At 42.7% G+C, this 495,346-nt stretch overlaps 8 protein-coding genes across 15 annotated transcripts; 4 read left to right on the plus strand and 4 right to left on the minus strand.

Moving 5' to 3' along the window:
• Positions 1-13,674: 13,674 nt before the first annotated feature.
• On the plus strand, positions 13,675-24,817 carry LOC115192785 (scavenger receptor class A member 3). Its single transcript, XM_029751644.1, has 8 exons — positions 13,675-13,953; positions 14,077-14,178; positions 18,841-18,876; positions 19,157-19,201; positions 19,747-19,866; positions 21,493-21,573; positions 22,014-23,057; positions 23,256-24,817. The coding sequence occupies exons 2-8, from the start codon at positions 14,172-14,174 to the stop codon at positions 23,690-23,692; spliced, it is 1,770 nt and encodes a 589-aa protein (XP_029607504.1). The 5' UTR covers positions 13,675-13,953; positions 14,077-14,171; the 3' UTR covers positions 23,693-24,817.
• Positions 24,818-53,601: 28,784 nt separating this feature from the next.
• Positions 53,602-58,680, minus strand: ccdc25 (coiled-coil domain containing 25). The gene is made up of 8 exons (XM_029751688.1): positions 58,492-58,680; positions 58,056-58,103; positions 57,906-57,945; positions 56,109-56,236; positions 55,888-55,991; positions 54,556-54,758; positions 54,392-54,437; positions 53,602-54,252 (listed from the first exon to the last, which is right to left on the minus strand). Exons 1-8 carry the CDS (start codon positions 58,514-58,516, stop codon positions 54,223-54,225), a joined length of 624 nt encoding a protein of 207 aa, XP_029607548.1. The 5' UTR covers positions 58,517-58,680; the 3' UTR covers positions 53,602-54,222.
• Positions 58,681-58,719: 39 nt separating this feature from the next.
• On the plus strand, positions 58,720-63,213 carry LOC115192795 (N-acetyltransferase ESCO2). Its single transcript, XM_029751657.1, has 11 exons — positions 58,720-58,846; positions 59,399-59,464; positions 59,582-60,473; positions 60,576-60,663; positions 60,758-60,797; positions 60,959-61,094; positions 61,207-61,338; positions 61,543-61,632; positions 61,776-61,919; positions 62,361-62,545; positions 62,692-63,213. The coding sequence occupies exons 2-11, from the start codon at positions 59,412-59,414 to the stop codon at positions 62,822-62,824; spliced, it is 1,893 nt and encodes a 630-aa protein (XP_029607517.1). The 5' UTR covers positions 58,720-58,846; positions 59,399-59,411; the 3' UTR covers positions 62,825-63,213.
• On the minus strand, positions 63,214-72,673 carry pbk (PDZ binding kinase). Of its 2 annotated transcripts, XM_029751675.1 has the most exons (7): positions 72,276-72,673; positions 71,775-71,875; positions 71,376-71,566; positions 70,876-71,185; positions 70,113-70,242; positions 63,946-64,119; positions 63,214-63,814 (listed from the first exon to the last, which is right to left on the minus strand). In XM_029751675.1, exons 3-7 carry the CDS (start codon positions 71,552-71,554, stop codon positions 63,582-63,584), a joined length of 1,026 nt encoding a protein of 341 aa, XP_029607535.1. In that variant the 5' UTR covers positions 71,555-71,566; positions 71,775-71,875; positions 72,276-72,673; the 3' UTR covers positions 63,214-63,581. The 2 variants fall into 2 exon arrangements, with proteins under 2 accessions (XP_029607535.1, XP_029607526.1); XM_029751666.1 differs by lacking the exon at positions 72,276-72,673 and having other exon boundaries at positions 71,775-72,049.
• Positions 72,674-75,882: 3,209 nt separating this feature from the next.
• On the minus strand, positions 75,883-124,911 carry LOC115192821 (scavenger receptor class A member 5). The gene is made up of 9 exons (XM_029751700.1): positions 124,607-124,911; positions 121,950-122,068; positions 117,958-118,089; positions 101,523-102,197; positions 98,939-99,019; positions 98,184-98,291; positions 93,969-94,034; positions 83,681-83,869; positions 75,883-77,796 (listed from the first exon to the last, which is right to left on the minus strand). Exons 2-9 carry the CDS (start codon positions 122,059-122,061, stop codon positions 77,663-77,665), a joined length of 1,497 nt encoding a protein of 498 aa, XP_029607560.1. The 5' UTR covers positions 122,062-122,068; positions 124,607-124,911; the 3' UTR covers positions 75,883-77,662.
• Positions 124,912-125,366: 455 nt separating this feature from the next.
• On the plus strand, positions 125,367-409,056 carry LOC115192831 (exostosin-1). Of its 6 annotated transcripts, XM_029751720.1 has the most exons (15): positions 125,367-125,478; positions 126,603-126,632; positions 129,282-129,420; positions 146,524-146,643; positions 159,951-161,044; positions 371,648-371,741; positions 374,173-374,280; positions 380,933-381,052; positions 383,999-384,131; positions 387,440-387,558; positions 387,909-388,004; positions 396,582-396,671; positions 400,815-400,975; positions 405,860-406,031; positions 408,363-409,056. In XM_029751720.1, exons 5-15 carry the CDS (start codon positions 160,077-160,079, stop codon positions 408,546-408,548), a joined length of 2,247 nt encoding a protein of 748 aa, XP_029607580.1. In that variant the 5' UTR covers positions 125,367-125,478; positions 126,603-126,632; positions 129,282-129,420; positions 146,524-146,643; positions 159,951-160,076; the 3' UTR covers positions 408,549-409,056. The 6 variants fall into 6 exon arrangements, with proteins under 6 accessions (XP_029607580.1, XP_029607588.1, XP_029607570.1 ...); XM_029751728.1 differs by lacking the exon at positions 146,524-146,643; XM_029751710.1 differs by lacking the exons at positions 125,367-125,478; positions 126,603-126,632; positions 129,282-129,420; positions 146,524-146,643 and adding exons at positions 157,196-158,412; positions 158,706-158,922.
• Positions 409,057-436,675: 27,619 nt separating this feature from the next.
• LOC115192857 (40S ribosomal protein S17) lies at positions 436,676-437,171 on the plus strand. Its single transcript, XM_029751766.1, has one exon. The coding sequence runs from the start codon at positions 436,718-436,720 to the stop codon at positions 437,120-437,122; it is 405 nt and encodes a 134-aa protein (XP_029607626.1). The 5' UTR covers positions 436,676-436,717; the 3' UTR covers positions 437,123-437,171.
• A 37,338-nt stretch (positions 437,172-474,509) lies between these two features.
• LOC115192865 (E3 ubiquitin-protein ligase TRIM9-like) lies at positions 474,510-494,063 on the minus strand. Of its 2 annotated transcripts, XM_029751778.1 has the most exons (11): positions 493,236-494,063; positions 487,432-487,527; positions 486,566-486,688; positions 484,009-484,119; positions 482,633-482,786; positions 481,832-481,900; positions 481,433-481,593; positions 480,920-481,058; positions 479,430-479,733; positions 477,686-477,848; positions 474,510-477,401 (listed from the first exon to the last, which is right to left on the minus strand). In XM_029751778.1, exons 1-11 carry the CDS (start codon positions 493,992-493,994, stop codon positions 477,351-477,353), a joined length of 2,130 nt encoding a protein of 709 aa, XP_029607638.1. In that variant the 5' UTR covers positions 493,995-494,063; the 3' UTR covers positions 474,510-477,350. The 2 variants fall into 2 exon arrangements, with proteins under 2 accessions (XP_029607638.1, XP_029607647.1); XM_029751787.1 differs by lacking the exon at positions 481,832-481,900.
• Between the last annotated feature and the right edge of the window lie 1,283 nt (positions 494,064-495,346).

Below are 495,346 nucleotides of genomic sequence, written 5' to 3' on the forward strand. Positions count from 1 at the left end.
GATGTAGTCTACAATACTTCTGCATAACATTACATAACTGGAAGTCAATGTCCTATTTACATAGTTTATATGACAACTTCAGTAATTGCTCTTGAACCTCAGGGGTGATTGCATTTTGACCTTTAGACACATCATTAAAAGATCTCTCTACAAACAGCTGAATTACAGCTGCTATTAGAAACATGCAGGCATCAACATCTGTATGGATATAAACACTGAAAGTGTTAAAAATAGTGGCCTCTAAACTAGAGCCAAGATGGCATCTCTCTGCATCACTGAAAAACCAAAGCAGTCATGAACTTCCCATTAATCAGTGGCCGGGTTATTTATTTGATAACAAATTATATCAACATAAAACTGCTATGGATTGAAAAAAAATGGCCCCTGTTTATAAAGTCATGAAACTGGATTGGAATTTAGGTTATTACAAGATGGCCGCCAGTAACATTGTTGTAAAGCTCAATCAAAGATTGTATAGTATGGCTTAAACAATATGTGATGACATGTCTGAACACAATCCAATGAGGTGCAAAAGTTAATGTGATGTATCAATCACAGAGCGACATGACCGCATGGTGTGAGCAAAGGGTAAGATAAATTTGATTGTTTTGCATGTTTAAATAAAGAACGTGACAATAAAAACATGTGCACTTGTGTAGGAACATCTTAAGAAGCATATTTGATAGGTTATGAACATATTTTTCTTTTAGATATATTCAAAAAATGTAGTTCTCTTTTTATTGCCTCAGGGCAATGATGTGCAGTTAGGTTACTTTTCAGGCCAATATGAAAGACATATAATGAAAGACATATAATTTGATGTAAAATGATAGTCTTGGTCAATGTTTTTCCAACATATCCACTGACATTCACAGGGAATGGACACAGAGACATTCTATGGGCGAAAGGAGCCTAATTGGTTAGAGCGTTGGACTAGTAACCGAAAGGTTGAAAAATCGAATCCCTGAGCTGACAAGGTTAAAATCTGTCGTTCTTCCCCTGAACAAGGCAGTTAACCCACTGTTCCTTGGCCGTCATTGAAAATAAGAATTTGTTCTTAAGTTCTTAACTGACTTGCCTAGATAAATAAAGGTTACATTTTTTTTGGAGCAGTTAGGATCATACCCTCTGATAGTGAGGAAAGTGAGCTTGATGACAGTCACAGCGAGGAAAAATGGACCCTAGAATCAGGTTTGAGAGGCAGTGAAATACTAGTTTATGCCCAATTTGTAATTTCTTATAAAAAAATCGTGCTTGTTTCTACTATGTTTCACTTAATAAATGTTCTGAAAATATCACATTTTCCTTGGTGTTTTATTACCCTTATGGCGCAGCATTGCCCTGAGGCAACAAGAACAATTCTGGGTGTGTGGGGTAAAGTAAATGTTTTTGTTATTGCTAAATTATCAGAAAGCCTAAATCTTCCCCAAAAATAGAATGGAATATTGAAAACAAATGAAAAACCAAAATGTGTGCAGTAGAGGCTCACATTACAACTAACAGACGCTGTCTCCATAGGAGCTGACATCATTTTTTATTTATTTTTATTTTACCTTTGTTTAACCAGGTAGGCAAGTTGAGAACAAGTTCTCATTTACAACTGCGACCTGGCCAAGATAAAGCAAAGCAGTTCGACACATACAACAACACAGAGTTACACATGGAGTAAAGAAAACATACAGTCAATAATACAGTACAAAAACAAGTCTATATACAATGTGAGCAAATGAGGTGAGATAAGGGAGGTAAAGGCAATAAAAAGGCCACGGTAAATACAATATAGCAATTAAAAACACTGGAATTGTAGATTTGCAGTAGGTGAATGTGCAAAGTAGAAAGTAGAAATACTGGTGTGCAAGAGAGCAAAATAAATAAATAAATACAGTAGGGGATGAGGTAATTGTTTGGGCTAGTTATAGATGGGCTATGTACAGGTGCAGTGATCTGTGAGCTGCTCTGATAGCTGGTGCTTAAAGCTGGTGAGGGAGATAAGTGTTTCCAGTTTCAGAGATTTTTGTAGTTCGTTCCAGTCATTGACAGCAGAGAACTGGACGGAGAGGCGGCCAAAGGAGGAATTGGCTTTAGGGGTGACCAGTGAGATACACCTGCTGGAGCACATGCTACGGGTGGGTGCTGCTATGGTGACCAGCGAGCTGAGATGAGGCGGGACTTTACCTAGAAGGGTCTTGTAGATGACCTGGAACCAGTGGGTTTGGCGACGAGTATGAAGCGAGGGCCAGCCAACGAGAGCGTACAGGTCACAGGGGTGGTAGTATATGGGGCTTTGGTGACAAAACGGATGGCACTCTGATAGACTGCATCCAATTTGTTGAGTAGAGTGTTGGAGGCTATTTTGTAAATGACATCACCGAAGTCGAGGATCGGTAGGATGGTCAGTTTTACAAGGGTATGTTTGGCAGCATGAGTGAAGGATGCTTGTTGCGAAATAGGAAGCCAATTCTAGATTTAACTTTGGATTGGAGATGTTTGATGTGAGTCTGGAAGGAGAGTTTACAGTCTAACCAGACACCAAGGTATTTGTAGTTGTCCACGTATTGTAATATTCTAATCATATGGTTAGATCAATAATATTATGTCCACTCTCCAAGACAAAAGGCCATTTCACAGCGGGTAGAGACAACTTCTTACCTTGTGATTATGGATTGAATCAAAAACAGATGTTTGTCTCTGTCGCTCTCACACGCTCTCTCTTTCTGAGATCTTTTTCAACTACATTTTCTAAAGATGGAGCTTTATGAAGTCAAGCTGGAAGTGGAACCCATTTCTTAAGTAACAAACTGCTGTCAGAACCTTTTCCAAACAAAGGATTGTAGTTTATCCATCCATTGATTTACTGGCTATTAGGATCCCATCCAAGATCACAACATTTTGTGCATTCGCTGCATATTACAAAACATCAGTGGAGCAGAATAAGACTCAGACAATCACTAAGATAGGATGATAATAGACCAAAGTGGACCGAAGCAATTAAGAGGTTTCTGTTGGAACCATAGAGCAGCTGGATCATTTACTCTGTATGGGCTTTGAGGTACAAGGAGAGAAGGAGCCAGGCAAAAGTTTCACTCAGAAGTCAAAGAAAATCAAATCAAATCTAATCCAATTTTATTTGTCACATGCGCCGAATACAACAGGTGCGGACCTTACAGTGAAATGGTTATTTACAAGCCCTTAACCACAATGTAGTTTTAAGAAGAATAAGTGTTAAGAAAGTATTTACTAAAATAAACTGAAGTAAAAAATAAAATGGAAAAAAATGGAAAAAATAAAATAGAAGAAAAACAAATAATTGAAGAGCAACAATAAAATAACAGTAGCAAGGCTATATATAGGGGGTACCGGTATGGAGTGAATCAAATCAAAGTTTATTTGTCACGTGCGCCGAATACAACAGTTGTAGACCTTACAGTGAAATGCTTACTTACAGGCTCTAACCAATAGTGCGAAAAAAAGGTGTGTGTGTGTGTGTGTGTGTGTGTGTGTGTGTGTGTGTGTGTGTGTGTGTGTGTGTGTGTGTGTGTGTGTGTGTGTGTAAGTAAAGAAATAAAACAACAGCAAAAAGACATTTGAAAATAACAGTAGCAAGGCTATATACAGACATGGGTTAGTCAGGCTTATTGAGGCAGTATGTACATGTAGGTATGGTTAAAGTGACTATGCATATATGATGAACAGAGAGTAGCAGTAGCGTAAAAAGAGGGGTTGGCGGGTGGTGGGACACAATGCAGATAGCCTGGTTAGCCAATGTGCGGGAGCACTGGTTGGTTGGGCCAATTGAGGTAGTATGCACATGAATGTATAGTTAAAGTGACTATGCCTATATGATAAACAGAGAGTAGCAGCAGCGTAAAAGAGGGGTTGTGGGGGGGGGGGCACACAATGCAAATAGTCCGGGTAACCATTTGGTTACCTGTTCAGAAGTCTTATGGCTTGGGGGTAAAAACTGTTGAGAAGCCTTTTTGTCCTAGACTTGGCACTCCGGTACCGCTTGCCATGCGGTAGTAGACAGAACAGTCTATGACTGGGGTGGCTGGGGTCTTTGACAATTTTTAGGGCCTTCCTCTGACACCGCCTGTAGAGGTCCTAGATGGCAGGCAGCTTTGCCCCAGTGATGTACTGGGCCGTACGCACTACCCTCTGAAGTACCTTGCGGTCAGAGGCCGAGCTATTGCCGTACCAGGCAGTGATGCAACCGGTCAGGATGCTCTCGATGTTGCAGCTGTAGAACCTTTTCAGGATCTCAGGACCCATGCCAAATCTTTTTAGTTTCCTGAGGGGGAATAGGCTTTGTCGTGCCCTCTTCACGACTGTCTTGGTGTGTTTGGACCATTCTAGTTTGTTGTTGATGTGGACACCAAGGAACTTCAAGCTCTCAACCTGCTCCACTACAGCCCCGTCGATGTGAATGAGGGCGTGCTCGATGCTCCTTTACCTGTAGTCCACAATCATTTCCTTAGTCTTGGTTACGTTGGGGGAGAGGTTGTTATCCTGGCACCACACTGCCAGGTCTCTGACCTCCTCCCTATAGACTGTCTCATCATTGTCGGTGATCAGGCCTACCACTGTTTTGTCGTCGGAAAACTTAATGATCCTGTTGGAGTCGTGCTTGGCCATGCAGTCATGGGTGAACAGGGAGTACAGGAGGGGACTGAGCACGCACACCTGGGGGGCCCCTGTGTTGAGGATCAGCGTGGCAGATGTGTTGTTACCTACCATTAACACCTGGGGGTGGCCTGTCAGGAAGTCCAGGATCCAGCTGCCCTGTCTGTCACACCAGCCTTCGCCTTCGCTCCGCCTCCTGTCCAGCTCAGGCATTCGGCGTCGCCGGCATTCTAGCTGCTGCCGAACCTACTGCTGGCAAACACCCTTCACTCATCAAGTCTCGTCATCATTACACACACCTGGTTCCAATCCCCACTCTATCACTGTATATATACTCCCTCTGCCATTTGTCTTTGTTGGTCATTGCAAATGTTACTTGTTTTCCTGAGAGGAATCTCTCCTACTATTTCCTGAGTACCTTATATTTTGCACTTTGGGTTTGCCCTGTGCCTTTTTGTTCATGAAGATATTTTTTGAGCACAACAGCGTTTGGGTTTCGTTCCAATTTTGATCTATGATGCTTTAATAAACTCAGTAGTTCTAAACCTGCGACTGCCTCCTGCCTACTCCTCTCTTCACCAGTGACCCTGTCCGGATCCTCCATGTACTTCCTCAGTCATCCATATCTTGGTGACTGTTGATGTGACTAGTGCCCATATAGTTCACAGAGAAGCATCTGCCCTTTCTTCAGTGTGCTAACGTCATAGCATCTTGATATTATTGTTGGGAGCAATTGATATCATAGTTGGCATTGCATGATCAACACAGCCATATGGAAGATAATTAGACAGCCTGGTCTCAGAGCAAACACATTATATTTGACAAGAATCGCACCAACATAAATTCTCGCAATAATTCTCCTCTGTTCTTATAGCACAACAAGAAACCTGGTCTCAGAAAGATATGTATATTACTATACTTCCTCCAAGACGGGGCATAGTTAGCTAATTAGCTAAAATGCAACTTTAGCATAAATTAGCAACTACTTACTACTTTGCAACTACTTAGCATGTTAGCTAACCCTTCCCTATCTGTGTTCGACCACTGTAGTATTTTATCTAATTAGCAACCCTAACTCTTAACCCTAACGTAGCATATCATACTAAAGCACATCATTTGCAGGTAGATTGTAGCTTCCACCACTGTAATTGTCTGCATCAATTCCAATCCCCATATATTTTTTGGTAAAGATATATATATATATATATATATATATATATATATATATATATATATATATTTATTTTTATTTTTTATTTTTTTTGACTGGTACTGTAAATATATTTTTATATATATACAGTACCAGTCAACATTTTTGACAAACCTACTCATTCAAGTGTGTTTCTTTATTTTCACTATTTTCCACATTGTAGAATAATAGTGAAAACATCAAAACTATGAAATAACACATGGAATCATGTAGTAACCAAAAAAAATGTTAAACAAATCAAAATATATTTTAGATTTTAGATTCTTCAAAGTAGCCACCCATTGCCTCAATGACAGCTTTGCACATTCTTGGCATCCTTTTTATTTATTTATTTATTTATTTTACCGTTATTTAACCAGGTAAGTTGACTGAGAACACATTCTCATTTACAGCAACAACCTGGGGAATAGTTTCAGGGGAGAGGAGGGGGATGAATGAGCCGATTGTAAGCTGGGGATGATTAGACAGCCGTGATGGTATGAATGCCAGATTGGGAATTTAGCCAGGACACCGGGGTTAACACCCCTACTCTTACGATAAGTGCGATGGGATCTTTTAATGACCTCAGAGAGTCAGGACACCCGTTTAACGTCCCATCCGAAAGACGGCACCCTACACAGAGCAGTGTCCCCAATTACTGCCCTGGGGCATTGGGATATTTTTTAGACCAGAGGAAAGAGTGCCTCCTACTGGCCCTCCAATACCACTTCCAGCAGCATCTGGTCTCCCATCCAGGGACTGACCAGGACCAACCCTGCTTAGCATCAGAAGCAAGCCAGCAGTTGGATGCAGGGTGGTATGCTGCTGGCGATATTGGTATTTCAACCAGCTTCACTTGGAATGTTTTTCCAACAGTCTTGAAGGAGTTTCCACAAATGCTGAGCACTTGTTGGTTGCTTTTCCTTCACTCTGCGGTCCAACTCATTCCAAACCATCTCAAATGGGTTGAGGTCAGGTGATTGTGGAGGCCAGGTCATCTGATGCAGCACTCCATCACTCTCCTTCTTGGTCAAATAGCCCTTACACAGCCTGGAGGTGTGTTGGGTCATTGTCCTGTTGAAAAACAAATGATAGTCCCAATAAGCACAAACCAGATGGGATGGCGTATCACTGCAGAATGCTGTGGTAGCCATGCTGGTTAAGTGTGACTTCATTTCTAAATAAATAACTGACACGTGTCAGCAGGAAAACACCCCCACACCATCACGCCACCTCCTCCATGCTTCACGGTGGGAACCACAAATGCGGAGATTATCCGTTCACCTACTCTGCGTCTCACAAAGACACGGCGGCTGGAACCAAAAATCTTAAATTTGGACTGATCAGACCAAAGGACAGATTTCCACCGGTCTAATGTCCATTGCTTGTGTTTTTTGGCCCAAACAAGTCTCTTCTTCTTATTGGTGTCGTTTAGTAGTGGTTTCTTTGCAGCAATTCGACCATGAAGGCCTGATTCACGCAGTCTCCTCAGAAAAGTTGATGTTGAGATGTGCTGTTACTTGAACTCTATGAAGCATTAATTTGAGCTGCAATTTCTGAGGCTGGTAACTCTAATGAACTTATCCTCTGCCCAGAGGTAACTCTGGGTCTTCCTTTCCTGTGGCGGTCCTCATGACAGCAAGTTTCATCATCATTGAGGGTTTTTGAAACTGCAGATGAAGAAACTTTAAACGTTTTTGAAATGTTCCGTAATGACTGACCTTCATGTCTTAAAGTAATGATGGACTGTCATTTCTCTTTGCTTAGTTGAGCTGTTCTTGCCATAGTATGGACTTAGTCTTTTACCAAGTAGTGCTCTCTTCTGTATACCACCCCATACCTTGTCAAAACACAACTGATTGGCTCAAAAGGATTAAGAAGGAAAGAAATTCCACAAATTAACTTTTAACAAGGCGCACCTGTTAATTGAAATGCATTCCAGGTAACTACCTTATGAAGCTGGTTGAGATAATGCCAAGAGTGTGCAAAGCTGTCATCAAGGCAAAGGGTGCACATTTTTTTATTTTGATTAGTTTACACTTTTTGGGTTACTAAATAATTCCATATGTGTTTTTTTTTGTTGATTTGATGTATTCACTACTATTATATCATACAGAAAATAGTAAAAATGAAGAAAAACCCATGAATGAGTGGGTGTGTCCAAACCTTTGACGGTACTGTGCATACAGACATACATACATATACATAAAATACATATACAGTCTATTCGGAAAGTATTCAGAACCCTTTACTTTCTCCACATTTTGTTACTTTACAGCCTTATTCTACTTCTTCGGGATCAGTGTCCCTTCCACGGGACGGTTGAGCTAATGTAGGCTAAAACGATTAGCATGAGGTTGTAAATAACAGGAAACGATTTCCCAGGACCTAGACATATCTGATATTGGCAGAAAGCTTAAATTCTTGTTAATCTAACTGCATGTCCAATTTACAGTAGCTATTACAGTGAAAGAATACCATGCTATTGTTTGAGGAGAGTGCACAATTTTGAACATGAAAAGTTATTAATAAACAAATTAGGCACATTTGGGCAGTCTTGACACAATTTTTTAACAGAAATACAATGGTTCATTGCATCAGTCTAAAACTTTGCACATACACTTCTGCCATCTAATTGCCAACATCTAAATTGCAGCTGGGCTGGAATAATACATTATGGCTTTTCTCTTGCATTTCAAAGATGATGGTACAAAAAAAATACAAAAGAACTGTTGGTTTTTTCTTTGTAATATCTTTTACCAGATCTATTGTGTTATATTCTCCTACCCTTCGTTTCACGTTTCCATAAACTTCAAAGTGTTTCCTTTCAAATGATGCCAAGAATATGCATATCCTTGCTTCACAGCCTGAACTATAGGCAGTTAGATTTGGGTATGTCATTTTAGGCGAAAATTGAAGAAAAGGCGGATCGTTAAGAGTTAAATTGTTATTTTTCCTCATCAATCTACACACAATACCCCATAATGACTAAGCAAAAACAGGTTTTAGACATTTTTGCAGCTGTATTAAAAGTAAAAAACAGAAATACCTTATTTACATAAGTGTTCAGACCCTTTGCGATGAGACTCAATATTGAGCTCAGGTGCATCCTGTTTCGATTGATCATCCTTGAGATGTTTCTACAACTTGATTGGGCATGATTTGGAAAGGCACACACCTGTCCCACAGCTGACAGTCCATATCAGAGCAAAAACCAAGCCATGAGGTTAAAGGAATTGTCCGTAGAGCTCCGAGACAGGATTGTGTCGAGGCACAGATCTGGGGAAGGGTACAAAAAATGTCTGCAGCATTGAGGGTCCCCAAGAACACAGTGGTCTCCATCATTCTTAAATGGAAGAAGTTTGGAACCACTATAACTTTTCCTAGAGCTGGCCACCCAGCCAAACTGAGCAATCAGGGGAGAAGAGTCTTGGTCAGGGAGTTGACCAAGAACCCGATGGTCACTCTGACAGAGTTCCTCTATGGAGATGAGAGTACCTTCCAGAAGGACAACCATCTATGCAGCACTCCACCAATCAGGCCTTTATGGTAAGCTAAAGGACTCACAGACCATGAGAAACAAGATTCTCTGGTCTGAATAAACCAAGAGTTATGCCAAGAGTCACGTCTGGAAGAAACCTTGCACCACCCCTGCGGTGAATCATGGTGGTGGCAGCATCATGCTGTGGGGACGTTTTTAAGCGGCAGGAACTTGAAGACTAGTCAGAAACGAGGCAAAGATAAACAGAGCAAAGTACAGAGATATCCTTAAAGAAATCTTGCTCCAGAGTGCTGAGGACCTCAGAATGGGTCGAAGGTTAACTTCCAACAGGACAACAACCCTAAACACACAGCCAAGACAATGCAGGAGTGACTTCGGGACATGTCTCTGAATGTCCTTGAGTGGCCTGCCAGAACCCGGACTTGAACCCGAACAAACATCTCCGGAGAGACCTGAAAATACCTGTGGAACGATCCTCCCCATCCAACCTGACAGAGCATGAGAGGATATGCAGAGAAGAATGGGATAAACTCCACTAATACAGGTTTGCCAAGCTTGTAGCATCATACCCAAGAAGACTCTAGGCTGTAATTGCTGCCAAAGGTTCTTCAACAAAGTACTGAGTAAAGGGTCTGAATACTTATGTAAATGTCAAAATTATTTAAAAAATCTGTTTTTGCTTTGTCATTATGGGGTAATGTGTGAAGATCGATGAGGAAAATGTAATACATTTTAGAATAAGGCTATAACATAACACAATGTGGAAAAAGTAAAGGGGTCTGAATACTTTCAGTATGCACTGTACATGTGTGTATATATATATATATATATATATATATATATACTCATCTTTAATTTGTTTTTACTCCTATCCTTCCGCTACCCTCAACCCCTCCCATCTATCTCTTATTTAACACCATCCATATTTGCCATTCTATTTGCCATATATTTTTCAACTGTGCTGTCATATTTCACAAACATTCTGAACCTTTCTATTCTCATAGTTTCTACAGATTAGGAATTAAAGAGAAACATTTTTGCTAAAAGTGTTATTATATTATTGATTGATTGTCTATGACTTTTCAAATCACCCAGTAGTGCTATATGCAGAGTTAGCTCCAGGTAAACGTTGCAATTCTTCTGCCATTCCTGGACCTCCGACCAAAAACAAGCTACATATGAACAGTACCAAAACAAATGATCTAATGATTCTGTCTCTTCGCAGCAAAATCTGCAGAGCTGGGATGGTTGTATCCCCATATATATAGTAGAAGAGGTAAGTGGAAGGGGGAAAAAGTAAGGCACTTGTCTGTCAGCCCTGCATTAAAGACCAAAATTGGTAAAAGAAAATTCTGATAAATAAAAAAGTGTACCAGTTTAATTGAAGGACCAAAAAAATGGCAGCTGTGCCATATAGATTGCAAAATAGTTGGGAAGAGATTTTCGATGTACCAACTCCATGACACATGGTTTATGAACTGTTATGCAAAATGATGCCGGATTCAAAACTTTGAATTTTTCAATTTAAATGATTATACAAAATTCTTGCATAACAGTTCATAAACCATGTGCCATGGAGTTGGTACATCGAAAATATCTTCCCAACTATTTTGCAATCTATATGGCACAGCTGCCATTTTTTTGGTCCTTCAATTAAACTGGTCCACTTTTTTAGTTATCACAATTTTCTTTTACCAATTTTGGTCTTTAATGCAGGGCTGACAGACAAGTTCCTTACTTTTTCCCCCTTCCACTTAACTCTTCTATTTTTGCGGTAATGCTGCAATTAGTTGGTTGTCATTTTGGGTAGAGCACATGCTTTTGTTAGCTGCATGTGTGACATAATTCCCCCAGTCCTATTTATGATATCATTTACAAACATACTGTTTTACATTTTTGTTGTTGTAAAATAACCGTTTTTTATCAATTAGTGTAATTGAGTTTAACCGCAATATTTGTTGTATTATTTGTTCTGTCTTTTCTGGTGGATTAAACTGAAATTGCAACCAACTTTTTATGGCTTTATAAAAAAATAGCGATATTTTGGAGATGATTTCATCATAAAATAACCGCTAGTGAGAGGTTGTAATCTGAATAAAGTGGAAAAGGCCATTCTTAAACATGGGGGGAGACATTACTAATCTGCCAGAGAACCAGATTGGATTTAAGAATAATTTTTGTATGACTGACTTTTTTAGTGAGAGGTCTAATTCTTTAATATTTAATCATTTCTGCCCTTCTAATTCATATTCGTTATATAAATAGGCCCGTAAAATGTTGTCTCGCTTCCAAATAAAACGGAATAATTTTTGCTCATATAATTTAAAAAACAGGTCGCTAAGTGTAGGCAAGACCATAAGCAAATAGGTAAACTGGGATATGACTAAATAGTTAAACAGGGTATTTTTCCACAAGTAGACAGGTATTTTCCTTTCCATGGTATCAAGATCTTATCTATTTTTGCTTTCCAGACTATTAAAATGTATTGCAGAGAGTTCATTTCTTTCTTTTGGGATATGTATACCAAGTATGTCCACATCACCGTCAGACCATTTTATTGGTAAACTACACGGTAATGTAAAAGTTGTATTTTTAGTGATCCAACATGTAATATAGTACACTTAATTGGTTGTAATCCAGAGAGGTTAGACAACGTATCTAGATTCTCTATAAGGCTGTGGCGGGATCCCAATTGTGGATTTAAATGAAAACATGAATCATCAACATACAATGACACCTTTGTTTTTATGCCCTGGATTTCTAACCCCTTGATAATACTGTTGGATTTGATTTTAATAGCTAACATTTTGATGGCCATAATAAATAGAAATGCCGATAGTGGACAACCTTGTTTTACTCCTCTTGACAGTTTAATACTTTCTGAGAAGTAGCCATTATTTACTATTTTACGCCTAGGGTTACTATACATAACTTTAAACTATTTTATAAGAGATTCTCCAAAAGTGAAATATTCCAGGCATTTATATATAAATTCCAGTCGTACCTTATCAAAAGTATTTTCAAAGTCAGCTATGAATACCAGGCCTGGTGTCCCAAATTGTTGATAGTGTCTTATTGTTTCCAGTACTTATATTATCTCCAATGTATCATCCATGTAAAAAACCATGCATTTTGCTAGAATATTTGTATCACAACTCTAAAGTAGAAGGGGCCTCCAATTATTTTAAATGGACTGGATCTTTACATTTTCCACTTGGATCCTGTTTCAATAATAATGAAATCAGACCTTCTTGTTGAGTATCTGATAATCTACCATTTTCATAGGAGTGGTTAAAACATGCTAATAACTGTCCTCTGAGTATATCAATAAAGGTTTGGTATACCTCCACTGGTATGTCATTCAGCCCTTTTAGGTTAAAAGGCTTTAATTGCATCAATAAGTTCCTCCTCTGTAATTTGGCCTTCACATGAGTCTTTCTGTACAACTGTTAATTTTTCTTATATATTAGGAAACTACATGTGGGCATAATCCGCAACACTCTAGCAATCCAAAGGTTGCGTGTTCAAGTCACGTTGGGGACAACTATAGCATTTTAGCTAACCCTTCCCCTAACCCATATTCTACACATAACTCAATTCACCTATCCTGCTATGTAAATTCACCTAACCTTTGTCATTTTAGTTCTCCTAACCTTTTACTTAAATTATCCTAACCTTTTTTGTTAGTTCCCCTAAGCGCCAACATAAATTCTCCTCGTAATTCTCCTTTGTTATTATGGTGCAACAAGCAACCTGGTCTCAGAGAAAGATGTATAATACCATACGTCCTCCAAGATGTATGATAAGTGATGTTCATAGGCTATTGTATGACCGGGTAAGACATATGATACTATGCGTCCTATAATTCACATGATATTGTAGGACCGATATTCCATTCATAATGTAACCTAACATAACGTAGTATATCATACTAAAATTGTCACAGATTTACGAACAGAATAATCCAAATTGCCCTGAGACCGCGTTGCAAATTGATTGTGATGAATTGTGTTATAAGTTAATTAAGCTGATGTTTGTCTTTTAAAGTGGTCTATAACCATCTAACTACAAGTTTTCTGAAATGACTTTAGGTATGCCTATTGAATTTGCCCTGATATACATGGAGGAAAGTATTTCCTTTTGAAAAGTGGAGGAAGTCCATAGATAGTAAAGGTGCCCATTTGATCCATTTTCAAACATTTGTTAGTAATTAGCCCGAGCCGCAGACCGGACATTCTACAACATATGCACCCTCCGTCCCTCCCTCTTCTTTCCATCTCTTAGTCCCCCTCCCATCTCTCTCTCTCTCTCTCTCTCTCTCTCTCTCGCTCTCTCTCTCTCTCCCTCTCTCCCGCTCGCCCAGTCATGTTTCCCCAAGCTGCACATGGTTACTGTCCAAGGTATAAGTTTCCTCTGGCTCTGAGGGAGAGGAGCAGCAGCCTTTCGCAGACTAACTGTAGCATGTAGCCAGGAATTTGTTCTTCACACACTAAGAGACCTAGACTGTTTTATGTATGTGAGCTGCAGTTCAAGTGAGAAGTTGCTGGTGAGCGAGAGAGAGCCCATGGACTGCCTGAAGAATTCCTACTGTAGTTGTTTGGAGAAAAGTCTGGCTGGATATACAGCAGTCGTAAATTAACAAGTAAGTCCTGTCTCCTGCTCAGTGCTCTGGACACCCTGAACCATTTACAAGAGGGACCTGTTGCCTATGGATGAGTGTATACATTGTAAATTAGACACTGTTTTTCTGTCACTTCTGCTGTAGGAGACTGTACTGCAGAGAAGAGGACTGGGACAGTCAGAGGCTTTTGTCCAGACAAGTTCTTCACATCGTCACCAGAGCTGCCTTGAAGAATCACCATGAAAGGTTAGACGACTGTTGATGACTCTCTGTTGATGCTGTATTCAAATTCTACTGCTTACTGTGCAGGAATATAATATATTATGTAGGAGGCGTGAAAGTGCACCGGTGGCACACAAATGTGCAGACAGCTCACTTTTAAGACCAGTACCTCACAGCGTCCAGAGAAAACGTTGGTTTGTTGATCTTGGATGTGGGACATCCACCCCTTTTGCTTTGAAAGATCCGTATTTCAAAAGCATGCTGTTTTCAGAAGCCACACATTTGCTTTTTGGCTTACTTTAAGGATCTTATATGAGCCCTATTGAAAGGATAACATTTAAAGACTAACTTTTGTCAACGTTGCATGATGTAAAAGTCTTCAGAGACTCTGAAGAGGCTTTCGAAATCTGAGGAGTCCTCTTGGAGGAGGAATTGAGTAGCGACATCTGGCTTTAGCTTTGGAAGGTGTTATAAAGTGTTGTGGTATTTAGAGGGGAACACACAGGCAGGAGGTCTCCTCATCTCTTGTTTGGAGCGTGCTCCATTGAAGCCGGGCTACTAAACATGTAGACTAACACATTCCTAATGTGAAACAGGAAAGAGGCACCTCAGTAGGGGAAGCAGCAGGTGTGTGATTGGCACATACAGTACAGTAGAGAGAACTCTGACTGGAGACACAGACTGGCTTACAAGAACTTGAATAACTGTTCAGCACAGCTCTCTTTGGAAAGACAAATGCATTCCTTCGACAGGCATTCAATCATAAATCTTTGGCACGTGACAATTATCAGATGAAATTGAAAGGTTCTAATTATACAAAACTACTAGGATTGCAAGAGAGAAGTTTGTGAGATTACAGAACAAGACCCTTGCTAGTATTGCCAGACATGCCAGGCTATTTCTATCACGAGATGTGCAAAGCGTTTTCCTGGAGAAAACGAGGGCATGTTTAGGGTAACATTTGATTTCAAGTCTAGACTCTCTCACTCCACCAAGAAGGGCTGCTTGAGATCCTTTGGAGCAAGACCATTTGGATCAACACATTCCAGGCATTTCACTGCTTTGAAAGCAACTACACATTCCCTTTTAAGTGCATCTAAAACAGTTGGTTGTCAACAGGGGCTTGGGGAGACACTAGTCTTTATCAGTTGCAGTTGGGGCCCTTTGGTGTTAGAGAAATCTTGTGTCTCTGTTTTCAAATTGGAGATTCAGGTATCCATGTTAAAAGCTTTAAGTCAACACCAATCAGGTGGACATTTCAAACAGTACAGTATAGTTGGTTGTCAGTCTTGGTATTTGTTTGTTTGGAGAATGGATTGCCAGTTGCTTCTGTTATAAGACAAGAAAACATAACCTCTTGACCCAAAGCTTATACTATAGTTCAATAGTCAAACATAACTGGATATTCCCTGCTCCACATTTGAATGTGTGTGAAATCCAAACAGTGGTTTACATATTCTTCAGCTTTTCTAGGTTGATAGAGAGAGATTAAGTTTAACATTTGAAAATCCTCTGCCAAGTGTAAATCAAAAAGGAACACAATAAGGTAACCACAAGCATTGACAAATCATGAGGTTTGTGGACGTGAAGGGAGTTTACTGGTGTCATGTTCTTGCTCAGTGTGGCCCAAAGTTCACAATAACAATGAGGGTGGGAGGACTTAGACTTCATGTTGCCAATGAGAGACCACTAACATTCTCTTTGTTCACTGTGTGTTGTACATGCATGTGTGATACTTGAAACAAATGCAATGTGAATAGAAACACTGGGTTGTTGATGTAGGTGTTAGGTGAGAGTAGTCTCCCAGTGTAGTCTCCTAGAGTAGTCTCCTAGAGTTGTCTCCTAGATTAGTCTCCTAAGGGAAGGCTTCATGCCCAGGGCATTACATAGCAATGCCATCATTAGAAATGGGTCCGCTTACTAGGTGGCTGTCCTTTTGTGGAAACAGAAAGGAACCTTTTTTACTGACTACAGTTTCTCTCCCTAGGGTGTCGTCATTTGGCCACTATTGGCAGTCAACATTGTCCTTGCCCTATCAGCAGTTCTGTATGGACCTTTCTTCCAGCCCAATGATGGCCCTTTCTTATGTAATAGGTTACAGAATTAAATAATTATTCTATTTAGCCTAATGTGCGATAGCTAGATTATTAGCCAACTTGTCAAACTTACCCTCATACCTACGTAGGTATTCATATGGATGTGGTTACAAATAATCAACTATGTTTAGAGTAGCACCAAAGAGTACTATGTAACGCAATTGCTACCTCTAATGTTCTTGCTGAGATGTTTTAACAGAGCTCAAGGTGTGTTTTCATATGTGGCTGCGTACTGTAAGACATCTGGCCAAGAGACAAATGAACTGTATTGCTTCGGAGAGTCAAAGCTCTTCTTTCATGCCCTAGAACTGAAACATTGTCAATGTTTTTCATCTTGAATCCTCTCCATACAGTACCATCACTGTATCAATCTTTTCTCACCACGTACATGTTTGTCAACTGTTGAAATGCAATCATCTCCATAGCTTTAGCTGAGTCATGACAGAAGTATTTGGATGAACAACAAAGTTCAAAAAAGTTTTAACACATTATGACAGTACCTGAGAGGGTTTTTTGGCAAGTTCTATAGTGGACAGAGGTCTACATGGTTGCTGCCTTATACACTGTTAAAATAGAAAACATATAATCAAATTCACATTCCAAATAATCTATTATAAAAACTAATGATAGGTAGGGGTTATTCTGTTTTCAGTGCAATAACATTTATGTTTTTACCAGGCACATTAGACTCTTTAGCAATGCAAGAATGACACACCCTCTAATCAAGGAAATCTGCTGGACATACAGTACCTGCTGGATATACGATATAGACATTTCACTCCCCTGCTTGCATATACGTTATTGGATTACAAAGTTATCTAAATATTTAAAGATTTTTGGAGTGGACACTCCATTCATGAAGTGTTTGATGAAATATAAATGTTAGTTTTATCCATTAGAATTTGCAGAAGTTTTTTTCTTCTGTTTCCTCCAAATGCACCTGGAACACTGGTTCTACTTCAAACACCCACCACATTTAAATATCTTACATTCTAAAGACCACTGACCAATAGAGGCCTCACCTGAGTGCCTGATTCTATCTTAAAAACATGTCTAGTGATTATGCTGGTGAAGTGCCCCTGATTGATGTGAGGTGCTGATGAAGTTCCTGGTTGACGTAAGAGGCATGTTTTATACAGGGAAGGCAGGGCAGACCACTTCTTTCCTCCGTTGGCAGAGCCGGGAGAGCAGTGGAGGGCAGGCCCGGGTTTAGCTTACAGCCACCGGTATGGCTGACTGGATAATGTAAAGTCTAAGATCTGCAGCAGGCAGCTGGGCCCATTCCAGACCCCTTCCCTCTCTCTCTCTCTTCCACTGGTCCGCACATCTCAGCATTTCAGTCAGAGCCTTGGCCTTCAACAGTCTGACTTCAGCTGCTCCAACAGGCTGACTTCACATAAACACCCTCACCTCAGAGTTCTTCTCCCCGTGCACAAAAAGCACAGCACAGCCCAGCAGAGGTGAAAACACCAGGGCTGCCAGAATGTAATATAAAGGGGAAAAGACGGTGAAGGAAAAAACTCAACAGAGACTGTTCTTTACTTTTGTGGATGTTGTACCTTAGTAAGAGAGTTGTTGACATAACTCAGATGAGATTCTGAAGGATTACCTCACAAGAAATACTGAGGTTTGTAGCCTAAAATTGCATATGCCATTAATCAGTTGAAAGGCCTGTGTACATCTCTATTGCATCACAATGGTACAGTAAAGTAAGCTTTTCACGGTAATGTCTACACCTGTTGTATTCGGCATATTCGGAAAAATATAGTTGATTTGGTTTGATTAAATCACATAGATTTTAAGTTATAGCTCTATTAGGTAAGCATTGCTAGTTCATTTAGTGGTTCGAGCGTTGGGCCAGTAAACAAAAGGTTGCTGGATCGAATCCCCAAGCTGACAAGGTAAAAATCTGTCATTCTGCCCCTGAGCAAGGCAGTTAACCCACTGTTCCCCGGGCGCCGAAGACGTGGATGTCGATTTAAGGCAGTCCACGTACCTCTCTGTTTCAGAGGGGTTGGTTTAAATGCAGAAGACACATTTCAGTTGAATGCATTCAGTTGTACAACTGACTAGGTATCCCCCTTTCCCTTTCATTTGTGCCCAGCAATAAGCCATTTAAACCCAAGTTGAATCCAAATTCAGGTCTTGGCTTGAAGCTGCTTCTCTTTAGCATCAGTGTACCATGTCCCCCTGGCCCCTCGACCGCATTGAGCTGGAACCAGGGGGCTGACACCACAGCCAGCCCAGCTAGCATCACACACAATCAGCCTTACTATAGTGTTTCATATTAGGCTGCAATGGGGCCCTTTATCTGACAGCACATACATTTTCATTCCAGCCCACCATACTTAGAGAAGTGAATGATATATTGGTCAGAGACACAGATTAAACACTAGGAAAACAATCCCGTTTCCAATTTGCGTAATTGTGTTTCTGTGGCTGAAGGCGGCTGAAGGGCCTTATTGCATTTCACCTAGTACTTTGTGATTTATGACCACTTTAATAAAATGTGTGAGTTGTTCCTTCAAGTTTAATACTATTGACCTTCATCTGTGAACACGCGTTTCAAGTCTCCCCATCTGTTTTTCAGAAATCTATTGCGGATACGAGAACCAGCTCTTTAAAGGTGAGGACAAACAAGCGTGTTGGTTTTCTAAATTATCCTCTGGTTCTTGGACAGAATGGTGTGACAAATCTGTTTGTTGCCTGTCCTGGCTTTGTCAAATCTAGTAGGCCTACTATTGCACGCTTGCATGGTGGGAGTAGTCAGATTAAGGACAGGGTTAAGGTGCCTAATGGGAAGCTGAGTTTAAGTAAAAAGTCAATGAATGCTGGCATGAGCTGAACTTCTGTGTGCTATCAGATGTTTCCATAACAGTGACACATTTTTCTTTGCCGCCTTTCAGAGGAGGATCTTAGTGGGGAGGAGGAAGAGATGACTTCCTTTAGAGGTGAGAAACATGGTTCCAAATCTACAACCCACAGGCTTTCTTTCTTGCTGTCCACTTTTGTTCATTTTGCTTGTTATGTGAATAGACAAGCAGGTTCTATGAAGTGTCCTTCGTTTTGATATTGTTTTGATATGTCGGTCATGAATCTCTCAGACGAAGAACCCAACAATACAATAACCCTTTGAAAAATAGCCTCAGAATATCCATCAAGGGCGTATTGTGTACACATTTGGGCTACGTGTGTACAGTGTTTGTGTGTGTGAGGGCCTGCGTGTGTCTGCATACATCTGCCATCATTGTTTTGTTTGTGTGCGTGCATTGTACATCTGTTTCAGATATCCCTCCTTAATCCTTCTCTTTCCCCCGTCTGACCACCATGCTCACTCCACACAGCCTCTGCTGACCAAAACCAGCCACTAGTCTGGTAGTTAGTCATGCACAGTCCACACAGTGTCAGGGTTAAGACAGTTATTTCCCCTCCTATCTGTTCTCTAACCACCTGATGTTATGGTAAAGCGACTAAAGCCCCATGCTTCTGATTGCAGGGAGAACCAGAGGTGGCTGTGTGAAATGCCAGCAGACACGTTCTCTGCAGCTGGCCGTTAAAGTGCTGTACAGTTTCTTTGCCTTCCTCATCATAGCAGTGGCAGTGCTGGCATCACTTGGTGAGTAACAATGATATTATACCAAATCTGGCGGCAGGCAGCAGGTAGCCTAGCGGTTAGAGTGTTGAGCCAGTAACTGAAAAGTCACTAGTTTGAATCCCCGAGCCGACGAGGTGTAAAAACTTTCAATGTGCTCTTGAGCAAAGGCACTTAATCATAATTTCTCCAGCGTTGCTGTTGATAATGGCTGACCCTGGCTGTGACCCCACTCTCTGTTGGTGTCTCAGGGGATTTTGAGCTGTTAGGCCCACTTTTACACCACCACTTTGGTTGGGTTTGATGATATATAATAACTAAACTCATAAAGCCTAATTAAATCCAGATTATTGTATGAGTAGATTAAAGTCTGGGACTTGGTGTTTCTGCAGGTATCGTGTGTGCACAGACCTCAAGCTTCACATCAGCAGGCATTCTTCCCCAATCAGGACCTCCTCTCTTCTGTCATGCTTGACTTAACAATGTGCTCCACACTGTACAATAACAGATGAGAGGGAGATCTGGTTCAAGCCTACAGGGTTTCTGTTGTAAAAAATAAGGGCCCTTTAATTTCCGACAAGGATCGATTGAACATACGACTTCAAACCGATTTGCCAGGTCTTACCTGACTGACAACTTTTTCAGTGCTTACAGATGTTACTTGCATTTAGGCAAAAATATTATTGCGATTCAAAAAGATAAATCTCATTTTCACAGCAGCTCAGAGCTCCCGGAGGGCCATTGTGTAATTCCAAGAGCGCTGATACAGAGGGTTGGGATTCCAACACTGCAGTGGCACTGCATTTCATTGGCGGGGTCTGCTTGAGTTTATGTCAACGCAGAGCACAGCAATAATGAGGCGAAACAAGAGCAAAGCACTGTAAACCTTATATCGTGAAATGTCTGAAATGTTGTTTGGCTAAAACTCCCCAAACATCGAGCGAGAACTAAAACATGAAGTCATAAATATAGAAATGTCCATATCATGCAGCACACCTGTTTTACATTGTTCAGAGTCCCCAATAATTAGTGTTATAATAACAGGCATTCTGGTGGGGGAAAAACATCACATTAGAACCTAACCAACCTCTGTGTAGCTAGCTGACATGATTAGAACAATATCAGAAGTTAATGTCCACCAGTACACCATGATAATGTAAATGAATGTTGAGAGGCTATGTAGAATCAACATCCCTGAGACCCAATGCAGCATAACTGGTGGTATGTAAATGACATCGTTAGCGAGTGCAAACATACTATGGTGAGCCAGTTATTAATCCGCAGAATCAACGATTAGGAAATGATATGCAAGTATAAGTCCTTAAAAGTGTGCTTTAAGCACTGTTGTTCTTCTACTGGGGAACATAATCAACTGGGAAGTAACCAGCTGTACAAACCAATAGCATTATTTGTGCAGTACTTTGTAATAGAAAGAAACTGTCTTGTTTTTATCGTACAAGAAGATTCAAGGCGGCATCTTAATTCTGTTCACTGGTGTGTATTGTCAAAGAACTGTTGTTGTTACTCTATAACTTCATTTGCGTCCTAGTTTCTCAACACATGCATCATGTCTGTTTCAATGTCTATAGACGAACCTCCATTCCCGTTATTCTGAAAGTCTAATTTACATAATTATCTTTGTCTCATCAGTATTTAGGAAGGTCGACAACTTATCAGAAAAGGAATCCTTTTATCATAAGAAGATTACCAAGGTCCAGGAAAGTATACAAGGTGAGAGAGTATGATTAATCACGTGACAAAATGTGCTATGCAAGCAGAGCCTCCCAATGTGGTTGCTGACAGAGAAGTCAAGAAGTAAACAATGACTAGTAGAGCATACTGGACATTTCTGCAGATTTCCAAAATGTATTTTGTCGAAAGAGGACCCCTCTGTTTAAAATAGGTCACCCATTGAGTGTAACTGCATGGGTGACTGAGTATGAAGTCTGGGCCAGTGAGGATCCACTCTTCAAGCTTCATGGCATGCCTCTTCTGGGGTGTCAACTCCCTGAAGAGACATAATTTGCAGAGTCTACGACAACTGCCTCCATTGGCCCATTTATGAAAGCACTGCATCCGTCAGTCGACTAGAATTTACAAATGGGAACTCTGATCATGATTAAATGATACATAAACAGATCACCATAATATTGTGGTCTATTCTTTCACAGATCTTAGCACTGTCAGCAACTGCTCGGACTGCTTCAATGTGGCCCACTTCAGCGAGGAGATCAGTAGGCTGAAGGGGGAGTTTGAGGACCTCCAGAAGATGATCCTGGGTCAGGAGCAGGTCCTGGACCAGGCCTCCCAGACCCAGCAGACCCTGAAGTCAGCCAGCAGCAGGATGACCCGAGACATGCAGAACTACTCCCTGTCCATCAGGCTCATCAACCAGTCCCTGGAGCGTTACGTACACCAGGTTGACGGATGGAAGGTGGTCATCACCGAGACGGACGAGAGCATGAAGACTCTGTCTCAGGATCAGTATGACCTCAAGGCCACGGTGAATCAGGTCAACACCTCGGTGGCCCTCAGCTCCTTGTGGATGGACACCCTGCAGAGGAAGACCGACGAGGAGACGCTGGTCCTGCAGAAGATGACCGCTGACTGGCAGAACTACAGCCGGGTGTTGAGCGGTCTGAAGTCTAACTCCAGCACCACCACTCAGATGGTGAGGAGCATCCAGAGCAGCATCTCGGCCACGCACCAGAGGATCAGCATGAGCTCGGAGATAGTGCACGACCTTACCCTGCAGGTGATGAACCTGCAGATGCAGCTAGACAACGTCACCTCCTTCATGGACGAGCATGAGGAGAACATGCACGACCTCCACTACCACTCCAAGTACTACGAGAACCGGACGGGCGAGAGGTTCATCACCATGGACGCCCGCATGAACTCCATCGAGATGGAGATCGACACCATCTCGTCCAGCATCAATGCCACAGTGAGCCACGTGCAGAGCATGTACAAGTACATCAACATCGAGAGCACTTCGTGCCAGACGCGGCTTGGTGGCCACACGGAGGACCTGCACAACCTGAACACAACGGTGCTACTGCTGATGCACCTGGCTGACACTCTGAGGCAGCAGTACATGCTGCTGAGCGTCCGTCTAGACGTGGACGTCAGGAATCTGTTCATGGTCATGGAGGAGATGAAGCTAGTAGACACTCACCACACCCATGTCATCCAGAACTTCACCATTCTGAAAGGTACAGCAGAGATGTTCTTGATGTTTTCGCCAAAGGCACTTTTGTTTACGAGATCTGCATTTAGCGATGTTGCTGTTGGCTGGTTTCATTAGTGCTCACTTGACTCTTCTCTTCCCCAAATGCACTTCTATTACTGTTTATACTTGCTAATATTGCTGCTATCACCTGTACTCACTCACACTACTCTTCTCCTCACAGGTGCACCTGGCCCACCAGGTCCGAAGGGCAACAGAGGGGAAGGAGGGGCCAAAGGTCCAGTTGGCCTGACAGGAAACAAAGGAGACAAAGGCCCAGCAGGGAACCGTGGCCCTCTGGGAGAGAAGGGCTTCATCGGGCCAGAGGGAGCTCAGGGGGAGCCAGGACCAATAGGAGCCAGAGGCGGAGTGGGGATCAAAGGGGCGAATGGTTCTGTGGGCCAGCCTGGCCCCCGTGGAGAAAGAGGAGAGAAGGGAGATATAGGTACTGTTGGTAAGGATGGACTGCCAGGCCCCAAAGGGCCAATGGGAATACAGGGCCAAGCAGGGCTCCCAGGGGTGCATGGGCTACCCGGTCCAAGAGGAAAGCCTGGGCCTGTTGGTCCACACGGAGCCCCTGGCCCACCAGGCCTACCAGCTTACCCAGCCACAGTGTCTTGAGGGGCCAATAAGGTCTGATCACTACAAGGGCAGGATTAGATGTACTGTAGTGATGTACTGGCAGCCTGACAAAGGGGTGGAGTGTAATTGAAGAGGATGGAATGGATGGATGGAGCATGGGAAAGCTCATTCTCAAACTTTCCGCTTCATGTTAGTCCATTGTTTTCATTGGACACTCAATGGACAACCCATGCTCTTGAGCATATACTGTACAGTACACATAGCCCTAAATGCATGTTCAGGTATGAAGGGGTGAAGAGGAGACTGCAAAATTGAAGATAACATAAAGACTGCAAAAGTATGAGTTAAAAAAATGCATTGTAAGTTTTAATGTATGCTTGAAGGAACCACAAAACCCTCTTGGGGGCTTCATAAAGGGTTTACATAGCCATGCAGTTTCATGAGGGTACACTTAAATAATGATTATTTTGTACACACATTTGTGAAACATTGACACGTGAAGTTCTGTTTGATGGCACTTTACTGGTTTTATAAAGTATAGAAACTACAGTCTGTTTTCATGTGTTTGCTTTTGCATCTTTTATGTTTCGGAGCAGGTTCTCTGAATACTGACTGAAGCTGAGATGATTAAACAGGTCATAGTCATAATGGTAAGGGATGAATGAAATTGCTGAATAACCAAAGGAATCTGCTTGGGTAGCGCAACTCTGGATGTATTGTGTTTTAGTCAGCAATTGAACATTTCCTGAAATACTTAAAATGTATGGTTTTTGAATAAATATCTTTTTACAAGACATATTTGGGGTTTTATGCCAATATTTTGCTATGTTACTTTCAGAGTGTTTTCAGATTTTAAAGTGTATATAATATACATCATGTTTGTTGTGTGTTCTTGTTTACATTGCGACTATTCATATGAATCTCTGCACATAATCAGAGTTGTGTGATGATATGTGTATTTTAACAGTAAATAGAACATGTTAAAAAAAAGGTGTAATGATAAGAGACAGACGCTACGTACTGGGCACACACTAGTTGAATCAACGTTGTATAGACGTTGAATTGACGTCTGTGCCCAGTGGGTATTTTTGTAAACCTGTGTCATTCTTATAAACATTTGACTGGCTTGAATAGATGTTCAATAAATGCTACCATTCTACTTCACCAAAGTGTATCGACATCACATATTCACAAGTTCTGCTATTCTTCACATATTTGAACCTATTTTGAACTCCCGTTTGTGTCTGGTAGAATGCTCGGATGTAGCTGCCGGGAGAGTCAATCAGAGTTCTACTCAGTCCAAAACCCTGAACGGAAAAAGGAGTGGTTTTGCTGATTAATTAAGAACATGCAGTTTTCTCCCTCCAATAAAGTATCTTAGGATTTAGTGACTCAAACAGTCTTTAATTTCCTGTGTTACTCAATTGTTTTTTAATACAACTCATGCCTTAGATGTTTCAGCTATATTCCACATAGAATATTAGCTGTGGATATTATGGCTTCAAATTACGTGCTGATATCATGCAGTCTCGTGAGATCTGAGGGACACGAACTGTAACAAAAACCTCCCCTAAAATCCACTCAAATCCCATAGTTTTTTGGTCATATGGATTTGCAATGTGTGGAGGGATTCGACCACTTTATATTTTCACCTAAGCAATATTACAGAGGAAAACAGATTGTAAAATTAAATGGCTTTCAGGCTGAAGATACACTATCAAATTATTCTTCAAAAGAAGGAAAAGACAGCAGTGTTTAAATTTGAGAAGGTGTGTCTGATTTCAGGGGCTGGCTGTGTAAAGATACTCTGTTAAAATGGCCTGAGCTTTTCCTTCACATGTGGTGTGCAAGCCGCCGCAAGATATCTGACCTCCAGCAGCTTTTCAAAAAACCATTACCACATGTGCAACCATAAATCACTCACAGCTCGTGTGTAGGGAGATATTTTGGCTTGATGCATCATTACAAATGGCACATTTAGGCAGAAACAGTGTTATTGACAGTCAATGTGGAGCCAGCATTATCGTTGTAGTTTTACAATAGCAAAAAATGACGTTTTCCATTGTTATTGCTGCAATAACTAACTGCTACTGTAAATTAAACACATTGCGCGTTGAGCAAACATACACTCGAACATGTAATGACACTTGTTTATTAGATGGTTACACTGAGTGTACTGTATACTCCAATGACATATACTGTAGATCCATTTTAATGTGAAGCACAGTAAATGATGAAGTCTGCGGAGAATACCTGCTCCATATCATATCTATTGTATTGGTGCCATGCATATTGTTGGGGTCACAGATGCTGTCTGTTGCTGACGCACACATATTTCATAGCAAAGACACATCTATACCACTGAACACCAGATGTACTCTGTTCTTCAAGAATATACCCCAAAATATATGAGGGAAGATTATTGGCCGGAGGTCAACATGTCTTTTGAGCCCAATATCCCTGGTTTCAGTTTCCCTTGTACTGTAAGAGTTGCACAAAACTGCTATTTTGCTCCATTGAATGTACATAACTCTAAACCCGCAGATTCAAATGATGGAGAAAAAAAGAGATCCTACACCTTTGTACTCAAGCCACCTCAATTACCATCATCTATTGCCTTATTTTTCACCAAAATACACGACTGCATTCACTAATGAGTAATGACTGAATGAAACTTGTGTTTGGTTGTCTGGGTGTCGTTATGTGGCCGCTGTTGGCTGGGAAAACAGGCGTGGGGATTGTTTGGCCTCTTTATGAGTTCATGGCTGTTGCCCTCCTTCACCTTCAGTGTGTGCTAACTGCATGGTGAAAAAAAGGCCCCTAGTCTGGGTGTCTACAGCTGGCAGACAGGCCTGTAGCCTGCAGCAGGTCCATGCCACCACCGCCATCACCACCAACACACCATGTCACGCTGCTGGCCTGGCTGACAACTGGACCGGACTCCCCCTCCAAACCCAGACATACAGACACATGACGCTCCATGGATACGATCACCAGCCATGCAAAACACTCTGAGCCCACATGGAGGCAAAAGTAAAAGTCCACTATGAAAAGTTAGTGAGAGAAAGGACTAGTACGAGTGATGGAAGATTAGATAATGTGTACGTCTATAAATGTAAACATGGAGCTCATGTGATGCACCACAGCCATGTGTTGGTCTGAGCTGGATTTTAACCCTCATACTACCAACATATTTTACATACATGGATTGATTACCAACTAGGGTAATTTTGACCCCAAGAATAAACTATTGGAAAGAGCAACAATCATAGCAAAATACCAACTTAATTCTTGACAAAACATGCTTAGACATGTAAATAATGTTATCAGATTATTATTATTATTTTTACCAGAACACTTATTTTAGCTACAAAAATGTTCCCTTAAATAACATGCAGCTTTTTTCCAAAGTACAATCCACATTAGTACAAAAAATCTTATTTATTTGTGTGTCGGGGGGCTAGGGTCAGTCTGTTACATCTGGAGTATTCTCTTGTCTTATCCGGTGTCCTGTGTGAATGTAAATATGCTCTCTCTAATTCTCTCTTTCTCTCTTTCTTTCTTTCTCTCGGAGGACCTGAGCCCTAGGACCATGCCTCAGGACTACCTGGCATGATGACTCCTTGCTGTCCCCAGTCCACCTGGCCATGCTGCTGCTCCAGTTTCAACTGTTCTGCCTGCGGCTACGGAACCCTGACCTGTTCACCGGACGTGCTTGTTGCACCCTCGACAATTACTATGATTATTATTATTTGACCATGCTGGTCATTTACGAACATTTTAACATCTTGACCATGTTCTGTTATAATATCCACCCGGCACAGCCAGAAGAGGACTGGCCACCCCTCATAGCCTGGTTCCTCTCTAGGTTTCTTCCTAGGTTTTTGGCCTTTCTCAGGAGTTTTTCCTAGGGAGTTTTTCCCAGCCACCGTGCTTCTTTCACATGCATTGCTTGCTGTTTGGGGCTGGGTTTTAGGCTGGGTTTCTGTACAGCACTTTGAGATTTCAGCTGATGTACGAAGGGCTATATAAATAAATTTGATTTGATTTGATTTGATTTGATTTACCATAATTTGATTGTAGTATGATTGTTTTTTTTTAAATTTTGAAGTAAATATGAATTTTGTCATATTTATGTGGAAATAACGACTGCCGTTTAAAGGGGCGGTACACCAACATTTGAAATATACTTAATTTTATTGGCAAAAAGTGATTCATCCATTGATGCTGAGAGACAATAGCTAGGTTTCCATCCAATTGGCAGCAGATTTTCATGTGAATATTCTAAAATCAGCATACAAACAATATGCGCCTTTTCTCACCAGTGATGTGTTTTCATCAAAATGACCTATTGCGGATAAAAGGCTGTGCCTGATGAAGTAGTGCATATAAAAAAAGCTTTTGTGGTAAATTCCCATGTACCGAATAAAGAATACAAGTTAAATGGGTTTCCATCGCATTTTCAACTCTAATGATGGTTTTGTAAAACAATGTATTGCGTTGTATTGCAAATGTGCCCACTCTGGTTTTGGCATGTGCGCTCTAGCCAACAGCTTGCAGATACAGTGTGGGTAGGATATCCTACATAATGAGATTATTATGGACAAAAGAGTGAGATTATTTTTATTTGTCAAAAGGAAGCCAAGCATCGATCATCATGTCTTAAGAATAAGACCCTCGATAATTGGATGAAATTGGATGTAGTCTATCACAGTGCCATCCGTTTTGTCACCAAAGCCCCATATACTACCCATCACTGCAACCTGTACGCTCTCGTTGGCTGGCCCTCGCTTCATACTCGTCGCCAAACCCACTGGCTCCAGGGCATCTACAAGACCCTGGTAGGTAAAGTCCCCCCTTATCTCAGCTCGCTGGTCACCATAGCAGCACCAACCCGTAGCACGCGCTCCAGGACGTATATCTCACTGGTCACCCCCAAAGCCAATTCCTCCTTTGGCTGCCTCTCCTTCAAGTTCTTTGCTGCCAATGACTGGAACGAACTACAAAAATCTCTGAAACTGAAAACACTTATCTCCCTTTCTAACTTTAAGCACCATCTGTCAGAGCAGCTCACAGATTACTGCACCTGTACATAGCCCATCTATAACTAGCCCAAACAACTACCTCTTCCCCTACTGTATTTATTTATTTTGTTCCTTTGCACCCCAGTATTTCTACTTTGCACATTCATTCACTGCAAATCTACCATTCCAGTGTTTTATTTGCTATATTGTATTTACTTCGCCACCATGGCCTATTTATTGCCTTTACCTCCCTTATCTCACCTCATTTGCTCACATTGTATATAGACTTATTTTTCTACTGTATTATTGATTATGTTTGTTTTACAACAACACAGAGTTACACATGGAGTATGTGTCGAACTGCTTTGCTTTATCTTGGCCAGGTCGTATTTGTAAATGAGAACTTGTTCTCAACTTGCCTACCTGGTTAAATAAAGGTGAAATAAAAATAAAATAAAATAAATAAAAATGTATTGAAAAGGACCATCAATCACTACTTGCACTTTCACCACCCAGTGAAGTTCATCATAACTTAATTCATCTGTAGCCTAATAAACTGCATTCCTTCCCAAGTCGTACGGGAGGACCATACAATATATAGTATCATTTGGAAAGTTTACAGACAAATGTGCTGTTTCCATCAGGCCTGGCATGACATTTCTTATCTGACAGGTACTTTACTCACATAAAAAGGTTGGATGGAATCCTGGTTAGTGACCATTTCTAATGCAATGTTTCACAGCATATCAAAGTTTCCCTTCTCACACTACAGTACATGGGGGATGAGAGATTGGAAAACATTGCCATGACGGGGGGAATAATTAGACAGATAAATATAGATTATATTTACATTAGTGTTTCTAACCCACTGGTTAACCTTTTCTTGCAGAAGCAGGTCATACATTTTTGCTGCTGGGATTGCACACTGCAGTATTTTGCCTAACAGATACGGAAGTTTGTCAAAATTTGATAGGTGTTCGAATTCTTTGTGGGTTTGTGTTATTTGAGGGAAATATATCTCTTATGTGGTCATACGTTTGGTAGGAGGTTAGAACGTGCATCTCTGTTTTCACCAGTGGAGGCTCCTCAGAGGAGGAAGGGGAGGACCATTCACAGTGAATTGCAAAAACATAAAAATTGTAAAACATTGAAAAGTTATCCTTTTTAGATAAAACTATACTAAATAGATTCAGGTTACCAAATAATTGATTAAAACACACTGTTTTGAAATAAAGGTCTACAGTAGCCTCAACAGCATTCTGTAGGGTAGCACTATGGTGTAGCCGGAGGACAGCAAGCTTCCGTCCTCCTCTTTGTACATTGACTTCAATACAAAACCTAGGAGGCTCTTGGTTTTTACCCCCTTCCATAGACTTGGATAGTAATTATGACAAATTCCGGAGGACGTCCTCCAACCTATCAGAGCTCTTGCAGCATGAACTGACATGTTGTCCCCTCAATCAAAGGATCAGAGAATTAATCTAGTCCTGGAAGCTTAAGCTACACCTAGCTAGCACTGCAGTGCATAACATGTGGTGAGTAGTTGACTCAAATAGAGAGAAAGACAATACTTTAACAGTTTTGAACAAATTAATTTCTTCAAAAATGAAGGATAAGCAAGAGAGAGAGAGAGATTTTGTCATTATCTTTGTTACTTTCAGTTTCACTTACTTAGCTAGCAAATGCAGCTGGCTAGTTTAGTTACTCAAACACCTGGCTCAAATAAAGGGATGCTATGTTAGCTAGCTGTCTATGACTATCAAACACAATACTGGAGCTCTTCCAAATCAAGGTAAGCTTTTGGTTTTACTAATTTATTGCCACCGGGGCCCATAACTGCTAACTGATTATACACTGTAACATTACTGCATGATTGTAGCAGGTTTACTAACGCATTAGTTCTATTAGCTATGTTGACTATGAAGTTACTTTAGATAATATGGGGACCATGATGTGGGCTGTGTTCCGGTTATGACATGGTTTGGCTTGGAAAAGTTTTTTGGCTTGGTCACACACACGTGTTGTGCATTGAAGTCCACAAGTGAAGGGAAGAGAACAAAGTTGTTGTTATGAGATTGAACGCGTGACCAGCGGTGTATTCATTGCCGCCGATTCTGTTGAAAAACATTTCTTAAACGGAAGCAAATGGAACAAAACGGTCAATAAACATACCTGAATTTGTCCAATAGAAACTCTCGTTTGCAACTGTCAGCTAGATGCAGGCAAGAGTATGCAAGGCAGTATTGAATGTCATTGTCTGTCCATGTGTCACTGTCTGTCACCTCAAATTTGTCTCTCGACCTGTGTGCACCTATGTTGTAAACTTTCATTCATAGGCTAGGTTGTAGCAACCTCATGATGGGTATAGGGAAAATTTGAGGATCATGTAGTAGCCTAAACCTATCGCTGTTACGTTGAACTTGGTGAATGGAATATGAATGAGAGTCATCCAATATGCTGTAATAGAAATAAGGCCATGCTCACGAAAATTAATTGTACTCCCTCATCTTAAACGGCACTGACCGCCACTGGTTTCCACCTCATTAATGAAAGTAGCGTCGGAGGGGATGGCTACTGTTTTACAGGCTCCTAACCAACTGTGCTATTTTGTTAATTTTTTCACATTACTTGTAACTTATTTTGTACATAATGTTGCTGCTACCGTCTCTTATGACCGAAAAGAGCTTCTGGATATCAGAACAGCGACTATTCACCTCGAATTGGACAAATATTTTTTCTTTAATGAGTCCAACGCAAAGGATATACTGCTCCTCCGAGACCAGGCCCAAATCCCCATCATTCGCGTGAAGAAAAGATGGAAATACAAGGGGCGGAGATCGGGGTGCCTTGTGAGAATTTGTCAGCGAGTGGGTAACCTGCCTCTACCATCCGTTCTCTTGGCCAACGTGCAATCACTGGAAAATAAACTGGATGATCTCAGTTCGAGACTATCCTACCAACGGGACATTAAAAACTGTAATATCTTATGTTTCACCAAGTCATGGCTGAACGACAAAACGGATAATATAGAGCTGGCTGGGTTTTCCGTGCATCGGCAGGACAGAACAGCTTTGTCTGCTAAGACGAGGGGTGGTGGTGTGTGTCTATTTGTCAATAACAGCTGGTGCGCGATCTCTAATTTTACAGAAATCTCGAGGTAGTACTCGCCTGAGGTAGAGTACCTCATGATAAGCTGTAGACCACACTATCTACCAAGATAGTTTTCATCTATAGTATTCGAAGCCGTCTATTTACCACCACAAATCAATGCTGGCACTAAAACGGCACTCAACGAGCTGTATAAGGCCATGTTCTTTCTAATTTTCTCTCTCTTCTTTCTTTCTTTCTTTCTTTCTTTCTCTCGGAGGACCTGAGCCCTAGGACCATGCCTCAGGACTACCTGGCCTGATGACTCCTTGCTGTCCCCAGTCCACCTGGTCGTGCTGCTGCTCCAGTTTCAACTGTTCTGCCTGCGGCTATGGAACCCTGACCTGTTCACCGGACGTGCTACCTGTCCCAGACCTGCTGTTTTCAACTCTCGAGAGAAAGCAGGAGCGGTAGAGATACTGTGAATGATCAGCTATGAAAAGCCAACTGACATTTACTCCTGAGGTGCTGACCTGTTGCACCCTTGCCAACCACTGTGATTATTATTATTTGACCCTGCTGGTCATCTATGAACATTTGAACATCTTGGCCATGTTCTGTTATAATCTCCACCCGGCACAGCCAAAAGAGGACTGGTCACCCATCATAGCCTGGTTCCTCTCTAGGTTTCTTCCTAGGTTCTGGCCTTTCCAGGGAGGTTTTCCTAGCCACCGTGCTTCTACACCTGCATTGCTTGCTGTTTGGGGTTTTAGGCTGGGTTTCTGTACAGCACTTTGAGACATCAGCTGATGTAAGAAGGGCTTTATAAATACATTTAATTTGATTTGATGATAAGCAAACAAGAAAATGCTCATCCAGAAGCAGCCTCCTCGTGGCCGGAGACTTTAACGCAGGCAAACTTAAATCCGTTTTACCTCATTTCTACCAGCATGTCACATGTGCAACCACAGGGGGAAAAAACTCTTACTCCACACACAGAGACGCATACAAAGCTCTCCCTCACCCTCCATTTGGCAAATCTGACCATCATTCTATCCTCCTGATTCCTGCTTACATGCAAAAACTCAAGCAGGAAGTACCAGTGACTCGCTCAATACGGAAGTGGTCAGATGACGCAGATGCTACGCTACAGGACTCTTTTGCTAGCACAGATTGGAATATGTTCCCGGGATTCATCCAATGGCATTGAGGAGTAGACCACCTCAGTCACCGGCTTCATCAATAAGTACATTGACGACGTCGTCCTTAGAGTGTCCGTGCGTACATATCCCAACCAGAAGCCATGGATGACAGGCAACAACCGCAGGGAGCTAATGGCTAGAGCTGCCGCTTTCAAGGAGCGGGACACTAATCCAGACACTTATAAGAAATCCTGCTATGCCCTTAGACGAACCATCAAACATGCAAAGCTGTCACGTCCTGACCATAGAGAGCTTGTATTTTTCTATGGTAGAGTAGGTCAGGCCGTGACTGGGGGTTTTGTCTAGTTTATTTATTTCTATGTTTGGTTCTAGATTCTTTTTTCCTATGTTGGGGTTTTTGTCTAGTTTAAATTTTCTATGTTGTGTTCTAGGTTATTTTTTGTAATTGGGGATCATATTTAAGTTGTTGTTTTTCCCACTAGTGTTTGTGGGAGATTATTATGAGTTAGTGCATGTAGCACCTCTTCGTCACGGTTTGTTGTTTTGTTTATGGTTTATTGTATGTCTTGCATAGTTTCACATTATAATAAAATATGTGGAAGGATATTCACGCTGCGCCTTGGTCCGTTCCTACACACAATCGTGACAAAAGCGTCAATACAGGACTAAGATTGAATCCTACTAAACCAGTTCTGACGCTCATCGGATGTGGCAGGGCTTGCAAACTATTACGGACTACAAAGGAAAACCCAGCCGCGAGCTGCCCAGTAACACAAGCCAACCAGATGAACTAAATGCCATTCATGCTCGCTTTGAGGCAAGCAACACTGAAGCATGCATGAGCGCACCAGCTCTTCCGGACAACGGTGTAATCATGCTGTCTGTAGCCGATGTGAGTAAGCCCTTTCAACAGGTCAACATTCACAAGGCCGCGGAGCCAGACTGATTACCAGGACATGTACTCAGAGCATGCGCGGACCAACTGGCAAGTGTCTTCACTGATATTTTCAACCGCTCCTTGCCGGGTCTGTAATACCTACATGTTTCAAGCAGACCACCATAGTCCCTGTGCCCAAGAAAGTGAAGGTAACCTGCCTAAATGACTACCGCCCCAGCACTCTCGTCGGTAGCCATGAAGTGCTTTGAAAGGCTCATGTCTCACATCAACAGCATCCCGGAAACCCGAGACCCACTCCAATTCACATACCTCCCCAACAGATCCACAGATGACGCAATCTCAATCGCACCCCACACTGCCCTTTCCCACCTGGACAAAAGGAACACCTATGTGAGAATGCTGTTCATTGACTTCAACTACATAGTGCCCACAAAGTTCATCACTAAGCTAAGGACCCTGGGATGAAACACGTCCCTATGCAACTGGATCCTGGACTTCCTGACGGGCCTCCCCCAGGTGGTAAGGGTAGCAACAACACATCTGCAATGCTGATCCTCAACACAGGGGCCCCTCAGACTCCAACACCATCATTAAGTTTGCTGACGACACAACAGTGATAAGCCTGATCACCGACAATGATGAGACAGCCTATAGGGAGGAGGTGAGAGACCTGGCAGTGTGGTGCCAGGCCAACAACCTCTCCCTAAACATGAGCAAGACAAAGGAGCTGATCGTGGACTACAGAAAAAGGAGGGCCAAACATGCCCCAATTAACATTGACGGGGCTGTAGTGGAGCGGGTCGAGAGTTTCAAGTTCCTTGGTGTCCACATCACCAACAAACGATCATGGTCCAAAAACACCAAGACGGTCATGAAGAGGGCATGACAACACCTTTTCCCCCCCAGGAGACTGAAAAGATTTGGCATGGGTCCTCAGATCCTTAAAAAGTTCTACAGCTGCACCATCGAGAGCATCCTGACCGGTTTCATCACCGCCTGGTATGGCATCTGCCCAGTACATCACTGGGGTCAAGCTTCCTGCCATCCAGGACCTATATACTAGGCGTGTCAGAGGTTTTGTGTTGTACTCTGAGGATATTTTTGCAGAATTCTGCATGCAGTATCAATTGGGTGTTTGCTCCTTTTTCTGAATTCTTGGTTGGTGAGTGGACTCCAGACCTCACAATCTGATTGGAGTATTTTTAGCCAGATCCTAATTGGGATGTGAAATTGTATGTTCTTTTGATGGCGTAGAAGGCTCTCAGATCGTTCACAGCCTTATGGAAGTTACCTGTGGTGCTGATGATTATGCCGAAGTATGTGTAATTCTTTGTGTGTTCTAGGGCAAGGGTGTCAAGATAGAATGAATGTTCATGGTCCTGTGTGCAGGGTGTATATGTGGTCTGTCATACTGTATTTTGGTAAGAAGCCAATTTGACATTTGGTCAGGACATTGTTTTCACTGAGGAAATGTTGGAGTCTGCTGTTTATGACACTGCAGAGGATTTTCCAGAGGTAACTGTTAACACAGATTCCGCAGTAATTATTGGGGTCAAATTTATCTCCACTTTTGTGGATTGGGGTGATTAGACCTTAGTTCCAAACATTAGGGAAGATGCCAGAGCTGAAGATAATATTGAACATTTTGAGTGTAGCCAACTTGAATTTGTGGTCTGTATATATTATAATTTCATTTAGGATACCATCAACACCTCAGGCCTTTTTGGGTTGGAAGGGTTTATTTTGTCTTGCATTTCATTCATTGTAATTGGAGAATCCGAAATTGTCATGTACTGTATATGTTTTTGCTGTTGGTGCTTTGTTTTATTGCCAAAAAGGTTGGAGAAGTGGTTTATCCATACATCTCCATTTTGGATAGCTAGCTCTTCGTACTGTTGTTTGTTCAGTGTTTTCCAATTTTCCCAGAAGTGACTTGATTCTATGGATTCTTCAGTAACATTGAGCTGTTTTCTGACGGGTTGTTGCTTCTTTTTTCTGAGTGTATTTCTGTACTGTTTTAGTGTTTTCCCGTAGTGAAAGCATATGTTCTGGTTTTCTGGGTTTTGGTTGGACACGTTTCTCAATTTCTTTCTTAGGTTTTTGCACTCTTCATCAAACCATTTTTCATTGCAGTTCATTTTCTTAGGTCTTTTGCCTGAATGTTTTTAATTTCATATGTTAGCTGATATGTCAAATATACTGTTCAGGCTTTCTACTGCTAAGTTTACACTTTCACTATTGCAGGGAACCATTTTGTCCAGGAAGTTGTCGAGGAGGGATTGGATTTGTATTTGGCCAATTGTTCTTTGGTAGGTTTTTACACTATCTTCCTTCCATCTATAGTATATCCTAATAGCATGCAGTTTTTTGGGCTTTGATGCCTCATGGTTGAGCATTGCTCTGTTCAAGTAGGCTGTGATTTTTCTGTGATCTGATAGGGGTGTCAGTGGACTGACTGTGAATGCTCTGAAAGACTCTAGGTTGAGGTCTGTGATAAATTAGTCAACATTACTGCTGCCAAGGGATGAGCTGTAGGATTACCTACCTTAGGAGTCCCCTCAAAGCTTACCATTGACTATGTACAGACCCAGCATGCAACAGAGCTGCAGCAGTTGTGACCCGTTTTTGTTGGTTATGTTGTCATAGTTGTTTCTAGGGGGTATATGGGGGAGGGAATGCTGTCACATCCAGGTAGGTGTTTGCCCCCCTGTGTGCTGAAAGTGTCAGGTTCTTGTCTAGTTCTGACATTTAGGTCACCACAGCTTAGTACATGTCCCTGGGCCTGGAAATGGTTAAACTCCCCCTCTAGGATGGAGAAACTGTGTTCATTCAAGTATGGGGATATTATAGGTGGGTTATACAGTGCCTTCAGAAAATATTCACACCAATTGACTTTTTTCACATTTTGTTGTGTTACAAAGTGGAATTAAAACTAATGTAATTGTCGTTTTTGTACTGAAGATCTACACAGAATACTCTATAATGTCAAGGTGGAAGAAAAATGTGAACATTTGTAAATACAAAAAATGAAAAATAAAACACTAATATATCTTGCTTAGATATAGAATCCCCTTACCCAGAAAGGTTGGTATTCAACCAACCTTTCTGGGTAAGTCTCCAAGAGTTTTCCATACCTGGATTGTGCAACATTTGCCAATTATTATTTGTTTAATTCATCAAGCTCTGTCAAATTGGTTGTTGATCATTGCTGGACAACCATTTTCAGGTTTTGCGTGAACTATTATGTGTGACCCTATAGGGTCCTCAGACAGCAGATCTAAGACGCGCTGGGTGTTGGGACACCAGAGTTTAGCCACTGTGTGTTTGGGGAAAAGTAAATCTTCTTGTATGTATTTCCCGTATGAGTCCATATGGAGTACAATCTGTGGTCTAACTCGCTTATGGGGGGTGGAGGGGGGGGGGGGGGGCGGGGTAGTAGTGTGTTAATACAGCACTGCGCCCTGCCAGGGGATGGTCTGTGTGGAAGATGAAGTTGCTTACGTTCCCATTTTTGTAGCAGTCAGCAAAAGGTGTCTCTGGATTGTCCATGGGGAGCTTATTTTTGTACTCTGTCCATGCCTTCTCATCTCTCTCTCTGTTTCTCTCTCTCTCTCTCTATGTATTTTTCTCTCCTTTCTCTCTCTTACAGTACATAAAATTCACACCTGATGCTATTATTGTTTTCACAGGTCTTTTGTCATAGAGACTCCAGGGATTGACTCCCTCCATAATGTCATATCCAGTCTGACCATTGAGGTAGGTGACAGAGACATCAGGAGACATTACCTAACTTGGAATCTGTCCACACCAATGGAAACCCATTACAGTTGCAGCTGTATAAATAGACTGTTCTGAGACCTGCATTAAAGGTGACCAAATTATTATTATTGTATATTCAGCTATGTAAACAGTGGGTGCACTTGCACCTGCCTTTCTATGTAGAGTATAGTGAGTCAACACTTTTAGAAAGTCTGTACATTGTGGTAAAATTACAGTATGGTAAAGACATTATAGAGGTTGAGAACATAATTCTACTGTATGGTGAGTTTTTGTAAGTGCAATGGGACCACTATTGTAGTCTATAATATATGGTTTAGATGTTCTTATTGGAAGTAACTTCAAGGGGGAGGGAAACAATCCCTCAAGAATTTTCACGAGGGTCGACTCTGATTGCAGTGTCCAATACTATTTCTCCAAGCTGTAGAAAAAGCTACGGCCGCAGAATGTCCACAGAGATTCTAATGTGCTCTTACAGTCTTGTTTTTTCAATCTGTAATGATATATATAAATGGAGAACTAAATTCAAGTATTATCTATTTATTTGCTTTCCATGACAGAGAGAACAATATAGGTCCCTAGTTATTAAAGCAATATGTTTGGAGAGAGGTCTATAGGCCAAATAAGGCTGATCCATTTTGTCTTTGGCAGTGCTATACTGTACGTATGCTGACAATTCTTTTTCTCCCTGTGTATTTTTGGGACATTTTTTCAATATTCCAATTTGGCACCAGGGATTTATATAGAGTGTTTCAATTTCAATGCTTATTTTAATGAAGTAAACTCTAATAAGCAATGTGTCAAACATTATTAATTAGGATGTAATGGAGATTATTGCTCTGCAAAATAAATGTTGGAAAACTTTTGCAGTTATGTTAGATTTGTTTCTGGCCATTTTGAGCCTGTAATCGAACCCACAAATACTAATGATCCAAATACTCAACTAGTCTAAAGAAGGCCAGTTTTATTGTTTTCTTTAATCAGAACAGCAGTTTTCAGCTGTGCTAACATAATTGCAAAAGGGTTTTCTAATGATCAATTAGCCTTTTAAAATGATAAACTTGGATTAGCTAACACAACGTGCCATCGGAACACAGGAGGGATGGTTGCTGATAATGGGCCTCTGTACACCTATGTAGATATTCCATAAAAAATCTGCCGTTTCCAGCTACAATAGTCGTTTACAACATTAACAATGTCTACACTGTATTTCTGATAAATTTGATTGTATTTTAATTAACAAAAAAAAAATGTTCTTTCAAAAACAAGGACATTTCTAAGTGACCCCAAACTCTTGAACGGTAGTGTACGTTGTTATGATCTGTGTACTAAGGCACCCAGTCATCCTCAACAAGAAATTCTGAATTAACCTATTTTCATTGTAATTTTGCAGTAACATGTTTTCAGCTAAACTGGTGGTCCTAAGGAGCTCTAGTTATCCGCTTTGATCTGGATCCACATGGCTAACAGGTGCTCTGCAATCTGGGAGACATCTTGGAAGTGTCTTCCCTTGGTCAGGTCATATTGATGACCATACTCCACAATTCAGCTACAAAACATTGACTTTGAACCATTCTAACCTTACCCATTCTTAAACGCTATAGTTTCCAAGTTCCCTTCCTTTCAATAACAAATGTATTCACAGAGGATGCACAGAATTCCACAATAGAAGGGGGGCAAATGAGAGTGAGACGTGGAACTATAATATGCATTACTGTCCAACAATGTGGTATATTGCGAAACAATATCAAAGTATCATGTGAGGACAGTAAAAGTTAAACAAAGAATGATTCACATTTTCCCCCAGCTCTCAAAATGGTTCTGAATCCACCAAAACCAACCAGAGTTCATGGGAGGAGTACTGTAAATTGCTTTTTCATTTCCTTGTCTTAAGAATAACAATGTCTTTCCAGCAAACCTTACAAAGTCCAGCTCAGCTTCTTAGACAGACAACTCCCTGTTTTACAGTGAAGCAGTGGCACCTTGATTCAATATGGCAACTCAATCAAAGGGGGATGTTAGCAATTATATAAACAACCCCTGCAGGTTACGTAACAAGAATCAGACAATTAGATGAACATAACACCACCACCACAGAGGAAGTGGTAATCTGATGTTAACTAGCAGTTAGTGCTTTGTGATATCTGCTTGTCTTTGTGCCATTCCTGATCCTAGAGATTTGGTTGGTAGATTTTCAATACTGTACACACTACAACTATAGGAACCCTAAGTCCTCCTCACAGCAATTTAGGAAGATTGGAAGTGTGGGATGGAGCATTGGGGTATGGGCCTCTCCCCCCTCCTCCCAGGCATTTTCTGCTAAATTCATCATCTGTGGTTGCCTGTTTAGAGCCTTCGGGGAGGGCCAGGACATGACTGGCAAGGCAGGCTAACGCCATCCAGATGGAGCCACAGCAGCGGGAAGGGGGTCAGGAGTTGTTAAGACAGCTGCCTGTTTCTCTGGACTATTATGGATGGTGGAAACACCATATTATCATAGGAGCCAGTCAGCAGAGACAAAGGGGAATGACTGGGCCAGAGGAGGCTGGTGGGAGGAGTTATAGGAGGACGGGCTCATTGTAATGGCTGGGATGGAATCAATGGAACAGAGTGAAACATTTTGTTTCCATGTGTTTGATGTGTTCGGTACCATTCCATTGATTCCAATCCAGCCTTTACAATGAGCCCGTCCTCCTATTGCTCCTCTCACCAGCCTGCTCTAGACTAAGCACTTAGGATTCCATTTGTAAAGTTGTTGCAAAACATTTTAACCTCTACGGAATCCGTGTCCCAATACCCGGACGGTTGAGCTAACGTGCGCTAATGTGATTAGCATGACAGTTGTTAGTAACAGCAAACTTTCCAGGACATAGACATGTCTTATATGGGCAGAAAGCTTCAATTCTTGTTAATCTAACGGCACTGTCCAATTTACAGTAGCTATTACAGAGGAAAAAATACCATGCTATTGTTTGAGGAGAGTGAATAACAACACCAAAAAAGTATCACAGCAACTGGTTTGATACATTCACCTCTGAAGGTAAATCATGTACTTACATTCAGTAATCTTGCTGATTTGTCATCCTGAGGGTCCCAGAGATAAAATGTAGCATAGTTTTGTTTGATAAGATACACATATTGCAATACTGGACAATATTTTGTATCAAGTCTGCCCTAATGTACCGAATTGATACAAAATATTGTCCAGTATTGCAGTGCTTCACTAGATCAAGTTGAAACTTTACACACTAAATTGCACCTAAACTGCAATATTATATTTTGGCCATTCTCTTGCATTTCCAAAAAAATGAAAACGCATGTTTTTTGGTTTGTATTATCTTTTACCAGATCTAATGTGTTAAATTCTCCTACATTAAAAAAATAATAAATACATCATCAACAAGAAGATGAATAAATATTTTGTTATTCAACAAACACAACACAGAGATAGAACTACAGTATATACTGTACCTTGCGCAGCATTTTTAACACCGTAATAGTGAGGGAATAGGGGGAGGATCAAGAGTGAAAACCATGACATTAACCTGAGAATGATGCCAGAACACAAATCCCTAGACAATTTAGTGTAAAAGTATTTCAACTTCAGGCCACCAAGAAAAGTTATGACATGACACAAATGATAATAGTTACAAATAAATAAGCTCTCTTCCACAAAGATAATTGTTTCCAGGGAGAAACGATTATAACGAAGCGCCTCTAAATATGACAGACAGTTTCACCACAATGATAGCTGCGCAGCTGTGACTTTCTTGGAGTCTAGGGTCCCCAGGCATTTCACTTAATTGTGATTTATTTATAATGTCATTGGGTAAAACATGCAAACACAGCCAGTTTAGAGTTTGCTTTCCTTTGGCATGTAGATGATCTTTAGTATGCAGTATGTGGGTCCCAACTCATTAACTTAAAGGCCCAATGCAGGCATTTTTATCTTAATGTCAAATCCTTTCTGGGTAAAGTACCTTACTGTGATTGTTTTCAATCAAAATGGCCTAAAATAAAGAAAAATGTGCTTCTTCCAAGAGCAATTTCTCAAGCAACAATTTTGCTAGGAATGTCTGGGAGTGGTCTGAGTGGGGAGGGGAAAACCGAAAAATATCCGCTATTGGCAGAGAGATTTGGAATTCACTTTCTTATTGGTCTATTAACTAATTTACCGGAGGCCAAAACTCCATCCCACCAAAACAGGCTGAAAATGTATGTGGTCTTTTTAAACAGCTCTTACACTACAAGGGCATTATCCTCATTTTCACAATTTCATATGCTCCATGTGGTAAATTAGCATTCAGTTGTGCAAAAAAAAGTGTTTTAGAACTTGTAAAACAGTCCGGTTGTTTCCAACTAGTCCCTCTGGCTCCACACCAATCCACAGATGCAGAGCAGCCCTGCCAAAAGGATGTCAGGGTGAAAGGCAGGAGATTGTGGATGAGCCAAGTGATCTTGGACAGAAGAAGGGCATCACATGGCTGGAATCTATTGTGGATTCCTGTGGCCGGGACTCACTCCTAACCCAGATGAGCACCCGCGCCATCCAAACTAAACAGTCATTATTCCAATATGCACTCATGCATAATCGGACAGGATCCTGGGGGTTGAGCATCAGATCTCATTATGCTGGCCCGGTGGGAGAGCGATTACTATTGTCCCAAAATGTGCAAATGTGTGAATGAATGCATCCACTTACGAACCATGCGCTGACGTGAGTTTATGAGCTCATTTGATCCAGAAAGACAATGTTCCAGACAAAGTCTGAGAGATGACACTAACAGAGTGTCTCATAAAAAGCCAGGCAGATCCAAGTATTTATTGAAGGAGGATGGAAAACATGAATGCCTTTGTCTCCAGTGCCATAATTGTGTTTTACTGAGGATAATTTCACTCTTGGCTCAGAAAAGCCAATTGGATGGGTCAGAGGAGCTGGAGGAATCCTTGTTTTTGTCCTGTGAGTGGAGCAGGTTGGGCAGAGGCCCGTCCTGCTGGTGCACAGATTAGGGACGTCTGTGTTCTCCTGCTGGGTCTGGGTGACTCAGCGGGGTGAAATATGCTGAAGGTAAATCCACAGGGAACTCTGGGCCCTTTCAGGGATGACTAATGTTATGAAACCTGATGCCTAGATACAGTACAATGAGATGTAACCCTTTGAGAGAATCATGGGTGTTCAATTGTGAAGTGGGTTCTGTTTGATAGCAGCTGTGCAGGCAAACTATTTTGCAATGTATGGATAACAAGTCAAACACAATATCATGTAGGAACTATCTTTATGTGCAGTAAGTGAAAGCATTACCATGTTTATCTGTCAATACCACAAGGATGACGCAAGTGAAGTTTAGTTTAGTGCTGTAGGTTGGTTATCTTTGAATGCAGGTAATCATTCTCAATTAATTAGAGGCTAATTCGTTGAGTCTACATACCAAATCTGGAGTCAATCTGACTTATAGTTCATGAGAAGAAGATATTAAGTATTTTTAGCATTAGCATATGTGCTAACAGCCATATTTGAATGCGGCCTTTTTTTATATCTCAAAACCATTAAAAACTGATGTAATAAGTCTAAATACAAAATCTGGATATGATGTATGGTTCATTAGAAGATGATTTTGAGCATTAGCGTTACATATTTAATAGTTTCCTTTTTTTACTCAGCCCTTAGCTTTTCTCAAATTAAGTAAAAACAGGCTCCATGGGCCTACATTCCAAATGTGGTGTCATTTGGTCATATGGTTCATGAGAATATTTTGGAAGTACTTTTAGCATATTAACGTAAGTGCTAATGCATCAATGTTATTTTCTCAAACTCTTTAGGGACTATTGTGATGAGTCCAAAGACCACATTTGGAGGGAATCTGACATTTAGTGCATGAGAAGAAGATTTTTTTATGATTATTTTCAGGATTAGCATTAAATAGTCAAAAATTATTTGTTAATAGTTTATTTCTTAAGATATCAATGTCAAACTTAACATGGTTCATCATGGTAAGGTCTTTGATGACCCTAACAAGATTCAAATTGACAGGGCATTGTGGAATGGATTTACAAAGGACACATAAAATCTGATTTCCTGATTTATCAATAACCGATTGATCACCAATCCCTTAGCTTAGAAAGTTTCAAGTTTCTAGGTCAAATGGGGCAGATTTAAGGGGTTTAAGTGAAACTGCTTATAACAGCGCCAGCTATAGGCCAATCGGCTCAATTTTTCAACCAAGTTACTCATGGCCTCGAGTTTCTGTGTGCCAAATTAGAAAAAAGTTACCGATCTATGCTTCAGTTATTTGACGAGGTTAAGAGGGAAAACAATTGAAGAAACAGGTTTCACAGCTTTGCTGTGAACCCTTAATTAAGATTTTAAAAAGTCCTATCATATCTAAAGTCCTATAAGGCAGATAAACCAAAAAGAATCATGGGTTGGTAAAATATACTCAAGCGCTGGCACATCTAAGAGCAGAGGTTTAGTGATCCTGGTCAATAAATATCCTAACTTCACTGACACAAAAGTTATATGTGACCCAGGGAGCAGATTCATTGTAGTGAGGGGAAAGTTGATAGGTGTCCCAGTTCAGTGGCGATATTAGCATGTAAATCTTTGTGGGCACTGTTTGTCACCGTTATAGTGCTTCAAAGCTTCATGATGACAGTGGCAATTTTACCATGTAAATCTTGGTGGGGCAAACCATTTTTTTGATGCATGCCAGCAAAGCCACAAACACAACACAACACTAAACAATACATTCATTGCACTATAACGGTGACAAACGGTGCCCACAAACTGTTAGGGCCTACATAAAGCTGTCCCAACAGCAGAGCTTTCTTTTCAGCACCATGGAGTGAATTCTTACCACCGCTACAACTGGCTATCAGCGGAGCCTCATCTGGCAGCGAAACAGTTCATTTTGATGTCTTCACTATTATTCTACAATGTAGAAAATAGAAAAATAAAGAAAACCCTTGATTGAGTAGGTGTCCAAACTTTTGACTTGTACTATATATATTTTTTTTTGTTTTCGTTGCATGTTATTTTGTCATTAATACGTGTCACATATCTGTTTTCAAGCAATGTAAAAAAATATATATATATATATAATCTTTTAGTTAATAAAGCCGAGTAAGTCTAGTGTAGTAAGCTGTTAGTAGCCCATGTGTTTCACCCTAATAATTTGGTCCCTTTCCATCTCAGAACTTAGCCGACTTGGTGGTGCACATGTAGCCTGTAGCCTGTTTTAGAGAAATGTAATCATTGAATATTGTAAGAGCTTTCATTGTCTGCTTATATGCCCCCTTTATTTATCCTGCAGTTCTGACTTGGTGTACAGGGAGAATACTGTATGAACGGCCCATGTTCTGAGTTCTGTCGCTGTACATTTCAAAAGTGCTGAACAAATAATTATATTGACTATATCTAACCTAGCTCGCTCATTAATGGCTTAATCGAACTTACGGATTGCCTCTTATCTGCTCGCTGTTCCCTTATTGTCACGTTCTGACCCTAGTAATATGTCATTTTCTATAGTAGAGTAGGTCAGGGCGTGTGACAGGGGGTGTTTTGGGTTGTTCTATGTTTTCTATTTCTATGTTTAAGTTCTAGTTTTTCTATTTCTATGTTGGGGTTGTTTGGGTTGATCTCCAATTGGAGGCAGCTGATCCTCGTTGCCTCAGATTGGAGATCATATTTAAGTAGGGGTTTTTCTTCCTGAGTTTTGTGGGTAGTTGTTTTCTGTTTAGTGTATGTCACCTGACGGAACTGTTGTCGGTCGTTTTGTCATTTTGTCGTTTTGTTGTTTTGTTTAAGATTATTCATTAAAGTAAATATGAGCACTCTACACGCTGCGCCTTGTTCCCCTTTATACGACCCATGTTACACTTATGCCATAGTTTGTACATCTCAATTGTCAGTAGAAACCACATTTGTATAAGAAAGTAGCCATATCAGCTATGTTTTTAAAAAAGGCAGTAAATGGGGCTAAATTAACTGTTTCGCTGCCAGACAAGGCTCCGCTGACAGCCAGGTGTAGAGGTGGTAAGAATTCACTCCATGGTGCTGAAAAGAAAGCTCTGCTGTTGGGACAGCTTTATGTATGCACTAACAGTTTGTGGGCATCATTTGTCACCGTTATAGTGCAAAGAATGTATTGTTTAGTGTTGTGTTGTGTAGTGGCTTTGCTGGCATGCATCAAAAAAATGGTTTGCCCCACCAAGATTTACATGCTACATTTTTATTTTTATTTGGATTTCATGTAATGGACATACACAAAATAGTCCAAATTGGTGAAGTGAAATTTAAAAAACAGTTGTTTCAAAAAATTCTAAAAAAATAAAATAAAACAGAAAAGTGGTGTGTGCATATGCATTCACCCCCTCTACTATGAAGCCTCTAAATAAGATCTGGTGCAACCAATTACCTTCAGAAGTCACATAATTAGTTAAATAAAGTCCACCTGTGTGCAATCTAAGTGTCACATGATCTGTCACATGATCTCAGTATATATATACCTGTTCTGAAAGGCCCCAGAGTCTGCAACACCACTAAGCAAGGGGCACCACCAAGCATGCGGCACCATGAAGACCAAGGAGCTCTCCAAACAGGTCAGGGACAAATATGTCCAGAAAAAAACCCACCATCCCCACAGTGAAGCATGGTGGTGGCAGCATCATACTGTGGGGATGTTTTTCGTCGGCAGGGACTAGGAAACTAGTCAGAATTGAAGGAATGATGGATGGCGCTAAATACAGGGAAATTCTTGAGGGAAACCTGTTTCAGTCTTCCAGAGATTTGAGACTGGGACGGAGGTGCACCTTCCAGCAGGACAATGACCCTAAGCATACTGCTAAAGCAACACTCAAGTGATTTAAGGAGAAACATTTAAATGTCTAGGAAGGGCCTAGTCAAAGCCCAGACCTCAATCCAGTTCAGAATCTGTGGTATAACTTAAAGATTGCTGTACACCAGCGGAACCCATCCAACTTGAAGGAGCTGGAGCAGTTTTGCCTTGAAGAATGGGCAAAAATCCCAGTGACTAGATGTGCCAAGTGTATAGAGACATACCCCAAGAGACTTGCAGCTGTAATTGCTGCAAAAGGTGGCTCTACAAAGTATTGACTTTGGGGGGTGAATAGTTATGCATGCTCAAGTTTTCAGTTTTTTGTCTTATTTCTTGTTTGTTTCACAAGAAAAAATGTTTTGCATCTTCAAAGTGGTAAGCATGTTGTGCAAATCAAATGATACAAACCCCCCAAAAATCTATTTTAATTCCAGGTTGTAAGGCAACAAAATAAGAAAAATGCCAAGGGGGGTGAATACTTTCGCAAGCAACTGTATATTTAGACCTGTTGTGACATATATTGCATTATTTTATGGCTGATTAAGACACCTACATAAGAGTGTCAAAACCCACAAAACCTACCACACAAGGCAAAAGATTCAATTAAATTATCATTTTAATTGCGCACAAATTGATGTCAGGCATGCACATACCCCAATTCTCTGTTGCTGATGACTGGAATGAATGCAGGAGCAGATTTCAGGAGCAGGACAAGACACCCTCTTTTTGACTGATTACTGACATAAGGGCATGTACGTGATAGGCTTATCTGGCTTATATGATTATGATGGTCATAATGCTTCTTGACAGTGTCATAAAATTCATTTTCTTAGTCCAAGTAAAGTGACACAGGATAGTCATAATGCTTCATGATCAGCATTTGTGGGTTCCATTACAGGCTCAAAATGGCCAGAAACGAAGGACTTCTGAAACTCATCAGTCAGCATCCCGGAGTCACCTCTTCACTGTTGACGTTGAGACTGGTGTTTTGCGGGTACTATTTAATGAAGCTGCCAGTTGAGGACTTGTGAGGCATCTGTTTCTAAAACTAAACACTATAATGTACTTGCCCTCTTGCTCAGTTGTGCACCAGGGCCTCCCACTCCTCTTTCTATTTTGGTTAGAGCCAGTTTGCGCTGTTCTGTGAAGGGAGTAGTACACAGAGTTGTACAAGATCTTCAGTTTTTTGGCAATTTCTCACATGGAATAGTCTTCATTTCTCAGAACAAGAATAGACTGATGAGTTTCAGAAGAAAGTTCATTGTTTCTGGACATTTTGAGCCTGTAATCAAACCCACAAATGCTGATGTTCCAGACACTCAACTAGTCTAAAGAAGGCCAGTTTTATTGCTTCTTTAATCAGAACACAAGTTGTCAGCTGTGCTAACATAATTGCAAAAGTTTTCTAATGATCAATTAGCCTTTTAAAATGATAAACTTGGATTAGCTAACACAACGTGCCATTGGAACACAGGAGTGATGGTTGCTGATAAAGGGCCTCTGTACACCTATGTAGATATTCCATATAAAATAAGTTTTTTCCAGCTACAATAGTAATTTACAACATTAGCAATTTACAACATTAACATTAACATTACAACATTAGCAATTTACAACATTAGCACTCTATTTCTGATCAATTTTATGTTATTTTAATGGACAAAAAATTAGCTTTTCTTTCAAAAACAAGGACATTTCTAAGTGACCCCAAACTTTTGAACGGTAGTGTGTATTGTCCAATGTATAATAATGAATATGTGATTATTATTTATTTATTTACTTGGGGCAGAGGATGATGGTCCATATGTATCTGATGACCATCTTAACATTTATTTTGAAAGAATGACCTGTAAAAATTCTAGGCGCATCTCCCATGCACAGTTTTTTTTCTATAGTTTTTTTCCCCGTTGTGTTGCTGATGTATGCACCTTTATCATTCAGTAGACCTATTGGCAGTTTCATAAAATACTTTAGACCAGATTATGAACTGACGATTAATGAAATTGTCTCCCTTAATTGTAGGCCTGCCTACCTCTGGAGGGGATGGGGTGGGTGGGAATGTAAATAGTCTTGTTGATGTTAGGCTGCATATGTCTGTGTGTGTATCTTGTTTGTTTCTTTTTATCTCGTCTGAATAAAGAAAGAAACGATATATAAAAAAAGAGAAGCACAGTCCATTTTGTTGTGGGGGGTGCTCTCTATCACCCCCATGTGCAAGCCATATTTCCTTACATCAGAAGGAGGCCTTTCCAAGGACAGCACCCTGACTCTGCATTTTACGACCTTGTTTGCTTTTGTTGGAGGCTTCAGCTGGTCAGGCTGGACACGGGGACCACAGCAGAGCAGGTGGGTCTGTTGGTCGGTGGGTCGGCAGTACTGCTCAGTCTGCCCTCCAGAGCCAGACCCTCCCTACGTGGCGGTGTGTGGTCCTCCTGCCTATGTCAGCCACAGGCAGATGTTATTATAACCAGCACAGGGGTAAAGCATAGCTGAAAGAAGCCACAGTTAGGGAAACTTTCCTCCTCTCTCTCTAAACAGGAAATTACAGGACTGCCTAGCTATAGATGACAATACATCCATATAGCAGAAATGTTTAGGGTACAATGGGCCACAAGTTGGGGGCACCATCGTTAGACTAGGTGGTACCCCACTGTCGTAAAGCAGTATCTGATACATGTTGTACTGCAGGGAAAGGGGGATACCTAGTCGTAACTGCCTTGCTCAAGGGCAGAACGGCAGATTTTTCCCACCTAGCCGTCTCTGGGATTCCAACCATCTTTTGGTTACTGGCCCAAGGCTCTTAACCACTAAGCTACCTGCCACCCTGAATGGGCTGGTTTCCTGGACCCAGAATAAGAGAATCCCCATTGAAAATGTTATTTCTGTCCATGATCAGGGTTAATCTGGGTCCGGGAAACCACCAGCCCTAAATCTCAGCCATAAAGCACGTAAGCATCTGGCTCAATAGTGTACTGCACCGAAGCAAATTAACAACAATTTGCTCCCACGCTCTCTCTAGTCATTTCCACTCTCCACCCCACTGCTGCACTGTGCTTGGGTTCTGTGAGAATTGGGCTGGGATGAAGCTGAAGCTCTGGCAGGGTCATGGGCTCCTGGAGGAGATGACTGCATATTTCCAATAAACACATAAACCTGCCTTCTCCACATGGAGAGAAGAGGACCATCAGAGGTGGCAGCATTAAGAGGTCATTCTTTCCACAGGACCTTACGTCCTGCCAGCATGGCTGACGCCCTCCTCTGCAGAATAACTCCTTTCTCAGGCTTCCATTACTGTGTGTGCCATCTCTATGTTGTGTAGACCAGCTCTTCTGAAATGTACCCTCTTTAATGTACTGTGGGAGAAACAGTCAATTCAGAGCTGTAAAAGCTTTGTAAGGGATTAAACGGGGCTACCTTCAGGTCTCTGAAGCAAAAGTTCTGAGCACTGAGTTCAAAGTTATGGGAAACATAGGGCTTTTTGGCAGGATATTCGCTCGTAAATATGAAATTAAACTATTGTGACAGAGTTGGAAATGATCCCTAGTAGAGGCCTGTCCGTATTTGTCCTGGTTTAGTGCTTTACTTTTGGAATGTCACTGCCAAACTATTATTTTGTGTGATTTGGGTAGCCGTTGCCTCCCGCTGCAAATTACATATGGCCCACCAATTTTTTTATTCTTCCACAAAATACAGGCTCCTGACACCAAATTCCAGGTTTTGTCAGTCCCCCCCCCCAAAAAAAACATTTTTAAGTTAAAAATATATATTTTTAAAAATGGCACCAATTTGCTTTCATCTTCCTGTCCCAATTAACACAACATATTAATTTATGACAAAACAAGACAAAGGTGTAAAAATAGAGACGCTGACTTGCAGTATATGAGGAAAACATAGGCCTATAGCTTTGTCTCTGTGAGATCATATTGAAGAGACACTTCGAAAGAAACAAATCTGTAGTCGACATCAAGTTTGATTATTGATCAAATCAATCAATGAATGACAAATTGCACCATTTACCATGTCAGTGACCAACTCTGGCGTGATATTAAATGTGCACCTCAGGAAATAAAGCAATAACCTGCCATCTAGTGGTCCTAAAGAAAATGGATTCTCAAAATGTGAAATAAAGCAACAGTAAATATTTTTCAGACTTAGTACAAAGTACATGTTGTTACAATGGGTGTAGCATAAGTTCTTGACTCTGCACTCATAGCTGTAAATCTATGTAGATCTCATTATAAAAAGAACTGGGACGTCTTCTCAGTTCTGGAACTGACTCATACAACAGGACTAATAAAACGAGACAAGGATTACAAATTCTGGCTGAACTCTTAATGACTCCCTTGCAAAGGAATAACTGAACTGCCACAATACTATAGAGTGGTACCACTCAAGAAGTACATCTCTTTAGAACAATACAATGCAGGCTACTTCTAGTCAGCACTGAAACATGACAGATTCAAAGGAAATCTCTAGCCACCTTAATAATTGGATGTAATAAATTGATCACTAGCCACTTTAAACAATGCCACTTTACATAATGTTTACATACCCTACATTACTCATCTCATATGTATATACTGTACTCTATACCATCTACTGCATCTTGCCTATGCAGTCCGGCCATTGCTCATCCATATATTTTTATGTGAAATTGTTAGATTACTTGTTAGATATTGCTGCATGGTCGGAACTAGAAGCACAAGCATTTCGCTACACTCGCATTAACATCTGCTAACTATGTGTATGTGACAAATAAAATTTGATTTGATTCCCATGTAGGCCTGTTGTGATAAGAGCAATTTAAACACACAACCAAGGTCAGGTCAGCTATAACTTCAATATCAGGCCTTTGTCCAACAGTTCATGTCTTGAAAATGTTTTAAATAAAGGCCTCAACCATGAAACAACTTTCATAAAAACAATTATTGAAGGTGTACGCAATATTCCAGTCAGCTTGAAATCATACTTGCATGTGACAAATACGCATATTCACAGTTAGTTGTTGAAGTCAGAAGTTTATACACCTTAGCCAAATACATTTAAAGTCAGTTTTTCACAATTCCTGACATTTAATCAGAGTAAAAAGTCCCTGTCTTAGGTCAGTTAGGATCACCACTTTATTTTAAGAATGTGAAATGTCAGAATAATATTAGAGAGAATGATTTATTTCAGCTCTTATTTCTTTCATCACATTCCCAGTAGGTCAGAAGTTTACATACACTCAATTAGTATTTGGTAGCATTGCCTTTAAATTGTTTAACTTGGGTAAAACCTTTCAGGTAGTCTTCCACAAGCTTCCCACAATAAGTTGGGTGAATTTTGGCCCCTTCCTCCTGACAGAGCTGGTGTAACTGAGTCAGGTTTGTAGGCCTCCTTACTAGCACACACTTTTTCAGTTCTGCCCACATATTTTCTATAGGATTGAGGTCAGGGCTTTGTGATGGCCACTCCAATACTTTGACTTTGTTGTCCTTAAGCCATTTTGCCACAACTTTGGAAGTATGCTTAGGGTCATTGTCCATTTGGACGACCCATTTGCGACCAAGCTTTAACTTCCTGACTGATGTCTTGAGATGTTGCTTCAATATATCCACATAATTGTCCTTCTCATGATGCCATCTATTCTGTGATGTGCACCAGTCCCTCCTGCAGCAAAGCACCCAAACAATATGATGCTGTCACCCCTGTCCTTCACGGTTGGGATGGTATTCTTCGGCTTGCAAGCCTCCCCCTTTTTCCTCCAAACATAACGATGATCATTATGGCCAAACAGTTCTATTTTTGTTTCATCAGACCAGAGGGCATTTCTCCAAAAAGTACGATCTTCGTCCCCATGTGCAGTTGCAAACCGTAGTCTGGCTCTTTTATGGCGGTTTTGGAGCAGTGGCTTCTTCATTGCTGAGCGGCCTTTCAGGTTATGTCGATATAGGACTCGTTTTACTGCGGATATAGATACTTTTGTACCCGTTTCCTCCAGCATCTTCACAAGGACCTTTGCTGTTGTTCTGGGATTGATTTGCACTTTTCGCACCAAAGTATGTTCATCTCTAGGAGACAGCACGCATCTTGTTCCTGAGCGGTATGATGGCTGCGTGGTCCCATGGTGTTTATACTTGCGTTCTATTGTTTGTACAGATGAACGTGGTACCTTCAGGCATTCGGAAATTGCTCCCATGGATGAACCAGACTTGTGGTCTACAATTATTAGGTCGGCTGATTTCTTTTGATTTTCCCATGATGTCAAGCAAAGAGGCACGGAGTTTGAAGGTAGGCCTTGAAATACATGCACAGATACCTCCAATTGACTCAAATGTCAATTAGCCTATCAGAAGCTTCTAAAGCCATGACATTTTCTGGAATTTTCCAAGCTGTTTAAAGGCAGTCAACTTAGTGTATGTAAACTTCTGACCCACTGGAATTGTGATACAGTGAATTATAAGTGAAATAATCTGTCTGTAGACAATTGTTGGAAAAATTGTCATGCACAAAGTAGATCTCCTAACCGACTTGCCAAAACTATAGTTTGTTAACAAGAAATTTGTGGAGTGGTCGAAAAACAAGTTTTAATGACTCCAACCTAAGTGTATGTAAAGTTCCCACTTCAACTGTATGCCATCCTGTCAATGAGAATAACCCACTTTTATTAATGTAGTGTGGAGCAAATCACATGCAGAGTGAAACAAAGGCCTTTTCTTCTGCTTTTCACAGTTGTTTGGAGTGATATTGTTTATGCAGATGTGAAATGAAATGCAAGTCTTCTTGGAGAAGAATTAATTTGGACGCGCTCCTCATACCTTAACCTGCTCTACACGTTTCAGTCTGTGTGATGTGGACCAGAGGTCAGCCACAGCTGCTTTCCATTCATACATACACAGCATTGAGAAATGAAGAGATGTCACGCTTTGTACTGAAAATCCAGCATGTTAAATCCTAGCTCTGATCATGACCCAGGAAAGAGAAACCTGATCCGTTACCCTGACAAAAAGCACTTGGAATAGGTAGGGGAGAGAATGGTACCCATATGACTAATAAAGGACCAAGTAACTCAAACCATTCAAATGTCTCACTCTTCATTAGCAAAGCTATGTCAACATGTTTTCTAAATAATGACCTGGGCAACTACTCTACCTTCTGGGCAGTTCAATTTAAAACAAAATGGAACTTTGCTTGGATAAACAAGGGGAATTTTTATTAATAACGTCAGCTCTCTTTCGGCTATTACAAAGAAACATTCAAGATAAAACTTATTTTGCATGGCCTCATGGGGACACAATTACTAGGCTCCAGTCTCTGGACAGGACAAAGTCTGCACCATCGGCCAGGTAAATTATAATAGATGTAAAGTACATATTCATTTCACCCATAGCTAGACATACTGGTCAGGAGATCATATATTCATTCATATCATTAGGTCAACATGCACCAATACTGAATTAGATCATAGAGCGTGTAAGGAATAGCAGTCCCAAGACTAAATCCTTGACAGCACTTGTCTGAGGAATCTGGAATTGCCGTTACCCTCATCAGTCAAGCAGAGGATGTAAAGTACAAGATACCAATGATGTTTGAATTTTTCCTTTGAAATTCAAGAAGCGTAGGGAAAACAAGCAGTTCACTATGGTCCTGAAATTGTGCATAATTGGCACGAGTACTGTTCCAAAAATACAGTAGCAAGTTTATCGATCTATACACACAATGTCAAAGCACTGTCCGGTATAACAGTGCAATCCAACAATGTTACATTTCAGGGGATGGTGTCTCTCCGATGTCCCATATTCTCCTTTTACATGAAGTCATCCGAATCATTTCCGTCCTGAAAAAGACTCCATTATCCATTTCTGACATAATGAATGGTCGTATTGCAACAACAAGTCATATAACCAATTAACAGGCCAGTCTATTTCTGAAAGAAACAGATTATAACTCTGTTCGGATTTTGTTAATCAACTCACCTCATTTGTTGTCATATTGTCACTCGTCATCAGCGAAGAATAACTTCTGTTTAGGAACAATTACTGTGTAAGTTCATATCATTCACATAAGTCAAAACATGGTGTTTTGGGATGCCAGTCGAACATAGATGAACATAGATGATGTAGCTAGGGAGATAACTTACTTGAGCTCCTCCAGCTCTCTTTTCTTTTTTATGTCATCTTTCTCTTTCTTTTTCAGATCTTGTATCTGGGCCTTCTTCTCGTTTCTCTCCTCCCTGTCTCTCGACTCTTTCTCTGCTGCTAGATCAGGGTATCGCTCGTCCTTTGTTTTCTCCACCCTGTTCACTATCTCATTGACCTTTTTCTCTACTGCCACAACCTTCACCTACAAAACAGTTGACAAAACAGGTCTAAATTATCGTTTCATAGAAATGACCAAAACGTCACAATACGGTGCAGTGTTGGATTTGGCTGCTGGGGGGCAAGGAGACCCCCAGCTCCGCTAAAACCATTGACAACTACGTGCCGTTTTCAAAGGATTGTTAAATAAATGTTATAAACATTTGGTTTTAATGTCATCACCTCTTGAAGAGCATAGTCAGAACTACACATGTCCAATTATTCCACATTTAGATCTATAATTAGACTTATACAGCATGTAACTGCATGCCTTTCATGATCAGTAAACATCAATTGACAATATATTTTCAGATATTTGAGGGTAGTCTATCCATTTGGCATGTAGCTAGCTACAACATGTGTCATTTAGCTTGCTTCATCAGAGATTAGGCTTTTGGAAAGAGCTCGACATCGGCAAATCCTCGTCCTGGTAAAGTTCTCAGTCGGACTACTGTCATCACCACTGAAAGTTAGCTCGTTAACTAGCCATATTGACGTGATCTGTTATTAGCTAGCTAGCCAATTTGACATGGTCCATCAATCAATGTAGCCTATCATGTCTGTCATGATAGGCTATAATAGGCTAAACACCCTTAAAAACAATGTTGAAGAGAATAATTTGTAGGTGTCCTGCTGCTTGACAGGCAGAGCACACAAATTAACCTAAACCACACATACTTGTCTTTAATCCAATTAATGGAGGACAATATTGAGAGATATCGTGAGTCTACCCTCAGGTATCTGAAATTACATGATCAATTGATGTTTACTGATCATGAAATCATGCAGTTACTTGCTGTATAACTCTGATGACAGAGCTAAATGTGGAATAATTGGACATTTGTAGTCCTCTTCAAGAGGTGATGATATTATAACCAAATAGTTCACATTTATTTAACAATCCCTTGAAAACGACACGCAGTTAATGGTTTAAGCAGAGCTGGGGGTCCCCTTGCAACCCAGCAGGCAAATCGAACGCTCTGCACCTTATTGTGACATTTTATTGATAACAACCTATAGAAACAAAGAACATATGAACAATAAAAGATGAGACATGTATAAAAGTGACAAATCTGAAAGTAACACAGATTCATTATGCCAGAGAGATCACTGACCTCCTTGTGTCGATGGAAACCTATTTGGCCTACATCCATGTCTCCTGTTTTCTTTAGGTTAGCCCATGGTGTGTAGACAACATTGATGTTGTTCATTTTACAACCTGTTAAGAGTAATTAAGAGTTAAAAGGCTATCACCAAGTTTCCTGGAAATGCTTGAGATATTGTATTAACTACTCTATTATTTGTATCAAACTCACCAGGAAACTCAATGTATTACCTTGGATGCTGTTGTTTTTCACAAGCTGTGCACAGTCAATCAAGACTTCCTTGGGAATATCCTCTATTGTCAGTCCCTTAGGCATTCGCAGGTACACATGGGCAGAAGAGAGTTTATCCACATGAAACCTGTGGACACAATTATGATATAATTATTATAACAGCCTTAAGGCACACATACTAATATAATCAATGCCATACAGTACCCATCAAAAGTTTGGACACACCTACTCATTCAAGAGTTTCTTTATTTTTACTATTTTCTACATTGTAGAATAATAGGTGAAGACATCAAAACTATGAAATAACACATATGGAATCATGTAGTAACCAAAAAAAGTGTGAAACAAATAAAAAAAATCTTATATTTGAAATTCTTCAAAGTAGCCACCCTTTGCCTTGATGACAGCTTTGCACACTCTTGGCATTCTCTCAACCAGCTTCATGAGGTAGTCATCTGGAATGCATTTCAATTAACAAGTGTGCCTTGTTAAAAGTACATTTGTGGAATTTCTTTCCTTCTTAATGCATCTGAGCCAATCAGTTGTGTTGTGACAAGGTAAGGGTGGAATACAGAAGATAGCCCTATTTGGTAAAATACCAAGTTCATATCATGACAAGAACTGCTCAAATAAGCAAAGAGAAATGACAGTCCATCATTACTTTAAGACATGAAGGTCAGTCAATAAGGAACATTTCAAGAACTTTGAAAGTTTCTTCAAGTGCAGTCGCAAAAACCATCAATTGCTATGATGAAACTGGCTCTCATGAGGACCGCCACAGGACAGGAAGACCCAAAGTTACCTCTGCTGCAGAGGATAAGTTCATTCGAGTTACCAGCCTCAGTAATTGCAACCCAAACAAATGCTTCACAGAGTTCAAGTAACAGCACATCTCAACATCAACTGTTCAGAGGAGACTGTGTGAATCAGGCCTTCATGGTCAAATTGCTGCAAAGAAACCACTACTAAAGGACACAAATAATAAGAGACTTGCTTGAGGCAAGAAACACAAGCAATGGACATTAGACCTGTGGAAATTTGTATTTTGGTCTGATGAGTCCAAATTTGAGATTTTTGGTTCCAACCGCCGTGTCTTTGTGAGACGCAGATTAGGTGAACGGATGATCGCCACGTGTGGTTCCCACCGTGAAGCATGGAGGAGGAGGTGTGATGGTGCTTTGCTGGTGACACTGTTAGTGATTTATTTAGAATTCAAGGCACACTTAACCAGCATGGCTACCACAGCATTCTGGAGCAGAATGGACAATAACCCAACACAATCCCCCGACCTCAACCTAATTGAGATGGTTTGGGATGAGTTGGAGCGTAGCGTGAAGGAAAAGCAGCCAACAAGTGCTCAGCATGTGGGAACTCCTTCAAGACTGTTGGATGGAAAAGCATTCCAGGTGAAGCTGGTTGAGAGAATGCCAAAAGTGTGCAAAGCGGTCATCAAGGAAAAGGGTGGCTACTTTTTTGGTTACTACATGATTCCATGTGTGTTATTTCATAGTTTGTCTTCACTATTATTCTACAATGTAGAAAATAGTAAAAAATAAATAAAAACCCTAGAATGAGTAGATGGGTCCAAACGTTTCACTGGTACTGTACATACTACCACAGCCCTATTAGCTGATATAGGAATACTGTACCTTAGCTTAGCTCTGGGTGCCACCATGTGGATATTTTTCAGTACCGCATAGAGTAATGTATCAGACAAATGTTCAGACTCAATGGTCAAATCCCAATAAGAGGCTCATGGTTTCAGTTATAAGCAGAGAGAGATATGAGTTTCTCACCAAATGTCTTCAGGCCATCCATATTTGATGAGATCTTCATCTAATTGTGAGAAAGAAGCAAACAGTTAGCTGGGTAGGCATCTTTAATGCCGCTAACAACATGAATCATGGTTTGTTAGAAAACAACACTTTAAATGACCAGCTACCTACTTTCATATTTGTCTTTCCCCATGTAGATAGTGTAGGGAGGTGTAACAACTGTACAATAAAAAAACAAAGCAAAGGTTAATAGTTTTAGTTAGCTATATCAACAAGGCTTTGGGGCTAATTAAACACGAATAATATGATAATTTGCCTAGCTACACATAACTCCATTCTCAGAACAGGACAATAACTCTGCCATCATCCACTCCACATGATAATTATTCCTAATTAAATGCCTAGCTTCATCTGCTGACCTGAATATGTCAACAAACATCCATGACGAATGACAACTCATGATTATATTTGTCAAGAAAACCTTCTAGCTAGAAATCAAACGTAGCTATCTAACAAAATGATTCAAGAAGATTCTCTAGGCTAGCTAGTTTAGCTGCTAACTAAGTATGGGCGGGATAGCAAGCTAAAGAAAAGCTCACTTACTCACCGGCACTCGTGAAGTAAAACACCATCTTGCATAAATCGAAGAAACTGTTTTAAACGTTAGAAACAAAATATGAATGGAGTACTTTACACACTTGCCAAATAACTACATTTGCCTCATAACGAGATGATAACTGTGCTGACAGTCAATTTCGCATGGAACGTTAACCCGGAAGTTGGCGGCGGTCACAAACCAACTGTTTCCGCTTAGGTCATGCTGCGCGCGTCCCACTTTTTTCAAAGTGGGACGCGCTCATATAGTCATTGGGCGCGCTGTTCAAAAACAGTCTGCACAGGAACCGCGGGGAAAACAAGACACATTCCAGAACTTTGCTACATATTGGATCACTTCGGGTTTGGTATGCATTTGTGAAGAACAATTTATTTCAACAAAGTTAGCTAACTGTTTAGATGGCATTTTACATTTTGTTTTTCCTGTCAGTTTGTTTGCACCAAAACGTTGCAAGCTAAAATAGTTAGCTAGCTAACAAGCCAATAATCATTTCAACCACAATAATAACAACTTAGCTAAAGTTAGTTTTTATATTAGTAACTTTTTTTAGTGAAAAGTTGCCGGCAAGTTTTCATACAAAGGACATTCCCACAAACGTTTCGTTAACTTTGTATGCCACACAGTGTATTTGTGTCAGATCCATCCCGCCAATAATTATTCACTCAGACACTCAACTAACGTTAGCGCAGTCTTTGCCAGCTGGCTGTCTACATAATACATTTATTTTCAAGATCTTAACCTTTTCATGTTGCAATGTTACCATTACGTTTGCATTGCAAGTATCTATTATTATAGCTAGATATGCTAGCTAGCTGATTATGCGTGGTTAATATAACTATCGATTATCCAATGTGGGGCCTAGCTAGTTAACATTTAATACTTCTATTTATTCTTCCAGTGAAGTTACAAACATGATGCCCAATACTACAAGGAAGAGGAAGCACTCTTCAGTTGATTCTGACAGGTGAGTGAAAAGATGTGTATTAGTAAGTCATGTGTTTTAAATCAGTTACTAATCAATCATTCATGCATATAACATTGAGTAGGGCTTAACATCCTTATAATTCTCCAACATTTTTAGTAACTCAACCAAAAGGCCTGTTACAGATGGAGGATCTCCCCTAAAAAGGAAGTCATCTCGGTTGCCCCAGTCTCCACTAAAGATGTCAGTCAAACACCAGGAGAAGGAGAACTGCCCATCTCCCCAGAGATCCCCAGCTCCATCTCCCCTAAAGATTGCTCTGAAGAGAGGCTCTCCGTTCAAGGCTGCTGTGGTAACAGGGTCCTTCTATGGTAAACGCAAACCGTTGTACCTGACACCCCTGGAGAGGAAGATGCTGAATGAGACCAAATCCCCCCCAAGGCTGACCAGTGTGGATCCTTATGGAATGCCGACCGCTGCTGAGAAGAAGAGGATGAAGATTAAAAGTACCAAGGCCAAAAAGGTGGCCACTGTACACGGAATGAAGACTGGCGTAACAGGAAACGCCAACTCCAAGTCAAGCCTGATCAATTCCTCAAAGCCTAAAGCACCCACCAGCACAGAGCAAGTGGAGCTGAAAAAAGGCATCACCTTGACCTTTGGCGGTTTAAAGCCTAAGCCTAAAATCTTCATTGGGGCTGCCTTTTTCAGCACAGGGAAAAAACCTGCCTCCATGTACAAAAGGTCTGCCCCAAAATCTACCAAGCCAGCTTTGAGATTTGTGAAAACAAAGGCAATGGTTCCTGCCTCAGAGGGAAAGCGAGAAAAAGTACAACAAACCCCCTTTCTACAGCGATGTGCTGTTGTAGTGAAGACACTGCAGGAAGAGCCAGAGTCAATGCCCAGTGTGCAGGATGTACCAAAGAGTCCAGAGTCACTCGAGGCCCTGTCACCCAGCGCTATAGCAGAGAAATACGGCATGACCAAGGAAGTCAGGATTGTGTTAAGCCGATCTCCCACATGTCCAGCATCCCCAGAAATAATCACTCAGGTGAGCTTGTGTGTCACTGGAATAGCGTTTAGCGTAGGTCTCACTGTCTGTAAGCATAGTGTATCTGTACTACATTTAGGATATTGTTCTTTCTGTTTGTAGGGGGACTTTATCACAGATACAGGTTCTGATGCCGTGTTTGATATCAGTGATATTAGCCCATTAAACAGCATCACCAGTCCAGTCAAAGGTTGGTTGTTTATTGTTGGTCAATTAGCATAAATGTTTTTACTTAGTCTTAATTTTCATTCATGGTTTCTCTCTCCCCTTTATGGAATCCTCAGCCGATGCTGTGTATCCCATCTTTGGATCTGGATCAAAGAGGTAGGCAATAACACTTCCGTTTAATATTTTTTAGCTATAATGTGTTACTGCCCTCCTGGGATGGTATTATTTTCGGTCTTGCACATGGACAATAGTAGTAACTCCACACACTGTCAACAGATGTGTATATGCATTTATCACTGTCTCTTTTCTGCCTTTAGGCCCCAGAGGAAGGCGGCTCTGGACTCTCCAGTGAACTGCAGCACCCCCTCGGCCCTTAGTCACCCCCTTCCCTCTGCTGCCAGGAAGAAGAGGGAGACTAACAAACAGGCTGAGGCTGATGATCAACTCATCATCGTAAGTAAATCCTCTGGAAGATGATGGATGGAAACACTGATGACCGTTGACTGCCTCTCACTGTCATCTGTGAGCTTTGCTAATGCTCTTTGTTCTGTTCTGTTTACCTCAGGATGCTGGCCAGAAGCAGTTTGGTGCCACCGTGTGTGGGTCCTGTGGCATGATCTACAGTGCAGACAGCCTGGAAGACAACTTCCAGCACACACAGTTCCACCAGAGTTTTCTGGACGGAATTAAGTTTGTGGTACGTATGCCTAGGCATTTCCTCCCTCTCACCGATGCGTACAAGTTGCCCTAAGCATGTTGCTTTTAGAGTGGCTCCTTATTTTTTTTCCCCCCACAAAAGCTTAGCCTAAACCGTTGACGTGGTTTAGCAAAAAAAGTGAAACTGACCACTCACTCCTGATTTCTGACGGTTGCTTAATCAGTGTTTCCTTCTCGTCCCCAGGGCTGGAAGAAAGAGCGGGTGGTAGCAGAGTTCTGGGATGGAAAAATCATTCTGGTTCTACCTGATGATCCAAAATACGCTGTCAAAAAGGTTTATCAATCATATCAGTGCCTGGGTCTGAAATAGCACCCTATTCCTTTCATAGTGCACTACTTTTGGCCCATACGGTGTGTTTATGCATTTTGTGTGAATGGAATCGTGAACGCACTTGCTCAATGATTTTTTTTTATCAGGCAGAAGATGTGAGGCGACTTGCTGACAACGAGTTGGGCTTCCAACAAGTGTCCCTCCGCTGCCCCAGCCAGGTTAAAACCTACCTGTATGTGAACAGTGACAGGATGGTGGTCGGCTGCCTCATTGCCGAGCACATACGACAGGTAACTTCTCTCTCCTCCTGTGCTGCTAAACTTTTGCACTCTGCTCTGATGTGTAACGCGCCAAACAAATGGTGGGTTTTTCAGGAAGGGATCAGGAGTCTTTTACCACAATATGCTGATGTAAAGGCCTGTGATAATGGCCTCTTTTTTTTGGTGGTGGTGCACGTGAAAGATTGTCTGCTTGATCAAGAAATTAACAAATATGATTAATCGGACGTTAGCTTTTGCGGCCAGTGACGGGCTGGTCATCACCTGGCTCATTGTAGAGCGTGTACAACATGTAACTACCAAGGGTCTCCTTCAGAGGTAGAAAGGTAGCCCACTGGAGGTGACTGTCAGATCTTTGTTAACACTGGGTGTAGTTAGCGAGTGAATTGCTATCTTACAGGGGTATTTAGCGGAGTGACTGAGTGATTAGTCTATCTTGCCCTTTGTTTCCAGGGCTTCAGAGTGCTGGAGCAGCCAGAGCAGACCAAGGACATGACCAGGGAGGACTTCATGGAGCACCACAGAGCCTGGTGCTGCTCTACCACGCCAGAAAAGGCCATCTGTGGGGTCAGCCGCATCTGGGTGTTCAGCCTGGCCCGGAGGAAGGGCATTGCCACACGCATGCTCGACACAGTCAGGTTAGGAAATTATTACAGGTTAGGTAGTGCAAACTTACTTTTGATTTGTTAAACCGAGAAGTGAGGAGCGTATAGCTAAATGGAAGATGTCATGTATGGCCTTTTTTTTTTTTTTTTTTTTAATCGAATGTATTTGTCATTTTCAGAAACTCCTTCATGTATGGGGGCCACCTGACCAAGGAGGAAATAGCCTTCTCTGACCCCACCCCAGATGGCAAACTGTTTGCCACAAAGTACTGTGAGAAGCCTGCATTTATGGTCTACAATTTCATTGGTTAATTTAAAGCACAAGTTCAGATTATTTTAATTTTTTTATGCTTTGAGTTTGATCAATGCTTTCCCCTTTGAGAAGTTTAATTTAAATCAGAAAGTTGAAGGTTTTTGAACATGCAAGTTATGGCTGTTGCAGTCAAGTTCCGTTAGTGTTGAACTCAAGTATATTCTCTTCTACAGCTTGTATAGTTTAAATAAAATTTTACTCACACTTCAAAGCCCAACTTCTTGACAAAATACATCATGCTCCATCAACACTAAATGTATTTTTTTCTCCCCAAAATACACCCATTTCACTAGTAGTTTGTCTGTAATGACAGTTGTGCCACTGCTTTTCACAGAAATGCAGTGGGAGCTAAATATAAACAGTTAAAATAAAGATGAGTATGGCAGAGTATCTGAGCAATTTGTTTAATCACATGATTGGCATTCATGACACTTTACAGCCTTAATGTTCCAGCATAGAATGAATCTACACTACACATTCCATTTCAGATTATGCAGCACAAACCATGTATGCCCACGGGACACTACTAAAATGCTCAAGTATCAGTCAACTAGTTTAAATAACCGGAAGAGAACCTGCTTCTTTGAATTCCTTCTGTTTTCATAGCAGTATACTGAAATACAAATAATTTTATTTACAAGTTTCACCTGACAAAGGAGTACAGGCCTAGAGAAGAGTACAGGACAGAATAATACAACAAAAGTCAAGGTTTCTGGACACCGGTCTAGTCATTACAGTATGGCTTGACGAGACTGGTCAGTCTATGACAATTACCTCGCTATTTTTGTTGTCCGTCTGCATGTTGGACTCCAGAACCTGAACTATTTGGGTAGCTGAGGGGCGTTTCTGTGGATTCTCCTCTGTGCAGAGCCAGAAGAGCTCCACCATTCTCTGGTAGGCTCCCCCAAGACTGTTAGAGTCCAGCACTGGCCGGGTGCCCAACTTCTCATAGTAGGCATCCTCATCAAAGTCATCCTCCATTGAATCATCTGAGAATATGTTTACACAATTATTTAAAACCATTATTGAGCAAATTCTTGTATGGGACAAGTCTTACATAAATCCAAAACAAGTGAAATTGCCTTTCAAATGAGCTCTAGACATATAGAACTCTCCTTACCCCCCTCCTCCTCACTGTCCAAAATCTCCAGGTGAGGCATGGCCAGAGTCATCATCTCCCACAGGGTCAGTCCGTAGGCAAAGATGTCTGCCTTGTCTGTGATCACTCCTCCCTCCAGAGCTTCCTTGGGCATCCACGGCTCAGTGCCAACATACTCTGCTTTGGGGTTACTCACTGAGAGAGGAGCAGAAACAGGAAGGGATTTAAACATGTCATACAGTGATTAAAGCATTGGTATATTTGACCAACAGTTTATTTGAGTATTGGTGGTTCTCAGAAAATCCAAAAGTAGAATTTAAAGATCTGAAAGTTGGGAACATATGTAAGAAACACTAAGAATAAAGATTTTTTTAAATGTATTATTTATTTCACCTTTATTTAACCAGGTAGGCAAGTTGAACAAGTTCTCATTTACAACTGCGACCTGGCCAAGATAAAGCAAAGCAGTTCGACACATACAACACAGTTACACATGGAATAGACAAACACAGTAGAAAAAGTCTATACAGTGTCTGCAAATGAGGTAGGATAAGGGAGGTAAGGCAAATAGGCCATGGTGGTGAAGTAATTACAATATAGCAATTAAAACGCTGGAATGGTAGATGTGCAGAAGATGAATGTGCAAGTAGAGATACTGAGGTGCAAAGGAGAAAGAAAAATAAATACAGTATGGGGATGAGGTAGTTAGATGGGCTATGTACAGGTGCAGTGATCTGACAGCTGGTGCTAAAAGCTAGTGAGGGAGATATGAGTCTCCAGCTTCAGTGATTTTTGCAGTTCGTTCCAGTCATTGGCAGCAGAGAACTAGAAGGAAAGGCGGCCAAAGAAGAATTGGCTTTGGGGGTGACCAGTGAGATATACCTGCTGGAGCGCGTGCTACGGGTGGGTGCTGCTATGGTGACCAGTGAGCTGAGATAAGACGGGGCTTTACCTAGCAAAGACTTGTAGATGACATGGAGCCAGTGGGTTTGGCGACGAGTATGAAGCGAGGGCCAGCCAACGAGAGCGTACAGGTCGCAGTGGTGGGTAGTTTATGGGGCTTTGGTGACAAAACGGATGGCACTGTGATAGACTGCATCCAATTTGTTGAGTAGAGTGTTGGAGGCTATTTTGTAAATGACATCGCCGAAGTCGAGGATCGGTAGGATGGTCAGTTTTACGAGGTTACGTTTGGCAGCATGAGTGAAGGATGCTTTGTTGTGAAATAGGAAGCCGATTCTAGATTTAATTTTGGATTGGAGATGCTTAATGTGAGTCTGGAAGGAGAGTTTACAGTCTAACCAGACACCAAGGTATTTGTAGTTATCCACATATTCTAAGTCAGAACCGTCCAGCGTAGTGATGCTGGACGTGCGGGCAGCGATCGGTTGAAGAGCATGCATTTAGTTTTACTTGCATTTAAGAGCAGTTGGAGGCCATGGAAGGAGAGTTGTAATGGCATTGAAGCTCGTCTGGAGGTTAGTTAACACAGTGTCCAAAGAAGGGCCAGAGGTATACAGAATGGTGTCGTCTGCGTAGAGGTAGATCAGAGAATCACCAGCAGCAAGAGCGACATCATTGATGTATACAGAGAAGAGTCGGCCCGAGAATTGAACCCTGTGGCACCCCCATAGAGACTGCCAGAGGTCCGGACAACAGGCCCTCCGATTTGACACACTAAACTCTATCAGAGAAGTAGTTGGTGAACCAGGCGAGGCAATCATTTGAGAAACCAAGGCTGTTGAGTCTGCCGATAAGAATGTAGTGATTGACAGAGTCAAAAGCCTTGGCCAGGTCGATGAATACGGCTGCACAGTAATGTCTCTTATCGATGGCAGTTATGATATCGTTTAGGACCTTGAGCGTGGCTGAGGTGCACCCATGACCAGCTCTGAAACCAGACTGCATAGCGGAGAAGGTACGGTGGGATTCGAAATGGTCGGTAATCTGTTTGTTAACTTGGCTTTCGAAGACCTTAGAAAGGATAGATATAGGTCTGTAGCAGTTTGGGTCTAGAGTGTCTCCCCCTTTGAAGAGGGGGATGACCGCGGCAGCTTTCCAATCGTGGGAATCTCAGACGATACGAAAGAGAGGTTGAACAGGCTAGTAATAGGGGTTGCAACAATTTCAGCAGATCATTTTAGAAAGAGAGGGTCCAGATTGTCTTGCCTAGCTGATTTGTAGGGGTCCAGATTTTGCCGCTCTTTCAAAACATCAGCTATCTGGATTTGGGTGAAGGAGAAATGGGGGAGGCTTGGGCGAGTTGCTGTGGGGGGTGCATGGCTGTTGATCGGGGTAGGGGTAGCCAGGTGGAAAGCATGGCCAGCCGTAGAAAAAATGCTTATTGAAATTCTCAATTATAGTGGATTTATCGTGGACAGTGTTTCCTAGCCTCAATGCAGTGGGCAGCTGGGAGGAGGTGCTCTCCAGATGAGGAATTGATGTGCTTAAAAGCCCAATTATATAATACATTGAGGTTTTGTAAACTTTTTTTAAAACCCTTTTTGTTCCTGCCCATGTTAATGTTTATAACTATAATTAATCACACATACATTGCTCAAAATATTTACAAAAAAAAAAGCATTAAAGTTACCATGATAGGATCGAAACTATTAGCAATTTTACTCTAAATACAAGTGTCAATATGCAAACAAAGCTTTTCTGCATTTGGTTTGAGGCTAACAAAACTCTTATTGCATTTCACTTGACAGTTCAAATGATTCACTATTGTGTCTTGACATATGTATAGGCCTACAGCCTATTTCTGAAATACAAGAATATATAGACTTGTATTGTCCTGCCTTTTTCTTTGAGAGGTTCAACAACCTCATGGACAAGAGGAACACTTACGTGAGAATGCTGTTCATGGACTACAGCTCAGTGTTCAACACCATGGTGCCCACAAAGCTCATCACTAAGCTAAGGACCCTGGGACTAAACACCTCCCTCTGCAACTGGATCTTGGACTTCCTGACGGGCCGCCCCCAGATGGTAAGGGTAGGCAACAACACATCTGCTACGCTGATCCTCAACATGGGGGCCCCTCAGGGGTGCGTGCTTAGTCCTCTCCTGTACTCCCTGTTCACCCACGACTGTGTGGCCAAGCACGACTCCAACACCATCATTAATTTTGCTGAAGACAATGGTAGTAGGCCTGATCACAGACAAATATGAGACTGCCTATAGGGAGGAGGTCAGAGACCTGGCATTGTGGTGCCAGGACAACAACCTCTCCCACAACGTGAGCAAGACAAAGGAGCTGATTGTGGATTACAGGAAAATGCGGGCCGAACACGCCCCCATTCCTTGGTGTCCACATCACCAACAAACGAACACACCAAGACAGTCGTGAAGAGAGCATGACAACACCTTTTCCCCCACAGGAGACTGAAAAGATTTGGCATGGGTCCCCAGATTCTCAAAAAGTTCTACATCTGCACCATCGAGAGCATCCTGACCTGTTCCATCACCGCCTATTACGGCAACTGTTTGGCATCCAACTAAGGCACTACAGAGGGTAGTGTGTACGACCCAGTACATCACTGGGGCCAAGCTTCCTGCCATCCAGAACCTACAGCGGATTCGGAAAGTATTCAGAACTCTTGACTTTTTCCACATTTTGTTACATTATAGCCTCTGATTCAGAGCGGTTTGGTTAAATGCAGAAGACATTTCAGTTGAAGGCATTCAGTTGTACAACTGACTAGGTATCCCCCTTTCCTTATTATAAAATAGATTACATGGTTTTTTCCCCCCTCATCAATCTACACACAATACCCCATAATGACAAAGCAAAAACAGGATTTTAGAAATCTTTGCAAATGTATAAAAAAATATATATTACATTTACATAAGTATTCAGACCCTTTACTCATTACTTTGTTGAAGCACCTTTGGCAGTGATTATAGCCTTGAGTCTTCTTGGGTATAATGCTACAAGCTTGGCACACCAGTATTTGTGGAGTTTCTCCCATTCTTCTCCGCAGATCCTCTCAAGCTCTGCCAGGTTGGATGGGGAGCATCGTTGCACAGCTATTTTCAGGTCTGTCCAGAGATGTTTGATCGGGTTCAAGTCCGGGCCCTGGCTGAGCAACTCAAGGACATTCAGAGACTTGTCCCGAAGCCACTCCGGCGTTGTCTTTGCTGTGTGCTTAGGATCGTTGTCCTGTTGGAAGGTGAACCTGAGCGCTCTGGAGCAGGTTTCATCAAGGATCTCTCTGTACTTTGCTCCTTTCATATTTCCCTTGATCCTGCAGCTGAAAAACATCCCCACAGCATGCTGCCACCACCACCATGCTTCAAAGTAGGGATGTTGCCAGGTTTCCTCCAGACGTGAGACTTGGTATTCAGGCCAGAGTTCAATTGTGGTTTCATCAGACCAGAGAATCTTGTTTCTCATGGTGAGAGTCTTTAGGTGCCTTTTGGCAAACTCTAAGTGGGCTGTCATGTGCCTTTTACTGAGGAGTAGTTTCCATCTGGCCACTCTACCATAAAGGCCTGATTGGTGGAGTGCTGCAGAGATGGTTGTCCTTCTGGGAGGTTCTCCCATCTCCACCGAGGAATTCTGGAGCTCTGTCAGAGTGACCATCGGGTTCTCTGTCACCTCCCTGACCAAGGCCCTTCTCCCCTGATTGCTCAGTTTGGCTGAGCGGCCAGCTCTAGGAAGAGTCTTGGTGGTTCCAAACTTCTTCCATTTAAGAATGATGAGGCCACTGTGTTCCTGGGGACCTTCAATGCTGCAGAAACGTTTTGGTACTCTTCCCCAGATGTGTGCCTCGACACAATCCTGTCTCGGAGCTCTACAGACAATTCCTTCGACCTCATGACTTGGATTTTGCTCTGACATGCACTGTCAACTGTGGGACCTTATATAGACAGGTGTGTGCCTTTCCAAATTATGTCCAATCATTTGAATTTACCCAAGGTAGACTCCAATCAAGTTGTAGAAAGATCTCAAGGATGATCAATGGAAACAGGATGCACCTGAGCTCAATTTCGAGTCTCATAGCAAAGGGTCTGACTACTTATGTAAATAAGGCATTTCAGTTTTTTATGTTTAATACATTTGCAAACATTTCTAAAAAAAACTTTTCTGGTTGTCATTATGGGGTATTGTATGTCGATTGATGAGGAAGAAAAGTTAAGTAATCAATTTTAGAATAAGGCTGTAACGTAACAAAATGTGGAAAAAGTCAAGGAGTCTGAATACTCTCCGAATGCACTGTATATACCAGGCGGTGTCAGAGGAAGGCCCAAAAAATGTTCAGACTCCAGTCACCCAATTCAGACTGTTCTCTCTGCTACCGCACGGCAAGCAGTACCGGAGCGCCAAGTCTAGGTCCAAAAGGCTCCTTAACAGCTTCTACCCCCAAGCCATAAGACTGCTGAACAATTAATAAAATGGCCACCCGGACTATTTACATTGACACCCCCTCCCCTTTCTTTTAACACTGCTGCTACTCGCTGTTTATTATCTATGCATAGTCACTTTACCCCTACCTACTGCACATGTACTAATGACCTCGACTAACCGGTACCCCTGCACATTGACTCTGTACAGGTACCCCCTGTATATAGTCTCGTTATTGTTATTTTATTGTTTTACTTTTTATTGAATTTTTTTAAACTTTAGTTTATTTAGTAAATCTTTTCTTAACTATTTCTTGAACTGCATTGTTGGTTAAGGGCTTGTAAGTAAACATTTCACGGTAAGGTCTACACCTGTTGTATTCGGTGCATGTGACAAATACAATTTGATGAATAAAATAGATTGTTTACATAGCAAACCACCTGCACATTGTTTGTTACTCTATACCCTTCCCTACAGCATCCCTACTATGAATTGAAACGCTGTGTTTCCGAGAAAGCATGAGCATGCTGTAACCACTGGACATGTGTTCCATTAGGCTCATGGCATGAGTGCGCGCAACACTGTGAAAATCATCAACAGCTATGTCGCAAGAACAACAGATGTTTGGCATTACACCCCAAGACCTAAACTAAAGAGGGCTAGGAATGCATTTTGTTCAGGTCCTAATCAGTGTTTATATCCAGCTAATTTCTCAGGTTCACACTTTCTAAACAGAGACAAAGACAGGTTGTCTAACAGCAGCAACAGATGGCGAAAAGAGACCAAAATACCAAGTTCTGCCTATTTTATTGTATTGAGCTCAGATGGTGATATCTACCTTTCATATTCTCATCCAACTGCAAGGAGACTCCCACATCACAGATTTTGACAGTCTCAAAGTTTCCCTTGATGACAACATTGCAAGACTTCATGTCGCCATGTAGTAGCTTCTTCGCGTTGTGAAGGTACTGAAGGTGAAACAAATATACATTTCAAGCGTTTCCTTAATATATTTTCTATACCAATTGTACGCAGTCATATGCGTTTGATTCACATTAAAATATGGAATAACATGAAGCATCTGGTAACTGACAGTGAAAGAGAAAACAGGAAAATCATTTCCATTCAAGAGGGGCGTTCCATGGTGTTTTTTCAGTTTATTTGGTCATAGCTAGGCCATGAATCAAATATTCCTACACTCAGCAATGATGCTGTTTAAAAACGGCTGCATAAAGCAACACCCCCTCAGGGGATTACAGAACATTTGAAATCCTAAACCTGAAATGGTTGATGTGATGACACTAATGGAGGAGAAACTCAAATACCCTTCATCACCACATATTATTCACATCAGATGATTGAGTAGGGGAAATGTATAACTGCAATCTTGAATTACATTTGCTTACATGACCTCTCTGCCCCAAAGCATGAGAATAGAGCCAATCCATATCGATGAGCTGGATGATCACATCCAGTCTACACTACAGTACTCCTGGTATTACAGCTTTATGTTACAAGCAATATCTCCATTCCTCCCCCTGTAACCCAATCCAGATCAATACCAGGTGAAAACTGGATTCAAAAGATGAGTGGCATGTTACCTGTAGGCCACGCGCCACATGTAAGGCCACTTTGTCAATGGTGGCGGCTGGAAAAGCCTTCAGGCCCTCCTCTCTCCTCCTCTCGATCAGATCGTTCAGGGACTGCTCCCCACCATACTCCATGGCCAGGCACTTGGAGCCATCCTTGGCAGTGGTGAAGGCACGGAATCCAACAATGTTTGGGTGGTGCAGGTCTTTCAGGATCTTTGCCTCGTCACTGAGTCTTCTCTGGTATACACCCACCTGTTTTAAGGCACATTTGCTGTTGATCTTTTTGACAGCCCATGGAGACTGGTTAAATGTACCAAGTCTGCAAAAGAGCACATAGGAACATGACATACCAACACCATAGGTAATATTGAGAAGCTAAATGACAGAATATACTGTAAAGAGATGTATAGGAAAGATATACCAATGATGTGTATTTAACATATGGAAATATGTCTATAGTTGGCTGGGATTAAGGATGAATTACATAAAGGTTATCCCACAAAACAAACCTGTTCATGAGATAAACATTCACCCCAGTTCCACATCCCAGTTTCTTCATGAAAGGGGAGGCAGGGATGGTTATGGGGGTTCTAGGACTGGGTTCCCCATCAGAGAGCGGGCTTTTAATCTTGTCTGGTTTGCAGGGCGTCTTAAATGCATTCACATCACTGGCAATAGAAGAGTCCATTCTTTAATCGATCTGTGAACACATAAGACAGAGTCAAAGTACCTCAATGCTAGCAAAGCTGGCTAGCTAACTTCAATAACAGTCAGTAATCTATCGCAAGGACCCAAAGTTAGCGATCAACGACCTAATTTATTCAAGTGCGATTATTATACTTTCACGTAACTAACGTTACAGCATAATGTGATAAAGGTTTATGAACAAATCCAGTGATTATTCTTACCAATATTTATGTCTTGTATGTCTTGATCACAAAAGAAGCAGTAGAAAAGGCGCCCAACTTTTAAAAATCCAAAATGTTTTCGTACGTCAAATACAGGCGCCCTAGAAGGACAAACTGCAATCTGTCAAAATTACTGAAAAAAAGCGTTTCTAAAATATGCAGCCTCCAAACTATCTGAAATACAGGTCAGGGGCATAAACACATTGTTTTGTGTATAATATTAAGTATTGATGTAGCTAATGGTGTTTCTGGATTGATTAAAACTCTGTTTATGCTTGTAGAAAATATTTGTAAAGTAAAATACATTGATTACACCACCAGAGAGCAGACTTAGGCGCTAAATAGAGAGGAAAGCTGTGTGTGGACTGTGGACACATCTATACTGAGTGTACAAAACATTAAGAACATCTTCACTACGGAACATTTCAAGAACTTTGAAAGTTTCTTCAAGTGCAGTCACAAAAACCATCAAGCGGTACAATGAAACGTCCTTTTTCTTACATTTTTATCTTTGGGGCTGAATCCTGGATTCCAGTAGTTTACAGATATCCATAATTTCAGATATTCTGCAGATCCAGGAACAAATTCCATGTTTCATTTGTTATTTATCCAGCCACATTTGAGCAGATGTCTGCTGCAGCCTGCATGTGTGTCTAAAATCATCCCATGTGTGTCTAAAATCAGTTGGGGCCCATTGATTGTGTCTCGCCACATTTCTCCACATAGCGATGGGCAGACCATGCCCAAGCCATATTGCACTTCCAGGTGGTACCGCATGATGTTTAATCCTTGGTAAAAACAGATTTCAATAGAGACATACCTAATAAATTGTACAACTGAATGCATTTAACTGCAATGTCTTCTACATTTCACTTCTACAAGACACTTCTAAATGTCTTCTACATTTCAGAGTGGTGCCTTAATCAACATCTACGTCATCAGCATCCAGGGAACAGTGGGTTCACTGCCTTGCTCAGAGCAACAGATGTTTACCTTGTCAGCTCAGGGATTCGATCCAGCAACCTTTCTGTTACTGGCACAACTCTCCTACCCGCCAGGCTACATGTAGTTTCCTCTCTTTCCTTCAACCTGATATAGCAGAAACATAGTGTAAAATGAAGAACACAGTACCTTGGTTAGAAAACAAATGTTCAAATAAACCTCAGAGGGAAATTAGCAAATTTTTCTGTGCTTGCTACATGTTGTGGTTGGTTTTATAGAAAAGTAGAGTGTGTTCCTTGGTCAAACCTCAGCATAGGCTCTGGTTGGGGAGAAGGAGCTGTCCCCGGCTCTGCTCAAATTGGGTAGATTTGTGGAAATCCACAATTTAATAATTTTATGCATGTTTTCAATGTCAAACATTGTTCTGTAGACATGGTTTATTTGTCCATTGTTTTACTTGAATAATCAACTGCATTTTGACCATGTATGGCTTATTGTTTAGCTTTACAGTATTTTGGATCATATCCAGTGTACATACAGTACCAGTCAAAGGTTTGGACACACCTACTCATTCAAGGGTTTTTAATTATTTGTACTATTTTCTACATTGTAGAATAATAGTGAAGACATCAAAACTATGAAATAACACATGGAATCATGTAGTAACCAAAAAAATGTTAAACAAATTCAAATATATTTGAGATTCTTCAAAATAGCCACCCTTTGCCTTGATGACAGCTTGCGCATTCTTGGCATTCTCTCAACCAGCTTCATGAGGTAGTCACCTGGAATGCATTTCAATTAACAGGTGTGCCTTGTCAAAAGTACATTTGTGGAATTTCTTTCCTTCTTAATGCGTTTGAGCCAATCAGTTGTGTTGTGACAAGGTAGGGGTGGTATACAGAAGATAGCCCTTTATGGTAAAAGACCAAGTCCATATTATGGCACGAACTGCTCAAATAAGCAAAGAGAAACAACAGTCCATCGTTACTTTAAGACATGAAGGTCAGTCACTACGGAACATTTCAAGAACTTTGAAAGATTCTTCAAGTGCAGTCGCAAAAACCATCAGGCGCTATAATGAAACTGGCTCTTATGAGGACCGCCACAGGAAAGGCAGACCCAGAGTTACCTCTGCTGCAGAGGATAAGTTCATTAGAGTTACCAGCCTCAGAAATTGCAGTTCAAGTAACAGACACATCTCAACATCAACTGTTCAGAGGAGACTGCGTGAATCAGGCCTTCATGGTCGGATTGCTGCAAAGAAACCACTACTAAAGGACACCAATAAGAAGAAGAGACTTGCTTTGACCAAGAAACACGAGCAATGGACATTAGACTGGTGGAAATCTGTCCTTTGGTCTGATGAGTCCAAATTTGAGATTTTTGGTTCCAACCGCTGTGTCTTTGTGAGACACAGAGTAGGTGAATGGATCATCTCTGCATGTGTGATTCCCACCGTGAAGCATGGAGGAGGAGGTGTGGTGGTGGTTTGCTGGTGACACTGTTAGTGATTTATTTAGATTTCAAGGCACACTTAACCAGCATGGCTACAACGGCATTCTGCAGTGATACGCCATCTATCTGGTTTGCGCTTAGTGGGAATATCATTTGTTTTTCAACAGGACAATGACCCAACACACCTCCAGGCTGTGTAAGGTCTATTTGACCAAGAAGGAGTGCTGCATCAGATGACCTGAACCTCCAAAACACCCGACCTCAACCCAATTGAGATTGTTTGGGATGAGTTGGACCGCAGAGTGAAGGAAAAGCAGCAAACAAGTGCTCAACATATGTGGGAACTCCTTCAAGACTTGGAAAAGCATTCCTCATGAAGCTGGTTGAGAGAATGCCAAGAGTGTGCAAAGCTGTCATCAAGGCAAAGGGTGGCTACTTTGAAGAATCTAAAATATTTTTGGCTTACCACATGATTCCATATGTGTTATTTCATAGTTTGATGTCTTCACTATCGTTCTACAATGTAGAAAATAGTAAAAATAAAGTAAAACCCTTGAATGAGTAGGTGTGTCCAAACTTTTGACTGGTGCTGTATATTAATCAATTCTGTAGCTATATGGACATGTTGACAGAATGTGTGTTCCAACACAGCTCTCAGCAGCATCTTCATCTGAACATTCAATCATTCATCCTCCCAGACACAGGAGACGGAAGATTGTTCAGGAAATCCAGGCCAACAGCCACCGATAACTCTCTCTAGTTTACAATAGCAAACAGCCTTTGTCAAATCTCAAGGGAGGACTCTTTCTTATAGAACTTATCCTGTCCAAAATACACATGGGCACATGGGGGAGTTCAGGAGGGCTCTGGGGTAGCTTACACTTCTAGCAGTGCTGATTACTGGAACTGCTCTTCCTCCCGCTGGGTTCTGTGACGTGCTCGTGCTAAACTGCTCTGAACAATGTAGTTTCTTTCTATAAATGGACTGAAGAGGTATAGTTATTGAGCCCACTACCCCTTGCACAAAATCTCTATACATGGTTGCACTGTTATTTCAAACCCCTCTTACAGAGCTGACTCAATGTGACAGTCATGGATGTTAATGCCAGAGAGAGAGGTCCTCTGGGAACTATAGAGGATAATGGAGTCCAACGTTTCCTGTGTCCATCTGTGACTTCCCCTGAATTATCACTTCAGAAAAATTGTCCTCAAATAAAATACTTGTTGTTTGTCTGCGTTTGACATAAAACTGAGGGTAGAAAATAATTTGACACCGTTCCAGATGCTAAGGACTTTTCACAATGGGAGTGTATGAAACAGATTAACCCAAACATTTCACAAAGCAAACTGAAATATGTTCTATTACCTTCCAAAGAAATGTTTCCTCCAATAAAAGTTCAAACATTGATTAGAAGCATCTTTCCCTCAGCCGTAATTCAGGGTCTTTGTTCTCCCTGGGCTCACCATATGCTGAGGTGATCAGGTGATTCTCCAGCAATCATTTCTATTTTCGTCCTTCATGTGGAACCACTTTTAAGGTAATTGCTTCTCATTTGTCAAAGCAGAGATGACATACCCAACTTCCTCTATCTCTCCTCACATGTTCTCTTGATGTACTGTATCTAGGGTATGGGCTAGGATTACTTAGCTTTCTACTGAACTGTCTCAACCATTTTCATCTTCATCAGAAAATAATCGAGTCCACATGTATAAACAAATGTATATTTTATTATTTCCATGGTACATGAACAATTTAAAAATCTGAAAAATCTAGTAAAAAGTATTGTCGAATGGACATTTGAAATATTCTTGTCACATATTCACTGTATTTCTTTATCTATTTCATACTACTTCAGGTATTGTTGTCTGGGTGTTATGACCAGAACAATCGATAAGCAGACATTTACATTCCTCAGCAGTCCCTTTGTCCAATAAAAGTGGTGATTAGGGCCACAGTACAACCAAGTATAACCATAGTATAACAAATCAACCAATCTCGACTTCACATACCAATCATACTATCCTGGCATTTGATAGTATGTTCCTAAAGTGGGAACCTGGGTTTGTGGTCCCTATTATACAAAGCAAATGTGTGCAGTCTGCTCCCTTAAATGTATGCGAAAAAGCATTGCATGACAGTGATTCATTTCCAGCACAGTTGAAGATCCATGCAAGAATAACCTCTGCTATGTTCACAGACTAACTGCACCCTGGTTGAATATTTGAGACAGGATTATAATAGAGATGATCACGTACTGTAGGAATATATATTTCTACAAAACCAGAATAAATGTTTTGTATGAAAATATTTTAGGTAGAAAACATTTTTTCTCCTTTCTTTTCTGTTGAAGGACCTTTCCCAAGAGGGAAGCATGATCAGTCTGAGTGAAAATATATAGAGATTGTAAGGTAGTCTCCTTGGCTGTTGGCTTAGAAAGTGAGTGCATTGCAACACCTCTATAGCACTTGTCTGCGCGTGAACCTAAGTTGATAAAAGTGAGGATCATTTCTGAGGGGAGCTGTTCCACTGCTCCAGATGAAATACTGAGGTAGTCCAGATTCTGAGAGTCTGAGAGTGGATCAAACCTAGTCCTCAGGACCTCAGCACATTTCATTGTTTATCCCAAATCAATATTTGGCAAGGGATCATCTACAGAAATATTTTTCTTACAGCCATCATATCATGTCAACACGTGATTTACATGTGAAAGTATCTTACATCAGGGCTTGGTTTTGTTTATTTCACACAATAATACATATTTCCCTGTTTCATTTCCTGTGAGAAATCTCAATTCATTGTGCATGTTTTACCATTTCACTTTATTTTCCCCAAACTGTAACTTGCCCTCTTAGGCTGTAATTTGTCTTACTTATCGTTAGAGTCATGGTTTCCATACATAAACCAAGCGTCAATCTTCAAACCGCCCATGCAATTATCGATGAAGAGGGTGACATTTTTGGCTGCGCTCTAACAATAAAAAAACTGTTGGAGGGAGAAGCAAAAACGAGAGAGAGAGAGAGAGACTCTCATTCATGATGATAAAAACAATGCTTGGCTCTACAGGCAGAAATAGTAAAATTGTCAGACACAAACCAATAAATCATACTAGGGCCAAGTCATACATCCATTTAAAATGGCATCTCTTCCTCTTTCTTTTCTTTGTAATCGCTTTATCTATCAAAAATTTGACAAACATTTGTGACTGACCATTTTTTAAGTTGGTCCATTTTTGGCACTGAATCTAGTTCAGCTAAGAAGTATCTGCTATTGATAAACCTACTTTACATGAACAATAGCCATCCAAGAGGCCCTAAGGGGTCTGAAATCAAAGCATGTTTGCACATAACTGTCAAATCAGTTGCCCACAGCGGTGGGTGGGTGTAGGACAGCAGGATACAGCTCCTCTGCTCTACCTCACGCTGCCTGTCAACTGCAACTAATCTCAGCAGTTTGTAACTGAACTCGGTGGGGGTTCAAGTGGTGGGTGTTAGGTGTTGCATGTCACCCCCGCATCCTCCACGTGCCCACAGTTTGTCTTACCCCAGCCTGAGAACTTGCACTGGTGAATGGTGTCCTCGTTCCCAACGCAGGCCACATCATCCATCCAGATGAGCCCAGTACCTGTAGAGATAGAGAGAGAGAGAGAGAGAGAGAGAGAGAGAGAGAGAGAGAGAGACAGAGAAAGAGAGACAGAGAAAGAGAGACAGAGAAAGAGAGACAGAGAAAGAAAGAAAGAAAGAAAGAAAGAAAGTGAGAGAGAGAAAATGAGAGAGAGAAAGAAAGAAAGAAAGTGAGAGAGAGAGAGAGAGCGAGAGAAATGGAGAGGGCAGAAATTCTTTAGTCAAGATTAACCTAGCAGTGCACATTTGTCCTCTCAGCCTCCCACTGTTATTAATAAAAAAACATCCAGATCGACTCCAGTATTCAGGACTTACAGAAAAGTATGGTTTACAGCTAAGATGATAAAGGAGGGATATACAGGGAGGGAATATACGGGCGGCCAAGTATCAGGCTCTGCTATTCTATTGTTTTTCTTCTTAAATCACAGCCTTTATCTGAATGAAAGAGAGTGTGATAGCAGAGTCTGGTCTGGTCATACTCAGGATCCTCTTATTCATCACACCACTCTCCTCTGAGAGCCCTTGGAAGCGTTAATGTGAGGCAGATATCTGGCAGAGGGATGAGAGCATGTCATGGCTCCACAAACACAGAGGCTCTGGAGACTGGCGCAAGCCTCTCCTCTCTCCTCTCCCCTGTCCACAAGCACCAGGCAGGGTAGCCAAGAGCCACCAGAGGGGACCACTGGCATGGAATCTCTGTCTGAAATTGGGTTTATTGTGGTATCAATTACATTGAAGACAGAACTGAGAGGCCGACAAACATACGAGACAGCCCCCTCCAGTGCCTGTTTCTCGGTCCAAATTAAAATAATTTCAAGACCCAGTCTAAATCTCTCGATGGCATAAATAATAATTGCTGTCTGAAGAATGATGTGCAAAATGAATGTCCAACGTATGAACACAAACTTAGGAACTCCATTGTTCATGATAATGAGTTGTGAGTTACAATGGTAGACGTGGGACACTGAATTCATCATTGGGTTTGAGAAAAAAATTAACTTTCAATCGTTATGTATAGGTTCAGAACATTTGTGAAACAGCACAGTTAAAAATATACGGCAAATAGAAAACAAAACTGCATGGTCTTCAGAGATAGATGGGAGGGGTTGAGGGTAATTGAAGGATTGGATTCAAAACAAACAAAAGATAACTAACGTAAAATACACTGTGTCCAATGTAATTTACCTACTTGCCAAATAAGCAGGTTTGAGAAAGACATAGGACCTTAAATATACAGTGCATTCGGAAAGTATTCAGACCCCTTGACTTTTTCCACATTTTGCTACGTTACAGCCTTATTCTAAAATGTATTAAATAGTGTTTTTCCTTATCAATCTGCACACAATAGCCCATAATGACAAAGCAGAAACAGATTTTGGAAACATTTTGCTAATGTATAAATATAAAAAAACTGAAATATCACATTTACATAAGTATTCAAACCCTTTACTCAGTACTTTGTTGAAGCACCTTTGGCAGCGATTACAGCAACGAGTCTTCTTGGGTATGATGATACAAGCTTGACACACCTGTATTTGGGGAGTTTCTCCCATTCTTCTCTGCAGATCTTCTCAAACTCTGTCAGGTTGGATGGGGAGCATCGCTTCACAGCTATTTTCAGGTCTCTCCAGAGATGTTCGATCAGGTTCAAGTCCGGGCGCTGGCTGGGCCACTCAAGGACATTCAGAGACTTGTCCCAAAGCCACTCCTGCCTTGTGTTGGCTGTATGCTTAGGGTCAATGTCCTGTTGGAAGGTGAACCTTCACCCCAGTCTGAGGTCCTGAGCCCTCTGGAGCAGTTTTTCATCAAGGATCTCTCTGTCCTTTGCTCCGTTCATCTGTCCCTCAATCCTGACTAGTCTCCCAGTTCCTTCCGCTGAAAAACATCACCACAGCATGATGCTGCCACCACAATGCTTCACCGTAGGGATGTTGCCAGGTTTCCTCCAGACGTGAGACTTGGCATTCAGGCCAAAGAGTTCAATCTTGGTTTCATCAGACCAGAGAATCTTGTTTCTCATGGTCTGATAGTCCTTTAGGTGCCTTTTGGCAAACTCCAAGTGGGCTGTCATGTGCATTTACTGAGGAGTGGCGTCCGTCTGGCCACCCTACCATGATTGGTGGAGTGCTGCAGAGATGGCAGTCATTCTGGAAGGTTCTCCCATCTCCACAGAGGAACTCTGGAGTTCTGTCAGAATGACCATTGGGTTCTTGGTCACCTCCCTGACCAAGGCCCTTCTCCCCTGATTGCTCAGTTTGGCCGGCGGCCATCTCTAGGAAGAGTCTTGGTGGTTCCAAACTTCTTCAATTTAAGAATGATGGAGGCCACTGTGTTCTTGGGGACCTTCAATGCTGCAGACATTTTTTGGTACCCTTCCCCAGATGTGTGCCTTGACACAATCCTGTCTCTGAGCTCTACGGACAATTCCGTTGACCTCATGGCTTGGCTTTTGCTCTGACATGTACTGTTAACTGTGGGACCATACATAGACAGGTGTGTGCCTTTCCAAATCATGTCCAATCAATTGAATTTATCCCAGGTGGACTCCAATCAATTTGTAGAAACATCTGTGGTGGCTAATTTCTGCATTACCAAATGAGGAGAGTTACAAACTTCACACACCAGTCAGAGTTATACTTAAACTACATCTTTAATAATAAGAGCTTTCCAAATCACTTTGACTTTCAATGATGAGCTATCTCTAATGAACCATTGAAAAGTGTCAACACAAAAGTACAAAGATCTTTTATAGCCAAGATACACCCCTCTCAACCTTCATGACGAACCACAGATCTTAGAAACAGTTCACAAAGGGACTTTATAATTGAGAAAGGAGTATCCCTTAGCCAGATAGCATTCACTATAAATTATCGTTCAGTTTGGTCCCTATGACGAGGTTCTAATCCTGTTCCTGGTACGGTATAGCACAAAAACACCATCTCATCCAATGGCATAAATCAATTTACAACTCTAGATACTCCCATCTCAAGTAAACCCCCTCTTGACTCCACTCCTGGACATGCTCACTGAGGGGAGTGAGCCTCTAGGTCATACACTATCCCAAGATAAGTGAAACATCAGAGGGGACATACAATGGTTCCAGACACTGCCATACACCTTCCCCCAATGCCACAGGAGGGTGTGACTTGCGCACAGACATTGTGGAGACAAGTAATTGGTTCCCCATTAATCACGCCATCCCTTCACATGGTTTAAGAATAGGTAAAGACACATTCACATATGAAGACAATGTTCCATTCTGTCCTCTTCCCTTTCTGATATTCTGCATTGCACCAGGGACATGTAAAAGACAAGCCTGACCTCTCCCCTCTCTGGGCCCCAAGTGACTGAGCCCTAGCTAAGGGAAGAAGTGCAACTGCCAACACCATAGTCCAAAGTGATACATTCTAATGACAAGTATCTCACATACGCATATTATGCAAATAAAACATCTTAATTATCTATGTTACCCAACTAATTCTGATTCATCCGCCACACATCTCAAGAATGATCAATGCAAACAGGATGCACCTGAGCTCAATTTCGAGGCTCATAGCAAAGGGTCTGAATACTTATGTAAATAAGGTATTTCTGTTTTTTTTATTTTAATACATTTTCAAAAATGTCTAAAAAACACGTTTTCGCTTTGTCATTATAGGGTAATGTCTGTAGATTGATTTTAAAAAATGTATAAATTTTAGAGTAAGGCTGTAACGTAACAAAATGTGGAAAAAGTCAAGGGGTCTGAATACTTTCCGAATGCACTGTATGCCTAACATAACTACAACTTTGTTTGATTTATAACAACAAGGGATAATATACATGCAGGAAAACCACAGTGAATCCAGGTGAAAGCTATGATCCTTTATTGATGTCACTTGTTAAATCCACTTCAATCAGTGTAGATGAAGGGGAGGAAACAGGTTAAAGAATGATTTTTAAGCCTTGAGACATGGATTGGGTATGTGTGCCATTGAGTGGGTGATTAGGCAAGACAAAAAATGTAAGTTCCTTTGAACGGGCTTTGGTAGTGGGTGCCAGGCACATTGGTTTGTGTCAACAACTGCAACGCTGATGGGTTTTTCTCGCTCAACAGTTTCCCGTGTGAATCAAGAACGGTCCACCATCCAAAGGACATCCAGCCAACATGGGCCAGCAACCCTGACACCTTGTAGAGTCCATGCCCAGACGAATTGAGGCTGTTCTGAGGGCAAAAGGGGGTGCAACTCAATATTAGGAAGGTGTTCTTAATGTTTTTTATGCTCACTGTATACTGTTTATCAAACCAATCCAGAATAATATATGTTTTAAATGCAATATGTCATAACGATATCACTCTCCCCACAAAAGGTTCCCACAAAGTTAACATTAGCATAAGCATGTCTGTCTTATCCCACATTTGAATCAGATTTCACGTTATAATTCCTGGTCTTCGTTTGCTTCAAGGTTATATTCGAGTGCTGGCAACATAACGAGCACAAAAAGTACAATATGCTTTTTATATCCTGAATCAGACATTCATTTCTTTCACTCTAAGATGACAGTTTACAGATGTGCATGTGGGCCTCATTCCCATAGGCCTATCAGGGGCTGTGTACTGGTGAGGGGATTCATAGACGGACTTGATGAAAGATAAGAGGCCTAATATATTCTACACTGGCTGGAGGCCGCAGACTAGACCATCAACCGTTTTAATGCCAGGGCTTGTCTGATATATCGTATAAATATACGTCTAGAGTGAGAACTATGTGTGTAGTTAGGAACTAATGTCTCCATTTCAGCTATTTTATTTGATGTATTTGTGTGTCTTCCCTCAAATGTAGTAGTATCACTAATGCTCAAAGGAGGCCCTATGTGTCTATGGAAATATCGTTCCATATTGTTTTCCATATACTTTATGAACAGCAGTAATGTTGAGAAGGGACCAGGACCTAGTAGGCCTACCGTCTATCTACTCTATCCGTTTGTTCACAGAAACATTTTGAACTTTGAGTGTGAGCAATATTTTCCCTCAGAATGTTGGCAAACACACTCTGTATGATCAGAGTTTCTGCTTTAAGGTCATTCTACCACATTTAGCAACGATGAGAGAAGACTCCAAGTTTGAGCACCACCAACTACATAACATTGAATAACTGAAACATCTTGAGTGCAGCATGAACTTGAAAAGGAAACTTGGCCAGGACCAGTATAGTATAGTATACATTCACCACAGATGTTTGGACTGGGCCTAATATATCACTGTTGGGTTTATTTTAACTAGACATGCCTCCTAAACTGGTTTACCCAGCATCTCAACACTTATTTTGAGAATAATTTATTGTATTGACCATGTACAATGTCATCTCTAACATAATTATAGATACAAATATGGGTCAGGATGAGGTCAAGAATAAAGGAACAACATTTTGCTTCGCAAATGGGGTCTATGAAAGACATATTTACAACTGTTTAATTAATCCTCAAAAGTAAATGTAAATTATTGTTAATTTTAAAGAATGGTTCTTGGAATGAGATTTTTTTATTTTTTTCAGATTAATTTGAACTAGATCATATTAATACACCATAATATTTTGATTGGACCAAACATAGATGTGTGTGTATGCATGATGTAATGATAGTTGTGGAAAATAGGTCATAAGAGAGGAAACAGATGGATATTACCACTGGCACATTTTTGATGGCATCTGGCTCCTATGATGTTCCCTATAAATGTATATGAATCTCAGTAGTTTTCAAATGCTTTGTGTACTAATACCCACCGTAAAAAAGTACAATTACAAAAACAAATGGTACAAATCCTAATCCGCCTCCACAAGTTTATCACAGTCTGCACTGTAGTTAGTTCAAATCTCGATAGAGATGAAAACAGCCAAAAGGCTTACCTTGTCCAAACCGGCCTGTTTTATGGATCTCGAAGGCTCCTTTGTAGCCAAGCATCCTGCAGACCACGTCGCCGTCCTTCTTGTCCCAGACGTCATCACACACCGTTCCCCAGCGTCTCTCGTGGAACACCTCCACTCTCCCCTCGTGAGGGCCTGATCCATTCACCAGCCTCACCAGTGTCTCATCCACTGAATTGCACGCACGCACGCGCACACACACACACACACACACAAACACACACACACACACACACACACACACACACACACACACACACACACACACACACACACACACACACACACACACACACACACACACACACACACACACACACACACACACACACACACACATACACACACACAGCAGGGGAGAGAGACATGGATGGTGGTTCGAAAGGGGAAGCTGGTCATGGGCCAAACAAAACCCCTAGCCACAGACCACTGATCAGGTTGAGGTGGCTGGACTCAGTGTATTAACCTCAAAGATGGATCATAGAGTGCATTTCTGTAAAGTCATCTAAATTACAGCAATATTCAGAGGACACTGGCAAGTTGATTTGCTGTTGATTTCCCAACCAGCTTGGTTTACCAGCATGTCTTGGGTTAGTGAAGTCATACTTTTTGGATTAGTTTGTTAGTTTGTACATGAATCTGGAGGACAGACTCAAGAAGAGCACTGGAACAAGATCAGGAATTAGGTCAGAGAATGTTGTCACAAGAAATAGAGATGCAGGGACAGGATATTAGCCATATCATCAAGTGAAATTATTACAGTTTGTCAAAATAAACTTTAATTTATCTTTTTGGTTAGGCATACGCAATCAGTGTTCTACCCTGGACTGTATGTGCCCCTGTTTCATATGCAAGACCTCACCTCCCAGAGATGGCCATCACAGGGACCAGTCTTTATGCTATCGTATCTGTGCTGAGACCATCTTCTCGATCTCAGGTCACCTCCGCTGTGTGTGTTGATGCTAGACTGCCTTGTTTAAAGAGGGTTCTGGGTGGGTATTGTCGTTATCCTTGTGTGTGTGTGTGTGTGTGTGTGTGTGTGTGTGTGTGTGTGTGTGTGTGTGTGTGTGTGTGTGTGTGTGTGTCTCTGTGTGTGTGCGCCCCACAAGACAGCAGGCGTCTCTTTCCCCCAGCACACACCGTGGGAGGCTGATCCGAGGGACATCCCATCCACCATCATGTTTGGGAAGATTTAGTAAGAATAGGAAGGAGAGAAAATAGCCAGGATGTCATATTACAGCTCCCCTGCACATGAAGCCTAGTCCTGTAACGAAGCCTAGTCCTGTAATCCTGCAACAAAATACCTAATGAAAAACATGTTGCAGCCAGGTATGGACCTACCTTCAGGCCAGCATGAGGCTTGGTTTGTTCAAATCATTTTAGAAGTTCAGACAGAAACTTAAGTTAAGTTAATCACACATCCAACAGAAAACCTCTTAGCAGACTTCTCCTGAGAGAGACTCATGCACAGTAATAATACAGGGCCTATTAAAGTCCAGCTAATTGATAAGATGAAAACCAGTACTTCCCATTTCTACCACCACACTCATGACATCTCTCTGTAGTTTCACAACTGAAGTATTTGTTCTAGAAAAAGAGTTGTTTAGTCTTATGGGAGAAAACACTAAAAACAGTGCTGTCAATACCTTATAAAAATAGGCACGTTTCCAAATGTGCCTTTGACGATTGGAGCACTGGCCCACTTTGCTAGAATTTACATAATCAAAACTACAATTTGAACTAGGTCTTTTCATTATTAAAATACACTGGGGGAAAAATGATATCTGACTTGAATTTAGTATGTACTGTATGAGCAACATAATAAGGACAAAAACAATAACCGATTAAAGAACAAAAATGGCTACACTGACCTATGAAACTGTCAGTCAACCAAACTTTATACCTTCCTCTCTACTCTTAGGGGAAAGTAAGAGAGTGAATCTGAATCTTAGTGCAACAGCTTACAACATCTGGACCCTTTGCAACAACATTTCTGGACTAATGGACTAAGACAATGCTGTGCATTTTGGGGCGTGTGTGTGTGTGCAGGTCTAAGTGCACGTGTGAGTGTGCATATGTTCACAACTTCAGGTTGTTCATGTGTAAATGCACCTCCCATTGGAAGATTAACTCTGACTCAACTAGCCTTTATTGACCTTTTTAGGAGATGAATAGCCTGGGGCTCCAATGGCTGAACATGAATCTGGAGGATAGACTCGAGAAGAGCACAGGAACATCTTGTTAATGTGTTGCAGATTCTGCAGCCTGAGCTCCGCTCTACTCTTAGCCTGAGACATGCAGCCAATCTGGCAGACTGAAACCATGTGTCTGCTGCAGATATGTAGGCATAACTTTACTCTGGTAATGGCTCAGGAAACTTCAATCTGTCCAGTGAGACGCAGACCCAGGCTATCTCTGATAGGGGTGTGATGGGGCTAGGCCAGAGCCATGGTGGTATTAACAGGGTAAATAACATGGCACAGTGGATGAGGATCTGTGTGCAGTAGGTAGAAGAACCGACATGGAGAAGCCCACGCTCTTATAAACGCCTAATTCAGCACAATGATGCATAGGTCTACTTGACTGGCACTATGTGATTGATTTAGCCTACAGAGCCAAATTAGAGATACACATACTTACTGTAGTATCACTAAAACTTAACAGTCGTACAGCTGTAAGTGAATCATGAAATACTTCCTTTGGGGAAATGGGAAATGAGAAATAGAATTGAGTGCACTTTCGAGGGCCATGTTACACTGTTACAGAGAGACATTTATGACTATGTGCTGCAGTAGAAGGAAAGCCTTCCCTATCCGTTAGTGGAATTAGGTCCGAGAATGCTGTCACAAGAAATAGAGATGCAGAGACAGGATATTAGCCATATCATCAAGTGAAATGATTATCGCTTGTCAAGATAAACTGTCTAGCTGTAGCCTACTGCAGAACAAGGACAATATAACAAACAATCTCCCATGTTGAGTTTGTCTACTTGTACAGGCATTTACTCTATAATGTATCTCTGCTTGATATCTGTACGTCTGAATACAAACACCACTACATTTCTCTGGCTCTCATTGACAAAATGTGTTTGTTAGTACTTTGGTTAGGCAAACACAATCTGTGTTCTACCCTGGACTGTAGGTGCCCCTGCTCACGGTCCCTAAGGGAGTTTCATATGCAAGACCTCCTCTCCCAGAGATGGCCATCACAGGGACCAGTCTATGTGATATCGTAACTGTGCTGAGGCCATCTCCTCAATCTCAGGTCACCTCTGCTGTATGTGTTGATGCCAGACTGTGTTCTGCCTTGTTTAAAGAGGGTTCTGGGTGGGTATTGTCGTTATCCTCGTGTGTGTGTGTGTGTGTGTGTGTGTGTGTGTGTGTGTGTGTGTGTGTGTGTGTGTGTGTGTGTGTGTGTGTGTGTGTGTGTGTGTGTGTGTGTGTGTGTGTGTGTGTGTGTGTGTGTGTGTGTGTGTGTGTGTGTGTGTGTGTGTGCAGGCGTCTCTTTCCCCCAGCATACACAGTGGGAGGCTGATCCGGCGGCCTCCTGTCCACCACACTCAAAAAATGTGGGGTTCAACAAGGGTTCTATGAACCTTAGGGTTCCTGGCACTGAAAATGCCCCCCAAAAGGTTCTTCCAAGAAGCTCATATGAGGTGGGGTTCATCGAGGAACCTCCTTAGTTGGTGGGGGTTCTTGCAGGAACCTAACTGCTCAACTGAAACATTTGGATTTGAATTTGAAAGGACAGCAGGTGCAGACACTTAACTGAAAAATATAAAGATCTCCTCAATTTAAGAAGGTTTGTTTCTTGTATGATCTAAATTGATATTGTTTTATGATGATACCATCTATCTTTTCATATTGTGCAAATCTTTCTTAAACAGAAAAAGGACACAATTCAATGGATATCAATCAACAGAGAGGTAATAATATGTAGGCCATAAGAATATGTTGAAGGCTAGCTGTTTTGGGTGAAGATGATTGAACTGCTCACTTTTGTGTCTTTGTCTGCAGGTATACAGACAAGGAGGCACACAAAGGTACAGTACCAGTCAAAAGTTTGGACACACGTACTGATTCAAGGGGTTTTTCTTTATTTTGACTATTTTCTAGAATAATAGTGAAGACATCAAACTATGAAATAACACATATGGAATCATGTAGTAACCAAAAAAGTGTTAAACAAATCAAAATATATTTTAGATTTTAGATTCTTCAAAGTAGCCACCCTTTGCCTTGATGACAGCTCTGCACACTCTTGGTATTCTCTCAACCAGCTTCACCTGGAATGCTTTTCCAACAGTCTTGAAGGAGTTCCCACATATGCTGAGCACTTGTTGGCTGCTTTTCCTTCACTCTGCGGTCCAACTCATCCCAAACCATCTCAATTGGGTTGAGGTTAGGTGATTGTGGAGGCCAGATCATCTCATGCAGCACTCCATCACTCCCCTTCTTGGTCAAATAGCCCTTACACAGCCTAGAGGTGTGTTGGGTCATTGTCCTGTTGAAAAACAAACTATAGTCCCACTAAGCTCAAACCAGATGGGATGGCGTATTGCTGCAGAATGCTGTGGTTGCCATGCTGGTTAACTTGTTATGGATAGGGGGCAGTATTTTCACGGCCGGATAAAAAACGTACCCGATTTAATCTGGTTATTACTCCTGCCCAGAAACTAGAATATGCATATAATTAGTAGCTTTGGATAGAAAACACTCCAAAGTTTCTAAAACTGCTTGAATGGTGTCTGTGAGTATAACAGAACTCAAATGGCAGGCCAAAACCTGAGAAGATTCTGTACAGGAAGTACCCTGTCTGACCATTTCTTGGCCTTCTTTGTCATCTCTATCCAAAACAAAGGATCTCTGCTGTAACGTGACACTTTCTAAGGCTCCCATAGGCTCCCAGAAGGCGCCAGAACGTTGAATGATGACTCTGCTGTCCATGGCTGAAAAACAGTAGCGCATTTGGTAAGTGGTCGATCTGAGAACAATGAGACGGGTGTGCGCGCATGCACGTGAAGAGTCCATTTTAGATTTTGAGTCTTTGAACGGAAAGGACGTCTCCCGGTCGGAATATTATCGCTTTTTTACGAGAAAAATCGCATAAAAATTGATTTTAAACAGCGTTTGACATGCTTTGAAGTACGGTAATGGAATATTTAGATTTTTTTTGTCACGACACGCGTCCGCGCGTCACCCTTCGTCACCCTTCGGATAGTGTCTTGAAGGCATGAACAAAACGCCGCTATTTGGATATAACTATGGATTATTTGGAACCAAACCAACATTTGTTGTTGAAGTAGAAGTCCTGGGAGTGCATTCTGACGAAGAACAGCAAAGGTAATCCAATTTTTCTTATCGTAAATCTGAGTTTGGTGAGTACCAAACTTGGTGGGTGTCAAATTAGCTAGCCCGTGATGGCGAGCTATCTACTCAGAATATTGCAAAATGTGCTTTCACCGAAAAGCTATTTTAAAATCGGACACCGCGATTGCATAAAGGAGTTCTGTATCTATAATTCTTAAAATAATTGTTATGTTTTTTGTGAACGTTTATCGTGAGTAATTTAGTAAATTCACCGGAAGTGTTCGGTGGGAATGCTAGTTCTGAACGTCACATGCTAATGTAAAAAGCTGGTTTTTGATATAAATATGAACTTAATTGAACAAAACATGCATGTATTGTATAACATAATGTCCTAGGAGTGTCATCTGATGAAGATCATCAAAGGTTAGTGCTGCATTTAGCTGTGGTTTTGGTTTTTGTGACATTATATGCTAGCTTGAAAAATGGGTGTCTGATTATTTGTGGCTGGGTACTCTGCTGACATAATGTAATGTTTTGCTTTCGTTGTAAAGCCTTTTTGAAATCGGACAGTGTGGTTAGATAAAGGAGAGTCTTGTCTTTAAAATGGTGTAAAATAGTCATATGTTTGAAAAATAGAAGTTTTGGGATTTTTGAGGAGTTTGTATTTCGCGCCACGCCTTATCATTGGATATTGGAGTGGTGTTCCGCTAGCGGAACATCTAGATGTATTAAGTGTGCCTTGAGTTCTAAATAAATCATACAGTGTCACCAGCAAAGCAACTCCACACCATCACACCTCCTCCTCCATGCGTCACGGTGGGAATCACACATACGGAGCTCATCCATTCACCTACTCCGCGTCTCACAAAGACACAGTGGTTGGAAACCAAAAATCGCAAATTTGGACTCATCAGACCAAAGGACAGATTTCCACCGGTCTAATGTCCATTGCTCGTATTTCTTGGCCCAAACAAGTCTCTTCTAACTCTGGCTCTTCCTTTCCTGTGGCGGTCCTCATGAGAGCCAGTTTCATTATAGCGCCTGATGGTTTTTGCGACTGCACTTGAAGAAACTTCTTGAAATGTTCCGGATTGACTGACCTTCATGTCTTAAAGTAATGATGGACTATTGTTTCTCTTTGCTTATTTGAGCAGTTCTTGCCATGATATGGACTTGGTCTTTTACCAAAAAGAGCTATCTTCTGTATACCTCCCCTACCTTGTCACAACACAACTGATTGGCTCAAACGCATTAAGAAGGAAAGAAATTCCACAAATGAACTTTTAACAAGGCACACCTGTCAATTGAAATGCATTCCAGGTGACTAGCTCATGAAGCTGGTTGAGAGAATGCCAAGAGTGTGCAAAGCTATCACGTTTCAGGAGAAGAACCAGATGCAGACAGTGTCAAAGTAACAAAAGTTTATTACTAGAACAGGGGTCAGGAAAAACGACATGTCAAGGGCAGGCAGAGGTCAGTAATCCAGATCAGAGTCCATAAGGTACAGTTCGGCAGGCAGGCTCAGGGTCAGGGCAGTCAGAGGTCAATAATCCAGGGTGGTGTGACAAGGTACAGAACGGCAGACAGCCTCAGGGCAGGCAGAATGGTCAAAACCGGGAAAACAAGAAAAAGACAGGAGAAAGGGGAAAACCGCTGATAGGCTTGACAAACAAAACTAACTGGCAACAGACAAACAGAGAACCCAGGTACAAATACACTGGGGATAATGGGGAAGATGGGCGACACTTGGAGGGGGGTGGAGACAAGCACAAAGACAGGTGAAACAGATCAGGGTGTGACAAATGCAAAGGGTAGCTACTTTGAAGAATGTTAAATATAAAATATTTTGATTTGTTTAACACTTTTTTGGTTACTACATGATTCCATTTGTGTAATTTCATAGTTTTGTAAAGTAAAACCCTTGAATGAGTAGGTGTGTCCAAACTTTTGACTGGTACTGTATGTCCGTTAGTATTGGTATGTTATGCAGATCACATGTACCATCCTCTTCCCTTACCTCTTCAATGAAAATCACATAGGCCTCTACATTATGGACAAGGTATGTGTATGAAAACCACAATCAAAAGTTTTTTCAATCACATTTACCATAAAAACCAAAGTATGAATACTGTTGTGTTCGTGTTTTGTTAATCATCTGTATAATTACTATTTTTTGGATTAGACATCACCCTCCCTTCTGCTTTTCCACAAAAATCATAATAAACACTGCCAACTAGAATACATTCATGACATCTCTCTGTAGTTTCACAACAGAAGTATTTGTTCTAGAAAAAGAGCTGTTTAGTCTTATGGGAGAAAACACTAAAAACAGTGCTCTCAATACCTTATAAAAGCAGGCACGTTTCCAACTGTGCATTTGGCGATTGGAGCACTAGCCCACTTTGCTATACTTACATAATTGAAAATACAATTTTAACTAGGTCTTTTCATTATTAATATATTGTAACGTCTGCTTCCAACTCACACTCTCAAACACATAGATCCCCTGAACACAGCTCACTCTCCAGCTCACACTCTCAAACACAAAGATCCCCTGAACGCAGCTCACTGTCCAGATCCCAATCACCGGAATTCTGATCACCTGTTCACACACCTGTATGTCATTTACACACACTATTTAGTTCAGTTCATTGCATCCCATCATTGTGAAGTATTGTTTGTTTTTGTCCACGGTCTAGTTGGAGAGCTGTTTAGTTCCATATTAGTCCTCCTGTGTATCATAGTTCTTGGCCAGCCTCACTAACAATTTTTTTTCCCCTCTTTCCTGCCTGTACTTTTGCCTATCAGATTTCCTGTCATCAACCTCTTTCCTGATCTTCCAGACTACATTCTTAGCCTTTATCCCTGCCTGTACTGTTACCTTTTTGGAGTCCCTGTGTATGACCTTCTGCCTGTCCCTGCCCCTGGACCCAGCTACCTGCCTCCTCCTGTGGTCCTTTACAATAAACACCTGCTGTGCCCTGCGCTTGTAACAAGCACTCTGTCTCCCATCATACTCATTACAAATACACTGGGGAAAATGATATCTGACTTGATTTTGGCATGTATGAGCAACATAATAAGGTCATAAACAATAACCGATTAAAGAACAAAAATGGCTACACTGACTTATGAAACTGTCAGTCAACCAAACTTTATACCTTCCTCTCTACTCTTAGGGAAGAGGAAGGGAGTGAATCTGAATCTTAGCGTAGCAGCTTACAACATCTGGCAGGGAACCGATGTTCGGCCCTTTGCAACAACATTTCTGGACTAATGGACTAAGACAATGTTGTACATTTTGGGGCGTGTGTGTGTGCAGTTCTGAGTGCACGCGTGAGTGTGTGTTATGTTGACAACTTCAGGTTGTTCATGTGTAAATGTGACCACTCATGCATGTGTATATGAGTAAAGTCTCAGTCAGTAACTCAGCACCAGGTTGACACTTCAAATGTGGAGAATGGAGCTTGTGCCTGTCCTGTAAAAATAATCTTTCCAATCCAAGCTTACTTCAGTTTCTGTTGGACTCTTGGGATATCGTATCAAAGTTCGGTACCCCCACCCTGAGAGGGATGTAGATGTTAGGGTGAAAGGCAACGCTATGGCAACAATTACCAAGTAAGCTTTAAAGCACCTGACATTTTACAGCTTGTCACACTAGTTACGGTATATGGGGCTTTAGGTTCAACTGCACCCCCAACTCTCAGCCCCAGCTCTCAGCCCTAACCCTCAGCCTGAGGTAAGCCCCAGCTCTCAGCCTTCTAGGAGAAGCATGGTTGTCAGTTGTGACATTCCAAAAGTAAAGCGAGGTAAAGAAGATAAATGAACAAGGGGACTGGGGGAGAGCCCCACGGTGTCTGAGCTGTGACAGACCTTCCTCTCACTACGAGGACCTATACTTTGTGTGACACCACTGCTTTCCATCAACCACAAGCATGAGCGCTTGACAATTATGGAAACAAATCCAGACCAAGTAGCAGAAGAAAACCTCTTAAATCACATGGCTTCGAATGTGGAGTTCTGATCTTTTCCTGGTTGTAGCTAATGAAGATAAATGTATTTCAGATGTTTGTAGCTGTCACTTTAAGAAGAACACCGTTCCAGCTCTCATCACACCAAAATGGGTTTAATGATGTCATAGAGAAAGAATAATATTTCCTGTGTGGGGGAAGAAATTGAGGTTTGCGGGTTTGTTTTCTTTCCCTGCTTGAAAACACATTGTGGTTTTATTGAAATTACCTGTCAGTGGGGGTGTGCGGGCATATACCGTACAACGATACGACAGGCCCACTCAGTACGACCAGGCCTACTAACCAGTTTGCCCATGCTTCAAACACTGTGAATAAATGTTTTGATACTTATTATTTGGTGAGGTAAGCCATATTGAGTGGTTTGGATACAGGAAGAAACCTGTAAAACGTCACACTAATAACTGCTTCAACATATGAGGTGACCTTTCCATGTACAAGTAGAGCAGAGATTTATGCCTGTTGTGGCTCGGTCCATAAAAATAGTTTATTTTTCTGTTTGATCCACTGGCATCCCTGTTTACAAGTGGGGTCTGCCAGGTGAGAGCCTCCAGCTACTGTTGTAAATGAGTAATGAACTCACTAAACTGAGACAAGCATGTGACTTCAGCTCTGGTGCTGAGTTTTGGAATGTGTTGTGATGGAGTAAACAGCATTCCAAAGCAAAACAGAGAGGGAAAAGGCCTCAAAAGACCCTCTGCACTCCTTCACCCCCTGAAGGAGTGCAGAGGTAGTGAAAGTTGATTGGGAGGTCAGTTAGGGTTAAATTCTATAGCCTACCTGGGTTTTATAACAACCTATTCCAATAACTCATTTTACGATGCAGCAGTGTTAGCGATATGTATGCCGATAACAATGGACAACATCATCGACCAAGATCATTTGGAGGAGGAATCAGCAATCCCATAACTCTTCACTGCTCACTGGTCTCACCTGTTTTTTCGCCACGGTCACCTCGGTCTCCCTTCTCGCCCTTCAGTCCTCTGTCTCCTTTGTCACCTTGGAAACGAAAGACAGACAACAAAATATTGTGTTACGCTCAGTGGCAGAAATAAGAAGTAACACAGATTAATAAATAACATCATGTAAGTACAAAATGAAACACAAGTGATCCACTTGAAGAAGAACAGTATTACGTGTTTGTCCCTAGAGAACCTTCTAGCATGCTACTTCTCCTCTGAGCGGTGCCCTCTCCGTCTGTCATGGTTGACTCTGTCATTGTTGACTTTATGTGGGTGGGCAGAGATTAGGCCTAAAGATAGGCTATGGTTTGAGGTTTCCAAATTGCCTTACTGGAATACTTGGGAGACATGAGAGGGTCTTTTTGCACTTGGTTGGGGGAACATAAAGTAGCTCTAAAATAGCCCCGCTCACCCTGAGAAGAACGCCAGATATACCAACCTCAGGTCTGATATTAAACATTATCCCTCAGCTCAATTTCCCTTTGGATACCTTATTATCTTGTTAACCTGAATTGAAGCAGCACAAACTAAATGTAATCACCTTGTTATTAGACATACAAATTATAGGACAACCCCCTTGTGGACTACAGTCTCTTCGGCTTTTGGTTTTCCTAGCCAATGCAGCGGACTAGAAACAGTACAAATAGCAAATATGTTCAGGGTGTATGTTTCCCCAAAAATCAACATGAACCCATATGTCCTTGATTCTCTGTGATCTGACGTCCATTGTTGTGGGCCATTGTTTTGTTTGTTGCTTCGCTCTCAACATCTGAGGCAACTCAGCTGTCTGTGTATTGTATGCCAAATCTTGAAAGACAAAAAGGGGTCAGGGCAAAAGACAACATCAATTTAACGATTAAAGGATATAATTAACAAAATGACTGGGATTGAGAGGCTGAAAGCACAGTTGTCCTGCATCTCCTCTTTCAGAGTGAGCGGAGAGAATCGTTATGGCATCTTTCTGGCTTGTCCGATGACGTCATATGCTTTACAGACATAGAAAAGCCTCACTACTTGAGGCCAGTTAACAGTCGTATAAATGCGATTGAAAGTAGATCCTCCTTGAAGACATTTGTGTCCTGAATGAGGGCATCTGATGTTGATCTGATGAGGATCGGAGTGTGGACGCAGGGACATTCTGGAGCCTTGCAATTTCAACTGAAATTCTTGATTTCAGATGCCAGTACCATACATGCAATTTACTGTCTGGACTTGAGAGAGGCTGTAGAAAATGAAGTAATCATTCCATTTCAATCTTTAATTCCACTCAATAAAATCTTCAGATTTGTTGTATTTTAATGTGTAATACCAGAAGTATGTCCATGATAATAGAGGACACCATGCAATAAGGCAAAAAGGAACATTATTGTACTATTTAGTAGAATATTCATAAAAATAACAAACTAAAGATATGCCTTTGATTGAGTCCTACCGCTCAGTTCTGTGGGAACATTTCTCTGTAATTACAAGTCTAAAACCCCAAGGCGTGGTTATGAGCTGTTACTGTAATAAAGTAACATTACACAATGATTATAAAGTGACCATTATCCCACGTTTACTTCCTGAATTATCATATTTAAAATCACAAGAAAGGGACCAATTGCAGTGGCGCCCAAACCGAACCACCAAGTGTCGGGTAGTGCTCTGTGCTGACCACATCCTCATCGTAGGTTGAGAAATTTTAGACACTCACTCTGGTTCAAACACCTACTGCAAACACCACTCTACCTCACAGAAAAACAGACATAATGAAACTGCCTGGCTATTCATAGGCCTGCTTTAACAAGCCCCAAAACACCTCTGCCTTTTCCACAAGGATCCTTTTGCAAGCATCACTGATATTTATCTAACCCTGTTAATTGCGTGTTGACGTCTCAGTGAGTCAGTCTAATAGAGCTGGGCCTGGGAGGCCAGGGCAGATAGACAGCACAGGGCATCCACATCCGATCTTAATGTTGTTGGCTCACAGAGGTTTGAGCCTCCAGCACCGGACAGTTCAGCCAGACTAAACTGATCCAGAACAGCTGTTTGGTTAGCATGGAGAAATAGAATAGGCCCATTGTGGAGAGTCAAATCTATGACCAATACGATAAGGTGCTGTGTCTCGAATCATGTGTGTGAGAGGAGTATCTCTCACACATATCTTTCAAAACAAGTGCTGCTTTCCAACACACAAGGTGACAAAAGAGGATACGGCTTTCTAGAAGGCTTTGAGACATGGCTATAGACTCCTATGGTGTCGAGGCACCATAGGAGTCTACAGCCAGTTCTCAGGGCTAAGGTTGGACCAATTAAAGCCCGGACATGGCTTTCCTCTATTAGTATGGTAAGAGCAAGACGTACACTATATACACTACCGTTTAAAAAGTTTGGGGTCACTTAGAAATGTCCTTGTTTTTGAAAGAAAAGCTAATTTTTTGTCCTTTAAAATAACATAAAATTGATCAGAAATACAGTGTAGACATTGTTAATGTTGTAAATGACTATTGTAGCTGGAAACAGCAGATTTTTTATGGAATATCTACGTAGTCGTAAAGAGGCCCAATATCAGCAAACATCACCCCTGTGTTCCAATGGCACGTTGTGTTAGCTAATCCAAGTTTATCATTTTAAAAGACTAATTGAGCATTTGAGAAGTTTGAGAAACAGGCAGCGTCATTAAATAGTACCCGCAAAACACCAGTCTCAATGTCAACAGTGAAGAGGCGACTCCGGGATGCTGGCCTTCTAGGCAGAGTTGCAAAGAAAAAGCCATATCTCAGACTGGCCAATAAAAAGAAAAGATTAAGATGGGCAAAAGAACACAGACACTGGACAGAGGAACTCTGCCTAGAAAGCCAGCATCCCGGAGTCGTCTCTACACTGTTGACGTTGAGACTGGTGTTTTGAGGGTACTATTTAATGAAGCTGCCAGTTGAGGACTTGTAATCCGTCTGTTTCTCAAACTAGACAATCTAATGTACTTGTCCTCTTGCTCAGTTGTGCACCGGGGCCTCCCACTCCTCTTTATATTCTGGTTAGAGCCAGTTTGCTCTGTTCTGTGAAGAGAGTAGTACACAGCGTTGTACAAGATCTTCAGTTTCTTGGCAATTTCTCACATGAAATTGCCTTCATATCTCAGAACAAGAATAGACTGACAAGTTTCAGAAGAAAGATCTTTGTTTCTGGTCATTTTGAGCCTGTAATCGAACCCACAAATGCTGATGCTCCAGATTTAAACAGTATAACAGTTTTCAGCTGTGCTAACATAATTGCAAAATGGTTTTCTAATGATCAATTTGCCTTTTAAAATGATAATCTTGGATTAGCTAACACAACGTGCCATTGGAACACAGGAGCGATGGTTGCAGATAATAGGCCTCTGTACGCCTATGTAGATATTCCATAAAAAATCAGCCGTTTCCAGCTACAATAGTCATTTACAACATTTACCATGCCTACACTGTATTTCTGATAATTTTTTTAATTTAATGGACAAAAATGTGCTTTTCTTTCAATAACAAGGACATTTCTAAGTGACCCCTGAAGAGCTCAGTGACTTTCAACGTGGCACCGTCATAAGATGCCACCTTTCATACAAGTCAGTTCGTAAAATTTCTGCCTTGCTAGAGCTGCCACGGTCAACTGTAAGTGCTGTTATTGTGAAGTGGAAATGTCTAGGAGCAACAACGGCTCAGCCGCGAAGTGATAGGCCACGCAAGCTCACAGAATGGGACCGCCGAGTGCTGAAGTGCGTAGCGCGGAAAATTCAAACTGACTTGGCTGAATGGAAGCAAGTCCCCCTAGCAATGTTCCAGCAAAGGTGTAGGCAACTCCATATTAATGACCAAGATTTTGAAATTATACATGTGTCCACATACTTTTGGTCATGAAGTGCATTTCTATCTTCAAGGTTTTAGGTTGGCTCAGCACATCAGCTGATAAGGTAGGTCTGCTATGGGTTAGGATGGAAAGGCAGAGGGCCTGCAGATATAGTTGTCAATGAGACACAACAAATCAGACGGAATTGACCCTGATCCTCCATCCATCTGCCTTGGATTACCTTTTCTAGAGCCTGAGCCGAAGAGAGAGCACTGTGGCACAATCGGTGAGAGCACCCCTTTAAGGTTCAAAGAGACAGGTAGGTACAGATGATAGTTTAACTAATGATTCTACAGCTGTCAGACAGGAAAAATATCAGACATACCTTTGGGCCCTTCGGGTCCCATATCCCCTTTCTCTCCCTGTAGGCCGTCGGGGCCGCTCGGGCCTTTTAGTCCCCTTGGACCCTGGATGCCTTTTTCTCCTGTAAAACCTGCCGGGAAGGCATTTTCCCAAGACTTTTCAAACAGGATATCTGGCATGCATTTCGAAGAATGAAAACAACCTATCTTATCGGGATATTTGAGTACAATGGGCCCATTGCATGCCATAATAACATTTTCCAATGTTCTCTTTCTTTATTCATCATTTCATTATGTCATGAAAGACTATCAAAGGGAATGCCCTAACTCCCTTTCCCAGGATGCTTTGTGCCCAGTTTGAGGGGCTGTTATTACGTTGTTAGCAAATAGAGTGGATTTATGGGTTTGGAACCACCAGTAGTCCTGTTCACTAGGTATTGAAGATATTGTCACTGCATTACTCACAAGGTAATGTACTGGAGTACCCAACTCTTCAATGAGTAGGAAAGTGGAACAACTGAGGTTTTGAATGCGGTAGGAGGAGGGTTTTGGGTGGCTATAACAAATGTCCCATGTTCCTAAAGGGAGGCTTGCTTTCAGCATTCTTCTTGGAAATAAGTCTTTGAGGGTCTATGAGGGTTTACATAATTCACAATTGTGACCCGGGCCAATTACAGTAAGATAAGTTTAGAAAAATTGGTTTAAAAAATGGTTGAAGAAAGTATTGTATGTTGAAAGCTAGAATAGGACAAATGATAGTACTGTACAGTGTACGAACCTCTCATCCCTGTGAGGCCTGCCATACCAGGGGACCCAAGTGGCCCAATATCGCCCATCTCACCCTTTGGTCCTGGAGGCCCTGTTGAAAACAACGTAATTAAAGCATTAAGTTGATCACAAGATAATATAAACGGATTAATATACTGTAATATGAAAACAATATGATTATTGAAGTTGTGTAATCCCATAAATCACTGGTTTCCTTTTGGTATGTCATTCTTGTTTCACCACACCCTCTGACTAAAGCAGAGGAGCTTAAGGCAAAATCTGAGTCTCAAACATGGTTAAGGGACATCGTTCAATGGTTTGTTGTACTTGGAACCAGTTGACTGACTTCAGACTTGTTTGTAGAATTAGCTTGGCCTTGATGGAAAGCACATGTTACACAAGGTACACCACAATGGAACCACAATGGAATAGTTAGACATTTGTCTCGTTTGTCCAACTGACATGTTCCAAAGTAGCCTTTCACATAATGGTGTGATCTGATCCTCACAGATGTAGGATCTTAATTTGAGACAGTTTGCTACAGCAGGAAGATAATGTGAATTATTATGTGGATTATAATGAATTGACATTTTTGTAGGGGTTGACATATTTTCCATAAGGGAAAATCAAGTCTGACGTTTTAAAGTGGAAATTAAAAAACGTCAGAAGACTTTTTAAACCTCAAATACACTACAAGTTCTACATTTCCTGTATTGCAGAATATTTCTCCTGCAACAGGGTGATCAAACTAAGATCCTACATCTGTCTATCCGAAGATAATGTCCTGGCCATGCTTTGAGCGCCTCCCACATCCCCTGGCCTGGCCTGAAACTTTACTGGGAAAATCTTAATCTATCGGAGTGAAATAGTAACTAGTGAGAAGTCAGGTTGACTTGGAAGTCATATCACCCTGGGGGGGCCTGAAGGAGAAAACACTGAATTGAATTGAGTGGTGACTGGTTTGTTTTAGTGGGATCAACGGTATCACTCATCACTTCTTATTTAGAGTCTTCTATTAATTAAATTGAGAATGTTTAACATATAATGGATCAGCAAATCTGATTTGGCTGAGCAGAATCCATATGTTAGTAATGGGCTAATTGCATGTCAAGGGAAAATGGCTGCAATGCAATCAGTTTTGACACGTTTAATATCAAGCTGATAGATTGATTATTTAAAAACATTAGACTGCTTTAAAAAAAAAGTTTAGGCTATTTTAGGTGACTGATATTGTTTTACACCAGGATGTCCATTTATCAAATTATCTAAAAGAAAATGTTCCTTATTTTGTTTCACCATTTGTGAATAATGAAAACAGCGCTAGATCAATGTTATATAATGAAAATTACATTTCCATGAGAATTAAGTCAATAGACACACTGCTCCTCCCAGCCTGAAGACACTTCACTAAAACAGCAAACAGGTCACTCCTGAGGCCATTACTGTTAATCAAGTGGCTGTGTGATGATTATAAATGTTTCCATGCTAACGCTCTCCTCAGACCAACACATCACATTTTCTTAATCCACCTCTCAACTTTGCAAAAATGTGTGTTTTTGCAATATGTTTTTTTCCCTTCTCATTTGTCCACCGCTGCCAAATTGGAAGGTAGGCATGAAACATAAGCAAAAGGCATTGGGATGGAGGGAGGGAGAGGAGGCATCAGGCCAGAAACACCAAGTACCATGGCGAGGTGCAGCTTTCCTGGCTAAACCCACACTTAATGACAAACAAATGTGATGTGAGGGGGAACTAATGACAGGGCTGAGTTCCTTGGTTTTGGAGGCTTCTAAATGTAACCCACAATTGTTTCCAGCCTAGATAAACCACTGTCCCACCTACAAACAGTATACATCAGATACTGGTTTAAAGTCTTATTATGCAAAGATTAACATCACTCAACTCCTATCAACATGGAGGTGGACGTGCTAAGATGACATAAGGAAATGTTTAAAAATGGTCATACTATGGATAATTTAGCGATTTGATTCTGAATTTTAGGATGCCTTTAGGTATACATTTTAAATTTTTTATGTTTTCTTTTGATAAAATATTGAATTTGGCCATTGAATAGCAAATTCATAAAGGGCAAAAAGGACAGTCAAAAAATGTATCATAAAAACAAGATTTGGAAGTGTCTGTCCTAAATCTAGGAGATACAGATTTAACCCCTTTTTGGGGGTAGGTACAAAACTACCATCATACTTTCGTTCGTTTTTTAAAAACTGGTACTGTGGGGGTCGTAGAGCAAGACGGAGAACACCATCAGGTTTTTGACATCTTCCCCTTTCCATAGAGTGGCCATAATAGTTTGTAGGTCAAATCGTTCGGATGCTACAGACGTTTATGTGAGAAGACTGATTTTCGGGATGTGTCATGGTCTGAGAAACACTGCTCTAGCTCTGCCACCCTTTCACTGTGGAAGCGCTAGATATACAGTAACTCATACTGTATCTCTAGCTTAAACTCACAGATTCTGCTGGGGATTTTTGTGTTATGTAACTTAGATTGATGCACCGGTGTGCCAATCGACTCTAGGGGGATAATCATGACATGAACTTCTAGCCAGTGATTAGTGTTGGGGCCGTTATTACCTTCTAGGAAGGTGATGTTCTTGAGGATATTGGAGTGCTCCCAGTCCTTGAGCCTCAGGTCCTCTGTGATGGTGCTGAGGATCTCCACCTCGTTCTTCAGTGTCTCTTCCATTTGCACCTGTGTCTCCCTCATGTACCGTGTGTCCTGGCTCACGTTGCTGATCTGCACCTGCAGGTCCTGGATCTTCAGGTGATGGATGCTGATGTCACTCGTGAATGTGTGGTTGACCGCGTCCACCATCCAGCCCACCTCCTCAAGCCTCTCCTTGAGCTGGTCCACCTGATCCGCTGCGCTCTTCAGCAGTAGGTCGTGGTCGCGCAGCGAGACAGCGGCCTGGGCCAGCTGGTTGCTCAGCCCACTCACGTTCCTCTGGGACGATTGGTTCAGGGTAGAGACACGGTCCCCCAGCTGCTCCACTGCACTGTCTGTCGACTGGGACTGGCCCTGCAGATTCCTGATGTCCCTCTCCAGGCCGTGAAATGCCCGGCCCAGCTGCTGTAAGGACTCGCTGTGGTTCTGGAACAGGTTCTCCAGCTTCCAGATTTTCTCCAGAAGGTTTGCCTGAGAGGAGATGTCGCCCAGGGACTGCTGGAGCTCCCGGGAGCGGTCCCCCATACGGGTCATGTTCTCCATCAGTGCCTCCTGCTTCTCTGAGGACATCTGAGACCTGGACACTGAGGAGGACACATGGAGAGAGGAGAGAGAGGGGATTTTACGCTTACATAGAAAACGCTAAAGATGAACAATGCTTACTACAGTAAAAGTGTGAAAAAATTGGATCAATGTTATTTCCTGACATTTGCTGGTTGAAAATACAATCTACATGATCTTCTAATCAGCAGGGTTTGAATGGGTGGAGTTTCGGCTTGCCTAAATAAGTTAATAGACCAATAACAAAGAGAGTTCCAAACCTATCTGCCAATTACAGCTAGTTTTCAGTTTTCAGGTGCCCTCCCCTTCCCATAAAAGCCATTGTGTTTCTTATTTTTTACCATTTTAATGGAAAACTATTACAGTAAGGATCTTAATTGTTACACAGAAATGATTTGACATTGATATAAAAACAGCTGCATTGGGCCTTTAAAGTTTAGGTTCTGTTGGAGGGAAGTTTCTTGGTAACAGTGCAATCAGCCAGATAGATACAGTATGTTGAAACCAAATCCTCTCAGCTCTGCAATGACAACATCCTCTCTTATACTTTCAATGTAATGTAATGTTGCTCAATGAGAGAAAAAGAGAATGTTGGAAAAATGGATGGAAATGGCTAATTCCCAGCACAGATGCTCAGAACACCTCTCATCCCTGTCCACAGCTATTATAACATTGTTGCCTATGTGTGTGTTGTGGGCCAGAACTAAATGAATTATTTCAATACGAGGGACATGTTGCCTACATGGCTGCACAAAAGGGACTTTATATTCCTTCTCATTTTATGTTGAGCACATTTCCAAAATGATAGTCTATCGTACAGTACGTTATTTCCACTCGAAGATAAGCCTAATTGTTATTCATCAGGAATGCACTGACTTCGGTTATAAAGTGGCAAAAACCACAAAACCAAAACAGATGGATTTGTTTCCCAGCAGGATAAATTAAGAGGAGAAAGATGTGGGTTCCTTAACTAGACTCAGATGAATATAGAGTAGGTGAAGGTCTGCACTCATTTAGCATTCAATCACTCATCCTTGGTGACACCGAAGTCTCTGGTAACACATTGAGGCTCTTGGCGTGACCTGCTCTACCGAAGGCCAGTTGCAAGAACTCACACAAGAAAACAGACATTCCTTGAAATGCTCCAAAATGCACAAAGACTCCTATTTTTCTATTGCTCCTATTCATGTATTTCAGTTCCAAGAATCTGGGAGCCCAATTAAGTTTCAAGCAATGCTCTGGAGGAGATCTAATGTATACATTTCAACATCGGAAACAGCCAGCAGGTGAGGTCAACAACCCCAATCCTCCACTAGACTACCTACCATGAGGACTGCGGAATCTGTAAAAGATATGGAGAGTCAATGTGTAAAACATCCTCTGTGAGAGTGTGGTGGCCGACCTGTTATTCCCAGAGTCCTCACTGTTCTGGTGCATCATGGAGTTTTACAGGATCTTACCGTGCAACACCATCTCTAGGACCAGGTGCTAGTCAGCTGTTTACTCTCAAACTAGTTAAAAAAAAACAGGAGTCTGAAACATACAGGCCACGCTGCTCTCCTTTTCCTGTTTTTGGATTTCACATCCCCACGCCCATGTTCCTGATTATCCACTGTTGCCTCTTAACAAGCCTCTTCAAAAAAATAGTAGCCTCATACATGTTCTGTGTCTGTCCCATGAGTTCAGTATGCAGGGGACTTTTGACCTCGTGGAAGTGTGTTATTGTCAGTAAGAACTGACATCCTCTTGTAAAATAATAACAGTAATACCTCAATAAACAACCATGTGTTTTTTTCAGCTACACACCTCCTCTACCAGTGGATGTACTGTAAATATAAAACCAAAACATACCCACCATAGCTCATTATGGGTTCTATAACCAAATGACCTGGAACTAACAATAACATAACCACTATGATTGGACCGATAAAGTTGACTGGTCCCTGGAGGACCATGAGTCTGGGCGACTAGGGCTTCAACTCCTGAGGAGGGTTAGTAGAGGGGGAAGGGGGTACTTGCATTGCTAACTATCCATGGACAACCTGCTTTAAGCATGGTCCTCATTCCTGTCTCTGAGAAAAGTCCAAACAATATACAGGTTTTCGAAAAGGAGTAGTGGCAGTTTGCCAGGCTCATAGCGCCTGTGTGGTCTCAGAGGCTCAAATGACCAAAGGGGGCTGAGGTTGGGGCCGATGAGGTTTGGGGCCCCACACCCAGAGCTGGTCTGGAACCGGCCTAATGGACTACACATACCAACTGTGAGGAAGGCGATCGCCACACCCCGCTGTGACTCATTTGTCCTTGAACAGAGCGAATGCAGCCTCAAACTGAGCGGCTTGGCCGACTAGTCTCTCCATCTAGCTCTCAGAGGATCACTGAATCTCTCCCTGAATGGGCCTTAGTTGAAGGGATAGATTACAACAGTGCCTAAAACTCTAAATATGTTATGTCACAATATTCTAACAGTACTGTCTGATGTGGCTCATGTCTCTCTTTTTGGCCTTGGGTGTTCTGGTGAAAATCAAAAGTTAAACAAAACGTGTCACTGATATTCGGTATTTTAAGAGTTAAAATATGTCAAACATCCAATTTAGAGAGTGTGCCAGTTAATGTTAGACCGCACTCTATCAACAATACATCAAGATCATAACACACTTACCTAAAGTTCAAGTCAGACGTTCAAGTTAGACAAGTTAAGCTATATCCTACAAAATCTTGTTCACAAGGACGAGTGATACATTGCTTCATTGTGTTATCAAATCAAATCCCATTTTATTTGTCGTGTACACATATTTAGCAGATGTTATTGCGGGTGTAGAGAAATGCTTATGTTCCTAGCTCCAACAGTGCGGTAATACCTAACAATACACTCAAATCCTCAAAAATGTTTAGAAAATAAGAAATATAGAAATATTAGAATGAGCAATGTCAAAGTCCAGAATATAAATATATATATACAGTATATGATGTCGTGTATAGACATTATGGACAGTATATGAATAGAAAAGGTGTGTTCAGCAGTAGTTATATAGGATGAGCCTTGACTAGAAAACAGTATATACATATGAAGTGGGTAAACAGTATGCAAACATTATTATAGTGACCAGTGTTCAATGACTATGTGCATACTGTTGGGCAGCAGTGTCTAAGGTGCAGGGTTGAGTACCGACTGGTAGTGTGATGTTGAGTTCTGTGTCACTGGACAACTGCTTACATTCCTGCTGCTGGAATCTTCTCATGGATTAAGTAAATCTCATTGAACCATTAAACTGCCAATATTCTAATTTGCAATGCATTCCTCTACTGTCTCTGTCAATCAGTCTTTTATAAGAAATACCCTGAGGACATGTGATATTCATTCATAGTGGGATCATTCTCAGTGGGTACCACATACAGACATGCATGACAACCATTACAAAATACACTGAGTATACAAAACATTAACAACACCTGCTCTTTCCATGACATAGACTGATCAGGTGAATCCAGATAAAAGCTATGATCCCTTATTGATGTGACTTGTTAAATCTACTTCAATCGATTTAGATGAATGGGTGGAGACGATTGAGACATGGATTGTGTGTGTGTGTGCCGTCAGAGGGTGAATGGGCAAGACAAAGGATTTAAGTGCCTTTGAATGGGGTATGGTAGTAGGTGCACTGGTTTGTGCCAAGAACTGCAACATTGCTGGGTTTTTCACGCTCAACAGTTTCCCGTGTGTATCAAGAATTGGCCACCACCCAAGGACATCCAGCCAACTTGACACAACTGTGGGAAGCATTGGAGTCAACATGGGCCAGCATCCCTGTGGAACGCTTTCGACACCTTGTAGAGTCCATTCCCTGACGAACTGAAGCTGTGTTCCTAATGTTTGGTATACTCAGTGTACAAGTAGTAATGCAGTCAAGGAGCTTTTTTCTCATCTCTATCTGAACGTGCCTAGAGGAAGGACGCAAATATATGAAGGTATCCATCACAGAATATATAATTGAATAAGTTAAAGGGAACCTTAACCTATGACCAGGTCAAATATCTCCATCATATTACAGCATGAATCTAACACTTCAAAATATACAGCCTACAGTTCAATGTGAATATAAGGTAAACACATGGATTCTACAAGTTTGAAACGTTCCACAGCAATGTTGGTCCATGCAGACGAGATGGCATCAGCCTGTACCGTTGACACCAGGAAGGATGGGTCAATGGACTCATGCTGCTTACACCAAAACCTGACACAACAGGAACTGGGATTTGTCGGACCAGGCAATGTTTTTCCACTCATTCCACACCAGTGTTGGTGATCACGTGCCCACTGTGCCCACTGGAGCGGCTCCTTCTTGTTTTTAGCTGATAGAAGTGGAACCCAATAGCCCAACCGTGACAAGGATCAACGAGGTGTGCGTTTCGAGATGTCGTTCTGCACACCACAGTTGTACTGCGTCATTGTTTGTCTGTTTGTGGCCCGCTTGTTAGCTTGCACGATTCTTGCCCTTCTCCTTCGACCTCTCTCATCAACAAGCTGTTTTCGCCCACAGGACTGCCGCTGACTGGATTTTTTTGGTTTGTTGCCCCATTCTCGATAAACCCTAGACACTGTCATGCGTGAAAAGCCCAGGAGGGCAGGTGTTTCTGAGTGCCTGGATCCGGCGTGCCTGGCACCACGATCATACCACACTCAAAGTTGCAACTGAACAGTCACTCGTTTTGCCCAGTCTAACGTTCAATTGAACAGTAACTGAATGCCTTGATGCCTCTCTGCCTGCTTTATATAGCAAGCCATGGCCACGTGACTCAATGTCTGTAGGAGTTAACCATTTTCATAAACGGACGGTGTACCTAATAAGCTGGCCGGTGAGTCTATGTTCCACTGTACATCCATATGTAGAGTCTTTATCAATAAACATTCAATTACCCACATCAAAGCAACCCCAACAGCTGTTTCTCGGTCTTATCTGTTACCATTCTCCTCCTCTGACCCAAGGTCAAGGGCCCTTCAGAAGAAGGGTTAGGGCTTAGAGGCATGCATTTAAGTGAATCACCCTGATAGAGAAAGACACTGTGCAGGGCAGGGCAGGTGCTGACAGTGTTCATGCTCCAGACAGACAGACAAACAGTGCATCTGGACAGAGCAGGTTAACCTGAATCTAGGGAAGTTTAAAGGCCCATCTATCAGCCCTGACAGTTATGGCTCCCTGTCCTCACATTTATCTGTTATGTCTCTGACTGGTTCTGGGTTCTGCATAGGCTCTGTCATTAACAAAACAAATTATATATCACATTCAGATAGATTCAACATAATTTATCCTATATGAGTCATTTACTGAAAGAACTGGAATATGAGTATACTTCTGACAGTGTCTAGCTACCAATAAGCTGATTTACAGATGATCTTGCACCTGATTAAATCATTACAAATTCTTTCTCCATCATCGCTCATTGCATATGAGAAAGTATTCTCTCCCAGTGACAGACAACGATGGAGATTAGTTACAATCTCATGCACAGGTCTGGGTGTTTTAGACATCACTAAAGGGCTCTCTGGGGAGAATCAACAACCTCGTCCACCCAGCAAGGTCTGGAGCTCTGGTCTGGCCATGTCTTGGCAGGGACACAATAGGCCTACAACAGCGCTCTTGTTTTCTGAGGAGGACACAGTGTCACAGAATGTTTGAGTAGACACCAGGCCAGAGCCCAGTAGAATCCTGTACCACTACGTTAGCACCCAGGCCTGCACTCCCATGCTGGATCCATGGTGGCACACCCAGCCCTTGGGCTCAGCCAGCACCCACCCCATAATAGGACCATTGTCTCTGGGAGAGGAGGCCAGAGAGACGTCCATCCTAGATCCTGCTCAGACCAGCTCGGCTCTTTCATCCACAGTGTCACAGACTGGCCAAGAAGCAGCCCACTCTCAAATCAAAGGGATCTCAGATTGTTAAAGGGCTTTGAGAGAAAACATACTGATACAACCAGGCTCTTACAGTTGAACAACTTAATGTGAGCCATGGGACGCACAAACTGACATGACATTTACAGGGTGGCTCGCTGGGCTGGCTCCATCTGCGTCCACTTCACAGTGCCACTGTCAAGAAGATGCACGGAGAGGACTATTAGAGCCGCATTCCTCCGAGAGCCAATTTTGAAAGCAGTGAGTCAGTGGCGTCATTTCGTTCTGGGAATGCGTGTCAGGGCCTCGTCAGTGTTGCTGAGTGCTCCTCTCGGCGCTGAGACAAGAGAGCAGCACTGAGCGCTGTCACAGGGTGCCAAGTCACTCTCTTTTTTAGCACATCAGAGTGTGTAGGCTGTGACATGACTGTCATCTGGAACATATTTCAGTTTGTGTTCTGCTCTCGGAGTCACGCGCACATTAAACAGGGCATTAACTTGTACTCAGGCTGCAGTAAAAGTGGTGGGGAGGTCAGGAAAAAGAGTCTCATCGGATTTACTCTGTATACTGCACAGTGCATGTACGGACCTGACCCTGTAGCCATAGATGCTAAGCTGGCTGTCTAGGCCTCTCAGGGTTTTCAATAAGGTTATTAAAAGGGCCTGCTGAATTTGCTGAGGTGGCCATGGAAATGTATACAAGCGTAATTTATTTTGGACTGTCTTGCCCCAACAAACAACGATATTGGACGCCTGAGTCAAGAATAATATCCCACTGGTGTCACATCTTCTCCTGCTCCTCCCCTCCGGCGTACAACGTTGCCAGAATACTAACCACCCGTCCTGGGATTCATCATTACGCACACCTGGCACTCATCATTACGCGCACCTGTTAATCATTATGATTCACACCTGGACTTCATTACTGTCACGTCCTGACCAGTAAAGAGGTTATTTTGTTATTATAGTATGGTCAGGGCGTGGCAGGGGGGGTGTTTGTTTTGGGTGTTTGGGGATTTTGGGTTTGATCTATGTTATCGATTTCTATGTTTTCCTTTCTAGTTCTTCTATTTCTATGTTGTGTATGTTTGGGTTGATCTCTAATTGGAGGCAGCTGATCCTCGTTGCCTCTGATTAGAGATCATATTTAAGTATGGGTTTTTCTTCATGGGTTTTGTGGGTAGTTGATTCCTGTTTAGACTATGCACCTTACGGGACTGTTTCATCGTTTGTTTTGTGTAAGTGTTTTGGTTTCCTTCAATAAAAGAAGATGTTCACTATACCCGCTACAGTTTGGTCCACTACCTATAATGATGCATGTGACAATTACCTTCATCATTACCTCCCCTTTATGTCACTCCCTTAAGTTTTCTCACCAGTTGGTATTGTTCTTGTGTACCGACGTGTAGCCTTATGTAATTTGCTCGTTACTGGTTTTGTTTTATTAAATGTTTCACCTGCACTTGCTTCCCAACTCTCAGTTCCGTTATTACAACTGGAGAGATCCTTTTTGGGTCAACCGTTATCATATTGACCTTTGACTAAGCGTTCCTGTTGAAATTAGCAACCTCTCCCAGGACAAAAATCCTTCGTCCAACTTTAATATCTAACAATAAACCTTCTCTAATCGCAGTGTTCGATGCCATTAAACCCTTCCCCACCCTGGAGCTTTAATTAATGATAAAAGTTCCTCTGTGTGCCCAAGTGCTCTTCAGAGTCTAAAAACATGGCCCATGCTTGGTTTACATTGGCCTTCACCAACTATGCTAAAAGCCAGTGTGTCACTTGAATGTTGACTCTGATACTGTCTACTAGCTATTTGTTATATCCACCAGCCAAATTGATGTGCATTTGAGCTGTTTGTGGGGGAGGATGAGTGAGCAGATCAAAAACAGCTGCCTGTGCTTCCAGTATGCCATCTATCCCCACGGTGTGAGTTCTGTTTGTGGTGGATACACATCAAGTAGTTCCATGTTGTGATGGCAACCTCCGAATGTAATACCCCAAACAGAGAGTCAGGTACTCCAGTGGACGTCTGCTACAAAGGGAGAAATCTCATCTGTGCACACTACTGAACTGTCCGAGCAACTAGAGCCGTTTGAGAACTATAGAGAGACCTTGACATTTTCCAGGTGGAATAATACAATTATGGGAGGTTAAATCTGTTTTGTTTCACATCGGTGAAAGCCATTATTCATACTGTCTGGACAAGACAAAGGCTCGACTTAGTCCTGTTCGTGGAACAACCTTTCTTACCCGTAAGCCTATGGGATTGAATGCGTAATTGAGGAGTGTAGGTTCGTTTGGACGGTATGTGCGCTAAACTGCTGTGGATTACATAGATCAGTCAGTGTCCCAGACAGGGAGTTACCAACTCTATCTGGACAATGTGATCCAGGAGTGGCTATGAAGGGACTGTCTGCTGGACAATGAGAAGGTCATACCTGACCAGCAGGCTGTAGCTAGCTCGGGATGTGTGGAATGGAATTTCAACCGGCTATCTGAAACCTAGCTGCTGGAATATAGAACCCAGGCTTTTGTTTGATTCTGCATCACTTTCTCTGGTTGTGAGAGGGATCAAAGCCAAGTCCTGCTGAAAGGGGGGTTGGCTGGTTGAAGAAATGCATTCTGGGACCACAGGGGGAGCTTTTCCCTGAAGCCCCTGAGGTAGAAAGCACCTGTTCTCGCTCTCTACCGAGGGCTTTCACTATGGAAATTGAAAATGTCTTGTGCCTCAGGAAACTTAAATTAGAGTATTCTCTCTCAATTCATCTGAGCTTATCTCTGCATCTATTCATTACTACTTCTGACATTCAGGGAGGGAGGGCATTATCTACATCATTGCCTGTAGGTTTGTCAACACTACAGTTTTATGAGATACTGTACCTTGAAGAAGCATTGAGGCAAACAACTTTGAACCACTAGTAAACCAAGTAATGAGGCAGATGAAATTTCCCTCTTCGAACTATTGTTTCCCTAGACTAAACACTATTTTTATAAGAATGCCACAAAACAACTTTTACAGCCACAATAGAAGGTAATGATGTTGATCTCAGAGGTTTACTGTAGAGTCAACACAAACAGATATCAAGTTCATGTAACTACTATTTATAACCTAGGGCTTGGACATGAGACAAACAATCCCTTCGGTTTTTGCTCTCCAATCGTTTGTTTAATTTGTCTTTGCCATCTAATCAACTCCCCATACACTGTTTGAAAGTAACAACTATGCAAACCCCTGATGGCAGCCATCATGCATTGTGTGTTTTCCCAGCAGTATAATCACTGAGGCTGGAAACCCTATGGCGGCCAAGACACAAACACAGCCCAGCATGAGGCCTCGGAATCTCTTGTGCTTAATTACCTCTTTGTAAAACAGAGAAACATTTAGAGGTTTAATTTTGTACCCTGCTGCGACCTTTGAGTGTGAAATACATTTATAGTCCTCTCCTGCAGACTTCTAGAATCACTGTAGTCATTTGTGAAAAGTTGTATCAATGACACTGCTGGTTTATTGGACGGGCAGAGCTTTGGTTTTCCGATGTTATTTTTCTAAAACTTGTCTGTTGTGAACTACTTGAGGTCCTTGAAAGTGGAATAGTTTATATCCTATTAACCTCTTGACATGAAGGGGATTTGTCCCGGTCGGTTAGGAGGGACCACCGACAGCCAACGAAAAACTAAGATTCAAATCAACAATTCCCAACATAACTTTTTAATGAAAATATATTATTAACATCCAGTCCAGATATGGTGTCAGAGCTAATCAGCCCTTTCGTCACTAACCCCTGACTATTTTTAATAGAACAGCTGACAAAGCTCTCTGCGTGGAATGAACTCAGCACATGGGGACAACTCATTATAACAGTGAGGAAATGCAAAGTGCACAGTCCCGCAACGGGCCAGACCAATTATGGCTACAATGTTAATTGACACGCTGTTTAGCTCTCTGTCTGAATGGGCATGTTTTTAGCATTCATGACTTCCTAGTAAGCCTATAGGGAGCAGGACTTATCCAACGGGAACCCAAGGGTTCATCCTTGTCTGTAATGAGTTTGGTACAAAGGAGCCTGAACGTCAGCTCAGAAGTTCATTAGAGGGGCTTTTCCAAAGAAGAATGGACGGAAACTGGGGCAAAAAGGGGCAGTTGGAAACTAGAGAGGGTTCCAGCCAGGGCTTTAACTCTGTTGCCAAGCTACATGTGTTTGCGGAAAATCTTTGTCTTCTTCAGAATGCTTATGAAGCCCATATAAAAGTTAACTTCTCACTAATATCAAGCGTAAACACATAAAAATAAGAAATAACTTGCAAATGTGCATGGAAACCCAATAGTTTCTCAGAGTTGGGAGTGGCAGTTCTATTGATGTTCTCTTTCAGCTATGAGGAGAAAGTTATTCTATGGATGAACTGGGCATGACATGTGTTATAGATTCATGCTTTTTATCTTGTATCATGTTATATGAAATATGTAAATATGGTCATAAATAACTTCAGACATCGGAAAAAACTTGTCTGTGGTTATGCTAAGCTCAACTTCTCATTATTTTCCCAAAAACTCCGACTGGATTTGAATGTCTCCTGCCTCACCCAAGTCCTATACTTCTAATAATTTGGCTGAGTAGTGCCTTTCTAGTTGGTCACAGATAATGAAAACGCCACAAGGTTGGCATCAGACCACAGACCTTCCTTTAATCTGTCAGTTTGTGGTTATGTTGGCCAGCAGTGTGGTTGAGAGCAAGCAGAGAGGTTTGGGACTAAGCTTTACTGCTTTACACAAACTGGGCCAAGAAAGCCCCAGCGCCAAGTCCAGATCATATCCTACAAACATCATACCGAAGACAAGGAAGATGGTTTCATTGGTCCAAATTGACTTCGGCAAGGCAGGAGAAGTTCAATAGCGGACGGGTCTTTACAATCATATGACTTCACAATCACATATAAAACGAATGAAAAATTAAACCCTAGAAAGATTTTGCACCATAGAGTTGGGTGTGGTAGTGCTATTGATGTTCTCTTTGAGCTATGAGGAGCGGCTCAATTGACCATCCATGCAGAGTCGAGGTCCACCCCAAAAGGAAAACATCTAAGGAATGGCATGTCAGAAAAAAACAAGTTAATTGGAAAACAAAATCAGAGGTCTGATTTTTCATAGCAGAAACCTAGAGTGTTATGGTCATTTATGCTAACCAGCAACTTGTCAGGAAAACCAGCAGCCCTCAACTTTTCCAACGATCCACTTCGGGAAAAAGCCATAAGTAAAAATGTGCACAAATTTGACTGGTTACATACAGTACATTCAAATGGAAAACATTACTCAAATGTATAGGGTAAACTGAGGCATACAGGAAATGGTTCCTGTGGTAGAGAATCATGCCACATAACATTTATTAATACACAGGGGTTGGAGGGCATTTCTGAACATTGTTTGTGGACGCCAACGATTAGCAATAGCCTAAGTCTACAGTATGTCTACAGTAAAAGACTGTAGATGCCTGTATCTATAAAAGATCATTTCATCTCAACAGAAGGATGTAAGTCTCCATCCAGACAGCTTAGCGGAGAGGAGGTCCAAGAATAGGGATCCCTAAATATAGCAAAACTCTGATTCAGAAAAGCAAATAACTAAACACTGGTATTAGTGAACAGACCAATATGTTTTTTACCAAGACAATAAAAACATGGACAGTGAGTGGTGCCTTGATCTTGATCTCTCGAAACTGCTTAGACATAAAAACCAATATCATCTCAGGTCTGACTGCATTCCTTATAAAGTAGCCTCTGAGCATGTTAACCTGGTGCTGAGCCTGTAGAACTAAATCAAGTCACCATCGTTCCAACTAATAACCATCTGGGGAGAAGTGACGGTGAGGCCGTCATGACTCATGACAGAGCAGAAAGGTTTTCCTGTTGAATGTTCTCTCTCAGCAGTGCTTTTCTGTTGAACTATTTACACAGATGGATGAGGTTTAGTTCATGGAACTGGGCTTGCACAAAATTGAAACACGCCCAACAACGCTCTTTTAAATCTCTTATATTTCAAATGTATGCCAGACAGGCCTATGGAAAATGTTGTCCTACAGCTTCAAAAAAATCTGTTGCTCTCAAACCAGGGATTTGCTGGCTAAATGAGGTAAGTAAAAAAAGTCCTTATTTAATTGAATTAAGCGTGTAAGAAATACGGGAGGTAAAATACCGACGTAGTTTGGCCAAATTCGAGAACATAACATATGTCATGTCAGAAAGAAACGAGGTAAACAAAACATAAAGAGGACTTTAACCACTTCAATCAATGTGATGACATTGAATCAATGTGGAAAACTGCTTGGATTTGCAAAAAGTCATCAAATTAAGTGCATTTCGTCTTTTAACCAAAATCTAATAACATGGTGACATTTTTTATTGATTTCACGTTGAATTCACACTAGTTGAAAACTCAACCAAATGTAAATCAAAAGTACACATTGAACTGACGCCTGTGCGCAGTGGGTTATGAGCGTATCAAGGAATAGGCAACTAGTCGGCCTTCAAAACAATAGATGATCTGAACAGGTCGATCTGGTTTATTTCATATGTAGAGAGACTGTCCAGATGACCTGTAGGCATTTGGAACAGGACTATGCAGGAAAAGGTTTGGGGAGCGGTTATTACCAGCAAATCCTGGTGTTTTCACGCTTTGAAACATGAACCCACTGTAAGGGGGTAATGGCTCCCAATGCCTGAAGCTTAACTAGGCACTTGATTATGATTCATAGGGGCCATTTATACAGACTAATGTAGCCAAGTTAAAAACATTTTTTAAAGCAGCTGCAATTTGTTTAGCTATTGAAATAGGACAACTCTAACATGACACATTAGTTATGTACCTGGAATAGGAAGCTGCCTCTCTTCACGCTCACTTGTTGACAGTAGAAAAGCATGAACTCTCTGTGACATCCTCCTTCAAATTTATCCTACATACAGTTTTTGGGTTGACATTTCATTTATTTTTTTTAAGCCTTTTTCCTCTTGACTGCACTGGTTCCTTCCCATCTAAAAACACTGGTCAAACAAGTCCATTACTTTCACTCATAAACGTGATCAAAACTATGAGAGACAGTAAGGATCCTAAAGGTTGTTAACTCACTGGAACACTTTCAGGCAGCTGAGAGAGCCAGACTTAATCAGGGAGGTCCCCACTGGAACCTAAATACTAGCTGGGTCACTCACTTCTCATATACTCTCAACATCATGTGCTAAGGTCAAGTAGCCATAGAACATGGAGTGCTTCAGTTTTACTTCACTGCTCTGCTAAGCTGAACTCTGAGATTTTAGACTGTTATACAGTATCCCAATTCTCTATTCTCTCCATATGTCCCTCCTTACTGTCCTTCGCACTTCCATTAAATCTCAATTCCTGAGGAGAAGGGTGATAGTTACTGTGATTGTCAGAGTAATGTGTAGTTATACTAATCCTACTAAGTAGCAGATTTCTTGATTGTACTGTATGTAAGCTGTTCAACTGTTTAACAGCTGCAACAGTCATTCTGAGCCAGTGTGCAGTGGCCAGAGGTATAGCAACAGAGGTTGTTTATGGAAAGTGTGTGAGCATCCTCTGATACAGTCCACAGGGTTCAGTTCTGTATTCACGCCGTGCCTTCTCCGACCTTACAGAGATGTAATCTCTCAGCATGGGTCAACGAGTACATCTGAAATATGGAGTGATATGACCCCTCTCTCTTACAGTATCTATCTAAAAGCATAGATTAAAGGTTCAGATGTCAGGTCTGCATATTTGTGCTGGCTAGGAGATTGAAGCCCAGGTCATATAGGGAGACCTCATAAATATTCACATATGAACGCAAAGTATATATATGAATGAAAGCAAATGTGTATTAAAAAGTGGACTGGGTGTTGGTTCGTGTTCACACTGGAAACTTGGCAGGGTCCCTATGTAATTTCCCCCTCCACAGCGGTCCTCATATTATGTTAATCTCATTCAGCCTCTAATGATCCACATGTAATTTTATAGGGACTATCTGAAAGCTCTGTTTGATTACTTTTTAAATTAGCTTAAATCTAAACCACAAATTACTAAATACCTCCATGACAGTGTTTTTCTCATACAATTTTCAGGCTCCTTTTCAAATGATGTCACTGGTATTGCATGTCGGTCCCAATAATGCCTTTGCCTGTATCAACCTATAGAACTGCAGTTATTATGGTCCTGATGAAAGGAGTTGGAAAGGCCTGCATCAAATTACATAGAGATTACACAGAGTTTATCCATCCAGATTCCCGCTGTTCACCAACCCAAACGCTTAAGTCTGTGTCCGGGAACTTTCCCCCTTTACTAATAATGCAGAGGTGTGATTTACAGGGAAACACTGCAGGGTTTCACTGGGCTACAGACCTAGTATCGACCAGTGAAACATTATTCATTTGTCAGCCGTGGCTACCAAGAGCCTCATTCTTTACAGATGCTTTGGATTTTTCCAAATCAATCAAAAAAGCTAAAACAAAAATGGTGCTTATGTTTGTCCTATTTCACACATGTACAAGCGTGTAATTCATTCGCATGTTGGAATTGGAAATGTGTTTTTTGCAGATCCCACTCTTCCTGAGACACCCTCGGAGAGTGGGTTCACAGCTAGTGTTAATCAATCTAGGCAACAACGGTATAATTCAAAATCGGTGTAAACGACAACAAAACACATTCACATAAATCCAACTTCAAACTTTCCACAGTTTTGCATTCATCCCACCAGAGTGGTCATTAGTTTTGAAAGACCTGTCAAAACAATGACTTCACATCACTCCCTTGTTCAAGCCCCTTTCTGTTAGTCCTGCTGCTCTTGTCTAAATAAAGCACCAAGGTGTTGCCCACGTCCGGTATATCAGCATTACAGGTCACCAGGGTATTGGTTCTAACCCTGACAAGTCACGTTATAGACATCCTTCCACAGACACACGCAGACTCAGGCCTGGAGGAGGGGAGAGGCTCTGGGCGAGGCTTGTCAGGAGAGTCGTTCCATATCATTTCATCAAGCCATGACACCCACCATCTCAGATTGTTCTGAAATTGTTTCCGTTGTTCGAAAAAGATAAGATTAGCATTCCTGCAACATCATTTTGTTGAAATTTAATTTGATCTGACAAATTAAGCTAATTGATTGCACCAAAATTGGCCCTTTTAATTTATAGGATTTGCATAATCAATATATATATACACCCAGTGGCCAGTTTATTAGGTACATCTAGTACTGGGACAGACCCCCCTTTGCCTCCAAAACAGCCTGAATTATTCATGGCACAGAAACGTTGCCTGTTTCAACCTAAAGAACTTCAGTTATTATGGTCCTGATGGAAGGAGTTGGAAAGGCCTGTGTCAAATTACATTATTCCATATACTGAATGAGACAGTTACTTAAATTTAAAGTGGGGTACAATTGCAAAGCACAATCCTTATGTATTACCTAAGACAGACTAACTGTTTTAATGTCGCAGTACCCATACATTTACCAATTCATTCTTAATCTTGTGGGATCACTGATGTCATTGGTTGCAAAAGGCTGAAGACCAGAGTTCTCAAGTGAAGTCAGATGGACTAACAATTTGGAATTTCACTTGAAGAACTTGAGAACTGTACACATCTGAACACAAGTCAACCAGAATACCCGCTTCAGACAGTGTACATCATTGATTTCAATCACATTTGATCTCACAAGGAAAAATGTCAAGGATATTATTGTAACATCCACCATTCACCTCTTGGGAACTAGAATAACATCGACAGTGTCCAATATAGTGTTTTATCTTATTTTAACTACCCAGATAGGGTCGATGTGGTTGTTTATTTAAACTCACAAAGAGCCAGTTTAGCAACAACATGCTTTGTAACTCAAGTGATGGACTTACCTGCTAAACAGAGGCCAAGGATACAGAGGAGTACCAGGATGTATAGAGACACGATAGCATACTTGATGGCAGACAGGGAGTTCAGGTGGCTGCAGCAATTGTCTGACTTTCTTCTCCTCTTGGCAGAGCCAGCTGAAAAAGGAAACATCTCTTTAGAAATGGACTACAAAGATGGATATAAAGGCTCTTAGGTGAGGTCTGAAGTGAGCGGTAGAGGATAAAAGACGTTGGATGAAATTAGGATAACATGTCATGAGGTAATAAAAATGTCCTACATGAAAATGCGTGCCTGACCCTAGACTGAATTACTTATTGCATTGCTGCTGTCAGATACAATATGAGCTTCTCTCATACCATAGGACAACTTTATGAGTGCAAAAAAATCCCCCCAAATGATTGTGTTATTGCTCTATTAGTACTGACGTAGCAAGTTGGAGGCCTTGATTCTCCACTGGGCTGATATTGTAGTGAGCATGAGAGTCAAAACAAAGTCTGCAAGTCTGGCATTTGGCCTATTGGCCCCTGTTGCACCACCATACATCACAGTGCTGCCACACAGATACAGAGCAATATATACATTCATGAAACACTTATTGCACTGTCCAGGTCAAACGGATTCAGTGGAATTCATTTAGATAAAACTGTCATTGTGACATTCCAGTTGGAAGTGTGTGTGTCATGTGTGTGAGCAAGCAAGGATTACTGAGAAGCCAAGACTCGACAGCCTTGGTTTCTCAAATGATTGCCTCGCCTGGTTTACCAACTACTTCTCTGATAGAGTTCAGTGTGTCAAATCGGAGGGTGTGCTGTCCGGACCTCTGGCAGTCTCTATGGGTGTGCCACAGGGTTCAATTCTCGGGCCGACTCTCTTCTCTGTATACGTCAATGATGTTGGTCTTGCTGCTGGTGATTCTCTGATCCACCTCTACGCAGACGACACCATTCTGTATACCTCTGGCCCTTCTTTGGACACTGTGTTAACTAACCTCCAGACGAGCTTCAATGCCATACAACTCTCCTTCCATGGCCTCCAACTGCTCTTAAACGCAAGTAAAACTAAATGCATTCTATTCAATCGATCACTGCCCACACCTGCTCACCCGTCCAGCATCACTACTCTGGACGGCTCTGACTTAGAATACGTGAACAACTACAAATAACTGGGTGTCTGGTTAGACTGTAAACTCTCCTTCCAGACTCACATTAAGCATCTCCAATCCAAAATTAAATCTAGAATTGGCTTCCTATATCACAACAAAGCATCCTTCACTCATGCTTCCAAACATACCCTCGTAAAACTGACCATCCTACCGATCCTCGACTTCGGTGATGTCATCTATAAAATAGCCTCCAACACTCTACTCAACAAACTGGATGCAGTCTATCACAGTGCCATCCGTTTTGTCACCAAAGCCCCATACACTACCCACCATTGCGACCTGTATGCTCTCGTTGTTTGGCCCTCGCTTCATACTCGTCGCCAAACCCACTGGCTACAGGTTATCTACAAGTCTCTGCTAGGTAAAGCCCCGCCTTATCTCAGCTCACTGGTCACCATAGCAGCACCCACCTGTAGCACGCGCTCCAGCAGGTATATCTCACTGGTCACCCCCAAAGCCAATTCCTCCTTTGGTCGTCTTTCCTTCCAGTTCTCTGCTGCCAATGACTGGAACGAACTGCAAACATCTCTGAAGCTGGAGACTCATATCTCCCTCAATAGCTTTAAGCACCAGCTGTCAGAGCAGCTCACAGATCACTGCACCTGTACATAGCCCATCTGTAAACAGCCCATCTATCTACCTACCTCATCCCCATACTGTATTTATTAATTTATCTTGCTCCTTTGCACCCCAGTATCCCTACTTGCACATTCATCTTCTGCACATCTACCATTCCAGTGTTTAATTGCTATATTGTAATTACTTCACCACCATGGCCTATTTATTGCCTTAACTTACCTCATTTGCACTCACTGTATATAGACCTTTTGTTTTCTTTTGTTCTACTGTATTATTGACTGTATGTTTTATTTATTCCATGTGTAACTCTGTGTTGTATGTGTCGAATTGCTATGCTTTATCTTGGCCAGGTCGCAGTTGCAAATGAGAACTTGTTTTCAACTAGCCTACCTGGTTAAATAAAGGTGAAATAAATGAAATAAAAATAAATAAATAAAAAAGGGAACATTCAGTGCTGGTCAAATAGGCCCAAAAAATGGTGACAGAAGACATCATTAGTCATGCTAAGAATATTTCAGTCTAATAGGAATTTGGTATCAATTCCAGAGTGTATTATGCTATTAGGCCATGAAGCACATTGTCTTATTTCAAGGCGACATAAGCCCTGAGAGAGAGACCAAGGGGAAAGTATTACACACTTTGATTTTATGTTCTCCTGGCAACTCATTCCAACCACAAGACAAAAAATGACTTGTTTTTAGAAACAGGCTGAAACATGGTTCTTCTATGTGCCTTTGGTCTTTCTCTTCCTCTCTGTGGAACATATAGCTCTGAAGTCACAGAGGAGCCTGCTTTAGAAGACAAGGCCCTCAGCCTATTTTCCATAAACAGTCTTGTGCCTGCTCTGCAGCCCGGTTTCAATTGTACTAAGACTGGTGATGTCATGTCAGTGGAGACAGGCAGTGGGTCTGTGCTGCACACATGCTGTGGCTGCTGGGATTCTGTGTGAACAATAACCTTGCAGAAGAGCCACTTCACATCACATCCCACTAGGCTGAGCTCCATGATAAAGTGCCTTTTCTTAAGGCGAAATAAAAAACACAGCTGTTTAAGCGAGTCAAATATATGGAATGTTTAGAAATTTAGAGGCCTTTGCATATTTGAGCTGTGCAAACGTGGACCTCAATGATACAAATACTAAGCATTTGCTTGTTGAAATGTGCCTTTTTGAATGTTAGTGTGAAAACATAAAAGTGCAAGACTTAAAATACATTTCCATTTTGGAAGGTATGTATGCTGATCATGTAAAGGGTGACTCGTTTTACATTTTTCAGTAAAATTTGCCTGCTAACTAAATCACACTAGTTTTTCTGTGGAGGAGAAACACGTAAATAAAAATATTCCACAGAAAAACACTGGTGCTTTAAAGTGTTTACTTCATGGCATCATGTGTATCATATATCCTACCATACACCCCGAGTATTTACCACATATACTGTACATTACAATATTTACTTATCTTAGACATTCATAGGGGTCAATAAGGTCTAAACACAAGCTGACATCAAGCAGCGAGACTGAATATTTATAGAGGAAGTGGAGCAGAACAGCTTCGACTTTCAAAAAATCCCTGCAAAATTAAGACAGAAATTGTAATACGTTTCGACACAACACCAAAGACCACAAGTTAAAACGGCAGTATGTGGCTGCATGTACAGCCTAACTTTTTTAAAAGGGGGTGTGATGGCAACAATATCCTTCAGTGTTTACAGTGAGTATGCTTGGCAAGTTTAGGGACAAACTAGTTGACTTGGGCAAGAAGAGGCCAACAGAATTTTAACCATTTCACTGGTAACGCTCGTTAAGCCTTTCCCACCAGAGTGGAATGCCGGAGGTCATAACTTGAGAACACTAAAGTAGATTTTCTCCGCTACAACTGTCCATGCCCGAAACCCTCACACATTAACACACACAACATACTATCAGCACTTAGTGTTTTTTCACCGCTCGCTGGGTGAGAGAACTCTTCGGTCCCCAGGAGGGCTGGGGGACAGGAGTCAGATTTCTCATATTTATCTTTGCAGTTACAAGCATATCCTCTAAAAAGGTAATGACTAAGTCGGGTCAAAGCAACTCTGCATGCATCCCTTCATGAGCTGAAATATGAGCACATCACATATGGAGGCACTAAATTAATTCTTACCTCAATGGCAGAATTCAAAGAGGATTCTAATATGCTGTGATTATAGGCCCATGTGTGAAAGGTCAAGGGGCAAGGATTTATACGGGACATAAGGGAAACTGCTTCTTTACCGTTTTCACACAGGTTCAGCTTTGATAGGTTCCTGCCATCGTAGCCCTCCTCATAGAAGGATCCGTTCTCCCTCTCTTCGTATGTACTCAGGTACATGGCCTTATTCTCCATTCAGGAACTGTAGGGTGGACAAAACAGATGATTTCCATGCAATCAAAGCAATATGCAAGAGAACAATAAAAAGCTCTCTGAAATGCATGTACTTTCATAGTTATTCATGGAACAGACAATTACAGCCGAAATGTAATGTAAAGCACGTGAGCTTCATCATTTTGACATGCTGATTCTAACCCCCCTGGACAAGATGATGTATCTCCTTCAGAAATGCTTGTCTTTGGCATACAATAGCAGACACCAAACTAACCACACCACCTTCCAGTGTAATAACAGCTATTACAATCAGGCTGTAATGGGCTGGCAGTCCATAGCAGCTCAGGAGCACTAAAGAGACCAGACCACCGCTCTATTCTACTGGCCTATTTTAGATTTAGTGTGCCACTGCCATGCCCCTCCCCCCCTTTGCCTGTTGTTCTGATTATGAACTACTTGGATGAAGTCACTGTCTTTGCTTTAGGGGAGAGAAAAAAGACTTGCAATGAATGCACTCCAGATTGCATGAATAGATGAAATGTTCCAGTAAAACTTTTGGCAGGACAAAGCTGACTTATTACATTCTATCAGGCTCTATTTCTCCCCACTCTTGTTTCTAACATTGATCTGAGTGATCTGTCTCTTATACGCCATGGCTGAGTGTCAATTAAAAATCTCAAGTTTTAAATCATCACCAGACCACTAATGTGGCTGGCTGTCAGTGTCAAAGCGTTCGTTATTAAGTTGAAGTTGAAGTGTGGATGTAGGGCCGTCGGTCGAGCACTGTACCTCTGTCCTCAGACTGCTACATATTATTACAAGTATCCTTACCAATCTATTACCTTATCTTTTTAGCATGGAATACAAAACCAAGGTCATAACTTTTGTCTCTAAAGCAAACAGCAGAGAATCTAAAACATAAAGCTAGTGGCATGGGTTGAATTATAATAATCAATGACAAGAATGTAGAGGGTTCAAAGCCTCCTGTGCTGCCATCTAGTGCCATAAATCAGACTGTAGTCAGAGAGAGAGAGAGAGAGAGGGAGAGAGAGAGAGATAGAGAGAGAGGGAGAGAGAGAGAGATAGAGAGAGAGAGAGAGAGAGAGAGAGAGAGCGAGCGAGAGCAAACATTCCCATATGAACAGCTGTGAGAGAGAGAAGCTCCCCCACATTCCTGGGCCACAGCAGAGGCCGACCTATGGACTCCTCCCCCTATGAACAAGTAGCAGCAGGAAATAAACCAGAACCTCATAAAATATTATAATAATCCACTAGATTTAGGAGAAAGGTGCATGTACATATACAGTATGCTATGGCTGAGAAAACAGTGCCGTTTGGACTTTAGTGGGTGGGGAGTAGATCATTAATAACGCCGTAGTAGAGAATAGATAGTGAATACAGAGACGGATGTGGGACTGTTGAACAAAGCCATTAAAAAGAGTTCAATCTGGCCTTTTTCATTACTCAGAGGGAGTGTCAGTTGTCAGTTGCCATTACCGAACCAGGCTGCTAGGAAACCTGTACAGTATGCTAACACCATCACTGATCATGGTCACCCCATGCAGGACTATGAGAATGTACATCCCTTCCATCCTGCCTTCATTCACATCTCTGTGTGTTTTTCCCCAGGGGCAGGGCACTGATATAGGTTACCACCATGGTATATTTCCTTTGCGATCGGAAGCTACAGTACAACTCCTCCATGGTATTGCTCTACCTGGCAATGAGTGAGCCTTGTGACGTCTCCTCAAATACAGAAACAAACCCTTGAGCATGCCCAATCTCCATGAGGTCATTATGTATCATGAAAAAGAAAGTCCCTATAAGCAAAGGGAGAAGACAGAGCTCTCCATCCATCATTGTGACAAAAAAGCCACACTGTGGGCTTTATATTTGCCTTCTCTCTGCCAGCCAGGTAGGTCTGAATAGACTAGACGCACTGAAAACCAGCATACATGGATAGTGATGGAATCTAAAGGAGAGAAAACAATTAAAATGTCCAATGTCCCCGGGTGCCCTTCACAGCTGAGTGGCGTCTCTCTGCAGAGTGCACAGGGTCAGCAGTACGTGTGGTCTCAGAGGTCTCACATCAGCGGAAACTTTTATAGAGACATGTCCATCCGTCCGTGGGGAATTAACCCATTTCCCAGTTAATTAAACGCGCGGACACTTCACCCATGAGTGGAGAAATATAAAACAAAAAAACGTTCAATGGTTTTGGATGTGCATTTTCTTGGCAGGAAGTCAACGAGGAACACAGACCCATTATTTTTGGGATACCAGAGCACAGGTGTAAAATAACCTGGCCATGCAATCATTTCATTCAGATGTCCTTATGAAGAGGCTACAGGTGAATTGTCTCGTTTTTCTTTTTTGCCATTTCAAAGTCATGATGCAAAGAATACTGAAAATAATGTATCTGTGGACATACATGAACGTAAGAAGGTCTGCAGGGTTAAAAGGCATTTCAGTTCCACTCTGTTGATGGTTTCAAATAACACACAGAACAGGTGTCACAATTACACTACAGACATTGATGCAACATTGTGAAAAGTTTGTCACTCACCTTGTCAATGTTCTGACTAAAAAGTATTACAGACGCAAATCTCAAAATGTTATCTAAAAAGGGTGCATGTTTTGCCAATGAACTGACATCTCAATAAATGTTTCCTCTCAACATAAGACAATTCACTGAAGTCTCTCAGCAGATAAACGCAGGGTGGAGATCCGTGCAACAAGCCAGTCTGTGATGCTTGGGTGAATTAATCCCTGTTTAAAAATTGTAGTGGAGGCATGGAGACTACGATGTGACGAATACCGCTTCCTGGACAACTCTGATTAGATGTGTTCGTATCTCATTCTATATAGTATCTAGTTTCTCAATTCATGCGCCCGGGGCAGGGTCCAGTATAAATTATGTACTGCGGTAAAACTTTTTTACACATTTCTGAACAAATGCGCCCTCCTCTGGGCATTTAAGCATGGCACGTCAGGCCTACAGAGAAGGCGCACTGTATCTCTACAGATCCTATACAAAGACTACCATCCTAATTCCTCATAAGATGCATACATTATAGATAGTTCAATATCGTCAGAGGAAAATAAACTATTCTTAATCGAAAGTAATTCGTCTGCAAAAATATTAGAATAGACTAATGTTAATTTCTATCTTTAGGCTTATTTTGTAAACATGACTCTGTAGGCCCAGTATATAAATAGCCCATATTAAAGCATGTCCGTTATAAAATAGTCTTTATTGCCTCTCCAAATAAAGGCTTTTATTTGGATGAATATGGCTGTGGTCCAAGATCACGTTTTAGTTCGAGTTCCTTCCACAAGAGGCCGCCCTCGAGTATCGGTTCTTCCTCCAACCAGGTGTGCACGGACCTGCACAAGCACCCACTGCAGGACACGGGCGTGACAGGAAGGGTTGGGCAGGTAAGATCTGACTGCCGATAAAACGATGAACTGTACTTGATTAAACTCTACAACAACTTTTACTTTAACTGTTATGAATTTCTAGCCTAGTAGATAGTGAATAGTGATAGTGAAAGCAGGACATCGACAAGGACTAGTCTACTCAAGTCTGCCTTACCAGACCCAGGTTAACTTTACAAATACGACGTGGTAGGATTTACAGTAGATTGTATACTAGTGGCACTAGTAAACAAAGACTACCGATTTGGTTTCACCCTTTTTAGACCTTTGTCGGTCTTTAGTGCAGTTCAGTACATTACTGTGAATAGCATACTGTAGGCTACCATTACTGTAGAGGGAGTGGGGTAACGTTGAGTTGTGGCCTTTTTTGTTCAGCGTCACTCCATCAAGGGAAATATAGTATTCTTCCAAACAATGATGTCTCCATATATTTCAGGGTGTTGTGTATCCCTGAAAATATTCAGAATTCATATAAACATTACAGTTTTGACCACAAAGTTTGCCTGTATTGAATGAAATATTACCACTAAGGTTACCTTTTTAAAACCATGTTTACACCGAGCTCCAAAAGTATTGGGACAGTGACATTTTTTGTTGTTGTTTTGGCACTGTACTCCAGCACTTTTTTGAAATGATACAATGACTACGAGGTTAAAGTGCAGATTTAATTTGAGGGTATTTTCATCCATATCGGGTGAACCGTTTAGAAATGACAGCACTTTTTGTACATAGTCCCCCCCATTTTATGGGAATACATTTCAACTCTATATCTGACATGGTACAGGTGTCTTCTTTTAAACCCATAACCATGTGTGTGAGGTGTATACTTTTGTTACAAAGTAGATTTGTTTAAGACTACCAATAATCACTCTGTGCGACCCTGATTTAGCCCACTGCAATAAAAGCTTAATTCCATGTACACCTGTGTAGCGCTTGAACGTACAATATAACGTTAATGAATGACTGTCAGTAGTAGAATTTGGGAGGTGAATGTTCTGTGATACTGCATATCACCACTAGGTGGTGTATTTCTCACATTGGGCCCAATGTTGTTCAGTAAAAACCCACTGGGAGTTCTGTTGGCAAAAGACTGTCCGTAATATATATACTTCTTGTATACCCAGGTCCTTCAAAACATTAAACAGCTGTTTAAGGTATGTTCAATTACTTGGCAAGTTTGATTAATTAGCTGAGCAAGGTGAACCTACTGTATGCACTTCCTCACATAGAAACGTACTGTATCATCTCCCGCTCTCATTTTCCCTCCTTCTCCTCTTACGGTCTCTCTGTGTCTTTATTCCACCAACCCATATAATGTTTATTGAACCTTTTTCCTATAACATTCCAGGCCCGCAGAGCTTTACTCTAAAATTGATATATAGTATTTGATTAGGTCAGTCTTAAGCGAAATTGACTCCAAACCTTGCCTCATACTCCGTCTGGTCCGTGGTCTACTCTCCAAGAGTTTGTGAAAACAAACAGAAGGGAACTGCCCAAGGGGAGATTTGGGGTTGGGAGTAATGGTCAATATGCACAGGATGTCTTTTTCACTACTTAGATCCTATCTCTCCAGTATCATGTGATTAACCCGGGTGTATTGTAAGAAATGAAATACTGTAGACTTTGAATCACACAAAACAATGAATTACACACCAGTCAGAAATGCACTGGGTCAGATTATGTGGTTGAATTCCGGTCAGATCAGGAAGATGGTGATGTAATCCTTCTGGAAAGCAGCAAGACCGATAAAGAAAGGTGCTTCTCTGCTCAGATTGTTTCATACAGGTTGTCGTGAGGTTTGTGGACAGATGTCAAAGTCTCATCCCACTGCCCCTAGCTCCGGAGAGAAGAACTTACTGCAACATTGAACAGTGTTTAGAGCTTTCTTTATGTGGGCAGGAAAAACTCCTGCCGATACATACTATACAGATGTGGATCTTAATTTGAGCCAGTTTGCTACAGCAGGAAAATAATCCTGCAGTAACAGGAAATATTAATTATGTGGATTATAATTAATGGACACTTTTGTAGGGGTTGATACATTTTTCGTAAGGGAAAATCGAGTGTGAAATGGAAATTACAAACTTCAGAAGCCTTTTTAAACCTTCAATACACTACACGTTTTACACCCTGCAACAGGGCGATCAAATTACATCTGTACAAGGAGAGAGGTTCTCACTGTCTGGTCTGGCCGTCCAGTAATTACTCATATGGGAGCTCATTCCATCATAGATCAGTCTCTTTGTTAAATCAGAAAATTACATTCCTATATATCCAACATCACAAAAACAATACTATGCCCCACAGAATGTAAAGGCCAAATAAACATTGATGTAGTTTTAGCTCTATAAAAATGACTGGTTGAACCCTAGGTGATATGGCTGAGGAAATAGTGCTATAATGAAGTTGATTTACGAAAGCAACAATCTCACTGTCATAACATTTGTGAATGCAGTATTCATTTATTTTCTTACCTTTGTTTTAGCAGGGAGTCCCATTGAGACCAAGGTCTCTTTTACAAGGGAGCCCTGCATATACACAGTTCACTAGTCCAACATAATACAAATATACACCATTTCAAAACACACTCAAGAGAAACAATCGCATTCCTCAGCAAAGATGTCCCCAATCAACATTTTGAGCTGCCTGAGAGGCACCAGTACATCGAGTTGTAGGGAACTCTGTAGATTGTTTGCGCCCCATGTATGGAACAAACTAAAAGCAGATTTACCTAACTCTGTGGAGACCAAAGGAATCTCCAGAGTTAGCCATCCCTAACACCGGGTATGGTAATTTGTACATCTAAAGACGGAAGTTTTTGTAAGAGAGCTTTATACATAAAAAGACCACAATGAATCGACCTACTGTACATGACTTCAAAGAGGACCAGCCTACTTTCTGGTATAGAATGCAGTGATCTACTGAAAGTGGGTTGCCACTTTTTGAGGAATGTATCCAAGGATCCATTGTGTGATGCTAATCTCAGATTTATACTAGTTTCTTATGCTGTTTATTCCTCACATGGCATATACAGTGCAGCCCATGCTAGAAATCCACAATGAGCCTCCCTAAAAGGGTTTCCCTCTGGACCATGGTGGATGTGTTTGACTGGGTCAAGGAGAAGCACCCCTACCAAAAGAGTGTCCTCCAACTGGCCATTGTGAAGCATGACATATCCGATAGCTATCTTCAGTAGCTTCTCTACTTACCAAATCTTGTCTTAGAACAAAACAACCTATGGTCATGTTTAACAGTCATAATTAATACACTGCTTTGATCTTACAAAAATGGTGAATATATGTGATATTTTATCCCTGGCCTACTCCAGCCCTGTACTGTATGCATCGGATGCCCTGCAGACAGTTCACCACAAAATGACATGGAACATTAACTGCCTCCAATGATTTCCCCAATTACTGTTAATCATACCGAAGACAGAGCTCATTCACAGTGTCAATACTGTTTTAATGTTTCATCAGCAAATCCTTCAGAGGTGCTGACCAAAAACATGCAGTAAAAACAACTGTTGCATGACAAATAAAACCTTGTGTCCTAAGGCTTGGGTCTGGGACTGTGGTTTGTCCACCGTGGTTTCCTGAGTTGGGGTCAAATGCATTTGAATTGAAGTCAATTTAGGAATTGAATTTGACATGTTTGACACCAATAAAGTATATCATGCAATTCAGCCAATGTTAAATTTAAAATCCATGCACCCAGCCTGAATTGACAGGCATAATTTTGCCCCCAACTCTAGTAGCCTCCCCTCACCACCTCTCTTGCCTCCTTGCTCTGCCCCTCCCCAGGCCGAGCTCTGCTGATGATGGGTGAGCACCAGTTGGAGAGGATGGGGGGTGAAGGGGGAGCATCTTCAGGACATCCTACTGGACCATCTTTGCCTCAGGGTCCAGGAGGAACTGGAGAACCTCAACAACATCTTCTCTGGTGAGTCTCCTCTTAAAGAGATAGTTAGACATGTAGGCAGTTAAGCCATTTTGTAATCTTACCCAGAGTCAAATGAACTCATGGATAAGGGAGAGTGGGGTAAGTTGAGTCAAAAGGGGTAAGTTGAGCCATCTTTGATTCTAGGAAAGCATACACAAAAGTAATAATTTGACCAAAATGTAGGAAGAGGTCATCATTTCATTGGAGTCTGAAGGAAGAAATCACATGGAAAAATTGGTAAGCAAGTTAGGTCCAAAAAACTGATTTTCAACAAGTCAAATTAATTTATTGTGTTAGATGTTTCATGATGCTTTTTTATCTAAACCAAAGTAGATAATTTTAAGATCTTCTATGCATCAGTTGGGGTCTCTATAAGCTTCAATATGAGGTCCTAAACCTAGCATGAAAGTGCATCCTTGTAGCTGTGTGGGATTATAGTCAAAATGTTTTCCTTGGGGTAAGTTGAGCCAATGGTTGTGCCAATGGCAAGTTTAGAAAATGGAAGTGTTTTCTTCCCAGGCATAATACAAGGCATTATCGCTGGGATATGAGGTACCAACAGGGCCTAGCCTATATTACATATATTTTTTTTTTTAAGTAGAAAGGGTTTGGTAGTTGTTAAGCCTGTGTTAAAAGATGCTTAAAATAATTAAAAGACAAAAAAAGCGATTGTGATTGTGTTAAATTGTGTTTGGGGAAGTAATGATAGACATGGTTTTAAAAAGGTAGTGGTAACATTTCATTCAGTACAGAAGTTTGTAGGTGGCTTAACTTAACCTATCCCGTGGCTCAACTTAACCCATAACGGGTAAGTTGTGCCAAGAGACCACTTTTTTTGGACAAGCTATGTTTTCAAAACTGTAATGTTTAAATGAATTCTGATTATTTCCAGGGATACACCACAACCTGAAATATATATAGATACAGTGCCTTTGTTAGAAAGAATACTATATTTCTGTTGATGGAGTGATGCTGAATGTAAAAAATGTCACTACTTACTCCACTCTACCATTTTTATGTCTGAGTGCAGTTTGAAGGAAGTTGAAGGTCGTTTCTGGATACATTGCTAACTAGCGTTAGCGCAATGACTGGTCCTCTACTGGAGCAGCTAGCATGATTTCATCTGACTCTGAGTAAGTCGAAAAAAGGGTTTGATTGCCAGAATGACGAACTATCCCTTTAAACTGTATCAGGAATTCAGTTGTAGCCTATATCAACGACGTCTTCTTTGATGAAGAAGTAACTACTGTATGTCTAAAACTGTATCATGAAGGGACAGACATCTACTGTGTCCTCTTAGATGGCATAAAAAAATTCATTTGTAGCCTATATCAGTTGGCTCATATAAACTCACAGTGCAAATACTGTGAGAGAGTCATACAAGGTTCCTTCATCAGCCAACATGATTGACAGACATGTATTTCATCAAGAGGGTTAGCTTAGAGATACATATCTCCTGCCAAGAATAGATTGACATCGAAAGAGAAGAGAAAGCCTCTGATGGATTATTCAACAGAACTGAAAAGAAAAGACAGAACAAGTTACGTTATTTGGCGTGGATACATAAAACAAGTTCAAGTTCAATACTATAGATAAAATACGTTCCCCAGGGTTTTTGTTCACAGTGGGGTATGCTTGCATTTAAAATGTTTTTTAACCAAAGGTTTCTTTATCGCTTTCTCTTTTGAGTGTTTCTCTTCATGACTAGGAGAAGATGTCTCTGATATTCTTATGTTCCCCATCTACTATGTGGAGGTCTAGAGAAGACAAAAGCATTTGCTTTAAGGAATCATTGACCTGAAGAAAAAAGGCCAGATTGGTTTTGGCACAGTGTTATTTTCACGGACACTTCTGTGAATCAAGTCCTTGCCTCTCGCTCTGTGCTGCTCTTGCAATCTTATTTTTCACAATACTCAATACACTATGTGGCAGTTATTACAGAGGGAGAATATAATTCCTCATTGAACAGGGGATACAGTGCATCCCTCATCTGGACTAAATGTTGCCTTCCCTTACTCAGCGCTGATTTGGCTATCTAATGGCCTGTTATATTACTCCCAGGAGACCCAGTGTGAATTAGAAGGGAGAGTAAGTAAATTAGTCTTGAGTTAAATGTAGGGACACATGGCCATAATTTAAATAACATCCCAAATGCTGCTCCAAGCTATTAGGTCTTTCACAGGGAAGGTAATGGGGGATCATTTAATGGGAGGTTTCCGGCAGAGACAAAATGTCTAATGTATTTGCTTATAAGTTCGATGTTGGAGCAAAGATGTTGTGTCTTCTGACTGAAATTGGTGTCGTCATCTTTATTTGTCTTTTGTTGCTCCGAACCTCATGCTTGCTTGTAAGATGTCGGCTGTGCTTTTCTGTCGATCACATACAATGCAATCACTGACACATCTTGGAATGGAACACAACTATATATAGAAACCGTCCAGACAGAGATGTACGTATAGGCAGAGATTTCTTCTTTTTATTTGGTGCCGAATCATATTCATATTACTGTAACAGTCCGTTGTGTTATCATGTGTGTATTACATGTGCTAGTTTAAAGTGCATAGAGATACTGGTTTGGCACATTAAGGATGTTTTCAAGTTGAGCAAATAAAAGTGCTACGTTTGCAAATACTAAGTCTGTTTCTTTCAAATCCTTCTTGCTCAGAGCAATCCCTCCCCAGACTTAAATTTTCTGCCCATAGTATAATGATAACATTTGTTTGCTCCAGCTTGAAGTATTTTGGTGTATCCCTAAGGTTCTCCACATTTCACTAGACTATATGCACATGAAAAACTGCAGGACTGTCAAATCTGAAGCTCATACCTTAGTGTATTTTACAATGCAATCCAACTCTAAACCACTATACCTGTATTATAGTGTAGTATTTTCAAAAACAGGAAGACATCCATTTGCTATATCCAGCCTTGAACTCAGGAAAGAAACAAGGTATGGCATTTGTGAGCTCAATTTAGTGGAGGAATCTGACTTAACACCTTATTATCTAATGAAGACCAAGTCTGATCCTTGACTGTTTGAAATAATTGTCTCCTCTGATAATTATCTAAAAATCAATATGTAGAATCAGCCAGTGGCCTAAATCTTGAGAGAGATACTGTTGCCCTAGACACACTGTCCATTTGTCTTTATTACATGACTCACAATACATCTTTCCACTTCCCCACAAACTTGTCAGACAACCCAAACTTGCAATCTCCTCGTTATTCTGAAGGGCAGACCAAAAAAATTGAGGACAGCCGAATGTAAGCAACAACATGTTGTTCAGTGAAAGTAACACCTCTACGGGAATTTCAGATTTGTTTTTCTTTGTTCAGTAATCCAGCCCCTGAAAAGTTTAGCCCAGCCCTGACGTGCTGAATCTGATGTGCCCCATAAAAGGAGTGTTTACATTTCCTCACCTTCCATGGACATTAGCAAGTGCTGAGCCTGTGGCTCTAGGGTCCCAGCGGGGGGTACACCAAATTAGATGGGCTGATTAATATCCCTCAGAGATGCATGGCATTTGATTTCTTCCATTCAGGGCAGTGGTGCATCAGGAAAGCGCTGACTCACATTAAATGTAAATATACCTCGGGGAGAGATACTAAATCATAGCTGACAGAAGGAGGGCTGGCCGAATATTCCAAAGGTTAGCAAATCGTGACGTCGACCCAAAGAGATTAAACAAAAAATATGAAACTGGGCTGTGTATTGTTTGGCATGCAACAAACGAGGGGTTGAAAAACAAAATGTTGTGTTGTTTTGGGTCCGTACTCCAGCACTTTGGATTTGAAATGATACAATGAGGTTAAAGAGCAGACCTTAATTTGAGGGTATTTTCATCCATATCGGATTAACCGTTTAGAAATTACAGCACTTTTTGTACGTAGTCCACTCATTTTAGGGGACCTAAAGTATTGGGACACATTCACTTACAGTACCAGTCAAAAGTTTGGACACACTTACTCATTCCAGGGTTTTTCTTTATTTTTTGTATTTTCTACATTGTAGAATAATAGTGAAGACATTACAACTATGAAATAACACATATGGAATCATGTACAGTCGTGGCCAAAAGTTTTGAGAATGACACAAATATTAATTTTCACAAAGTATGCTGCTTCAGTGTCTTTAGATATTTTTGTCAGATGTTACTATTGAACACTGAAGTATAATTACAAGCATTTCATTTATTGACAATTACATGAAGTTGATGCAAAGAGTCAATATTTGCAGGGTTGACCCTTCATTTTTCAAGACCTCTGCGATCCGCCCTGGAATGCTGTCAATTAACTTCTGGGCCACATCCTGACTGATGGCAGCCCATTCTTGCATAATCAATGCTTGGAGTTTGTCAGAATTTGTGGGTTTTTGTTTGTTCACCTGCCTCTTGAGGATTGACTACAAGTTCTCAATGGGATTAAGGTCTGGGGAGTTTCCTGGCCATGGACCCAAAGTATCGATCTTTTGTTCCCCAAGCCACTTAGTTATCCCTTTTGCCTTATGGCAAGGTGCTCCATCATGCTGGAAAAGGCATTGTTAGTCACCAAACTGTTCCTGGATGGTTGGGAGAAGTTGCTCTCGGAGGATGTGTTGGTACCATTCTTTATTCATGGCTGTGTTCTTAGGCAAAATTGCGAGTGAGCCCACTCCCTTGGCTGAGAAGCAACCCTACACATGAATGGTCTCAGGATGCTTTACTGTTGGCATGACACAGGACTGATGGTAGCGCTCACCTTGTCTTCTCCAGACAAGCTTTTTTCCGGATGCTCCAAACAATCGGAAAGGGGATTCATCAGAGAAAATGACTTTACCCCAGTCCTCAGCAGTCCAATCCCTGTACCTTTTGCAGAATATCAGTCTGTCCCTGATGTTTTTCCTGGAGAGAAGTGGCTTCTTTGCTGCCCTTCTTTACACCAGGCCATCCTCCAAAAGTCTTCGCCTCACAGTGCGTGCAGATGCACTCACACCTGCATGCTGCGATTCCTGAGCAAGCTCTGTACTGGTGGTGCCCCGATCCCGCAGCTGAATCAACTTTAGGAGACGGTCCTGGCGCTTGCTGGACTTTCTTGGGTGCCCTGAAGCCTTCTTCACAACAATTGAACCGCTCTCCTTGAAGTTCTTGATGATACGATAAATGGTTGATTTAGATGCAATCTTACTGGCAGCAATATCCTTGCCTGTGAAGCCCTTTTTGTGCAAAGCAATGATGACTGCAGGTAACCATGATTGACAGAGGAAGAACAATGAGTCCAAGCACCACCCTCCTTTTGAAGCTTCCAGTCTGTTATTCAAACTCAATCAGCATGACAGAGTGATCTCCAGCCTTGTCCTCGTCAACACTCACAGCTGTCTTAACGAGAGAATCACTGACATGATGTCAGCTGGTCCTTTTGTGGCAGGGCTGAAATGCAGTGGAAATGTTTTTGGGGGATTCAGTTCATTTGCATGGCAAAGAGGGACTTTGCAATTCATCTGATCACTCTTCAGAACAATCTGGAGTATATACAAATTGAAAAAAAAAGTATGAAAAAAAACTACCTAAAACCTCCCCCCATATCTAGGTCTGTTGTCACTAAGACCACCAGACCATCTCCCTGACTCATGACGCACTTTTGCGTCCTAAAGCAACCCCTTGGCCGCCAAATGGCGTTGGCCAGAGGGAAATATGGGCAGTCCCATGATAACATAATTATCTATGAGGGTGCTTATGAGAACTAACCAAATAACATGGAAAACAGTCAGGAAAAAAATAAATAGTAACAATAATATATCATATTAATATAAATAATAACAGCACAATCTTAAACATGCATGCTCATATTTAGAAAGTCCTAGCAAGGCTATAAGCATGTCAGCCCAGCCTGCTCACTTCATTGGATTCAATTGTTTGTAAATGTAAAAAAAAAAAGAGAAAACAACATAAATATATTGCAAGACCAGTCCCCCTTTTTTTTAGGTCCATTACATGCAAGACATATTTCATGTAGTACTCATTATATCCTGTTGTATTCCGACCAAAAAAGGAAGAAGGTGAAAGGACCATAGATTCTAACGGCCGCAAGTAAAAAATTTGTCTTAGGCATCACATTATATCATTGTCCTGTGGTATCGTGCCATGGCTGTGCCAGAGCCGACCGCAAGCCAACCCCGGGCACTCCCTTATGGGAAGGCATACTCAAGTTCAACTCACAATCGATTCCGACACAGCCATGGCACGACAGCCAAGAACACATGTAGTACTGACAACCCAGAGCAAGTAAACCTGTAAAACCAACCCTCTCTCCACCCTACACATCGTTTTTTATTCCAGGGTCGTTGCTCTATCACCTCAGCTGTTTTACACCTGGGCCGATATCATTAGGATCAGGAATATAACAGGTAGCATAAATAGCTTATATAGAAATATATACTATACCTTTCTCTCGCTTAGAGAAGTGCTTCCATAAGCCAATTATTGTATTAGTTCTACCTTTAACTTTAATCAGTTTATCCCAGTGTTAACCAGCCCACACACACTAGAGACAACAACCCTGTTGACAATACCTAATCAATTTGCCGGTGTGTATTGGAAGACTAATCATCCTTTACATATTTTATATTGAGATGTATTTTTTAAATGTAAAAGTGTAATAACACCAATTATTTTAGGATCATATAAGCCTATTCCAATAGAGAACCTAGGCAGGTTTTAAATTATATAATCATTTATCCTAGCCCTATAATACATCTATTCATATTTATTAGGTTTTATCTTAAAAGCTAATCATTCCGATTCACATCGGCGAACAAGGGCCGCATTATATAACATCTTTTAAGTCATAATATACCCGACCTCTTCAATTAGGACATATTATATTAAACAAAAAACAGTACCTTGGTATTTCTGATGTACAATCTTCAAATTAAATACATAAAAAATCATGAAGAAAAAAAAGGTCAGCCTTACCCATCATCACCTTCCCCTAAATCAAAACCTGATATTACATCCATAAAGTCCAAAGTTCTAAATTGCCTAAATAGAAAAAGTTCATCATACCCATTCTGCATTACCACAAATCCAACCTTATTTTAAGTCCACATAGTCCACGGTTCCATAATGCATAAATTTAAAACAAAACAAAAACTACTTCATGCAAAAAAAGAGTTTTTGTAAAAAAAACTATGAATCCATATTTGTACTGTGTAATGCGGTACAAATATGTATCGGGGACTACTTCAACAGGAGGTAGCGATCACTCACAGCCACGTTGTAATCTTTGAGTCCTTGAACATTTGATTATTTACATATAATTTATCAACCACGAGACAAACATTCTGCTTCTCGGCTCGGAGCCTTTTGAAAGTGGGGTACAGGGCACGTCGCCTCTCCACTATTTCATGAGGAAATTGTTCATTAACAGAGAATAAATAGAGAATGGGGTGTTCTTCAATTCCCTACCCTGTTGTAACAAGGCAATTTTCATTTTGTAGTGGGTTAGCATAGCTACGATCGGACGGGGCCTTCTCTCTGCTCTGCCACCAAAACGGTGAGCTCTTTGAAAATCAATTGTTTCCACCTGTTTGTCCGTCATCTTGAGATTACATTTCATGAACACCTTGACTTTTTCCTCCGTTGACTGATAGTTTTCATCCTCCTTTATTCCCATTATTTATTCCCATATTATTTCTCATACTTCTGCACTTTAGATCAAGTAATTGGGCTTTCATTGTTTTATTGTCATACCGTAGCCTCTCTGTAGTGTCTTTTGGGGAGTCCACGGTAGTTTTCAATATCTTATTTTACGCTCGTATTATTTCCATCATTTATTACTGTAATCCATTCCTGTTTTTAAGGCCTCAACCTCCCCCAGTAGCCCAGGCAACAGCTCCAGTTTTTTTGAACTGCTTGCTCATGCTTGTAAGCAATGCTCCATCTTCTGGAGAGATAGTTATAAAAACGCTCCCCTCCAATGTTAAGTTTAGAATTTTAGACTGCGGCTTTCCTCCCGTTTCGCTCACAGAACTCGAGGAAAGATCCTCTCGTTCGCTTCGATGTATCCGTTTCTTTTTCGAGCATATCAAAATGCTGATCAATAAATACTTCCAGAATCTCTATACTATCCAGAATGTTTGTTTCGTAGTTATCAGCTAATCCTCTATTTTTGTGATTAATTCATGGAACAAGGTGTGCCTACCACGATGCCACCTGCCACGCCATCCACCCTGTGCTGAAATGTCTGTGCCTTGAGCCTTCTTGGATGGGCACTTCTAATGTAACTCTATGGCAGCACTTGCTTTGGCCAAGAAACACAAGCAATGGACATTAGACCGGTGGAAACCTGTCCTTTGGTCTAGAGTCCAAATTTGAGATTTTTGGTTCCAACCAGCGTGTCTTTGTGAGACGCAGGGTAGGTCAACAGATGATCTCCGCATGTGTGGTCCCACCGTGAAGCATGGAGGAGTAGGTGTGATGGGGTGGGGGTGCTTTGCTGGTGTCAGGGATTTATTTACAATTAAAGGCACACTTAACCAGCATGGCTACAACAGCATTCTGCAGTGATACGCCATCCCATCTGGTTTGTGCTTAGTGGGTCTATCATTTGTTTTTCAACAGGACAATGACCCAAAACACACCTCCAGGCTGTGTAAGGGCTATTTGACCAAGGAGAGTGATGGAGTGCTGCATCAGATGACCTGGCCTCCAAAATCACCTAACCTTAACCCAATTGAGATGTTTTGGGATGAGTTGGACCACAGAGTGAAGGAAAAGCAGCCAACAAGTGCTCAGCATATGTGGGAACTCCTTCAAGACTGTTGGAAAAGCATTCCAGGTGAAGCTGGTTGAGAGAATGCCAAGAGTGTGCAAAGCTGTCATTTTGATTTGTTTAACCTCTTACATCTAGATGTTCTGCTAGCGGAACACCGCTCCAATATCCAATGATAGGGCGTGGCGCGAATGACACATTCCTCGAATTACAAACTTCAATTTTTCAAACATATGACTATTTTACACCATTTTAAAGACAAGACTCTCCTTTATCTAACCACATTGTCCGATTTCAAAAAGGCTTTACAACGAAAGCAAAACATTAGATTATGTCAGGAGTGTACCCAGCCAGAAATAATCACACACCCATTTTTCAAGCTAGCATATAATGTCACAAAAACCAAAACCACAGCTAAATGCAGCACTAACCTTTGATGATCTTCATCAGATAACACTCCTAGGACATTATGTTATAGAATACATGCATGTTTTGTTCAATCAAGTTCATATTTATATAAAAAAACATCTTTTTACATTAGCATGTGACGTTCAGAACTAGCATACCCACCGAACACTTCCGGTGAATTTTCTAAATTACTCACGATAAACGTTCACAAAAAACATAACAATTATTTTAAGAATTATAGATACAGAACTCCTTTATGCAATCGCGGTGTCCGATTTTAAAATAGCTTTTCGGTGAAAGCAGATTTTGCAATATTCTGAGTAGATAGCCCAGCCATCACAGGCTAGCTATTTTGACACCCACCAAGTTTGGCACTCACCAAACTCAGATTTACTATAAGAAAAATTGGATTACCTTTGCTGTTCTTCGTCAGAATGCACTCCCAGGACTTCTACTTCCACACCAATGTTGTTTTTGTTCCAAATAATCCATAGTTATATCCAAATAGCTGCGTTTGTTCTTACGTTCAAGACACTATCCGAAGGGTGACGCGCCAGCGCGTATCGTGACAAATAAATTCAAAATATTCCATTACCGTACTTCGAAGCATGTCAAACGCTGTTTAAAATAAATTTTTATGCGATTTTTCTCGTAAAATAGCGATAATATTCTGACCGGGATACGTCGTTTTTGTTCAAAGACTGAAAATGTAAAATGGACTCTTCACGTGCACGCATGTGCCCGTTTCATTGTTCTCAGATCGACCACTATCCAAATGCGCTACTGTTTTTCAGCCAGGGACTGCAGAGTCATCATTCCTCGTTCTGGCGCCTTCTGAGGGCCTATGGGAGCCTTAGAAAATGTCACGTTACAGCAGAGATCCTCTATTTTCCATAAAGAGGCTATAGAAGGCCAAGAAATGGTCAGAGAGGGCACTTCCTGTATGCAATCTTCTCAGGTTTTGGCCTGCCAAATGAGTTCTGTTATACTCACAGACACCATTGAAACAGTTTTAGAAACTTTAGGGTGTTTTCTATCCAAATCAAACAATTATATGCATATTCTAGTTTCTGGGCAGGAGTAATAACCAGATTAAATCGGGTACGTGTTTTATCCGGCAGTGAAAATACTGCCCCCTATCCTAAACAGATTAACACTTTTTTGGTTACTACATGATTCCATATGTTATTTCATAGTTTTGATGTCTTCACTATTATTCTAGAATGTAGAAAATAGTAAAATAAACCCTGGAATGAGTAGGTGTGTCCAACCTTTTGACTGGTACTGTATATGAGCTACCATGATTACAGATAAATGCTAACCTCCCCTGTTATTGTAATGGTTAGGGATGTCTTGGGATGATGTTTGTGCGTCTAACTTTCTCACGCATTATTATTCACGGTTCATTCAGGATTATCCGTAATCATGGTAGCATCCACATTAATGTAGAAGTGTTTAGAAACATATTATATTATTATTTACAATAAAAGTGACTCCAAAATTATACAATACATTATTTACCATTCATTTATATTGGCTACAAAATAATCTGAAACACAACCAAAACAAACTGCAAATGCATCCAACAAGTTTGTAGAGTCACAAGCTTGATGCAATTATTGTGTGCTAGGAATATGGGACTAAATACAAAACCAAAGTGCTCGAGTACAGAGCCAAAACAACAACAAAATTGTCATTATCCCAATACTGTTGGAGCTCAGTGTACAGACTCGGTAGTAACAGTCTTATTGTAGTTAGACTGAAGTTTCCTGACCAACATAATGTTCCAATCATTTAGGGGGGGGGGGGGGGGGGGGATTTTTGTAACCTACAGTACTGGTTTTGTTTATTTTGGACTCAAATTTCAGTTCAAGAATGCCATCAGGGCTTTGTTGATGTGGAGTCTCTGGTCTGTCTTATATTCCATATCTAATTGACAACCTGTTGCCATAAAGAGAGTACACCATTCAAAGGCCTGACTAAAACCTATACTTCCCTCTACTAAGAGATAATGCATAAACAGTTCATTGTCTGCACCACTGGATCAATATTTAATGCAGGCAGCAAATAAAACGGGAAGCTTTGTAGCATCTACTTAATTATTAAGGGTTTGTTGAACTTTTAACATGACCTTCAGATTCTCATTTTAGTTGAACATTAACAAGATGTTTACAAAATTACTTGAACCAGGAGTCAATTAAAGGTTATACGTTACTCATTCTTCATTATGCAGCTACAAAGATATTTATTTCCTGTCTCAACTTCATGCCATGATCTTATTGCTCAGGTTACAATCTTAATTCAGGCGATGTAGCAGGGCTGCACGGCAGAGCAGACGACTCACAGATTATCCTCAGCCACACTGAGACAGACAGAACATCAGAGGAATGCCATTACAGATCTTTGTGCATGTTGATCATGACTGCATTGGGTCAGCACATCGCCATAGAGATGTGTTTCTAATGGGATACCTGGGGAGGTTCAGAGGAGATGGGCCTTAAATCTCAGCCTGACAGACATTGCTTTTACTCTAATGACACTACTGATGCCTATCGGTCACACAGACAGGCAGCCAGGGGTTGGGGAGACTTTAGATTGGGAAAAGGATGACAGGGCTCTTTTCAGAATAATGAACCAATTAGTCCCCTTGTCTTTGAAAGTGGGAGGAAAAAACACTGTTGCCGGACAAAGTAGTGACATTTCCCTCAGCAATTAAATAATTTGCTGCCAGTAAGGGGCTGAATGTCGTTGTTTTTCATCATAACCCTGTATTTTTCCCTCCGCTCCCTGTTTGCTGTGTTCGCATTGTAGAAATGGCAGTGCATCCCATCCCTATCACCCCCAAGTCAGCCAGCCAGCAGTACATCCATCTGATGCTACTGCAGACTGTTTGTCACTGTCTTGTAATTTATTCATAGCTGCAACTGCAAGAAAAAGGATCAATACATTCTGACAGAGAAATGAGTTAGTGGCAGGGCATGAGATGCATCCATCTTTGGATTAGAGAGAATAAACAGTTGAAGTGATATTGAGGTTGAAGAGGCCATGCCAGGAAGCTGCTTTATTTTGGCCCCCTAAAGTGGAGTGAGCAGATTTAACCTGTTCCCTGCTGATGTGTTTTATGCCAAAGAGATAACTCTGACGTTGGTGACCAATGTGTTAGTCACTCCATACACCCACAAGGCAAACCATAGAACCCAAGTGAAATTATTTTCAAATGTTCCATGGAGGAAAGGTATGTGTGCATGCCCTAGTGTGTGTGTGTGTGTGTTAACATACAGAGAGAGAAGCTACATTAACATGTAGGTTTAGAGTGCAGGCAGACAGTGACATTACAACAGAATGAACCACCATAACACGTTGTACTGCACCCAAACTGTCACTCTGAAGCAACAAGATAGGAAATCATATTTATTTGATTTTCTCTGAGTGTACCTGCTTATGAAATCAAGCTGTGTTCACTGAGGCCTGGGGGCTGGTAAACTGTAGAATTAGACTGTAAATTAATTTATTTGTGAAAAGTAACAAATATCCTCTCATATCCCCTACATGCTTCTATACGTTTGCTGTCCTCCACATGAGAGACGCATATGAAAGTATATGTATGTATGATCTACTGCATAGGAAAAATAAAGCATGGAGGTCGGTGCATCCGTATGCCTACAGACAATTTACATCTTGCAGTTTATTCATTTGGCCCTAAATATCCTATAAAAAGGAAAGCTATGGAAATGACCTCCCTTGCTATTGCTAACGTGACAAATAGTTTGAAAATATCTGAATTGGAACATAAATGATGTATGGCGTCTGTATGACATCCTTTCTGGGTTTCATCACATTGATTGTTAGATTTAAGCTAGGTTGAGATGAAGCTTGAAGAATGGAAATCTTGAATCCTTAGTTCTTAAATCCATTTTTGTTACATCCGTTAATTATATACTGTATACCCATTGATTCTTGAAGAATATAAAATGCCTCAAGAGCTTAGTTCAACTGTCATACCCCATCAGAACCCCCAAAATAAGCTGGTTTTACTTCAATGTTTGTACGCAACCCAAGTCATTTCAACAATAACTAAAAAAGTGATGATGTTGAATCAACGTGGAAAACTGATTGGATTTGCAAAAAGTCATCAACATAAGGGAATTTCTTTTTTTCCACTCAACATCTAACCTAAATCCAATGGCAGGGTGACATTTTTGGTTGATTTCACGTTAGTTCACAACTCAACCAAATGTAAATCAAAACTAGACATTGAAATTACGTCTGTGCCCAGTGGGAATGTAAATGTAAACAAACACTGTATAGTCTCAAAATATGGTTAAAACTACAATTTTGATATCATGAATGGTCAGTCCTTGCATTCATAGCTTTTTCTGTGAATTTGAGTGCTTACATTTCTCTAGGCCCATTCCTCAGCTTTTTAACAAAACTGGGGGCTCACCGCTTTGCTATTGTTTCAATTAAGGACTCTAGCTTTAAGGTGGCATACTTAATTTTGACTGACATTAATGGTTATTAAACCGTTTTTAAAGTAAAAAGCATAAAATCTTTGGAAAGTATTTGGCAGTAGGGCAGAAAAAGCTACATTAACTTGTTCCTTGTTCTGATGTTTATTAGGATTCTTGAAATTCTTATTGGATTCCTGCTGCAAGGCTGCTTGGCGATTGAATTTCTGTGGGGAGCAAATCAAGTTACTCCAGCAGACATTCGGAATGGCCTCCATATCCTCATAAGACATTGGTTCGATGGGTTCTCTGTGATTAATGTGGCGTAATTTGCAAGTCATCCATGCATTCAGTCAAACCTTCACTCCAGGTGAGAGGAAAGGAGAGGGGGAAAGAATTTATGATTGAAGGAAGCAATCAAACAAGACATTGGTACTTTTATTAGCATAGAGTACACCTAGAAGCAGTCTGCACACTAACTCCAGGTTAAAGAGCACAGCCTGTTATTGAATATGTCCATTTGTCAAGACAAATGAGGTACACAGCTCTGGGTCTGATGGGCAGGCTTCTAGCAAGGCCAAACTACCATGTAGTTTATTATCGGGGTGAGGAAAACTAGTTCTCTCAAAACACAGACAAGGGCAATTTATTTGCCTAACATCAATGGACCTTTGGCAGATAATTTATCTTTGGTGTATTCAAACTGATTGTGCGAGAGCATCTACAGGTGGCTTGTTGGAGAAAGGGTTTCAGGGCAGAACTGCCTTGGCTCATTTGGTTGTTGTAATTTATAGTTGCAAAGCCTTGCAAAAGTTCTGATAGAGAAATCTTCCCTTTTCATTGGCTTGGCATGTCCTGTCTATATAAAGAAGAAAGGAATGCCTCTGGTAAAGATGCTGTATATATTTGGCAAAATCTTATAAAAGTCTATCTAATAAAATAATGGCTATACAACATGTTACAAAGCTGAGCAACATGGACATAGTTTTTTGGGGGGGCTTATTTTTAAAGGATGTATAGATATTCCGCTATCAAGTGTTATCATCGATCTTTCCCATCATACGCATGTTTGGCTATAATATTTTCGGCAACTTGAATGCCTAATATGAATGAATGCCTAATATGGATATCTCCTCAATTATTCTTGTTTCCAAACTAATTTCAAATGTATGAATATGCCATTCATATGGCATTGCATAAACATTTTACAGCGGTTGGTCAGTGAAGCACATCATATGCAATACATTTTGCACATGAAGCTCAAGGGGGAAAGGAGGGTTTGAAAAATTTATGGTGGCAGGGAGACACGTTGTAAAGTGTTGGAGGTAATTGGTGCTCTGATATGGGTGCTTCATTTTCTAATTATTTTACAGTTAGTATATCAGGTCTGGTCCTTAGTGGCAAATATCTTTATGGAGATGTTTAGAAAATGTTGAATGATGATACAAAAATAGTCTGAATAGTCATAGTTCTCAAATTATATGTTTGCATCCAGTTTCTGTTTTGAGTTTTTGAGTGTTCTTGTGTTTGGGAGAATTAAAATTTCATTCCCATCAGCTTCTTGACAGCATTGACAGATTCTGTCAGTCTGAGACATGATCTTCTCCCAGTACCTCTTGTTATTGAAAATTAAACTTTAGAATCATCTCTTGTCTGATGTGAAAGAGATACTGCCTTCACAGGGCATACAAATCAAGCTTCAAGACCTGTCATACATGGGATATAGCACTTAATGTCCCTGTCAAAAGTGGGCATGCTAATGAGAATGGGTGAGTTTAATTCAAGCTGAGCTGTCAGAATGAAGATAAATATTCACGACTGGTGAAGAGGGATTGCACACTAGAGAAAGAGAGAGAGAGAGAGAGAGAGAGAGCGAATGAATGAGTGAGTGAGTGAGTGAGTGAGTGAGAGAGAGAGAGTTGTACTTTATTGAATACAAAACATGGATTAAATTCTCCTGCTCACATCACCCTAGTGAACGGACTGTAATAATACCAGTATAATCTTACATATCCTGTTGGAAATTCCTGTGATCATCCCACTGGAGCTCTGAGGGGATATGTGAGATCAGGATCTCTCATTTCTGTTAATTACGTAATCCCTTTGACCGAGTGTCTGGTTAAAATGAAATTACGAAAACACAAGATGTGGTGGTCATCTGTTTTAGGTCAAGTGTCCAAATGTTTTACTTGGATTCATGCTGTGAATAAAACCAATTGAAGTCTGAATTCTTAAGTCTTTATTTTCATGGCTTTTCATGAGTAAAACTGAATCGTTACGCTGCTCTATGTTCGCTACATACGTCAGTCTGAGACTACCATCGTTGAAGTCGTTTGGGGATGTCAAAACAAGGGCTGTTGTACAAAACAAAGTTGTACCAATAAGAGTATCTAAGCCAGTGACACGTTTTCAAAACGCCGCATTACCCACGTGTTCTGGCCCTGGCCCTACCCATCAGTTTCTGGGAGTAATCAAAACTGTTAGAATGTGTTTGCGTTCTACAAATCATTAGGGAGTAATTCAGATCCAGACTCATTGCGGAGAAGAAACTAGCGTCCGTGGGCATGGTGTAGAGTTAGGCCGGAGCAAGGAGTCTGGCTAGCCAGGCAAGAGTATGAGAGCATTTCCACTGATAAGTGTCCATATCAAGCAGTGACCACACACAGAGAAGTAATACATTGTAAGGCATTTGAAACTGGGTTTCAACCAACATTTACTATAGTGCAGCACATTCAAGTCAGGATTCAATTGTAAGAAGACATCTCCACAGGTAAAAACAGCCTGACTCTAACTACCTTGTTGATGTCCCGTCAGTCCTCTGCAAAAATATAAAGTGTCACAGCACCAAACATTGGGAGTCCACCCCAACACAAAGCACTTTCTATCCTCCAGTTATGATCTGAGGGGCTATGCTAGCATCCGCAGCTCTCACTGTAAAACAAAATTCCTTTGTTATGAAAAATATTATCCATTCTCGGAATGTAAGACTTTCCCTGGCTTTTAAAACATGAAGAATGAATAGTTAGCTCTATCTTTGGTTCACTGCCTCACCCTTATTTTCCTCTCAAAATGTCTTCATTCAATAGCATCCAGATGGCAATGTTTGGTATATGCAGCCACTATTAGCCTCATAGAGTAAATATAACAATTATATATATGTTAAGTTCACGTTTGTCCTGACCTGAGTATGTAGTCCCTTCCACTATTTTGTCAGAGCGCTGTCAGATGTTTGCAGGGGAGAAATGGCTATTGGTTCATCCGTAATAAATACAGTCCTACAATATGTATGTATGTTTTTCCCAGTGGTTACAAGCCTCCATTGTGATTATTTTGTGTGATACACAGTGTACAAGTAGCCCATGAGCAAAGACATTAATTTGGCTCCCCACTTCTAAGCAATGACAACACTGAAGCACAGATCATCAGCACAGGCCTGTACTCAATCCTGTGAAACATTTCAAGACAATCTTTTTCTAACACAGAATAAATATCTACATTTCAGGAAATCCTGTCTGAGGCTCCCTGCTGAGAGTACATGCAGTTTGACCAGGTGTTTGTAGCTGTTCTGGTGCTGGTCTGGGAGTGGACCCCACAGAGCTGTGGTCATGTACAGGCTCTCCCAGTGAGTGTGAGAGAGGGGTGTCTAGATCACGGGTGTTGGCCAGGGGTACCGCTGGCGTCTTTGCTGGCCCCGGTGCTTTTTACTGGGAAGGAGAGAGACGCGTGCTGTGGCCTTGTCTGGAGGGGCCAGATGGTCTGGCTTCAGATTTCATCTTCCTATGCTCCTGGGCAACCATACATACTTGTAGTGTGCAAAGAGCTGCATGGTAGGCTGCATGGTTTTCATAATTCAAATTGACATCCAGCATTGAAACTAAATATCTACAGTATATCTTCATTCCACATATGGATTTTTTATTTTTTTTTGCATTTTGTGTAACTTATTTTTTAACTTATTGTGTACGTAATGTTGCTGCTACCGTCTCTTATGGCCGAAAATAACTTCTGGACATCAGAAAAGTGATTACTCACCACGGACCGGAAGAAACTTTAACGAGTCCGACGAGAAGGATATCCTGCTTTCACTGGAACATGCCCAGATCCATGCCTTTTGCGTGAAGAAAATACGCTGGAAAAGGGGACGCAGATCGGGGATACTTCTGAGAAGCCAGAGGCGAGCGAGTAAACTCCCAATGCCTTCCATTCTCCTTGCTAACGTTCAATTGTTAGAAAATAAAACTGATGACCTACTATTAAGATTATCCTACCAACGGGACATTAAAAACTGTAACATTTTATGTTTCACCGAGACGTGGCTGAACGAAGAAACTGACAATATAGAGCTGCCGGGATTTTCCTTGTACCGGCAGAACAGAGACGTTACCTCTGGTCAGACGAGGGGTGGGGGTGTGAGTCTTTTTGTCAATAACAGCTGGTGCACGATGTCTAATATTAAAGTCTTGAGGTATTGCTCGCCTGAGGTAGATTACATTATGATAAGATGTCGACCACAATATCTACCAAGAGAGTTCTCATCTGTATTATTCGTAGCCATCTATTTACCACCACAAAGCGAAGCTGGCACTAAGACCGCTCTCAACCAACTCTATAAGGCCATAAGCAAAGAAGAAAATGCTCACCCAGAAGCGGCGCTCCTAGTGGCCGGAGACTTTAATGCAGGCAAACTTAAATCAGTTTTACCAAATTTTTACCAGCATGTCACATGTGCAAACAGGAAGGAAAGAAATCCTAGACCACCTTTACTCCACACACAGAGATGCATACAAAGCTCTCCCCCGCCCTCCATTTGGCAAATCTGACCACATTTCTATCCTCCTGATTCCTGCTTACAAGCAAAAACTAAAGCAGGAAGTACCAGTGACTCGCTCAATATGGAAGTGGTCAGATGACGCAGATGCTATGCTACAGGACTCTTTTGCTAGCACAGATTGGAATATGTTCCGGGATTCATCCAATGGCATTGAGGAATAACCTACCTCAGTCATCGACTTCATCAATAAGTGCATCGATGACGTCGTCCCCACAGTGGCTGTATGTACATATCCCAACCAGAAGCCATGGAGTACAGGCAACATCTGCATCGAGCTAAAGGCTAGAGCTGCCGCTTTCAAGGAGCGGGAGACAAATCCGGACACTTATAAGAAATCCCGCTATGCCCTCAGACGAACCATGAAACAAGCAAAGCGTCAATACAGGATTAAGATTGAATCCTACTACACCGGCTCTGACGCTCGTCAGATGTGGCAGGGCTTGAAAACTATTACGGACTACAAAGGGAAACCCAGACGCGAGCTGCCCAGTGACGCGAGCCTACCAGACGAGCTAACTGCCTTTTATGCTTGCTTTGAGGCAAGCAACACTGAAGCATGCACGAGAGCACCAGCTGTTCTGGATGACTGTGTGATAATGCTCTCGGTAGCCGATGTGAACAAAACCTTTAAACAGGTCAACATTCACAAAGCCGCTGGGCCAGATGGATTACCAGGACGTGTACTCAAAGCATGCGCGGACCAACTGTCAAGTGTCTTGACATTTTCAACCTCTCCCTGACCAAGTCTGTAATACCTACATGTTTCAAGCACACCACCATAGTCCCTGTGCCCAAGGAAGCGAAGGTAACCTGCCTAAATGATTACCGCCCCGTGGCACTCACATCAGTAGCCATGAAGTGCTTTGAAAGGCTGGCCATGGCTCACATCAACAGCATCCTCCCGGACACCCTAGACCCACTCCAATTCGCATAAAGCCCCAACAGATCCACAGATGACGCAATTTCAAAGCTCATCAAAGCTCATCACTAAGCTAAGGACTCTGGGATGGGCCGTCCCCAGGTGGTAAGAGAAGGCAACAACACGTCTGCGACACTGATCCTTAACACTGGGGCCCCTCAGGGGTGTGTACATAGTCCCCTCCTGTATTCCCTGTTCACCCACGACTGCGTGGCCAAACACGACTCCAACACCATCATTAAGTTTGCTGACGACACAACAGTGGTAGGCCTGATCACCGACAACAATAAGACGGCCTATAGGGAGGGGTCAGAGAACTGGCAGTGTGGTGCCAGGACAATAACCTCTCCCTCAATGTGATCAAGACAAAGGAGCTGATCGTGGACTACAGGAAAAGGCGGGCCGAACAGGCCCCCATTAACATCGACGGGGTTGTAGTGGGCGGGTCGAGAGTTTCAAGTTCCTTGGTGTCCACATCACCAACGAACTATCATGGTCCAAACATACCAAGACAGTTGTGAAGAGGGCACGACAAAAACCTTTTCCCCCTCAGGAGACTGAAAAGATTTGGCATGGGTCCGCAGATCCTCAAAAGGTTCTACAGCTGCACCATCGAGAGTATCCTGACCGGTTGCATCATCGCCTGGTATGAAACTGCTTGGCATCTGACCGTAAGGCGCTACAGAGGGTAGTGCGAACGGCCCAGTACATCACTGGGGCCAAGCTTCCTGCCATCCAAGACCTATATAATAGGTGGTGTCAGAGGAAAGCCCATAAAATTGTCAGAAACTCCAGTCACCCAAGAAATAGACTGTTTTCTCTGCTACTGCACGGCAAGCGGTACCGGAGCGCCAAGTCTAGGACCAAAAGGCTCCTCAACAGCTTCTACCCCCAAGCCATTAGACTGCTGAACAATTCATAAAAATTGCCACCGGACAATTTACATTGACACCTCCCTCTCTTATACACTGCTGCTACTCGATGTTTGTTACCTATGCATAGTCACTTCGCCCCCACCTACATGTACAGATTACCTCAACTAGCCTGTACCCCTGCATACTGACTCGGTACCGGTGCCCCCTGTATATAGCCTCGTTATTGTTATTCTTATTGTGTTACTTTTTATTATTACTTTTTATTTTAGCCTACTTGGTAAATATTTTCTTCTTCTTGAACTGCACTGTTGGTTAAGGGCTTGTAAGTAAGCATTTCAAGGTAAAGTCTACACTTGTTGTATTTGGCACGTGGAAAATAAAGTTTGATTTGATTTGGAAAATGTCTCCTTGAGATGACATTTGTATTCACATACAGAATATGTTCTAACATGGTAGTTCCCTAAAGATTATCAAACATACAGTAGCATCTTCATCTGAACAACCAGGATGACCAGACCAGCTCTTTTATAACCCAGATCTGCACCGATCATATCATATGAATTGTTTTTTTAAATTTAGAATGACTCTTTAGACTGGCCTATGTCTCTATATTATATTGGGGAGATTACTACAACTATAATTGCCTATTACTTTTTACATCATTATCAGAGGGACCGCAGATGATTTACTCTCCAAATCAACGGTAAAAGATAATCATGCTAGGGTAGTTAGTAGAAATAACTAAGGTTCTGTTATCCGAACACCTGCAGCGTATAATTTATCTGCACCACATAAAACAAAAGAAATTAGTGACAATTAAATGTGTCTGAAGGCGCTTTGTTTTTCCAGAGCCACTTTTTCATTTTGACAGAATGCGTGTCTGTGCAAAGATGAACTCAATGACACACCACACTGGTTTTAAAAAGTAAGATAACATCTTCAGTAGGCGTTCAGAACAATTACTGAAGTGCTGCCACTACTCAGAATAAATTCATAGACTTATGAAAAGTGCAAGAGCATTTGTGACATTTACACTCACTATATACTTTATACAGACATTGTTATTGATTGATTTGGTGGTTGTCCATTTCATATTGATTAAAATCACATCCATTTTCAAATCTTAGGTTATTGCCAAAATCATGTCTAGTTTAAATGTAGCTGGACCTTGAATAATAATAATTTACTGGGTGCTTATGTCATATTTGTACAAGTGTGTATTATATGCATGTGTTTTTTGCATTTCCCAAATCCCCCTGAGACACCCTCGGAGAGTGGGGTTACGGCCAGGGTCAGCCATTACAACAGCGACCCTGGAGCAATCAGGGATTCTTCACCTTGTCGGCTCTGGGATTCAAACTAGCGACCTTTCGGAGTCATCAGGCATTGAAATGTCTTGATGGTTGATATTTCACCTCACCAGCTGAGACTTCCTCGACCGAGGAACGCGCCCTGGTGTACTCTGACATTTTCTTGGGAGAGCTAAAGGACACCACTCGAGGGACAGTATTCAGAGCTGGTTCTGCTCTTTTTATTGATTGACCCAAATATGTTGTGAGTTCCTCGACATGGCGCTTCTTCTCCCCCAATGGCACCAGCGGTGGCAACACGAGAAATCAATTTACACCATGGCTGAAATGCAGCAGGCCCCTTTGCGCAACAGAGGCGAGAAGTACCCTGATCCTCCATGTAATGCAGTAACCTCACAGCTTCAGTGCATCCATACACTCTCCAAGTCCTCATAATGCAGTAAAGCTACCCTGAGAAGAGGTATGCATTTTTAGCTCCAGAATAGTTTATCATTGGAAAATAATAGAGGATGTATTGTTTATGCTTGTGGTGGTTTTATTCAGTGTAAATAATATAAATCAGTTATATAACCCAACTCCCTCGAATCCAATTTTGCAAGGTTTTCAGTGACAAATGCAACACATCACATTTTCTGTCACTTTTACCTTACTTTCAGCATAATATAGTTTACTTGCTTTGCTTGTTCTTCCATTTCTGATGGCATCCAAGTGGTTACGACAAAGATGTGTTGTTTTTAGTGCTATCAAACATCAGTCTTTAAAGTGCTAAATTAGCCGGCAGGGTGTACTAATGCATTCCATCTTTTAGAGTACATTCTGGGGTTTGAACTATGAAGGTCAATTAAAGTAGAGCACTAGAGAAATGACAGTGTGGCATTACAACCAGCTTGTCAATTCTGCATGTACTGTATGTCTTCAAACCACTCTGTTCATGTAATCTGCACTCGAGCCACAGATCGGACAGACTATCGCTGTGTGTGTCCTCACTTCAGCAAGCGGTATGTCTGAGTATGAATTCATCCTTTGCCTGATAGGATGTTCTGCTACCTGTTCCACCCTACTGTTTGTTGGAAGACTCTCTGGATCAAGTGGGTTTAGCCTAGATGTTGTTGAGCTTAATTATGGGGAATATCACAACTTTGAGTACAAGCAGATGGCCGTCAAACAAGACAGCACATTATTTCACTGATGTTTACGCTCAAAAACCATTAATCAAGTATCCAAACAAAAGAAACTACGGAAGTGGCCACAGATGGCTGTTGGATATTTTCTCATTTTATGATGTGTGGCTGACTGGCTGGATGTGTCATTGAAACAAATAAACATAACTGAGAAAATGTTCTACCTAAATTCAACAGGTTGGAACATCTGATAGACATATGTGCTACATTATTCGATTTTTGATTCAGTTAACGTCTTTGGATTTTACATCACTATTTCAAATAGAATTCTTGCAAGTCAAATCCTTTTCTGAGAGTGAAAACTATTCCTATCAGTATATCAAGAATCCCAAAACTATGTGGATCTTTTTTACAATTCACCAAATAACAAGACAGGTGTATGAGTTGATCCCTTTCAGAGGACAATATCACACCTCTTAATGCAGAGGAAAATAGGGGCAGTAGCAATACTACTTTTGACCAGTCAGATACTTGTCACAGTCAGTGTAAATGACATGCCAGATACATTTAAAATGGGATACCTTACATCCTAAGGCACCATTATCAAATGAAAAAGTCCAATCATGTTGGTGTCATGAACTCATCTGGTCGAATGTGATTTTTAACAAAAAGTAGTGTTACGCGGAGTGGAACAAGGAAACCCAAGAGCAGACTCAGACAAGGAGACTGGGATGAAGTAACCGAGGTGTTTATTGAAACACGGGGGAGATGGAGTGCAGGCCAGGGGAAGCAAGGGGCGGGTTGCAGGAAACCAGGTGCGGAGGCTGAGGCTGGAGCGAGAGGGGTTGGGACAGGGTAAGCAGGTCTGGAGGGGAATCCAAGGGAGCAGTAGAGTGGGGAATCCAAGGCAGAGTAGCAGGATGAGGAAATGTGGGACTGGAGACAGGGACCAGAGTCAGAGCGAGCAGAACTGTAGCAGAGAGGAAAACTGTGTCAGGCAAGGAAAACAGGCACAACAGGATCTAGATAGTAACAAACAGCTAGAAACGTGGACTGACTGAGCAGAGATTACGATCTGGCAGTGTGGAAGTGGCAAGACTGAGTATTTGTAGAGGTCTTGATTATGGACCAGGTTGCAGCTGGTGGGGATCTGCTCTGACTCCAGCACACCTGTCTCCGCCCACACAAATCACACACACACAGAGAGGGAGAGGAAGAGAGCACTGGGGGAGTGACGGCAGGTCAAGGAGACACAGGATGAGCAGTAGAGGGCGTGGCAGGAGCAGATGTAACAAATAGCCGGCAAGAGATGAAATGAACATAGTGCATTAGTGAGTCAACCAGTGTTGTTTTGATGAATTCAATCTTTGTATGGAGTTTGAAGTGGTTCATCCTCACCTGACTCCAGGAGGCCTTGATGAATCAAAGACATGTTTTCTTGGAACATCTCATCAACATTCTGTCTGCTCTCTCTCAAATCGTATGTGTACTCTGATAACTTTGTGTTTCAGAAATTATTTATACAGCTAATGGGAAAGGAGTTGGGAAGGTGGATCAATATTTCATGAGGGATATTTATTTTGTCAAGACTGAGGCAGACACACAGGACCCAAATCGCTACTTTGTTTTTAATAATCTGTTAACCCAGGAGACTGCCAGAGGAATCTCAACAGAACAACCGCATTGATAAAAGGCCACTCAATCCATATGTAATTCAGTTTAAAACATCAGTACTTTGTCTTGCTTTACAGTTTCCAAAACAGTCCAGTCTTTTGCCCCTCCATTAAATATGGGTATTGCACTGTAATACTGTGCGAGACAAGACAGCATCATTCTCAATTTATCCATTATTGTTTGCTTGACATTTTTTTCAAGACTGTAAAAAACCAAGACTCGAGCAGTGGGTTTGTGAGATCATGCTGCACTGTATTTTTTTCTTGACTTCAATATCATGTGCCTTGCAGCACATTCCATAACCATTCAAATATATATTCTAAGTTTAGGCCTATCTAAAACTTTGTGTGTAAATCCCTTTCAAAATTCTTACAAGACCCAGTCCTGCTTATCTTGAAGGTAAACACAATTTCACCGGATTGTATCAGAGCAACAAGGTCAGGTTTTAGGCCAGCAGGACTGTTTGCAGGGAAGATTGTTCTCACTGTCCCACAGCGTATATAGTTAGCAATCCAGAATCAACCGCAGGTAGACCACAGGCTAGTGTCCCTGCACCTATGGGAATCTCACTGGCAATCTGCCTCGCTTACAGCCTCCCATGACCTGATTAAACAGGACCTTCCCAGCATTACCGTTCATGGGGGACACGTTCAAAGCCCTATTCGTGTAGAGTGAAGGAGGGATGAATGTGGGCACTTTGTCACAGGTGAGAGGAAGCTTCACAAGGCTCTCTCATCCGGCAGCAGTACTGAATGTGCACTGTGCTTGGGTGATACAACAACAAAAAAACTCCCAAAGTGGATCCAAATCCTGCCTTACAGATACATTCTCATTAGGTATGTTTTAATGGTCACCCCCTAGGACATCCTTATCAGTATGGCTGGAAGACAAGGGCACAGTGGGGTAGAATAATAATTTTCTTATGAACCGCGCTCCGGGTGATGTCCATCACATACAGTACCTCTGAACCTAGAGGGTGTCAATGCTTGTTCTCAGGCCAGTATTAAAACCTGAAACCTTCAACTGTCACCAGGGGTTGCTGAGAAGCACCAGGAGGAAGCTGGCACAGGCTTCATCACATGATTTCCTCACCAGATGATGGAGGACTATATTTGCCAGAAAGGATACAGTGGCTGTGGAAACAGATGTATATATTGTAGAATGAGCCAAATATGCGAATTGCTAATGGTGTGGTTTAATATCCTAGACAGTTGCATAAGAATTACACAATAATAACTAAAGGATTTTCAGTCAGGTAGGTAGTGCATTCCTGCAGTAAAATCTCAAAAATGAAAAAAATGTTCACAGAGCATTCTAAAGCAGAAAGAATGAGTAGCACTGAGCTGAACTTATAACATGTTGGTGAATGGACACGGGTCTACAGATTGACACACAGAGCTTGTCTAAACATGCAGGTCCAACACGGACACCAAGATGACAATGATGTATGGCCTCTGTGTAATAAACCACCCAAAAACGATGCACTGAATATTTTTTGATCAGCTCCTAAACAGCACCTGACGGCTGGCAGGCTTTCACACTGCCTTATACTGAATACACTAATGTATATGGCTCTGGGACAGACTTTCATTCGTCACTCCAATACCCCGTTGCTGTGTTTGCATTCTTGATGTAAGTAAACAGTATTTATTCCTCTGAATTAAAAGACGTATGGAGACATTATGCCTGACGTGAATAGTTAATTGCTCTTAACCCAGACAATTCCGTCTTGTTGGATATTATTTTCATTCACAGTTGTGATCTAGATCAATGGAATCAACTCACTTGGACAAACAGCAAGTACTGTAATTGTGCACAAACACTGTGGGTATTTGTTATTTGATAGCACCTGATTTGTCTTGAAACCCACTTGTGGTTCCGCTGACCTGTAGCTGTTACTGATAGAGCTGAGATGCTCCACTGAGCTCTCTGTTGCCCTGAGGATGGTGAGCTCCCATGTGGGCTGATCCCTACTGTCCCTGGGCCACTGCTCTGCCATCAGGGCGTATAACATGCACCCCAGACGGCCAGCATATACTGTATAACCCTTGGGGCCAACCTCTGTACTATAGTTTACCTGCCACAATATATATCTTCAGGTCAGCTGATGGTCACTTACCACCAGTTCCTGAGAGCTCTGAGGCACGGCTGATGCTATCATCCCATTGGAGGGAGATGGGGTAGTTAAGGGTCAGCTAGCAGCCACAGCTGAGAACTTTGACCAATGAGGAAATCCTGCTGGCCACACTTAATGGACACGTTGAGGAAACAGTGTGAGCATAAACAGCTTTCCAATGCAACACTACAGGGGAACATTCACAATAGTGGTGGTTGTTTAGACCCAAAGGCAGTAGTGAGTATTCCTCTCAGTAGAGCAGAACGGAGATGATTCAGCTTCTTTCTGTAAGTGTTGACAAAATGCTCCCTCATAGCATCATAGCGGTGGTGCATGGCCTACCCCTGCGCCTGTGGTCATGGCTTGATAAGCCCAATGAACCCATACGGGGGCAGAATGCAAAAGTAAAATGGGATTTTCACTTGAGCACACAGAATATTATAAAATGTATCATTCAGGCACTAAATAGAACTCTCAAGTTACCACATTTCATGCAAAAATAATTTGCAAGTCAGTGTTATTTTATGTGGATCGACTTCAACTGAGTATTATTACATGTTGTGAACAGATGTTCAAGTCTGCTTGTACAGATTTCAATGCATGTACATTTGATTCTGCCATACATTACCTTTGAACATAAATAAAAACAGACAATAATTCATTTACCACCTGTTGATCTCGCTTACCAACAGTTACACTCACTAGGACAGTGATCCAAGGCTTTTTGAATTATGCATAGATTTTTTTTGCTACATCTCAGGCCACAAGATGGCATCATTTATTGCATTTGAGCTGATACGTGAACCGTACTCTTAGCACCTCTCACTAATTGATAGAGCTTAAATTAACTGTTCTAATTATATTTCAGAATTATAATTCAGAATGACAATTTTGAATAGTTTCTTCAAAAGTACCATGCATCATGATCGATCAATTAATCTAACAATCTTTATTTGAATCAGCATTAGCAACTTCCTGTATAAACACGTTGTGTATCTAATGAAGCCAGCTGTAACAAGTTGAACTGTTAAAGTACACTTACCAATAAATCAAAAAACAATATTGAAATCCAATAAAAATTATATCCAATATCCATCTCTTTAGTCATCCTTTAAGTGTCAATAATATGCTAAATAAAAACGTTTAACTTTCACTATGTTATACATGTGGCATTCCCAGATCTCCTTATGGTTTATTTAATAGACTTGCAATGAATCCTGCTGAATGTCTCGTGGCTTAAAAGATTTGGAAATGCTTTATAACCTCACTGAAAGCTTGGAGCACAGACTACAAGTTGTCAAGCTTGTGACACATTTACAAGTAAATCTCTAGCATGGGGTGTTGCTAAAGTCATAGCGAACTACAACGATGACATACTGGACCATATTACAGAGTTATTACATTATTATCACACATTTCTATGCATTATCATCATTATGAATCAGCCATTGAATCATCTACTCAACATCTAGTTCTCAGTCTGTGCATTCCGGATTCACTCAAATAGGCTATAGCTACAGGAATACATCATAGAATATGTTGTTAAGGTTGAGATAGAAAAACGAATGTGCAGGTGTGCATCTGCAATATTTCAAGCACACCCCTAAATAGTTAATATGGGCGACTGATACAAAAAGGGGCTCTGGGCACGTCATGAGTAGACTACCATACACCACCAACTTCTGATAGCATGCTTTCTTATCGAATAGCTATAGTTGCTGCCAACGCCTCTTGAAATGATCGACGCTTCCACCATCCATTTCCATTGCTCACCGCGCATCCTCTACCAATAACCGCGGTCGGAGGCGCAGCCTCTCGTTGTGGGAGGTTCATCGCATGGTCCTCAGCTCTGAATGAGAGTGGAGGGGGATGCAGAAGGATTCGTAAACTCCACAGGACCCGTGGAATATGTAGAATGAGCCCCTATCTGCGAACTGTGGTTGTATTCGTAGTGGTTCACAGCCCGGTGAATGAAAGACGGAGAGATTGCAGCTTGACGCACTACATTACTTTGGAGTAGATTTGACGCGTGATCGTTGCAAGATTCTGTGCTCGACTGCCGACTGTTGAGGCGCGTGTCGTTCAGGTGACACACACACGGTTAACTTTACGGACTGTGTATCATTTATCTACGATGTAATCGGGAGCAAGTGGATGTAGTCTACATGGGATCCCTAAAATGACGATCATGTGGATTTATTGAACTGTCACTCATTATTTTTGCGTGCATTTATAGAGATTGAGAAAATAACCCCATAAATAAATCTCAGTAGAAATTCATGCACGCTTTGTGAATCTGACTCAGTTGGATAGACATAATCATGGACTGTCATCAGACGAAGAATGTGCCAATGCATTGTATGATCCACAAACGTAGCGATTGGAATTGACATAGCCAGTCTACGCGGGCCGGAGAAGTATGGAGAGACAGGTCTAGATTCACTGGTTCGGATTCACGCGTTAAGAGCGCACTTTGGAAACTAGTGTTTTGCTCGGAAACTTTTATGCCGGAGTCCGACGCACACAAAGATGACAGCAAACCGTTGTAAACACCACTATAAAATTGCATGAACACAGAAAATATAGGTTTCTAAGTAAATCATATGGGGGCTTGCTTATGGAAATACACTCGATCAATTGCTTATGACAAAAACAATACCTTTTAGCGGTAAATGTAATGAGCATGGAATGAGTCTCCCATATGGGAAGGTGACCTTTATCGCAAGTGATGACATGTTCATCAAGAAGTGCGACTCAGAGGCCCTTGAGAATTAAATAACAGTATTTTGCATGATTTCTCTGGGATATGATGTAAAAGTACCACATTCTACTTTCTAGGTAAGGAAAAAAGTGACCCTTCATCGGATGGCTTCCAATGCCTCTCCAACTTTGGCTTTTATCCACACGAATAATGATTTCTGTTAGTTAAGTGGCCCCAAAGCTATTCGGATCATTTAGGATGCTGTGTTTACATCGTGTTCATCCGGGTGAGAGGGCATCAATCAACGCTGGAAGCTTTGAAAACCAACAGTATCGCAGGTGTTTGTTACAAAAGGTAGGGCACATGTTTTCACTGATACAAGTTAATTCACCAAACATTTGGTTTTCCTTCGAAGTTGAATGAAATTGATAATGAGTGAGCTGAAATAATTCATTATTAGACTTTTGTCGAATTGCTTTGGCGTTAGCCTCGTCCCCGCAGGCTAATTGCGCATGGGTGGAAGTGTCTGAACAATATTGCTTTGGTGTGACACTAGCTACAGATTGTTACATCAGATAATGTGGTAGAAGGAAACATTTTTGGTATCCATAACTGGGTGTTACAGGTTTGCCTATACAAAACATTGCCAGAGATTGTTCAACTAACCAGTTATTGGCGATACTATATTCGTTCTTGAGTCGGGCAAACATGTATCTTCTAAAATGTCCTGTCCAGTTGCAGGTGGTGCGTTTTGAATTTAGAAAATGCTCCATTATTTAAAAAAAAGTTAATATTATTTTTTTTTGCTCCATGAAGTAATCCGACAATGTGTACACCTCCATCTTGTCTATTTCAAATCTCATTGATTGAGACAGGTGGGTCCACCCCAAAGGGCTGCATGTCTCGATGATGGTCACCTGTCTCAGTCAATGAGAGAAGATTTGAAATAAACAAGATGGTGGCATACACATTGGACTACTTCATGAAGCAAAAAATGTATTTATTTGAACAGCATTTCCTAAATTCAAACGCACCATCTGCAACTGGACACTGACATTTTTGGCTGAATCGAGAATGAAGATAGTATTGCAAATACAAGGGTAGTTGAAAAATATATGGTGAGATTTTGTATAGACAAACCTTTAATGGCCAATAATGGATACCAAAAATGTGGTAGTGTGGAACCATTGATTCTAATCATCAGACAATATGAATATTGATTTGTCTCAAATGTGCTGTAAAAACAAGAAGCAAACACTGTCAGTGATACCAAATGCATCTCTTGTCTCTGCAATCCATCATAATGGTAATCTCTGATTATCTGAAACGGAGTCCAGTTATAACGTGATTTTCACGCTTTCTGTTCTATCTTGTGCACACAGTGACTCAGACCAGCAGCATGCTTACCTGTGGATAAGAGTGAGCCCCGTGGGTTGAGTGTGGACCCCCACTTCCTCCCTGCTCCTTCTCCTGCCTCGGTTCCCATCATCTTCAGCCCTACTGTCCACATGCAGGCCAAGAAGAGGTACCTGGTCGTGTCTCTAGGGGCCTGTCTTCTTCTGGTTGCCTACCTGTGGGGACTTCAGATTGGGGAGTTCCATCATCAAAACCACCACCAGTACCTCTTCAGAGTCGCCCAGAGCCCCGGCCTCAGCCTGCTCAGACAGCGTTGGCCTGAGTGGACCCACCCGCTCAACACCTACCTGGAGGACGGAGAGCAGGAGGCGGACAGCCCTCTGCTCCACCACCAGCACACCTCTCCCAGGGAGAGGCGGGAGATCCGCAACAACATCTACAAGAGCAGGAGATGCCGCATGGACACATGCTTCGACTTCAGCCGCTGCCAGAGGGGGTTCAAGGTGTACGTCTACCCCCTGCTGAAGGGGGAGACGGTGTCTGAGAGCTACCAGAAGATCCTGACAGCTGTCGAGGATTCCCGCTTCCACACCACAGACGTCAACGAGGCCTGTCTGTATGTGCTGGGCATTGACACTCTGGACCGGGACCAGCTGTCCAGCCAGTACATTCACAATGTCAAGGCTAAAGTACAGAGCCTCCCAACGTGGAATGACGGGAGGAACCACCTCATTTTCAACCTCTACTCTGGCACCTGGCCATATTACACAGAGGAGCTGGGCTTTGATATTGGCCAGGCCATTTTGGCCAAAGCCAGCATTGATATGGATAATTTTAGGCCACACTTTGATGTGTCCATTCCTTTGTTTTCAAAAGACCATTCCCAAAAAGGAGGGGACAAGGGTTATTTGACACTCAAAAATGTCCCTCCATCAAGGAAATATTTACTGGTTTTCAAAGGGAAGAGGTATCTGACTGGTATCGGTTCAGAAACCAGAAATGCTTTATATCATATTCACAATGGGGAAGATATCATTCTACTGACCACCTGCAAGCATGGGAAGGACTGGGAAAAGCATAAGGATGCAAGATGCGACCGGGACAATGAAGAATACTCAAAGTAAGTTCCCCTCTTATATGTCCTTTCGCTGGTTCAGGGTCTGTCGGGGCTGACCACTGAAAGCGAGTCACGTATTTCAAAATGGTATGTTTCTCACTCTACAGCACGAGATGTAGACTGACAGTCTGACACAACATAGCAAGGGGTTAATCCCTATTTCTGGATGACACATTCCTAGCAGCGCTGTGGATATGATCAAACTACAGTTGCTCATCCATGTTAGTTGGATTATCCTGACACGTTGTTTTTCCTCTCAATGTTTGCATCCAGTTTTACTTTCATATCTTGCTGCAGTTTACAGTATCTACCATTATTTTAAAGCAGGTTTGTTTGTTACAGGTTGGGTGTGATGCTGTTTTAAAATAAGAAAAATACTTTAGAATACCCATGAGAGTACTGCTAGTCTGCTATAGAGTCAAACTATATTATTTTGCTCTGCAGCCTGAGTAAAAGCACAGTGCAACACACTTGAGAGATCTGTGTACAAAAAAAAACCTCGCTGCATAACAACTCGGCATCAACAGCAGACAAATGAAAGGAGTTTGTAAGCAGTTGCGCAAAACGTTATGGGCCGGGTAGAGGAGTTCAGGATGACAGGAATGTACAGTACCAGTCAAAAGTTTGGACACACCTACTCGTTCAGGGGTTTTTCTTTATTTTGACTATTTTCTACATTGTAGAATAATAGTGAAGACATCAAAACTATGAAATAACGCATATGGAATCATGTAGTAACCAAAAAAGTGTTCAACAAATCAAAATGTTTGATGTTTGACATTCGTCAAAGTAGCCACTTTGCCTTGACAGTTTTACACACTCGTATTTTTTTTGTATCGGCATGTATCTAAAAACATGTTAAAAAAAAGAATCATACTCTCATATGTTGTAGCTTAGACCGTATTTCACATCATCTGAGGTTTTTGTGTTGTGCCCGCTATCAGTTCAGACACAGCGTGCTCTTGAATACAGGGTGGGTGTCATTTCAATCATGGAAATCATTTATGGAATGGACCTATCCATTTAGAGCACTGCAATTTAGCTGGTACACCATTTGACATTTTTGTTGTATTGAAACGTCTAATTGCCACCACAAAGACGAGCCTCAAATGGCAACTTGAATGGTAATGCGTTTTCTATCTACATTTCAATAGGTTTCCTATGGAGGATTGACAGTATCATTTAAAACAACAGATATTCCCATTCAAGTCAACGTTATCTGATGTCTGGACCTCCAACCATCTTTGTGGTACCATTTGAAAGTTTGAAATGTCAATTTTATTCCCATTTTTAGAACATTTATCAGCCAAAACATGACACCCGCCCTGTATTCAAGAGCATGTTGATTTAACCGATGGCGGGCACAAAAACCTCAGATTATGTGAAATACGGTCTAAACTACAACATATGCAAATAGGGAAAAAATTAAGTATATGTGTTTTAAGATGATTGACAAAGGTTTAAATATGACAGTTTCTATTACAAAACATTCTTTTCAAGAAATAATACAATAGTTTGACAGCACTGTAAGCTTTTAAATTATATCAAGCTCAACCGTTTATCTTTTCCAGTGATGAAAACAACATGCATGTCTAAAGGTATGGTGGGGTTTTCAAAATGGGTCAATTTTAAGCATCTTTATCTCTGGAATGTTTTGGCATTCCGGTCCAAAAAGTAAATTTCTGAGCACTCCTTCAGTGGGCAAATATGTATGGATGGTTTCATTTAAATCAATGGGGGGTGCTGTCAATAAGCTATTCAATTCCCCAAAACGAAACCATGTGACTGTTTAAACTTGCCTCATTTAACCTGGATCGACATGGGAAGCACTGACTCCCATTGTATCAGGCTCTCCTGATTTGTTTTGTATGGCTGGGTTTTTCCCCGCTTGTCATTGTTGCAGGACGGGCATGTTTGTGCAGTGAAGACAATGTCATCACTGGTAATGCTCAGTCTTACGTACATTTTTAACTTACATTCCAGCCCTCACTGTTATTTCACTGCCTGGCTCGCCCTCATTGGTTATTAGTATGAATGAATGTCCCACAGGTGTTTTTAGAATGGTCAGATAGTTGAAGTGTGGAACACATCCTGTTAGATCTTTTAGGGGGGTTTTATTACAGTTCAGGCTCTGTGCCAAATCATATCACAAAACTTTGTTTGATTTTGACAGCTGGGCTCATCTGGAAATCGGTAATATTAAACATCAGATTGCCTCCATCTTAAAAATATCTTCAAGCTCACAAAGAGAAAGATTGAATAGCACTGTTTGAAGAGAAACAGATGTGGCCTACAGTAGAAATCCAAAAGATTGATAACCAAAGATATCAAATAACACTCTGAAAGTTACAAAACATTCCACAATATTTTGTATATCAATACAGATACATTGTGGGCAACACAAGGTACCCACTTGAAAATACTCACTGTGTGAATAAAATTGAAGGGGATTTCAAAGCCTCAGTCAGAAGAGTCAATAATTGGCTATCAATTGAAATAAACCAAGGCTGAGGGATCGAGGAAGATCCCACCCTGTGCTGGGCAGCCATGGATTGAAGTCAGATGATTTCACTATACTGCGATAACATCCCCAAGAACCCCACACGACAGGCCCACGTGTCTCAGCCAGTTTAGACATGAGGACGCAACGTTCCTATTTAACATGGAAGATTTACATCATGACACTTATTTCATTATCAAAATGGTGTGGAAGAAGTCATCAAAGCTTGTGTGTCTCAGAAGCCAGTCAGATTTATTTGTCTGGTCCTTGTTCTTTTCAGCCTTAGGCTAGAGAGACCCTGCTGATAAGATGTATAGATAGGCTCTAAATTAGTTTCTCACTGTTGGGTGCTTTCTGCAGATCCATCACCAGCCATGCAAGTAACGGTCCTCCGACAGTGTTTTAATTACAGACTACAATTTAACATGTTGTTCCCCAGCCTTGCTAGCAGTGAAAAGGTCTAGACTAGTTCCTGCTATTACTGTAAATACATGTTACATGACAAACCTGTTTCAATGGATTGTAAGAGGCCTTGGAAAGACTATAGGCATTTAAACAAAATTGGGAACGTTAAGAAACAAATCCATAAACAAAAATAAAATAAATAAATAAATAAATAAAATAAATTCTTAACAAAATCAAAACTACCACTAACCGGTCTCGATCATCATCATCATAAAGGGGAAAATAGGAGGAGATGTCCATCTTTCAATTTATTTGCCACGGACATAAAGCGCTCTGCACGTCATCGTCGGTGGAAAAAGGGCAGAGTATGGCAAGAGACAGCAGCGAAGTCCTGTATGCCAAATCTTTGAGAAGTTAAATGAGAAGGTGGTGAAATGCAAACTTTGCGAGGTGAAATTGAGGTACGGTAACGGTAGTACAGGTGCAATGCTTAACCATCGGAAACGGACGTACCGTGAGACCCCAAACCTGTTTCTGGCAGCAACAACAGACAGACGGCTTCACACAAAAGAAGTGCGATAAGGGACAGAGTTAGAAAATCACAGCGCTCATTACAGAATCGGTTGGGATGCAGCCGTTGTCAAAGGTTGAGCATGTCGTCTTCAATGCCCTGATGGCATGTCTAGAACCAGACTACAACGTGCCATGTCAGGAAACTGTGATGGCCCGGGTGACCAAATTGTACAATGATTTCTCTGCAAGTACAAAGCGCGATCTCTCCAAAAAAAAAACATACACGCCGTTAACATCAGGTTGTTGGACGTCTATGAACACGCTGTCATACGTCACTGCAACGAGCCATCGTATTGATGAGAAGTGGGTCATAAAATCCCATGTACTGACCACTGAAAACATGGAGTGGCACCTAGCAGAGTGGGTGGGGGACAGCAGTAAGGTGAGCGCCATTGTCCGGAAGAGAACTTCATTGCCCACTAGCAATCCTGTGCAGTAGGTCACAGTAGGACCATATTTAGCATTGTGAATTCACGTGAAATTATATGAATTTTTCTTAGTTTTAACAGGAAACCGATGAAAAAAAAATAGCAGTTTAAACATTAAGCCATTTAAAAAAAAAAAATTTGGTCATGTCTCTATTTCCAACTGTCTTTCATGCTGTTGAACTAACATCTCAATTTGATATAGCAGAACAATGATATTTCCTGTGGTCTAGTTTTGTCTGAGGTCCAGTTCTAACCCGATTGCAGAGGTGTACTAGATGTGCAGTGATTAACTTTCTGTCTGGTTTATCCTGAGAAAGGCAACTAAAAGACCAAGCAGGGATGCTCAATTCCCTTTCATAACGAGTTTTTTTTTTCTGGACAACTGGAGTCGGCGCCTGCACTAAAATTGCAACTGCAGACTGCACATTCAGTGCTCTATATTTTTGTTTTGTGCATATATCTGACACAGTAAATCTTAATATTTTAGCCAAAGATGCAGATCTTTGAGACGTAAGTTGACAGCTGAAAGAAAAGCTGAGAATCTTCTATTCTGCAGAGATAGACGCAACATTTTGGGCATTAAATAAATACAGTGCCTTCAGAAAGTATTCACACCCCTTGACCTTTTCCACATTTGTTGTTACAGCCTCAATTTAAAATGGATTACATTGAGAATGTCTGTCATTGGTCTACACACAATACCCTATAATGTCAAAGTGGAAATATGGTTTTAGAAATGTGTATACATTTTGTAAAAAATCAAAAGCTGAAATGTCTTGAATCAGTAAGTATTTAACCCCTTAGTTATGGCAAGCCTAAATAAGTTCAGGAGTAAACAATTGCTTACCAAGTCACATAAGTTGTATAGACTCGCTCTGTGTGCAATAATAGTCATTCAAAAAACCTGTTAAACACTATCTCATCTCTGTACCCCACACATACAATTATCTGTAAGGTCCCTCAGCAGCAAGCATTGAATTTCAAACACCGATTCAACCACAAATACCAGGGAGGTTTTCCAATGCCTCTCAAAGAAGGGTGGCTATTGGTGCAGACACTGAATATCATTTTAAGCATGGTGAAGTTATTAATGACACTTTGGATGGTGTATCAATACACCCAGTTACTACAAAAGATACAGGCGTCTTTCCTAACTCAGTTGCCAGAGAGGAAGGAAACTGCTCAGGGATTTCACCATGAGGCCAATGGTGACATTTAAAACAGTTTAATGAGCATTTGTGTTTAATAGCTGTGATGGGAGAAACCTGAGGATGGATCATCAACATTGTAGTTACTCCACAATCCTAACCTAATTGAAAGAGTGAAAAGAAGGAAACCTGTACAGAATAAAAAATATTTCAAAACCTGCATCCTGTTTGCATCAAGGCACTAAAGTAATACTGTAAAAAATGTTGCAAAGCAATTCTCAGTTTTTGTCCAGAATACAAAGTGTTATGTTTGGGGCAAATCCAATACAACACATTACTGAGTACCACTCTCCATATTTTCATGCTCTGGGTATGCTTTCATGTTATGAGTATGCTTGTAATTGTTAAGGACTGGGAGTTTATTAGGACAAAAAAAGAAACGGAATAGAGCTAAGCACATTCAAAATACTAGAGGAAAACCTGGTTCAGTCTGCTTTACAACAGACACTGGGACCTTTCAGCAGGACAATAACCTAAGACACAAGGAACAAATCTACACTGGAGTTGTTTACCAAATAGACAGTGAATGTTCCTGAGTGGACAGTTTTCACTTAAATCTGCTGGAAAGTATATTGTTCTCTAGCAATGATCAACAATCAATTTGAGCTTGAAGAATTTTTAACTTAATAATGGGAAAATATTGTACTATCCAGGTGTGCAAAGCTCTTAGACTTACCCAGAAAGACTCACAGCTGTAATCGCTGCCAAATGTGATTCTAACACGTATTGACTCAGGGTGTGAAACCTATATATTTTTTTTTAATTCAATAAATGTGCAAAAATGTCTAAAGGCATGTTTTTACTTCATCATTATGGTGTATTGTGTAGATGGGTGAGATTTTTTTTGTATATACATTTAAAAAAAATATATCCTTTTTGAGTTGAGGCTGTAACACAACAGAATGTGGAAGAAGTCAGAGGGTATGGCTACTTTATGAAGGCACTGTATGTTTCACAAGTTTGGATAGCGCAGTACAGTGAGTACAGGACTGAGTGTAGCGCACTACAGTACTCTACAATACAGTAGGACAGTACAGTAAAACACAGTGAGTAGAGTACAGTGTACTGTACTGAACTATACTTGAATTTACTGAACTCTGTTCTGCTGTACTGTACTCTACTGTGCTGCACTGTGATGTCAACTTATGAAACATGAGGAGAATGACATTCATATCCATAATTATGCATTTCTGTGTAGAACAGATCAGGGACCCATGATGTCATTCCATTACCGTAATTTCATTACCCTAATTCCTTACTGTATTTCAGTAACCAAAATAGATTTTTTTTCAAACTCAAGGTGTCATGTCATAGCTGACACCCCGTTTTTTCTGCAGAGATCTTTGAATCCTAATTCGGAGCGCATCTTTAAAGGGAAACTTCTCAATTTTTCAACTTCATATTCATCATCTCCAGCACCACCCCAACATCAGCAAATGTGAAAATGGTTCATTTCTATGTTTTGTAGTAAAAAAGATCGAGAAAGATAAGTGTTTCCAAAGACATCACTGGTGTGCAGCATGTGATTTTGACCAATTTTGAGTAGGTATTGCTTACTAATTGGTTGATGTCATTGGAAACACTTATGATTCTTAATCTTTTTTACTACAGGACATAGAAACGTGCCATTTTCACATGTTGGGGTGGTGCTGGAGATTATGAAGTAGAACATTTTTGAAATGTCCTTTTTTAAGAGTTTTATGGAGAACGTGGTCGCATAACTTGAGGGATATTTTACTGTAGTTCTGTTACCAAAGTCTGCATCTGCACAGTTCTTCCACTAAATTCGTTTTTGTAAAATGTTCAGTGGAAATTGTTAAAAGTAGTCCTTGTGCATAGTTATATGGTTTGTTAAACATTGAAATCAGTGTTTTTTTGTTTGGCATACATTTTAAAGTGGAAAAAACCTGAGTAAAAGCATAATTACATTACTGTGGAATTGCCCCTTTATCAGTATGTGGGTTCATTACAGGGTCTTTAAAGACAAACTACAAGCTGCAAAGGCTTATTGGCTTAGAAGACGTCCACACTGACTGGGGTACGAATATGATTTGAGAAATTTTGGAAAGACTTCTTTTGGTGCTTCCTCATGCAAGTCCTATGTACTTAATGAGACTAATGTACTGACTCAACACCTTGAAGGTAGCAAGATTATTATTGAGTGATTGACAATCACCATCTACCTTTTTTAGTTGAGAATATCAGCGTCAAGATCAATACTTGATCAACAAAAACCAAGGAGTGCATGAAAAGACCTGGATTGCTTTGTACTGTAAAATTTGTAATTGCGTTTTCTGTCAAGTGGATATGATGCCATCTCGACTAACTCCATAATCTCAAAAAATTATAGTGTAGCAATTGTAACTGGATTTTGAAAGTGTTAATGTGTTTGTTGTCTGTAACTTACGCCTGCCCATACCATAACCCCACCGCCACCATGGGGCACTCTGTTCACAACATTGACATCAGCAAACTGCTCGCCCACACGACTCCATACATGCTGTCTGCCATCTGCCTCGTACAGTTGAAACCGGGATTCATCCATGAAGAGCACAGAATTACAGCGTGCCAGTGGGCCAAGGTGAGCATTTGCTTACTGATGTCGGTTACGACGCCGAACTGCAGTCAGGTCAAGACCCTAGTGAGGACGACAAGCACGCAGATGAGCTTCCCTGAGACGGTTTCTGACATTTTGTGCAGAAATTCTTTGGTTGTGCAAACCCACAGTTTCATCAGCTGTCCAGGTGGTGGTCTGACGATCCCACAGGTGAAGAAGCCGGATGTGGAGGTCCTGGGCTGGCCGGTTGGAAGTACTGCCAAATTCTCTAAAACAACGTTGGAGGCAGAGAGAAATTAACATTAAATTCTCTGGCAAAAGCAATGGTGGACATTCCTGCAGTCTGCATGCCAATTGCACGCTCTCTCAACTTGAGACATCTGTTTTCATTGTGTTGTATAACAAAACTGCACGTTTTAGAGTGGCCTATTATTGTCCCCAGCACAAGGAGCACCTGTGTAGTGATCATGCTGTTTAATCAGATTCTTGATACGCCACAACTGTCAGGTGTATGGATTATCTTGGCAAAGGAGAAATGTTCATTTTAACAGGGATGTAAACACATTTGTGCACAACATTTGAGAGAAAAAAGCTTTTTGTGCTTATTGAACATTTTTGGGGATCTTTTTTTATTTCTGCTCATGAAACATGGGACCAACACTTTACATGTTGCGTTTTATATTTTTGTTCAGTGTATATAAAATCTAGCCAACTTGGCTGTATTTGCTTGCTAACAAATTGAACTGTTAGGAATACACCCTCCTCTGTCTCCAACTGTTTGAACAACCCAGCCTTTCAGAATGACAACGAGTTGCCAATTACTTACATAAATGCGTCTTTTTATGCTCTTGAAAATGTATAAAACGCAAACTACTAGACAGACAGCACATAACAGTCTGTGGCCAAAAAAAAGGGTATCGTTAGAGACAAAAAAGGTGTCGTTAAAAAGTTATCCATTACAGTAAAATAATGTTTCGGCGTCCATATGACTGACTCTGGACCAAACCTCAAATGAAAATAGTGAATTGAAACTGCTTGTAGTCAGAGAGGAAGTGATCTTTGTTGTAAGGGGTCTTGATTCTTGCAACAAAGGCATTTGGAATGTCGTTCTAAAACACGAATTAGAATTAATCAAATGAATTCGATATACTGTGTCGCCCAGCCCTAACCTCGACTTGGAATGGGACTTGACTCAATCACAGGTTCTTGTTTTTTCTCGCTCTTTCCCATCTGGACAGCCAAGTGCCAGGCTTTTTTATATTTTTTATTTCTATGTTGTGATTGGTGAATTACTTAGGCAAGTTTGTATAATTAGAGAACTGTCAATACCATATGCTTTATGCAATTCAATGCAAAATAATAACATACTGTAATTCCAATTCTTACTTTTGACATTCTGAAGCACTATCCAATTAACATTTGCCAACCCTTTATGTTGATAAAATGCAAAATGCGCTATCGAGTGTAATTTTAGAGCCATTTTATAAATGTTGAGAAAAGCAAACAAGCGGGATACTTTGATCCTAAACTACTTCATCAAGGCACACAAATTGGCTCCAACAATTAGTGCATGTATGCTTTCATGTCAAAATAAAGTGGGTCTAAAGAGGCAAAGCATCATGTGCCACTCACTGCAGTTAAGGTGAGCTGATTACATTTAAGGATCAAGCGGTTTGGACCTGCGAATATGTGAGTGAGTTTTTTTGGTTTTACTGTCCTTGTGGGGATCAGAATTCCTCACAAGGATAGTAAAACAAGAACAATTCGAACAAGTGGGGACATTTCGCCGGTCCACACAAGAAAAAGGATATATTAGGCATAGGGGTTAGGGAAAGTAGGATTTTTAAATATAAATCAATTGTCTCCACAAGGATAGTAAAACAAATGGGTCAAATAAAATGTAATTTGCCGAATACAACAGGTGTCGAGCTTACCGTGAAGTGTGTGTGTGTGTGTGTGTGCACATGCGCTTGGTGTGTGTCTCTTTGTTAACATCAGCTGATGCGTGAGCTCTGATATTAAGGAAGTCTCGAGGTTCTGCTCATCTTTTTTTATTTAACCTTTTTTTTAACTAGGCAAGTCAGTTAAGAACAAATTATTATTTACAATGGCGGCCTACCAAAAGGCCTCCTGCGGGGATGGGGGCTGGGATTAAAAATAAATTAAATAAAAATATAGGACAAAACACACATGACAAGAGAGACAACACAACACAAAGAGAGACCTAAGACAACAACATAGCATGGTAGCAACCTAACATGGTAGCAGCACAAAACATGGTACAAACATTTATTGGGCACAGACAACAGCAAGAAGGTAGAGACAACAAAATCGTTATGCTGTCTGACTGTAGCCTAGAGCACATTCTTTATATTAGCGGGTTAGGTTCGGGTGCGTCAGATTTTCACTTATAGTATATTATCACATGTAGTCGTGCGGATGGGTTATTACCAATTGCGGATGGGTGCAGGTGAATAAACGGCTGACACAACTAAAAGGCTAGAGTTGCTGCTTTCAAGAGGCGGGACAGTAATCTGTATGCTAATAAGAAATCCTGCTACGACCTTCGATGAGCCATCATCAAAGTGTCAATACAGGACTGAGATCAAATCCTCCTACGCCGGCTCTGACGATCATTGGATGTGGCAGGGCTTGATAACTATCACGCATTATTAAGAGGAACCCAGCCGCGAGCTGCCCAGTGACGCGAGCGTACCAGACGATCTAAATGCCTTCTATGCTCGCTTCAAGGCAAGCAACACTGAGCCAGCTGTTCCGGGCAAATGTATGATCATGCTCTCTGTAGCCAATGTCAGTAACACCTTTTAGGTTAACATTCACAAGTCAGAAGGGCCAGACGGTTTACCAGGACGCGTACTCAGAGCATGCGCTGACCAGCTGGCAAGTGGCTTCACTGACATTTTCAACCTCTCCCTAACCCTGTCTGTAATACCTACATGTTTCAAGCAGACCATCATAGTCCCTGTGCCTAAGAACGCCAAGGTAACCTGTCTAAATGGCAATCACCCCATAGCATCATGAAATGTTTTAAAAGCCTGGTTATGGCTCATGACCATCATCCCAGACATCATGGACCCACTCCAATTCACATACCGCCCCAACAGATCTACAGATGACGCAATCTCTCTTCCACTCCACACTGCCCTCTCCCACCTGGACAAGAGAACACCTATGTGAGAATGCTGTTCATTGCCTACAGCTCAGCGTTCTATACCATAGTGCCCTCCAAGCTCATCACTAAGCTAAGGACCATAACACTGTACACCTCCCTTTGCAACTGGATCCTGGAATTCCTGATGGCCGCCCCTTACGTGGTGAGGGTAGGCAATAACACACTTATGGGGGCCTTTCAGAGCTGTGTGCTTAGTGCCCTCCTGTACTCCCTGTTCACCCACAACTGTGTGGCCACAACTCCAACACCATCATTAAGATTGCTGACAACACGACGGTGGTAGGCCTGATCACCAATGACGATGAGACGGCCTATAGGGATGTCAGAGACCTGGCAGTGTGATGCCAGGACAAAAACCTCTCCCTCGTCATCAGCAAGACGAAGGAGCTGATTGTGAACCACAGGAAACGAAGGGCCGAGCACATCCCCATCCACACATCACATTGACTGTAGTGGAGTGGGTCGAGAGCTTGAGGTTTCTCAGTGTCCACATCACTAAGGATTTATCATGGTCCACACACACCAACACAGTCATGAAGAGGGGATGACAATGCCTCTTCCTCCTCAGGAGGCTGAACAGATTTTGCATGGGCCCTCAGATCCTTTAAAAGTTCTACAACTGCACCATTTGAGAGCATCTTGAATGGCTGCATCACTGCTTGGTATGGCGGCAACTTGGCATCCCACCGCAAGGCGCTACAGACTGTAGTGTGTACGGCCTTGTGCATCACTGGTGCTGAGATCCCTGCCATCCAGGATAGAGGTTGGCATGGGAACAGTCCTCCTGCGTGTCCCGCAGGATTCTGTCAGGAATGGGAGTGAAGTTCTAGAGTCAAGTTCGGGACCGGATCAACAGTCCACAGGAACGGGGAGTGCAGGAATAGTTATAAACAGTGTTTTTTGGGGGCGGAAATATGTGTGGAGCATTTCATTAAAAAAACTATTGTGTAGGTCTCATCATCCTCCAGCTTAATCAATCTACATTTAGGTCATTTAGAATACGCTCTTATCCAGAGTGACTTGGCCTACAGTCAGTGCATTTAACTAAGACCGGTAAGACAACCACATCACAGTCGCATATTGCATTACTGAAATAATTTTCAATACTTCCTAAACAAACACAATAACCTACATATTTCTGCGTGCAAAAATGAGCACAAATGATTTTTATTTTAGCAATAAGACTGCTAAATAGTTAATCCAAGTAGCTATTTCGTTAACTATCTGCATTGATGCTTTTGGCCCTGACTTTTTGACTGCTGTTACTTTTTATTATTTATCCTGTAGCCTAGTCACTTTATTCTTTAGTTATAAACTCAGCAAAAAAAGAAACATCCTCTCACTGTCAACTGCGTTTATTTTCAGCAAACTTAACATGTGTAAATATTTGTATGAACATATAAGATTCAACAACTGAGACATAAACTGAACAAGTTGAACAGACATGTGACTAACAGAAATGGAATAATGTGTCCCAGAACAAAGGGGGGGGTCAAAATCAAAAGTAACAGTCAGTATCTGGTGTGGCCACCAGCTGCATTAAGTACTGCAGTGCATCTCACCAGGGGTGAATCCGACCATCACCCCTGGTGAGACAAAACCGCGACTCGTCAAGTGAAAAGCACTTTTTGCCAGTCCTGTCTGGTCCAGTGATGGTCGGTTTGTGCCCATAGGCAATGTTTTTATCGGTGATGTCTGGTGAGAACCTGCCTTACAACAGGCCTACAAGCCCTCAGTCCAGACTCTCTCAGCCTATTGCAGACAGTCTGAGCACTGATGGAGGGATTGTGCGTTCCTGGTGTAACTCGGGCAGATGTTGCCATCTTGTACCTGTCCCGCAGGTGTGATGTTCAGATGTACTGATCCTGTGCAGGTGTTGTTACAAGTGGTCTGCCACTGTGAGGACAATCAGCTGTCCGTCCTGTCTCCCTGTAGCGCTGTCTTAGGTGTCTCACAGTACGAACATTGCAATTTATTGCCCTGGCTACATCTGCAGTCCTCATGCCTCCATTCAGCATGCCTAAGGCATGTTCACGCAGATGAGCAGGGACCCTGGGCATCTTTCTTTTGGTGTTTTTCAGAGTCAGTAGGAAGGCCTCTTTAGTGTCCTAAGTTTTCATAACTGTGACCTTAATTGCCAACCGTCTATAAGCTGTTAGTGTCTTAACTACCGTTCCACAGGTGCATGTTCATTAATTGTTTATGGTTCATTGAACAAGCATGGGAAACAGTGTTTAAACCCTTTACAATGAAGATCTGTGAAGTTATTTGGATTTTGACAAATTATCTTTGAAAGACAGGGTCCTGAAAAAGGGACATTTCTTTTTTTTTACTGAGTTTATATACATATCTATCTCAATTACCTTGTACACACATTGACTCCATACTGTTACCCAGTGTATAGTGGCAAGTTTTTGTTTCTCATTGTGTGTTATGACTTTTCTATTTCTTTATTTTCTCTCTGCATTGGCGGGGAGGGCCCGCAAGTAAGCATTTCACTGTTAGTTTACACCTGTTTGTTTTATGAAGCATGTGACAAATTTATTTTATTTCTGTGTGAGAGTCAGGCAGAGTGCAGCTCTGCTCTGTATGCTGGGGGGCTACTTCTAGCTCCTCAACAGCTCTCAGTGTGGACGAGGTGAGAGCTATACAGAATCACCTGGCTCATTAAAACAACCCTTGAGCGTGTCATACTGGAATTGTTGTACTTAGCAAACCTGCGGAAGTAGTATTCCCTCTGTGTGTCAACATCTCTCCAGAGGCATTAAAAAGGCCTTGTTCTCAGGGGTCCTTGCTGGACCAGGTACAGCACAGTAAACCAATGGATGAGATGTGTGAGGAGGACAGGAGGGCAGCAGTCAGTCAGTCGGTCCTGAGAGGCCTTCAGGTGCTGGCAAGGTGAATCTCTATCTATAACCAGCCATGGTTTGAGCACTGAGTAAACATGCCAGCCTCTCCATCTTTTACCAAGGCTGCTGGGTCAATCATCTTTACAGCTGCTTTATGAAGAGTGACACCTCAAGGAATAAACTCTGGCTTAATTCCTCCTGTCAATTCAAATTTATCGAACCTATAACATTTCATACAAGAGAAACCAAACAGCCCTTCCCTTATTTTCCCCTGAAGATGAAGGCAGTGGAGTGAAACATTTGCAGCACATTCACATTTAATTGTTTTTACTGCTAAATATGAATTACTTTAAAAAACATTTGGAAAGTATTTAGCCCCCTTGACTTTTTCTACATTTTGTTATGTTACAGCCTTCTCCTAAAATTGATTTTCATCAATCTACTGTACCCCAAAATGACAAAGTGGAAACAGGTTTTTAGAAAATTTAGCAAATGTATTAAAAATGAACTGAAATACCTTATTTACATAAGTATTCAGACCCTTTGCTATGGGACTTGAAATTGAGCTCAGTTTCTACAACTTGATTGTAGTCCACCTGTAGTAAATTCAATTGATTTGACATGATTTGTAAAGGCACACACCTGTCTAAATAAGGTCCCACAGTTGACAGTGCATGTCAGAGCAAACACCAAGCCATGAGGTCGAAGGAAATGTCTGTAGAGCTCCGATACAGGATTGTGTTGAGGCACAGATTTGGGGAAGGGTACCCAAAAGGTCTCCAGCATTTAAGGTCCCCAAGAACTCAGTAACCGCCATCATTCTTAAATGGAAGAAGTTTGCAACCGCCAAGACTCTTCCTAGAGCTGGCCACCTGGCCAAACTGAGCAATCGGGGGGTAAGGGCCTTGGTCAGGGAGGTGACCAAGAACCCAATGGTCACTCAGACAGAGCTCCAGAGTTCCTCTGTGGAGATGGGTGAACCTTCCGGAAGGACAACCATCTCTGCAGCACTCCACCATTCAGGCCTTTATGAATAGAGTAGCCAGACAGAAGCCACTCCTCAGTAAAAGGTACATGACAGCCTGCTTGGAGTTTGCCAAAAGGCACCTAAATACTCTCAGACCGTGAGAAACAAGATTCTCTGGTCTGATGAAACTAAGATGGAACTGTTTGGCCTAAATGCCAAGCGTCACGTCTGGAGGAAACCTGGCATCATCACTTCTGTGAAGTATGGTGGTGGCAGCATCATGCTGTGGGGATGTTTTTCAGCGGCAGGGACTGGGAGACTAGTCAGGATCGAGGCAAAGATGAACGGAGCAAAGTACAGAAAGACCCTTGACGAAAACCTGCTCAGGCCCTCAGACTGGGGCAAAGGTTCACCTTCCAACAGGACAACGACCCTAAGCACATAGCCAAGACAACGCAAAAGTCTCTGAATGTCCTTGAGTGGCCCAGCCAGAGCCCAGACTTGAACCCGATTTGAACATCTCTGGAGAGACCTGAAAATGAAGAGAATGGGAGAAACTCCCCAACTCCCCAAATACAGGTGTGCCAAGCTTGTAGCATCATACCCAAGAAGACTTGATGCTGTTATTGCTGCCAAAAATGCTTTAACAAAGTACTGATTTAAAGGGTCTGAATACTTGTGTAAATGTGATACTTCAGTTTTTTTTTTATTCTAAACCTGATTTTGATTTGTCATTATGGGGTATTTTGTGTAGATTGAGGAAGAAAACAAACAATGTAATACATTTTAGAATAAGGCTGTAATGTAACAAAATGTGGAAAAAGTCAAAGGGTCTGAATCCTGTCCGAAGGCACTGTGTATATACATGGTCTAAACAGCAATGGAATTATTGATGACAAACATATCCAGGAAAGATGCTGAATAAACAAAATAATCAATGGTTGTCGTAAAAAATCTGCAGCTTCTAATTTTGGTATGATCTGAAAACCTTGTGGCAATGTAAGTTTTGCATAATTGAAACGTGTTGGTCATAAAGTGGAGCCATAAAACATCAAGCTGCTGTTTTGGCATGGATTCAGAAACTTTCATTGTTCCACTAATGCTGTCGTGTCACAGAGCGCTTGCTTTATGTTTTCAATATAAGGTGATGAGCCGTACTAAGACCATAACTTAGTCGGAACGGATTTATTGCGCGTTGACCCTTTATTATAAAAAAAGTAATATCCTCAACTACCCTCGGCCTACTATTATCCATTTACAGTGTCATGTTTTTGACTCCATGTTTCCTAATCCCTATTGTCCTCTCGCAGTATGCATTGTATGGATCATTTGAGAGCAGAATTATCTAAATGCTCCCTGAATACCCTCGTTGGTCAGATTATGAGCAGACCTCTCCAAGGCTCTATTATAGGATGTAAGTACTGAAATTGCCTCTAACTATCTCTATAATTATACACATACAAGGTTCCATATTTTTTTCCCCCATCTGGCTGTTTCTGATACTCTGTTAGGTCATAGTCTGTCATAAAGTATGCATGGACAGGAAAGCTCTGCAGAGCAGAAAACAGGTTTGTGTAAATGCTCTTTGAGTGTGTCATCAGTGTAGATTACCTCTCATCCATTTTCACCAGTGACAATTAAAGCTTATCGTGTATTGGCACATTCAACAGCAGAGCAGAGAACTGTCTCTAGATCCCAGGGATATGTGTTGCCTGCTGCCTCCCAATTAACTGCTACACGATCACAACTATATATTCCCGTTCCCATACATAGCAACTCAGGCAATCCAATATTCACCCCCGATGGACACGCATGTGTCATACGAGACCACACGAGGGGCAGAAGTTAACAGACAATGTTCATGTCACCAGTGTAGCCTACTGTGTGCACAAGTTAACAGTGGTATCGTGGAGCAGTGGAGTTGTTGCAGAGGGTGCCTTCATCCTTGTGATGGGATGTGAAAATGCCGTTGTTCAACCCACAGATCTGACCTGCCTCCCCTCTGTGGGATCAGGCGTTATTAAAGTGGCTCACAGGGGGCAGGGAGGTGACAGACATCCTTCACAGGAACTCATCCTACCTCATCCCACCTCCAACCACAAAAGGAGCAATGCTCTACTCTTTCTCTCCTTTTCTCTTCCTCTTCTTTCTCCCAACTTTGACTTGCCTCAGTCTCAGGTGTGTGAAGAGGTGACGCAAAATGGTTGCCGTGCATCACCCAAGTGGGTGCTACACATTGGGGGTGGAAGTGGGGAGTTTACCCCCTTAATATGTAAAGCACTTTGAAGACTTACTGTAGGCAGAAAAACGCAATATAAATGCAATCAGTTATTATTGTTATTATTATTGGTAATTTCCATGTGAAAGGACCCATGTGAATGAAAGTGAAGTCTATTTGTGAGAAATTAAGGCATATATACATTTTTCAACCATTTTCAATGTAAAAATGTGGAATAAGCAAAGGCTTTGATTTCTGGTCAAACCGATGGAAAAGGGGTCTTAGATAACACCTACCGGAAACGTGTTAGAAATACTTTAAAACACAATAATGTTGAAGTAAAGGCACCTGCCAACTAATATCAACATTTATATTTCTCCAAAACTAAATATATTTGCCTTCTGTAAGTTGAAGAAACTTTGCCTTGTGCCTTGAAATTCCCAAAATTCCAAAAACCCACATCTTTAAGATATTTTTTAATTTCTCTCCCTCATGAGGGAGGATAATGAAAGTTCACTGAAGTAACAAGTAAAGGTAGACCTATCAGTTAGTAATTTTAGTGATATCAATTTTGTTTATGAATTAAGTGATTAAAACACGAAATTCCGTTACCAAATCGGTAACGTAATTTCCGAAAAATTGGTAAGAGTTTCTGTCATTTTAATTTGCTACAATGGGAAATCATAGTAGTGAACCTGTGGTTTGTGACAAGTTTGGACAGTACAGCACAGTAGAGTACTGTAAAGAAAGGTAGAGTACAGTACACACTAGAGCACACTAATGTACTGTGCTCTACTGGACTCGACTCTACTGTACTGAACCCTGTTGTGCTGTACTCTACTGATCTCTACTGTGCTGAACTCTACTGAGCAGTACTTTGATGTCTAAACTTGTGAAACATAGATGTCTATGATTGGTTCAGATATGGTCTGGTCTGGAACAACCAAATTTGGTCTTGTTTGGGGGCAGAGCTCATTAAAATAATAGCTAGTGTGTAGAATAATACCCAAATATGCAAAGGAGGATATTGCATACAGTTGAAGTCGGAAGTTTACATACACCTTAACCAAATACATTTAAACTCAGTTTTTCACAATTCCTGACATTTAATCCTAGTAAAAAATTCACTGTTTTAGGTCAGTTAGGATCACCACTTTTATTTTAAGAATGTGAAATGTCAGAATAATAGTTGAGAGAATTTTATTTGATTTCTTTCATCACATTCCCAGTGGGTCAGAAGTTTACATATACTCAATTAGTATTTGGTAGCGTTGCCTTTAAATTGTTTAACTTGGGTCAAATGTGTCAGGTAGCCTTCACAAGCTTCCCACAATATTTTATTTATTTTATTTCACCTTTTTATTTAACCAGGTAGGCAAGTTGAGAACAAGTTCTCATTTACAATTGCGCCCTTGCCAAGATAAAGCAAAGCAGTTCGACACATACAACAACAAAGAGTTACACATGCAGTAAAACAAACATACAGTCAATAATACAGTAGAAAAATAAGTCTATATACAATGTGAGCAAATGAGGTGAGATAAGGGAGGTAAAGGCAAAAAAGGCCATGGTGGCAAAGTAAATACAATATTGAAAGTAAAACACTGGAATGGTAGATTTGCAGTGGAAGAAAGTGCAAAGTAGAAATAGAAATAATGAAGTGCAAAGGAGCAAAATAAATAAATAAATAAATACAGTAGGGGAAGAGGTAGTTGTATGGGCTAAATTATAGATGGGCTATGTACAGGTGCAGTGATCTGTGAGCTGCTCTGACAGCTGGTGCTTAAAGCTAGTGAGGGAGATAAGTGTTTCCAGTTTCAGAGATTTTTGTAGTTCATTCCAGTCATTGGCAGCAGAGAACTGGAAGGAGAGATGGCCAAAGGAGGAAATGGCTTTGGGGATGACCAGAGAGATTTACCTGCGTGTGCTACAGGTGGGTGCTGCTATGGTGACCAGTGAGCGGAGATAAGGGGGGACTTTACCTAGCAGGGTCTTGTAGATGACCTGGAACCAGTGGGTTTGGCGATGAGTATGAAGCAAGGGCCAGCCAACGAGAGCATACAGGTCGCAGTGGTGGGTAGTATATGGGGCTTTGGTGACAAAACGGATGGCACTGTGATAGACTGCATCCAGTTTATTGAGTCGGGTATTGGAGGCTATTTTGTAAATGACATCGCCGAAGTCGAGGATCGGTATGATGGTCAGTTTTACGAGGGTATGTTTGGCAGCATGAGTGAAGGATGCTTGGTTGCGAAAGAGGAAGCCAATTCTAGATTTAAGTTTGTATTGGACATGTTTGATGTGAGTCTGGAAGGAGAGCTTACAGTCTAACCAGACACCTAGGTATTTGTAGTTGTCCACATATTCTAAGTCAGAACCGTCCAGAGTAGTGATGCTGGATGGGTGGGCAGGTGCAGGCAGCGATCGGTTGAAGAGCATGCATTTAGTTTTACTTGTATTTAAGAGCAGTTGGAGGCCACGGAAGGAGAGTTGTATGGCATTGAAGCTCGTCTGGAGGGTTGTTTACAGTCTCCAAAGAAGGGCCAGAAGTATGCAGAATGGTGTCGTCTGCGTAGAGGTGGATCAGAGACTCACCAGCAGCAAGAGCGACATCATTGATGTAAACAGAGAAAAGAGTTGGCCCAAGAATTGAACCCTGTGGCACCCCCATAGAGACTACCAGAGGCCCGGACAACAGGCCATTCGATTTGACACATTGAACTCTATCAGAGAAGTAGTTGGTGAACCAGGCGAGGCAATCATTTGAGAAACCAAGGCTATTGAGTCTGCCGATGAGGATGTGGTGATTGACAGAGTCGAAAGCCTTGGCCAGGTCAATGAATATGGCAGCACAGTATTGTTTCTTATCGATGGCGGTTACGATATCGTTTAGGACCTTGAGCGTGGCTGAGGTGCACCCATGACCATCTCTGAAACCAGATTGCATAGCGGAGAAGGTGCGGTGGGATTCAAAATGGTTGGTAATCTGTTTGTTGACTTGGCTTTCGAAGACTTAGAAAGGCAGGGTAGGATAGATATAGGTCTGTAGCAGTTTGGGTCAAGAGTGTCCCCTCCTTTGAAGAGGGGGATGACAGCAGCTGCTTTCCAATCTTTTGGAATCTCAGGCGACACAAAAGAGAGGTTGAACAGGCTAGTAATAGGGGTTGCAACAATTTCGGCAGATTATTTTAGAAAGAAAGGGTCCAGATTGTCTAGCCCGGCTGATTTGTAGGGGTCCAGGTTTTGCAGCTCTTTCAGAACATCAGCTGACTGGATTTGGGAGAAGGAGAAATGGGGAAGGCTTGGGCGAGTAGCTGTGGGGGGTGCAATGCTGTTGACCGCGGTAGGGATAGCCAGGTGGAAAGCATGGCCAACCGTAGAAAAATGCTTATTGAAATTCTCAATTATAGTGGATTTATCAGAGGTGACAGAGTTTCCTGTCCTCAGTGCAGTGGGCAGCTGGGAGGAGGTGTTCTTATTCTCCATGGACTTTACAGTGTCCCAGAACTTTTTTGAGTTTGTGTTGCAGGAAGCAAATTTCTGCTTGAAAAAGCTAGGCTTGGCTTTTCTAACTGCCTGTGTATATTGGTTTCTAACTTCCCTGAAAAGTTGCATATCACGGGGGCTGTTCGATGCTAATGCAGAACGCCGCAGGATGTTTTTGTGTTGGTTAAGGGCAGTCAGGTCTGGAGAGAACCAAGGGCTATATCTGTTCCTGGTTCTACATTTCTTGAATGGGGCATGCTTATTTAAGATGGTGAGGAAGGCATTTATAAAAAATAACCAGGCATCCTCTACTCACGGGATGAGGTCAATATCCTTCCAGGATACACGGGCCAGGTCGATTAGAAAGGCTTGCTCACTGAAATGTTTCAGGGAGCGTTTGACAGTGATGAGGGGAGGTCGTTTGACCGCTGACCCATTACGGATGCAGGCAATGAGGCAGTGATCGCTGAGATCTTGGTTGAAAACAGCAGAGATGTATTTAGAGGGCAAGTTGGTTAGGATGATATCTATGAGGGTGCCCGTGTTTACGGCTTTGGGGTTGTACCTGGTGGGTTCATTGATCATTTGTGTGAGATTGTGGGCATCAAGCTTAGATTGTAGGATGGCTGGGGTGTTAAGCATGTCCCAGTTTAGGTCACCTAGCAGCACGAGCTCTGAAGATAGATGGAGGGCAATCAGTTCACATATGGTGTCCAGAGCACAGCTGGGGGCAGAGGGTGGTCTATAGCAGGCGGCAACGGTGAGAGACTTGTTTTTAGAGAGATGGATTTTTAAAAGTAGAAGTTCAAATTGTTTGGGTACAGACCTGGATAGTAGGACAGAACTCTGCAGGCTATCTCTGCAGTAGATTGCAACACCGCCCCCTTTGGCCGTTCTATCTTGTTTGAAAATGTTGTAGTTAGGGATGAAGATTTCAGAGTGTTTGGTGGACTTCCTAAGCCAGGATTCGGACACGGATTGGACATCCGGGTTGGTAGAGTGTGCTAAAGCAGTTAATAAAACAAACTTAGGGAGGAGGCTTCTAATGTTAACATGCATGAATCCAAGGCTATTACGGTTACAGAAGTCATCAAAGAGAGCGCCTGGGGAATAGGAGTGGAGCTAGGCACTGCAGGGCCTAGATTCACCTCTATATCACCAGAGGAACAGAGGAGGAGTAGGATAAGGGTACGGCTAAAAGCTATGAGAATTGGCCGTTTATGACGTCCTGAATAGAGAGTAAAAGGAGCAGGTTTCTGGGGGCGATAAAATAGCTTCAAGGTATAATGTACAGACAAAGGTATGGTAGGATGTGAGTACAGTGGAGGTAAACCTAGGCATTGAGTGATGATGAGAGAGATATTGTCTCTAGAAACATCATTGAAACCAGGAGATGTCATAGCATGTGTGGGTGGTGGAACTGAAAGAATGGATAAGGTATAATGAGCAGGGATAGAGGCTCTACAGTGAAATAAGCCAATAAACACTAACCAGAAGAGCAATGGACAAGGCATATTGACATTAAGGAGAGGCATGCTTAGCCGAGTGATCATAAATGTCCAAGTGAGATTCAGACAGCTAGCAGGGCCATAGGTAGCAAGCTGGCAGAAGATGGAAGGAGGTCTATTTTTAGTCACCTCGTGCGTTTCCGTCTGTAGATTAGTGGGGTTCCGTGTGGTGGGGGGACCAGTCCAATTGGCAAAATAGTTAGTGGCCCAAGAAAATTGTCCGATAGACCTATTAAGATAGCAGCCGATAAGACGGCTAACGATTACGGGCCGCAGATGGGCGTTCAGGTTACGTCGCGACGGAGTGGCCAGTTGGATAACTCCCTCGGGCAGATAACGTCGGTAGTCCAGTCGTGAAGGCCCGATGGGGCTCCGCATCGGCAGTAAAACGTGTCCGGATAGGTGATTGTAGCCCAGGAGTGGCTGATGGAACTCTTCAGCTGGCTAGCTCCGGAATAATTGACCGGGACCGACGTTAGCCAATAGTCACTCGGGTAGCAGCTAGCTAGCTGCAAGATCCAGGTGTAAATGTCCAGAGCCTGCGGTAGAAATCCGGTAGTTAGTCTTGTCCCATCGCTGCAACTCCTGTATGGACTCGGGTGAGGCGAAGGTCGAGAGCCGTGCGTCCTCTGAAACACGACCCAGCCAAGCCGCACTGAATCTTGACACAATGCCCGCTTAACCCAGAAGCCAGCCACACCAATGTGTCGGAGGAAACACAATACACCTGGCGACCGTGTTAGCGTGCATGCGCCCGACCCGCCACAGGAGTTGCTAGAGCGTGATGGGACAAGGAAATCTCGGCCTGCCTAACCCTCTCCTAACCCGGATGACACTGGGCCAATTGTGCACCGCCTCATGGGTCTCCCAGTCACAGCCAGCTGTGACACAGCCTGGGATCAAACCTGGGTCTGTAGTGACGCCTCAAGCACTGCGATGCAGTGCCTTAGACCGCAGCGCCACTCGGGAGGCCCCCGCAAATTGATTTTAACAAAAAATTGGTCCTCCGAAAAATGCGTCCCTCCGTTTGAATTTCAAAATCCCGATGTGGCCTCTCGAGCCAAAAAGTTTGCCCACCCCTGTCATAGACCCTTAGTAATTATGCTACATCACAGGAGAGCTTCCTGTACAGTTAAGCATGACAGTTCTCTCAGGTGGAAGGTTTTCACACGTTTCCCTGGGCCGACCAATCACTGTGATGAAGACGGGAGCGTCCCCTCAGAGCCGCTGACACCATGTTGAACCTGAAAAAAGATTGATTCCTGCCAAAAATTCAGTCATTTGAAAACCTCCTGTTTCATTGACCCCTCACACATACCTCTGCATGTGTGAGTTACTGTGGCAGCCCACAGCGTGATTTGGTTTGAGGTCATCTGAAGGTTGTGGTCTGACCAGCGGATGGGGGTGTGATGCTAAGGCTCTTTGCCATCTCCACATGACACCTGTCAGTTCACTGGAGCATGCTCGGAGCCTAAAGTGCCCAAGGCGAGGAGAGAGGGCTAACCTTTTTTCTAGGTGGGTTAGAAAGAAACTTCCAGAGGAGTGAAGGTGCCAGGGGATAGCCTGAGGGTTTGATTATGGAAATGCTAAGTACTGTACCTTTTTTCCTCCTAATGACTAAGGTATTCTTTGAATGTCAATGGCCCTCTTCCAGCCTCAATTTGTCGGGGCATGAACTCTACAAGGGGTCGAACGCGTTCCACAGAGATGCTTGCCCATGTTGACTCCATTGCTTCCCATAGTTGTCAAGTTGGCTGGATGGCCTTTGGGGGGTGGACCATTCATGATCCACACAGGAAACTGTTGAGCAGTGTTTTTAGTTCTTGACAAAAACCGGTGTGCCTGGAACCTACTACCATTCCCTGTTCAAAGGCACTTAAATATTTTGTCTTGTCCATTCACCCTCTGAAAGGCACACATACACAATCCCTGTATCTACACTGAATTGAAGTGGATTTAAGTGACATCAATATGGAAAGAGCTGGTATTCTTAATGGTTTTTATATACTCAGTGTACATTCTTTGGGTTGATTAGAATTATAATTCTGTCTCATTAGAAGAAAGATGTCTCTATCTAGACTACCTCATAACATAATTTAGGAAAAAAATGGGCATTTCTGTGCAGATATTATCCTGAAATGTTAAAAACGTACTGATCAAGTTGTTCACCTTGGAATTGGGAGACATCTCAGTAGATCAACCCAAAATACATTGTGTTCTCTTCAGTTTTTTGGGGCTCTCTTACAACGTTCATTTCAAAAACACGCCGGTGTACCTGCCTTCCGTGGGAGAACACCGTGATGTACTCTGACAGAGCCGCCGCACAGAAGTTCAGAGTGAGATGATGCACAAATTGGAGCCAGTAGCACAGCGCCAGCCTGCTGGTATATAATTCAACCTCTAGTCTGTTCTCTGCAATTTGAGGCTGACAGTCTCCGTATTAGACCATGTTTCAATCAATTGTCCACTCTGAATTCAAGAACTGAAAGTGCACCGAAATTGATCACAATTGTAGTTAAGATTGGGAGGTAAATATAGCTGTGAGCTCAGATGCCACAAGATAAGAGGTTGGAGTGCAGGCAGATGTACATTCCTGTAGTCTCATCTACAAGCTTTACTTCACACTGCAACGAGTATACAATGACATGACAGATATTGATTTGTGAATTGCTTAGCACACGGTGTGTCTGTGTGGATGAGAGTGAGTGCATGCGTGTCATTGAAATGACCTTATCCATTATAAGTGGAGGTTACGTATACCTGTTTTGTAATGTGTATCCTTCTCTTCCTGTACATTAACAGACAGGCTTTACTACAGTGTTGTGGTCTCTCCTCTCCATGTCTCTCAGATGGCAGATGAGGCTCCGGAGAGCAAGGGGGCAACGTTCAGCCATGCCAGTTAAAAAGGGATTGTTTGTTACCAGGTCAGTTCTGTCTGTCTGAGCTCAGGAACGTGCCAATGTCTACAAAGCTATGTGCATCCTAACCTGTCGGATCAATGCCAGGACACAGAGAAACAGTAAATTAGACAGACAGTGGATACAACAGGAATATGAAATGCACTGTGAGATTTGTTCTCTCCGTTGGCACTGTGCTGAGGCGGTTTTAGAGGCTGTTTGATTTGATTCTGGTGCCGGCACCGGGCTTCTAATGGGTCGGAGTAGCCAGAAGTTACTCTGATGTTAAATCCATCATTGTGCCAAATGTCTCCAGAACATTCCGAAGTGCAATAATGTTGCATGTGTGAGATTATTTCAGGTGAAGAGCTTGTTCAGTAGCCTGAGATAATGATCCAGCCAGCAGTCTCTGCCAGCCTCACAGCATGTCACAGAAATGATGGCAGGTAGCAAGTAACAGATATGGGAGAAGCTTGTGGCGAATAGGAATATAGGTATGATTAATTCATTCTCTCTGTTGATTGCTGAGGCATCATGGTCTGCATTGTGTATTGAGAGTTTACTTTGTAGATTCTACACACATGATGTGTGAGGCTGAGGACCAGGCCTGAAGGAGTTGTAGTTTCTCTGGCACTTGTGTTTACAGTTAACCACTGCATGTAATTTATGCAATAGAGATTTTTATGTATTCCTTTAAGTGTGGATGGTATTAATGTTGGCAAATATTAATGCACATGGCTGTACTTATATTGTGTAGTTTGCGTTATATTATTGCAAAGCCTATTGCCTAAAAGGTTGTACAAATGAGAGACAGAGGGAGAGAATCAACTGGTGTGACCATTTGTATCTACGGTAAAGTACAGTTCAGTATAAATCTCAAAGCATAACATTCTACACAAGAGCCTCACAAGTGTATGGATCTTAGTGCTTTGAAGAATGTGATGACACCGCATCTTGTCCGCATCATCTGGGGAGGGGTTGGACTTATAAGAGAGGGGGGGGGGATTACATTGTTAGCATAAGCAGATGTCTTTAACGTTACAAGTCATCCTGGTAATCAGTGATCTAAAAGACACAGCTGCTCTGTGAGGCTCACTGAGTCTCCGTGATCACAGAACAAAGGCAGTGGCTGCCATTGGAGCTTTCTTATCTCTTTTAACATCCCGCAAAGACTCAATTGCCTCTCTTACAGAGACATATCTCCCTATTTAGCCACATCAAAGACAGAAAGCTCTGACTGAAGGTGAAGCCTGTAAATCTTGTACAGTACCCAGAGGTGCTTACTGTACGTAATGTATGGGGGGGGTGTGTGACAAGCTGTAGAGGATGTATAGGAGCTGTGAGTGACGCTGCCAGAGCTAGCCTGTAGAGGATGGGATGATGGTAGAGAAAGTAGACAGTGATGGAGTGACAGGGAGCTGAACACAGGGAGATTACTGTTCAGTCCTAACAGGGCTGTGATGATACCAGTATTGCAATAATTTTTCCATGGCAAAAATGAAAACATGAAGCAGACCAAACTCTTTGGTCCTTTTTAAAAACCTGTTGTATGTAAAATATTGTCAGCTGTAGCTTTGAAAAGAAATCGATGCGACTCTGGATAACAACACAATGTTTGTCTCCAACATTAGGCATGTTTTCCTAGAGAAGTTAAATCCGCATAGTTTTTTTCCCTTAACGCGATATTCGTTAGTATGGTGGCATCGTCCTGGCGCTAGAACATATTTACTTATTTACTACTTCTCAGTTCTAAACAATGTGTATTAACCCTAGATTACTGACAGGGGGTGCTGTTTTGAAGCCGCCGAGCAGCCATTTTGGTACTCCTCCATTGTAAAAATATTTTGGAATCTATAGAAATATGAAAACATATTCCTTGAAATAATGTTTTTGTCAGAGTACTAATGTTACTGACCCCACTAAAACAAATAAGTACTTAAAGACATGTAGTTTTGTCATGAAACATTTAGGGTGTGTTTGTAAATTCAATCTGGGGTGCCAGAGTGCGCTCTGAGTGTATGTAAATTAAGAGCGTTTTGCTCTCGGAGCGTTCAGCGCGCACTCTGGAGGCTCTGGGTGAAAAGTAGGGTTGATCCGAGCATTCTGACCTCACAACGGCAGTCAAGCACCCATGCTAACTGGTTAACGTTGGCTAGCTTGCTAGCTACATCCAGACACAATGAGAGAACATCTCACTCTGACCATTTTACTAGCCCTAGCTGAGCTGGTTAGGTTGTTTTCATGTTATCTAGAGTGTTGGTGACTGTCACTGTGATGCTGGCAGCAATTGAATAATGTTTTTTTGCCAACGTTTACAGACACCGGTCATATTCAACTGGTGTTGAGCGTTTTGTAAATTCATCAGTTATTCTGTGTTCTGGCACACTTAGACGAGAGTTCTGAAATCGGAGTAGAAAGCCAGAGTGAATTTATGAACGCGCCCTTAATTGAAATACTGTAGAATTCCATTAATTCCTATGGAGCACTGCTCCTTCTAAGTACCACCAATATGGCGGCAGGTGGCTTCAAAGCCCCTCATTGGTCAATACATAGCATCATTAATCCAGGGTTTTTACACCCCTGGTTCTAACACATATTACTCAGGCCTACTGTGACACTTTCTCCACTTCCAGATAGATGATTTACCTTTTTCTGTAGGCTGAACACACACCAGGACAATGGACAGGTTTGTTCATGGGTTTTTATTACTTTCATCCCCAAACGAATCACCTCTTACAGCTCTCTCAGGAGAAAGAATTTTAAGGCCGAACTTAAGCCTGGTTCTTGTTGCCAACTGGCACAGCGCTTGAAAAGTCATCTGTTTCTCCTTGGATTTTCCAAATTTCTCTCTCTTGAGAGTAAGGCACAGTGATCTGGCTATCTAGACTCAGTCAGCCATGCATTCTTAACAAGTGAATCCCATACCTAAAGGCTGCTGCTGGTGTGAAGCCCCAGCCATGATTGTACTGTAGAGAGAAGCCCAGATTGTGTTTGCTGAAGTTGGATGCCTCAGTCAGAGGCCTCAGACCTGGCGTCTACACAGAGGGAAACACTGTGTGGTTCTGGGAGTCTGTTTGAGGGGCCGCTCTTCAAACTAGCCAACAAAGGGAGACTGACAGGTGAAGAGGTGACCAGGTTTAAAGTTGACCTCTGTATGACCCCCAGTGCATTCCGGGAAGGTTTTGCTTGAACTGCATAGGTTGTGTTATGAAGACAATCATTATCTTGTCTTGAGTTCTCTCTTCCTGACTGTGGTTTCATGCTGATTGGAATGAACTGCTCAACGACTTGTGTTGCTGAATTTTTACCCAGGCTTTGTCAAACTGAATATGGCTCTATACGGCCCAGCATATGGCATTGCCGGTTCCTCTCTAATCTAATCGCTTGTAATGGCGTTTTATACCGTTGTGTTTTATGTACACAGCTGTTGTTCCGCATCCCTCTGGCATGTCATCCAGCATCTGTCACTGTGCAGCCGTTTCATGCTGCTTCCTACATAGCCCTCTCTTTCTTTAACTCTCTGTCCTGTTATCTGTCTATCGCTCTCATGTTCTGTCGATCTCCCTTAGGACTGGGCGATTTCTATAGAATTCCTTTTATAAATTCAAATGTATGTTTTTGCGCAATGTTCCAAATGCCTGTATGGCAAGAATCAAGGTTGACATTTTTTCAGTTTTTCTGATGTTTGTAATTTTGTCTCTCCTTCGCTCCTTCTGTGCTGTGTGCACTGTCTAACTTCGCACACAGACACCAAGCACCTCCCCCAGCCACACAAATCAAATCAAAGTTTGTCACGTGTGCCGAATACAACAGTGAAATGCTTACTTACAGGCTCTAACCAATAGTGCAAAAAAGGTATTAGGTGAACAATAGGTAAGTAAAGAAATAAGACAACAGTAAAAAGACAGGCTATATACAGTAGCAAGGCTATATACAGTAGCGAGGCTACATACAGACACCGGTTAGTCAGGCTTATTGAGGTAGTATGTACATGTAGATATGGTTAAAGTGACTATGCATATATGATGAACAGAGAGTAGCAGTAGCGTAAAAGAGGGGTTAGTGGGTGGCAGGACACAATGCAGATAGCCCGGTTAGCCAATGTGCAGGAGCACTGGTTGGTCGGCCCAATTGAGGTAATATGTACATGAATGTGTAGTTAAAGTGACTATGCATATATGATAAACAGCAGTGGCGTAAAAGAGGGGTTGTTGGGGGGGGACAATGCAAATAGTCCGGGTAGCCATTCGATTACCTGTTCAGGAGTCTTATGGCTTAGGGATAAATACTGTCGAAAAGCCTTTTTGTCCTAGACTTGGCACTCCGGTACCGCTTGCCATGCGGTAATAGAGAGAACAGTCTATGACTGGGGTGGCTGGGGTCTTTGACAATTTTTAGGGCCTTCCTTTGACACCACCTGGTGTAGAGGTCCTGGATGGCAGGTGGCTTATCCCCAGTGATGTACTGGGCCGTACGCACTACCCTCTGTAGTGCCTTGCGGTCAGAGGCCGAGCAATTGCTGTACCAGGCAGTGATGCAACCAGTCAGGATGCTCTTGATGTTGCAGCTGTAGAACCTTTTGAGGATCGCAGGACGCATGCCAAATCTTTTCAGTCTCCTGAGGGGGAATAGGCTTTGTCGTGCCCTCTTCACGACTGTCTTGGTGTGTTTGGACCATTCTAGTTTGTTGTTGATGTGGACACCAAGGAACTTGAAGCTCTCAACCTGCTCCACTACAGCCCCATCGATGAGAATGGGGGCGTGCTCGGTGCTCCTTTTCCTGTAGTTCACAATCATCTCCTTAGTCTTGGTTACGTTGAGGGATAGGTTGTTATTCTGGCACCACCCGGCCAGGTCTCTGACCACCTCCCTATAGGCTGTCTCGTCGATGTCGGTGATCAGGACTACCACTGTTGTGTCGTCTGCAAACTTAATGATGGTGTTGGAGTCTTGCCTGGCCATGCAGTCATGACTGAACAGGGAGTACAGGAGCACGCACCCCTGAGGAGCTCCAGTGTTGAGGATCAGCGTGGCAGATGTGTTGCTACCTACCCTCACCACCTGGGGGCGGCCCGTCAGGAAGTCCAGGATCCTGTTGCAGAGGGAGGTGTTTAGTCCCAGGATCCTAAGCTTAGTGATGAGCTTTGAGGTGTTGAACGCTGAGCTGTAGTCAATGAATAGCATTCTCACGTAGGTGTTCCTTTTGTCCAGGTGGGAAAGGGCAGTGTGGAGTGCAAGGGAGATTACATCATCTGTGGATCTGTTTGGGCGGTATGCAAATTGGAGTGGGTCTAGGGTTTCTGGGATAATGGTGTTGATGTGAGCCATAACCAACCTTTCAAAGCACTTCATGGCTACGGACATGAGTGCTACGGGTCTGTTGTCATTTAGGCAGGTTTCCTTTGTGTTCTTGGGACAGGGACTATGGTGGTCTGCTTGAAACATGTTGGTATTACAGACTCAATCAGGGACATGTTGAAGATGTCAGTGAAGACACCTGCCAGTTGGTCAGCACATGCCCGGTGCACACGTACTGGTAATCCGTCTGGCTCCGCAGCCTTGTGTATGTTGACCTGTTTAAAGGTCTTACTCACGTTGGTTACGGAGAGCGTGATCACACAGTCGTCCAGAACAGCTGATGCTCTCATGCATGCCTCAGTGTTTCTTGCCTCGAAGTGAGCATAGAAGAGATTTAGCTCATCTCGTAGGCTCGTGTCACTGGGCAGCTCACGGCTGTGCTTCCCTTTGTAGTCTGTAATAGTTTGTAAGCCCTGCCACATAAGACAAGCGTCGGAGCCGGTGTAGTATGATTCTATCTTAGCCCTGTATTGACGCTTTGCCTGTTTGATGGTTCATCGCAGGGCATAGCAGGATTTCTTGTAAGCTTCCGGGTTAGAGTCCCGCACCTTGAAAGCGGCAGCTCTACCCTTTAGCTCAGTGCGAATGTTGCCTGTAATCCATGGCTTCTGGTTGGGGTATGTAGGTACAGTCACTGTGGGGGCGACGTCCTCGATGCACTTATTGATAAAGCCAGTGACTGATGTGGTGTCCTCCTCAATGCCATCGGAGGAACCCCTGAACATATTCCAGTCTGTGATAGCAAAACAGTCCTGTAGTTTAGCATCTGCTTCATCTGACCTCTTTTTTTAATAGACCGAGTCACTGGTGCTTCCTGCTTTAATTTTTGCTTGTAAGCAGGAATCAGGAGGATAGAGTTGTGGTCGGATTTACCAAATGGAGGACGAGGGAGAGCTTTGTACGCGGAGTACAGGTGATCTAGAATTTTTTTCCCTCTGGTTGCACATTTAACATGTTGATTGAAATTTGGTGAACTGATTTCAGTTTCCCTGCATTAAAGTCTCTGGCCACTAGGGGCGCTGCCTCTGGGTGAGTGGTTTCCTGTTTGCTTATTTCCTTATACAGCTGACTGAGTGCGGTCTTAGTGCCAGCATCTGTCTGTGGTGGTAAATAAACAGCCACGAAAAGTATAGCTGAAAACTCTCTAGGCAAGTAGTGTGGCCTGCAATTTATCACAATATACTCTACTTCAGGTGAGCAAAATCCAGAGACTTTCTTAGATTTCGTGCACCATCTGTTGTTTACAAACATGCACAGACCATCCCCCCTCATCTTACCGGAGTGTGCTGTTAATTCTTGCCGGTGCAGCGTATATCCCGCTAGCCGAATATCCATGTCGTCATTCAGCCACGATTCCGTGAAACAGAGGATATTACAGTTTTTGATCTTCCGTTGGTAGGATATTCGTGATCGTACCTGGTCTAATTTATTGTCCAATGATTGCACGTTGGCGAGTAGTATTGACGGTAACAGCAGCTTTCCCACTCGCCTTCTCCGGGTCCTGACAAGGCATCCGGCTCTTTGTCCTTTGTACCTGCGTCGCTTCGTCTTGCAAATAACGGGGATGTCGGCCATGTGGGGTGTTTGGAGAATGTCCTGTGCGTCCTCCTTTTGTAGAAAATATCTTAGTCTAATCCGAGGTGAGTGATCGCTGTCCTGATATCCAGAAGCTATTTTTTGCCGTAAGATACGGTTGTAGAAACATTATGTACAAAACAAGTTACAAATAACGCGAAAAAATACCCATAATAGCACAATTGGTTTGGCGCCTGTAAAACTGCTGCCATTTATTCCGGCGCCATTTTAGACTAAAGATCACTTTCTCTCTGACAAAAAGCAGTTTCAACTCAATATTTGGATTTGATGTTTGTCCAACAGAATCGGTCATATGGACACTGAAACAAATTGAAACATTAGTTGACTGTAATCTTTCTAACGATACCCTTTTGTGTCAACTCCCTTTGTGTCAACTGTTTGAACAGAGCAGACCCTACTGAAACGGGAGTATCAATTAACATGATTGTGGAAAATGAATGCTCAGTGTCTGTTGTGCGTGGCATTGCGGTAGCAGCATTTTAGCCACAGACTGTTGCAGTGCCTTCGGAAAGTATTCAGACCCCTTGACTTTCTCCACAGTTTGATACGTTACAGCCCTTTTCAAAAATGTATAAAATCTTTTATTTTCATCAATCTACGCACAATATCCCTTAATGACAAAGCAAAAACAGGTTTTTAGAAAATGTTCCTGATTCATAAAAAAAAAAAATCACATTCACATATGTATTCAGACCCTTTACTCAGAACTTTGTTGAAGCACCTTTGGCAGAGATTACAACCTCTAGTCTTCTTGGGTATGACGCTACAAGCTTGGCACATCAGTATTTAGGAAGTTTCTCCCATTATTCTCTGCAGATCCTCTCAAGCTCTGTCAGGTTGGATGAAGAGCATTGCTGCACAGGTATTTTCATGTCTCTCCAGAGATGTTTGATTGGGTTCAAGTCCGGGCTCTGGCTGGGCCACTCAAGGACATTCAGAAACTTGTCCCGAAGCCACTCCGGCGTTGTCTTGACTGTGTGCTTAGGGTCGTTGTCCTGTTGGAAGGTGAACCTTCGCCCAAGTCTGAGGTTCTGACGGCTCTGGAGCAGCTTTTCATCAAAGATCTCTATGTACTTTGCTCCGTTCACCTTTGACTCGATCCTGGCTGCTACCACCATGCTTCACCATAGGGATGGTGTCAGGTTTCCTCCAGATGTGATGCTTGGCATTCAGGCTATCTTGGTTTCATCAGACCAGAGAATCTTGTTTCTCATGGTCTGAGAGTCTTTAGGTGCCTTTTGACAAACTCCATGCGGGCTGTCATATGCCTTTTACGGAGGAGAGTGGCTTCTGTCTGGTCACTACCATAAAGACCTAATTGGTGGAGTGCTGCAGAAATGGTTGTCCTTCTGGAAGGTTCTCCCATCTCCAAAGAGGAACTCTAGAGCTTTGTCAGAGTGACCATTGCCCCCCCCCCCCCCGGGTGGCCAACTCTAGGAAGAGTCTTGGCAGTTCCAAACATCTTCCATTCAAGAATGATGCAGGCCAGTGTGTTCTTGGGGACCTTCAATGCTGCAGAAATGTTTTTGTACCCTTCCCCTGATCTGTGCTTCAACACAATCCTGTCTCGGAGCTCTACAGACAATACCTCCAACCTCATGGCTTGGTGTTTGCTCTGACATGCACTGTCAACTGTGGGACCTTATACAGACAGGTGTGTGCCTTTCCAAATTATGTCAAACCAATTGAATTTGCCACAGGTGGACTCCAATCAAGTTGTTGAAACATCTCAAGGATGATCAATGGAAACCGGATGCAACCTGAGCTCAATTTTGAGTTTCATAGCCATGGGGCTGAATACTTATGTAAATAAGGTATTTCTGTTTTTTATTTTTAGTAAATGTGCAACATTTCTACAAACCTGTTTTCGCATTGTCATTATGGAGTATTGTGTGTAAATTGCTAAGGAAATACATGTATTTAATCACTTTTAGAATAAGGCTATAAGGTAACAAAATGTGGAAAAGGTCAAGGGGTCTGAATACTTTCCGAAGGCACTGTTATGTGTTAGCTGTCTAGTCTGTGTTTTTATTCATGTGCAATGAGCATAAAAATGCACATTTTATATAAGGAATTGGCAACTTGTTCTCATTCTGAGATAAAAAGCGTCTTCTTATCCAGGTAGGCCACTTGATTTCAACGTCTAACAAAGTGAACAGGCCATGTTGTTGAAACAGTTGGAGATGGACAGGAGGGTGTGTTCATAACAGTTCAACTGTTCTGTCTCAATAAATATTGATCCATGTTGGCTAGACTTTAAATATAAAGATTAGCTGGCTATTCACTAGCACGTGGACTTGTGCTTGAGAGATTGTTTATGTCACCCGTGTTAATGTTCTATAATACCTGCTACCAGAAGTTGGTCATTATTAGTGGATGTGCATGGTTCTGCTTAAATTTGTACCAAAAATTGCATTTTCATAGACATCACAGCCAGTGTTTATTGTAAAATCTTGATAAAATCATTTAATTGTTAGTGAGTCTTATGTTTGTGGAAGGCTTATATTTAGCCTAGGTATCATTTTACAAGCCCTGAATTCATTAGATTATTCCTGACTTTGAAATGAGGTGTACTGTCCATTGCCCCCCCCCCCCCCCCCCCCCCCCCCACCACTGCCACTCTCTGTTGTCATCTATGCATAGTCACTTTAATGAACTCTACCTACATGTACATACTATCTCAACTAACCGGTGGCCCCGCACATTGACTCTGTACCGGCACCCCCCTCTGTATATATTGTTATTTTTTTACTGCTGCTATTTAATTACTTGTTACTTTTCTCTTATTCTTAGCAGTATTTTTTGAATCTGCACTGTTGGTTAGGGGCTCGTAAGTAAGTTTTACTAACATCTACACCTGTTCTATTCGGCGCATGTGACAAATAAAATCTGATTTGATATAGATTTTTTTTTTAATAGAAAACCTTACAAAAAAATGGAGATATGAGCCCTAATCTCTTATGTTCTGTCCATCTTTCTCTCCTCTCCCTCTCCAGAAAGTCCCCATGCTACCCTATGTTATTTAGGTCCGTTGGGAAGATATGGCGCTTGGTTGGTCAGTTGGACTGTTTCTCTTGAGGCCCAGTAAAACTAGTGTAACCTCATTAAAAGCAGAGAATGAACTACAAAGGAGTTGTAAACCACAGTTTACTCTTAACGAGATGCCTCTCTATGGTATAGCTGATTTGTACACCAAAGTAAGAAGCACGTATCAGAGCAGCTCCCTTTCATTAGCTGGGGAAGTAATTAAGAGGTTTTTTTTCTCCTTTCTACCAGTGTGGCGTTCCCTGATTTATTTATGAATTCATTCAATATTTATCTTCATAATAATATTCCCACTCTGGAGCTGCCAAATAGTGTGCACAGAAGCTTTTTTACCAACCCAGGTTCCCTGTGGGGAAAGCGGGGTGAGACAAATATTTTATTAGCCAAAGATGACAGGGAGGCGCGGAGAGATGCAAGGAATACCCCCATCTACAATCTGTTCATATATACGCCGCAGCATCCAATCCCTGTCATACCTGCATCTCATCACTGAAATGTACATATGCCAGCTGCTTGTCAGTCAGCTGCTCCAATGTGACTGGTTCTGTCCTTTGTGAACATGTCAGTTAGGATGACAGCTCCTTTGTTGTTGTTTATTGCCCATTATCACGTCGCGCCTCTCCGAAGATCCAATTTTCCCTCCAAAAGAAGAGATGTGCATTTCCCTGAAAGTCAACGCTAGTCTAGAAAACCGAACACATTTCACTTAGTGCAACAACAAAAAAAGCACCACCTTTTGACACGCTTTTCTTTTTTAAACTGAAAAACGTAACGCTGTAACTAAATTCTCCACAGTTCTGCAGCTCACCTAGAGAGAGAATGAGGAGAGAGGAGCGTTTAATCTGAAAGTCCAATCTCCATTCTTATTGCCTTCCTCCGTGCTGGCCTGTGTTGCTCCACTAAACGCTGTAGTCCTCGTCTGTCTCAGGGAGGCAGATGGACCCTGACAGCTCTGACTTGTGTTCATCACAGCTCGTCACATTTCACGCATCACAGGGATAACCCCTTGGCAGCCTCAATCACAACTTAAGCAAATCCCCTCTGCCTGTGGGCCTGGCTGCTCGGGCTGTCTGATAAAAAGGGACGGATGAAGAGATTTAAAGGCCCTATTTCTTTCTTTTTACTTGGAGATTGTAAAACCCCAAGGTCTCGCCGTAGGCGAGGAGGGGTGAAAATGGCTTGTAACGTTAGTTTATGTAGATGTGTGAGGAAAGAGATTGAAAAATACATCATGGCATAAAGGCCTTTAAGCATTCTATCAGAGATGTAGATGGTATATACGGGTCATTAGGAGGCACTTAAGAGCGATATTAGTGACGCTAATGGTTCTGTCCTTCCACCACTGCTTCCTTCTATAGCAGTCATTTTGAACAAACCTTTGTGGCACATTGACAGCCATTCAGTAAGCATTCAGGTACAGTTGAAGTGGGAAGTTTACATACACTTAGGTTGGGGTCATTAAAACTCATTTTTCAACCACTCCACAAATTTCTTGTTAACAAACTATAGTTTTGGCAAGTCGGTTAGGAAATGTACTTTGTGCATGACACAATGAATTTTCCCAACAATTGTTTACAGACAGATTATTTCACTTATAATTCACTGTATCACAATTCCAGTGGGTCAGAAGTTTACATACACTAAGTTGACTGTGCCTTTAAACAGCTTGGAAAATTGCTGAAAATTATGTCATGGCTTTAGAAGCTTCTGATAGGCTAATTGACATCATTTGAGTCAATTGGAGGTGTACCTGTGGATGTATTTCAAGGCCTACCTTCAAACTCAGTGCCTCTTTGCTTGACATCATGGGAAAATCAAAAGAAATCAGCCAAGGCCTCAGAAAAAAATTGTAGACATCCACAAGTCTGGTTCATCCATGGGAGCAATTTCCAAATGCCTGAACGTACCACGTTCATCTGTACAAACAATAGTACGCAAGTATAAACACCATGGGACCACAGCCGTCATACCGCTCAGGAAGGAGACGTGTTCTGTCTCCTACAGATGAACATACTTTGGTGCGAAAAGTGCAAATCAATCCCAGAACAACAGCAAAGGACCTTGTGAAGATGCTGGAGGAAACAGGTACAAAAGTATCTATATCCACAGTAAAACGAGTCCTATATCAACATTAACCTGAAAGGCCACTCAGCAACGAAGAAGCCACTGCTCCAAAACCGCCATCAAAAAGCCAGACTACAGTTTGCAACTACACATGGGGACAAAGATCGTACCTTTTGGAGAAATGTCCTTTGGTCTGATGAAACAAAAATAGAACTGTTTGGCCATAATGATCATCGTTATGTTTGGAGGAAAAAGGGGGAGGCTTGCAAGCCGGAGAACACCACCCCGACCGTGAAGCACGGGGGTGGCAGCATCATGTCTTGGGGGTGCTTTGCTGCAGGAGGGACTGGTGCACTTCACAAAATAGATGGCATCATGAGGCAGGAAAATTATGTGGATATATTGAAGCAACATCTCAAGACATCAGTCAGGAAGTTAAAGCTTGGTCGCAAATGGATCTACCAAATGGACAATGACCCCAAGCATACTTTCAAAGTTGTGGCAAAATGGCTCAAGGACAACAAAGTCAAGGTATTGGAGTGGCCATCACAAAGCCCTGACCTCAATCGTATAGAACATTTGTGGGCAGAACTGAAAAAGCGTGTGTGAGCAAGGAGGCCTACAAACCTGACTCCGTTACACCAACTCTGTCAGGAGGAATGGGCCAAAATTCACCCAACTTATTATGGGAAGCTTGTGGAAGGCTACCTGAAATGTTTTACCCAAGTTAAACAATTTGAAGGCAGTGCTACCAAATACTAATTGAGTGCATGTAAACTTCTGACCCACTGGGAATGTGATGAAAGAATTAAAAGCTGAAATAAATCATTCTCTCTATTATTCTGACATTTCACATTCTAAAAATAAACTGGTGATCCTAACTGACCTAAGATAATTTTTACTACGATTAAATGTCAGGAATTGTGAAAAACTGAGTTTAAATGTATTTGGCTACGGTGTATGTAAACTTCTGACTTCAACTGTAGCTCTCATATGGCTGTAGCCTCCATTGCTATAGTGTCTTTTATCAGGGCAAGTGTGCATTGTGGAAATGGAAGGCCAGAGCAGACACCCAGGTTTGAGGATACAACAGTGAGTCAGTCTGATGCTTCACATTCTTCAGGCCCTGTGTCTCCAGCTCCTTCTCCCTCCTTTTCTGCCCTCCTCCTCCTCCCTCATCCTGCTCCTCCATCCTCTTCTGCCTCCGTCCTCCTGATCCTCCTTCTCCACCACCTCCTTCCTACTCATCTGCCCTCTTCCTGCTCCTCCTCCTCCCTCTTCCTGGTCCTCCACCTCCTTCTCCAGCTCCACCACCTCCTCCTTTTCTCCTGCTCCTCCTCCCTCCTCCACCTGCTCCTCCTTCTCAATGGATTCTGATTCTCCCTCTTCTAAGCGTCAGGGTGGGGAGCGTCCAGGTATGTATCAGAGAGGAGCTCACCCACACATCTGTCCCAGGCTGCCTGGGCCGCGCTCCGCTGCCGTATCACACATATTCCAATTCAAACCTGAAGATGAGAGAGACTGGATAGTGTTTCCTCCTCCCGAGCACGGTGCTGACACACTCGTATCACACACACACACACACACACTGTCAGTACACTGCTAATATATAATTTTGCCTGAAACAGTGTACTCAGAAGTGTCTCAACAGAGATGGAGACCAATAGAGAGACGATGGATGAGCTTGTCATCATCCATGCTCATCAGGACTGTGTAAGTGTGCTGTTCCACATTTGTGAGCATGTTAGGGTGTGTGTTGCTTGAGAGCTCTTGCATTATTTTCCTATGGAGCTGAACATACCGTACGCCGAATGCACAAAACATTAAGAACACCTTCCTAATGTTGAGTTCAGCTTCATTTTGCCCTCCAAACAGCCTCAATTCGTCAGAGCATGGACTCTACAAGGTTTTGAAAGCGTTCCACAGGGATGCTGGCCCATGTTGGCTCCAATGCTTCCCACAGTTGTGTCAAGTTGGCTGGATGTTCTTTGGGTGGTGGATCATTCTTGAAACACACGAGAAACTGTTGAGTGTGAAAAACCCAGCAGCGTTGCAGTTCTTGACACAAACCAGTGTGCCTGGTACCTACTACTAGAGGTCAACCGATTATGATTTTTCAACGCCGAAACGCCGATTAATCGGACGCTTTTTATTTATTTATTTGTAATAATGACAATTACAACAATACTTAATGAACACTTATTTTAACTTAATATAATACATCAATAAAATCAATTTAGCCTCAAATAAATAATGAAACATGTTCAATTTGATTTAAATAATGCAAAAACAAAGTGTTGGAGAAGAAAGTAAAAGTGCAATATGTGCCATGTAAAAAAGCTCATGTTTACATTCCTTGCTCAGAACATGAGAACATATGAAAGCTGGTGGTTCCTTTTAACATGAGTCTTCAATATTCCCAGGTAAGATGTTTTAGGTTGTAGTTATTATAGGAATTATAGGACTATTTCTCTCTATTTGTATTTCATATACCTTTGACTATTGGATGATCTTATAGGCACTTTAGTATTGCCAATGTAACAGTATAGCTTCCGTCCCTCTCCTCGCTCCTACCTGGGCTTGAACCAGGAACACATCGACAACAGCCACCCTCGAAGCAGCGTTAACCATGTAGAGGAAGGGAAAAAACTACTCCAAGTCTCAGAGCGAGTGACGTTTGAAATGCTATTAGCGCGCACCCACTAACTAGCTAGCCATTTCACATCGGTTACACCAGCCTAATCTTGGGAGTTGATAGGCTTGAAGTCATAAACAGCGCAATGCTTGAAGCACAGCGAAGAGCTGCTGGCAAAACGCACGAAAGAGCTGTTTGAATGAATGCTTACGACCCTGCTGCTGCCTACCACCGCTCAGTCAGACTGCTCTATCAAATCATAGACTTAATTATAACATAATAACACACAGAAATATGAGCCTTTGGTCATTAATATGGTCGAATCCGGAAACTATCATCTCGAAAACAAAACGTTTTTCCTTTCAGTGAAATACGGAACCGTATTTTATCTAACGGGTGGCATCCCTAAGTCTAAATATTCCTGTTACATTGCACAACCTTCAATGTTATGTCATAATTACGTAAAATTCTGGCAAATTAGTTCGCAATGAGCCAGGCGGCCCAAACTGTTGCATATACCCTGACTGTGTGCAATGAACGCAAGAGAAATTACACAATTTCACCTGGTTAATATTGCCTGCTAACCTGGATTTCTTTTAGCTAAATATGCAGGTTTAAAAATATATACTTCTATGTATTGATTTTAAGAAAGGCATTGATGTTTATGGTTAGGTACAGTCGCGCAACGATTGTGCTTTTTTCGCAAATGCGCTTTTGTTAAATTATCCCCCGTTTGGCGAAGTCGGCTGTCTTTGTTAGGAAGAAATAGTCTTCACAGTTCGCAACGAGCCAGGCGGCCCAAACTGCTGCATATACCCTGACTCTGTTGCAAGAGAAGTGACACATTTTCCCTAGTTAAAAGAAATTCATGTTAGCAGGCAATATTAACTAAATATGCAGGTTTAAAAATATATACTTGTGTATTGATTTTAAGAAAGGCATTGATGTTTATGGTTGGAGCAACATGTACCTAAGCGATTATATGCAACGCAGGACAGGCTAGATAAACTAGTAATATCATCAACCATGTGTAGTTAACTAGTGATTATGATTGATTGATTGTTTTTTATAAGATAGCAACTTACCGTGGCTTCTTACTGCATTCGCATAACAGGCAGGCTCCTCGTGGAGTGCAATGTAAAGCAGGTGGTTAGAGCGTTGGACTAGTTAACCGTAAGGTTGCAAGATTGAATCCCCGAGCTGACAAGGTAAAAATCTGTCGTTCTGCCCCTGAACATTTACATTACATTTGACATTTTAGTCATTTAGCAGACGCAATTATCCAGAGCGACTTACAGTAGTGAGTGCATACATTTCATACTTTTTTTCCTAGGCCGTCATTGAAAATAAGAACGTGTTCTTAACTGACTTGCCTAGTTAAATAAAGGTCTAAAAAAAAGATATGTTTTTATATATATATATATATATATATATATATATAAATATAAAAACATTCGGCCAAATCAGCGTCCAAAAATACCGATTTATGATTGTTATGAAAACTTGAAATCGGCCCTAATTAATCGGCCATTCCGATTAATCGGTCGACCTCTACCTACTACCATACCCTGTTCAAAGGCACTTAAATATTTTGTCTTGTCCATTCACCCTCTGAATGTCACACATACACAATCTATGCCTCAAGACTTACAAATCATTCTTTAACCTGTCTCATCCCCTTCATCTACACTGTTTGAAGTGGATTTAACAAGTGACATCAATAATGAATCATAGCTTTCACCTGGATTCACCTGGTCAGTCTTTAATGGAAAGAGCAGGTCTCCTTAATGTTTTGTATACTCCATGTATGTCAACAGGTCATATGTTTTTTAACTGTCAAGCTATGATGCGGGCATTGTTCATTGTGCTGCAGTAGCAGTAATGTACACGTTAGCATAAACTGGAACATGCTAATACAATGTTTGTTTTAAAGTAATTATACTGATACAGCACAGGTAGGCCAAAAGAGTATAGTGTTACAAGAAATGCCTTTCAATCAGGGAGTAGACTCAATCTGGGCCTGGGAAACCAGCCCCTTAATATATAGAAACGGATTAAACTACCACGTGGCTTTTTCATCGTTTTTTTTCTTGCATCTTTGTTGACGGGTGACTCTGTTTTCTGGGTTTTTATTGGTTTGTTATTCTATTAGTGGGTTTTTACTGGTTTGTTATTCTATTAGTTGGCGCTTGTCAGCTCATCTAATAAAACGATGCAGCAGATATGGAAGAGGGAAAATAAAAAGGCCTAAAAAAACAAATGAAGAGGGATGAACTGTCAGCAGTTTGGCTGGATTAGGATTTATGGTTAACAAGCTAGCGTTGTGAGATGGGATTGGATTGCACTACAGCAGTGTGCTGAGACAAGCAGATGTAGGGAGGGGTTAAGATTCCTCACTGTGGCATTTTGTGATCTTTATGCAGAACTAATGACTGAAATGTCCTTGAGATTCTGCTACAAATGATAGCTAGTTCCATTTTCTCCTGTGCAGCTGGAGATGCATTTAAAATGTCTCATTCTCCCCCTTCTCCACTCCCCTCTCACTGTCACGCACGCACGCACACACACCACACACACCTATAGACATGCACACGTGTGGTGTGTGGAATGAGGGAAATATGGTGCCTTGCGAAAGTATTCAGACCCCTTGGATTTTATTGTGTTACAAAGTGGGATTAAAATTGATTTAATTTTCATGTTTTGTGAACAATGTACACAAAATACTGTCAAAGTGAATAGTGTTACAGATTTTATAAAAATGTAATAACTAAAATATAGTTGTTGCATAAGTATTCCGCTCCCTGGGTCAATACATATAAGAAACACCGTTTTGGTATCGATTACAGCTGTGTCTTCTTGGGTAAATCTAGAATTGAGCAATATTTCCCCATTTTATTATTTTCATAATTCTTCAAGCTCTGTCAAGATGTTGGGGATCATGGCTAGACAGACATTTTCAAGTCTTGCCATGCATACCCATAACATGATGCAGCCATGCTTGAAACAAGGAGGCAGTTACTCAGTGACGTGTTGTTGGATTTGCCCCAAACATAAGGCTTAGCATTTAAGCCAGAACGTGTATTCGTTTTGCTGTGTTTTGTTGTTCCATACATCTAAATGTATGTGAGACACCAGATCTAGTGCCCGGAGCCACCAGAACAAAACCAAATAGTGATTTTATTGTTCTATATGTCAGAGGTGCCTTGTTGCATATAAGATGCATGTTTTGGAATTGAGTATCTAGGTCATTATTGTGGAGTCACTACAATGTTGTTGTATCCCATCACAGGCATCTGTAGCTGTTTTTAAAATCACCAATGACCGCAGTTTCACGCTGTCATGGTGGAACTGCTCTCCCCTCCCACAGAGCGAGCGTGCGACCAGTGTCAGACCAGACAATGGAAAAGGACCAAAACAGCCACATTAAACATTTCCCCACTTTTCCTCCTCGTTATAGCGTCGTCGTCGAGCTGTTGAGTGTGTCGGCGACGCAGAAGGCCGTAACCTTGAATTGATTTATTTACCTCTGCTGTTTTTCTACAGCATGCCACCGACCTGCAGCTCAGCCAGGTAAGGTAATCCTGCATGCCATTAGGAGCATCTTAAATGTCTCTCAAATGGCTGGTGAATCCTTGTTCCAGCGCAACCCGACCAGGCAGGGCTCCCACTGCCTCCCAGGCAGCCCAGTGATGAATAGTCTTGACCTCTTCTCGTTCCGCTCCCCAATTGGTGGCGCGGCGGCCTGTCAGGGCGGCGTGGCAAGGCCATTGATTTTGCTGTAATTGAACAGCATCAACAAAACGTCTGCAGCTACTTGGGTCATTTATTTACAGATTCTTTCATGTCCAGTTCATTTGCCCAGCTGATGGCGAGGGGTAGAGATGCTCAGCGCTCATTCTCAAACTTCGAGAGAGAGAGAGAAGTTCTGAACAGGGTATGGTTGGTTGGGTTGGGGCGGTTCACCTGGATGGAGAGCCAGGTCTAACGGTGTTTAAGACCACGTTGTTTTAACGATGCACTGACGTGTGTTTAGCACTGTATCTGGGCTGGCGTTCTACTGTTTGAGACACATGGACTGACTGTAAGAGGCAGTGAATGATTTATGTCCTGCGTGTTGTTTGTGAGACGCACACGGACCTTTGTTATTTGTGGTAGGAGTATATCAGTGTAGGTGGGCGTTGCTAGCATATACCATAACAATGTATTACCATAACAATGTCTAGTGGCCTTTTATGTTGGGCATGTACTCATATATGGCTGTAAATACTTGTGCTCATTCGTACTCTAGATATGTTGTGTGGAAATGGAACGTCCCTCTGTAATGTACAGTAGTAGCTGGTCCATATAAAGATTATAACTTTTTTAAATATAAATAATGTAAGTATTCTCTGACCTCAGGCCCATTTCGGGTGTGGTATGATGTTCCATTTGCACCTTCTTATACTGCGCTATCTGCTGCGACGATTTTATTTGCACATTGATTGACACCAGTCTGGTGTAAATTGAGTGAGCAGCCGATGATGCTATGACACATGTGACTGACGTTTCATTTTAAACTAGAGACGGACCAAGTGCGCTTTTCCAGCTGAGTTGCAATGCATCTTGAATCACAAGGAGCCATTCAACCAGCAGCCTTGCTTCCATGGTGCTCCTAATCCTGGGGAGTTATTGCTCAGTCTTTGTTGCTGCTCGACACACACAGAGACATTAACATGATCCCTCTGCGCCCCCCCCCCCCCCCCCCCCCCCCCCACCCGCTAAAAGTCCCAAGAGTTGATAATAATGGATTGCATTAATATTGCACCTTTTCGCTCTAGATTTAACTCAGGAATGTTGATGATATTCTGCACGTTGTCGAGGAAGCAAGCCATGGCTCACTGGCAGGATTTAATCTTCAGGAATGATGTCGAAGCAATGAATAAAGCGATAGTACAGACCTGAGCTTTGGTTGTGTTTTTAAAACTAGATATGGCCGTCATGGGATATTTATGGTACCCAGTCAGATGGGGACCGGCAGCGTAGTGGTTCCCTGTCACCCTTGACCTGCAGCTGTATAAACTTCATACCCCCAGGATAGATTGATGTATGGTGTCTAAACAATTAGCGTGCCTTGGCCTGCCGGGAGGTTGGTGAGTGGTTGGTGAGTGGTTGGTGAGTGGTTGGTGAGTGGTTGTGAATAGGGCTGTGGCGGTCGTGAGCCGGTGATTGTCAAGCAAATAAATGCCGGTCTCACGGTAATTGACCGTTAATTAACAATTAGCATTTAGCATCTCCTGTCTTCCACATACAGCCTACAAGCCACTGATGCAGACCTTTTGGAACGTGTACGTTTTAAAAAGTCTAGTAAATCCATGTAATATAGCCCACACTCTCACAATAAATCCATTTATTTATTTTAGACAGGTCTAAAGAAACATGATATGAAGAAACTGTAGTCTATTTCAGAGGAACAGAATAGCATACTCTGAGTTGTCTTTATGTTAGGCCCTGATCTGGCTATGCCATATGGCTGTGGGCTACACTAGTTCATGTAGCAGGTCCTGATCTGGCTATGCCATATGGCTGTGGGCTACACTAGTTCATGTAGCAGGTCCTGATCTGGCTATGCCATATGGCTGTGGGCTACACTAGTTCATGTAGCAGAACATATTTGCTTAGAATTCCATGGCATTGTTTTATAATATTTTATAGTATAAAGAATACAATTGAACCAAGCTGAATAAAATAGAAAACATATTTTCTCAAAGATTTGAGGGAGTGTGCACATGCGGCTGTTCTGTGTCGAGTGGTTAACAAAGAAATAGGTACTCCTATGTACTTAATTTAGAGTTATTTATGTAACTTTAGTTGTAATACAAACATTGGGCTATATGTTTAGATTTTTAATACATTCTAAGGCTGCATGATGCGTGTCACGTCTTTCGTAGGTATTGGACCAAGGCACAGCGGGTTGAGTGCTCATATTTACTTTATTGAACACGAAAACAAGAAAACGTACGAACAAACAGGATGCAGGCTAAACACAAAGCTATGCAACTACAACTACCCACAATACCCCATACAAAACAACCCCTATGCATAGGACCTTCAATCAGAGGCAACGAGAAACGGATGCCTCCAATTGAAGGTCAAATCAATAAACTGAACATAGACGTAAACAACCTAGAACTAACATAGAATACACTAACCTAGAACCTAAACCTAAAACCCCGGTACACTCTAAACCAACACCCCTCTACATAAACACATAGCCCAAAAAACCCAGAAACACTCTAAACAAATACCCCTTCTACATAAACACATAATATAACAAACCCCTAAACACTCTAAACAAATACCCCCTGCCACGTCCTGACCAAACTACAATAACAAATAAGCCCTTTACTGGTCAGGACGTGACAATGCGACTAATGATGATTTGAAATAAGTATAATAATTATAATTCCCTTCTGCCGGATGCGTGCTCCGAAGCACCTCTCACTCACATAACTCTCTCAGATAGCTCAATTATTATTAGCCAATGCCCGTCACGTGATCGGGTCTTTCTCACAGGCTACAAGTGAAGACAGACACATCGGGGACGCAACTGCGCATGTCCTTATCGAATTCCGAGGCGTGTGTTGAAGATATTGGAAAACTGTCCTTATTTACTTTTCATCAGCCAGTAAGATGAGTAGGCCTAATGAACAGCAAAAGCACTAGCCTGTCAATCTACTATCCCCCATAGTACAAAAGTTGACCTATTCTGTGCCAGAAATAAATATTCCAAACATAGTCTGGGACAGTTGTGGGATGCGATAGATCCCAAATTAATACATTTTAGATTACATTTGTATTGATTAGAGGGACAATGGAGTGCTGAGTACCAGGCAGTTAGAAAGTTTGGTAGCCTTCTATTGACCATCAGCAGCATCAGAGCTTGGAGAATCCTAATGACCGTGACTAAATGGTAACGTGGAATTTGACTTCGGTCATGACTCGTGTCCGCTGATGTGGCGGTAATACGGTGACCGTAGCAGCCCTAGTTTTGAACAGGTTTTGGATGGGGGAGGCTCATAATAAGAGAGAGCTCTTCCTCCATCTGCTCTGTGGATCTGCTGTCTGCTGATGACAGGCTACCCAGCTGCCACCACACTACACACTGCTCACTCAGGGCCCCTCTCCTCTCATTGTCTTTCTCGCTTCTCTCTCCCTCTTCTTTCTCTCTCTCTCTCTCGCTCTGACTCTCTATTCCCCCGATCTCGTGTCTCTCGCTCCTCTCTTTCTCATCTACAGTATCTTAGGCTCTCTTTATCTCCTCCCCCCTCCCCCTCTATTCATACCCTCCCTCTCTCTGTTGTCTATTTCTCTCTGCCAACACGCCGAGCTGATTACACCAGATATAGCAAGCAGATGGGTCAACAAGTCATTTTAACAAGGTGGGAATGTATTACTCAGGGAAAAAAAACTTGAGAGCGAGAGCTAATTAGTTGTTTTTTTCCCTATTGCTCTCCGATGACACGGCCCGTGTTTGTTGTTCACAATAAAATAATCACAAAGGGGTGGAGATCAGATTAAGACAGAAGTCAGTGAGTGAATGCACCTGTGAACTCTGGTGTATCTCTCCAGAGTCAAATCAGCTGTGAAAGGGATTATTGGAGATGATATCAGAGGGAGTGCATAACAAATGCACATTAAAAGAGGTCGGGTATTTAGTTATTTAAACCTTGTGCTCCAGGATAAATTCTTGAGATGCTACATTTAATTTTCCAGAGGTGTTCAGGGGATTGACGATGGTAAAACATTCATACGGCTGTGTGGATGGCCTAAATTGCATGGAGGCTTGTCTTTAAAACATGCATGACGCGCCATCACAGTTTGAAGCAGTGTCTAGCTGTGCTGTAGGTAGGTGACTCGTCTCTGAAATATGCGACGAGCAGATGAACCCTAATTATGTTGGGTGACATAAATCCAAGCATTAGGAAAAACATTTTGTCATCCTTTGATCGCACTTGGTAATGAAATTACACTTATAACGGGAGAATATAGCTTTGTTCTGTCTCTTAAGGCGCTGAGTAATTTCACCTACCACAAGTTTATTTAGCACCATGGCCAATTTAATGGCAATTCAAAATTCTAATGATTAATTGCAGCCTCAGCGGGAGGGATAAAGACAGGGGAAGAGCGGTGTGTGTGTGTGTGTGTGTGTGTGTGTGTGTGTGTGTGAGAGAGAGCAAAGCTCTGATCCACTGTCACTTATCTATGCTAGGTGTGTTCAGTGGGCCTTTAACAGTGAGCCAGCCTTTACCACTGTCACTGTTAGTACCGCGCCACTACCTCGGTAGAAGTTAATGAAGGAATGTTAACGTGCATTCGGTCATAGCAGAGGAGGACTCCAGCTCCCATGCCCAGTGTGTTAGAGGTCCACAATACTTTACTCTTCAAACTCTTTGCCATCCACCTCTTAGGAAAACGCTTGATACTGGGTTTGTTTAACGTGATGGGGGTGTCAAAACATTTCAGATGGAAGGGTTGAAAATCCAAAATAACAGTGCTGAATTTTGTCATCTTACATTTTGTTGCTTGTTTGAAGATAACATGGTAGACAATGAATTGGGCTCTTGAGGATTACTGTACGTGTAGCTGTCTGACAGTTTGAATGAAATCTAAGCACAATACAGTCTAGCTGAGAGATCATGGAATACTCAGCCTACATCCCTCTGCTGTCTCACCACAGCACGTCAGACACAATTACCCACAAAGCACCTCTACCTGACCCTTGTTAGCTTATCCTTCATCTTTACAGCCGGCTGGCTCACTTTTCATAACATGTACTTGTGTTCGTTAAAGCTTGCACTACTACAGCACAGCAGCTGTTCAAGGGTGAGTGAGAATTAGGAGGAGGAGAGACTGATAAATAACTAATTGTGTGAAAATGAGAGAGAGAGAGGGATGGAGCGTGAGAGAGAGGGTTTGGATCCAGGGGTACTTTTATCTGACTCCATTTGTTGCTTTTTGAACTCAGGCCTATGGAGGTGAAGGCAGCTGTGTAATGAGACAATCTGACAGGCAGGAGGTTCTCTTCTTGATTCTCCCTCTGTACCTCTGGCAGTGCAACCCTGCTGTTTCGCTCCACTCCTGACAGCAGCCCCTTTGCTGTAATGCGAAAACTGAAGCTGTGCTGTATCAAAGTGTGAGGTGGAGAGTAGGACCGTTTGTGAAGTGGCAGATTCCCCATCCAGGAGCGCGTGGCCCCTAGTACAGCAGGCCAGATGGGCCTCGCTCTTTCTGAGATTCATTTCGTTTCTCGTTTTTTCTTTTACAGTTTGACTCATTTCTTCTCATCCCAAGACAGTTGTGTGAACTGAAATCAGCCTTCTAAGACATGCTCTGAGAGAACATCAATCCCGTGCAGGCAGTGCACTGACAGAACCTCAGAATGAACAGAAGAAACGAGCGTCTTACAGATTCCCAGGCCGACAGATTCATGAGCATTCAGTGGAGGAACGTTTTTTTCTTCTCCTGGTATTACCTACGTTCTTGTAGTTAATGCAATGTCAGATTCTCACTAAATCCTGTGTCCTGCATTACCTTAGCTGGTTAATGCCCGCAGCACAGATTACTCAATTCAGCTGATGACTGTATTGAATATTCAAATCCCAGTGCGACTGTTTTTCATAATAATGACTGGAAATACCATACCCCGTTATGCCTCTCTGTGATTGTCCTTGACCTTTTGGTTTGTGCTTCGTGTGGCTCAATTTACCTGTTGACAACCATATCTCGTCTCATACCATCACCACCTATTTCCGGGAACACAAATTTGATTGATGTTTTTAAAAGCTGGATCTGCTTGTGTTTTTGCGTATTCATTTTCAATGACATGGCAAATGTAGGGACCCAATGGACTGATGGTTCCACTGTAAATCTATAGCCAGGAAGAAGAATTCTCAGTCTAGAACCATTATCATGCCTGTTAAAGCGATATAGTGGCGGAATGGTCGGGGTGATGACATGAGTAATTGAATGTTAAATCTTTGGCATGGGAGAAGGAACTCGGATCACATCCTCCTTGCAGGATAAGCCTTTTTCGAACATCTTCAGGAGGAACGTTACCTTTTCCTGTTGTAGTCCTATCTCTACCTTTCCACCAGAATTCCCTGAACATTTACACTGTAAGAGCACAATATGTGAGAGTCGTTATAGGCAGTCCTATCCAGGCCTGTTTGATGAAGTGCAGTAGTTTAGCATATTTGAAACAATAAATAGTTGTCATGGTGAGCATGCCAGGTATTGATTGTGTGTGTGTGTGGGGTATTGATTGTTCCCGGGCTGTACAGAAGGAGGGCCGCATAGCTAATCGAAATGGTTGCGCTTCGCGGCTGAAATGAATCAAACCCCTGAAAAGGCCAAGCTGGAAAAGTAGACTCTCCCTAATGGAGGCTTGGTAAATGTATTGATATGTTTATCTCTCCCCCCATATGCTCTCTGTCATGCAGTTTAGTAAAGGTCTATCAATGCATTTCTGCTGCTGGGTTCACTCATTTGTAATAATAGAGGGAGAAATACTGGAATTTGTATAGAGAGCTTTTTGGCTGTTATTCTATAGTCAGGATATGTCTGATATTTTTATAATACAAGTTTATTACATAGTCATAACTTTTCGAAGAAATGTATATAGATTTTCCTGTGAAATAAAAATGTTTACCTGGATATGAGTTATTTTGAAAAAGGTCTGTTCAAGGCCTTCAAGGCATTAGCATTTTTCTCCTTTGTTATAGACAGGAAAGAGCACTTGCAGGGTTGTTGTGATCCATTTTTTACATTGAAACCCTTTGCGGGAGAGAGAGGCTGATTTGTCACAGTTCAAGGTGGAAGTCATTAGAGACTAAAGAGCCATTCATCTGCAGCCAGGTAACCTCTGACCTCTCCATTACGCTCCTGCTCCTCCCACCAACTTCTCCCCTTGTTGATTCTGTGATTAAACGGTCTCGCCTACTGACTGGACGTGTCATCCTCTGTCTTGTCTGTGCTCCTACCGGAGAGGCCAACTCACTCTCAGCCTCTCTTTCACGACTCCAGGCAGCACGGGATAATGCTTCTGTCAAAGACGGAGAGAGTCATGACATGTTGATCACGGTGGATGACTTCACATTAGCTGTGTGCTACTTTCACAGATGTATTATATTTTGTGTCGGCGTGATGAGTGTTGCCAAGGAGAAGAGGCAGACGGGAGGCCTGGTGGACTGTGATCTATGAAAAGAGATTGCCTCTCAACTTGTAAAAGTGAGATCTTACAAGTAAGATCTGAGGTGTATTATAATACTAGAGAAGATTACATAGGCTCAGATCTCACGAAGGAGAAAGGTCCAAGATGAACATCTGAGTAGTAGCCATAACTTAGCATCTAAAGAAAATATTTTCAAACCAACACGTTCACTAGATTTATACTGCAATGTATTGGATTCAAACACAACAAACTGTCTATTCCAGTATAGCAGTGAGTATGATATACTCTTGCAAGAACCCACATTGTTTTATGTTTTGCCAATTGAGCTACTTGCTGAATGACTCTGTCCATTCACTACAGCCACTGGTCCCATTTGTTGTACTAAATATTAAACCTGTTCCATACCTCCTCTCCTCTAAACAATCTAAATGAGGGGGTAATTGCCTGATGTAGATTTCTCTAGGCTGAAGAGCAAAACAGGAAATCAATGCGTGGGACTGTTAGTTAGCAGATATCAATGGGAAAGTCATTATGTGAACGTGGCGATACATGGCCAGTGTTCAGTATTCATGAGGCTCTGATAGCAACACATATCAGGACATGGGAGGCCTGTCCCCTCAGCAGTCTACTGTATGGCTTGGTGCGGACGCGCTGATCGTTGGACACTCCTAGCAGGGAGACTAGGAGAGGAGAAAGTTTGGGGCTTGGAGCAGATTTTCCTCTTGCAAAGTTGTTTCTCTACCTTTTCGTTATTTGAGGCAGAAAGTTTCACAGTCTTCGTCAAGGTCTTTGGGTTGTCAATATGTCATAATCCTATAGCCAAAAGGTTTGAAATATTTTGTGCATGAAGTGCATTTTCTACACTTGGCTAGACTTTTCTAGAATGTAAATTGAATAGAACTTGCATTTCAAACAGTCTGTTTCTGTCTTGATAGCACCTCCACCCAGAAGTCCATATAAGGCAATATCAGCCTGTGTTATATCCAAGGACTCCAAATCTTTGGATCACTATTGGTCCTGACAGGCAAGAGTTTAGGGAAAGCCTTAATGTCCCCACAAACTGACCTTAGACTAACCTTTAGAATCCCAGGCGACTGGAGAGAGTGCTTCCACTACTTCCTTATTCCTGTATTATGCTTAGACTACCACAATATTCCAGACCCATCAGATTTAATCTGTTTTGAAATGATCTGTGATGTATGTAGGTTAATTCCCCATGTAGCTCATCGGTTAGAGGAAAGATTCACCCATTTTGAACATTTTATATTGTTTTTGTGCATCGATTCCCGGGGTCATTTCATGTTTTCACGTGCATCTGAGCTGTTGACCAGAAATGCAGCCGTTATAACACGTTTTGCATCATTCCTTTAACAATAAAGTATGAGAGTCATTCTGGATCAGCTAATGTATACATTTTCCCATTACATCAGCCATGTATCTCCTTTACTTTACCACTAGCTTCACACCGCGTTTTATTTTTATATACTATAATAGATAGTTAATGTTTCTTAGAAGTTGTCATTTCCTTTTTGGAGTGTTCAGGAAATAAGAAGTGTGGAGATTTCACTGAACGTCGAGTGACGTTATGTGGAGGTGAAGCACAGTATCTCTATCTTCCCCCACCAGGTTTTATCTTACAAAGCTGGCTTAGCAGGCTGAGAGAAGGATGGCATGAAGCATCTGCAGACCTCTTTAGTGCTGGCAATTAGTCGTACATACCCACAATCCTCTTCTTGGAGATGGCCTTGCAGATATGACTGTTACCATGATGGAACATTGAGACACTTCCAATTGCTGAGAAGCCTTGGTTTGTGGGAATAAACACCTGTTTGGAATTGGCAGTGCGTCGTCAGGCTTGCCAATGTAAAGGTTTATCTGACACGTACTTGCCAGCAACAGCTTTGTAGCTCCAAGAAGTAGCTTTCAGCATCTTTTTTGAAAAATCACTTGCGTATCAACTGAGAAGAAAATCTCTTAGGATTAGAGACTTTATCTTTGCAATTGCTTGCCTCCTTTGCGGTTGTTGACTGTGGTACCAGTGTGAATGTATTATTAGTCTTATTTTTGTTGTGTAGTAGTAAATAGCATTTACTGTAGGAATAGCACGAGTAGGATTCAAGCAGGGGGCTCATCCACCTCAGAGTAAGTGCTCGCTCTGTGTGGTCAGTGGCATTACTTCATTTTAAGCTTTTAAGTACCTGCCACTCCATTAACTTTAATTGGGGCGACTCTTCGCAAGCGCCTAACTTCCTCCACATCCACCAATCAATTCACCAGGGGGAGAGAAGCGTTGAGAAAACAGACCCCCCTCTCTCTTCCCAGGTTACCCTGCCATCTGTGAGCTGTTCTCTTGACGGACGGGCATAGCTGCCTGCTTGAACAGTGGCGAGCAGCGACAGGAGGAGGAGGAGGAGGAAGAAGAAGTGTGAAGACCGGCGAGCTGTGATCTCTGCTTATTAATGTAGCGGCGGTGGTGTAAGACCCCTTCACAAACACGCCATCCGTCCATTACTCTGCCATGGGAGCCAGCTGATTTAACAAGTGTTAAGCAGACCCATCCAGAGCATTAATTAGCTGCACTGTACAGGTTGAGCATGCGCTGATATGTCGTGTTGGACACTCCAACCATCAAACTGAGCTGCGTGTCAGCTCGATCTGTCTCTGTAGAGGGTGCAGTCCAAGCGCAGGCCCGGGCCTATGTTTTGACAGTAGTGCTCTGTTTGGAGGGAAAGGATGAGAGGAGAACAGGATGACGGGTGAGGGAGCGGCCTGTCCTTGTTAGAGCCAGCCCTAATGGCAGCAGAGGTGTTCAGGATTATAGAGGCTCGCTGGTGCTCGCGCCTCTCGTACACACCGTCCGCTGCTCTCTGCACTCACCCAACCTCACCCCCTGTTTTGTGTGCATGTGTCCTTGCTCCTTACATGCATGATCTGAATAATTTCAGTAATGAGAGAATGTCCTCATAAGGGTGTTAATGCATGTCTGAGTTGGCTCTAACCTGGTATTCTAATCTAACCTCATGAGTTAATAGCCCCACATTAGTACTACAACAGGACAAAAACCGCATGATGGTTCCCGTCATTTGTTTACCCATATTAGCCCGTTTGTTGTGTATTGTGGTTGGTATTGTCTTGCTGTGAGAAAGCTTTTCTGCTTGCCAGTTCACCCAAGCTTGGGTTTTCTCTCTCCATAATTTCCCACTAGTTCCTGGCATGCACATGGGTCGACATCGCCAATGGGGAGAGTTACAAAACAATCCTCCAAATTCAGACTTTCGGTTCAGTATCTGCTCTTGCACAAACCCCAAAGCTTTGCCTTTGTGCTAGAAGCCAGTTCACCACTCCACACTGTTGATTGTGAGGGTACCACTGATTGTGAGGGTACCACTGATTGTGAGGGTACCACTGATTGTGAGCGTACCACTGATTTGTGAGGGTACCACTGATTTGTGAGGGTACCACTGATTTGTGAGGATACCACTGATTTGTGAGGGTACCACTGATTTGTGAGGGTACCACTGATTGTGAGCGTACCACTGATTTGTGAGGGTACCACTGATTTGTGAGGGTACCACTGATTTGTGAGGGTACCACTGATTTGTGAGGGTACCACTGATTTGTGAGGGTACCACTGATTGTGAGGGTACCACTGATTGTGAGGGTACCACTGATTGTGAGGGTACCACTCATTGTGAGGGTACCACTGATTGTGAGGGTACCACTCATTGTGAGGGTACCACTGATTTGTGAGGGTACCACTGATTTGTGAGGGTACCACTGATTGTGAGGGTACCACTGATTGTGAGGGTACCACTGATTTGTGAGGGTACCACTGATTTGTGAGGGTACTATTGATTGTATTTGATGATATCTTGTCGGTCATCTGTGTGATTTTGGAGCGTCACCATGGCAGTGCTCAGGATGTCTGGACACTGAGATGGAAGACACTGGTGTGTGTGTGCTTGAGTCGTGTGTTAGCACTTAGCAGTGTGTGCCAACGCACATCGTGATGCCAGGCCTGAGACTTGGTGGGTGAGGGGAACGCTGGGCAGCACACACACACACTCTCTCCATGGGAGCCTGACAGTGGGACAGTACTCACCTGGCTCCAAGACAAACCGGCAACAAAGGGACAGACCTATAACCACAGTCATTGACAATATGCTGCCATTAGAGGATTTCAACTGCACTCAGATGTAAAAATGGCTTGGATGGGACCTGGGTTTCGTTGTCTGTTTTCATTTGAGTTTTAAAGGCATTGGATTTCACTGCCACGAATTGCAATGGCAGCAAGGCAACATAAGCATTATTGGAATGTTAGGCTAAACATTGTTTTATTTTCAAAACCGCCCCTGCCCAAAAAAACGAATCAAAAGAAGGGACTAAAAGAGAGAACTGGGCCCATTTTTGTGAGCAAAGCAGTGTGGATCTTGTTCAATATTACATGAAGACTCACTGCTCCCTGAGAGCCCAGGGCTGGCCGAGCTACACTATCGGTAATTCTTAAGTGTCTGCCCTCCATAATTCACACTTTGCCTCAGATAACTTCAGTTTTGGTGACGCCTCTATCAGTAGGTGATGGGAATCCCGCTGAACCCCAGTGATAATGGCACTCGCTTCTCTAATGAACCAGTTGAGAGAAGTCCAAGGGCAGACTACAGGCAGGGTTGTGATGGATTAGACGTCCTGTGCTAAGTGGAGGCAGCTTGCTCCCCTGCTCTCTCTCAATCTCCCCAGCTGGCTGCTAGCTGCTGCCCTGATAAGGACTGGTACCTTGTATCATTGGAGACGCCCAGAGGCTGGCATCAGGGGAAATCCAGGGTGAGCTGTTTTTCATCCCTGACAAATGGCAGACTTTGACATTTGACAATTTTTCTTCCTCTGCCACCCTCTTAACTCTTCCGACTGCTATACTGCAGAAAATGCATCATTAGGCAAAGCTAAGCAGAACTTGGCCAGTTTGTCCACCTGTGGTACAAAAAAAGGAAACATTTTGAATCTGTGATAATGGTGTGATGTAATTGTTTAGATTAGAACCTACAGGGACAATCTAGATTAGAAGGTGGTCTTGCACTGCCACAAACACAGTTCATATATAAAGAGACTGTATTCATTATATCATGCTGCTGTAATCAACCCTTTCTTTGAGTTTATGGTCTGAAAATTTCCATCAGAGAATATGATTAACAACAGAGGTGAAAGGTCACTGTTGACCCTTCTTATGTAATTGAAAAAGTAAGCCACTGAGGCGCTTTGCCTCCTGACATCCCCTACTGTGCTTTACAGATAACATTATATAGTCCACCGTAATTGTTTTATGTCCTCTACAACTAAAATGGCGTCATGAAGTGCTTTAATGATTGCTACATGTTTGTCTTCAGAAATTATATCATTTGTTCCAATATAACTCCTTATCCCAGTGAACCACCCCTCATCCCCAAGTATTTAAATGGAGAACCTCAGTCCACTGAAACATGTACTACTATGCTCGGCAACTGGTTATTAGGATTGTTCTCATTCTAAATGTCCTCAAACCAAACCTGTATCTTGTCAGGTGGGTCGTCGCTGGGCTCTACCGTTGGAGCAGAGAGCGGAGTCGCTGTTGATGTCGTGGAGTTGCAGCCAAGTGTGTTACAGCCAGTCCATCTGATAAGATTGTGGGGTCGAGGCGCTGAGACACTCGGCGTCGTGTCACAGTGTCTCTCTTCCCCTCAACAGCTGGTGCCACTAATGTATTGAGTGTGGCTTTTCCCTCGCTCGGGGTTCCACGAGAGGCTTTATCATTTTTATGGGCTTATAAAATACGCAGGACAGCCGCAAGTCTCTTTTAGGGCGGCGTAATACCATGAAATATGATGCTCATAGGACCTGACGTTTGGGGGGCAGCAGCCGAGCTTTATCTGACTATGGGTGACCGTAGAGAAAGCCTCTTTTTAAAAGTCACTCCTTGATGTATTACTGTCAACACAACTGATTGTTGGCAGTGGAAGATGCTCTAAGAAGAAGAGCTTTACATATGTTGGGACTGCCATTGCTCTATCTATGGAGGGACAAATGGCTTGATTACACACATACTGTTGGTTGTCAGGACATTTTTCAGAATACAGTAGTGATTTAAAATGCTGTAATTTTTCATATAGTTGTATGGCATCGAAACTGAAAATCAACATTTAGAAGAGGTATGCCATGCTTACACTAAAACATTGTAAAAAGCAGAGTAGGTACAAATAACTGTACTCATTAGCCACTACAAAGCTTACAGTACTTATCCTATGCCAGTAGACTGCAGTGAGTACATTGCAGTGCATGCATTTGCCTATGGTCAGAGGAGTGCTGGGCTGCTGTGTACCACTGTGCTCCCCAGGAAAGGCAGTCTGTCCTCCAGTGCGGGCCGGGTGCTAAGTGGCATGTGAAACAGAGTGTTAAACTCTAGTGCCCTGTAAAGACCCCTTTCATTGTGGGTGAGAGATGCATGGTCAGTTGACCAGAGTCCAGTCCATTTAAGGCCAAGCTCCTTGAGGGCACGGTGTAGTGATGGCATCGTAAAAAATGTTTTTATTATGTTTTTGTTGAGTCAAAAACCCGAAGCCAATTGGACACCTGTTACCAGGCCTCGAATTTCCCGGGCAACATCGGCTGTCAATGCCCCCTTGTGTGGACGTAATGCTGCCTTCAAAAATCCATGTCTTGCGGCCAAAGTGTCCCTTGTGCCCTTGGGCTGAATATAATAATTATAATGAACTTCTCCCAGCTGCCAATCGCCATCCTGCGAAGCATCTCTCACTCACATGGCTCTATAAGATATCTATGCCAGTCACGTGATCTGGTCCTTCTCACAGGCATATCAGCTCCAATGTAGGCTACAAGTGAAGACGGACACATCTGGGATGAATTGAAGATGTTAGAAGAACACATTTACTTTTCGTCAGCCAACAAGATAAGTAACGAACGGCAAAACCACTAGCCTATGTCAATCCCATAGTACAAAAGCAACAAAACAAAAAATATTCCAAACATACTCTGGGCCAGTTCTGGGACGCGATAGATTCCAAATGAATACAACCACTGTACATAAAAAATAATAAAAAAAATGTTTTAAAAGCAATGAGCCTGATGCAACAGATCAGAACCTTTTTAAGCTTAAAATGATAAACTGTAAGGCTATTTCTTCACATTATAAGCGCAGAAATGCGCACACGGCAGTAGGCTATAAGTGTGAATGTTCCAAAATGCAATTAGCGGGAAAAGTTCACCGCAAATGCGAGTGTTTTCATGTGACAGAGATTAAATTATCCTTCAGAAATGTAGAAAGAGGGAATATCTAAAGATGCATCAACTAGCATGGGTTGTTAATATAACTACGATTGTGTCTTTGGCTGCTGGACAATGAAAGAAAGTCGAACATAGGAGAAATACTGGTTTCAATCGCATATGAGAAAGTGTTTAAAATAATCCGCTTAATATATCTGTGGTCTCAACACTGTAAAACATGCCTCATAAAATGACAAAGCGTCCAGGTTTTAAACAATTCCGTTTATGGTTAAATAGTTAAATAGGCCACTTCCACTCAGATTGCAAGGTGGGGGGTGTTGCGGTGCTCAACAGGCAGTTCTCTCCTATCTGAACGAACAGTCCCTCAAGTATGTCGACAGAATCAAGTCTTCATTAATAATGATCCTATATTATATTGGTCAAACATGACTGGTCTTTAGCCTATACGGTGCATTCGGAAAGTATTCAGACCCCTTGATTTTTTCCACATTTTGTTACGTTACAGCCTTATTCTAGTTTTTTTTCTTTTTTTCTCACCAATCTACACACAATACCCCATATGACAAAGCGAAAACAGGTTTTTAGACATTTTACAAATAAACTGAAATATTATATTTACATAAGTATTCAGACCCTTTACTCAGTACATTGTTGAGGTGCCTTTGGCAGCGATTACAACCTCTAGTCTTCTTGGGTATGACGCTACAAGCTTGGCACACCTGTATTTGGGGAGTTTCTCCCATTTATTCTCTGCAGATCCTCTCAAGCTCTGTCAGGTTGGATTGGGTGTGTCGCTGCACAGCTATTTTCAGTTATCTCGAGAGATGTTCGATCAGGTTCAAGTCGGGGCTCTGGCTGGGCCATTCAAGGACATTGAGACTTGTCCCGAAGCCACTCCTGCATTGTCTTGACTGTGTGCTTAGGGTCGTTGTCCTGTTGGAAGGTGAACCTTCGCCCCAGTCTGAGGTCCTGAGAGCTCTGGAGCAGGTTTTCCTCAAGGATACCTCTGTAATTTGATCCGTTCATCTTTCCCTCTATCCTGACTAGTCTCCCATTCCCTGTCTCTAAAAAACATCCCCACAGCATGGTGCTGACACCACCATGCTTCACCGTAGGGATGGTGCAAGGTACCCTCCAAACGTGGCGCTTGGCATTCAGGTCAAAGAGTTCAATCTTGGTTTCATCAGACCAGAGAATCTTGTTTCTCATGGTCTGATAGTCATTTATAGAGGTCAACCGATTATGATTTTTCAACGCCGATACCGATTATTGGAGGACCAAAAAAGCAGATACCGATTAATCGGCCAATTTCTATTTTTTGCTTTTTTGTAATAATGACAATTACAACAATACTGAATGAACGCTTATTTTAACTTAATATAATACATCAATAAAATCAATTTAGCCTCAAATAAATAATGAAACATGTTCAATTTGGTTTAAATAATGCAAAACAAAGTGTTGGAGAAGAAAGTAAAAGTGCAATATGTGCCATGTAAGAAAGCTAATGTTTAAGTGCCTTGCTCAGAACATGGGAACATATGAAAGCTGGTGGTTCCTTTTAATATGAGTCTTCAATATTCCCAGGTAAGAAGTTTTAGGTTGTAGTTATTATAGGAATTATAGGACTATTTCTCTCTATACGATTTGTATTTCATATACCTTTGACTATTGGATGTTCTTATAGGCACTTTAGTATTGCCAGTGTAACAGTATAGTCCCTCTCCTCGCTCCTACCTGGGCTCAAACCAGGAACACATCGACAACAGCCACCCTCGAAGCAGCGTTACCCATGCAGAGGAAGGGAAACAACTACTCCAAGTCTCAGAGCGAGTGACGTTTGAAACGCTATTAGCGTGCACCCGGCTAACTAGCTAGCCATTTCACATCGGTTACACCAGCCTAATCTTGGGAGTTGACAGGCTTTAAGGGGTGGGTATAATTTGTGGAACGTTCCAACAGGAATCTATTCCAAAAAACGTAAAGTAAAAGGTTGCCAACCAACAACGCATACAAAGTAGCAACGCATACAAACCTAGCTAACTAGCTGCCGAATAGGCATCAACTCACCACGTAGCTTATTCTTAATGTTTGTCCATAGGCACACAGACATGTGAGGAGAGACATTTTTCGGAATAAACATGATGAGTGAAAAATGCAATGAAATAGACTACTCCCTACCCGGTATCTTATTCTGCCGCTATACAACTTTGTATGTGTTGTTTTTTGGAAACCTTGTTATTTACGAAGTTTTTGGATTGGATTCCTGTTGGAACGTTCCACAAATTATACCCACCCAGGTTGAAGTCATAAACGGCGCAATGCTTGAAGCACAGCAAAGGGCTGTTTGAATGAATGCTTACGAGCCTGCTGCTGCCTACCACCTCTCAGTCAAATCATAGACTTAATTATAACATAATAAACACACAGAAATACGAGCCTTAGGTCATTAATATGTCATTAGGTCATTCATGTACATATGTACACATCCAAGATGGCGTAGCAGTTCAGACGTCCTGTCGTGTCCCGTGTATATATATATATATATATTTACATATTTTTTTCTTCACTTATCTTTTTACATTTTTTTTATTCTAAATACTCAACCTCAAAGCACTCTCCTGCAACCCGCCTCATCAATTTAAAAAAAAAAAGAAAGTATTATTTACCTCATCTGAATTCCACGACAGAAGCTAGCCAGAGGTTAGCCATTTTCACTGGCTAACGTTGAAGTTCAGCTAGCTACGGTTAGCTGTCCTCAGCTATCCATTAGCTCGAAAAGCTATCGCCAGTTTTTGTACAGCGCGACTCAGACCAGAGCATATCGGACCTATTCTCTCTCCTTTCCTCGATTTCTACCGCAGGCTCTGGACATTTACACCTGGATCTTGCAGCTAACTAGCTGCTACCTGAGTGACTATTGGCAACGTCGGTCACGGAATTAACACACACTATTACGGAGCTAGCTAGCTAGCTCGTGGGCTATTCCTGAGCTAGCCAGCTGAAGTGTCTCCTGGGCTACAACTCACCTATCCTGACCCGTTTTACTGCCGATGCGGAGCCCCATTGGGTCTTCACGACTGGATCACCGACGTTATCTGCCCGAGGGAGTTGTCCAACGGGCCCCTCCGTCGCGACGTAACCTGATCGCCCATCTGCGGCCAGCTAATCGTTAGCTGTCTTTTCGGCTGCGATCTGAATAGGTCTGTCGGACACTTTTCTTGGGCCACTATAACTAACTATTTTGCCAGCTTGGACAGGTCCCCCCTTCCACACGGAACCCCACTAACCCACAGACGGAAACGCACGAGGCGGCTAAAAACAGACCTCCCTCCCATCTTCCACCAGCTTGCTACCTACGGCCCGGCTAGCTGTCTGAATCTCACTGGACCCTCTGATCACTCGGCTAAGCATGCCTCTCCTTAATGTCAATATGCCTTGTCCATTGCTGTTCTGGTTAGTGTTTATTGGCTTATTTCACTGTAGAGCCTCTAGCCCTGCTCATTATACCTTATCCAACCTCTCAGTTCCTCCACCCACACATGCTATGACATCTTCTGGTTTCAATGATGTTTCTAGAGACAATATCTCTCTCATAATCACTAAATGCCTAGGTTTACCTCCTCTGTACTCACATCCCACCATACCTTTGTCTGTACATTATACCTTGAAGCTATTTTATCGCCCCCAGATACTTGCTCCTTTTTCTCTCTATTCTGGACGTCACAGACGACCAATTCTTATAGCTTTTAGCCGTACCCTCATACTTATTCTTCTCTGCTCCGCTGGGGATGTAGAGGTGAATCCAGGCCCTGCAGTGCCTGGCTCCACACCTACTCCCCAGGCGCTCTCTTTTGATGACTTCTGTAACCGTAATAGCCTTGGTTTCATGCATGTTAACATTAGAAGCCTCCTCCCTAAGTTTGTTTTATTCACTGCTTTAGCACACTCTGCCAACCCGGATGTCCTAGCTGTGTCTGAATCTTGGCTTAGGAAGTCCACCAAAAACTGTGAAATCTTCATCCCTAACTACAACGTTTTCAGACAAGATAGAACGACCAAAGGGGGCGGTGTTGCAATCTACTGCAGAGATAGCTTGCAGAGTTCTGTTCTGCTATCCAGGTCTGTACCCAAACAATTTGAACTTCTACTTTTAAAAATCCACCTCTCCAAAAACAAGTCTCTCACCGTTGCCGCCTGCTATAGACCCCCCTCGGCCCCTAGCTGTGCTCTGGACACCATATGTGAACTGATTGCCCCCCATCTATCTTCAGAGCTCGTGCTACTAGGCGACCTAAACTGGGACATGCTTAACACCCCAGCCATTCTACAATCCAAGCTTGATGCCCTCAATCTCACACAAATTATTAATGAACCCACCAGGTACAACCCCAAAGCCGCAAACACTGGCACCCTCATAGATATCATCCTAACCAATGTGCCCTCTAATTACACCTCTGCTGTTTTCAACCAAGATCTCAGCGATCACTGCCTCATTGCCTGCACCCGTAATGGGTCAGCGGTCAAACGACCTCCACTCATCATTGTCAAACGCTCCCTGAAACATTTCAACGAGCAAGCCTTTCTAATCGACCTGGCCCTGGTATCCTGGAAGGATATTGACCTCATCCCGTCAGTAGAGGATGCCTGGTTATTTTTTAAAAATGCCTTCCTCTCCATCTTAAATAAGCATGCCCCTTTCAAGAAATTTAGAACCAGGAACAGATATAGCCCTTGGTTCTCCCCAGACCTGACTGCCCTTAACCAACACAAAAATATCCTGTGGCGTTCTGCATTAGCATCGAACTGCCCCCGCGATATGCAACTTTTTAGGGAAGTTAGAAACCAATACACACAGGCAGTTAGAAACGCCAAGGCTAGCTTTTTCAAACAGAAATTTGCTTCGTGCAACTCCAACTCTAAAAAGTTCTGGGACATTGTAAAGTCCATGGAGAATAAGAACACCTCCTCCCAACTGCCCGCTGCACTGAGGATAGGAAACTCTGTCACCACCGATAAGCCCACTATAATTGAGAATTTCAATAAGCATTTTTCTACGGCTGGCCATGCTTTCCACCTAACTACCCCTACTGCATTCAACAGCACTGCACCCCCCACAGCTACTCGCCCAAGCCTCCCCCATTTCTCCTTCTCCCAAATCCATTCAGCTGATGTTCTGAAAGAGCTGCAAAATCTGGACCCCTACAAATCAGCTGGGCTTGACAATCTGGACCCTTTCTTTCTAAAATTATCTGCCGAAATTATTGCAACCCCTATTACTAGCCTGTTCAACCTCTCTTTCGTGTCGTCTGAGATTCCCATAGATTGGAAAGCAGCTGCTGTCATCCCCCTCTTCAAAGGAGGTGACACTCTTGACCCAAATTGCTACAGACCTATATCCATCCTACCCTGCCTTTCTAAGGTCTTCGAAAGCCAAGTCAACAAACAGATTACCGACTATTTCGAATCCCACCGCACCCTCTCCGCTATGCAATCTGGTTTCAGAGCTGGTCATGGGTGCACCTCAGCCACGCTCAAGGTCCTAAACGACATCGTAACCGCCATCGATAAGAAACAATACTGTGCTGCCGTATTCATTGACCTGGCCAAAGCTTTTGACTCTGTTAATCACCACATCCTCATCGGCAGACTTAGTAGCCTTGGTTTCTCAAACGATTGCGTCGCCTGGTTCACCAACTACTTCTCTGACAGAGTTCAGTGTGTCAAATCGGAGGGCCTACTGTCTGGACCTCTGGCAGTCTCTATGGGGGTAACACAGGGTTCAATTCTTGGGCCAACTCTTTTCTCTGTATACATAAATGATGTCGCTCTTGCTGCTGGTGAATCTCTGATCCACCTCTACGCAGACGACACCATTCTGTATACTTCTGGCCCTTCTTTGGACACTGTGTTAACAACCCTCCAGACGAGCTTCAATGCCATTCAACTCTCCTTCCGTGGTCTCCAACTGCTCCTAAACACAAGTAAAACTAAATGCATGCTCTTCAACCGATCGCTGCCTGCACCTGCCCGCCCATCCAGCATAACTTCTCTGGACGGTTCTAACTTAGAATTTGTGGACAACTACAAATACCTAGGTGTCTGGTTAGACTGTAAACTCTCCTTCCAGACTCACATCAATCATCTCCAATCCAAAGTGAAATCTAGAATTGGCTTCCTATTTCTCTACAAAGCATCCTTCACTCATGCTGCCAAACATACCCTCGTAAAACTGACCATCCTACCAATCCTCGACTTCGGCGATGTCATTTACAAAATAGCCTCCAATACCCTACTCAACAAGCTGGATGCAGTCTATCACAGTGCCATCCGTTTTGTCACCAAAGCCCCATATACAACCCACCACTGCGACCTGTATGCTCTCGTTGGCTGGCCTTCACTTCATAATCGTCGCCAAACACATTGGCTCCAGGTCATCTACAAGACCCTGCTAGGTAAAGTCCCCCCTTATCTCCGCTCACTGGTCACCATAGCAGCACCCACCTGTAGCACGCGCTCCAGCAGGTATATCTCTCTGGTCACCCCCAAAGCCAATTCCTCCTTTGGCCGCCTCTCCTTCCAGTTCTCTGCTGCCAAAAGACTGGAACGAATTACAATAATCTCTGAAACTGGAAACGCTTATCTCCCTCACTAGCTTTAAGCACCAGCTGTCAGAGCAGCTCACAGATCACTGCACCTGTACATAGCCCATCTATAATTTAACCCAAACAACTACCTCTTCCCCTACTGTATTTATTTATTTTATTTATTTTGCTCCTTTGCACCATATTATTTATATTTTAACTTTTAACTTTCTTCAAACTACAAATCTACCATTCCAGTGTTTTTCTTGCCATACTTTATTTACTTTGCCACCATGGCATTTTTTTGCCTTTACCTCCCTTATCTCACATCATTTGCTCACATTGTATATAGTCTTATTTTTTTCTACTGCATCATTGATTGTATGTTGTTTTACTCCATGTGTAACTCTGTGTTTTTGTATGTTGTCGAACTGCTTTGCTTTATCTTGGCCAGGTCGCAATTGTAAATGAGAACTTGTTCTCAACTTGCCTACCTGGTTAAATAAAGGTGAAATAAATAAATAAAATAAAAAATATGGTCGAATCCGGAAACTATCATCTCGAAAACAAACGTTTTTTTCTTTCAGTGACATACGGAACCGTTCCGTATTTTATCTAACGGGTGGCTAAGTCTAAATATTCCTGTTAGGCATTGATGTTTATGGTTAGGTTCATTGGTGCAACGACAGTACTTTTTTCGCAAATGCGCTTGTTAAATCAACATCCGTTTGTCGAAGTAGGCTGTGATTCAATGAAAATTAACAGGCACCGCATCGATTATATGCAACGCAGGACACGTTAGATAAACTAGTAATATCATCAACCATGTGTAGTTAACTAGTGATTATGTTAAGATTGATAGTTTTTTATAAGTCTAATGCTAGCTAGCAACTTACCTTTGCTTCTTGCTGCCCTCGCGTTACAGGTAGTCAGCCTGTTAATCCTTGTGGAGTGCAATGTAAGGCAGGTGGTTAGAGCGTTGGACTGGTAACCGAAGGTTGCAAAAACGAATCCCCCCTGAACAAGGCAGTTAACCCCCGTTTCTAGGCCGTCATTGTAAGTAAGAATGTGTTTTAATCTGACTTGCCTAGTTAAATAAAGGTGTAAAAAAAAAAAAAATCTGCAAATCGGTGGCCAAAAATACCGATTGTTATGAAAACTTGAAATCGGCCCTAATTAATCGGCCATTCCGATGAATTGGTCGACCTCTAGTCATTTAGGTGACTTTTGGCAAACTCCAAGCGGGCTGTCATGTGCCTTTTACTGAGGAGGTGCTTCTGTTTGGCCACTCTACCAAAAAGGCCTGATTGGTGGAGATGTTTGTCCTCAGGTACTTTGTCACCTCTCTGACCAAGGCCCTTCTCACTGATCGCTCAGTTTGGCCAAGCAGGCAGCTCTAGGAAGAGTCTTGGTTCCAAACTTCTTCCATTTAAGAATGATGGAGGCCACTGTGTTCCTGGGGACCTTCAATGCTGTTTAATTATTTTTTACCCTTCCCCAGATCTGTGCCTCAACACAATCCTGTCTCTAAGCTCTACTGACAAATCCTTCAACCTCATGGCTTGGTTTTTTCTCTGACATGCGCTGTCAACTGTGGGACCTTATGTAGACAGGTGTGTGCCTTTCCAAATCAATCAATCAAATTCAAATGTATTTATAAAGCCCTTCTTACATCAGCTGATGTCACAAAGTGCTGTACAGAAACCCAGCTTAAAGCCCCAAACAGCAAGCAATGCAGGTGTAGAAGCACCGTGGCTAGGAAAAACTCCCTAGAAAGGCCAGAACCTAGGAAGAAACCTAGAGAGGAACCAGGCTATGAGGGGTGGCCAGTCCACTTCTGGCTGTGCCGGGTGGAGATTATAACAGAACATGGCCAAGATGTTCAAATGTTCATGGATGACCAGCAGGGTCAAATAATAATAATCACAGTGGTTGTCGAGGGTGCAACAGGTCAGCACCTCAGGAGTAAATGTCAGTTGGCTTTTCATAGCCGATCATTCAAATTATGTCCAATCAATTTAATCCACCACAGGTGGACTCCAATCAACTTGTAGAAACATCTCACGGATGATCAATGGAAACAGGATGTACCTGAGCTCAATTTCAAGTCTCATAGCAAAGGGTCTGAATACTTATGTAAATTAGTTATTTCAGTTTTTTTATTTGTAATACATTTTCAAAAATGTCTAAACCTGTTTTCGCTTTGTCTTTATGGGGTATTGTGTGTAGATTGAGGGGGAAAAAATAATTGAATCCATTTTAGAATAAGGCTGTAACGTAACAAAATGTTGACAATACTTTCTGGATACTTTCCGAATGCACTGTATATACACTGAACAAAAATATAAATGCAACATGCAAAGTGTTGGGCTGAAATAAAAGATCCCAGTAATTTTCGATACGGACAAAAAGCTTATTTCTCTCAAATTTGGTGCACAATTTTTTTTACATCCCTGTTGGAGAACATTTCTCATTTGCTAAGAATATCCATCCACCTGACAGGTGTGGTATATCAAGAAGCTGATTTAAACAGCATGATCATTACACAGGTGCACCTTGTGCTGGGGACAAAAGACCACTCTAAAATATGTAGTTTTGTCACACAACACAATGCCACAGATGTCTCAAGTTTTGAGGGAGTGTGCAATTGGGATAATGACTGCAATAATGTCCACCAGAGCTATGGCCAGAGAATTGATTGTTAAATTCTCTACCGTAAGCCGCCTCAAGTTGTTTTAGAACATTTTTGTGGGCAGTTTGCCGATGTCAACGTTGCGAACAGAGTGCCCCATGGTGGGGTTATGGTATGGGCAGGCAGGCAGAAGCTACGGACAACGAACACAATTGCATTTTATCGAAGGCAATTCGAATGCACAAAGATACCATGACAAGATCCTGAGGCCCATTGTCGTGCCATTGATCCGCCGCCATCAACCTCATGTTTCAGCATGGTAATGCACGGCCCCATGTCGCAAGGATCTGTACACAATTCCTGGAAGCTGGAAATGTCCCAGTTATTCCATAGCCTGCATACTCACCGGACATGTCACCTATTGAGCATGTTTTGGATGCTCTGAATCGACGTGTACGACAGCATGTTCCAGTTCCCGCTAAAATCCAGTAACTTCACACAACCATTGAAGAGGAGTGGGATAACATTCCACAGGCCACAATCAACAGCCTTATCAACTCTATGCAAAGGAGATTTGTCGCGCTAGATGAGGCAAATGGTGGTCACACCAAATACTGACTGGTTTTCTGATCCACAGATGCGTATCCGTATTCCCAGTCGTGAAGTCCATAGATTAAGGCCTAATACATTTATTTAAATTGACTGATTTCCTTATGAACTGTAACTCAGTAAAAGCTTTGAAATTGTTGCATGTTGCGTTTTATTTTTGTTCAGTATTTGAATTGAAAGTGTGGCCCCAATGTCAGTATCGGTCTGGACATGACAAACTGTAGACAATACACATTGACTATCACCTACACTTTACATGTTGGCTAAATACTTATGTACATAGTCCTACACTTTGTTTTTCTTAACCAAAACAACACTAGATATTCAGTTTTCAAATCAATTTAATTGGCTGTTTTGGTTAATGGCCTTAGTTCCCTAACAGATGGCCTTTGTGCCCTGGCAGATTGGGCACCTCTTCAAGGCCTGCCTGTTACACTCCAGGATGTATCCTCTGCAGGAACCTTTGGAATGAAGCAAACGTCTACACTACATGGCTACGCAATCTACTCCCCCCCCCATGCAAACAACAGGTAGCCAAGTCTGGATTTTTCAGGTTTATTTACCAGGCTTAGTGCATACCATCATCCACGGATGTGTATTCTACAAAATGCCATAAATTAGTCCTCTCTCCTCAGACATTCACAAACGTTTTCACAGTGATTCATGCCACTGCGTCGTTGTCAACACGGCCGTCATTAATATTCCACCTGTAGTTCTATTTCAGGCAAATTACTGATTTCCTAATGTAGACCTTACACAATTAAGGGGCCTCTGGCTGAGCCGCCATGCGTAAACGATAACCTGCAGGATAGCGAGAGAGCGAGCTCACTTCCTCTCAGCAGCACAGCCGTTGCCCCCCCCCCCCCCCCCCCCCCCCCCCCCCTGGATACAGCCCATTCAGCGTGCGTTCAACCACAGATCCCTATCTGACTTCATTATGGCAGCACCTACAACATTACAGGAGCAAGACTCTGGCTCATCAGAGACCTCCGGCGTAGTCTAGGCAACCGTCTCCATATTTATCACGTCTTCATCTGCGTGGTGGTGCTGCATCATAACAATCTTCAACCCACCGAAAACGGTCTCTCCGTCCTCAGAAACTCACAAATCCGAAATCCCAGTCGTCTCACTTGAAGTTGTTGAAATGGTTCAGACATGGCTTACCTTAGAACTTTTCTAAGATACCTGCAGTATGTGGTTTAGGTGTGAGCCTCGGAGCTGGATGAAAAGTTCAGTATGCAGGCAGAGGATGGACCAGCTCTCTTACCCTCTCCTTTGAAGATGGACAGGTATTAGAGGTTGTCCTGTAGAAGGCAGACACTAGCCCCAGGCATATCTCCTCAGGCCTCATTCTTACATGTCTTCTGGGCTTCTCCTTGTCTCTGTTATAAATCCCATACATACTCTCTCAGCTCAGTGCGCCCTCCTCTCAAGAATCCCCTCTGGCTTTAAGTTTAGCCGTAGCGCAGGAGGACAGCCAATGGACATTCTTCAAGTCCAAGGCTGTCTGTGACGCTTCCCTTCCAAAACATACCACTAGAATCAAATCCTATGCGCTATTTTGTCATTCTATGGCTTGTGAGGAAACATGGTTTCCATTTTTCAAGGAAATTGGAAATAGGCTGGATGCAGAATGTAGCTTTCTTCAATATAATTATTTTAAAAAAATCATCATCCCTTTGAATGGGATTATCTGAATCGTAGACAGGCCACATTTTTTTCAGTACAAATATTTCCCCCTTTACATAGGCTACTTTAGATAAATGGGAACAAAAATAAACAAGATTGTATTCCAATAGCTGATGTCATTTGCACAAAGCACTGAGTTTACAAAACATTAGAAACACCTTCCTAATATTGAGTTGCACCTCCTTTTGCCATCAGAGCAGCCTCAATTCGTCAGGGTATGGACTCTACAAGGTGTCAAAAGTGTTCCATAGGGATGCTGACCAATGTTGACTTCAATGCTTCCCACAATTGTGTCTAGTTGACTGAATGTCCTTTGGGTGGGGGACCATTCGTGATACGCACGGGAAACTGTTGAATGGCACACATACACAATCCATGTCTTAATTGTCTCAAGGCTTAAAAATCCTTCTTTAACCTGTCTCCTCCCCTACACTGATTTGAAGTGGATTTAACAAGTGACATCAATAAGGGATCATAGCTGTCACCTGGTCAATCTGGCATGTTCCTAATGTTTTATACACTCAGTGTACAGTATATGTAGGAATATAGTTCTGTAGTGTGAAGGGGACTGTGAGCAGCAGGTGAGACAGAACACATCCCAGCCTGTTTTTTAAATGAGGGCAGTGAGCAGTGTATCTGTGATCCTCACAACAGAAGAGAGACTGGAGATGGAGGAACATGTTGACTGAGATGACACTCCTACGCAGTTGCTGCCTGGTCCCAAGTGGCACAGAGTTAAAGCACCGTTCCCAGAAGACATTCCTGAAAAAGTCCTCCCCCATACGCAATCCGCTTAAAGAAATCTGGAAAAATAAGCAAGATGCCACACCCTTGTCACCCAGACCTTCGGTATTCCAGCTTTGTACCTTGTGCTTTGTTTGTATGTGAAGACAAACTCACACAACAACTCTGACTACCAGGAAATAAAATAAGAGGCTGGTGATATGCTGACGCTAGTTTTTAGGGTTTCTGGGCTTTTATAAAGACTTCTGCTCAGCTGTTTACTTTTATATTGGATGATGTGCATAGAGTGAAATTATAGGTATCTCTGCCAATGTTATGACGTCTGATGTAATGGTTTAGAAACAACAGATTTAGTTTAATTAACTTTGTGCTGTGCAGATTGCTGCATGGGGGATGAAGTATAATTGGTATCATCGGGTTGATGTATGTAAACAATAGTCTTGGTGGTGAGGATGTCTAAGATTTGATGGTGCACAGGCAAAGTTTTGCTAGCAAGATCACAGCCATTCTCTCCTTAGAATGCATGCCTCTGTGTGCAATACGTGAGAGCAATTAACTTGTTGTGACAAAGATATCTCAGACAAATCTTACTGCTTTACTGAATTCGACATCTAACAATGACCCATTTTGCTTCTTTAATTCTTCTGTCCCCATTAAGATGTTTACTACCCTCTCATTCACCCCAGCCACTGCATGATAAATGGGATTGCCACACCATGTGATATAAAGGCAGATTATATGTCACCTTGCCTCGAAATATGCATATTTAATGGTATATACTTTCCCCAAAATGGCCCATTTTTAATTGTGGGTTCAGTTACAACCCATCTATACCCAGAGACACTAGCTGCTGCTGTCGTCCTATGGCAATCCTCTATCTGGCTATAATCAATCTTCCAGACGCTCCATGCCATTTACTAATGCTCTTCATGGTGCTTTACCGTAAAGGCCAGTGTAAATTAAACCTGAGTCTGATGCTTTTCATGGTGCTTTACCGTAAAGGCCAATGTAAATTAAACCTGAGTCTGGTATCTTAACCCTCTCACTGCCTGGCAGCCCGATACCTTCACATCCACCTATAGATGATGAACTGCAGCGATTCCCGTACTCTGTCAGTTTGGCTACAGTTTGTTGATTTTGTCGAAAGCTATTAGATTCTCTTTTTAGTTTTTTACAAATCTATTTCTGTTTCTTGCGCAAAAATAGACATGAACGATTCAATGGTTCGACGTATTCAATGTAAAGTAAGGATTATTTACCATTCTTTTTCTTATACTGTACTTCTCATAAAGACCCTTGAATAAAAAGTGTAACCATGGAGTAAGAAATAGACTTGACAAAGTAGATCTTCCACTTGGACCGTCTTTGGTGAAAAGTGGCCTGCTATTTTAGTGCCAGCAGCTCCTTTCCTCCACTGTATTAACAGTGATCACACTGCAGGCATTTAGGGATTAGATTTTTTTAAAGAATTTAATGCTGTAGCAGTTTTATTGCTCATACCCTTATATCATTACCTGGCTGTACTCACAAACCAGTCCCAGGAAATACTGAGCCAGGCATGAAAACTGCTCCTGCTTTGGTTTTCTCCCTCCCTTGTTAGCGTTTTATAAAATGTTTCTTTGAATCAATAACTGAACATTTCTTTGGAATTCGTTGAATTAAGGATACTTATTTTCCAGCAAGAGAAGCAATACATTACTGTGATTTTTGATACAATGGATAAATATGATGGTCCTCTTCCTCATAAATCTTTGATAACTTTCCCTTTCAGTGAGTCATTATGGATGGCATGACGGTGTACTTCTCGTCCACTCCATTAGCGTAATTAGACTGTGTGTTGAGAACGCCAGTCTCTGGCCTCATGCATCCCCTGCCTGTCTGTACCAGCCCCATCATCCCTGTGTCGGAGCTGTGCTACCTTCCACTACATAGAGTACAAGTAATCGTTGTAACGGGCTGGGTGGGTGGGGACCAGGAACTTGTGTCTCACATCATTAAATTTAAAGGGAAGCCTGTCCTTAGCCAGTCTGCTGGAGTACAAGACATAGCGGGTCCCCCCCTCATTAACCTTTACAGTTATTTTGTGCCCGCCTGCCCCGCCCAGCTCCAGTCTGTAGACAGAACACTAATTAAAGCACATCTCACCCAGTTCACACCAGGGGAAAAAAAAACAAGATCTACCCTCCCACCGCCCAGTCAAATATCGACCTGACAAAAGGCCTAAAACGTATATACTCTACATTTGTATGCGTTGTATATGCAGTGTTCTATCTAGGTGTACAGTGCATCCGGAAAGTATCCAGACCCCTTGACTTTTTCCACATTTTGTTATGTTACAGCCCCCCCCCCCTTCCTCAATCTACACACAATACCCCATAATAACGATGCGAAAACAGGTTTTTAGACATTTTTGCAAATGAATTACAAATTAACAGATACTTTATTTACATAAGTATTCAGGTCTTTTGCTATGAGACTCGAAATTGAGATCAAGTGCATCTTGTTTCCATTGATGTTGATGTTTTACAACTTGATTGGAGTCTACCATCATTCTTAAGTGGAAGACGTTTGGAACCACCAAGACTCTCCCTAGAGCTGGCCGCCCGACCAAACTGAGCAATCAGGGCAGGAGGGCCTTGGTCAGGGAGGTGACCAAGAACCCGATGGTCACTGACTGAGCTCCAGAGTTCCTCTGTGGAGATGGGAGAATCTTCCAGAAGGACAAACAAAGGCGTGTGAATCCTTATGTAAATGAGACATTTCTGCATTTCATTTTCAATACATTTTGGAAACATTTCTAAAAACATGTTTTCACTTTGTAATTATGGTGTATTGTGTGTAGATGGGTGAGGGGAAAAAAATAATTGAATACATTTAGAATTCAGATTGTAACACAACAAAATGTGGAAGAAATCAGGGGGTGAATACTATGTGAAGGCACTGAATATGGTGGCTTCGCTTAGTACACTGAAGATTGTCTTTGAGGAGACCTTAGCTACATGCAACAATAAATCAGTGCATAGATTGCCAGCTAATCAGGGCTACGTTGCATCCTCTCTTAGGTAGGTTTTGTATTCAGTTAGCAGCCATGAAAAGAGGCCTCATTAGCAGCCCTTGTTCAGGGTGGTCATTAAGTGTGTGCTTCCTGAGTTATTTTAGAAACTACGGAGATGTGTTCGTACTTTGTAGTGACAAAACTCCATTGACAAAGCAATTATGATCGATTTTTTTTTTGTCTTCTCACTCCCATTCTTCAACTGACAAAGAAAGGATATCTCCAAGATATCTGTGACAGCTTTGATATTGTATTGCTGTTTATCTTCATGCTCAGTAAATTACAATTAATGCTGCTGATTTGCAAGAATACAAAATCATTCGCTGGAAGAAAAATGCCTAAAATGTTTGCTGTACCACTTCAATCAGCGAGTCTTGTTGTTAGAAAGTAACACGACTATAAACGCTGCCCCTGTAAAGCCATGTGCACGTTGATGTATATGTTGTGAATGCATTTCTCACCATGAAGAATGTCTTCTAGAACCCTCTCTCTTGACAGATTATGGAGGAGAGCGAGCCAACTGATTCATGGTGCTTCAGAGCGTTTGCTTCTATTTCGCTTCCTCTTGATTGCAGAACATTGACCACTTTTGGATTTCAGAGCAAGGAGGGCTTGACAAATGTGTTTTTTTTAATCTGTATTGTTTATTAAGGACCTGGTTGATTCTTCACAGAAAAAAAACTCACTTTGGGCTGAAATGAGTCATTTCTTACTGAATGGAATCAGCAGGCACTCTCACTAATCTTCTCCTTACGACATCACTGCTCGTATTAGTGGCATGAAATGATACAGCCCTGCAGTTATATCATGTGGCACTGAGAATACCTTTTTGTTCTCCCAATTCTCCACACTGCAGTAGGGAGAGAACTGATTTTCTTTTTTGCACTTTTGAAAAAGTATCCACACTTCCCGCCAGCATGCAAGTTAATTGAAATTATTCATTTGAAACCATAATGAAATCATTCCTGGACTGTTTTCAGATCTATTCCGGTCCCTGTTGTGCATTAAAGTATTATTTGTCATTACAGAACCTGTTCAAGAAGTAGCAAATGCATTATCAGTGATCACAGTTAAGTTTGTTGTGGCTTGAGTTGAATCGGATTCCATCAGTGGACACCATTATGAGCCTCACGCAAAAACAAGTTATGGACTAAAACTGTTGTGAGTTCCACGCCTTCACTAGTCCCACTCCTAAAATCACCAAGTCCCACTCCTAAAACCACCAAGTCCCACTCCTAAAACCTATAGACCATGTCATCTTTTAAGTGACTCACAGACACCGAGATGGAATGTGATTTAAGCACTTGAGTCCCCTTTGTTCCTACAGCTGAAGGGAAGGAACATTTCCTGGAACCATGAGGCGGTCTGCTTGTATTGGCTCCACTGATCTCTGGCCCGCTGCCCACAGGGAGTGGAGTCATTAGCACAGTTCAAATCTTTTAAAGCTGATCTTACTTTTCCATTTCATATCCCTGGGCTGGCTGGCTGCGTGTCTCTGTGCCTTCCGGAGCTAGGCAGGGCCAGAGAGAGAGAGAGAGCCCTTGCTGTTGGATGTTTTATTAGCATAGCTGGGGGAATGGTAGAAATTAAGGCATCTCTGAGAGAGAGTGCAGGGTTAGAATGGGCTCCCCAGTGCGCCTCATATGTGGTTCATGGATCTTCACAGACAACATGCTGGGTCTGGGTGAGTAGGCCCCTTGCTGGGCTATATGGAAGTCCAGGGATCCCTGGTGGATAAGACACCCTGTGCTTCTTACAGACCTAAGCCTCGTTTTCCCGAGCTTTTGTAGCGTTGAGATTGTTAGAACTATCTTATGATGGATCTTTAGTAGCCAAGGCGCTTCACAGAGCCTTCGTCAGGCCTACGTTTCACATTAAATGTGGGCTATTAGTCGTGTTTGCTTATGATGCAAGCCGCATCGATTTCCGCACCAGGGAACTGGACAGCTCCCCCAACGGGATCATGTGAAATACCGAACATGCCCCAAACAACGATGTTAGCTGTCGCTGTTACAGGTTCACTCTACGTGCTTGTTTGGGAAACGCTCTTCCATAATTCAAATACTTTCAGAATTCATATCTCAAAATTCATAACATACCAAAATGTAAACCTTTTGGAGCGTAGGCCTATTTATCTCTGAAATAACACACTCATCACATTGTAAGCAAGCTTGTTACAGTGCCTCCTAAAGACATGATTGACATCAGGAAAAGAGGGTGGGCTGATCGTTGATGATTGATGTAAATTTGCTATTGGAGTTAGCTAGCTCGATTATTATTTAATTTTTGTGCTGATTTTGTGATTTATCTTCAATACTCTTAAATAATAACTTAGAAGATTATGAATATTATATTACCAACTCAAGATATATGGCTGGCTGACTAGTGGCTTGTGTCGATATTTTACTAAATGGTGCCTGTGTTGCTACCTGTGTCACTACCTGTGTTGCTGCTGCCAACTGAGGGAGTTTGGTCGGAGCAAGGGCCGTTGATGCAGCCGCTCCTCTCTGTCTTTCTGCCTCTCTTTGCTGCATGTCAACCAACAATACCGAATATTGATGATGATGTAAATCAAGTGTTATCAAGTGTTGTGGCAGTACTGTTGTGGCAGTACTGTTGATATTTTGATTTAGGTAGCTTGCTACACACACTCAACCAGTGGGCGCATCTCAAGCAATGCTTGTTTGGATACCGGGCGTGCGCATTCTCCATACAGGGCAGACCAATGGACAGGGTAGGGGTGGGAGGGTGGCGAACTTGACAGTGTCATGACAACTTTGTGGAAGTGGGTTCAGGACAACAATGACAAAATGTATACAAGAATATACAGTGCCTTCAGAAAGTATTCATACCCTATGACTTATCCCACATTTTGTGTTACAGCCTGAAGTCTAAATATATATTTATTTATTTTTTATCTCATCCATCTTTCCCAGTAAAGCAATGAAAACAAGTGAGCATCCCAGAAGAAAAGTGCTGAAAATAGCCCACGTTAATGTACAGTTAATTTGGCAAGTATTTAGACCCCTTGACCTTTTTACGTTACAGCCATATTCTAAAATTGATTAAATCGTTTTTCCCCCTCATCAATCTACACACAGTGCCCCATAATTAAGCAAAAACAGTTTTTTTGACATTTTTGCAAGAATAAAATGGATATGTCACATTTATATAAGTATCCAAACCTTTTACTCAGTACTTTGTTGAAGCACCTTTGGCAGTATTTCAGCCTCGAGTTTTCTTGGGTATGACGCAACAAGCTTGGCACATCTGTATTTGGGGAGTTTCTCAGATTTATTCTCTGCAGATCCTCTCAAGCTCTGTCAGGTTGGATGGGTAGCATCGCTGCACAGCTATTTTCAGGTCTCTCCAGAGATGTTGATCGGGTTCAAGTCTGGGCTCTGGCTGGGCGTTGTTCCGAAGCCACTCCTGCGTTGTCTTGGCTGTGTGCTTAATGTTGTTGTCCTGTTGGAAGGTGAACCTTCGCCACATTCTGAGGTCCTGAGCACTCTGGTTTTCATCAAGGATCTCTCTGTCCTTTGCCCCGTTCATCTTTCCCTTGGTCCTGACTAGTCTCCCAGTCCTTGCCGCTGAAAAACATCCCCACAGCATGATGTTGCCACAACCATGCTTCACCGTAGGGATGGTGCCAGGTTTCCTCTAGACGTGACGCTTGGCATTTCGGCCAAAGAGTTCAAACTTGGATTCATCAGACCAGAGAATTTTATTTCACATGGTGTGAGAGTCCTTTAGGTGCCTTTTGGCAAACTCCAAGTGGGCTGTCATGTGCCTTTTACTGATGAGTGGCTTCTGTCTGGCCGCTCGACCTAAAAGGCCTGATTGGTGGAGTGCTGCAGAGATGGTTGTCGTTCTGGAAGGTTGTCCCATCTCCACAGAGTTGGTAACAGGATGATTGGTTGACTATTTGAGCCAGTAAATGGGGCATTACTATTCTTAGGTAATACACACTTTCTAGTAGGCTTAAATTGAAAATACGGCAAATACGAGTGGCAATATCGTCCGCTATTATCCTCAGTAGTTGTCAGACTTGGATGGAAAAGACTTTCAGTACGCTTATAGGGAAGGACATTCATTAAGCACAGTAGTTACACAAATTACTGATTGACTGAGAGAAATTGATGATAAAAAGATTGGGGGGGCTGTCCTGTTAGACTTCAGTGCGGCTTTTGACATTATCGATCATAGTCTGCTGCTGGAAAAACGTATGTGTTATGACTTTACACCTGCTGTTTTGTGGATAAAGAGTTACCTATCTAACAGAACACAGAGGGTGTACTTTAATGGAAGACTCTCTAACATAATCCAAGTAGAATCAAGAATTCCCCAGGGCAGCTGTCTAGGCCCCTTTTACTTTTTTCAATCTTTACTAAAGACATGCCACTGGTTTTGAGTAAAGCCAGTGTGTCAATGTATGTGGATGACTAAACACTATACACATCGGCTACTACAGCGACTGAAATGACTGCAACACTTAACGAAGAGCTGCAGTTCATTTCAGAGTGGGTGCAAGGAATAAGTTAGTCCTAAATATTTCTAAAACTAAAAACATTGTTTGGGACAAATCATTCACTCAACCCTAAACCTCAACTAAATCTTGTAATAAATAATGTGGAAATTGATTAAGTTGAGGTGACTAAACTGCTTGGAGTAACCCTGTGTTGTAAACTGTCTCTTTAAGGGTTGATCCAACTGTTCTGTATGAAATTGCCAGCTACTTCCAGACATCTGAGGGAGAGATCAGCTCACTGAACATTATTTGCCCTATCGCTCTGTGGTTTTGCGTTCAAAGTGCACACTGGATGCTCTGGCCAATAAGTAGGGTTGTTCCGAAAGCTCTAACATTGGCTAGCTGCTTCCAGACACATAATGAGAGAACACCCCACTCTGACCATTTTACTCGCCCTAGCAGAGCTGGTTAGACTTTTTTCATGTTATCCTGAGCATTGGTGACTAACTGTGCTGCTGGCAACAATTTGAATTACGCTTTGTTGCTGATGTTTACTGACACTGGACATATTCAACAGGTGTTGAGCGTTCATAAATGCATCAGTTATTCTGCGCTCTGGCACACTAAGACGAGAAATGTAGCTAGATGGCTTGCTAGGTGAACAATGAATCCCAACGCATTATGTAACGTTAGTTAGCGAGCCAGCCAGCTAACGTTAGCTAGCTAACTTGAAATTAAAATAATTTGTCAAAATTAGAGTAGAGTCTTTTAAGACATGTAGCTAGCCAGCTAAACAATGGACCATAATCACAACTCAGGATGTTACTACCTTGCATGAATCTGCACTTTCTAACCAACCAGGTTCTATGGCTATAACTAGTCAAGCAAATGTGTTTGAGATACGAAGAATAAGATCATGCACAACTTTAGCTAGCGACCCAGCCAGCTAATGTTAGCTAGCTAACAGTACATTTGAAATGAAACCACTTTCTGTCTAAATTAGAAATGTGTATTATCTGAAAATCTTACCAGTATACATCGTGGTTGGACGTGTCTCCTGTCTGATGCCATGCATGGTTGCCTTAGTTTTAAGATGTAATCCAGACTAGTGTTTTCTCCATCTCCTTAGCTATCATACTCAAATTCTACTGATTTCAAAACTCGGTTCTAGCGAGCCAGCCAGCTAATGTTAGCTAGCTAACAGTACACTAACTTGACATTAGGTTTATTCAGTTTTACTACGCAATAAAAAAAATTAAAAGCAGCATTTGACACGATCACTTAAACATACTGACCAGCTTCAATAGACAGACGCGTGCTATATGGTAGACCAATCCAAACTCATCTCTCTGCATATCCAGCCCACTCATTATCTCAGCCAATCATGGCTAGCGGGAAGGTTGCGCCCTTTTTCTGTGGCTAAACCAACTAGGCTCGTAATGTATCAATTTTATTCGTATTTACAGATGGCATACAAGTTTGATATTAAGGCACATGAAAGTTCACATGTTCGAGAAGGCATTTCTGCCCAAAAACGCATTTTGATGAAAAAAATGTTTTACATTCAAACAGCTCTCCTGTGAAGTCGTGAATTGCAACATACGTCTAGTTTCCTGAGTTAGATCACGTATGTGGTAGTGGTAAAGTAGGGGCCTGAGGGCACACTGTGTTGTGAAAGTGTTCTGTTTTAAAAATGGTATAACTGCCTTAATTTTGCTGAACCCCAGGATAAATAATAAATACAATATAATTACACTGCACCATAATAATAAAGTTTTTTATTTTTATTATTATACAAGTACCTAATTTACAAAGGTATTCACATCCCTGAGTCAATACATGTTAGAATCACCTTTGGCAGCAACTACAGCCGTGAGTCTTTCTGGGTAAGTCTTTAAGAGCTTTGCATACCTGGATTGTATAATATTTGCAAATTATTGTTTTTGGTGGGTTGATCATTGCTAGCCATTTTCAAGTCTTGCAATAGATTTTCAAGCCAATTTAAGTCAAAAACTGTACTAGGCCACACAGGAACATTCAATGTCGTCTAAGGTAAGCAACTCCAGTTTATATTTGGCCTTGGTGTTTTTTCTATTTTTTATTTAGCCTTTATTTAACTAGGCAAGTCAGTTAAGAACAAATTCTTATTTACAATGACGGCCTACCCCGGCCAAACCCTAATCCAGACGACGCTGGGCCAATTGTGTGCCACCCTATGGGACCAATCACAGCCGGTTGTGATACAGCCTGGAATTGAACCAGGTTCTGTAGTGACGCCTCTAACACTGAGATGCAGTGCATTACATGGAACCCAACCGGCTGTGCGCGTGCGCCATCGTGCATAAATGTATTTTGTCCCCCTACACCAAACGCGATCACGACATGCAGGTTAAAATATCAAAAAGAACTCTGAACCAATTATATTAATTTGGGGACAGATCGAAAAGCATTAAACATTTATGGTAGTTTAGCTAGTTAGCTTGCACTTGCTAGCTAATTTGTCCTATTTAGCTAGCTTGCTGTTGCTAGCTAATTTGTCCTGGGATATAAACATTAGGTTGTTATTTTACCTGAAATCGACAAGGTCCTCTACTCCGACAATTAATCCACACTTAAAAATGGTCAACCGAATCGTTTCTTGTCATCTCTCCTCCTTCCAGGCCTTTTCATCTTTTAACTTATATGGTGATTGGCATCTAAACTTTCATAGTATTACCACGACAACCGGCAACAGTTCGTCTTTCAATCACCCACCTGGGTAAAACCAATGAGGAGATGGCACGTGGGTACCTGCTTCTATAAACCAATGAGGAGATGGGAGAGGCAGGACCTGCAGCACGATCTGAGTCAGAAATAGAAAGGACTTCTATTTTAGCCCTTGGCAACGCAGACGCTCATTGACGTGCTCGAGCAGTGTGGGTGCAATAATTGAATAACATAGATTCCTAAATTTATTTTGCAACGCTCGTGCACGCGACGCGAGCAGTGTAGTCAGGGTATTATACCGCTGCGTCGCTCTGGAGTCCTGCTGAAAGGGGAATTTGTCTCCCAATGTCTGCTGGAAAGCAGCCTAAATCAGGTTTTCCTCTAGGATTTTGCCTGTGCGTAGCTCTATTCTGTCTCTTTTTAACCTTAAACTCCCTAGTCCTTACTAGGGCTGTGGCAGTCACAACATTTTGTCAGCTGGTGATTGTCAAGCGAATAACTGTCGGTCTCACGGTAATTAACATAAACACATTTAGCATCTCCCGGCGTCTACACACAGCCTACAAGCCACTGATGCAGCAGACCTTTGGAACATCTACATTTTAGAAAGTAATAAATCCATGTAATATAGCCTACACCTTCACAATAAAGCCATTATTTTAGACAGGTCTAAAGAAACATGATATGAAAATGTTTTATATTTCAGAATAGCATCTGATCTGACTATGCCATATGGCTGTGGGCTACACTAGTTAATTTAGCACACCGGATTTGGTTAGAATTCTGTGGCATTATTTTATATTATTTTATAGTATGTAGAACACAATTGAACAAAGCTGAATAAAATAGAAATTATATTTTCTTAATGATTTGAGGGAGTGCACTGTCGTGCCTTTGGCATCATTAAACTGAAGACCTATTTTTATCAAATAAATTCTCTGTAATTATTATGTGATTAAATTAACTTAATCATGTAACTGTAATTAACTAGGTAGTCGGGGCACCAAGGAAAATATTCAGATTACAAAGTTATAATTTTCCTAATATAACTTTCAGGTATTTTAATATCTGATCAATTAGTCTTCTAATTAATGAATTATTCTTTACCTCACGTTAGTCTCATTCCAAACGTCGTAAGTTGTTGGTTATCTGCACAGACCCAGTCTTCACTATGAATCATCCATACATCAATTGTCTTAAATCATTTATTTACTAACTAAATAATCGCAGAAATGCACAAACAAACAGTAGATATAGTTACAAGGAAATGATAGCGGATGTGCTCTAGTGGGCTAAACCGGCATGGCGGCTTGGTAGACAAAAGGGATTGAAGGGCACAAAAGATAAGAGACGCTGCAACGTTGATAATTATAACAATTGAAATGCTAATCCTTTGCACATGAACGCTCACTCATTTGGGAATAATTGCAATCAATATATATATATTTACGCTCAGTGTGTCGTCGTGATCTCTGTTGGAAAGTTTGTTTCTGTTGGAGAGTTTGTCCGCCCTTTCTCTCTCTGCCATGGTTAGAATGGATAGTTCAGAGTAACATTCAGCAATGTTGTTATAGAATAGATGCTTCGGCGGTTGTCGGCCTTCGCGTTCACGGGTACATAATTCCTAGCTGCAGACTAGTAATTAGTATCAAAGATTTGTTCTTATTCTGTCAATATAGATAGTCTCAGAGTTTAACCATGTGGTATGGTTAAGATTTCACCAATCTACTCAAACCTTAGCCCTCGAGGTTATCAAGGTAAGCTGGTCTCTACTCAAACCTTAGCCCTCTCGTAATTGAGAGAAGCATGGTCTGAAGATAAATTCCCAAGGTGGGGATTATATTTGGAAGAGCAGAAAGGGGCTGTCCCATGATGCCAGATCAATGTCTGTGCTTGATTGAGTTAAACTCCAAAGGGAATTTGAGTTTCCTTCATAAAACAGTTTAAAATCACATGACATAATTTCACAAATAGTTTCATCTTTACTCATTCATTTTATACAACAATTAGATGTGAGCCTCACAACTGAGAGTCTTGTATAAACAGGGTGATGGTAATGTGGCTGTATTGTCTCTCATGAGTTTCACAAACATTAAACGAAATGGACCGGTCATAGCTGGATTCTTCCCCGACGGTGTACACCTTCTCCAAAACATGTACATTGTTCCGTTCTCAAGTTCTATGCTGGAGAAGAGGTTCTCCTGTGAAACCTTTTCTCTCTCTATACTGTCTGGCGATGAGGAAGAGAGTCTCCTCCAGGAATTTACGGCCTGAGAAAGCAGCAGCCTGGGTGTAGGCGAGAGAGAGGGGGAAGGCACGCTATACCCAAAGAGGGCCACGTCATGACAGCAACCATGCAGCTATTCTGTGTTGAGTGGTTAACAAAGAAATAGGTATTCCTACAGATGAAGTCGGAAGTTACATACACTTAGGTTGGAGTCATTAAAACTTGTTTTTCAACCACTCCACATATTTCTTGTTAACAAACTATAGTTATGGCAAGTCGGGTAGGACATCTACTTTGTGCATGACACAAGTGATTTTTCCAACAATTGTTTACAGACAGATTATTTCACTTATAATTCATGTATCACAATTCCAGTGGGTCAGAGGTTTACATACACTAAGTTGACTGTGCCTTTAAACAGCTTGGAAAATTCCAGAAAATGATGTCATGACTTAGAAGCTTCTGATAGGCTAATTGACATCATTAGAGTCAATTGGAGGTGTACCTGTGGATGTATTTCAAGGCCTACCTTCAAACTTAGTGCCTCTTTGCTTGACATCATGGGAAAATCAAAAGAAATCATCCAAGACCTTGTGAGCAATTTCCAAACGCCTGAAGGTACCACGTTCATCTGTACAAACAATAGTACGCAAGTATAAACACCATGGGACCACGCAGCTGTCACACCGCTCAGGAAGGAGACGCACTCTGTCTCCTAGATATGAGTGTACTTTGGTGCGAAAAGTGCAAATCACTCCCAGAACAACAGCAAAGGACCTTTTGAAGATGCTGGAGGAAACCGGTACAAAAGTATCTATATCCACAGTAAAACGAGTCCTGTATCGACGTAACCTGAAAGGCCGCTCAGCAAGGAAGAAGCCACTGCTCCAAAACTGCCATTAAAAAATCCAGGCTATGGTTTACAATTGCACATGGGGACAAAGATTGTACTTTTTGGAGAAATGCCCTCTGGTCTGATGAAACAAAAATAGAACTGTTTGTCCATAATGACCATCGTTATGTTTGGAGGAAAAAGGGAGAGGCTTGCAAGCCGAGGAACACCATCCCAACCGTGAAGAATGGGGGTGAGCACATCATGTTGTGGGGGTGCTTTGCTGCAGGAGGGACTGGTGTGCTTCACAAAATAGATGGCATCATGAGAAAGGAAAATTATGTGGATATATTGAAGCAACATCTCAAGACATCAGTCAGGAAGTTAGGGCTTGGTCGCAAATGGGTCTTCCAAATGGACAATGACCCCAAGCATACTTCCAAATTTGTGGCAAAATGGCGTAAGGACAACAAAGTCAAGGTATTGGAGTGTCCATCACAAAGTCCTGACCTCAAGCCCATAGAAAATTTGTGGGCAGAACTGAAAAAGCGTGTGTGAGCAAGGAGGCCTACAAACCTGACTCAGTTACACCAGCTCTGTCAGGAGGAATGGGCCAAATTCACCCAGCTTATTGTTGGAAGCTTGTGGAAGGCTACCTGAAACATTTGACCCAAGTTAAACAATTTAAAAGGCAATGCTACCAAATATTAATTGAGTGTATGTCAAATTCTGACCCACTGGGAATGTGATGGAAAAAAATGAAATCTGAAATAAATCATTCTCTCTAATATTATTCTGACATTTCACATTCTTAAAATAAAGTGGTGATCCTATGACAGAGAATTTTTACTATGATTAAATGTCAAGAATTGTGAAAAACTGAGTTTAAATGTAATTGGCTAAGGTGTATGGAAACTTCCGACTTCAACTGTATATGCTTAATTTTGTTATTAATTTAACTTTAGTTGTTTTACAAACGTTGGGCTATGTGTTTTGATTTTGAATACATTGTAATGCTGCGTGATGCGACACTAATGATGATTTGAAAAAAGTGGCTTGAAAGGCATGAGCTTTGTTTTTTTGCGCAGGCTATACATGCACACTTTGTCAGTCTCTCATTCACAATTTGACAAAGACTTGATAATGCCTTGAATTTCCCGGTGGCATCCCTATTGTGTGGTCGTAATGCACCTGCCTTTTGCGTACAGTGGCTGTTGTTCCCTTCTCCCTGAGTGCTGCTGCTCTGAAGCACCTCTCACTCACATGGCTTTCCATCACGTGATTGGGTTTTTCTCACAGGCTACAAGTGAAGACTGACACTTCGGGGATGTAACTGCGTGCATCCTTATCCAATTCTGAGGTGCATATTGAAGATATTGTAAGAACTGTCCACATTTACTTTTCGTCAGCCAACAAGATGAGTAGGCCTAACAAACAGCAAAAGCACTAGCCTATGTGTCACGGGTGTCGTAGGGTTTAGACCAAGACGCAGCGGGAAAATGTATACTCATCTTCTTTTATTAAAGGACAAAGAAGGAACACCAAAACAAACACGTATACAAAAAACACGATGACAAAGAACAGGCCGGTAAGGCACAAAGCTATACACAGCAACAATCTCCCACAAAATCCCCTGACAAACACCCTCCTAAATATAGGACCTTCAATCAGAGGCAACGATAGACAGCTGCCTCCAATTGAAGGCCCCAATCCCATTACCAAAACATAGAAATAGAAACACCTAGACAGAACATAGAAATAAACTAACATAGAACGATAACCAAAACCCTGGACTAATAAATCAAATACCCCTCTACATACATAACCACCCGAACCATATAAATCAAATACCCCCTCTACATGAACACATACACAAACACACCCTGAACCACATAAAACAAATACCCCCTGCCACGTCCTGACCAAACTATAAGAACAAATAGCCCCTTTACTGGTCAGGACGTGACACTATGTTGATTAACTATCTCCCGTAGTATAAAAATTGACCTATTCTGTGCAAGAAATAAATATTCTGGGACAGTTGTGGGTTGCGATAGATCCCAAATTAATAGAATCACTAGCATTTTACACAATGAGGCTGACGCAACAGATCAGAACGTTTAGCTTAAAATGTTGATAAACTATTAGGCTATTTCTTCACATTATAAGCGAAACAATGCACACACGGCAGTAGGATATAAGCGCGATTGTTTCATTAGCGGGAAAACACCATTATCAAAAGTGACCGCAAATGGGATTATGCATGTAATGCTTTTATTATAAAGGTGAATTTTATGGTGAAAATTATCTTCCCCAAACTTGAAACTCACACTCTGCTTATGTATGCCAGTTAGGCTCTATACCCCTTGTAAAGCAGATTAATGTGCTTCATTTTTTAAGCGGTAATTTGGCTTTAGTTGTGATACAAACCTTATCAAAACATATAGGCCTATGGGCTAGGCTACATGAAGTGTGCGACTATGATTCGAATAAGTCACAAAAAAAGGCATTATTACTTGCCTTATGCTGGGCATCATTCAGAAGTGGTAATATATAATTCACAAGTGATAGGCTAACATTGTCACTCATCAGACTATTCTTGATTTAATATTGTCTTTACATATACTAAATAATATATGTGTGAAATCTGTTTTGATTTAGAATAGACCATTTTCATGCACCTGTCTCAAAGAGGAGCAGAGGAAAAAATACACGTCATCTATGAACCTAAATAGCGAATGGAGGACGCTTTTCCCCGTGGTTTATTTTCATGCCAGCCAGGTAGGCTGTACTCCTGTTGTAAAGATAAGTAATGTGCTTAATATTAGGAAAGTTGAGAAATAAATATAGTAGGCCTAGCCTATAGAAAGCTGATGAGATCCTCCTTTTTTTAATAGAGGCCATCACTCTGTTTTCTCTTGCAATTGCATAGCTTATAGAAGTGTTGCGCAACATGAGCTCATGGGCTCTCATGAAGTGTTTGATTAGATTTCCGATGACATTTGCATTGATGTTAGAGTGATTATACGGACAATAGAGTGCTGAGTACCAGGCAGTTAGCACGTTTGGTAGGCTACTACTGACCATCTGCAGCATTCGAGCTTGGAGAAGCCTAATTACCGTGACTAAACGGTCACGTGGAATTTGACTGCCTTCATGACTCGTGACCGCCGGTGTGGCGGTAATACGATCACTGCAACAGCCCTTGCCAATGACATATATATATATATACCCAAAACTTGATGCAGCCACCAACATGCTTGAAAATAAGACGAGCGGTACTCTGATGTTCTGTTGGATTGCCCGAAACAACATATGTTTGTATTCAGGACATAAAGTACATTTCTTTGCCACATTTTTTGCAGTTTTACTTTAGTGCCTTATTGCAAACAGGATGCATGTTTAGGATATTTTTTATTCTGTACAGGCTACCTTCTTTTCATTTAGGATCTCATTATGACATCTCAATTTAATCCATTTTTAAATTCAGGCTGCAACACAACAAAATGTGGAAAGTCAAGGGGTGTGAATTCTTTCTGAAGGCACTGAATACCACCACCCAAAAGGGCACTTGGCGAGTGGGAGAGCAAGGGGGCAGGTGCTCGGGCTACAGGGGAGTCGGGGCACTTAATGGTCAACAGACAGCCAGGCAGCCATTTAATTTCCTAAATACCGCTTCTCAATGTATTTTACTTTATATACCCCCTGCAGTAAGAATACAATTTTGAATTCCTTAGTTCGGTTTTGAATACTCCTACAGGTATTACACCAGTATTCAAGGAGTATAATTTTTATATAAACTCTACTTCATTATCTGTTTTAACTGTTAAGTGTGGTTTTCTGCCCACGCACACAGTCACACTGTAAAAATCATTACATAGTGTTCAATATAGGAGAGAGCAGCAAGTATTGTTATCTGTTGAGAAACTGTGTTTTAGTTTTACTGGCATGACCTTTGTAAATGTCACAATTTGAGGTTTTATGGATTTCAGCAGAGAAAAGACAGAAAACATTCCTAAAATGGGAGTGTGATTGATGTCGAGTGATTATTTGTTATTTTGAAGTGAAAATATGCATGAGTCTCTCTTAAATCCACCAGCGATGCTACAGTACATATATTTTCTTGAAATGAGAGCCATGGCCGCTAACAGCAATGAAGTCATTTTTCCATTGGCTGATAACTCCACTGTACTTGGCCACTTAGGGCCACTTTTTTGGCCTTCAGAAGTTCTTAGAGTTTGATTTTCCATTCCCCACCCTCTCTCTCCCAGCAGGCAACTGTAATGTATGGAAAGCCGTTTTAACATACACCGAGTGTACAAAACATTAAGGACACCTTCCTAATATTGTGTTGCCCTCAGAACAGCCTCAATTCATCGGGGCATGGACTCTACAAGGTGTCAAACGAATTCCGAAGGGATACTGGCCCGTGTTGATTCCAATGCTTTCCACAGCTGTGTAAAGTAGGCTGGATGTCCTTTGGGTGGTGGACCATTCTTGACAAACTATTGAGCGTAAAAAAACCAGCAGTGTTGCAGTTCTTGGCACAAACCGGTGCGCCTGGCATCTACTATCATACCCCGTTCAAAGGCACTTCAATATTTTGTCTTGCCCATTCACCCTCTGAATAGCACACATACACAATCCACGTCTCAATTGTCTCAAGGCTTAAAATTCCTTCTTTAACCTGTCTCCTCTTCATCTACACTGATTTGAAGTGGATTTAACAAGTGACATCAATAAGGGATCATAGCTTTCAAGTGGATTCACTTAGTCAGTGTGTCATGGAAAGAGCAGGTGTTCATAATGCTTTGTACACTCAGTATATAGTCATATAATTTTGGATCATACTGTAAGCAGGCATTGGCCGAACAACACTCTTAAAGGCCCAGTGCATTCAAAAACTGAATTTTCTTGTGTTTTATATACACTACCGTTCAAAAGTTTGGGGTCACTTAGAAATGTCCTTGTTTTTGAAAGAAAAGCATATTTTTTTGTCCATTAAAATAACATCACATTGATCAGAAATACAGTGGAGACATTGTTAATGTTGTAAATGACTATTGTAGCTAGAAACGGCTAATTGTTAATGGAATATCTACATAGGTGTACAGAGGTCCATTATCAGCAACCATCCCTCCTGTGTTCCAATGGCACGTTGTTAGCTAATCCAAGTTTATAATTTTAAAAGGCTAATTGTTCATTAGGAAACCCTTTTGCAATTATGTTAACACAGCTGAGAACTGTTGTTCTGATTAAAGAATCAATAAAACTGGCCTTCTTTAGACTAGTTGAGTATCTGGAGGATCAGCATTTGTGGGTTCGATTACAGGCTCAAAATGGCCAGAAACAAAGCACTTTCTTCTGAAACTCGTTAGTCTATTCTTGTTCTGAGAAATTAAGGCTATTCCATGTGAGAAAATGCCAAGAAACTGAAGATCTCGTACAACGCTGTGTACTACTCCCTTCACAGAACAGCGCAAACTGACTTTAACCAGAATAGAAAGAGTGGGAGGCCCCGGTGCACAACTGAGCAAGAGGACAAGTACATTAGAGTGTCTAGTTTGAGAAAGACGCCTCACAAATCCTCAACTGGCAGCTTCATTAAATAGTATCTGCAAAACACCAGTCTCAACATCAACAGTGAAGCGGCGACTCTGGGATGCTGGCCTTCGTGGCAAAGTTCCTCTGTCCAGTGTTCTTTTGCCCATCTTAATCTTTTGTTTTTGTTGGCCAGTCTGAGATATGGCTTTTTCTTTGCAACTCTGCCTAGAAGGCCAGCATCCGTAGTCGCCTCTTTACTGTTGACGTTGAGACTGGTGTTTTGCGGGTACTATTTAATGAAGCTGCCAGTTGAGGACTTGTGAGGCATCTGTTTCTCAAACTAGGCACTCTAATGTACTTGTCCTCTTGCTCAGTTGTGCACCGGTGCCTCCCACTCTATTCCGGTTAGAGCCAGTTTGCGCTGTTCTGTGAAGGGAGTAGTTCTTCTTTTTTAAGAAGCTATTTTTATATGTTTTTGACCGTTTTAATTGAACTCAATCACAGTAAGGTACTTGTTACTCAGAAATGATTTGATATTGAGGTAAAAACGTCTGCATTGGACTTTTAATAGACCAATCACCACAGAGGATTGGGCAGCGAGTTCACCATGGCCATTTAGTCCATTTCTCTTTTGTATTTCTGAGTTTCTTTGTTGTGACATTGTTTATTTGGACAGTTTGTCCAGCTGCGTTAGCCCCCAGCACTACGTGTAGTTCTGACAGGCCTGGAGCGCGGCCGCCACGACGTCACGGTGCGGACATTTCTGGCAGCCAGGTAAACCCTTTCTGACTCGTTTTCCAGTGTGAGGTCAGCTCTTTGAACCATTACTGTGTCACAGACCTCAAGTTGACGGCATCTGGCTAATGCACGGTCACATACTGCAGGTATTAGTCCATATAGAAATGACAGTGGAAGTTGAGGGGGATAGGGTGGAGGCCTTCTATCAAATCAAACTTTATTTGTCACATGCGACGAATACAGCATGTGTAGACCTTACTGTGACATGCTTACATACAAGCCCTTATAACCTGTTTGGGATAGGGGGCAGTATTTTCACGGCCGGATAAAAAATTTACCCGATTTAATCTGGTTACTACTCCTGCCCAGAAACTAGAATATGCATATAATTAGTAGATTTGGATGGAAAACCCTCTAAAGTTTCTAAAACTGTTTGAAAGGTGTCTGTGAGTATAACAGAACTCATATGGCAGGCCAAAACCTGAGAAGATTCCATACAGGAAGTGTCCTGTCTGACAATTTGTTGTCCTTCTGTAGCATCTCTATCGGAAATACAGCATCTGTGCTGTAACGTGACATTTTCTAAGGCTTCCATTGGCTCTCAGAAGGTGCCAGAAAGTGTAATGGGGTGTCTGCTGTCTCTGGGCGAAAAACAGCAGGAGAATATGTTAGTGGTCAGCCTGGGAACAGTGAGACTGAGAGGCGCGTTCATGAGAATTCTCCATTTTTTTCTTTCAGCCTTTGAATGAATACAACGTCGCCCGGTTGGAATATTATCGCTATTTTACGAGAAAAATAGCATAAAAATAGATTTTAAACAGCGTTTGACATGCTTCGAAGTACGGTAATGGAATATTTTGAATTTTTTTGTCACGAAATGCGCTCGCGCGTCACCCTTCGGATAGTGACCTGAACGCACGAACAAAACGGAGCTATTTCAATATAACTATGGATTATTTGGAACCAAAACAACATTTGTTGTTGAAGTAGAAGTCCTGGGAGTGCATTCTGACGAAGAACAGCAAAGGTAATCCAATTTTTCTTATAGTAATTCTGAGTTTAGTGAGCACCAAACTTGGTGGGTGTCAAATTAGCTAGCCTGTGATGGCCGAGCTATCTACTCAGAATATTGCAAAATGTGCTTTCGCCAAAAAGCTATTTTAAAATCTGACACCGCGATTGCATAAAGCAGTTCTGTATCTATAAGTCTTAAAGTAATTGTTATGTTTTTTGTGAACGTTTATCGTGAGTAATTTAGTAAATTCACCAGAAGTTTGCAGTGGGTATGCTAGTTCTGAACATCACATGCTAATGTAAAAAGCTGGTTTTTGATATAAATATGAACTTGATTGAACAAAACATGCATGTATTGTATAACATAATGTCCTAGGAGTGTCATCTGATGAAGATCATCAAAGGTTAGTGCTGCAGTTAGCTGTGGTTTTGGTTTTTGTGACATATATGCTTGTTTTGAAAATGGCTGTGTGATTATTTTTGGCAGGGTACTCTCCTGACATAATCTAATGTTTTGCTTTCGCTGTAAAGCCTTTTTGAAATCGGACAATGTGGTTAGATTAACGAGAGTCTTGTCTTTAAAATGGTGTAAAATAGTCATATGTTTGAGAAATTGAAGTTATAGCATTTTTGAGGTATTTGTATTTCACGCCACGCTCTACCATAGGATATTGGTGAGGCGTTCCGCTAGCGGAACGTCTGTCTCTAAAAAGTTACCAACAGTGCAGTTCAAGAAAGGGTTAATAAAATATTTACAAAATAAAAAGTAACACAATAAAATAACAATAACTAGGCTATATACAGGGGTTAACGGTACCGAGTCAGTGTGCGGGGGTACAGGTTAGTTAAGGTAATTTGTACATGTAGGTAGGGGTGAAATGACTATGCATAGATAATAAACAGCGAGTATCAGCAGTGTACAAAACAAATGGGGGGGGGGTGTCAATCTAAATATATGCCATTTCATTAATTGTTCAGCAGTCTTATGGCTTGGGGGTAGAAGCTGTTAATGAGCCTTATGTACCTAGACTTGGCGCTCCGGTACCGCTTGCCGTGCGTTAGCAGAAAAAACAGTTTATGACTTGGGTGACTGGAGTCTTTGACAATTTTTTGGCCTTTCCTCTGACACCGCCTAGTATATAGGTCCTGGATGGCAGGAAGCTTGGCCCCAGTGATGTACTGGGCTGTACGCACGACCCTATGACTGGGTTACAAAGACTGAGATCCCCCTTCATACTGTCTCTGTGGCCCAGCCAAGGCTCTCTTTATGGGTATGCTGAGAGAGATTCCTGGGTGAAAGACATTATTATAACACTGAGGCCCTTAATAGGATTTGCAGGTGAGGCGTTTTGAGGAGGCACCTCTCTCGGATCTAAGGCACTGGATAAGCGCTAAACCAGGTACAGTAGACCAGCAGGGCCCATATTTGTTTGGGGGGGGGACACACCAAGGAGAGTTTCTCTGCTGTACCTATTCATGGTTTCCTGTGAGAGGTGTGGGGCAGTGACCCGTCTCTCAGCAGGCTCCGTACAACCCCAACCCCTCAGCTCACTGGGGAGAACAGGGCTTGTTTAGGCGGAAACACCCTCAAAGTCAATCAAACCGGTGGTTTTCTTACATTGGTTGAAAAGGTTTATGTTAACATACTGTGCTGTTGTTGAACTCATACTCTGTTGTCTACCCCGGGATATCAAAAAGACTTGTATAAAGTCTTGTATAAAGTGTGAATAAAAGTGGCATTACCATGGTCTCCCTACTTAAATTTGCTAAGGGTCAAGCACCAATACATTACACCAGAGTGGGGAATTTGAAGCATTGTCAGACCATTCTATCAAGACGTCGATTCAGCAGAGAAACACCAAAGCATCCCTGTGGCCCCAAGCAGGATGACACAGTCTAACCGAGGAATCAGCCACACCTCAGCCCAATACAACGCACACTATGTAGCCTGTGACTCAGCCAGCCCTGTTAAACACACACACACACACACACACACACATACACACACACACACACACACACACACACACACAGAGCGACTCACAGGACTGGGGTTAAAGCAGGATGAAATTATTCAGAAAGAAAGCCTTGTTTCAGCCAGCAACCTCACCCTCCCAATATACAGCATATGTGACTAATGCTCATCCGTTTATGTATCTGTGTGTTTGGCAGGGAAAACAGGCCCAACCCCCACTGATCCCCCCAGCAGAAATCAATCAGTGGAGGAGCGCAGAGGCTTTAGCGATTCTCTGCCGCGATCCTCCATGTCCCATTAACAAAGGCGTGACAGACCGAGCGCTGGCAATCCCTGCTAAGACCCTGTGCCTTTCTCCTCCTCCTGTGCGAGCAGAAAAGCCTGCATCGAATACCATTGTAGGACACACAATGAGAACGTCCCCACTCGTGTCAGGAGACTGAATGCACTATAGTCAGGAAATTCACTGCTGCGAAGAGGTGACAATGACAGTTTAATTGAGTGAATCTGTGTAATCTGTGTGTGTGTGTGTGTGTGTGTGTGTGTGTGTGTGTGTGTGTGTGTGTGTGTGTGTGAAAGAGAGAGTGTACAACAACATATTTTCAAGGCAGGTTCAGTTCACTTGTCTACTGGCTAATTTGTCCTGCTGCCATGACGTTTGTCTAAATCTGGCTCTACAGCTGCCTGCTGAATTGAAGAGGCAGCTGTGTGTCCTTACCTGCCACAAGGGAGTTAACAATCTATCTATTTCCCTGTCTGTCTGGCAGTGGGTCTGTCTCTCCAGATGTACTGTATGTCTCTCTTTATCCACATGAAAACAGAAACATCACACACCACTCTTATGTACACCACTATACCTTGTTATTTCCCAACATGGCCAAGGGTGTCTTACCTTGAAATTCCTCACTAAATTAGATTATTCTGTTTTGCACTTTGTTTCCTCTGCAAGCACTCATCATCGCTCTGCCTTCACTGTTGTAAAAGACCGAAAAGAACTTCAGCTTACCTTCCGCCTTTATTTCACATTATCTCGTCTCGTCATTTGAATTGTGCACTTCCTGTGAAATAGTGACGGGCAGTAAACCAGACTTTGGTGAAGCTGTACGGGACCTACAGTATGACCCGAGTTGACATACTGTTACTGTAAAGGCCTGGGTTGGAGAGACAGCCAGATCTCCATCACTGACACATTAGTCTCACCACAGTCTCTCTGGTTGAGACAAGTGACCAGAGACCACTAATTACCTAATTGCACTTTAACAGCTACGAGGCACCGACTCACCAACTCATACAGCGCCAATGTGTTTATGACTCAACTCCTATGAGTCTCATGTTAAATTATAATACCCTCGTATAAAAATAACTCCCCCACATGAATGTGCTAGGTTTTTATTTTAACTTCTCCATGCTTAACCGCAACCTGTGTGTCACCAGTGTTTAGTTTCAGTGCTGTATTGTTTTAGTGCCTCACACTGTTTTAGTGGCTCACACTAACCAATGCTTTAAATGTGGGCTTTGTCATGGAATCCTTAATATCAGGTATTTAAACAGAGAAAAGTTACCAAGAGCAGATGGCGCAAAAGGAAGCAAGCACACACTCTACCGTTGTCACGTGCCGTGCACACACACACACACACACACACACACACACACACACACACACACACACACACACACAGAGGGTGGCTAAGGGACTAGGCTCAACAGGCTCAGTAGGTGGTAGTGCACAACATTATAACGGAACTCATGGCTTGCTAACCTCTACACACGCCTCCTGAGGAATACTGAGGAAAAGCTCCCAAGAGTCCTTGGGAGGCTAGAAAGAAACTAGGTGACAGCAGGGAGCCTCATTATCGTACAGAACACCATCAGCTGCAATCACACAAAGCCACATGAACCATGAGACTTGTTAAAACAGACTGTTTTTATGTTATTGTGTTTCTGATTAAACTCTTTGGCTCTTTCTGATAAAACACCCACTGTACATGTACTGTTATGTTGTTTGGCTACTTTCATTTCTCACAGGAGACTGTGGTGACCATCTGTCCTCATTACCTGCGTCTTTGTTGACATCAACCCCATCAAAAAGGTTCAGATACCATTCTTATTTTCCAAAAGATATCCACCGTATTGCTGTCGGTTTGATTGTCAATTTCTGCCCCAACGGTAATGAAATTCAAACTTTGCGAGTCAATTCTATTTATATATTTTTTTTTTTTAACCTGGCTTGGGTTGACATTGGAGTGTTGAGCCCAGGCTCAGAGGGCGCCGATGGATTTGGTGAGAAAGCCGTAAATAAGAGAGAGGGAGAGGGGGAAAAAAGCATAATCCTCAAGAAGCCCTCATCTGTCATTTTGGGTTTGTGCTGGCCAGATGATAGGATTACTCTGTGAACATGGCTGCCAAACGACTCTTTTCCTCTTTTGTGTTTGGAAAACAAACACATTTGCCCCGGAAGTCAGCCGTCTTAGCCCGGCAGTGCCGGGTGGGCTTGCGGTCGACTTGGCTAAGCACGTCTCCATCCTGCATCTGACACTTCGGCTACTCTTCTTCATGTCAGCGTGAGGACACATCCAGCGTCCCCCATCTAATAGCTACCTCCAGGAGGGCAGTCCCTTCTGAGTCTTCAGCTCATAGGACATGGGAAGGCTTTGATTTCAGAGACTCTGTGTAAGGGAGTGATTTAGGGAGTCTGTGTACATTTGTATGGCACACACACACACCTTGAAGAGAGGCTAAGGGTGCAGTATCAAAATGCTAGTGCTCGCTTTCGCCGTTTCAGTTGCAAATTGATCTTGAGAAATACTACATCAAAACACATGAACTACTGGCTGGTTTTAAATGATTGTGGCTTTGTTATTAGGCATAGATGAAACACTGCAGATCAGTTAACCGTGTGTCTCCAAGGACTTGATTAATAATGTTGTATTCTCAGACATGCAGTAGGCCTAGCTCAAAGACATGGTTAATGTTCACCACAGAGCAGGCGCTAACAAACGGCTCCATTTCTTTTAATGAGTTATTTCATTTGATAATAGCTGACGATAGAACGATTAGTTATTTCAGCAATAGTCTATTCTACATCGAGGTCATGCTGGTTTTGCTCAAACATATAAAATACTTCCACTTTACACCCATACTCTAGAAACAGACTGAAGCTGAAATCATTTTGGGTAGTTACATCAGAAGGTCTTAGTTAGCAGTCTTATCGTCAGTTATTATAAAACGAACTCGCCCTCCCAGCCAATGTAAACCCACTGTAGAGCTATTAGTGTGGTTTTGGATGGCTGCAGCACTCGCTGGCTTTTAGCTCTCTCTCTTTCTCTGTCTCTCTGTGTCTCTCTCTCTCTCTCTCTCTCTCTCTCTCTGTCTCTCTGTGTCTCTCTGTGTCTCTGTGTCTCTCTCTGTCTCTCTCTGTCTCTCTCTGTCTCTCTCTGTCTCTCTCTGTCTCTCTCTGCCTCTCTCTGCCTCTCTCTGTGTCTCTCTGTCTCTCTCTGTCTCTCTCTGTGTCTCTCGCTCTCTCTCTCTCTGTGTCTCTCTCACTCTCTCTCTGTGCCTCTCTCGCTCTCGCTCTGTGTCTCGCTCTGTCTCTGTCACTCTGTCTCTGTGTCACTCTGTGTCACTCTGTGTGTCTCTCTCTCTGTGTCTCTCTGTGTCTCTCTGTCTCTCTGTGTCTCTCTCTCTGTCTCTGTCTCTCTCTGTCTCTGTGTCGATGATGATTTCAACAGGTTTCACTTAAGATACGCCTCATAAAACATTTCCACAAATAGAGCTCTTGTGACTAGCTCCCTGGAAGACCCTGGCTGGCCCTGGTATCGCGGCAGAAGAGCCCTGCTTTGTTTCGCCTCGCCTGGCGTAGCCGTAGATAAATAAATAAAGGGAGAGGTCACAGTACAGGTGTAGAGCTCTGTAAATCACTGCTCTTATTGTCTGCCTAGCTGCTATCTACATCCATTACAGTGTCTGGCAGCGCCCCAGGGGCCCAGAGCTGCTAGCTTGGACTGCATGTACAGATGGAATCTGACTGTGTTTCACCAAGCAGTAAATTACCTTGCTAACATTTGTGTAGGGAAAGGGCCCTCTCTAAATGGTTTGTGCGAGCTGTTAACCTCAGTGATGCATTTGAGTGACGTGGCTATCCCCCTGCCAGAGTGTCCAGGGGCAGGGGCAGAGGGAGACAGAGGACATGCAGGATCACACACCAGGTAGCTTTGAGGGCTAAGTGGGTAGCTCTTACTGGGGGAAAAATGCAGAAGCTGTGTCTGTATACAGAGTGGCAAGGTTACAGCTGGTATGTCTATGTAACCGAAACATAAAGGAAGATTTGTAAGCGTCTCCATGGAGATAAGTCGGTGGTATAAGTACTTCGGTGGTACAGTATGTGTGTTGTTTCTGAATCGCGTACTATATACTCTCCCATTTAGAGGGGAAATATTTCCCCCGACTGTCTCAACGATATGGTTCTGTAGAGCATAGGTTTCTAAGATCTGTGTAATCTTGTTCTGTACGTCTAATGCAAGTGGAAGTTAGAGAAGCACCAACCTGAACCGAGTGTCTGTCTGCATTTACAGGTCTAATGGTGGTGGTTCCTCCTCACCGACTCAGACAGCTGCACTAGAATTAACATGTGGAGAATATTATGTTATTTCTTTCATCCATTTTGTGCAAATGGAACTGCTTAGTGTTTTCAACTCTGACTGTATCGCAATCAAACTGAACACACTCTAGTTCTTGCCTGTTTCCGACCAGTCCCCATTGTATTTTCATTGACCCTCAGGGATGCTTGCTATTTGGTGGTGTTCTCAGTGTTCATTACCTTATGATAAAAATCCATCTGGGTGCTATCGTTTCCTGTTGTACTTGCAAGATTACCCAATCAAATGAAGAAAACTGGTGTTCAACTTCAAGACGAGAGTCATCAGTACACTGAGATGCAGTATTCAAATACATTTAATTAGTCATTCCTCGTGTCCAGAGTCATTCTGCTAGCAGGATATTTGAGGGATTATATTTCCACACCATACCTTAGGTAATACACACGACTGCAGTTTTGTGGGTAATTATTGTAATTTTAGCAGCATATTCTATCATAATTTCACTGCTTGTTATCCAGGATATCCGGCTTTGCTCCGGAATCGCCAGCTGTGTTGGGTGTCGGGAGGGTCAGACAGTTTTATTTAATGGGCATCTTATTACTTCCTCTTTCCGATGACTGGATTGGGAGATAAAACACTACTGGTTGCCCACATTTGATCCAAAGTACTTTGACGTCATGCATCAAAAGACAAATAATACGGTAAGATGCTTTTCACTTCAAAAATGTTTTTTTTTGTCGGCATTGAAGGTGATGGAAAGAAAATAAGCTGAAAGCGGCCAAGCTTAAGTTATATCACTTTATTGAAAAGGCTTTCAACCAGAAAGCCCTCCAAAGCGGTGGCTTTTCTGTTTTCATAACTGTCAGAGTGGCAGTGGAGAGAGGTTGCCGCCTGCCTGCTAGCCACTCTGTTGGACATTTGAAATACTGGGCTATGAAGAATGAAGAAACCCTCCTTCAATTTTGACTGAAATCAGGTGTTCTCTAGTGGCAGTAAATCAATCATACACGGGCATTGTTGTAGGAGCATAGAGTAGACCTGCTGTACACGGCGAAGTGCATATGGAAAGGACATATTTAACGTGACAATGAAACACAGTACCTGACCTTTTTAGCTGCCTTGTAGTTACATTCCTACAGGACTGTACCAGTGTGTTCTTATTCAGTGGTGTGCAACCAACCTGTCCAAAGAACCCTGTCACCATGTTAAATATCTGCTGTCAAATTAATTTCACGTTTCTCAGTCAGATGGGAAATCACAATGCTCCTCTCTCTTTTTGCAGCATTCCTTTTTGTTTTACCTCACTCTGTCATCATACCGTATCTGATTGCAACCATGCTTTAAGAAAGTACAAGCTGTCATTTTGCTGTGTTTGTCTCAACTTTTGTGATGGTTTTTGTTGTGTTTCCTTGGTTTACGGAGGCTTCGATTCTGCTCAAAGCCAGATCCGTGGTGATGTCCCTTTGTTGCTGGGCATAGCTGAAATTCCTCTGGGGAGAAATTGGGTGTAGCTGTGCAGGCGGTGGGCGGAAACAGGTGTGCACTGCGCAGGGCCGGCCCGCCCATTAGGTAGGATTAGTCAGCCGCCTAGAGGGCGGCATTTTCCAAGCAAAACTGACCAAGACGCACCTCCAAACTGAATTGTATGTCACATTTCACTGTTAGGTGTAAACTAACAGTGAAATGCTTACTGACGGGCCCTTCCCAACAATGCAGAGAGAATATTTTTGAAATAATAACACAGCCTGAATTTATAATATATTAAGATGAGATTTCTTGCCACTGGCCTACACACCATACCCCATAATGTCACAATTCCTGACACTTAATCCTAGTAAAAATTCCCTGTCTTAGGTCAGGTAGGATCACCACTTTATTTTAAGAATGTGAAATGTCAGAAAAATAGTAGAGAATTATTTATTTCAGCTTTTATTTATTTCATCACATTCCCAGTGGGTCAGAAGTTTACATACACTCAATTAGTATTTGGTAGCATTGCCTTTAAATTGTTTAACTTGGGTCAAACGTTTCGGGTAGCCTTCCACAAGCTTCCCACAATAAGTTGGGTGAATTTTGGCCCATTCCTCCTGACAGAGCTGGTGTAACTGAGTCAGGTTTGAAGGTCTCCTTGCTCGCACACACTTTTTCAGTTCTGCCCACATATTTTCTATAGGATTGAGGTCAGGGCTTTGTGATGGCCACTCCAATACCTTGACTTTGTTGTCCTTAAGCCATTTTGCCACAACTTTGGAAGTATGCTTGGGGGTCATTGTCCATTTGGAAGACCCATTTGCGACCAAGCTTTAACTTCCTGACTGATGTCTTGAGATGTTGCTTCAATATATCCACATAATTTTCCTGCCTCATGATGCCATCTATTTTGTGAAGTGCACCAGTCCCTCCTGCAGCAAAGCACCCCCACAACATGATGCTGCCACCCCCGTGCTTCACGGTCGGGATGGTGTCCTTCGGCTTGCAAGCCTCCCCCTTTTTCCTCCAAACATTATGATGGTCATTATGGCCAAACAGTTCTATTTTTGTTTCATCAGACCAGAGGACATTTCTCCAAAAAGTACGATCTTTGTCCTCATGTGCAGTTGCAAACCGTAGTCTGGCTTTTTTATGGCGGTTTTGGAGCAATGGCTTCTTCCTTGCTGAGCGGCCTTTCAGGTTGTGTCGATATAGGACTCGTTTTACTGTGGATATAGATACTTTTGTACCGGTTTTCTCCAGCATTTTCACAAGGTCTTTTGCTGTTTCTGGGTTTGATTTGCACTTTTTGCACCAAAGTACGTTCATCTCTAGGAGACAGAACACGTCTCCTTCCTGAGCGGTATGACAGCTGTGTGGTCCCATGGTGTTTATACTTGCATACTATTGTTTGTACAGATGAACGTGGTACCTTCAGGCGTTTGGAGATTGCTCCCAAGGATGAACCAGACTTGTGGAGGTCTACAATTTTTTTTTTTCTGAGGTCTTGGCTGATTTCTTTTGATTTTCCCATGATGTCAAGCAAAGAGGCACTGAGTTTGAAGGCCTTGAAATACATCCACATGGCCACCTCCAATTGACTCAAATGATGTCAATTAGCCTATCAGAATCCTCTAAAGCCATGACATAATTTTCTGGAATTTTCCAAGCTGTTTAAAGGCACAGTCAACTTAGTGTATGTAAACTTCTGATCTACTGGAATTGTGATACAGTGAATGATAAGTGAAATAATCTGTCTGTAAACAATTGCTGGGAAAATGACTTGGGTCATGCACAAAGTAGATGTCCTAACCGACTTGCCAAAACTATAGTTTGTTAACAAGAAATTAGTGGAGTGGTTTAAAAACTAGTTTTAATGACTCCAACATAAGTGTATGTAAACTTCTGACTCCAACTGTATTTGCCATGTCTATTGGCGCAATGCGTAGGGGTTTACGCCGGAGACAAGGGATCGTTTCCCATTCGCTACATTGGTGTCAGAATTGGTATGGCGCTGTGAGGCCATCGGAACGCATGGGTGGACGTGTGAAGGGGCTTGAAAGAAAGTCGAAGCACAGGGACTTGCCTTTCCGTTCGGAGGGGGCTGTGCTATATGAGCCACATAAGAATTCTCACCAAGTGGGTTCACCCTATTGGCGCGATGCGTAGGGTCTTTGCTTTTCACGCCGGAGACCCAAGTTCGCTTCCCGCTCCCTCAGTTTGCTACAATACAAATCAGAATTAAAATTATAAATATCTAAAAGTTAAAATGTGACCGACCGCCTCGATTCGGTCTTAAATTGTGTTTTTTACATGGATAAAAGTAAAGACTAAGAGCTAGAAAATGGTGTATCATACACTGCAGTTGAGGAACAATGGGAAAGTAATTCTGCTTTGAAAGTTGATAAACTTGTAACCCTATTTTTGAGAAAATGGCACTTCAATGTTTTGGTTCACCTACAGAAGAGCCCTTCTTTGTCTACACCCATTCAGCATCGCTCACACCCTCTTAAGCCTTAGCCCACCCATATCTTTAAGGATTCACATGTGAGGCCGTGTTTATTTGTCACATGCACAGGATACAGAAGGTGTAAACAGTACAATGAAGTGGTTACTTGCATAGTAGCAATATCAAAAACAGACAGTGTCCAGATGCAAATCTTTAATAAATATCTTATCTTTATTAGATGATGCTTACCCGACACACTTGTCTAAATGTATGGATCATGTGAAGGAAATGCTATTACCACCCCCTCCCAGCCACATCTAGCTAAGTGGATGGGTCACTATTGTCTAGTTAATAACACATGTTCATGAAATACAATAGTTGGGCGTAATCACCCCCAGACACAAATGGCTAATTTGATGGGTCATGTAATCATCTGGGTAAGTGGTTTAGACATGTAGATAGACATGTTGCTAGCATGTACTTAGCTAGCTAGATAAACAATGAACTGTCATAATCCCAATTTATACTACAACCAATACAAAAATTGTCATAGCTCTAGTATGAATCTACTGGTAGTTAAAACTAACGAACTAGGTTCAATATTAGCTAGCTAACATTAGGCTATAACTAGCAATGCACATGGGTTTTTGATTTGAGTAATATTACTACACAGATCATACACGTAACGTTAGCTAGCGAGCCAGCATGCTAACGTTTGTTAGCTAACTAACAGTACGTTTTAGCTTGCAATAAAAATGACTTTCTGATGAAATTAGAAACGTATATCTGAAAATGTAGCTGGACTATTATATAGTACATAGATGAACGCTTCACTGCAGACTGGAACCATTTAACTTGTTTGGCCGGCATTGTGTCAAGTCACTAAGGTTCACACTGACCGTGGCGTGTGCAGAAAGTAGCCCATCACTTTTTCCAACTGATTGATCGATAGTGCCTGCTAAATTCAGGACATCAATGCTGTTGAGAAACATAGCAAAACTTTTGTAGTTCTCGATGGCTAACGTTATATCTTTCAAAAATGGTGCGGTAGCTGTTTATGAAAGATATGGCTTGCGGGAAGGTTCCACACTTTTTCCATGGCTAAACCAACTAGAGTTGTAATTTAATTTTTTTTTATTCGTAGTTATAGATGGTATACAAGTTTGTCAGGTCGGCAGCGTAGCCTAGTGGTTAGAGCATTGGACTAGTGTCATAACGTTGCCCTCTTTGAGTACAGGTAGCACAGTTGACCCCCTCCCCCTTGCACCATCCCCCTGCCTACCTCTCCCTACCCAGGCCCTGTGAAGGCGGTCGTAAATTCCAAAGGAAATGTCCTGCCTAACAGGCCACAGTCTTGAGACAGAGTGGGTTTTGTATAGAGAACAAAGGATTCTTCCACCTCACAGGATTGGAGAACCAAACGACATTTATGTTCTGGAGAAGGTATAAAAGATTGGTGAAGAATCCAGCTACGAACTGGTCCGCTTGGTACAATTTTGTGAGGCTCATTAGAAACAATATTGCCATATTACCATAATAATGTTTATATAATAGCCTCAGCTATGGGACTTACATCTAAATGGTTGTATCAAATGTATTAATAAGGATAAAGCTATTTGGAATATGTTGAGACGCTATGTACTGATGTTAATGGGAGAGAATTGTATTTCTGTTCAAAAGCTTAACTCAGTCATCGGCACGCCCCCAGGGACACAGACAGGACCTGGCGTCATGTGACAGGCTGCTCTATGCACCCTGATTTACTTTCTTCAGACCAGGCCTGCACTCCTTTACGAGTTGGCAAATAGGTTTGACCATGTATTCCTCTACTGAACTTTAACCATACCACGTGGTTAAACTATCGATACAGAATAAGAACAAGTCTTTGATATTAAGTACTAGTCTGCAGCTAGAATTCGGTATCATCGAATGCGAAGACCGACGAAACATCCATTCTATAACGACATTAATGAATGTCACTTTGAAAGATCCATTCTAACCGAGAGAGAGAGAACGCGAAAAAAACTCTCCAACAGGACAAAAGGATCCCGACGACACACTGAGCGTAAATATATATTGATTGCAATTGTTCCCGAATGAGTGAGCGCTCATGTGCAAATGATTAGCATATCAATTGTTAATATTTATCAACTCTGTAGGGTCTTCTCAGCTGACCCCCCCTTGTTGGTTTAACAAGCCGCCATGCCGGTTTAGCCCACTAGGGCACATTACTCTACCAATTCTTTGTGACGATAACTACTGTTTGTATGCTTTATGTGAATTACTTTGTTTAGTAAATAAATGATTTTAAGACAGTTGATGTATGGATGATTTAGTAAAGACTGGGTTCGTGCAGATACAACAATTTCCGACGTTTGGAATGAGACGGATGTGAGGTAAAATACACCATTTAAACCAGAAGATAATCGGCCTATAATATAATATATAATGTTATAATATAGGAAAGTTAAATTAGGAAAATTATAACTTTGTAATCTGAATATTTTCCTTGGTGCCCCGATCTCCTAGTTAATTACAGTTAAACGATTAATCAGTTTAATCGCATGATAATAATTACAGGGAGTTATTTTGATAAACATGTCTTCAGTTAATGGTGCCCAAAGACACGACACTAGTAACCGAAAGGTTGCAAGATCAAATCGCCGAGCTGACAAGGCAGTTAACCCACCGTTCCTTGGCCGTCATTGAAAATAAGAATTTGTTCTTAACTGACTTGCCTAGTTAAATAAAGTTTAAATAAAATTAAGGCACATGTTCCAGAAGGCATTTCTGCCAAAAAGATAAAAAATATCGATGTTTACGTTCAAATGCCGCACCTGTGAAGTAGTGACGTGCGACATAAGCCTAATTTCCTGAAACTTATCACAAATTCAACTAATGCGAGAGCACCAGCCTCTGCCATATGGACACATTGCTAGGCCTACACCATGAGCCGTTGGCAGCTAAATAAATGAGTGCATGAGCCAAGGCAGCAGTAGGCCTATAACTTCCATTGTAAACTAAGTAAAAAAAAATACATAAAGCCAACTAATAAAGTAGAAAATACATTCAGGTTATTTCAATCACATTACATTCATCTCTCTACTCCGCCTGTCTGCCTTCCTTTCTATCTGCCTTGACTTGAGCTATCGCTGGTGAAGTGCTACTATTCTGGGCCCTCAATCAACTATTCGGGGCCCTCAGAGTTTCCCGCCAGTGAGCTCGGGACAGACAGCTGTTTTTACTCAAGGGAAAAGAGTTCAGGCAATTTATGACATTTCCACTGGATATATTGGATGCTCAGAGCATGACATTTTGCTTTCACACCGAGGTCTGGTGATTATCGAGGGAGAGAGTGTTGGAAAGATTTTTCAAATACTGTGAGGCACTATTAGCCTATCACTCGCAATGGATGTTCAAAAAACACTTTGTTCACTTACTGTATAGGTTAAGAAACATTACTGAGAAGCTCAGCTTATTGTTAGTGTTGGTCAGAAATCAGGCATCCCTTGGCGCTTACCTACTTTGCGCGCAGCAGGCCAGGTAGCCTACTTTATGCTTGCTCAGGCGTGCACACATTAACAGGACAGAGAAATTAACCAGATTCCAGACACATGCTCACATGGAGCGCTCCAAACAAAAGACACTGAAATTGACAAAGCTCGTAGGGCCTGAATAATGGTATTAAATAATCCAAAACATGGTTCTCACAAGTTTAGCAGGTTGTGAACTCTGCAAACAACGTTTCCACTCTGAGAATGACAACGGTAAATGACTGATTAATACATGCATTAATATAAATGAATGAAGGCCTAAGTAAATGACTGGGATTAACGGTAAATGTACTACTGTTGACATATGTAATGGGGAATTGATACAAATTAACAATCAAAGGTCAAACCATTCACTCAATGAGACAATTAATGCAGCAAGAATTGGTGGGAAGACAGCTGAGTGCATTCTGGAGAGAGATGCGCCTTCAGAAAGTATTCATACCACTTGACTTATGTGTTACAGCCTGAATTCAAAATTGATTAAATAGATTTTTTTCTCACCAATCTACACACACTACCCCATAATGACAAAGGGAAAATATGTTTTTAGACGTATTCACACCCCTGAGTCAATACAGGACAGAATCACCTTTGGCAGTGATTACAGCTGTGAGTCTTTCTGGGTAAGTCTCAAAAAGCTTTGGACACCTGGATTGTCCAATATTTGTACAGTATTCTTAAAAAAAATCTTCAAGCTCTGTGAAGTTGGTTGTTGATCATTGCTAGCCAGCCATTTTTAATTCTTGTCATAGATTTTTATAAGCCGATTTAAGTCAACTGTAACTAGGCCGCTCGGGAACATTCAATGTCCTATTGGTAAGCAACTCCAGTGTACATTTGGCCTTGTGGTTTTCGGTTATTGGTCCTGCTGAAAGGTGAATTTGTATCCCTGTGTCTGGTTTTCCTCTAGGATTTTGCCTGTGCTTAGCTCTAATCCATTCCTATTTTATCCTAAAATACTCCCTGGTCTTTGTCAATTACAAGCATACCCATTACATGATGCTCCCACCAGCATGCTTGAAAATACACTACATGCCAAATGTATATGGATACCTGCTCGTCGAACATCTCATTCCAAAAGCATGGCCATTTAATATGGAGTTGGTCCCACCCAATATCTGCTAGAACAGCTTCCACTCTTCTGGGAAGGCTTTTCCACTAGATGCTGGCTCATTGCTGCGGGGACTTGCTTCCATTCAGCCACAAGCATTATTGAGGTCGGGCACTGATGATGGGCGATGTAGGCCTGGCTCTCAGTCGGCATTCCAATTCATCCCAAAGGTGTTCAATGGTGTTGTTTTGGAATATTTTATTCTGTACAGTCTTCCTTCTTTTTGCTCTGTCAATTAGGTTAGTGTTTTGGAGTAACTACAATGTTGTTGATCCATCCTCACTTTTCTGCTGTAACAGCCATTAAACTCTAACTGTTTCAAAGTCACCATTGGCCTCATGGTGAAACCCCTGAGCTGTTTCCTTCTTCTCCGGCAACTGAGTTAGGAAGGACGCCTGTATCTTTGTAGAATGCACAGAAAAGGTGTGTACAGCAGTAGAGCTTTGACTAGAATACAGTATATACATATAAAGTGGTAAAACAGTATGTAAACATTCTTAAAGTGACAAGGGTTTTATGACTATGTACATAGGGAAGAATAGGTCATCTATAGGTCATCGCCCACCTTTCTGGGACAGTCAGTCTGCCTCTAAAAGCATCTGTCACAGTTGGGACCATCTCAGAGGGCTGCGAAATAGAAGCGCCTGAAGTGACAATATGTCTCAAAACCTACTGTCAGTCCCCTGACGCTTGAGTGTTATTTCTGGTCTGCTCTCCAGCGTGCCTTTGTTTGGTTTTCTACAGGTGTCTCAGTCAGGAAACAAGTATTGTATTCAAAATCACTGATTAGTTAATTATATACATTCTCCTGCTTTATTGACTTGCATTTACTTTATCTCTTTGGGAATAACAACTGGTTTTCTGAATGATACCCCATTCTAGACTCCATCCATCCATCCATCCATCCATCCACAATGTAAATAGTTGCACATTCAGGCATCTGGTTAATGCTGACAGTGGTTGTGGCTGGTGGCTCTGAACTTCCATTATGAATCTAAATAGAAATCCTCAATCCCTTAGCCCCGCTCTTTTTCACCTTAAAAGGCTGCAAGGTCACAATGGCCGCTGGTAATTGAGTACAGAGTAAAGTTCATTAAGCACATTACCCAATATTTTAAGGGTTTTAGGCTGCCGGCTAAGAAACGCATTTCATACATAATTTAACTAATGTTGCTCTATTAATCTATTTTGCTTCGGTGCTTCCACACATGATTTAATTCCTCTTATTTCCACAGCAAATCAGACCTTTAAAGTGCTAGTCAGTGACAACGGGCTCTCGACAACAACAAAAGGTAGGGACACGAGTGAAAAGGTTAACCAAACCCCCTCAGAGAACAGACTATGCTAAGGTAGTGACTGGTGACAGGCATACCGATACAGGTAGATTCACATTCATACACACAGAGCATAATCCCTTTACCTCTGACAATGTCCTGGAGCACTTTTTTACAATGATCAGCAAATGGGGGAAAAAACTAAATGACCTGCGGGGATGTGCAAAGCCCCAGGTATTAGGGAAATGGTCCCCTTTCCCCAACCCGAAAAGGTGTGGCACAGCTCGTAGCTTTGTTACCAGGGAACTGCTGTAGTCTGCTGAACGTGAGCTCTCTTGGTCCCATGCAAATGCTCTTAATAAGGAACACAAGTGTGCCAGATCTTATTTGTTAGCCCCCGGGGCGCCGGGAGACCACTACAACTTGCTGAGCTGACACTTTCCTCCTGTCGCTGTAGCTTGCAGACATCTGGATGTCAGGGGCTTGTGATTGGAGTTTTATTACATTTGAGGGTTTGATTGGTCCTAGACATTCATGCAGCCTCTTGGTGAAAACACAGGGAAGAAAAACAAATATATAATATTAAACCCGAGCTGGGAATAAAATCAGGGCTTTATGTGCTTTGAAAGAGGAACTCGATTTGGGATTTGTTTCAGATGCTCTGCTTCTCGGGTTTCCCACACTTTGCAAATTATTAAAAACCAGGCATTTATTGTGACCATCAGTCTTGTAGTGGTGTGTGTGTGTGTGTGTGTGTGTGTGTGTGTGTGTGTGTGTGTGTGTTTGTGTGTTTGTTTATTCCAAGCACAGTAAAGGCCTACAAGTGGCGAGATATTTTTAAGTAAGATATCATCTGTCCTTGAAATATCAAACATTTTGTATGTTAATTTTCATTGTAGATGACATTCACAGCACATAATATTCCTCCCACAGTTCTCATTTGAATACACTTCGAAAAGATTGGAATGCCTTATACGTCATGCACCAATGGAAAATAAACACTCATTCTATGTCTCGGTGACGAGGGATTTTGGATGCTTGAATATTGAAAGATTTTTAGTTTAAAAGCCTGAGGCGTGACATTGCTTTTTGGGTAATGCTGGGGGGACCTTCTTCATCCTCAGAAGGAGGTACTGTAATTTACAGCTCCAGGGTTCAAATCAAATCAAAGTGTTTTTGTCATGTGCGCCAAATACAACAGGTGTAGACCTTACAGTGAAATGCTTACTTACAGGCCCTAACCAACAGTGCAATTTTTAAGTAAAAAATAGGTATTAGGTGAACGATAGGTAAGTAAAGAAATAAAAAAACAACAGTAAAAAGACAATGAATAATAACAGTAGCGAGGCTTTATACAGTAGCGAGGCTATATACAGTAGCGAGGCTATATACAGTAGTGAGGCTATATAACAGTAGTGAGGCTATATACAGTAGTGAGGCTATATAACAGTAGTGAGGCTATATAACAGTAGTGAGGCTATATAACAGTAGTGAGGCTATATACAGTAGCGAGGCTATATAACAGTAGTGAGGCTATATAACAGTAGTGAGGCTATATAACAGTAGTGAGGCTATATACAGTAGAGAGGCTATATAACAGTAGTGAGGCTATATACAGTAGAGAGGCTATATACAGGCACCGGTTAGTCGGGCTAATTGAGGTAGTATGTACGTGTAGGTATGGTTAAAGTGACGATGCATATATGATAGTGTAGCAGTAGCGTAAAAGAGGGGTTGGTGGGTGGCGGGACACAATGCAGATTGTCTGGGTAGCCAATGTGCGGTGGTACCGGTTAGTCAAGCTAATTGAGGTAGTATGTACATGAATGTATAGTTAAAGTGACTATGCATATATGATAAACAGAGAGTAGCAGCGGCGTAAAAGAGGGGTTGGGGGGGGGGAGACAATGCAAATAGTCCGAGTAGCCATTCGATTACCTGTTCAGGAGTCTTATGGCTTGGGGGTAAAAACCGTTGAGAAGCCTTTTGGTCCTAGACTTGGCACTCTGGAACTGCTTGCCATGCAGTAGTAGAGAGAACAGTCTATGACTGGGGTGGCTGGGGTCTTTGACAATTTTTAGTGCCTTCCTCTGACACCGCCTGGTGTAGAGGTCCTGGATGGCAGGAAACTTGGCCCCAGTGATGTACTGGGCCGTACGCACTACCTCCTTCATGGGCCTATAGGGCAACAGGTTAAGGCAGGGGGCAACAGGGTGAGACTGGAGTGAAGTAGTCATAGATAACAGTTGAACACTACACAAAAAAATCAACCAGAAGCAGTGAAGACAGAACATTAACCACAGATCAATATAAAATATCAAAGCTACAGTCGTCCATTCATTTGGTTCATGTACAAACAAAACGATCACAGTCATTTGTATGCAAGTACGTATTCATATGTATGTTCACACATGGTGGTTCTCAGTGCAACCTATGCCAGCCCCAACCTGTTCTGTGAAGGAATAGTAGAGGTAAACACATGGCTTTAAGTAATTAATATCACTGTAATTAGTTCCAGATTATTGTCATTAGCAGGTGGTGAATCTGGATGCTATAAATGTCTGTGCGTATTTACCTCTGGGATTGAAAACACTGGAGTGTGACCACCATCGCTGTTACAACAGAGTGAACATGCAGTTGTGTTTGAGCTACACACTGTTGCACTGTTTCAGGTCTGTAGAATGAGAGATGCATCTCATTTAGTGCTACTGTATGTTCTTTGGCACCATTAACTGTATTCTAGTCATCTGTAACAAGCCAATGGAATGTGACCACCCTCCAAAACAGAAAGACAGTACTGTGTCCAATAGGTTAAGATGGACCAACGTTCCATTCACACGTCACCTCGGCATGAGACCGGTCCTGACTGTGATAGCTGTTGGCGTGGAGAACTGCTTTGTCCCTTCCTGTCTTAGCCTACTGCTGCCACCTCACACAATCTGACAAGCACCTCCTCCCTGTCACAGCATGGATCACAAACAAAATCATACTATGTTCTGATGTCATGTGTGGCTTGACGCACCACTTATATAAAATATAAATTCTGTAGGAATACATTTCCTGGAAAAAGTGCCAGTTGTTGTTTTTTTAGTAATGAAAGGGTTAATGTTGCATTGTATTTCATGCTGTCTGTGTCAAATTTTTTTTTTTGAATGATTTATGAGGTGATGAAAAGTTTTCTAAGCGTTTGTGAAACGGCGCCATAGCTGACACAGATGCTGTTTTCATATCATCGGGACAGCCTATCATTAGGCACGTTAGTGATCAGTTAGATTGAGCCACAATGTCAGGAAAATCAATGAAGCCATTATTACCGTGGCACATCGGTTCCCAGTCGGAAGCTGATCAGTCGACAAAACACAGAGCACATATGGACTCAAATGTCCAACCCTCTCTGCCTTTACTCAAGCATAGGAAAACAATTTATTGTGTGCACAGTTCATTGTTTGGAACATATTGTGAGTATAGGACAAGGGAAATGAGAGACAGGGAGAGAGAGAAAGGGAGAGTGATGGGAAGAGAGACGGGAAGGGAGACGGAGAGGGTGGAGAGCGAGATATATACATACATACATACATACATACATACATACATACATACATACATACATACATACAGTTGAAGTCGGAAGTTTACATACACTTAGGTTGGCGTCATTAAAACTTGTTTTTCAACCACTCCACTAATTTCTTGTTAACAAGCTATGGTTTGGGCAAGTCGGTTAGGACATCTACTTTGCATGACACACAAGTCATTTTTCCAACAATTGTTTACAGACAGATTATTTCACTTATAATTCACTGTATCACAATTCCAGTGGGTCAGAAGTTTGCATACACTAAGTTGACTGTACCTTTAAACAGCTTGAAAATTGCAGAAAATGATGTCATGGCTTTAGAAGCTTCTGATAGGCTAATTGACATCATTTGAGTCAATTGGAGGTGTACCTGTGGATGTATTTCAAGGCCTACCTTCAAACTCAGTGCCTCTTTGCTTGACATCATAGGAAAATAAAAAAAAATCAGCCTAGACCTCCACAAGTCTGGTTCATCCTTGGGAGCAATTTCCAAACACCTGAAGGTACCACGTTCATCTGTACAAACAATAGTACGCAAGTATAAACACCATGGGACCACGCAGCCATCATACCGCTCAATAAGGAGACACATTCTGTCTCCTAGAGATGAATGTACTTTGGTGCGAAAAGTGCAAATCCATCCCAGAGCAACAGCAAATGACCTTGTGAAGATGCTGGAGGAAACCGGTACAAAAGTATCTATATCCACAGTAAAACGAGTCCTATATTGACATAACCTGGAAGGCCGCTCAGCAAGGAAGAAGCCACTGCTCCAAAACCGGCATTAAAAAAGCCAGACTACGGTTTGCAACTGCACATGGGGACAAAGATCGTACTTTTTGGAGAAATGTCCTCTGGTCTGAGGACAAAATAGAACTGTTTGGCCATAATGACCATCATTATGTTTAGAGGAAAAAGGGGGAGGCTTGCAAGCCGAAGAACACCATCCCAACCGTGAAGCACGGGGGTGGCAGCATCATGTTGTGGGGGTGCTTTGCTGCAGGAGGGACTGGTGCACGTAACATAATAGATGGCATCATGATGCAGGAAAATAATGTGGATATATTGAAGCAACATCTCAAGACATCAGTCAGGAAGTTAAAGCTTGGTCGCAAATGGGTCTTCCAAATGGACAATGAACCCAAGCATACTTCCAAAGTTGTGGCAAAATGGACAACAAAGTCAAGGTATTGGAGTGGCCATCACAAAGCCCTAACCTCAATCCTATAGAAAATTTGTGGGCAGAACTGAAAAAGTGTGTGCGAGCAAGGAGGCCTATAAACCTGACTCAGTTACACCAGCTCTGTCAGGAGGAATGGGCCAAAATTCACCCAACTTATTGTGGGAAGCTTGTGGAAGGCTACCTGAAACGTTTTACCCAAGTTAAACAATTTGAAGGCAATGCTACCGAATACTAATTGAGTGTATGTAAACCTCTGACCCACTGGGAATGTGATGAAAGAAATAAAAGCTGAAATGAATAATTCTCTCTACTATTATTCTGACTTTTCACATTCTAAAAATAAAGTGGTGATCCTAACTGACCTAAAACAGGGAATTTTTACCAGGATTAAATGTCAGGAATTGTGAAAAACTGAGTTTAAATGTATTTGGCTAATGTGTATGTAAACTTCTGACTTCTACTGTACATACGTAGGCTACCGGTCATTCAAGGGTTTTTATTTTTACTATTTTCTACTTTGTAGAATAATAGTGAAGACATCAAAACTATGAAATAGCACATATGGAATCATGTGGTAACCAAAAAAAGGGTTATACAAATCAAAATATATTTAGTAGCCACCCTTTGTCTTGATGACAGCTTTGCACACTATTGGCATTGTATCAAACACCATCATGAGGTAGTCACCAGGAATGCATTTCAATTAACAGGTGTGCCTTGTTAAAAGTACATTTGTGGAATTTCTTTCCTTGTTAATGCTTTTGAGCCATTTCAGTTGTGTTGTGACAAGGTATGGGTGGTGTACAGAAGATAGCCCTATTTGGTAAAAGACCAAGTCCATTTTATGGCTCAAATCAAGTTTTATTGATCACATACACGTGTTTAGCAGATGTTATTGCAGGTGTAGCGAAATGCTTGTTTTTCTAGCTCCAACAGTGCAGTAATATCTAACAATTTCACAACAATACACACATCTAAAGTAAAGGAATGGAATTAAGAAGATATAAATATTTTGATGAGCAATGTCAGAGCACCATAGACTAAGATACAGTAGGATAGAAAACAGTATATACTTGAGATGAGTAATGCAAGATATGTAAACATTGTTAAAGTCACTAGTGTTCCATTATTAAAAACCTGTTGAGGCCAGGGGGCAGGATCTAATCCCGGTATTGGGATTCATTGTCATGTGACCATGGCGGGGAATTCAAAACTGCAAGAGTAATCATTTCAAATAATCAAATAATCAACTATTTTCCTCCATTTGAAAGATATATCTCCTAAATCTAACCACGCTGTCCGATTTTCAGAGGCATTACGGAGAATGCATAAAGTTAGGTTATGTGAGGAGAGTACATTGACAATAGCTGCGTGTAATGTTTAGCCAATTCAAAGAAGGGCATCAACAGACAGAAAACTAGCTAGAATTATGCACTTACCTTTGACAATATGCATCAGATGACACTCATAGGACATTATGTTATACAATACATGCATTTTTAGTTCCATCAAGTTCATATTTATATCCAAAAACAGCATTTACAGTCGCGGTGAAATTCAGAATTTTTTTCGGCTCGAATGCTCCCAGTGAATCCAGCATTACAAATCACGGAATTACTATTCGAAAACATTGGTAAATTATAATATTGTCATTCAAAGAATAATATATTATCATCTCGTAATTGCTACCGAATGGCCAGATCTCAAAATAACTTTACTGGGAAATCACATTTTGCATAAACTGGGTACTATGCTAACAACAATAAGCTATATGCTAAGCTAAGCTAAGCTATACCGTTAGCATTAGCATCATCTAATATCGATAATAACATTCTAAATATCCCCTTACCTTTGATTATCTCCATCAGAAGGCGCTGCCAGAGATCCCAGGTCCAGAACAAATGTGGTTTCTTTTGACAAAGTTCATAATTTATGTCCAAATAGTTAGCGTTCAGTAGGCTCCCACAAAATGAGGTGGGCAGTGTAAAGTCACGTCGAAAAGCTAAAGAAAACCTAGTAAATAATCTATTTACGTTTGTTTTAACATGTCAAACGTTGTTTAGCATTAATCTTTTGGTCCATTTTTAACGTGAAACATCAGTAAACATCAGTAATATTTTCACACAACCTATCAAGTGTCTAGAATAAACGATAATGACAAAGACACTCTTCTCAGATTCATGCGCAGGCGCAAAAAATGAAGTGATGACGTGTCAACTTGTAAGCTTTCTAATTCGGTCTGTATTCATGACAGATGCTTCCAACAACTTTCTAAAGATCGTTGACATCTAGTGGAAGCCGTAGGAGTTGCGAACTGAATCCTTTCTCACTGTGGTATCTTTAAAACAATGACACTAAATAGTACAGTCACAAAATTCTCATTTTTTTAAATCTATTTTTCACAGGTTTTTGCCTGCAATATGAGTTTTGTTATACTTACAGACACCATTCAAACTGTTTTAGAAAATTCAGAGTGTTTTCTATCCAAACCTAAACAATAATATGCATATTCTAGCTTCTGAGTTGGTGTAGGAGGCAGTTAAAAATGCGCACATATTTTTTTCCAAAATTCTCAATACTGCCCCCTAGCCCGTAGAGGTTTTAATGTGGCCAGTGATTTCAAGTCTATGTATATAGGGCACCAGCCTCGAATGTGCTAGTGATGGCTGTTTAACAGTCTGATGGCCTTGAGATAGAAGCTGTTTTTCAGTCTCTCGGTCCCAGCTTTGATGCACCTGTACTGACCTCGCCTTCTGGATGGTAGCGGGGTGAACAGTCAGTGGCTCGGGTGGTTGTTGTCCTTGATTATCTTTTTGGCCTTCCTGTGACCATGGGAGCTGTAGGTGTCCTGGAGGGCAGACAGGCCTTCTGCACCACCCTCTGGAGAGCCCCGCAGTTGCCGTACAGCCCGACAGGACGCTCTCAATTGTGCATCTGTAAAAGTTTGAGGGTCTTAGGGGCCAAGCCAAATTTCTTAATTTTCTTGAGGTTGAAGAGGTGCTGTTGCGCCTTCTTCACCACACTGTCTGTGTGGGTGGACCATTTCAGTTTGTCAGTTTTGTGTACACAGAAGAAAATTAAAACTTTCCACCTTCTCCACTGCGGCCCCGTCGATGTGGATAGGGGGTGCTCCCTCTGCTGTTTCCTGAAGTCTACGATCAGCTCCTCCATCAGGACCTCGAGCTTAATGATGAGCTTGGAGGGTACTATGGCATTGAATGCTGAGCTATAGTCAATGAACAGCGTTCTTACATAGGTATTCCTCTTGTCCAGATGGGATAGGGCAGTGCGATGGCGATTGCATCGTCTCTGGATCTATCAAGGCGGTAAGAAAATTGAAGTGGGTCTAGGGTGTCAGGTAAGGTAGAGGTGATATGATCCTTGACTAGTCTCTCAAAGCACTTCATGATGACCGAAATGAGTGATAGTCATTTCGTTCAGTTACCTTGATTTCTTGGGTACAGGAACAATGGTGGACATCTTGAAGCATGTGGTGACAGCAGACTGGGATAGGGATTGATTATGTCTTTAAACACACCAGCCAGCTGGTCAGCGCATACTCTGAGGACGCAGCTAGGGATGCCGTCTGGGCCGGCAGCCTTGCGAGGGTTAACACATTTAAATGTCTTACTCACGTCGGCCACGGAGAAGGAGAGCCCACGGTCCTTGGTAGCGGGTCGCGTCGGTGGCACTGTGTTATCCTCAAAGCGGGCGAAGAAGGTGTTTAGCTTGTCCGGAAGGAAGACGTCGGCTGGTTTTCCCTTTGTAGTTCGGGATTGTCTGTAGACCCTGCCACCTACGTCTCATGTCTGAGCCGTTGAATTGCGACTCAATTTTGTCTCTGCTAACAGAAACGACAGTCCATCATTATTTTAACACATGAAGGTCAGTCTATTCGGAAAATTAAGTACTTTGAAAGTTTCTTCAAGTGCAGTCGCAAGAACCATCAAACGCTATGATTAAACTGGCTCTCATGAGGACCTCCACAGAAAAGGAATACCCAGAGTTACCTCTGCCGCAGAGGATACGTTCATTAGAATATCTGCACCTCAGAAATTGCAGCCCAAATAAATGCTTCACAGAGTTCAAGTAACAGACACATCTCAACGTCAACTGTTCAGAGGAGACTGTGTGAATCAGCCCTTCATGGTTGAATTTCTGCAAAGAAACCACTACTAAAGGACACCAATAAGAAGAAGAGACTTGCTTGGGCCAAGAAACACAAGCAATGGACATTAGACCGGTGGAAATCTGTCCTTTGGTCTAATGAGTCCAAATTTGAGATTTTTGGTACCATCCGCCGTGTTGCAGAGTTGGTGAGCGGAGGATCTCTGCATGTGTAGTTCCCGCCATAAAGAATGGAGGAGGTGTGGTGGTGCTTTGCTGGTGGCACTGTCTGATTTTATTTAGAATTCAAGGCACACTTAACCAGCATGGCTACCACAGCATTCTGGAGCAGAATGGACAATGACCCAAAACACCTCCAGGCTGTGTATGGGCTATTTGATCTGGCCTCAACAATCACCTGACCTCAACCCAATTTGGGATGAGTTGGACCACAGAGTGAAGGAAAAGCAGCCAACAAGTGCTTAGCACATGTGGGAACTCCTTCAAGACTGTTGGAAAAGCATTCCAGGTGAAGCTGGTTGAGAGAATGCATAGTGTGCAGAGCTGTCATCAAAGGGTGACTACTCTGAAGAATCTAAAATATAAAATATATTTTGATTTGTTTAACAATTGGGTTACTACATGATTCCATATGTGTTATTTCATAGTTTAGATGTCTTCACTATTTGAATGAGTATGTCTTCACCCTTGATATACACACACACAGTGCATTCGGAAAGTATTCCGATCCCTTGACTTTTTCCACATTTTGTTACGTTACAGCCTTATTCTAAAATGTTTTAAATAACTTTTTTCCTTATCAATCTACACAAAATACCCGTAATGACGAAGCGAAAACAAGGATAAAAAATAAGAATATATATATATTTTTTAACCTTATTTATGTTAATATTCAGACGCTTTGCCATGAGACTCAAATATTGAGCTCAGGTGCATCCTGTTTCCATTGATCATCTTTGAAATGTTTCTACAATTGGAGTCCCGCTGTGGTAAATTCATTTGATTGGACTTGATTTGGAAAGGCACACACCTGTCTATATAAGGTTCCACAGTTGACAGTGCATGTCAGAGCAAACACCAAGCCATGAGGTCAAAGGAATTGTCCGTAGAGCTCCGAGACAGGATTGTGTCAAGGCACAGATCTGGGGAAGGGTACCAAAACATGTCAGCAGCATTGGTCCCCAAGAAGACAGCGGCTTCCATCATTCTTAAATGGATGAAGTTTGGAATCGCCAAGACTTTTCCTAGAGCTGGCCGCCCAGCCAAACTGAGCAATCAGGGGAGAAAGGCCTTGGTGAGGGAGGTGACCAAGAACCCAATGGTCACTCTGACTGAGCTCCAGCGTTCCTCTGCTGAGATGGGAGAACCTTGCAGAAGAACAACCATCTCTGCAGCACTCCACCAAAATAGGTCTTTATGGTATCGTGGCCAGACAGGAGCCACTCCTCAGTAAAAGGCACATGGCAGCCCGCTGGGAGTTTTCAAAAGGCACTTAAAGGACTCAGACCATGAGAAACAATATTCACTGGTCTGATGAAACTAAGATTGAACTCTTTAACCCAAATGCCAAGCATCATGTCTGGAAGAAACCTGGCACCGTCCATACCATGAGGCATGGTGGTGGCAGCATCATGCTGTGAGGATGTTTTTCAGCGGCAGGGACTGGGTGACTAGTCAGGATCGAGGGAAAGGTGAACAGAGCAAAGTACAGAGTGATCCTTGATGAAAACCTGCTCCAGAGTGCTCAGGACCTCAGACTGGGGTGTAGGTTCACCTTCCAACAGAACATTGACCCTAAGCGCACAGCCTAGACAACACAGGAGTGGCTTCAGGATAAGTCTTTGAATGTCTTAGAATGGCTCAGCCGGAGTCCGGACGAACCTGATCGAACATCTCTTGAGACCTGAAAATAGCTGTGCATCTACGCTCCCCATCCAACCTGCCAGAGCTTGAGAGGATCTGCAGACAAGAATGGAAGAAACTCCCCATATACAGGTGTGCCAAGCTTATAGCATCATACCCAAGATGACTCGAGACTATAATCGCTGCCAAAGGTGCTTCAACAAAGTACTGAGTAAAGGGTCTGAATACTTATGTAAATATGATTTTCAGTTTTTCATTTTTAATACATTTGCAAAAATGTCAATCAGTTTTTGCTTTGTCATTATGGGGTATTGTGTGTAGCTTGATCAAGCAAAAAACAATTTAATCCATTTTAGAATAAGGCTGTAACGTAACAAAATGTGGAAAAAGTCAAGGGGTCTGAATAATTTCCGAATATATCAGAGAGAGAGACACATGCAGAGAGTTGGAGAGAGGACTGAGGCTGTTATCTATCCGTCTGCTCTGTGCTGACGGCTCCCAGAGAGGGTCTCTTTCCTGTGGACGGTGGACCTGCTGACGTTGGCTCAGTGCCACCACAACGCTCTGCTCCAGCTCTCTCTGTAAACACACAGTACAGCTCACTAAAGATGGCTCAGGAAGGAAAACGGCAACGTCGCCCCCTAGATAAGGGAATGTTTCCACACACACTTCTCTCTCAAGATACATTCCCTACACCACTACCACCACCGTCCTAATTGAGGTCCTATTGATTCTGCTGAGGAGTGACAGGATCCGGTTCCTTCTGGTTTCAGTCTGTTTTCTACATGTGTTTGTTAGGCTGGGGTGAGTGGGATCAGTGGTACTGTGTGTATCGACAGCTTGTTTGCTGCAGTTCTGAAATTAGCAGGACTCAGCATTAGCATCGAGCCACCACAGTGAACGTGATGAGGATGTTGTATGGGGAGAAACTACAGTAGTGTTATAGCTGCAATGTACAAATCAAATTGTATTAGTCACATGCGCCTAATACAACCTTACAGTGAAATGTTTACTTACGAGCCCCTAACCAACAATGCTTTTTTTTTAAATACAGATAAGAATAAGAGATAAAAGTAACGAGTAATTGAAGAGCAGCAGTAAAATAACAATAGCAAGACTATATACAGGGGGGTACCGATACAGAGTCAATGTGCGATCGCCCTGGTTATTTGAGGTAGTATGTACACGTAGGTAGAGTTTTATTAAAGTGACTATGCATAGATGACAACAGAGTAGCAGTGGCGTAAAGAGGGGCGGGGGGGTGGGCACTGCAAATAGTTTGGGTAGCCATTTGAACATCTAGTCAGGAGTCTTATGGCTTGGGGGTAGAAGCTGTTTAGAAGCCTCTTGGACCTAGACTTGGCGCTCCGGTACCGCTTGCTGTGCGGTAGCAGAGAGAACAGTCTATGACTAGGATGGCTGGAGTCTTTGACAATTTTTAGGGCCTTCCTCTGACACCGCCTGGTATAGAGGTCCTGGATGGCAGGAAGCTTGGCCCCAGGGATGTACTGGGCCGTTCGCCCTACCCTCTGTAGTGCCTTGCGGTCGGAGGCCGAGCAATTGCCATACCAGGCAGTGATGCAACCAGTCAGGATGCTCTCGATGGTGCAGCTGTAGAACCTTGAGGATCTGAGGACCCATGCCAAATCTTTTCAGTCTCCTAAGGGGGAATAGGTTTTGTCGCTCCCTCTTCATGACTGTCTTGGTGTGCTTGGACCATGTTAGTTTGTTGGTGTTGTGGACACCAAGGAACTTGAAGCTCTCAACCTGCTCCACTGCAGCCCCGTCGATGTTAATGGGGGCGTGCTCGGTCCTCTTTTTCCTGTAGTCCACAATCATCTTCTTTGTCTCGATCACGTTGAGGGAGAGGTTGTTGTCCTGGCACCACACGGCCAGGTCTCTGACCTCCCTATAGGCTGTATCGTCGTTGTCGGTGACCAGGCCTACCACTGTTGTGTCATCGGCAAATTTAATGATGGTGTTGGAGTCGTGCCTGGCCGTGCAGTTATGAGTGAACAGGGAGTACAGGAGGAGACTGAGCACGCACCCCTGAGGGGCCCCTGTGTTGAGAATCAGCGTGGCGGATGTATTGTTACCTACCCTTACCACCTGGGGGCGGCCCGTCAGGAAGTCCAGGATCCAGTTGCAGAGGGAGGTGTCCCAGGGACCTTAGCTTATTGATGAGCTTTGAGGGCACTATGGTGTTGAACGCTGAGCTGAAGTCAGTGAATAGCATTCTCACATTGGTGTTCCATTTGTCCAGGTGGGAAAGGGCAGTGTGGAGTGCAAGGGAGATTACATCATCTGTGGATCTGTTGGGGCGGTATGCAAATTGGAGTGGGTCTAGGTTTTCTGGGATGATGGTGTTGATGTGAGCCATGACCAGGCTTTCAAGGCACTTCATGGCTACAGACGTGAGTGCTATGGGTCGGTAGTCATTTAGGCAGGTTACCTTAGTGTTCTTGGGCACAGGGACTATGGTGGTCTGCTTGAAACATATTGGTTTTACAGACTCGGACAGGGAGAGGTTGAAAATGTCAGTGAAGACACTTTCCAGTTGGTCAGCACATGCTCGCAGTACACATCCTGGTAATCCGTCTGGCCCTGCGGCCTTGTGTATGTTGACCTGTTTAAAGGTCTTACTCACATCGGTTGGGGAGAGCATGATCACACAGTCGTCTGGAACAGCTGGTGCTCTCATGCATGTTTCAGTGTTATTTGCCTCGAAGTGAGCATAGAAGTAGTTTAGCTCATCTGGTAGGCTTGTGTCACTGGGCAGCTCTCAGCTGTGCTTCCCTTTGTAGTCTGTAGTGGTTTGCAAGCCCCGCCACATCCGACGAGTGTCAGAGCCAGTGTAGTATGATTCAATCTTAGCCCTTTATTGATGCTTTGCTTGTTTCATGGTTCGTTGGAGGGCATAGTGGGATTTCTTATAAGCTTCCGGGTTAGAGTCCCGCTCCTTGAAAGCGGCAGATCTAGCTCATTGCGGATGCTGCCTGTAATCCATGGCTCACTGTGGGGATGACGTCATCAATGCACGGGTTGATGAAACCAATGAATGATGTGGTGTACTCCTCAATGCCATCAGAGGAATCCCGGAACATATTCCAGTCTGTGCTAGCAAAACAGTCCTGTAGCTTAGCATTTGCTTCCTCTGACCACTTTATTTATTGATCTCGTCACTGGTGCTTCCTGCTTTAATTTTTGCTGGAATCAGGAGGATAGAATTATGGTCAGATTTGCCAAATGGATGGCGAGGGAGAGCTTTGTATGTGTGGAGTAAAGGTGGTCCAGAGTTATTTTTCCTCTGGTTGCACATTTAACATGTTGTTAGAAATTTGGTCAAACGGATTTAAGTTTCCCTGCATTAAAGCTACTAGGAGCGCCGCCTCTGGGGGAGCATTATCTTGTTTGCTTATGGCGGAATACAGCTCATTCAATGCTGTCTTAGTGCCAGCCTCTGACTGTAGTGGTATGTAAACAGCTACAAAGCAATAGCTTGAGACTTCCTTTGATATCGTGCACCAACTGTTGTTTACAAAAACACATAGACCGCCGCCCCTTGTCTTACCATTTACATTTACATTTTAGTCATTTAGCAGACACTCTTATCCAGAGCGACTTACAGCAGTTAATGCATACATTTCATACATTTTCTTTTCCGAACCAGACGCTGCTATTCTATCCTGACGGTACATCGTATAACCAGCCAGCTGTATGTTGATGTCGTCATTCAGCCATGACTCCGTGAAGCATAAGATGTTACCGTTTTTAATGTCCCGTTGGTAGTTCACTCTTCTTCATAACTCGTCGATTTTATTGTCCCAAGATTGCACGTTTGGTAGTAGAATTGAAGGAAGTGGGGGTTTATTCGATCGCCTACGAATTCTCAGAAGGCAGCCCGACCTCCTCCCCCTCTTTCTCCGCCTCTTCTCGCAGATTACGGAGGTCGGGCCTGTTCCCGAGGAAGCAGTGTATCCTTTGCGTCAGGCTCGTCAGAGTCGTGAAAGGAAAAAGAGGATTCTGCTAGTCCGTGGTGAGTAATCGCAGTCAGAGGCCTGTTCAGTGCACTGTTCTCATATTTACTGTATGATCACTTAAGGAATGCTGAGCAGTACTGTTGTCTAACTCCCTGACCTTGGTTGGTACTCTGAAAATGGCTTTGTATTGTTTCTGATCAAATTCCTCCTGCTGATAAGGCAGCATCTCCAGAGCAGTGAGGCTACAGCAGAGCCAGAACTACTCTCCCACCATTTACTCTGTTCTACCCCTAACATCTGCTGCCCTATTTGTGGGCATTACATATACCGCATACCAAGGTCCAGGAGTTGATCCTGGTCTTTTAACATGATCAGGAAATAATGTATGTTACCCAACATGTTACTCACTATACCTTGTGTACAGTGGCGATTTTAGCATGTAAATCTTGGTGGGGCAAACAAAATGTGTTGTTTTGCATGCCAGTAAAGCCACAAAACAATACAAATATTTGCACTATAACGGTGAGAAAACGGTGCCTTCAAACATTTAGGGCCTACATAAAGCTGTCCCAACAGTAGAGTCCCAACGGCAGTCCCAACACCTTACCACTGCTACACCTGGCTATCAGCAGAGTTTTGTCTGGCAGTAAAACAGTTCATTCAGCCTCATTTTCTGCCTTAAAAAAACATAGCTGATATGGCTGACTTGCTTAAACAAATGTGGTTTCTACTGACAATTGAGATGTACAAGCTATGGCATAATGGGACGACGAGCGGATAAGAGGCGATCCGTTATTTCGATTAAGACATTAATAAGCGAGCTAGGAGGGACGTAGTCAATATAACTATTTGTTCAGCACTTTTGAAATGTACAGCGACAGAATTCAGAACATGGTCCGTTCTTACAGTATTCTCCCTGTACACCAAGTCAGAACCGCAGGATAAATAAAGGTGGCATATAAGCAGACAATGAAAGCTCTTACAATATCCGATGATGACATTTCTCTAAAACAGAACAGTTTGCGAAATGAAGAGGGGGAAAAGGGACCAAATTATTAAGGTGAGACACATAGGCTACTAACAGCTTACTACACAACATACACTTAGTCATTACTTTCTTAGCTACAGTATACATATCTCCCTAGCATATAACATCATTTATGCAGCAGCATGCAAGACATTTTTTCTACTCACCTTCTTGTGCTGGGATCACTTAAACAGGAAGGTGGTGCGGCGGCCCTACATGGGTACATTTTGTCATCAAAGTCTGGCGTTCTCTGGATTTATGGTGCTGGGAACTCGGGGGGGGGGGGGGGGACGACAAGGTTGAATCATGATGACGTCAGTGATCTTCAGGTCGGAGCTCTAGAAAAAGAGGCCCGAGTTCCCAACTTGCAATTCCGAGTTGGATGACCGTTCAAAACGTATTTTCCCAGTCAGAGCTCCCCCCCCCAGAGTTCCCAGTTGTCTTGAATTCACTGAAGTCAGATTTCCCAATTCTGAGTTTAGTTGTTTTGAGAGCGGAAGAAGTCATGCTGAATTAACAGCATGGCCAATGTTGAATGCTTATACTTTTAAGCTTGGAAAAGAGACCCTTAAACCCAGACTTGGGTTGTTGAATTTGCGATTTCCAACTTGTTGTGTTATGTCCAATGACCGATGAGCACCGACACGTTTCATCTATCATTTATTTTCATTATTTCTCTTCATATGATAAGGACTAAAAATTATTTTCCAGTAGATTGTCTACTTGATTCATGATGATGACTGCTAGCTTGCTAGCTAAGATTTTGAAAGTATGCTGTTTACATGATCAGTCCAATCAAAGCTACTGTAGATATAACGTGATTTGATGTAATTTAATCTGTGGCCAATGACCTTGAGCCTTTTTGGATGCTGCCTTACTCAAGATAGCAAAAAAGAGACTATGTTTGTATGCGGCTTTATTAACTCAACAAAAAATTCTAAATTTTGACACGTATTAATGTTAAAATAACATGCAAAATAGGCAAAAAAAAAGTTGGGGCTCAAAGCAGGAGGGCTCTTCCCCACCTGCCCTGAATGACGGGTCCCCACTGCTTGTGTAAGTGAATTATATCTTTACAAACCTGGATATGAGTTTAAAGTTGGATTCTTGCCTCCTATTAGATCCCATGTGTTGTTGGCTTGGCCCAGGTCTTGGCGTCTGGTCCTTGGTTGGGTCAGAGGAGGGCCCAGGTCTTTACTCCTGAATGTGCAGAGTCGGTGTGGACTTTGGACAGGACATGTCCCCAGGTCCGGTGTCCATCTGGTGGGCCAGTTGGTTGCTCTGCTGACGGTGCCAGAAATGGCTCCATTGTCCCAGAACAGTTTCACCAGAGAGAGCTAATGAGGGATTGAACTGCCAGGTGGCACTCTGTAGCGATTTACTTTTTGTATTTGAGCAGCACAGGTACACACCCTCCCATACCTACCAAAAAATGCTTTTTTGCATTGTGAAAAGAGTTTCCTCTTGCCTACAATCTTTGGGAAAGTATTTTTGAATAATTGAAAAGGCCAGTCTGTATCCCAAGATGTTTCTTAATTGGTTAATTGAATATAATTGCTACAAATGTTAGCTAGGCAATCCGTCATCTTTGACTGCATAATTTGATAGATTTTATTCAGTTGGAACAGGTCCCTCTATTGAATTACATCCGGTATGCATACAGTAAATGCACACATGACATTTAAAGATAACTGGAAGGTTAATGTGTCCATCCTCAGAGGGTTTTCATGTTTTTTTACTCTTTTAACATCAGTCTTGCTCACTTAAAACATTCTAATGGGAATAACAACATTCTTTCCAATCAAACAAAGCAGTTGGCTAACAAAAGCAAATTGAAATTAGGGTATATTGATTCAATACTGTACATTAGTGGAACGTTTTAAAATTGAAATACGTAGGGTCAATTATTTGAAATTGCTCAGCATAATCTGTTGCTACAAAACTCAGTCCCATTCCAGTATCACCATTGTAGTCTGAATTCCTCCATTTATTAGGGAGTATTTGAGGTCTAAGTAAAGGCCATGGGAAAATATGAAGACTTGGACTTCACGGCTGAATGACCGTTATTGGCCTGTCTGATAGGCATCTTGTGTTGTGTTTCTACAGAACACGGACAGCTGGCTGCTTCGTGAAAAATAAGAACAATAACATCTCTGGATTTATATCCATCATTCTCTATGAGGATGCAGATAACGTCAACAGCTGCAAAGTGAGCCTTAATCAACCGACTCCATAATCCTTCTCTGTTATAAAATAACACGTTTTTATTTTGACCCTTATTGCCTTATAGAAGGCTTTCAGCAACCGGCAGTAATAGAAAGGTGTCTCCATGTCTGCCAGGGGCTACATCAAGCCATCACACACTGACTGTTGAATGGGCTAAAGAGGTGAGATTAAACAACTTTGGAATTGTCTTTAAAAATTGAAAGTGGCAACATTTGAATAGACTATTAAAGAGATGCCCATAAAGCTGCCAACTTCTCTCTTCTCTGGGTGGCTGAAGAGGCTAGGGTTCTGTGCCAAGTATTGAAGTGTGATGGAGTGTGTTTCTGGGTGCGTTTGGATTAGGTGGGCGTTTTGGGGCCCAATACGTCACTGCTGACTTCCACATGCACTTCTGCCAGCATCTATTGAGTTTCTGGAATATCACCATTTATATGCTTGCTTTCTTAGTTGAGAGAGTTCAAAACTACTCTAAAATATTTACTGTGTTTGAATCTATTCAAAGAAAGAATTGTTGTAATATGTATGTTATGTAGTTACATATTTTATGTTAGACAAGGCCGGGGTTTTAATGTGATTACATGTCAGCTAACCCATTTTCTTTTGCAAAGGATGAGCGAATCAAAGTAGCTTTGTAAAGCACTTCTTTGAGATGCCACAGGAAGCCTAATGTATGCGTCCATTAAATATGACGAGCTGTTTCAATGAGTTGCATAAATAAACATGTTTTTTTAAGAATGTAGTCTATTACTTCCATCTATTTAAAGACGTAATGTAGGAACACTTAGGGTCACTAATATCCTCTAATGCACTATTCATCCACATTGAAAATACATTCCTGGTTCCTATCTTACAAAGTCCATCAAATCCAAGTGCAAGTCTATAAATTAAACAGGGAACAGTTAAATTGAGATGGATTAAAGCAAATAACCAGCCCTAACATTACCTAATTGATTAAATACGTTTTTAAAAAACAGTGTTTTTTCCCCTTAGATGAGAATAAATGTTTGAAGAAAACAACATCTGTTGGCGGTGGGTCCCAGAGGAAGGACAAGGTTAGGGCTGTAAACAGTAAACACCTGAGAGCTCCAATGGTACAGGATCAGTGATAGCTGGGCTGCCTGGTGGCACTGTAAACAACACTCTTATTAATGCAGAAACATGGTATCAACCTGCGTAGTCATGCATATCGGCAAAATGGTTGTTAATGATTTTATTGTACCATGTTATTAATTGGCGTACAGTGAAGCCTGATGGTGAAATATCGTTCTAGGGCCTAGTGTATAGATTTGAACCTATCGTTCCAGTGTTATAGCATTGTGTTGAATCTTTTAGCGTTTAGCATTAGCAGTATACGTGTTTTGTCACAGGGTTGCAATCCGGCTCAGCTGAGGAGTTTATTGATTCCAGGACACTGAGCACGGTGGTTAATATGGTACCGGTGAAGATGCCGTCTGCCACTGTGCGGAGGTGAGTAGCACACTGCTAATGAGGAACCACCCCACTGGCACACATGAACCTCGTTATTAGTAGCAGAGGCCTGCGTGCGGCACCTACATAACTAATATCGGCCGAGCTGAATGACTAGCACGTTCGTATGGACGAACGTTCGCTGTTCTCTGTGTCAAATGTGAGCAGCTGGTGTTTTTCTTTCCAAAAATTGAATTTCTGAAGGTCAAACAGCTTCCGGCTGTTTTTATTTTTTCATGTCTATTCTCATCATTCTTCCTTTATACAGTACACCCCACTGCTCCACTCCTTTTCACTGCCTCTGTTGCTTCTTCCTGTTGCTGCGCTGCTTAGTACTGATGGCATTGGCAACCACCACTGGGCCCACAGACTACTGACTTGTATTTGAAGCAGTGTCTCTCAAACTCATTTAGATTAAGATTATGTTAAATTAATCCCGTGGTCATGCGTATTTACCATAATATAAATAACACAACGTGATCCTCTGCTTTTGCGTTATAAAACCCTGTGGCTATTATCTTTGAATGTGCTGATGGTAATATACAATGACGTCACATGATATTACACTAAGTGTCCTGACCTTTTATAGCAATGTGTGCTAAGTCTTTCTGATACTCGGATGTTTCCAGGAACATTTTGTCACATCAGGATGTTTTTCTCTCCACGACACCTTAGTTCGGTCTTGCGTTTCACTAACCTTCATTCGTTCATTGTGTCATTCTCATATGTACGAATGTACGTACTCTGCTGCAGTAGAGATGAGGTGACACTGAGGTTCTATAAACATTCCTGTACTGTACCAGTAAAGGCCCGTGCCATACATGAAGTAGTCAAAGACCTGTTTCCTCTGAACCAGTAGGACCTTCTGATCAGTGTTGCTGGCGGAGGAAGATAGATTTTTCTCCAGAGTTGCAGTACTTTATATTCTCTCTGATTATCTGTTGATTGAGACCATTACACACTCCAGCATGCTATACAACCATGGGCAGCTGTAATTACTGTCTCTCCAGACATTCTCAGCTTGCTATTTATTTAAGGCACATAAGCATTTCTGAGTTTACCGTACTAAATTGATTCCTAATCACAGGCTCGCGCACACAAACATGCACACACTGTTGCACACACACACACACACACACACACACACACACACACACACACACACACACACACACACACAGAGAGAGAGAAATCTAAACCAGATGTGCAGACACAGGCTGTTGTTTCTCCCAGCTAGTCCTCTTTATGTCTGAAGTTGATGAGTATTTCTTTTGTTGACCTCAGTGGAGGACCGTACTGGTCTGGCCTCTCCTCTACAGTACACTACCACAGTATGTGGGGATTTACGAGGTTTGAGCTGGGCGCTGAGTCTTAACTACCTTTATTGTGACAAATCATTTCCGGGCCTCTCTCTGTTTTCTAAACACCGATGTGCTTTAATGCGCTTCATGCATAATGAGGCGTGGCTTTAGTTATTCCCCACACAAGCCTGGTGTTGTTCTCTGCGCAGTTGCACTCCCCTTAAAGGTTGCCTTCATAACTCTTAGATATCTTGTTTTTTCCATGACACTTAGGGATACCGTCTTTAGGTATTGAGGCTGGACGACCGCAACTAAGTACAAGTAGTTGATTGATTGATCATACAACTTTAATATTAATGTATTCATCTCTAGCCTTTCTGATGTGCTGCTGTACAGCTCAGACAATACTAATGGCCAAAGTTGCCTGCATGTCGGTCAACTTCAATAATGAATATGTCATCATGTCATTATGGCAGAACTGACCTAAACGGCACATGATAGATGTAAAGCTCATAATAATTGATAGCACGGTTATACAGATTAATATGTATATTATTTCCAAACCCTGCCGCAACTATCGCTCTGAGAGTTAGGAGCTGATTTTGCATGTTGCTGTAAAGGTTACGTCCTCCATTGGCAGGGAGCACAGGGTCATTATTTGTTAATATCCTGCATCTGCTCTGCAGAGGGGAGAAATAAAACAAGGAGGTTTTTAAGGTGCTGGTATATAGAGGAAGTAAATGTCCTTGTAGCGGAGGAGACAGACGGAGAGAGGGATAGAGAGAGGAGAGGGGAAGTGAGGGGCATAAATCCATTAGTGGGTGCTGTTTACCTACGGCCCATGAATGTCTAGGTTCACCGCAGTTCATCTGCTCTGACGGCAACATGAGCCAACGACACCAGCCTCTCTCTCTCTCCATCTTTTAAAAAAAAATCTTTCTCTCGCTTTCTCTTCCTGGGGCTTGCCAGTAAAAGGGTCTGCGTCATTGTGAATGAGGTGCTTATTTTGCCACGAGTCCGTCTGACTTATTCCGATGGGACTGTCTCGTTGATGAAGTGGCTCAATTCTCCAGTATGCCTCATAGGGAAGGGAGCCACATGCATACACTTGCCTTTGTTCCTCGAGCACTTCCGGGCAGATTGGGTCAGTGGAACGACTCTGCATTTTCTAGTCTACTGCAAGGGTTTTTGTTGTTTATCCTCGTGCTGTCTCCTGCTCCCCTCTGTGATCTCACGTTATCAGTCTTGGAGCTGTCGCTGGCGTCGGGGGCCCATGCCTAGAGGCTCAATCAACAACCATTTGATTTGCGTTTCCTCCTCTTTTTTGTTTCTCTTGGAAACACCTTAGGTTCCCAGGTTCTCGTGATAAAAGAGCCCAGCGTTTTGGGATGACTAATCCTCGGCCGGGCTGCGCCAGCTGATCAATACAAGATGACACCAGCTTGTAATGGAAAGTTGTGCACTCATCAGAACCTGATGTATTGTGGCTCAGACGCAAACGCGCTCCTTTTTTCTCTCCTGGCAGGCCTATTTGAGGCTCCATTTCGCTCTACCCGCCTTTGTTTCCAGGGCTAAACATGCATCTCCTTGGTGACAAAGTGCAGGCAAGAGAAGTATTCTTCCTCCACCTAAGGATTCATATGACGCTGTAACCGCCGACGGTCTCATTCCCTATTCACAGCCAATGCCCAAGACCTGAAGAGAGAGAGAGCCACACACAGCACAGCACAGGGGGTGCCTTTATAGTGATCAAGTCTGTTCCATTCCCTTGAAAAGCATTAACGTCAAGAGTAATTGCGTTCATATAAGATGGAGTATGACATCGATGGCTCATGAATTGCCTATGTTTCCTGCATGTTCAGTGCTGGGTGTTTTCTCTGGGGAAGGTAGGCCGCTCTGACAGGGCCAGTCCCAGGGAAGGGATCGGGGATACCTAGTCAGTTGCACGACTGAATGTATTCAACCCAAATGTGTCTTCCGTATTTAACCCAACCCCTCTGACTCAGGGTGAGGGTTGAGGAGAGGATCCAGAAATGTCCTTAGATACCATTACAAGAGGAACCTGTGAATAATTGATTTGAATAGAATTAGAACAATTCCCATTATCTCCATTATCCTGTGGAATCAAAGTGCCGATACGGGTGGTGTACCTGTAGATGTGGGAGCGCATACGTTTATGGCTACAGCTGTTAGGGCGCTGTGCTGCAAAAACACAGTGCACACGTTTGTGATGATGAACATGCTAAAAGTAAAGGACCGAGGATGAACTTTGCCCTCACATAAGCATGGCCACACGCAGGAGGTAGAGATGCATGCACACATGCTCAATGATATATGGCTTCCTTAACATTTAAGAGGGACTCTCAAAATCAGGATTCAGAAATAGTGCTCAAGGACAAATCCAGTCTGCTCTGTCTTTAGAAAGGAGTGAGGTATGTTATTTTTGGTATGATAGAAATATGTAGGTTTTCAAAAAAGGGAAGGTATCAATTAAGTTGTTTTTTGCTTGTTTGAGATGGAAATATAAGGGTTGGGATTAATAATGCATTCTCTCTGAGTAACAATTTATCTTCTGCTTATACTAATCTCGTTCCACTTTTTTCCAGTGTGGCCTATCATTATAATTCATGCGAAGTCTTAAACTGTGTCTGTAAGGAATTATTCCACAGAACTGCAATAGCTCCTCAGGCCAAATCCATGCAGAGTTGGAGCGCGTCCAGCCAGTCACCTGATTCTCATTTGGCTTCAGGAGACTACTCCTCCTGAATCTTTCTCTCCCCCACTCTTTTTTTTTCTCACTCTTTCTTCATTCCTTTTCTCCTCCCTCTATTTCTTGGCCGCACAAAAAAGATTGATCTCACCACATGGCCTGGCTACCATTCTTTTCTCTCTTTTCTCTCTTCTTTTTTCTCTTTCTTTCTTTCGTTGGGTTTTTAACTGGATGGCCGGAGAGCTCCCACAGCAGCCACCTCTGAAATGAGACAAATGTGTGTCTTTTTCCTCTAGTCACGTTTTGCATTTAGCCAGCCTCCTTCCCTGGCTCTGGGCTGCTAAACTGCTGGAATGATGGATGAGTAATCAAATCAGTGGCTAATTGGAGTCGGCAGCACCGCCCTACAGTTTAGTCCAACAGGAACAATATTGATGCCCGATGTAGCAGGCTGTTCTAGACGTACTGCAGGTAGGTAATGAGGTAGACTGTTGTGTTAAGACTGCACCGACGTTGCCATCTGAAAAATCCTCTTTAATGTTGGTGCACAATGAAGTGCAGCAGGGTACGTGTGTGATTTTTGCGACGAGCCTGTTTGTCAGCCATGAAGCCAAATTGGTGTATTGTGACTGTTTTGTGTATGTCTGCTTGCGTTTGGGTGTGTGGCGCGGTGGCTTCTGTACAGCTATTGTTGATTGGCTGTTGGCATGTTTATAGCACCCCGCAGGATGTCCTGTGAAGAACCTGAAGTATGTCAGGAACACAAGGCCTCCTGGAGATCAGGGACACATGGCAGACTGACGTCCTCCCACTACTCTCCTCATCCTCCTCCTCAGGATTAGATTTAATCTAATCAACCTGTGAGAGGCATCTCATCCATTTCTACCTCCCTTTACCTGGAAAAATGATACTCTTGGCTGCACTAGTACCTAACCAAAGAGCTTTACTGAAGTGGAATATATTGCAAATGTCTTTTGAAACAGGTTGCAATAGTGTAAGTATAAAGTACATTTACAACAATGTATAATGGTTCGTCATTGGTAAAGAAAATATTGATATTAATACCGTTCAGCCTGTTGACACTCTGATTGTATCAAAGTCAGAGTCCATAAAGGTTTCTCTTATAGCGATGAGAGTTAAGATAATTCAGCCCCTGAGCAGGGACTCTGTCGTTGGGTGGCAGCGGTTGGATCAAGATAGGCTTGTTTTTTGATTTCCTGACAGACGCAGGAGTAGAGTTGGAAAGCAATCTGGCACTAAGTCCCCAAGCAGGCAGCCAATTCATTTTGGACAGGAGGGATTTGGAGCCTCTGCTGTTATTTGGGACGCCAGAGTGCAAGCTGCCTGCTGTAGGTAAGAGCAGGCTAATCCCCAACAAGATGGATTGCCATAACTCTGATATGGTATATTCACCTTGCTCTACTCTGCTGGTGGCCATGTGTGTTTAGGAATTGGGGTTGGAGTGTGTGTGTGGGGTGGGTTGGGGTGTGTGCGTGCGTGTGTTTATTCTCTAGCATGGATGATCCAAAAATATATACAGTAGATACACTGCCTTCAGAAAATATTAAACCCCCTTGACCTTTTTCATATTTTGTTTTCACAAAGTGGGATTAAAATGGATTTAATTGTCATTTTTCTGTCAGCGGTCTACACAAAATACTCTGTCAAAATGGAACAAAACTTCTAACTTTTGTATTAATGAAAAATTCAATAGATGTTAGAATCACATTTGGCAGTGATTACAGCTGTGAGTCTTTTTGGGAGTTTGCACACCTGATTGTACAATATTTGCCAATTATATTCTTTTTAAAACTCTTAAAACTTAGTCAACTTGATTGTTGATCATTGCTAGACATCCATTTTCAAGTCTTGCCATAGATTTTCAAGACGATTTTAAGTAAAAACTGTAACTACGCCACTCAGAAACATTCAATGTCGTCTTGGTAAGCAACTCAAGTGTATAATTGGCCTTGTGTTTAAGGTTATTTTCCTGCTGAAAGGTGAATGCATCTCCCAGTGTCTTGTGGAAAGCAGACTGAACCAGGTTGTTCTCTAAGATTTTGCCTGTGCTTAGCTCTATTCAATTTATTTTTATCCTGACAAAGTCCTTATCGATGACAAGCATACCTATAACATAATGCAGCCACCACCATGCTTGGAAATATGCGGAGTGGTACTCAGTGATGTGTTGTGTTGGATCTGCCCCAAACATAACGCTTTGTATTGAGGACAAAAAGTTTATAGCTTTGCCACATTTTTTGCAGTATTACTTGAGTGCACACAGCATGCATGTTTTGGAATATTTGTATTCTGTACTGGTTTCCTTCTTTTCAACCTGTAATGTCACCCTCAGTTTTCTCCTATCACAGACATTAAACTGTTTTAAAGTCACCATTGGCCTCAAGGTGAAATCCCTGACCGGTGTCCTTCCTCACCAGCTACTGAGTTAGGAAGGACTTTAACTTATTTAGGCTTGCCATAACAAAGGGGTTCAATACCTATTGACTCAGTACATTTCAGCTTCATTTTTTATTAATTTGTTGACATTTCTAAAAACAAAATTCCGCTTTGACATTATGGGGTATTGTGTGTAGATCAGTGACAAAAAAATCTCAGTTTTATTCCATTTTAAATTCAGGCTGTAACACAACAAAACGTGGGAAAAGTCAAGGGGTGTGATTACTTTCTGAATGCACTGTATGTGTTTATTTATAACAACTGTTTCTTCTGAACTTGATGAAATTATACTGAATGTGCTCTGTTCTGACAGCACTGACCTCACCATTTCTTTTTTAGGCAGTGATCAGCACACAGTTAATGAAGTCCTCTCCTACATATACTGTCTTCTCAGCAGCTCCTGCCAAGCACACATGGAGTGAGCTACCTACCTACTTCCCTATATTTTACCTTCCTGTGGTCTTCTAGCAACCAATTACATTTCTGATAATGAGGAATACCACAACATTGTAGCACTCTCTCTTTTGCTCTCGCTCTCTCCTCTCCCGCTCTTTCCCGCTCTCTCTCCCCCTCCTGGATGATTAAACATAACTCAGATTTCAGTGTTTTCTGCCCTTTATAAATATTGTAGTTCCTTTGCATTGTAAATTCCTAATGAGTGTCGTGCCTTCTGCCGTGTCAACCACTGAGGTCGAGCCAGAACCGTCTGGGAGGGCCTCATGTATAATGAATCAGGAGTGTAATTAATCTGTGTGGATGATGCCAGAGGAGAAGAGAGGAGAGGTAGGCAATGCGGTGCCAGATTCATACCTGGGCCTGCCTGTCCAGGGGAAGCACTGGTCAGTGGCACACTAGGATTAGCTGTTCTATTAGTCTGCTCTAATATGGGAATGCAGCCTAATTCAAACCACCCCCTTGCAGAGTAAGACTAGCTTCGCTGTGTCGTTGCATTGGTGTTTACTATGTGATTGTGAAGAATGCACTAGAGAAATGATATTTTTGATATTTTTTTAAATAGTATTCTCTTTTGTATTTACATTTTCTGGTGTATTTCCTATGTGTAATTTGTTGTGTAATTGTACGATGCAGGGCTCCAGTGCAAAACAGACCTTGGTCTCAGTGGGACTCCCTGTTAAAATAAATCCCAAATAACAATGGAAGATGTCATAGCTCATTAGATGGATCCGTCTATCTGATTGATACAGCATGGAAGGCAGGAGTGTTAAAGTAGAACGTAGTATTGGCTCAAAATGTGTAGAAAATGTGTAGAGGTCTAGCTTAGAAGATGCTTTGAGGCACACTGTTCCTATAGCACCTGTGTTACTTTGGTCTCAATGTGTCTTCATTCTCCCTGATTGGTCTCCGATGTTAAAATAGAGTTGTGGTACAGTAGAGGGGATACAGACTGAAAGAGACACCAGGCGCAGCAATTGACCTTTTCAGATGCACTGCCTAATAGGGGGCTGGTACAATATCGACAATTACAGAGACAGGCAGAGTCAACTCTATCCTAGTGTCATTTTACTCAAACAAGGACATTATACCCAGCTAATGAGGAAAATGTGTTTATTCAGTAGCGGACAGTTCTAGGAGGAATATCTTAACATTAAGCTCCTTGCGCCTGGGTGTGTGAGTTAATTATAAATGTTCTGCAGCAGCCCGGGCAAAGGGGCATCTATTTCTCCCGAAGAGAGAGTAGTGGGAGAGAGATTTTGTTTTGTGTCTTGGAGATAATATCTTGGTCTGAATGAAGATAACACGAGAGGGATTGTGGCAAGGCTCGGCAGAGGCTCCCTGAGGTTAGAGTGCTGCCCTCTACAGAGCAAGAGATGCAAACATCTCTGTCTTATCGCTCTCACTCGCTCTCTCTCCCAAGTCCTCATTTACACACAGAGCCCTATTGTACCAACCCTAACAGCTGTGGTTTAAGGGGCCAATATTACTTAAGTATTTGTGTACAAAAACCTGGCAGGCTCTGCTCATGTATTATTCAATTTCTGATGTGCGGCACGCTCTGTTGACAAGACTTCCTGATGGACAAGAAAGGAAATCAATAACTTTATGATGGGCAGAAATCTTTGGGCCTATCCAGTGAAACCCCATGTAAAGTGATCAGCTCACCAACTGCTGAGGAGTCTGAAATGGAGTCCGACTGGCCCGACTCGCACATGGGGCCGTTGTATTTGGTGTTTCTGTGGTTAGCTGACACAATGCTGCTGAGATTCATGTCTCGCAGAAGGAACTGTCTTTCATTCCCTATTTGTCCTCAGAAAGACAGGTGATCAAAAATGTTCATCTCTTTCTTTCTTTCTCTGATCAAAATTTTCTCCAGAGCTCTAAAGGTGGGATTACTTCATTTAATTCTCTGACATCTTGAAAATCCAACCACTAGAGTTGGTCTTTTGATGTTGCTACTCTTATTGAGGCTGGAACCTTTCATGGTTGTGGTAAGATACTGATTATTTGTTCTCTATTGACATACTCTGTGATAACCGTACAGTGTAACTTCTCATTAATGTGGGATACACGGCTGAGCTCCTGCTGCTGCTTCTGAGGTCACTGAAGGTTAGAACATAACAGTCAATAACCACCAAGGATGTACTGGCTTGTAAACCTATGGTCTTATTGAATGACAGACTAGCTGTCATCTTCACACCATTTTGGGCACAGACTACAGAATATTATTCCAATTTTTTGTTGTTGTTGTTGGTAGCAATAAGCAGGAGCATTCTGGAAATCATGTTGTCTGCGTGGGTTCTGATGTTGGCGACAACAACAAAAAAGACCCTCCTAATTATGTTGGGGTTGAGTGAGGATCATTATGTGGACGTACAATGATATAACCACCAGGAGGTTGTGCAGAACCTTTCGAGTCTCCCTCTTTGTCAGCCCCACGGGCAGCATGTGGCCCAGAGAGGGGCCTTGGCCCGGCTACACAGCTCCAAATTGGGCCCATGCTGAGGTATTATGAAACACAGTCATGCCAGGGTAGGAAAATCAAACCCCTCTTTTTGAACTAATTATTTGATGGATTTGCTCGACGGGGGTTGTATTTGTGTGAGCTTGAAGAGTTGGAGAAGGTCTCATCATGTGTGCTAATTACAGACTGCCTTTCCTTCCAGGGGAGGAAGTGGACAGAACAAAACAAGCCCCGTGTGAAGAGGTGGTAGAGGGAAGGGAAAGAGAAAAGTCAATGAGTGGTAGTTACTGTTTTATATTACTCTCCTCCTTGCTGTTTCCTGTGTGAGAGAGAAAAAAACATATGGCACTTTTAGCTTTGCAAACTCAAATGACAAAAACACGGGAGGTAGAAAACATCTAGCAAAAAGACATCTCTATAGTAGATAGCATGCCAGCAGATGCCCATCGACTTCCAGTCATTGTGCTAACGATAGTTAGCATTGGCTTGCGTAAAAATGGTATCTACAAGTTCATCTCAAACTCTGGGGATGTAGATAAAGGGCTTCATTGCCAAAAACCTGGTGTATCCCTTTAAGGAAGTATTTTTAAGCAAACTCAAAATGTCACACGATTGGACCAAAAACTAGGCTTCTAATTGGCAAAACCAAACCAGATTACTTTAGTTCAAATAAACATAAAACGTCAAAATAAGTAAATGGATGGCACATTACAGAATTCAACCAACAGTGACTCTCAAATGATTGACATGTTGCGTCTTTTGACGTTTGCACATGACAGTTAACAAGTGTTTGATTGATGCAATGCAAAATAACGCTCAACAGCAAAGGCTGTAGTACAACGTAGTGTTTCTAATACATGGTTTTAACAGGGTATTACAAGTATATATATATACTGTAATAGTTAAACATGGGATGGTATACCAGTAAAATGTTACTTCATATCCTAACACAGCATGTTTCTGGCTCCTGTCCCTTATGGTTGACTGCTTTCTCCAGCGCTCCCTTGCTCCCCTGCCCTCTCACCCATTTGGATCTTTCATTTAGCAATCTGTTATCCCTGGGCTGCTAATGAATGTTGTGGCCAGACCCACCTGTCCGTCTGAACTGACATGTCCACAGTAACGATGGCCCCCGCTGAGTGGAGATACATGTCCTAACTTACAGCACTTACAGCCAGATTGATTGTGTTTTTAGCGTAGTCTAAGCCTCTCTGTTCACTAATATAGCCTGGTCTCTGGAAAATTAACAGGCTGCTCGATTGAGAAGGAAGGACAAAAATTGTCGTCACAACTCAGCGATCCATCGGTACAAGTCACATTTATGAAGCCCATCGGTCTTGATAGCAGCGCAAGGCCGGGATAGTGACCTGGCATGGCTTCAATGTTTTGTTTTTATCAGAGCGGCTCTGCCCTTCGAGACATCGTCTGAAGATTCCTGCAGAGGTACAGTAATTGCTTCTGGGATGGTTTTCGCCGTCAGCCATCTTCAGGGGGGATTTGTGTGACATCCAGGTTATTGATCAGTAAATTTAACACTGCCTATTTGACCAGGAGCCCCACACGGGAGTCAGCAGCACAGGGCACCATTCTCACCCAGCTGGAATGGCAACCCGTGTCGAGAGTAATGATTTGATGCTGCCTCCATCTCAGCCAGCATCCTTCTCCCATCTTCCTATACATGCATTCCTCTCTCTCTTCCGCTTTCCCTCTCTCACTCCCTCCCTCTATCTCTCTCTCACTTTCAACATGCAGGGTTTTTGATATACAAGGAAACTCTAAACAAAGGGGAATATACAGAAGTATAGAGAGATTCATACATTACATCTGCAATATGTCACTTTTTGGGTGACCCGACCAAATTCACATTGACATACATATCTATGACATATTTCTTTCTTATTGAAAGAGAGTCTAAAAACCGGTAGATATGTTCCATGTGCGTTATATCTAAGATTCCCTTTCTTAAGTTACATTCTTGCTTCTTTTACTTTCGCTTTTGTACACCAACTTCAAACAACTGGAAATGCAATATTTTTGGTTATAGAAAATATATTTCACAGCAGTATAGATGGTACAATGATTCTCTACACTATACTTGCTTGTTTTGTCACATAAACTGAAATTAGGCAAACTATTAATTTTAGCAACCAGGAAATGGCAGAGTGATTTCTACATAGTGCATCTTTAAGGCCATGATACATTTGACATTTATTTCCACATTAATAGAAATATGTTTTGTATGTTTAAATGTCAGAGATCTGGGCCAGTTTGTACATTCTGCAATGGAATTACTCCCCCAGACACCTTACGAACTCTGCAATAACCAAATTGAATAAAACCAAACAGGAAAAGCGAACGTTTACAAAATTCACTATAGGTTCTGCTCTCTGGGTTTCAGACAAATATGTTTGTAGGAAGAGCTCTAGTAATTCTTTAAGGAAGTGAAGTCACACAGAGGGAGTCAATTAAAAACGAATTTGCTCCCTCCGTCTGTGTCTACAGCCATTTGTCATGGCTGCCACAGAGTTCAAACACCTGGGCTGCAAAACACTCAAATCACCCAACTTCTTTCTTTCCTGCCTCTTCAGCTACATTTCCTGACTTTTTTTGATTGGCTATAGACTATAGGTATATTTCACTGTTGTTATTAGCATACGATATGTATTATCCACCTCTAGGAAGAGCAGGTGATCATGACAACCCCCTGGAAGTGTAGTGTTGTAAGTGAAACTTCTAACACTGAGGGCCACGGTCACAGCTTTCACTTTCTAATCTCATGAATAATAGAGGACCAGGGACTAGACCGAGGAACAGGGGGCCTCAATGTTTAGCTGAGTGGGAAAGGTCACCAGATTTAGCAAACAAACAAGCATAATAGCACAAAGATTCATATTGATCTATATTTACTTGGTATTGGAATAGTCATTTAAAATCCACTTGAAGTGACCAATATTGATCACTCATTTAATCATTTTGATGGGCTGCTCCCAGTGACGATTAAAGGACTTCAAACAGTTCCTCTCATGTTAAAAGGTGGGTAAGGGGATGGTGATCCCCGGTCCCGTTTCTATAACATATCGACAGGGATCCTGTTTCGCACTCCGCCCATGTTTAACCTTGGAGGAGCTCTCTGGGGCTGGCGGTGTGGGATGGAGCCCAGGGGCTAGCAGAGCAGAGCTGCTGTTTGATCCAGTGTCATGCCTTCTCCATTATTCAACAGACATCGCCTGGGGAAGGTTTGTATACGGCCATTAATAGCCCTGAGTAAACAACTGGTACAAATGACACTGGCGACCTGTCTCCCTTCCACGAACCTTAGCTCAATTTTAGATTTCAATACGTTTACGATACACACTGTCTGGAAAACCACGTCTGTCTGTTTGTTTTAGTTAAATGAGGTGATATCTGACAAGTATAGAGCTGTGTTGGTGTGTGGGGGTTTCTGCTATTTTGCCCTAAAGCCAGTCCAATTTATTCAGAGACCCAAAATCCCTCTCATGTTTACTTCTTTGCGTCTCTCACTTTGATCATGAGCTTTTAGTAGGTGTCATTAACCCGTTTTAAAACAAGAGTGAGTAGACGTGTTGAAGTCGGGAAGCGAGCACCTTCTGGTAATAGATTCCCTATTGTCTCTGTCACTTCACGGGTGCATGCTACTTCTGCCTCCATGTCTGTCTGTGTGGATGTGCTGCTGGGGCGGCAGGTAGCCTAGTGGTTAGAGTGTTGGGCCAGTAACCGAAAGGTTGCTAGATCGAATCCCCGAGCTGACAAGGTAAAAATCTGTTACTAGGCTGTCATTGTAAATAAGAATTTGTTCTTAACTGACTTGCCTAGTTAAATAAAGGTCAAATTAAAAATTACAATTGCTTTGTCCTACTCCTGCCACTTTACAGTACAGCACAGCTGAGTGTCAGAATACTGGTCTGTCAGGTGACACCTTTTGAGTTTACACATCACTTACAGTGTTATTGACTTTGGTGAGGCACATGCCACAATGTATTATAGCTCTGTGTGGAATGTACAGGTTCGGCAAGCTGACGGGTCCACAGGAAAACAGTCAAGACAGTCTGGAGCACAAGCCTCATTCCTCAAGCACATCACAATAGGCAAACAACTCATGAAGTCTCATAGAAGTTCTGAAACAGGGCCTGCGTGTGGTGATTTAGCGTCCTTGTATTTTCAATGAATTTTGCATGGCTGGTCCGTTCTGTGATGCCACACTTACTTAGATTGTGCCATGCATAGAGATATCTACTGGCACTTATCAAAGGAGACTTCTCTCTTGTGTTCTGTCTCTTGTAATAAAACAGTACACAGACCACACGTTTTTATATAAAATTTGAATATAGTAATGATTCCTGCTATTTGACTGGAATGTCGTGGGCTTTACATGTTTCAAACGTTGATGATGCTTTACTTTTACCTCATAGAGCTTTATGGGAGATGTAACAGCAAATATTTGTTATGCTGCCTGACAAAGGGAAAGACATTTTCTAAATCCCTGGAGGAATGAATGCAGTGATTGATAGAGAACGTCAGGAGTTTGAGGCAGACGCAGTCACATCCTAGCAGGGGGGTTGAGATGGCACCCCATACCCGCCCCGCACCCCTCCCACAGCCCGCCCCACCAGCTCCGAGCAGAGAGAGTGCTGGGTAATTGAGTTATGAATGGTAATGAGATAATGATCAGGTTTGAGGGATAATTTGTCTTCTCTGACTTAATGCAATCAAATATGCTGTATGGAGCCGATGCTGGGGGCTGTTCCAGGGTAAAGAGCGATTTATTATAAACTGTAAATACCACTTAATGTTCTGCAGATAAAACACGCACCGGATGCAGAACATCCACAAGTGCCGTCATTGAATTATTCAGAGTTATAAGTAAATAGAGGGTGGGGATGTGTAGAGGATGTAGTGGAGACAGACTGATAACCAAAGCTAATAAGTTTAATATATACAGTACCAGTCAAAAGTTTGGACACACTTACTCATTCAAGGGTTTTTCTTTATTTTTACTATTTTCTATATTGTAGAATAAGTGAAGACATCAAAACTATGAAATAGCACATATGGAATCATGTAGTAACCAAAAAAGTGTTAAACAAATCAAAATATATTTTAGATTCTTAAAAGTAGCCACTCTTTGCCTTGATGACAGCTTTGCACACTCTTGGCATTCTCTCAACCAGCTTCACCTGGAATGCTTCACCTGGAGTTCCCACATATGTGACCCGTTTCAGGAAACTAGGTGTATATCGCAGGCCACTACTTCACAGGAGAGTTGTTTGAATGTAAACTTTTTTATCAAAATGTTTTTTTGGGGGGGGGAGAAATGCCAACTTGAACATGTGAACTTTCAGGTGCCTTAATAACAAACTTCTATGCCATCTGTAAATACGAATAAAATGGTTAAATTACAAGCCTAGTTGGTTAAGCCACATAAAAAGACAGCAACCTTCTCGCTACCCATTATTGGCTGGACATGCCGGGAGATGAGTTTGGATTGGTCTACCATATATCACGCTTCTGTCTATTTGAGATGGTCAGTTTGTGTAGGTAATCCTGTCTAACTCTGTTTTTTTCGTATGTATCGTGTAGTAAAACTTAACATCAACTCAACTATTCAGTATCCATTTCAATAGAACGTCACTGCAACAACTATTTGAGAGCACTCTCCTCTGAGTGTGCCAGAGTGCAGAATAACTGATGAGTTTACGAACACTCTACACCGGTGGAATATGGCCGGTGTCAGTAAACGTCGGGAAAAAAAGCGTAATTCAATTGTTGCTAGGAGCGCAGTTAGTCACCAACACTCTGGATAACATGAACACAGTCTAACCAGCTCTGCTAGGGCGAGTAAAATGGGTGGGTTAAAGCTTAAAATGATTCTTATGGCATTGCACACGGCCAGTGTGAACCAGAGTGACTTGACACAACAACTGGCCAAGCAAGCTGTACAAACAAAACGGAAACGACACAAGACGTCTTATTTAATGAAAGGGGTTGCAGTCTGCTGTGAGTTCGTCCATGTATAGTTAACTAAGGCACTTTTGTACATTGCGCTGTAACATACAATTTACCTTATCTTAGCACCCAGAAAACATAATACTTCCAGGTTGCGCAAATTTGTACAGAATGGGGTTAGTTAACAGTATAAGGATAAGAGTCTAGCTACAGTTTCAGATATTATAAGTTTCACATTTTTTCAAAGTTGTTTTGATTGCAAGTTAAAGCGTACTGTTAGCTAGCTAGCTAGCTAGCTTGCAGCGAGTGGTGAACTTCATCAACAACTACGCAGAGGATAATGCAATAATATTACCAGGACACCACCCAGGACACAAACACTTTTGTGGAAAGCTGCTGCCATCCCATGTGACAAAAGCAGCAGTGTGGGTCATCTACAAGAATCGATGACAACACTTGGTATGTAAAGCATAAACAACACGTTTTGATTATTTAATTGACCTCCAACATGATTGGCACTACTTTTATTGATCTCACATTATTTCTGTTTTTTCCAGAGGTACGCCTAGTCAGGCTGTGTGTTATCATTTTAACTTCCAGTTTCCAAGATCATGTTTCTGTATGCAATGCTGCTGCTCTGCACATTTGTAGGTAAGTGAAACTTACATGATAAGGATGCATTAAAAAATGATATTACGTTTTATGTTACATTTTCTTTTCATTAACTTATCTTAATGTTCTTTTGTCGTTTGCAGGTGCGCTATCCTTCTGACCCTATGCAACCAGGTCCCATCTACTTTTTAACTCCTCGCAAGTGTGGCTTGTTTGGTGTCTGCTGTGAGGGAATACCACAAGTCAACTACTTGATTGGATGAAGGCATGTCATCCAGCAAAGGCAGCAGCACCGTCAACTACATGCACCATTTCTTCACCAACTACGGAGTTGGGGAAACACGTGTGGACCTGAATTGTAATAACTGCAGTGGCCAAAACGAGAACAAGTTTGTGCTCTGGTATTGTGCCTGGCGGACCATGCACAAGCTCCACCACAATCTGGATCTTCATTTCCTGATCACTGGCCACACCAAGTCCCCCCCCCCCCCCCCCCCGACTGGTGCTTCGGCCTCATCAAGCAGCGCTTCAGAAAGACCAGAGTGAACACTTTGTCTGAGATTGCTGGTGTTGTGAAGGACAGCACTGTGACAGGAGTCAACATCCCACAGCTGGTTGGACTGGAGGATGGTACGGTGCTGGTGGAAAGCGATGGCTGGCAACAACACCTGACTCCGTACTTCAGGCTGCTGCCACAGATCAAGCAGTACCAGCACTTCAGGGGAATACCATTTTCATTGCATGAGGTTATTTTTCTTATCTAAACTTGGGAGGTGAATTGATGTTGTGCCAGGTTGTAATGTCTTCTACATTTTTTGTTATTTCCTGTTTTACAGCTTCAATGCTCTGGAGCCTGGTGTTGTTGTCACCAAGGAGTGTTCAGACTCAGTCAGGAACAGGTTTCAGCTGCTGCGCAACGCTGACTACCTTCCTCCCATAGATGGTCTGCCTGTAGAAGAACCACCTGGACTGAACACAGCCAGACAAACGTATATTTTTGAGAAGATCGGGGAGTTTTGCAACGAAGAGGCTATGGCCATAACATGTCCTGCACCAAAGTCACATGCAGGACAGAAACAGGCTCTCCTAATAAATATTCCCTTGTTCGGACGGACCAGTCATCAGCACTATCTGCAGTGCCTCTATTCAAATGACTCTTTCCTAACACACACGCCATGCTGTACGTTGCTGCTACTACTTTTTTTTTTACCCCTGATTGTATGCATAACTACCTCATCTATCACTGATATTGTTTTGAATTTTGTTCTTGTACATACTGTATATTATTTTCTTTGTATTGACACTATCTATTTCTTATATTGCTACTATGCAAGTAACCATTTGGCTGTACCGTTTACACCTTCTGCAGAGTCCCATCCACTTAGCAAGATGTGGCTGGGGGTTACAGCATTACTTTCACATGACCCATCAATTTAGACAAGTATGTCTGGGTAAGCGTCATCTAATATTTTTATCTGGACACTTTCTGTTTACCTGGAATTTTTCCTTATTGTAGGCTACTACTTTCACCATTTTTAGTCTTCATCTTTACTACACTACTCACTGTTTAGAACATGACCTCACATGTGAATCCTTAAAGAGATGGGTGGGGCTGGCTTAAGAGGGTGTGAACAATGCTGAATGGGTGTAGACAAAGGAGAGCTCTCCAGTAGGTACCAAAACATTCATAGGGCATTTTCTCAAAAGTGAGTTAACAAGTTCATCGAAATTCAAAGCAGAATTACTTTCCCAATGTTCCTGAAATGCAGTGTATGATATACCATTTTGTAGCTCTGAGTCTCTACTTTTATCCAATGTAAAAAACACAATTTCAAATTCTGCTACATAAGACTGATTTGATCCGGTCGGTCACATATGCTGAGCACTTGTTGGCAGCATTTACTTCACTCTGCGGTCCAACTCATCCCAAACCATCTCAATTCGGTTGAGGTCGGGTGATTTGTGGAGGCCAGGTCATCTGATGCAGCACTCCTTCACTCTCCTTGGTCAAATAGCTCTTACACAGCCTGGAGGTGTGTTTTGGGTCATTGTCCTGTTGAAAAACAAATGATAGAACCACTAAGCACAAACCAGATGGGATGGCGTATCACTTCAGAATGCTGTGGTAGCCATGCTGGTTAAGTGTGCCTTGAATTCTAAATAAATCACTGACAGTGTCACCATCAAAGCAACCCCACACCATCACACCACCTCCTCCATGCTTCACGGTGGAAACCGTTCACCTACTCTGCGTCTCACAAAGACAAGGCGGTTGGAACCAAAAATCTCCAATTTGGACTCTAGACCAAAGGACAGATTTCCACCGGTCTAATGTCCATTGCTCATGTTTCTTGGCCCAAACAAGTCTCTTCTTCTTATTGGTGTCCTTTAGTAGTGGTTTCTTTGCAGCAATTTGACCATGAAGGCCTGATTCATTTACTGTAGTCTCCTCTGCACAGTTGATGTTGAGATGTGTCTGTTACTTGAACTCTGAAGCATTTATTTGGCCTGCAATTTCTGAGGTGCAGTTAACTCTAATGAACTTATCCTCTGCCGCAGAGGTAACTCTGTGACTTCCTTTCCTGTGGCGGTCCTCATGAGAGCCAGTTTCATCATAGTGCTTGATGGTTTTTGCGACTGCACTTGAAGAAACTGTCATTTTTCTTTTTATTATTTGAGCTGTTCTTGCCATAATATGGACTTGGTCTTTTACCAAATAGGGCTATCTTGTGTTTACCACCCCTACTTTGTCACAACACAAATGATTGGCTCAAACGCATTAAGTAGGAAAGAAATTCCACAAATGACTTTTAACAAGGCACACCTGTTAATTGAAATGTATTCCAGGTGACTACTTCATGAAGCTCGTTGAGAGAATGCCAAGAGTGTGCAAAGCTGTTATTATTCTACAATGTAGAAATTAGTACAAATAAAGAAAAGCCCTTGAATGAGTAGGTGTGTCCAAACTTTTGACTGGTACTGTGTGTACTGTGCATTTGGAAAGTATTCAGACCCCTTGATTTTTTTCCCCACATTTTGTTACTTTACAGCCTTATTCTAAAATGGATTAAGTTGTTTTTTCCCCTCATCAATCTACACACAGTACCCCATAATGACATAGCTAAAAAAAAAAAATGCGAATGTAATAAAAATACAAAACTGAAATATCATGTTTACATAAGCATTCAGACCCTTTACTCAGTACTTTGTTGAAGTACCTTTGGCAGCGATTACAGCCGTGAGACTTCTTTGGTATGATGCTACAAGCTTGGCACACCTGTATTTGGGGAGTTTCTCCCATTCTTCTCTGCAGATCCTCTCATGCTCTGCCAGGTTAGATGGGGTGCGTCGCTGCACAGCTATTTTCAGGTCACTCCAGAGATTTTCGATTGGGTTCAAGTCCGGGCTCTGGCTGGGCCACTCAACGACATTCAGAGACTTGTCCTGAAGCCACTCTTACGTTGTCTTGGCTGTGTGCTTAGGGTCGTTGTCCTTTTGGAAGGTGAACCTTCGCCCCAGTCTGAGATCCTGAGCGCTCTGGAGCAGGTTTTCATCAAGGATCTCGCTGTACTTTTCTCTGTTCATCTTTGCCTTGATCCTGACTAGTCGCCCAGTCCCTGCCGCTGAAAATCATCCCCACAGCATTCTGCTGCCACCACCATGCTTCACCGTAGGGATGATGCCAGTTTTCCTCCAGATGTGATGCTTGGCATTCAGGCTATAGAGTTTCGTCAGACCAGAGAATCTTGTTTCTCATGGTCTGAGAGTCCTTTAGGCAAACCAAGTGCGCTGTCATGTGCCTTTTACTGAGGAGTGGCTACCGTCTGGCCTCTCTACCATAAAGGCCTGATTGGTGGAGTGCTGATGTTTGTCCTTCTGGAAGGTTCTCCCATCTCCACAGTGGAACTCTGGAGCTCTGTCAGAGTGGCCATCAGTTTCTTGGTCACCTCCCAGACCAAGGCCCTTCTCTCCCGATTGTTCATTTTTAGGAAGAGTCTTGGTGGTTCCAAACTTCTTCCATTTAAGAATTATGGAGGCCACTGTGTTCTTGGGGACCTTCAATGTTGCAGACATTTTTTTGGTACCCTTCCCCAGACCTGTGCCTCGACACAATCATGTCTCGGAGCTCTACGGATAATTCCTTCAACCTCATGGCTTGGTTTTGGATCTGACATGCACTGTCAACTGTGGGACCTTATATAGACAGGTGCGTGCCTTTCCAAATCATGTCCAATCAATTGAATATACTACAGGGGGACTCTAAGTTGTAGAAACATCTCAAGGATGATCAATGGAAACAGGATGCACCGGACCTCAATTTCGACTCTCATAGCAAAGGGTCTGAATACTTATGTAAATAAGGTGTTTCTGTTATTAATATATACATATATATATATATATATATATATATATACATCCAAAAACAGGTTTTTAGATTTGTCCAGTTGTCCATTATCTTTACTACAATGGCTAGAAGAAGAGATCTCAGTAACTTTGAAAGAGGGGTCTCAAAGGAGCATAGGGAGTTTTAAATTGTGTGTGTGTGCGTGCATTTGTGCTTGTCTCAGTCACCAGAGCTCAACCCAATTAAACACTTATGGGTTGTTGGTGTTTACTTGGCAGTTAACTGTATGTTGTTTTGTCCAGCAAACCTAACTTTACTCAAAGTCAAAGGTGCTTTTGCTAAATCATATAGATCCTTGCTGACTTGCAGTAGAATGTCTTCAGTGCAAGACTGTTTATTCAGTTATTTCATTAGGTTACTGTTTCTTCGTAAGTTCCAGCAATCAGTCATATACTTTCATACTGAGAGATGTGTATGAGTGTCTTGTTTTGTGAAGAGGTAGGCTAGTCATCTAGACACAATGATGTAGGCCTGCATCAGAATTTCCCATAAACATTCTTGCTTGTGGCACCTCTCATGTCATTTCAGTATGCCCTGTTTTCTCCAAAGTGAGAAAATGACAGGGAACAGAAGAATTTAATTAACATTTCGATGCTTATTGGTATATAAACTAGTTTTCAAATCCTTGAGGAAGAGTGTGCGTGTGAGTGCTATTACTTCACCTAATGAGGGGTTTGATATTTCCCATGCTGCTTTGAGCCTGCTTCTCTGAGTCTGGCTCCCTTCCAACTCCATAATGCCAAGACGGAGTTTTCATCTCAGCCTTCGGCATCTGCCTCTCTCTCCTCTCCTCCACTCTCCTGCTCTCCTTCGTAACAGCTCGGACTGAAGGACAAGCAAGAGAAAGTGGGAGGGAGTGGTGGAGAATGCCAGATGTTAGCGGGAGAGGAAACAAAACAAAGAATTTAGGCTTGGATGGAAAGTGATGCGCAAAATGGTGGAATAACTCTCCTAGGAGATTTCAAGATTCATTACCTAAAACGCCCAAGACGACAGGGGCATCAAGCATGTCTCATCCATGCGTTTAATTACTCTCAGGGGTTGGTGAAGTAACCATCACGTCCACAGAATCACAGCTGAACACTTTTCATATAGACAATCCCCTAATAGTGTTTCGTAGATAAAATACATGTAAATATACACAGTAGGAGGCTGTGTTTGTATGACTCGGGATTGAAAGGCTTGACTGCTACTGAATATAATGGAAATTAGTCAGGCGACCCTGGTCCTGGACTGACCTAGGTTCTTCAGGTTTTGTCTGACCTTTTTTCACCTTCAAAGTCCAGGTAGCAGATAATGGACAACATATGTTTTTTTTGTTGGTGGTGCTGTATATGAACTGTTAGTTTACAATTGTACAATTTATGCTCCCTGCATATAAAAACCACGGAGACCGCCGGAAAGCACCAAACACGCTGGAAAAACCTGTAGCCTACTGTACATGGTAAGCTGGTGCGCATTAAATGCCACCTGACTTTTTAATATGAAAACATATGTTCTTTCAACATATATTCACAACATATCGACACAATTACAATCTTTTTATAGGATAAAAATCTAATTTCAGTGATTGCATGTGGAAAAACTTATTTGAGTGAACATTAGCAAGCCAGCAGCAGATGAAACAGAAAGTGAATTCTCTCCTCCCTCTCTCCACGGTTTTAACTTGTAGCTATCACTGTCTAACTGGCTAGGTTTAGAATATTTACCATCCCATATCAATGACAACTTAGCTATGTTATCGACATATGGCAGTACACAAACTAAATCTAACTCATTTATTTTGCCAGCTAGAAAGAAATAGCCACAAATTAATTCAGAAATGGAGGAAGAGGTTTATAACTAGCTACAGTTGAAGTCGGAAGTTTACATACACTTAGGTTGGAATCATTCAAACTCGTCTTTCAACCACTCCACAAATTTCTTGTTAACAAACCTAGGTTAGGCAAGTCAGTTAGGACATTTACTTTGTGCATGACAAAATTAACTTTTCCAACAATTGTTTACAGACAGATTATTTCAGTTATAATTCACTGTATCACAATTCCAGTGGGTCAAAAGTTTACATACACTAAGTTGACTGTGCCTTTAAACAGCTTGGAAAATTCCAGAAAATGATGTCATGGCTTTAGAAGCTTCTGATAGGCTAATTGACATCATTTGAGTCAATTGGAGGTGTACCTGAGGATGTATTTCAAGGCCTACCTTCAAACTCAGTGCCTCTTTGCTTGACATCATGGGAAAACCAAAAGAAATCAGCCAAGACCTCAGAAAGAATTGTAGACCTCCACTAGTCTGGTTCATCCTTGGGAGCAATTTCCAAATGCCTGAAGGTACCACATTCATCTGTACAAACAATAGTACGCAAGTATAAACACCATGGGGCCACACAGCCATCATACCGCTCAGGAACGAGACACATTCTGTCTCCTAGAGATGAACATACTTTGCAAAAAGTGCAAATCAATCCCAGAACAACAGCAAAGGACCTTGTGAAGATGCTAAAGGAAACCGGTACAAAAGTATCTATATCTACAGTAAAACGAGACCTATATCGACATAACCTGAAAGGCCGCTCAGCAAGGAAGACACCACTGCTCCAAAACCGCTATAAAAAAAAAGCCAGACTACGGTTTGCAACTGCACATGGGAGCAAAGATCGTACTTTTTGGAGAAATGTCCTCTGGTCTGATGAAACAGAAATAGAAATGTTTGGCCATAATGATCATCGTTATGTTTGGAGGAAAAAGGGGGAGGCTTGCAAGCCGAAGAACACCATCCCAACCGTGAAGCACGGGGGTGGCAGCATCATATTGTGGGGGTGCTTTGCTACAGGAGGGACTGGTGCACTTCAAAAAAATTGTTGGCATCATGAGAAGGAAAATGATGTGTATTTTTTGAAGGACCATCTCAAGACATCAGTCAGGAAGTTAAAGCTTGGTCGCAAATGGGTCTTCCAAATGGACAATGACCCCAAGCATACTTCCAATGTTGTGGCAAAATGGCTTAAGGACAACAAAGTCAAGGTATTGGAGTGTCCATCACAAAGCCCTGACCTCAATCGTATAGAACATTTGTGGGCAGAACTGAAAAAGCGTGAGCGAGCAAGTAGGCCTACAAACCTGACTCAGTTACACCAGCTCTGTCAGGAGGAATGGGCCAAAATTCACCCAACTTATTGTGAGAAGCTTGTGGTAGGCTACCCGAAAGTTTTGACCCAAGTTAAACAATTTAAAGGCAATGCTACCAAATACTAATTGAGTGTACGTAAACTTCTGACCCACTGGGAATGTAATGAAAGAAATAAAAGCTGAAATCATTCTTTCTACTATTATTCTGACATTTCACATTCTAAAAATAAAGTGGTGATCCTAACTGACCTAAGACAGGGAATTTTCACTAGGATTAAATGTCAGGAATTGTGAAAAACTGAGTTGAAATGTATTTGGCTAAGGTGTATGTAAACTTCCGACTTCAACTGTATATCTGCTGCCTCTTCAACAAGAAGCAAATGTGATCACTTTGATCCTAAGATCCAAAAATAAACATCCCCGTGGACCGCAATCCACCCCTCCAAAGAAAGCATGGCTCCGGGGCTTCTCCGAAATGCCACTCGATCCGCGATCGAATCCATTGCCGACCTGTCGCATTTCAGTTTAGCCCGCACTCGGCAGACCATTTATGTTTTCTTGGAGTACTCTAAGTTACTATTTTATACATTTCTGGCATTGAGAAATAGTTGCTACACTACCTTTTAACTTGGGCGAGCAGGTAAGCTGATTTTACCTTTTAATTCATCAACACCAGTCATTGGCTAAGTCGGTGAGGTGATGAGTTGAGTCAGGTGTGTTGCTTGGTTGTAAAACCCTGCTGGACCTACAGTATGTCCTCCACAACCAGGGTTTTCTTACAGTAGCTCTGATGGACAGGGCATCTGGATTAGTATGCGGTGTCTGTACCTCATAACAGCTAAAGTGTCCACCCATACCAGCTCATGTCAGACGCAGTGAGCATATCGGTAATGCTGATTTACATGGAGGTCATAAATCCCTGAGGAGAGCGACTGTAAATCGTACCCTTCCTCTCCTGTAGAGCCAGCGGTCAAGGCCTGTCACCCCCTTGCTTTAACCAGCCAACCTCGCATCAATTACTGATAATATTTACTCACACATCACCCAGCCAGAGAAGATCCTCTTACTCATGCCCCGTGACTGTAGCTAGAGAGAGAAGGGGGGAGGGAGACTCCTTCCACCTCCAACCAGCTGACGTCATGCAGAAGCCACCTGAGAACGCTTTTAAGGGAAACACCGTGCCTCATTTGTGTTAAAGCCGTTTTGTCCCTCTGCCCCTGAAGTTAACACATTTCAAGATGACTGCTCTGAGGAAAGAAAGGCCTTAGGACAAATAGATCCTGTGAAATGATTCCCCCTTTGAAATGAAACAAATTCTGTATTTTTTGCAGTTAATGAGGTGTATATTTACTGTTGGTTTTAATGACTTTAGATCGTTTTTCCTTTTCGTCATAGCTGTGCTTTCATTGAGGTTTTTCATAAGCAAAGTTAATGTCATTGAATCATTGTTTATTTTCAAATGAGGTCTATTGATTAGCTTTAACGATTGCATACCCTAAATCGCGGCAGGATTTCTCCCTCAAATCTATATTCTCTATGTAATAGTAGGCGTAGTGATAAAATGTTTTTCTCTGCCGTCTCTCTCGAAGTGGCAATTGATGACCAGTTTAACCAGAGAAGGCATTCCATCATTAGGCCAATTACCAGTGACATTTACAGATCATTTGTTATCAACAGTTTACAGACCTTTAGTGTGTCCTTCAAGCTTCACTTGTCCAGCGAACTGCCCTGGAAAATTGGTTCATGATGTAATTACTGTGGCATTATTTGTGTTTTAAAGTTACTGGGGAAGAAGAGGGTTCTTTGATTATATGCCTCAATCCATTTGTCATGGGCTGGGGATTCCGAGTGATGAGTATTAGACTCCCGGTGTGGATTCAGGCTCCTTTTTCAAAGGCGTCAACACAGCAGCATCAGAAGTGTATCGCCTGATCTCCAGACGTTGTGGGTGAAGGATTGATTTAACATCAAGCCCCTGTGGCTATACATCTCCTGCTCCTCTACCGATGGAGACTGAGTGGGTTACAGGGAGATATGATGGAACAATGTGAGGAGAGATGCACACTACGGCTGAGTGTGATGTCTGTCTGTTGAAAACAGAGTGTGGTTAACTAACTCTCTTCACTGGAGCCAATAGTTCTATTTATTATCCCCTGTGCTCTCCATCTCTCCCACTGATCCTCTCGACAGCCAATCTGGGACCTGCCGTGTATCGACAGTCGACACATAATGTGGTCTTTCGACACACACATAATGAATGCTAATATCATGTCAAGTACCTTATCACCGCAATCATTTCCAGTAAGCTATGGTTTTCTTGTTTTTCTTTCCCCTTTCTATGTTTGTATTCATTTGTATTCCTATTCATTTCTGCTATTCGTTTTTTATTTCTGTGCAGCACTGCTCTTTCCCCTGAATCCATAAATTATTAGATTTGAATTAATTAAATCTGGCCCCATGAAATAAGTCATTTTTCGGACATATTTGCTTTCTCTCTCAAGGGGCATGCTCCGCTGGCTGCATTCTGTTTACCAAAGGCCCCATGGCCCCCTCCCTCCTCCCTCCTCTGCCTCCCTTCCGCTCCACACCGGGTAGAAAATGTGACTTGACGTTCCAGCCACTGGCTTCCATTTCAGAGTTCTAGATGGCTCAGAGACGGGGAAAAAAATAATAGTTTCTATTGGATTCCCATGTTGCTCTATGGTTTGACTTTAATTGAGTGGCACCAATGTGTTATTTTAAGCATATTTATTTATACACACAGGACAGGAATAAATTGTGCTTTCTGTCATCATAGTACTTACTGTAGTGGACATTGCTTTGTTACAACAGGAAAATAGAAACCTATTAAATACTTTAAGGGTTGTGATTAGTAGTGATTAATTTAATGACTGTTTTCTGATGTATTGCATTGTTAATGGAGAGAGAGAGCCAGGTAGGTAGGCATGGAAACAGATAAGTGGTTATGTCTGAGTAAATGCATCACTCTTTTTACAAACCACGCATCCTCGTTGATTTCGAGAGTGAAGAGGTTCAACTTTCAGCCATGACTAGAATTTCCCCTTTCAGCTTGAAATCTAAAGGTCTCACAATAAAAAAACGGATGATCAGAACGTTCCAAATCATGTTAATACACATCAGAGTATAGACCTTTGGATTTTGTACTTGCTCTACTATTTGGTGTGATTTTAATATTAATGTGCTAGGATCGGCAGGTTGGGATAGCAGTGTTTTACTGTATGGCTCAATGCAAACCAACTGTTGTAATGCAGAATGTGTACAAGGGTTAGCGTTACTCTGAGTCTCTCGTTTGTAAAGAAGCTATATGTCTGGGCCATACACATTATCATTAGTATGCCGAGTATTGTGTATGTGGACTCATTTTCTCACTTGATCCCGTAGATGGTAAAAGAGAATGTAGCATTTAGAGTAAAGCCAAATGTCCATAGCCGATGGAAAATGTATGAGGTATTTAGGGCAATTCCATGCCTGAACCTTACAGAATGAAGGAGAGAGGTATTGGTTGCAATTGAAATGAACGAAGGGCGATTTAACGTTTCATTAAGTGTCAATGATCCATGTTTAAGTGGTTAACCCTCCAAAACCATATTCACTTCATGCATGTTGTGTTGTATAATACACAAGGTAGCCCCTAGTAATAACAAAGGGTGTAGGGAAACAAATGTGTAAATTAGTAATGATCCAACGCTGATCATTTAACTCCTTTGTTTGCTTGCTCTTGTTGTCCAATTATATGGAGAAAAGGCAGCCTACTGTCACAAGCCAAACAAAGCGTCCACAGGGTGAGCCACCTTTGCGACACTGCTCACCTCCACAACAACCACTCTGGAAACGATGCTGGAGTTGTTTCCGTCTCTTTCAGGAATAATTATACGTCTGCCACAAAACTCCCCAAATACATCCTTTTAGGAACGGCAACCCTCTTAGTATAGCAACGCAGGCCTTTAGATGTTGCACACATTAAATTGGGTCATTCCGCTCTTTATCCAGAATGTTGTATTCCACTTTGTTGGACTTGAGCAATACTTTTCCATGTTCAAGATTTCTTGTTCCTCATATCACTACCATGGGAATGGGTCAATGAGTATTCAAACCCATTTGTTATGGCAAGCCTAAATAAGTTCAGGAGTAAAACTTTACTTAACAAGTCGCACAGTAAGTTGCATGAACTATGTGTGCAATAATAGTGTTTAACATGATTTTTTTTATGACTACCTCATCTCTGTACCTCACACATGCAGTTATCTGTAAGGTCCCTAAGGTCGAGCAGTGCATTTCAGATACAGATCCAACCTCAAAAACCAGCGAGGTTTTCCAATGCCTCACAAAGAAGGGCAGCTATTGGTAGACGGGTAAAAATAAAAACCATTATATGACTTTGAGCATGGTGAAGTTACACTTTGGATTGTGGATCAATACACCCAGTCACCACAAAGGTACGTCCTTCCTAACTGGTGTGAATACTTTCTGAAGGTACTGTAAATTCTATGATTTGTGCCCACTCAACATATAAAGCACAATGTTTGATTGGACTAGCAATATCATAGGATATTTAGCAAGTAAAGTTTGAACCAAAACAATCAGTCCATTTCTGTGGGGGAATATGGAGGGAAATGACCCATGTGACGCATTTTCACATAATCCTGTTGCACTTGCGTTTTCCAAATGTCCTTCATAGACGAGCGGTCTGTTTTCCCACTACTCACATTAGACCTCTGTATTGGGTTGGGTATAAGAAAGGGCACACGGGTCAGGTTGAGGGTAACCCAATGAAATGTCTTGGTTTATAGTAGCTTGCATTTTATGTTCCTAGCTTAATAGCCTCTATGTTTACATAAGTACATTCCTCATCTTTATGATGGGAGAATAGAATGCAATTTCAGACAACAAATTGTCTGGCAAATTATGTTCCATTATTTGCATTGTTGCCGCTCTTTGGCATCATTTTGTCTGTCCCCCATGGGAAGAGGTGTCACGCAATCCTAAATAACAGAGCCATATGCGTTCTCTTTCTCTTGGAAATGTACAAACACGCTTCCATTGTAGCCTTCCCATCCACATACAATGCTTTATTCAGTTGCCCCAGAACAGAAGAGGCTCGGGGGCCAATTCGGTATGTAAATATAGTAATCCCGTCCAGCTGCTGACACCCAGCTGTTGTCCATAGAGCCCATCGTTTGGCAGCAGAAGGTTAGTGGCTGGGTGCGGGGCTAGCGGCTAGAAATCACTGCCTTTTTATTAAACATGTCTTCTGACAGCAAAAACAGCTTCATTACACTGAATACCAATCAGCATATCAGGGCTCCATGTGGCACCAGCACCTGATGTATTCATTGCAGATGGGAGTGGGAGTCCCTCTGCACACCCTACATCAGGATTAATGACAAATCCGTTTTCAGAGATGACAAAGGGAAGCAGCTGCCATTGGAGCTTTTAGTCTGTTTTTGTCCACCTGTGGGCAAAGAGGTTTATATCACATAGGCACTACAGTTTGTGTGTTGTCTTTCATTTGTCTGCCTTATTTCACTGAAGTAGGCTTTCTCCCCGCAAAAACAGTACTTGAGACGAAGTTCAGGGATTTTAACCTTAGTCTTTTTAATGAATGTCTGCTTTTTCGAGTAGATGTGCTCATCAAATCTGACCCAGAAAATACTCTCATGCTTCCTGTAGTTTGGTTGGGGGCCGCTGAGTAAAACTCCCTGGAAACATAATAGGCAGGTTAAAGGTTTTTGTCAAATGGTCAGGACAGAAGAGTGTTGGTGCTGGTGAGGCCCAGGCAGGCGAACACAGGACTGTTCAAATAGGCTGCTGCACGTTGTAATGATTTATTAGTGGATCTCTTGTCATTAGAGCCTGTCACTTTGAATGATGAAATCATTTCACCTCCAGCCCTCGCCATTGTGGGTTTTGGAGTGAGCGACTGCATCTTGGCTCTGCTTGTAGTGTGCCAGCCCGCCCGCCCGCCCGGTCCTCTCTGAATGTCAGCTGTTGAAAAAGAATTCCGTTCGGTGGAAATCAGGAGCTGTAGTGCTATTAAGTGGGGTGCTTGGCAGGTTGTTTGGAGTATGTGTTCTTGTTTCATTGGCAATACCACACCCCTCCATGGTGAAGGAAGTTTGAGGAACTTTCTCAGTAAACGTTGATCAGATACAACCGCCGACTGTTTGCTCATTGCTGTTGCTCTAAGATGGCAACTCAGAGCAAATGCGCATGTGCCAATTGAATCTCAACAAGGAAACTGTTGGTGGTTGTATTTGATAAATTTTTTAAGAAGTATGGGTTTCAGCAAACAAAGGCAGGTAACTACAGAGGACAAACATGGGTACATAGTTAGAATTTCATAATTACATTTTTTTTTAAAGAATTGTATTGACCCTGGGCGAATTGATGTAGTTGGAGCTGAATTCCACAAAGCCGTGTTTCTGCTCCACTCCATTGGAGTTCATCAGAAGTTTCCTTCACCGTGGAGTTTAGTCAGCTAGAGAAATGGATGGCAGTATACACTACTACAGTAGCTATGGAAACTAATGTAGTGTTTTGTTCATTGGTTCATTCAGAGAGCAAGTTTAAACCCCATTGTGATGTAATGCTCATGTCAATTCATCACAAATGTTGCACAAACCGCATCAAACTAAGCTATTGGAGTGATTAGACCCTCGTGATTGTCATTTTTATGGGAAGTGAGAGTGGTCGACTGAACCTTTCAGTAAAGAAACTTAAGGAAGATGGACAAACCCATGCCAATTTCTAAGATTACACGCTGTCTTATCTCCTGTCAGTGGCATAGCCCCTGTTCCAGTGACGGCTATGACTAAATGAGTATGGGCAGTGTGTCGTGGCTGGTCTAGCTGCATCGCTCTGCACTGTGCTCCTCCTTATCGAACCTCCTCTAACCTACATACTCTCATAACAATGGTCCCTGGGCCATGAATAGCCCAGTGCAGCTAGAGGTGCTGAGGGATGGATGTAGGTAAGGACCTTAAGCCCCTGACTCCCCCCTCCGTGTCAGGTCTGCCCAGGCTGTCAGGGACAGGTACCCTCGCTGCTCTCTGAGGTCTCACAGCACTGTGGTGGTGGAGTCTACAGCAGTTTTATTCGGACTCGTCTCGAACATGTCAGTGCATACCTGAGACCTTGAACACGTATAGGAATGTTATACCTTCCTTGTTTTATTCTTTCTAGTTCTATACATCAAATTGTTTATTTCTGAGATAAATGCATGAAACGCTCATGTCAGTTATTGAAATAATGTTGTCTCATCCTGTGTGTGCATTCAGATACATTCAACTTGACAGTCCTGGAAAAGGGCCAGATTGTGTCTCTCTATACAGATATTTTATTTATTGTGTATGTTATTATATTGTTTTTTACTTTGAGGGAAAATGGAGGACCCTGTCCGTTATTGAAGTCAGTTTTCATCCAGGAGAGTGGCTGATGTGCTGACAAATGAGTTTGGATTTAAGGCTTTGTGCTTTGCCCCTTCTGCTTGCATCAAGCATACGGCTCCAACAAGTGGCAAAGGTGGAGGTTTATGTGCTTGAGAAGGATCCTGGTGTAAACCCATATGTGCTTGCTCAGTAAACTCAGGCTGCAGAACAGCCAACTCAGGAGAAAGCAAGGCCACATGAGAGCTAGGCAACCAAATGACACCCTAGTTCCTATATAGCCTAATAGTGCAGTACTTATAGGGCTCTGACCAAAAGTATTTCATTATAGGAAATGAGGAAGGCTATCATTTGAGACAGGGACTTTGACTCCTTTTTTCCCCCCATCAGTCTCCATCTATAGCTGGGTTTCTGTCCAATTGGCGACAGATTTACGTGTGACTCTTCTAAAATACGCATAAAGAAAATATGCACATTATCCCATCATCGAAGTTAGTGCGTGATGACATAGTGCAAACAAAATGTACTTTTTCCGCTTAATCTTTCATGTACCGAATAAAAATCTACATCTAAAATCTCTAGTTTTGCCACAAAAACTGTTGCGTTAAATGGCAAGTGTGCCAACTCTGGTCTTGGAACGCGCGCTCCAGCCAACAGCTCACTGATACATGGATAAGAGCGAGACTATTTTTATTTGTCAAATGGCATTCAAGCATCGATCCCCGTGTCACCAGAATATGACCCTCGATATTTATTAAAAAGGTGCATGGAGATACCTGTGCCCTTTCACCATGGGTGAAGTTCAGCATTATTCATTTCATCTGTAGCCTAATAGACTGCATGGTTTCCAGAGTCGTAGTCGGAGGACCACACATCATATCACCACATGACTCCAAGTTTACTTCGGTATGATGGTTATATCAATATTTGCACATAAAGGCGTTTCCACTATTTCTTGCATAATTCATTTTACAGACAGAAAAAGATCTCACCGTGTCGAACGAACAAATTATCTTAGTTATACAATTATACGGTAACTTCCTGTTTCCATCACAGCTGTCGTGATTTTTTTTAATATAAGGTATGACAATTCATAAACACTGTGGATTGAAACATGGTTATTGAGAGCCTGGTTTTGTCTGTTCTGAGGAGCGTGCCTTGGCTGTTGTGTGTTCATTTCACAGCGATAACATGGCTCCCTGATGACTGCATCCCAAACAGCTCCCAGGCTGTTTACACGACGTCTCCTGCTACACTATCCCGGAGTCTGTATGCATTATGCAAGCTTCAAGTGCCTCACAGGTGGTCAGTGTGAAAAAGAGCCAGCATGGAGAATTCCAACCCAAAGACTGCTCTAATTGATCCCCCCCATTGGACACTCAGCATAGCTCTCTGGGACAATATGGGCCCAACCTGGCAACAAGGCTTTAAACTGGGCTCTAATACCCTGCTGACCATATTGTGGTCTGTTTTCATCACCACAGAGAGATGATAATCTGAGAATGTTTACCTTGTATTTAAATATTACACAGTATGGGATTTTCTCATTCGTTAGACATACTGTACATACTGCAAATGACCAACTTCACTGTAGATCAGTGAATAAAACACACGGATGATAATGGAATGGAATAAACTCTGCTGTTCTATGTTATCCCTTTCATATACCCATATCAGAAAGATGTGGTATATTGTCTGTAAAAAATATAAGGCCATGCTTATAGGACCCCCTTTCAAACAGCCCCTTGTTTACCACTTTCTTGCAGGTATACCCCTTTTTATGGAAGTGTTTACAAGGTCTGTGAAAATGCAGGAATCTTGACTAGGTCTTAAGGTGGGTTTTAATAAACCCTGTTTTTTGTTTTTTTACCTCTACCCCTTTCAGATGTACAAAAAAAAAAGCAAGCATGGTAAAATAGTGAGATTTTGGTCTGAGTATGAAAGGTATATACACTGAGTGTACAAAACATTAGGAACACCTTCCTAATATTGAGTTGCACTCCCTTTTGCTTTCAGAACAGCCTCAATTCGTCGGCGCAGGGAGTCTACAATGTGTCGAAAGCGCATCTGCCTTAATTTTGCCGGACCCCCTCGGCAGCAGCTAATGGGGATCCATAATAAATACAAAATACAGTTGTGTGCCATTCACCCTCTGAATGGCACACATACACAATCCATGTGTCAAGTCTTAAAAATCCTCTTTAACCTGTCTCCTCCCCTTCATCTACACTGATTGAAGTGGATTTAACAAGTGACATCAATAAGGGATCATAGCTTTCACCTGTCATGGAAAGAGCAGGTGTTCCTAATGTTTTGTACACTCAGTGTATAATAAATACAGTATGTTTCCACTCTAAAACAGCCAGAGGTGTCATGTCAAAGCCGAAATAATTGAAGGAATAGAGTACAATGAATGAACACATCATTTTTGCATATATATATATTTTTTTTCTTCTCAGAAAATATGCTTTTAAGTAACTGCTTATCTCACACAAGAATGGAGCACCTCTCTCCTGGCAGCCTATAACATTATAGTCAAAGTGTTCATTATTAATGTAGCAGTCCCCTTGCATGGGCCGTGTTTAAAAAAAAAAAAAAAAGCATGTTTCATGAAGCACGGCAGTCATCGAATAATGAATCATTGAAACTCAGCTCTATTCTAATCCCCCCCCCTTGAAAGCAATTGTTTGCCTGCTTCTCCAGCTAAAGCTTAATCCCTGGTGGAGTAGGAACAGGGGATTGATGTACCTGAGGTGAGTGGCTGTACAGCGGGACACAATGGTACTGAATTGAAATATGGTGTTACCCTTTGTGTAGCCGTTTGCTAGCTGTAGCATTATAACTATGTCTTGTTTGGGGGTCTCGTTTGAGGACGATGTGAAGCAGCATCCAGGGATTCTAGTGAAGACCACGTCGGGCTTAAATATCTGACCTCTCCATTCAATCTGATGTTCAGGAGGAAATTGCTGGTATGTTCTTGATCAAAGGCTTTAAAAACGACTCCTGTTGGGTCTAGCTGCTGACGGCTAGTGGTGTAGCTCAAGCTTTCAAGGCCGATTTATTTTATTATTTTTATTATTTTTATTTTATTAATTTTTTTGCTTTATCCATTTAAATCTGAAATATTTTCCCATTTGATGTAAATTACATGGAGTGAGCGGGATATCAGATCTTCTCCATAGCCCCTGAAGGTCTCTTCTTCTCTGAGGCCTTTGATATGAGGCGCCATATCATCCACAGTATACTGTACTCTCTGTACATACTCCACAGCAGGTTGCCAGGTATTGCATCAGCTTTCTGCACATTTTGCCTCTAAAACTACAAGGTGGGAATGGAGGACAATAAGTTCCTTTGGTCGACCTCCATTTCCACTTTAGCAGTCAAGTAAATGTCTCTGTCCATAATTGTTGCAGGCTTGCAGCATCATAGTCATTCATGTGCCTTCATGCAATACTATTGGGTAACAGTACCATTGACCTGATCCCAAATCAGTCATCTGATCTGTTCGCTAATATACCTTATTTCACCTTTTTATATAATGTGTGTAACACTTGTTGCAACCAAATCATCAGTGACACTGACAAAGAGACCTGTAGGAGGATAATGTATTGCGATAATGGAGTTGCTTTTATAGGGATGAAAAAGCACATCGATTTAATAGAGGAGAGATGGCAGAGACGACAGATGGTTGAAGGTCGAAATGAGCTGACGAAGATCCTTGCCGGATTGAAGCGGTTGTTTGTTTGTGAAGGTACGTGGTGGAGCTCACAAGTGTTTTCCGGCTCTATTTCTTTTCTAGAGACAACAGATGTGCCTTCTGATGAGATGGGAGGTGTCAGTGATGTGTCTGATAGCAGCCGACAGACACCAAGTCAGTGACGCGAGTGAGAGATCTCCCCGTACACACGCCGATTATTGGCGCCGCCTCCGAAGCACGCCAGCAGACGCCGTGTGTGAATTAGACCTGTTGTATCGGATGAAATGCTTTCTTTATTATTAACATACACCTACTGTGAGCCATATTTCAAGGTGCTACCGTCGGATTTTCATTAGTGAACTAATTGAATAGGTACACTTTATTTGCTGTTCTGCCTGTACAGTGCCTTCAGAAAGTATGTATACGCGGTGACTTATTCCACATTTTATTACAGCCTGAATTCAGAATGAAATATCTCTTTTTCTCTCACCCATCTACATACAATACCCAATAATGACTAAGGGAAAGCATGTTTTTGAAGTCTTTGTACATTTATTGAAAATGAAATTATTCACACCCCTGAGTCAATACATGTGAAAATCACCTTTGGCAGCGTTTACAGCTGAGCCTTTCTGGGTAAGTCTAGGAGCTAGAAACAGAGCTGTCATATCTGGCAGCGCCATTATGGTTGATTTTGATTTGATTTAAGTCTCTAAGAGCTTTGTACACCTGGTTGTACAATATTTGCCCATTATTTTCAAGTCTTGCCATAGATTTTCAAGCCGATTTAAGTCAAAACTGTACTATGCCACTCAGGAACATTCAATGTCGTCTTGGTAAGCAACTCTAGTGTACATTGAATGTAGAAAACATTAAGAACACCTTCCTAATATTGAGTTGCACCCCCTTTTGCCCTCCGAACAGCCTCAATTTGTTGGGGCATGGACTCTTAAAGGTGTCGAAAGCATTCCACAGGGCTTTTGGTTTACTTCCCACAGTTGTGTCAAGTTAGGTGGATGTCCTTTTGGTGGTGGACCATTCTTGATACACAAAACTGTTGATGGCGAAAATCCCAGCAGCGTAGAAGTTCTTGACACACTCAAACCGGTGCGCCTGGCACCCACTACGGTACCTTGTTCATCTTTTGTCTTGCTCATTCACCCTCTGAATGGCAAACATACACAATTCATGTCTCAATTGTCTCAAGGCTTCAACATTCTTTAGCCTGTCTCCTCCCCTTCATCTACACTGATTGAAGTGGATTTACCAGGTGACATCAGTAAGGGATCATAGCTTTCACCTGGATTCACCTGGTCAGTCTGTCATGGAAAGAGGAGGCGCTCCTAATGTTTTGTACACGGTCTATATTTGTTATATATTTGTTGTAAGATCTTGTCCTGCTGAAAGGTGAATTTGTCTCTGTGTCTGTTGGAAAGCAGACTGAACCAGGTTTTCCTCTTTGGCCTATGCTTAGCCCTATTCTGTTTATTTTTATCCTAAATACTCCCTAGTCCTTGCCGATGACATGATGCAGCCACCACCATGCTTGAAAATATGAAGAGTGGTACTCAGTGATGTTGGATTTGCACCTAACATAACGCCTTGTATTCAGGACATAAAGTACATTTCTTTGCCACATTTTTTGCAGTTTTATTTTAGTGCCTTATTGCAAACAGGATGGATGTTTTGGAATAGTTGTATTCTGTACAGGCTTTCTTCTTTTCACTCTGTCATTTAGGTGAGTGTTGTGGAGTAACTACAACGTTGTTGATCCATCCTCAGTTTTCTCCTATCGAAGCCATTAAACTTTAACTGTTTTAAAGTCACCGTTGGCCTAATGGTTAAATCCCTAAGCGATTTCCTTCCTCTCCAGCAACTGAGTTAGGAAGGACACCTGTATCCTTATAGTGACTGGGTGTATTGATACACCATCCAAAGTGTAGTTAATAACATCACCATGCTCAAAGGTTTATTCAATGTCTGCTTTATTTTTTACCAATAGGTGCCCTTCTTTGCGAGGCATTAGAAAACCTCCTTGATCTTTGTGGTTGAATCTGTGTTTGAAATTCACTGCTCAACTGAGGGACCTTACAGATAATTGCATGTGTGCGGTACAGAGATGAGGTAGTCATTCAAAATCATGTTAAACACTATTATTGCACCCATAGTTCATGCAGCTTATTATGTGACTTGTTGATAACAATGTTATTCCTATTTAGGCTTGCCATAACAAATGGGTTGAGTAAATGTTTTATTAATTCCATTTCAACATATTGCGTGTGGTATTGTGTGTAGGCCAGTGACACAAAATCTCAATTTAATCCATTTTGAATTCAGGCTGTAACACAACAAAATGTGGAAAAAGCCAAGGGGTGTGAATACTTTCTGAAGGCACTGTATGTGCTCTGTAGTTGCTTTTTAAAACAGAAATTGCACTATATTTATTCTCAAGTCCCGACACATATTTTTGTCATACTCTGAGTCGTCTTGAGTATCTGTAGTGCCAGCATCAGAATCCAAAATGGCACATGTTATGAGTAAAAAAAACGTGTGTATTTTAACAGCTTGCACCTTAGAATGGTTCATTACTCCACCAATTTTTTTTTGCCTGAATTTTCTTTGGATGTTTTCCACAGTGTTCTGATTATTTAGCAATGCATATTTCTCTGGAGTTTAAAATAACCATTTGCCAAAAGACATCCGTTCTTCTAGAACCAGCTTATACACAAGCTCTCACATCCCAACTCGGGTGACACTTTTAGACAGAGAGATCGGTTCTTCACTTTGATCACACACTAGAACAAACCTAACCTTGTGGGCCAGGCCTCCAGGCTCCCCTATGGTTTAGGAACCCAAACTAGGACTCTGGTTCTTGCTGTATTACAACAGACGTGTGAACTTGCATGAACAGCAGAATTAATCGTATCGTCACTTCCTACGATAGAGGGGTGAGCAACAGCCTGGTTGTGGTGGAAGACTGTGTGATGATGATGATGATGATGATGGGCAACCGTTCATTTGAATTACAGTCACTGAAGCCACTGCTCTCCTGGCTGGGTTGGAACTGGAGGTGCAGGATATTCTGAGTGTGTTATAAGGATGATATGGAAGGTGGAATTGTCTGGGCCGTGCAGAGATGACAGGCTAACGTCATGTTCTTCTGAATCTGTGTTTGAGTCAGAGTTTAGCACGATCAGATCACTGATTGGTCAAGAGGAATGGGATCTACTGTCTCTGACGCCCTCATCAGCTTCCTGACAGACCATGAAGAAGATAACTGAAATCAGGCCAGCCCAGAGATCCTCCATCATCTGAGACTGACTTCACATATATCAGACGGAGAAAGTCCCCTCTACAGAGCCGAACATATAACAATCTGGTGGAGACAGATGTGTACGTATGTTGATACAGCAGACGGCAGCTAGTCATACCTCGCTTAGCATCGTCCTGTGACTTGAAGCGCTGTTGACTCTCGCCATCTATCATCTGAAGTCATTATGTGCTTTTGGTTCCGATGTTCAGTACGGAGTGAGAGGATTTCTTGTGACCACCCATCAGAATACATCATACGTCAGCCTCATCAATATGAATCAGTATAATGACCGTAGAGAACAGTCATTAGTCACGCCTGGAAATCCTAAGCTTATTTCCAAGCGTGTTTAAGGAAGGCCAACGTGCATGTAATTAAAACCGCCTTGCTATTTTTATTTTTTTTACTTTCTGAAATGGGGGATTAGTCAAAAAGAAGTGAATCCTTTTGCACTTTATATAGACTGAACAAAAGGACAACGTTAAACTGTATAATTTCCCAGAGTCTCTTTGTTCTGTTGGATCAGGTAGAATTATTTCTTTAGTCAGCCTGAAAGGACCGTATCAAAGTCAAACCCCAAAACTACATCAAGTGAAAGAAATTCTATATATATATACAGACAGACAGACAGACAGACAGACAGATTAAAAACCAAAAGGAATGCATTTCCAAACCGGCATCTGTTTAGCTGAGAATTCACTGTTCAGGCAGCAGCACACCCATGCCACATCGTCAACTTCAGAGGAGAGGAGGGAAAACCCAGAGGTATATGCTTTAGATTTTTAAATAAACTGTGTTTGGATTTCAGTTTTGCTACAGTGGAGTGTGAAGCAGCCTATTATCTGCATCATTACAGTGGGGAAGAGGAAGGAAGGGGAGGATGAGGCTCACCGGGTCCGCCTGAGCCCCACGCCTGCCGCCGAGGGCTGCTCAGAGAATGCCAGTGTGCCAGGCCTATAGAGGGGCTGCTATTCCAGATAGGATTGGCTATGTAAATTGGCATTGTTCACATTACAGTGGTAATTAGGGGAAGCACTCGGTGTGAAATAAGAGGCCTGCTTTTTCTGAGAGGATAAGGAGACATCTGAGTGACTCCACAATTGAGAGTGACAGTTGACTGTGCCACAAGTCCCTGGCTTATTGTGAGCTGTTTTGTTTATTCCCGCCTAGTGAACCGTTTCCCCGGCACCGGGCCATATGGAATAGGGCACGGTCCTGTATAAGCCACATTATAATGGGCTGTGTTAAGCCACTGCAGAATGCTTTACACTTTCATTTACTGAATGGTTTGCTTTTTTTCAGTAGCATTAATTGCCTCTGCTGTGCATTGTCTTCCGTTGTTTCTCACAAAGGCAGACAGTATTGTAACCTCACTTCTGGTTACAGAGGAGAGCTTCTTGCATGACAAGTTACTTCAGCAGGGAAACTTGTTGTAATATTTGCCACTGCTCTATGAAGTGCTGTGTTTAGAATAAGGATGGGAAGTTTCTCGAAAGATGGGAAGTTTCTCAAAGCAACTGCTGCACCCATATCCACCAAAGACTTTGACTCCAGAGCTGGAAATTATGACAATGTCGAATAGTTTGAAGGGGAAGAAAGTGGACCAGACCTAAACTTCAAGGGGGTTATTTTTGGCACCAGAGATGGCTCCCCTGGAGGGTTGATGTAAAATACCACGCTCCTCGTGATGTTTGCAAATATACTACCCTCTGGGTATGTGGCAAAAAATATTAGCACCGCCGCTCAAATAACCTGTCTGCATCTCAAGCTAGCTCCAGACATGGAAAAAGACTCACTTTTGGCTTACACACAGACATGCATACATACAAATATGCAGTACCAGTCAAAAGTTTTAACCTTTGGTGTTTTTCTTTACTTGTACTATTTTCTGCATTTGTAGAATAATAGTGAAGACATCAAAACGATCAAATAACAGATATGGAATCATGTAGTAACCCAAAAAGTGTTAAACAAATCAAAGTATCAGACTGCTTGAGGACATCTCCATAGGCCCATAAACAAACCTGTTCTCCTCAAATAAGGGACGCATGTCAACAACAGAGGTTATACCCTCCCTCCATTTCCCAGTCTAAAACCGCTGTGTTTCTGTGAGCTCTGGACAGGACTAACGATAGTCGCACCTCAACATAACGGGCGCTGGCTGGTCATGTGGGGTCTCATCTGGTGAGCACCTGTGTGTTAGTCTGGGTGGTTCTGCTCTACTGGCCATGTCATCAGCCTGTATCGGGCCAGCAGCACCATGGACCAACTAGATTGATCCTCCATGCTCCGTGCTCTCTAACAGAGACACAGTCAGTCACGCACCGAGCACTTCTTTCCACAGCAGCATTCTCTCAAATAAACACAGATTTTGACGTCCTCCCTCGACAAACACTGTATCTCAGGATTGTGCGTTCTATGGCCGCTTACGTTGAACCGCGGCAGTATGGGCTCTGCAGTAATTGAGAACCCACTCACAGAGCTGCGCTCTCCCAATGGTTATCTCTGCTAGTCAACTGGTTTTTAAAAGAGATTCATGTCTAATCCAACATGGTTGGAAGAACAAAATACTCTGTTCATTAGGTAATGTCAACCCTCACTCAGAGCACCATGAAAATAAAAAAACAGCCCAGTTTCCTCAATATAAAAAAATCTGAATGTAGGTTAAACATTCTTAGAGAAGCGAGTCTTCAATTTATCCAAAATCATTTTGTACTGTGTACGGAAGAGTTCCAAGTAAATTATTCAGTTTTCTGTTCTGTGATGACAAGAAGTATGTGATTATGACAAAGTGAGCTCCTTTAGTTGGAGATGACCACAGAGGCTTTGAGCGATATGAGTGTCTATGTCACTGCTTCATAGCAATTTGGCCATTAAGTGTCGGACCGGAGTGTGCTGATTCCGTGTACTGAAAGTATCATCTGAAAGTGCTTTCCACAGCAGTTTTTCTGCGAATCCTCTGAGAAAACAAAACACAACCAGTGGCTCATTTGAAATAACTGAGTGAAAAAATAAACACATCAACTCCCTGATATATTGAAATGTTTATTTCCGATTTAGTTAACGTGGATGTCCCCCTGCCAGCAACACACAGAGCCACGGCTAAACATCTGAGGGTACCGCCACTCAACTCAACACAGAGAACACACAGCTCAGGCTCCAACGGTTAACTCAAGTTTGTGTTTCTCATTTGCTTCTGCTTTGTTTTGTGTGGTACAGTGCAGTGTTTACCTGACACAGTGGATGAGGCTCAGGGTAGGAGATCAAGGCCATGTTGACAAGCAGAGCTCTGATTCCAGCCCCGTCTCCACTGTAGGGGTCCCTTTTCTATCTGAGCGAGCAGTTTCGTATTGAGAGGCCACCCTGGGATGGCAGTGAAATCAAAGGCTTGTACCCTGGAGCATATCCCCAGCACCTCCGGGGCGCTACTATCTAGCATTTACACTATCTAGCCACTCTAACCCCTTCAGGGTATACCAGACTAGCTACTGTGGCTACTGCCCTAATCTCCGTGGCCTAGTCATTGGGTACTCTGCCATCCCCGAGTAAACTCTCTGAACCTGGGACGGGGCATTTTAAATGATTTTACTATTTAAATAATACCATTTAAATATCCAGATAGTCAGAATGTTAAAAAATGAAATGGAACAATTGCTCTTGACTCTTGACCAATCAATATGACGCAAATGCACATAGCAGAGGTAAACAGTGGACAGGCTGCTTTTCTCTGCTGGTTTTGACTGACAGCAACAGTGAAAGAGAATTTCACCATAATGTTATTGATTCTGATGCAAAAGGTTGTCTGGTGAGTGTTTTGCATTGATCTGTGTCAGGTCTTGTGGAAACTCTTAGGTGGGTTCCTGTAATTGCTTTTTGAAGTGGGGAAAATAGTATACCAGTGAAGTACTGCCCAGCACCATTATAAAAACATTCAAAAGTTTGTTGTTTTATTCAATTAAGAATTACACATGTCATGGTATATGCTTGTAGGTAACAATGTCACAAGGATAATTCAATTTTAATTTAGACAGCTTTTTCATTATTAAAATAGTCCTATTGTTTTTCTCCAAAAATGAACACTCACTCAAGTAATCGAATACTATGCCAACCGTTACTCTGTACTCAATGAATGTTTAACATTTCAGCATGTTGACGCTCTTAACATTCAGAATAGATAGTGGATACGGGGGTTCAGAGTAGAGGACAGAAGGGGAATAGGACAGGGAATAGGACAGTTTACACTGTAGGGCTTGAGGCCAGTGAATCTATCCTTATATTCTCAAATAAGTGACATCTTGGAAAGAAGTACCATTCCACAACCTATGTAAAAATGCATGTCATGTTATATTAGCATGCAGTGCAGCATAAATAGCAGGTATCATATCTCTGTCACTACCTCCGTACTGTACTGTCTCCTCAAATGACATCTCATCATGACCACCTTACTGAATGCTAACAAGTAGCTAGCCAGATAGCATGCTCATATGCCTTGCAGGTGCCTTGTTGCACAGAGAATAGGTTCAAAGAAAGAAAAATAGATTTTCCTGGCAGTGCTCAACCCGTCGTAGCCTTCAGTCATGGCCGGTGTGCTGTGTTGCACAGGACCAGGCGATGACTCTTGGTTGATGTGTGTCTTCTCAGCCCATACGTCTGCAGAACAGCGGCATGTTGAATGTCTGATTAATGCTGCGGCTCCAACTTCCCCTGAGCACATCCTCTGTCGCACGGGCCAGCTTCCCTGACAGCATCCTAATGAGCAGGCCTCTGTGTTTTATAACGCTGAAAAGGCCACTAAACATCTATGACTATCTGATCCTGCCTTGACGGGCCTCTGCCAGATTTATTCTGCTGACATTTGCATAAATTGAAAGCTACTCATGAGAGATTGCCAACAATGCAGATTTGGCAGATTGTGCACCGGGGCGACAGCTCAATTTGATTTGTTAAAATTATTAATTTAATCATCCCCCCCTAAAAGTTCCTTGATGAAATCATTGCTTTCCTTCCAAGTTTTCATTACTGAAATGTGATCTGGATTACAGGTACACTGGCGTTACTGAAATGATCTCCATATGTTGCTGGTGACTGTATGAATCTGTGTCTGTGAGATCTGCGAATGGCTTGCGAATGGCTTGATCCAGAGGTTGATTTGAGAGGGTAACAGAGAGAAACCCCTCAGGGTGGGCGACATTGTGGGAATTGACTAGAGATAAAAAAATATATATATATATGATGAGGAAAAATATATATATATATATAATTGGGAAACGATGTTGTAGGAGACTGTTTGATCCTAGGCAGTGTCCCTACCATGTGATGATTGTGAGAGGATCCCAATTTGAAGAACATTCTCAGACGCTTGAATATTTTCGACGCTTATTGCCAATTACTCTTCACACTCACATATTTCTCTACTGAAACGTGTTTAATGTTGTTTTTCTTCTACTCAGTGGAAGTAATCCGATAGTTTCAAATAAACAGCTGTAATGACACAGAAGTAAAAATAGACACGCGACATGACTGCCTTCGCTCTGTGAGTTTATTAATTCTGAAGGCAGTTAATCTTTTAATGTAGCCACCTGTGCGTCGCTTGTCATGTACCCATCAGGAATAACAGATCTAGTAGGGGAAGGGGGAACTCATTGTGAATCAGTGTCTACACTGTCAGGCCTGGCTGTATTATTTAAACCAGAGTCTTTGCTTATTAATAATGCTGCAGACCAGTTGTCTGATGTAACAAAGGAACAGGGAAGATAGGCTAGCCCTCAGAGGGGCTGTGCACTTTTACTGTACTCTACAGTACACAATACAAACCCTCCATAGGAAAGGTTAACAGCCAAGAGCATAAGGAGAGTGAATGGGAATAAAGGAAAGACTTCCCGCTGGGCACACACTGGTTGAATTACTGTGGTTTCCTCGTCATTTCAATGAGATTAGGTTGAGCCAATGTGGAATAGACCTTGAATTGACGTCTGTGCCCGGTGGGTTCTGTGTTGATTCAATATGGCCATGCCTGTATGGGTCAGAGTGTATTAGGGTATTGATCAGGGAAAGAAGTTGGTGTATCTAGAAATAAAGAGGGATAGGAAGTGCTACATGGGTACTCAATCGTTAAGAGTAGCAGCTCTTTGGTTTAGAGGTCTATCAGACTACTAGTCTTCATCCTGCAGGAGACTGGAGCCCCTGGGGTCTAAAGTGGGTCCAGCCCACAGAGGGCCACTCTCCTGAAATAGTCCTGCGTCATTCGAGCAGTCACACCATCAAACACAGGACATGCATTCAAGGGGCTCAATGAGAAGTGGCCAGTGACTCCATTACTGCGGGGCACATAGGAAGGCAATTACTGCTTGTGTGCTCTAGATCGACTTCCTCATTTAAACTGCTTCTTAGCTGACCTGTACATCTACGTATGTAATAATCCTGCAGTACTTTCCATCTGATGCAATACGTCTGTAACTGTCATCTTAATTGGCACCATTAATGTGTAATTTTGATTCATTACAGCAACTATAAGATTTATTAGAACACGTCTGAATAATTCAGAATGTATTATTTTCAGCTTTATTATTGGGCAAGAGAACGCACTCCACTATATCCCTGCGATGAAGAAATAGCATGGTGAAATGGTCATGTGGTGTTTTTAAGAGTTTGTCCATGGTGCTTGCTTTCATCTCTGTGTGACTTCTTTATAGATTGGGGCTTGAGTAAATACAATAAAAGGAACAAGCAGCAGACCCAATGTGAGGCATTGTAGCTATTTATTTGACACCTCGAGCCCTAAAAAGACATTACGAAATGTCACAATGAGGAGCATTTTTAGTGAATAAAAAGTTTAGATGGAATTCCATTTCAAAAGAAAAGAGGGCATTAAAAGATAAAAAAAGGAACAGAAAAAAGTTTCCCACAAAAGGACTTGAGTCAGAGTCTGTGGCAGATGTAGTTGTGTAAGTATGGATGGATGAGGGAGCGCAGGCAGGCAGGTGTCAGACATGGTTGAAGTGAGAGAGGAGAAGAGAGGACCATAGTAGGAGCTATTGTGTGGTGCCCTCCACTCATTAAAGTGCCCTGGGGGACAACTTGCAAACAGAATGATTTAGTAGCCAGAGATGCGAGGAGTGGCTGGGCCGGCAGTGTGTATCCAGCACTATCCTAAAACGAGCCAACGAACCCCATCAATTACCCAGCTAAATGAACAAAGAAAAGCACAAAATCAAGCTAATTTGAATCAATGGAGACATGCTGTGTAGGGGGCGAGCTCAAAATTAACACGGAGAGCAATTAATCTTGGCCCGAGCACACTGTGCCAAAGTGGTGGTCCTCTCCTCACCCTCCTCACCCTGGTGTAGTGTACAGTCGTGGCCAAAAGTTTTGAGAATGACACAAATATTAATTTCCATAAAGTTTGCTGCTTCGGTGTCTTTAGATATTTTTGTCAGATGTTACTATGGAATACTGAAGTATAATTACAAGCATTTCATAAGTGTCAAAGGCTTTTATTGACAATTACATGAAGTTGATGCAAAGAGTCAATGTTTGCAGTGTTGACCCTTCTTTTTCAAGACCTCTGCAATCCGCCCTGGCATGCTGTCAATTAACTTCTGGGCCACATCCTGACTGATGGCAGCCCATTCTTGCATAATCAATGCTTGGAGTTTGTCAGAATTTGTGGGGTTTTGTTTGTCCACCCGCCTCTTGAGGATTGACCACAAGTCTGGGGAGTTTCCTGGCCATGGACCCAAAATATCGATGTTTTGTTGCCCGAGCCACTTAGTTATCACTTTTGCCTTATGGCAAGGTGCTCCATCATGCTGGAAAAGGCATCGTTCGTCACCAAACTGTTCCTGGATGGTTGGGAGAAGTTGCTCTCGGAGGATGTGTTGGTACCATTCTTTATTCATGGCTGTGTTCTTAGAAAAAATTGTGAGTGAGCCCACTCCCTTGGCTGAGAAGCAACCCCACACATGAATGGTCTCAGGATGCTTTACTGTTGGCATGACACAGGACTGATGGTAGCGCTCACCTTGTCTTCTCCGGACAAGCTTTTTTCCGGATGCCCCAAACAATCGGAAAGGGGATTCATCAGAGAAAATGACTTTACCCCAGTCCTCAGCAGTCCAATCCCTGTACCTTTTGCAGAATATCAGTCTGTCCCTGATGTTTTTCCTGGAGAGAAGTGGCTTCTTTGCTGCCCTTCTTGACACCAGGCCATCCTCCAAAAGTCTTCACCTCACTGTGCGTGCAGATGCACTCACACCTGCCTGCTGCCATTCCTGAGCAAGCTGTGTACTGGTGGTATCCCGATCCCGCAGCTGAATCAACTTTAGGAGACGGTCCTGGCGCTTGCTGGACTTTCTTGGGCGCCCTGAAGCCTTCTTCACAACAATTGAACCGCTCTTCTTGAAGTTCTTGATGATCCGATAAATGGTTGATTTAGGTGCAATCTTACTGGCAGCAATATCCTTGCCTGTGAAGCCCTTTTTGTGCAAAGCAATGATGACGGCATGTGTTTCCTTGCAGGTAACCATGGTTGACAGAGGAAGAACAATGATTCCAAGCACCACCCTCCTTTTGAAGCTTCCAGTCTGTTATTTGAACTCAATCAGCATGACAGAGTGATCTCCAGCCTTGTCCTCGTCAACACTCACACCTGTGTTAACAAGAGAATCACTGACATGATGTCAGCTGGTCCTTTTGTGGCAGGGTTGAAATGCAGTGGAAATGTTTTTTGGGGATTCAGTTCATTTGCATGGCAAAGAGGGACTTTGCAGTTAATTAATCTGATCACTCTTCATAACATTCTGGAGTATATGCAAATTGCCATCATACAAACTGAGGCAGCAGACTTTGAAAATGTATATTTGTGTCATTCTCAAAACTTTTGGCCACGACTGTAGTGTATGCTCTCAAGGTGGGCCTAATTATCACTCTTCATAACATTCTGGAGTATATGCAAATTGCCATCACACAAACTGAGGCAGCAGACTTGGTGAAAATGTATATTTGTGTCATTCTCTAAACTTTTGGCCACAACTGTAGTGTATGCTCTCTGGGTGGGCCTAATTACTATCTACAGTACCTCTGGATTATCACCCTGTCACTATAATCCCATTTAATTTTAAATCACGGTATTTTAAAGTAATCTGATGAATTACAACAATAATCCAGAAAGGGAATCATGGGAATAATGACGAAGACGTGTGTGTGGATAGATTATATCAGAGATTTGTTTTTTAGAAAGTGGTTTTGGAAATCTGATTTTAACATTGGTGATGATCAGCCTGTTACTCTGGCCCTCTGAATTGTTCAAAAGGAAGTTTTTCCATCAGAGCTCCAATTCCATCTTGAGCCCATCAATGAAACATGGCCGAAGGACTACCATTAAAATAACACAGGCAAAAATACATATATATATATCTCCCAACAACTTCAATTAACCATTTGAACAGAAAAATCTATATGAAACGGATGATAGCCAAGCCCAAATTTTCTGTTGGATCCTAAACGTTGATTCCACGTCCTGCCTTCATTCACCGATAATGAGTAATGATTCCAGGTATAATTGCATGAATCACCAGCGAGCAGGCTAACCAGTGAGGAAACCAGATGTTGGTGAGGGAATGTCATCAATATTTCCTGATGTGCTAGCGTTACTATGACATGCAGGATCACAGGGAAATGCCTACACTCTTCGGTCACTTTGGGTTAAACTGTTTGTGCTGAATCAAAAAGAAAATCACTAGAGGTTGGTGGCATCTTAATTGGGGAGGATGGGCTCGTAGTAATGGCTGGAGCGGAATAGTTGGAACGGTATTACATACTCCAACACATGGTGTCCGTGTTGTCATTCCATTGACTCCGTTCCAGCCATTATTATGAGGCGTTCTCCCCTCAGCAACCTCCACTGGGATTCAGATAACTGAGCCGATTCTGAACATACTCTACTGAAGGAACATGTACCGTACACCATTAGATTGAAAATGTGTCATGAGAGCTGTATTAATAAAGTAACCTCTCTCTCTCTCTTCCATGGCCTGCTGCTGTTTTGCTGTTCTCTTCATTGACCTACTTTAAACAGGTTAGTAGCTCTACTCTTCTCCTTTGACATCATTTGATTGAAATGCATGAAACGTTGACCAGCATCATATAGCTTAGTCAACTCAACTCCATCCAACGGAGTTGAGTTGCGATGGGTGTCGGCGGCGTGTACCACAGACTACATGGAATCGCTATCAGTCGATAATGACATTCTTCTAAGGCTTTCCTTGTACCTATGTTTGTCCTGTGTGACTGCAAGCTTTTCCTTGGGTGCTGAAATCCGTCGGTTTTGATAAAAGTAGCGTTTTACCCGACCTCTGCCCAGGGAGCCATTGTTTGTTAACGGAGAAGAAGCAGCCCGTCTTTGCACCCGTCTTTGGTTTGTTTTTTGGGCAGGGGGCACATAGAATGCAATGTATTATGAAGAGCTATGGATTCCAAATCTAACTGTCAGCTCTATAACAGTCAGTACGAGCACAGGTACACAGTAAGCATTAAATAATGGATATTTATAGAGTGGTAGTGCACGCTTGAAGTCGTGACTTTCTACTCCATTGGAAAACAGTGGGTGCATTTTGACAGACGTTTTCATTAAGAACTACAGATTTCAGCACCCAAAGAACAGCACACAGTTATACAGGACAAAAATAGGTACAAGGAAAGCATTAAAGAATGGATTTTCTTTTTCTTTTTTTACAAGTATTGACTTATAGTGACTCTGTAGTGGTGGTATACTGTTCTGGGCGCATCGGGCTAGAACCCTGTATGGAAGATATCCATTTTACAGAGATGTAAACTAGAGCTAAACACCATACAGAATAAACAAACACTGATCATTACTGTAGGTGGAGGCAAACGGAATGCAAGCCCAAAGTATGGCCAAGCCTGGGCCCGGCACACTGATAGCCTCTAGTCTCTCTGTCAGCTACTGTCACCGGGGAGAAATAGGAACATTTATTATCTGACTCATCTGGAGACTTGTCTGGAATTCCATCTGCGGCAGGTTTCTCCTAGACCAGGAGTATTGTGATTTTCCATTGAAAAGCGCTGCCATTGTACCATTCAATAATTTATCAGCAGGAACAGCACTGTCAGATCTCAGGTTCCCTGCATTGCACCTGCTCTCTCTGGGGTTTTGATGTGGCGAGCGAGAGGAAGGAAGACAATACCTGTATCTTTATCTCATACCAGTAAATAGGGAGCCAGTAACACCACCAGGCACTGTGTGTGTGTGTGTGTGTGTGTGTGTGTGTGTGTGTGTGTGTGTGTGTGTGTGTGTGTGTGTGTGTGTGTGTGTGTGTGTGGTGAAACTATTCTAAATATGGCATCGCTCAGCATGTCCTCCAACACCTTCCCACACAGTCTCTCTTCTTCTCTCTCCTTCTCTCTCTTCTTCTCTCTCTCTCCTTCTCTCTCTCTTCCTTTCTCTCTTGACTCTCTCCTTTCCTATAAACACCAGAGAGATGTGCTCATGCTCTGTTGTTGACTCCTTAGTCAAGCGCAGCCTGCTTTCATGGGTCACTGTCCTTATAGTGCAGCCTGGTCTTAGAGCAAAGCGTATTATATCTTACTAAAATCCATGCAAATGTTAGCAAAAATGTGTAACATATCATACATATTGCAAATTTGTAACATTTTTTTAATTTTTTTATTTCACCTTTATTTAACCAGGTAGGCTAGTTGAGAACAAGTTCTCATTTACAACTGCGACCTGGCCAAGATAAAGCAAAGCAGTTTGACACATACAACAACACAGAGTTACACATGGAATAAACAAACATACAGTCAATAATACAGTAGAAAAAGTCTATATACAGTGTGTGCAGATAAGGTAAGGCAATAAATAGGCCATGGTGGCGAAGTAATTACAATATACCAATTAAACACTGGAGTGATTGATGTGCAGAAGATGATGTGCAAGTAGAGATACTGGGGTGCAAAGGAGCAAGATAAATAAATAAATAAATACAGTATGGGGATGAGGTAGTTGGATGGGCTATTTACAGGTGCAGTGATCTGTGAGCTGCTCTGACAGCTGGTGCTTAAAGCTAGTGAGGGAGATATGAGTCTCCAGCTTCAGTGATTTTTGCAGTTCGTTCCAGTCATTGGCAGTAGAGAACTGGAAGGAGAGGCGGCCAAAGAAGGTTTTGGCTTTTGGGGGTGACCAGTGAGATATACCTGCTGGAGCACGTGCTATGGGTGGGTGCTGCTATGGTGACCAGTGAGCTGAGATAAGGCGGGGCTTTACCTAGCAAATACTTGTAGATGACCTGGAGCCAGTGGGTTTGGAGACGTGTATGAAGCAAGGGCCAACCAACGAGAGCGTACAGGTCACAATGGTGGGTAGTGTATGGGGCTTTGGTGACAAAACGGATGGCACTGTGATAGACTGCATCCAATTTGTTGAGTAGAGTGTTGGAGGCTATTTTGTAAATGACATCGCTGAATTCGAGGATCGGTAGGATGGTCAGTTTTACGAGGGTATGTCTGGCAGCATGAGTGAAGGATGCTTTGTTGCGAAATAGGAAGCCGATTCTAGATTTCATTTTGGATTGGAGATGCTTAATGTGAAGGAGAGTTTACAGTCTAATATATCATACTAATTGCAATTCGTAACTTATACAAATTGTAAATCGTAATGTACTATACGTCCTACAATTCATATATTGTAAGACCGCTTTTTCATTGGTAGGCCAAGGTAATGTAACATATCATACTAAATGGAGTGGCAAGGATTTTAGTAACATATATTACATTTTCCTCTCAGTCCAGGTTGCATAGTGAGAGAGAGGCTGAGAGAGAAAGAGAGAGAGACGAATGACAGAAAATGTGGCAATAGCAATGTTTAAAAAAAAGGGTAAACTGATGTTAGACCTCCAAATACCAAACCAGTAATAATTAGGGAAGGAAACTATGCGTTTGATTTCCCAGTGCTCTTGTTAATGCACTGTTTCTACGATGAGAGCTAGGAGGAATAGCACAGCGTCAGCGACTACGAAAGCGTTAAGTGGTGCGTATTCACAGCCCTATTGATTTTCAGCAGCCTGCACTGAAAGTAACCTCTTGAGTATGGGCCCGCCGTACATATCCGTCAGTCTCAAAAAGTCGCCAGATGCCAAGAATTCATTTTCACAACCAGCACCATTTAGGGGGACATATTTAATGTGCCAGGGGTCTGGAGGAGCAGACCCTGACCGGAGAGTGAACCCTGGCTGCTCGCACAACAAGCCCATCTCCTTCTCATTACTGTGTTCAGTCCCGATCCCCACTAACGTGCATATTCACTGTGACCGGATCAAGATCCGTCTGAGGTGACCGCCCAGTCAAACAAGGCCGGGTTTGTCCTGAAAATGCTTTTAGCCCGCTCACGTCCACTTGAGCGTCACCGCGTGGAGGACTGTGTTTCAGTGATTTAGTAGTTGGTGGAGGGGAGAAGTGTCAGGATATTAGAGACTTTAGGGAAGGCCATTAAAAGTTTGGTTGCATGCCAATCTTTAAAAACAAGCAGATCTGGTACATGTGACTTGAAGTCAACGTTGAAGTTTAATCCCAACTTTGATATCCCTTTGTGAACTTGTCTAATGCCAGTGCAATTGGATAAATTCTTTCAAAACACTTGAACGAAAAGTAAATGGCACATTTAATGAATAGTCTCCGCTATGATGTTAGGACTTAGCATTGACTATGCCTGGTGAAATCATAATTATATACTCTGAGGTCCATTGAGCTTTTATGCACCTTTTTTATTTAAGCATGGAGTGTTCTGTTCGTGCACTTCAGACAGAGCATTCCATTTAAAGATTCTCTCTCTGGTAGGTTCAGGTCTAGCAGGTATTGTGGAGTCATGATAAAAACCCATGTGCTGAGACAATGAGATGACTGCTGACTGCACACTGTTCTCCTGTAGAAACGTCATCTCCCCCGCCTCTTTCTTTCACTTTTTTTCCTTTTAACCAAGTGCTCCCCCTCTCACACAGTACATGTTTGTAATGGGGAGATAGAGAGGGTTATTTCGGCAAGGCTGCCTTATTGCGCGTCGTGTGCTCTCGTTGCCGTGACGCCAGGTTAGAAAAATGTCATGTTTTTCCCATTTCTGGGCCTTAAAATAACTCAAACATATATATTATCTCAAAAAGGTTTTTTATTTTATTCAAGGTGTTTCTGCTCTGACTTGATGTGGAGGGTAGCTAAGAGAGGAAGCCCGCCACCTACCATCCAACACCACCCACCGGGCCAGCCATTCAGAATGAGGGGCCTGGACAGGGGAACCCCAGGGGGGTTATGGGGCGGCTGTGTGAAGCCCCTCAGCGGTCCCTTCACACCGCACAGGCCTGGCTGATTACTCTTCCTCCTCCTCCGTGGACCCACAGGGGCTGGGGCAGCTGGAGGCAGGGTGTTAATGGCCTGCCTGGGACATCATACCGTCTCCCACTGGGGCATCGCTACATGTCTACCTCCCTCTGGGGGCTGTCTGGACAACTATCTATACATAGTATAAGGATGTGATGAGCCCAGACATGGCACTTTAATATCTTTCTATTCTTCATAAGAATACATTGAATGTCTTGTGATGATTGCTATGCGTTGGGTTTTCTTATTCGGTCAATCTTTGTCATACGAATGTGTTGCTAAACGTCAAGGCTTCTTCCAGAGATTTTTGACAAAGTGACAAATATGCAGTCATGTTCTTATATTCAGGATTTGCTTATCCTGGTACTTGGGATGCTTTGACCTGTGGTCTGTAGGTAGCTTCTGCAAAGGTAGACATGTGTCTCTCTGTTTTCATCAGCTGGAAATCTCATTCCACTGAAACAATTACCACTGGCTTATATCATCCAGACTGTCCTGTAAACTGTCCCTGAGGTACTTTACATGCATATTTTCTACGTGTATAGAGAGACGGATGCTGAGGGTATTGTAGCACCTCTTGTGTAGGATGTAAATCTCATCGGATTAGAATAAGGGGATTGGCTTTGTTGAAGTATCTGAGGGCAACGTCCATCTGTCTGTCATGCACTTTGTGTCATTACTGTAGAAAATACAAGGGATTCAATGCTTGATTACATGTTGTCTCCCAGAGATTTGGAAAAGGCCACACCAGCTTGAATGGGCACGCTGCAAACAGCAGGCTGTCTTGTCATCTGTTGGAATGTGTGTTCAGGGGCATTACTGACAGGGGATAATGTGGGCCAGCCAGCAGCACTGACAAATCACTGGGAGCCAGGGAGGATGTGTATCCGCCTTTTTGTGCGAGGGAATTCTCTGGTGGTCTGTCTCTCAGTGGGGGGCTCTGTCTGTGCCCACATGCAGGGGGGGGGGGGCAGGCATGGGAGGATGTGATGTGGCCAGCTAGGGGGGGATATTGTGGTTAGCCCGCCAGAGGAAAGAGGACAATAAGCAGCAGCTAATCATCTGAGGGTCCTGGCAACTCCTTTGAGATGTCGCCTGCACTTCCTAATCCAACACTTCTGCTCTGTTTTTTCTCTTTAGGCTCAGTGAGAAGTTTATGTTTACACTCAATCTGTACTGTCTTACAAAGCTACCCAGAGGGGGCCAAATATCCGTTCGCGGAGAGAAGGGAGGAGGCAAGCAGTATTCCTGGTTGCCCAGAGGTCTCTGGGAGCTGCCAGAGGGCTGTATCAGAGGAAGCAGAGTGTGTGAAGTCAGAGAGGATGCCTAGTGTGGGATAAATGGGAGGAAATTAGTGCAAACAGCAAACAAGGCCTTAGGGATCCCTTGCTCCCCATAAGCAGCTGTCTCGCTAAAGGCGAGTCAGTGGGAGACTTACAGTACAGTACAGTACAGTGCTGCGCAGATCTGAGAATATTTCTATTCTCACAGCTCTGTCTCCCAGGCCCACTCATTTAGCCTTCTCGGTCTCTCTCGCGTTCTCTCTCTCTCTTTCTTTCTCTCTCTTTCTCTTAACTTCCATAAGCGCTTCCGTCTTAGCTCACTCTTACAATGTATTGAATTATTTTATTGTGCCACTCGTGATCCGTTTGTGATGTTAGTTTCCGTTCACATAATTTACTGCCAACGCATCTGAGAAGGACGTATCAAAAGAACACAAAGGCGTAACGTTTCCTTGACAATGTCTTAGTTAAATTAAGGCCTTCACTCACGCTTCAGAGGTATTTTGAGGATGATATTCATCTACAAAATGGAACTGTTTTTATCTCTCATGAAATGTACATTAATGTGAGTTATGTTATGCTCGTTAACCAAATAAGGGGGACAGTCAGTTCTGCACTATTTAAGATCTTGCACAAATGATATAAACATTTTCTCTGCTTTATAATTGCAGGGGCAGGTAACCATAATGGCGAGTGTATTGAAGGCTATTCAGCCCAAAAGGCCAGTCTAAAAGCCTTTGATACTCAGACTTAACTGAATAGCTGTTCCTGCAAAGTTAAAAAGAAGTTCAGAAGTCCAGCTTAAAAATCCTTCTTTAACCGGTCTCTTCCCCTTCATCTACACTGTTTGAAGTGGATTTAACAAGTGACATCAGTAAGAGATCATAGATTTCACCTAGTCAGTATATGTCGTGGAAAGAGCAGGTGTTCTTAATGTTTTGTACAGTCAGTGGAAAGTGTGCATGATTTCCTATCAGGTGGTTTGCGATTTATAACTTTTATACATTTTTATTTAACCTTTATTTAACTAGGCAAGTCAGTTAAGAACAAATTATTATTTACAATGATGGCCTACACCGGCCAAACCCGGACGAGGCTGGGCCAATTGAGTCCTATGGGACTCCTCAATCACGGCCGGTTGTGATACAGCCTGGATTCGAACCAGGGTGTCTGTAGTGACGCCTCTAGCACTGAAATCCAGTGCCTTGGTCCGCTGCGCCACTCGAGAGCCCCGATAACTGAGTCAATTGTTCTATCAAAGAGAGAGTTGGGTACCCCTGGCCCACTACACTACTAGAAAAAGAGGTGCTATCTAGAACCTAACAGGGTTCTTTGGCTGTCCCCATAGGAGAACCCTTTGAAGAACCCTTATTGTAGCACCTTTTCCACAGGGGGTTCCACATTGAACCAAAAGAGTTCTACACGGAACAAAAAAGGGTTCTACTCAGAACAAAAAAGGGTTCTCCTATGGGGACAGCCAAAGGACCCTTTTGGAACCCTTTTTTATAAGAGTGTACTGCCAATGAGACATAGCTTGGTGACTCATGCAGTGTCTGTGCCATGCAGTGCCTTATATAGATAGCCTGGTGTCTCATGCAGTGTCTGTGCCATTCAGTGCCTTATATAGCCTGGTGACTCAGGCAGGGTCTGTGCCACGCAGTGCCTAACTTCCTAGCCTGGGGTCTCATGCAGGCTATGTGCCACGCAGTGCATAACTTCCTAGCCTGGTGACTCATGCAGGCTATGTGCCATGCAGTGCCTTATATAGTCTGGTGTTTCATGCAGTGTCTGTGCCATGCAGTGCCTTATATAGCCTGGTGACTCAGGCAGGGTCTGTGCCACGCAGTGCCTAACTTCCTAGCCTGGGGTCTCATGCAGGCTATGTGCCACGCAGTGCATAACTTCCTAGCCTGGTGACTCATGCAGGCTATGTGCCATGCAGTGCCTTATATAGTCTGGTGTTTCATGCAGTGTCTGTGCCATGCAGTGCCTTATATAGCCTGGTGACTCAGGCAGGGTCTGTGCCACGCAGTGCCTAACTTCCTAGCCTGGGGTCTCATGCAGGCTATGTGCCATGCAGTGCCTTATATAGCCTGATGACTCATGCAGGTTCTGTGACATGCAGTGCCTTATATAGCCTGATGACTCATGCAGGTTCTGTGACATGCAGTGCCTTATATAGCCTGATGACTCATGCAGGTTCTGTGACATGCAGTGCCTTATATAGCCTGATGACTCAGGCAGGGTCTGTGACATGCAGTGCCTTATATAGCCTGATGACTCAGGCAGGGTCTGTGACATGCAGTGCCTTATATAGCCTGATGACTCAGGCAGGGTCTGTGACATGCAGTGCCTGACTCCCAAACAAGAGGACTAACAGCACCACTTCTGACACAGCTCTGCTTAAGAAAATAAAACAGTCCACATACTCAAAAACCAAACTATATTTCAATTATCTTCCAAGTTAGAGACTAAAAAACTTATATTGTTGTGTATATGACCATTAAAAAACATTGCACCCTGCCACCTGATGCCATGGCAACATTTCTGGGACGTAGTTGAGCTGTATCAATGTCTGCTGTGTGATTGCCTTCTCATGAACCCTGGTCATGCGCCCTTGACCTTTCCTCTTAGCAAGTGTGTGTGTGTGTGTGTGGCACGTGCATGTTCTGTTCAGGGGCAGAAGTTGTATCATGAAAAAATCAACTCTGAAACACGTTGACGTTGTTTCTGAGAGTACATTATTTAATCTGGCAGCCAGGTGTATGTAATGTGTTGGTTGTTGTGGGTTTGTGTTGGAGGGGCAATGCTGAGAGCAATGTGAGTCAAGATGTTTCTAAAGCATTTCTTCAGGGGAGATCACAAGGAGCTTTTACTGTACATGTGCAGGGCTGTGAGAACTGTGTGTGTGTGTGTGTGTTTGTTTGTGTGTGCTGCTATTCAAAGGATTTTGTAAGAATAATTAATTCAAACTATTGAAGTGCCATGAAGCTTTCAGCTGACAGAAAACACTCTTAATTACATTAGTATGAGCATTGAACCTAACATAGTCTCAGAACTAAGAACACTCAAAAATATTGTTAATCATTTTCTTATGGTCTCTCTTTGTACTTGTATCCACTCTGTTTTATCTTTTAAAGCTTTGTACTTTCCCTTTTAGTGAGGCTCCAAAATTGGTAATTTATCATGGAACATTGATGTACTGAAAGGGAAAATAAAAAATGTGGATGTTCATATCAATTTGAGAGAAAAAAAACGATGCATTTCATCAACATTCAATAACCTACATGTCCTGATATTCCCTCTGCGTTTGGCCTGTAGTTCATCTTTTAAATATGCCATAACAACAAAAATAAAGCAAAAATGCTGATGTGAAGGTTTCAAACATAATGTCACTAATGTACCCCATTGTACTGATAACGCAGCCAATAATTGCTTACCTGCTCTGGATGGAAATGTCAAATGTCTGCCTGCTGATTGTTTCACAGATATTGTACACGTGCTGTGGTTTGGATTTGTTTTTCTGCATTTATCACCATTTGCTGGCAGAGCTGAAGACCCTAAAGGTCACGGTTGCTTTGTTAGCAACAGAAAACCATTTATCTCCTCATTCAGAGAGAATGTCTACGTGGGGATTGCTGCCTTGTTTACTGACGTGGGCCTGTTTTGGTGGGTGGAGGTTGCCTCTACTACACAAATGCTCTCTGAAGGATCTAACACATCAATCAGAAACATTTGCATGTACACTGAGTGCACAAAACATTAGGAACACCTGCTCTTTCCATGACATAGACTGGCCAGGTGAAAGCTATGATCCCTTATTGATGTCACTTGTTAAATCCACTTCAATCAGTGTAGATGAAGGGGAGGAGACAGGTTAAGAAGGATTTTTAACCCTTGATACAATTGCGACATGGATTGTGGGTGTGCTATTCGGAGGGTGAATGGACAAGACAAAAGATCGTAGTGCCTTTGAACGGGATATGGTAGTCGGTGCCAGGCGCGTCAGTTTGAGTGTGTCAAGAACTGCAATGACGCTGCTTGGTTTTTCACACTCAACAGTTTCCTGTGTGTATCACGAATGGTCCACCACCCAAAGGACATCCAGCCAACTTGACACAACGGTGGGAAGTATTGGAGTCAACATGGGCCAACATCCCTATTGAACACTTTCTTCACCTTGTAGAGTCCATGCCCCGACAAATTGAGTCTGTTCTGAGGGCAAAAGGGAGGGCAACTCAATATTAGGAAGGTGTTCCTAATGTTTTATACACTCAGTGTATGTGTAGCACAGTCCGTGTTTAGATGCACTTCCTGTGTTTTAAGATGAAGTTTGCGGGGGAGAGGAAAGGCCTTTCACTGATAACAGCTCTGGTGAAAACGGATGAGATGGAGCAGAACACAGATGCACATCTAGGACATTCTGTTACTGAAGCCAAATGTAATCTTTCTATCCGTAATGACTACTTCTGCTGTACCGACACAGGCAGGCCTGAACCATTAGACCCAGTCTATTCTCTCCATGCCTGTTTTGCATTGGAATACTAGGTCGCCACATAGAGACGGAGTGTCAACACTCCACAGCAGCTCTCTCTGTGTGTGTGTGTGTGTGTGTGTGTGTGTGTCTCTCGTCCTGGGTGAAAGCTGGTGGTGGTGATGAGTGCTTCATGCTGACTACATGGCATACAAGCTACAGGGTTCTCTCTATGCACACCAGTGTCCTTGTGTGTTGTTTTGTGTTTTAAGTCTTTCCTTGTCAGTATTAAAATAAAAACAGTTGAGTTCATAATTTGCTAACCTTACGAATATATTAGATTAGTTGAGTTGTGTGCATTAACCCCGGCGCTAGCCATGTAAAGGAGACTCTTTTGATGTGCTTCTGTAGCCTGTTATCATATGTACCCGACCAGGTTTTCAGTGTTGAAGGCGACCTGAAGGTACAGTGGGGAATGGATGATTGGGATTAGCTCAACGGCAGATCCATCCTGTGCCCAGTGATGTCAGTGCTCCGCTGCAGAGCTAAGCAGTCAGCGTGGCAGCCTCTCAATGAAACACATCCCTTAACTCCACTTCAACCGCCAGCGCAGTCATGGATATGAAGATCCCATATATCATGTCTACACGGATTACGCTGAAGGCAGCTAAGTCTTGGCTTAAACAGCTCTGAGAGTTTAATTCTGCCAGTCAGAGCCTAACCAGGGCGCTGTTTCATTATCAGACATGCACCAGTGATCAGGCAGAACTCTGACACCCGGACCAGACTGCCATGGGAAAGCCTTTATTTTTGTATTTTATTTTTCGTCTTGGGGGGGGGGGGGGATTAGATGGTGGCAAGCTGATCAAACATTTATCTCCCCCACACCATCTCTTTATATCGATCAACTCCCCTTACCAGGCACGGTATCTTCACAAAACCTGTTCATTTCTGCCTGTCTGGGCCTCCAGTGAATAGAATGTGTGAAGCCTTGTCCACCCGCCTCCTCCTGTCCCCACACCCACCACACACACACACACACAATGTCAAACAGTCACACAACCCTCACACCCCTTCCCGCTTTTGATTCAATGTGGCCGGCAATCTCACACCGTGATGCTACATGCCCTGTCAATCATTGACAATCATCATCCTGTGCGAGTTATCTAAATGTGAAGCATGCGCTCTTCCCCCCGTTGCCCTGGTGACTGTGATCCGAGCAGACCGTAATGGATTAGCCAGTGGAATGGGGACTAGGGTCTCCTGGGGGAATAGGGGGCAGCCGAGACCTGCCTGCCACTGATGGGGCTTAGACTAGAGCCAGCGACCTACCGTGGTGGCTCAGTCGCGTCTAGCCCCGCCACCCCCAGGAAGAGCAGGTTGCCTTACCGTGGCGTCAGAGTCACCTTGGAGGGGGAAAAAAGGCTGTTTCCTATGAAAACGGAAAAGTTGAGTTGATAATGTGTTTACTGTGTGACTGGCTGCATCTCCCAGACTCCTTCACTTCAGAAGCCTGTGGCTCATTTGGTGGATCTGGGCGACATCTGATATTAATCGCAGGCTGTGTCTCAGTGACGCTATGTTGACTGGGCTTAGACAGCCTTCACCAAGAAAAATAAAACAATTTGGTCTGGCTTTTTGTCTCTGATGTGTGTTCTGTTGTGTTTTATAGTTTGATTTCCTGGAATCAGGCTTTAGTGTGTTTTTTGTAGGGGGGAGTTTGTTGCGTATTTTGCAGTGATTAGGCAAAGGGAGGGGGTTCATCTGTGCTGTTGTCATTATTGGACAGGCATCACAAACACAAAGGTTTTGCTTTATTGTTCCCATTTGTGTATCATTGTGTTGGAAGCAGTGATGTTGGTGTTCTATCAACTCAAGATTCCACGGAAACCATGTTTCCACATCTAGATTTGTCTGTGGCGTGTAGCCTATTCCTCAACCTTACACTTGACCTTAAACTTTCAATTTGTCACTGAATCCAACTATTTTGTCTGTCTCTATTATTAGCAAAAAACGATTTATGAGTTATGAAAATGTATACTACAACTATTACATATTCCAGTAATTGATATGATGAATTATGCATGTGGAAATTGAGCATACTTATAGTTTTGGTGTGTAAATCCATTTTCCCCGCCCTGAATCATTGTTGCAGCTGCCTGGGAGAAGGAAAACAATACTGATAGTCCATTTACCTTACTTCTTCCAAACACTTCACTCCAAGTTTGAATGAATGTTTTATTTCCTTTTTATCCCAGCCATTTTAACCCTTTTACGATCGTGGGAATTGGCCTATATAGATGGGGCTACTTTAAAATGTTTCTTACAGAAGAAATATGTTAAGCATATGCATAACCATGGTAGCAATTAAAAAGGAACAGTTTGGAGATGATGGGACCATTATTAGACTGAAGGTGAGGACATAAAAGTTCACCTGACACAAGACTGAATCCAAATATTACACTGTTGATTTTCTGTGCATTTGACTTTTACTGTACTTTTCGCCACATTTGTTGATAACACTCTGGATACATCCAGTAACTAACTAAGAATATCCTTGGAAAATTGGGGGCAGGTGCAACATAAGACAAAATGACAAGGGTTTGAGTGAGAGGTCTAACTGGCCTTTCTAAAGTTTGCACAGTTCCTAAGTCATTTCAATGTACTTTTATGACTCAAAGAGTAGTCTTCAACTATAAGGTGCTTATTTGAGCTCTCCTACTGTAACAGTGTCGTTGAGGAACTAGAGCGAGCACACTTGTAGTTGTTCTGATTGTAACACAGCACTGCATCCCCGCAATTACACAATTACTGTTGTTTATGCAATCCAAAAATGGTCCATTTATAAATCGCAATCTGGGTCAGGTGGGCATAATTTGGAAGCTTGTTCTTTTGCCAACATTACTAGCTCCACTTTTAAATAGGATCTTACAGTGTTAGGCTTTCACAATGCAATTCACTTTTAAATAGGATCTTACAGTGTTAGGCTTTCACAATGCAATTCACTTTTAAATAGGATCTTACAGTGTTAGGCTTTCACAATGCAATTCACTTTTAAATAGGATCTTACAGTGTTAGGCTTTCACAATGCAATTCACTTTTAAATAGGATCTTACAGTGTTAGGCTTTCACAATGCAATTCACTTTTAAATAGGATCTTACAGTGTTAGGCTTTCACAATGCAATTCACTTTTAAATAGGATCTTACAGTGTTAGGCTTTCACAATGCAATTCACTTTTAAATAGGATCTTACAGTGTTAGGCTTTCACAATGCAATTCACTTTTAAATAGGATCTTACAGTGTTAGGCTTTCACAATGCAATTCACTTTTAAATAGGATCTTACAGTGTTAGGCTTTCACAATGCAATTCACTTTTAAATAGGATCTTACAGTGTTAGGCTTTCACAATGCAATTCACTTTTAAATAGGATCTTACAGTGTTAGGCTTTCACAATGCAATTCACTTTTAAATAGGATCTTACAGTGTTAGGCTTTCACAATGCAATTCACTTTTAAATAGGATCTTACAGTGTTAGGCTTTCACAATGCAATTCACTTTTAAATAGGATCTTACAGTGTTAGGCTTTCAAAATGCAATTCAGAGAAACAGTTTATTTTGATGCACATAGAATGGAGTCATGACTGCATTATCCAATTGTATTCGTCACATCCGTCATAAACAACAGGTGTAGACTAACAGTGAAATGCTTACTTACGGGGCCTTCCCGACAATGCAGAGAGAAAGAAAATAGAGAAATAATAGAGAAGTATAACATGGAATAATAAAATGAAATACACAATGAGTAATTATAACTTGGCTATATACATGGGGTACCGGCAGGGGTAGTAGATAATTGACGTAGATATGTACAGATAGTAAACAGTAGCAGCAGTGTATGTGATGAGTCAAAAGAGTTTGTGCAGAAAGGGTCAATGCAGATAGTCCAGGTAGCTATTTGGTTAACTATTTAGCAGTCTTATGGCTTGGGGTTAGAAGCTGTTCAGGGTCCTGTTGGTTCTAGACTTGGTGCATCGGTACCGCTTGGTGCGTCTATGACTTGGGTGGTTGGAGTCTTTCACAATTTTTAGGGCCTTCCTCTGACACCGCCTGGGTTAGAGGTCCTGGATGGCAGGAAGCTCAGCCCCAGTGATGTACTGGGCTGTACGCACTGCCCTCTGTAGTACCTTGCGGTCTGATGCCAAGCAGTTACCATACCAAGCGGTGATGCAGCTAGTCAAGATGCTCTCAATGGTGCAGCTGTAGAACACACAGCCTAGTTTCAACGGAATATATTAGAGTAGGTAAGAAAAACGTTTCAACTTATATCTACCAGTAAATGCTAACTAAGGCATCAATGGGTCTGCAAACCAGGTATTGAAAAAGTTTTGTCCCGAAGTCTTTGTTGAATCTCTGCAATGCGCAATTCAGTCATCGTGCTGAATGAAACATTTCTGAAGGCTTTCACAAAATAACCTTCCCAATTAAATTATGACTGCAAAGTAGGCCTTCTTGGCAGAATGATATCATATGATTTCTATCAATCGGTTATGCAAGTTCTGCCATCACATGTACACTGTAGGCCTACATTGTAGACTACAGTACAGAAACAAAGCTAGCCAAACGTCTCTTGCAATGTGCTCAATTGACAACTACACCCTCCCAAAAATATATTTTTCCTAGACCTCAAAAATGATCTCCTGGTGTGGTTTAAGCATTGTTGTGGACTTAGAATATTACATTTGTCGTTTTTCACCCAAAAAAAGTGATTTTGAAAACGATAGGAAATCATAAAAGGTTTACTTTGGGACTTCCCACTGGGCGCCGATGTCAATTCAACGTTTATTCCACGTTGGTTCGTAATTTCATTGAAATAACGTGGAAACAACATTAATTCAACCAGTGTGGGCCCAGTGGGTTTCATTCGCCAGGAGGGCCGTTTGGGATGTTTTTTAGCCAAATTAGAATATACGCACATCTCCAGGCACCACTACACCACTGCCTGATGGGCCCCCGTGTTGAGGGTCAGCGTGGCAGATGAGTTGTTTCCTACCCTCACCACCTGGGTGCGGCCCGTCAGGAAGTCCAGGATCCAGTTGCAGAGGGAGGTGTTCAGTCCCAGGGTCCTTTGCTTAGTGATGAGCTTGGAGGGCACTATGGTGTTGAATGCTGAGCTGTAGTCAATGAATATCATTCTCGCATAGGTGTTCCTCTTGTCCAGTTGGGAAAGGGCAGTGTGAAGGGCAATATACTGTAGATTGCTTAATCTGTGGATCTGTTGGGGCGGTGTGCGAATTGTAGTGGGTCCAGGGTGTCTGGGATGATGGTGTTGATGTGAGCCATGACCAGCCTTTCAAAGCATTTCATGGCTACAGATGTGAGTGCTATGGGGCGATAGTCATTTAGACAGGTTACCTTGGCATTCTTAGGCACAGGGACTAAGGTGGTTTGCTTGAAACATGTAGGTATTACAGACTGGGTCAGGGAAAGGTTGAAAATGTCAGTGATGACACTTGCCAGCTGAGTCCGCATCCTGGTAATCTGCCTGGCCCTGCGGGTACGAGTGTAAAGGGCTACCAAAGTGTCTGAATAGAGCAGTTGTGGAGCCTACCTACCCATAGGTAATCAATGGCTCTTAGAGCAGGGCTGAGCCCAGGTATAAATATTCAGTGGATGGCTCTGCAAATGAAGAATTAATAAGAAGAGACTTCTGTTTCAACTCAGCTGGAAAGCAGACACTAGGCTTGTTTTGGCTGAGGTGTTGTTTTGCTCAGGCATCTGAAGTCCTAGCACCAGACATTGTGGGAGCTGACAGGCTGCTACTGTGAACCTTGATGACCTAGTAATGACAATATTCTCCTCAGGAGCTTTTAAGAAAATTACAAATGTGGAAACTCTCCCTCCCTCCCTCCCCTCCCTCCCTCCCTCCCTCCCTCCCTCCCTCCCCTCCCTCCCTCCTTCCCCTCCCTCCCTCCCTCCTTCCCCTCCCTCCCTCCCTCCCTCCTCCCCTCCCCTCCCTCCCCTCCCTCCTTCCCTCCCTCCCTCCCCTCCCTCCCTCCCTCCCCTCCCTCCCTCCCTCCCCTCCCTCCCTCCCTTCCCTCCCCTCCCTCCCTTCCCTCCCCTCCCTCCCAATCTATGCTATCTTCCTAGTGACTACTTTTTACCTTTCATCGTCTGGAACAGTACTGCCGTTGTGTCAATAACAAAGGCAATGCAATTGCTATCACATGAATAGAGTCCTGTCAAAGCCAGTTATGCCTAGGGCTTTGATGCTGACTGAAGAGTTTTCTCTCTCAATATCAATGTCAACACTGACTTCAAATGGTTGTATCACAAACACTCTCTGTTCTTTTCATTATAAAAAAAAAAGGTTTCAGTGCGGCCAAGGAGGCCGAGATGCTAAAATATACTTAATTTAATCCATGCTCGAAAGAATGCATAGGTGAAAGTGGAAAGTGCCCCCAAAAAAAGGAGCATACAAAAAAATAAAACTTCACTTTTTACCTTTTTGTATTTTTTCGAGGATGGATTAAATTAAGTACATTTTAGCATCTCATCCTCCTTGTTTTTTTTCCTTTTCATGCTCTGAGCGCGAGAGCACATTGAATTCTATAGATGCTTTTTCTCTTACACTGGCCACCTTTAATTGTAGCCTGAGCGCAGACCCTCATACTGGCTTTTTACATTATAGAACGGTGAAGAGGCTCAACTTGTTGAAATCATTTAACTACCAGTTCTTTAACCTCAGACACAATGTTGTTGTACACTGAGTGTAGAAAACATTAAGAACGCCTTCCTAATATTGAGTTGCACCTAAGAACAGCCTCAATTCATTGGGGCATTTATTTATTTTATTTATTTAACCTTTATTTAACTAGGCAAGTGTGGAGTCCATTTGGCATGGACTCAACAAGGTGTCGAAAGCGTTCCACAGGGATGCTGTGACCCATGTTGACTCCAATGCTTCCCACAGTTGTCAAATTGGCTGGATGTCCTTTGGGTGGTGGACCATTCTTGATACACAAGAGAAACACAGCAGCATTGCAGTTTTTGACACACTCAAACCGGCGCTCCTGGCACCTACTACCATACCCTTTTCAAAGGCACTTCAATATTTTGTCTTGCCAATTCACACTCTGAATGGCACACAAACACAATCTCTCAATTGTCTCAGGGCTTAAACATCCTTTAACTTGTCTCCTCCCCTTCATCTACACTGATTTGAAGTGGATTTTAACAGGTGACATCAATAAGGGATCATAGCCTTCACCTGGATTCACCTGGTCAGTCTATGTCATGGAGAAAGAGTTCCTAATGTTTTGAACACTCAGTGTCTAGGGGTCTGTTGTGGTCCAACAAACACACTATTACAGAGAGCTAATCTACAAGAGTCAGTCACAAGATTTAAGTATTGTTTCTCATTTGCTTAATGGTGCAGTGATATATAAAGAGTATGTAACCCCTCTAACAGCCGACAGTAAAGTTCATAGGTCACCAGATCAAAGCTTAAAGGGAAACTTTGAGGTTTGGTGGGAGATGAGGCCCTTAATCTACTTCCCCAGAGTCAGATTAATTTGAAGTTACCATTTTATTTTCTCTGTGTCCAGTATGAAGGAAGTTCTAGGTAGTTTTGTGAGCAAACGCTAACTAGTGTTAGAGCAATGCCTGGAAGTCTATGGGTATCTGCTAGCATCCCGAAGTATCCCTTTAACTACACAACCATATTTGGCACAGCTCCAGCACCAAAGTGGATTTGAAATGATGCACCCAGAGAAAATGCTCATGTGAAAGCGCTCCTCTGGTTTCCACAGTCTGTGCCACCAGGCCTACTACTGTTATGTCCCCAGCATGGAACAGAGCAGACTTTATTTATTATTACACCTTTATTTAACTAGGCAAGTCAGTTAAGAACAAATTCTTATTTACAATGACGGCCTACCCTAACCCGGATGACGCTGGGCCAATTGTGCACCCCCCTATGGGACTCCCAATCACGGCCGGTTGTGATACAGCCTGGAATCAAACCAGGGTATGTAGTGACACCTCTAGCACTGAGATGCAGTGCCTTAGAGCGCTGCGTCACTCGGGAGCCCAGGCTGATCTAACAAATAACAGATGCTTGAGCCCAGCCTTGGTGAAACGTCTTTTCTAGTGATTCCCATTTAGAAACAAATTCATCTGACCCCTTTCAGGGGAAAGTGTGGATAGTCTAGTAGGAGGCATCCTTCACGGCAGTAAATAAAGCGCAGGTACAAATCCGTTGTGACCGTTCACGCTTGCTACCTATAGGTCACCCTGGCCCTGGGAAGAGAACCCCCATCTAATTACTATAGTAACTGACAGCGTTGTGGTCTGGTAATTTGATTTATATAGATTTATACAAGGAATGGATTAATGTCTTATAAAAAATTCATAGCTTCGCTCGCACAGATGTTGCATCTGTCCAGCGCCCTGCTTTTTTTTGTTAACATTTGCCCTTTGTGTCGCACGTCACAAAGAGAACAAGAAATAGAACTGTGGTCTCATTTTCACCCAATCGCCTGCTATTTTCCTCTGTTAAGAAAACACTGCTTTGAGAGTTGTTGAAACAGCAGCCTCGGAGGCAATGTTGTGTCTCGGGGCTTCCCACTATAGGTCCATAACACTGGGATGTCAGCAGGGAAAACTGGACAGTTTGCTGTGGGAAAGTCTGGTCCATATTATTATACATCCACATGTTCTCTGTCATGGCTTTATTCCGTTTCATTAGGTCGCTGTTGTGATTCACCAAAACAATCACCCAAATAATAGGCCAATTAGTGGATAATAAAAGTGGGTTGCTTTTTGTGTAATTAAAATCCAAAGTATTTTCCGTTTTTCTTTGACTATTTCATTTGACTATTTCAAGCTTCAGAGGGGTTGGGTTAAATGCGGAAGGCACATTTCAGTGGGAGGCATTTAGTTGTACAACTGACTAGATTTTCCCCTTTCATTTTGAATGTGTTTATTCTTCTCACACAAGGTCTTCTGTAAATGTTGTTGTGCACTGTAATCAAGGTGAACTACGCTATAGACATAACCCAATTACACAAAGGGTTATTTGTCTCTGTCTGTGCTTTTCAAAGCGTTTCACTTCTGTTGTTTTCAGTAGCGTACATAGATAATTACCCTATGTTTTATTTACTGTTCATAGCAATACACATTATGTCATATTGTGCTGATTTATGTTGAGTATATGACTCATTACTTGATTGTATAGACATTGGATATGTCTGGTACTATTATACAGTGTATTTATAAGGATACAACGTGCCCATTTCTTTAGTATGGTTACATTTGTGAATCAACATCCATTTCTAAAGTATTTTCAAAGCTTTTATGCCTCAACCTGTCCATATTTATTTATTTTTCTTCTCGAACGAAAATGGCAGGCTAACGGTTTCACAATGCGAGGCATCAACCCACAATACACATTAATGTCACCTATTTTCCAGAAGTCTTGACCAATGTCCTGTGAATTGGTACTATAATACATTGGTTGGCAGGAGCAATCTCAGTGAATAGTAATTATTCTTTCCCAGTGACAGCATTGAGCAGGTTGGAGGGGTTTTTCCTATTGTTTTGAACAACTGTAAGAAAGTATATCAGAAAAGGTTGTGAGCCTCGAGCACAAAAGTTGGTGCCTTTTGTCATTCTCTGTAGACCCTCACTGTGACATTTTAGTGCTCTCTTGAATGTGTGTGGTGTATAATCATCTGAATAAGGAGCAATGTGTCTCACTTGCAGGGCTTTAGTTTAGCACATTTTGTGTTGGTGCTTTGACTGCCAAACAGTTCTCTAGTATTTTAATATAACTTGCGTCCCTCTCCAAAAAGCACCGAAGAGAATCCCTGCTGAAGCCTTTTCAGCTACTTGACTTTTCACAATGGGAAATATTGTAAGTGATAGTGCAATTTCAAAGCTTTGACGAGTTACAGTTCATATAAGGAAATCAGTCAATTGAAATAAATTCAAAGGCCTTAATCTATGGTTTTCACATGACTCGGCAGGGGCACAGCCATGGGTGGGCTGGGGAGGGCATCGGCCCACTGGGGAGCCAGGTCCAGCCAATCAGAATGAGTTTTTCTGCACAATAGGGCTTTATTACAGAAATACTCTTCAGCACTCCCCCGTGAGGCCGGTTGAACGTACTGCCAAATTCTCTCAAATAACGTTGGAGGCATCTTATGGTAGAGAAATGAGCATTCAATTATCTGGCAACAGCTCTGGTGGACATTCCTGCAGTCAGCATGCAAATTGCACGTTCCTTCAAAACGTGAGACATCTGTGGTATTGTGTGGTGGGAGGACAAAACTGCACATTTTGGTGGCCTTTTATTGTCCCCAGCACAAGGTACACCTGTGTAAAGAGCATGCTGTTTAATCAGATTCTTGACATGCCACACCTGTCAGGTGGATGGGTTATCTTGACAAAGCATAACATGCTCACTAACAGGGATGAAAACAAATTTGTGCACAAAAGGTGAGAGAAATAAGCTTCTTGTGCATATGGAATATTTCTGGGATCTTTTATTTCAGCTCATGAAACATGGGAACAACACTTTACATGTTGCGTTTGTATTTTCGTTCAGTGTCCATCACTACATGACCAAAGGTATGTGGACACCTGCTTGTTGAACATATGGAGTTGGTCCCCCCTTTTCTGCTATAACAGTCTCCATTCTTCTGGGAAGGCTTTCCACTAGATGTTGGAACGTTGCTGGAGGGACCTGCTTCCATTCAGCCACAAGAGCATTAGTGTCGGGCACTGATGTTGGGCGATTAGGCCTGGCTCGCAGTCGGCGTTCCAATTCATCCCAAAGGTGTTTGATGGGGCTGAGATCAGGACTCTGTGCAGGCTAGTCAAGTAGTTCCACACTGATCTCGACCAACCATTTCTGTATGGACCTCGCTTTGCGCAAGGGGGCATTGTCCTGCTGAAACAGGAAAGGGCCTTCCCCAAACTGTTGCCACAACGTTGGAAGCACAGAATCGTCTAGAATGTCATTATATGCTGTAGCGTTAAGCCCGAACCAAGAAAAACAGCCCCAGACCATTGTTTCTCCTCCACCAAACTTTACAGTTGGCACTATACAGTCGTGGCCAAATATTTTGAGAATTACACATATTCATTTTCACAAAGTCTGCTGCCTCAGTTTGTATGATGGCAATTTTCATATACTCCAGAATGTTATGAAGAGTGATCAGATGAATTGCAATTAATTGCAAAGTCCCTCTTTGCCATGGAAATTAACTGAATCCCCCAAAAAAACACTTCCACTGCATTTCAGCCCTGCCACAAAAGGACCAGCTGACATCATGTCAGTGATTCTCTCGGTTACACAGGTGTGAGTGTTGACGAGGACAAGGCTGGAGATCACTCTGTCATGCTGATTGAGTTTGAATAACAGACTGGAAGCTTCAAAAGGAGGGTGGTGCTTGGAATCATTGTTCTTCCTCTGTCAACCATGGTTACCTGCTAGGAAGCACATGCCTTCATCATTGCTTTGCACAAAAAGGGCTTCACAGGCAAGGATATTGCTGCCAGTAAGATTGCACCTAAATCAACCATTTATCGGATCATCAAGAACTTCAAGGAGAGCGGTTCAATTGTTGTGAAGAAGGCTTCAGGGCGCCCAAGAAAGTCCAGCAAGCGCCAGGACCGTCTCCTAAAGTTGATTCAGCTGCGGGATCGAGGTACCACCAGTTCAGCGCTTGCTCAGGAATGGCAGTAGGCAGGTGTGAGTGCATCTGCACGCACTGTGACGCGAAGACTTTTGGAGGATGGCCTGGTGTCAAGAAGGCCAGCAAAGAAGCCACTTCTCTCCAGGAAAAACATCAGGGACAGACTGATATTCTGCAAAAGGTACAGGGATTGGACTGCTGAGGACTGGGGTAAAGTCATTTTCTCTGATGAATCCCCTTTCCGATTGTTTGGGGCATCTGGAAAAAAGCTTGTCCGGAGAAGACAAGGTGAGCGCTACCATCAGTCCTGTGTCATGCCAACAGTAAAGCATCCTGAGACCATTCATGTGTGGGGTTGCTTCTCAGCCAAGGGAGTGGGCTCACTCACAATTTTGCCTAAGAACACAGCCATGAATAAAGAATGGTACCAACACATCCTCCGAGATCAACTTCTCCCAACCATCCAGGAGCAGTTTGGTGACGAACAATGCCTTTTCCAGCATGATGGAGCACCTTGCCATAAGGCAAAAGTGATAACTAAGGGGCACGGGGAACAAAACATTGATATTTTGGGTCCATGGCCAGGAAACTCCCCAGACCTTAATCCCATTGAGAACTTGTGGGCAATCCTCAAGAGGCGGGTGGGCAAACAAAACCCGACAAATTCTGACAAACTCCAAGCATTGACTATGCACGAATGGGCTGCCATCAGTCAGGATGTGGCCCAGAAGTTAATTGACAACATGCCAGGGCAGATTGCAGAGGTCTTGAAAAAGAAGGGTCAACACTGCAAATATTGACTCTTTGCATCAACTTCATGTAATTGTCAATAAAGGCCTTTGACACTTATGAAATGCTTGTAATTATACTTCAGTATTCCATAGTAACATCTGACAAAAATATCTAAAGACACTGAAGCAGCAAACTTTGTGGAAATTAATATTTGTGTCATTCTCAAAACTTTTGGCCACGACTGTACATTGGGGCAGGACGCGTTCTCCTGGCATCCGCCAAACCCAAATTCATCCGTCGGACTGCCAGATGGTGAGGCGTGATTCATCACTCCAGAGAATGCATTTCCACTGCTCCATAGTCCAATGGTGGCGAGCTTTACACCACTCCAGCCGACACTTGACATTGTGCATGGTGACCTTAGGCTTGTGTGCGGCTGCTCGGCCATGGAAACCCATTTCATGAAGCTCCCGAAGAACAGTTATTGTGCTGACATTGCTTCCAGAGGCAGTTTGGAACTCTGTGGTGACTGTTGCAACCGAGGACAGACGATTTTTACACACTTCAGCACTTGGCGGTCCCGATTTTATACACCTTTCGGGCAAGGGGTGTGGCTGAAATAGCTGAACCCACTAATTTGAAGTGGTGTCCACATACTTTTGTGTGTATAGTGTATTTCTGTATTTAAAACAGTTGAACAATTTAATCTTGTTCAGTGCATCAACCATGTTCTTTATCATACCCATCTAAACATCAATCCATTGAGTTATGTAGTCTACAGTCTTCTATAATTCAATGAAGATTTGTAATTATTTCAGCAGATTATTTAGCTGTGTTGCATTTGTTTCATTTCAAGTCGTTGTTATAGATTGATATGATGTTGGTATTGTGGTGTTAGTATGAGTGTGTGTATCATATACAGTAGCTCAGCTCCTTTTGTTTCAACCTCTTGATGAAAATACGCCGTGTAAAAAGTGAATTTTCAGCGAGTATATGATCCTCTGTGGAGACTGGTAGAGTAACTCCCTATAGGTCAGTCGTGTAATGTATGGATAAGATAGATTCTATTGACCACGCCTGAGCCATTGTGACAGCAGCCCGTCGTGGGTCGCCATCAATTCGGCGGAAGGATTTCCAGTGGCTTCCGATCAAATTTTTTTATTTTTTTTATTTTTATTCATTACTTCTGCATGTCTTCTCTCCCAGTAATCGCTTAGATTTATTCACCTGACAACTCATTCATTCCTCCGTGAAGCAGAATGAAAGGCAGGTGGTTGGCCTCAAATAATGCTGAAATAATTAGATTGGAAAATGTGGGCTTTGAACGGGATTAGAGATGAGTGGAGTGAGAACAATGAGGAGAAGATGAGAGGGTCAAAGCAAATAAAGGAAGAAGATATCCCTTGCTCTTTTCTCGTTTTCTCTCTCTGTCTTAGTGTTTAATTCAGGCCCGTATCTGATTTGTCATATGAAATGGGAAAATGGGTACTGAGTAAAGACTAGCTCATACAGAAAGTACTTCAGAAAGTAAAAAAGGCATAATGACTAGAAATATTTAATGATCGTATCGTTGTGTTTACAGATGCTACACTGCTACGAAGAGGGCTGAGTGCTTCACTACTGTATATTTGACCTCAGCATTCTGTTAATTAAATAATAATGTAACATTATACTGTAGTATCACATACAGTAGCTTTGGCTTGCATGTGTTCAGAATGTTCCTCCCTCCTGATCTGAAATATCAAAATGACACCACAGCACTATATTTCAGGGTGAATGTCTGTATACTGTTGGACGGCTGTTCTCTGGTTGACGTTTTGTGAAATTAAGAGCCATTTGCTTATTGACTTGAAACGCCTGAGGCCAGTCGGAATGGAGTGATGAAATGCACCTTGGGATTAGAGCTCTTATGAATGAAACTGACGGGAGGAATTTTATCTGAGGGAAAGGGTGGGGTGGAGGTGCTACCCGGTAGGGCAGTTGCTCAAACAGGTGCCACACACGTATATTCACATGCGCGCACAGAGGGAGCCCGAAAGCGGTAACTAACTGAAGTCCGGACACTGCACAATATGACGAAAGATATATCTTTCAAAAATCATGTTGATGAGTTAAGAATTAAATTGGGCTTCCTTTATAGGAATAAGTCATGCCTTTAGTTAAATAGCAGAAAAGATATCATTCAGTCGGCATTCATACCGTTTATAGGTTATGGCGATATCATCTATATGAATGCAGCTCTGCCACTGCATGGAAGCAGTTTATCATCGCGCACTCTGCTTTATTACGGGCGAAAGGTTCGGTACGCATTACTGCGCTCTGTATCAGAACTTAGGCTGTCCCTCTCGTAGATCGATGCTTTGCACTCTTTTTGTTTATAAATCCCCCGTGCACAAACTACCGCCGCACCTTACTTCATTGTTAACCTACAGACTTAGGAGCTTCCAGACTCGGTCTCAGGGATGGCTAACTCTGGAGATCCTGTCGATCTCCACTGAGTTGGGTAAATCTGCTTTTAGTTTTATTGCACCTTGAGGAATAATCTCTAAAACTAGATGATTTGGTACTTCTAGGACAATTTTTATTCATTTTTTATTTAACTAGGCAAGTCAGTTAAGAACAAATTCTCATTTACAATCACGGCCTACCCATCCAACCCTAACCCGGACAATGCTGGGCCAATTGTGCGCCGCCCTATGGGACTCCCAATCACGGCCTGGAATCGAACCAGGGTCTGTATTGACGCCTCTAGCACTGAGATGCAGTGCTTTAGACCGCTGCGCCACTCGGGAAGGGGTTTTGAGACAGCTGATTGAGGATATTTTTATTGAAGAATGTGTTTTGTTTTCTATGATTTGTTTTTTTATCTCTGTTTTTCTTTTCATAGTGTATTGATGCGTATAGTTGTGATTATATTTTTGTAATTACAAGGCTCATCTGTAAAAGGCTCATCTTACAAGACTTCTTGTCAAAATAAAGGTGAAAAATAAAATAAAATACCTTAGGTACTGTTTAAGTTTGTTTTTATAATTATTTAGTGCAACTTAAATACAAAGCATGTCTACACATGTTCAATTTATTGTGACGCTTGTATTTTAGAAGTGTCTGCTACTAATTTCTTTCTTTAGTGCCGCCATCCCAGTGTAATTGGATTTTGACATTTGTCGGGGCTATCATCTTGACAGGACCTATTGATTCCCCTCTGGATGTATTTCACATGTCATGATGTGAGCTCTGACTACAGTAAAGGGTGAACCCTCATTTATTTCTGCCATATAATCCATAATGAAATTAAAGTAATATCACTGCCTCTGATTTCTTATGCAGCAACTGTTGCTAGGAGGTAGCCTCTCTCTATTCAGCAGGGTTTGCAATGAGGACATTGATTCATAGATGAATATGCGTATTGCACAATGTGATGTGACTGGCTGGGAAGGATACCAATTAACAAATGACCTTTAGAAAGATAATGTAAAGATAATGAATGCACTGCTCACTGTTTGCCTGCTCTTGGAGTAGGCAGGTTACAGACAATACAATCAGTACACTTGTACAGAACAGTGCCACCTGTTATTAAATTCTATATTGCTGCTCCTATACAATCCATAGGGCATAGGCCTTCAGTACACCTACAACCTTTTGCTGAATCTCTCAGTAATGGCTGTAGTCCTGAGCGGTAGGTAACCACAGGGATCTATCTGTTAGACAGACAGTTAGTTCCCCTCTGGACCCAGGCTAGTCAGTCACAGCAAGAGAGCCTTGGCCTGGAGCTTCATATCTATCCGCACAATAACCAGGTCCGGTATCTATCCGATCTGATGAGAGGCAGCTGCGGGCACCGAGTCAGGCCACAGCTAGGCGTCACAATCAAACAGGCCTCCAGACTAAAATAACCATTAACTGTAGCCTTACTGTGAGCGTACTATGGCCTCTGGCTACAGGTCCAGACCTTTATGTCACAGGTGTGCACTAGCCAGGTAATTAAAGGGCCAGTACAAGCAAGCAGGGTTCAAGCCCCTCTCCCTTTTTCCTGCCTCGATTGCTACAGTAGCCTCCGACGCCCACTTCTAACGCATATAACCTGAAGACTGAACAATTTGACGTTTGTTTAGTTAGTGTACGGCCATTGTTTTTGAAATATGCAGACATTTCTGATTATCACTATGCATATCAACTCTCTCCCAACCTGTAGCTGTAGTTTTCAGTTGTTGACAGGTGTCTAAGGTATTGCATGAGTCCCCCTAGTGGCAGCAATATGCACACCAGCAATGATCTGACTGAGTGGCTGTGTGTGGGCAGAGTTGGATGGGATGTTGAATCATGCTACCACGATGAGTGAATAAAAAATGGCCGAGCATATTTTGTATTTAGTAAAAAATATGCTTTTGTATTCTTGAAAATGTGTGTTTTAGCTCATCTATGATTAACCTGGCTGGCATGGAATTGAAACATCACATGCCATGATCGACTGGAGTCCGCCTTTTGAGACCGACTATGTTGTTATGTAGCTGTCTGAGCAGAATCCTAATAGGGCAGAATAACAAGCTGTGTGTTCTCTATGATTGAACCTCAACATTCTTGCCACATTACTGTATCCATTTTCTATAGGTTGCTGTGGTTGACCTTGTGCTCCAGTCCGATGTCATACAATGACACCTAGTAGTTGTTTTTTTAACAAGAAAAAAAAAAGGGATGACTGTCACGTGCATCACCTTTTCAGCACACATATACAGATGGTTGGTCCCGCCCGAGGCTGTGGAAGCAGTTGATCCCCAGACAGATTAAGCTGTAATCAGATGTCTCTGTGGGCCAGGGCTCAATCAGCACCTCTGGGCTCTCCTCAGGGTGGTTGAAGGATGGCTGGAGACAGAGACAGCCCTATGGGGATTCTAACAACCCACTGTGAGAGGGAGAACATAGACATACACTACTGTAAAATACTGCTATATTTATGTATGACATCGTGGCGTAGCCTAACACTGGATGAAACATATGCAATTATCGTCTCATTAACGAAATGATCAACCGCAGTCGTGATTCCAGGCTAGCCGGTTGATCACAGAAACACAGATTCGAGAGACAGCCTGGTCTCTGTTGAGAATTAACCCTCTTGAAGATATCCCTGTCTTGTTTAATGACAAAGAAAGTTTTATGTATGTTTCCATTGAAGTGCCATGAATCATCCTTAGCCTCTTTTTAAGAATTCCCTGCCTGATATTTGTCATACAATATGGGTTATGAGGATCATAGACAGAATTGGTTATAGATTGCAGGGCTTCACAGGTAGCGACAGGCTGGTGTGTTCTGGGATTGATTTATGTAGCTTAAAAGCTCTCCTATTATTTCATGTGATTTAGTGTCAGATAAAACAGCTGCTCCTCATCATTATTGGATGGGCCTTGGGATGAGACGGTGGTGGGGAGCAGGGGCATAAATTACCTCTCTCTCTCTCTCTCTATTGGCCTGCAGTGTGGGAAGTGGGGGAGAAGGGATGTGCTGCCTGCTATAGAGATGGGCTGACGATCCCCTGGCTTGGCTCACTGGGAAAGACTGGGAGTGCTTAAGGAGATCAATCTCAGAATGTCTCCCTTTGTAATACGCTCGTCGTGTAACATTGATCATACTGTAGGTCGGAGTTGAGTGGAGGACCTCTTTCTAGTCTAAACCTTTCTTTGCGTATAGTGCGGTCTCATTGTTGTGGTTGTAAGTCTTGAAACGTGTAGTTGACAAGCGTTTTGAAGTTTGCCTAATTTCTCAGAACGTGTGGGTTACAGAATGCTTTTCCTCGATTTCCCATATCTGTTCCAGCTACTGAGACATCGCTTTGTTTGTGATTGTCTTGTTTTTGAGCGAGACAATGACTTATTCAAAGCAAATTGTATTCGTCACATCCTTCGTAAACAGCAGGTGTAGACTAACAGTGAAATGCTTAATTATGGGCCCTTCCCAACAATGCAGAGAGAGAAAACAGAGAAATAATAAAAAGGTAAAACATAATAATAAATACACAATGATTAACAATAACTTGGCTATATAGATGGGGTACCAGTACCAAGTTCATGTGCTGGGGTACGAGGTAATTGAGGTAGATATGTACATATAACTAGGTATAAAGTGACATAATAAACAGTAGCAGCAGCGTATGTGATGAGTCAAAAGAGTTTGTGCAGAAAGGGTCAATGCAGATAGTTAAATAGTTAACCAAATAGCTACCTGGACTAACTATATAGCAGTCTTATGGCTTGGGGTTAGAAGCTGTTCAGGGTCGTTCAGGTTTCTGCGGTAGCAGAGAGAACGGTCTATGACTCTGGTGGCTGGAGTCTTTAGGGCCTTCCTCTGTGACCACCTGGATGGCAGGGAGCTCGGCCCCGGTGATGTACTGGGCCGTACGCATTACCCTTTAGCGCCTTGTGGTCTGATGCTAAGCAGTTGACATACCAAGTGGTGATGCAGCCACTCAAGATGCTCGCAACGTGCAGCTATAGAATTTGTTGAGGATCTGAGGGCTACTGCCACATTTATTTCAGCCTCCTGAGGGAGAAGAGGCGTTGTTGTGCCCGGACCATGATAGATCCTTAGGGATGTGGACACAGAGGAACTTGAAGCTCTCGAACCGCTCCACTCCAGCCCCAACGATGGGAATGGGGGGCGTGCTCGGTCCTCTGTTTCCTGTAGTCCACGATCAGCTCCTTTGTCTTGCTGACGTTGAGGGAGAGGTTGTTGTCCTGGAATCACACTGCCAGGCCACACTGCCAGGTTTTCATCTTTTCCAGGTGGTAGAGGGAGTGCAATAGAGTTTGTGTCATCTGTGGATCTGTTGGGGTGGTATTTAAATTGGAGTGGGTCCAGGGTGTCTGGGATGATGGTGTTGATGTGAGCCATGACCAGTCTTTCAAAGCATTTCATGGCTACAGATAGTAATTTAGACAGGTTACCTTGACGTGCTTGGGAACAGGGACTATGGTGGTCTGCTTGAAACATGTAGGTATTACAGACTCGGACAGGGAGAGGTTGAAAATTACAGTGAAGACACTTGCTAGCTGGTCAGCGCATACTCTGAGTACGTATCCTGGTAATCTGTCTGGCTCTGCGGCCTTGTGACTGTTAACCTGTTTAATCCTTAAGTCTATTGATGCACCCGTATGTCAATCTATACTTAACAAAAATGTAAATGTAACATGCAACACTTTCAACGACTTTACTGAGTTAGAGTCCATATAAGTAAATCAGTCAATTGGAATGAATTAGGCCCTAATTTATGTATTTCACATGACTGGGCAGGGGTGCAGCCATTGGTGGGCCTGGGAGGGCATAGGCCCACCCACTTGGGAGCCAAGCCCACCCACTTGGGAGCCAAGCCCACCCACTGGGAAGCCAGGCCCAGCCAATCAGAAAGTTTTTCCTCACAAAAGGGCTTTATTACAGACAGAAATACTCCTCAGTTTCATCAGCAGTCTGGTGAAGCAGCCAGTGAAGCAGCCAGATGTGGAGGTCCTGGGCTGGCATGGTTACACGTGGTCTACGGTTCTGAGGCCAGTTGGACATACTGCCAAATGCTCTAAAACAACGTTAGAGGTGGTTTATGGAAAATAAATTAACATTAAAGTCAGCTTTCCAATTGCACGCTCCTTCAAAACTTGCAATTGTGTTCGTTGTCCATAGCTTATGCCTGCCCATACCATAACTCCACCGCCACCATGGGGCAGGCACTATGTTCACAACATTAACATCAGCAAACCGCTCGCCCACACGACACAATACACGTGGTCTGCGGGCAAGAGTGTTGGGCCAGTAATCGAAAGGTCACTGGTTTGAATCCCTGAGCTGACTAGGTGCAGAGGCCTGTTGGACGTACTGTCAAATTCTTTAAAATGACGTTGGGAGGTGGCTTATAGTAGAGAAATGAACATTGAATACTCCGGCAACAGCTCTGGTGGTCATTCCTGCAGCCAGCATGCCAATTGCACACTCCCTCAGAATGTGAAACATCTTTGGCATTGTGTTGTGTGACAAAACTGCGCATTTTAGAGTGGCCTTGTATTGTCCCCAGCACAAGGTGCACCTGTGTAATGAGCATGCTGTTTAATCAGGTTCTTGATATGCCACACCTGTCAGGTGGATGGATTATCTTGGCAAAGGAGAAATGCTCACTAACAGGAATGTAAACAAATGTGTGCACAAAAGTGGGAAGAAAAAGCTTTTTGTGCACATAGAACATTTCTGGGATCTTTTATTTCAGCTTATGAAACATGGGACCAACACTATACATATTTTGTTCAGTATAAGTAACATCATTTTTAAAAATCCCAATTTTTTGCATGGTCTGTGTCTCAATCCGCAGCATCCGCCTATGTGGGCCTTTCGCATCTGCGGTGGAAAGTGGCCGAGCTACAGCAGTGTTGGTCAGACCATGAGACATCCCGAAAATCGGTGTTATTTATTTTTCTTTAACCGGCAGTGTTTTTTTGGGGGGGGGGGGGACACATGAATCAAGGTGTGAGTCATGTGTCCGAAGGGAGAATGGTAAATCATTGTAGAAAAGAATGGTACACACCCAAATCTGTGCCCAATGTCTAATTTGTCAAGAATACAACGCAGGGAAGCAAGTACCGACCTATTTGTCAAGCCTACCAGTCCCCTGGGGCCCTTTAATATGCAAATTGATTTTGTTCACCTGTCTGTAAAATGAAAAAAGATATGTTGGTAATGGTTGACAGTTACTCCAAATGGGTTGAAGCCTTCCCCACATCAAATAAGGATGCAAATACTGGGGGTAAGTGCCTGTTACAAGACATTGTTCCATGATTCGATGTACCACAAAGTTTAGATAGCGGTAAGGGTGACCGACCGCCTCGATTCTGAATAATGTAGCAAAATTTGAAATTGTGTTTTTTACATTGGATAAAAGTAGAGACTCAGAGCTAGAAAATGGTAAATCATACACTGAAGTTGTGGAACAATGGGAAAGTAATTCTGCTTTGAAAGTTGATAAACTTGTAACCCCACCTTTGAGAAAATGGCCCTTGAATGTTTTGGTACACCTACTGGAGAGCTCTTCTTTGTCTACACCCATTCAGCATCATTCACATCATCTAAAGCATTAGCCCTACCCATCTCTTTAAGGATTCACATGTGAGGCCATGTTTATTTGTCACATGCACAGGATACAGAAGGTGTAAACATTACAGTGAAGTAGTTACTTGCATAGTAGCAATATCAAAAACAGAAAGTGTCCAGATAAAAATCTTTAAATCTTTTATCATTATTAGATAACGCTTACCTGAAACTTGTCTAAATTGATGAGTCATGTGAAGGAAATGCTATTACCACCCCCTCCCAGCCACATCTAGCTAAGTGGATGGGTCACTTAGCTAGATGTGAAAATCACCCCCAGACACACCTGTCTAATGCTAACAAACTTTGTCTAGACATGTACACATGTTCATGAAATACAATAGATGGCCAAAATCACCCCCAGACACACCTGTCTAATTTGATGGGTCATGTAACAATCCGGCCGAAGTGGAATCTTTTGTTTAGACATAGCTATCTAGCTAAACAATGAACCGTCATAATCCCAACTCATACTACTGCCAATACAAACATTGTCATAGCTGTAGAATGAATCTGCAGGTAGCTAATGCTAACAAACTTTGTTCAACGGTAGCTAGCTAACCTTAAGGCTATAACTAGCAATGCAAATGCAAATGTATGATTCGAATAATAGATCATACATGTAACGTTAGCTAGCGAGCCAGCAAGCTAACATTTGCTCGCTAACTAACAGTACGCTTTAGCTTGCAATAAAAACTACATTCTGACAAAATTAGAAAAGTATATCTGAAAATGTAGCTAGACTCTTACCAGTATACATGGAGGAACGCTTCACGGCAGACCTGAACCATTTAACTTCATTTTGTTTGGTCAGCTTTGTGTCAAGTCACTCCAGTTCACACTGACCGTGGCGTGTGCAGAAAGTAGCCCATCACCTTTTGCAACTGATCTGTCGATAGCTCCTGCTAAATTCAGGGCATCAATGTTAGGAAAAGTAGCAAACCTTTTGTAGTTCTCGAGGGCTTACGTTATATCTTTCAAAAATGACGCAGTAGAAAGGACTGTCAATACATCCTGAAAAGCTCACATTATAGACAGAAGCAAACTACATGGCAGACCAATCCAAACTCATCTCCCGGCATGTCCAGCCCATCCATTATCTCAGCCAATCATGGCTAGCGGGAAGGTTCCTGGCTTTTTCCACGGCTAAACCAACTAGGCTCGTAATTTAACAATTGTATTCATATTTATTGATGGAATACAAGTTTGTTATTAAGGCACATGAAAGCTCACATGTTCCAGAAAGCATTTCTGCCAAATAACGCATTTTGATCAAAAATAAATGTTCACATTCCAATGCCGCTCCTGTGAACTAGTGAGGTGCGACATATGCGTAGTTTCCTGAAACGAGTCACGTATTTCACATCGATGATAATGAAAGAACTGTGTGACATGCTGCAAGTTAAGAGGAATTTACATGTACTGCTTCACCCGGAAAGGTCTGGACTTATAGAACGCTATAATGGTGTTCTGACAAATAAACTGTAAAAAATATGTGCCCAAACAAGACTTACCTGGGTGGATGCATTATCAATAGCAATCAGCTGCAGGGGAGATCTACCTCAGATTTCAGAGGAAAGAACTCAGAGTGAATGGTTACATGAATGGTGTGGTTACATGAACGATTACATTTCCCTTATGTAGTGGGAGGTGATAAGACAATCACATTGTTTGCACAACCGTTATTTTATACAAGCAACCGTTCCGGAACAGAATGGCCTTGTGTTAGGGTGCAGACATACCAGGAGTCTATGAAAAGCATAACATCACGGTCCAACACAGAACATATCCCTTGAAGTTACAACAGCTCACCCCAGATGGTTCCACCATTAGGGTGTGCCAGTACAGAGAAGAGCTTGGACTCGGCTGAGCGTCTGGATTAGTGGCCCGCTCCTTGAAAACGGCGGCTCTAGCATTTAGCTCAGTGTGGATGTTGCATGTAATCCATTTCTTCTGGTTGGGATATGTACGTATGGTTACTGTGGGGGGGATGTCGTCGATGCACTTATTTATGAAGCTGGTGACTGATGTGTTTAACTCCTCGATGTCATCGGATGAATCACGGAACAATTCCAGTCTGTGCTAGCGAAATAGTCCTGTAGCTTAGCACCCGCTTCATCAGACCACTTCCGTATTTCAGTTTTTGGTTGTAAGCAGGAATCCGGAGGATAGAGTTATGGTCAGATCTGCCAAATGGAGGGCAAGGAAGAGCTTTGTATGTGTTTCTATGTGTGGAGTAAAGGTGATCTAGAGTTTTTTTGCCTCTAGTTGCACAGGTGACATGCCAGTAGAAATGAGGTAAAACAGATTTCAGTTTCCCTGCATTAAAATCACCAGCCACTAGGAGCGCCACCTCTGGATGAGCATTTTCTTGTTTGCTTGTGGGCCTATACAGCTCGTTGAGTGCAGTCTTAGTGCCAGCATCGGTTTGTGGTGGTAAAAAAACTGCTTCGAAAAATACAGATAAATACACTGCTCAAAAAAATAAAGGGAACACTAAAATAACACATCCTAGATCTGAATTAATGAAATAATCTTATTAAATACTTTTTTCTTTACATAGTTGAATGTGCTGACAACAAAATCACACAAAAATAATCAATGGAAATCCAATTTATCAACCCATGGAGGTCTGGATTTGGAGTCACACTCAAAATTAAAGTGGAAAACCACACTACAGGCTGATCCAACTTTGATGTAATGTCCTTAAAACAAGTCAAAATGAGGCTCAGTAGTGTGTGTGGCCTCCACGTGCCTGTATGACCTCCCTACAACGCCTGGGCATGCTCCTGTGGCGGATGGTCTCCTGAGGGATCGCCTCCCAGACCTGGACTAAAGCATCCACCAACTCCTGGACAGTCTGTGGTGCAACGTGGCGTTGGTGGATGAAGCGAGACATGATGTCCCAGATCTGCTCAATTGGATTCAGGTCTGGGGAACGGGCGGGCCAGTCCATAGCATCAATGCCTTCCTCTTGCAGGAACTGCTGACACACTCCAGCCACATGAGGTCTAGCATTGTCTTGCATTAGGAGGAGTCTGAGGATCTCATCTCGGTACCTAATGGCAGTCAGACTACCTCTGGCGAGCTCATGGAGGGCTGTGCGGCCCCCCCAAAGAAATGCCACCCCACACCATGACTGACCCACCGCCAAACCGGTCATGCTGGAGGATGTTGCAGGCAGCAGAACGTTCTCCACGGCGTCCCCAGACTCTGTCACGTCTGTCACATGTGCTCAGTGTGAACCTGCTTTCATCTGTGAAGAGCACAGGGCGCCAGTGGCGAATTTGCCAATCTTGGTGTTCTCTGGCAAATGCCAAACGTCCTGCACGGTGTTGGGCTGTAAGCACAACCCCCACCTGTGGACGTCTGTTTGTGACCGTTTGAGCAGACACATGCACATTTGTGGCCTGCTGGAGGTCATTTTGCAGGGCTCTGGCAGTGCTCCTCCTGCTCCTCCTTGCACAAAGGTGGAGGTAGCGGTCCTGCTGCTGAGTAGTTGCCCTCCTACGGCCTCCTCCACGTCTCCTGATGTACTGGCCTGTCTCCTGGTAGCGCCTCCATGCTCTGGACACTACGCTGACAGACACAGCAAACCTTCTTGCCACAGCTCGCATTGATGTGCCATCCTGGATGAGCTGCACTACCTGAGCCACTTGTGTGGGTTGTAGACTCCGTCTCATGCTACCACTAGAGTGAAAGCACCGCCAGCATTCAAAAGTGGCCAAAACATCAGCCAGGAAGCATAGAAACTGAGAAGTGGTCTGTGGTCCCCACCTGCAGAACCGCTCCTTTTTTGGGGGTGTCTTGCTAATTGCCTATAATTTCCACCTGTTGTCAATTCCATTTGCACAACAGCATGTGAAATTTATTGTCAATCAGTGTTGCTTCCTAAGTGGACAGTTTGATTTCACAGAAGTGTGATTGACTTGCAGTTACATTGTGTTGTTTAAGTGTTCCCTTTATTTTTTTAGCAATATAGTATAGTCTACAGCTTGTCATGAGGTATTCTAACTCAGGCGAGCAGAACCCCGAGACTTCCTTAATATTACAGATCGCGCACCAGCAGCTGTTAACAAAGAGAGACACCAACGTTTTTAATGCTGTAATTGTTGTTTGCATGCATTTCATCTAAGGACACATTTACTGTAAACTAATCTGTCTCTTTCTGCTGTACATTTTCTCTGTACTTGTTCCACAAAACTCACTGACAGGGTTTTTGAAAATATTCGTTCTTTGGACCTCAAAGGAGTACATTTTAGCTCGTGTGATGTCTCCATGAGTCTGACAAAGTTTATTTCTGTCTGTCTCCAGGTTTGACTACCAGGAGCTGCTCCACAACTCCAGCTTCTGCCTGGTGCCCCGCGGTCGCAGGCTGGGTTCCTTTCGCTTTCTTGAGGCCCTCCAGGTATGTAGTTTGTCGTTTCCCCGTCAAAACCCTGTCCCTCCGAGGCTCCAAGTGGTTTCCTTGGTAACAGATGCTAGTCACCGGCACAGCTGCCGGGATTGGAGCCTGGGAGTTGTGCAGGTCCTGCAGGCTGCCAGTCCTGATGCTTGGATTATTGGTATTGACAACCTGTCATCTTTTCAAAAACAGCCGCAGACGATTTCTGTGCTGTAGATAAGAGTAGCCCTATTTTTATATCTTCCAACACCTCCCACTTCCATTAACACCTGGTCTTCTCATCTCCGGCATGTTTATTTGGACTGACAGAAGCCTCTATAGAAGTATTTTAGGATTGTTTATGACTTGGAACCATCCCATTAAGGATATGCATGTGTCTATATACACTGAGTATACAAAACATGAGGTAAACCTGCTCTTTCCATGACATAGACTGGCCAGGTGAATCCAGGTGAAAGCTATGATCCCTTATTGATGTCACTTGTTAAATTCACTTCAATCAGTGTAGGTGAAGGGGAGGAGACAGGTTAAATAAGGATTTTGAAGCCTTGAGACAATTGAGACATGGATTGTGTAAGTGTGCCTTTCAGAGGGTGAATGGGCAAGAGAAAATTTGTAAGTGCCTGTGAACGGGGTATGATAGTAAATACCAAGCTCACCAGTTTGTGTCAAGAACTGAAACACTGCTGGGTTTTTCATGCTCAACAGTTTCCCTTGTGTGTCAAGAATGGTCCACCACCCAACGGACATCCAGCCAACTTGGAATATTAGGAAGGTGTCCTTAATATTGTGTACTGTATACTCAATGTGGAATCTAATAAGAAAGTATAGTGTTATCACATCCAGATACACTGAGGCCTGGGTAAAAAGTAAAGAATGAAGGAAACAGCCTAGTCATTTCTACCCCACTCTCTACAAGGGGTCAGTGCAGCAGTTAGGCAGACACACTGTAGGTAACAATTCAAATGTGGAAATAATCATCACAGAGTGCCGACTGAGAGCTAGTCGGAATTGCGGTCCCCAAATGGTGCGTTCTGTGCTGCCTTTTAAGTGTGAGGCAGTTGCATTCCTCACCCAGATTTCAGAGGGGACACTTTGAAACAGGAACATCAAACAGGTTTTAGACATGACACAGATTGAGCTTTCATATTGTGTGAGGGAGCTCTCTCCTATTTGTCATCTCTATCTGTCAGCGAGGCTCAAAGGAGGGCTGTTATGTAGATGGTGGAAGGGAAAGACAGAGATTGGTTTGGCTGCAGACAACGTGTTTCCCTCCAACAACACAGGAGAGAAGAAGAGGAGAAGGAGGATAAGAGAGGAAAGGGGGAGGGGAGAGGAGAAAGGAGGGGAGGGGATGGACGAGGCCACGACACTGAGCCAGGCCAGGCAAATCACTAAAGAGTAAAGGGGATTTAAACAGACAGACAGGCCTCCAATCATGGACTTGGCATTTCTCAGAGTCTCCTTAAGCCCCAAATGAGTGTAAACTTTTAATGATGGAGATCCAAGTCTTAGTTGAAAATTCATGGTTCTGTACAATTCAGTACGCAGCCTTGGTTTTATTATTTTATAAGTCTGCATGCATGGTTGATGACTACAAACCACACCAAATTAGATCCCACTAATGCAGTGCCACTGTATAGGAAATTAAAAAGGATTCTAATGAAGTAGGCAATATTCATTTATCCATAAGTGCTAGCGCACCCACTTGATTCCCCCTAAAAATGGTTGCCACTTCGCTTTTCTCACCTCTGAACATCCGTTAATAGTGAATCCTTTGTAAATGTAGCTCTGTAGAGAATGTGATCCCTGTAAAAGCCTGGCTTTAAGTGATTAACTGGTTTATGTGTTGCTATGGTATTTCCTTTAATTGAATTGTGTAAAGAAGTTTACAGATTAAACAATTTCTCATTTCCATTTCATTATAAAGGTGCTGCTTTGAGGGAAAACCACATGTATTTCTGAATATTAAAACAGGCTTGACGTTGTATGTTCAACAAACAAAGAAAACAAAACTCAAAATAATATTGTGTAATTGTTTGCGTATTTGTTTGTGTTGCTAGTGACTCATTCTCTGCACTATTGATAAGAACCAATGGCTTCAACTAAAAAACTTGATACAATACGCCCTACCGTTGTGTGACTAATAGTCCACCTTTTACTCTGTGTGAAAGGCATTCAGATTAACCTGTTTGTAGACATGACTGCAGAAGAATCTGATATTTCACTTTCCTAGAGAGAAATCCCACAAAATACCAGAGGAGTGTGTAAAGTAAGACTAGCTCTTGGATAACCTCACCTATTTCTTAACAGTCCAGTAGAAGTGTAGAGTGGTAACCATAATAAAGGTGTCTGTGTATATCCTATTACCCCTGACCCTTTCTGTGCCTCCTCTGCCTGGGCTACCCCCGTCCTCCACCTCCTCTTCCCCCAGGCTGCCTGTATACCTGTCATACTGAGCAACGGCTGGGAGCTGCCTTTCTCTGAGATCATCGACTGGAGCAAAGCGGCTGTCATCGGGGACGAGAGGCTCCTACTGCAGGTAGCTACTGATGGAGACCTCCTCCCTATGACGCTGATCTCTCTCTCTTTTCACTGCTCTTATACTGCCCCTTAGGCTAGAACACAAGGGCCTCACATCTCACTTTGTGCTTTTAGTAAGGACCACTGTAAGTACCACTGTGGTGGATAATGTTTACCTCTCTCTCCAAGTGAATATATTCATAATTCTTTGCAAATGCGCTATAGTAACTTTTTTTGGGGGGGGGGGGGGGGTGTCAACATTTTGTCCAATCACAGCACTGTGAAATTGTGTTACCTCAAGCTACTCTCTTGTATCACTCCGCATTAGTCAGGCATTCCTACAGTTAACTTTTGTTAGCCTCATTGACTAGCCGTCCTTAGAGGAAGTGATTCCTCATCTTGCCAGCCACACCCACGGTTTCAGAGGCGCTTGTTTGCAGAGGGGTGTAATGAAATGCCAGTGTACCTGCACATATTAATCCACCGCACCCCTGCCTGTCTCCCGTAGCCAGGTCCCTGTATCAATAAACTCTCCCATTAATTATGTCATGCAAGGTGTATGATATTTAGATTATTTCATTACTGCGTTTATTAGTAGCTGCTACCCATCTGCCCTTTCATGACTCTGAGCTTGCCGGTTATTAATGTGGTGAAAAAGAGAGGGGTTTGAAATACGACAGCCAAAATGTCATGTGGACATGAAAGTGAAGAGAATGAGGAAAGGATGTGTGCCGAGATATAATGACAGGATTTAGCTTGAAGGTGCCATTCCACTTCTTGTCAGCTCTACCCCCATTTATGAAATCAGCACAATTAATTAGCCCGTTGCCGTAAAGGAGCTGCCCTGACACATTATAGAAACTTGACACATATTTCTCATACTACTGATTCACACAAAGATTGGATTTTAATTAGATTTACAATCAATTGCACTATTGAGACCACACAATGGAAAAAGCAGCCTGTTAAAAGTCATAAATGGTTTTAATGCAAGTCCTGTAATTATTTGTGACTATACGCTGTTGAATGAAAGACATTCAGAGAAGCAAATGTTTTTTTCTCTCCCTCTCCACCCTCTCGTTAAAAGTCCCCGTCCTAAAAGCATGCTAATTGTTGTCACATACACTATATATACAAAAGTATGTGGACACCTCTTCAAATCAGTGGATTCGGCTGCTTCAGCCACACCCTTTGCTGACAGGTGTATAAAATCGAGCGCACAGCCATCAGTAGCGAAACGTGGGTAAAATCACTGGGGAAGCCCCCCACCCCCCCAGAAAAAGCCGTATTACGACTTGTTGTGATTTATTGCGTTGTTTGCGCTATAACCTGTTAATTCATATGCCTTGCGACCGTGATATATAGGCCTAAAGGCCGAGACAATAAGAAAACCGTAGCAGAATACCTTTGTTTTATCACAAAACCGGATAGCAACCCCTGTCCAGTGAAGTCCACAAAGCATATTGCATGTAACAGACCTACAGTATGGTCAAGCAAGTGAATGTTTCTGACATTTTCAGACCACTGAACAACTATTGATTTAGAGCCACAGAGTTACCGCAAGTCACAAAGAAAACAGGAGCTGCCTCCACTATTCCAGCAACATTTCAACTTCAACATTTCAACTATACCTATAAGATACCAAAAACAATTTAGTCCAATCAACTTGTGTGTGTGCGTTCGTGCAAGTAGAAAAACATGTTGACTCACCCTACTCGTAGAGAAACGCCAATCTCATCCTCCTCTCTTTCATGTTGATGGTATCACTCTGTCATACAGTACACACTTTTATTTGTGGTTGTCCTAGGCTACCTGGCTAAAATGCTTGCTCGCTAGCCTAACTTCCATTCATGGGCAACGTTAGCTAGTTAACATTAGCCTTCTACATCTAGCTACATATTGAACTTCCATCCTCTCAGGCCAGGGGCACATCAATGTATGAATTAATGGTTGGATCAGAATTGCTGTTATAATCATTGGCCAGTACAAATAATTAAGTAAAACCACAAGTCCAAATCCCCATCTCCATCCATGGCTAATTTAGGAAAGGGACAATTTTAGCTAGCTGAGTAGCTAGCCATCAGAGGACAACAACACAACGAGATGCAACAATTCTAGTTTTTCTGTCAATGATGTATGCTCTCAATGGGATTTGATAGGAGTGACGCCAAATCCAAGCTGGCTTCCATTGGCACTTTTTGGGGGTGTGCCAGGACCATTCACAGTTTAGCTCAACGCTGATTGGCAAAACATTTTTTCAAAAACATTTTTGTCAAAGGAGGCCAGATGCTTGTTGGCTTTCCTTGCCTTCAATGCTACGGGCGGCAAACAATGTCATACTCGTTTGGACCAGACAGTATCAGATAGATGGCCTACACGTCGAGAGACAGAGGGGTGCTTTTTTCGAAAGCCGAATGCTATCTCCTGTGAGATACATTCAGCCTCTTGCAAAAAATGTTACCTTTATTTAACTAGGTAAGTCCGATAAAACAAATTCTTATTTACAATGACGGTCTACCCCGGCCAAACCTGGACAATGCTGGGCCAATTGTGCGCCGCCCTAATTGAAGGAAGATTATGAAACACGGAGAGACGAAAGGTAGATTTACATTTTTTTTATTTGTCTATCTTTTGGGGAAGCCTGGCTTCTCTTGGAATTCATGAATACACGCCACTGACAGCCATGCAATCTCCTAGCTAAACATTGGCAGTAGAATGGCCATACTGAAGAGCTCAGTGACTTTCTACGTGGCACCGTCATAGGATGCCACCTTTCCAACAAGTCAGTTCGTTAACTTTCTGCCCTGCTAGAGCTGCCCCAGTCAACTGTACGTGCTGTTATTGTGAATTGGAAACATCTAGGAGCAACAACAGCTCAGCTGCGAAGTGGTAGGCCACACAAGCTCACAGAACGGGACCGCGTGAAAATTGTCTGTCCTTGGTTGCAACACTCACTACTGACTTCCAAACAGCCTCTGGAAGCAACATCAGCACAAGAACTGTTTATGGGAGCTTTATGAAATGGGTTTCCATGGCCGAGCAGCCGCACACAAGTCTAAAATCACCATGCCCAATGCCAAGCGTCAGCTGGAGTGGTGTAAAGCTAGCCGCCATTGGACTCTGGACAAGTGGAAACGCGTTCTCTGGAGTGATGAATCGTGCTTCACCATCTGGCAGTCCGGCGGATGAATCTGGGTTTGGCGGATGCCAGCAGAATGCTACCTTCCCCAATGCATAGTGCCAACTGTTAAGTTTGGTGGACGAGGAAGAATTGTCTGGGGCTGTTTTTCATGGTTCGGGCTAGAGCATACAATGATATTGTAGACGATTCTGTGCTTCCAATTTTGTGGCAACAGTTGGGACAGATGTTGGGACAGATATAACAGATGTTGGGAAGGCCCTATCCTGTAATACTAGAACTGGTAGTAATAATAATGGCAATTTGTTAAGTTTAGTTATGATTTTGATTACATTTGCTAATGATTATTTCGGGCGGCGGTGTGTGGTTGCCTGTCATAGCATAGCAATTATTTTTTTATTTTTATATATCAGTATATTGGGTGGGACATTTTGAGCATATTTGAATATTGGGGGGATGTGTCCCCCCCAATATATATTATAATTACAGCCCTGGTTCCAACATCTAGAAGAGTGGAGGCTGTTATAGCAGCAAGGGGGGTGGGGCAACTCCATATTAATGCCCATGATTTTGGAGTGAGATGTTCGACGAGCAGGTGTCCACATTCATTTGGTCATGTAGTGTATGTGTATGATATGCTGTGACGGGTTATGAGGCACTTGGGGACGTTTTGCCTTCAGAAGAAAATTTTAAAAAACACAATGACAGTAATAATGACAGTATTTGTGCATTAAATGATTTCCTTACAAGTTGTGTATAACTGCATTCACACTGGCGTCAGAAGAAAAGCCACGGAGCCCTCAGGCATTCAGAGTGGGAGTTAGATACAAAAGGATGCTGAAAGGTGAGGAACGTTGTCGAAGTTAGAAGGGTTAAAACACTTCTGATTTGTAGTTCCATTTTGTGTTTAGATTGTTCCATGTAAATGTCAGTGGTTTTCTCTGAGAAAATGTATTTTCCATTTAAATCGAATTTCCTATTAAAACCCAACTTGCTTATGATGAAGATTTGCATGAGTTGTTTATGGAAAAGAACCAGCTAACTGTGTTTGATTAAAAACAAATCAGAAACATTTGTGACGGCACTGCAACTTTTATACACTCCAAAAATTACAAATAAATGGCTATTGAGATTGTTTACATGTATCGATTATCTTCTTACTTCATTGTAACTAAGATAAGCCATTGTGCTCTTTATATGCATGTAAGATAAACTCCTATGTACAAACAGAGATATTAACATGGTTATTATCGTCAAGATAATAACTTAAAGTGGGTCCTGAATTATTGGATCCCGTGCTAAAGATGGGCAAAAAATACTATATAAAATAAATATAACAAATACTGAGCTACAGTATATTGTATGCTCAAAATAATTGAAGAATTATATTTTATACTAATACATAGCAAGAGAGTTTGTTTAACAAGTAATACAAAAAATCTCTAAATGTTAAGGGTCAAAATGATTGGATTCTGTGTTTTCCATACTCCAGCACCCTCTCCTTGCGAGGATAACGACACTGAGCCTTTTTCTATAATGTTTTGAGATTGGAGAACACATTTGGAGGTATGTTAGATCATTCCTCCGTATATAATCTTTCCAGATACTTGATGTCATGGGAATGAGATGTGTTCTGCATTATGTTCTTTGGAAGGTGAAACCCACCATTGGTGTGCGTGGCTAAAGAACTCTATTTTCATGTCATGATCACCATAGTACCGGTTCCAATCCAATGCCGTTTAGTAAAATCCAGGCGGTCAGGTGACATGAAAATAGAGCTCTTTGGCCACGCACACCAATGGTGGGTTTCGCCTTCCAAAGAACAGTGCATGTGCAGAAAATACCTCATCCCTACTGTAAAATATGGTGGTGGATCTTTGATGTTCTGGGGCTATTTTGCTTCCACTGGTCCTGAGGCCCTTGTTAAGGTCAACGGCATCATGAACTTATTTTAGCCAAAAACCTGGTTGACTCTGCCAGGAGGCTGAAACGTGGATCTTCCAGCAAGACAATAACCCCAAGCACAAAGAAATGGTTAATTTACCACAGAATCAACATTTTGCAGTGGCCCTCTTAGTCTCTGGTCTTGAACCCTGTTGAAAACCTGTCATTTGAATTGATGAGGGCAGTCCATAAGCACAGACGAAGGATATCAAGGATCTGGAAAGATTCTGTAGGAATGGTCTAAGATCCCTCCCAATGTGTTCTCCAATCTCATAAAACATTTTAGAAATAGGCTCAGTGTAGTTACCTCGCAAGGGGAGGGTGCTGGACTATCGAAAACAAGGGATCCAATCATTTTGACCCTTAGCTTTTTGAGATTTGTTTAATTACTTGTTAAACAGAATCTCTGAGCAATTGTATTAGTATAAAATATATTCTTTCCATGTTTTGGATCATAAAATATAGCTCAGTATTTTTATTTTTTATTTTATACAGTGTTTTTTACTCATCTTTAACAAGGAACCAAGTAATTCCGGACCCCACTGTACATCCGTCTTTGTTCCCAGAGTTTGTAAATGGCTCCCACACCATACTGCTGTGGCTGTGTGGTGTGTGTTGGGACATAATGAGAGTGAAGGAGAGTTTTTAAGTCAATCCACTGTTTTGGTTTTATACGACAATCAAGTTGCTGCACCTGCTGTGAAAATGGAATCTCATTGCGTTCAATTATGTTGAAGAATGACATGCAACAACTCAGCACAACATGTGGAGTAGCATATTCCCCCACAGTGGAGACACATAAACACTAATGGAGAGAGGGGGTGTGATTCGATTGCCGTTATTTATATCCTGCCTCTGACTGTATTAAAACTAGAAATACTGTCACTGCCAAACATCAGCTCAAACAAACATTGTTTTCAGGCTTCAGGTGGAGGGGGGTTGTCTTTGTGATTTGGGGGTAAGAAATGTGACGTTCATTGTGACAACGCTGATTTGTCTCTCTTGCCCCCTCTCCTGCCACGTGTCACATTGTCAATTGTATGTTTCGATGTTTGTATAATTGATGAGGAGACTCAGAGATGAGAAGTGACAGGACAGAACAGTGATGCAGTGCTGTCTGTTAGTTAGCAGGGTTTGATAGCGTTGTGTGTTTGCCACAGGAGTGACATGCTCCCTAACTGAGGGGCTCACCCTCTCTCACACAAGGCTGGTTTACCAGTACATACCAACACCTCTGTTTCTCTCTAGCAGTATGGCCTGTGCTTAGAGATACCACTGGAGAGGATAGTCCTCAATTGGAACGATATGACAGCAAATTCCATTAGTCCTCTGCCACACAAATGACAGTGTAATTTGACCGTTGAGTACCATCGTTAACGATGTCATTGGTCCCTCAAGTAGTAGCCACTAAAGGGAGGTTAGAATCCTACAGAGAGTGTTGCTATGGCTCCCAGGGGAGGAGTCAGTGTGTCCATGGGCCTCCCTCGGGAAGGAGGATTTCACCTAATCACATCTGTCCAGAGAATTACCCATGTTCCCCCACTCCCTCACACTCATTAAATGTTTTACTCTGTCCTTTTTTCCCCAGGTTTCTTCAATTACCAGATCTGTGGACCATGACAAAATATTGGCGCTCAGGCAGCAGACTCAGTTCCTCTGGGATGCTTATTTTTCTTCGGTAGCAAAAATAGTATTAACTACGTTAGAGGTAAGCTCTCCCGTTTCTAGAACTGTTGATGTGAATTGGGAGTGGGTGGGAGCAGGTTGGGAGGATTGCAGGGCCAGACAGCCAGCAGCCAGGATAACGGATAGCCTTTTCTATAATGTGCACAAGTAGCCAGGATGAATTGATGGTGACTGTACAACAGCGTTCCCCAACCAAGTTCTTAATTTCCCCTGTTTTTTTATTTTCTTACTCCTCCTGACAGTCTGGCTCTTACTTTAGGAGTGTTTTCACTATACTCTCTCTTCTCTCAGTCTCTGGGGGGGAAACCGACACAAAAGGCTTTCATCAGGCTCTTCCCCAGAACAGACAGTTAGTCAGAACCTGCCACGATCAAAAGAGACTGCAGTGTAACAGTTTCCTCCGGCAACTTAAATGTGTGGGGACTACAGTACATAGACGGGTAGCTGGGGTTACTTAAAAAAACATCCCCTTGTGTTATCCTGCTACCAGTTATTGTTGTCACACCCTCAAATATAGTGTCCCCTCAGAACAAAGTTTAAATAATGATCATGTTTCCCCTAGAAAAATCTGAAATCCCGTTTTTTGTTTGATGGTAAGATGTGTGGAGAGGAAGCCCAGGTGTGAAGTGTTTTGGCCTGCAGGTATGAGAGGTACAGTTCAGAGCAGGGTAACATCTGAACATTTTCATAGGCTCTCTGTGCACCCCTCTGTCTCATTCAACTGTTTAGCTTTTGTCTTTTTCCTCTGGGGAGAACGGTTTTACTTTGGTCTGATTTTTTTCAATTCATTTTTATACACTTAGTGTACCAAACATTAGGAACACCTGTTCTTTCCATAACATAGACTGACCAGGTGAATCTAGGTGAAAGATATGATCCCTTATTGATGTCACTTGTTAAATCCACTTCAATCAGTGTAGATGAAGGGGAGGAGACAGGTTAAGAAGGATTTTTAAGCCTTGAGACAATTGAGACATGGATTGTGTATGTGTGCCATTCAGAGGGTGAATTGGCAAGACAAAAGATTGAAGTGCCTTTGAACGGTATGGTAGTAGGTGCCAGGTTCACCGGTTTGAGTGTCTCAAGAACTGCAACGCTGCTGGGTTTTTCATGCTCAACAGTTTCCTGTGTGTGTCAAGAATGGTCCACCACCAAAATGACATCCAGCCAACTTGACACAACTGTGGGAAGTATTGGAGTCAACATGAGCCAACATCCCTGTGGAACATGTTCGACACCTTGTGGAGTCCATGCCCTGACGAATTGAGGCAGTTCTGAGGGGAAAGGGGGTGCAACTCAATATTAGGAAGGTGTTCCTAATGTTTTGTACACTCAGTGTATGAACCTACTGTAGGTCTGTATCACTTACACATTCAGAAACTACTCTTGTTAGTTAGAATAGTGGTGGAAGCCCTAATTTAGAACTCACTCAACAGACACTCCAACCTGTCACCTATATGTCTTTGTCCCTGTTGTTTATTCTTCTCTTCTGGAGGGTGTCAGTGTTTCATTTCCCCAGTCTCTGTCTTTACTCCATTCCTTGTACTATACCTACAATTCACCACTTCATATCAAAGGAAACAATGACAGAAGGAGGTGGAAAAGAGGAAGTGAGTCGGGTATATTTTAGGCATTCCGTCATGGTTCTTCAAAGGGAGCCACAGCAGCACTTTGTGATGAATTGGGTTTGGGATTAGGGCCGAGTGTTGGTTTTATGTGTTGCCGGGCGAACGTCACCACCAGGTGCCTAGTCCAAATCCAACAGGGACAAAATTAGGCCCGTCTCCATGCATATTTACCATTGTGCAGAAGTTCTAAATGCTCGGGCTACATGCCGACTGACAAAATGGGGGAAATGAGGCATCCTAAATATCCCCAGGCACACACAGTGCTGTTGTGAGGCTTGCAGGAAGTGCCAGCTAACTCTCCATATAGATCAAAAGGCATCTGTCATGTCAGTGTTCCTGGTACTAGACGGCCACATGGACTGTAAACTGTTATGCAAATCACCCCGAGGAGGCCGCATTACAAACAGCCAGACGTTACTCTTCCCTCAGCCAGGTTTATTAGACCTGAATCTGTCAATGGAGTTTTCAGATACATTTTGAGAAAGTGTAAACCAGACAGAGGAAACTGTAGCAACTGGAAGAGAAGGTGTTTTTGTACTGCGGAGGTATCTTTAGCAACAGAAATGAAGATCATCACCTAGCAGTGAGTAAACAGCAGTAAGGGGTCGACCCCTCGCCTCCTTTAACTCAGGGGGTGCTTATTAAGGCCTATCTCACAACCTCATTAGGAAACCACAGTACAAACGGTGGAAGCAGCCTGGAAAGGACCAGGCTCTGAGAGGCAGGAGAGGAGACATATGGTCTGTCTCTGGCAGTGGAGCTGTAGCCTTTCTATATCAGGACAGGCAGTGAGTTGGGGTTCATTGGATAGAGCAATTAAAAGAATATGGCTGATATGAAATGACTGTTAATGTTAATGACTTTGATTAACACTGTATTTTGTCTCCATTGACACAACTAATATCGGGACCCATGGCTGATCTTTATGTAAAGCATGACCACTGCATGCAAATAACTCCTTACAGACTAAGAAACGGTGCAAATTGTTGCTGTCAGATAAACTGTCAGCAGCACAGTCATCATACTTAGCATATATTGCGACATGGGAGGAGATACAGGTCCAATCTCCACAGTCAACATGCAGGGTAACAGTTGTACCTGGGTGAGTGGGAGTCAGTCCCAGCTGAGGGTATGAGGCGTATTCTGCGTCAAAGACGCTGCTCGACAACATGGCCACGTCCATCAGACCCAGCCTCCTGCAGAGCGAGCAGCTTCTAAACACTAATCCTCTCTCTCTCTCTCTCTCTCTCTCTCTCTCTCTCTCTCTCTCTCTCTCTCTCTCTCTCTCTCTCTCTCTCCTTCTCTCTCTCCTTCTCCCTGTGTTGTTTCTTTTTCTGTAGCTAATCCAAGACAGAATAAATTCACACATATCCAGGAACAAGTTGATGTGGAATTCGTTGCCTGGTGGACTGTACGTTCTGCCTCAGTTCTCCACCGACGCTGCCGTGTTCCCCTTCTATTACTCCTCACTGGGTGAGTTGGAGCCTATTAATGACCTGGTATTATGTGTCTGTATAACAGACTCCTCTTCTATACGCATGGGAGCTGTTGAAACACAATCACAAAAGGATCAGACCTTTGCTCGGTCCTTTAGGTCTTCATTCACAGCCAGTTCATTGCGGAGGCACTAACGTCAATGTGCGCTCGTCACCTCTTCCTCCATCCTGTTTTCTATTTCCCCCAAATGCTACATTCCATGAAATTGTTGCTCAGGCTAACCAACCATAGACACATTGTACTTTAACTGAAGTTCATGTTTGGGGACCGACCAATGCACTTTACAGCTGAATGTGTAATGGATTTAACCTTTGGGAACTGGTGTATAGTATCCCATATTCTATCTGCAGTGCCATTAACGGGCGAGGGTCAAGTCCTGCCTAGAGTCAGTCAGCCAGGCGTCACTGAGATGGAACAGTGCTGTAGCAGAGCAGTCAGTGTCTTGTGCATTCCCTCCTGCATGGAGCGCCTTGGAGCTGTGCACTTTGAACTGTGCTGCTGCCGCGGTCCTGCGAGGAGAACTGGGATGAATCCATAACTCAGATAGATGCTTGTCTTTCTCTGAGGTGTTAAGGACAGGATGAATGGGCAGTTTGCTTTATGCTACCACGGTAAATTAAGTTTTTGCCAGTTCTGGAGGAATATCTTGTCGTCAATGCCGGTAATACACAGGCGTTATCAATCTCTCTTTCCATAATTCTGAATGGCGAAGGGGTTCAAAACTTTTCTAGGTAGTTCAAAAGTTCACGTCTGCGGTTTAGGCCCATGTAAATTCTGTAAATGTACTGTTTTTAAAGCTTTTATTTGTCTCTGTGGAATTTAAAGTTGATGTTACAATATTTTGCTATTAGGACAGCATCTGTGCCGAATCATATTTTCTCTGAGAAGTAGAAAAGAAGGCGATGTTGGGCTACATCTCTGGGGGTCTTGATGACTGGGTATACCGCCTCAAAATCACAAATTGGATTTCCAACTTGTTAAGTAGAGAGTCCAGCTGCTTTGGCACCTCCTATCATGTACTTCACAGGCTGTTTGCTTCACAATTCTCTTTTAACCGTGTTTAAAGCTACTGGGAATGTATGAAGACATGCCAAAGCAGTGGATGAGAAAAGATAGGCCCATTCACTGCAAAAAAACTGTTTGAATGTTCGCTGTAGAAACTCTGCTTGTTATCCGCAGTCATCAAAACCAATTCTCATCGCCATTTGAGTTCAAATTTTTACTCATGAGATGTAATGTCTCAACTGAATTTTGTTTGAACTCAAATATTTTGAGTGAAAATGATCAGCAGGACCATGTTGAAGCACTCTTTATTATTAGCAGGAATTGTTGTCAATCTATCTTTCTTTTCTCTGCAAGCTATCCAGCAAACAGTGACACTAATGAGCTGTCAATCAATCTCAATCTGAAGCTTCATTATAGCCTTTCACATGAGGGGGAAAATATATCTTGTCTAAATCTTTGGATTAGATTGGCAGTGCATCAAAACAATGTGAATTAATCTGACTGCTGCATATGCGGTTCCACACAGTCTTCTCTCATTGCATTGTGCCAAGTCGGCATCGTGGAGAAGGACTAGTTCCAGGAAGCTGCTCGAAGAAACTGCAAGTTATTGCTGTTAGATAAACAGTCAGCAACACAGTCATCATACATGTCCACCACCACTTTGTGTGAAAAGGCGGTAACACTTGCCCACGTCACCACACCTCCTCACTTCCCCGGCACCACTAATTATTTTCAAGGTTACCACGACGACTACAGCAGCTAGATCTCAGCGAGGTTCAGGAACCCCTAACAGCTTTCTCCTCTGCAGTCATACCACTGCTCCTTGTGAAGTAGTGTTAATTATGCCACAGCGTCTGCAAGGTCTGTGTCTGATTTGAGCCAACCTGGCTTTCTTTTATGGTCCGGAAAACCCTAAAAATTGCCTCGTTTGCTGAGCATGATTGTTCCGGTCCATTGCGATGAGTGTGATTTTTTCCCCCCCATTACCATAGTACAGTTTGACTTTGTTCTGTCAATATTAGGGTCTACTTTCTGAGCGCGTTCCATACCACGTTGAACCTTTCTGATTAACATTTCTAGAGCTCCTTCGCTAAGGCCAGTAACCAGCGTAAAGGCCAGTAACCAGCGTAAAGGCCAGTAACCAGCGTAAAGGCCAGTAACCAGCGTAAAGGCCAGTAACCAGCGTAAAGGCCAGTAACCAGCGTAAAGGCCAGTAACCAGCGTAAAGGCCAGTAACCAGCGTAAAGGCCAGTAACCAGCGTAAAGGCCAGTAACCAGCGTAAAGGCCAGTAACCAGCGTAAAGGCCAGTAACCAGCATAACCAATCCAGCGACACCCACCTCCACTAGGCTTACAGTAGTAGGGTAACCTGCAAAGGGCAGTCACTCAAGATAAGATGGGACCACGAAATGAGGCTCCTTTTTCACAAATGTGAATGTAAGAGCGTACTCTGCTGCAGTTGTTTAAGGTGTGTTATATAATTATCAAGCATTTAAGCCAGTGGAGTGGCAATAAATATTGGATCAATGCAAGAGCATACCTTGTTGTAATGTTAAATATTGTCCCCCCCATCTTAACAACAGTTGGGGAAACTTTTCAAGCAACTTTGATCACAGTTCTTTCAATGAAAGTAATTTGAAATATTATTGAGCCTGTTCAGCTTGGTATATTTGCAGTTTAATGTTTGATTCGAACGTTTGTTTGAACTTAAAATGGCTACCAGAAATGACTGTGGGGTTTCCCAGAGGAAACATTTCTTCTACACAAGCGTTGCCAGAGTTAAACACTTTATCAAGGCTTTCGATGACAGGATGAGAACAAGGTCCTAATGCAGTACAGAATCCCTCTGAAGATTTTCACAGAGATGTTCTACAGCTTTCTTTGCTCATGCAACAATGTCTGCAAAGGGCAATCCTCCTATTCAGGCAAATGTTCTGCTCCAAAAATAGAGACATCCGAACGGTCAGCACAAGTAAGCTATCACATCCCACGTCAAGGGGGCATCCTTGTGTGACCACACAGCCTCCACCCCCATTAACAGGAGTAGATCCATAAATGGAGGCCTGTACACTAGAGGCCGGAGAGACCCACAGCCCCGTGTCAGAGAGATTGATTGGGATGCTGTAAGTGCACTAGGTGCCCATTTAGGCGTGAGGAGGTAGATGGACTGGAGAGTCCGGTCTCAGTCTATTCTGAAGCTGTGGGTCAAAAGGTGAATGTGTTGGAAGTGTGTGTCTGAAGGTTTGTGTTAAGGTGTGTGTCTCTCTGTGTGGTTGCAGGGAAGAGCCCGTCCCAGGAGTTCACTGCTGTTATTCAGGCTGTGACTCCTCTCCAGTCTCAGCTGCAGCCTGTAGTCAAGCTCATCATCGCTGTTGCCAAATCCAAGTTCTGTGCACAGGTGAGAGCTCAGCATAGAGAGCCTATTAAATGAAATTAGTATCTAATTGCTAATTCTATGGAGCGCAGACCCGTGAGCTGAGGCGAAACTGCAGGGATGGAGACCAATGCTTTTTATACTGTGATTAATGTATGAAAGAACAGAATTCAGTTGATGCAGGATAAAGCTTTACAATTATACTGTAGTCATGGCATGCCGCCGCGTGTTATATTGAACTAGATATGATCAAAGTTTGCAAGGAAAGACCGACTCAACTCGGCTGTGTATCCGCTGCTACAAACCAATGGCTACATGTACAGTGGGGTCAATGCTCTCTGAATTGAGATTCCACTGTCTTGTTTTATTCGCAGATCATTGTGCTGTGGAACTGTGACAAGCCTTTACCTCCGAAGAGCAAGTGGCCCTCCACCACCGTGCCTATCACTGTCATTGAGGGAGAGAGAAAGGTACGAGTTTTCCTAGTTATGCCGGCGTTGAGACGACATGTTTCGCTATCGATTCTAATGTGTTTTATTGAGTCTTGATCATTCAGCGGGAATGAGCAAGGTCGTTAAAGTCAGGGGAGATAAAATGCAGTCGTAAATGCCTCATAAAATCCATTCAAGCTTTTCGTTCATTTCTACTTTTTTGGAATTGGCCATGACTGAGTGTGGCTGCCTCCTGGGATCTGAGCTAAGCTTACCCTGACTGTTGAGCCATGACACAGCATGAGGCTGCTTCCAGGAGCATTCCAGGAGGTCTCTAGTTGAAACACACAAAGGGCCATTACTGTGCCAAGCCTCAGCTGAATCGTTTTGGTAATGCTATAGTAAGGTACACCTTTGCGGTGTTCTTATGAGCTTTGAAAACAATGGGAGTAAGTACACCAGACATCATACTTCCAAAGAGGACAAATGCTCTTACTGAATGCAAGCATTTTATAACACACTAAAGGACCCTGGGTCTAAACACCTCCCTCTGTAACTGGATCCTGGACTTCCTGACAGGCCGCCCCCGGGTGGTAAGAGTAGGCAACAACACGTCTGCCACGCTGATCCGCAACACTGGGGCCCCTCCGGGGTGTGTACTTAGTCCCCTCCTGTACTCCCTGTTCACCTACGACTGCGTGGCCAAACAAGACTCAAACACCATCATTAAATTTGCTTCGACACAACAGTGATAGGCCTATAGGGAGGAGGTCATTGACCTGGCACTGTGGTGCCAGGACAACAACCTGTCCCTCAATGTGTCCCCTGATCGTGGACTATAGGAAAAGGCGGGCCGAACAGGCCCCCATTAACATCAACGGGGCTGTAGTGGAGCGGGTCGAGAGTTTCAAGTTCCTTGGTGTCCACATCACCAACGAACTATCATGGTCCAAACACACCAAGACAGTCGTGAAGAGGGCACGACGACACCTTTTCCCCATCAGGAGACTGAAAAGATTTGGCATGGGTCCCCAGATCCTCTCAAAGTTCTACAGCTGCACCATCTAGAGCATCCTGACCGGTTGCATCACTGGCAACTGCTCGGCATCTGACCGTACAGAGGGTAGTGCGAACGGCCCAGTACATCACTGGGGCCAAGCGTCCTGCCATCCAGGACCTATATACTAGCCGGTGTCAGAGGAAAGCTCCAAAAATTGTCAGACTCCAGTCACCCAAGTCATTAACTGTTTTCTCTGCTACCGTACGGCAAGCGGTACCAGAGCGCCAAGTCTAGGACCATAAGGCTCCTTAACAGCTTCTACCCCCAAGCCATTAGACTGCTGAACAATTAATAAAATGGCCACCGGACTATTTCCATTGACACCCCCCATCCAATTGTTTTGTACACTGCTGATACTCGCTGTTTATTATCTATGCATAGTCATTTCACCTCTACCTACATGTACAAATTACCTTAACTAACCTGTACCCCCGCACACTGACTCGGTACCGGTACCCCCTGTATATAACTTTTTATTATTATTTACTTTTAGTTTATTTGGTAAACATTTTCTTAACTCTTTCTTGAACTGCACTGTTGGTTAAGGGCTTGTTGTATTTGGTGCATGTCACAAATAATGTTTGATTTGATTTGGTTTCAATCTAACAATTTTCATAAATGTATACAGTACGATTCTTCCAACCGTTCATTGAGTCCAAATAATCACTCAGATTGTGTTATTTGGAGCATTCCATTTACAAAATAAATATTACTTGAAGACAAAGTGGAATTCCAATCAGCAGTGTCATGCTTGCTGCGTACCACAGAATTCCACAAAATCTCTCGCTCGCTCTCTTGCTCTTGCTCGCTCTCTCTCGCGCTCTCTCTCGCTCTCTCTCGCTCTCTCGCGCTCTCTCTCGCTCTCTCTCGCTCTCTCTCGCTCTCTCTCGCTCTCTCTCGCTCTCTCTCTCTCGCTCTCTCTCGCTCTCTCGCTCTCTCTCTCTCGCTCTCTCTCTCTAGTCAAATCTCTCTTTCTTCAGTCAAATCTCTCTCTCTCTCTCTAGTCAAATCTCTCTCTTTCTTCAGTCAAATCTCTCTCTCTCCAGTCAAATCTCTCTCTCTCTCTCTGTGTGTGCGTCTCCGTCTCACACAAATACACACACGCACACCCTCCTCAGTTGTTTCATACCCAAGCAGCAGCCCAGCTCTTGTCCTAACACACGAGTAGTGCTGACTGCAGCCCTCTCCATTCTGCCCCATAGAGGCAGGAGCAGGACCCTAAAACCCTATGGCAGCTCCCTTAATTGATTCTGTTTATTCCCATGTAGTAAACACAGCAATGGAGAAAAATGTGTTTCCACTATAACAATAAACAGCTTTTCTAAAAGGCAGCTATGGGCCCCTAATTACTCACTCTGAGTATTCTAGCCTAACAAGACAGCTGTTCCAGAGTAGTAATTCTCTGCAGCTCTATCCCCAAACAATAAAAGCTTTGCTGTGTTGAAACGTTCACATCACACTGAATCAGAGTGCTGCCTGGAGACAGAGTAATAGCTAACGGCAGATGTGTTCCATGTACTGCTGTTGTGCAACTTTTCTTGTCCCTCATGTAATCTGCGAAATAAAGGAAAGTAATTGTATCAAAAATAAATTAAAATGCCTTTGTGTGGCGTGTTCAATGGAACAAAGTAATTGTATGTTAGTCAGGGCGGCTGTGTATCTAGAGGCTGGTGTGTCCTTAATGGTTTACATCTCATCAAGGCCGGCATGCTCTTTAAACAATTAGGCTGTGTTTTCCTAAATACATGTCACCTATTTATTTAGCATGAGGACTACAGGCCCATGAGTTATAACGCAGTAACCATTTATTGTGTTTTCGGTCCTGTACTCGCCATTGTGTTTGCACTGTTTTCATTTTTAGCAAGCTACAGATGTAGGATCTTAATTTGATCAATGTCGCAAGAAAGCTTTCTTGCAATGCAGGAAATGTTAAACGTGTAATGTATTTGAGGTTTATAAAGTCTTCTGAAGTTTGTCATTTCAATTTAGAAATTTCAGGCTTGATTTTTCCCTTACGAAAAATGTCCATTATTTATAATCCACATAATAATTCACATTTCCTGTAATTCAGGAAAAAAATTCTGCTGTAGCAAACTGGCTCAAATTAAGATCCTACATCTGTAGTGTGAAAAGCAGGGGCATAATTTTCGTGCTGCTGCATGAATGCATTGTGTGATAGACAAGGGAAAACACAGGCTGCTGTGAAAGGGCCTTGATGAACCACAGGCCCTCTCCTCTCCGTCGTAATCTATCATTCTCTTTTATCTTTTTTTTCTCCTCCTCTCCATCATTCTTTCATTTCAATGGAGAGACTGCGGCTCCGTAGTACACGCTAATCAGCCGTGAGTAGAGGTCACCGGCACCATTCAATTAAAATCCAACCTATTATATTATCGATTTTTCCTCCGTGTTTCTATCCTCAGGAAAGTAACACGTCTAACAATAGGTCCCCTCATCTTTTTCCTTCGAGTGGGTTTCAATTTGAAGGCTAATTAAGTTGACCCGCATCCGTGCCATGGATCACATTATATCCAGCTGACATTAAATCACAATCCTTACTCTCTGTAGACCTGCCACTCACTCCCAGGGCCTGACGGCTTGGAGTTAAGCCCTTCACTGACGTGTGTGTGTGTGTATGTTGGGGGGGGGGATGCGTGAGATCTCCACAGTAGCATCTCCACAGCTGTGTGTGGGTGGCTGGCTGAGTGTGCTCCTCTCCTGCGATGTGACGCCTCAAGAAGGGCTCACTGTCTCATTAGCACCTCTCCATCTCCCCATCCTCGTCAGATAGCTATTTTCATCACCTGCTAAATTCATATACAGCCTGGATCACAAGACGTCTCATCAGAAGGGAACGTGGTTAATAAGAACAGATAAAGAAATTAGGTGGAACTTCCAAGTGTTAGATTTACTGCAAAGCGTTGAATCGTTGCGTTGGAGTCCAATGCTTTTGAACACTGCCAGTTTCTCTTCAACTAAAACTTGATCCTCGGAATCAATTCAGTCCATTCATTTATATTTGTGTTAAATGTCGGAAGGGAAAATTCTGAATTTACTGAATTGCGTCATTAGGCTTCTCATTACTCATCAATATTTCTTATGTTGTTCACATTTTACAAATTCACAATATCCTTATCACCTAACCATGCAATCAAATCAAGCTGTAGGTTACGTTTGAGGAATGATGGCACTTGATTGCACTTTGAATTCAAATTTGTTTGTTTTTTAAGTATCCTGAAAGTGGAGGAAATCTATTTATATTGCAGAAAAGCATGCCGACATGGTACAAATAAGCTGAACTATCTCACTACACTTCCCCTTAAACTCCAATCACAGCCTGTGTAAACAGCAGTGGTGAAGGAGATGGGTTTCTGTGACCTGTTAGGGTTTCTGGGTCAGGTTGAGGTTATCCCTGGTCGGTACTCTATGGTGGTGTCTCTGGCCCCCGTGGCCCCTGAGGTGGGTGGCTAATGATCCATAATGCATTGAGGTCAGAGGAGGCCAGAACACACAGTCTCCCAGGCAGGCTATACACAGGGTGAGAGAGACTGGTCAGACTAAGGACCAAGGGCCACTAGAAAACAGATGACAAAGACACTTGATTTGTGGCTTTATATTTAGCCATAACTTCAAAATTGTTTATTTGGGATTTTTATAAAACATAATGCAATTTTAGTTTACAATAATGCGATGCATATTTAATCTCAGATTATTATTATTTTTTTAAATGTATCTTTACCCCACTATGACAGCACTTGAAGTACATTTTATAAAGAGATGGGCTATGACAAAAATGAATCTCAGAAATGATACTTGAGCCATTGAAATACTTTTCTCTGCTGAGCTTCGAAATTTGACTATGAGTGTACCAGGCATCAAATCGGATTAACCCATAACAAAAAAAATTGAAAAGCCTCTAAAGATTGGCCTTGAAGTAGCAGGAGTCAATGGAGATGAGAATGATGCCACATCTTCACCAGGTGACTCAGAGATACATCACTGTATATCTGCCTAGGGGGAACATCCATTGACCAGAGAGAGAGGAGATGGAGAGAGAGGAGATGGAGAGAGAGAGAGAGAGGAGATGGGGGGGAGAGAGAGGAGATGGAGAGAGGAGATGGAGAGAGAGAGAGGAGATGGGGAGAGAGAGAGAGGAGATGGAGAGAGAGGAGATGGAGATGGAGAGAGAGGAGAGGAGAGGAGAGAGAGGAGAGGAGAGAGAGGATAGGAGAGCAGAGAGGAAAGGAGAGCAGAGAGGAAAGGAAAGGGGAGAGGAAAGGAAAGAGGAGAGCGAGGAGAGGAAAGGAAAGGAGAGGAGAGAGAGGAAATGAGGGGAGAGGGGAAAGGAGAGGAGAGGAGAGGGGAAAGGAGAGGAGAGGAGAGGAGAAAGGGAAGGGGAGAGGAGAGAAAGGAAAGGAAAGGGGAGAGGAGAGAAAGGAGAGGAAAGGAGAGGAGAGAGAGGAGAGGAGGGAGAGTGGAGAGGAGAGAAAGGAGAGGAGAGAGAGAGGAGAGGAGGGAGAGTGGAGAGGAGAGAGAGGAAAGGAGAGGAGAGGAAAGTTAAGGAGAGAGAGGAAAGGAGAGAGAGCGAGCTCAGAACCCTGTGCCTCTGTCTCAGTGGGACCAGTTAAAGCAGCCCTGGGGGAAGGACGGTGGGCCCTGGGACAGAGGAGGCGGAGAGGGACAGACACGGGGGATGAGAGAGAGAGATGGGCAGAGTGGAGGACAAACAGTCCCTGAAGATGTGTATTGGAATCGGAGTTCCAGACTATATAGAGATCTGAAGGCAGAGCTGTGGGTGAAACAGAGGGGTGAGCGATATTACAACAACAACAGCTGGCCTGACATCCAGAGCAGTGTGTAATCATCACAACATGGGGATGGGGAAATTAGAGCAATAAGTACATTATACTGAGTATGGTAATTGTCAATGCAGAACTAAATGAATGCCGCTGTTGTGAATAGTATGTTGATCATTTTGACGTGTAATTACTGAGGGAGTTTTGTTTGAGAATGCTTTAGTAGGTGTCCTCCATGCTTTAATCTGGAAAACGCCGTGAAATCCATACGCTATTACTGGCACGCTGATAGACAAACTGTAAACTTATTGACATTAAAGGAATCCATGTCACGTAGAATCTTTTCACATTTGGCCCTGTTCAATTGATGAAATGATTCTCAACTAAAGAGGCATACTCATTTCACATTGTGATATTTTCTATTCATTTCTATTTTGACCAAATATATATTTGCCCTTGGATATCCGAGTTCCTGTTTTCCACAGAGGGAATCTAATTAGCTCGTAATAGCGATGGATTCATTAGGATTTCGCGAGAGTACTTTCAGTCTCTGAACGTGGAGCTATTAAAGCTGGAGTCCCCTTATTTCCTCGTTTATAGAAATACACTTAAATAATAAAAAATCCTGTAATTATGAGTCAATAGCAGTATTACAGCGATCTCTGTGAAGCCTGTGTTTAGTGTAATGGATTAGGGCATCCACGTCGTATTAGCCTGGTCTGCAGATCGATAGCTCCTACAGAATACGGTGATCCCGTAGACCTGTGGTTGGAGAATTAGCATAGAAATATGCATTCCTCATGTAAAATGGATTTGCAGTCCCATGAGGGTTAACGCTGCAGCTCAAGTATTTTATTAAACTGGTTTTTATTCAATCAAGCCCCCAAGCACAGAAGACAGATAGGATAAATATACATCATTCATATTTAACATGACAGTCTGAAAACATAAGATAAAGAATCACGTTGGCAAATCCCGGAGAACAAGATCGACGGCTTCCTCTGCCTCTTCGGGAAAAACTAGCCTCACTCGCGCTTCATCTGAGCACTCTTATGAATACCAAACCGATTCTATGCACAGGTATAACCTTTTAGGAGCTAACCTATATAGTGTAGCTACCTATCAGAAGAAGCAACCCCCCCCCTCCACACCCTTCTTTCTCAGGAACGTCGTCTTGTTACTTGATTGTCTATCGTTGTCATTGAGAGTCAGGTCTGATTGCTGTCATTCATCCCAAGGGCCCTCCACAGCTGATAAATGGCTGATTACTGAGTGTATAATAGTTATACTGAAAGCCTGTACTTTGCCACTCTGTCTCTCTCAATATGTTCCTACGAGAGCTTTTTACCACACGACTCCTAAACGACTCTTAAAGTAACCAAATGCTCCTCGTTTAATCAGCTGCTAAATGATTTTTCAAAAGGCCCCATGAAGGGCTCTCCTGAGCCCGGTGGCTCGTCTCCGTGCTGTGCGGCCATGCCAGCGATACGCTGTCACTATTATCCTGCTATGACACACCAGGCAGGGATAGTTAAAGCGAATAGGAAATAATGTTGCATTGGAAAGGGCCCATTAAGCCGCGGTGATGTGAGTCCACAGCACCTCGAGTCATCCGCTGCAAAATAATGACGAGAGGCCCTGTCGAAAGCGCGGCCAGGCCCACTTGCTCTTGAGCAGCCGACCCGAGGCGAGGCTAATCTCCAAGTCAACAGGTTCCTATCAATAACTTTCTGATTTGATGAATGAGGCAGCAGCCAGTGAAGTTCAGGAGGGAGAGAGAGGGCAGTATTAACCCTTTAAGCTTGGTGTCAAGAGCATTGCAGGCAGGCAGGCAGGCAGGCAGGGGGAGTTTTAGTGAAGATGCATCACACCACACACTCTGGCTGGCAGCCTCCCAGAGAGAGAGAGAGACAGTGAAGAGGATTACCCTGAGATCCCTCTCAGGAGGCCACTGCTGACAGTTCACTTCTGCGATGTGTGTGTTCCCTAATATTATAGGACATACTTTGCAGCAGGCAATCTACCAATAACGCTGGCCGCAGAGAGAGAAACAGCCATCAGTCGTTTCAAATAGAAGCAGCGTCAATAACAGGAGATATAGTGGAGGCATTTTATTCATAGTATGTCATGTAATTGCAAATACATTTTTCCATTGTGTACCTACACTGTAATTGCACTGTATTTGTTAGTCGGACAAGTGTTATTGTGAAGTGTTTTTTTGGGGCAGAAGATACTGCCAGGCAATTGTGGGGTTTTTAATGTCTCATTGGCCTTCACCCACATACTCGACAGAACAAGGTTTTTCATCCAATAATCAGAGAAATATTTCCTCCTTAAAAATGAATAGTCCTTCAATAATAGAATCTTTCCAGAAGTAGCCTACAGAGGAGTGGAATGTGAGGCCCGAAATAGCAAAGATTGGCCTTCTATGGATGAGCTGTTACGGAGAGCTAAAGAAATGCAATTATGTTTCAAACAGAGAAGAAGGTTAAGGTTACTCTCTGGGTGCGTCAGGATGAATTGATTAAATGGTTTGTTCTTCTTTTCACCCAGCATGAAAAAGTGACTCCACTCCAACAATTTCTAGCCAAGCCCATTCAAACATGGCTCGGATGTCAGCACCTGAAATACTTCAACTTGTGATTGAATAGGTCCCCACACAGTCAGAGGTGCTGACATCCGAGCCAGTGGATGGATTCTTGGAGTTTGCGACTGCAGCAATTGACCACATCTCTCCCTCTTTCCCCCTCTCCCCCCCAGACAATGAGCAGTCGCTTTTCCCCCCATGACGTCATCCTCACAGATGCTGTCCTCAGTCTGGACGAGGACTCCGTCTTGTCGACCAATGAGGTAGGAGGATGACTTATTATTCCCCCTCTGTCTCCCTATTCTACCTGGGGCTTTAACGTTCAAAGACCAGATTCAATCAATCCTCATTTAGCAATGTTATGCAGTATCTTACCCACGCCCTCTTCTTATTGTGAGAACTGGAAGGTAACTGTGAGGGGAGTCTACAAGTAGAATTTTATAGTACCCAAAAACATTCTCTGATTTAATTTGATAATGGGGGAAAAAAGCTAGGCGGGCTTGAGTCCCAAGCCTGTGTGTGAAAATTAGCCAACAATCAACATTGTATGATCAGCTTCAGCGTTTCCTGTCTCTTATCTGACATTGACACCCACAACAACACCAACTGGTGAGATTGAGCAGCATCTGAAGAAGTAACAGAACTTCCAGACAGTTTCTTGGAAGTAGTCCCTATCCCAGGGGTGTGGAGATGTACACCAACTGACTTCCTTCATCTTCAAAGCAACTCCTTGTTTTGTTTGTAGTCTGTTGTTATGCAGAGCGCGTTTCGCTCTGCTTGTTGCTATGCCCTGTCTCTGTGCCTGCATTTTGTTCCTGTTAAATCTCATTTCTGATATTCAATTAGTCTCTGTATAATATTTGCACATTGCAGAATCAGCAAAGCGCTAAAGCTCTATTTAATTGCTTGTTCCCATATAATTTGATCAGGAATTAATATTACTCCGTTAGAACATGGCCTAATGGAGTATCTCAGACTCAAAGTTGGCTCTTTCAGAGTAACTGCTCTGGCCTAATGTTCAGACAGGCACTGGGGCCTGGGCGGCACTCTACAGGGAAAGTCAACGCTGGTATCATGACCTGCTGTAGAGGAAACAAGACAGAGGGAGGTGAAACGTGCTGACAGGTTATATTAGTAGATCTAGTCTGTGGTCCAGGTGGATGCCCACCCATCACACTAGCCATCCACGGTAAAGTGTAATTCATCCTCTCTAACTAATACATCTCAGCCTTTTGAGCCACGGGGATGTCTCGCCTCATAGGAGGCTGTTGAGGGGAGGACGGCTTATAATAATGTCTGGAAGTGAGCAAATGGAAATGGTGTTTGATGTATTTGATACCGTTCCAGCCCGTCCTCCCCAATTAAGGTGCCAACAACCTGTCTTGCCTTATCTGATAAATTCCACCCCTGTGTTTCTCCATGAAACAGTATCAGTGAAATGGTCTGGTATCTTGTCTCCAAGTTTCTCTCGCCCTATTGATTTTATATTGCATGTTAATATTGATGAGGTAATTTCAACACATCTTGTCCATGAGAGAAATCCCTACAATGGAGTTAATTTCTCAAGCATAGCGTAATAACTAATTCATCTCTCGTGGTCGGGACGGATTGATTGCCCCTCTAAAGGAAATTTGCTGTATTTAAGATTCCTGTTATTGAGTCACTGACTAGCAACATCTTGAACGAGGGTCTTTTTCTCCTGATGATTTCATTATCTGGATGCAGTTAGCTAAAGGATCTTCCCATGCTGTGAAATGCAAATTCGGTGACCATGGTGCCAATTCAAAAAACATGTATTCACCATCTGGCCTGGAATGAGAAAATAATGAAAGCCCAAGTTGTTTCAAGCAATCAGGAGGTTTGTGAAACCTATTACCTCTCCGGCATGCTAGTCTCTGCGATGATCATTAGACTGTCAAACCATGAAGTCCCAGTTTGATTAAGCTTCACGTCTTTGGAAGGGAAAAAGGACGAGAGAGGCTCATTTTGCTGGCAGTTGTAAAAAAAATCACTAAATGAACCAAAGCAGCAGTTGCCTCTCAGTGTGAAGATTATGTTCTCTCTTTCGTTTTTTTTTAATCAAAAGTTTCAAACATTTGCAGAGTTCTTTTGGCTGAGCCCTTGGAAATGTCGACGTTGTTTGTGTGTGACGCAATGTACAAGTTGGATTTGCGGTGTTTTACTGTGTTGCAAATATTGAACTTGTTAAATCAAGCTCATTAGGAAATTCATTGTTTTCTGCATGAAATTGGAGTCTTGGTGGTTGAGTGATAATAGTTTCCTGCACCTGCTGCTTTCCATTCTAAGCACATGTTGTATTGTTTCGGTGTGTATCAATACACATTTCTGCTGTGAATCTAATTAAGAAAAGGTTCTGCTTTGGGAAATGTCACATTTCTAAACTGACCAACATGTCGGTGTAATGATTACGTTCCACATGTATTTCCGTCATACCTTTTGGACACATGATGCACAGACAGACAGACACAGAAGGCTATGTTTCTCTTTCTGGTCTATTTCACCCCATCCAATACCTGCATTAAGAATGAGACCATCTGCAACCATGAGGCTCGAGCCCCAACAAGGCTTTAATGAAGATGTTTCATGCTGGTGAAAGGGAAGGGTTTTGCCAATAAACACCTTTCAGACCGCAGCTATCCAAATTTGAAGCTCCCATAAGATTTCGGTGAGTAAAGACCTAATCCTTAGTGAATTGTGAGTCTTATCAGCGTATAAGAGACCTGCAAAATATAATTTATCTATTTGAGATGTCATTAATTGCACCAAGTCAATCTTCACCTTCCAAGAGGATCCACTTAAATTGTATAGCGGTGCAAGATTACAGAACGGATGTTACAAAGGTTTTATGAGGTTATTTTAGAAAAAAGACAAATCCTATAGATGTCTGTCGAAAAGCCAAGAACCAGTCAGATGCAAATCCCTCTTCTGCTTAATAATCTGTCTCAGTAATTGCCCTTTAAACATTGAAATCATCTTAATTGAAAATAACTGAAATGTGAGCGAGTAGAGCATTTTTAATGGGACTTTTCATATTATAATAACTACATAGAACAGTGACAGGACAGAATTCATAATTGCATTGCTTCAACTCATTAATCACATGATTATGCTTTAAGAGAGGATACGGTGTGGAATATGAATGTTCCTATCATGACACTGTCTGGCTGCCCATGGGAGAGCAGGGCACAGAGTAAAACAGTCAGCCTGTCAAATGTTCTCCAGGGATCCAGTGGAATATATCAACTGTTGATATGAATGAATGGAACACAACGACATGATCTTGGTCATTTAACAAGATCTAATGTCACAAGTTTACTTTCCTTCCGATCATGAGAACTCAATACTAGTGAATATGCTGGAAACCAAATGCTGCATGTCTTTCTTTCCTATATGACTATATACTCTTAGACAAAAAAGGTGCTGTCAAGAACCTAAGGGTTATTCGGCTGTCCCCATAGGAGAACCCTTTGAGGAAACCTTTTTTTGTTCCAAGTAGGACCCTTTCCACAGAGGGTTCGACATGGAACCCAAAGTGGTTCTATGTGGAACCAAAAAGGGTACTCCAACGGGGACAGCCGTAGAACCCTTTTGGAACCCTTTTCTAAGAGTGTACTTTTCTATTATTTAATAACATATCACATCAAATGCCAAAGGTAATTTATATGCCGGTAGGGATTTGTGATGTAGACTCTTAGCAACCCATATTCAGAAACCATTTTATGTATTAAATGGGATTAATGTATGTTGCCCTTGGAAAGCCTTTCTGCAAGGGATAGCATTTCCCCTCTGCGTATGTCATTAATCTCCGTCCCTATTTCCAATCCATAATTAACTAAGACACATTGTGAATGTGCCAAATCAGTCTGTCACAAAGGATGCGAGGCACAATCAGGGCATTATAAGGGCGTAATTCCAAAAGGCAAAATTATTTGCATGATATCATAAATCCTGCACTGAGGTAATGGCTAACTCGGCGATTAATCAAATGCTACATTAAGAAAGATGTTTTCAACCTTTTTCCCAGGTTTGTGGTCTCATTTCTTCATAATTGTGCACACATGCATCATGACACAGCTAAGAGGTGTGTGATTGGTTTAAGGGACCTTCTGTTTTTTGGGCTCTGTTCTCTCTTGCGTTTTGGAAATGAATTCGGTGCCACTCTGCCAACAGAAGTCAGTGAGTGTATTCTACTATGTGGTATTCTTCATATTCTCTGGACTTGAGCGACTGTCTCTTGACATTTGGTGTTCCTGAGAAGAAGACCTTTGGAATTCAAACCTACTCTTTTGCTACATTGTACTTTAGTTGACATAGACAGATTTACTTCTGCATTAAATCAGCTATCAGCGATTTTGAAAGATGTTGTCTTTTCATCTGAACCACAGGTTGACTTTGCCTTCATCGTCTGGCACAGTTTCCCAGACAGGATCGTGGGCTACCCAGCACGCAGCCATTACTGGGACGGCAGCAAATCAAGATGGGGCTACACCTCCAAGTGGACTAACCAGTACTCCATGGTGCTCACAGGGGCTGCGTTCTATCACAGGTACAGTAACATGGTGCTCACAGGGGCTGGGTTCTATCACAGGTACAGTAACATGGTGCTCACAGGGGCTGGGTTCTATCACAGGTACAGTAACATGGTGCTCACAGGGGCTGGGTTCTATTACAGGTACAGTAACATGGTGCTCACAGGGGCTGGGTTCTATTACAGGTACAGTAACATGGTGCTCACAGGGGCTGGGTTCTATCACAGGTACAGTAACATGGTGCTCACAGGGGCAGATGAAATTTTATTTTCCTTGTCAATCTACACACAATACCCCAAAATGACAAAGCAAAAACAGGTTTTTAGATTTTTTTTGCAAATGTATTACAAATTAAAAACTGCAATATCACATTTACTTTGTTGAAGCACCTTTGGCAGCGATTACATCCTCAAGTCTTCTTGGGTATGACGCTACAAGCTTGGCACACCTGTATTTGGGGAGTTTTCTTCCCATTCTTCTCTGCTGATCATCTCATGCTCTGTCAGGTTGGATGGGGAGCGTTGCTGCACAGCTATATTCAGGTCTCTTCAGAGATGTTCGATCAGGTTCAAGTCCGGGCTCTGGCTAGGCTACTCAAGGACATTCAGAGAGTTGTCCCGAAGCCACTCCTGTGTTGTCTCTGCTCTGTGCTTAGGATCATTGTCCTGTTGGAAGTTGAACTTTCGCCCCAGTCTGAGGTCCTGTGCTCTCTGGAGCAGGTTTTCATCAAGGATCTCTCTGGACTTTGCTCTTTTCCTCGATCCTGACTTGTCTCCCAGTCCCTGCCTCTGAAAAACATCCCCACAGCATGATGCTGCCACCACCATGCTTCACCGTAGGAATGGTGCCAGGTTTTTTTCCAAACGTGATGCTTTGCATTCAAGCCAAAGAGTTCAAACTTGGTTTCAAGTTTCAAGACCAGAAAATCTTGTTTCTCGTAGTCTGAAAGTCTTTAGGTGCCTTTTGGCAAACTCCCAGAGGGCTGTCATGTTCCTTTTACTGAGGAGTGGTTTCCTCCTGGCCACCACCAAAAAGGCCTGATTGGTGGAGTGCTGCAGGTTCTCCCATCAGGGTCTAAATTAAAAAAATGTTTTCGCTTTGTCATTATGGGGTAATGTGTGTAGATTGCTGAGGATTTTGTTTTATTTGATACATTTTCGAATAAGGCTGTAACACAACAAAATGTTACTTTCCGAAGGCACTGTACATTCAGAACCCCTGCACATCTGTGAGGGGTGTAGGGGCCATGATAATAGCTCAAGGAGGGGAATGCGGTAACACATACCAATTACTTTGAGCACATACAGGCAGGCAGGCACGCATGGTGGTTATAAAAATCCCTAATACATATCGAGACCTGTTAACATTCTCCCACTTTATAGCAGAAACTCTCCTGCACTTGTCACTTACTCTTACCACGGAGGGGTGTGATCAGGTTTTTATTGTTCTGTACCAGCATCACATGTTGCCACAGACACACACTGGTTCATAAACTCAGCAAATAAAGAAACGTCCTCTCACTGTCAACTGTGTTTATTTTCAGCAAACTTAACGTGTAAATATTTGTATGAACATAACAAGATTCAACAACTGAGAGATAAACTGAACAAGTTCCACAGACATGTGACTAACAGAAATGGAATAATGTGTCACAGAACAAAGGGGGTCAAAAAGTAACAGTCAGTATCTGGTGTGGCCACCAGCTGCATTAAGTACTGCAGTGCATCTTTTCCTCATGGACTGCACCAGATTTGCCAGTTCTTGCTATGAGATGTTACCCCACTCTTCCACCAAGGCACCTGCAAGTTCCCAGACATTTCTGGGGGGAATGGCCCTAGCCCTCACCCTCCGATCCAACAGGTCCCAGGCGTGCTCAATGGGATTGAGATCCGGGCTCTTTGCTGGCCATGGCAGAGCACTGACATTCCTGTCTTGCATGAAATCACACACAGAACGAGCAGTATGGCTGGTGGCATTGTCATGCTGGAGGGTCATGTCAGGATGAGCCTGCAGGAAGGTTACCAAATGAGGGAGGAGGATGTCTTCCCTGTAATGCACAGCGTTGAGATTGCCTGCAATGACAACAAGCTCAGTCCGATGATGCTGTGACACACCGCCCCAGACCATGACGGACCCTCCACCTCCAAATCGATCCCGCTCCAGTGTACAGGCCTCGGTGTAATGCTCATTCCTTCTACGATAAACGCAAATCCAACCATCACCCCTGGTGAGACAAAACCGCAACTTGTCAGTGAAGAGCACTTTTTGCCAGTCCTGTCTGGTCCAGCGATGGTGGGTTTGTGCCCATAGACGACGTTGTTGCCGGAGATGTCTGAGGACCTGCCTTACAACAGGCCTACAAGCCCTCAGTCCAGCCTCTCTCAGCCTATTGCGGACAGTCTGAGCACTGATGGAGGAATTGTGCGTTCCTGGTGTAACTCGAGCAGTTGTTGTTGCCATCCTGTACCTGTCCCGCAGGTGTGATGTTCGGATGTACCGATCCTGTGCAGGTGTTGTTACACGTGGTCTGCCACTGCGAGGACGATCAGCTGTCCGTCCTGTCTCCCTGTAGCGCTGTCTTAGGCGTCTCACAGTACGGACATTGCAATTTATTGCCCTGGCCACATCTGCAGTCCTCATTCCTCCTTGCAGCATGCCTAAGGCATGTTCCCGCAGATGAGCAGGGACACTGGGCATCTTTCTTTTGGTGTTTTTCATTGTCAGTAGAAAGGCCTCTTTAGTGTCCTAAGTTTTCATAACTGTGACCTTAATTGCCTACCGTCTGTAATCTGTTAGTATCTTAATGACCGTTCCACAGGTGCATGTTCATTAATTGTTTGTGGTTCATTGAACAAACATGGGAAACAGTGTTTAAACCTTTTGCAATGAAGATCTGTGAAGTTATTTGGATTTTTACGAATTATCTTTGAAAGACAGGGTCCTGAAAAAGAGACTGCTGGAGTAGTCTACTTCTTTCAGTACAGTAAGTGCCATTTACAAAACTAACCCGAATTCCTCACACCACTGACAGTTTTTGTATATAAGCAGCATAATAGAAAAGGAAATAACGTCTGTTTTTTTCTTTCCTTTCTCCATAAAATATTTGATTGTAAATGCAATGCCTCAACACAATGAATACAAACTATTAAGCCATGCAGCAAATTGAATTGAGAAGTATTTTCCTCTCATGAGAGATTTGAAGTCATGTCTTATCGGGCAGTTGCAGATAAACTACTCTCATAGAACATGTCATTGTTGTAATCTATTGTGTGGTTTCAAAATGCCTCTATTATTCAGCTCTCAAGGCTCTCAAGGGTCTGTCTACTGAGGCATTGTGATAATAGTCAAGTGGCAAGTGTTTCTACCATATTGTCAGCAGTAGCAAGTGTTAAAAACAATCCTATCAGATCAGCGCAATTAACAAATCTGTGTCATTAATCAGATAGCTATTCTGATTAAAAATATAAACGCAAAATGCAACAATTTCAAAGATTTGACTGAGTTACAGTTCATAAAAGTAAATCAGTCAGACAATCCCGCGGGTCGTGGTCTGTGGTTGTGAGGCCGGTTGGACATACTGCCAAATTTTCTAAAACGACGTTGGAGGCGATTTATGGTAGAAAAATAGACGTTCAATTCTCTGGCCATAGCTCTGGGGGACATTCCTGCAGTCAGCATGCCAAATGCACTCTCCCTCAATACGTGAGACAACTGTGGCATTGTGTTGTTTACAAAACTGTACATTTTAGGCTGGCCATTTATTGTCCCCAGCACAAGGTGTACCTGTGTAATGATCATGCTGTTTAATCAGCTTCTTAATATGCCACACCTGTCAGGTAGATGGATTATCTTGGCAAAGGAGAAATGCTCACTAACAGGGATGTAAACACATTTGTGCACAAAAGTTGAGAGAAATAAGCTTTTTGTGCGTATGGAACATTTCTTGGATCTTTTTATTTCAGCTCGTGAAACATGGGACCAACATGTTTACATGTTGCATTTATATTTTTGCTCAGTGTACATTTCCCATCCAAAGATATTAACATGAACAAAGATATCAGGCAGAGTGTTATATTCAGATCTGGAAAATGACAACGTTGACAAGATAACTTACAACACCAAATAGATCAATAGCTTCGCAGAGAGAAAGCCACAGAGTTTGTCTCAAAGGAAAGTCCTTGTGCTCATCTTTCCTGCGCGGATGAGACCGACATATGGTGCTGACGGCAGACCTTGGCTGTGACACCTCACCTTCACGAGGCTGACAGTAATAGCTGAGCTGATGCTGTAGAGGCCAAGAGCCCAGCGGAGCTACCAAAAAGGAGGAGGAGAGATAAGGCATGAGTCAGACTGCCTCTGGATCTAAATAGAGTGCCCCACACTGACTGACTGACTGACTGACTGACTGACTGACTGACGCCCATCCCTTAGCACAGACGTACAGGAAATGATGCGCCTGCCTTTGTCAGCCATACAGCCAGGGCCCTCAACATAATAAACAGACGGGAAATGAGACATGGTACAATCAGGGCTGCCAGAAAGAGAGGGGCGAAGTGTCTCACTGAGAAATTAAAACATCCGTCTCTGGGTGTCGTCAGGCGGGTGGATGAGGCCGCAAGGGAGGGTGGCTCTTCTCTGGGCTGGCTCCCCTCATTCTGCCGGATGGCTCCACCAGACAGATTACCATCCATATTCTGTGACTCTCAGTGAATAGAAAACAACAAGGGACATTATCCAGAGAAATGGTGAACCTTCGGGAAATGGCACTGAGAATGGAATTAAGGAGATTTGATTTCCTGTGTAGTCACTGCTGTTTCCATTTGCAATATTGCACTATGCAGTATATCAATGTGGTGTCCTTTTATGAATGTATCCATCCCTCTTTCTCTCTGTGTTTCTAGGTATTATCACTACTTGTACACTCACTACTTGCCAGCCAGCCTTCTCACCATGGTGGACCAGATGGCCAACTGTGAGGATATCCTGATGAACTTCCTGGTGTCTGCTGTCACTAAGCTCCCACCAATCAAAGTCACCCAGAAGAAGCAGTACAAGGAGACAATGATGCAGCAGGTACAGTAGGTCTTTGTGGTAACAGTGTGTGCTTGCATGCGTTTGTGCGTACGTGTGTGTGCCTGAGCATGCGCGTTTGACCTGACAATCCTAGCTCGTTGAAGATGCCATCCATGAAACCCTGTGTTTACCCAGCATACATCACTAACCAACGGCCAATTTCAATAGATATCAGGTATCCAGTGCTTGGGTCAGGGCACAATCTCAAGCTTTGGCGGTCGGTGCAATTTAAGATTCGGGAGTAAGATTTCCGATATCGTACCATGAGCATGGAATATTTCGATAACATCAGATTGGAAGACTGTCATTCATATTCCATTTATCCAGCTCAATGTAACATCGATAGGTTTAGGCTACGACATGATGCTCGAATTTGCCCTATGCACATCATGAGGTAGCCACAACCGAGCCTACAATTGAACGTTTAAGGCGTAGGTGCACACAGGTCATGAGACAAATTTGAGTAATCAAGGTGTCAGACACTGACACATTTAATACCGCCTTGCACGCTCTTGCCTGCATGTAGTTGATCTGAGGTGTAATCATTAGTCCAAAAAGTTGTTTTGCAACTAAAACAAGAGTTTCTATTGGACAAATTCAGATAGGTCCATCCCCATTTCTTTCCGTTTAAGAAATGTTTTGCAACATAACCAGGCGGAATGAATACAACCGTGATCACCCGCACACAGTTCATTTTCATAGCAGCCACCTACAGTATCATCTCTTTGCTAGTTTTACAATTCCTTTTCCCATCTACACGCTTTCCTCCTCTCACCTTTTCCACCTTGGACTTCAGTGCACAACTGAACAGCTGTCTCTGACCAGCCGAAAAAAAACTCTCCATCGAAACCTTCATACCATAACCGCAAACCGCTACATAGCCTACGTCGTTGTCACCATATTAACATTCTAGTCAATCAACTAGAACTAACGCGTTAGTAAACCCACAATCCAATCCATGTGTACATTCATGCAGTACAGTGTACAGCAAGCAGTTTAGCAGTTACTCTGTAAAAATTTTTTTTTTACCTTGACTTAAGAGTTGCGGTGTTGGATAACCTTAGCCGGTTAGCTAACATAAATGGCATTCCTCTCTGTTTGAGTCAGGTGGAGTAGAACAAATTAGCTGCATTAGCTAAGTAAGTGAAAGGTAAACTAAGAAGAATGATCCTTTGATTGGATGGACAACTTGTCAGTACATACTGCAAAAGCTCTGATAGGTTGGAGAACGTCCTCTGGAAGTATTCATAATTACTGTGTTTCTCCTGGGTTTTGTATTGTCAATGTACCCAGAGGACTGAAAATAGCTGTCCTGTGGCTACACCATGGTGCTACCCTGGAGGGTGCTGTTGAGGCTTCTGTAGACCTCCATTGCAAAACTGTGTGTTTTAGTCAGTTATTTGGTGACATTAATATATTATTTTTATGTTTCACTACTTTTATTTTTATGAAATTCACTGAGTAGGATGGTTCTCCCATTTCTCCTCTGAGGAGCCTCCACTGATCTCAATGTGCCTGCTAGTCTGAAATGAGCCTGAAATTGCAGCCAGAGGAGCAGCCAGACACTGGCCTGTGATCCGTGCTGTGAGGTGGGATATGAGAGAGGAGGGACTGCAGTATTACAGACCGGTTCACTCAGGAGCCTCCAGAGAGAGGTGGAGGCGGCTGCAGCGCACCAACAGTGTGATTCCCCGTCCGGTTGGTGTGCACGGGCTGAGCCGGGGCCGGCCCACGTCAGGCCTGATTGATGGCCCAGCTCGGGGCAGCCCGATGACTCGCCTCTATCGGCTCTGTGATTAATGTCTTAATTGTGTAGGCAGCAGCGTAGCAGTGGTGGATTTTCTCCCATCTCTCTCAACACATAGTATCTTCAGACCCTTTCCAGGCATATTTTTCCACTGCAGTCATCGGTGCTGTAACATTTGTTGCCCTGCTTCAAGATCACACAGGAAAGTTAATCGGAAACATGGGGACGTTTGCTGGAGACTTACGGAGATTTTGGCCGGCACTTTATCAGTTGAATGGGAGTTAAAAGGCAACAAAATATAACCTTTCTTACATGTAGTTTTATTTGTGTGTGTGTATACAGTAAATATGAGCTGTTCTCCTAATGCCCTGGGTTCCACTCCATTCAGCAACCTTTTTATGTATTTCCAGGCCGTCTTTGGAGGGGAAAACAGTTTACATCAGACGACACAGCTCTAATGTACCATCCTCCACACAGTACATGCTTCTGCTTTTAAACTGATGCAGAGTCAGTTCGTACCGTGACCTGTGTGGGGTTGGTGTGCTGAACTGACGTACCTCCTCTGTCTGTGTGTCTGTCCACAGGGTTCTAAGACGTCCCGGTGGGCCGACCCGGACCACTTTGCCCAGAGACAGACGTGTATGAACTCGTTCAGCAGCTGGTTTGGGTTCATGCCCCTGCTGCACTCCCAGATGAGACTGGACCCTGTGCTGTTCAAGGACCAGGTCTCCATTCTGAGGAAGAAGTACAGGGACATCGAGAGGCTGTGAACCCAACACACACAAACTCATACACACACAAACGAAACTTGAGTGGTGTGGGTTTGGGCCAAATCTCCTTCCCAGCTGCAAGTGAAAAGAACTGCCTTTTTTGACCAGCCTGTTCAGTCAGTCAGACTGTCCGAACCGTATGTGAAATCTCTACAGAGTAATTTATTATGAAATATGCAACACCAGGACTGTTACCCAGAGGTAATGATCTTGGCTATTGAAGATGATTCATCTTCCATGTCAGTGAGTTGGACTGTGTCGATGTTGTCGTCGTTGTTGTCAAAAAAAATTATATTGTGACTTTTCACACGCTTCAACATCAGACAGATTGTCGTTGTCAATTCCTTCTCTGACAGAGGAACCAGGAAGTCAGGTCACAAAAGCCTGCAATGTGCACTCCTGTTTGGTTTCAGATATTTTCTGTGGCAGTGTGATCTTAAACAAAAATGAACACAGTGCATTGTGTTTGTCCTCCATGAGATCTATAAAGTTTTTCTCTAACATTGTATATGTTGCTTTCCATTATTCATTTCTGGGGCTTATTGGGCTTTCAATTTGGAATTGTTCCATTTTTTTTTTTTTTGGTTGCTTCGTTCTCCTATGAGCTTTAAATTGCCAAAAAAGCTAATCTGATAAAATATGCTGAAATGTATACAGCCTATTGTATTTATTTTCTCTGTTTCAGCGATGATGGCGGTATACAACCTGTTTAGAAGGAATAACTCCCATGTTCTTCCGCCTTGGTGAAATGTTAAATATGCAAAAGTTGAGCAAACAACTCTTCCCATCAAAGACCACCTCAGGACACCATCCTGATTCACCTCAGGACACCATCCTGATTCACCTCAGGACACCATCCTGATTCTCTACATCTCTACATCTACATCACCATCCTGATTCTCTACATCAAAGACCACCTCAGGACACCATCCTGATTCTCTACATCTCTACATCTACATCACCATCCTGATTCTCTACATCAAAGACCACCTCAGGACACCATCCTGATTCTCTACATCTCTACATCTACATCACCATCCTGATTCTCTACATCTACATCACCATCCTGATTCTCTACATCAAAGACCACCTCAGGACACCATCCTGATTCTCTACATCTCTACATCTACATCACCATCCTGATTCTCTACATCTCTACATCTACATCACCATCCTGATTCTCTACATCAAAGACCACCTCAGGACACCATCCTGATTCTCTACATCTCTACATCTACATCACCATCCTGATTCTCTACATCAAAGACCACCTCAGGACACCATCCTGATTCTCCTCAGGACACCATCCTGATTCTCCTCAGGACACCATCCTGATTCTCTACATCTGTTTGCTGTTCTCCTCCAGGTTGTCAGTCTAAATGCTGGAGACATGCCACTCACTGTGACCCTGCCTAGCTATAAACAGGGTGTGGGTTTCTGCATCCGCTGCTGGATTTACTAGGTAGATAGTGCTTAGCCACAGAGGTAGGCGTGGTGATGCTTCTGACAGGCGTCTTTGATTTCTGTTCGAGGTTTGACGCATCTTTCATTATGTCCCTCCAGAGAACCAACCCAACCTACCAACCAACCCAACCAACCAACCCAACCAACCAACCCAACCAACCAACCCAACCTACCAACCCAACCTACCAACCCAACCTACCAACCCAACCAACCCAACCTACCAACCCAACCTACCAACCCAACCTACCAACCCAACCAACCAACCCAACCTACCAACCCAACCAACCCAACCAACCCAACTTACCAACCCAACTTACCCAACCCAACTTACCCAACCTACCAACCCAACCTACCAACCCAACCTACCAACCCAACCTACCAACCCAACCTACCAACCCAACCAACCCAACCTACCAACCCAACTTAGTAAAACAGTAATGAAGTAAACTTGATTTTGAATAACACTGACATGAGCTTACCTTTGCAACCAGGGATTTCTTTCTGAAAGTAATGGGTTTTACAGTTTGGTCTCGACACCATGCTCTGCCCAGCACATAAACAACCAATGATTTAATGAGGAGCCTAATGGCAGGCAGGCAAGAGTGTTTTTGTTTCAGTTTGGCCAAGGGGATATCTCTCGCTTGCCTTCTCACGATGATGCATGATAATGTCGACGCTCCCCCAGAACTTATTCAATACAGCTTCTGAGGGACCTGTCTCCTACGAGTGCCTCTCTCTCAAGTGGGACCCAGACAAGGCTATTTTACACCGAGTCGAGTCCATTCTGAATACGAATGGATAGATTTAGAATAGATGTATTGATCTCTCTCACCCCCATAAGGGAGGGAAAGAACATTTGATAGTATTTTTGAAGGCGTCTTCTCTCTTCATCTGCTCTGTTCAGATGTAACACAGGAGAGATGAAGAACGAGAGGAGAGAAGAGGTGGTGGTGTAGGAAGGATACTGATACATACTACCAGTCATTCTGCCTGTAGTGCCTGGGGGAATAGGAATGAGGACACAGAATGAGACTGCCATTGATCCACATTGATCCAAATGGAGAGCCAGCCTTTATTTGTTTTTTAGAGGAAGAGCAGGGCTAATGTCTGTGTTCATTAATCTATTTCTGTGTCTATGAAAATGTCAATGTTCTGTCGTCGAGGGGCTATTCTGAGTGTATTGGTTATAATGGCCTGAATTAGCTCTGACACATTTAGCACGTTCGACTATCATGCAGCTTGCTTTTTATTAGATTCCCTTTTCTCATTCATTACTGTGCCAGTCGAGATGGTTTAGTATATGTGACGACATACAAGAACAGCATTTACAATTCCAAACTCTTATTTGATATCTCTGAAATGAACTTGTCCGCCCTGCAAAGCAGTTGATTCACAATGAATACAAATGTGACTGCATACTTCTAATTTAGGCGTTAGTGCAGGCTTGGTGTCATACACACTCAGTGCTATACATTCATATTCTACTGCCTTAATATTGAAATAGTAGTAAGGTTGGCACTTATTCTTGTTTTAACGCTTTCTGCCAGTCGAACACCATGTGGGTCGTTCCATCAATTCGGTGCCTTTTGAGAAGTGTAACTTGGTCAATTATTTTTAGGTTTCACTTAATCTTTTACATTCTATCAAACAGAGCACATGTTCAACTTAATAAAAAAACACAAAAAATAAGTTAAGTTAATTGCCTATTAAGTTTAAAATATAGTAACAGTGTTGACTGTACCAGGGTTGATTTCTTCTTTAATCAGCCACAAATCCCCTTGTGACGGAGGAATGGAAGCTTGTTGTGTACAACAGGGAGTGGCAATTGTTTAAAAGGGAATACTTTCACCGTATTAAAATGAGAGCTCAGTTCACGTAACAGGGTTGACCTCAACATGAGGGACAGATGTAAAAGAATCACATGGAATACATAATAATCTTCAGAAATGACTGTCAAAGCAACAAAATTACTAGGCCTTTACAATGATGGTAAAACTTGAAGAAATGTTGGCGTTACAAGTTAGTTCATTTTCCTAGAAGTGACACAGGTTTGACAGAGGGACATTAGCAAACCTTTTTTCATATTCAAATTTGATTGAATATAACTGGCTATGAAAATGTTATATTGGTGCACAATTACTAAAATAGCAAAATGCACTTATTTTCGTGGAACGACCCATGTTTACAATTTGTTTGTGTTACTTTGTTGAGTAAAAGTAGCGTGACATTTCCTGTCAGGTGTCTGCTATCTTCAGAGGCCTAGCTACCCTTCGCTGGTCTCCCCAAAGTTGATGTATAGCTGTTATCTCCAGCTTGGCTGGGTGTGAGGTCAGGGAGCTTCAAATACCACCAGGCTTGGAGCCGAGGAGTTGTCAGGAGAGGAGAAAAAAAACCAATGACTGTAGACATCAAGCCATCCCATCTCAGGGCGGTATGGCAGCAAAGCCCTTTGTGACATATCTGCACAGCGCATGCCACACCGGAGCACCCAGACATAAAAAATAAAGACCCAATTCTCCGCACATCAAATGAGAGGACAAGCAGACAGCAGCTGACATTCCCTCGCCTCATAACGGGCAGTCTAAGCCCTAGATGTGTTTCGGCACATAGGTGTGCATGCAGTGACGTCTCCTTTATGGGCCCTGAGAAACCCTCTCCAGAGCCCCATTACCGTCGCAGATGGGGTTTTATCAAGGTCTGTGCCTGGAGACTCATTGTGTGAACCAAAAGCTTTTCTCTCTGTGATGGTCCAAGCTCACGTTGAGGATGGCTCAGCCGTGGACCATTTCTCCAGAGAGTGTTGCATCATCATGGCCATTGTTATATGTCTGTGCGTGTCTCCCTGGGGCTCAGCCACAGAGTAAAGTAAACTAATTGAATAGGTGTAAATGGAAAATAACTGGAAGTGCTCTGTCTTTCTCTGTCTCTCTGTCTTTCTCTCTTTCTGCCTCGGTCTCTATTTCTCATTCCTTTTCTCTCTCCCTCTCTTATTTCTCTTTTTATATCTCACTCATTTCTCTTTTTCTCTCTCTGTTTCACACTCTGTCTCTCTCTCTCTCTCTCTCTCTCTCTCTCTCACACACACACACACACCTACATCCATAGACAGTCCAGGAGGTGAGAGAGGAAAGGCCGTGGCATCGTTATGGAGTACGGTATGTGAGTCTGTGTTCCTGCAGCACTGGTGTCAGACAGAGACACGGGTCAGTCATGACTCTGGACACCTATTACAGCTACACTGTGGAGAGGAGAGAATGCTGATGGTCAATCCATTCATCTGTCTATACATATTTCTATCTACATTGAGCTCCAAAGGTATTGTTTTGTATCTGTACACTTTGGATTTGAAATTATACCATGATTATGGGGTTAAAGTGCAGACTGACAGCTTTGTTTTGGGGGTATTTTCCTCCATGTCAGGTAAACCGTTTAGAAATTACAGCACCCTTTGTGCATAGTCCCCCCATTTTATGGGACCAAAAGTATTGGTACAAATTCACTTATGTTTATTAAAGTAGCCAAACGTTTCGTATTTGGTCCCATATTCCTAGCATGATATGACTATATCAAGTTTGTGACTCTACAAACATGTTGGATGCATTTGCAGTTAGTTTTTTGTTTTGTTTCTAAACACTTCTACATTAATGTGGACTCTACCATGATTGGACGCTACCTCTCACCTTTACAATAACAGATTAGCATGTTTTAGAGGAATATCAATCAACCAATCAAATGTATTTATAGAGCCCTTCTTACATCAGCTGATGTCACAAAAGTGCTGTACAGAAACCCAGCCTAAAACCCCAAACAGCAAGCAATGCAGGTGTGGAATACATATCATACCCCCAACTTTCCTACTCATCATTATTCCGGATTCATTCAGGATTATCTGTAATCATGGTAGCGTCCACATTAATTTAGGAGTATAAAATATTCTATTCTTATTCACAAATGAAAGTGAATCCAAAATGACACTACATTGAAACACATCCAAAACAAACTGCAAATGCATCCAACTAGTTTGTAGAATCACAAGCTTGATGTCATTGTGTGCTGGATGAATGGATGAAAATACCCTCATTAAAGCTGATAGTGCGCACTTTAACCTCATAGTCATTGTATCATATCAAATCCAAAGCGCTGGAGTACAGAGCCAAAACAACAAATTGGTCACTGTTACAGTACTTTTGGTGCTCATTGTATCTTTATGTAAATATGGTTAGCTGGCGGCCTGTTTGTCTAGCTGCACCAAACTGTTCATCTTTACTTGTATGCAGTGCTGTAAAGTACTTAAGTAAAAATACTTCAAAGTACTACTTAAGTCATTTTTGGGGGTATCTGTACTTTTCTTCACCATTTATATTTTTTTAAACTTACTTTTACTTCACTACATTCCTAAAGAAAATGATGTCCTTTTTACCCAAAACCTTTTCCCTGACACCCAAAAGTACTGATTTACATGTTGAATGGCAAGCAGGACAGGACCAGGACAGGACCATCCCTATTGCCTCTGATCTGGTGGACTCACTAAACACATGCTTCGTTTGTAAATTATGTCTGAGTGTTGGAGCGTGCCCCTGGCTTATCTGTAAGTAAAAAATGAATTAAAAAATGGTGCCGTCTGATTTGCTTAATATAAGGAATTTTTTATGATTTATACTTTTACTTTTGATACTTAAGTATATTTTAAACCAAATACTTTTAGACTTTAACTCAAGTACAATTTTACTGAGTGACCCACTTTTACTTGAGTCATTTTCTATGAAGGTATCTTTACTTTTACCCAAGTATGAAAATTGGCTACTTTTTACATCACTGCTTGCATGTTGATTATAATTTCAAAAAGTGTAAATATTCATCCTTTTTGAAATGGTGCTCTGGTTGTGAACCAACACGGCAAATAACTGCATAAATAATATTTAGAAAAACTGCTGAGATTCATGGAACTTGAATTATAATTCCATTTTGATAAAACTGTTTGTTTTCTGAAACGTCAACAGTTTCCATGGCGTCAAATTGATCATTTTCTGTCCCTCACTGGAGACTGAGAGGGGCTCACCAAATTGCTGTGGTGACAGGGGGGAAGGACCATGGAAATCCACACAGCCCAAATTGAGTTATGATTGCAAGTAGAGCACAAATACTTCTTCTTCCTCCCCAGATATTAGTTATGGTAAGTTTGGAGCTGATTCTGTAGCAGGGGGAGATGCGATATGGCTCCTCTGCTGTAATTGTGTTATAAAAAGCCATTATACCTCTATTTCTTCTTATTGGAGTCCCACAATATTGCTCATCATGGCCTGTCTCTTTACATTTGTCAGATTGGGACTGCAGGGATGGCTGTTCTGTAATGGACATCAGGGATGGAGAGGCCAACAGCCTAATTCTACTCTCTGGTATAGCCCTATTGTAGGCTGCAGCAGACCGGCTCCGTCCGTAGCCCAGAGAAACACCATCATCCACCGAAGCCAAGACGGACACTCCTCACATTGATTGTGACTGAGACTGAAAATAATTTTTACTTTAAGCACTTTTTCCTCATCAGTGGGTGGGTGGAGAGCATCACTTTGAGGATTTGATAGCACCATGTCTCTGTGAGAGATCCTAGACGCAATCACTTTACCAGGAGGGTATTATGACTGAGAGAGAGAGTGCTGATGTGGTGATAGTCCAGGCTTTGACAGGCGATGCTGTGTCTGAAGTCTATTCCTCTGATATTTCAGTCTAGGGTGCAGTGTTTTGTCAGCTATTCTTCCTGGTGATATGTGGATGCCCTCCTCCGATGCACCTTATACTCTGTCGGAGCTTGATATGAGTGAATTGGGTGTAGCCAAGGTCTGACATGCCAAAATGGTGATTCATAGGACAGAATTACTTCTCCAGAGAGAAGTTGCCATTTGCCATCTCCAGGTCCCTCAATCGCTTAATAAAGCCCTCCTCTGGCTGGCTGTTCCCTGGGACACTGAATCAAACCTGCCTGCTGGGGCTCACAACTTTCAGTGAAAATCATGTATACAGCAATTCAATCTACACTGAACAAAAATATAAACGCAATGTAAAGTGTTGGTCCCATGTTTAATGAGTTGAAATAACAGATCCCACACAATTTTTCCACATGCACAAAAAGCTTATTTCTCAACTTTTGTGGACAAATTTGTAAACCTCCCTGTTAGTGAGCATTTCTCCTTTGCCAAGATAATCCATCCACCTGACAGATGTGGCATATCAAGAAGCTAATTAAGCAGCATGATCATTACACAGGTGCACCTTGTGCTGGGGGACAAAAGGCCACTCTAAAATGTGTGGTTTTGTCACACAACACAATGCCACAAGTTTTGAGGGAGCGTGCAATTGGCATTTACATGTTGCGTTTATCATTTTGTTCATTATACATTAATTGTCAAAAAGGAAAAACCCTGGAAACTTGAAAAAAAAGGTTGATTCTGGTCTCATGTATTTCATTAACATGGGCATCAATACAGTACCATGAAGCTATAATACTAGAATTATGTTTTAAATTAAACTATATCCTCCTGTAAATAAACAACTGAATTCTCAATCCTGATTTTCTGTGATTAAAGTGTAATATGTAGGATTCAGTCTCAACAAGATGGGTACAACAAACAAAGCACACAGATGAATACATTTCCATTGTCCCCTCTGGCCTGCTACTGCCACAGACTACTCAGTAGCAGTCCTTGCTCACTGGGTGAGCTAAGCTATTCTGCTAAGGTCAGGACTGCCAGTATCCTACCTCCTCCTTGCTTCGTCTCACTGAAATGAAAACAAGTATTCATTACTGAGCAACTGACCATGGGCTTTGTGGCAGCCTTCCTGCTATTCCCCCCAGATCTAACTTGGAGAAAATTAGATCTGGAAAGGAAATAGAATTCTCATATACAAAAAATAAACAAACAACCTGAAACGTGTGTGTGTGTGTGTGTGTGTGTGTGTGTGTGTGTGTGTGTGTGTGTGTGTGTGCGCGCATTGCGTTGCGTGCAGGATCAAGAAGGAGGAGGTGGGAGTCGTGAAATTATCTACACGTTGCTATTTCTTTGCCTCTCAGTGAGGTGTGATTGTGGTAAATGAAAAAAAGACGACAGAATTACCTCTCCACTCTGATACTAATGGTCCTAAGCACACCGCATGTGAGACTGGTGTTTCCAATCAGTGCTTTCAATGGTAATGTGACATTTTTTTTGTTAGAGCACACAGATACCATTGAGGAACGTATTCAGACGAACAGTCCACGACATTGTGAAATTTCCATTAAGAGCATGAAAAAACAACATTCTCAATCTATTTTGAATTCCCATTGTCAACTTTGAAGCGTTCAGGGCATCTTTGTCATTTTAGCATGTGGTTCAAAAGTAACCTATAGTTGAATGTTTAAAAAAACTATACACTATTGTTCAAAAGTTTGGGGTCACTTAGAAATGTCCTTGTTTTTGAAAGAAAAGCACATTTTTTGGTCCATTAAAATAACACCAAATTGATCAGAAATACAGTGTAGACATTGTTAATGTTGTAAATGACTATTGTAGCTGGAAATGGCAGATTTTTTATGGAGTATCTACATAGGTGTACAGAGGCTCATTATCAGCAACCATCACTCCTGTGTTCCAATGGCACATTGTGTTAGCTAATCCAAGTTTATCATTTTAAAAGGCTAAATGATCATTAGAAAACCCTTCTGCAATTATGTTAGCAGAGCTTAAAACTGTTGTACTGATTTAAAGAAGCAATAAAACTGGCCTTTAGAATTGTTGAGTATCTGGAGCATCAGCATTTGTGGGTTCGATTACAGGCTCAAAATGGCCAGAAACAAAGGACTTTCTTCTTTTACTCGTCAGTCTATTCTTGTTCTGAGAAATGAATTCTATTCCATGCAAGAAATTGCCAAGAAACTGGGGCACCGGGGCCTCCCACTCCTCTTTCTATTCTGGTTAGAGCCAGTTTGTGCTGTTCTGTGAAGGGAGTAGTACACAGCGTTGTATGAGATCTTCAGTTTCTTGGCAATTTTTCGCATATATATATATATATATATATATATATATATATACACTGCTCAAAAAAATAAAGGGAACACTTAAACAACACAATGTAACTCCAAGTCAATCACACTTCTGTGAAATCAATATATATATATATATATATATATATATATATATATATATATTGTGAAATCAATATATATATATATATATCTTAAGGCTATAAATGCAATGTAAAAACTATTGGTCGCTAAATCTGTAGAAATGAATGACCATGTAAAAAATTGTTGGTCACTAAATCTGGCTAGGAGGACAATGTAAAAATGGTTGGCAGGTATGCCCTCAGTTGTCTGAGCGGCCGGCTGTGAATACCCTCACCTGCTATATACTTATAACTGATTGGTTGGTTCTGCCCACTATAGTGCTGTCCAGTTAGAACATGATGTTGAGGTCGATCACAAACACACACAGCTGTTTCCATTTGAAGATGTTTGTATGACTGTGGTAATCCGAATGACTTGCAATCTTATTGTTGTGGTTATTTCGATGCAACATTCAGACATTTGTGTTACTGTCGACAATAAAAAAGTTCTCAGAAACATGCCTTCTCCCTCAGACGACGATAACACTGACCTGACTGGGCGGATTCAGTGTCCAGATGCTCATTTCCAAGCGATCTGATTGGTTGGAATGGCAGGGCTATGATGGGTGAGGGATAACTAAGGTGGTGGGCTGAGCAGCCAAACTAATGGGACTTATGGGAAACTGAAGGGACTGTGAAGTTAGGTAGAGAGTAGAGGAGCAGGACAGCCTTTTCTTACGTGCAGTGTAGACAACTTTCAACTGTCAAAGACATCAAAAGCATCCCAAGGTCAAAAGTATTAATTACATATAAAATAGACAGGTCATGGCTACACATCATGAAAAGAAATGCCAGTGATTTCTTGCGAATGTAATGGAAAAAGACAGCCATTCCAGCATTAGCATGTATGCCCTATGTCTGCCTTTCATGCTGTGGGATGAGAGGCCTCTGTTGCTCTACCTGAACCTATGAATTGGAATTGAGTCACAGACACTGAGTGCATACTTTTATCGCTCTGCAGAAATCGAAGTGCTGGAGAATATTCCAGACTCACTCCAGGGACCACTGTTTCTTTTGCTAAATTCCAGCAAAATCTCTGCTCCCATCTCTCACCCCATACTATCTTGCCAATTTTCTGCATCTGTAGATCTGACATGTTTCATGCGTTTGCTGCCTCACTGCAGGGGCCCTAGCTGGCTGCCACCAGTCCTGTGCCTTGTGTCGGAGACGCGTGCGTGAGATGCCCTCGGACATTTTCTGCTCGGCGGCGCCCGATGTCCTCCGAGTGGTCCTGTAATTAGCTCTCCTGTGTTTACCCCCACTTTCTGCTGAGGGAGAGAGAGTGTGCAGGGCCATATTAAAAAATGTACCAGGCAAAAGGTCAACAGAGGAGCTCTCTGGACCGCAAATTAAACAGGAGGGCCGTCCTGTGATCTGAATGAGTGATGAGGGAGGGAGGGAGGCTGTTGAATTAAAACTTCATATCTTGAAGATTCCAACTAGGTTTATATCAGGCTGTTTGGTGTTCTGATGTTCCTATCATTCTGTTCTATATGCTGTACAGCTCTGGCATCATGTTCCTCAGTCGTACATCTCTTAGCAAACATCATCCAGTCCAATAACATCAGAGAGGGCATGGTCTTCCCTCCATGTGACTGGACTCAAAGTAAAGTGAGATGAAAATAGGGGTGACAAGAACCATTTACAATATGAACAAAGAAAGGTATTTAAAACTGCGTAGTATGTATATTCATTTATTGACTATAGCAGGACTGTTGCATTTGTATTTAGTATAATATGTTACATTACATTATGAATGGAATAGCGGTCGTATAATATCATACGAATTAGAGGATGTTATCATACGTCTTGCAGCAAGTATGGTACTATACGTCTTTCTCTGAAACCAGGTTGCTTGTGTTCTATCAACAAAGGAGAATCGTGGGAATGGTTAGCAAAAATGCTACTGTTGTTCCCGAAGCGACTTGAACATAGATGGTTGTGGATTACGCCGCCCCATATTCCCGGACCAACCACACAACTTTAGTTTCTGTCTAAAGTAACGAGACCATTAGTAGGTATCATATGTCTTGGAAATGCTTAGAAATAAACACAGCAACAAAAAAAAACGTCCCTTTTTCAGGACCCTGTCTGTCAAAGATAATTCATAAAAATCCAAATAACTTCACAGATCTTCATTGTAAAGGGTTTAAACACTGTTTCCCATGCTTGTTCAATGAACCATAAACAATTAATGAACATGCACCTGTGGAGCGGTCGTTAAGACACTAATAGCTTACAGACGGTAGGCAATTAAGGTCACAGTTATGGAAACTTAGGACACTAAAGAGGACTTTCTGCTGACTCTGAAAAACACCAAAAGAAAGATGCCCAGGGTCCCTGCTCATCTGCGTGAACGTGCCTTAGGCATGCCGCAAGGAGGCAAGAGGACTGCAGATGTGGCCAGGGCAATACATTTCAATGTCCGTACTGTGAGAAGCCTAAGACAGCGCTACAGGGAGACAGGACGGACAGCTGATTGTCCTCGGAGTGGCAGACCACGTGTAACAACACATGCACAGGATCGGTACATCTGAACATCACACCTGCGGGACAGGTACAGGATGGCAACAACAACTGCCCGAGTTACAACAGGAACGCACAATCCCTCCATCAGTGCTCAGACTGTCCGCAATAGGCTGAGAGAGGCTGGACTGATGGGCACAAACCCACCGTCGCTGGACCAGACAGGATTGGCAAAAAGTGCTCTTTACTGGCGAGTCGCGGTTTTGTCTCACCAGGGGTGATGGTCGGATTCACGTTTATCGTCCAAGGAATGAGCGTTACTCCGAGGCCTGTACTCTGGAGCGGGATCAATTTGGAGGTGGAGGGTCCGTCATGGTCTGGGGCGGTGTGTCACAGCATCATCAGACTAAGCTTGTTGTCATTGCAGGCAATCTCAACGCTGTGCGTTACAGGGAAAACATCCTCCTCCCTCATGTGGTACCCATCCTGCAGGCTCATCCTGACATGACCCTCCAGCATGACAAAGCCACCAGCCATACTGCTCGTTCTGTGTGTGATTTCCTGCAAGACAGGAATGCCAGTGTTCTGCCATGGCCAGCGAAGAGCCCGGATCTCAATCCCAGTGAGCACGTCTGGGACCTGTTGGATCAGAGGGTGAGGGCTAGGGCCATTCCCCCCAGAAATGTCCGGGAACTTGCAGGTGCCTTGGTGGAAGAGTGGGGTAACATCTCATAGCAAGAACTGGCAAATCTGGTGCAGTCCATGAGGAGGAGATGCACTGCAGTACTTAATGCAGCTGGTGGCCACACCAGATACTGACTGTGACTTTTGATTTTGACCCCCCCTTTGTTCAGGGACACATTATTCCATTTCTGTTAGTCACATGTCTGTGGAACTTGTTCAGTTTATGTCTCAGTTGTTGAATCTTGATATGTTCATACAAATATTTACACATGTTAAGTTTGCTGAAAATTAACAAAGTTGACAGTGAGAGGACGTTTCTTTTTTTTACTGAGTTCACGTAAAGTATGTTTTGTATGGCTCTGAGGCCAAGCTAACATTTGATGTTCAGGACGAGGTATGCATTTTGAATCAAGATGTTAGCATGGGTTTCAATGAATATAGGTTCTTGTGACTCTAGTAATATTCTTCTTGATGTAAATAGTGTACATGCTATTGTTCTTTGTTTATTCAAGAAAAATCCATTGAGACCATGGTCTCATTCCCAAGGGTGCCCTGATCACAACAATACAACAACCAAAACAATGTCAAACAAAACAGCAATCAATACAAAACACAACATTTATGAAAAACACACATTTTTCCAGCAGTGAGGTGGATTTACCTAATTCGGTGGAGACCCGAGGAACCTCGAGTTAACCAACCCAAAGTTAGGTGATTCGGAAGCTTGTGTAGTAGAGCTTTGTAAACAAAAAGGGAATAGTGAAGTGATCTACGGGACTTTAATGAGGACCAGCCAACATTTTGATACAGGATGCAGTGAGGAATATTAAAACTGTCCCCTGTGATAAAGCAAAGGGCGCTATGGTAGACGGCACCCTAAGGTTTAAGAGTAGTGGCTGCTGCATTCCGGTAAATTGTGTCACCATAGTCAAGAACTGGCAGGAAAGGGGACTGTACAATCTGCTTCCTGCTATTATTTTAAAAGAAGCCCACTTTAAATCTTAGCTTTTAACTAGCTTATTGATATGTTTTATTGGCGGGAACGATGATGTAAAGTATAACTCTGTTTTATACCAAACTCCTAGTGATATCCAATTATCTTATTGATATCCTAGGAGTAATACCCCACTGGGCACTAATGGCAGTTCAACGTCTAGTTTTGATTTACATCTGATTTACAACTATTCAACGTGAAACTAACAATCAGTTTTCCACATTGATTCAACGTCATCACATAGATATTGGGGGTTGAAATGGCGTGGAAACAACGTGATTCAACCAGTTTTTGCCCAGTAGGATAATGCTTCAGAGACCGAAAATCACAAACCCTTTCTCTCTCTCTGTTCTCCTTCTGGAGAAAATGAGGTGAGGTGAGAAAGAAAAGGAGTGTGGCAAAATTGAAACACACATGTTTTTTTTCTCAAATTAATTTCCTGCAGTGGAGGTTGCTGAGGGGAGGGCGGCTCATAATAATGGCTGGAACGCAGTTAGTGGAATGGCATCAAACACATGGAAACCATGTTGATGTATCTGAAACCATTCCATTGATTCCGCTGCAGCTATTACCACTCGCCCGTCCTCCCCAATTAAGGTGCCACCAACCTCCTGTGATTTCCTGTTATGGGTCTGCACACAGTTTATTTGTCTCCTTGTTGACAGATGGCAGAAGGAGCTATTATTACCAGCTAGATACTGCCATTTTATCAGGTTTACGGGAAAATATTGTAAGATATAGTCTTTATGTCAGGGGAGAGTGTCTGTTAAATTGCTGAGTGGTGTGTGTAACAGGGAGATACCCTTACTGACTGTTAAACAAGCGCAGGTCTCCACACAAGCCCAGAAGTATTAGTTTCATCGTAGGTTCTGTCTGATGTCCTGCCATGTTGGAGTCATACTTGAATGATGAATGAGGAGATTACAATTAGAAAGACCTCTGCTTTTACTGTATGAGAACTTTTTCCCACAAGTGGCAGCCAGTGGCGTGTATTCATGGATGCCAAGGGAAGCCAGACTTCCCAAAAAATGGACCAAAAATTATTGAAAAAAAATATATAATTTATCTTTCGTCTCTCTGTGTTTTATAATTTTCCTTCAATTCGCAATAGGCTGAATGTATTTCACAGGAGAAAGCATCCGAGCGAGTGCAACAGCAGGCCTCTGTTTCTCTACGTGTTGGCCATCTATCTGATGCTGTCTGGTCCAAATGAGTATTACATTGTTGCCGCCCGTAGCATTGAAGGTAAGGGAAGCCAGCAAGCATTTGGCCTCCCTTGATTAAAAAAAAGTATAAAAATGTGCCAAACAGTGTTGAGCTGAAGTGAGTGACCTCAACTTTGAATGGTCCTGGCGCACCAACAAAAAAAGTGCCAATGGAAGCCAGCTTGGATTTTGCCGTCACTCCTGTCAAATCCCATTGAGAGCATACATCATTGACAGAAAAACTTGAATTGTTGCATCTCGTTGTGTTGTTGTCCTCTGGTGGCTAGCTACTCAGCTAGTTAAAATTCTCCCTTTCCTAAATTAGCCATGGATGGAGATGGGGATTTGGACTTGCGGTTTTACTTAATTCTCCATACTGGCCAATGATTATAACAGCAATTCTGATCCAACCATTAATTCATACATTGTTGTGCCCCTGGCCTGAGAGTATGGAAGTTCAATATGTAGCTAGATGTAGAAGGCTATTGTTAACTAGCTAACGTTGACCATGAATGGAAGTTAGGCTAGCAAGCAAGCATTTTAGCCAGGTAGCCTAGGACGACAAAAAATAAAAGTGTGTACTGTATGACAGTGATAGACTTTCGTCAACATGAAAGAGAGTATAGCATTGGCGTTTCTCTACAAGTAGGGTGAGTCATGTTTTTCTACTTGCTCGGACGCACACACACTCACACACACACACACACACAGAAATCAGAACCATGGACAGCCACATATTTAGCTTACGTTGATTGGACTAAATAGTTTGTTATCTTTTAGTTGTCACTGTATTAGATTAAGCAGAGGTGATTTAATGATGTTGAAGTTGAATTGTTGCTGGAATAGTGGAGGCAGCTCCTGTTTTCTTTGCGACTTGTGGTTACTCTCTGTGGTTCTAAATGTCACGACTTCCGCTGAAGTCGGTCCCTCTCCTTGTTCGGGCGGCGTTCGGCGGTCGATGTCACCGGCCTTCTGGCCACCTTTCATTTTCCATTTGTTTTGTCTTGTCTTCCCACACACCTGGTTTCAATTCCATCATTGCATGTTGTGTATTTAACCCTCTGTTCCCCACATGTCCTTGTCCGGAATTGTTTATTGTAAGTGCTTGTGCACGTTATGTCTGGTGTGCGTCGGGTTTTGTAACCATTTATTGATTGTTCTGTTTTCCGGTAGTTTTTATTATTAAACTGCGCCGTTGGAAACACAGTTTTGCTCTCCTGAGCCTGACTTCTCTGCCGCCAGTACGCACCCCTTGCACTAAATCAATAGCTGTTTAGTGGTCCAAAAATGGCGGAAACATTAACTTGCTTGACCATGCTGTAGGTAATGTAAATGTCTGTTACATGCAATATGTTTTGTGGACTTCGCTGGACAGAGGGTTCTATCCAGTTTTGCGATTAAACAAAGGTGTGGTTAAATTTATTCTGCCACTGTCTTCTTATTGTCTCGGCCTTTAGGCCTATATATCACGGTCGCAAGGGGGGCTTGGCTTCCCCAGGGATTTTACCCATGCACTGCTACTGGTGGCAGCTAGTCACCGGTTTTCCTATGCATGGAGGGTTGTCACCAGCAGCATATGTTCTGTCAACATGTCGATATGGTGACATTGACAACGATGTAGGCTGTGTGTAGTGGTTAGCGGTTATGGTATGAAGGTTTGCCTTCGAAAGGTTTTTTCGCCTGGTCACAGACAGTTGTTGTGTTGTGCACTGAAGTCCACAAGTGTAGGGAAAAGGTGAGAGGAGATCGGCGTAGAGGCGCAAAGGAATTATAGAACGAGCAAAGTGATGATGCTGTTTGTATGTGGCTGCTAGGAAAGTGAACTGTGTTTGCGGGTGATCAGGGGTGTATTCTGTTGGATTCTGTTGAAAAACATTTCTTAAACGGAAGCAAACAGAACGAAACAGAGATAAACCTACCTGAATTTGTCCAATAGAAACTCTGGTTGGCAACTGTTTTGACTAACGATTACACTTCAGATCAGCTAGATACATGCAAGAGTGTGCAAGGCGGTAATGAATGTGTCACTGTCTGTCATCTTGATTACTCCAATTTGTCTCTCAACCTATGCGCCTACATTATAAACTTTCATTCGTAGGCTAGGTTGTCGCCACCTCATGATGGGTATAGGGAAAATTTCAGTATCATGTAGTAGCCTAAACCTATCGATGTTACATCAAGCTGGGTGAATGGAACATGGAATACGAAATAAGGCCATGATCATAAAAAAATTAATCATCCTGCCTAATCTTAAACGGCACTGATCGCCACTGATATATACAGTGCCAGTCAAAGGTTTGGACACACCGACTCATTCAAGGGTTTTTCTTTATTTTACTATTTTCTGCATTGTACAATAATAGTGAAGACATCAAAACCATGAAATAACACATATGGAATCATGTAGTAACCAAAAAATTGTTAAATTAATCAAAATATATTTAGATTTCAGATTCTTCAAAGTAGCCACCCTTTGCCTCGATGACAGCTTTGCACACTCTTTGCATTTTCTCAACCAGCTTCATGAGGAATGTTTTTCCAACAGTCTTGAAGAGTACCCACATATACTGTCCACTTGTTGTCTGCTTTTCCTTCATTCCACGGTCCATCTCATTCCAAACGATCTCAATTGGGTTGAGGTTGGGTGATATTGGAGGCCAGGTCATCTGATGCAGCACTCCATCACTCTTTTTCTTGGTCAAATAGCCCTTACACAGCCTGGAGGTGTGTTTTGGGTCATTGTCTTATTGAAAAACAAATGATAGTCCCACTAAGCTCAAACCAGATGGGATGGCGTATCGCTGCAGAATGATGTGGTAGCCATGCAGGTTAAGTGTGCCTTGAATTCTAAATAAATCACTGACAGTGTCACCATCAAAGCAACCCCACACCATCACACCTCCATCTCCTTGTTTCATGGTTGGAACCACACATGCGGAGATAGTCCGTTCACCTACTCTGCGTCTCACAAAGACAGAGCGGTTAGTGCCAAAAATCAAAAATCTTGAATCATCAGACCGACAGATTTCAACCGGTCTAACCTCTTACATCTACACGTTCCGCTAGCGGAACGTCTGCTCCAATATCCAATGATGGGCGGGGCGCGAAATACAAACTCCTCTAAAATCCGAAAACTTCAATTTTTCAAACATATGACTATTTTACAGCTATTTAAAGACAAGACTCTCCTTTATCTAACCACACTGTCTGATTTCAAAAATGCTTTACAGCGAAAGCAAAACATTAGATTATGTCAGCAGAGTACCCAGCCAGAAATAATCAGACACCCATTTTTCAAGCTAGCATATCATGTCACATAAACCCAAACCACAGCTAAATGCAGCACTAACCTTTTATGATCTTCATCAGATGACACACCTAGGACATTATGTTATACAATGCATGCATGTCTGTTCAATCAAGTTCATATTTATATCAAAAAACAGCTTTTTACATTAGCATGTGACGTTCAGAACTAGCATTCCCACCGAACACTTCCGGTGATTTTACTAAATTACTCACGATAAACGTTCACAAAAAGCATAACAATTATTTTAAGAATTATAGATACAGAACTCCTCTATGCACTCGATATGTCCGATTTTAAAATAGCTTTTCGGATGAAGCACATTTTGCAATAATCTAAGTACATAGCCCAGCCATCACGGGCTAGCTATTTAGACACCCAACCAGTTTAGCCTTCACCAAAATCACATTTCCTATAAGAAAAATGTTCTTACCTTGCTTGTTCTTCGTCAGAATGCAGTCCCAGGACTTCTACTTCAATAACAAATGTAGGTTTGGTCCCAAATAATCCATCAATGGATTATGTTCCATTATGTTCCATCAAGACGTTTTGTTCGTGCGTTCTAGACACTATCCCAACGCTAAATCTCGGCCACGAGCATGGCGCAGAATGTGACAAAACATTTCTAAATATTCCATTACCGTACTTCGAAGCATGTCAACCGCTGTTTAAAACCAATTTTTATGCAATTTATCTCGTAGAAAAGCGATAATATTCCGACCGGGAATCTGCCTGTCTGTACACTGAGGGAAAAACCGAAAGCCGGGGGCGGGGCGGGTCGCGAGCGTAAGGCTTAGTCCACTGAGTGACCACTTAGCTTTTGCTCTCCTTTGTTTCAGCCAGGGCTTTGAATTACGTCATTCCTGTTTTTCCCGGGCTCTGAGACTCCATTGGAGACGTGGGAAGTGTCACGTAACAGCAGAGATCCTTCGTTTTTGGAAGAGATGTCAAAGAAAGAAAATAAAAGGTCTGACAGGGTACTTCCTGAACAGAAGCATCTCAGGTTTTTGCCTGCCATAGGAGTTCTGTTATACTCACAGACACCATTCAAACAGTTTCAGAAACTGTGGAGTGTTTTCTCTCCAAAGCTAATAATTATATGCATATTCTAGTTTCTGGGCAGGACTAATAATCAGATTAAATCGGGTACGTTTTTTATCCAGCCGTGAAAATACTGCCCCCTAGCCATAAGAGGCTAATGTCCATTGCTCGTGTTTCTTGCCCCAAGCAAGTCTTTTCTTCTTATTTGTGTCCTTTAGTAGTGGTTTCTTTCCAGCAATTCGACCATGAAGGCGGGATTCACACAGTCTCCTCTGAACAGTTGATGTTAAGATGTGTCTGTTACGTGAACTCTGTGAAGCATTTATTTGGGCTGCAATCTGAGGCTGGCAACGCTAATGAACCTATCCTCTGCCTCTTCCTTTCCTGTGGTGGTCCTCATGAGAGACAGTTTCATCATAGCGCTTGATGGTTTTTGCGACTGCACTTGAAGAAACTTTCAAAGTTCTTGACCTTCATGTCTTCTCTTTGCTTATTTTAGCTGTTTTTGCCATAACATGGACTTGGTATTTTACCAAATAGGGCTATTGTAATGGCTTGGTAGTCGTGGTGAAGGAATGAGGCACAGGAAGCAGCGAGCACAGGGTAGTGGCGTATTTAATGTACACTCACACACAAAACAAATATTCCCAAACACAGGGGAGAAAACACACACGGCGTAAAACAGCGCCGACACGAACATGAGCCGTCAGTAACGAAATAATCCCGCACAACACGGAAGCGGACCAGCTAAATTAAATAGCCCCGCTAATTACCCAAACTAAACACAGGTGCACAAAAACAAAAAAAGGGAAAACCAAAAAAGGGAATCAGTGGTAGCTAATAGGCCGGTGACGACGACCGCCGAGCGCCACCCGAGCAGGAGGGGGCGCCACCGTCGGTGGGAATCGTGACAGTACCCCCTCCTGACGCGCGGCCCCCGCAGCGCGCCGACACCGGCCTCGAGGACGACCCGGAGGGCGAGGCGCAGGGCGATCCGGACGGAGGCAATGGAAATCCTTCAACATGGATGGGTCCTAGACGTCCTTCGCCGGCAACCAGCACCTCTCCTCCGGGCCGTACCCCTCCCAGTCCACGAGGTACTGCAGGCCCCTCGCCCAGCGTCTCGAGTCCAGAATGGCCCGTATGCTGTACGCCGGGGACCCCCGATGTCCAGAGGGGGTGGAGGGACCTCCGGTACCTCACCTTCCTGCAGGGGACCAACTACCACTGGCCTGAGGAGAGACACATGAAACGAAGGGTTAATACGGTAATAGGAAGGGAGTTGTAACCGATAACACACCTCGTTTATCCTCCTCAGGACTTTAAAGGGCCCCACACACTGCGGCCCCAGCTTCCGGCAGGGCACGCGGAGGGGCAGGTTCCGGGTCGAGAGCCAGACCCTGTCTCCCGGTACGAACACGGGTGCCTCACTGTGGTGGCGGTCAGCACTCCTCTGTACCCAGTCCTCCACCGCAGGAGCCTCGGTCTGGCTCCGGTGCCATGGTGCCAGGACCGGCTGGTAACCCAAAACACACTGAAAGGGTGACATGTTAGTAGAGGAGTGGCGAAGTGAGTTCTGGGCTAACTCAGCCCAAGGAATGTACCTCGCCCGCTCCCCTGGCCGGTCCTGGCAATACGACCTCAGAAACCTGCCCACTTCCTGGTTCACCCTCTCCGCCTGCCCATTGCTCTCTGGGTGATAACCGGAGGTCAAACTGACCGAGACCCCCAGCCGCTCCATAAACGCTTTCCAGACCCTGGATGTGAACTGGGAACCTCGATCAGAGACAATGTCCTCCGGCACCCCGTAGTGCCGGAAGACGTGGGTAAATAGGGCCTCCGCAGTCTGCAGGGCCGTAGGGAGACCAGGCAACGGGAGGAGACGGCAGGACTTAGAGAACCGATCCACAACCACCAGAATCGCAGTGTTCCCCTGAGAGGGGGGAAGATCTGTCAAGAAATCTATAGACAAGTGCGACCATGGCCGTTGTGGAATGGGGAGGGGCTGTAACTTCCCTCTCGGTAGATGCCTAGGAGCCTTACTCTGAGCGCACACCGAACAGGAAGAGACATAGGACCTCACGTCCTTAGCCAAGGTGGGCCACCAGTACTTCCCCCTGAGACTCCGCACTGTCCTCGCCACACCAGGATGACCCTCAGTAGGTAGCGTGTGCGCCCATCGAATCAATCGATCACGAACACCGAGCGGCACATACATGCGACCCATGGGAACCTGCGCAGGTGCAGGTTCCAACATTAATGCCCGCTCGATGTCCGCGTCCACCTCCCATACCACCGGTGCCACCAGCCTAGACGCTGGAATGATGGGAGTTGGATCGATGGGCCGGTCCTCCATGTCATAGAGACGGGACAGCGCGTCGACTCTAGTGTTCAGGGAACCCGGTCTATAGGAGATAGTGAACCTAAACCGGGCGAAGAACATGGCCCACCTTGCGTGACGTGGATTCAGTCTCCTCGCTGCCCGGATGTACTCCAGGTTTCGGTGGTCGGTCCAGATGAGAAAGGGGTGCTTAGCCCCCTCAAGCCAGTGCCGCCACACCCTCAAAGCTTTTACCACCGCTAGCAACTCCCTGTCCCCCACATCATAGTTACGCTCTGCCGAACTGAGCTTCTTCGAAAAGAAAGCGCAGGGGCGGAGTTTCGATGGCGTACCCGATCGCTGTGATAGCACGGCACCCACCCCAGCCTCGGATGCGTCCACCTCCACTATGAATGCTAGAGACGGGTCCGGGTGCGCCAACACGGGTGCGTCGGTGAACAGCGTCTTCAACTTCTTGAAGGCTCCGTCCGCCTCTGTCGACCATCGCAAACGCACCGGCCCCCCCTTCAGCAGTGAGGTAATGGGAGCCGCTACCTGGCCAAAACCCCGGATAAACCTCAGGTAGTAATTGGCAAAGCCTAAGAACCGCTGCACTTCCTTCACCGTGGTTGGAGTCGGCCAATTACGCACGGCCTTAACGCGGTCACACTCCATCACCACCCCCGTGGTGGAAATGCGATAACCCAGAAAGGAAACGGCTCGTTTGGAAAACACACATTTCTCAGCCTTAACGTATAGGTCATGCTCCAGCAGTCTACCAAGCACCTTGCGCCCCAGGGACACATGCGCGAAGCGGGTGGCGGAATATATCAGAATGTCATCGATATAGACAATCACGCCCTGCCCGTGCAGGTCCCAGAGAATCTCGTCAACAAAGGATTGAAAGACGGCTGGAGCATTTTTCAACCCATACGGCATGACGAGGTACTCATAATGGCCGATGTAGTACTAAAGGCGGTTTTCCACTCGTCTCCCTTCTTGATACGCGCCAGGTTATACGCGCTCCTGAGATCCAGTTTTGTGAAGAACTTTGCTCCGTGAAATGATTCCACCGCCGTAGCGATGAGAGGTAGTGGGTAACTAAACCCCACCGTGTTAGCGTTTAGACCTCTGTAATCAATGCACGGATGCAGACCTCCCTCCTTTTTCTTCACAAAAAAGAAACTCGAGGAGGCGGGTGAGATGGAGGGCCGAATGTACCCCTGTTCCAGGGATTCCGTGACATATGTCTCCATAGCCGACGTCTCCTCCTGTGACAAGGGGTACACGTGACTCTTGGGAAGTGCAGCGTTAACCTGGAGATCTATCGCACAATCCCCCTGTCGATGAGGTGGTAATTTAGTCGCCCTCTTTTTACAGAAGGCGGTCACCAAATCGGCGTATTCAGGGGGAATGCGCACGGTGGACACCTGGTTTGGACTCTCCACCGACGTGGCACCTATGGAAACTCCTAGACATCTCCCTGAACACTCCTCTGACCACCCCTGGAGAACCCCCTGTTTCCACGAAATACGGGGAATGTGACCAGCCAGCCAGGGGACCCCCAGCACCACCGGAAACGCAGTGAGACTAGAAATTGAGCTCAGGTGCATCTTGTTTCCATTGATCATCCTTGAGATGTTTCTACAACTTGATTGGAGTCTACCTGTGGTAAATTAAATTCATTGGACATGATTTGGAAAGGCACACACCTGTCTATATAAGGTCCCACAGTTGACAGTGTATGTCAGAGCAAAAACCAAAGAAAGAATTGTCCTTAGAGCTCCGAGACAGGATTGTGTTGAGGCACAGATCTGGGGAGGGGTACCAAAACATTTCTGCAGCACATTGAAGGTCCCCAAGAACACAGTGGCCTCTATCATTCTTAAATGGAAGAAATTTGGAACCACCAAGACTCTTCCTAGAGCTGGCCGCCCGGCCAAACTGAGCAATCAGGGGAGAAGGGCCTTGGTCAGGGAGGTGACCAAGAATCCGATGGTCACTCTGACAGAGCTCCAGAGTTCCTCTGTGGAGATGGGAGAACCTTCCAGAAGGACAACCATCTATGCAGTACTCCCCCAATCAGGCCTTAATGGTAGAGCGGCCAGATGGAACCCACTCTACAGTGCAAGGCACATGCCATCCCGCTTGGAGTTTGCCAAAAGGCACCTAAAGACTCTGACTATGAGAAACAAGATTCTCTGGTCTGATGAAACCAAGATTGAACTCTTTGGCCTGAATTACATTTTACATTTTTTACATTTTAGTCATTTAGCAGACGCTCTTATCCAGAGCGACTTACAGTAGTGAATGGATACATTTCATTTCATGCATTTTTTGTACTGGCCCCCCTTCATTTCATGCATTTTTTGTACTGAATGCCAAGCCTCACATCTGGAGGAAAACTGACGTCATCCCTACGGTGAAGCATGGTGGTGGCAGCATCATGCTGTGGGGTTGTTAATTTAATTTGTATAAATTTGCAAAAATGTCTAAAAACTTGTTTTTGCTTTGTCATTATGGGGTATTGTGTGGAGATTTATGAGGGAAAAAAACGATTTAATCCATTTTAGAATAACGCTGTAATCAGAATGTGGAATAAGTCAAGGGGTCAGAATACTTTGTACTGTATACTCTAACCTAGGAGCTTACTATGTCTTCGTGATTCACTGACGATAACCTAGATCAACTGGGACAGTCCTCCCTGAAATGAACGTGTGATTCAGTCAACCAGGATTACTGTGAATATTAAAGTTAATAAAATGAGGACAAGTTCAGGCTCCTATACAGTATCTATAAACGTAATTACTTCTATACAGTAGATATATACAGTGCCTTCAGAAAGTATTCACACCCCTTGACTTTTTCTTCATGTTACAAAGTGGGATTAAAATTGATTGGATTGTCATTTTTTTGTCAACAATCTACAAAAAATAGTTTTTTATAGTTTACAGTTTATGCGCCGTTAGTCAGCACCTCTACACTAAATAATGTTCTCTGGGTGTGCACCAGCTCATGTTTTGTATTAGCACATGACTCTTTTTTTAATTCTTCAAACTCTTTCAAGTTGGTTGTTGATCATTGCTAGACAGACATTCTTAAGTCTTGACGTAGATTTTCAAGCCGATTTAAGTCAAAGCTGTAACTAGGCCACTCAGGAACATTCAATGTCGTCTTGGTAAGTAACTCCAGTGTCTAACTGGCTTTGCGTTTTAGGTTATTGTCCTGCTGAAAGGTGGATGTGTCTCCACATTTTTTGCAGTTTTACTTTAGTGCCCTATTGGAAACAGGATGCATGTTTTGGAATATTTTTATTCTGTACAGGCTTCCTACTTTTCACTCTGTCATTTAGGTTATTATTGTAGAGTAACTACAATGGTGTTGATCCGTCCTCAGTTTTCTGCTATAACAGCCATTTAACTGGTTTAAAATCACAATTGGCCTCATGGTGAGACCCCTGAGCGGTTTCCTTCCTCACCGTCAACTGAGTTAGGAAGGACACCTGTATCTTTGTAGTGGCTGGTTGTATTGATACACCATCCGAAGTGTAATTAATAACTTCACCATGCTCAAAGAGATATTCAATACCTGCTTTTTTTACCCATCTACCAATAGGTGTCCTTCCTTGCGAGGCATTAGAAAACCCCCTTGGTCTTTGTGGTTGAATCTGTGCTTGAAATTCACTGTTCGACTGAGGGACCTAACAGATAATTGTATGTGTTGGGTACAGAGATGAGGTAGTCATTCAAAATAGCATTATTGCACACAAAGTTCGTCCATGCAACTTATTATCTGACTTGTTAAGCAAATGTTTACTCCTGAAGTTATTTAGGTTTGCCTTAACAAAGGGATTGAATATTTATCGACTCAATTTCGTATAATTTGTAAACATTTCTAAAAAAATAACTCCACTTTGACATTATGGGGTATTGTTTGTAGATCCGTTACACAAAATCTACATTGAATCCATTTTAGATGTAGTCTGTCACACAACAAAATGTGGAAAAGGTTGTGGGGTGAGAATACTTTCTGACGGCACTGTAGCTGTTGCCTATCTGATTGTATCAGAATCTCAAGTATGCCTACATGGGTTCAGTAAATGCAATGATGGTGTCAAAACTAATACAGAAAAAAGAAAAGAACAGCTCTGCCGATAACCAAGAGGTAAGATAAATAAAATCCATTACTCCTTGGCTAACAGGTGTTGCTTTCAGGGTAGGAATGACATGACATGACCATTGGGTTTAACTGTGGAACATTGATGTCAGTGTTAAATGTTTTTTCAACCCATTCACCATCTCTCAGGTGATGAGATATATATTCCCAATCAACCCTCCAGCTATAATAGCTTTAGTATTAGCAACTCCTTCTAGATTATTTACATTCAACACCAGGCCTTGAGGTTTATCATACACTAAGCAACAAAACATAGAATATCTACCATACTGTTTGTCTACGGCCGTCCACTGAGGAGAGAAGGCAACAGAAAATTAATCAGTATTCAAATTGAAAGAATCAGGTTGTCATCACAGAAAAATTTGTGTGAAGATTGTATCTGATACTATTAAGCCCCAGGGTATATGTGGCTCAGCCGTCCACTGGAGAGGGTTCATTGTTATGCCTCAACATTCAATTTAAGAGTAATTTGTTTGGATTATCCCTTTTTGACAGCCAGGCTGGTGTTGGTGTATCTAATTCTGATTATTTATCTATGTCGCGTCGCCTTTCCTCTCCTCCCTGTCCTGATTGAGACCAAGTCAGTACGGTGCTGTGACTGTTTCTGTAACGAGAGCCTCACTAAATTAACTAGCCAGGGCCGACATGGGACCAAGCCTCTCCATACTGAAAGGTCAAAGTTTAGCTCTACCATTTTTTCAAACCGTAATTGTTCACCACTCAGAAAAGACAAAAACAAAATTGACAAACTTGATGTATCCCATTTCTGTCTCCTTTTGAAATTAATCAAGGGCTTGTATATGGGAAATGAAGTGGCGTTTCCCAATAATGAGAAAAACAATTTCCTGGCCCCAAAGACCAAGATTGGCATTTTCCATTACAAACTTAAAATGTACATATGTTCGTCCATCAGTGTGTTGGGTGTGGTTGATTTTGGCACACGGTGCCGGTCAGGTCATCAATCTTCAGTATCCAGACGCAGCCCTGCAGTGAAATGGGGAGGTGTTGCGATGATTTATTAAAAGAGTGGCGGTGGAAACCTGTGGTAAGGGAACCCTGTAAATCCTGATAAAACTTGGATAAATGCAATTTAATGCCATCAATCATGCAATAGTGGGGCTGTAACATAACGGGGGGAGGGTCACACTCACAAAAGCCTGAACTGGGAAGTATCCATTTTACCTGAACTCTACACAGCCTCCCGTGTAGAGACACATACTGGACTCCTTGTAACAGATTCAACAGATTCATTCACTTTGCAGGTTCTGGTTATTTTATAGATGAATCACTTGAGTGTATGTATTTCTGTTATTCAATACATGTGAAAGTATTAAACCTTTAAATTAAAAAAGGCATTATCTTATGATCTCTTGAGGGAATTGTTGGTATTCGCATAGGTCCCAAGGTGTATTAAGTGGGTGATTTGTTGGATGACAAGATTCCATCTATCAATGGATTTCTGCTTGGTTATCCTGGAGTTGAAGGAAAAAAGTAGTATTTTCCTTCTGACTACAAAGTCCAGGGACTTGCATGCCTCATTTCATGCCTTAGTCAGAGCATATTCTCATACCAGGGATGAGCCACCACCTTGGCTTCTGTGTAGAATAGTATATATTCTTCCCCACAAGTTGCTCATCTGCTTCCCAAGCAGGATTTGCTTGGGGAGGACTTGCTTGGACAATGGGTCTTTTTATTGGACAAGCCAGAGTGGGGAGGCCTTGAGAAATGTTTTAATTTACTCTACCAGGCAGTAAATCAAAGTACCTGCATTGCGTATGCAGCTGGATCAGTGATGTGAAACATTTAGCACAATGCTACTTTCTCCTGCAATGCAAACACGACAGATGTATATGAGGATTTAAGCAGCAGGCATTGAACTTCTGAGGCCTTTAATCCTAGTGTTTAATAGGGAGGCTCTGGGCCATGCCAGGATAGAGCGGAGCTTGATGGCAATGACACAAGAAGTGATTCATCCTAATAAACACACCCTGACATTAACGATACGAGTCAACCTGCTCACTGCATGGCTGCAGATGTCTGAACCATGTGTGCACCAAATGTGTTCATTCTGCTCCTCATGTGTAGAACAATAGATATTCATATTAAGATGTCTGTCTAGTGGGCCTAGAGAGTATAGATTTCTTCACTAAATCACTGCAGCCAGAGGGATGACTCTCAGTGTGAGTCATGCTTCCCCAACGATTAGCTGGTGTTTATCCTCGCCTCTCATCTGGCATCCTTCAATGTAAGGGAAGTCATGCAGAATAAACATAGTACCATCACCTGCAGTAAGATACACACCTCCTTTGAAATGAGCCTGAACTACCGCCACCTGTTAACATTGTAGATACAGCTCTTCTACCAGCCCGATTCAACATGGGACGAGTCAGGACCAAGACGGTGAAAAAAGCCGCCCGGGTCATCATTGAGAAGTACTACACCCGGCTGGGAAATGACTTCCACACCAACAAGAGGGTGTGTGAAGAGATCGCTATCATCCCCAGCAAGAAGCTGCGCAACAAGATCGCTGGGTATGTGACCCATCTGATGAAGCGCATCCAGAGGGGTCCCGTCAGAGGCATCTCCATCAAGCTGCAGGAGGAGGAGAGGGAGAGGAGGGACAACTACGTCCCAGAGGTTTCTGCTCTTGACCAGGAAATCATAGAGGTGGACACTGACACCAAGGAGATGATCAAACTACTGGACTTCGGCAGTCTGTCCAACCTGCAGGTCACCCAGCCAACTGTCGGAATGAACTTCAAGACACCCAGAGGAGTCTAGGCATTTGTAATATATCTCTTAATAAATACAAAATGTACAACAAAAAAAACATTGTAAATACAGACAACCAGTGATTCACACACCAACAGCTAATCACTCTTACCAACCCCTCAACCCGTAAAGCCCAGGTATTTCTTCCCCTGTAGGGGAGACTGGGGTTGGTTGTCTCAAGGGTTGGTTTTCATAATGCTAATTACTCCCAATCTAAATGGTGTGTAAATTTGGGCCTCCCGAGTGGCGCAGCAGTCTAAGGCACTGCATGGCAGTGCTTGAGGCGTCACTACTTTTATTTTTTTTTACATTTTTATTTCACCTTTATTTAACCAGGTAGGCTAGTTGAGAACAAGTTCTCATTTGCAACTGCGACCTGGCCAAGATAAAGCGTAGCAATTCGACACATACAGCAACACAGAGTTACACATGGAATAAACAAAACATACAGTCAAAAATACAGTAGAACAAAAGAAAACAAAAAGTCTATATACAGTGAGTGCAAATTAGGTAAGTTAAGGCAATAAATAGGCCATGGTGGCGAAGTAATTACAATATAGCAATTAAACACTGGAATGGTAGATGTGCAGAAAATGAATGTGCAAGTAGAGATACTGGGGTGCAAAGGAGCAAGATAAATAAATAAATACAGTATGGGGATGAGGTAGGTAGATAGATGGGCTGTTTACAGATGGGCTATGTACAGGTGCAGTGATCTGTGAGCTGCTCTGACAGCTGGTGCTTAAAGCTATTGAGGGAGATATGAGTCTCCAGCTTCAGAGACTACAGACCCAGGTTCGATCCCAGGCTGTGTCACAACCGGCCGTGACCGGGAGTCCCATAGGGTGGCGCACAATTGGCCCAGCGTTGTCCGGATTAGTGGAGGGTTTGGCCGGAGGGGCTTTACTTGGCTCATCGTGCTCTAGCGACTCCTTGTGGCGAGCCGGGCGCCTGCAGGCTGACTTCCGTGGTCAGTTAAACAAACAGTGTTTATTCCGACACATTGGTGCAACTGGCATCCGGGCTAAGCGGCCGGCTGTTAAGAAGCGCGTTTTGGCGGGTCATGTTTCGGAGGACGCACGACTCTACCTTCGCCTCTCCCGAGGCTGTTGGGTAGTTGCAGCGATGAGACAAGTTCGCAACTGGATATCATGAAATTGCGGAGAAAAAGAGGGTACAATACAACAACAAAAAAATGTAATGTGTGAATTCTCTGAAAGAACTCATCCACCCGGTCAATTCATGTTAGCATCACAAAACGTTGAGGTGAGGGGAATTTATGTATTTTTCATACAGTGCCTTCAGAAAGTATTCAATACCATTGACTTTTTCCAAATGTTGTTGTGTTACAGCCTGAATTTAAAATTGATTAAATTGAGGTGTTTTGTCCCTGGCCTACATAACTGGCCTACATAACCCCATAATGTCAAAGTGGAATTATGTTTTTAGATTTTTGGGGGATTAATAAAAAATAAAAAGCTGAAACGTCTTGAGTCAATAACTATTCAACCCCTTTGTTATGGCAATCCTAAATAAATTCAGAAGTAAGGCACTAAAATAATACTGCATAAAATGTGGCAAAGCAATTACATTTTTGTCCTGAATACAAAGTGTTATGTTTGGGGCAAATCCAATACAACACATTACTGAGTACCACTCTCTATATTTTCAAGCATGGTGGTGGCTACATTATGTTATGGGTTTGCTTGTAATCGTTAGGGACTGGGGAGTTTTTCAGGATAAAAAAGAAGGCCGAATTCTAGAATAAAACCTGGTTCAGTCTGCTTTCCACCAGACACTGGGAGACAAGTTCACCTTTCAGGAAGACAATAACCTAAAACACAAGGCCAAATCTATACCGGAGTTGCTTACCAAGAAGACAGTGAATGTTACTGAGTGGCCAAGTTAAAGTAATGATTAACAACCAATTTGACAGACCTTGAAGAATTTTAAAAAGAACGATGGGCAAATGTTGCACAATCCAGGTGTGGAAAGGTCTTAGAGACATACACAGAAAGACTCAAAGCTGTAATCCGATTGCTGCCAAAGGTGCTTCTACAAAGTATTGACTCAGGGGGTGTGAATACTTATGTAGTAAATTAGATATTTCTGTATTTCATTTTTTATGAATTTGCTAAATGTTCGGAAAACATGTTTTCACTTTGTCGTTATGGGGTATTGTGTGTAGATGGGTGATAAAAAAATTATACTTAATCCATTTTGAATTCAGGTTGTAAATGAAATGTGGAATAAGTCAAAGGGTATCAATACTTTCTGAAGGCACTGTAGGTGAAATAAATGTTTTTATATATTGGTATTTTCTTTGTAAATGTTTGAATTGTTATCCATGAACAATTATGTTTGTTGAAAAAGGAAGGGGAGAGCTATATTTCAAATCTATTTCTGAGTTCCTGGGTCATGTGGTAAGGAGTGTCGTAATGGTGCTTGGGGATGGTTGTCACATGGAATGTGGAGTTGGTTGTCACTATCAACTTTTTCTGTCACACACCCACACACGCATCTGCAAACACATGCAAGCACACACACATTTACTCAAAATGTCATATGTTATTCTCACGGCATAAAATGCTGAATTTTGTTAGGAACATCATTCGATCAAAGAAAGGCTATTTCTAAGACTGCGTGCTATATTGCTTAATTTCCTGTTACAAAAGGAATAAGCTGCTAGCACACAACCAACCCCACACTCTGTGACATCCAGTTCTGCGATGGGGCTGGTTGTCACAAGTGGACAGAATGTTTTTGACAGCTTATAATTCCATGTTGGAATAAGATATGAGGATTAAAAGGGTGCCCATTTCACCCAAGACCTTGGTCTTTCTACTAATATTGAAAAGAGTCTTTTAAGATATACTGGTGCTGAAAATACACATGGGAGTAAAAAGTGTGACAACCAACCCCGGTCTCCCCTATCTCCTGTAAGCTACCTCTCAACCCTCCTTTGATTAATATTTCATGGTTCGTCTAACCTGGATGAACAGTGAGGAGACACACCCTGTTGGAGGGACACACTGTCAGACACAACCCTTTTTAACTGTCACTTCTGAGCTGAGGGCGCTGACAGCGCTGACAGCTGTCGCTTTGCCCTCCCCCGGGAGCACCATTACCTGGGAACCATCACACCACCAGACGACAGCGTTCAACAAGGCCAAAAACTTTAGTGGAGTGAGACAATGATCTTGTTTGCGTGCTGCTTTTGAGGAATTCCCTGTCTGGTGAAACTCTGAGTTCCATTCTGTGTCAGGGTTACAGATTAGGAAAGATTTTCCAGAGTGGAGAACTTCTTATACTGACAAACTTCCAAACTTGAACATTTATGAACACCTACAAGCGTCTTTGTATTCATGGATTGATTCAAATGTGTTCTTGTGACATGCGCTTCGGTTCTCGAGTGGCGCAGCGGTCTAAGGCACTCCATCTCAGTGCTAGAGGTGTCACTACAGGACACCCTGGTTTGAATCCAAGCTGTATCACAACTGGCCATGATTGGGAGTTCCATAGGGCGGCGCACAATTCGCCCGGTTTTGGCCGGTGTAGGCCGTCGTTGTAAATAAGAATTTATTCTTAACTGACTTTCCTAGTTAAATAAAGGTTAAATACAATAAATCAATAAAAATATAGCAACTGTAAATAAGCTAGTACAACTGTAACAGATGCCCATCTTCATTGAACCAAGTTGATTGAACTGTCAAGGCAAAAAAATATGACAACACAGAGAAGCCAGCAGATACCACTTCCTGGAACACTGAGTATACATACAGGCTCATGCTGTACTATTAACCATGAAGTTATTAACCTATTGGCCTTGGAGTCATACAATAATAGCATTAATAGCATTAAGTGAAGTTTGAGGACAGGGATCGAGAGTGCAGCTGTGACCCTCTAGCCATCTGCTCATGGTTTTACTACATGAGACTGAGCTCAGGGACTCGGCCCCCTCCAGTAGTGTCCCTGTACTCCCCACACCACCTCAGCAGCCTGTCTTTCTACTGCTGCCCCTCACTTCACTGATGACAGAGGCTGACCTCTTGGGGAGGTGAGGCACACAGCGCACTGCTTCACTGCAGCATTCAGATAACCTTGCCCTGTCATTGCATTCTTAGAACAAATCTCCTCTTATCGGAATCTTGTAGCAGCAGCAAATGCAATTTCCCAAGCTCTCCTGGGTGCACGCTTCAAATCCACCACAGACAATCTGGTGGTTTGATCTGACATCTTTAAGAGGGACCTGAACCGTGCCAGTATTAACCCATTTGACAACGTCTGCTGATGCGCCGGCGCGCTCGTTTTGTTCCAGCCCACAGATCACAGGCGCACATTAGCAACTGCAAAGACCCTGTCACTGTGTGTGACGGGAACACTCTCAAAGGTAGAGGAAGAGGGTGTGTGTGCGCATGTGTGTACGTGTGTGAATAGGATTTTGAATGGAAATAAATGTAAGGTCCCCACTAGGATAGTGAAAAATATACTGTGTGTGTGTGTGCTTGCGCGTGTGCGCCAAGCCTGTGCGCACGTGTCTGTGCGTGGGCAGCAGGTAGTTTGCTGGTTCGAATCCCTGAGCTGACTTGGTGAAAAATATGTTGATGTAGCGCCTGTAAGTCGCTCTGGATAAGAGTGTCTGCTAAGTGTGTGCACAAGGCACTCTTTGTCACATTGCAGAGCAGCACTTCATCTTCTGGGCGCCCCATCCTTCCATGAGAACAGCAAATCAGTCGTGGAGGAAAGAGTGATGTATCGGGTTGCTTGCCCGGGGTGTTCAAATAAACTACTTGTAAAATTGCCTTACTCATCTTTTCTGGGTTGTTCCAATTCCTTTTTTATGATTATTTTTTTTGTCATTTTTATCCACGTTTCCCTCAGATGAAGCTGATAAAGAATGGAGCTATGGAGAGAGAAGAACCGAAATGAACTGCCTCCTTTCTCATCAAACTACTACCCTTGTGGAATAACATTAAAATATTTACTTGTGAAAAATGTGTGCATCGTAAATTACATTACACTAAAACAAGCATTGAATTTAACAAACATATATAGCTTCATATTCAAATGTGTGTGTAAATGTCTCTGGATTGCAAATAAGTCATATTTACGGATGGAGATATCCAGTGGGAGCACAAAGCGATATCAATCAGGGACCTACATTTAGCTGGCTTCCTCTCTCTCCCACATACATTCACAGACATTGTCCGGGAGGAAGAATAGAGTCCATGCGAGTCACTCCCCATCAGGCCATCTGAACATTGATGATGACAAACTCATATTCCTCAGCATACAGGATGCAACGTCAAGTTGGAATGGGAGAACAGTAGAAGGTGAATTGTCTGCAGTGAGAAGACTTCACTATCTACCCCAGTCTACTACCAGAATGCATCACTGTGGCATCTGTTTAGCCTGTAGTCACTGGAGCTGACATAGAGAGGCTATAGGACCTGTGTTTTTTCTGGCAAGGAGAGTACAAAGTCAATTAAAACAGCCAGAGGTTGTTAGTGGATGTATTACTAACTGTACAAACAAGGAGAGACATGCTATCCTGCAGACCCTATTCAATCAAACAATTGAAACATCACCCAACCTATCATGTCTCTTGTCAGAACCATATTTAAAACTGATTACAATTTCTTCAACTGATCCAATTGAACCCCCTAGAGTTGATTTACATGCCCCCGCATAATAACAAATCCCCACAAAGATCCATCAGTTTAAGCAAGAGATAGCTGGGGTTTTTGCATTGGATGCGTCTCAATTAGTGACGGTCGATGCCGTTTAAGATGAGGGAGGATGATAATTATTTTATGAGCATGACCTTATTTATATTACAGCATTTTGGATGACTGTAATTCATATTCCATTCACCCAGCTCAATGTAGCATCGATAGGTTTAGGCTACTACATGATACTCTAATTTTCCCTGTACTCATCATGAGGTTGCTATTTATTTATTTTGCCTTTATTTAACCAGGTAGGCAAGTTGAGAACAAGTTCTCATTTACAATTGCGACCTGGCCAAGATAAAGCAAAGCAGTTTGACACATACAACAACACAGAGTTACACATGGAGTAAAACAAACATACAGTCAATAATACAGTAGAAAAATAAGTCTATATACAATGTGAGCAAATGAGGTGAGATAAGGGAGGTAAAGGCAAAAAAGGCCATGGTGGCAAAGTAAATACAATGTAGCAAGTAAAACACTGGAATGATAGATTTGTAGTGGAAGAAAGTGCAAAGTAGAAATAGAAATAATGGGGTGCAAAGGAGCAAAATAAATAAATAAATACAGTAGGGGAAGAGGTAGTTGTATGGGCTAAATTATAGATGGGCTACGTACAGGTGCAGTGATCTGTGAGCTGCTCTGACAGCTGGTGCTTAAAGCTAGTGAGGGAGATAAGTGTTTCCAGTTTCAGAGATTTTTGTAGGTCGTTCCAGTCATTGGCAGCAGAGAACTGGAAGGAGAGATGGCCAAAGGAGGAATTGGCTTTGGGGGTGACCAGAGAGATATACCTGCTGGAGCGCGTGCTACAGGTGGGTGCTGCTATGGTGACCAGTGAGCGGAGATAAGGGGGGACTTTACCTAGCAGGGTCTTGTAGATGACCTGGAGCCAGTGGGTTTGGCGATGAGTATGAAGCGAGGGCCAGCCAACGAGAGTGTACAGGTCGCAGTGGTGGGTAATATATGGGGCTTTGGTGACAAAACGGATGGCACTGTGATAGACTGCATCCAGTTTATTGAGTAGGGTATTGGAGGCTATTTTGTAAATGAAATCGCCCAAGTCGAGGATAGGGAGGATGGTCAGTTTTACGAGGGTATGTTTGGCAGCATGAGTGAAGGATGCTTTGTTGCGAAATAGCCAATTCTAGATTTAACTTTGGATTGGAGATGTTTGATGTGAGTCTACAAATACACCTAGGTATTTGTAGTTGTCCACATATTCTAAGTCAGAACCGTCCAGAGTAGTGATGCTGGACGGACGGGCAGGTGCAGGCAGCGATCGGTTGAAGAGCATGCATTTAGTTTTACTTGTATTTAAGAGCAGTTGGAGGCCACGGAAGGAGAGTTGTATGGCATTGAAGCTATAACCTAGCATATGAATTAAAGTTTACAATGTAGGTGCACAGGTGACAGACAGTGACACATTCAATACCGCCTTGCACATTCTTGCCTGGATCTAGCTGATCTAGGGTGTAATCATTAGTCCAACAGTTGCAAATTAGACTTTCTACTGGACAAATTCAGGAATGTTTATCCCTGTTTCCTTCCACTTGCTTCCGTTTAAGAAACGTTTTCAACAGAATTGGCAGAATGAATACACCCCTGATCACACGAAAACAGTTAACTTTCATAGCAGCCGCATAAGAACAGCATGATCACTTTACTCATTGTATATATAATTCCTTCTCGCAACTATCTACGTGCTCTCCTCATCTCACCTTTTCCTTTCGCTTTTGGACTTCATTGCACAACATATCAGCTGTCTGCGACCAGGCGAAAAAAACTTTCCAAGCCAAACCCTCATATCATGACCGATAACTTCCCCGGGCACCGAGGACGTGAACGTCAATTAAGGCAGCCCTCCGCACCTCTCAGATTCAGAGGGGTTGGGTTAAATGCGGAAGACACATTTCAGTTGAATGCATTCAGTTGTACAACTGACTAGTTATCCCCCTTTCCCTTTCCCTAACCACTACACACAGCTTCATCGTTGTCACATCATAGTCAACTAGAACTACTACAACTAACACGTTAGAAAACCCACTACAATCACGTAGTACAGTGTACAGTCAGAAAGCAGTTTAGCAGTTAGACCGGTGGGCCCCGGGGGCAATAAATTAATGAAACCAAACGCTTACCTTGACTAGGAAGAGTTCAAGTGTTAGATAGCCATAGCCAGCTAGCTAACATAACAACCCTCTCTGTTTGAGCCGGGTGTCTCAGTAGGCTAAACTACCTAGATGCATAGGCAGTTTAGCAGTTGGCCAACAAACTATTATGACCCCTCTATGGAAAGATGAGACTCTCACAAACAAGATGGTGCTCTACGACCCCCACAAGTGTCTTGGGACTCATCTGAAGTCGGTACAGCCAATCTGCCAACTTCTGTACAGCCAATCTGCCAACTTAAAGCGTCTGAACAGTTTGGGCAACACACTCATGTTGGTTGTTTTTCTCTAGGACACCCACAGGCCTCACAAGACTCGTCTGAAGGTCCCCTGGTACCAGTTGAAAAAATGGAAAGTGTTGGTCCCATGTTTCATGGGCTGAAATGATAGATCCCAGAAATGTTCCACACACACAAATAGCTTCTTGGCATATCAAGAGGCTGATTTAACAGCATGATCCTTACACAGGTGCACCTTGTACTGGGGAAAATAAAAGACCACTCTAAAATATGCAGTTTTGCCACACAACACAATGCCACAGATGTCTCAAATTTTGAGGGAGCGTACAATTGACATGCTGACTGCAGGAATGTCCACCAGAGCTGTTGCCAGATAATTTAATGTTCATTTCTCTACCATAAGCCACCTCCAACATATTTTTAGAGATTGTGGCAATACGTGCAACCAGCTTCCGCACCTAGTCTGCTCAGGGATTCGAACCAGCCACCTTTCAGTTACTGTCCCAACGCTCTTAACAGAGACACCACATGTATGGCATTGTGTGGTCGAGCGGTTTGCTGATGTCGACGTTGTGATCAGAGTGCCCCGTAGTGGCGGTGGTGTCATGGTATGGGCAGGCATAAGACTAGGACAATGAACACAATTGCATTTTATCGATGGCAATTTTAATACACAGAAATCCGTGACGAATTCCTAAGGTCCATTATGAGGCCAAAAAAAGGGGTTAAACACATGTCAAAAAAATAAATAACTAAAAGGTTCCTTATCTTTCTTATTTATTTATTTTAATGTCACATTTATTTAACTAGGAAAGTCAGTTAAGAACAAAATCTTATTTACAATGACGGCCTACCAAAAGGCAAAAGGCCTCCCGCGGGGACGGGGGCTGGAATTATAAATAAAAATATAGGACAAAACACACATCACAACAAGAGAGACACCACAACACTACATAAAGAGAGACCTATGACAACAACATAGCATGGCAGCAACACATGACAATGCAGCATGGTAGAAACAACACATGACAACAACATGGTAGCAGCACAAAACATGGTACAAACATTATTGGGCAGACAACAGCACAAAGATAAGAAGGTAGAGACAACAATACATCAGGTGAAGCAGCCACAACTGTCAGTAATGACTGAGTCTTTGAATGAAGAGATGGAAATAAAACTGTCCAATTTGAGTGTTTTTTGCAGCTCGTTCCAGTTGCTAGCTGCAGCGAAATGAAAAGAGGAGCGACCCAGGGATGTGTGTGCTTTGGGGACACTTAACACAATGTGACTGGCAGAACAGGTGTTATATGTGGCGGTTGAGGGCTGCAGTAGATATCTCAGATAGGGGGGAGTGAGGCCTAAGAAGGTTTTATAAATGAGAATCAACCAGTGGGTCTTGCAACGGGTATACAGAGATAACCAGAGCATTGGTGGCAAATCTGATGGCCAAATGGTAAAGAACATCTAGCCGCTCGAGAGCACCCTTACCTGCTGATCTATAAATTATGTCCCCGTAATCTAGCATGGGTAGGATGGTCATCTGAATCAGGGTTAGTTTGGCAGCTGGAGTGAAAGAGGAGTGATTACGATAGAGGAAACCAAGTCTAGATTTAACCTTAGCCTGCAGCTTTGATATTTGCTGAGAGAAGGACAGTGTACCGTCAAGCCATACTCCAAGTAGGGGATCCTGAGTGGTACAGGAGTCTAAGGCACTGCATCGCAGTGCTAGAAGCATCACTACAGACCCGGGTTTGATCCTGGGCTGTATCACAACCCGCTGTGATCGGGGGTCCCATAGGGCTACAAAATTGGCCCAGCGTTGTCCGGGTTAGGGGAAAGTTTGGCCAGGGTAGGCCATCATTGTAAATAAGATTTTTCTTTTAACTGACTTGCCTAGTTAAATAAAGGTTAAATAAAAGTACTTGTATGAGGTGACTACCTCAAGCTTTAAACCCTCAGAGGTAGTAATCACACCAGTGGGACGAGGGGCGTTCTTCTTACCAAACCACATGACCTTTGTTTTGGAGGTGTTCAGAACAAGGTTAAGGGCAGAGAAAGCTTGTTGGACACTAAGAAAGCTTTGTTGTAGAGCGTTTAAACCAAAATCCGGGGAGGGGCCAGCTGAGTACAAGACTGTATCATCTGCAAATAAATGGATGAGAGAGCTTCCTCTGCCTGAGCAATGTTGTTGATGTAAATTGAAGAGCATGGGGCCTAGGATCAAGCCTTGGGGTATTCCTTTGGTGACAGGCATTGGCAGAGACAGCAGATGTTCTGACTTTATACATTGCACTCTTTGAGAGAGGTAGTTAGTAAACCAGGCCAAAGACCCCTCAGAGACACCAATACTCCTTAGCCGGCCCACAAGAATGGAATTGTCTAACGTATCAAAAGCTTTGGCCAAGTCAATAAAAATAGCAGCACAACATTGCTTAGAATCAACAGCAATATGTCTCAGATATAGGACAGACACTTAAGAACAAACATATTTTAGATTTTATTTTGTTCCATGTAGTGAATATGTTATTCAATGCATATGTATGGGCTAATAGCAGCAAGGCCAAATTCAATTTTATTTTTTTATTATTCAAAGGGTCTTAAAAATCTAAATTAAATAGCTAAAGGATCATTGGCATGACTGACCCCCCCTGTCCTAGAATGTTTCAAATGAGAGTTGAGCAAACCACTATGACAGTACAGCTCGGAAGGCTAATTTCCATATTTTATATATAATCACTCCACAACTTCAGACTGATATTCTCCTCCCCATATACTCACGCCTCTGGAGACTGAAAAAAAGAGGATCAATGTCATTGTAATTATGAAAACTATTTTGGCAGCTGAGTGCACTCATAAAACAAGAGGGGAAGTTTACCTATCCACTAATTTTAATTAACTAAGGTTTGCTATTCACTTAATGAAAAGGCTCATTGAGACCCAATGGAACTCATTTCGTCATGCTAATTGAAAGGCCACAGCCAGTGAGCCTAATGCTGTGTACCCACTAATTTGAATTGTGCTGATCAACCTGCTGCTTTGTAATTTCATAATTACATTTCCAGAAATGCAGTTCTGTTGCCTGAGGGTACGGCTAGGCAATGCATCATCAACAGACTGATTAAATATAGCGCTGGTATACAGGAGGTGGGAGGAGGAAATCTAGCAAAAGTTGACTCCAGGAATGTGCTGCATGTAGCCTACAATCATTGGGCAGGCTAGGAGAGAGGATGTCGTATATAATTAAACAATCCAGAGGCGCAACTTTGGTTTTAGAAGTGGAGGGGGGAGGGGGGGATATTTTAATCGGAGTCGTCTGCTTGGTCCTAAAGCACCCCTGTTGCCTCGCTTTGTATCACATTCCAATGATTAAACCGAGGGGGACAAAAATGCTATTTCAGAAAGTTGCACCCCTGAAACAATCTGAGCAATACCCACCAAATGAAAATCTATGAGCTAATTTCAGTATAAGAAATGGCTTCCTCTCCTCCTGAGCCATAGTGAATACAAAAGATCATTAGATGTAATTTGTTCTCTGTGGCTTATGCACTTAACATATACAACTCCCCATTGTGCCCAGCAATCTGCATTTTCCCTTGAATAACCAAAGCAGGAAATGGTTTCATGACATTTTTTTTTCTTATACTGGGAGCATATTACTCCATAGGGTAGAATGAATATAATGTATTTATTACAATGGGAGGTATGAGGTTAAGAGCAAAATTCAGGTGCCTTTACAATAAATAGATTTCACATTATCTCTACCCATTCTGTACCTTCATTGTACCTTCAGAGCTGAACAGACTTCTGTGATCCTCATGTCTCAGTATTGGAAAGGAAATAACTAATTGAGGTGTTAGTTAAATAGTTAACCAAACTCACCACTTAAATTAAATTAGATTGTATTGAATTTTATTAAATTGTCTCCGGGCTCACTTCATTGCGGTCGCCATCCGAGGATTATTATTTATTTTCCTGTCAAACTGGCATCTCCAGAAATCCCTCATAGCTGACACGCTGCTCTGAGAAGGGAGAGGATTAGAGGCCGGTGTAAGAAATGACTGCTAATGGATACACTCCCTGGTGTAATTTAATACAATGTGTTCGACAACGTGGGACATTCTCACTTGGAAGACATCTTGGAGTGGCTCTCTGCCAGGGGTGGACTGGCCGTCGGGAAGAGCGGGTCTATTCCCGGTAGGCGGTCTGAGCCGCGTGGGCGGCACTCCTCGACTGGCCTTTTTTTAAACTCTCTCTCTTTCTCTCTCCCACACACACACACACACGCACACACACACACAACGGCCTCTCTTGGATGGACCGATATTGATATTGCAATATTTAAGGGGGAAGGAGTGAACCCTCCATAATTGAACTTGCAGAACGGATTGGTCAATAGCCTAAGCAAAGTACATTTTCGTATTCGTTCCGGCTTCCGCATGTTTTCCAAAGAACTATTCTGAGTAGCCTTGTGTTGTCTTAATGGAGAGGAAAAGAAAAGGTGGTGTGGAGAAATTAAGAGAGAAAGGCAACGGTCTCGGGAGGCAGATGCTGCCAAGCGCAACAAGATAACGGACCGACCAGACATGTTCCATAGGCCTAGGCTGGCTGCTGCCAATAGGGATTGCTAGGGAGATGCTTCTTGTTCCCAAATCAGTCAGCCCAAAGATGGTGTGCCTGTGGCAGGGTGGAGTACAACAGGGCCAAGGAGAACAGATGCAGCAGCATAGATCGGACAATAAATATCACACTTAAATATTCCTCCTCACTCTGTCTGTCGCTCAAGTGGCATGTGAAAGGAGTTTGTCTACTCTGAAGTTTGTAAAGAACAGACTGAGAAGCACCATGTCGCAAGACCACTTGGCGGTGTTCATGCTGATGGCTACAGAGAAAAAGATACTCCTGGCCCTAGACAGTGATGGGGTTATTGACAGGGTTGCAGAGAAAACTGCACTGCTGCGCCGCCTGCTGACCTTGTAAGGTAGGACAGTCTTCCAAGGAATTTGGATGGAAATGCTGACTATTTTGAGATATGACTCTGTATAAAAGCCCCTTAGATTTTAATTTAGAATCCTCTGAATTGAATTAGATCCACAAGGACACGTTATTGATCTGCCAGTATTTTCATTTAGAGATTCTGGTAAACTCTTTGACGTTTCCTTTCATGTGACCTACCAATTATTATTGGATTATTCACCATGGCAACCACATGTTAGTATAAAAATGACATTTTCTCAGTTCGGTTGGCTTTCGTGGAGATTTTCATTATATGTGTTTGTTTTTGAACAAATGTAAGTCAGAACAAATACTTATTTCACTTTTATAACATTCCTGTTGCTATTGTTATATGTAAATACAAGAAATTAGTGTGTAGAGGGGTAACTTTCTTCACCAGTTCTCTTACCATTTTGTACAATTATGTGATTAGCCTACCAGTTGGTGTAACTGTAATGTTAATTTTTTTTAAAGGAATTATGGTGTGTTATTTTTCTCTTATTGTAAATTGTGTATAGAGATAGCTGACATTACTGTTGAATGTCATATTGTTTATTGTATTTACATTGTAGTAATTCTCTATTTATTTGATCCTGTTTCCCTCTGTATACAGACCACATGTATACTCTGTTTCATCATTAAACTCCTAGACTGGGCTTCTGTGCCTATCATCACTCTTTGACCAGAGTGCATTAGAGACTCAGTTTTAAACTCAATGTGGACTCAATTGAGTGAATGGTTTCTAAAATGGACAAATATGACAGAAATTAGTCTACCTGTGATAAGAATTCAATTTACTGTCTTGTTATTAAGGCTGCTATTGACAGACCTACAGGCTAAACTAAGGGAGTACAACAGCAAACAGTGCCATGCCACTATCCGCCGGGCTGGTACACTTTAAATTCCCAAGACTATATCTGGTCCCAGTTTTCCCCTACTCTCTGCCACTGACTGTTTGAGTCTTTTGAGTCTTCAAGCTACTCCCTGCTGTTACAACCATGGTGTGAGACAGCATAGAAAGGTTGAATCTATTCTTTTTCTCAACCGCAAAGCATTACATCACTGTCATACATGCTCAGGTGGATATTACGGTGCAAGGTTACCTATGAAAATCGCCAAGGTTTACAGTGTTCATATTTATGCAGGAAGTACTCAAGGAAATGAATGAAATCAGTCAGAGACTGGCCAAGGTTAACTACAAGGCAACGACCCCTGGGGAGTGTTTCAGTGAATATCTCACATTAATGATGAGGCCACAACTCCCAGGAGCACACTACCTACCACAAACCCAGTACAGACCAAATTAAGAGGTGGGTCGGAAGAATGGCCTAATAGGAAAGCAAAGATTGGTGTTTAAAACAATAAACACCATAGATGTAGCTGGACAGCACACCTGGCCTAATCTGTTCTACACAGAGCAGCAGCACCCCAGTTCAACATCATTAATCTGGTTCAAGGCCCTTAAATAAAGTATGTCATGAGAAAGAAATAAAGTGCTGATATACTGTAGCTGTTAAAAGAGCTCAGAAGGCTGGATTGAGATGGTAAAATAGTGTGTTTGAGGAGTGTGGTGACTTTAGAGAACCCAACAGTTTGTCAGAGAGAAATGGATGGAAGCTGGGGGATTGGCTGACCATATTTTCTTACTCAGCGGCATGACCACAAAATAATATGATGAAAAATACTTCCCTGATATGACACGTCCGTCCACATTACTTCCCTGGAAATCGACAACAGTATTTCATAGAAAGAGAAGCAAGCCTGCCATCTATGGGCAGGTCATAAATACATTTCTGCCTATAGATAACCACAACACTGGTGCAGTGGTCTAAGGCACTGCATCTCAGTGCTTGAGGCGTCACTACAGACACGCTGGTTTGATTCCAGGCTGTATCACAACCGGCCATGATTGGGAGTCCCATAGGGAGGTGCACATTTGGCCCAGCTTCGCCCGGGTTTGGCCGGGGTAGGCCATCATTGTAAATAAGAATTTGTTCTTAACTGACTTGCCTAGTTAAAGGTTCAATTTTAAAAAATGGATTAAAAATAAATTGTAAAAAATTACACAGAACAGTCAGACCATCTAACATTAGATTTCGAATCTTATTTTTTAAATGTGACATTTTTAGATCTACTTCAAAAGGCATCATTGATCACGTTTTTTTTAACAGCATCATATAGTTAAATGTTACTGTACAGCAACAGCAGTCACTAATGTTAGAACAACATTAATTCCACTTCAAAAACACATATACACATTGCACCATACTGTAACATGTAAATATATACTTTGGCAGGAAACCAGGAGTCCATGCATCTGCTGGACTTGGTAACAAAGATCTTTGTAACAGAGACCATGGTAATATTCTTCCTGTTTTTGTCAAATCTGCAGTTTAAACACAGTCATATCAAAACAGTTTAGAAACAGACAGTACAGAATATGTCAAATCCTCAGTGGTCGGGTTACCTGTGTGATCTTAGGTCCTAAATTGTAATGGAGTATTACACTATAGTCGTCATATATCAGAGTAACAATGATGTAACAATGATGCTACAGAACCATAGCAGTTGGATATGTAATGCTGCCTATGTGTATAAAACAGATGTAAACAACATATGGCTCTCATGGAACATGTTTCAATATTTCCCCTCAGCATATCTGATGAAATCATCACAAACCTTTTGGCTTTGATCACAAGAGGGGGTGTCACTTATTCCAAATCTGTTTTTCTAAAATAATAAAATAGTAAATACAATTTCTTATCTAGCCAGTGTTTACTTTATCTTAATAGGCTGGTATCCTCAATTGGGTCCATAAACAACATGATCCGACCAACTTTTGGAACAACGGTTTCCCCGATAAACACATACAAAGGCAATGATCCCAGTGGAGGAGAAAGGAAGAGGTCCACACCACCCATAGCCACGAGAGTAGGGGTTCTGAGGGTTCTGCAGCACCCCCTGAAAAATCTGAATAAAACAAATATATATTTTTCCCCCCAAAAGTAGTGCACTGGCCCTTTACTAGTCCTGTATTAGCGGCCCGATATAACCATCTGTAGTGCAGGCAAACATTTTGGTTGGCAATTTGGTTGGCAACCTCCAGAAATTATTCAAGCGTTGTCATATACAAAATTCGAAGAGCTTGTGTGTATGAAAAGTGTCCCAGATGGTAGCCCTGTGAAGTCCCTTTTAAAAAACGATGACAAACAGCCTTTGTAGTTGGCTAAGCTTTGCTCTCCTGGAAAATGTGGCATTATGGTAATGAAGGCAGAGTTTACTCTCCAGAGTTTTCATTGGCCCACGAAGTGAATGAATTACAGTCGAGCATGGACAGCTTTCTGAGTGGGACATTTTCTCCTGAACAGAGAGAAAAAAAAATACCATCAGGACTCATACACTTGTGTTGTGTAATGGAAACCCACTATAGGTTAGCTGTCATGCATGTGCCAGTGCCACATCATCCAAAGTGGGTCATAAAAATGTATGTAACAAAAAGTATAAGCAGGCCAGCCCTCAGTATTATCATAATGTCTTCTGAGGAGAAACTTATGCAGCCATTTGAAATGAAACAGCACTTAACAAGCCTATGTGACCCAAATAGCATGAAATACTGTATACCATTATCTTATCTAACTTCCTGTCAACCCATCTCTATACATCTCTTCGACTACAGTAATAAGCAGGAGACTGATCTGACTCTGATTGATATGACTGATAATTCCACTCTTACCCAGTGTATCTTCTAAAGAGTTCACAGCCATCTTGTTCACTTTGAGAGTGACTTGATCAGCTCTGAAGTTAAAGAACAACTTGTTAATTGGGTAGGGGGCAGTATTTTCACGGCCGGATGAAAAACGTACCCAAATTAAACGGCCTAGTACTCGGGCCCAGGAACTAGAATATGCATATTATTAGTAGATTTGGATAGAAAACACTCTGCAGTTTCTAAAACTGTTTGAATGATGTCTGTGAGTATAACAGAACTCATACGGCAGGCAAAAACCTGAGAAAAAGTCGCTCTGGATAAGAGCGTCTGCTAAATGACTTAAATGTAAATGTAAATGTAAAAATCTAACCAGGAAGTGGGAAATCTGGAGCTTGTAGTCTTTTCAAGTCATTGCCTATCCAACACACAGTGACTTAGGGTTCATTTTGCACTTCCTGAGGCTTCCACTAGATGTCAACAGTCTTTACGCATTCACGTAATGAGGTAGCTGTGTTCCAAAACGTTTTTCAAGACATTGGAATCGTCCGGTTGGAATATTATTGAAGTTCTATGTTAAAAAGGCCCTAAAGATTGATGCTATACAACGTTTGACATGTTTCAACGAACGTAAATATAACTTTTTCTTAAACTTTTTGTTGTGAAATTGTGGGCGCGCGTCCTACATTTGGAGTAGCTTACTGAACGCGCAAACAACTACGAGGTATTTGGACATAAATTATGGACTTTATTGAACAAAACAACATTTATTGTGGACCTGGGATTCCTGGAAGTGCCTTCTGATGAAGATCATCAAAGGTAAGTGAATATTTATAATGCTATTTATGATTTTAGATTAATCTAAAATGGCGGGTATCTGTATTGCCTAGTGTATGTTTCTGAGCACCGTACTCAGATTATTGCTTTCCCCGTGAAGCTTTTTTGAAATCTGTCACAGCGGGTGCATAAAGGAGATGGTTATCTAAAATTCTTTGAATAACAGTTTAATATTTTATCAACGTTTATGATGAGTATTTTTGTAAATTGTTGTGCTGATTCACCGGCAGTATTGGAGGCAAAATATTTTCTGAACATCACGCGCCAATGTAAAATGCTGTTTTTGGATATAAATATGAACTTTATCAAACAAAACATACATGTATTGTCTAACATTGAGTCCTAGGAGTGTCATCTGATGAAGATCGTCAAAGGTTAGTGCTTAATATTAGCTGAATTTCTGGTATTTGTGACCCCTCTCCTGCTTGGAAAATGGCTGTGTGGTTTTTCTTGTCTTGTACCTATCGTAACATAATCTAACTTTATGCTTTCCCCGTAAAGCCTTTTTGAAATCGGACAATGTGGCTACATTAAGGATTACATTTAAAATGGTGTAAAATATTCGTATGTTTGAGAACTTTGAATTATGACATTTTGTTGATTTGAATTTGGCGCTCTGATTTTTCACTGGCTGTTGAATAGTGTGAACCTAGCGTCCCACCTGCCCAAGAGAGGTTAAAGAACAACTTATTCAGTCAGTAGGGGAGAGTGGGGTAAGTTGAGCCACCCCTTTTTCCTAGGGAACCATACACAAAATGAATCATGTGGCAAAATACTTAGGCAGAGGTCATTATTTCATAGAGTCTGTGAAGGAGGAAACAATATGGGAAAAAAGGTAAGCAAGTGCGGTAAAATAACTGATTTTCACAAAGTAAAACTAATTTGACCTAGGAGCTACAAAGATTGTTCAGACTTTAAAACAGCCATCCCTGCCTTCCCGACCAGCCTAGACAGGTAGCTAACATAGCTTACTCATATGCCTTATACACAAACAAACAAACAAACACACACACACTGTAATTCACAGAGGTTCCACCTCCAACAACTCAGACCATGACATCAATCACATGTACCGCATCTTCACTACAATGACATGTCAAGTTACAGAGTTACACCCAACAAATGGCATCTTTAGTTACAGAGTTACACCCAACCAATGGCATGTTTAGTTACACAGTTACACCCAAACAATGACATTTTTAGTTAGAGTAACCCCCAACCAATGGCATGTTTCATTACAGAGTGACACCAAACCAATGGCATGTTTCGTTACAGAGATACACCCAACCAATGGCATGTTTAGTTACAGAGTTACACCCAACCAATGGCATGTTTCGGTACAGAGTGACACCTAACCAATGGCATGTTTAGTTAGAGTAACACCCACCCAATGGCATGTTTAGTTAGAGTAACCCCCAACCAATGGCATGTTTCGTTACAGAGTGAGACCTAACCAATGGCATGTTAAGAAACAGAGTTGCACCCAACCAATGGCATGTTATGTTACATACTTACATCCAACCAATGGCATGTTAAGTTACAGAGTTACACCCAACCAATGGCATGTTATGTTACATACTTACATCCAACCAATGGCATGTTAAGTTACAGAGTTACACCCAACCAATAGCATGTTAAGTTGCAAAGTTACATCCAACCAATGGCATGTTTAGTTAGAGTAACACCCAACCAATGGCATGTTTAGTTACAGAGTTACACCCAATAAATGGTATGATAAGTTACAGAGTTACACCCAACCAATGGCATTTTTAGTTACATAGTTACATCCAACCAATGGCATGTTAAGTTACAGAGGTACACCCAACCGATGGCATATTTAGTTACAGAATTACATCCAACCAATGGCATATTTAGTTACAGAGTTACACCCAACCAATGGCATGTTAAGATACAGAGTTACACCCAACCAATGGCATGTTAAGTTACACTTCAGACCATTCCATGACATCAGTCACATGTACTGCATCTTCACTACAATGACATGTCACATTACAGAGTTACATCCAACCATTGGCATGTTTAGTCACAGAGTTACACCCAACCAATGGCATGTTAAGTTACAGAGTTACACCCAACCATTGGCATGTTTAGTTACAGAGTTACACCCAACCAATGGCATGTATAGTTACAGAGTTACACCCAACCAATGGCATGTTTAGTTACAGAGTTACACCCAACCATTGGCATGTTAAGTTACAGAGTTACACCCAACCATTGGCATGTTTAGTTAGAGTAACACCCAACCATTGGCATGTTTAGTTACAGAGTTACACCCAACCATTGGCATGTTTAGTTACAGAGTTACACCCAACCAATGGCATGTTTAGTTACAGAGTTACATCCATCCAATGGCATGATAAGTTACAGAGTTACACTCAACCAATGGCATGTACAGGAAGGGACTAAGCACGCACCCCTGAGGGTCCTCCGTGTTGAGGTCAGCATGGCAGATGTGTTGTTGCCTACCCTTGCCACCTGGGGGTGACCCGTCAGGAAGTCCAGGATCCAATTGCAGAGCGAGGTGTTCAGTCCCAGGGTCCTTAGCTTAGTGATGAGCTTGAAGGGCACTATGGTATTGAATGCTGAGCTGTAGTCAATGAACAGCATTCTCACGTAGGTGTTCAATTGCCCAGGTGGGAAAGGGTACTGTGGAGTGCAACAGAGATTGCATCATCTGTGGATCTGTTGAGGCGGTATGTGAATAGGAGTGGTCCAGGATTTCTGGGTTGATGGTGTTGATGTGATCCATGACCAGACTTTGAAAGTATTTCATGGCTACAGGTGTGAGTGCTATGGGACGATATGCATTTAGGCAGGTTACCTTGGTGTTCTTGAGCACAGGGACTATGGTGGTCTGCTTGAAACATATAGGTATTAATGACTGGGTCAGGGAGAGGTTGAAAATGTCAGTGAAGACACTTGCCAGCTGGTCAGCGCATGCTCTGAGTACGCGTCCTGATAATCCATTTAGCCCTGCAGCCTTGTGAATGTTAACCTGTTTTACCCACATCAGCTACAGCGTGATCACACAATTGTCCGGAACAGCTGGCGCAGTGTTACTTGCCTTGAAGCGAACATAGAAGGAATTTAACACGTTTGGTTGTCTCGTGACACTGGGCAGTTCGCGACTGGATATCCCTTTGTAATCAGTGATAGTTTGCAAGCCCTACTACATACGACGAGCAACAGAGCCAGTGTAGTAGGATTTGATCTTAGTCCTGTATTGATGCTTTAACCTGTTAGATGGTTAGTCAGAGGGTTTAGCAGGATTTCTTATAAGCTTTGTATGAGTCTCTGTGTAAAGGTGAACTAGAGATTTTTTTCCTGTAGTTGCACACTTGTAGAAATTAGATAAAAGAGATTTCAGTTTTCCTGTATTAAAATCCCCAGCCACTAGAAGCATTTTCTTGTTTGCTTATGGCCCTATACAGCTCGTTGAGTGCAGTCTTAGTGCCAGCATCGGTTTGTGGTGGTAAATAGACAGCTACCAAACATATTGATGAAAACTCTCTAGGTAAATAGTGTGGTCTACAGTTTATCATGAGATACTCTATCTCAGGCGAGCAAAACCTCGAGACTTCCTTAATATTAGAGATTGCTACACGTGTTTCACTCAAAACCCTGCATTTCTTCTTCTCTCTCTCACTCTGTCTGTCTCTCTCTCTCTCTTCCCTCTCAGTCTGTCTGTCAGTTTGTCTGTCTCTCTCCCTCTCTCTTCCTCTCTCAGAGCTCAGGGGACACAGAGAGCTTAGTGACCTGGCAAGCAGCCTGTTGAGAACCAACTGAGCTTCAGTCTCAAACCTGAAGATGACACTGGGTAAAAACAACTCTGTTTATACTGTTTACACTGTGCAGGCCTTGGTCAGATGCATTAAAAGGGAATGTGCCACCACTTACAGGCAAGACTGCCATGACGTTCCAACTTAACAGAAACTGTGCCAACACTTCTAATGCATTTCAGCTATGTAGTATGATTTGATACATTTAGTAGGTAGCCCCATCCCATCATTGACCCTCCTCTCCACCATCTCTCTGTCCCCCATCCTAACCTCTACCTCTCCCTTACTCCACGTTCATCCCCTCTCTTTCTCCTATTCCCCACCCCACTCTCTACCTCGCTAGCCACTAGACGGCAGTTTTCATTGTGTCAAATAAACCAAGAGCAAGAGCGTGGACATAAAGCTAAGGTCAGGGTTAGGGCTGACCCAGGATGTGGACATAAAGCTAAGGTCAGGGTTAGGGCTGACCCAGGATGTGGACATAAAGCTAAGGTCAGGGTTAGGGCTAGGGTTAATGGATAGTAAGTTAAAATGTTGTTGACAGATGAACATCTACTGAACATCTTCAAACTATTAATTTAGGACTATCCAAATAAAGTGATAACGTTCAGGTTTGTTGTAAACTAGAGTCGTCGTCCAGCTGACTGAACCCAGACCACACTCAAAACTTTTCAGAGAGTGAATTGAAGGTACCTGCCTGGATGAGTTATACAGCGCAGCTGTGGACAGCAGGGATGTACTGCTTCTCTGTAAGGCCCTCACTGGCTTCCTCCCAGAGGTACTGACATACCACCTACAGAGGACACACACACACAGGAATTCAACACCACAGTTAACTCACACACAGCCTCTGAAAAACACAGAGTGGCACTATCCAGAGGAATGTGTAAGTGGAGTGCTGCTTTGTAGACACCCAGTAGTAACACTATAATATGACAATGCTCTGGTTATAGAGCTCCCTCTACTGGAGACTGAGCATGAAACAAGTTCATATTTCACAATATAGGCAAGACAGTTTGCCACTGTGAAATGCATTTGAAGCTTTTCGTACCTCTATCAATGTCCACAATACTGCTCAATCATCAGGTTACTACAAGTCTCTTGAGCGCTTTGAGTGAAATGTAAGAAAAATGTTATAAAGCTATTACAAAGTATCATGCTCAGATAGAAACATTACATTAGTGCTAGACAGAGGGCCGGCGTACCTGGTAGAGTTAAAGGAATGGTTCCAGCAAGCCATTGAAGAAGGAAAGTAGGGGCTGACCTCTGTCTGTCATCACTATGTCCTGCTGCAGCATCTGAACAGCACCAGTCTTCACCAGCAGGTAACAAGCAGGTAACACGGCACCTCAAAGTCCTGCAGGGATATTTCCATAGGCTGTTGACAACATGTAAACTATACTTGAAAAGATAATTACATTTGCGCAATGAGCACTTGTCTTCTCTCAAATACATTGTTACAGTTGTTGGTTAGCTAGCTAGCAAATTAGCATAGACATCACCTCAAAACAAGACATGCGTCAATAATAACAAGATAGAATGAGCTGAAACGAGACACCTATGATTCCCCACATGGCAGCTTCTTATCATTGTTGCTAGCTATCTGACCGTTCAGAATCGTAATGCATGCCTTCCAGCCACCATATATTAATAACAAAAATCATCACTCTGCATCTAAGTATTTCCTGGACAGTGTCCACAGGACAGAGGATGAAAGAGACAGTGTGAAAAACACACATTCAGAACCTCAGCCATGCACCCTATTGGGACGACATCAAAGCAGGTATATTGAGAGGAAACAAACTGGGACTATACATTTGATTTCAACCCTAATAAAATATTTCTAGTAAGTTTCTTCGGGTCCATGAAAAGCACTATATAAAACCTGTGTATTATTAAAAATGAGAGCAACAGCCAGGTACTCACCCTTCTTGAAGGAGGCTGCGGTGTGCATGGCCACAGCCAGCATGGTGGGCCGGAGGACCACGTGGGAGACCTGGTTCCTGTAGGAGGCACAGGAGAGCACGCTGACGGCCCAGTTAAAGAGAGCCTCCTCTGGGGTCACTGGGCCCTGGGGCTCCCCCACCACCAGAGTATGCAGGCCCCCTGAGACACACACCAAGCTCCTATGAAGAGCCAGGCTGGACAACACCACCTTAGTTGTGGGAGCATGGTCTGGAGGAGAGAGAGAAAAGACAAAGACAGAGACAACGAGAGACAGATAGACAACAGAAAAGGGAGTCAGACAAAGTAACAAGGTGACATGAGGCCCAGCAGTGAGCTCCGTCTGGACGGGCACGCATAGGGTGTCTAACTGAGACGATCCTTCAGACACAACATCCTGTCACAACACCAGTGACTCATTAAGGATGGCAGGTGACATCTCCAAAGCAATGACAAGGGACTCATCTGAGGCCTTGAAGGGCCATGAGAGCACCAGCGCACTTGCTCTGGTTAGCAAACCGAGAGGTTCACACTGAGCTAATTATATATTTTGACATCAAAGGGAACTGGATATCAAACATCATATTGCATCAGGAGCAATGGGTGTAATAAATAATATGAGTCCAATCAAAGTCAATGAGTGAACTGAGATTCTGAACATTGAGACGGCTCATGAAACACTTTTGTCCGAGAAAGACTTCGGTGTCACGCCCTGACCATAGAGAGCCTTTTATTCTCTATGTTGGTTATGTCAAGGTGTGACTAGGTTGTTTTATTTCTATGTTGGCCTGGTATGGTTCCCAATCAGAGGCAGCCGTCTCTGATTGGGGATCATATTTTGGCAGCCATTTCCCCAATGTGTTTTGTGGGATATTGTTTTGTTTTTGTGTAGTTGCCTGTGAGCACTCCAGAACGTCACGTTTCGTTTGTTCTTTATTTGTTTTTTGTGCGGTTCACTTCAAATAAAATGTTGAACCGATTTCATGCTGCGCTTTGGTCTGAATGTTCTTACGACGATCGTGACATTCGGCAAGGAAATTAAGATTCATTCCCTGGCTAAATTCCAATACGACCATATTGCGATCAATCCCCTGATTACATATCTTGGGTTTTTGTGGGGCAGTTTTTTTTTAAAGATAATTACATTGCCTTTGATTATATTCTAAAACAATGTGTATGACATTCACTTGTTGCCTGGAGTGGCACCAGATGTGCTGCATTTATATTTAGGTTAAGTTGTGCTGAGGCTACATCAATGACAAAACACTAAGCAACAGCAACAAGGAGCTTACTGTATCATTAGAGGTCAACTGGTGAGTTAAAGCCAGAAGCACAATAAATGTGGAGTTAAGATTGAGTTAGCGTTAAAAGGAAGAGTTATACTGGGATCAATGTGTATTGCCTTTGGCTGGGTGTGGATCCTACCAGGCCAGTCCAGGAAGGCACCATAGGACAGGGCCAGGTTCTGCAGGAGGAGAGAGGCCATCAGGACACAGGGCTTCAGCACCATGTTGTCCTCCGGCAGACGCACTATCCTGTAGGCCGTGTCGTTCACAAACTACTGGGTCTCCTCCAAGGGCTTTATAGGGATGTGTCTGTAACAGGATAGGACTCAGTTAGGAGGACCAGTGATTACTGAAGAACATGACAAACCAACTCAAATTAAACAGGGTCTCAATTCAACAACAAAAAATTACAAAAACTGAGAGAAAAATACACTTAAGTGTTAGTGGAGAGTTATCACTTATCGAAAGTTATGAGTGTAAGGTTTGTCCGACATAGTCCGTGATATGGGTCCGCTAATACAGGTCTATTAAAGGCTCAGTGCACTACTTTTGTGAAATATATATATTTTTACAAAATATACAGTCACAGTCAAAAGTGTGGACACAACTTTCTACTTTCTACTTATTACTCCAGTGCTAGCCTCCCTACACTGGCTTCCTGTTAAGGCAAGGGCTGATTTCAAGGTTTTACTGCTAACCTACAAAGCATTACATGGGCTTGATCCTACCTATCTTTCCGATTTGGTCCTGCCGTACATACCTACATGTACGCTACGGTCACAAGACGCGGGCCTCCTAATTGTCCCTAGAATTTCTAAGCAAACAGCTGGAGGCGGGGCTTTCTCCTATAGAGCTCCATTTTTATGGAATAGTCTGCCTACCCATGTGAGAGACGCAGACTCAGTCTCAACCTTTAAGTCTTTACTGAAGACATCTCTTCAGTAGGTCCTATGATTAAGTGTAGTCTGGCCCAGGGGTGTGAAGGTGAACGGAAAGGCTGGAGCAACGAACCGCCCTTGCTGTCTATGCCTGGCCGGTTCCCCTCTCTCCACTGGGATTCTCTGCCTCTACCCCTATTACAGGGGCTGAGTCACTGGCTTACTGGTGTTCTTCCATGCCGTCCCTGGGAGGGGTGCGTCACTTGAGTGGGTTGAGTCACTGACGTGGTCTTCCTGTCTGGGTTGGCGCCCCCCCTTGGGTTGTGCCGTGGCAGAGATCTTTGTGGGCTATACTCGGCCTTGTCTCGGGATGGTAAGTTGGTGGTTGGAGGTATCCCTCCAGTGGTGTGGGGGCTGTGCTTTGGCAAAGTGGGTGGGGTTATATCCTACCTGTTTGGCCCTGTCCGGGGGTTTCATCGGATGGGGCCACAGTTTCTCCTGACCCCTCCTGTCTCAGCCTCCAGTATTTATGCTGCAGTAGTTTATGTGTCGGGGGGCTGGTGTCAGTCTGTCACATCTGGAGTATTTCTCTTGTCTTTTCCGGTGTCCTGTGTGAATTTAAATATGCTCTCTCTAATTCTCTCTTTCTCTCTTTCTTTCTTTCTCTCTCTCGGAGGACCTGAGCCCTAGGACCATGCCTCAGGACTACCTGGCTTGATGACTCCTTGCTGTACCCAGTCCACCTGGCCGTGCTGCTGCTCCAGTTCCAACTGTTCTGCCTGCGGCTATGGAACCCTGACCTGTTCACCGGACGTGCTACCTGTCCCAGACCTGCTGTCCCAGACCTGCTGGAACCCTGACCTGTTCACCGGACGTGCTACCTGTCCCAGACCTACTGTTTTTAACTCTCTAGAGACAGCAGGAGCGGTAGAGATTCTCTCAAAGATCGGCTATGAAAAAGCCAACTGACACTTACTCTTGTGTTACTGACTTGTTGCACCCTCGACAACTACCATGATTATTATTATTTGACCATGCTGGTCATTTATGAACATTTGAACATATTGGCCATGTTCTGCTATAATCTCCACCCGGCACAGCCAGAAGAGGACTGGCCACCCCTCATAGCCTGGTTCCTCTCTAGGTTTCTTCCTAGGTTTTGGCCTTTCTAGGGAGTTTTTCCTAGCCACCGTGCTTCTACACCTGCATTGCTTGCTGTTTGGGGTTTTAGGCTGGGTTTCTGTACAGCACTTTGAGATATCAGCTGATGTAAGAAGGGCTATATAAATTAATTTGATTTGATTTGACCTACTCATTCATGGGTTTTTCTTTATTTTTACTATTTTCCACATTGTAGAATAATAGTGAAGACATCAAAACTATGAAATAACACATATGGGATCATGTAGTAACCAAAAAAGTGTTAAACAAATAAAATTGTATATTTATATTTTATATTTGTGATTCTTCAAAGTAGCCACACTTTGCCTTGATGACAGCTTTGCACACTCTTGGCATTATCTCAATCAGATTCATGAGGTAGTCACCTGGAATGCATTTAAATTAACAGGTGTGCCTTGTTAAAAGTTAATTTGTGGAATTTCTTTCCTTCTTAATGTGTTTGAGCCAATCAGTTGTGTTGTGACATGGTAGTGGTGGTATTCAGAAGATAGCCCTATTTGGTAAAAGACTAAGAACAGCTCAAATACGCAAAGAGAAACGACAGTCCATCATTACTTTGAGACATGAAGGTCAGTCAAGAACTTTGAACGTTTCTTCAAGGACAGTCGCAAAAACCGTCAAGCGCTATGATGAAACTGGCTCTCATGTGGACCACCACAGGAAAGGAAGACCCAGAGTGTCACGACTTCTGCCGAAGCCGATGCCCCTCCTTGTTCGGGCGGTGCTCGGCGGCGACGTCACCGGTCTTCTAGCCATCATTGATCCATTTTTCATTTTCCATTGGTTTTGTCTTGTCTTCCTACACACCTGGTTCCAATCCCATTCATTACATGTTGTGTATTTAACCCTCTGTTTCCCCTCATGTCCTTGTCAGAGATTGTTTGTTATGCTCGTGTTTATGGATTGGTGCGCGACGGGTTCTTGTACCCACATTTAATTTATTATGTACTTTGGTTTTGGAGTATTTGTTTTACTTTATTAAACTACTCCATTTATACCAAGTCTGATTCTCCTGCGCCTGACTTCCCTGCCACCTACACACACGACATGACAGAATCTTTGACATTAAATATGAAGTCAGCAGGAGAAGGTACCCTGGACATGGAGGTGGAGGAGCGCGTCCAGGAGCATACGGAGAAGCTTTACCATCTGGGCGCCGCCATGGATCCCGTTGTCCAGAACAATAAGAACAGGGAGTTCTTCCAGTGCCTCCACCAGCACAACCAGGGTCTATCCTGAGCGCCCCTTTTCCGCCTGAACCCAGTGGGATCTGTCTCTCCATGCCACAGGGGTACGACGGAAGTGCTGCCAACTGCCAGGGTTTCCTCCTCCAATTAAACCTTTATCTGCCACGGTCCACCCAGCTCCATCGGACCCTGAGAAGGGTTTCTACCTCGTCTCGTGCCTCACCAGGAAAGCCCTGGATTGGGCCAGCGCCGTGTGTGGAGAGGTAGATGCGGCGCTGGACCATTTTGAGGAGTTCCCCCGCCGCTTCCGGGCAGTCTTCGACCATCCACTCCTGCCTACCATCTGAGGCAGGAGACTTGGAGCGCCCAGGAGTTTGCCCTGAAGTTTAGGACCCTGGCTGCCGGTGCGGGATGGAACCATAGGTCCCTGATCGACCATTACTGCTGCAGTCTGCGCGAGGACGTCCGTCCGGAGCTGGCCTGCAGAGACACCACCCTCACCTTCGACCAGCTGGTGGATCTGTCCATCCGGCTGGACAACCTGCTGGCTGCTCGCGGACGTCCAGATCGGGGTCTGGTGGTCCCATCCTCCCGCACCCCCTCTCCGATACCCATGGAGCTGGGAGGGGCGGTGCGCAGGGAGACCGGAGGGGGTTCCCACTCGTGCACCATCTGTGGCCGCAGAGGTCACACTGCTGGTTGGTGCCGGGTCGGTTCCTCTGGGAATCGAGGCAGCAGGCAGGGCGCTCTGGCGTCACCCCAGGTGAGCCGGCACCATTCTCACCCAGAGCCCTCTGTTGCACATATATTTGTGTCTGTTACTTTTCCTGAATTTTCCCCACATTCCCAGCATAAGGCGCTAGTAGATTCAGGCGCGGCTGGGAATTTCATTGATAAAGCGTTAGCTCATAGTTTAGGGACCCCCATTGTACCCGTGGATGTGCCTTTCGCCGTTCACGTCTTAGATAGTCGACCATTAGGGTCAGGGTTTACCAGGGAGGCCACCGCTCCTTTGAGTATGATGACGCAGGGGGGTCACACGGAAAATATTTGATTTTTCCTTATTGACTCTCCTGCGTATCCCATGGTGCTGGGCCTACCCTGGTTAACTTGTCATAACCCCACTTTTTCTTGGCCACAGAGGGCTCTCACGGGGTGGTCGTGAGAGTGCTCAGGTAGGTGTTTAGGGGTTTCCGTTGGTGCTACTACGGTGGAAAGTCCAGACCAGGTCTCCACCGTGCGCATTCCCCAGAATATGCCGATTTGGATCTCGCATTCTGTAAAAAGAAGGCGACTCAATTACCACCCCATCGATGGGGGGATTGTGCGATAAATCTCATGGTAGACGCTGCACTTCCCAGGAGTCATGTGCATCCCCTGTCGCAAGTGGAGACGGTGGCTATGGGGACATATGTCTCCGAATCCCTGCGTCAGGGGTACATTCGGTCCTCCACTTCACCCATCTCCTCAAGTTTCTTTTTTGTGAAGAAGGATGGAGGTCTGCGCCCGTGCATTGATTATTGAGGTCTCAATCAAATCACGGTGAGGTACAGCTACCCGCTACCTCTTATCGCCACGGCGATTGAGTCAATGCACGGGGCGTGCTTCTTCACTAAACTGGATCTCAGGAGTGAGTACAACCTGGTGTGTATCCGAGAGGGAGACGAGTGTAAGACGGCATTTAGTACCACCTCAGGGCATTATGAGTACCTCGTCATGCTGTACGGGTTGATGAATGCTCCATCAGTCTTCCAATCCTTTGAAGATGAGATTTTCAGGGACCTGCACGGGCAGGGTTTAGTAGTGTATATCGATGACATTCTGATATACTCTGCTACACGCGCCGAGAATGTGTCCCTGGTGTGCAGAGTGCTTGGTCGCCTGTTGGAGCATGACCTGTACGTCAAGGCTGAGAAATGCCTGTTCTTTCAACAGTCCGTCTCCTTCTTAGGGCATCGCATTTCCATGTCAGGAGTGGAGATGGAGAGTGACCGCATTGCAGCCTTGCGTAATGGCCGACTCCCACCACGGTGAAGGAGGTGCAGCGATTCTTGGGGTTTGTCAACTACTACCGGAGGTTTATCTGGGGTTTTGGTCAGGTAGCTGCTCCCATTACCTCACTGCTGAAGAGGGGCCCAGTGCGCTTGCAGTGGTCGGCTGGGGCGGACAGGGCTTTTAGGCACCTGAAACCTCTGTTTACCTCAGCTCCTGTGTAGGCCCATCCGGATCCCTCTTTGGCGTTCATAGTGGAGGTGGACGCGTCCGAGGCTGAGATAGGCGCTGTGCTCTCTCAGCGCTCGGGTACGCCACCGAAGCTCCACACCTGTGCCTTCTTCTCGAAGAAGCTCAGCCCGGCGGGGTGAAACTATGATGTGGGGGATTGGGAGCTGTTGGCTGTCGTCAAGGCTTTGAAGGCGTGGAGGCATTGGCTTGAAGGGGCTAAACACCCCTTTCTCATCTGGACTGACCACCGCAATCTGGAGTACATGCGGGTGGCGAGGAGACTGAATCCTCACCAGGTGAGGTGGGCCATGTTTTTCACCCGTTTTGTGTTTACCCTCCCTTACAGAACAGGCTCCCAGAACGTTAAGGCAGACGCACTGTGGATTTCCTAACTGATCTTCCATCTTCACAGGGTAACACCACGATCCTGGTCGTTGTGGATCATTTTTCTAAGTCCTGTCGTCTCCTCCCTTTGCCCGGTCTCCCTACGGCCTACAAACTGCGGAGGCCCTGTTTACACACGTCTTCCGGCACTACGGGGTGTCTGAGGATATAGTGTCTGATCGGGGTCCCCAGTTCACGTCAAGGGTCTGGAAGGCGTTCATGAAACATCTGGGGTCTCAGTCAGCCTCACCTCAGGTTTTCACCCCGAGAGTAACGGGCAGGTGGAGAGAGTTAACCAGGAAGTGGGTAGGTTTCTGAGGTCTTATTGCCAGGACCGGCCGGGGGCATGGGCGGCGTTCGTGCCCTGGGCAGAGATGGCCCAGAACTCGCTCCGCCACTCCTCCACTAACCTTTCTCCCTTTCAGTGTGTGTTAGGGTATCAGCCAGTTCTGGCTCCTTGGCATCAGAGTCAGACCAAGGCTCCTGCGGTGGACAACTGGTTCCGGCGCGTGGAGGAAACATGGGACGCCGCCCACGTCCACCTTCATCGCGCCATACTGCGCCAGAAAGTTCGCCCAGACCGTCACCGCAGTGAGGCCCCGGTGTTCGCACCGGGACAGGGTCTGCCTCTCAATCCGAAAACTGCCCATCCGCCTGCCCTGCTGGAAGCTGGGTCCGCGGTTTGTGGGGCCGTTTAAAGTCGTGAGGAGAGTGAACGAGGTATGTTATAGGTTACAGCTTCCCCCCAATTACCGCATTAACCCCTCGTTCCATGTGTCTCTCCTCAGGCTGGTGGTGGCTGGCCCGCTCCAGGAGGCTGAGGTGCTGGAGGTTCCTCCGCCCCCTCTGGACATCGAGGGGGCCCCGGCGTACTCTGTTTGATCCATCCTGGATTCGAGACGTCGGGCGAGGGTCCTTCAGTACCTCGTGGACTGGGAGGGGTACGGTCCGGAGGAGAGATGCTGGGTTCCGGTGGAGGACGTGTTAGATCCTTCCCTGCTGCAAGACTTCCACCGTCTCCATCCGGATCGCCCTGCGCCTTGTCCTCCGGGTCGTCCCCGAGGCCGGTGTCGACGCGCAGCTCGTCACCGGTCTTCTAGCCATCATTGATCCATTTTTCATTTTCCATTGGTTTTGTCTTGTCTTCCTACACACCTGGTTCCAACCCATTCCTTACATGTTGTGTATTTAACCCTCTGTTTCCCCTCATGTCCTTGTCAGAGATTGTTTGTTGTTATGCTCGTGTTTATGGATTGGTGCGCGACGGGTTCTTGTGCCCACGTTTATTTTATTATGTACTTTGGTTTTGGAGTTTTTGTTTTACTTTATTAAACTACTCCATTTATACCAAGTTTGATTCTCCTGCGCCTGACTTCCCTGCCACCTACACACACGACATGACACAGAGTTACCTCTGCTGCAGAGGATAAGTTCATTAGAGTTAACTGCACCTTAGATTACAGCCCAAATAAATGCTTCACAGAGTTCAAGGAACAGACACATCTCAACATCAACTGTTTAGAGGAGACTGCGTGAGTCAGGCCTTCATAGTCAAATTGCTGCATAGAAACCACTACTAAAGGTCACCAATAAGAAGAAAAGACTTGCTTAGGCCAAGAAACATAAGCAATGGACATTAGACCGGTGGAAATCTGTCCTTTGGTCTGATGAGATATTTGGTTCCAACCGCCGTGTCTTTGTGAGATGCAGAGCAGGTGAGAGGATGATCTCCGCATGTGTGGTTCTCACCGTGAAGCATGGAGGAGGTGTGATGTTGTGGGGGTGCTTTGCTGGTGACACTGTCAGTGATTTATTTAGAATTCAAGGCACACTTAACCAACATGGCTACCGCATCATTCTGCAGCGATACGCCATCCCATCTGGTTTGCGCTTAGTGGGACTATAATTTGTTTTGTCAACAAGACAATGACCCAACACACCTCCAGGCTGTGTAAGGGCTATTTGACCAAGAAGGAGAGTGATGGAGTGCTGCATCATATGGCCTGGCCTCCACAATCCCCTGAGCTCAACCCAATTGAGATGGTTTGAGATTAGTTGGACCGCGGAGTGAATGAAAAGCAGCCACCAAGTGCTCAGCATATGTGGGAACTCCTTCAAGACTGTTGGAAAGCATTCCAGGTGAAGCTGATTGAGAGAATGCCAACAGTGTGCAAAGTTGTCATCAAGGCAAAGGATGGCTACTTTGAATAATGAAAAATATATTTTATTTGTGTAACACTTTTTTGGTTACATAGTTTTGATGTCTTCACTATTATTCTACACTGTGGAAAATAGTAAAAAATTAAGAACAACCCTTGAATGAGTAGTTATGTCCAAGCTTTTGACTAGTACTGTATATATTTCCTTTTCTATTCAGATTTTTCAGGGGGTGCTGCAGCACCCTCAGCACCCATACTTCCCGCGGCTATGATGACAGGCAGGGCAAGGTCATAGGTGTACAGAATGTAGGACATCAACAGGAAGTCCATGTAACTACAGTGACTGAGGAGCAACACCACAGGATGCTCCTGGATGGCCTGTTGGAGCTAAAGAAATGAAGAATGTGTGGATATGAATTAACTTTATTAACAGGGAAAATAGTTAATATCCCACATGCCTCATAATCCTTAATGTACTACTTTGCATTACATTCATAACAGACCTCAGACTCAGAATAGTTGCATTAATACAGACATGTTGTAAGAGCGTTTTGAAGACCTTGCTGAGGGTGAAGGCAAAGAAGTGGACGGTGCTGATCCAGAGCCGGCAGGCCATCTCCTCCAGAATGACACAGGGCTCTTCCTGGATGATGTCAGGGGCTTCACCAGACTCTTGTGACACCTGGGCATGATCATCAACCAGAAGACAGGAGTTATGAATAATACATGCATTGCCTAACAACAAAGACAGTTTCAGAGAAAGTTGTCAAGACATTAGTCATTGGTGGTCAAACTGGTTTAAACACTGAAGGGATGGAATTAACCCTTGAGTGATAAGGTCAAGTATGACCCTGCATGCAAAGCAATACAAAGTTACATTCCTGCACACTTTGATCAACACATTTTGTTATCTACTCATGTTGACTAAAATTGTGTTTAACACTTCACAACCTATAACAACCATGACAACCTTTGCACATGTGGCCAATGGTATTAATTACCTACCTGATTAATCACATAGCGTAGCTGATCAGAATAGACAATATTCTTGAGCATGTTTGCATTGCAGGGAGTGAGTCCCTTGTAAAGAACCCGTGAATAGCACCCGAATGCATATTTCAAGTCGCTGGAGTTCCTCCTCTCTTCCAAAATGTCTTCATAGATATCTCTCTTTTTTAGCATCGGTTCCCTTTGCTGTAACGTTAAAAACACAATGGCAGCTAAATATGTTCTCAAATCCGATCCAAGAGTTGAACGAGCACTAGATTGCGCGCGCGAGCAAGATGAAACATCATTGCCAGAGCGAACACAATCGAGAGAAGACAATGGGCACGTGAGCAGACGGGTCCAGCGAGTGTACAGGTCAGTCAAGAGCGCACATTAAACTTAAGCGCTTCATTGTCACAGATCAAAAATACAACTTTCTCAATTGATCAAATTGCTCTCTCAAGTCTTGGCACCTTTGGGTTTGGATTTCAGGCTGATGGAGGGTGGGTTTACTGTGGATGGGTGTCGAGAAACCTTCGATTGGTCACTTTCACTGGAATGATGGATGAACTAAGAAAATGCCTACCATTGGCCAGTCCAGTGTTCGCCAGTCCATTGGCCAGTCCAGTCTGTTTGCTATGCACTGCAGAAGTTTTTGTTTAGCAAAGTGTTGCCATGTTCGTAGTTTTTCAGTCAAATTGGGCTACTTTGAGAAAGATATCCTGGGTGAACAAGTATTGGTCACGGGTTGCTGGGCTATTTCTAAATTGCTATGAATATATATATATATATATATATATATATATATATATATATATATATATATATATATATATATACACACTACCGTTCAAAAGTTTGTGGTCACTTAGAAATGTCTTTGTTTTTGAAAGGAAAGCAAATTTTTTGTCCAATAAAATAACATAAAATTGATCAGAAATACAGTGTAGATATTGTTAAGGTTGTAAATGACTATTGTAGCTGGAAACGGATGATTTTTAATGGAATATCTACATAGGTGTCACGGTCATCGTATGAATGAGACCAAGGCGCAGCGTGTGTATCGTTCCACATCTTTATTTATCTGTGAAACTATGCAAGACATACAATAAACTAATAAACAAAAAAACAACAAACCATGATGAAGAGGTGCAACATACACTAACTCAAAATAATCTCCCACAAACACTAGTGGGAAAACAACAACTTAAATATGATCCCCAATTAGAGACAACGATGACCTCTAATTGGGAATCATTCTAAAAACCCAACATAGAAAAAAGAAACTAGAACCAACATAGAAATAAATAAACTAGACAACCCCCCCAGTCACGCCCTGACCTACTCTACCATAGAAAAATACAAGCTCTCTATGGTCAGGAAGAGACAGTACCCCCCCGCCCCCCAAGGTGCGGATTCCGGCTGCAAAACCTGAAACCAAAAGGGAGGGTTAGGGGGGGGTGTCTAATGTTGGTGGTGGCTTTGGTGCAGGACGAAGAACCCTCTCATCCTGTGAACCCGCCATCATAGGAGGCGGCTCTGGTGCAGGACGAAGAACCCTCTCATCCTGCGAACCCGCCAGCATCACCGGAGGCTCTGGACCGCAGACCGTCGCTGGAGACTCTGGACCGCAGACCATCACTGGAGACTCTGGACCGCAGACCGTCGCTGGAGACTCTGGACCGCAGACCGTCGCAGGAGGCTCCGGGCTGTGGGCCCTCTCAGGAGGCTCCGGGCTGTGGGCCGTCTCAGGAGGTTCCGGACTGTGGGCCGTCTCAGGAGGTTCCGGACTATGGGCCATCTCAGGAGGTTCCGGACTGTGGGCCGTCTCAGGAGGTTCCAGACTGTGAACTGTCGCCTGAAGCTTTGGACTGGGAACTGTCGCCGGAAGCTCTGGACTGGGAACCTTCGCCGAAAGCTCTGGACTGGGAACTGTCGCCGGAAGCTCTGGAACGGGAAGGCGCACTGGAGGCCTGATGCGTGGGGCTGGCACAGGTGGCGCCAGACTGGTAACACGCACCTCAGGGTGAGTGCAGAGAGCAGGCACAGGACACACCAGACTGGGCAGGCGCACTGGAGGCCTAGTGCGTGGAGCCGGGACAGGTGGCACCAGACTGGTGACATGCACTTCAGGGCGAGTGCGAGGAGCAGACACAGGACACACTGGACTGAGGACACGCACTTCAGGGAGAGTGCAAGGAGGAGGCACAGGACATACCTGACTGGGAATACACACTTTAGGGAAAGTGCAGGGAGCAGGCACAGGACGTACTGGGCTGTGGAGGCGCACTGGAGACCTGGTGCGTAGAACCGGTGCAGGATATACTGGACCGTGAAGGCGCACTGGAGGTCTGGAGCGTAGAGCTGGCACAACCCGTCCTGGCTGAATGCTCACTTTAGCCCGGCAAGTGCGGGGCGCTGGCACAGGACGCACTGGGCTGTGAAGGCGCACTGGCGACACAGTGCGTAAAGCTGGTGCAGGATATCCTGGACCGAGGAGACGCACCGGAGACCAGGACCACTGAGCCGGCACAACCCGTCCTGGCTGAATGCTCACTTTAGCCTGCCAAATGCAGGGCGCAGGCACAGTGCACACCGGGCTATGAATGCGCACTGGAGATACAGTGCGCATCACCGCATAACACGGTACCTGACTGGTCACACGCTCCCTACGGTAAGCACGAGGAGTTGGCTCAGGTCCCAAACCTGACTCCACCAAACTCCCCGTGTGCCCCCCCCCCTCCCCCCCTGCCTCTCGGGCTTCCGTTGTTGGTATAGTTTCTCGTATTGTCACCGTTCTGCTCTCGCTGCCTCTATCTCCTCCTTCGGACGGCGATACTCCCCGGGCCTTGTCCAGGCTAATGGATCATTAGAAAACTTTTGCAATTATGTTAGCACAGCTGAAAACTGTTGTACTGATTAAAGAAGCAATAAAACTGGCCTTCTTTAGACTAGCTGAGTATCTGGAGCATCAGCATTTGTGGGTTCGATTACAGGCTCAAAGTGGCCAGAAACAAAGACCTTTCTTCTGAAACTCGTCAGTCTATTCTTGTTCTGAGAAAGGAAGGCTATTCCATGCGAGAAATTCCAAGAAACTGAAGATCTCGTACAACGCTGTGTACTACTCCCTTCACAGAACAGCATAAACTGTCTCTAACCAGAATAGAAAGAGGAGTGGGAGGCCCCGGTGCACAACTGAGCAAGAGGACAAGTATATTAGAGTGTCTTGTTTGAGAAACACACGCCTCACAAGTCCTCAACTGGCAGCTTCATTAAATAGTATCCGCAAAACACCAGTCTCAACGTCAACAGTGAAGAGGCGACTCCGGGATGCTGGCCTTCTAGGCAGAGTTCCTCTGTCCAGTGTCTGTGTTTTTTGCCCATCTTAATCTTTTCTTTTTATTGGCCAGTCTGCGGTATGGCTTTTTCTCTGCAACTCTGCCTAGAAGGCCACCATCCCAGAGTCGCCTCTTCGCTTTTGACGTTGAGACTGGTGTTTTGCTCTGATAGATTGGATAAATAAAACCCTCCAATGTGAAGAAATTAAAACAGTGATGAAGAGTTGCATTTTTGCTGCATTTCTAGGAGTTTTGCAGAGTTCATATGAAGATACAGATTGGACAATTGATGTCCAAGCCTCAATCAACATAACCCCAGGAAGACTACAGAAAAAGATACTGACGAGCCCATTCATATTTCATCACAGTTACTAATTTATTAATTTAAAAAAAGGAAAAAAAATACATTGCTTTTTGCTTTTCTTTTACACTGTATAATATGAAAACAATGCCAAGTACAACGCATTTCATATCCAAACCACTTAGAAGTACAAAACGTTTACATTGTAGGAGAGATGAGAACTAAAGAACATACATACACATGAACAGAATTCTAGAAAAAGAAGCACAGCTTTTTGTGGACACATACTGTGGACATAGATGCCACAGTGTCCTAAAGGACCAGTTGACATTCCCCATGAGGTTTGGTGGTGCACCCGGCCTAGTTCTCTGGTAGTGTGGCAGTGAGGGCAACAGGCACCCCAGGGCATGAGATGCGTGCCTGCCTTTAGAAGAGAGAGATGCCCCACAGACACTGCAACATCTCCTCCCCCCACATGCCATAGTCAGGGTGGGAACAGTAAACATGGGAAAAATAAAAAGATTCAAATGCAAACGTAATCTGACAGTAGTGACTTTCTAGCACAATTTTTTGGTTCTTTTTTGGGGGTTCACATTCAGAAGCAGGCTACCATGTTGGGGAGGGGAAATCCATGCCAAACACACTAATATACAACACTTAGAGAGGATAAACTACTATCTGCATTTACTACTAAGGTTCTTTTGATATTATGGTCTGCACCTGCAGTGTTTTTTTTGTGCCATTTCCATAGTGATTGCTGAGAGGCTACATGGACCCCATTTTGTTTGCCTTTGGGGTCCGTTACACCTCACACTTCCCTATACTGTAGTTGCCGTCACAAGCACTAATTCAGTTTTATACGAATGTCTTCATAAAAGGGATGGTTCTGTAATTGACAACATTCACTTGGAGACACTTAATAACGCAATACACGCTGGAACCTGATGCATTGGCTTTTCTCTATACAAAATGGCTCTAGCCAATTATCAGTCCAGCCTAACAGCTGTCAACATTTCATGTACATTTCCCATCCATTCTATTTACCCCAGGAATGGTCACCTCCACATTTTAGCTTTGGACATACTTTAGTTCCATCAGACAGTCTGCTCTACATCATATCAACATGTTTAATGTACAAGGCAATGGTTCTGTTCAGAAAACACCATTAACACAGCTAAATAACCCCCATATTAGATTTAAAGACTATTAAAAAATGCCAGTACTATATTTGGTGTTTTTACAAAGAGAAAATATTACAAGAGCAGTACAAATCATTTTCACCAATAGTGTACCACAGTGCTTCAACACAGACTCTGAGCAGAATGTTCTTCTAATGGCAATAGGTTTGGTATCCTTAATCCAACAACATATTACCATTTTGGATTAAGGGCACATTACTTTGAAGCAACACTTTTAGTAGCAGAAAGAGATCAGGATGTTCACAAAATTATAATTAAAGAATATAATACAAAACTCCTAACTGCATCTAATGCAGATTAATGATATACCAGTACGTGAACTCAAACATAATGAGGACATGGTCAAATGTAAATGTGGGATAATAAACCTGCCTAGTATCTACAATTCCATAAAGATTCCTTCTGACAAATCACAAATGCACTGCTTAACCCTCTTCATTCATTTTGTCATCTGCCATGGCATGTTAATATGCTTTAGCCCCATAAAATGATTTAACTTGTCACATAAAGGTAAAAGATATACTGTGGTGAAATGAATGTGTAATGCTAACTCAAACTCTAGGGGGCAAACTGTTATTGTACTGTAATAGGTTGTCTGAAAAGCTTCCGCATAGCACTGTTGTGCATTGTTTTACTATATACAGATAGAGTTTTAAGTAAACTAGTTAGCTTAGAATACATGCTTGGGAGATAGTCGTATTTACAGTTTCCTTACATATCATGCAAACTTGACCCTCTGGTGGTCTGTCAATACAATACTTTTAACTGATTTAAAATACCTTTAACAATACCTGTTCATTCAAACATCACATGAGCATACACCCTCTTAATAAATATTTCAATAGTGTAGTAAAAGTCAATGCATTAAACAATAAATATTTTGAAAGAAGATACTATCTACTGTATGTAGATAGTTTGACAAAATATACATCTCAATGTCACAGTGGTTTGGCTTCACTTCGAACCAAGATTTGTCCTTTAGCGACAGAATTTTGTGTTTGATAAGATACAGTTTGTCCTCTGATTTGTCCCTTATACTGATTTGTCCTTTATACTGATCTGACCACCTTTACTCTCTTATTGAAAGCAAGGCTGGGGTGAAATCCATTTCAATTTCATGAAATGGAATTTATAGGGTATAAAACCCCCAACACGTAATTTTCAATTGACCAGAATTGAAATTGTATTTACTCCAACTCTGGCAAGGCTTTGTAAAGACAGTACAGTATATCACCAATAATATGTCTGAGAAAAGCTCTATTAATCTCTACTTATGAGTTAGATAGGCTGACGTTCAGTTTCCTCTAAAGAAATAGGAGTATACAAACTCTCTATGAACTAACCTGAGAGAAGAAGATGAATACAGTAGAGACATTGTACTGTAGGGCATCTCATGACTCTACCCTAGTATGGGATTTTGTTCCAGAGATGCACTTCATTAAAGCACCCGGTGGCATTTTGACTGTAAACACAGAATCTGATTGTAAAGATTGAGATGAAATTAAGACTTTGAAAATGATAAAAAAAAACTATATAATTGATGTACAAAAGTCCCTTGTATATAAGATTCCCTCTAAGGGTGATATTTGATCATAGGCATTGAACAGCATAAGATATACAGTAGTACTAAGGGGGGGCGCAGGAGGAATCCATGTTGACATTGGTGGGACTGTGCCTAGACACCTTGGGAGGCTACTGCTGCTTAATATTCTTTGGCACCTCCATTCCTGTTAGTAGGGTGACCTGCGAAGGACAAACAGTTCCAAATGAGATCATGACAGATTAAACTGCTGACTCGAGGTCCAGGATTTGAACCACAGAGCTCATTAACTCAGCATGATGTATATTTGCTGGTTAGTAACAATTGAAATATATATATATGTGTACAGCCTATGCAATTTAGCATATCCTTAATCTGGAGATTCATTTCATTGATAAAATAAGCCGATAATCCTTGAATTTCGAGACAAAACTATCGGAATGATTTTTTGAAATCTAATCAGCTCTGTCTGACTATCAGTGCTCACCTGGACATTTCTGTTGATGCTGACAGCAGGCATGAAGACTCCCTCCAGGTTCTCAAAGGCCACGGGGCCATGCTGCTCTTTGTTGATGAAGAACGTTAGAGTGTACTTGTTCAGGTCCAGCAGGATGCCCACAGTGGCACCCTTGGAGATGCCCCCCTCGGCCCTGCAGAACACACACACACACACAGAGTCTAGGCTTAATGTACTCTATCAAAACAGATCACACAGGCCCTTTGAGAGTGGTCTGGGATCTGAGATGGGTAGAGGGATCCCAATAAGTCCAAATAAAGTTCGGAGCAAATGGCTTTGAGCGGATAATCGTTTCCTCTATTCAAGACATTAGATTTGACCTAATTGCTAAATCTTTCGTGTTTGTATGTAGGTTATGTGTGAATTGATGTACAGTAAATCCCTAATATACTTGGAATACTTGTAGTCCAACAAATATATGAAAACATTCCCAAGCTTCTCCTTCAGGGTGAATATCTTTTCTCCCTTCCAATAGGATAAAGAAAACAACCTTAGGCACTAAGTCAATAAATGCATCCATATCCAAACATCTGAAACACTTTGGCAGTGCAAAGCCGTATGTAAATAGTTACACTCAAACCAGTCAACTCATTGGAAACCCCAAAAGCCAGCAGTGTTTTTGTTTTTGAGAGTGAGCAGCTCAAACAACAAAATGGTGGAAGTGTGAAAGTGTGCCCCCAGTCAAACAGCTATGTCACAAAGCTAACTGGGCTCTACAGGGGGTTCCAGAGAAATCCGCTAGGCTAAAGAAACAAACAAGCAGGATTACGGCACGATCAGCCTTTGATGATTACCTGACATACAGTACATGTATCGTTGGCACTTTAATGAGGGAAATGAGTGAGTCATTTTGGTTGATAGGCTCCAACTTAACAGCTGGCAGGAAGATAAATAATGAGGTTGGAGAAACAAAAAGATGATGTGCTATGAAAGACAAAAACAGGGAAACTCTTTAATCAGCGACTGAAAATAGTAACTACTACTGTATTATTGGTTTAACGAGGAAGGAGGATTCTGCTCTGGATATTCATGTCCCTGGGGCTACTGTAGGTTGCTAAGCCTGTGGCCTCTTTGTCTTTGAATCTATGTGTAATATTACTCTATGTTACCCTGTGTCAAATTTAATCAAAACGGATATTCACAAAACATAAGAGCACTGCCCTGAGAATAATCTCTTCCATTTCCAACTAACTGCCTGTCACACCCTGATCTGTTTCACCTGTCTTTGTGCTTGTCTCCACCCCCCTCCAGGTGTCGCCCATTTGCCCCATTATCCCCTGTGTATGTATACCTGTGTTCTCTGTTTGTCTGTTGCCAGTTCGTCTTGTCTCGTCAAGCCTACCAGCGGTTTTTCCTGTACTCCTGTTTTCGCTCTAGTCCCTGTTTTCTAGTTTTCCTGGTTTTGACCATTCTGCCTGCCCTGAACCTGCCTGTCGTTCTGTACCTTTCGGACTTTGCTCTGGATTACTGACCTCTGCCTGTCCTTGACCTGTCATTTGCCTGCCCCCCCTGTTTTTGTAATACACTTTTGTTACTTCAAACTGTCTGCAACTGGGTCTTATCCTGAGGTCTGATACTGCCTGACAAGTATTGTAAGTGCATACGTGTTTTAGTCCTGACAGTATGACACACAAAGCACATGATGGCTATTTCTAAACTCTGAAGCTGTGGAGGAGCAGGAGTCAGCCTTCCTCCCCAGAGATGTGTCACCTACCTGTTGGTGTGGGAGTTGTTGTGCATGAACCAGCTGCGGTTGTTGTCCACGTACATGGCCCAGGCCTTATCATCCTTCCCCAGCATCATGTCCTTCATCGTATTGATCCTCGCCACCCCGAACGCAGGGTCCGGGTGGTTGTCATAGCGATCCACCCTGAGCTCCCAGTAATGGACCCCCTTGGAGAAGGCGGCTGTCCCCAGGACCACACGATCATCGTAGCTGTTGCAGCTCACTGTCCGGTTCTCATTGGTCAACATGATGTCCCTGTGAGCCGAGGTGGGGTCGAAGGTGAACCAGGCCACTGCAGAAGAGACAAAGTAGAGCAGTAGGAGGAGTCAGAGCAAGATAAGAGCATTTCCAGGTCTCTAGGCCATGGGTGTCTGAGTGAACCTCATTGGAGGATGGAGCCCCATGAGAGCATGAAACATGATGCCATTATAGAATGGCACAGTCAGCTAGGACCCCATGCTGGGCTGCATACTGTGAGATGGCACATGAAATATTCACAAAGCACCACAATGAAAAATTCTACTTCTCATTTAAAAGTCAAGCACTGGATTAATTTTAATTCAGTAGCTCCTTGCCCATAAGGCACTGCTGTATCAAACCATTGCAGTGTATTGCCTTAATTAGCCCCATTCCTCAAAGAGGCACTGCTATGTTAGAATAAACAGTTAACTGGCACACGACAGGCACTCACTAAGGCCTCCAAATGCAGAGATCCATTGTTATTGCAGCTGGCAGAGGCAGAGTTGGAGCCGCCTGTTCTCTGCTCAGTCTAAACTCTCTCCTTGTCCCGCTGCTCTGTCAGCGCAATCAATGGCATCAACAGCCTATCCTCTCTCCCGCTCCCTGTCCATCCCTCCACTCCCCATCCCAGTAATGGGAGGACAGGGAGAGGGAGGAGAGGGAGAGAGGATAGGCAGTTGATGCCATTGATTGAGTGCAAGGCTAGGATGGGGAGTGGAGGGATGGATGGGGAGAGCACGGCAATGCGCTGACAGCTGGCAGGCTAGAGTAATCACAGTCTGGCATGCTCTCGCTGTGATACTTTGCTAAACTGCGAGACCACTTCCACTGTCTGTCAGCCCTATATCTGGACTGGACATTTCTTTAGTGGAGCTCCTTCAGCTCTGGCTCTGGCTCTGGCATGGTGTTTACTGCTCTAAACCTGGAGGTTTCTGGGGACCCAGAGCTGACTAGTACCACCACACCCAGCCAGGACAGTGACAGATTGCACCAGTCGCCTTCCATTAAAGTGGGATCTGGGATACCATTTCTGTGGATTAGAACTCCGTAGTTAAGGACACAAACAAGAGCGTTGATGGGAGGGTGAGGCTTTGTCGGCAAACAGCAGGCCTGGATGTCCCCGACGACTAGCTCGGCTCCTCTGGTCCCCAGTTGGGTGGGGCGGGGGGTTCTTCTCTTCCTTCCCTTTCGTGTCTACAGTTAGCTCAACACAAAGTGAGAGAATACAGAACACCCACCATCAGATGTCTTCAGCACCACAGTCTTGCTATAGGGCCCCACCCCGGTGGAGTTGTAGGCCTTGACTCTGGCGTTGTAGGAGCTGTTGAAGTGGAGGCCGTCCACAGTGCACACGGTCTCCTTCCCTACATACACCTCCTGGGACACAGAGACATACAGTACAGCACAGGACCATCTGGCGTTAGTTAGAGCTCTGACTGCAGCATGTGCACTATGAATAATAAAATACGTTGCAGAGGCGACAACTGTAATCTATAGGAAACGGGTAGGACACCCTACTGCACATAGAATTACAGGGGAACTGTATTACGCATTTTGAAATGAGCCAGGCTAAATAAAAGACAGCTCATGCAAACCTTTCATTGCATAATGAGCATCAAACGTTTACATTCTTTGACTTAATCTACTGCTAAAACACCCGAGCGTGAAGTGCTCCATCCTAGTGTCAGACTACATGGAGCGTCGGACATGATGACACGTTCTCTAATGTGTGAAGTGAAGGATTATCTGACCCTGTATTGACCCCCGTTGCCGTCGTCCAGCTCCAGGATGTAGCCTTCGATGGGGTTGCTAGGGGGCACAGTGACCCTCCAGGCCAGGGTGGCACTGTTGTTGCGGGTGCAGCACTTCTCCAGCTGTAGCAGAGGGGCCGGGGGCACCGTGGCAGACTCCACTTGAATAGAAACGGATGGCAGGAACAACACAGAGGAGTTAACAGCTATCTCTGCATGGATAGGTTGTGGTTGATAGTTGTTGTTGTCAGGCAGGTGAGAATATTGTAAGGGAAGAGTACGGTAAAACATGCATGGGAGGAGAGCACTCTATCCTCTTAACGTGGTGGGCTGGTGTGGGCTGGCAGGTCTCAAGGAGGAAAAGGGGATTTGGATGATCATATAGCAACTCTGAAATACCTCCTGCGCTCTCCGTCTCTTTCAATCCACATGCATGCATTTGTTTCAATAATGGAGCCTCCTGAATATCTGAAACATGATATTGGACATGGGTTGATGTGTGGTGCTCGACTTAGTTTGCAACATAGTGGAACTGATCAACTACTGTGCTTTCTCAGGGGAATGCTGGTTACATTTCCCATGGTTTCAAATCTCATTTGATTTTATATGACGTTGTATTTGGAACAGACTAAGTTGGTAACTGTGTATGGGAAAATCTTGTCTGCTTCAGTAGACAGATATGGAAATGTGTTGGAGTGAATTGAAATACATCGTATTTATATGAAAAATATATCCTGGTATTCTAGGACATTGCCAGGGGGTATACTGTACACTACAAATCTTCCTCAGGTTTAGTCAAGCACAATATTTAAATAGACTCATGAAAAAATTGCTGTGGACACATAGTATGTTTTAATCAGATACTCAGAATATTGAACTTGCTCACATCAACTAAGCATTTGGAGTGTGAAGCATGGAGACCTTTTTGGTCAGTTTTGCTAAAGCATTTCTACCACTTCAACAAGCTATAAAGCACAGAATGAGTACAGGTGATGCATTTCACAAGAGACAAGTGCGTCTACTTAACTGCTGAACAGCCATACAAAAATACATTACAGACACACTTGAAAGATGAGTCCACTGCAAGACTATCTAACAATGTAACAATATACTGTATGAAAATGTGTACGAATAGACTCACACTACGCAAACAGTAGCAAGTATATGAATATGACTTAGAAATGAACACATATTGGTTACCTTTGCTCTGGACAAAGTCCAGCTGTAGTATGGTCTGCAGCAGGGGGTCTGTGTTCAGGGTCAGGTCAAACTCGGGGCCCACCTTGGGCTCCAAAGCCCCTTTGACCCACTGGTCCTGAGACGACGTCACACGTTTGATCAGCGCATCGGAGATCTACATAGAGACACACAGTAGGGGAGAACCGCTTCAAACCAGCTACAACTCCACTAAAAGGTTCAGCTACAGTGTAATATACTATTACAAAGTGCAACATGGTTTTAATGGACTTTTATGGTTTCTCTGAGGCTTTGTGCTTCTGGAAAAATGCCAGCTGGAAATGTGCTGCATTAAGGAATAGCCAACCCTGTATGTTACCAGCTTTTGTAAGGATTTATATAAGCTTTTATGATACAGAGCACAGATTTTGTTCAGGGGTTAGAAGAAACTGTACAATCAATACATCATAAACATTTCAAGGGGGGAGGGAAGCACCAATTTACAGAAGAGAGTCTTTCATCTCTATTTCGTCTTATTCAGACCGTTCTTTTAAAGAAAAGAGGAGAATCAATGGCCTCCAGCTAATGGTGAGGGGAACTAAATATGACACGTCAATATTTAACTCGATGAGGGTGTCACGTACCAATGTTAATCATTATCAGGTTAACCTTTTTATTGCCTATTAAGTATCAATATCTTCATTCACATTTAGCCAACAACACATTTTAATCAACATCTTGCTACAAGCTTATCGTATGCACTCTGAATCAATATTTATTAGCATAGTCAAATATAGAAGCGGTTCTTTCAAAGGTCTTGATGTTAAGAATTTTTATGGCTAGAGTTTTCTAATGATCTTTAAATTATTTGTTTTCAACCCGTTTTAGGAAAAATAGTTGGGAAAAATAGTTGTTGGCCTTAGCATTTAGCAGTAGGAAACAAGGACATCTGAGGGGAATGTGAGGGAAGTCTCATTTGTGTGAGAGGCAGGCAGGCTAGCCTCATCCACAGCCTGTCACGCCCTAATCTGTTTCACCTCTCTTTGTGATTGTCTCCACCCTCCTCCAGGTGTCGCCCGTTTTGTTCCTCTAACCTACCAGCGGTTTTCTCCTTGCTCCTGCCTTGTCTATATTCCTGTTTTACAGTTTTCCCAGTTTTGTCCTTTCTGCCTGCCCTGACCCTGAGCCTGCCTGTCATCCGGTACCTTTGCCCCACTACTCTGGATTACCGACCTCTGCATGCCCTGAGCCTGTCTGCCGTCCTGTAACTTTGCCTGCCCGTGTTCGAATTAATAAACTTTTGTTACTTCGACATTGTCTGCACCTGGGCCTTACCTTCAAACATGATACAGCCTACGAGCAGAGCTCCAGCCCCATTCATCCATACATCACTACTGTACCTGCAGGAAGCCACTGGGGTCGTTCTCTTTGATCACCTCCAGACAATACTCCATCATGCCCGTGGTCTGACGCAGCTTCATAGTGCAGTGTGTGATCTGGTCACGCACCACCTGAACACAGAAGAAGCCAGGAGGACACAGATGGGCACCCTTTAATGTAATATTTACACTGGGCAGGCATTTCACACACACATACAGACACACACACACATGCACACGTACACACACACACACACACACACGCTCGTTTTTCCTTCTGGCTAAACACAAAGCACTGGGGAAAATGGATTTGGGCGGGTGTCAAAGCCATTCATTCACAGCTAATTGAAATTCAGTGGACTGTCAACATTTTATGAGCCTTTGTTTGGGTAGACCACTTATACTTGCTCATGTGTTTTTAACTTACCTTTGCATTTTGTGAAAAAGTATGGATATTTGTGTTTATAAGATTATAAATGGAAAGGTCAGAAAAGATTGATTAATTGGAAGGTATTTAATCACTCTATCAAATGAAGCCTTAGAATTCAAAACGAATGTAAGAAATAATTAGATTAAGCCACTGACACATTCAGGCCATTAGCCTATCATTAATTAAATGTTCATAAATGATTCACCTGTCAACCGGTTTCATTATTTAAATAAATCCATGAAAAATATTACAAATGAAATAAGCATAGAATGAGCATTCCTGAATGGTAGACGGAATAAAATAACCCCAAAATATAAACAGACCAGAGGACAGTCAGGAACAGTCATGTCTATCAAATCATAATTAATATACATTTAGGTAAATCAAATGATATATAACAACTCAGATTGAATTTGCTATATAATCCTCACATCACGCGACATTAAAACAATGCCACTCCAGCGGTCTATGGATTATGCCTGGACTAGACTGTCACGAGTCACAAAAATGACTCTCTCCCTGGGAATGTGTAGTGTGGCGAAAGAGACCACTGATAAAAATACTGCTGACAGATTAATGGCTCGGATGAAATTAATTCGAGTAGAAAATGACGTTCACCGGCACACAAACACAACACTCCAGACTATTGAACAGGGGGAAACAAATGCCCTCCAGTTGGGATTGCATGATACAAAAAGAAACATTGTCCTGTAGATGACATAAAGTAGTTATTCTCAACAGATTACCGTCACGACTGTTCCTAAAAAAGGATTTCATCAAACAAAGCTAACAATCCAGTCTCTCTTGGCTGAGAGTTGAGGAAAGACAGACTGCACCGCTTCTTTTTTTTATAACAAACAATAATGTGTTGGAAATTCCTAATTATTTGCATAGTCAATTTACACACAGCACTGACACACATGCCACCAGACATGCCACCAGACGTCTTTTCACAGTCCCCAGGTCCAGAAGAAATTCAAGGAAACGTACAGTATTATACAGAGCCGTGATTGCATGTAACACCCTTCCATCTCATATAGCGCTAGTGAACAGCAAACCTGGTTTAAAAAAACAAATATAGCAGCACCTCACAACGCCTAACCCCATGTGACCTACTGTTTGTGTGTATGTACTGACATGTATGTGTAACTGATAGATACACACACATACACACACACACTACATGTTCATGTTCTTAAATGTATGTGAGTTGGATTTTGTCTATAATGTATTTTTCTTTTGTGTCGGACCCCGGTATGACTAGCTGTCGCCATTGGCATTGGCTAATGGTGATCCTAAAAAATGTCATAAATCCAAGTTAATCACCAACCATCTATCTCCACCATACTGTGGAAGATAAGATGCTATTGATACCGAATGCTGTCACGACAATTGCTCTTTACTGGCGTTACCATATGGTTGTGTACTAAACTCCATAAAGCTCTTATTTTCCCACTGTAATCTTCTGAAAAGGACACATCAGTTTGACAGCCTTCATCATAGTGAAATGAAGAGACCTTTTTTTCTGCTTTGTGATGCTCCAACAGTCCTAGCTGCTCTTCAGCTTCAGCCCTGCTAAACACAACAGCTGTCCTCTGGAGCCCCAATCCCCCAGCCTGCACATTGAGCCTGGGCTTGGATCCATGTGACTCACTAAGAACTTAACACCAGCCAGCCTTCAGACCCAGTCCCTCAGCTGAGGCTTCAGGGGGAGAAGAGAGGACGGTGAGACGGAGAGGACAGACATCTGCGTCCAGATGCACCTCGACCTGGGCCTAGACAAGTTCACAACCTTGGATGCCCTTTATGTCATGAAAGAGCTGCCAGCTGAGGTTAAAGAGGCAGTCTATCATTACTTAGGGTTGTAATATGAATAATATGCATCTATTGATCATCTGTGTTAAGTATGCAAAGTATGGTTAACATATCTGATGCAGAGAGAGTACTGTGATTATTGTTAACAATAAACCATGGTCCTGCTGTGTTTGTCCGCCCATCTAAATCCCGCCACCTGTATGTTACGGTCAACATGACCTTGTCCCCAGGATAACGGTGCACATACAATCTGAGCTTGTGAAGAAGTGTCTGGGGCAGTCAACATGATGTCGTTATCCATCAGCCGTCGCAGCGTCCATCCTTCTGACCCACCTTGAGCTTGTACTCCCTCTCCTTGGTGACCTTGGTGAGGAGCTTGGCTTTCTGCCTCGTCAGAGCCTCAATCAGGGCGTCACACTGAGCCACCAAGCAGGCCTCGAACTCCACCCCGTTCTCCTGCGAGGGACACAACACAACACATCGCTCAATAAAAGAACAGGGAGGTACAGGAAGGTACAGGGTACTAGGGCCAGGCACAGAGGGGACGGGGGACGGGGACGGGGGCCGGGGGGACAGGGGGGACGGGGGGGGCAAGGACACTAGCGGATTACATATGATAACACCACAGTGATTGCTGCTAAATCTTCCATCATCACCACTGCATATCAATAATCTACCTAGGCGCAGATGAGACAGTGAATTCTATTCTAGCTACACTCTGCACCTCGGTCCAAGGATGAGGAAAATGGTTAGAGACTCTAACTCTACTGAGCTGAGCAGAGCTGGGATTTTACTCAAATACAATCCCCTCAACCCCAGAATAAGAGTCTTAATACACAGCATTGCTGCGACTGATAAGACATGGCAGTGCAGTAAGTGTATAAAAGCTGTGATAGGCGGTGTGGACGGCAGCCCTTTCCTACTTTAACTCTTAGCGTGGTGACAAACAGATACTTTTGTTCCCACCGGGCGATAAGAAGCGCTTTAGATGTAGTGCCAGTGTTCGTTGCAGAATAAAAAGAGTCCAGGAAGTGACATTGTATGATTCTGGAGCCTCCTTCCTCTTTCTTTTCAGTATTTGCTAAAGCTGACAGGCACAGGTAAGTAGGCTACGGGGAATACAGGTTAAATTGATATTTCTCTACATGTTGATATTCTCATTTGCTCTACAAGACACGTAATCAAAAAGAGAATGTTACCTGTATCTGCTGAAGCATGTTTTTCAACTGCATCAGGAATTCCTTGGCATCCTTGGCTTTATCCGACACACCATTCAAAGCTTGGGAGAGTTGACACTGTGAATGAAAAGCGTATTAATCCAAAACGAATCAAAACACTCTCCATGTCACTTCTCTAACATGTTATGATTAAAGCCAATTGTCCCAGAAATATACAGTACGGGCAGTAATTTAAACTAATTAACCCCATACTTAAGCCCAATCACACAGCCACGACCTCTGAGGTCATAGTAATCAAGGAGATTACAAATTCAAACGAGGGCCTCAAAACCATGTTTAGAGGTCAAACCTTTCCGCAGATCTGCTCTGAGCTGAGGCTCATGGACCATGAGTGAAGGGTAATCATGGTGTACACCAACCCTGCTGTGATCAATCTGGCCCGGATCCACACCCCCCTCCTCCCACCTCCCTCCCGCTCCTCCCACCTGCCCCTATTCCTCTGGGCTTCTCTATCAGTCTCAGTCAGGGCTTCTCTGGGGCTGGGCCTCTGTGGGCCGCGTGCGTCGGGTTCAGGAGGGACACAAATCAAGCCAGCCCTCCACGGTTCATTAATGTGCCATCTGGCCCAGCAAGCTGTCTGTCCGCGCCGCTAACAAGGGGATGACTGATTCCGCTCCCCTGTGTGGTTTCTTTCCACCAGGGCCCCAGCCACAGCTCCAGACAAGACAAGGGGGCAGTGCCAGCCCAGTATTTATCGGCTCAGCCCTTTTTCTCTCAGTGACACTGTGTCAGGGTGACCTCCAGGGGTTAGGGGGAGGGGGCTGGTGGCCCTCCTATGGGGAGAGAGCCTGTCACTTGACAACCTCCTGCATATCACCAATTCATGTCTTTTCACTGGGTTGTGCTCGTTTATCCTAACAGTGTATAATGTGAGAGTTTGATTCGATATGGACCAGAAGGATGCTACTGCTTAACATGAAAACATCATCAAGGGACCCATATCGTCAAGGTTTTATCAGTCTTGCCATGAGCCCCCCTTGTAAGATGTAGTTATTCTTTATGAGCTAATATTAAACTTCAGAGTGTAATTAGGATCGGGATGCTGCCCTCGTGTGACTCAGAACTGGCAGTGACCTCATTAGCGGTGGTGGAACACAGCCCCAGCAGTAGACCTACATACGCCTTCACTGTCACTAAGGATGACAGGTCAGCTATAGCAGGAGAAACCTGTTAGAGTAGTATCCCACTGGGCACAGTCGTCAATTCAACGTCTATTCCACGTTGGTCCAACGTGACTTCGTTAAAATGACGTGAACAACGGCGTTGATTCAACCAGTGTGTGCTCAGTGGGAAGGGTCCTAAGATGCAAGGTGAGGCTCTATTTAAATGACTCATTTTAAAAAAGTGCCCTTCATTGTAAATGTGTTTCCTCCAGAAAAAAAAGGAAGAGGAATTATTTTTTCCTGTCAGCAGCATTCTTCCTCTGAAGGAGCCCCAGTAATGGCATCAGTGAGAGACCACTTCAGTAATGTGCGTGACATTCAAGAGCAGAGGGTTTCAAGTAGCGGAGAAGGTGTGTCATCAATTTCTAACCCAGTGTTTGGGGATCGGAGTAAGACAATACATAGCTGCAGTGTTGATCTGCGGCGTTGACCTTGATTCCAAATAGGTCCTCAGGTACACGCCAGGAGGACTGGGTCAGATTCAGGAAGCCCCACTGCCTCCACCTCTTTCTCTTTCCCCCTCTTTTTCCTCCATCTCCTCCGTTCCTCTCCTCCCTCACTCAGCAGCTGTGTCATTAGCGCTCCACATCTGGATGAGAGCAGAACCAATCTCCCTCCCCTGCTCAGCCTCACACAAATCCTCTGGCCGTGTGGCACACTGCTCCACCACTGATATTTTACAACATAGACATCACAGCCCAGCATGGCCAGCACACCCCTAACACAGACCAGCACAGCACTGCCAGCACAGCCCTGCTACACCAAGCCTCTTGTTTCATTTGAAGCATAGAATCAGAGAGAGAGCGCACACGCTGCCAGGCAAATTAGGAACAACCCAAATAAGGCATGAAATCAGAGCACACACAATATTTACCAGTTTAGGAAAATCTCCAGAGGATGATTCAATCGAAAATGTAGTAAAAGTAATATTGCCTTAACAATTTATCAAATATTGATAGGATTTGCTACATTAATATATTGTGTGTATGAAAATGCAGAATATGGACACATTTCGTGATATTAAAAACCAGTACAAATTACATTTGCAAGGAATAATTAATTATTTATTTTTTCATACTAAGTGACAGTGTTACAATCATTGATAAACACAATGTATAACATCTATTTGAGATATCACATATTGTGAAGCTCGTTACATACATTTCAAAAGGTAGAGTCATGTTATCCATTAGGCCTCATTTTCAGCAACCGTCTGGTAACTTGCCTCCATGTATCCATGGTAACCCTTGAGGTATGCGCACACCACACTACACAAAGGTCTTGTCCAAGCACTCATTCTTGCCTCTAAAAATAGCTCCAAATGATTCTCCTGTTCCTATGCCTTTGGTTCCAGTAGTTGCACACATACAGCATACTCATCCTTTATGCCTGGCTACCCCATCACCAAATGCTTATTCAACACAACATGGACCAAGTCTAGTGCACTGGGTACTATGCAGCTAGAGTATGGCACAGCACAGATATTCAATGGGATGGGAGATACTGCGCTGTACTTAACCTACATTCTGGAGCCAATGCCGTTGCAGGGTCTGGGAGAGGGGCTCTGTATGCCTGAGGTAGCAGAACAACCTGTCATTAGCTACAGTACCATCTGAATCTAGGCTAGACAGCCAGCCAGCTGACCCGGACAGACTCTGTGCTCTAAGTTGGCTAGCGCCTTCCTGTACTGTACTGTACTGTACAAGCTGGGGGCATCCTCTCCTATATGAATCTCTTTCAATGGTCAAAACCACAGACTTCTGTATCTATTCTTATCCACATAACCGCACTGGAATGTAGCCCCATCCTCCATTATCCAATAGGACTCTACAAATGCGTTGATCAGATTCGATCCATGACTATGACATTGGTCCATATTGACGTAGTTCAAATGTAGGCCTTCCCAATATGTCATCCTTTCTCTTAATGACAGGATAACAACCCCATTTAACAAAATGTGGAATTGAAAAGAGAGGAACCATGGTTTCTTTCATCTCCTAAAAGGTTCTTTGTGGTCATGTATAATGTGCGGTATTTGGGAATTCAGGACAAAACTAAAAGGACCTGAGTCAGTTGTAGTGCTGAGTGATTAGTGCTTTTTGAGGTCAGTTCGGTTTCGGTTTTATAATAAAAAAATAATAACGTTTTTTTCAATTTCGGATTCAATACAATTTTTTTTTACATTAAATGCACTATGCATTACGTGGGTTGAATGCTGTAACAACACAGAATAAAACAATGAATCCAATCCCATGATGGTAGAGACTGCCCATTACTGCTTACCACTTATTAACCATAATTTATTCATATGACTAATTCTGTTGTTGTGTATATTACATTTGATTTATTTGGTGACTATGTTTTCATTCCAAGTCATCATCTCATCTCTATAGAGCTGCTGCCTGTGCTGTCTGATAAAGTCACTATTTTAGTAGTTCTTCAAAGTAAATAAGGCATACTTTTATGACTGCTGAATACCAACTATCAATCACGTATGTATTTTCAGGTAGAGATAACGCAGCTCGCGAAGCGACTGCTCTCTATCACTCTCAATCATCTTATGTCTCTTTTCTGATGTCTGTCAATAAGTTAAAACATTTTTAAACACTGACATTTCGGTTAATTGCTCAGTACTAGTCGGTTGTAACACTCCATTTGACGACTTGATTTTTCATCGTGCCGGCGAGCTGCCCTTCACTGGACTTGGCAGGGCCCAATTGCTCATGCCTGCTGCAGCCTGGTGAGCAATGCCCTGGCCTAGCGTACGCATGTGCAGAGTTTGGTACCAGTGTGTAGTGCGTGTGTGGGGGCTTTAAATATACTAAACACTGAATCTGGGTGTTTCTGCTTGGCTGCCCACAGGACATCCATAGGAAAGTTCACTACCGTGACTTTTCATCCAATCCCTTATCTGCTAGTAAATACATATTCATGATGTATTCCCAGCAAGCAGTTTTGTCACTCACTCACACTGTCACTGTTAACGGGGAGACAAATGTCATTGATACCCTAAGGCAGTCCCTTGTTTTCCGTTTGTTCCATTTGACATACTGTAAATAACATAAACACAACTTGACTTTACTTTCAAATCATGTTTGTAAAAGCATCCCCCAAGGAGGAGTATAAGATTGACTACTGAAGTTCCAGCAAAACACGAATGGGGGCTCTCATTCCCAGTGGACGTGGGTCAGCACACACAGGCATCTCCATTATCAGTACCATTATCAGTACCATTATCAGGATCTCTGTAGCATGGAGGATGACAACTGCCTCTGAGACACAATCTATCTGTGGTCATAAAACAATCCTCGGAGGAGTAGCCGTTCTCTCTCTCGCTCTCTCTCCTTTCAACACTGCAATCTCCAAGCCCTCCTACCCTAACTAACCGACTGCTTGTTGAATCTGTTCAACTGAGTTTTCTGTCAGCTCCTAGAAGAGGACAGTTGATAGGAAAGCATGTCAGAGCTTGAGGGTGGATCTGGAGCTGCGGATGGGAAGGAATGTGAGTAATAGGTTTGTATTAGTCCCCAGTGTCACAACAAAATCCCATCCAAGTGACAGTGGCATAGATAGCTGCCTGGTGCAGTGGAATCATTCAGGGGGAGGCATGCAGAGTAGACCCAACCCAATATCTACAGTGAAGAGGGATAGTGTAGCTTCAAGAGGACTCAGAGATAATTTGCCATAATAGTAGGCCAATACATTCATGTCCTTTTCATCACCTAATGTCTCCCTCCATCTCTCCCTCCCTCTCTTTCTCCATCCCTCTCTCCCTCTCCCTCTCCCTCTCCCTCTCTCCCTCTCTCACACACACACACACACTCCCTCCAACCTGAGCAGAGCTCACTTGACCATCCCATTCTTGTCAATACAGACTGTTGGCCATAAAATACAGCACAAAATGGACAGCATGCTGGAGTGTTTCGATCTCACTCAACTCCAGGAAATATATTAGCTAAGCACTTCTGCATCTTGTATTTATATGGCTCGTCACTTATAAACACAGCTTCACACTTACAGTATGTGATTTTCATGGTCCATTTGTGGGCCAGTAGGCGAGTGTGATAAAGGTGAACTGCGCTCATAACAACCCTTGTCAGTGATTGGGAAGGAGGCATGCTGTTTGATGTGAAGAATACCGCAGGACTCTCCAAATCACACAAAATGTACGATTAGTGACCCAGTTCGGCTTTCAATTTAATTGGTGAATCTGGGTGTGATAGCTCAATGTGCATCTCTACTATCTATCACAGTGTCAGTCTGCCTATAGGCATCCTATGCCTCCTACTCCTCTTCACCATGTAGTGGGCGCTGAGGAAACCATGGGGCCGGTGACCTATTCACAAATTCAAATGGCAAACCCAGAGCTGTTGGCAGGAACAATCTGGGATAGAAACTGGAGAACAGTGTCAGAGTCAGGCTACTGGGCTGATTTTTATTCTTTCTCTGTGATTAGGCCATACAGTGTTGCTGCCCGATTACTGTAAGTAAAGGCTCCTAATGCACTCAGTTGGAGTGATTTGACGACATGTGATGATGTGATGCTGCAGAGCAGCTTATTATGATGCTGGCCAAGGCCATCCCCACCGCCTTCATCCTTACCTTGTGCTGTTTCCACATGGCAGCTAAAGGTTTTAAATCATGACTCCCGTGCTTGCCACCCTCAAGACACTTCATACACAGTGGAGTCTTGCAGTTGACGCAGTACATGCTAAAGTTCTCCATGTCATGGTCTGCACACGTTCCCTGTTTGCGTATGGTGCCGGCGGGCATCTGCTGGCTTCCAGCCGCGGGCGATTGGGTCGGTGGCAGTAATCGATGTTTGGCCAGCGGACCACGGGAAGGGTGGCATCGCTGCTGGCATGGTGTGCAGTAAAACACGTCGCACTGTTCGCACATCACAGTGGCATCGACAGGGTTGCGGTCACACAGCTGACATTTCACGTTGGCAGAGCGGCTCTGCTGATAACGAGACACGATCGCCTCCAGTAGCCGGTTACGTGGGAAGCCCCTCAGTCCCCGCTCATCCAGAGAGACACTACGGTGACAGAGAGGACACGTTATGGAGCAGTGGCGGTGCACCAGAGTCGGAGGAAACACCCGTATCCCATTTGGAGACTTGAGGCACGGCGTGTATGATCCATAGCCGCTGTCCGTTTCACTATACATGCTCATTTTGTCCATATCCAAATAATCGTAGTCCGAGTTCCCGGAGGCACGGCTTTGCGGAGGTGTTTCGCCTTCTGGGGTCTGTACAATGATATTTCGGGCGCACGCCAAACACACATTGTGTGAGCAGGGTAAAAGAATAGGATCCTTGAAAAGAGAGCCGCAAACGGGGCATTTTAATTCTTCATCCATCGTGTCTTCTATAAAACGCTCCTCACACAGTACACAAGAGCAGCGATCAATGAAAACAGACCAGCACTATATGATACGAACAGCTCCCTCGATTGGTTTACGCAGGCGCGCGCGAGGGGGGGTTGTTGGCGTTGTAGTCCGAGTGGATGGGTTCTGAAAACGCATCTTTACAATAACAAGTTCACTTTGAACAAAAAACTACAAGACCCGTAATCCAAGTGAGCAGCCGTGAAAAGTATTGTGGAGCTAAGTCACACCTTGGTGATAAATCTGTTATTAACCAGTATCTAACCCAAAGGGTAGCAGTGGCACCTGCCCTGCACATTTCCGAGGCTATTGAATGTGCAATGCATATGTTGGTGGTGATTTTATTTTATTTAGTTTCAACCTAATCTTTTAATGAAATTCAAGATGCATGTTCTGAATTAATAAAATTGCAAATTTTCCCAGAACGTTTCCCTTTTCTCACTGACATACATATGGACAGAACTACACTATATATGTAAAAGTATGAGGACACCCCTTCAAATTAGTGGATTTGGCTATTTCAACCACACCCGTTGCTGATAGGTGTATACAATCGAGCACAGGTCATGCAATCGCCATAGACAAAATTTGGCAGTAGAATGGCCTTAGTGAAGAGCTCAGTGACTTTCAACGTGGCACCATCATAGGATGTCACCTTTCCAACAAGTCAGTTCGTCCAATTTCTGCCCTGCTAGAGCTGCCCCGGTCAACTAAAAGTGCTGTTATTGTGAAGTGGAAACATCTAGGAGAAACAACGGCTCAGCCGCAAGGTGGTAGGACACACAAGCTCACAGAATGGGACCACTGAGTGCTGAAGCGCATAGCACATAAAAATTGTCTGTTCTCCATTGCAACACTCACTCCCGAGTTCCAAACTGCCTCTGGAAGCAACGTCAGCACAAGAACTGGCCGAGCAGCCGCACACAAGCAGTGGAAACACGTTCTCTGGTGTGATGAATCAGGCTTCACCATCTGGCAGTCCAATGGCCGAATATGGGTTTGGCAGATGCCAGGAGAACGCTGCCTGCCCCAATGCATAGTGCCAACTGTAAAGCTCGGTGGATAAGGAATAATGGTCTGGGGCTGTTTTTTATGGTTAGGGTCCCTTAGTTCCAGTGATGGGAAATTTTAATGCTACAGCATACAATTACATTCTAGACTATTCTGTGCAAGTGTTTGGGGAATGCCCTTTCCTGTTTCAGCATGACAATGCCTTCATGCTCAAAGCGAAGTCCATACAGAAATGGTTTGTCTAGATTGGTGTGGAAGAACTTGACTGGCCTGCACAGAGCCCTGAACTCAACCCCATCGAACACCTTTAGGAT

Source organism: Salmo trutta, chromosome 1 (genome assembly GCF_901001165.1).
Source record: "Salmo trutta chromosome 1, fSalTru1.1, whole genome shotgun sequence".
NCBI classification, from domain to species: Eukaryota; Metazoa; Chordata; class Actinopteri; order Salmoniformes; family Salmonidae; genus Salmo; species Salmo trutta.

Bases quoted from the DNA above. Each gene is read 5' to 3' on its own strand.
- LOC115192785 (XM_029751644.1), top strand. The intron at 18,877-19,156 runs GTGAGGACAAAC...GCCGCCTTTCAG, and splicing joins CGAGAACCAGCTCTTTAAAG to AGGAGGATCTTAGTGGGGAG. The intron at 19,867-21,492 runs GTGAGTAACAAT...TTGTCTCATCAG, and splicing joins GGCAGTGCTGGCATCACTTG to TATTTAGGAAGGTCGACAAC.
- ccdc25 (XM_029751688.1), bottom strand. From the start codon at position 58,516: ATGGTGTTTTACTTCACGAGTGCCG. The intron at 56,237-57,905 runs GTGAGAAACTCA...TTGTGTCCACAG, and splicing joins GGATGGCCTGAAGACATTTG to GTTTCATGTGGATAAACTCT. The intron at 55,992-56,108 runs GTAATACATTGA...TACTCTTAACAG, and splicing joins GAAAAACAACAGCATCCAAG to GTTGTAAAATGAACAACATC.
- LOC115192795 (XM_029751657.1), top strand. From the start codon at position 59,412: ATGATGCCCAATACTACAAGGAAGAGGAAGCACTCTTCAGTTGATTCT. The intron at 59,465-59,581 runs GTGAGTGAAAAG...CAACATTTTTAG, and splicing joins TCTTCAGTTGATTCTGACAG to TAACTCAACCAAAAGGCCTG. The intron at 60,664-60,757 runs GTTGGTTGTTTA...TGGAATCCTCAG, and splicing joins CATCACCAGTCCAGTCAAAG to CCGATGCTGTGTATCCCATC.
- pbk (XM_029751675.1), bottom strand. From the start codon at position 71,554: ATGGACTCTTCTATTGCCAGTGATGTGAATGCATTTAAGACGCCCTGC. The intron at 71,186-71,375 runs GTTTGTTTTGTG...GCTCTTTTGCAG, and splicing joins AATGTTTATCTCATGAACAG to ACTTGGTACATTTAACCAGT. The intron at 70,243-70,875 runs GTAACATGCCAC...TTTCACCTTCAG, and splicing joins ATGTGGCGCGTGGCCTACAG to TACCTTCACAACGCGAAGAA.
- LOC115192821 (XM_029751700.1), bottom strand. From the start codon at position 122,061: ATGGAGAATAAGGCCATGTACCTGAGTACATACGAAGAGAGGGAGAAC. The intron at 99,020-101,522 runs GTAATAACGGCC...TGTTTTCAACAG, and splicing joins GAACATCACCTTCCTAGAAG to GGCCTCCAGGACCAAAGGGT. The intron at 77,797-83,680 runs GTAAGCCTTTTG...CTATCTCTACAG, and splicing joins AACAGGCCGGTTTGGACAAG to GTACTGGGCTCATCTGGATG.
- LOC115192831 (XM_029751720.1), top strand. From the start codon at position 160,077: ATGCAGGCCAAGAAGAGGTACCTGGTCGTGTCTCTAGGGGCCTGTCTT. The intron at 388,005-396,581 runs GTACGAGTTTTC...TCTCCCCCCCAG, and splicing joins TCATTGAGGGAGAGAGAAAG to ACAATGAGCAGTCGCTTTTC. The intron at 396,672-400,814 runs GTAGGAGGATGA...TCTGAACCACAG, and splicing joins CCGTCTTGTCGACCAATGAG to GTTGACTTTGCCTTCATCGT.
- LOC115192857 (XM_029751766.1), top strand. From the start codon at position 436,718: ATGGGACGAGTCAGGACCAAGACGGTGAAAAAAGCCGCCCGGGTCATC.
- LOC115192865 (XM_029751778.1), bottom strand. From the start codon at position 493,994: ATGGATGAAGAATTAAAATGCCCCGTTTGCGGCTCTCTTTTCAAGGAT. The intron at 484,120-486,565 runs GTGGGTCAGAAG...TTCTGTGTTCAG, and splicing joins AGAGGGAGTACAAGCTCAAG to GTGGTGCGTGACCAGATCAC. The intron at 481,901-482,632 runs GTAACCAATATG...ATCATGTTTCAG, and splicing joins GGACTTTGTCCAGAGCAAAG to ATATTCAGGAGGCTCCATTA.